Source organism: Delphinus delphis, chromosome 1 (assembly GCF_949987515.2).
Source record: "Delphinus delphis chromosome 1, mDelDel1.2, whole genome shotgun sequence".
NCBI lineage: Eukaryota > Metazoa > Chordata > Mammalia > Artiodactyla > Delphinidae > Delphinus > Delphinus delphis.
In genome coordinates this window covers 10,964,722-11,525,939 of record NC_082683.1, presented here as the reverse complement: position 1 = coordinate 11,525,939, position 561,218 = coordinate 10,964,722, and the positions used below count along the sequence as shown (strand labels likewise).

At 50.0% G+C, this 561,218-nt stretch overlaps 3 protein-coding genes across 6 annotated transcripts; 1 reads left to right on the top strand and 2 right to left on the bottom strand.

Moving 5' to 3' along the window:
• Positions 1–2,621: 2,621 nt before the first annotated feature.
• TMEM51 (transmembrane protein 51) lies at positions 2,622–47,251 on the bottom strand. Of its 3 annotated transcripts, XM_060032714.1 has the most exons (4): positions 47,051–47,251; positions 10,384–10,458; positions 5,867–6,402; positions 2,622–3,758 (listed from the first exon to the last, which is right to left on the bottom strand). In XM_060032714.1, exons 3-4 carry the CDS (start codon positions 6,202–6,204, stop codon positions 3,350–3,352), a joined length of 747 nt encoding a protein of 248 aa, XP_059888697.1. In that variant the 5' UTR covers positions 6,205–6,402; positions 10,384–10,458; positions 47,051–47,251; the 3' UTR covers positions 2,622–3,349. The 3 variants fall into 3 exon arrangements, with proteins under 3 accessions (XP_059888697.1, XP_059888764.1, XP_059888838.1); XM_060032781.1 differs by lacking the exon at positions 10,384–10,458; XM_060032855.1 differs by lacking the exons at positions 10,384–10,458; positions 47,051–47,251 and adding an exon at positions 9,607–9,684.
• Positions 47,252–88,474: 41,223 nt separating this feature from the next.
• On the bottom strand, positions 88,475–550,258 carry KAZN (kazrin, periplakin interacting protein). Of its 2 annotated transcripts, XM_060032518.1 has the most exons (15): positions 550,015–550,258; positions 212,464–212,655; positions 154,103–154,239; positions 147,657–147,827; positions 139,836–140,025; positions 137,664–137,794; positions 134,457–134,507; positions 132,857–132,980; positions 109,025–109,230; positions 108,523–108,641; positions 100,607–100,838; positions 99,204–99,305; positions 98,541–98,707; positions 90,379–90,493; positions 88,475–88,798 (listed from the first exon to the last, which is right to left on the bottom strand). In XM_060032518.1, exons 1-15 carry the CDS (start codon positions 550,241–550,243, stop codon positions 88,634–88,636), a joined length of 2,331 nt encoding a protein of 776 aa, XP_059888501.1. In that variant the 5' UTR covers positions 550,244–550,258; the 3' UTR covers positions 88,475–88,633. The 2 variants fall into 2 exon arrangements, with proteins under 2 accessions (XP_059888501.1, XP_059888589.1); XM_060032606.1 differs by lacking the exons at positions 88,475–88,798; positions 90,379–90,493; positions 98,541–98,707; ... (3 more) ...; positions 109,025–109,230; positions 550,015–550,258 and adding an exon at positions 247,268–247,675 and having other exon boundaries at positions 131,945–132,980.
• Positions 261,260–261,636, top strand: LOC132438292 (large ribosomal subunit protein eL39-like). The gene is made up of 2 exons (XM_060032387.1): positions 261,260–261,384; positions 261,588–261,636. The coding sequence occupies exons 1-2, from the start codon at positions 261,260–261,262 to the stop codon at positions 261,634–261,636; spliced, it is 174 nt and encodes a 57-aa protein (XP_059888370.1).
• Positions 550,259–561,218: the final 10,960 nt, after the last annotated feature.

Genomic DNA, 561,218 nt, shown 5'->3' with positions numbered 1-561,218 from the left:
CCAGCCGCTCCGCGGCATGTGGGATCTTCCCGGACCAGGGCACGAACCCGTGTCCCCTGCATCGGCAGGCAGACCCTCAACCACTGCGCCACCAGGGAAGCCCTATCCGTTCATCTCTTGATGACACTTAGGTTGCTTCCGTATCTTGGTAATTGTCAATAACGATGTTCCGAACATTGGGGTGCATGTATCTTTTCAAATACATGTTTTTGAAAACACACGTTTTTGTTTTTTTCGGATTTATACCCAGGAGTGGAGTTGCGAGGTCATGTGGTAGTTCTATTTTTAGTTTTTTGAGAACCCTCCATACTGTTTTCCACAGTGGCTGCGCCAGTTTACATTCCTACTAACAGTGTCCCAGGGCTCCCTTTTCTCTAAAAATTGTAAATTTTCTTCCTAGGGGTAACTGAGATGATAGTTCAATAATAACATAAGATCTGGTGAAGTCTAAAGAAATTTTAGAAAACCTGGATAAAGTAAGAAAACATCTGTTCGCTGGCATCTGAATGTTAGAGAGACACCGAGACATGTGGGCCAAGTTCTGGAGAGAAGGGAAACACAGACGCAAGCTTGACAGTTGGTACAGCTTTTCTCCTTGGGGCATTTGCTGATTCAAGTCTTACAGCCTAGGAGCTGAAAAGCCAAGGAGTTCAAAAGACTCTAACCACAGAAGCTGCTGGCATCCCTTGACTTGCAGGTGCGTCACTCTGGTCCTGCCTCTGTGGTCACTGCCTCTGCCTCTTCTTTGTATATAATGTCCTACTGTCTCTCACTTATAAGTACACTTACAGATGGCATTTAGGGCGAGGATAGTCTCAACTCAAAATCCTTCTATCCGCAAAACTTTACCTTGCAAGGTAACATTCTCAGGTCCCAGGGATTAGAGCCTGCGATCTTTGGGGCCACCAGTCAGTCCACGGCAAGCCCTAAACTTCTTTCTCTCCTGAGGAAGGTCTGGGCTGGGCAGACACCCCGACAGACATCTACCAGAGGCCAGATCGAGAGCCCTTTTAGAAGGTCATTTCTCAGCTCATTTGGAATCTTGCTATTGCCCTTTCTTTTTTCCTCCTGTTTGTCCTCATCGGGGGAAGCATTAAGAGTAAATGAGGGGCTTCCCTGGTGGCGCAGTGGTTAAGAATCCGCCTGCCAATGCGGGGGACACGGGTTCAAGCCCTGGTCCGGGAAGATCCCACATGCTGTGGAGCATCTAAGCCCGTGCGCCACAACTACTGAGCCTGTGCACCACAGCTACTGAAGCCTGCGCGCCTAGAGCCCGAGCTCCTCAGCAAGAGAAGCCACTGCAATGAGAAGCCTGTGCACTGCAACGAAGAGTAGCCCCCGCTCGCCGCAGCTAGAGAAAGTCTGCGTGCAGCAACGAAGACCCAACGCAGTCAAAAATAAATAAGTAAATAAGATAAATTTAAAAAAATTTATTAAAAAAAAAGGAGTAAATGAATAGCAAGTCCAGCCCAGAGATACATGGAGAGGCACAGGCTGGCTCAGGGGTGGGCTGGGACCAGACCAGGCCTCCGGGTATCCCAGGCCACTGAGCAGTTACCCGGTGCTCCGGTATCGCAGCTCCCTTTTTATAGATTGATTTACATAAGGAAATGAAAGGTTGGAATTTAGGCACGGTTGCCAATTCTGATATGAGAAGGTGCTTGACTTCCTAATTGCCGCTCCTTTTCTCCCACAGGAGCTTTTAGGAAACATCAGGGCCTGAGAATGTGCTCTTCTAACCACCCTCCTAGCTACACAGACCCCCAGCGGCCCGCTCCACGCTTGCCAGGACCAGGAAGGGAACTTTATTTTTTTTTTCTGGGCCGCGCCGCATGGCATGTGGAACTTCCCCGACCAGGGACTGAACCCGAGCCCCCCGGCCTTGGAAGCGCAGGGTCTTAACCACTGGGCCACCAGGGAAGTCCCAGGAAGGGAACTTTGGACTCAGATTTGTCTTCCCAGACTCCCACTCCACAGTCAAGACCCTGACCCCCGACGTCCCTGGTCCTCGCATTCAGCCCAGCCTCAGCAGTCTGCCATCCGCTGCATGTTCTCGTTTGTTGAATTTCTCTCCTGGGCTCCGCAGGTAGGCACCCTGCCCTCTCCACGAGGACACGCTCACTCTGCATGATCATACAGCCCATCTGGGCCAGTTCTCAGAAGAGCTGTCCTAGGATGTTTAGACAGGTAGAGAGCTGCTGTCTAACTACCCAGAACTTTCTGTTGGGCCTGTGGGTTGACGGGGACAGTCTCAGCTCTTGGGAAGCACAGGTCCTCATTCAAAGTCTGAAAAAGCCCTTTCCACTGAGTGGCACACTAGAGTGTTGAAGGACTCGGGCCCTGGAGGCCTAGGTTCAAATCCCAGCTCTGTCATTTCCTAGCGGTGTGACATGGGGCCCTTTAATTAACCCGATTCTTCGTGAACTAACCCACAGGAAGTAATACCTGGCTTGGGTACAGCTGAAAATGGGATAAATATGTGAGGTGCTTAGCACAGCGCCTGGCATATACTACGTGTTCAGGATATATTAGCTAGTATTATTCTCATCAGTGAGATTTCTCCCTAAGCAAGTCAGTATGGGAAGAACTGCTAAAGTAATTCAGCACCAAATGTGTGACATATAAAACATTTTATTACAAAAAGCTCAGTTGCAAGGCATTTTAGAAGGAACGGAGCATCCCAGACGGCTTTCCTTTTTCTGCCGTTACACAGGAGAGACTAGGAAAGTCTACCAATTCAAACTAGGATCTCATGCATCCTCAGGCTTTGGGCCCTCAGAAGAACTGACGGCATCAGGGGCTCTGAGAACCCCACCTGGGTCTCACCCCAGGGTAATCATCCAGCCTCTCATTCGGCTTAATTCACAAAACGGGCCCATGTCCTTTCCATAAAGCGGGTCATCTTTCCTACCCACAGTTCAGGATACCAGGGAAAAAGCGAAGGCATAACTTGTCTTCAGTTGGAAACAAAACAGTCCTAGTGGAAGCAAAACAGAACCACAATCTAAACCAGTTGCTAGGTATCCTTTCCTAATTGGAACGAGGAGTGTCATCACTGGCGATTCAGAGTCGCGGAAGGACAAGGGGGGAAGATGCCGGTGCCGTTCCTTGATAGGGTCACAGCATCACGAGATCCGAAGCAGCAGCTCTTTCCGATGCACCTACTATGTGAGGTCCTGGGGGCTGCAGAGTCGCTCCTGAATCCCAGAACCCCTCACCCCCCGGCCCCGTCCAAATTGCTAAGTACACACCTGGCCCCTCCGCTTCTCAACGGTGGCTGAGTGGCTTCATTCGGGATCTGTTGGCGTGGAGGTTGAGTGACAGGAGGGAACACGCCCGGGAGGGGTCGTCAGTCCGGGGGCCGGGAGTTGGGGGCCTTCTCTTGGACCTCATCATACTGTGGCGGGGGAGTCAGAGGCTCGATGGACGGAGGAGGCACATTTTTGTCTGGCAGGTTGATCCTAAAGTCTTTGAGGTGAAGCTTTTCGGATTTTATCCTTCGAACTTTCAGCGGCTTCAGGCGTTTGGCCAACTTGGAGTTCTGCCTGTCGGGGGGGTTCCCCGGGCTGGTCTCCACGTCAGCCCTGGTTGTGGTGGGCCTTGTCTCATCCAGCCCCGTCAAGGACTCGTAGGAGGGGAGAGAGATGCTCATCCTGGGGTTCTGGTCCGGTTCCCTTGCTTCCGAGTAGTTTGTGCTCATCACTTCCTCATAGCTGGGGACGTAGTACCTTGAGGAGGCCTCCTCCTCCTCCTCTTGGCTGCAACACACCAAGCACAGACACGGGGGTGTTAGCCTGCACTCAAGTCATTTAAAATCACAGATAGATGGACTCCAAATCCCATGTTGCCACTGGGACCACGTATGCCAGCCTTGTAAACAACAAATGTGTCCAAGAAGTAATAAGAGCTAACGCTTCAACTGTTGGCTATGAGCCAGGCACTGTCCCAAGTACATATGAACCAATGCCATCTTCCTAATGACACTATGGGTTAGGTTCTATTAGTATACCCATTTTACAGATGGGGAAATGGATACATTGAGGTTAAGTGACTTGGTCATACCTTTAAGAAGTGACAGGGCAGGAAATGAATGCCACATTCTCAACTACTACACCATATCATCTGGGAGTTAACCTCCCTTGCCTTTTAGCCTCACACTTAATAGCACGCTGGGTGGGCTATTCCGATGCCCAGCTGGGCATCCTTTGACCAAAGACAACATAAACATGCATGAAACGGCTGCAAATTTGAAGCAAAATGGTTGTCCCTGGGTAGAGAAGGAATATCTGGAATGTAAAATTTACATGTATCTCGAATTATTCTGTAATTTTGTCTTCCACGTTCACCATTAGACTCAAAAGATAGGTCAGGTCCTCAGCCTTAGTCTCATTTGACTGTTGAAAGAGAAAACCAGAAGGTCAGGGCAGTTTTTACATGTTTATAGGGAGTAATGCCAATAGCCTTTTTCCAGCACCCTACACTTGAACCTGTATAGGGGATAATGGCCAACACCGGAAACCTCACTGTTTGCCTGGGCTTTCCTCTCATCTCCTTTAGGAATGAACTTGTGAGCTCACAGCCAGGGTGGGTAATGATGGGTGACTGATTTCCTTCTTTGTTCTTTTCTCTATTTCCCAAGTTTTCTAGAATATGCCTGATTATCTTTTGCTCTCAGAAAATCGGTTTAATTTTTCCAAAATAAAAACAACTCCCGTCCCACTATAGAGATAAGACATTCTTACTGAAAATTCAAACGACACAGAAAAATCTAATGAAGAAGATAAAAACATCTGAAATTGTTCCACCCAGAGACAATCACTGTTAACATTCTGTCGTATACCTTTCCAGATCTTTCTCTAATTCCATAGCCGCAACATACGATGTGATGAAAACCTTTCCTAACGTGCTGTGTTATATGCAACCTCCTTTTCTCCATGTGGTGGATACGGACCCACATTAGCAAATATAGATCAGTGATGGCTGTGTGGCACTCCACTGAATGGGCGTGTCATACTTCAGTTCGACTGATGGATATTAGGTTGTCACCTGTCTTTGCTGTTCTCAGCAATGCTCTGATAAACATATGAGCACAAAACCCTTTGCACTTGTGTGATTGTCTCCCAAAGGTAAGCTCTTAGGAAGAGAACTGATAGGTGCACACATCTTTAATATGGCCTCTTACTGTGAACGCCCCTTCAGTAAGATTATGTCAATCAACACTCCGGTCAGCGACCTACTTCCCTACAAACCTCCAACCCCGGGGGCAGTCCGTCTGGGCCAATATGAAAGCCAAGGAATTACGATGCCTTTGTTTGGTTGTCTGCATTTCCTGACTAATGAGGTTGAACATCTACAGTGCGAATATCTATGAAATGCTTGTTTGTGTCCTTTGTCCATGTTCCTACTGATGTGTTTCTCTTTCATATTCATTTGTAAGGGCTCTTTTTATACTAGGGATATCAACCTTTATCATATGTTCCCCAATTTACCACTTACCTTTTAAATCTGTTCGTGGCATTTTGGGTCAAAGAGAACACTACTTCCCAACCTGTTCAACTTAAAAGCATAAACACACAGGACATTGGGGTAAATGGACAAGCTTCCAGTGTGCAGGCTCTGGCCACCCCGGGAGCCATGCAGAACCCCTGGAGGTGTCAAAACCTGGACACACCTGTAATGCATTCAAGCCACAGTATTTGGGAAACTTCGGGACCGAAGGACAAAGGTATCGGTAAAATGATAAACTGTTTTACAGAAGCGTTAATGGGAGAAAGCCTCCTTGACTAAAATGTTCTCGTCATTGTTCAGCCCTGCACGTGTGGGTGTGCGCGTCCATCTCCCGCCTGGGGCGGGTGGCCAGCCTCACCTGTCTTCCTCGTGGGCGTGAGGCTCGACCCCCGGGTGCTGGATGTGCGCCAGCTCCTCAGCGTGCCGCTGCTTCCTCTTGTCACGGATACTCAGGCAGATGGACAGGAGTAGCAGCATCACCCCGGCCCCGACCAGCACGTAGGCTACGGAGAAGGTCTTGCTCTTGAGAATGCCGCTCCCTATCTCCGTCTTGTTCCCCTGAGCGGTTGGCTTTTCGGTAGCGCTGAACCCGGGGACGAGGTTCCACATGGCCATGATGACCCCGAGGACCAGCATCCCCAGGCCAATGGCAGTCAGCGCGTAGTGCGAGCCGTTGGCCTTGGACTGGGCCATCATGCCAGCGGGAGTGGGGCAAGGCCCGGGTTCAAAGGAAGAAAATAAATAAATAAAAAACGGCAGCAGCAGCAACAAAAACCCCGTAAACGCCTTGCGCTAAATCCCTAGCGCCACGCTGAAGAAACAGCAACCAGACTCTCAAGGGATGGTTTCAAGCAAATGTGAGGCATCCCGTGTGGACAGCTGCGGCTGGGAGGTCTGGAAGGAAAGCAGAGAGAGGAGAGGGGAAAATCAGTGCTGGTTCCAAGTGCTCTCGTGGACACAGCGGCTGTGCTCCTGGAGGTGGGGAGAAGCGGGACTGAGTCACAGGCTCTTGCTGGGCTCGCCTCTGATACATTCCAGAGGTCTTACGTGCTCCTATTCCTTCTGTGGTCCGCCTACCCCCACCTGAAAAGGAAAAGCGCGACCTTTCCCTGCAAGAGGCCGGAAAGGTCAGAGCTGCAGGTGGTTCAAACATTTTGTGGGATTTAATGAAGCGCGATAAAATCTCACCTCTTACCGGGTATGGCGAGGAGAGTGAATGATGGCATGCCTGAGCCATGATCAATAGTTGTGACAGAATCGCCTGGCTGACCGGCGTCGGTCAATGATATGACCCGGTCCAACAGCCGACTGCGGACCCTCACCACCCTCCATGGCTCCCTATTTCCCGCAGCACAAAATCCAGGCTCCTTGGAATCATGCTCATGGCCGGCTCAACCTGGCCCTGCCTCTCCCACTCATGCCCTTCCTCGCCCTCCTTCGCAAATCCCCTCCGGCATTTCTGCCCCTCTCTGATCGCCGGGGCTCAGCTGCCCTTCCGTGTGTCCCGCAAGCCACCAGCAACTACCGTGGCAAGTCTCTCTCTTTCCGTGACCACATGTTTTTCACTCTGCTCCTGGGACGTAACAGGGCCCCCCCCCAAAATGTCTGCTAAATCAAACGAATGAAATGAACAGAGGCCTGCAAGACACGCTTCTTTTCAGCCACACGGAATTTTGCTTTTCTTAAAGGGGCAGAAGCCTGCACATCCTTCATCTTAGCTGCTGTTCCCAACTGGATGAGAAACCCTCTCCCGTGAAGCAGCTCAGAGACCTTGTGCTGAAGGCAGCGGTCAGCCGTCCTGGGAGTCCGTAACCATTTGCTGGCTGGGAGAGGGAGCCGGATCAGCCAGTGACTTGAAGAGTTGAGGGTAGAACACTTTCAGGGGGCGGGGGGACCAGCGAGCAAGGCTCCTGGCTAATTACTCCTCAGATATGTTATTCCTGCCTAAGCAACTTTTGCAGAACAGTAAAACTTTACAGCTGTTTCGATGGGCAAGGTCCTGTTTGCCGTTCTGCATTCTTTCCGCTCCTTGCGAAAGGACGGCTAACCAGGCCACGTGAGAGCCGATGCTGCCGAGATGCTTTCTCATCCAGCACAGGGCTCCATCCGAAACTGGCCACTTTGTTCAAAAATACTCGAAAAATAATTGGGATAACATCCTCTATCGGCTTGAAGTCAGTTCCTTCTCTCTTTTTTTTTTTTCCCACTCAACAAATATTTCTTGTGCGTCTGCTAAGCAGTGTTAGGTGCTGGAGAAACACTGGTGAGCAAGTTAAGAATTAGGGGGGCTTCCAGGTCAGCAGGAAAACAGTCTACAGGGAATAACAAAGTGGGAAGAAAGGAACTGTGGCACTAGGCAGCTGGGTGTCTTAAGTCAGGCTGGAGGGCATATGGAAAGTCTCTGTGAGAGAAGCCCCACTTCACGTAATAGGATCTGCATCTGCCCCTGAATGCATTGGGCACGTGGGTGCATACATGCACACCCATGCATGCGTGCTGCTGTATGACCATGCACGTGTATGCATACAGAGCACTGAACAGGGAGCCCTGACTCCATCCTTATTGATTTGCCCCCAGGGCTGGTTGGGGCCGCGGGTGGTGAGAGGGGCAGCTCTGGCCTTTGTAGGCGCCTCTGCCCTTCATCCTGGGATTTCCTTGCCCAGATTTTGTTAAGCAACTGTCCATTCCTGCTGGAGACCTTTGCAGCGAGACCAGCTGGGAACAGTCTGCGGTATACACAAGGCTGTGTGTTTCTCACATCACTCACAGCCAGCGAAGGGAAGGAGGGGTTTGGCAGCCCTAGGAATGCGTAGGTCCTGCCAAATGGATTGGAGACAAGGCCAGACTTGGAGGGCTCCGTGGTGGAGAAGTGCAGCCCGAGCCTCGTGCTGGAAGCAGGAGAGATGAAGAAACCATTTACTGAGCACCTGCTCAGGGCCGGACAGGCAGGCTTCGTTCCCAGGAGGCTGACAGCCTGTTTATTAAACCAGTGAGGGGCCATGTTATCCCCCCTGCTTCCTCTTCTCATTAATTCTCAATTCAAGCTTTGCCTTATGCTGCGACGTGAGTAAAACAGGTCCCCGATGAGAGACACGGGCAGAGATGAACATGTCAGAATTAACACATTTTTGGCCTGTTAAATTGTCAATGACTGAAAACAGGCACTAATAGTGTGCGTGAGGGCGTCGGGATGGGCAATTTCATACAATGTTGCTGGATGGCAAGTTTTGGCATTCGGGGATCAAAAGTTCCAAAAATGTTTATACCCTTAGGCTCCAATTAATTCCCACTTCTAAGAATTATGCACAGGGCAAGGATATTCATCATAGCTTTATAGTAGCGAGAAACTAGAAACTACTTAAATAGCCGATAATCTGGATTTGATTAAATAAAATATGGTACACGCACTTATTCAATTATGGTCTCAAAGCAGCTAATGATACATTTTAAAGGCAAACAAGAGTATGTTCACTGTGATTCTAATTTTAATAAAACTCCATACATGGGTCTGTATATATGAATATACAGGGGAATGGGCCGAACGATCCTACTTATGTTAAAATGAAAAAGAGACAATATATTTTCCTGTACGCAAACATGTATGTAAAGTCCCAGAAAAGGGGCACATTCCAAACTTGTGCCAAAGATTGCTTCTGGGGATGGAGGGGGCTTGGGAAGTGTAACTTTTACTCTATTTCTGTATTTTGAATTTCCTACAATCAGAATATGTTGTCACAAGGCAACATAGCTTGGTAGTTAAGTGTGAGCTTCGGAACGAGGCTGCCTGGACTCTGATCCTCACTCTGTACCTTCCCAGCTGAGTGACCTTGGACAAGTTACTTAACCTCTCTGTGCCTCAGTTTCCACAACTGTAAGATGGAGATAAAAGCTCTCTAGGACGCACCTCATAGGGGAGTTATGATACATAAAAAAGTAAACAGACCTAAAGTACCTAGAATAGTATGTGACCAGCACACGGTAAATTCTTACAGAAAGGTTTGTTATTTAATATTATTTAAAGCCTGCATTCTCAATGGGGTGAGATCACCCACAAGGGGGAAACAACTGACTCTTGGGGATGGTGCAAAATAATCTTACCTGTTACAATAGTCAGTGGTCCTCCAGATCCCCAGCATGTCGGGCATGACAATTTCATGGGGCGGGGGTTGGGAGAGCATTACAAAAAGAAGGTCTAAAAAGACTCCTCCGGGAAGGAACGATAGTCGGGGAAGAAAAGGTTGAGAGACACCAATGAATGTATTATATTAAATTTCAAAACACTCAAATTATACAAACCATGATGTTTACAGTTATTTTCTCCGTGTGCTGGGATTAGAATGATTTTTCTTTTCTTTTTCTTTCTGGGAGGATAAGAATTGGAAAACACAGAAATGTGTTGCTTTTCAAATAAGAAAATGAAATAAAGGTGTTTTTTGGGGGGGGTTCATGGCAGGGTTATGTGTCCAATGGTAGCTTAAAACTGTTCGTCGTTTCCACCCTCCCTCTGGAGACCAGATCTCGACAGTTCACTGCGGGTGTGGAGACCCAGTTCCCTGAGGTGCAGCTGGAAGCTATTTATCTTGTTTCTGGCTTGTTGACCCACGTTATATTTAGCATGGTGTTCTTTCCCTTCCAAAAATAATGGAAAGAAGCTAATTTTGTGCTTAGAGGATTTGGACCACATAGTTTCCAAGATGTCCCTAAAACAGAGGAGCCTTGGTGAACAGCCTGGGGTCCCAGCTCAGCCGGACTCACCTCTGGACCCAGGAGTTGGATCCATCATGGCTCAGGTTCAAGGCAGCCCTAAGGGATAAGTGAGTGATCCTGTATCTGGGTTTTCAAGAAAACGGTGAACCAGTTAAGAGAGGCACCTACCTGTTGTTACCTAGGGAGCCTCCAGGCAGGCCTGACAACAACTCTTCATGCTAAAATCTTGAGCTAAGGATCCACCTGTAAAAAACCAGAAATGCAGCTTTCTAAGTAGGCTGTGAGCATGTCAATTTGAGGTACTCCTGGGGGAGGCACGTGTTTGCTTTTTGGAGGGAAGGTACATGCAAAAAAAATTCAAGATTCTGTACCAAGAGTGGGGCTGCAGAGGATGATGATACAGCAGCTACACTGACAAAATCTTTCCATGGTTTTCTCCATCTTACACAAGTGCTCCTGAGAGTAAAAGGAGGAGAAACATTCCCCAGGTCATGCTATGAGGAATCTGTAATCTTGACCCCAAAAGAGACAAGGCAGGAGAGGAAAATGACAGGTCAATTTGATCTGCTGGCACAGAAACAAAAATCCTAAACAAAATATCACCTAATGGAATCCAACATTTAAAAAAAAATGTTTACCCCAAGAATGTAGAGTCGATTCAACATTAGAACATCGAATAATGTCATGTCCCAGGAGAAAGGATAAACCACGACAGCAGCTGACTATGCAGTTATAGTCCAGCGGAGTACTACGCAGCAGAGAAAATGAATAAACTGCAGCTACATGCACCAGCGTGGCCCATTCTGACCCATGTGAGGTTGAACAGGAAAGCAAATTGCAGAAGAACACACACAGCATGATCCTATAATATTTATATGAAGTTCAAAACCAGGCAATGTATTGCTTTATCTTTGTAATTATTAGGAAGAAAGGCAAAATTATAAACTAAAATTTAGGATAACAGTTATCTCCCTGGAGGAGTGAGAAATGATGTTGGGGAGGAATAGTGAAGGGTACAAGGATGTTTATTAAATTATTTCTTAAACGTCACATATATCTTATATATACTCTTTTGACTGGCTGGAATATTTTGCAATAGGAGATTCTGAAAGTCCGTCAATGTCTTTCCATAACTCTTAGCATAAAATCTGAACTCCTCCGCTGTGGCCTTCAAATCCCACCAGACTAGACTGGGCTCCTGCCTCTCTCATATCTTATCTCTTGGCTCACCAACCTCTGTGGCTTCCTGTCTGTTTCTAGTCACACTAAGCATACCCTGCCCCAGGGCCTTTGCACTTACTTTTCCTGATACCCGAAACTTTTCCACTTGTCTCTTTTGTTTGTCCACTTCTTTACTACTTCTGTCTCTCAGCTCAAATGCCACGTCCTCAGCGAGGATTTCCTTGACCACACTACAAATAATGTCCCCTCCCTCACCCAGCTACTCTCAAGCCCCATGCTTCGGTCCCTATGACATTCCGTCTCACGGATGGATGACATTAACTCAGTCTATGATCGTCTCGTTTTGCTTTCCTGTTGCTTCCTTGTCGCCCCCACTGGAGCGTAAACTCCCTGAAAGTAAGTTCTCGTCTGCCTTGTTCACCTCTGTATGCCCAGCACCCGGCAGAGTGTGCCAAGACCATACCAGCTGCTTAATAACTATTTGTAGAATGAATGAATGACTATCTAGCAAGTTAAAAAGTTTAACTGATGTCCCATATCAATTAGGGGAAATGCCTAGTCCAAGGTTGGCACCGAGGAGGAGAGGATTAGATCGAGCTAATTTTCAGGATACCCAAATCTTGTGTCTGTATGCAAATGATGTGCCAGCAACACGGGAAAGGCACCCAGGTTAAATGTGACTTCCATTCTGACCCGAGATGGTGACTCTATCAATATTCCCTGGTGGGCTTTGAGGTTTCAGCTGGTCGCTGGTCTTCCCAGCACGTAGGTAAGCACCCAGAGCTTTGTTCCTCCAACCTGGGCGCCTGTTGTCTTTCTTCCCGTACATCTTTGACCAAGTAGAGCCAGAGCCAGGGGTTTCCCTGGGGACAGGGGAGGGGCTGTGCCCTGGGGAGAGCAGTCACAGCTCTGACATCTGAGCGCTCACCAGGATGAGCTGGGGGTGGGGCGTTGGGGGTGGTCATTATCACCAGTCCACACTCGGATTAGAGTCTCTCTATATAGACACAGAGACAATATGAAGACAATGCTTTAAAGAAAATCAAATGATAGAAAACAGCAGTGCTCTGGCTGAAACAGCACGGGGTTCCAAGTGTTAATGGGCAAGCCTTCCCTTGCCCCGCGTCTCGCCGAATCCCAGCAATCCTCTGGAACACAGTTTAGAAACCTGGGCTCTGATCTAGACCCTCACGTGGCCTTTGAGCTCTGCCCTGTGGCCCCGGAAGGCACAGTTCCAGAAGCGTCCAGGCTGGCCAGCTTTAGGGGGAGGAGATTCTCGGCGGTCGGAGGTGTCTGGCAGCACAACCGGCCCCCGTGACAAAGAGGCTCCTTGACCATTCTCCCCGAGCCCCAAACTCTTCCTGCCAAGCTGCATAATTGGGAAAGGGATCCCCAGCTCCATTCGCAGGAACCAGGCTGTGCTACATTCCCATCACAAAGGAAGAATTCAGTGGGGCCCTTTGGCCAAGTTTCAGCTCACAATCACTTTTGTCACCAAGTTCCAGTCCCATGCCACAGGGAAGGGGTGGGGGTCGGAGGAAAGGCTCTGAGCCACCGCTGCCGCTGCCCCTGTCCCACCGGGGAGTTTCAGGCTACCTCCCCAAGAGCCAAGGTCAAGGGGTGTCGGGTTCCTATTCTTTTAGAACAGGTTCTTGTAGACTGTGCACTCAGGAAAAACCGAAAAGCACTGTGCAAATGAGTCCTAAAGGTAGAGGAGAGAGGAGGGCTGCCTGAGCCAGAGAGCGCTGATGGGAAAAAGAAAAAGAAAGGATATTGAGTAAACTGCGAGGCAGAGTACTGATAATAATAGGAACAGCTCAAGAAGGAATCAGGCACCCTTTCTAAAGGCATCCAATCCTCACAGATGCCCTTCAAAGATGATTAGCCCCACTATATCTGAGGCTCCGAGAGGTTAAGTAATTTGCCCTGGGTCATACAGCTGTAAGCTGCAGATTCTAGTTTCACAATCAAATCTAGCTGACTTGGAAGCCCACCTCCTTTCCCTTGCACCGCACCAGCCCCCTGTGGGCCACTCCCTGGGTGGGGCACGCAGGCCAGAAATGGGCAACACACAGTTCACCCCTGGAGACACTTCATCACCAGAGCATGAGGGGTAACATATGTACATTTCTTTTAAAATGACTTTTTAAAGAATTTGTTTCCAACAATTCCTGGGTCCCTACTGTGTGCCAGGGGCTTCGGGGGATACACAGATGTGGGAGACTGCCTTTACAGTCCAGCAGGAAGACAGGTGACTCTTTCTTATAGAAGGGAAGTGAACATCAGGTAAGAGGGAACGTGCGTTGGATGCCGACTCTGTGCCAGGCCCTCTGTTGAGCTCTTTCCATGCATAATCATTGAATAGTTATTAGTTCTACCTAGGACACTGAGGTTCGGAGAGGCAAAGTAACTGGTCCAAGGTCACACAGCTAGGCAGGGGTAAGGTATGTCTGACTTTAAAGCTCATGCTTTGCACCACTAAGCACTAAAACGGGGTACGTAAAATGAGCCTACAGTGAGAGCGACCAATTCACTTTGAAGGGGGCAGGAAGGAGGAGGATAAAGCAGCAGCTGTGTGGGACCTGGAGGCATCTGTAACCTTTCCTTGGGCGGAGTTTGGGGGCAGGAGGAGATAAGGTGTCCCGTGGGAAGGGTTCAGCCTGGGAAAGTGCACAGAGATGGGAGAGCAGACACCTCCCAGGATGCACCATTTCTTGCAGAGAAAAGAGGCAGCTTCCCCTCCGCAGTATAAGACATCAGTGAATTTTATAAGACCTGACGTCTCCAGTCTCCTTGCTAATCCATGAAGTGTTGGTGAAGTTAAGGCAGGAAATTAAGGAAGGCAAATTCAAGTCTGAAGACTCCAGGAGCCATAAACAGAAGGAGCAAGTTAACAAACCAGGTACCTTTTCTTCGGGAGCTTGACACTGTATCTTTCTCTAAGCAAGTGGCTGGCGTGTGACCCTGCTTACAGGGCTGGCGCTGGGCGCCCAGTCTCGAGGGCTCCGGCCACACTCAATATTTCTTGGAAAATGTGACATCTCTATGTGTTCCCTGCCAGGATGGAGTCTGAGAGCTCCTGTCACCATCAAAGCGAGTCTGACACCCTGATCCTTCTCCAGGCTCTAGGGATGAGCCACCAATGGCCTCGCGCTCTGGTAAGCAGGGCCGAGGACAGGCTCTGACCACGCAACCCGGCCGCCCCGACCCCAGCCCCAGCCCACCGTCAGCGACTGTGAAATATCTGCTCCTGCTTCCTGGACATGCCCGTGTGCCGGGCGCACGCTAAGCGCTCTGCACGGGTTAGCTCCTTTTTTCTGCCCAACAACCATATGAGGAGGTCCCCAACTTTGTCCATGTTATCATTTAATACACTGAGGCACAGAGAGGTTGAGAAACTTGCCCAGGTCTCACAGCTTAGAGGTGGTGGCCCTGAGCACAGTCTCCCCGTTCAGAACTTCCTCATCCTCAGAACAACAAAAAACCAGCCTTTCGCCAAGCTTGATTAACTCAGATCAAGGCAGGACAGTATCCCTGTTACTAAGGGCTCGCTCCACGGTCTCGCCACTGAGGCTACCCTCTGGGCACGAGGACGAAGTTAAGCGAGATGTCACGGCCAACCTGTGACCAGGAGCACAGACGCCTGAGGCTCAGCTCCGAGCCTGGGGAGGCGGGAGGACCGGGGACCTGGTGGGGAGAGACTGGAGTGAGGAGCACATCTCACCTCGCTGCCCCTGGTCAGGGTACTGGCTGCCGGCCAGGCTCGTGTGAACCTGGGCACCGTCTGGACACACCATTTGTCCTTGTGCAGTGGGCCGTTTTGGACACCAACTTGATTCGTTTGGTTTATCCTTCTCAAGAGGCATTTTGCAGCACAAAGTACAGGAGGGCAGAGGGGAGAACTTCTAAAATCGGGGACTACGGAGGATGACTGCAGAGGTCAACTCCACTCACCACGTGGTGGGCTCCGGACCAGAGGCTGCGTCCGTATCTCAGCTCTGCTACTTAATTGTTACCTAGAAGGGTGAATTCTTACCTCTCTCAGCCTGTCACCTCATCTGTAAGAGGGGAATGATACTGGCATCTACCTCACCGGGCTGTTATGCGTTAGGAGCTCCAAGTTTTGAGTTACAGGTACTTATTCATGCACTCAACAAACTAGTCACTGAGCACCCACCACGTGCCAGGGCCCGTTCAAGTGCTGGGGACAGAGGAATGAATAAAACAGACAGAAGCTTTGTCTCGCAGAGCCCACAGACCACCAGCCTAACAGAGAAAAGGCTATAGGATGTTGCCTGGTGATCCAAGCTAGAGGAAAGCTGTGATGCTGGGCTGGGCAGGAGGGAGAGCTGGCGGTGCCAATTTAAAATCTGGCGGGCAGGGGGACTTCGCTGGCAGTCCAGTGGTTAGGACTCTGAACTTCCACAGCAGGGGGCATGGGTTCGATCCCTGGTTGGGGAACGAAGATCCCTCATGCTGCATGGGTGGCCAAAAAATAAAAATACATAAAAAATAAAATAAAATCTGGTGGTCAGGGAACACAGTCACTGGGTAAAGGATATCTGAGCAAAGACTGGAAGGAGGTGAGGGCTCCAAGGAAGCATGTGGGAGATCTGGGAGAAGGGCACCTCCTACAGAGGGACCCACAGAACGAAGGCCCTGAGCCGGGAGCCGGCCTGACAGTTTCCAAGGACAGTAAAGATGATGTATTAATGAGTGAAGGCATTAAGGGCCTTCTCCCAGTGCCTGGCAGAGAACGACTGCTCTAATGACACGTCAGCTGTCATTTACACACCTGTGGAGGCAGGTGAGAGGCCATCCACATTTAAAGAGGCCCAGAACGCGTGGGTCGCTAATTCAAGGCCATTTAAGTTGGGGACGGAGAAGAATCCGGGGTCCACTTCAGGGCTATTTGTGACTCACCACCCTGTGTTTCTCAGAATTTGGGAAAAGGCATGTGGGAGGCTGCATAATAGCCCCCAAAGATATGCGGATCTTAATGCCCAGAATTTGTGACTGTTACTTTGTATGGCAAAAGGGACTTTCCAGATGTGATTACCTTAAGGGTCTTGAGGAGATTAGCTGGGATTATCCAGGTGGAGCCAACTTCATTACAAGGGTCCTTATAAGGGGGAGGTAAAAAGTCAAAGGAGGAAGTAGGAAATGTGATGATGGTAGGAAGAGGCTGGCGTGATGAGAGGAGAGGTCCCGAGCCCAGGAAAGCAGGCGGCCTCGAGAGCTGGGAGAGGCAAGCACTCGGATTCTCCCCTAGAGGCTCCGGAAGGAGCCAGCCCCTCCGACACTGTGACTTTAGCCCACGAAACTGACTGCAAGAGAACAGATCTGTGTTGTTTTCAGACCCCAAGTTCGGGGTAGTTCCTTATGGCAGCCACAGGAAATGAATACTGGCAGCATTCGTGTTTATACCTTTCTATGGGCACCTGCCGACACTTGGACTGTTTGGTTACCCAATAGTTGGTCTAATCAGGCACAGTTCCTTAGTCTTGATAAAACCAATCTCTTGGTGAATTTTGCACCCACTCCTTGTGGGACCAGGTTGAAGGGAAGCTGGGCAACCCAGCGTCCCTTGACCTGGTTTACAGGTTAATCCGAGATTCCACTCTCGAGCCAAGTCTGCACCTGTTCTAACTCTGCTGGGATAGCAACTGTGATAAAGGCTAGCACTCTCAGCCTTGTATTAGCAGGCTCTTCTAGTGGCTCAAAGCTACAGTTCCTAAACCCTGGGGACAAAACAAGGCGGATGTCTATTTTATGTGGTCTTTATATGAGGGGCTTTAAACCAAAACCAGGGGTGTGTAGAGGAGAGACCGACTTTGCAGAACCAAAGCCCTCCCTGTGCCCAGGCCTTTATCAGACTGGCCCTGATTCTGGAGACTAGGACACAGGCTGAGAAAGTTTATCCTGCCCATATCTGGACATTTTCTTTTTTAGCTACAGCAAACGCTGCCTCCATAGAAGTGGTTCCCAAACCTTCTGCCAAGAGCCCTTTGGGAACACAGCTGAGCTGTCCAACACTCTCTCCACCCCCTCTTCTCCACTTTCCACCTGCAATTCCTACTTGAAGCATTTTAGCCAGAGCTGCTTTCTCCAGCCCCCTGGCCTCCGCCTGCTTCTGATTTTTAGGAAGTCACTTGTCACACTCAATTCTTTTTCCAACGGTTACATTTTGGAATTGTAGCAACACCCATGAACATTTCCTAAGCACTCACCAACTGCCAGGCACTGTGCTGGGTGCTTTCCATGCGTTTTTTATTATTATTAATAATTCTGTTTATTATTTATAAAATTTAGTATATTTCACGTATAAATATTCATTAATTAGCTATTATTACTATTTATTTAATATAATTATATTTTGATTTACTCTTTACTATCCTGTTTAAATTTCCCTAAAACCCTAATGAGGAAGTTTCTATAATGATCCCTGTTTCGCAGATGAGGAAACTGAAGTTCAGAGAAGTTAAGGTACCTACTCAAAGTCACACAGCGAATGGTACAGCAAAGGTTCAAACTGGATATGTCTGATTCCAGAGCTAGCATGCCCCACCACCCATTGCCTCCCGTCCCAGTCCCCACACTGCGATGGAGAGTCCCCTCTCCACGCCCCGGCTGCTGGAAGCCCTCCCTAGGCTGACCTCAGCCTCTGTGGTCAGAAGGTAGAATTCCTTGTTTTCCTTCCCCTCATTTCCCCTCCACAAGGACCAGCTTCCCCCGTGTGAGTTACTCAGTCCCCTGTAACCCTGATACTCATCTGGACAGACTTGTAAATAATTGACAATGATGTTTAATCATAAAACCAGAATCGAGGTTAAAATGGGGCAGCCTGCAGGAGAGGAGGAGAAAAACAGCTGAGGGAGGGGAGCTTGCTTTAGGGGGCTTGGGACCTCTTTCACATTGGGAGATAAAACAAAAACTACCCCTGGCTGAGAGCTTACTACCTCCATGGCATAGCCCATGCTTTCCAACATCTTCTCCCTTGTTCCAGCAGCCTGTGAGGGAAGTGCTGCTGTAACCCTCACTTTACAGAGAGGTCAAGGCACAGTCAATGCAAGGGTTGGAGTTAAACCCCTCTCTGTCCAGAGGTGATTAGAACAGACAGAATCGACCTCACAGGGCTCAGGAGTGAATGTTTTATCCACGTTAAGTGTACAGTGCTGGGTATACAGGAAGCGCCAAGACATGGTGCAGCAAGGGAAGGATGACATTTGGATTCCCCCAGTCCACACGCACCACCACCCACTTGTTCCCCCAGGTTTTAAAGTCTCCTAGGAACTGAAAAAGACTCATTCTGCTTTCTTTGCAACCAACAGGGGATATTGCAGTGGCCTCTTCATCTACAGACGAGCCCCGACGAAACTGCTGAGGCACAAAACGATTTCTCAGGGGCCTCAGGGCGCACAGCTCGGCTGCCTTTCCTCTCTGCCATCTGACCTGTAAGTGCCAACCAGGACCCAGCTAAGTGCTGGGAAAGGGGTGACCTTTTCAGGGATGTGCCAGACACAGCCGGCTAAGGTGAGATGTCACCTGTAGGGCACAGCTCACCCCCAAGCATAGGGCACCTCCTGAGAGGAGACAACAACTCACTAGCCTGATACTCAGTAGGATGGTTTTGTTTTGCCTGCGCGTGGTTCCCAATATCCACTCTTCCCTTCCTCCATTGTTAAGAAAACTTCTGATGCTCAGTTTCCCGTGGCTTATCCAGCTTCTCGGGCAGCTGGCCGTGCCGTATGACTAACTTCTGGCCGACAGGATAGAAACAGAAGTGAGTATCAGGGGAGAGGGTCATTCAGGAAGGGTTCTTAAATGGAAGGGACATGTCTTCCGCCCCACCCCACCCCTTTCCTACTGGCTGTAATGCAGATATGATGGCTGGATCTCAGCAGCTATACTGGAACATGAGGTAGACGATGGCAAAGCAACAAGACAGAAGGGGTATGGGTTCCTGGTAATCACAGAGCTAGCCCCCCAGCCCTGGACTGCTGACCTCTGGACTCTGTTTACTTGGGAGAAAAACAAAGATTTATTTTATTGAATTTACAGTTACTTAGGGCTTTTTACCACCTGAACCAGCCCAGACCTGGTGAATAGTAACAGTGAATTTATTTGTAAGACTCCTTATGGTCTTTCCGAGACAGCCAGAGCCAGAGCTGGGGAAAGAGGGGAGCCTGGGCAAAGAAGCCAAGAAGGGCTCCCCAGGGAGAGGAAGAGGTCCCCAGAAGGTACAGGGTTCAGAACTTCCAGGAGGAGGTGTCAAACAAGGAGGGGCAGCAGTTAGTCTCAAGCACCCTAGAGAAGTTCAGAAGATGCTGTTGTTCCTGCCCACTCCTAATCCTAGCGCAACAGCACTCTAGTTTTCCTTGGCCAGGGCCTCTCCACTCTCAGCCCAGGTGTCTGACCCAAACTCTGGCTCCACGGGTGGGCATATGCCCCAGGTCTGGCCAATCAGGGCATTGTATGCCCCTGGGATGGTTGCCCTGGGGAGGAAAGATAAAATGGAATGGGGGAGGGGAGAAAAAAAGAAAACGAAATAATAACAACAATAATAAAACAAGAGAGTAGCCCAGCAAGGCCCACAGATGAGGATGTGGCACAAAGTAAGGGCTGGATTAACCCAACCTTCTGAGCTGAGGCCCAGCACCTCTGCCTACCGCCCCACAAAGAAATGCTGGTTCCCCAGTTCCACAACAACCCAGCCGTGAGAAGCCACAGAGCTGAATGCGGCCAGCGTAATCCCAAGCTGACTGTGGTAGGAATGGACCGATGGCTGCTCAGCTCCACTGGGCGGTGCGAGTGACACCAATCACACCCAGGTGGCTGTTGGGATGGCCAGTGGGAATTCGCTGTATGCAAGGGCCGCACTGTCCAATACAATGGCCACCAGCCACGGGTGGCAAAGGAGCTCTTCAAGTGTGGCTGGTCTGCAGTGAGATGTGCTGTAGAAGTGTAAGATACGCAGCAGATTTCAAAGACTTAGAAAGAATAAGAATATCTCATTAACATTTTAAATTAATTCCATGCTGAAATGATCTATTTCAGATATACTGAGTTAAATAAAATATATTATTAAAATTAACTTAGCCTGTTTCTTTGTACCTTTTAAAAACATATGGTTCCCATTTAAAAGTTAAATTTAAAATTACATATGGGGCTCACATTCTATTTCTATTGGACAGGGCTGTTCTGAAATGTTAGCTCTCGAGGGTGGGAATTTCTGTCTGCTTTGTTTGCTGCTTTCTCTCAGTCCTGGAACGGGCCTGGTCCATGCAGGAGGAGCTGAATAAATGTTCACTGAGCGAATGCAAAGCATGACGGGGAATTCCCTGGGGATCCAGTGGCTAGGACTTGGCACTTTCCCTGCCGTGGGCCTGGATTCGATCCCTGGTCGAAGAACTAAGATCCTGCAAGCCACGTGGTGAGGTCAAAAAAAAAACTTAAAAAAAAAAAGCATGACATAGTGGTATCAGGGAATTTAATAAAAGAAAGAGTAGGAGACTTCCCTGGTGGTCCAGTGGTAAAGAATCCGCTTTCCAGTCCAGGGGACGCAGGTTCGATCCCTGGTCGGGAACTAAGATCCCACATGCCGCAGGGCAACGAAGCCCACGCGCCACAACTAGGGAGCCCGCATGCTGCAAACTATAGAGCCCACGTGCTCTGGAGCTCGCACACCACAACTACAGAGCCCACACACCCTGGAGCCCTTGCACCACAACTTAGGGAGAAGCCCGCGTGCCACAACGAAGGTCCTGCGTGCCACAACAAAGACCCGACGCAGCCAAAAAATTTTTTAATAAATAAAAAAATAAATAAAATTTAAAAAAATTAAATAAAAGAATGAGTAGCTGACCTAGTGGTGTCATGAAAAATACAGAGTCCGTTGGACCTTTGTTCAATTCGGTACACCCATCCCTGGCAATGCACTTCACCTCTGCAAGCCTCAGTTTCCACATTTGTAAAAGGGAGATGCTGCTTCTGAGGACCCAGTGATGTAACCAAGGCCAGGTCTGGCCCAGAATTGGAGACTGCTCGCTGCCCCCGCCATGTGTGTGGGAAACCTGGGAAGGTGAGAGGCTGGAGGGCTCTGCCGAGGAGCCGTTGCTATTCTGGGTGAGTGAACGATAAACCCCACTGACGTGCCAGGTTGTGGCCTCCGGCAGCTGCTAAGAGGTGCCTCTACTGCTCCCGCTGCTGGAACCGCAGCCTGTTTCCCCGTCCAGACGGGCAGCAGCAGCTAGGAGACAGGCCCATAGCTGGTGTCAGCAGTGACTGAGGACCAGGGGAGGCACCCTCCGTGGGCACGTGTCATGGCCCTGATTGACGAATCCCCAGGGTGACAGTCAGCTGTTTTCAGAGGTCTTTCCAGAGAAGAAATTAGTGGTGAAACATGCACCTGCATTTCAGATGGGCTCGTGAGAACACGGAGGCCGGGGAAGGTGGGGAGAGTGGCTACGGCGACGCCCAGCAGGGGCTCCCAGGGCCAGGTGAGATGCTGGGGACCAGCGACTGCTCATCCTCTGACCGTCAACACAGATGAAAAGCTGATAAACACCCACGGACACCCCCTGCCCCTGCCAAGAGGGGCTGTTAGCTTCCTGTTGCTGCTGTAACGCTGCAATAAATTACCATAAATTTAGCGGCTTAAAGCAGCACAAATTCACTCTCTTACAGTTCTGGAGGTCAGAGGTCTAAAATCAACGTATGAGCAAGGCTGCATTGCTTCTGGAAGGTTTAGGAGAGAATCCGTTTCCTCACCTGCTTCAGCTTCTAGAGGCCGCCTGCAATCCTTGGCCCCTCCTCTCCATCTCCCAACCTCCGCTTCTGACGTCACATTTCCTTCTCTGACTCTGACCCTCCTGCCTCCCACTTAAAAGCATTCTTGTGACTACATCATGCCCATCTGGATAATGTGAATCTGCAGAGGCCCTTTAACCATATAAAGTAACATATTCACAGGTTCTGGGATTAGGATGTGAACATCTTTTGGGAGGGGAGGGTCATGATTCCTTCCTAATTTCGTTATTCAGCATACCCTAAGGGCCCCCAGGCACACTCCTGTACATCAGGGGTTCACTGGCGTTTCACTGACTGTCTGCCAGGAAAAGCATCCCCACTCAGGTATCAGGAGCACCTGGATATAGACTAGGTGTGTCATTACAAATGGGGGCGAGGATTACATATTTTACAAGAGGGCCTTTTGTTTTCAGAAACCTGCATCTTTCAGTAATGATAAGAACAGCTAACCTGCATTGAATGCTTACTCTGAGCCTGGATTATCTCATTTAATCTTTACAAACACGCTGCCACCATCCCCGTGTTACAGATGCCCAGAGAGGTTACGTGACTTGCCCAAAGTCTCACGTTAATAAGTAGCAGAATGAGGCTGTGAACCAGATAGTCTGAGTCCAGAGTCCCCCTAAAATCCTGCCTCTCACCTGCCCCCAAGCCATGCTTTAAAGAATGAGTTTTTAAACATCTACACGCTGCTTCCATGAACACGGCAATCCTTTGTCTAATATCAGAATCAGAGATTTGCTGATGACAGAGATGGAACGGATGTGTCCAGGACCACTCAGTGACAAAGATGCAAGTCAGTGTCTTAAGTAACCTGCTTAGAGCTAAGGGTCCAGGCTGAGTACTGACCCTGCACCTCTCCTGGCCTCGCTCAGCCCCTGGGACTGGGGGCTCATGGGGCTGCCCGAAGCCCCATCTCATGTGCAAGGACTCTGCCCCTCTCTGCGCTGCCGCAGCACAGTGTTAGGGGTTGTGACCCGACACCCACACTCAGAGCCCTTCCTGGGCCCGAGCACCGAGCTGGACACTCTCACACATCATCTCTGTAGCCTGACTCATCAAAGCTCTCTCTGGCTGCTGCCTCATCCCCACTGTAAGAGGAGGGAAGGGGGTCGAGGATGGGGAACAGTCAGAGACGACAGCCTCTGTCCAGATTCGAACCGGGATCATCTACCCGGAAGCCCCACAGTGGGTGTCACGGTCTCCAGTGCATCTGTGGGTGTTCCGGTCATGTCCCTTGTCCCCCTCAGGCCAGGAGCTACGCCCCATCATCTCTGCCCCACAAGGGGCCTGGACAACACAGGAGTTTATTAAATATATACAAGGTCTGGCCCTTAATCTACCTTGCAGGGTGTTTAGATCTGAAGATCAGCTGAGGAATCATAACTCCATGCGTTTTGGCATAGAACGTTATCACCGAAGCAAAGGTAGCCAGAGCAGGTGAGGGTGATCAAGGGTTGCCTCTAGGTGGTTAGCAGGAAATAGAGGGCGGGAGAACCAGGCCTGTCCTTGAAAACGTTATCGCCAAGGTTATAATGTACATCTAGCAAACGGATACGCACAGAGCAAGAAAGGAAGCAGGAAGGGAATGCACTGGAAGGGCATGTGGTGTCAGGGGACAGGCAGACATGCCCGAGGGGACTGCCGTCTGTGCCCTGTGGGCCAGGCACTGTGGCAGGCACCGAGATAGCCAGCAGCAGCAAAACGTCCTCAGCCTTGTACACCCAAGAGGGGCAAAAGAGAAGAAAAACTAGGAGACTTGACAAATTGGGGAGGGGGACAGGAAGGAAAAAAGGCACAAACAACCCAAAGAAGGAGAGAAAAGTGAACAAAAATGGAGTGGACACCATGAAAGCATGGCAGGAGGAAGAAAGGAGAGGAGAGGCAGGAGTAATGAAGGTCTAGTCCCTGATGAGGCAGGGGAGTTGCCAGGACACTGCTGGGGGGCTGTGTGGTGGTGGGCACGGTGGGGGGGGGAGGGGCAGGGGAGGGGCAGGGGAGGGGGAGGGGAGGGGAGGGGGAGGGAGGGGAGGGGAGGGGGAGGGGAGGGGAGGGGGAGGGGAGGGGGGTTCTTTGAAAGGAAAGGTGGATCTGGTGCTGGGCCTCACGCTCTCACTCCGCGGCGGCTGCCTCTCTGGTCAAACAGCCGGGCCTCTGCCGTGCTGGCTGCTGTCGCAGGGACCTGCCCAGCGCACGGTTTGTGTGTACAGACACAGTCACGGAGAGCCCTAGAGCGGGGTCGCTGGGACCCACACTGGCCACCCTGCACTCATCGCGGCAGTTGCCCGAGCACAAAGGGGACAAGCGAGCTGCGCCCTGGGGAGCGGCCATGCTCCAGAAGGGCCACCTCCTGCTTGGCCCAGGCTGACCTCACACCTCACCTGCATACTGGCCACAGAGGCTTCCTCCACGGCCTCCCTGCCTCCCGGCCTCCCGGCCTGCCGTCTCTCCACTGCTCTCAGGGGGCTCTTTCCCAAGGGCAAATGTGATCACACCACCGGCGTCAAGACCCCTCCATGGCTCCCCAGGGCCCTCAGGATAAAGCCCTGCTCACAGGCCCCTGGCACCTGCCTGTCGCCCCCCTGGGGCCTGCCGATTTCCATGCAGTTCCCACGCACACTCTCGTGGCATCCTCCCCACGACCCAATGTCCGCAGATAACGTAACTGGGGCTGGGAGAAGGCTCCGTGACCTCTGCAGTCTCCCACTGGCGGAGTCGCCGTCCTCCTCACCAGGGCTGGAAACCCTGCTCGTCCGTGACTCCTGGCTCTCCCTCGTCCAGGCCCGAGGCCCACCCACGCGTCCTGCTCTTCCTCCTTTTCTGTTTCCACTGCTGCCGCTGTGGGGTGAGCCCTCCCACCTCCCTGTGCCCACCTGGCTCCCTGCCCCAGCCTCGCCTTCCTGTCCAATTCCTCCAGCGTGCTCTTGCCGTTCTGAGCTCCAGGAAACAGCCTTTTTCGTTCTGTCTCTCGCCTGCTCAGAAGCTGTCAGGGGCGCCCCAGCGCCAAAGAGTCTAAGGCCGAACCCCTTAGCTCGGTGTTCAGGCTCTGCTCCAGCTGGGGGATCTGGGAAAACAGGTACAGAGGAGTCCCGGGGAGCCTTCCTAATGCACCCCTCCTCGCTAAGGTTCCAGGCAGGAGGCCAAATCCCTCGGGGGGCTGGGGAGAGGGCTGGCCGATGGAGACCACAGCTGGATTCCAGCTGTGGGCGCCCTCAGCGCTGCCAGAACTGACCTCCCAGACCTGCCGCTCCTCCCTTGGGGTCCTACAGAGGCGGGGCCTCATTCTTTCCACTTGGGGGGCCCCCTGAGGCCTCGTAAAGGACAGGAGCATGGTGAGGGAAGGAGGGCCGCCCCATGGCAGCACTGCATACCTGAGGCTGCATTGAAACCGGACCTCCCCAAAGCTGTGAAAATGATGCCAGATCCCGCCCTCGGTTCGGCCCGTGAAAACAGATGAAACCAGTACTCCTCACGCCTCGGAGTTCACAGACCAGTAAAATCCCTCCTGCTGTTTTGAGAAGACTGCCATCGGGTTGCTACCTTTCTCTTCCACTTAGTAAGGGCATCAAAGCCAACGAAAGCATCCTGCCCTCTGCTACTGCCGTCCTTCCAGAGCAGGAAGACCGACGTAACAGTAAAGACAGGAAGAGAGAACCTTGGAGTAGAGGACACACTCTCAAAATGAAATCAATTCTGATTTCAGGGAAATTTAATACATTGTCTTTCGCCTTCTAATTTTGTTAAACTACGTCCCCTTTGTCCGCCACTGTAACCAACCTCACATATGGACGCGTCCAAGAGAAAAAAAAAATCAGGAACATAAGCTGTGACTGTGCGTTACATTGGAGATCTGACATTAAAATCCCAGTAATTTAAGAAGAGACTATTATAAAAGGATTTTTTCCATTTACAAAAAGCCTTGGGCCTCAGTTTTCCCATCTGTGAAATAAGAGGTTGGGTGGAACTAGGTTATCCCAATGTGTCCTCTGGCACTGAAATCCTGGATTCCTTGAGTTGGTCCCAGTTAGAGAGGCTGCCTGCCTCACAATGTGCGGTTTTGGAGAAAAGAAAGACTATCACACTTTATAGAGGAATAAGGTTTTAGGCCGCTTGCCCACCCTCCCTCCCCTCCCCCTTCCCCCCTCCCGCTGGGTGTGACCTCCAGTGAGTGGGAACAGATTTGGCAAAACAAACAGATGCCCTCCTCCGTGTGCAGCTCAGCGCTCCCAGGTTCTGAGCATTTCCCTAGCATCCCTTCTGGGGTGAGACGGGATACAGGAAATCTGCGTACTGCATATGCACAGTGTACTGCCTGGACAGCTGTGCAGCAAATTGGTAACACTGGTTCCCTTTGGGTTGTAGGGCTGGGGTGAGAGGGGGGGGCTCTGCATGTCTGACTTTCTATGCCTCTACACCAGGGTTTCCCCACCTCGGCACCATTGCCGTGTTGGGCCCAATAATTCTTTGCTGGGGGGCTGTCCCGTGCATCATAGGCTATTTAGCAGCATCTCTGGTCTCCACCCACTAGACGCCAATAGCATCTTGATCCCAGCTGGGACCTTGCCAAATGTCCCTTAGAGTGGGGATGGGGCGGCAGCACTCCCTGGGCTGAGAACCACTGCTCTAGACTATTGGTTTAAAATATTTTAAAATGAAGCACATACAAGAATATTTATTAAGATTAGGAAGGATGAAAAGGATGATGAAGGATATCTATATACAACACCTCAGCAAGTGTCGTCAGTCCACTTGCCCACGGTTCTCAAACCTACTTCCTGCCTCTTCCATTGCTGCCACTGTCACCTGTGCGATTACATCGCCTCCTACCTGGCCTCCCTGCTGCCACCCTGGCCCCAGCAAGTCTTCTCCACACAGCCAAAATGAGCTTCTGGAAGCATCCTTTCGTCATGTCACTCTCCTGCCTGCCTTCCTACTGCCTTCGAGAATAAAATCCAAACTCCCCACCTGCCTTCCAGGCCCTCTGCCACCTGGACCCTGGCTCCCTCTGTCTTCCGGTACTGGCCACAGTGTGGTCCAGCAGCCTTGGTGGCCCTGGAGCTAGTTAGAAAAGCAGAACCTCAGATCCACCTGGACCTGCTGGTGCAGCACCTGCATTTCCACAGGTGAGGTGCAGGTGCATCTCAAGTCTCTGAAGAGCTGCTCCAGTCTGCCCCTCACCCCCACCCCATGCTCCCACCACTCTGCCCTCATCACTGGCCCCCTCTCATCTGTCACTTAAATGTCACTATCGCAGTTCCAAGCCCGATGTTTGCAAGCATTTCCCCATGTGATCCTACCTCTTAGCTCCCTGTTGCTTTGGGACACAGCTATGACGGCAACCTGAATTCATCTTGTTTGTTTATGTTATGTTTTGTCTGCCTCCCCCCCTCCCCCTCATATCCCACAACCCAGAGTAAGCTCCAGAGGGCAGGTACAGGGCAGACAGCACCGGGCACATAGAAGATGCTCTGCAAAGATTTTTGGAATTAATAACAGCCACAAGTATTGTGCCCTTACTATGTGGCATTAACTTTTCTTTACATGGGTTATCTTGTTTATTTTTCATGAAACCTATGAGGTAAGATAGGTACTATTTATGATAATCCCCATTTTGCAGATGAGGAAATAGAGGCACATTAGACACGCGGTCTCATAGATGGTAACAGGCGGAGCAGGGGTTCCACCTGGAGTGGAGTGGGGAGCGATCTAGCCCCTGTAACTACACCTGCTACCACTGCACAATCCCGCCCTCTTATTCATGAATCAAACAGCACTCTACATGTACGAGGGGTGCCTGACATTGAGAAGAATTTCCTAGTGAACACTTCTATAAAATAAAGAATTCTGCTGTTGGGGAATCATAATCCCTTCATGTGCTTTTTGGGTAAATTGCATCTTTGTATTCGGAATCTGTGTAAGCAAGGTCTGTCTAGCCGTATGTTCCCAACGACTGTTGCTATGAAACATTTTACTCCCAGACATGAGTCCAGAAACAAGCCCAACACGGAAGACCCAGGGGCCACTCAAGCTAGGAACAGTTGTTATTTCTGTGCCCTCTGTCGGCTGGCACACCTTCACCCCTCGCCACCACCTGGTAAGTAACCGGTGTCTGGCCTCTCCCTCACTCCAAGAAGCATCAACTACATTCCCTAGGGGCTGTACCAGGTACCCCCAGCATCGCAGCCCCGGGACGCTTTGGGGGAGGCTTATGACCTTGTTCAACCTCCCTGAGAGTCAAGGCCGTGTGCCCCCAGCATCACGTTGGCAGCACAATCACTTGAATATCCTAAGGACGGTGCCAGGCTGCCTTTAGGAGTTATCCTCCTTAATTTAATCCTCAGGACAAGCCTTTACATAGGGAACACAGGGTCTCAATTTTGCAAATGAAGAACCTGAAGCTCAGAGAGGTGAACTAATTAGCCCAAGGTCACACAGCCAGTCAGGGAGAGATCCAGAGCTTGAACAGTTCAACTCAGAGTGGGGCTGGCAAACCGATAATCCCGTTAGCTCATGCTTGTTGAATCTGTACTGTGTACCAGGCACTGGACTAAGACCTTTACTGCCTCATCTCACAACAGCCTCATGAGGTGGGTGCCACAATTGTGCCCATTTCATAGACGAGGAAACCGAGGCTCAGAGAGGCAGACTGGCACCTCTTCAGGCCAAGAAGAGCACAGGGGTTGGACTCCAGAAGAGACACGCTGTGCTGTGTGGCCCCTCTGCTTTCAGCCTAGTGCGGTCACACATTTTTCATTTATAAACCAGCCTTCACAGAGTCTCATGCAGGCAGCTGGATGGCACAGTTTAATGGCCTGCCTTTTATTTTTTTTTTATTTTTGTTTTCAACCCAAACGAAACAGAGCAGCTTGAGAAACCCACATTGTGGTTCCCAAGATGCAGGCAAAAAAACAAAAAACAACAACAAAAAAAACCAACAACAAAAACAGAAATCCAAAAAATCAACAAACAAAAGGGTTGTATGTCCACCTTGAGCTCAGTCTTGTCTAGCACCTGCTGCCACCCCACCCCCCAACCTGAGAGCCAGCGGCAAGAAGCCTGCCATCCATTTAGACATGACAGGGACTGTCAGCCCCGAATCGCTTCCAATAGAGTAAACATGATGGTTAGGAAACATGGGACAAGGCGGGGAACAAGGCTTTGAGTTTTTAAAATGAGAGAATCCACGAGAGGGTTTAATCACAGAACTTCAGGTTCCCTGCACATGGTTCAAAAGGCTCTTTTCTCTGCCTGTTGCCCCAGGCCGCCCTGCAGACTGTCCTATCACTTCCTCGAAGGCATGAAGGACAACCTCCCATCCTCTCTAACCCACCCGGCTCAGTCACGAACAGAGAGGTGTGCAAGCTTGCAGTGATGGTAAATAAAGCTGACCAGGCTTATGGGCTTACTGTGTGCCACATACACACCGACTCATTTCATCCTCACAACAGCCTTTTAAGGTCGGGATTAGCGCCCCCATTTTACAGATGAGGAAACCGAGGCGGTTAAGCAGCTTGCCCAGGGTTCCACAGTTGGCAGAGCCAGGATGTGAACCCACTTTCAGAACCAGTACACACAGTCTTCCTGAGGAAGGGCAAATCTCTTGTTCAACTAGTGATGGATTCTCATTCCAGTGCATGGGGGTCTTCTGTAATGATCCCCATCCCACAAAGCTGATGGCAGTGTGGTGCAGTGAAAAGCCTCAGGAGTTAGGCAGACCCCGGTTTTGATTCCAGCTCCACACAGTCCTGGCTGTGTGACTTTGGACCAGGGACTTGACCTCTCTGAGCCTCAGTTTTGGCTCTGTAAAATGAGGATGAGAATAGCACCTATGCCCATAGGGTTATTATAAGCATTAAATTAGGTAATAGTAATTGTAACAGCCAACATTTGCTAAATGCTTCCCTTGCTCAAGGCACTGCGAAGAAGTATTGTCATCTTCTTCGTTTCACAGATAAGGAGCACAGAGAGGTTAAGTCACTTGCACAAAGACACACAGCTAATTGTGGAGATGTGGGGCTTGAGCCTAGGCTGACTCTGAGCTGAGGTGCCTAAGAACATCCTCTTATAAAATTCAACGTATACACAAAACGGTATAACACAACAGCTCCTCAACACACAGCCAAAGTCATGATTTTCTGGAGGGCAGGGAGACAGAACCCAGAGAGGGCCTGTCTAGCTCTGCCTGATGCCCAGCGCCTGGCAGGCGTCCGCAGCCCTGTGCGGGAGTCCTGCCCTCTGTCCCCAGTACAGCAGACCCTGTGATGCCCGGCACATGGCCAGGATCAGCCCGGTAACTGAGGGTGCTTTGTGCGTGGCTTAGATTCGCTCCTGCCGGTTATCAGGAGTCAGTCCCGGGACCAGACTTTGACCCCAGTTAGGTTTATGCTTCAAAACAGACTCACAGCAAATGCTCAACATCTTCAAAGACTCAACTGTCCTGGCCAGAAGAGACTTTAGCGATTAGAGTCTGGGGTGCCCACCCCAGGCTGAAGGTCGATGCTGTCTGTGGTACTTGCTGAAAATGCAGATGGCCCTGGGCCCCACCCAAGACTGCTGACTCTGAGTTGCCAGGGCTGGGGTAGAGGCATCTGGTCATTTACTTGTTTACTTAAAGTATAATTTATATCTAGTAGATTGCATAGATCTTCGTGTACAGTTTGATAAGTTTTAACAACATATATGCATGTAACCACTGCTGAGATCAAGATACAAGCCCCTCCCAGGAAGCTCCCTGTGTGCGCGTTCCTCCAATCATCCCCCACCCCAGGCAATCACAGATCTGCTTTTTGTCACTATAGGTTAGTTTTGCCTGTACTAGGAATTTATATAAATGGACCAATACGGCGTGTGTTCTGTCCGCCTTCTTTTGTTCATCCGCGGTGTTGCCTGTGTCTGTAGTTCGTTTGCTTCCTTTCTCTTGCTCAGAAGTCCGCTGTGTGGCTACACCACAGTTTGTTAATCTGGTCACCTTCTGGTGGACACCTGGGCTTCTTTCTCGTTTGGGCCGCTGGGTATAAGCTGCTATGAATATACGCGTGAGAGTTTGGGTGGGTCGCTGTTGGCCTTTCTCTCCATAAATACCCAGCAGTGGAATTGCTGGGGCACAGGGAGAAGCATTGACTTTCACCCTCTCTCTGGGTGCTGCAGCCCAGTTGGGGTGGGATTCCCTAGTCTATCTAGGGGAGAAGCCCTCTATCTAGGGGAGAAGCCCCCAGAGGTTACTGGACCTGTTCTGGGTCACAGAGGAATCCGTCCTCCTATCCAATGATCTGAGTCATTCCACATTTTGATTCACATGTAGCTTTGAAAGCTGAACCCGTGGAGTTCTGACTGATGACGTCAGCTGTTCACACCAGGCTGAAAAGCCCATGGAGATAACACAAGGAGTGTTCTGGTTGCCGAAGCTTTGACTAAGGTTCATGCCTCCTTCCCCAGCGTCTACAGATTGCATGTGATGAAAATACATCATTCACAGCCCTTCCTCTAAACCCCACCGGGGACCCGCAGGGAGCCCCAATGCCAATTTAGCAGAGGCAGTAAAGCAACGTGGGTAGAGTCAGTGGTGATTAAAATCCAGGTCTGCCTGGGTGGCCTTAGGCAAACCGCTTCCCCTTTCTGAGCCTCGCTCTCCTCATCTGTAAAATGGGGGCACCCGCAGTACTAATCGTGGCACTGGAGTAAGGACTAAGCAACCGGAGGTGTATAAAAGGAGGTGGCCGTGGCTGGCTGAGCAGCAGGTGGGGGTCAGGGAGCGGAACTTGGGCCCCGCTATTATCTGAGGACCCCTGCATCCCCTACCTGACAGAGATGGGGAGGGGGGCTTGCTAAATATGCAGATTGGAGGGCCCCCTTGTGGACTTACAGAAGCAGAGTCTGGGGTGGGGCCCGGGACCTGCTGTTGGCAAAGCTCCCTGAGTGATTCCGATGCTTACGGAAGCCTTAGAACCCTCATCCTGCGTGTGGACCAAGGCGGAGCCTGGGAAGTCAGCTGGGCATGAGGATGCAGAGACAGGCAGGGTGGAAGGACCCAGTGCGGGAGCTGAGGCTTGCAAGAGCTACAGCTAAGAGCTGGGCCAGGGAGGACCAGGGACTGATGTATTCCTCCACCAAGACTGCCTCTCAGCTCTGCCCCAGGGATTCTGGCCACACATGCCTCACGTGGCCTGTGGGTCAACTCAGCAGAGTCCTACCACCTTCGCAAGGGTTAAAAGTTCTGGCTCTGGAGCTAAGAGGTTCTAGCTTCGACTCCCAGCTTCACAGCCTCCTGGTTATGAACTTAAGCAAGTTACTTCAGCTGAGCTGTAAAAGGGGCATAATATAAAGTGTGTCTCTCTAATGGAGCTGCCAGAGGAAGCCATGAGCTCGAGCGGGTAGGGCACGTACCACCACGCCAGGCAGCCTTCAGCCAGTTGGTACTGATGCAGCACTAGGAGCTTATTTCGCTTCCACTTTAGGTTTGGAGGATGCAGCTGGTGACTGTGGAAAATTGAGAAATACTCCCGGACGCACGGGGCCTGGGCACAGAGGACACGGCCCTCTCGTGCGCACGGTTGTTCCTTCCAGCTGTGCTCTCCCTCCTTTCGGTCTCAGCTTGAATCCACCTTGTCCGTGATGCTCCTGATACACCCGTTTGCTTGACTCTCTACAGCTAAATGGTGGGGTCTCCTGAGAGCCAGGGAGGCCCAGCTCTGCAACCTACGGAGGGAGGGGAGCAAGCGACTTCGCTGAGTCTCAGTTTCCTCATCTGTAAAGTGGGCGTCATAACAGAACGACCCTTAGTGCAATGTTGTGGGACTTAAGGAAAACAACCCAGAGAAGCCAGGTAACCCGGTGCCTGGCCCGTAGTAAGTGCTCAATAAATGTTACCACAAACACTGTGGTCTGGTGTTGAGTAGCCTGTGTCACCCTCCCTCCTGCCAGAGACTAGAAGCTCCATGAGGACAGGGCCCATGTCACACAAAACTACCCCTGCACCGGCGTCCAGGGCTGCAGGATGTCCTCCAGCCGCTCTGACCAGGGCGGCGGCCTCTCACTGTCCCTCAGGATCCCTCCCCGGGAGGCTGAGAGTCCCCCGCGGTGAAGGGTGTTGAGGGTGTGCCGTGGCTCTAGGTGGCCGATGGCAGCAGCCACGCTGGGGGAGGTAGGATTCACGACGCCCAGGCGGGGTGAGGGGAACCAGGAAGGACCCCGTGTGCATCCCATCCGAGGCCCTGGACCCAGGAGAGGAGGCCGGGGTCGTGCGGGGTGAGGGTTACTGTAAGACAAGTATTTTAGCGCCCGGTGTGGGGCACGGGGACCTGGGGAGGGGCTGGGGACACCTCCTCCCAACCCGTCAAGGCCAACATTCTCATCCACGTGGGACAGAGACCCAGGAAAGGGGGGCCCCAGAGAGACTTGGCCCAAGGTCCCTGACAGCAAGGGGCCGACCCAGGATTCAAACCCGTGTCTCTAAGGCTCTAACACCGCGTTCTTACGTTTGCCTCCTAGCAGGGTGCAAATCTTAAACGAACCCTCTGCCGAATCCAAAACGAATGAACCCCTTACAGAAGGTCCCAGGGAGACCACTTCCAGCCCCATCACCAAAGAACCACACTCACAGGCCCTCCCTCCAGTCTCTAACCAACGGCCTTTGCAATCCAGCTGTTTCCACAGAAAAGCTGCTTTTGCTGGTCCGTGTCCTTCGTCATACATCACAGACATCCTCCTTTGTCCACATCATTCCAACATCATCCTTCCCCGCCCCCGCTCCTCCAGACTTCCTAATTACAGTGTGAGAGGCCACCATTCTCCCGGTGCCCTGGGCTTGAAATCTCAGTGTGCTTGAGCATTCCTTCTCCTCCCTACTCCATCCCCAGCCCAGACACGCCCCCAGGTCTTAAACTGGCAGCCTAAGGGCTGTATCTGGCCCACGGACACAACTTATTTAGTCCGTGAACTGTTATTTATTTTATATGCTATAGAGTAGTTGCCAACACTGAGAACATGGCGATCTCATACACAAAACTTGAAAACCGGGTAGCCCTGGTCCCAGTTCTCACATGTAACAGGCAGCCGGTGCTGTGTCACAGCTGTCTCCTATGGAAGGGGCCTGCCTTCCACTCTGCCACAGTCCCCACCACTCCCTGCTGCCTCATGTCTGGCCAGACTCTCCCCTTAACACCCGCTGCTGCATCCTTTTAGACATGCGCATTTGCAGCCCCTGCTCACTTCCACACCCCCTTGGTCCCCAAACTTGTTTCTTCTTCCTTCTCAAAGCCTTTCTTTGCAGTGATTCTTCCCACCCTAACCATCTCCCTCCTATTCCTCAGGCCTGGTTGATTGCGAGAATTACTAAAACCTGCTTCTCTAAGGCTTTCTCAGCCTATAAGTGCAGCCACGCCAACCCTCCAGCCACTGTGTCTGTCAAAACGTCAAAGGAGTCCCTCAGAGCCTACAGGACAAAGTCCCATCTCCCGGGAGGGTGTGGTCTGCCCCAGCTCAACCTTACTTCCCATGTTCTTTGAGTGACCACTGTGTGCAGGGCCCTGTACCAGGCACCAACGATTCCAGCATGGATAAAAACGTGCTCTCTCCCAGGAGGAAGATGGGTGCAACATCAGGGACACGTCCGAGGGAGGGAAACGGTCCTGATGTCGCCCCTGAGGTCACGTAGGTCTGCTTCCCCGTCTCTGCACACTGTGAGTCTCTCTGCCTCGGCCTTCTCCTCTCCCCCAGCTAACCAGGAAGGCGGTGCATCCTGGTTGGTTCCACATCCAACTGATTCCCCTTCCCCCACAGCCAGCAGGAAGCAGCTCTCCTTTGAGCTGTCAATGCAGGTCCTCTGTCTTAGCCAACTGCCACCAGCAGCTCTTGGATGTCTTGAGGGACTCTTTTTCCTTCCCACTTTCTCTCTTTAACTGAATTTAAAGTTAAGCAGGCAGGGGACTGCCCTCGTGGTCCAGTGGTAAAGAATCCGCCTTACAATGCAGGGGACGCAGGTTCGATCCCTGGTCAGGGAACTAAGATCCCACATGATGCGTGGCAACTAAGCCCGCGCCGCAACTACTGAGCTCACGTGCCTCAACTAGAGAGGCTGCATGTCGCAAACTACAGAGCCCACATGCCACAACTACAGAAGAGAAAACCGGCATGCTACAACTAGAGAGAAGCCCACACACCTCAACGAAAGGTCCCACGTGCCACAACTAAGACCTGATGCAGCCAAATAATAAATAAATCTTAAAAAAAAAAAAAAAGTGAAGCAGGCAGGACTTAATACCTGTGTTCTTCTGATCGCCACCTCGGGGCATTTTTACATTTCTCTGGGACTCCTCAAACCCTGAGCACGGAACTATGCCCGTCATAAAGTCTCAACAAATCTCTGCTGATGTCATTCATTCATTCATTCAACAAACGCTCACTGACCAACTACTGGGGGTCCGGCATGATGAACACAGGCATGAACAAGACAAAGCCTGTTCTCATGAAGCTTCTCTTCTACTGAACGAGACAAACACAAGGAGGGATGGATTAACAAGAGATGTTCTGAAAAGGAAACAGAATAGGAAAGAGTAAAGGGGGAAGATGGTCTTTTGGACAGGGTGATCAAGGAAGGTCTCTCAGAGACGGGGACATTTCAGCTGAGACCCACAAGGCGGCAGCATGGCAGGATGAGGAGGTAGGGGGAGTCACCAGCAGCCCTGAATGACGGTGGGAAAAGGCAAAATATTACTCAAGGAGAGATGACAAGTGGTTTCTACTGGGTGTTCAACACAGGTCATTAACGTTCCACATTGGAGGGGAGGGTGTTATTAATATTTTATTAGGTCCCTATACAGCTGTGGTCTTGGAAGTAGGAGCTGGGAAAAACCTTACGGAAGTTCAGGGGTGCACACTCAAGTAAATGGACTCTGAGCTAGGCTAGAGGTGATAAAGATGTATAAATGCTGGAACAATGCGGGGGTGGGTAGAAGTAAAGGACATACCATGGAGGCTAGACGGTCTCCTACCATGGCCCCTGCTTTGGCTGCCCCCAGAGTCAAGGAGAGTAGTTCTGCATTTATTAGGTCAGATTATGTGAAACTGCCTTTTCTGTGGGTCACCTGTAAAGGGGGGCCAGAGCTCATTACTTCCTAGGCTGTGCTGAGGATTGCCTGAGGCTGTGTGTGTAAAACTCCTGGCTCCGTGCGGGGCACACAGTAGGTGCTCAATAAGAGTCCATTCTCTTCCCCCCTCCCCGCCTTGGATCCTCAGCATGAAACTTTCTAAGTTTGGCCACTTCATATGAAGATAAATATACACTCACCATACACACCCAGCCATCCCACTCCTAGGTATTTGCCCAAGAAAAATGAGAAACTCACGTTCATCCTGAAATCTGCATGCGAAATGTCTACAGCAGCTTTAGTCATAATCACCCCAAACCAGAAACAATCTAAATAACCTTCAACAGGTGAAGGAATACGTAAATTGTGGTACGTCCACACAACGGAACAAATGCCACGTGGAGGAGTCTCGTGTGCATTACGCTGAGTAAAAGAAGCCAGCCTCAAAAGGCTTCATGCTGTACGATTCCATTTCCATGACATCCTGGAACAAAGGCAAAGCTACAAGGACAGCAAACATGATTGGCTGCTAAGGGCCAGGGGTGGCAGAGGGGTTGACTACCAAGGGGCAGCATGAGGGAATGTGGGGGGTGGTTAATGAAATTTTTCTATAGCTTCCTCATGGTGGAGGTTACACAATCGTTTGTGTTTGCCAAAACTCACAGAACTGTACATGAAAAAGGGTACATTTTACTGTTTGTAAAGCACACACACACTTCAGGTTTTATATATACGTGTGCATCATAACACTGGGAGGTCGTATCTTAGCTCAGGCTGCTACAACAAGATGCCGTAGACTGGGGAGGGGGTGCTTAAACAACAGACATGTATTTCCTATGGTTATGGAGGCGGGAAGTCCAAGAACAAGGTGTCTGCAGATCTGGCGTCCGGTGAGGCCTCACTTCCTGGCTTGTAGATGACAGCCTTCATGTTGCCTTCTTATGGCCTTTCCTTGGTGATCTCTCTCTCTCTTCCTCTTCATGTAACGGCACTAGTCCCAAGACGATAGTCTCACTCTCATGACCTAACCATCTCCCAAAGACTCTGCTTCCTATTACCATCACATCGGGGGTTAGGGCTTCAACATATGAATTTGGGGGGGACACAAACATTCAGCCTATCACAGACAGATCAGTGAGCTGCTGTGGTTCCCGCGTTGCTCCTATCTCAGCTTCCTAAGGGTAGGAAAGGAGACCCACATGCTCAAAGTTAAAAATGAGAAAAGAATCACCTGGAATAGAGGCTAATAATTACAAAGCCCTCTACAGCTCACGAAGCACCTTACCTAGTAGGAACCCTAAGGGGATCCACAAAAACCCTATGAGATTTTTAACAGTGAAACATTTTCTCTTGTTATAAAAATACTGCCTGTTTATTAAACAAAAATTAATAAATCTAGATTAGCAGAAAGAAAATTAAAATCATCCATTACCCCACCGTCCGTAACTACTGATAATATCTATGATGGTGTTCAGACTTTGAGTGTTTTGTAAACAAACACACTTTTTTAAATTTTACAAAAATGAGATCTTACTGCAGTATGCTTTTGTGACCTTTGAAATTTTTGATACATAATGAACAATTCTGCACATCATCAGTGTTCATCTAAACTGATGTGGCTGAGGAATATTCCAGTACATGGAGGACCCATCATTTATACAACCAATCCTCTACTGCCAGACACACAGTTGGTTTCTCACTTTATTGCTATTATAAAAAAAAAAAAACTGTTGAAACTAACTCCTTATACAATCATGTTTCCTCTGGATAAATTCCTAGTATTGAAACTGCTACCTTTCTTAAAGCTTTGACATGCATTTTCAGAATGTCCTCCAATTTACAATCCCTCCCTGAGCTTGCGAAATCACCATCTCCCCATATCAGCATTCCTTTTTTAAAAAAATAAATTTATTTATTTTACTTATTTATTTTTGGCTGCGTTGGGTCTTTGTTGCTGCGCGGGGGCTTTCTCTAGCTGTGACGAGCAGGGGCTACCCTTCATTGCGGTGTGCAGACTTCTCATTCCCTTGTTGCGGAGCACAGGCTCTAGGCGTGCGGGCTGCAGTAGCTGTGGCTCGCAGGCTCTAGAGCGCAGGCTCAGTAGTTGTGGCACACAGGCTTAGTTGCTCTGCGGCATGTGGGATCTTCCTGGACCAGGGCTCGAACCCGTGTCCCCAGCATTGGCAGGTGGATTCTTAACCACTGCACCACCAGGGAAGCCCAGCATTCCTTTTTTTTTTTTTTTTTTTGCAGTACGCGGGCCTCTCACTGTTGTGGCCTCTCCCATTGCAGAGCACAGGCTCCGGATGCGCAGGCTCAGCGGCCATGGCTCACGGGCCCAGCCGCTCTGCGGCATGTGGGATCTTCCCGGACCGGGGCACGAACCCGTGTCCCCTGCATCGGCAGGCGGACTCTCAACCACTGCACCACCAGGGAAGCCCCAGCATTCCTTTTTTTAGCTTAAAATTTTTAAACTTTTCAAAACATTTAAAATTTTATATGTGAAAGATGGCATTGTTTTAATTAGCAGTTTCTTTAATATGATGAGGTTGAATGTTGTTGGGTTTTTTTCCTATCTGCTTATGGGTCAATGCCATTTGTTCTTTTAATTTCTTTACAATATTGTGTTAGCTTATACTGTACAGCAAAGTGAATCGGCTATACGTATACATATATCCCCTCTTTTTTGGATTCCCTTCTCATTTAGGTCACCACAGAGCACTCAGTAGAGTTCCCTGTGCTATACAGTAGGTTCTCATTAGTTATCTATTTTATATATAGTATCAATAGTGTATATATGTCAATCCCAATCTCCCAATTCATCCCACCTTCCCCCTTCCCTCTTGGTATCGATACGTTTGTTCTCTACGTCTGTGTCTCTATTTCTGCTTTGTAAATAAGATCGCCTATACCAATTTTTTCAGACTCCACATATATGTGTTAATATACGATATTTGTTCTTCTCTTTCTGACTTCCTTCACTCTGTATGACAGTCTCTAAGTCCATCCATGTCTCTACAAATGACCCAATTTTGTTCTTTTTTATGGCTGAGTAATATTCCATTGTATATATGTACCATATCTTCTTTATCTATTCCTTTATCCCATTTCTTAACTAGGGCATTTAGCCTTTCCTCACTGACTAGAAGAGATCCTGTATGTGTCCAGAAAACAGCCCCTTGTCTGGATGTGTTGCAAATATTGCTCCAGTTTAATATTTACTCTATGGAAATTTTTTTAACTTTAGAAGCCCAATCTGTCAGTCACTTTCAAGAATTTATTTTATAATTTGACCTTTTACTACCATGTTTTAAAAGCCTCTTACAAAAAGGGGCTTGAGTAACTTTATAGTGGAGAACTCTTACAGACATGACTTTGACCAAAGGATCAAGGTTAACACCCCCAATAAGTCATGCTGACATCGTGGAAATCTTGACATAATGTCACGAGAACACTTCACCTCTGCAGTATTCTTTCCCCAAACCTCAAACCTCAGTCTAATCATGAGAAGACACCAGACAAACCCAAAGTGAGGGACATCCTACAAAACACTGACCAGTACTCGTCAGAGCTCTCGAGGTCACGGAATTCAAGGAAAGACTGAGAAACGGTCACAGATCAGTAGAGATGAGGGGATGGAGAACTAAACGCAAGGTGGTGTCTTGGACCAGATCCCGGAGCAGAAACATGACAGTGGGAACGCTGGTGAGATCCCAGTGAAGTCTGTCGTTTAGCCAGGAGCAATGTGAATTTCTTAGTTTTGATACGTACACTAGGGTCATGCACAATGCCCTTCACCTCTCCAAGTTTTGCTTTTGGTTTTGGTTTTCTAGACAGAAAAGTCATCAAAGTTCGTGGCTATGGGTGGGGAAGGAAAGTGAGGTGGGAAGCGGTTCCTGGTTCCTTCTGACCAAAGCACCGGGGTGCGGAGAGGGATCGGGGCAGCCGGAATGGGTCTGGAAAGGTAAACTGAGTCGAAACTCTAAAGAGTCCAGTCTTCAGAGCTTTGAAAGCGAAGGGGCTTAGCCCAACCTTGACCCTGCAGGCAGTGGGGAAGCGGCAAAGATTTCAGTTCAGTGCCTGATATAGTTATTGGTTTAGTTCCCTTGTTTGTTTCCTAATGTATGGACCCCTCCCCCAACCCAGTACGGTGTAAGCTCCAGGAAAGCAGGGACTGAGTCTCCCTTATGGAACATTTCCCCCCAAAACCCTGGACACCTGGCCTGTAGAGTGAACTCAGCGAATACTGGTTGAATGAAAGAAATCAAGTAAATGGTTTTTCCCACCCCTGCCCTTCACATCTAGTATCAGCCCGTGTGAATGAAGCTCTCTTATGCTGCTGGGCCTTTGCACAGGCTGTACCTCTGCCAGGCACAGCTGCTGACCTTCTGCTCCCCCTTCGGATTTCAGCTGACACTCTGCCCTTTCTGCAAATCCTTCCTTCACTCTCCAAGTCTGGGTTAAACCAACTCCTCCAAGCTCCTGGGTTTCCTTGCCACTGGTCAGCTGTATTGTAACGGTGGCTCCCGGGACCACTGGCCCATCTAGGGGGCGCAGCTGGCCTCTCAGGTCCCCACCAGCTCGTGACCAGCACCCAATGTTAGCAGCACATTCGTTTAAAATGGCAGCTCTTGGCAGCCAAAGACAACTTCCTCCCCACTCCCCATGGTCTAATTTGCATCTGTCAGTGTTTGAAAACAATTACCCAAAGGCAACTCCAATATATAATCGCTACCCACCACACCGCAGCTAATGAAGCTGTAATATATGGAGTCTGAAAGTGTGAGTGTTTTGTTTTTTATCATATTCCCCCCATGCCCAAGTTTCAGGAAACCATGTCCACATCCTAACCAACACAAGCCCGGCCAGTCGGGGTGGGGAAAATGTGGAACAAGGGTAACGAAATTCTGTCTCTCCTTGTCTCTCCCAGACCAGCTGTGAAGAGGAACAACTGGCAAAGACAAAAAATTCACCAAGCATTAGAGCCACGTGGTTCTACGTCTTGAATAGAAAAAATAGCAGAACCTCCTGGGCATCCAGAATTATACATCATATGAGACCACGATCTCAAAAAAGGACCTCTCTCACTGGTGAATTCTCATCCTGGTTCTGCCAAGATTTGCTGGGTGACCTTGGGCCCATCGCCTGTAGGATGTTTCCATCAGGGAAGCTCTGGGGACATTAAACAGGTTTAACCAACCCTGTGATGTGTTTTAAATGCTGGCATTGAACAAATGACTGTTTTGTGCATTGTGCAATTTAAGCTGGACCACTGGCACGACAGTTACAGTCATGATGATAAACATGAATTCCTAGCGCACATACCAGTGTGCCCCAGAGGAGAAGCGGGCTGCAGGGCCAACGTGTGTCTCCAGCCAGGAGCCCTGTCTGATACTGACTTTAGTGCCTCATCTGAAGACCCTCATCAATGTCAGGCCTGAGAGCCCTCACCTGCCCCGCACAGGCCTCAGACTCTGTTTTCTGGCCTCAGTTTCTTCTAAGAATCGAGGTGGCTAGACCAGCAGCGGTTTCGTTTTCTTTTTAATGTCGCAGAATCTCTTTAAAGGGATCCTTCGCACCATGACATCTTTAATATTTGTAAGCAGAGTTTCTGCCCAGCTGGCCCTGCTTCCCACCACTCAGCCCTGCCCCCACAAACCCCTGAGTTGCTTCTAGGACCTGTCCAAGGAATCCCAAGTTTCCCAGGATCACCATATAAAAACCAGTGAGGGACTTCCCTGGCGGTCCAGTGGTTAAGACTTCGCCTTCCAATGCAGGGGGTGCAGGTTTGATCCCTGGTCAGGGAGCTAAGATCCCACATGCCTTGCAGCCAAAAAGCCAAAACATAAAACAAAAGCAATATTGTTAACAAATTCAGTAAAGACTTTAAAAATGGTCCACATCAAAAAAAAGAAAAATCTTTAAAAAAAAAAAACCCAGTGAACCGGAGCCGGGTCTTTAGTTGTGACACTCGGGATCGTCGCTGCAGCATGTGGGATCTAGTTCCCTGACCAGGGATCGAACCTGGGCCCCCTGCATTGGGAACGTGGAGACTTAACCACTGGACCACCAGGGAAGTCCCCAAGATCACGACTAGTATTGACAATTTACATGGCATTAGCAAGGCTTCAACCCTGTTAGAGGATGAGAGACGCCAGGAAATCCTGTCCCCAGGGTGGGGTGACTGACCTTATCACCTGAGTCGGTAACAAATTCTCTGCACGTCTTTGCCATCTTTGCCTCTCCAAGAGGTAGGGCTTGGAGACAAGCAACCCAAATTCTGATTTTTCGAGGGACCTGCACTTGCCACCCCAGTGCCTAGTCCTGGGGAGATTTGGGGAAAGGGGTGATAAAAACAGGGTGGAAGCACCTGGCTAGGTTAAAACCAACACAGCAAAAGATCAGAAGAGACGAAGCTCTCTCCCTCCCTCCTAGAATCTTGGGATCACACCCACCCCACCCCTGATGGCTGATGTCCTCCATTTCTAAGAAGCTCACTGAGAATCAATGTTTGCATTAGATTTGGTAAACACAGCCCTTTTCCCAACAGCCATGGTGACGGTGACCCGAGAAGTGGCCCCCTGAAGTCCCACAGTGGTAATTTGCATAGCGTTACAGAATTTGGGCTACTGGAGCGTTCTGATTTTGGCCACAAAATTCTGGCCTCCTAAGTACCTTCCAGCCATCACATGGTAGAAGCACGTGAGACTGGCAGGTTAGAACCGGTGTGAAAAAACCGTCAGGTGGGGAAAGTACACATCATGATTGATGAATTGGAAGACCAGGATATGAAATAGCAGAGCAGGCAAGCCAGCAAACAAAAAAAGTCTGAATAAGACACCACCGTGGCGACAGTGGTTGTCAGCATATCGTGATGTTTTCCTTCCGAGTTTTCCACAATCAGCATGTACTTCCTTTGTAACCTGGGGGAGAAAATAACTTCAAGAGCCTGTCTATCCAGGGGCACATGATAAAGCAGGGTTCAGGGAGCAGCAAGTAAGTTTAATCACTAGTTTAGTCCCTGGCGTGAAAGTCAGTTTGAAGAGATAGGTCCTGAAAATGTCAAGACACATATACTCCTTGCCTTCCGGGGGCCCCAGCGTTTACTCCTTCTGGACGTGTGACTGTGGGTACCCCCCAAACTCCTGGCAGTGTGGAGTACAGGGAGAAAGGGGCCCTTGCAGGAGGAGTGTGCTCTGTTTTGTTTTTTCTTCAAGAACCATCCTCAAAGTCATTCAAGACAGAATCGGGAATCTTGGGTTCTAGCCCCAGCTCTGATCTCAGGCCCGTCCTTTCCCTTCCCCCTTCCCTAGGCCTCAATCTCCCAATTTGTAAAACAAATGGAGTGGACTTTCAGATGGCTAAGGTCCCTTCTGGCTCCAATATTCTCAGAGCTAAAGGAACCAGCACTCAGGCTGAAGGGCTGCTATGTCTGAGAAATCTAGGGCAAGAGAGAATAAGGAAACTTTCAGCTGCTCAGCCCGAGTAAACGACACAGACTAGAAGGCGGGGGCCAGCCCAGCATCTTGACACAGGGCTTGGGGCAGAGGCGAGGGAGGAGCAGAGGATGAGCCTGAGGCACTTAGCAGAGATCCCCGGAGCATGACCTCAGGCCAGCGTCTCGTCTCGGGGCTGTCCGGGAAGGGTAGGGCAGTGTGGGTGGCCTGGAGCAGGCAAAGCCAAACAAGTGACCTGTTTCTCCGCGGAGCCAGAGCTCCCAGCACGGTGGCTGGTGCACCAAAGGCTCAATCCAGAAGGAAGGAGGAAAAAAAAATCACCAGCCTAAACGGGGCCACCAGTCCAAACTGGGGAGGAGCAAGACAGATGTTGAGAAAACCTCCCACCCTGGACTAACCTGGGGCCCTTAACAAGTCTCTGACTTGAACGTGGCCAGTCTCCTGGGATAATGCAGAGGAACCTAGATCCGGTTCTGCTGCTCACTTGCTGTGGGCCCTTGGGTGAGTTCCTTCCCCTCTCTGAGTTTTGTTTGTCAAATGAGAGGACATTCTAGGGTCCTCCCGTGGCAGGTGAAAGGCCGTGCATGGTCCACCTCCAAGTAAAGGAGACTTATAACCAGGAGAAGGATGCTCTTACGGCTGTCAAGTGCAAAAACCAAACCAAACCAAACAAACAAATAAAAAACTCCTCTAAACTTCAGAGCAGACACAACAAAAGGGAAAGCAAAAGCCAGCAGCCAGAAGCAGACCCTTCACCCCGTCCCCAGTCAGAAGGCATCTGAGATTAGGGAACTTTCCTGGCCCTTAGGGAGAAAACTCTCCTCAGTCCCTCGAATGAGAAGCCCAGAGCCAAAGGTCCTGGAGCTCTGGTCTCCTCCAGCCCAAGAGCTCTGAGGGCTTTACTGCCAGCCCTGCAGAGGGAGGAAAGAACATGTACCAGAACCGTGACCCAGGAAAACAGGAGCCCCCCCAAAGGGACAGGCTGCCCACTGCAAATGCCAACAGGAGATGGGCTGCTGACTCTGTCTCCGGCATTGCCACTCCTCGCATAGACGCAGACGCTCCTGGGGCTCGGCACTTCTCAAACCAGAGAGCTGGAAAGCCTCAGCTGGAGGGGCTTGGGCCCTGCTCTGGTGGAGGACAGGCTGGCAGGCTGAGCCTCACACTGAATCCACAGATCTCCTCCTTGACCAGTGGTCACATGCTAAGACCACCTCTGCCTCCTGTGCGGGGCACCACGCCAGCTTCTTCATTCCTGATGCCTCCGCCAGCCTGCGGGCCAGCCTCCTCTCCCCTAGCAGCCTTCTCCAAACTTCCATGCAGCCAGATTTATCTTCCTAACACAGCAACAGGATCAAATAACTCTCCTGCTTAAAGAGCCTGAACGGAATTTGTGTCTTTCTTGTCCAGCGATGTATACTGAGCACCTAGAACAGTGCCTGGTCCATAGAAGGCACACAGTCAACATCTGTGGACCGGTTCTAAGACGTCCACTGAATAAAGTCCCACCTGTGATGACCTCGCCCCACCTCACCAGTCCAGTTCACTCCAGATCCTCCAATCCCTTTACTTCCCTGCGTCCTCCCACAAACCCACCTGCCACTACCTGAGCGCCCCCCTCGGTCCAGCACACCTCGTGCGCCTTCATACCTCCGTGCCTTTGCCTGTGCTGTTCCACCTGCCCAGACACCCTTCCTACCTTGTCCCCTTGAGAGACTCCACCTCACCGTTTAATTTACTAACGTTCTTTTCTTAGCAGGACCTGCTGGTACGCCTCACCCTGAGTTACTTTCTTTCTTCCGTTCTTCCCTAAACCTGTACCATAGCTTCCTACAGAGTACTTGCTGTGTGCGAGGCATGAATGTCCCCCCTCACCCTAGGTTATCATTCCCACTGTACAGATGAAGAAACTGAGGCTCAGAGAGGCAAAGTGACACTGTGGGTCACACAGCCAGGGAACGGTGGGGTCTGACTATATTGCCACCTCTTTACGACACGTGCCATTTACTACTCACTAGGCTGGGAACTCTCTGAGGTCCCTTGGCCCTGCATCCCCAGGGGGCCGGCCTAGGCCTCTGTGATACTCAAGAGGCCCTAATCATTGAACCACTGGCAGCTCAGGACATTGTGAGGAACAGATACACAGCCAGTCTCCTCCCCTTTCTCCCTCTTCTGCCTTTTCTCCCAATCTGGGAGATAGCTCTGGCAAGCTGGGGAGGGACACATTTGGAGGGAAAGGGGCCCCCTCCCAATTCCATTTGGCCCTATCAACTTAGGTCAAGATCCCTGTGTGACGTCTCCAAAGTGTAAATGCCAGTCACAGGTCCCAGAGCCGACCCTTCACTAGGAAGGCCATCCTCGAAGTGACCCCCCTCAAAACGAAAGCCAGAAGCCAGCCTTAGAGGGCAATCCCTCTCCTGCCTCCCGCCAGGCTGGCTCCGGCCCCGCCCACCCCGCTCCAGCTACACCTGGGTTCCCAGCTCCTGGACCACCCGCAGAGTTAGCGAGGACCCGTCGCAGCTTCTCGGGAAACCGTAGGGACGTCCAGGTTTCCTGCACCCTCGTCCTTTGGCAAGGAAAGATTTCGTTCTGAAAGTGCCCATCCCTCTTAATCAGACTTGGCATTCTGGGCCACAGGGCTCCCTTCAGGGCGCAGACTAGATATCTGATTTGGACCTGAGTAGTATTGATACTTGCTCTGCGGCAAGCACTGATGCCCCACCTCGCCCCGGGAGGTTATCACTCCCATTTTTCTAGGTGAAGAAACCTGAGTTACACCCCATTGCTCACACTCATTTCTCACCCTTTGCCTCTAGTACCTAACACACACACACACACACACACACACACACACACACACGAATCTATATCCCTTAAAAGTCTCCCTTTCCAAAAAGGAGTAAGGGATGGGGGAAAGGGCTCTTTCGGGCAGCGCCGGGTGGTTTCCTGGGACCTACTGAGAAGTTCTGCTCTAAGCACCGAGGGAAGGTGCCTCCTTGGCCAAGGGTTCGAAATCCGCCAGGCGGATGGCACCTGTCCCCGCCAACAGGGGGCCCGGAGGCCGGCTGCCTTCCCCCAGGCGAAGCCAGCTGTCCTCAGCGCAATGCCCGGGAGCCGGGTGGTCCCTCACTGGCCCGGCGCGGCTCCAGAGGATGCGAGTACACAGTCCTCCCGCCGAAGACCCCGGGCAGGAAGCTCTCAGACGAACGGACAGACAGACCCAGATAGCCGTCGACTCCCCCCGGGGCCCTGTGGGGAACAATCCCTCCGCGGGGCACGGCGGGGCGGAAGGCGCAGACTCACCGGGGCGGCGGCGGGTCCAGCTCGGTCTCGGTCGGGCGGCCGGGGGCTGGGGGCCACACGACCCCGGCCCCCACAGGCTGCCTCCTTCGGGTGCCGCGATCCCGGGGCTGGGGGCTCCGGGGAATCTCGGTCGAGGGAGCGCGGGGGCGGAGAGCGCGCAGCCCGCTCTCGGACCGGGATGGAGACGCAGGAAGCGCGGCCGCTGGGCGCCGGCGTGCCGGAGGGAGGGACCGCGAGAGACGGAGGGCGGTGCCGGCCCAGAGCGGCCTCCGGCCCCGAGAGGCACCGCCCACCAGTCGACCCTCTCCGCCAAGCCCGGCCGTCTGCTCCACCCAGAGGCCCGGGGCGCCGAGCCCCAGCTGCGGAGGGCGGACACCCACTCCGTCCGGTCTCCTGGGGGAGTGCGGGCCGGGGGCGCTGGGCCGCATGAAGTTGGCTAAACCGGGGTCGGGGGCGGGAGGGAGGGGGCAGGGCCCTGACTCCTTCCACCCCCGCGGGGGACCGAGAATTGGATGTATGCGGGTAGGGTGGGGAGAGGCGTCTCGGCCCGGAGTCCGGGTTTTAAGGGTTAAGTAAGAGCAGAGATTCCCCACCAGGCCCGGTGGCTCAGCTCAGCGGGCCCGCCTGCCGCGCCTTTACCTGGTGAGGCGCTCACCTGGCCAGCCGGTGCACCGGCCTCCCCACTCCCCCGCCCCTTCCTGGGGAGGCTGCCGCCTCCCTCTTCACCCTCTAGCAGGTTCAGGGTGCTGAGCCCCGCCTGCACCGCCCAGGGCTGGGGCCCTGCGAGGTAACTGATGGGCGGAGGTAAGAAAGGAGGAAGCGAGTTTTTGAAAAGCGAGTCTGTTCAGGCCCTCGACTCGGCTCCCCACCCGCTCCCGGGCTCCCTGGGCGCCCTCCGGGTCTCACACCTGGGCCTTGGTCGGGGTGGAGCCCATTCCAGGTGCCTGCACCCGCGCCCGGGATGGGGCCGCCCCGGCTCGGGTGTCTCCCCAGCTGGAGGCCCGTTCCCAGCTTTGCGGAGGACTTGCCCAAGGAAGCACCGGTTGGTGTCCTAACGACCAGGTGGCAGGGAGGTGGTCCGCCTCTGCTGAGAGCCCCAGAGCTGCTGCCCAAGGCTTGGCTCTGGGGAGGGTGAACCACAGCTTGGGAGGGCGACTCTAACCTGCGACCCTGCGTGGGGCCGCTGCCTGGAGGTTTGCTGTGGAACTGCGCTGCTGGGACCCAGCCCGATTCTAAACACAGAGGGAGAAGGTTGCCCTTCTCCTCTCTCAACCTTACATTGTTCTGAATTCCAAGACTGGTCAGGCCAGGGTCCATTTCTCCAGTGTGTGTCCAGCCCTTTGAAGTTCAAGTCCTGAGAAAAGCTGATAGGCAGCTGGCCGGGTGTCAGAGAATCTAGCTGAGGACAGAAGGCGCCTCCTACTGGGAATCTGCCCTGTCCAGGATGGAAAATAGACACCCTGCTGGTAATTGCAATCAAGCTCACTTACAAACTGCTGACTTCATGGGTACACATGGTCCCCATGTGTGTATACCTACAGAGTGGTCACACGTGGGTATTTTTTCCCGTTGTTGCTTCTTAATGGCAACAGTTCAACAGGACCCTCGTGTCTGTAAAGAAGCCAGTTTGGGGCTGTCCTGTGATTTGGGGGTGGGAAAGGCATTTAGAGAAACAGAGTAATGGTCTCCATAAGTATATCAATAACTGGTATTCCTCACATCCTTACTGCGGATCAAGCACCAGGTTACCACCTGCTGCCCTTGCACCATCTCATTTAATCCTCATAACAACCCTGGAGATGGTTATCAGTTATGCCCACTTTATAGAACAGAAAGCTGAAGCTTAAAGGGTTGAGGTCATTTGCCCAAAGTCATACAGCTGAGAAGGGTCAGGAGCTTGACCCAAGTTGGTCCCCTCCAGAGTCTGTGCTCTCCCTGCTATAGAAAAATCACTTGTCATGTTCTGGGCCCTGAGACAAGCTTCCTCTGCTTTTCCTATCTGTCACTCAGGAAGAAGACACCAGTGTCGCACTCTGCATAGTGGTGTCATTTTTTGCAAGTCTGCCTCCTGCTCTCCTGAGGACTGGGACCCCTGCGCCCCCATACTGGCCCCCTGCAGGTGCTTAGTAAATATTTGCTGGATGAATGAAAGCCCCAAATAATAACATTATCTTAGCAAATGGGGAGAACCTTTGTGTAGAAGGGACCTGTGATAACAGGCTCCCATTTGAGAGCTGTGCGTATCCACTGCAAAGTTTAGACAATGAATTTGGGAAACTTCCAGGCTCTGAAGGAGTGATGGGAAACAGTCACATAGCTCTCAGATAAGACCAGGAATCTGGTTTTCATTTCACTCTGCAAGACCAACTTTGGAGAGGCCTGGACTGCGGGTGATCATTTCAGACAGCTGTTCCAGCTCCTACCCAGAGGCAAAGGGCCTCAGTACTTTTCCATGCCAGGGTCCAACTCCAGAGCCGCCCTGCTCTGTTGCACACCCAACTGGGCAGGTCTCGTCTATCTGAGAAAATCATCTTCAGAGTGTTCCTTTTAGGCAGGCTGACCCTGGCTAATCTGGGGAGAGGCTGGAGAAACTCTCAAAGCTGAGCCACAGGCAGAACCCAGAAGCTGGCAAAGGAACCATATTTCTCTTTGTCATCCTCCCCTTCAATCCTTCTCCCTCTATGTGGTTAGTTTCTCTGAATCTTCCCAGGTTCTCTATGTCCCATTGAGGAGCCTGACTTAATTTAACTGCCACCTTATCCCACTGTCAGCTGACAAGGGCCTGAGACATGCCCTTGGGAAAACCGCCAAAGAAATAAATCTGGAATGGTGGAATTTCTGTTACCTGTTACCATCATAGGCAATGGGGAAGATGACAGTTACCATTTACCGAGCCCTATGTTTCAAGTGCTCCACAAACATTGTGTTATTCAATCATCACAACAGCCTTAAAAGGAAAATTCTATTATTCCTGTTTTTCAGGTGAAGCTAAGACTCAGAGGAGTTACGTCCCTGGATCCATTAGCAGGTGGTAGAGCCAAGAATTGAACCAAGGTATATACTTGCTCGTAACAACTATGCTAGGAACCCCGTGTGGTAGGCAGAATGATGGCCACCCAAAGATATTCACATCCTGATCTCCAGAACTTGTGAATATGTTAACTTACATGGCAAAAGAGACCTTGCAGATGTGATTGAGTTAAGGATCTTGAGATGGGGAGATTATCCTGAATTATCCTGGTGGACCTGATGTGATCACAAGGGTTCTCATAAGGGAGGCAAGAGGGTGGGAGTCAGAGATGCGACACTGAAAGCAGAGGTCAGAATAATGCAGTTGCTGGAGGGGGCCATGAACCAAGGAATGTGGGCAGCCTTTAGAAGCTGGAAAAGGTCAGGAATGGATTCTCCCCTAGACCCTCCAGCAGGAGCACAGCTCTGCTGACACCTAAATTTTAGCCTAGCGAGACCGATTTTGGACTTCTGACCTCCAGAACTGTCAGATAATAAATTTGTGTTGCTCATAGTCATAGAGTTTGTGGTAATTTGTTACAGTAGCAATAGGAAACCAATACATCCTGCAAACTCAGCCACGTGGGCAGATGTTTATTTCACCCACCTTTTCAGCTAACTATTCACTGTAAAGCTCTTCTCATGTGAGGCACCATGATACAACCTGTATCATAGATTTAGAAAGAAGGCAGGATTTCATCAGATCTCTCTTTGGTTTCTGAATCCTCTGCCACTTATGAGCTGTGTGACCTTGGGCAAATGTCTCATCCTCTCTGAGCCTCAGTTTCTTCATCTGTAAAAAGAGTGATGCCAATAATACCTATTTTTCAGGACCAATATGAGGATTAGGTGAACCAGAATGTGAAAAAGTGCCTTATAAATGGTCCAGTGACATCTGAACATGAGTCGTTTGGGGCATTAACTTGTCCAGCTCTGAAAGTCTGGATTTGAGGAGGACTGGATGCTGTTCCGAGCATTTCCTGGCGTACATTTTGACTTGCTCTGCCTGAGTGAGCAAGTAACTAATTTAAAATATTCGACTGTCTCTGGTCAGTGACTGACCACAATCTGTTATAAAGTAAGGCTGAAAAATTCACTTAGAGGAAGAGATCATCTTGCAGAAGAACTCACATGTGTGCTCAAGAAGATGTGTTCAAGGATTTCCATTGCTGATTATTTATAATGGTGAAAAATCATTGTCAAGCTAAATGCCACCAAAAAGAGATAAACTAAATGCCACCAAAAAGAGATATGCTAAATTAAGTATGGTGCAGGCTCATACTGGAATACTATGCAGTCATGAAGAGAGAAGGCACTATCTCACAGGGATGAATATCCAAGATGGACCATTAACTGAGAAAAGCAAGAGACCAAGAATTTTGATGCCACACAAATGGTGTTTTTGTTTGTTTGTTTGTTTGTTTTTTGCGGTATGAGGGCCTCTCACTGCTGTGGCCTCTCCCGTTGCGGAGTATAGGCTCCGGACGTGCAGGCTCAGCGGCCATGGCTCACGGGCCCAGCCGCTCCACGCCATGTGGGATCTTCCCGGACCGGGGCACGAACTCGTGTCCCCTGCATCGGCAGGCGGACTCTCAACCACTGCGCCACCAGGGAAGCCTACAAATGGTTTTTAAAACAGATGGAGACACATGTATTTGACTACGCATAGAAAGTGTTCAGGAGGGACCAGACCAAACCAAACCGTAGTTACCTTTAGAAATTGAGAAGAGGTGTGTGTGTGTGTGTGTGTGTGAGAGAGAGAGAGAGAGAGAGGGAGGGAGGGAGGGAGAGATGGAGGAGGTAATTATTATTTTTTTCAAAAAGAATGTATTAAATTTATAATAAAACTTAGAAAAAATAGGGGGGCCAGGAACCACCTGTATGGTCCACCAAGAGCACACCCTCCTTTGTCTGCCCCTGTGTCTTCCCTTTCTTGCTGTGATCTTTCCCCATCTGCCACTCTTCCTTTGCTCAGTTCTGAGCAGATGACCCCCTCTTCCCACCTTTACTCATTTCTAAACTCTGAGGATCTGAATGATGTCTCTACCTTGTGACTCTTGCCAAAGTCAGCAGTAAAACACGTACCATACTTGTAACCTGACCTTCACCTGGAGTGGTTCACGTTAGTCACCTACCCGGAAAGGATGTGTATGGCTTGCAGGTATTACCCATGACATACTGGCCCAACCTCTCTGAAGGTTTAATCAGGTCTGCACGGTGAGAAATTGTGCTCATGTAGTGCAAAGTGAAATTGGATAATTGGACAATTTGTTTAAATAAAACAACTTCATCCCGTTGCCTGAAATTTTTTTGTTCAAGAAATACATCTCTTCCTGAGTTACCAGCTTAATGGGGCCTGTGTAGATGGATCAGATGGCCCAGAATGGAGCTGGTGAGGACATCATGGCTTTGGGGTACAGGTTTTTGGGACACCTGAGCACAGAGAACCAGCAATCCTTCCTCCTTATCACCCCATATTCCTCTGTGCCCCACCCCGTAGAACCTTCCTCTAGATCTCATAATCATCAGTCAGTTCATCCAGCTACTTCCTAACTGGGGTCCTGCTCCCAAGCTCTCGCCCTTGAATCCATTCTCCCCGTTGAATGGTCAGCGGTGTGAAACACAGATCTGAGCAACGGTTCCCCACTGCCCTCGGCATCCAGTCCAGACTCCTTGACAAGGACACACAGGGACTTCATAATCAGGTGGCCCTTCTGATGTGCTCAGCCTCCTTACTCACGCTCCCTCAGGCTCCCTCCTCTGTCGCTCTCTCTTCCTGTGGGTCCCTTTTCCATCAATGATGAAACCTTTCCCAGAAGCTCCTAGGAAAGTTCCTTGATTGCTCCCTTGCCGGAGCTGGCTCACATGACTACTCCTAACCCCATCGCAGCGAGGACCCTCCAGACTGGGGTAGACTCTTGGGATTCACCTGGAGTCACTTGGGGTTGGTGCAGACACCTGAGACAAAAGGAGGATTTGCCAACAGAATGAAGAAGCCAATGACTGTTGGTAGCCCCCGGCAGACACCTATAGCAGGCACCATCAGTATAGGAGGGCCTCCATGTTGGGCTGGCTCATGCCAAACCAGCAAAGCCCTCTGCAGAGAGAGTGGGAGAGAGATGCTTCCGGGATTCCTGCCGGCCTTCCAGTTCTTCAGGCTGAGCAGTATTCCTGTTCTGCCGAGTTTCCTTTTTGCTTAAACTAGTCTGATGAGTTTCCATTGCTTGCAACAAAAGGACCTTAAGAGAATCCCTTGGAAGCTTTTGCAAGCGGCCTGGAAGCAGGGCCAGAGACCAAGCACAGGTGCCCTGATCCTCTCCCAGTTAACTAACTGCATTGAAACCACCAGCAGCAAACACAAGGGCCCTGTGGGACTTGGATTTCAAGGAAAGACATCCACCTCTAGGATAAGTAAATAGCAGTAGCAGCCACCATTCATACAGCGCTGACGGTGTGCCAGGCAGTGTTCTACCCACCTTACAATTCCTGTCTCATTTAATCATCCTCATAACCACATGAGGAAGGTACTAGAGTTCCCCCATTTTACAGATGAGGAAACTGAGACACAGAGAGGTTAAGTGATCTAATCAAGGTCACTCAGCTGGTAAGTGGGGGGGGGGGGCGTCTTCCTATGATCCTAATGTGCCTGGAGCCTGTGCTCCCACCTACTTTTCTACCCTGGTTCTCATGTAAGTGGTGTTTATGAAACCCTGAGGGACTCCTTGATCCAGGTTCAGAAGATGGAAGATGAACAGGGGGACAGAGATTCAGCTCCCCTGGCTGAGAGGGGCCAACAGGAGGAGCATGGCCGTGTCTTCCACACCTGCTAGGGTCCTGGTGGCCCATTCCTTCCACCCAGGCTGCCACAGTGGGCTAATATTTGGTGATATTGATGAAAGTTGTTTTTCTCCCTTTTGCTTTTTTCCAGACCTTGGCGCTTCTTGCTTTGGAGGAAGACTCAATTCATCAGGAAAGCAGAGATAACCCTTTTGAATTTCAAGAACAAGGACTTTGAGTTGCAAGAACACGGCCTTTGAGTTTCAAAAGAGGAAGGCCTGGAGGCCTCTGGGCATAACGTTTATGTCATTAACAAAATGTTTGGAGACTGAGACCCAAGAGCCATTTCCCTCAAGCCAGTTAAGGTCAAAGCGGGGGGGGGGGGGGGGGGGGGGGGGGGGGGGCCAGGTAGAGGGCACAGTTATGAAGATGTGGGTCTCCAGAGAGATGAGGCGTGACCAAAGCAGCAGCCCTGTGCTGTCTGGGGGAGGGAGTGTGGATTGGGGACAAGCCTCGGAGAATGTCTCCCCTTACCCAGCGTGGCACGGGAAGGGAAGGGATGGTCACATAGAGTGATTGGCAGAGGGGCTGAGACGGCCTTGCAGGGCTTTGCCAGGCCCTGCCAACGTCTCCCGTGTGCCCAAGAGGGCAGAAGAAGCTGAGAGAAGAAAGAGAGAGAAGTTGGGCCTGGAGATGGATTCCAGGAAGCCTGGGAGGGCACACCTGCCTCCTGGAAGACAGAAACGAGGCCACCACAGCAGGTGCCAGAAAAGACCGGATCGCCCCTGCCCCCTGCCCAGGTCTGGCCCTATGGGAGCACCTCCTCTCCCCATATAAGAAACATAGACACAATCCAGAACAGGAAGTAGGGAGACTCTGATTAACTATCATTTCTTCCACCCAGAAATGAAGTAGAAATTAAGTCTCGTTTTGAAAACTGAAGTTATGTTTCTTGTGCGCTTTATGGCGTGGATTGAATGTCCAATCGTTTCCCTGCTGCTCCTCAAAGGGCTGGGCGTATTCAGCCCCGCCCTCTTGTACATTTCTACCTGAAGGAGGGGATTAACAAGGTTCTTCAGGAGAAGCAGAGGAGGCAGAGCACAGAACGGAGGAATAGGACTCCTACCCCTTCTGCATCACCAGTCTCTGTCTTCGACCATTTCTGCTGTCCCTGCACCCTCGTCTCCTGCAGAAAATCCTCCCAGCACCGATATAGAGGAGGTGATGGTTCTTTGTACTTATTTCATAAGGACCCTCCATCAGCCCCCAACCAACAATGTACCTACTCTAACCATACCTGTCAAGTACATGATTGTGTCGGCTTGGGTGGAAGTTCAACATGACACTACGTTGTCTGGGTAGCTGTTGTCTTTGTCCGTGACTCCTATGGCTACTTTTTTTTAAAAAATAGATTTATTTATTTTATTTTATTTATTTTTGGCTGTGTTGGGTCTTCGTTGCTGCGCACGGGCTTTCTCTAGTTGCGGCGAGCGGGGGCTCCTCTTCGTTGCGGTGTGTGGGCTTCTCATTGCGGTGGCTTCTCTTGTTGCAGAGCAGGGGCTCTACGTGCACGGGCTTCAGTAGTTGCAGCACGGTGGCTCAGTAGTTGTGGCTCGCGGGCTCTAGAGCGCAGGCTCAGTAGCTGTGGCGCACGGGCTTAGTTGCTCCATGGCACGTGGGAACTTCTCGGACCAGGGCTCGAACCTGTGTCCCCTGCATTGTCAGGTGGATTCCCTGAGCCACCAGGGAAGCCCCCATGGCTCTTTAGACCAGAGTTTTGCAACTTTAGCACTGTTGACATTTGGGTGGGATCGTTCGTTGCCGTGGGGGTTATCCTGGGCCTTGTAGGATGTTTAGCTGCTTCCCTGAGACTCTATCTACTAGATGCTAGTAGCAACCCCCTCTCAAGTTGTGACAACCAAAACTGACTCCAGACATGGTCAAACATCCTTGGGAGTAGATCACCCCCAGTTAAGAACCTCTGTTTACAGCATCACACACAGGATCCCCAGCCTGTGCTTTGTGCTCTGATATTGCTGTCATTGAGGGTAGACAGAGAAATATAATCAGAAAAGTACTGGCCTGGAAGTCAGAAGACCTGGGTTCAAGTCCCAGTTCTGTCACTTCTTACCTGTGTGACCATGAGCAAATCACAGTTTTCCCACATGTGTAGTGGGGATAATAAATGAGGAGAGGGGTTTTAACTGGTTTCATTCACTACCGTAACTCCAGTATCTAGTGCATGGCACATAGTAAGTGCTCAAGAAAATTGTGTTGACTGAATCTCTGCCCTGCCTCCCTCCCAGGGCTTCTGCAGGATTCCAATGAAAAAGTCTCTGCAAAATTCCATGACTGAGGGGCCACAGAAAATATCGTACCCCGTCCAAACTCAGAACACAGCTGCCCCTGGCTGACATTTTCTAACTAATTTTAAATACATAAGAATCGATAATAACCCCAAACTGGAAACAACCTGAGTGTCCTTCAGTAGGGGAATGGTTAAATTCTGGCACATCCATACCATGGAATACCACGCAGCCATCAAAAGGAACAAATGATCAATATATGCAGCAATTTACGCTGAGCTGAGGGAATCATGCTGAGTAGAAAAAGCCAATCTTAGAAGGTTACATACTCTATGATTTCATTGATGTAATATTCTTTTTTTTTTTTTTTTTTTTTTTCCCTGTACGCGGGCCTCTCACTGTTGTGGCCTCTCCCGTTGTGGAGCACAGGCTCCAGACACACAGGCTCAGTGGCCATGGCTCACGGGCCCAGCCGCTCCACGGCATGTGGGATCTTCCCAGATCGGGGCACGAACCTGTGCCCCCTGCATCAGCAGGCGGACTCTCAACCACTGCGCCACCAGGGAAGCCCTGATGTAATATTCTTGAAATAATCAAATTACAGAGCTGAAGATCACTGGCAGGGGATGGGGGTAGGGATGAGGGGATGGGGATTAGGGAAGTGTTGTGGCTACACTGGAGTAGCGTGAAGGAGCTTACGGTGATGAAACAGTTCTGGATCTTGACTGATCACATGTGATCATACTGATTTACACGAGTGATAAAACTGCAGAGAACTACACACACACACACACACACACACACACAAATACATGTCAAACATGACATCTGAATAAGCTCTGTGAATTGTACCAGTGCCAGTTTCCTGACTGTGCTATTGTACCACGGTTACGCAAGAGGTTACCATTGGGGAAGGCTGGGTGAAGGACACACAAGGTTTTCCTGTACATTCAAAATTTCCTGTGAATCTAATTATTTCAAAATAAAGATCTTAACTCAAATAATAGATAAATAAAATAAATGAATACATAGGGACATAAGGAAGAAAAGAATTCTCAAAAATCACATGCAGTATAGAAATAGTTGAATGTCCCAGATCTCCAGAGGAGGTGAGACTCAGACCACAAACACAAGCTGGCAGGAAAGGTAACTATTTTTCCATGACTCAGCCTAATTTGTCTCACAAGTCCGTCTTCTGCCAGGTGGCAGAAATGTTCCCTTCCCCCTTTTGCTGGGGTTGCATCTAACTTCTGAGGGCCTTCTGTAGTGCCACCCCACTCCCCCAACCTTAGGAGCACATCTGGAGCCAATGCCATCCACCCAGACTGGCTGCTGGCTGTGGACCCTGCAAGTCCACACTGAGCCATCCCTCACCCCAACTCCCACACCCTGCTGGGCCCAGGGGAAACCTGGCAGGATGACGAGCCCCTACCTGGCATCCTCTGATTCGTGTGTAGTCCACAGGTAGGTTTGATTTGGTCCATATAGTATTTTTGAAAATTAGTTGCCTTGTATCTATATGAGATGATGGGTGCTTTCTAAACTTTTCGTTTTCATCATTTCAAGATGTATGTAAGCCAAATCATTATACTGTACACCTTAAACTTACACAATGCTGTATCTCAATTGTATCTCAAGAAAACTGAAAGGAAAAATAAATAGCATTTATTTTTCAAAATTTTCAAAATTTTATTACAAAAACAATTAGTTACCAATATTTGAAATGGGAATTTTCACATAAGGCTCTAGCTGTCTGGAGCAGAGGGCTCTGGGCACACATTCCAGTGGAGCAGTGATCTGCTGGACCTGTGTAGTGGCTGCCGCTTCAGACCAGGCATGCCCGCTTGTGATTCACCACCGTCCCCAACACTCCCTGTTACACATCCAGCCTGGATTCACTCATTTATAAAACCTGTCTGGCCTGTGTACACACTTGAGCTGGCAGCCCTCACTCTTCCCTGCCTCTGCCACTTTCGGGTCCCCCGGGACGATTTTTCTCCTGCCCCTTGCTGGTGCAGAGAAACATCATGGCGCTGTCTCAGATCCACCAGCCCAGATATACCATTCCACCTAGGGTCCTGCTGCCCTCCCAGACTCCACACGGAAAGGGACACAATGGGACACAGCCCAGGGGCCCGTTCTCGGTTTCCCTTGCTTCCTTTCAGACTTGCCCTCCTCCTTCCGATGTGGGAAGCTTTATTTTGTCTTAAGAGGCAGGAAGTCTTGCTAGTCCAGCATCTGGGTTGTTCCCCGCCCCCCATCTATTCTGTTGTCCGTTCACATCAGTCCTTTCTGTTTCCCTGACTTCCTAGGCTTTCAAAATTCAAAAGTCAGGACTGTTTGGCTCTCTTTTTTTCGCTGTGTCATGCCTTCCAGCAGACATATGATAACAGCTGCCTGAATTTTAGGGGTGGCGAGGATCTTGAAACAAGAAGAAAAACTGGGACTGAAGAACACCATCCGTTAAAATGTCACCCTTCATCATCTTTGTACATGCCAGGTGCTATGCTAAACACTTTACATGCAGCCTCTCATTTAGGCCTTAAATTGGAGACGGAGTGTTTGTCCCAAATCAACAGCTAGTTGGGGGCAGAGCTGGCTCTTGTACCTAGAGCCTATCCTCCTAGCCACTCGGTTCCCACAAAGGTATGGTTTTATTTCACCGCCGCCTTCCCTGCTTCCTGCACCCCCAAGTCCCTGCCCGTCTGCTCAGGGCCGGGGCCAGTCACAAGCGTCACCTGGGCGAAAGTGAAAAGCCATTGGTCGAACTTTTCCTAAGGCCCGCCTATACCCTAGACGATTGGCAGAATGGCTGTGACTGACAGGAGGCCGTTATTGACACAGCGTAATACATTGACTCTCTTCACTCCCATTAAACATCAGAAAGAGAGTCCAGACAGCGGGGCCGGGTCGACTCCCTGGAGAAGAGCAGGGATAAAAATGGAAGGATGATACAAGAGGCCGAGTCTGAGAGTTGGCAAATCCAGTTACAGGGAAGAGTAAATGCTGGCTGAGGTCAGTTTGTAAATCAGCAGCTTGAAAAGCGGCACAAAGCCAGTTCTTGGAAAATCCAATTATAATGCAGAGCCTAGGGCGCCCTGGGTTTCTGCTCAGCTCCCTGCAGAGCTTCGCGCCATGTCCCTTGGCTGTCTCTGGTCAAAGGGCCCTGAGCAGTCCAAGAGCTTGCAAGTCCCTGGGGCTCCGGGGAGGGGGGCCTGTTTTCTCTAAGCGCTTGGGTGGGAAGGCATTCCTTCCTCACCTCTGGTGTGTAGGAGCACCTGATAAGCCATCTGCCCTGCCAACCCTCTGCCCACCCCGGGCTCTGCTCTGAGGCTTTCTGCAGCCAGCGGGCTGGTAACAATGCCCCAGTGCAGCCCTGGGAAAAGACAGACCCGCCCTATGCCTTTGAATTTCCCCAGCGGTTCCATTCTGCTTGGACAGCCTGTGGACCTAGTTTGGACGGCACCATCAGGCTAACTGGCCCTCTGGCCAGAAAGGAGAAAGTGGTTTTCTCTACATAATTCAACGTAATTCAACATTTAAAATTTTGTATTAATTGGGACCTTTTCCTTTGAGAAACGTAACCATTTCTTGCACCTTATATTGCCTTTTAGCTAATCCCAGGCAGCATTCACAGTGCCGGCACTTATATTTAGACTTGTGCCTGTGTGAGGTAGTCTAGCTTGCTGCTGGGCACATGGCACTGAAGCTGAGCTGCCTGAGTTCAAGTCCTGGCTCTGTGTTTACAGCTCCTTGGGTGAGTCATTTAACCTGGCAGAGCCTCAGCTTCCTCATCTGTAAAATGGGGTCAGTAATAGTCCTGACAAGTTGACATCTGTGAAAGGAAGCAGCAAGCAATGAAAAGTTGCTCTGTATAAGGAGACTCTTACTGTTATTGGAGAGAAACTCCCAACGTGAATGAAGCCAGGTCAGGAAGGGGGTGGAGTGTTGGGGTCTCTGCCCTGAGTCAGGAGTCACTGGTCTCAGCAGACCTATGATTGCAGTGCCAAAGACCTAGTCCTGGTAGTTGAGTTCGACTCCCCAGCGTCTTGGTTGGCACTGGAGAACCAACTGGACGCTCCATGGAATTCACCTAGAGAGCCACAAAGGCCCGGAGGCAGGCGCCAGGCTGGGATTTCCTCTCCATCTCATCCAGGATTATGCAACACTGTGTGTGAGGGGGAGGGTGGTTGTGGGGGGAGGAGGCCAGCAAAAGATGGAGGAATTGGAACCCCTCCAAGGCTTTGGCCCTCAAGAGGGAGGTGGGAGACAGGAAGGGGTAGGAGGGTGGTGGGTGAATCACGCAGCCTAGAGCCAGAAGCAGCTGGCCCTTTGTCCTCTTGGCTTCTGGGGACCAGGTTGCTCAGAAGGAGGAAGCAGTGGCCAGATGTGCTGAGTTCTGAGTTAGTGACTCTGTGGGCTGCCAGGGGGAGGTGGGAACTGCCACCCAATTTTGTGGAAATCCGCTACAGGTGGGTGGTCGACGACCTGCCTGTGTTGGAAACTTCCTTTGTTTCAGGCCTTTTACTTTTTTTTTTTTAATATTTATTTATTTATTTGGCATGTGGGATCTTTAGTTGTGGCAGGCAGGATCTTCTTTTTTTAGTTGCAGCATGCAGACTCTTAGTTGTGGCGTGCGGCATCTAGTTTCCTGACCAGGGATTGAACCTGGGCCCCTTGCACTGGGAGCGTGGAATCTTAACTGCTGGACCACTGGAAGCCCCCTTTTACTTATTTATTTATTTTTTAAAGCTTTTTTTAAAAAAATATTTTCAGGTGAAGTTTTATTTATTTTCTTTTAAAATTTAATTAATTAATTAATTAATTTTTGGCTGCATTGGGTGTTCGTTGCTGCGTGCGGGCTTTCTCCAGTTGCGGCGAGTTGCCATGTGCGGCTACTCTTCGTTGCGGTGCGCGGGCTTCTCATTGCGGTGGCTTCTCTTGTTGCAGAGCACGGGCTCTAGGCGTGTGGGCTTCAGTAGTTGTGGCACGTGGGCTCGGTAGTTGTGGCTCAAGGGCTCTGGAGCACAGGCTCAGTAGTTGTGGCGCACAGGCTTAGTTGCTCCGCAGCATGTGGGATCTTCCCGGACCAGGGCTCGAACCCGTGTCTCCTGCATTGGCAGGCGGATTCTTAACCACTGTGCCACCAGGGAAGTCCCCCACAAGTAATCTTAATTCTAACCTTCATCACCGTAAATAAATGTTGCCTGTTTTTGAACTTCGAATAAACAGAATTATACAGTATGTACTCTTTTGTGCCTGACTTCTTTCATTCAGTATTGTGTCTGGGAGATCCAGGCGGGCTTTTTGTATGGCTGTGCTTTGTTCTTCTTCGTTGCTGTACTGTATTCCATTGTCTGAATATACTGCAATTGATGTTTTCATTCTTCTGTTGATAGCCTTCAGGCTGTTTCTAATTTGGGGCTGTTAAGAATAAAGCAACTATGATCGTATTTGCGCCAGTTTTTAGTGCACAGAAGCTCCCTTTTCTGTCAGGCATACACCCTGGAGTGGTTCCAGGCCTTTTGGGCATTCTATTTGAAAATGCTCCAAAATAAGGGAAAAGGGCATTAGTGTGTTTTCCTCCCTCCCCCTTCCCCCCACATAGCCACCCTGGGGTTGCAGGTGTGAGGGTCTGAGAGGCAGAAAGGAGAGAGAGGGCACCGCACTGCAGCACTCTAAGAAGATGTAAAAAGAAGTTGGCTACTTGTCAACAGCATTTCCCCTTTCAAAAATGTCATCTGATCTTTCGCTGGCGATGTGCATGAGAGATTTTCTGAACCTTGGAAGAAAGGTCCCCCCTTCCCCTCCTGATGGTGCCTGTTGAAATGTTTGAATGTCTGGTAGACCTCAGAGGTGATCAAGTCCATCCTTCCCATTTTACAGATAGGGAAACTGATGCCCCGAACAGTGACTTGACGAAAGCCTCAGAGCTGGTAAATGACAGGGCTCAGAACACAATGAGTCCTGGCCTCTAGGGGCCTCATCGGTAAATCGGGAGGAAGGGATTATATTCATTTATCTTCCCCAGTGCCATCAGGCTAAACTGGAACACTTATCCCAAAAGTTTATAGTCTACTAGTAGTCATCCTTCTATGATTATTGAGCGTCAAATTCTAGATTTACTCTGTTCATCCTTTAGTAAACCTTATTGATCACCTACTATGTGCCAGGTACTGTTTTAGTCTCTGGGCATAAGCAGGGGATAAAACAGACTAGCATTCCTACCCTCATATAACTTGCATTCTGTCAGGGGAGAAGACCAATAAACATATAAAGAAGGAAAGTGAAGTAAGTTGGATAAAGATAAAAGAGTAAAACAAAGCAGGAAGGAGGATGGAAACTATTAGAGGCTTGGGGGATGGGGAGAGTTGGAGTTTTGAACAGAGTGATCAGAGAAAGTGACATTCAGAAACCTTGAAGGAGGTGAGAGGTGCCGTGGAGTGGGATGGGGGCTGTAGGATGGGGAGAGTGTTCTAGGTAGGAGGCGCAGCAAGTGCAAAGGCCCTGAGGCTTGAGTCTGCTAAGGTATCTGGGGAACATTGAGAAGGACCATTTGGCTGGAGTGAGTCAAGCAATTGGGAGGGTGGTGGGAGATGGGGTCAGAGAAGTGAGGGGCAGACGGGATCTGTAGGACCACGTGCGTTACCAGAAGGACTCAGGCTTTTACTCAGAGTGAGATGCGGAGCCTTCAGAGAAGCTTCCTGCAGAGGAGTGACAGGATCTGACAGTGTTTCTAAGAGGAGCTGGCTGCTGCATGGAGAGTAGATGGGAACAAGGACAGAAGCAGGGAGACCATTTAAGAGGCTGTGACGATAACCCAGTGACAGATGATGGGGCTTGGCCAGGAGGGGACAGTGGAGGGAGGCGTGTCCTGGTCATGATTTGAGGCGGCACAAACAGGACTTCCTGGCAGGTTAACACTGGTCCTGATAGGAGACTTCAGCACCTTAAATGCGAAGCAGATGTGCTTTGCGGAGAAGGCCACTGGGTTTCAGGTACAAGGGTCTTTCTCATTCTTCTAGACCCTTCCTTCAGGTTCCCTTCCCCAGAGTCAGCAGGGAAAGGTCTCATTATGTCTCCCTCCAGTGAGGGCCCAATCCCTCCAGCCAAGTAAATGTGAGTGTGGGTGTGTGTGTTTGGGACAGGGAAGTGACTTTGATTCTTCTTCTCCTGTCCCTTCATCTGCTCCCCCACTTTCTCTTTGCTCATTCTGATGAAGCTCTAACTGCTCACCAGGCCTACAAGCGCCTGCCCGATGGCACTCCTGTAAGGCCACTCTCCAGCCCCACTGATCTTCCTCCTTCAGCTCCTGCCAGCCTGTCCCACCTCTGGACCTTTGCACATGCGGCTCAGCCCTACTCTTTGACTAGTGGCTCTTTCTTACCTTTCAGGTCTCAGCTCAAATGTCACCTCCTCAGAGAGGCCTTCCCTGATCAGTCACCCCAGGTACAGTTGCTGCTTTCTTTGTAACACATACCACAACTTGTAATGATTTATTTATTTGTTTACTTATTGATTGTGTCTTCCCTCACACCCTAAGGCATTAGAAGGACAGGGAAAGAGCTGGTCTTGTTGACTGTCAATTCCCCAAGTACCAAGCTGAGGATCTAGAGGGGTAGATTAGCGGGGAAGTGTGGCAGAGCCTCTGAGATGGCCTGAATGACCTCCCTTCCTGGTATCCACACCCTTGGGCCATTTCCTCTACACAAAATAGGGCTGACCCTGTGTGATCAATAGTGTGAGGTGATGCTGGAGGTGACAGCGTGTGCCTTCCGTGCCACATACATGTATACGTATATACATAAAGGCTTTTAAAGGGTATTTTTCTCCCTCCCTCCCCTCATACATGTATATACATAGACACACACACACACACGCGTGTGTGTGTGTGTGTGTGTGTGTGTGTGTATTAATCTCCTACTGGGTTAGCTTCTCTGAACCTTGACTGGTACACAGGCCATCAAGTATATGAGCCCTGGAGCCAAACTACTTGGGTTCAAATCCCAGGTCTACCATTTACCTACTCTGGGACTGTGGACCATTTCTTAGTCTTTTTGCCTTGATTGCCTCATTATAAAATGGGAATTATACCTACTCCCACTGAGTTTTATGTATTAAATGAATTAATAAGTTAAAAGGCAGCTAGAACAGTGCCTGGCACATGGAAAATGCTATGTGGGTATTAGCTATAGCTTTTGGTATTTAGCACATAATAGGTGCTCAATAAATATTCTCCAAACTCACAGCTGTTTAGTGAATGAGAGGGGCCCCTGGTTCTTCGGTGCCACGCTCCTTCCCAGGGTTGCTTCAGAGTTCCAAGTCTTCATATGCAGGTGGGCTTTTAAAGGATATTTCTTCCCTCTCTTCCTCCCTCTCTTCCTCCCTCCCTCCCTGCCTCCCTCCTCTCCTTCCTTCCTCTCTTTCTCTTTCTGTCATACATATACTAAACAATTATGCATCGTTTACCTGAAATTCAAATGTAATTGGGCATTAAGCTTTCCTCTATTTTATCTGGCAACCCTAAACATGCCACATCTTCCCAGAGGCTTAATGCGGTCACCTCTGTGTGTCAACTTGGCCAGTTATTCAATCAAATGCTAATTTAGGTGTTGCTGACAGACATAGTTATAGATGTTATCAGGGTTCATAATGACTGACTTTAAGTAAAGGAGTTTATCCTAGATAGTCTGGGTGGCCCTGATCCCATCAGTTGAAGGGCTTTATGAGCAGAGCTGAGGCTTCGCTGATGGAGACAAAATCCTACCTGGGGAACCTGTGGACAGCAGGCTTCCCCCCTGCCCTCTCTGATGCCTGTCCTAAGATTTCAGACTTGCCCCACCAGCTCCCACAATTGCATAAGCCAATTCCTTGCAATAAATCACCTCATACATATCTCCTGCTGGTTCTGTTTCTCTGCTTGGGCCCTGATGGATGCACTCCACTTCTTCTCCACCAGGCAGGGGCTTGGTCACTTGTACAGCTGGTTGACTTTAGATTTCAGCTTTAACGTCATCCAGTTCGAGGGTTAGGTTGATGGAACCCAGAGGGGGAACAAGGGGTTTCAACTCAGAGGAGAGACCGGTAGAATGCTAAGTCTTGAAATGTCTGAGGGCTGGTGTCATGATGTTTGTTGTTTTCCGGCTGCCGGACATGGATTTGCCCTTTATACTCCCCTCTGACGTCTTCTGGGGGGGAATTACCTCATCTCCTCTGATTACAGTCAGGAGGAGAAGAAGGTAATCAAAAGCTCCGCCCTCTCATAGCCTCGGTGTGGGCCCAGGACACAGCCCAGGCCAATCAGATGTTCCCTCCCTGGATCTGCATTACAGCAGGTCTATTCATTCAGTGATGCCCTGAGGGCTCATTCCAGTATTCCAGGAAATTCCCTTTTGCAAAAGCCAGGCACAGCTGGTTTCTTTTTCTTTCTTTCACTTGCTCTTTCTTCTTTCTTTTCTTTTTCTTTCTTTCTTTCTTTCTTTCTTTCTTTCTTTCTTTCTTTCTTTCTTTCTTTCTTTCTTTCTTTCTTTCTTTTTCTTTCTTTCTCTCTCTCTCTCTCTCTCTTTCCTTCCCCTCTCTCCCTTTTTCTCTCTTTCTTTCTTGGCATGGCTGGTTTCTGCAATTGATTCCCTTCTTCATTGTTGTCCTTTCCACTAGAATGTAAGCTCCAGGACAGCAGGGACTGTCTGGCTCAGTGCAGTATCCCCAGTGCCTAGAACAGTGCCTAGCACATAGCAAGTGTTCAGTTAGATGTTTGTCGAATTACTATACAATAGTCAGGCCTGAAGGGAAGGCTGACTCCAGAATAATGGCTGATGGATTCAATCTCCATGAGGTAAGTTTTGGGGTTTCCTCTCCTGTAAAATGGGGATAATGGGAATACCTACCTCTTGAGGTTACTCTAAGGATTAAATGAGTCAATAGCATTCAAGTACTTAGAATAAGACCTGGTATATAGGAAGCTCCATAAAATTAGTGCTAATTGGGAAAACAATCAACCCTTGTTTTGAGCAGGGGCATCAGCTAACCATCGTTATTTAGGTTTCACAGCATACCAGGTACTGTGCTAGAATCTTTTTTTAAAATTTTTTATTGGAGTATAGATGATTTACAATGTTGTGTTAGTTTCTGCTGTACAGCAAAGTGAATCAGTTATACATATATATATATCTCCACCCTTTTTTAGATTCTTTTCCCGTATAGGTCATTACAGAGTATTGAGTAGAGTTCCCTGTGCTATACAGTAGCTCCTTATTAGTATCTATTTTACACATAGTAGTGTGTATATGTCAATCCCAATCTCCCAATTTATCCCTCCCCCCCTTACCCCCTGGAAATCATAAGCTTTTTGTTTTGTTTTGTTTGCGGTACGCGGGCCTTTCACTGCAGTGGCCTCTCCTGTTGCGGAGCACAGGCTCCGGACGCACAGGCTCAGCGGCCATGGCCCACGGGCCCAGCCGCTCTGCGGCATGTGGGATCCTCCCGGACCGGGGCACGAACCTGTGTCCCCTGCATCAGCAGGCGGACTCTCAACCACTGCACCACCAGGGAAGCCCGTAAGTTGTTTTCTACATCGTAACTTGATATAGCTTATACGTGGGATCTAAAAAAAGGGTACAAATGAATTTATCTACAAAACAGAGTTACAGATGTGCTAAGATCTTTATACGCATGATCTCGTTATTTTTTTAAAAATAAATTTATTTATTTATTTATTTATTTTTGGCTGCATTGGGTCTTCGTTGTTGGGTCTTTGTTGCTGCGTGCGGGCTTTCTCTAGTTGTGGCGAGCGGGGGCTACCCTTCATTGCGGTGCACGGGCTTCTCACTGCGGTGGCTTCTCTTGTTGCAGATCATGGGCTCTAGGTGCGTGAGCTTTAGTAGTTGTGGCACGAGAGCTCAGTAGTTGTGGCTCGTGGGCTCTAGAGTGCAGGCTCGGTAGTTGTGGCTTGCAGGCTTAGCTGCTCCGCGGCATGTGGAATCTTCCCAGACCAGGGCTTGAACCCATGTCCCCTGCATTGGCAGGTGGATTCTCAACTACTGCGCCACCAGGGAAGTCCCGATCTCGTTATTTTTAACACCTTAAATTTTCCAACCAAAAAATGGATTGCCTTGTGAGGAAATGAGGCTCCCCTCAGTGGGAAGGATGCGTTTGTGGGCTATTTGTACTGTGCTTGCTTTCTTGGAGGTGGCCGTCTCAGATGTGGGTGGGTGCAGGCTGGCAGGATGAAAGGTCTGGTAGTGTTTCTCCTCCCTCTGGGGTAGGTCAGCCCTGTGGGGGCAATCCCAGCTGTGTTGGCTGCTGTTGGAGCCAACGATTTCCAGTGGTTCTAGCAGTTTCTGGTTCTAATACAAATAAGGTGACCCTCCCTCGTTTGCCTGGGATTTTCCGTTTTAGCACTAAAAGTCCCACATCCTGGGAGCCCCCTCAGTGCCAGGCAGATTGGGACGGTTGGTCATCCTAATTCAAGATGACCCAGAGGTGTCCTGACATGTGAGCAGAGCACAGCAATGGAGAATAATTGTGGCCTAGCAGGTAGTTAGCACCTGGGAAACTTGTAATCAGGTAGCAATGCCCTAGTCACCAGTAGGAGGCTCAGGGGCAGAAGCCCTCTTCCAGGCTGTAGTCAGCATGGGTAGGGTCCAAGGTGAGCTGGGATGTTAGGTAATGTAATAGGATGTCTTTGTCAATTCAAGTCCTAGAAAACCAATCTCACATTGACTCACAGAAAAGGGAAAGTAAAATCTATGCCTACAACCAGCTTCAGGTATGGTTAGATCCAGGGCACCTATATAACGACATCATCTAGATAAGGTCTCTCTCCATCTCTTGGCTTATCTTTTTTCTGCGCTGCCTTTATCTTAGGCAGCCTCTCTTTCATCATGGTGGCCCTGGCTGCTCTAGGCTGACAATCCTCCCAGGTACAAGGGGGAAAGAGAGAGATCCTCTTGGCCAACAATGTCAATATAAACCTTTTTTGGCTCTGATTGGGTTACATGCTCATTGCTGAACCAATCACTGGGAGGAGGGCGAGCATGTAGGGAATGGAGTAGTACTCTGATTGGCTTAGCCATGTTCCACCCAAACCAGAGGGTCATGGCATCTGGGATATGGGGAACCGGTGGGCTGAACTTACAGGTATGACCAAATACCAATGATGATAGTAATAATGATAATAACAATAAGAATAATAATGGCAGCCAGCATTTACATAGTGCTTACTCTGGTCTCAGTGGCAAGAAAGAGCGAGGATGTCTGGGAATTAGGCTACATGTATACCTGTTAAGGTGTCTTGGAAACTCTTACATTGGGTGGGAGTTTGGGTTGAAAATCGGTGGAGTTCAACCCTGGCTGTGTGTTAGAATCACCTTTTAAAGAATAACTATGGGCCCCACCTCAGACCAATTGAATAAGAATCTCTGGGGGTGGGACCCTCATGTTAGGGTTAAGGAAACCTCTCCAGGTGTTTCTATGCACCTAGCCTCCAGGACTAAGAACCCCCTGGGTAGCTCAGTGTGTCTTGGGTGAGGCATCTGTAGGTCTAACAGCCAGCCAGGTGTTTCCTATGCTTATTATTGCTTGAGGGCCCCTGAATAAGGTCCTGCTTTCCATCACAGCTTGGCACCCTGGGATCAACAGATAAGGCTGCTCCTGGCCAGACGTGTAAGGCCTGGGTGCATCTGCGGGCCACCTGAGGCTGAGAGGATGAATATCTCAGGCACTCTGTCACCATTCTGCAGTGCGAACTTGATCCAAGTTCTCTTTTATGAGTCTGTGAATCTTTAAAATTGCCCTACCCCCTGTAGAAGGACCCCAGTTTCATTACCTGATAGGCTCATTTTCCTGTGAAATTAACGGTGTCTTCCTTGGAAGGTTTTAAATTAGATCTTGCCTCTGGTGTTGACTTGAGAATTAGTTCTCCTCTCCTAGGTGCGGACCTCCTTTAACAGAATGGAGTTTCTTTAACAGAATGGCTACCTGGGGGAGAAAAAGTTATTCTGTCCTTATTTACCCAATGACATTACCAGTGACAATTGTACACTGAATTTTCCTGATTGTAATATTCAAGAAAGCTTTATGGGAGCTGGTTATATTCCAAAGATTCCTTGATAGGTGTGTGATTGGGAATAAAAAATTATTTTCTTATAGCAACAGTGTTATTAAAATCAAGGTGGGGCTTCCCTGGTGGCACAGTGGTTAATGCAGGGGACATGGGTTCAAGCCCTGGTCTGGGAAGATGCCACATGCCACAGAACAACTAAGTCCGTGCGCCACAACTACTGAGCCCACGCGCCTAGATCCCGTGCTCCACAACAAGAGAAGCCACCGCAATGAGAAGCCCGTGCACCGCAAGGAAGAGCAGCCCTGGTTCGCCACAATCAGAGGAAGCCCACTCGCAGCAATGAAGACGCAACACAGCCAAAAATAAATAAATAAATAAACAAACAAACAAACAAATAAATAAATAAATAAAATTGAAAGAAAAAAGAAAAGAAAACCAGGGTGGTTTTTCAAGCTAGCCCACAAAGATCTATGCAAGTCCTATGAATAACTGTAGAAAGTGCTGGAATGGAACAATAGGAATAACTTTTCATTTATAAAAGTTATCTAACATTTTTGATAGAAAAAAGTCCTGATTCAGAGTTAATAGAATATGTCATTAGAAAACTATTTACATCTCCCTCTTAATACATATGTTTTGGGCATATAGTACAATACGTTTACGTATTGTACGTCTTTTTTGTTTTTCCATGTTCTGTCTTCCGTGTCCATTTTATTTCATGAGGCAGAATAATAGTACAGCAAATGAGTGGTGTGTGGCAAACACATTTATCAGTGGCCGCCCCGATAATGACCGTCTTTCATGATCGACACGCATAAGGGAGCCGGCCATCCACAGCCCTACTGCTCACCCTCAGCTGAGCCCGAGGTGGTGATCCCACACAGGTCGTTTCCGCCCACTCCTGGCCGTGCTGAGTAACCCAGCAGCCCTACGTGCTGTGTGGCAGAAACGTTAATTACCGGGGCTCTGCTTCTCAAGGAGAGCCACGAGGACGTTGGGGATGAGCCTGTGAAGGGTGGAGGATACCTCTGGGACAAAGGCAGAGAGCTGAGGGAGGGGCCTGGGGCTGCCCCTCACGCCCCCACCCCGCTGTCTCCCTGGGGAGCGCAGTCCAGCTGGGCCACCTAGTTCAGGGCCTGTTTGGCCAGGTGTCCTAATCATAACATCGCCATCTTTTCCAGCATCCCTGTTGTCGGGGCTGGAAGGGCTGCAATATCCGGATGCTTTCATTTCCGGATGGGAAGCTGAGGCCAGCGAAGGCTGTGGCTCTCATGCCCAGGGTCCCACAGCCAATCGGAGGCGGTGCAGGCCTTGAACTCACATATTCTGACCACTGGTGCAGGGCCCTTTCTACTCTGCTCTGACACCTCTCTCCTCTTTCCTGTATGTTTCTCAAATTCTGGTTAAAGACAGCAGCTGTTCTATCATTCCAAGCACACATATGAAGCACACTGGAGAGTCCCAGGGGGTCGGGCACCCCTCTTTCTGTCCTTTTCTGGGCCTCGGGTGCCCCTTGAGAGCTCCCATTACTCTTCAGGGAATTTATTTGCTTACATGTCTTCTTCTAGTAGAATGTAAGCTCCTTGAGGGGAGGGACTGTGTCCCATTGGTTTCCTTATTGCCCATGACAAGCTTGGGGTCCCACCCAGAGAAGGCACTTGGTAAGTGTTTGATGAATGAACGTGTGAGCGTCACAGCGTGATGTTCAGTAAGTCCCCTACATATGAACGAGTTCCTTTCTGAGAGCATGTTTGTAGGTCCAATTTGTTCATAAGTCCAACAGAGTTAGCCTAGGTACCCAACTAACACAATCGGCCATATAGGACTGTACTGTAATGGGTTTATAATCCTTTTTCACACAATAATACATAAAAAAACAAACAAACAAAAAATAAATAATTTTTTTTCTTTTTTTTTTTGGCGGTACGCGGGCATCTCACTGCTGTGGCCTCTCCCATTGCGGAGCACAGGCTCCGGACGTGCAGGCCCAGCGGCCACGGCTCACGGGCCCAGCCGCTCCACGGCACGCGGGATCTTCCCGGACTGGGGCACGAACCCGTGTCCCCTGCATCGGCAGGCGGACTCTCAACCACCGCGCCACCAGGGAAGCCCAAGAAAACATTTTTGGTCTTACAGTACAGTACCTTGAAAAGCACAGTAGTACAGGACAACAGCTGGCATCCAGGGGCTGGCATCGAGTGAACAGGCAAGAAGAGCTACTGACTGGAGGAGGGAGAGGAGGTGGGAGATGGTAGAGCTGAAGGATCGTCAGCAACAGGAGATGGTGGGCCAGCTGCACAGCCACCTGTGGAGGATGCACGCACGTGACAACGTACACCAGACACATGAACTAACATGTATTTGGACATGCGAACGCATGTTCACGTCTTCGAAAGTTCGCAACTTGAAGGTTGGTACGTAGGGGACTTACTGTATTTTTGTTCCAGATAGAATTCCAAACTATTCCTCTGCGCCACCTGCCCCCTCTCAGCTAGAACCACTCCCCAGTCTGAGCTCTAGTGCGTGGTGTATGGTGAGCTCAGCTGTGACTATTTTATCCCAGGATTTAAAGGCTTTGCTGCTCACCATGTCCTCTACTCGAGGCTCATCCAGTCCCCCAGCAGCCCAGGGAGAGAAGGATACAACTATTCCCTTGACCCTTTCCAGATGTGGTGACTGAGATTGGGTTCTCATCTAGGCCAAGGTCATGCAGGAGGTAAGTGCTGGGACCCACCTTGAAGACAGGTCCGGGTGCTAAATCCCATCCTCTTTCGGCTGCAAGGGAGCCTCCATGGATGGTAGCAAAGTAGCTGCTGGTCAGGGGGGAGCTGTGGATTGCGTGTTCCTCCGTGTGCTTATGGGGTTCCGTGAGGTTCCGTTTAGCCACCACTGCTTTGGGGATTTCTTCTTTAAGTGATGATTGTAGAGCCGTTCTCTCTGCCAGGATTAAGAAGAACGAGATCCAAGTTGTAGCTCCAGCCCTGGCTTTCTTTTCTTTTCTTTTTTTTTTAAATACCTGGCTTTGACCCTTGCAAGCTGCGTCAACTTGGGCAAGCCGCGTCTTCTCTCTGAGCCTCGACACCCTCACCTGTGATGTGAGCTCATCAGAACTCATGGCCCCGCTGTCCATGAGAAAGGCAGGGCCCCGCCAGCCAGCCCCCATGTCCCTGGGCTGGCCTGGTCAAGAAACAAAGCGCTGATCCCAGGCTCCTCTGATCCTGTGGCTGGCGAGGAGTCTTCCTGTCTTGGGCAATTCTGGAAGATTCCTGAAGAATGTGGGTTCTGTGCCTGCAGTGGTTCCTGGACAAGGCCACTTCTCAGGCTGAGGGAGTTCAGAAGTTCAGGGAGCAGCTGGAGACGAGCAGGCACACAGCTGTGCTGAGGACCTGGAAGGAGGCCCGGGGGAAGGAGCATTGGCAGGGCCGTCTCCCTGGCCCGGCTCCTCCCCGACGTCCCCGCATCCCACCTCCTCCCATCACAGCCCTTCCCGAGGAGCCCAGGCAGCAGCATCTTGCTATCGCCTTGCCCCAACTCCTCAGCCTCAGGCTGGAGATGATCCCCGCCCCCAGAGGCAGCAATTTCCCAACGGGTCACAAGGGCTCACTCGGACAACTGTGCAAGGAAGAGAAGAAGAATTACAAGAGCTGTAACCGGCAAACCCTAACAACCGCCTGGGGGAGACCCTGCCATAGGCCTACGGGTCCCTTCCCATGTTATCCTCACGACAACCTGGGAAGGGTTACTGCCACCCCATTTTACAGATGACCAGACTGAGGCTCAGAGAGGTTAGCAGTCCCACAGCCGGTAAGCGGCTGCATGGGCATCTGAACCCAGGCAAGCAGGCAGGCTCACGGGCAGGGTCTTAGTCTCCGCGATCGCGCTCTGAGGAGAGGCTCATTCCCCTGGAATTGGACCTACTACTAGACTCGAAGTGGCAATTTGGAGGATGCAGTCCAGTGGCTGCACGTACCCAGCTGGGGCAGGGGAAATGACCTCCTCTGTGCTTACATATCCTTGGGACCCAGCACTGCAAACTGGGCTCCCGGCCACCGTTGTAAGTGGTTCATGGGGTAAGAGCTGGGGGCAGAAATCAAGAAAAGAATGAAAAGCACTTTCTCCTTCTCTGAAAGGTGGAGTTCAGCTCTGCTGGGTTGTGCCTTTGTGACATTTATCACAAATGTCATCTGGATAAATTGGGAGTTTGGGATTGATATGTACACACTACTGTATATGAAATAGATAACTAATAAAGACCTACTGGATAGCACAGGGAACTCTACTCAATACTCCGTACTGCCCTATATGGGAAAAGAAACTAAAAAAGGGTTGATATATGTATATGTATAACTGATACACTTTGCTGTACACCTGAAGCTAACACAACATTGTAAACCAACTATACTCCAATAAAAAATGAAAAATAAATTTAAAAATTTGAAAACTTAGGGAAAAAAAAATCTCTGGTGCCTGTTCCCTCCATGTTGTCAGCTCCGTGAGGGCAGCAGCCAGGGCACTTTTGGTCGCTTGATGAATGGCCAGTGCCCAATCACAGTACCTGGCATGTGGGAAGCGACTGATAACTGTTGGCCAGTCCCTCAGAGTGAGGAGGGTGCCACTTCAACATGAAGCATAAAGAATACAGCATGGGGTGTGCGTGTTCTCAGGCCGGGGGCTGAGATAGTAGCCTGGAGCTCTTGGTCCTGCCCCAGGCTCCCTCGGATGTCCCCGTGTTTCAAGCCTGGGGTGTTTGTGTCCTCAGCCTTGTGCTGTGAGGGCTGGTGGCCTCTGTCGGGTGGCCTCTGTCCTGGGCAACAGCTTCCCACAGAGACACCTGCTCATTCGTGGCCAGAACCCCCAGGCTCCATGTGATGCCATTTCTCAAACTCTGCCCTGCCTGGAAAGAAGTGTGCCCGTGCCCCGGGATCGGGGGCAGAGCTGGAAATACATCTCGGCAAGCACGGACTTGCTGTACAATACTGTGGTTTACCTCAAACAAATTCGTGCAACTTTTACATTCTTCTCAATAAAACACATTTGAATGCATAAAAAATCAGATGTATGGATGGATGGGTAAAGGCATAAGAGACAGATAGATATGTGATAGAGAAAGTTTAGTAAAATGTAAATGGTACAGTCTGGGTGGTGAATATACCTATGCTTGCCGTAAAATTCTTTCACTATGTCTGTTTTAAAATGTTCACGATCATGATGATCTGAATGGCAATGCTTAACTGTATTTCTGTGGTTCAACAGCTTTTCAGGCTCTTCTTCCAAGGATAACATTGGCATAGGCTTCAGGGATATTTGGATGAAATGCATAAAACTGTGTGTGACATTTGCATTTTTTATACTAATAATTCAGTTATATTATTCGCTGACTTCTACTCAGGGTGAGTTGTAACATGGCATGCTAATGCTTCAGGTATGACCGTTCAACAGAAGGAAACAAAACAATGTATTATAGCACATGTGTGGCATTGTTAGAAATAATTATATAACTTTAAAATAATCACATTGAAAAATTTACTGATTATCACTACATATAAAAGATGATACATAATTAATAGCACCATATTAAATAAACACAAACCCCTATATGTATAAAATAAAACAATCTTCACATTTGCTTTAATACATACAGTACAACCTAACCTTTTTGTGTCTCAGTCTCTTCATCTGTAAAATAGTGATACTAAGAATACTTGCTTGTGCGGTTGCTGTGAGGACTGAATGAATTTTATTGTATTTAAAGAACTTAGAATAGTGCCTGGCACCTAGTAAGCACTATGTAAGATGAACTATTATTATTATCATTATTAATTTCTGTTACCTATGAAATAGATGTCATTTATCAGTTAGAGGTGCGTGGTCCCCATCCCAGCATTCATCACAGTTTTAAGAGTCACATACACACTTTGGAAAGGAAGTGCTGTGTTTCTGTAAATCATTGTTACTTTGGTGTATTAGTTATCTACTGCTGTGTAACAAATTTCCCCCAAACTTGATGGTCCTGGGAAAAACAACATTCATTATCTCACAGCTTCTAAGGGTCAGGATTCAGGCGTGGCTTAGCTGGGGGTCCCTGGCTCAGGGTCACTCACAAGCTTCAGTGAAGGTACCAGCAGGAGCTGCATCAGCTCAAGACTCCACAAGGCAGGAGCTGCCTCCAGCCTCATCCCCTGGCAGGATCAGGTCCTTGCAGGCTGTTGGTCTGAGAGCACCCTCAGTTCCTTGCCTCATGGGGCTCTCCGTAGCTCAGCTTACAACTTGGCAGGTGGCTTCATCGATGAGAGCAAAGAAGGGCCAGAGAACAACAGAGAGATGGAGAGTGAGTGAGTTCAGTCTTTTATAAGCTAATCTCAGGAGTGACACCCATCCTTTTTGCTGTTTCGTATTCTTAGAAACAAGTCATGCTCCAGGGGAGGGAGTTTGACTAGAGCATGAATACCAGGATGCGGAAACATTGGCGCTGTTTTAGGAGCCGCCTGCCGCCCCTGGGGCACCAATTTGAGATCAGGTGCTTTAGAAAGAACACGGGTTTGGAGTCAGGCAGAAACAGTTTGATGCCAGCTTTTCCTCTTTACCTGCGATGTGAAACTTGCGCATTTCTCAGCCTCACTGAGCCTTGTCTGTAAAATGGAAGTCGTTTCGCCTGCGCCACTGGGGCCGAGCTGAGGATCAAGTGTGATCCGCCTTGATAGGCTGCCTTGACCCGTGTATTAGTTTCCTAGGGCTGCTGTAACAAATTACCAAACGTAGTGGCTTAAACACCCAAATGCATTATTTTATAGTTCTGTAGGTCAGAAGTCTGACACGGGCCTCACTGGGCTAAAAATTAAGGTGTTGGCAGGACCACATTCTTTCTGGAGGCTCCGGAAGGACCACATTCTTTCTGGAGGCTCCGGAAGAGAATCCAATTCCTTGCCTTTTGCGGCTTCTAGAGGTGCCTGAGTTCCTTGGCTTGCGGCCCCTCCCTCCATCTTCAAAGCCAGAAATGGTGGTTGAGGCTTTTTTACACATCACCTCATTCTGACCCTCTTCCCTAGTCACACCTCCCTCCGCTCTCCTCTTCTGCTTCCCTTGTCCTCTTTTAAGGCCCCATGGGATTACAGTGGGCCCACCCAGACCATACTAAAATAGGATAATCTCCCTATTTTAAGGTCACCTGATTAGCAATCAATTCCATCAGCAACTGTGATTCCCCTTTGCCACGTAAGGAAACATAGTCACATGTTCTGGGGATTAGGAGGTAGATGTTTGCGGGGCCATAAGTCCACAGGCTGCCCCATTGTCCCTGTGGTGTCCTGGCACCCAGAGGGAGGGGCCCTCCTTGGCATGCCCAGAGGCCAGGATGAAGGTGCATTTTTTCTGCAGGAACGTGAGGAGGAGGCAGGTGCTGGACAAGGTGAAGTTTATGGCCATTCCTCAGGTGCCCCAGCTGTGTGTCTGACTCCCTCCGGGCTGCCCACGTGGTCCTGTGGGGCTGCTTTTATAGCTGCTCCCCAGCTGCCTCACCACAGGTGTCCTGCTCCCGGAGGCCACCCCCCTGGGCCCTCTCAGGGGAAGGGAAACCGCTGGCGCCTCGTGATGGAGTTGCATCAGCAGAGGAAGGCCTCCTGGTTGGTATCAGCCCATATCGCAGCTCGACTCCCGCTGGGGGGTCGCCTGGGTGGGAGGGAATCTGGCTGGGTCAACAGGTTCCAAATTTGTCCTGAGGCCGGCTTCCAAATTTTGCCTGTCCCACTGAAGACGTGTTTCTTGCCTTCCGTGGGGAAACAAGGGCCACACTTTTGGGGCTGCAGGGAGGGGACAGGGATCCCCGTGAAGCTGGTTTGTTGGGCCTGAATTGCTGTGCCGTCTGTGCTGCTTTGCTCTTCCTGGGTTGGGCTGCGCTGGGGTGGTGAGGGACGTATCACCTCACCATCTAGTGGAGAGGTGAGGGACGGCAAGCTGTAACTGCCCAAGAACCGTCTACACTGGAGTTATTACCCTAGGGCAGTGGTCCCAAGCTGTACCACAGAACCATGCAAAGAGGTTTTGAAAAATACATCTGCTTGAGCCCCACTCCACACGTCCTTCATCAGAAAACCTGCAGTTTAGCTTTAGAATGTAGATCCCCAAGACCTACCTCTAAATTCTAATTTACTAAGTTTGGGATAAGACCTGGGAATCTGAATTCTTACCATGACTTCTCCAGTGACTCTCAAGGGCAGCTTGACTTGAACACCACTGATTTTAGCAGCCCATAAGATAAATGGCCAACTGTGGGATGTGCACTTTTTTTTAAAAAAAGCTGATGCTCTATTTGGTCATACTATTAGAAACATAACATCCAGGTTAAGGAAGGATATAATATAGTGATTAAAAGTATCTGGGTTCAAGAGTCCTACTTTTGCTACTGCCGGTTTTGTGACCTTGGGCCAAGGTCTTGTCTTTCGGGGCTGTTGCGAGAACTTGAGACAATAAATAACGTATAGAGCACTTGACACAGGGGCCTGGCCCTCAGCAGATGGGCCCTGTATTAAGAGTCTACTGTTCAGATCCATCGGGAGCTCCGTGTTTAATTTCAGTGACATATTTATGAAGGGGATGTCCAGAAGAGGAGGAGATGGAAGGGAGAGGAGAGGAGACCATGAAGAAGAACCAAGGAGAAGGCTTGAGGGTCTGTAACTGGGAGTCAGAGGTGCAACGTGTGTGTGCTGCTTAAGAAACACCAGGTTGCCGTCATGCAAGGTCTTCAGACGCTGAATGAGAACACTGTCTGTGCTCTGGAACACGAGTGGCTCCCAGTGCCGCGCCTGTACCCCTCATGGAGTGTGGCCTGATCATGGGGGATACACACACAAGCATTTGCTGCAGTAGCTCTTCACACAGTTATGGGCACACTCTTCACATGTAGGTACGTATACTTTGTACATACTTGTACACGTGTGTATATGGATGTTGATGTGTTAGAAAAAATAAAGTCAGCATCACGGGTCTGTGGTTTCACAGAAGTAAGTAGCAATGTAGGGCCTGAGCCAAATTTAAAATACATGTATATGAAATGTTATGGACTGAAGGGTTATACCCCCTAAATTCATATGTTGAAACCTGATCCCCAGTGCTTTGGTATTTGGCAGTGGGGCCTTTGGGAGGTGATTAGGTCGCAAGGGTGGAGCCCTCATGAATGGGATTAGTGCCCTTATTTTAAAAAGACCCCAGAGAGCTCCCTGGTCCCCTCCACCTCTTGAGGACACAATGAGAAGACAGCTGTCTGCCACCTGGAAGAGGGCTCTGGTGAGAGCCCTCAACCCTACCGGCACCCTGATCTCACACTTCCAGCCTCCAGAACTGTGAGAAATGCATTTCTGTTGTTTAGAAGCCCCCAGTCTAGGGTACTAGGTTACAGCAGCCCGAATGGACTAAGACGTGACATCGATAATGTAGAGCTGGTTTGTGGGTGTGGCAGACACAGTCAGGGTAGTCTTGGGGAGCCCAGCCTCAGAGGAACTTTCTGCTTGGGTTTGGAGATGGGCCTCGGTGATGTTGCAGGTTGCTTTGCCATGAACATAGACTGCACCCCACGACTCCACACACCTGAGGGGCTGCCTCTGTGAAAGGGATGCCATCTTTAGCAAGCCAGCCTGATGCTACTGACGACCTCGACGCTGGAGTTGGCGGGTTAAGTGGCCGCAAAGCAACAGCCACGGGTAGTTCCTGAGAACGAAGGTGCCGGTGAGCTTCACTGCTTGGCCCCCTGCGCACCTAACAGGCCTCTCCCACAGGCTTCTCCCCTTCCTCACAGCCCCTGCTTTCAGGTTCTGTTTCTTTTTTGTCCACTATTTGAGGCCAGAGGTGTTGTTGGGTCTACAGCTCTCCCTCAGCCAGTGCTATCTGCCTGGAGTGCCAGGCTCCAGGTGTTCTCGGGCTCAGTGTTCCTCGGGTGACACTGGCTCTGCCCTCGTGGCTCTGGACTGACCTGTGTTGTGAGCTAGAGCTAAGTGGTCCCAGAGAAGACCCTTCTGGACAGAGTGGCATTGAAACTCGTCAGGAAATGGAAAGTGGGGCGACATTCCTCGGGGTATCCAGACAGCGGGTGGCAGTGAGGAGACACAGGCTGGCATCTTTCCCACAAATGCAGTTTGGCCTCTAACTTTGCAATGTCGCAAGTTCAAAGGAGGGCATCTCTAGCTGGGAAGTCCAAAAAAAAAAAAAGAATTTAAGATTATTTCATCTTTCCATGTTATTCTATGTGATGCAGATAGAGTGCTTGAAATTCAGGGGTAGGTTGTGTGCGTGCGTGCATGTGAGCATGTGTGCATATGTATGTGGGATGTAGGGGGTAGGAGAAGGGACAGGAATCGCTTTGGGGTCACGCCTAGTGGACGTTGAGTAGCTTAACTCGTCTCTTTTAGGGTCAAGAGACTGAAACCCAATTCCAGTCGACTTAAGCAGGCAGTGGGGGGCCTGTGCGGGAGTGCTGTGGACTGAAGTGTGTCCCCCAAATTCATATGTTGAAGTCTTATCCCCCAGTACCTCAGAAGGTGACTGTATTTGGAGATGGGGGTCTTTAAAGAGGTGATTAAGTTAACATGTGGTCTATAGGGTGGACCCTAATCCAGTATGACTGGTTCCCTTATAAGAACAGGAGATTAGGACACAGACACACACAGAGGGAAATCCATGGGAGGACACAGGGAGAAGACGGCCATCTACAAGCCAAAGAGAGAGGCCTCAGGGGAAACCAACCCTGCCAACGCTTTGGTCTTGGATTTCTAGACTCTAGAACTGTGAGAAATTAAATTTCTGGTTTTTAAAAAGCCACATTGTTATGCTGACCCTAGCAAACTAATACAGGGAAGGAATGGGAGAGGTGGGAGGGGTTAGGGTATCACTTACCCAACCCGCAGGAAGCTGGCTTAAGGGACAGTTGGATCCAGGGAATATGGTAATCCGCCCTGCTCCCTCCCCCCTCTTATATGGGGATCTGGTTTGGCCTCATTCTCTCAGGCTTCTCCTTGTGGGAGGGACATGGCAGCCTGTGGCTCTGGGGAACATCTCATAGCTCAAGATCTGAAAGGAAAGCAAGAGCTAACCTTCCACTCACGATTTGAAACCGTTTAGATAGAGGTTCTGACTTTCCTACTCAGATCTCAGGGCCAACTCCTGGGGCCACCGGCAGTGGCGGGATGGGGGTGCTGCAGGGTTGGGATTGTTCCAGCCAGGATCACGTGCTCTGTGACCTGAAGTCGGGGGTGGGGGCGATGCGGATGGTGGATGCCACAGGGCAACAGGGCACCGTGATCAGCAGGGCCCCAACCCCAGGAATTACCCGAGATGAGCGTGGAACAAGGCCAGCAGAAGAGGGGAAAGTGTGCTCAGCAGAGACACTGAGGCCCAGTCAGGGAAAGGAAGTGGCCCAGGCCACACAGCCTGTGTCTGTGGCTGAGCCGGGGGTGGGGGGGGGGGGTGGGGGGGGTGCGGGACAGCCGGCCCCTGCTAGATCTCCAACTCCTAGCGTGTTTGGGAGAGGAATGTGGGCTGGCACGTCAGCTGCGGCCAGGCTGCATGGCTAATTTGCTTATTTCCTATTTTGTTTGTCTTTTAATAAGATGGGGAGGATAGAGATGTGGTGTGAGATTAGCTATTATAAGTACTCACTCAACCAGACCGTTCTGACCCCTAAATGATTACCCTGTTTGAAGTCAAGAGCTCATGGGCTGCCTTTGCCCTTTAAACCCGTAATTTACAGAGCAATTGTCTGCCAGGTGGAGGGAGTGTTCCGGTATCAACGCACTTAACAATGGGAAGTCTCTTCAGCCCTGGGAACATCTGGCTTCAGGAACTTTTTACTGTAAACAGCTGGGTGTGGCCAGCCAGCCTCAGGCCAGTGGGTACCAGCCCAGACTCCGTAGAGAGCCAGTCGGCAGGGCTAAGATCCCAGCTCCCATGCCCTAGCTCCACACACAAGGACCCTGGGAGTCTATGTAACAGCTCCGTGCCTCAGTTTCCCCACCTGTCGGATGAGAAGAACCATGCCAATCCAGAGCAAAACCACGTACAGCTGTGATTCTCAACTGCAGATGGCTTTGCCTCCCCGGGGGACATTTGGCAAAGTCTGGAGAAATGTGGGGCTGTCACGACGGGAGGTGGGATGCTCTTGGCTTCTACTGAGTAGAGACGAGGGATGCTGCTAGACATCCTGCGATGCTCAGGACAGCACTCCTCCTCCCCGCAAAGCACCTCCAGGATGCTGGCCGTGCGGAGGTTGAGAAACCCTGCCGTAAAGGACAGGGGCAAGCGTCCGGTCAATGTTGGCTCCTACTAGATCTGACCACTGAATTCTCAGTCCTGTTTCTGGTGCTTCTGTAAGCTGTCAGGCACCTGAACTCAAGTTTCTTTTCCTCTCTGAATATCAGGGGGCTCATCTTCCCTGGGGTCCAGCTGCCCTGCCCCACTGCTAGGGAGAGGAAGCATCTCAGGAAAGAAGAACCACGCCCCTCTCCGCCCCCTGGGCCACATTAAAGGATTCCACGCCACATGGTCCCCTGAGCGTCACAGGGCACTCCATTCTCTCTCCAGATGTGAGACTCACTGGGCTGATGCCACCCCTGGTGGGCTTGTGACCTTACCCCACTGAGCCAGTGAGATTCCACGCTGAGACTTTGCTAGAACTCCCGGGTGAGAGCCTCTCTCTTGTGCAGGGATAGCTAAGCCGGGAGGTTGTGTGTCTCGTGGTAATTCTGCCAACTGTTGGGATCCACCTGTCTGGGAATAAACCTGACGTAGAGAGAGGCAACGTCAAGGGACAAAGAAAGATGAAGATCCTGAAAATATCATTTACCACTCTGGATCCAAAGCTAGTTGTCCTACACTATTCTTTCCAGAAGCCAATAAGTTCCCTTTTGTTTTTAAACCAGTGTTTTGAGTCGGGGTTTGTCACCTGTCACTGGCTAATACAGAAATCCCACCTGTCCTAGACATTTTTTTCCCAGTTGTATTTTTCTAGGGCCTTGCCTTTTTTTTCCCCCTTTGCCAAATCATAAGCTTCTTGAGGGCAGGGCTTGTATAGAAAACTAAATTATCTCAGGGTGCTGTGTAGCGACAGAACTTTCTGCCATGATGGGAATGCTCTGTATCTGTGTCCTCTGATGCGGCAGCCGCCAGCCACAGGCAGCTATGGAGTGCTTGAAATGTGCTGGTGCAGCTGAGAAAGGGAATTTTAAATTTTATTTAATTTTAGTTAATTATTATAGTAATTTAAATTGCCACACATGGCTTGGCTGCCAGATCAAACTGCATAGCTGTGTAGCATCTTGTACTGGCGGTGGCGCTCTGTCGATGTTTATTGATTGATTGATTGATCTGTTCATTTGCTTAACGAACAGGGAGAGAGTGTGGGCCACTGTATTGGTGGACACAGCCCCACGGGTCCCACGCGGATAACTGTAATGCAAAGTGAAGAACACAGAATGTTTCGGAGGAGGCCCAGATCAGATTCTCTGGAAGCTCAGGGAGGAAGTTCAGAGAGTAGCTGGAGGTGAGAGCAGACAAGGTTCTCAGGGGGAGTAATCAAATACGAGATCAATGAATCGGTGCAAAAAAAAGGCCTTTTTTCAGTCCCACTTACTGTGCTCCTCCCACAGGACCTTTGCACGTGCTGACCCGCTGTCTAGAATCCTCTTCCTTTTCTTCTTCACCTGCTGAACTCCCTTCTGCCCAGGCCTCACCTCCTCTTGACTACATGAAATCCCCATAAGATAAGCTCTCTGACGACCAGCTACCTCTGCTCTCAGGACAGGGCACAGTTACAATTTCACACGGCCCAGGAGTATTTGATTCACTTCTCTCTTCCCTGCTGGATGGGAAGCTCTGTGCGGGCAGAGGCTGGGCAGAATTTCATTCACGTCGTATCCTCAGCATTTAGCTCAGCGTCTGCCTGCCTGGAATGTTCTTCCCCCAGATCTTTGCAGGGGAAAGTATGTCTCAGCTCAAAAGTCCTCTAGGACAGCGCTCCCCCCGACCCCGCTTCATCACGTGTACCACTCATCACTTCTGAAATCAGTCACCCCAGTCATGGATGAGTTTCTTGTCTTCCTTTGCAAGGTTATATGAGTTCTATCCCTGTATCCCCAGCATCAAGAACAGGCCCTGGTACCCAAGAGGATTTACTAAATACAGTACGTGCAGTCAGCCTGCTGAAACTGGTCGTGCCCAGGCCTGTCTCTTAGTGTCTTCTAATTTTCCCAGATCCTCCCTGTTCAATGCACACTTCCCGAGTGTTCACCCCCTGCCAGAACTTGGCAATGAGCTAGGGAGTCAGGCTGGGCTCCTGTCCTGGGAGAAGCATACCATCCGCCTCATTGGGGTGGGGTTCCATCAGGGCCAGTCGGACACCTGGATGGAGCCTTCAGACCATCCCCTACCTCCTGTGATTTGGGCTTTGCCAGGAGGGCCCAGCTGTCAGCCATGATCTTGATACTCAGTGTGTGTGTCTCTGGACTAGCAACACAGCCTGGGGGCTTATTAGAAATGCCAAATCTCAGGCCCCACCCCAAACCTCCTGAGTCAGCATCTGCATCCCAAAAATACCTGTCCCTCCCAGGTGCATGTTTTTTTTTTTTAAATAAATTTATTTATTTTTATTTTTGGCTGCTTTGGGTCTTCATTGCTGCGCGTGGGCTTTCTCTGGTTGCGGCGAGCGGGGGCTACTCTTCATTGCGGTGCGCAGGCTTCTCATTGCAGTGGCTTCTCTTGCTGCGGAGCACAGGCTCTAGGGGCGTGGGCTTCAGTAGTTGTGGAACGCGGGCTCAGTAGTTGTGGCTCGCGAGCTCTAGAGCACAGGCTCAGTAGTTGTGGTGCACAGGCTTAGTTGCTCCGCGGCATGTGGGATCTTCCCAGGCCAGGGCTCGAACCCACGTGCCCTACACTGGCAGGCAGATTCTTAACCACTGCGCCACTGGGGAAAGCCCTCCCAGGTGCATGTTAAAGTTTGAGAAGCACCGAGCTAGGACACCTGTGGTTCTACCACTGCTACGGACTGAATGTCTGTGTCCTCCCCAAATTCTTCTAAGCCACAATGTGATGGTATTAGGAGATGGGGTCTTCGGGAGGTGATTAGGTCACGAAGATGGTGTCCTCATGATGGGATTAGTGCCCTTATAAGATATTAGACAGCTTGCTTCCTCTCTCTCTCCCTGCACTCTGGGAGGACACAATGAGAAGGCACCCATCTGTGAACCAGGAAGAGAGCTCTCACCAGGTGAATTAGCTGGCACCTGGATCTTGGACTTCCCAGCCTCTAGAACTGTGAGGAATAAACGTCTGTTGTTTAAGCCCCCATAGTCTCCGGTATTATGTTGTAGCAGCCCGAGCTGACTGAGACGACTGCTGAAGATCTATTCTGACAATCTGGAAATGTGAATACCCCAGAAGAGGGACACGGTGAAGCAAGTGATATCAAGGGAGGGGTGACTGGTCAGAAGTTCCCCTCCTGACAGCGGGGTTCTGGGACAGGAGGCAGCACTCTGATGGGGACAGTAGGCGCCTGACTTTTCCAATAGGACAGAATGCACCAGAGCTCCATTTTGAGTGCTGCCACCTGGTAATGTAAGTCCTGTGCTGGAAGGTGGGGGTGAGGGTGGGAACACCAACATGGTAGTGGGGGTGGTGCTCAGCGGGGAGGAACGAGCCTGGGATCTGGAGGAGGGTGACTGAGCTGGAGTCCTGCCCGGTCACGTCTTAGCTTAATAGAGCTGGGCAAGCCCCTCAGCCTTAACCTCAGTTTCTCCATCTATGAAATGGGTTAATAATCACCCCTCTCAAAGAGACTGTTGGGAAAACTGAATGAGAACACACAGAGAAAAAGGCCAGCTCATCAATGAAGTGTTGTGGAGTAGTATTTATTGTTACAGTGTTAAAATTCACTCTTGGGAAGACATTCCGGGCCATGATCAGTAACTAAAGGTCAGGCACATCATCTTAGCTCATGGACAACTCGTTTCCTTTGCACCCACAGACTCCCTGGGGTGTCAGGGCTCAGGAAATTCTCATCAGCCAACCACTGGGAATGATGTTAGTGTCAGAAGATGCTATTTCCCACAAGGTTTCTTTTTCTTGCCACTCCACTGCCAGGAGCCCGTTGGAACCTCGAAGGGCAGAGCAGAAGTGACGGTGCCCAGAAAATATGGGTTGTGATGGGAAGGGGGAGAGCTAGGCTTGGAGCACCAAACACGGAAGTCACATCTTGCCAAATCGTCCTGTTCTGCCGGACTCAGCCCCGTCTGGTGACCTAGAGATTGGGGGTCACTGTTCTGAGGCCCTTCCATGCTGGCTGGGCTGCGTGGAGACCCCTTCTCCTCGCCTTCATCTGGTCCAGGTTCTCCTGTGGCTTCTCCTTGCCTCCTGCAGCCTGGGCTCCAATGATTGCGATGCTGACACGGACAGATTTCTCGGAGAAAAGCCCAGCTCAGCCCAAGACAAAAGAGCCTTGTCCACAGACAAGAGGCGTCTGGGGTCAGAAAGCTGGTGCCTTCCGATGGCTCCGGTCCCCAGCTTCTGGGAGGAATATGGGGTGTCTCTGCCTACCCTGGTTCTCCCCAACCTCTGGCAGCACCCATGGGTGCAGGCGACACCAGCTCTCACAGAAGCACATTCACATGGTTCCGAGGTCCAGATGCCGTGTCACTCTTTAAGGACCAAGACCATGACTCAGGCCGTTTGGACAGGATGTGGCAGGTCACTGTGCTGTGGGTGGCCACTCTGCCAGCCTTTGTTAACCGCTTCCAGAACCTCTCTGCCAAGTCTGCACCCCCTGCTCTTCTTGCCCGCTCTTGAAGCAGAGTTGACATTTAGGATTTTCCCAGCAGACAGAGCTCACCTGATTTAACCCTGTACGGAGGTTGTTCAGTTATCAGCCAACCCATCCTCATGTTGCAAAGCATCCAAACGCTTGCCTGGGGGCCAGGGATACAGAGCATCTGGGAGGCGAGAACGCGCTCTCAGGGCACCATTTGGACCAAAAGGCGCATCCGAGTTTGCCCACGTTGCCCCAGGCCTGCCGGCCCAATGCTGTGAATGTTTTGGGCACTGCCATCCCTGCCAGTGACCCCCCCCCCCACAACTGTCCGCTTGCCCATCTTGTCCCCAAGCCGGGAAACAATGCATTGGTTTCAAATAATCAGACCTGCACCCAGGCACCTGTCGGTTTGCCATTCCTGCTCACCCTGCGGGAATAACTGCCTTCTGGGTTTGCTCCTTCCCGAGAGGCAGATCCTGGGGTGCCGGCTCAGCCAGCCTGGATGCTGGCTCGGGAGTGGCCTGTGGCATCAGGTTAGAGGGAGGATTTAACTCCTCTCTCCGGCTGCGGGCTCTGCAGCCTCCGATCCCGTGTGTGTGGCTGAACGTCATGAAGTTACTGGGTTTGGAGCCTCCGCAAAGCTTCACCCCTTGTTCCAGAGCTTCACCCCTTGGGCCCTGGAATCAGAAATGTGTCCCTAGGAGGCCAAACGTTCAGACAAAAGGGGGCATCCACGTGTCCACAACTAGGAATTTGGTTTCCGGTGGTGAGAAAAGCTGTGCTTGTGTTAAGGTTAGGAAACCAAGGTCAGGAAACCAAGGTCTTCGGCCTCGGGGAGGAGGAATTCTCAAGTTCATCAGGCCTCGGGTTGTGCTTTTCCTTGAGGGGAAGTAATTCATTGGGTTGAAGAACGTGCTTTGACGGTTCTTGGAGGCTGACCCTGCTTCTAGTCCTGGAAATTCAAACCTCTTATAGACTGTTGGTGCCAAAGGCTTCAATGGAAGTCGAGCATCGTGGTTCCAACAAATGATTTGCTTTGATAACCTAAGTGTAAGTAGAACTCCAATGCCACGTGCCCTTCCCTAATCATTCCTCAGCATCGAGGTCAATGAACTCAAGCCTGAACACATGGATCAAACTCATTTTCAAGGGTTATGTACGTGGGATTTTCCTCTTTTGGGGAAGTCAAGTCCTACTGGGGGCTCTAGAGAGTCTGAACATTAAACATTTCTTGCCCTCCTTTTGCACGTTGCTCCAATCAGAACAGTTGGAGAGGACTTCCCTGGTGGTCCAGTGGTTAAGATTCTGCCCTCCCATTGCAGGGGGTGCAGGTTCAATCCCTGGTCGGGGAAGTTCCGCATGCCGTGCGGTCCGGCCCCCAAAACAAACAAACAAAAACAACAAAAAAAAGGTGGAGAGAACCAGTACTGTATCAGTACAGTATCAGTTCTGTGTTGTAAATGGGAAAGCAGACACCCACCCTGGACCCCATAACTTCCCACCTGTCTCCTGAGAGGTTACAAAGTGTTACAGACGTTAGCAAGTGTTAATCCTCACAACATCCCTGGAAGGGAACCAGAAGTATTGTAGATGAAGACATTGAGGCACAGAGAGGTGAGGCCACTGGGAAGAAGCCACACAGCAAAACAGTAGTAGAGTCAAGAAGAGGGCTGGGGATCCTCTGCACCACCTTAGCGACCTGTGAGATTCAGCTCAATTAGGACACTGGCGAGCACACCTGTGTGTCAGGTGACAGACGTCACAACAAGGTTTGCTGGGTTAACGATGACAAGCGTTTCCCTGTTCCCAGTCCCAAACCCACTGTCACACTTGGTACAGTTGTCACGGACCTAACTCAGTCAACTCCGATCCTATCGACACGATATCCTTCATCCTGATGACCAGATATCTGCATTTCCTGGCAATGTCACTGCTCAGCCCCACCCCCGCAGGGATGTCACCTGCCTCCACCCAGGACAGCCACTCCCGGGAGGAGGGAGCACGTAGCCCTTTAACATGTCCACCCGGATGTGACACACGGCATTTGGGATGGGAATGACCTTCCCGTTTTGCCTTCTCCCAAGAGAGATTCAGTGATACAAGTCAGAAGCCGAGTTATTGGTCACGGGGGGCATGGATGCTGGAGCTGAGACCTCCGCCAGGCTGGCCAGAAGGGTCCACGTGGCGACCCGTCAGCCTCCAGCTTTGCTAGCTCCTGGCGCTGTCACTGCTGGCCCCTGCGTGTCTGGCTGGAGTCCCACCTGCTCCTCCTGGGAGGGTGTTTTGGGGAACCCTGTGCCTCTTTCCATCCTGGTGGCTCAGTTCAAGGCTCCCAGGACCACTTGAACTGCTCAGTGGCTGAGTCACTCCGAGGTGGAGCCTTGATGACAGAGGTGCTGGGCACCCTGACGGGCCCTCTGGACCAGTCTCCCTCCAGTGAGCACGGAAGTCCACGGCCCGCTCAAGTCAGGCAGGCTGGTGCCCCCTCATTCCCCGGGGTTCCCATCCGTAGTCACAGCAGTCTGCTGGGATTTCCCGGGACTAGAGGAGCACCCTCAGGCCGAGATCACTATGTACAACAGCGACAGTCCCTGGCTGTCCTTCCTCCCCGGGTCTCTCTGTGTTGGGTCTGGTGGAGCATCGGCTCCTTACACGTTGGTGACCTCCAGGCCATTGTAGCCCTCCAGACGGCACTGCTCGGGCCTGCCCTGGGAGTCATCGTCTCCGCAATCTTCGTTTTGAAGAGAGCCATAGTCATCGTGGAAATCGGGGTCTTTGCTGCTGAAGCCCCTTCCTATCTTTCCCAGGGGCAGCTGAGAAGAGAGGAATGAGAACAAAGGACAGGAAGAAGAGAAAAAGAGAATTGAATGTTCTTGGATCTGGGAAATGTGGGGTCTCCAATTTCAATTGCTGTGTGACCTTACCTAACCACTCTGTGCTCCTCCTATTAGTAATAATACTCCACTCCTCAGGGAGACTGAGAGGACTTTTGTGAGTTAACCTTAGGAGAGAGCTTTGTGTTCCCAGCTGGAAGGAACCCGTTTGTTACTGAAGGTGAGGGCAAATATAGTCTTTCTGATTATCTACCGAAGTCTCTCACCTTCCTCTTCAGCAGGAGGAGCGGGGGTGAGAATGAGTGTGGGCGTGAGGTCTGACTGCATTCCCAGGTCAAGAAGAAGAAATATTCCAGCATCGCCTGGTGTGGCAGAAAGAGTGTGGGTTTTGGAGACTCACAAACTGGGGTTTGGATCCCTGCTCTGCCATTTCCCAGTTGTGTGACCTTGGACAAGTCACCTGTCCCCTCTGAGCCTCAGTTTTCTTAGCTACAAGATGGGTCTAATAATTATTTTCTCCCAGAGTTGTTGCAAAGAGTAGAAATCCTTCTGGGAAGCACACAGCACGGTGCTGGGAGACAGTGGCTATAATTATCAGACACGGTGGCCCCTCAGTAAACAGTTCTCTCTTAGGGTAGTCACGGCAGTGCTTTGTGATGATTTATTGATTGGACCGCCTTTCTTTCTGGACCGGTGTGTTTCTCAACCTTTCTTTCAATACTGCCCCCCCTTAAAAGAAGACTTTTTAGATATTTTTTCCCTAATCACACTCCCACCATGAAATTTTCATGCCACAGGTATACTGTGCACTGTTTGTGTGCCGTGTGTTTAGCTGTGCTTTATAAATAAAACGAGTAAGGTTTTTTGTGCCCTCCCTGAGCCGAACCCATTTTGACCCCTTCGGGGTGACAGCACCCCCAGTGGGAATGCACAGTCTAGACTGAGAGCATCTTAATGGTGAGGGTGGTCATTTATTCATGTTTATCTCCCACACTCGGGACGTGCCTGGGATGCCCTTAGTACCCGAAACTGTCCGCTGAATAAATGGAAGAATTTTGGATTCTCCGCTTCTGTCGCCTGTGTCTATACACCTCCGTTTAGGAATCTGTGTCACCCCGAGTCCACACGATCAGACCCAACTACACATGTTCTTATGCACCAGAGGCTCATCCGCTGCTCTTGGTCAAAATCTAAGTCAGTGGCCCTTAGAGTTTAGGGTGTGCTGGAACCCTCTGGGCAGCCTTGCGGCATGCGGGGTTCCCCTTGCCCCCGAGGCCCTTGAGTCAGGAGGCCCCAGGTGGGTCCCAGAATCTGTATGTTAAGCATCCACCCAGGTGAGTCTGATGCAGGCAGGTGAGACCTGCACGTCGAGATACAGTGACAAAGACCCCACAAGGCTGAGTGTGTCTTAACCATCATGCAGGTCCCTTGAGGGTGGCTTCCAGGGCCTCTCTCCCAGCTGCACCTGTGACCTGGCCCATTGGCCCCCCTCCAGACGACACAAAGACCTTTCTTTCCCAGGCTGGGGGACCCCCAGGTAAACACATGGAGCGACCTACCCGGCCAGTCTTGTACTTGATCCCACCGCTGTTCTCCTCCTTCCCCGCCCGGGTGATGCTGGAGGCCCTCCCCGGGGGCGTTCCGAATCGCTCAGCCTCCCGGATGCCTGTGGAGCTGAGGAGAGACCCAGTGCAAGTCAGCAGGGCTGCGGCAGCCGGGGGTGTGTGTCAGCTACTGCCACCCAGAGACACAGACACTCACTCACTCCAGGAACAGTGACCGCAACTGCGGTGTACGGAGTATCTCCTACGCGCCACCACCGTGCTAAGCACCTTACAAACACAATCCTCACAGCACACCTAGAGGCCAGGCTGCCATCTCTCGCTGCCGATGAGGAAAGGGGGCACAGAGAGGTCAAGCGACCTGCCCAGGATCACACAGCTTGAAGCGGCACAGCCAAGATCTGAACCCCGGTCTCAGAGACCCCAAAGTCTCTCTTAAGCCCCCAGTGTCCTGCAAACACTGTCAGAAGAGGGGAGACTTGATGGGAGAAGCCCCCCATGTCAGCTCATTAGGTGTGACTGGAGAAACATCAAGAAAGTTTCCCCCACTCTGCATTGGGGATCTGGGTCCCCCACTGACTTGTTACCCCCATCGCTCCCTTCCTTGTACAAAAGCATCAAAGGCTTCTGTTAGAATTGGACTTGGCAAACTACAGCCTGTGGGCCGAATGCAGCTAGCTGACTGATTTTGTAAATAAAGTTTTATTGGAACCCAGTCCCTTGGTTTGCACGTTGTCTATGGCTGCTCTCTTACTACTTGGACACAGACCACCTGGCTCTCGAGTGCTAACATCTTCACTATCTGACCTTGTATGGAAGAAGTTGGCCAGCCCCTGTGTTAGAATCTTAGTGCTGGTGCGTATGGAGTATGGAGTTGGGGCGAGAAACTGGTTCAGAGCCAGGACTTCCGAACTTCGTCCTCCCACCTGCCTTCCTTCTCTTTTAGAACTTGGGCAAACCAGTGTGTCTCTTGGACTCCCGTCTTTCTCTGCCTGCAGGGCTGGCCCCAGCATGGGCAGAGCCTTCTGTACCTTCCCTGTCAACCTCAGCAATCCCAAGACGCTGGTGTCCAGCATCTTCCTTGGGGCTTCAGTGGCGTCGAAATCCTGGCTCGACTCTCCACTGGCTGCGTGACCTCGAGCGTGTCCCTTCATTTCTCGAAAGCTGGGTTTCTCTATCTGCCAGGTGGGGATCGTAGTAGAGCCAACTTCACGAAGTGATCGCGAGGGTTAGTTAAAAAGTGCTTTGGAGCTTAGCTGGAATCCAGTAAGTGGCTATAATGATAATGAGTCATATTAACAGTAAAAACTTATTACAGAGGAACTGGCTCTGGCTGACGGGCGGTCAGGAGCTGTGAGCCTCGGCTCAGGCCACCACGGAAGTGGACTCATGAAGAGAAATGAACCTTCTAATAGCTTTTAAGCTGCCTTCGAGAAGCTCTGCTTCTTTTGGGGCAAGTTCTGCAGAGGAAGTTCAAGGGAGGGGAGGGTGCTGGGCAGGGGACCGCACTGGCTGCTGGGCGGCAGGTGAAGGTGAGTTCTCAGGTCCCCCGATGCCAGGGCAACCTCGTCACAGGGAGGCTCTTGCTCTGCGGTGGGTCAGGAACTGACGTCTTCATTGATGACCTCCCTCTCTCCTCCATCTGGGGATGGAATGCCCTGGGTCTAGTGGGGAAGCTGTCCTAAGTGCAGAAGCCATGATGCAGCTAGCTGTGTTTGCCGTCTTGTGGGAAGTGCATGACACCCCCCTGAGTCATGGAACATCAGCTGTCTGATGAACTCGGGAGAACTCCAGAGCCCCTTCTTTTGTTTTTCACTGAAAAAGAGAAGGAAGTCCAGAGGGGATGTGTGTCTCATCCGAGGATACACAAGACACACAGTGGCAGGGATAGAACTTGAACTTGGTTCTCTAGAAGCAAGATGTAGACCATGTTTTTCCCACCTTGGGGGTCAGCGTAGGACCCAGAGGAGGAGACAGAATGTGGAGTGGGGTTAATATCAACATTTCTCTTATAAGGTCATTGGCGGATTAAATGAGGGACACATATAAAATGCTGAGTAGGGGCTGGCATAGCATGAGCAGTTGCTGTGATCGACACTGGGGCTGAGGGGCACAGACCTGGCTTGAGTCCCTGCTCAACCATCCCCTAGCTGTGCCCTCATGTGAGCTGATTCCCTTGCTGGGCCTCCGTTTCCTCATCTGTACGATAGAGCCCAGTATGCAGTTCTGGTCTTAACAAACCAACCCCTGAGCAGAAAGTGGCTGCCTTTGTGGTGTAGACAGAGGAGCACAGGGCAGCTCCTGCCACCACTGTGCCAAAACACCTTCCCTTCTAGCTTTTTCCTCCGTGGCTAAAACCGTACCGTTCCTCCTGCGGATTAAAAGTCACGAAAATGCAAATAGGCCGAGCGCAAGGTTACGGTCTTACGGAGACTTGAAATGGCTAATTGAATATTTCTACTTCCTTTGTCAGACCCTGAGGGAGTGGAATGCTGGAAGGATAAGTTTTAATGAGGGAAGTTTCTGGAAGATAGGGCATCTCTGTTGACTCATTTCCTGAGTCAATGTACAGGGTGTCCGGGCACTAAAAAGGCATCGTGTGCAGGAAGGAAGGTGGCGGGGTGGGAATCAGCTTCTGTCAGCGGGGCTGGCCTGAGGGCTGAGTCTCACCCAATTAAATGAAGGTTTACGAGGCCGTGAGGTGCAAGATGCTTTGGTGGAGCTGAGTGAAGTGGGGGAGGACAGAGTATTAATTGGCCGCCTACTGTGTTCCAGGCATGACGCCAGGTCCTTCCCCTGAGTCAGCTCCTTGAACCCTCCCGAAGCCCTGGGGAAGAGGAGTGATTGTCTGCGTTTCAAGATGAGGGAACCGAGGCTCCAGTTTCTTGCTAAAACCACAGATGATGGAAGAGGAGCCAGAATTCAGCCCCCAAAGGCCCTGCTGTGCCCCCTCCTTACACAGGACCACGACTCCATGGACTACACCGCCCAGGGCCTGGTCTCTGGGCTCACAGCTCAGTGATCCCTTGGGGGTGGGGTGAGGCAGAATATTATGAAACATCACCTTCTTGTGGGTGCCTGAAAATCTCAATGTGCCCCTTCCCCCACCTGGCTCAGGTGACCTGCCAGGGGGCCCAGGAATACTCCCCCTTGTCTGCTGCCTGGATCTCTCAGACCTGGGGAGCCTGCCAGCCGAGGAGGTAGAGCTGTGACAAGGCCTCTTATTCTGTGTGCTCGAGGGTTGAGTCTATTTGAGTTCATAATGGAATTGGTCTTCCCTGCTGAAATGCTAATGAGAACACTGGAGCAAAGTGACAGAAAGGGGAGCCCCATGGAACCAACTCAAGAGGAAACTGCTTCACTGAGATGCTCCAGCGTTCCTGTGAGGTCAGGGGACATGAACTGTCAGTTATCGTGGGCGTCTCTGGGTCAGGCTCCACGTTCACTTTGTCTCACTGTTTATACTTCGGGTTGGAGGCTCAAAGGTCCCCTGGGAGGGGCCTAGGGAGATAAGACCACTGCTCGACACAGTTCCCCTGTTGTTCTGGCCACTCTTTCTGCCCTTTAGGGAAGCAGCAAAGCACGATGCTTTGAATCCCAGCTCCTCAGCTTACAAGCTTATGGCCCCAGGCAAGATATGCAGCCTTGCTGTACCTCAGTTTTCTCATCTGTGAAATGGGGCTCACGCACCCACCTGTAGAAGGTGGCAACAACGTGCTAGGTTCTGAGCCTGGCCCGTGGCAGAACTTAGCAAATGGTTATGGTAGCTTGATAACCCCACCTTATAACTGTGTCTGGAGGGGGAAGGAGGAGGGAAAGGAGGGAGATGCCGGCTGACTCTCGCATCCTTGGAAACAAAAAGGGGCACTTTGGGGCCATGGGTCACGAGGCCACAGGATGGGGAGGAGTATTTACAAGAGAGATGCAATGTTTGCCTGATGCTTCCGAGGCCTAAAGGGGACTCTTCTCAGGCCTAACATTCAGAGAGAATCTAAATGAACTACAGGCTGAATCCGCCTTGTGCCTGACCCTCTGTTAGTGACAGGATACACCGTCCTTCAGGCAAGTGCTGGAGACGGCCACACATTTTCATTAAGGCTTTTTTTTTTTGTTTTTTGGCTCCTGTGATGCTTTGGAACGGCTTGGCCACTCCCTGCATCCTTTTGGTCCACGGATTTATTTCTCTGGATCTTTAATGCACGGTCCTATGACAGAGTTGGTGCTAGACCGGGGTTTACCGGGAGAAGCAAGAAGTCAGTGTGTGTCAAAGCAGACATCACAAGATGATGTCAGAAAGTGCCCCGCCTCAGTCCCTTTGGTCATATGGTTGTCATGGCAATGAGAGGAGGCTGGAGAACATGATGTCATATTGGAACCTATAAACTCTTGGTAAATGTGCCTTTCCTAGAGTTGGGCTGCGTACCGATGTTCCCTGACTTCCTGGTCATGGGCCATTAATACATGGGGACTATAATCTCCCAAGATGCTCTGAGCTGACTGCCCCCCTGTGACTACAGGCATCACATCTACCGGGTGACGTGGGATCACAGATGTGATCAGGGGTCACGTCTCCCGGAGAGTGGAACCAGGTGCTCATCAGCCCCCACCTCCAAGCTTCCTGGCGTGGTGGAGGGTCACAGGAGTCCCTGCTGGTAGATTCCAGCACTGCCACGAACTCCCATCTAGTCTTGAACAGGTCACAGCACCTCTCTGAAGCCTGTCACCTTATCCGTAAAAGGAGGCAACGATTCCTTCTCACTCAGCTTCCTTCACAGGGAGGAGGAGAAAATGAAACAAGGGATGTGACAGCACTTTGCTGACGATGACATATGATATCAGTGTGAAGGGCTGCTGTTATGACCATCACTCTGTTTCACCCGGCCTGGGATTCAGTCCCAGGGTTGGCTTCTCAAGTCTATTTCGATGGTTCGGGATGTTTCCTCAAACTGGAATCTCTCCACCCGATCTAAGCATTCTGGGAGGACTCACCCCAAAAGACCTGCCCTGCCCTTTCTCTTTCTGGAAAGCTGAAATCAGCAACAGAGAAGGAAAAGGAGCGAGAAGGCAGTAGACAGGATGAGATATCTAGACCACTGCAGAGCTGTCCTGGGCAAAGCCCGAAGATCTTGGTTAATATAAACCCATCAGACCTTCCCAAGCATCTCACCACCTGCCTGGGGATCACTGTCTCCCTGGCGTTTGGCTTAGCTGGGGACTCTTGTACCAACAGCAGTGGGCTGTAAAATTCCTTAGAAACTCATGGAGTTCTGTCTTCCCCCAGCTAACTGAAAGTCTGATCCCCTGGCCCATGGCAGGGTCTCAGCAACGGGACGCGAGGTTCCAAAATCCCACATCCCGCGTGGAGACCTTGATTCATAAGCTATGACCAACATGTGGAAAAAAACAGCATCAAGGGAAAAGGTCCGAACAGGGAGACGGGTCTGGGGTCTGGTACTGGCATTGCCTCTTGGTTCCCTGGCTGAGCAGCCTCAGAGGTAAAATGAGGAGGCTGGACTGAGTCCATTTCCTTCTTCCTTGTCCTGACATCAGGACTGCTTTCATCTGGTTCCTGAAGGAGTCTCTGACCTCCCAACGACCTAAGAACCCACGCTATTTGTGCCCCGTTGAAACATCCCTAGTGCTCACCCACTAATCCTAGACAGTCGTCAACATACCTCCCACCTCATGGGGGGTCAAGGGTTTAATCAGTCACACAAATGTTATTCACGCTGGCTAATGTTTAGCTAGAGCTGCCCCTCCAGGGCTCGGAAGATCTTAAGACTGTTACAGATCACATGGCTCCAGAAGGGAGGTAAAGGAAGGTGGAAAATTCTGAGAAGAAAAGCCTTTTTCCTGCACCTGTTGATTCATGGCTCATGGAATAGGGTTCTTGTCAAAACCACCTCAGCTTGCATAAAATGCATGAAAATGTAGATTCCCGGGCTCTGCCAGCAAATTCTGGTCCTGTAGGTCTGAGCTGGGGATGAGGTATCTGCATGTTACAAGAGCACCGATGATTCTGCTGCAGGGTCTATGAGAACTGCTTGGGTATCAGCCTGCCAACGGGGGAGGGCAGTCCAGGGCACCTGGACCCTGCGACAGATGCACAATTTTCTCCCACCTGCATAACATGGGGTGTGACTCAGCTGTTCCCTGAGGCCCCATATAGTTTGGGGGTTGAGCACTCAGGCCTGACGCAGAGAGCCTCAGGTTCAAATCTGGCATCTGTTAACAAAATGAGCTGACCGTTAGCTATACTGACCAAGAGTTAAAAAGGGCAATGACTCAAATTAGTAAAACTAGGAATGAAAGAGGGGATAAATCTACATAAATAAGAGGGATTACAAGGAACTGATTATATGATCAATTGTATGCTAACAAAATAGCTAACTTAGATGAAATGGACAAATTCTTAGAAAGATATAAACTATACACACTACTATACATAAAATAGATAACCAACAAGGACCTACTGTATAGCACAGGGAACTGTACTCAATATTTTATAATAATCTATAAGGGAAAAGAATCTGAAAAAGAATGAACATATATATATATAGATATAGATATACACACACATATATATGTGTATATATGTATAGAAATGAATTGCTGTGGTGTACACCTGAAACTAACTCGATATTGTAAATCAGCTATACTGCAATTCAAAAATTTTTTTAAAAAGTAAGAACCTAAAAAAAGATATAAACTACTGAAACTGACTCAAGAAGAAACAGAAAATCTAAATAGACCTACAATGAGTAAAGAGTTTGGATTAGTAATAATAATAACAATAATAATAAACTTCCCACAAAGAAAAACCCAGGACCAGATGGCTTCACTGGTGAATTCTACCAAATGTTTAAAGAATAATGAACAGCAATCCTTCACAAACTCTTCCCAAAAACAGAAGATGAGGGAAAACTTCCCAACTCATTCTATGAGACCAATTTTACTCTGATACCAAAACCAGACAAAAATATCACAAGAAAAGAAAACTACAGACCAATATCCCTTGTAAATACTGATGCAAAATTCCTCAACAAAATACTAGCAAACCTAATCCAGCAACATATAAAAAGATTATACACCACAACCAACTGGGATTTATCCCAGGAATGCAAGGTTGGTTCAACCTCTGAAAATCAATCACATAATATATCACATTAATAGAATAGAATTATACACCACGACCAACTGGGATTTATCCCAGGAATGCAAGGTTGGTTCAACCTCTGAAAATCAATCACATAATATATCACATTAATAGAATAGAATTATACACCATGACCAACTGGGATTTATCCCAGGAATGCAAGGTTGGTTCAACCTCTGAAAATCAATCACATAATATATCACATTAATAGAATAGAATTATACACCATGACCAACTGGGATTTATCCTAGGAATGCAAGGTTGGTTCAACCTCTGAAAATCAATCACATAATATATCACATTAACAGAATAAAGGACAAATCCGGGCTCTGCCATTTACTAGCTGTTTGACCTTAGGCCCGTACCTCGGCTCCTTCAAACAATTTTCTCCATCTATAAAGGAGGGACAGTGAAACTAATTTCTTAGCATCATCATGTGGCTAGAATTAGTGCCCATGGCATGTGCTCAATAAATGGTCATCTAACCCTAACCACAATCATTGTAAAAGGAGAGAGTGCATTGGGAGTTCATCTGTTCACGTGTTTATTCTCTGGCCACTTTTCAGATGAGGAGCCTGGGGTAGGTGGGCCGACATGGTCTGCTCACCTAGATGGTAAAAACCACTAAGACGCCCATCCCTGTCTCCAAACCTTTGTCCCCATAGTCAGCCCTGCCTGGAACAGCCATCTCAACCTCTCAGGCCAGTGCGAATCCTCCCCAGCTCAAACCCCACCCTCACATGGCCTTCCTCATACACGCTGGTCACTCTCCCTTCTCTAAATGCCCATTTTAACCACACACTCTATTCAGAACCTGACTGCTCCTCTATCTCTTTCTACTCTATGACGTTCAGGCCAAAGCACTGCACTTCTCTGAGCCTCAGTTTCTGGATCTACCAAAGGAGACCACTGTGTTGCAAAGGAACAGGTGGGATCCAGGAAGGAGGGGCCGGGACCATCCGTTTGCAAAAGCTGCGAGCTGCAGCCAGCAGCCCACACTCACTTGGCCGGGTGGAAGACGGCACTCATCTCCTCCGCCAGGTGCCTCCGGAGAATGTGCTTCCCGCTGGGGATGCCCAGGGCCGTGGCCATGGCCTCAGCGTTGAACGTGGGTTCCAGCACCAGCACGGCGCCGTGGACACCACTGTTGGTCAGGTTGTCTGCGTACTCCTGAAGGCAAGACACGAGACCGGTGAGCCACCCTGCTGGCCTGAGGGGTCTCCACCTCCACTGGGGATGTGGCCCCAACAGCAAGGGCTTGACCTCCGGGGACCAGTTCATTTAATACTGAGAGGGAACCCCACCCCACTCTTTTAGGGCCATGAGAGCAGCGACTGGACTATTTTGTCAGTGACATACCCAGACCAAGGCAGGCAACACACAAATGCTTGTTGAGGGAGAAGATGGGTGTGGATTCAATCCCACCCTGGCTTCAGAGAGTGAGAATGGCTCAGCATTCCCTCCCCCCCATGAGATCGGGGTGCTGCTGGGGGGATGGCAGGAGCGGAGAATAGTTCCCTCCTCTTGACTGACAGGAGGCAGGTTATTCTTGCCAGCCTGGGCGACGATGCCTCGGCCCACGCAAAAATGGAGACTGATTTGCCCACACACAGACGTGCGTGGGATTCGCCCAAGAGTCACCCCCAGCCCCGCCATCTCCCCTCACCTTCAGGTCAATATCTCGCACCCACTTGAGCACCCGCTGGTTGGTCCAGACCACGGGGTCTATGTTCTGCGTCTCGCAGCGAGCCCGGCGCTCCTGGAGGGCCTGTTGGGGTGGGGAGGGTGGGTCAGCCGGGGGGATGAGGCTCCACGGTGCTGGCAGGGACCTCAGCATGCTGATGTGAGGCTCCTGGCCAGGCCATCCACGGCTGCTCTGGCCACGTCGATCCTTTCATTCTGGAAAATGGGGAGAAGCCCACTTCCGGGGTGAAGGAGCCTGGAGGCAGAGCCGCCTGCATCTGGAGGCTGGGGCTGCCTGGGACCCACGGCGGCTGCCTGGTCGTGCATCCCAGCCCCCTGCTCACCTGACCTGGAGCAGGTGCTCGATGCGTGTTTGTGGAGGGACGTCCCCAGATGAGGCCACCCATTTCCACACTTCACCGTCATGATCGGCCCACTCGTCACCTCCTGTACCAGACTGGGGCTCCTGGGGGCGGGGCCTGTGTCCTCATCACTTCCTGTGCCCAGGGCTCTGCGTTGGGTGTTTGAGAAGGCCGTGAAGACCCCTCTTCTGTCCCTCTCCTCCCACCCCTGAATTGCTTGTGCTCTGACGGTGCTCTAAGAAAAGTAAGCCCTCTGCACTCAGTCCCACAGACCCCAGCAGCCTGGGGCCCCTCCCTCGGGGGACTATTTGGGGAGAGGTGCCGGTAGGCCTCAGAGGAGCTGAAGTAGATGCCCTGGGCTCTCTGGCTTGGCAGCACTCAGAAAAGGGGGCACTCAGAGTCCAAACTCTATATGCCCTACAGTCCCCCAGCTACCTGTCTGCACTCCCGTTCACCCTCCCACCTCAAACCCAGCATGGGAACCACACAGGACTCTCAGATCTTCTGCTGCCACAGATCTGTCCTCTGGGCCTTAGTCTAGGCTGTTTCCTCTCTGGGCTGCTTTCCCCCTCATACCTTCTATTGACTGATCCCTGAAATTCCTCCTTCTGGTCTCACTTTAGGTGTCACTACCTCTGGGAGGGCTTCTCTGATCCCTCTGGAAGCTTCTCCTTTACGTTTTCAGAAAACCCTGGGCTTCTCTCATTGGGACAACCTTCCATGACGTTGTGACCACAAGCTTCTTTGTGGTTTCCCCTGATAAGCAGTGAGTTCTTGGAGGATGAGTGTTTCCCGTTTCCCCTGAATTGAGCACAGGGTCTGGCCCATCCCCAGTAAGCAATTGTTTAAAGGAGGGAGGGAGAGAGGAAGGGATGGATGGGTGGATGGACAGATGGACAGGTAGAAGGATGGATGGACGGATAGATAGATGGGTGGGCAGATGAACAGGTGGTTGGATGGACAGACAGTGGATGTAGAGAGGAAAGCGCGGCTGTGGAAGGTGCCCCCCCACCCCGCTTCTCACCTCCCTGCTGAAGTTCACTTGGTACAGCAACTCGATTCCCAGGAGGATGCTGATCTGGTGGAACTTCTTGGACACATTCAGGTGCTTCTCCAGGTCCCGCTTCATCAGGGAGTTCAGCATCCGCCCATCGACCAGGTGGTTTTGGAAGGCCTGGGAGTACTGGGACAGGCCGATGTCATTCAGCCAGGCCTTGGCCACCCAGTGATGGTCCAGGTCAGCGGCTTTGGACAGGCTGGTGGGGAGAGACACAGCCGGAGAGAGGGATGGGTGGGGAAAGGTGGCAGAAACAGAGGGACAGGGAGAAATGGGGCAGAGATGAGCAGAGATGAAGAATGAGAAGCAAAACAATGGCGGGGAGGGGACACAGACATAGAAATGAACAGGGATGGAGTGGAGAGACAGAGAGGAAGAAAGACAGAGGGCAGAGGTGGGGAGAGGTGGATGGAGAGGAGAGAGGAGGAGACAGGGAGAGACACAGGGAGAGGGGGACAGAGACATAGGAGAGAGACACAGACACAGAGGAGACAGAGAGAAATAGACAGAGAGAGAGGCAGACAGACACAGAGAGACAGAGACAGAGGGAGAGACAGAGACAGAGGGAGAGACAGAAACAGAGAGCAAGCCCCAGAGAACAAAAAAGGGATCAGCAGACAGGCAGAAGGAACAAAAGAAGAGACCACGTTCAGACACACTGAGAGTGGAAAGGGACATTGACAGAGCCGCAGGGACGAATGCAGCAGTAGGCAGCACCTCTGGGGACCCCGGCTCCCCCTCCACCCAGAGTCACACAGCAACACGTCTTGGAATCAGAAATAAACCCTACGTTTTGGTATTCCAAGTCCTCTCTCCTCACCGCCGTATCTCAGATTTTCTGTATCCCACCCAGAACTTCACCCAGTGCCACGCGCATGCGCACGTAGTAGGCGCACAACGAATACGTCTCAAAAGGATAAAAGTGTGGTCCCCTCAGATGTCATTCCCCTTCTCGCCACAGGGTGGCAGCCTCGCAGAATGAATGAGGACGGCGCCTCCCACCTGCGGAGGAACTTTGAGAAACGACCGGACGGAGGTGATGCCGGGTAGGGAGCTGCATTGCTGAAGTGGGAGCCTCGGGGGACCGACCAAAAAGGGATCCTGATGCGAAAGAGAAAAAATGGGCTTACGGAGTGACGCCACCCTCCTCCCCAGGCCTGGGATCTGGGCCGGCAGGGGGAGCACCCCTCACCCACTCCCCAGCTGGGGTGGGATGGAGGCTGTGAGTAGAGCACCCTACCGGCCAAGCTGGAGACCTGGGTGGGGTTTTCAACCTCATCTGACTCCGCTTCCTCCTTTCTACTCTCCACCGCTCACTCTACGCACCGTCGTCTCCCCTCGGACTTCGTCTTCTAACTGGTCTCCCTGCCTCTGGGGCCCCTCCAGGCCTTTCCCTAGGATGGAGATAGCGGATCACGCCCCTCCCCTCCTGCTGGTGTCCTCGATGGCTCCTAGTTTCCTTCCTCCGCTCCAAGGATGTGTATTGAGCAGCTGCTTAGCTCCGTGCTGGGTAGATGCGACCTTACAATGGGCACATCTCCCATTCACCCTTCCCCTTACCACCCCTACACTCTCCCGTCTGGGGCTGACCTCCATTTCCAGGGCTCTGGATCACATCTGTTAACAGGGACTTGCAAGTTCACATCTCTCCTCACTTGCCTCTTCTGAGCCCCGGATTCTAACCAGCTGCCCTCTTGACCTCTCCTCCTGGCACGGGCATCTCAAATTTAACAGGCTCCAAATGAAATGCCGGTCCTCTCTCCCATCTCCCCATCCTCACTTGCCCCGCCTCTCCCCTCCCTCCCTCCCTCTGTCCATCTATCAATCACTCTGGTCAGTGTGTCCGTCCCCTTGTTTCGTTTTCTGGGGTCAAGCCATGGCCACCTCTGGCATAGATTTCTGCAGCTGCCTCCTGACTGCCCCCCCCCACCCCTTGCCCCTTCTAATCCACTTTCCCCGTGGCTGCCAGATGGCAGCTTTTAAATACATCCATCAGATCATGTCACTCTTCTACTTAAAAGCCCCTCTTAGAGGAATCTTCAGTGCATACTACTAAGTGAAGGAAGCCAATCTGAAAAGGCTACATACTGTATGATTTCAACTATATGACATTCTGGAAAAGGCAAAACTACGGAGACAGCAAAAAGACCAGTGGTTTCCAGGGTTTGGAGGAGAGGGAGGGTGAAAAGGTAGAGCACAGAGGATTTTTAGGGCGGTGAAACTATTCAGTACGGTACTGTAATGATGGACGCACTCCATTATATGTTTGTCCGAATCCATAGAACGTACAGCACCAAGAGTGAACCCTAATGTAAACTATGGACTTCGGGTAACAATGATGTGTCACTGTAGGTTCAGCTGAAACAGACATTCCATCTGGAGGGCGATGCTGATAATGGGAGGCAACGCACCTGTGAGGGCAGGCGGTTTACGGGACATCTCTGTAGCTTCCCCTCAGTTTTGCTGTGAAACTAAAACTGCTCTAAAAAATAAAGTCTTTAAAAATGAGGGAGGAAACAGAGACTTTTTTAAACAAGCAAAATTGAAAGAATTCATCATCAGAGGAAAGAACTACAAGAAATGTCAAAGGAATTTCTTCGAGAGGAAAGAAAATAATAACCACATGGAAATTTGGACTACACAAAAGAATAAAGAGAACTCCTAAAACTCAACAAAACAGACAAACAACCCGATTCAGAAATGGGCAAAGGACTTGAATAAACATTTCTCCAAAGAAGACATAAGAATGGCTAATAGGCATAGCACAGGGAGATCAGCTGGGTGCTTTGTGACTGCCTGGAGGGGTGGGATAGGGAGGGTGGGAGGGAGGGAGACGCAAGAGGGAAGAGATATGGGAACATACGTACATGTATAACTGATTCACTTTGTTATAAAGCAGAAACTAACACACCATTGTAAAGCAATTATACCCCAATAAAGATGTTAAAAAAATAAATTTAAAAAAAATAAAAAAAAAAGAATGGCTAATAGGCCCATGAAAAGATGCTCAATATCACTAATCATGAGGGAAATGCAAATCAAAACTGTGATAAAATACCACTCCATGCCCATTAGGATGGCTACTATCAAAAACCCAGAAAACAAGTGTTGGCAAGGAGGTGGAGAAATTGGAACCCTTGTGCACTGTTGGTGAGGATGTACAATGGTATATAGTTGCTGTGGAAAACAGTAGGACTGTTCCTCAGAAGATGAAAAATAGAATGATCGTATGATGCGGCAATTCCACTTCTGAATATATATCCCGAAGTATTGAAATCAGGGTCTTGAAGAGATGTTTGTACATCCAGGTTCATTGCAGCAATACGCACAAGAGCTAAAATGTAGAAACAACCCAAGTGTCCACTGATGGATGAACAGATAAGCAAAAGGGGCCACATACATAAAAGGGAATGTTTTTCAGCCTTGAAAAGGAAATTCTCTCATATGCTACAACATGGATGAATCTTGAGGACATTATGCTAAGTGAAATAAGCCAGTCACAAAAAGACAAATACTCTGTGATTCCACTTATATGAGGAACTTAGGGTAGTCAGATTCCTAGAGAAAGTAGAATGGTGGATGCAGGTATCCTGGGGGGAGGGGAGAATGGAGAGTTAGCGTTAATGGGTACAGTTTCAGTTTTACAAGATGAAAAGAGTGATTGGGAGGGGGCTTCCCTGGTGGCGCAGTGGTTGAGAGTCCGCCTGCTGATGCAGGGGCACGGGTTCATGCCCCGGTCCGGGAAGATCCCACATGCCGCAGAGCGACTAGGCCCGTGAGCCATGGCCGCTGAGCCTGCGCGTCCCGCAATGGGAGAGGCCACAACAGCGAGAGGCCCGCGTACCGCAAAGGAAAAAAAAAAAAAAAAGATAATGGCCAGTTTAAAAGAAAAATAATAACCATGTATTATGGAGGATATATATATATATGTATATATAGAGACATAGTACAAAGGAAGGAGGAAAAAGCATGTTACACTACACACAAAGTTGTATAGTATTATTTGAAGATCGTGTTAAGCTTTCTGTGTGCTGTAAACTATAGAGCAATCATTAAAAATATCACAAAAAAGTATAGCTCATAAGCCAGGAGTGGGAACACTCAATAAAAAGCCAGTAAAAGAGGGAAAAAAGAGCAGAGCAGATGTGAATAAAATAAAACAAGGAAACTCTCCTGTGGCGCCCCTTTGCAGGGATAAAATCTGAAATCGGAAGTCCTCGGGGTGACCTCACAGGTCCGGGCTCCCCCTCCCACCGGGCTTGGGCTGGAAGCACTTCCGGGATGCCCTGAGGTTTTTGCTCCTCGGGTGGTGGGGGTCCCCGCCTCGCCCGGCACCCATTTCCTTCCAGCCCTGCCCAGGTTCTCCCCTCCCCTCTCCTCCCCTCCCTGCCCAGGTGTCAGCTCCCACCTCGCAGAGGCTGCCTCTGACTGTGCTGTCTGAACTTGCCCCCTGAACGGCTGCTCTGCCTCTAACAATTCCCTTCACAGCACCCATCACACATGGAACTTAACAAATGAATTATCTGCGCCCAGGGACTGTGGTCTCTAGGCTCCGAGTCAGCCTAGTGCCGAATGCCTAGCAGACATATCATGGGAAGGACTGAGGGCAGAAAGGTGGGCTCCCAGCTTCGCTCCCCTCCTCCCGCCCCTCAGCCACCCAGAACCACTGGGTCTGCCCCCAAGGGCCAGGGCCTCCCGGCCTCCTGGGCTGTTCTCCACCCTACCCTCTTCACGGGCTTAACTCCTGCAAGACTCTGTTGAGCTACGGCTCTCCCCAAAGCCTTCCGGGACCCCTGTGCTAGGTCGAGACCCTCCTTGTGTCCAGAGCCTCTTCAGAGTCCTCGCATTTGTCACACTGGGTAATTGCTGCTCGTCTGGCCAGCTGTCCACTGGACCACCAGCTCCTGGAGGGCAGGACCGGGTGTGGCATGTCTACAAATGCCCAGGCTCCCCACCTGGCTCAGAGCTAATGCCCAACAGCTTCTGGTTTAGAGTCCAGTGCAAGGAAGACAGGGCAAGGCTGGGCGAGGGGGGCATCGCCCCCAGGCTTCCCAGAGGCTGCCCAGCACCCAGCTCCTGAGCTGGAACCTTCTGGCCCAAGACAAGCTCCCTTCTGGGATGAGAAGGTGCCTGGGTGACCCGCTCCAGCCTCGTCACTTCAGATGGACTCTTCCCAGGCCCAGCCGTCGTTGCTCTCTTCCCCGGGAAAGGGGCTGAAGCCTACGGTCTCTGAATCAGATGCTGTTGGGCCTTTGATGGAGACCAGAAGACTTCTTTCCCATCTGAAGGAAGGGTCTGCTCAGCGAATCAATGGTGCAACCAGACGTGGGGTGTGGGGTGGGAGGGGGCCCATTTATAATCAGCAGTATCCCTCGGCATGCTGACAATTAATGCACTCCTGCCCTTCCAAATGGTTCTCTTTCCATTAAAGTTGTCCCCATGGGGCCTCAGCTTGGCAACACTCTCCCAGCTGTTGGTGTGAGCCACTGTAAGCGCCGGAGGTGAACAAAACAGAATGATTTTAAAAGTAATTCAAACATTTTATAAGATTTGACACTGCCCCCTCCTCAAACTGGGACCAAATTAGATCCTGAAATCTGAGTTTGGGCACAGAATTTCAATGTCATCTGGGTCATTATTCAGCACAGAAAACATGAGGCCACTCTAGCTCCACCAGCCTTAGATGAAAGACCTCGTGCCTCTGTACCTCGGTTTCCTCTTCTGTAAAATGGGGCTACTCCTACTGGCCTCCTGGGCTAAAAGTGATAAGAGAAGGTAAAGTCCTTAGCACAGGGTCTGGGATGCATTCAGTGTTCCAGAAATAATAGTAGCAGGAGCTCCATCGTTGATGTTTTGAACACAAAGGCAACTTGGGAGAGTGGAAAGGGAATTGACTTTGAAGTCAGATCTTTTGTAGTGTGGCTTTGTGTCTATTATTTCTCTGGCCTCACTTTTTCCACCTTTAAAATGGGGGTAAGAATGTCTATCCTGCCCTGATGTTGTGATGGTCAAATAAAATCACGTCCATAAAGTGATGGACAGGTTGTCAGGGGTTGGCAGATTTTGTTGTCAGGATTTTAGAAGTAAGGGGAGCCAGGCCCAGAGAAGGCAATGTCATGCCCAGAGTCACACAGGATGTATTCTCAAAGATGACCTCACTGGGGTTCTTATCCTAGAGTTCACAGCCCCCTCAAAGTTCCGCAGGTGGGTCAGAGAGTCCCAGAATGCAAAGCTGTGAAGTTTTGTGTATTCTGGGGCAAGTTTCGGAAGCTCTTATTAGATTCTCAAAGGGGCCATGATCTCGCACAGTTAAAGAGCCACTATCCTGATTTAACCCCCTTTACTTCACAGGTGGAGAAACCAAGTCCCACAGAGGGCAAGGTCACAGGGCAAGTTAGAGACAGGCCAGGATTCCTTAGGGAATGGAGCCGTCCCTGCTCTAGGAGGCCCTGGGCGTCTAATGCCCAGGCCGTGGTTTTGGAAACAGTCCTGCTTATGGCTCTCATAAGTTTTCAAAATCCGTTCACATCTGGTTGCTGAGTTGAATCCGTCCCTTTCCAGGCGCTACGAGGTTCTGAAGGGTCTGCTGAATTTGGGGGGAACTTGGGCAGCGATCCCACATTTTTGAGAGGTGAGGCGGGCCCCACCCTGTTCAAGTAACCGTGATCATGCTGGGAATGGGAGGGGTTGGGAGGCGTTTCTAGCCTGGATGGCCCAGGATGGTGAGCTTTGGGGAACTGGGGGAAGGCACTGGGTAGGGGTGGGTGGTGAGTGTGAGGTGCTTGTGGGACCCCCAGGAGGGGAAGCTCAGCTGGGTTGCAAGCCCCTGCCCTGCTCTCCCCTGCCCCCAACTCTCCACTCCTCCACCCCTCCCCCACCCCAGCCCTGCCGTCTAGGAGACCTGCAGACAGGGCCCAGCGCCTTCTGGCTTTGTTCGTTATGAGCTGCTGCCTGAGTTTCTGATCCCATCTCATCTCTATTTCCTGTCACCTCGGAATCACTCTCCGGGACACCCAGGAATTTGCTTTGCCTGCTTCTAAACCAGCCTTCTTTCCTACCTCCAGCCCCCTCTTTTTTTTTAATCCACAAAACTGCTTCCGCAAATAATAAAGCGCACACACCACCAGGTTTGAGTAATTAACTGCACAAAAATGTTGGGGAAACCAGTGAAGGAGATAATTATGCAAAACCGATGGTGTCAGGTTTACCAGCTACTTCTCTCCCCCCTCCTGCACTCTGAGGACTTGGGGGAGGGGTTCTTCCCTTTTCCCTGGAGCTGCTTGGTGAAAGAGGGGCTCCCCAATAAGTCCTGCTCACAAAGGTCAGGAGAGAGGCAGGCAGGAGGGGGGTTGGGGGGTAATGAGCAATGGGGGCAGGGCGGCCGCGCTGGGGACACAGCTGATGGGCCATTTTCAGCCATTCCGAGGTGCGCTTGCCGATAGACGCCCCCTCCCACCAGGCCCCAAACCAGGCCCATTTCTTCTCTTCCTCCCTGCTTTTGTCTCTTACCTGGAATGGTAAGAGCTGGGCTTTGAGGTGGGAGTAGGCAGAACACACATTTGGGTCAAATTCCCCAGATCCACTGGGGCTGCCCCACCTCCCAGACAGAGGAGTTCTGGGGAGCGTGAAGCCCCCTGACTCCTGCACCGGGGAGATCATAGGGCATTTGCGGCCTCACTGAGTTTGTTCTCCATCTTTCTACGGGGAGGGCCGGCCCAGAGTGGGGCTAGGCTGTGCTCGGGCCCCTGCCCAGTGGCGTCCCGGGCCCTGGCACTCCTCCTGCCTGGTCCAGCTCACAGCGCCCGCTCCACCCCGAGAAGGTGAGGTCTCGCGTGGGCTCTCTTCCCCCCCCCCCGCCCCCGGGGGCCCAGGCGCCGGCTCACCTCCTGCCCGCCTCGGCGTCGCGGTAGTCCTCGATGGCCAGCCGGAGCTTGCGCCGGTGCAGGGAGCTGCACACGCCCAGGCCCAGCTCTAGGTCCTCGTCACTCAGGCTCAGCAGCACCTGCGCCGGGCAGGTGGGGACTGAGCGCCGGAAGGGAGGCGTGGGGGCGGGGACCCAAGGCACCCCTCCCCTCAGTGGGCGCGCGGCCCCGGGAACGTCTCTGCAGCCGCCTCGCCTCCAGCCACTGCCCCAGGAGGCCAGGCGGTGGGACCGCTGACCTGGTTGAAAGGGCCCGCTAGTCCTGCCCTGCGGCCCTCCAGCCAGGTAAGGGAAGGTTAGTCCCATTTTAAAGACAGGGAGGCTGAGGCTCAGAAGGGCTGTGTGCCTTGTCGGAGAGACACAGTGGTTTACTGGAGCCTGAACCCAGTTCAGCCTGCTCCTCTAACCCAGAGGATGGGATGGTGGAGGGGGGCGTTCCCACGGGGGTCCGGCAGGTGCCTTACCTTCCCACTCTTGACGTTCTCCGCACAGGCCTTGACGTACATGGGCATGGCCATGACCACCTCCAGCCAGGCCTGGACGGTGCCGGCCTTCCAGTGCGACATGGGCGTGGTCCTGACCAGCTCCACCTGCTGCAGCCGGTCTGTCTGCTCCTCACCCTCCGACAGGCTGAGGCTCTGTCGCGTGGGGCTGCACTGGCTGTCCGAGTCTGCAACACACAAGCACACAGGGCCGTGCTGGGGAGTGGGGTGAGGGGCAGGGCAAGGGCTGCAGGGGGCAGGGACTGGGCAGGCTGTGCCCCCTGAGTCTGCACCCCAGCGGATGCAGGGGGTGGGCAGGGATGTCTTTCCCCCCACGCATTTCTTCTTTTCAGAATCCAAACGGCTTTTGTTTTGTTTTGCTGCCCCTCCCCCAGTCCAAAGTAATCTGTGTCCTCTAAAAGAAAAGAATTTTAAAAACTTAATCCAGAAAAGAATAAAAATAAAATAGAAAGTGAAAATCACCCCAAATCCTATGCTACCCAGAGACAGCAGCTGCTAGTATTTAGTTAAATGGTCTTTGGGATACACAAATGCCTAGGCTTACAAACACACACAAATCCCCATGTTTACATGATGTGTTCCGTTTTGTAATATGCTGTTCTCATTTCCACGACGGAGGACACCCTTCCGTCTCAGCGGAGACGGCACAGGATTCATCAAAGGGATGCTCTGAGTCTATTTCACCCGCTGCCTGTTGATGGGCCTGGGCTGTCCCTCATTTTTCACTATTGTAAACAGCGCCAAGGCAGCCATCTTTGGGCAACTGGGTGATTTATATTTTTAGAATAAATGGAGCCCCCGCTCTGTTCCTTAACACACCGAAGCCTGTTTCTGGAGTGGCCCTCACAGACAAAAACGTCTCTCCACCAGCATTTTCCAACCCCATTCCTGAATCCATGGTCAGCTGCATCAACACTTGATAAATATACCAAGTTCAGGTGGTGAAGAGTCAACCGAGAAGGGAAAAGAATCTTTCTCTAAAGCAGGGTTAAATGAAAACCCAAATGGATAAACTCCATACCATGAGAGATGACAAGTATTAAAAAATAAGCCTGATTTGAAATGACCCTATATTATATTGTATATTATAAATCATTTTAATATGTAAAAAATGCATATCCATGAAATCGGCACATAGTAAAACAATGGGTATGGAGAACACAAAAATATTATCGTTACTGAGTTTGGAAGTCTGAGGTTATTTCCCTCTTGCTATAACTCTGGGTATCATCAAAGTTCCATAATAAACATGTATAAGTTTATAATGAAAAAATTGGAAAAATTAAAAAATTAAGAAGCAGTATAGATGGTTATGGATGGGAGTTTGAATGAATGATGCTCCATTCATATGTTGGAATATAAGCAATTAATTTAAAAATCTGTCACAGGAGAATAGGTATTTTTTTTTTTTTTTTTTTTTTTTTTGCTGTACGCAGGCCTCTTACTGTTGTGGCCTCTCCCGTTGCAGAGCACAGGCTCCGGACGCACAGGCTCAGCGGCCATGGCTCACAAGCCCAGCCGCTCCGCGGCATGTGGGATCTTCCCGGACCGGGGCACGAACCCGCGTCCCCTGCATCGGCAGGCGGACCCTCAACCACTGCGCCACCAGGGAAGGCCAGGAGAATAGTTTTGACATGGGAAAATGTTCACAATCTATTGTCAAGTGTTAAAGCACAGTACAAGATAGCACGTATGATGTAATCCCAACCACATTAAAACAATATATATGACTATATATAATGTATAATATAATTATGTATATTACATATATACATATATATGTAATATATTACATTATACTAGGTGGTATATTACATATACCATTACATATACATATAGTATATTACATATACTAGGTAAATGTTAAAAGTCTTTATCTCTGGAAAGGGGTGATGGGTAATTGTGCATGAATGTGTGTGTGTGTGAGTGTGCACTTGTGAGTGTGACAGTGTGTGTGCATGTTTTTCTATTTCCCAAGTTTTCTGCATTGACTATATTATTTTTGAAATTGAAAAAAAAACACAGCCTAGAAATCTTACTTTTTCAAGTCACAAAGCCCCTTCCCCCAATTCCCTTGCCTCCCTCTGTTGAAACACCTTGGATGACTCTTGGGAAATGGCTATACCAGCTTGGTGGCCACACACTTCTTCTTCATCCCAGGTCCACTGAAACCTTTCTCCCCAACGCTTGGGGGCCTCTAACTGCCCAGCCAAGAGCCCTTCGGGGCCCACAGTCACCCGGCCTGAAAGATGCCACCCCCAGTCCAGCAGGGCACTGGGCAGAGCGATCTAACTCTGGGTGGACAGAGATGGTGCCTCGTGCCTCAGTTTCCACCCCTGCAAGTTGTCATGATGCTGCTCCCGGCCTTCTGCCTCCTTCTCTGGGCTGCCCTGCAGACTCAGTGACAGTGGGGGTGATGGGGCCTATCTATACTGGATGGGTAGGGGTGAGAGGTCACTGCAGCATCATTATATTTCCCTTCTCAGGTGGACGGAAGGCGACCCCGCACCCCCCAGCCCGGAAAACAGCAGACGGCACAGACTATGTGCCCGTCGCCAATCTGAGCACACGTGTTGCCATGGTGCCCCGGAATGCGGAAACAGCGGCTGCCCCTGCAGCCCTGCCTGGGAGCTCCAAGACCTCGCCTGGTAAGAGAGCTAGCTGCCTGGCTAGGGCACAGACCTCAGCCTAGGTGTCCCCTCCTGCTGGAACCGTGCTTCCAAGGACAGGCTTGGCTGGCAGGGAAGCCTTTCTGATTGGGTCCTACAGGTGTTGACCACTGGCACCCAAACAGGGTGTCCTTCTTAGCTTGGAGAGAGCTGAGAACCTCTGCCTTATTCCTGTAGTGGAGTCCTGTCTCTGTTTCGTGATTCTGGGAAGATGAGAGACCATGTGTGGCTGAATCTGGTTACCCCAAATCTCGAGACACAGCCCATGTTGTCCATTTGGACCAGCCCTGTGGGAAGAGACCAGGCTTTGGAGTTGAATAGACTTTGGCTTTAGGCAAATTCCTTTACCTCTTGAAGCCTCAGTTTTCCCATCTATAAAATGGGAATAATATTCAATAATAATATCTACCACCTAGGTTAGCATGACTATTGTAAATTCTGAATGTGAAGCCCTAGTAGGCACTCAGTCAAGGGTGACTGTTATTGGTAATAAAGGGCTTCTCCCCTGGGGCTTGGGCAATTTTTTTGGCTACACCTAGAATTTAGCAGTCGTTGCCTCAGTCCCTCCCTGCATTCCTGGGATGAAATGTGATTTGAGTTCAGTTCAGGTGCTTAGGGAGGGAACCCAGTCCCACCTGTTGTCAAGCCCACCTGGGCAGAAGTTCACCATCCCAGTCAGACTCCGGCCTGGCTGGGAGGGGGCACCTGTGAGAGAAGGGGCGAATTTGTGGATTCGGTGCCAAGGTGGGGGCTAAGGGTGTGTTTGTGGCGCTTGGCTATATGTCCCCAGTAAGGGAGATCAAGGGGCGTAGGACGGGGAAAGACAGGAGAGAGAGAGAATGAAAGAGAGACTCAAAGAGCAAACCTTCAGGAAGAAATAGTGTTACAGGGACACAAAAACAAGAAGATAAACAGGCTGGAGAGACTGAGTAGAGAGGGAATGACAGATAAGTGGACAAAGAGAAAAAGCAGACTTCCGGTGTGTGTGTGTGTGTACACACTCGTGAGTATGTGTTTTCCTGAGCTTGGTGTGTCTTTGTGAGTGTGTGCAGGTTATTCTATAGCTAACTGGCCTCGGGCCTGTGCGGGGAGCTGGCTTTTCAGTTCACCTTGTTTATGGAGTCCAGGCTCGAGGAATGCCAGAGGCCAAGCTGGGTTCATATGAGCAAACCACACATTTTGGGTTCTGAGAAAAGACAGCTACTCATCAGCCCACCTCTTTCACCCCCTCCCCGCCCCGACCCCCAGGACTTGAACACCAAGGAGAAGATGCTGCAGAAGGACGGAGGGTGGGGGGAGTCTTTGCGGCCATAAACCGTTAATTAAAGGCAGTTTCCAAAATGTAGGCATTATGGTGCCAGATTTCATGTCTGGGATCCCATCAGTCCCGGCTTTTATTTCCCCTCTGTCTCAGCCCTGAGAGTGGGAATAACTCATGTTTACGGCCAGGAGCTCAGAGGAGGCTGGGGAGTTAGAGGGGCTGACCGAGCCCCTGGCAGACTCTGAGGCAGTGCCAGCAACAAGCAGCCACTCTGGATCCTTCCGGACACCAGGAGGGCCGTGGTGATTCTGGAAGGAGAGGCTCTCACCCTCCCAACCACCCCCGACACGCATGCACCGCAGAACCTCAGCAATGAGTCATTGAGTTCTCCCTCAGACTGGGCCTGCAGAGGCAGCTGTGCTACCCTAGCACAGGGGATGGCAAACTACAGCCCAAGGGCCAAATCCAGCCCTCTACCTGTTTCCCTAGAGAAAATTTTATTGGGACACAGCCATGCTCATTTGTTTACACATTGTCTAAGGCTGCTTTCCTGTTGCAATAGCAGAGCTGAGTAGTTGTGACAGATTGGTCCCAAAAGCCTAAAATGTTTATTATCTGGCCTGTTATAGAAAATCCTTTACAGAAACCCTGAGGTTCCAAGGTGGCAATGGACTGTGAGAGACCTTGGTGTGAAGCCCAGCTCTGCTGCTTACCAGCCAGATGATCCTGGGGAAGTGTTCTCAGTTTTCTCAGCCTCGCTTTCCCCATCTGTGAAATGGGGTGATAATAATGCTACTCTCACAGGTCTATGTGGGGATGAAAGGAGATGATGTATGATGTGGACAAAGTGCTCAGCCCGGTGTCTGGCATACAGTGTGTGCTCAGTGACTGAGCGGGACCTCTGTCCTCTGCAGGCTCATGTCCCTCACAGTCTAGACCCACTCTGTCCAGTGTAGTAGTCACAAGCCACATGTGGCCACTGAGCATTTGCAGTGTGGTTAGTCCCCGTTGAGAAGGGTCCAAAATAAACCCTGGATTTTGAAGACTTTGTACAAAAAAAGATGTAAAATATCTCATTAATAATTTTTATATTGGTCACATATTGAAATGATAATATTTTGGGTATATTGAGTTAAAAAATATACATTACTACGACTCATTTCACCTGTTTCTTTTTACTTCTTAGCGCATCTACCAGAAAATCTAAAACCACATATATGGCTTACATTATATTTTACTGGGCAGAGCTAGTCTGGATGGAAGATTTTTGTTTTTTCATTCCATTTCACCCCCTCTGTTTGTTTGGAAGTGAAGCACCCTATTTCTCTGTTTTTGGTTCAGTGGTTCTCTAAGTGTGGTCCCTGGGCCAGTAGCAGCAGCAACACCTGGGAATTTGTTGGAAGTGAAAATTCTAGATGCCCACCCCAGATCTCCTGGCCCCCAGGTGATTCTGATGTATGCTGAAGTTCTAGAACCTTCTTTAATGATTACTCTTTGAGATGTACTATGCATATTAACTTAAAACCTGGGGTTATCAGAATCTTAATGCCCTCTCCTAAATAGTAAGAGTTATTTAACACATATTACTTCTTTTTTAAAAAATAAAATAAATTTATTTATTTATTTATTATTTTTGGCTGTGTTGGGTCTTCACTGCTGCACGCGGGCTTTCTCTGGTTGTGGTGAGTGGGGGCTACTCTTCGTTGTGGTGCGTGGGCTTCTCGTTGCAGTGGCTTCTCTTGTTGCAGAGCACGGTCTCTAGGCACGTGGGCTTCAGTAGTTGTGGCTCCCGGGCTCTAGAGCACAGGCTCAGTAGTTGTGGTGCACGGGCTTAGTTGCTCTGCGGCATGTGGGATCTTCCCAGACCAGGGATCAAACCTGTGTCCCCTGCATTGGCAGGTGGATTCATAACCACTGCGCCACCAGTGAAGGCCCTAAAACATATCACTTCTGATCACTCTTCCTGACTTACACTCTATCATGTCCAGTATTTTAATTCCATCCTTTAAAAAAAAGTCCTACAATTTAGACATTGTCATCATGATTACTTTATACTGGTAATATTTGCTTAAAACAATTTACCTACATGTTTACCAGTTTCTTTGTTCATCATTTCTTCTAGTGTCTCAGACCTCACTTCTAGGATAACTTTTCTTATTCCTGAAGAACATGATTTAAAAATTCCTCCATAAAGATTATTTTGGTGGTAAGCTTTTATGACTTCTCTTTATCTGAAAAAAGTCTATATGTCATCCTTGTTCTTAAAGAGCTTTGCTGGGTACGTAGTTTTAGGCTGACAGTTTTTTTTTTTTCTCTTTGCACTGGAAAACATTGCTCCACTATCTCTCTCTCCTTTTCACTAATGAGAAGTCAGCTCCAGTCTGATTGTTTTTTTGTTAGCTACTCTTCAGAGTTTCTCTTTGTCTTTGGTGTTCAGTTTCATTATGATGTGGCCAGAGGTAGCTTTCTTTTTATTTATCCTGATTGATATAAATTGTGCTTCCTGCATCTGTGGGTTCATTTTTGGAATATTCTCAACCATTACCTCTTCTCCATTCTCTGTTTGCTCTCCTTCTGAGGTTAGATTTTCTTCCCTATCTTATAACCTAGTGCTGTCCAACAGAACTTTCTGTGATAATGGACATGTATATAGGCATACCTTTTTTTTTATTTTACTTCATTTTATTGTACTTGCAGATACTGATTTTTTTTTTACAAATTGAAGGTTTGTGGTAACCTTGCGTCAAGTAAGTCTATCAGAACCATTTTTCCAATAGCATTTGCTCCCTTCATGTCTCTGTGTCAGATTTTGGCAATTCTCGTAATATTCCAAACATTTTCATTATTACATTTGTTATGGTGACCTGTGATCAGTGATCTTTTATGTTACTATTGCAAAAACATTACGACTTGATGAAGGCTCAGATGATGGTTAGCATTTGATAGCAATAAAGTATTTTTAAATTAAGGTATGTACACTGTTTTTTAGACATAACGCTATTGCTTACTTAATAGAGTACAGTACAGTGTAAACATAACATTTATATGCACTGGGAAACCAAAAAGTTCATGTGACTTACTTTATTGTGGTATTTACTGTGGTGGTCTGAAACCCAGCCCATGACATCTTTGAGGTCTGCCTGCAATATACATTGTCCAGTGTGACAGCTGTTAGCCACATGGCTATGAGCACTTAAAATGTGCTCATAGGGGCTTCCCTGGTGGCGCAGTGGTTGAGAGTCCGCCTGCCGATGCAGGGGACACGGGTTCGTGCCTTGGTCCGGGAGGATCCCACATGCTACAGAGCGGCTGGGCCCATGAGCCATGGCTGCTGAGCCTGCGCGTCTGGAGCCTGTGCTCCGCAACGGGAGAGGCCACAACAGTGAGAGGCCCGCGTACCGCAAAAAAAAAAAAAAAAAAGTGCTCATAGGAACTGAGTTATCAATTTAATTTAATTTTAATTGATCCAAATATAAGTTACATGGCCATATGTGGCTAGTGGCTATTGTAGTGGGCCAGAAAGCTCTGATTTCTTCTTCATGGTTTTCATCAACTTATCTCTCTGCATTGCAGTCTGGGTAATTTCCTTAGACATATTTTCCATTTTAAAAATTCTCTCTTCAGCTATTTAGTCTGCTGTTTAACCCATCTTTTTTATTTTGTTTTGTTAACAACTATATATATATATTTTCATTTCTAAAATTTCTATTTGGTTCTTTTTCAAGTTCTCCTGGTCTTTCCAGATAGTCTCTTGTTGTTTGTTCAGGTCTATGATGTCTTACATTTCCTTAAACATCCTTAAATATTTAATCTTACATTTCCTTAAATATTGCATACATATTATGTTGTATTTGGTATTGATCATTACTGTATCTGAGAGGGCTTGGAGGGTCCAAATTTGTTGTTTGTTTCTGCTGATTCTCATGCATGCTGAACTCATATTTGATCTTATTATGGGACTCTCTAGGTTCTAAATAAGAGATGCTTTCCTCCTGAGAGGATGGACATTTCTTCTGCTGGGGTGGGGAGGAGATAGGGAGTGGGGATGATACCTGGGAGCAGGGACCACTCCACCCCCGTCAGAGAGGCCCTGGAAGAATGAGAGAGTCACAGTTTCTGACGCTTCGTTTTGCACACCCCAAGGTTTACTCCCCTGTCACTGGTCCTGATATCAGCATGTGTCCAGGACAAACTCCAGTTTTTGCCTTTGGTTATCACTCACTGCTCCTGTCCTGGTATTGGCTCATGGCCTTTTGGTTTTGGATGGAAGTGCCTTGGGAATTTCCCTTATTTTTGATGAGGCCAGCGATGTATTGAAAAGTATGTTTTGTTTCAGGTGTAGTGGTTTTGTAGCGGGAGGTCCTTCAGAGTCTGCCTTCCTCCACACTGCCCTGACTGGACACCCCTCTTGCTATGTGCACTGTTCATGCAGCACTCTTCACATTCTGCTGGCACTGCCGTGCATGGGTCTGTCCACCTGCCCTGCCTGAAGGGAATCCCTAAGTCAGTGTTCAAATCTATCCATCTCTTTATTACCCAGGCCTGGTTCATGGTGTTGCTTAATACCATGAGTGGTGGTAGAAGCCCAAGTTATGGGAAGGGGATGGACAATACCACTTTGCTTTGCTTTTCATTTGAATCTGCCCAGGGACCTTGTCTGCTCAACACGCTTCACTGGCTCCCTGGATAAAACCCAAGTTCCTCACATGACAAGGCTCTGTGTGGCCCCGCCCTGCCGACTTTGCCAGCTTCTCCTCGGTCTGTCACCCCTTCCCTGGGCTTCTTGGGACGACTTCCCTGGTGCTCCTGCCTCTCCCACCCACCATCTCCAATCAGCTGTGCCTGCTCCCCTCTCTGCCTGAAAGGTGGTCTGCTGCTGTCTCCTCTGCCAGAACTCCTATGAAGCCTTCAGGGCTCTGTTTAAATGTCGCCTCTTCCGGGGACCCCTTCTCTGGTCACCTGGCATAGGTCAGTCACCCCCTGAAACACACACCCCTCCACAGCCCTCAAACCACACTCACACAAGCTCTCATTCCAGGTACCCAGCCTGCACTTCTCACAGCTGAAGGTAATTAATGATCGTGTAATTGTTTGATGGGTGTCTGGCTTCCCACTAGATGTCAACTCCACGAGGACAGGAGCTGGCCCCGTTCTGCTCTCTGGGTATCCCTGGTACCTAGCAAGGGCCCAGACCAGTGGCGGGCTAGTAAATGTTTAACAACCAGCTCTCGTATTTTTAAAAAGCGCTTTGGGGGAAAAAAAAAGAAAGAAACTGTTTGGTTTATAGCATTTGTTTGCCCATCTCTGTGGTGTAAATATGCCCATTGTGGCCAATTTCAGTTGCCAACATGATGCCCCTGGGCATGGGGTTGGAAATCAGTTTGTGAGCCTGTATGAGCTCCAGCCCACTGCTGCCTGGAACAGAAGGGGCTCTGTACGTTTTGGTTAAAGGAAGGTAGGCAGGGGCTTCCCTGGTGGCACAGTGGTTGAGAGTCCGCCTGCCGATGCAGGGGACACGGGTTCGTGCCCCAGTCCGGGAGGATCCCACGTGCCGCGGAGCGGCTGGGCCTGTGAGCCATGGCCGCTGAGCCTGCACGTCCGGAGCCTGTGCTCTGCAACGGGAGAGGCCACAACAGTGAGAGGCCCGCGTACCGCAAAAAAAAAAAAAAAAAAAGAAGGTAGGTAGGACTGGAGGTGAGGAGGGAGGGAGCAGGCCTCCCTCTCCAGGCTCACCTCCTGCCGGCCCCACCTCCTTTAGGCCGCCTCAGGATGCTGGTTCCTCGAATGTACACGTGGTCTCAGGGCCTATTGGCTTTGGCATTACTGAATGACGTTCGGGACCAGACCATTCTTTGTCGTGGGGGCCGTCTGTGTTTAGCAGCATCCCCGGCCTCCACCCACTAGAGGCCAGTGAGCACGCAGTGTGGCTGCTCCCAGCGCCCCCATCTTTTCGCCCTGGGCCACTCTGTCCTCAGACCAGCCCTGCTCCGGCAGCCGACTCCCGTCTAAACTCCCTGCCCTTGGACAGTGGCAGGGGAGCCCCTGTCAGCACTTTCAAGCCAAACGCTGAATTCTCATTTTGTAAACACTGCATTATAAGGTGAAAAAATGATGTTTTATGGCCTGATAACGGCCGCTGTGCTGGAGGGAGATGCTTTGCTCCAGCGCCCGGTCACAACTCCCGTGAAATACTAGGTGCAAAGGTCAGGCCCTCTGAGCCTGGGCCACCGGGACCGGACAGCATGGTCTAAACGGCATCAAGTCACTAACTGTGCAGCTGTGGGGTCAACAGCAGGTCCCCAGGTGGGCTGCCACCAATCCCCAACACCCCGACCCCAGAGCCAAGCAGGCCTTTGGAGGCCCTGAGCTAAAAGCTGATGGCACTCCCACCCCACGTGTCCCTTCACACTAAACCATGTGGTACCCGGAAAAAGCCCACAGAGCTCTGCTCTCACCAGTGATAACTACTTAATGCTTAAAACCCGCCCGCATACTTCCCTTTCCCCTCATCTGAGCCTAAGCTGTGCTCACTGTGTCTGTCCCCAGCTCGACAGGTCCCCTGCCCCAGCCTCAGAGGATACCCTCCTCCAGCCACGCTTCCTGCCAGCCCCTCCTCCCCACACCCTGAGAATTTTCCAAGGCAGCGGGGAATTGACTTGGTGGAGTCGACCAGGCTCATTTCCCAGGTATATGCTTGGCAAGTACTTTCTAATTTTACAGACTTCGGAGGAAGATGATTAGAAGAGGTCCAGGGAAGGCAAACATACTACGATCCAATGACAACTACTGTATGCTTTAAAAAAATGTATCGAAACGTTCCTTTTTCCTCCTTGCTAACCTGTTGTAATGCTGAATAGTGCCCACATTTGGGAAAGTCCTTCTTAGACTCTAACTTGCAGCTGATGTCTCCTCCCTTTTTTTGCTTCCACCAGGAAAGTATTCCAGCCGGCTGCTGGCCTCCCCATGTATTCCCACAGCTAGTTCTCTTTTTCAACCTGCTTTCCTGGCCAACTTCTCTGTTGGTGGATGGGCCTGAAAGGTGAATTCTGTGAGAAACGAGAGGCCTCTTTAAGGCCACAGGCAGGAGGAGGGTTCCTCTCCACATGCCCATGTAGGGACAGTACAAGTTTGTGTCGGTGCAGTTCTTAGAGGCAAAGCTGGAGGCGATGGATAGCTGTGGGGTCTGAGAACCCCTAATGGATCTGCAGTCCCGCCTCTTCTTCCCTTCACCGACCCTCCCAGCTCCCCTGTGGGCCTCAGGACATCTCTGCTCAGCCTGCTTCCATGAGCCACATGGACTGTGCTCATTGTGTTGGCCGTGAGACCCAGTCCGTTTGCTCGCTGGGCCGGGGCACCGCAGCTGAGTCAGATCCGTGAAGCTCTGGCTTGGGCGTGGCCTTTGGAGGCAGTGCCTCCTTTGGGATCATCCTCATCGAATGATGACCTCCTGCCTCCTCAAAATGCCTCACAGTGCCTCCTGGAAGTTTCCTGCACCAGGGGCGAGCGACTTTATTTCTTGCCCAAAGGGCAATAGGAACAGCAAAGATGTTTAAGGGCGGTATTTGGTTAACTTCCTTCAAAATGAAGAGCACTGTGGTGAGGCTTGTGCTGGGGGCCTTCTTGCAACTCAGATGCTATAGGAAATGTCAGGGAGAAAACTGGTGCTAGCCATGGCTGTTCGTCATGCATCCTGAAACACGATCCCTGGCGGAGTCTGGAGCCAGGACTGGTGGCCACCATGCTCACTGCGGACTGACACCCCTCTCAAACCCACTGATATGTTTGCCAGAGCCTTGGCACAAGGCAAAACATCCTAGGAAGTTTCCACTCATTTGGGGAAATAAGCCTCTCCCCGCTTTTAGATGACCTCCTTTAATTGTGACACCTCTTCTCTGCCTCCCTCCAGGACTAGATTGTTCAAACGGCTCACGGTTTTATCCTCTTCATTCATATCTGCCTGGAAAGTGGTGAAGTGCAATAGTCTGCTGGACCCCAATTCTTAGCCTTGTTCCGTCGCTGACTACGTCTCCTTGGGCCATTTATGTTGCCCCTTGGGGCCTCAGTTTCCTTATCTGTAAGGGTGAGACAATAACACAACACACACTTCATATGATTTTGGTGAGGACTGTGTTAGAGTAATTTATGTCATCTCATCATTTACATCTGCACCCTCAGCCCTTAGTTCTAGGCCTGGCATATAGAAAGTGGTCAGCCAGTGTTTGTTGAATGACTTAATGAGCGTGTGTAGAGTGCCTACATACACCTGGCACAGCAGGCCCTCCGTGAAGGTCAGCAAATCATATTGTACTTCTCTCTCCCGGCTTCCATCATTGCCCCCAACCCCCCAGCAGCCAGCCTTTGTCCTCAGTCCTCAGCCTGACCCCCTCTCCATATCCCTGGGTTTCCAGCTTATGGCTTTCTTCACACTTATGACCATGCATCCTGCTGAAATTTCTGGGAGAGCAGAGCATTACCCCTTTGTCAGGTCCATCAGCACCTTCACTGGAAGTGCTCCCTCGCCCACACCCTCTCCATCTCTGAGTCCCACGGAGCCCGGCCAAGTCCACGAGAAATGATTTAGCTGGGCTCTCAGGCTGCAGGCGGTCTGACCCCGAGTCCTGCCGGCCATATGGGCCCCTGGGGGCTCCGGTGCTGATTCCAGGCTTCTGAGGGCAGCTCCCCCACTTCTGCCCTAACACCCCAAGCCCTGGGGACACTGCTCGGGGTCAGAAATGAGTGCGGTCCCCCTGTTGCCTGGCTGTCCAGGGAGGGAAGGGCAGGAGGGCCCTCTGGTGAAGGAGGACATGGGCCAATGAAATGGGCACCTATGGCCTGGGAATCACTGGTCAAGGGGAAGACGAGGACCACCAGGGCTGGACCGGCCCACAGAGAGAGTCCAGAAGGGAGGTAGCGGAGCCGGTGGTCTGGAGACATATTGGGGCCGTGGCATTTTTTTTTCCTAAAGGACACTAAACTTAAAAACAACAGTAGTTGCCAATATTAAAGAATTGGGGTGTATTATATGACATTCTTGGTTTCTCTTGAAAAACCAGGAGCTCTGGAAGCACTAGAGCCCAGCAAGGCTGCTTCCTTTAGACTCAGTGGGCGTGTGCGAGCCCAGTACAGGGCTGGCTGTGAGGGTGCTCACAGAGATGGGTCCTCGTCATCGTCACCCACAACACTCTTCAGTGGGGCCCCGTAGAGCTGATCTGAGACAGCAGAGACCGGTGGTCACTCTGCTCGCCCCCGGAGGCCTCCGCATCAGGACAGCGCTGCCTGGTGCTTCGCGACGCGTGGGTGTGAACGCACTGCGTCCTCCCCCTCGAGGTGGACACGGGTTCCCAGAGGCCTACGTTATAGATGAGGAAAGTCGAGCTCAGAAACACCATCGGTTGTGTGCACAGGGCACAGCCGGGCCCCAGAGCCTGTGTTTCGTCTCCCTGGCCCCAGCTTCCTGTCTCCTGAATCTCCTGCAGTGCTGGGGCAGGCAGCTGCCGCATGCCGGACGCTTCTACCCATTTCTGATTCCATCTTTGCAACAGCCCTGTGAGGTAGGCAGTCTTATTTTCATCTTACAGAGGGGGAAACTGAGGTGCAGAGGGGACTAAGTGACTGGCTTAGGGTCCCTGGCTGAGTGCTGGCTCAAACCCAGAGATCTGCCTCCAAAGCCTGGGTCCTTCCTCGACGCCCCTCCCTGATTGCTTAGTTGTGATCAGTTCTGCTGGGTTCAGACTCTCACTAAAATGAATGTGTGTTTCTTGCACACACAGGAAGAGACAGAGGGGACCTGGGAATGATTCACACTCCTGCGCTGCACTCTCTGACGCTCGGTTTGTGGACAGCCCTCAGGTTCCCTCCGCCTTGCAGAGAGCTCCCTCTCCTGTCACCACAGCTCTGGTCCCCGCAGTGACCGCTGACAGAGTGGGCCTTCTCCCCTCCCTGGCCCGCGTGCCCCCGACCATGAGGTCCATGCCACCCCCAGAGACATCAGCCTCCTAACAAGGAAGGAAGCTGGCACTGGGCAGGCATGGGGCCAATTTGTATGTGACTCCAACATTGCTGGCCTGTCCCAGGGAAGGCAATTAGGCAGCTCAGAGCTGGTAGGGGGAACAGGGCAGGTGGGCCAGATGTCCCGGCAGGATGGCATGCCCATTCCCCTCCACGCCCCAGGACCCTGTGGCAATAGTTTCGGCCGTCTGCCTACACCTGGGACAGCAGCAAAACAAACACCTGGGACTGGCATTTCTCAGCCAATCTGCGGGGGCCCTTCTGCCTCTGCAGATGCTGTGCACTGACCCAGCTTCTTTCTGAGCGAAGCAGATATGCAGAGAGAGATCCCCACTCCACCCGGCCTTGCGCCAGGCTCACCTCACTTCTTAAGGCCCACAGGAATCCCACGTGAGCCATGGGGACTTTCCATGGCTAAACCATGCCGCTTAGAGGTCACCAAAGAATTACTGACTCAGCATCTCCAAGCACAGAATAAAGGGGGCTGCAGGAGCCACCCATCCCTGTAGCCCCACAGAGCACTCCACGGAACCAGACTCAAAGGCATGGTTCCGTGGTCAGTTAAGTTTGGGAAACACGAGGTGGAAAGCAGTGAAATGTTGTTCTTCACTGCAGAACTTGCTAGAGCCTGGAAAAGCTAATGTTCATTTTGGAAATCTTATTCATTGTTTCTAAAACTTATTGACCCAGGGATTTTCTTTCTCCCCCAGCTGAGTCTTGTGGCCCGTGCCAGCTCCGGGCACTGGCCTGGGAGTCAGCAGCCTTGGGTTCCAGAACTGGCCACTGATGCCCTACCTGGCTGTGCTGTGAGGGTGGTGGGCGAGAGGCCACCAAGAGCCCTCTCAGCTCTAAGACTCTTGCTCTGTCCGGCCCTCTACCTGGGCTGGCCCTGGCGGCTGGGGTAAGGTTGCTGAACTAACCTGAGCCATACTTGGCATCTGTACCAAGGGGGCCTGTTCTGCCCATCTCATGGGGCCGGTGAGAGGCCGCAATGAGATCATCGTCGTCACCATCACCATTGCCATCATCATTGGGGCTGACGTTTATTGCTACCTGAGCTGAGCCTTTTATACATAGTAACTCATTTCAGCTGCTCTGACAATCTTACTGTCCCTAGTGTACAGCTGAAGAAACTGAGGCACAGCATGGTTACCAGGTGGGAAATGTCAGGACTGAGGTTTGAACCCAGAGTTTGCCCAGAATCTACCTCTTTTTTTTTTAAGATTTTTTTTTGGATGTGGACCATTTTTTTAAGTCTTTATTGAATTTGTTACAATATTGCTTCTGTTTTATGTTTTGGTTTTTTGGCCTGGAGGCATGTGGGATCTTAGCTCCCAACCAGGGATTGAACCCGCACCTCCTGCGCTGGAAGGCGAAGTCTTAACCACCGGACCGCCGGGGAAGTCCCTAGAAGCTACATCTTAACCTTGACCCTAGTCTGCCTGTGAAAGGGCTTTGTAAAGTGTAAAGGGCTGTGAACTGCGAGTGGCATTGTTCAACGCAGTCTCACTGTGGTTCATCCAGGGGCTCCGCATGGCCTCTTGGGAGGATCTCCGGCCCTCGACTTGCAGGCTTTCAGAAGTTGAGGGGGCCCGTGAGTGGCCCCCACTTCCCAGCTCTGCCAGGGTTGAGGAGGGAAGGGGCCTGTACCATCTCTCTCTGATGGGGAGGAGGGGTGAGCAGGGAAGTCCGGGGGTGCCCTCAGGGAATGACTTTTCCACAAGGCTGGGGCTGGAGGAGGCCTGAGGCAGCCTGTGCCTCCTCTTGTCCTGGAGGGCCCTGGAGGGAGCTTAGATGTGACCTAAGCTGTGGATTCCCCACTGCCTTCATGTTGCAGAACTTTTATCCAGATGAAATTGTATCTGTGAGATACATAAACTGGAGCTTTGGGCTGAAGGGCAGTGAGTGTGGTCAGGGAGGTGGCCCAGGACACCGGGACTCATAAGACTCCACAGGCCACAAGTGGGTAACTACTGCCCTGGCCTGTTTTAGAGGGGACCTGAGGCCCAGAGAGGGAGACTGACTTGCCCATGGTCACACAGCGAGTCCTTGGCCAAGCTGGAAACTGGGAGTCCAGAGCCGGGCGCAGGGCTCCTGACTGCGCTGGGCTGGGGGTGGGTGGGCCTTCCGGAGTGGAGAAGGCCAGACCTCCTCTGGAACCTGAGGGCAGGGTCTGGGCAGAGCCCTGCCAGACCCCTTGGTAGCAGCTCCACCCCAGACCGCTCCACAGAACACGGCTTGAGCTGCCTTGCTCCCAGTTTAGGGCTCATCCTCTGAGTCCAGGGGCACCACTGGCCCCAGGCCAAAGCCGGCAGGTCCACCCAATGCTTGTCCGAAGCCTCTGTCAGCCACAGGTCAGGTAACGTCTGAGACGGTGGGGGCCAGGCTTAGGACTCGGAATTCAGCCAGGTTTGCCTTCTGCCCCCAGCACTTCCTGGCTGTGTGCCTCTAGGAAGACCTGGGACCCTCTCTGTGACTCTAATAGGGGTGCTGCTGGGGGCTTCTGAGGCTTCTCGGGAGGCCAGGTACTCACACCTGCAGTCCCCTTGGCTCTCTGCTTTGGGGGCAGCCTGGGGTCTTCCCTGGGTGTGGTTCCTCCCTCACTGGGGCACCATGGAGCTGCCCCAGGAAGGTGGCCTCCACCTACCTTGTGAAGGCCCCCTGGAGAAGCTTCCTCATGGCAAGTCTGTGCTAAAACCCATGGGTAGGATGCTGCCCTCGGCCATTGCCCCATGTGACCTCCTGCAACTGAGTCCACAGTGGGGAGCTGGTCACAGATCCCAGGGCCTCACCCTGGACCTTCTAATTCAGTAGGTGTGGGTGGAGCCTGGGAATCTGTATCCTTAAAACTCAAGGCTTGACAACTACTGATCTATGTATGGTTCTCAAACCTTCTCTCATTCTCTTCCTCTCTGCTCACTTTTTTTCTATCATGGGATCCTTCCAATGGACTCTTGCATGTAGGTCCAGTGTGTAACAGATAAGAGCAGAGCTTCTGGTAGAAGGTGGGGCTGGAGGCCTGCCTGCTCATTCTTTCACCAGCTATGGCCACCTCTTGAGGGACCTCTGAGGAACCCCCATGGAACACAGTTTGCAAACCCCTGCTTATTCCAATTTCTTCCTCTGTTGGGTGGAGAAACTGAGCCCCAAAGAGCTAGTCTGTACAGGACTTGGCTAGTGAGGCTTTCTCAAGTTCTCTGAAGCTTCTTGTTGGTCAGTTGTCCCTGGGGGAGAAGTTGGGGGCCAGTGGCTGATCAGAGGCTACATAGCACAGTTACTGAGAACATGGACTCTGGAGCCAGAGTGCTGGAGTTGAATCCGGGTTCTGCCTCTTCCTAGCTGTGTGACTTTGGGCAAGAACTTCACCTCTCGGTGCCTTGGTTTGTTCATCTGTAAAATGCGGACAATAACAGTATTTATCTTGGAGGGTTGTTGGAAGGATTATATGAGTGGGTATCTGCAAAGGGCTCGATGCACTCCTCCCTGCCAGACCAGGCCGGCCTTGGGCTCTGACACACGTCTCCTTATAAACATGCCACCCTGGGGGGACCCTTGGGGCTTCTGCCTCAAGAACCCAGCCTCGGGCAGCCTAATTGCTTCCCATGGTTTAAATTTCTTTGTGCTAGCCACATCAGAGTATGTTTCTATTTGAACTCAAGAAAGAATGTTTTCAGAGCTGGTGGATTCTAGGGGTGAACATGTCAAACCCTCCCTGTTCCAAGGCAGAGAAGTCAGAATTCTCTCACAAAGCAGCAGTGGAAGGGAATCTGGACTCCGAGGGCTGTGCACACAGCTGAAGGAATGTCAGGTTCAGGCAGCCGGATGCCCTGATTTCAGCCCCAGGGATAAGTTTTGATCAAGTCACCCTCGGGCTCAAGATGTATGTCAAGCTGTTTCCACACTTTTTTCCTACCTCTGGTTGAACTTAAATCCACTCAGATCCTGGAGAACACAAGCCTTGGGGCCAGTGCTTTCCAGGCTCCAAAACACATTCAGCTGGCATTTCTGAGCCCACAAGGAGGAAAGGGTTGTTACACCCACTTCATAGATGAGAACACTGAGGCTCACAGGTTAAACGACTTGCTTGAAACAGATGCTGGGCCAGAGCTGGAATGATTACCCAGGCCTGTCCTGGTGCCACTGGTGGGTTGCAAGGGTCCTCCAGATGGAGCAAGGTATGCAATTTGAGATTCTCTTATTTGGGTGCAATTAACTGCTACTGGTAACCTAGTAAGAAAGCAATCAAAGATTTCCAAAACCTGAAACTCAGAAATGCAAACGAGCAGTCAGCCATTGTTTTCCAGGGACTTTGCTTCAGAAGCATGGCTGCTGCACCTGGCCTGACAATGTCACAAGACTTCCCTGGGGATGTGCTAGGGAATAGGATTCCTGCCATTTCCAGGAAGGAAAGGTCAAGGTTTTCAATTGCTACTATTTTTGCTTCTTAAAGATCAATCCTCTTGGGATAATTTTCTTGAGGATTCAGTTTGTTGGGGATGCAGAGTGCAGGGCTGCATATTTGCAGATTTTTCAGTAACTGGGCTTTAAGACACCATGCGGTTGTGGTTCAGGTATGCATTCTCCATACCCTAGCTGCCCTCAGGATGTATACCCTCCATCTGCTTGTACGGTGACACTTCATTATGACTTAGATATTTAAACAACTTCTAACATGCAGTCAAGGTCAAACCCCTAAGTTATTTTTAAGTTTCTAGGGCATTCTTTTATATATAAACGTATGACTCTATGCTTTTATAAGATAAAGTTAATTATATGTATTCCCGCTTGATTCTTTATTAGTACCAGGTTTTTTTTCCCATGGGAAAACGGGAGCAAGTGGGAGGTAGGGGAGTGTGGCACGTTCTGCCCCACCTGGTGGGGTTTGAGTTGAAAAAACTTAAGAGTCGTTTGTTCAGAGCAGATGGGCTGGGGTAGGATGTTTGGGAGGAAATGCAGGGTTTTGGTGAGAGGGCCAGTTGACATTATTTACTTTTAAAAGTTTTTAATTAAAATTTTTTTTTTCTTTTTTCTTTTTTTTGGCCATGCCAGGTGGCTTGCGGGATCTTAGTTCCCTGACCAGGGGTCGAACCCAGGGCCCTGGCAATGGAAGTGTGGAGTCCTCATCACTGGAACGCCAGAGAATTCCGAGATACTTTCAAACTCATATTGTCACAGGCCTGATGACCCCATCTGATGCACTACACCTGGATTCCCTGGGAGCCCAGGTTGAGTGAGGCACAGAGCAGCAGCCACATAACCTTGGGGGACAGGTGTGGGGCAGCTCCTGGGACCCCTGGGCCATCCTGAGGGGACCCCCCCCACCTCAGGAAGTGGCAGCTCTGGTACGGCGAGGGGTTCCATAGCAGGGCAGATTGGAGGCGGCCCCTGCCCAAGATGGAGAGCTTATGCTAGACCACAGCTTGTTTCTGCTCTGCCCTCCCTGCCAGCCCCTCTCTGGGAGTGGGTTTTCTGGGCTGGAGGTAAAAGGCTAACAGAGATAGACTAGGTCACAAAAGCAAGGAAGTGCTAGGCTGTGCCAGAGGCTACTGGTGGGTGAGGGTGGGGTGGGGTGAAGCTCAAAGCAGGCCCCTCGGAGGCACTGGAGGCGCCCACGTGCTGGGTCCCAGCCCCTCACTGCCCACACGGAGGAGCGGTTCAGGGCACTACAGACTCACTAGGTTGGACGCCCAGTTCTACTGTTTCCTGGCTCCTTGACCCCGGACAATTTACTTTGCCTCAGTTTTTTCATCGATAATGGAGCCGTTGGAGGATTAACTGAGTTAATACACGTCAAGCACGCAGCATGGACCCTGGCCCATAGTAAGTGCCCAACAAATGTTAGATGTTATTATTGTTATTACTACTGTTAGGTTATGCCAGTTAGAACCTGCCAGCACGGGTAGGAGAGCACGCAGGAGGGCCACTGAGGACAGCCACGCAGGCTGTGCACTGCACAGCTCAGGGCACTGTCCATACAGGGGTAATGCAGTATACAACCTGTGCAGCTGTCCACCGGCCCTGCAGCCGGGGCAGCCCTACTCCAATTTCTGACTAATAGTGACACTTGAAGTTGGACCATTTGGGGCAAGGTCTGGAGAAGATTAACAAAGGAGGTTGTGTGGCTTTTGAGTAGAGCTACTCGGATTTGAATCAGGTGTGGCCTGGCCCTTGAGAAGGCCACGGGATTGAAGGAGTGATAGCTAGGATCTTGGCCAAATCACTCCTCTCTGGGACAAAGTTTCCCCCATCTGTTAGGTGTAGTGGGTTGGGTTAGTTTAGTGAAGGCAAATAGGCTTTTTTCCTTGGATGCCAACTCTGACTGATTGGCGGTGTCTGAGGTTTTGTAAAGTGAAAAAATTAGAGGCCACTTTGGGCTGGGTAGGAAGGGTTCTTTAATTGATTAGTGATGTCTGCTTGAGGTCAGGGTGAGGGAAGCTGTGGCATGTGTGTTTGGGGCCATTTGCCCTCCTCACATTAGCCCAGTGGTTCTCAATCCTGGCTGCACCAGAGAAGGTTTAACCACACTCTGATTCAGGGGTGTAGCACCTGGCAAGTTTTTCTAGAAAGCTCGGCAGGTGATTTTAATGTGTGGCCAGGTTGAGAGCTGCTGGGGTAGATGCCCCTAAGTTCCTTGCAGTCCTGAGCTCTGTAACTTCTCGGCATGGTCTATACATTGTGGTGCTTTGAGCTCTATCCTAGCAGCAATGCAAGGGGAGTTAAAAGGCTAGTCTTCCATCAGTCTTACTGCTGGGGAGGATTTGTTGTTAAGCTGGGAGACTGAGGTTGAAGGCACTGGCTGTGATCATGGATTGGGGTATCCAGGTGGCCTCTTCTCAGGCCACACTGTGGAGTTTCACAGGGGGAGGACTGGCTTTGCATCTGGTGAATCTCGGGTCTTGGAAAAGCCTGGCCCACTCTGGCTTCATTAGGGAAGCCCTGGAGATCCTTTAATTTCTCTCTTAAACTCCTCTCAGTCCCCAGGGATGGCGGGGAAAGTCGGGACAATGCAGAGGCCCACTGAGGTCTGCAGGAAGTAATATGCCCCATACTCATGGGGCCCCCGCTCTGGGTCTTTGGAAGGAGTGCCACGGGGGAGAAGGAAGCAGATGAAAGCTGACTGGGGCCACCGGGCTGGAGAATGCAGGGTCAGGGCGCCAGACTCGGAGGTGGTGCATTAGGACCACGGGCTGCCCTGGATGCTGACGGCTCCTCCAAATTACAGCCAGGGTGGCAAAGATGAGATGTTTCTGGGAGGCCACCCCAGCCTCAGCCCCTCGATGGGCCCAGAATCCAGCCAGCTTTCCTCAGCCCCTCCCATTACCCCCTCAGGACCCAGCCCTGGAATTCCAAGGAGCAGGTCATGCCGGGCTTTGCCTCCCACCCGGAGTAAGATAGAAGCAATCAAATAACATAGAATTCGATCATATTTTAAAATAAGCTTTATTTAGATTTTTTTTTAATATTTTATATTTGCATCCATGCCTTCGAGAAACCTTTCCCACGGGAAAGGTTATTTTCATCTACTGTTACCCATAACTCATTCGCTATTTGACGTAGTTCTCTTAAATAAATCATCCTTAGTAACTCTTAGAATTATCTCCTAATTTCCAAAAACTGAAATGAAAAGGAACTACTAAATCATTACCAGGAGGGGGTTGCAATCTTATTTTCTTGTAAATAAAGGGCAAACAATAAAAATCAACCAAAAGGAAAAAATTCATGGTGGGGAGAAAAGTATTTCCTAAAATATCTCTCTGTAGAGAAAGATGCCAGCTCCGGCCGCTCTCCCCCGCCACCAGGCTGGGTGAAACGGCTTAGCCAAAGGCCAGAAAGATCCTTATTAGGTACCCTGCCTACTCCTTTCCAACCCCCCCATCAGGTCAGAAGGAAAGGGAGCAGCTGACTGGGGCTTTTCTGTTTGTTTTAGAGACTTTGGACAAAATATCCTATCCCTTCTGATAAGACATGCTCCAGCATTTAAAATTCTCCCGTTTCTTGGTAAGAGCTGAAAACGTTACTGCTAGCAGAAAGCGCAACTACTGTTGTTTAGAGGATGTGTGAATTGAGCTGTTAGTATTTAAGGTGGTGCAGAGGGGGGGATTCACAGGTTAAAAGAAAAGGGAAAGCTAGTTTTAGACTTCAGGAGGCCCTGGCTTAGAAGCTCACGTGTTCTCCATCACCCGGTGTTACAGTGCTCACGGTTCCTTTGCTGGTGGAGCCTCACCGGGGCCAACACTGCTCTCCAAATAGGCAGATGCTCCTGCCAGCCCTTCTCTCCTCGGGTGAGCAGGCTCAGGCTGCTGTGACAAGTTGGAGGAGGGCCCGAGGGATCCCGAGAGACTCTGTGCGATGTGGCTGGAGGAACCAAGCAGAATGGGGAGGGCAGAGGTGCTGGTGCTGGATGCTGTGTCCCCAACAGGCCGCCCCTTGAGACGGGCGCCTCCCCCATGACACCTGCCTGGCCAACGTGCAGAATCAACCAAGGATGAGACACAGCTGCAGCGAGGAACGCGTGCTGCTCCAGGACCCTCGGGAACCAACTCGGGCTGAGGGTCCCTGTGGTCGTACCCTGTGCTCATGCAGTCGGCTGTCTCGCCCTGTACGCGGCAGCCTTTCTCAAAAGACAGACCCAAGAGAAGGTGACCACGACAGCAGGCACTCTGTTCACTGAGGTCAGTGCTCTGTTATTTCAGATAAATAAATATATATAGAAAGGCCTGGAGAGAGCTACAGGCAGGAAGAAAGGCGGAGCGCGCTCCCATGCAGGGATGGGAGAATGGGGGAGAGAGAAGAAGAAAGAACGGAAAAAAGCAAGCTTGGCAGTCCAATGGTCCCTGGGTTCTGGCCACCCTACACTCTACCTTGCACAGCTCGGCAGCAGCATGATCATAGAACAGACAAGTCAACAGAGAACCCGCCTCCCGCCCGCCCCCCGTGGAAAAATATACATTCCAATATTTACGTAATAATTTAGATAGAATAAGTCTTCTGCATTTGTGCAAATAAATTAAACGGAACAATTTTCTTTTCTTTTCCCCGTAAAGAAAGAAACGGCAACGCAATTTAAAAACTGGCAGGCCGTTAGAAAGAGCCCGTTTGGCCTCTGACAAACCGAGACAAGACAGGGCCCCTGGGCTGGGCTCGCAAGTCTTTGTGGAGAGTGGACCTTACCCTGATGACGATGGCGTTTGGGGGTTAAAGTGACTCGGGCGCACCCCGAGAACAGGGTCTGGTCCCACACGTTCACACCGGGGGGACGGGTGGGCGGCAGGGTGTAGTGGGGGGAACATCAAACACAGACTACATCCTCGGGGAGACGGGCTCCAGAAGTAGCATTTCGGACGAGGGACATTTACAAGCACGGAGTGCACAATAGTTTTGTTATTTACAAATACACAGCAGTCCTTCAAGTTTTCAAGTTTCATAAAAAGGGAAGGGGGGAAGGGACCAAAAAAAAAAAAAAAAAAACCAAAAACCCCAACGAACCAAAATGCGGAAAAAAAAAAAAAACACTGAAAAAAACAAAAACAAACCCAGATTAACAACACAACTGTATCGCTCCGAGGACAACAGAGAGTTGACATGTTCACACACGTTTGTAGTATGTACATCAATTACAGAGGTGGTGACGCCGGGGAGGGGCCCACGCGAGCGGGCCTCAGCCGCACCACCACCCCCCGCCCACGTGCGCGAGAGCTCCCACGCACGCGCACACGCACCGCCACGCACGCCCAGCCGCGCATTCCCCGCTCGCACGCACGTCCACACGCACAGACACGCCCGCCGGGCAGCAGGCGAAGGGAGGCGGGTATCACCAGTCCGCGTCCTCCTCTATGTAATAATCAGGGGCGGTACCATCAAAGAGGCCGGGGTCGAGGGACTTCCGCTGCTTCCCTCTGGCGAAGACACGCGAGATGGAGCCGAATCCCATCTTCTCTTTCTTCTTTTTCCGTTTTTGGTCTTCAAGATCCTCTAGTGACTGAGGAGTCAGGCCAAGTGGCAGAGGTAGAGGGGAGAAGAACAAAGGCAAGCTGAGCTGGGGCAGAAGACAGGGAAGGGTAGGGGGTGGGGGATGGCTGGTGGGAGGCACCAGTGGGTAAGGATGACAGGGTCTGCCCCTCACTCGCTGAGCGGACTTGGGCCAGTTACAGAATCTCTCGGGGACGACACTAGGACCCATCCAAGGCTGTCATGAGGATGTTGCTAAAGTGAGGGTAAAAACACTTATAACAGTGCCTGGCACATAAGGAGCATTCATAACGGCTGCTGGTGGGGTTTGTACTATCATTTAAATTCAGTTGGCCTACAGCCTTCCAGTGCTCGTGGAGGGCTTGCAGAATCGCGTCCACGCATGCTGCCACGGCTGACCACAGGGCCCATCCGGAGGGGGCATCGCAAGTGTAATAAGTTCACTGCGGAAAAAGTCCCCTTGGAAAAGGGGGCATAGGAGAGCCGGGAAAACCAGGAAGGAGGAAATCTGAGCTTCATGGCAGCCAAGAGCAAGGACCCCAGACCTTAAGGCCCTGGACAAGAAGCAGGACTGGCCTCGGTAGAGTGGGGAGGCAGGGGTTTGGGTTCTAATCCCAGTTATGTCACTACCCACGGAAACGTGGAGAGCCCCCAGCCTCTCTGAGCCCAGGTTTCTCGTCTGTGACATGGGGGGATTGTTAATAATGACAAAGACAGTGATGATGATGATGATGATGATGTGGAGGAGGTCTTCCTGTCGGGGTAACTACGGGACTCGGGTGGTGTCTGCAGCAGGGCTTTGCAAACTGTCAAGTGCTTTATACAAAGATGCAGAGTGGTGTTACCGGTCAAAAAGGTGGAGGTTAGACTAGACTAATGGTTCCCCAAACCATGTCAGATTACCTGAAATCCAGCCAACCCCCCCTCCCCCAACCTGGTGGATCAGAATCTCTGGGGTGAAGGGCCCAGGAATCTGCATTAGAAAATCTTCACTGGTGGACCCTGATGCAGACGAGCAGTCCCGAAGACCAGCATGTGGGAACCCCAGGACTAGAAAGCTGATCTCAGAGACCCCATCTGACAGTCAAATTCATGTTGTTTTCCTCCCTACAGCCCCCTTCTCACTCTGAGGATAGAGTATTGAAAGGTTAAAAATGAATTTTAAAAAGTTTCCTGCAGCAAGGGGCCCAAAGAGCCCAGGGCTCACGTCATTAGCCTTTGGCTGCCAGGAGAAGACACTCTCCAGGGATGCGTGATGCACTTAGTAGGTCCACAGATCTAGAAGAGGACATGGAAGGGCAGACTCAGGTGCTGAGCCTGGCTGGGGCACTGAACCATGTGTGACCGAGGTAGTGGCTTAACTCCTGTCTGCCCTGGGTGTCCAAGTATGGACATGGTGGTGCTGAGGGCTGAGGAGGAGAAGGGTGAAGTCACGGTCAAGGTGGGGTGGAGGGAGGGCCTGAGTGGCCAGGGAAGGCACACCTACCTGTACAATGGGGTTGTGCAGGTTCTTCTGAACTGGGCCGGGACTGTCGCCCTGTAGCCAAAGGAGAAGAGGAAGATGAAACAGCAAAGACACATAACACATGAGAGCAGAGGTGGCCTGTGGAGCATGGGGTTTTCTGTGGAAGGAAGCCATCCCCTAGGGAGCGCCCTGCTTCTGTACTGGGGAATCCACCCTCCACCCCTGAAGTAGACACTTCCAAATGGCTCAATGACGACACCTGGGGTTCATGAAGATGCTGCCAGGACCAGGGGTCCTGGCCAGAGGCCCTGTGATGCTCTCCTGCCTGCTCTGGCTTCTTGACCCCTAACACCCTCTGACCAACAAATCAGTCACTCAAAGTCCTCTAAGCTCCTCTCCCAATTGGTCCACAGAGTTAGAACTGAAGTTGGTTATACTTGGTGCTTTTCATAAAGAAGTATAATTTTATAGAAAAAATAAAAATAAAGAATTTTGGGACAGGAAGACTTGGGCGACTACCCATCCGCTTATTTCCCCCACAAACAACACAATGAATCTCTTACTTTGTGGAGGGCCAAAACAGGGCCCATTAGCCTGATTTACAGGTACACAGAGAGGTTCCAGACAGTCCAACATTATAGAGCTAATTAAAACCAGAGCTACACCTCAAATTCAAGACCGTCTGGTTCTCCCTGGTCTAGTGCTCCTTCCTGTGAGTGTACCACACCATGTGCCCTCACCACATCCCAGAATCAGTCTGTCCTGCCTGGGGGTGGGTACCATAGATCACTGGGATCACAAGTCATTACTAGGGAGACTCCTGGTGGTCACTTCCAGAATTGCAGGCAAAAGGCAAGAAATAAAGCATGTGTCACCTGAGCCAATGTCCATCAATCTTCTCCAGCCTCTCTGTGCTGAGTCCCCACCTCTGCTCTAAATAAGTGACTAGAGCATGAAAGGATGGGGAAGTCCTTACTCCAGGTCAGGCTGTTCCTGCTGGTACCAGGCCAAATGCCTGGGCACAGACGGTTACCCGGAGCTATTTTCAGGCTCTTCCTGGCTTACCTGTGTGCACATCTGTTGAGATGGGGGATGAAGGTGGTTGAGGGAGGGTGGGGATGGAACAAATGGTAGTTTAGTCTTTAGTCCCATCTCAAGGTTTGCAAACAGAACCTATTTGGCAGGCAGCTAAGGTAGGTTGGCCCTGTACAAGGCCATCTTTGCCAAATTTATGGGGAAGAGAATGAGGCCAGAGCCCACTGAAATGCCTATGTGTAGAAAACTGGCTTATCAAAGCACCCATTGCCTGGCACCAGGGCTCTGTGTAAAGCGAGCTTGGGAATAAATATGCCGGATCTGCTGCCTGTAGCCTCAGGTATGTGCCAAAGCCAAGTTGGGCAAAAGGCTAGGTCTGAGCCAGATGCAATTCAAGAGGCCTTTGAAGAACTCTTTCTGCAGAATGGATTTTCCAGCAGCATTTTGGCTGTCAAAGCCCCCGTGGGCCCCCCATGGGAAGACAAAGTATGGCCCTTGGGAAGGTATTCTCAGACGCTACAGGGTATCTGGCCCACGCTAAGAACAAAGGGCACTGCTGGCTGTGTGTATAGCTCAACAGTGGTCCCTCAGAACAAGAGAGTAACAGCAGAGGCCCCTCTACTGGCCCACCTTCCTCGTCTTGGTTCTGTCAGGACAGCCTTTGTCACCAGGGTTCTCTCCTGGGAACAAGAGAAGAACAGATTGCTTCCTTAAAGCCCCAGTTAAAACAGAATCCGAGCCCCGAGTGGGATTCAGGCCTGAAGTGACCTCCTCCCCGTCCTGACGTGGCTTTGCGAGGCCCCGGCCAGCAGTGTCTGTTGTCCATGTCACCATGCTGAGGCAACTTACTTCAAATTTAGTCTTAGCTTTTTTTTTTTTTTTTTTTTTTTTTGCGGTACGCGGGCCTCTCAGTGTTGTGGCCTCTCCCGTTGGGGAGCACAGGCTCCGGACGCGCAGGCTCAGCGGCCATGGCTCACGGGCCCAGCCACTCCGCGGCATGTGGGATCTTCCCGGACCGGGGCACAAACCCGTGTTCCCTGCATCGGCAGGCGGACTCTCAACCACTGCGCCACCAGGGAAGCCCAGTCTTAGCTATTTTTATTAAGTGCTCTTCATTGTTATTCTAGATTTGGAAAAAAAAAATGCTTCCATTGGGATTACTAATATAGAATAGTTACTGATTTTTATCAATTGATATTCTACCAGTACCGTTCTGTACTTCTCACTATTAGTCTAATGGCTTTTCTGGTTATTCTCTTGAGGTTTTCCAGGTAGATAAGCATCCCACTGCAAGTAGTGGTTATCTTGTCTTTCTTTTGCACGATATCCACCTCATTTCTTGTTTCTTATCCATCTCGCTGGTTAATAAAACATTGACTGAGTTTTTGAGAAAGGCTTCCTGTGTGTCTGAGGACCCGACTCTACTGTGTCTTTAGGACGCGGCAGAGGCGCCCTCTGGATTCTCAGTCGCATGATGGAACACATGTGAAAAGTGGTCCCCACATCCTGACCCCAGTGTTTCACATTAGAGCCTTGATGTGGCGTCTTCCTGTCCTCAGATGCTTGACCCACCCACCTTCGTTCACCCCCTCACTCCTGGGGAGCCTGTCTGTCCCACCAGCCATCAAGAGTTAGGTGGCCACGGACCTGTGCCTCTTGGTAGCTGGGACCCAGTATGAAATCAAAAAACTGTAATTAAGTAAGCAAAGCAAACACAACTTAGAAAAAATTCACCGGATGCCTCTCCAGAGGCAAAATGTGCAAAAACTCCTGGAGATTCAAAAAAAATCCAGCTCATTCCTGCAGGACCAAGAGCTGGCTCTACAGGGAAACAGGGGTGGTGGTGAGGTCCTGAGCCCTGGAAGGTATGGTCTGGGAGGAGAAGCCTACGGTCCCAGACATAGCCCACCAGAGATGAGCCCAGGCTGCTCAGACCCTGAGGCCGACCCAGGCCCGCCATCCTCTGGATTTTCCTTGCCCTCCCGGACACAAGGAGCCAACAGGCCTCATTTCTTTCTCTCCCCACATCCATCTCTTCTTGCAAAAGGAAAGAACAGAACAGGAAATGCCTTCGCCAGAATGCTTCCTGGGTGGACGAGAGGAAACAGCGGGTAGGTCTTCACCCCCTCCACTCCCACCCCTGTGGTTTCCGGGCGGGGCCCAAGGCCCAGGCCCTGCTGCTGCTGGCCTTACGTTGCAGAGGGAGTGCGTCCGGTGTCGAGGGGAGTTGATGTCGCTTGGCGTGGACGACCGGTCGCCTTCAGCGGCAGATGCGTCGGAGATGACGGAGGGCTGCCGGGAGTGGCAGGGGCTCACCCTGACCGCTGGAAAGCAGGGACAGCTGGTGAGTGGGGGATGGAGAGAATGTCCTTGCCTTCACTGACTTGTAGGTCAGTCCACCCAACGCCCCCATTATACAGATGGGAACACTGAGACATAGAGAAGAGACTTGCCCAGCTCTCCACCCCTCTATTTCACAGCCCCACGGGTCACCAGAGAGCCACTGCCAGCAAGAACCTCCAGCCTCTGGATCCAATTAGGCCCCCTCCTAACCAGGGTGAAGGGGAAGGGGCAGAAGGCTCCAGGGGCCTCGGTGACTGTCCTCACAGTGCTCCAGCCACCTGGACGTTCCCTAGGCCTGGTGCAATCCTAACATATGCTCAGTACCAGCTTCCCGAGAGAGAAGCCGTTAGGCTACCACCAGCTCCTCTCTTTCTCCCACCCCCTCACCCCACACCCGATCCGCAGCAGCACCTCCAAACAAAGCCCCAAATCTGGCCACTTCTCTCCAGCCCCACTGCCACCACCCAAGCCCAGGCCACCACCGTCTCTTGCCTAGAAGACCATGGCGGCCTCCCAGAGGGCCTCTCTACTTCCTCTCCTCACTGCCATGAGAGCCAGGCATCCGGTCTCTCTTTACTGGGGGGGGTAGATATGTGCGGTCCTCCTCCAAGCCGAGGGGATACAGCCCTGCCCACCCCACCAGCCTCGGCTCACGTCACAGCAGCTTTCCGATGGTGCCCGACACGCACCATCTCCCTCCTGCCTCACCCTTCGCTGGCCCTGCTGCCCATCAGGCACATCCTCAGCCTTCAAGTCTCAGCCTGTCCTGAGAGAAACCTTCCCCTATTATCAGCTCTCCCCACTGTCTTTTCTTTCCCAACAAAGCACCTGTTTTCCGTTGATTTCTCTCCCTGCACTGAATATAATCTGTAATCATTCTTTGTCAGTTTAGTTACATGTGTTTTCTGTCTTCACACCTACAATGCCAGCTTGATGAATGCAGGCAGTCTGGGTGTCTTAGCCATGTCCAACCCCAGTGCTCACGGCGCCTGGTGTGCAGTAGGTGCTTACTCAGTAGTAGATGGATTCCTGGAAGCCCACCCAAGTCCCCCAGCAGAGTGCTCTCCTGTCTGCAGACGCTGGATGGAGGAAGCACTTTCTGCTCGACAAGACTGAGGACCTACTGTGTGCAGGCAGCATGTGAGCAGGGAGGGCTACATTACTGAGAAAGAAAATCCTTGCTGCCAATGGCCATATGGTCATACGGAGGAGCGTGGGGCTTTGGAGTCAGGGACTTGGGTTCCCAGCTAGGTGACGGCAGGACCCACAGGCTCCAGAAACCAGCTGCCTGTCTCCAACCTGCATCTGTCACACAATTGCGACCACTCGTAGGAGGGACAGAAAATGGAGCCAAGTGGGCCGCAGATGTACAGAGGAGTTTGGGGCTTCTACTGTGGCCCACGGGCACAGATGCTGACCACAGGCTGGGCCCCTCTTCCCCTCGGTGCCTGCAGCAAACACCCCTAACACTGATTTCTGCCCCTCCCACACATCCGGTGATTACCTGGAGCTGTCAATCAAGGAGCTCTCACTGTCTCCTCTGCCAAAGGACGCCCATGTGACCTAGACTGGAGAATCAGTGCATCCACTGCCAGACACAGTGATTGGTCCAGAGGTAGGCATGTGACCCTGGCTGGCCAATCAGAGTCCTTCTTTGGGATTTACTATACACACAGAGAAAGATTTCTCTTTCTCAAGACTTTTGGGCTTCAAGGGCCGTAAAAGCCTGAAACTGCTGGAGACTGTTTTCTGCTTTGTGAAAAGAGGTGGCCTAAAGATGAGGTCGAATGGAGGCAGGCAGAGCTGAGAGATGGAGAGAGTCAGACAGACCCAGGTATTGTCTGAACCTCGGTATCCAGCTATGCCTGAGGTCCATCTCTTAGACTTTTCAATCCCCTGAGCCATGGCTTCTCCCCTACACCCCCCTAAAAGCAGCTATAGTGTGAATAAAGAGGCCGCCCCTCCCAGTGGGCCAGATGGCCTCCTGAGACACCCCTGGAGCTGTGGCTGGGCTGGACTCACCTTGCCGGTCCCCAGGGTGGGGGGGGTGTGAGTGGTAGAGAGTCTGCTGGCTCTGCCGGATGGCTGCGGTCAGTGGGAGGTCCGCCTGCACCACCCACTCCTGGTTGCCATTAAGCACCGTCTCACCAGGCATGGCGAGTGAATGCCGCTTGGGGACATCCTTGGTCAGCGTGGCTAAGGACTGCTTGGCCTGGAGAGAGAGCCGGGGGACAGGAAGAAGACGACGTGATCAAGGGGACCTCTCGGCCTACTGCTTGGCCATTACCCACCATCGTGAGAAAGCCACGAATCCAACCTCTGTGCCAGGGTGTCTCTGGCTCTGCACTGCGTGCCAATCAGTACCTCACATGAGGGTTTGCTTTGGGGTTAGTTACCCCTTAGTTCCTGCCAACACAAAGTGAGAACACAAAGGGGGACCGAGGACACACTTAGCACTCATTCTTTCGGGTTCTCCAAGAACCAGCTGGGATTTGAATGAGATGGTAAGAAAATGGTATTCTGCCTTTCAGCACCTTACCTCCTCCCAAATTCAAGCTCCGACGGCCCCTTCACAAGGTGCTGTGCTGGGGATAGGGCAGCCCCCAGCCTGGCTCTCAGGATCACACGAGAATACGTGGGACACAAGGAAACCCAGGGACAAGCGTGGGGCTGAGTTCTGGCAGGTGGGATAGAGAGCTCTTCCTTTCTCGGTCCTGTGCCTGAGGTCTCTCCCAGCTTTGGATTATGTCCCCCAGGGTATGGGGGGTTGTATTAGAAGTGATCTCAGATTATTTGGGGGAGAAAAAGGGTACATATTAGAAATGTATTAATGCATATTCTTTCTTTCATAGTCAATTTCCACTTCTGCACTAGCTCCCCAGGCTCATGTCAGGGGAGAGGGGGCACACGGGGCGGGGCCCAAGGGCCTCACACTGAGGTTTCCAGTGAATCTGGGGGTCACTACAGATAGCAGAGCCACCATGAGTGCTGGCTTTGCCCCTAAAATGAACACCTCATCTCTCTCCTAGCTCCAGAACTTTCCATACTTCCCCCAAGGCCCTGGGCTCCTCCATGCAGAGCAGAGGTCCTTGAGAAAGAGATTCTAGCTGAGAAATGAAGTTCTTGACCTAAAGCCTGATATACCCTCATCACATTGACCAGCTGTGTTATTTTAGACAAGTCACTGCCTTCTCCGAGCCTTACTTTCCCCATCTGTGTACTGAAAAGCCTAGACCAATCCTTAGGGCTCCCTCTAGCTTGGATACCCCAGGAGTCTATGAAATCACTCCCCTTCCACTGCCAGACCCCAGGGAATATAAACCCCTATGGCAGAGGGAGGCCGAGTTGGAGTCAGCCCCACCCCCAAGCCAGGTAATATTCTCTGGTTATTATCTGGTAAATAATCCCTGGTTTAGAAAAATACCATGTGCTCAGTGCAACAGCCCTGGGTCTCAAGTAGGGGGTGTAGGATTAGCTGTGCTTGACAGAGGAGAAACCAGAAACTCAGAGAGGTTAAGTGACTTCTCCAAGTGTGCACAGCAGGCACAATGTCCAAGTTGGGGCCCAAGTCTGGGAGCCTGGGAGCCCCGTGTGGTTTCTATGGTGCCCACGCTCCTCTGGGGCAAGGAAATAACCAGCACAAGTGACGCAGACTGAATCCGCGAGGCAGAGAGTGGGGCGCGGCTGGTCACCACGGGCTCCCCAGCACCTGGCTTGGGCCTGGGCACATTCAGTGAAGCACTCAGTAAAGATCTGCAGAGGAAATGGAAGCAGGCTTCTGCCACGTCCAGGCGGACGGCCCAGGGAAGCAGCTCTGTTAGTTTACCCAGGAACGGTGCAGCGATCCTTCAGCAGGCTGGCTGTGTCTTGGAGCTGCCGCGTGCCTGCTGCAGGTCGTGTCACGGACTCGTGTTTCCTGGACCACCGTATCTCACTCGGGACCACATCTGCTCTCCCCTCCAGGTGTCTGTGCATCTGGCCTCCGAGCCCTCCATCCTGGCACTGCTCCATGCGGGCAGCTGCCCCACTCCCTTGCTTCCTCCTGTCCAATCCATCTTGGCTGCCAGGAAGGTGGACTTGGGTGGGAAATGAGCGCCCAGTCGGTCTGCCATCATGCTAACTAACCCTCAGCTCTGCCCTCTTGCAGACATCCCCAGCCACACACGTGGAAAGCGCAGGCAAGTCCAAGTCGCCCACTGAAATAAGCAGCCCCTTGAGGCAGCACAGGAAGGCACGAGGAAGAGGCCTGGGCAGGACTGCTCTCCTGTCCGCACCTGGCTTCCTTCTTCCAGGTGGATCTCCCCTCGGTCTGGGCCTGAGAGCGGCACCTTCTGCCTCAGCAGGCGGCTTGGCATCATCGCTGCCTGACAATGGGGAGGAGCCTACGGTTAGTCCTGCAGGATGGGGCAGGTGTGCCTGTGAATTCTGAGCACAGGAACCTCTCACAAACTGTCCACTCATGAGTTTAAACCTCTGAGACAGAGCGAAACAGAGACGTGAACTGCAGACAAGGCACGTAAGGTCTAACTTAAAATACGTGCACGTACTCTCTGTCTCTCTCTCGTTGCTGCATTGAATCATCTTCCTGTGACAGTCTGCACAGCATTTCTCTACTAATCTCTTCCATTAAATGCAACTCAATGCTGGGAGTTCCCTCTGCGCCTCCACCCCCTGCTGAGAACCCTGAGCCCGCAGTTTTGAGCTCCTGGGAACTGGAGAATTGGCTCAAACACCCTCATGTGACAAAAGTCAGACAGAACTGGGTTCAAACTCCACTTCTACTATTTGACTTGCTGTGTGACCTGCAGCAAGTTACTCCACCACTCTGAGCCTCGAGGTCCTCACAGTAAGATGGGGAACTGAGAGGGATTACTTTTATAGGTAAGTTGTGGGACGAGGTGGCCCGGCACAGCGCCTCGGAGCCTAGGCCGTGGCATCCAGCGGCCTGGATTTGATCCCAGCTCTGCCACTTCCTAGCTGGGGGATCCTAAGAGAGGCCCCTCACCTCTCTGTGCCTTCATGTCCTAGTCTGTCTGATGGGGATAACATGGGTTCCATGGAGAACGCTTAGCTGACGGTAAAAAAAAAGCTCAATGAACGTTGGTGACTGCTATTATGAAACAGTTTCCATTTCACAAGTAGGAGTCAGACGTGGAATAATTCACATGAAAGCCCAGGATACTGTCTGGTCTATTGTCCTGTTCAAAAAGTAGCAGGCTGTTAGGATGACTTATGCCTCCCTGAGATCAGACAATCTGGGAAGTGGAAAGGGAGAGCGGCACGGGGGCCCTGCCCTCCCCCACCCTCAGGTTCCTAGCTGCCTGGAGGCCACGATGTACTTCCAGTCAGAGAACAGGCCTGGCCCCGGAGGGATGCTGTGAGTGCGGCTAAAGGGAACCCTTTACCGGCTTTCCAAGGAGTTTGAGCTTGGCTAGGGAACGTCTCTCCCGCCAAAGGCGGGGAGGATCCCGGGGCAGGAACCTTCCAAGCAAACACGAGAAGGGTCGTGCTCCCGTGGACTCCAGCTGCGGAGACGCTGCATCTGCACCAAAGGAGCATGACGCCAGCTACAAGTTGACTCCACCATCCTCTTCCTGGGCTTACTGGCCGCGACCCCGTCCCAGATCTCAGGCTGCAGTAGTCGCAGGTCCAGCATGGAGGTACCAGCATGAGCTGATGAGGCAATACTGGCTCCGTACCATCTCCGACAACCGCAGGCCCGGGGGTGGAGGGAGGCTCTTGGGGGACAATGTCGGGCTCGGGTGGGCCCTGACCTCATGTGTGTGGCCGGGGGTCTGAGCTCAGACCCAGTGTTCGGAGCTGGCTGTGGGCCAGGGCTGGTCTGCTGGGCCAGGATGGCAGTGGTCCGGGGCCGGGAGGTGTGCCTGTGTGGCCAGCTGGTTTCCTCAGAGAGAGGGCAGGAGTGGTAACAACCCAGAGCATGGCCGTTAAAAAACAAACCGCGATCACCCTTGACCCCTGCCGCTCGACCCTGCCTCTTGCTGGTCCCTCACTGCGCCCTACTCTTGCCTGGGCCTGTGGCGGCCGTCACTTTTACAGACGAGGAAACTGAGGCCCGGGCAGCTCAAGGACACAAAATGACTGGCTAGTGGACGGGACGTGGGAGTCCACGACTCCTGGTCACGGCGCGGCCTGAGGACAGGCAGGTCTCCAACATCAGTAACAAGAGCTAACGTCCACTGAGTGTGGGTGGAGCCTGCCCCGATTCCCCGTCACCTCACCTCACAATCACCCCAGGAGGAAGGTCTTATACGTATGAACACAGGCTCCGAAAGGTTAAGTCACTTGTCAAAGATCACACAGCCAGGAAACGCAGGCCCCCAACTGGGGCTGTGTTAGAACTGCACGGCCAGGGCAGAGACAGACACTGAGACGAGGGAATCCCACACTTTACAGAGGAGTGGTTCGCAACCGGCGTGAATTCTCTCCCCCTCCAGGGAACACTGGGAAATGTCTGGAGACTTTACTCCCCACAGTTGGGAGGCACTACAGGCATCTCGTGGGTGGAGGCCGGGGATACTGCTGCACACCGCACAGCGCACAGGACGTCCCACAACAGACTTCTCCGGCCCCCAAGTGTCAACAGTGTTGAGGGTGAGAAGCCCTGTGTACAGTGTACATAGTAACGTAAGAACTGTCTCCTATTTTGGAGAACGTTGATAGAAAACTAGGTCACCAGGAACCAGGCTCCTGGGGGAGGGAGTGGACAGGACTAGCACTTGGGGGGAGCCCGTGATCTCGGGGCTGGCAGCCCTGTCTCCCGCCTGCTCAGTGACTGGAGAGGCCACTGGGGAAGGCCTGAGGGATGAGCGATGGCTGGTAAGAGGACGCGCCTCCTTCAGGCCAGCATCTGGGTGTCCTTTCAGAGGCCTCCCATCACGGAGCACGGGGACTGCCCACCTCCCAGCTCTGCCTCTCAACTCTCTGGGCAGCTCTGGGTGAGCCTCCTGCACACCGAGTCTGTTTCCAAATCTGTAAAATGGGCACAACGAGAATATATAGCTCACTGGAGTGACCGCTAATGGATATGGGCTTCTTATTAGAGTGATGAGATTGTCCTGGAATTAGATCGTGGTGACGGTTGCACAACTTTGTGAATGTGCTAAAAATCACTAAATTTATGTCATAAAAGGACGAATTTTATAATATGTGAATTATATCTCAATAAAACGCATATTGAAAATTTTTTACTTAAACAAACAAACCACAGGGTGGTCTCCACAGAGCCAGTGTGGCTACAGGAGTGAAACTGCTCCATGTGTGGTAATGCCTAGTTCGGCCAGAAGTTGTTATCAGGAAATGTCCCCTCCCCACGGGCTGGAGCCCATCAGGAAGTGTCCCCTCCCCACGGGCTGGAGCCCATCAGGAAATGTCCCCTCCCCACGGGCTGCAGCCCATCAGCAAAGCACCAAGAGGGGTGTTTGCTTCTTGGGAAGCCAATGTCCTTTGACTTTTACTCGAGTGAAGCGGCCCTTTTCAGCTGCATAGGGTGTGTGGAGACCCAGCGGAGGCTGGGTTGGGGAGGGGTAATGCCTGAATTGGGGCAGGGCCTGCTCACCCCTCACCAGGGAGCTGCGCCATGGCTTCCGTGTTGTGGGCGGGTCACTTAAGAAATTACCTATCACCAGAGCCACAGCCAGAACTCCTAGATCAGGAGTAAGCAAGTGACCCCCAGATGGACCACTTAAATACCCTGTACTTGATCAGACTTTTGAAAACTGAAGTGAAATTCAGAGGGCAAAGGGTTTGGGTTCATCTCCCCCAGCAGGGGCCACTGAGTGGACCATTCCAGATGGAATCCTGGCTTCCTCACTCCCTGCGGCTGCCTTGGCTTCGGTCCATTTCCAAGCCTGGCCCTCCACCTTCCCACTGCACCTGTGAGCTCCTGACTTCCTTCCAGTGCACCCTGTGTGCTCAGATAGCCCGAGCTGCTTTCTGTGGCTTGCAACCCGAGGACCTCAGGCACACACGCAGGTAAGGTACCTTCCCTCTAGTCTCGTCCTGGCCAGCAGTGCAGTGAGGGGAGCTGGACAACACTGCCCGGAGCCGGCAGCCCTGGAAGCCTCCAGGCTGTGAAATTCTGCAGATGGCGGGCAACAGAGGGGACCTCCAGGCAAGTGGACACACACCAACACCGGGGCTCTCACAGGCTGTGCCTGTGCTGACATTACAGCAAACCCACCACCCTGAGCCGCAAACATTCACCTAACTAGTCACACTTAGCAGAGAGGCCTGATGCCTGCCAGAGGGAGGGGGCAAGAACCTGAGTTTCGCTGGCCAGAACTAAAGCAGGTCGAGTCATCCGGGCATGGTGAGAGTGGAAGCAGAGGTGAGCTGGCTCCCAATCCTGAAAGACCCCAGAATTTCCCAGGATGCTTGAGGTTAGTGGTCCATGGCAAGGAAGAGCCATCTGTCCATCACAGGACGCTGGGAAGACTTGGGAGAATAAAGGCCTCACCTCACCCTGCACTCCCTTCCGAGACTGTCAACTTGAAAGGTTTCTGTCTGGGCTGCACGTGGCAGCAGGGCCGCCAGCACCACCGACCCCACTGGTGGGAAGACCCCAGAGAGGAGACCCAGCAGCTGGAGCTTCCTCCAGCCTGGGCAGCTCTCACCACTAGGGGTCAGCATTGGACAAGGAGACCCACGAGGCAGAGGGTGGGATTGGTCCCAGGAGGGGCCCACAGATCCTGACTTGCCCTGGGTGACCCCTGCTCCTGAAGCAACTGACCATAGAAAACCTCCCTCTTGTCATATCATCACTCACCATGTACAGGCCGGGCTAAGTGCTTCTCTTGCATCATTTCATTGAAATCCTCACAAGAGCCCTATGGGATATATGCATTTACCCTTACTGACACTTGATGGAACTGAGGCCCAGACAGGGGAAGGGTCCTGCCCAAGGTCACACAGCTAGACAGCGATGGGGGCTGGATTCAAACCCAGAACCCATGGTGGTAACCACACCATCAGCCAGCATCAGTGCTGCAGAGAACGCTGAGTTCTCACTAAGAAACATGCGACTCCCCCCACCTTGGGAGTTCCCTACACACTCTCCTCCCAGCCACCACCACATTGAGCCATGGTGGTTTCAAAGGCCCTTTGAGCCACGAGCTCTCTAAAGTTGATCAAACATCTCTTGGGGAAGGCAGAGTGGGATAAAGACCCTCACCCCCACCCCAGGACCAGATAAAGGTCACTGAAGCTCAGAGAAGTTCAGTGAGCAGACCAAGGTTACACAGGAGCAGGGAGCACAGAACCCCAGGGCTCTGGACCTCAGTTCTGCTGACAGGCCGGGCCTGGAAACACCACCTAGACTCTCTGTCCCCACATGCAGGCTGCCCATCTCTGAGGAAAACACAGTGCATGTATTTTGAGGGATTTTTTGGATTAGAAAAAAACATTTTTTCCTTGAGGACCCAAGTAATATAATAAGACTGATGAAAACAGGGGAAAAAAAAGGAAATAAAAGCCACTTGTGATCTTACTATCCAGAGATAACCAATATTAATTTTTTGGTATTTTTCCTCCCAAAGGCTAGTGGATGGTTTCCAGCATCCCCACACGCTCGGCCCCAGTCAGGTGGATAAAAGGTGGTGTGGTTGCCACGACCAACCAGAGGGGTCATCCCAGACCCCGCCCCGGCCCCAGCCCCGCCCCTGCCCCACCCCCGCCCCTGCCCCGCCCCCGCCTCGGCCCCGTCCCTGCGGACTCCACTCTGACTCCCAGGTGAGCCCACGTGCACTCCCTGTCTCCCAGCCATGACATCACTTCCGGCAGATGCCCCACCAGGCCTGGGTGGGTGAGGGGGTGGGGTCTCACCATGGCCAGCTCCGCCTCCAGCTCCTTCATGCGGTTATCCTTGAGGTCCAGCTGGGAGCGCAGTGCCGTGGCGTGGTCCGTGGCCTCCTTGGCTTGCCGCCGCAGCTCCCACTTCTCGCGCTCCAGCAGGTCCTTTTCCTTGGCCAGGGCTTTGACAGCGTCCTCGCTCTCCTGTGGGGAGAGGCCAGCGTTACAAGGAGTGCAGGGCGCGCTCTACCCTTGGCCCAGAGGGCCTTGACCCCCCAGACCAGAGGAAGCACAGGGAGGCCCCACAGCACCGCAGGTGGCCGGGCGCTCGGGCCCTGGAGGAAGAAAGCCCTGGGTTGGAGACTGGAACAGAGACAAACTGTTAGTAGATGCTCAGCCGTTTTTTTTCAATGGATACATGAGCAAACAAATGTCCTAGGTAAGTTCTTTGAACTTATCAAGTCTTCATTTCTCCATATTTAAAATGGAGGGGGAATCAATACTCCTCATTTCAAAGATTGTTATAAAGACTAAATGACTTCATTTGAGGGAAATAGTTAAATGGAGCCTGATAAAAGTTAGGGTCATTAGTGGGTTTGGGCCTCTGTTCTGCTGTTTGGTAACGTGTGTGTCACAGGAAAACAGGGACAGAGGAGGCACCTGCAGCCCACCTGCCTTGGCTGCCACAGGGCCCTGCCACCATCCCACAGGGTCACAGCCGATGACGGGACAGGCTGGACCCCCAGCTAGCTGTGGTGTCTGAATGCAGCACAGTCCTCTGCCCGTCACCCCGGCCCCAGCTCCCGGCTGGTCCTCCTGCATAAGCTGTTTTCTCCGTGGTGCTGAGGGGAGGGCCATGGTCTCCAGCTGTGCTGGTCCAGCAGAGCCAGCAGGCAAGGAACAGCCGGCTGGATCAGGGGCCTGACCTCTGCTGGCAAGAGCCAATTTCAGGACACCAGGCATCTTTCCCCCAGAGGAAAGGTCCCTGCAGGGGGCCCTGCCCACCCACCCAGCCACAGTCTTCCCATCCACCAAATCGAGAGCCGAACTCCAGGTCTCTGTGCAGCCTGGGACCGCGTTGAGAGGCAACCATCCTGCCTTGTCTAACAGCCCTGTCACCGAAGGCCTGAATTCCAGATGGCCAGAGACTAGGAGGCCAAGGTCTGGCCCTTTCTGCATGGCTGTCACAGAGCTGGAGCTGTGGCTTAGGTTCCTGGGAAAGAGAGTGAGTCTGGGTCGAATCCTGGCTTTGCAAGAACAAGCTGCAATAACTGTCGTGCCTCAGTTTCCTCGTCTGTAACACGGGATCACGGCAGCCGTCCTTGAGGGTGTTATTGTGAGGACTGGATGAGATAATCCAAGTTTAGAGCTCAGAACGGTGCCGGGGACACAGCAGGCGCTCACTCATGCACTCAGGACGCTGCTCAAATGTCTCCGAGAGGCCTTCCCTGACTAGCTAGCTAAGAAAGCAGCCTCAGCTGTTCCCAATCTGTTTCTCATACTGGTACCGGATACTGCTCATTCAACCAGTGTTCCTGGATGCCACCAGCAGGCACACACCAGACAAATCCCTGTGCCCGAGGAGCTGCACACTCTAGGTCATCGGCAGACACCCGGGTCGCAGAACAGCAGCCCAGCAGACAGCAGCCAAGGAACACTGCTGAGTAAAAGAAAGAGTGTTGGTAGCTGCTGTGACTGACTCCAAAGGCCGTCCCAGGACAGCTCTCCCAGCTGCGGTGAGTGGAGGACACAGGTGTCTGTGTCACCAGCCCCAGGCTTCTCAGTGTAGTCTAGAGGAGGTGGTGTGTGTGTCAGGGAGATGATTCCTTCCAGGACGTGTCTCCTAGGGGTCAGGGTGCCTGGGTGTGAAGTCTCAGCTCCATCCGCTACAAGCTGTGTGACACTGAACAAGTAATGCAGCTTCCCCAAACCTCAACCACCTCATCTATGAGAGAACGACACTATCACATCCCAGGGCGATGGTCCGAAGAGACTGGTAATGCGAGATGCAAAGCAAAAGCTGGCACTATAGCAAAAGCCCGGGCAAAGCTGTACTCTCGGGTTCTGGAAGCAAGGCTCTCCGCAGAGGGGCACTCCACCGCTAGTTATTTCTCTTCTCCTTTCTCTTTGAAGCTGTCTTCAGGTGGGGTCAGTGCAACAGCTGACAGGTATGGCCTCCTGGATCACATGGTGGACCAGCCAGCTCTTTCCCCTGGAGCTGGGGACCACGTCCCAGCATCTACCCTCAGCACCTAGCAGCAAGCCTAGATCCTGGAATGTCCCATGAAATGAAGTGTGTGGATCAGAACCACTGAGAGTTGGCTGGTGTACTAGTGGCTGCCTAACATACCCCTGAATTAGGAAGAAGGTCCACTAGGACCCTCAGGATCATTTTTGTCTCTGTGTCTCTTGGCAGTCAGTAGCTCCACTAGTTGTGAGCAGACTGAGGGTTCCAGGCTGGGGGGAAAGGCTGTAGGTGCTTTCAGCCTTGGTGAAAACTCTGACACCCCCTCCCATGATCACATCTCTGGCAGCAGGAGTGCAGGTCTCAGTAGCAACTGTCACGGAATGTTCTGTACACATCTCAAGTACGGTGCTGAGGTTTCAGATGCATTATTATATTTAAACAAGCACCTGTGAGGCAGGGTCTACGATTATCTCTATTTTACAGATGAGCAAACTGAGGCCAGAGAGGTAAAATAACTTCTGCAGCCCCGCAGATAGTGTGGTGGAGGTCTTAATCCTTGCTGGCAGTGGTGGCAGGAAAGGAACTGAAGGAGACCTGCCTGGGGCGTTGAAACCTGACGGGGATCAAGGTGGCCGGAATTTATGAAGGAAGGACTCGGCCCAACTGTTTGGGACCTTGGATGCCAACCTGAGAGCTGAGGTCCCTCTGGCGACTTGACCTAAGTCAGTTTTCGCCTCTGTAAAAGGGGGATGATGGGGACAATCATACCTCATAGGGTTGCTATTAAAAATAGCAAATGTAAAGAGATTAGGACCAAGCCAGCATACAGTAAGTGCACAATTAATGTTTGCCATTATTAATATTATCCTGTGTCAGGTGGTGACAGGTGGTCTCTAAAGATGGCCATCGTCATAGTCATTGTTAGGGTGCTTATCTAAACAGAGCCATCTTTTTTGATCCGCTTAGCCTTTTATCAGCATCACATTCCATTCATTCATTCATTCATTCATTCATTCATTCATTCATTCATGCCTTGCAGCTTGCAGGATCTTAGTTCCCTGACTAGGAATTGAACCCAGGCTACAGCAGTGAAAGTGTGAAAGCGCCAAGTCCCAGCCACTGAACCACCAGGGAATTCCCGCCTGTTTGCTTTTCTGATCTGATCTGTCCTCCTTCAAGGTGCATGTTCTCAGGGAACACTTCCCCCACCCCCGGTTCCTGGATCGTCTGCGACCCTCAGACCCCCCGAGAAGGTCCTATCTGGGTTAATTTTCCGCACGGTTCTTGCTTCTTCACTGAGACTCTACCATCCTCCCAGAGGCAGGGTCCATGACTGGGGTCTGTGTGCGGTCAGCCAGGACCCGCTCCTGCCTGGCCAGAGGCTTCCTGAGAGCAGGTGGCTGTGTACTTCTCTGGGTTTGCCAGGGGGACCAACACCAGGCAGTGGTAGATAGATGAGAGACCTACAGAAGGGCCCTGAAACCCACTGTGGAATTCCCATGATCAAATGCCTGACTCTGAATCCCCCAGAGGCAATAATAATAATAATAATAACAACGACAAGCATTTTTCCCCTGGCATGCTTTCTGTGTACCAGAAACTTTAGTGCTAGCAAGGCTGGGCTCTGAGTAGTTGCGATCATTATCCCGGTTTTAGGGATGAGGCCACATGGCTAGCAAGTGGCAGAGGTGAGGGTCTAACCCACTGTCTGGTCTTAACCACTGTACCACCCTGCCTCCCAGGCCAAGTGTGATGGTTACTTTTTTTTGACGTACGTGGGCCCCTCTCCGTTGTGGCCTCTCCCGTTGCGGAGCACAGGCTCCGGACGCGCAGACCCAGCGGCCATGGCTCACGGGCCCAGCCACTCCGCGGCATGTGGGATCTTCCCGGACTGGGGCACGAACCCATGTCCCCTGCATCAGCAGGCGGACTCTCAACCACTGCGCCACCAGGGAAGCCCGTGATGGTTACTTTTATGCGTCAACTTCACCAGACCATGGGGTGTCCAGCTTTTTGGCCAAACATCATTTCTGGGTGTGTCTGTGTGGGTTTTTGGATGAGATTAACGTTTGAACTGGTAGACTCAGCAGCTCGCCTTCCCCAGTGGCAGGGGCTGGGGGAGTGGGCATCATCCGATCCGCTGAGAGCCCGAATGGAAAGTGGAGGAAGGGAAAAGTTGCTTTCTACCTGAGAGTTAAGCTGGGACATGGGTCTTCTCCCCTTGGATGGAACTTACAAGTCGGCTCTCCGGCTCTCTGGCCTTTAACTCAAACTCGATGACACCACTGGCTCTCTAGCTTGTAGAAGGCAGATCACAGGACTTGTCAGCCTCCACAATCATGCAGGCCAATTCCTTCTAATAAATCTTAATATATATATATTACTTCTCTGAAGAGCCCTAAAACACCAAGGAAGCTGATGATCTGAGGACGAGCAGTGTCAAGGACAAGGTCAGCCTGGTGCCCCTTGCCCCTGGGGCCAGCAAGTCACCAAAAGCAGGTATGGCTGTGGGCTGGTTGTCTGGCCCCTGCCCTGTGTCCCCTCCCCTCAAACAAACATGTCTCCCTATTGATGGGCATGGGGCTACTCAAGTAAAGGTTCTCCCTGCCTCACCTGCTGAAGAAGGACCAGGCTCCTGGGACCTGCCCTCCAGCTGGAGAAGGAGAAAGGTTGGAGGTGGACCAAGAGAGAGGCAGGTGGTGCTATAGTCTGAATGTTTGCGTCCTGCCAAAATTCATATGTTGAAATCCTAACACCTAATGTGATGACATTGGAAGGTGGGGCCTCTGGGAGGTGCTTAGGTCATGAGGGTGGAGCCCTCGTGAATGGGATTGATGCCCTTATAAGAGACCCCCGAGAGCTCCCTTGTCCCTTCTGCCAAGTGAGGACATGGCAGGAAGTCTGCGACCCAGAAGAGGACCAAGAAAGCAGGGAGCCGGGGGCTCCCTTTCCTCCTCTCTGCTTCCACAGGTTGTTGACTTAGTGCCACACTCTGCCTGCAAGTGACAGGCCCGGGGGGGCCGCCTTCTAGGGACCCAGCTCATCTACTGTGGAAGGACAGGCAGGGGAAGCTGGGGCCCTGCTGCTCAGGGCTGGCACCCAGGGCACCAAGGGCTCCAGACCAGGCAGAGGCTGTGGGTGCCTGGCCCAGGAGCTCCCCCGGGGCTGTTTTCATCCTGGAGAGGAAGGGATCTGTATACTTGGGAGGTGAGAGGGCAGGTCACTTGGGAGGTGAGTGGGCCGTGGGGCTGAAGCTTTTAAATTCAAGTGCCACCTCTGACAGTCTAGCTCAGAGGGAACACGCGTGAATGCACTCATGCAACCAGGCCACCAGCCACTGGGAGAACCACTCAAACCTCCCACGGCCGAGGAAACTTAACGAGCTTCCCACCTCCGTTTTCTCCACGGAGTACATGCAAACCTTGGTCATAGCTGTTGTCATGTGGTATGATGTACTTGAAGGGCAGTTTTCAACAGTCTTTCCGCCCCGCTCACCAGAGGTTACAACTCTCTCCCGGCAGACACAGCAGCTTACTAAGGCCTGCTTCGTTGTGGGGACTGACTCTTTTTTCTTTAAGTTTTGGGACCCTCTTCAGCATGACCACAGCACATATACCAGACAGATATTTACTGAACCAAAGTCCTTGGTCATCTGACCAGAAACTCCTACTCACCCCACAGAGCCCAACCTATATGTCACCGCCTCTGTGAAGCCTTCCAGGACTCTCTCCCAGGAGGCAGAATTTCCTGCTGTCTCATTGTTCTCCCCAGCCCTTTCTTCACACTCTCATTATGGTACTATTAGTAAGACACAGAGCTGACAGTCACTGAGCACTTAGCATGCACTAGGCGCTATGCTGAATGCCCTGTATCCATCATCTCATACGGTCCTCATCACAGCTCTGCAAGGTCTGCACCATGATCGCTGTTTTGCAGATGAGGAAACTGAGGCTCTGAGAGGTTAAGGGAGATGCCCAAAGGCACACACGTGGGAACCGGGATCTGAACCCAGGCTAGCCGGAATCCAGAACGCACACTGTCACTGACTGCGCTTTCCTGTCCAGGCTGGTTTGCCCAGGAGACATGGAGCCGTAACTAGGGGCTGTGCCTGTTCATCTCAGCGCCCAGACCTGGGCCTGACAAGGGGCCTCCCCAAGTGAGCATAAGGGGACACGAGCAGTGCATCTGTGTTTTGAGATTCAAGGCCAGACCCTGTGCCGGGTGGGGGAGGGGCAGTAATGAGGGGGCTGGTGGGTGGGGGGAGGGGAAGGGGCGGGGACTGCGTGCTGACCTTGCGGTGCTGCTCGTAGTTGCGGATGAAGTCGCGCAGCTGCTCCTCGCGGCTCTCCAGCGTGGCGTACAGCTGCTGCATCTGGCTCACCAGGTCCGTCTTTTCACCCTTTAGGCGCTTTCGGTCGGCTTTCATGGCTGGGGGACAGAGAACCGAGTTAGTTAGTTCCCGAGATCCTAGCTGCCTGTCACCCCGAACGCTGAGAAGGGACACCGTCTCCTTCCCTTTTATGAACAGACGAGGAAACAGGGTTCAGAAAGGGGAAGTTTCTCTCCCAGGCTCCTATGTTACTCAGTGGCATTCCCCAGATTCAAACCTAGGCCCGCCTATCCCTAGCGTCCCAATTCTCATTTCTCAGCTTTACTGACCCAGCCAGGGGAGCAAGTCCTTGACTGAATGTCTGTCCCTGCCCTGAACTGCCTAGGTCCACAGAGGGAAAGAGCTGGAGGCCTGGTGAGCTTGTGACCCCCCTGCTCCCCCATCGCTAACCACGGCCCAGGAAGCTGATGGGATCCTTTACTTCCTGCTGAAATGAAATCCCAGGGCCCAGTCTGAGCCCAACAGAACTCAGCCCAGCCCGACAGTCCACTGTCTGCTCCATCTCCTTCACAGGGAAGAGTGTTTGATTAAAAACACACAGCAAGTTATGACACCAAAAGTATGAGTAACAGGAGAAAAAACAGATACACTGGACTTCATCAAAATTAAAGACTTTTGTGCTTCAAAGGACACCATCAAGAAAGTAAACAGTGCAAGGAATGGGAGAAGAGATTTGTAAACCATATATCCGATAAGGGGCTTATATCGGGAGTATATAAAGAACTCGTACAATTCAATAATAAAAAGACAAATAGCCCAATTAAAAAAATGGGCAGAAGATCTGAACAGACATTTCCCCAAGAAATAGCCAATAAGCACTCGAAAAGGTGGTTTACATAATTAGTCATCAGGGAAATACAAATCAACACCACAATGAACTACTACTTCATACTCACTAGAATGGCTAAAATATAAAAAGAAGACAGTGACAAGTGTTAGCGAGGATACGGAGAAACTGGAACCTTCATACACTGTTGGTGGGAATGGAAAATGGTACAGCCTCTGTGGAAAACAGCTGACAGTTCCTCAAGTGATGAATCATAAAATTCCCCTATGATACAGCAGTTCCTCTCCTAGGTGTACATCTAAGAGAACTGAAAACGTATGTCCACACAGGAACGTGTGTACATATGTTTATAACAGCTGTAATGCTGAAACAACCACATGTCCATCAACTGATGAATGAATGTTTAAAAATGTAGTACATCCATATAACGGTACATTATTTGACAATAAAAAGAAGTAATGATGCATGCTACAATGGGATGAATCTTGAAAATATCATGCTATGTGAAGAAGGCAGTCATAAACGGCCACGTGCCGTATAATTCCATTCAAATGAAGTGTCTAGAATAGGGAAACCTATGGAGACAGAAATTAGACTAGTGGTTGCCTTGGGCCGGGGGCCGGAGATATGGAGGTGTGGCCAAAGGGCATGATGAAAATATGCTAATATTGATGTACATCTTTGAATATAATAAAAACTATTGAATCACGTACTGTAAACGGGTGAGTTGTATGCTATGTGAATTGTATCTGAATAAAGCCGTCACACAGACATACAGACACAGACACACAGACATGGTGCCCCGTGTTCCACACAGCCTCCTGGCAGCAGTGTGGCTTTTGCTCCCTCCGGACTCTCCTCACGGCACTGGCTCTGTACAGAAGGGAGTGGAGACGGGCAAGCCTGGGCTTGTGCAGGGCGGGCCCCACTGCCTTCCCCAGGGTCCCCAGAACTCCATCCCCTCCCCCCTCTGTGGAGAGAACACTGAGGAAGGAACTGTGGAGGCGGTGGGAAGGGGGCAAAGCAACTCCTTGGCTCTGGAAGCTTCCAGCCTGAGAAGGCACAGAGTGGTTAAGTAATTTGCCCAGAGTCACAGAGCCACATCTGACTCCAAGGCCCAAACACTTGACCCTACATTATGCTGCCACTACAGAGAAGCCCCCAAACCCCAGAGGGTCCCAGCCCCACGGCTAGCTGAGGGCAGTGATAGGGGGCAGGCAATGGCGGTGCCACCCCATCTTGTCCCGGACAGTGAACCTGCAAACTCAGCCTCTGATATGAAAAAGTATGGCATAAGGACCGAGGACCCTGGGCTCTGGCTCAGTGCCTGACGTAAGCTGCATCACCCCCTACCTCCACCCAGCACCGCCCTGTAGAACAGGGTAGAGGCAGGTGAGCTGGGGCAGTGTCGTCACGTGCAAGGAGCCCTGGGGAGACCCCTGCAGTGGGGACCGCAGGTCTTGGGGGGCCCTTTAAATTCCAGCTTTGCGCTTCCTGGCTGCTGCAGCTGGACTTGCCCCCTTCATGGCCAGCTTGGCTGGGCAGCAGCTCAGGTCACCGTGGCCGGAATTCCAGGCCTGACTCTGGGCTGGACCCTGCCAGGCTGCGGACCGAGAAAACACGAAAGCTGAATCTCGCGAAATGATGCCAGGTGAAGATCATTTAACAACGAAGACAAGGTGCCTCTGGAACCATGGCGTGAACCAAAAAGCTTCTGGCCGTCTGCCCAGCTTTTCAGAAGCACAAATGTCCACAACCCACCCAGGAAACTCACGTGGAGGACCTGCGAGCACCTGGGGACGCCCCACAGGCCTGAGGTGGGAAAGTGGGCGTGTGTGCTCATTGAGCCTGAACATCCCCAAGTATCCCCAACAGATGGGGGGGTCCCCTGAAGGGGCGAACAGGTATTGTAACTCTTTAGGGAAACAAGGCACTTAGCCTGACAGACTCCCCAAGAAATAATTTAAACTACAGACACACAGCTATGAAAATTACACAGTGGAATGCGTCCTTCCTTTGTCATAAGCATGCTTTTATTTCTCCTTCAAAACCCTGTTTGACGATCTCCAAACATCCTTAATGCAAGATGAGGTGATGGTCCACGAGCGTGACGGTCTCTCTCTGTGACCAGCCTCCTCCTGCCTCGGCCCCAAGCTCCCCAGCGCTCTGTTCTCCTTCCCGGCCACCCAGCTCCACCCAGGTGTGTCCCACGCCAGCAGCTAGGCCACTGGAACCACTGCCACGGTGACAGGTGATGTCATGCCCAGTAGACCCTGCAGGAGACCAGCCTGGCTCCTGGGAATGTGGGGACTCTGGGGGTGAGAGGGAGGGTGTGCAAGGAGGGACTGATTTTTCTAACTCAAGGAGGCTGGATGTTTGCATGAGCTGGAGGGTGGAACCAGGGCCCCAACCATGACCCCAACACGACGGCGCTTCTCTGGGGCCATCACTCTTCCCAAGCTTCTGAGGTCTGCCTTTCCACAGCAGACGCCCTCCTCTTTCCCTGGCTTGGGATGCCATAGCCCCTAACCCAGATGCGAGGCAGGGTGGAGCAGTGTCAGCCCCGGTTTAACTTCTGCAAATGCGACTCTTGGCAGGTGGGACCAGAGAGAGAAGAAAGGTCCCTTGACTCCAGCCTTGGGCAAAGCAGACCCCCTCCTCCAGTGCCCAGGTGACGGGAGGCCACAGCTGACAGGCAAAGAGAACAGCGCAGGGTAATTCTTGGCTTTTGAGCTTCTGGGGGTCGTGGGCCTGGAGAGTAAGGGATTTTACAGGAACGCTGAGCACGAGGGGGTCTCTCCTTATGCACCGGGGCAGCGCCTGCAGTGAGAACCTTGCCAGGCAGTGAGGGACCAGGCTGTCAGCTTTCCCCTCTCCCAGTCTCGGTTTTCCCCCAGGATGGGCGTGCTGGACTCTGTGAGCTTCCTTTAACTTCTGAGGTCCTAGACGACTTCTTGACCACTGTCCCCCACAAACATGTCCATGGCCTTGGCCAACACCACACAGCAGGGCGGACCGGCACTGGTCTGGGGTCAGAGGATCTGGGTTCTGTCCCTGGCTCAGAGTCCTAACCACCGGATGAGGGAATTCCCTGGCTCTGAGACCTCGAGCGAATCACGTAACCTCCCCGCACCTCAATTCCTTAGATATTAAAACAATTCCCATGGGCCAGGCACGGCTCTCAGCCCCCGATGGGTTTTTGTCACTTAATTCTCACAACTACCTTTTGAAGTCAGTCCACATTATAGATGAGGAAGTGGGCATCCAGGGAGATTAAGGAACATGGCCAAGCAGTGAGTGGCAGTGCCCACCTGGCCCCAGCACCCTCCTGTCCCACAGCTTTGCTGGCTCTCAAACTGCCAACCCCCAACAAATCTGCACAGCCCGGTTGGCCTCATCTTCTCCTCGGGGCTTTGTGCTGGGGGTAGGGCTGCACCTGCCTTATGGAGGACGGAACTGAGGCTCAAAGGGTTAACTGACACACCAAGATCCGCGCAGACCCTGGACTTGCATCCTTGGCGTCTGACCTTGAACCACTCACGCTCCTCCATCACCCCTACTGTGAAAGCACATCGCTGTGAACACAGAACCTTCATCGATCCATAAAACCAGTGGACGATCCAAATAGTCACACCAGTTACTCGTGCCTACAAGATACTGTTTCTGCAGCTGTCTCACAGTCCCAAGTGGGGAGGTTTCCGTTAAAGGCGGTTTGACATTCTTATACGCACCCCATGACTTCTCCGTGACTGCTGGAAGGAGGGTGTGTATGCGTGCGTGTGTGCGTCAGCAGCTCTTGAGGAATCCTCCACCAGCCACCCCCTCCCGCTTACAGGATCCTCAGCCAGCCCAAGGCATGGTCTCATTCCACGAGGTCAGATTTCCCATTAGTCTGAGCTCAGAAGTCTGCTGGCCTGCTTCTGGATGGTCCACGGCCAAGAGCCCTTGTGAAAATTCCAGCCTGGTGGACCCCTGACAAACACTGGGTCAGTTTTGGGGAGGGGTGGCCAACAGGGTCAGGCAGACCTCAGCCTGTGTATGACAATCCCAGATGCCACCAGCAGGGGGCCCCCTTTCTTTTCCACTCAACATTCCTGATCAGCATCTACAGATTCTGGGAAAGGAGGGGTGGGTAGGTGGGAGCCAGAAGGGCTTGGTAAACCACTCTGAATACACACCCACCAAAATGTTCTTCCAGCTCAACTTCCCTTTGACGGGGAAACTGAGGCCCAGAGAGGGAAAGAGTATCAAATATCACATAGTGAATAAGCCCAGGCCTCCTGATCCTTAAGCCAACACAGTTGGGTTAAAAGCATCGGCTTTGGAGTCTGCCTGTCAAAATTTAATTATCTCTAGAATGGAGGATGGAAGCATAATCATTTCTGCCCTATACAGAACAGACTGCCATATCTTGAGTGAACGGTCAGGTAGGGACCTTGAGCACTGGGGAGAAGAGAACCCAGAAAGACACAGCTCCAGATTCACAGAGCCCTGGATTCCAGTCTGGCCTTTGCCCCGTCCCACCTGGAGGGTCTTATGCGCAGGTCACTCCTCTGAGCAAAAGCTTCCTGAGCTGTTAAGCTGAGGATGATATTCTCTACCTTTAAGGCTCTGTGTGACATTACCCAACAGCAGGTGCTCACTGAATGTTAGCAGGTGCCCCTTGAATGTTAGCATCGTCTCCTGTCATTCAGCTCCTATGCCTGCACTCAGGCCCCCAAAAGTCTCAGAAGATACAGGCTGACTTGGCTGACAGGCTGCATTCTGAGAAAAGGACCAAAGGGAGAAGCCAGGGCAGGGAGAAGGAGGCCGCAGCCCAGGGAAGCAAGTAAAAGATCCCAGACTTATGGCCCTGGGATGGGTATAGCCTAGTTTATCTTGCTTTTTCCTGTTTGAGGGCTGAGTAAGGTGAGTTCAGAACAGGTCAAGGTTCAACCTACTTTACAAAGGTTAAGCAGACTTGCCCCATCAGGCAGTGCTTACCTAGCAAAGGAGAGCCAACCACTCGCTTGGATAAATGGCAGCCACTGGTGGTGACTGAGAAAACTGTACCCACTGAGCCAGGTCAGATGTGGGCTTGGCTGGGCGGTCTGACCTAGGGCAGCTCTGTTCCTCACAAATGGAAACTCCCCCTTTCTTCTCATTGCCAGGTGAGGTGGGTTGACCAGCTCACATGGCCAATGAGAGGCAGATCTGGCACCTGACCCCAGTACTTCAACGTTCAGGCCCATGATCTTTCCATAATCCCCCATAGCTCCTCTCTCCAAGTGCAGGCTAAAAAGTTAGGCAGTGTGACCTTTCCAACCTCCTGCCTAGGGCAGGAAAGGAAACTATCTGGAATACAGGTTCTCATTTTCCAATCCTGTGTCCATGCAGACATGACTAATCAACCAGGCTCTATAGGAACCTGGGTTGATTGGGGATGTCTGCCATGGGACGACGGGAGAGAAACGCAGATTTGCCAGGTCTGCCTCAGACGGGGAGGCAGATGCCATCACTGACTGATCAGAGTTGGCATGTTTGAGAATGATTTGGTGAGCCTCTTCTGGGTCAATGCTGTGTCAATTACCACTGCATTCCGTGGAACCAAGGTCAACTCCGTTTAACCAAAAGAGAAAGAAGCAATTCTCTCAACTGGTAGAAAACCAGTCCATTCACATCAATGAGATGGTGGTAGACAAACTCCAATCTGCAAGCTTAAAGGTGAGAGAGCAGACTATTTCCCTCAATTGGGTTAAAGGTAGATGAAGGATTACTGGGTTTACTTACATATTTTTATGTCCACCCCAAAGAGCAATATAAGCTCCTTGGGAGCAGGGACCTGGCCTGCCTTGTTCACCACTGTATCCCCAGCATCTAGAACAGTGTCTGGCACATAGTAATTGCTCAGTAAATACCGGTGGATTGACTCTCAAACGAACGACTGAACAAAGTAGACAGCCTGGGAAGGAGTGGGGACCTGGTCCACAGCCATCACTGAGAAGCATCCAATATTTCCGGGGTCCTGGGGGCAGAGAAGGTTCTACTTCCCTTTATTCTGTCTCTCCTTGCCTTCCGGGGTGGGACATGGCAGGCTAATTTCCCTGTGGCCCCTGATAGGACCCCGAGCCTCGATGCTCTCAGGGCTGACTGCAACATGGCTGCAGTTCTTGCCAAACTACCCAGGGCTCTGTGAACCGTGTCCACGGCCACTTCACGTTGTTCCAGCCATGCCCCAGCAGGACACAAGGAGACTCAAGTGGACCAAAGCTTCCCTGCTGACCCAGGGCACCTGCAGAATTTTAAGGAGCTCACGGCTGGGGACAGACCTCAGACACTGTGCTTTGCATGGGAGCGAGGTGTCTGCTTCTCCCATGGGGCTACCCTGCCATCAGCCTGGTCACGACTGTGCCTTCCCTTTGCCTCGGAGAGGCCACCCTCCTGCTCGGCTCCCTCTGCCCAACCTGGGGGCCCCCTGAGCCGGCGAGGCTGCCATGTTTGGCTAGGCAGGAGGCTTTGAGACCAGGTCTCCCTTCAGGACAAGGGCCCACTCAGACGTGAGGGTTCTTGGACCGTGCCTTGCACTGGATTTCTCCCAACATCACATGAACATGCAATTCTCTCTCACATCTTTAATAGAAAAACTGCATGTGACCCCTCTTCCCCTCCAGCTCTCATTCCACTTCTCTTCTTCCTTTTGGAGCAAAGAAGTTTGGAAAGACTGTGGCCCCCGTGCGTCCATTCCCCTCCTGCCGTCCTCTCTGACACGTGCTCATCTCCAGGTCACTGATAACCTCCAAGCCACGAGCCCCACCGTCCTCGCCTATGCGCTCCTTGGCGTGGGGGATGCTTCTCTGCACCCTCTCAGCCCCTCTTTCCCGGCTTCTTCTCCCGTCTCTGGCTGCTGTGTCGCTGCCTCTTGGCTCCCCTCCCCTCCCTCTGACCTCCAGGCATCAGCGGGCTCGGCCCTCCTGTACCACGGTTTCCTGGCTGGGCTCATCCAGGTTCCCAGCTTTAAATCCACCCATATGCTGATGCTTCCCGGCCTGGACCTCGCCCCAAACTCCGCCCTCAGAGCCAAGAGCCTCCCACGCCAGGTGTCTAACAGCATCTCCAACCTCACACGTCCAAGAGTGAGTCCCTGAGCAGCCCACTGACAACCCGCTCCTCTCTGTCTCCCCAAACTCAGCTCATGGGGACCTCAGCCTTCCCGCTCCTCTGGACCCAAGCCCCAGAATCTTCCTTGATTCTGTTTCTCTCACGCCCCACACCCAAGTCATCAGCGAGCCACGTCAGTTCTGCCTGTAACATCTTACCAGAATCTGGCCACTTCTCACCACTCCTCCGTCCCCACCCTGGTCCGTGTCACCACCATCGCGTGTCTGCGTCGTGCAGTGGCCTCCTAACTGGTCTCCCAGCCCTTTAGTCTACGTCAACTCAGCAGGGAGTGTCCCCTTAACATGCAAGTCAGATCATGTCACTTCTCTGCTCCTCCCCTATGGCCCATCTCACTCAAGGGCGAGCACAGTCCTTAGAATGGCCCATCAGGGCCACGTGACCTGTCATCCCCCCACCCCCACCTGTATCTCTGTGATCTCCCCAGCCACCCCTGCCCCACTGCTCCTCGCTGTTCCTGCTTCATGTACGTTGCCCGTCCCTCGGCATCTCTGCGCTGGCTGTTCCCCACCTGGAGCATCCTTGTCGCTCCGCCCCCTATGCCTGTGGCCCATTCCTGCCTCCTCCAGGTCTTGACTCAAATGTCAGTTTCTCAGCAAAGCCTTCCCTGGACACCCTCCTCACTCCGTTCCCTGTTTTTTTCTGCTTTGAACTCACCACCATCTAACAGTACAGATTCTGGGTTTATTGAGGGGAAGTGACGTTTAAGCATCCCTGCCTTTCTGTTGAGGGATGCCCGCCCTCCTCCCCTTTTCAGGATTCAGTGCAGCTTCTTTCTGGGTTTTCAAAGCCCACAGCTCATGCCTCTACTTGCTGCAGGGAGCCCTGCCCGCCCCACAGGAAGGTACACCAGCAGCCTGGAAACCAGACCAACAGCTCAGGGCCTTCCCACCTCCCAGACTAGCCTAGAAGCTGCTCGAAGGCAGGTCCTGGGTCTCATCCGACAGTATTTCCAGGAGCCAGCACTAGGTACGGGTCTGTTCAGGTGAAGAAAGTGGGGGAGAGATGACTTGGGGGCTTGAGCAGGGTGGGGAAGGGGGTGTGCTCATAATTGCCAAATTCTCAAGCTGCCCCTCCCTTCCCTGATTCTCCAGCTTAGAGGCTCAAGAGAGGACCGCTGTAACCAAGGGTGGAACACGCAACTGCCACAGGCCCTGACAGCGACCATCGGTAAGAAAGGAAGAGCAGATGGGGACCTAGAATGCACACCCAGCCTGGAGCGGCAGCTGTTCCATGACTGAATGGGGCCCAGCATTGCCATACCTGCTGTCTCTTCTAGAAAATTCCATACTCTAGATTATCACAATTTTTATGTTTTAAATATCTCCTTATTTTTCAATACTGGCAATTAATCATACTACCCAACCACACCTCTCGGCCTTGCATGGGGGCTGGACTGCTAATCTGAGCAGGTGTCCATAGAAGAAGTAACACGGGAGAGATCAGGGTCCAGGCACAGCTGAGGAACCAGGCTCTGTACAGAGACCTGGGGTCGAAGCCCAGCTCCACCATTCACCAGCTACGTGACCTTGGATAAGGTCCCTAACCAATATGTGCCTTTTCCCCTCATGTTTAAAGTAGGATAACAGTTTCTACCTTGTTCTACTGTGGTAAGCACTAAAGGAAAGCAAAAGCTCTAACTGCATCTGAGGGTGACTGCTTGCCTGTGCCTTAGCGCCATTCTAGGTGACAGTCTAACAGTCAGAGCCATCTCAGAGGGGACCGGGTGGTCCTGGGAGGGAAGAGGCACCCTGTTGTGGGAGTTTGAGCAGAGGATGCAAGAGCACTGGGGGGAACGCTGTCTCGGAGTCCGGGCAGGGGGGTGATGGGAGGAGGGATGCGTGCCCACTATTAGCCACCTGGAGAGTGTCCACCTCAAGCACAGAGGCCCAGGGGCTCCCAATGGGAAAAACTTTATTTTTTCGTCATGCCACACGGCTTGCGGGATCTTAGTTCCCTGACCAGGGATCGAACCCAAGCCTCCTTGCAATGGAAGCACAGACTCCTAACCACTGGACTGCCAGGGAATTCCCCCTGGGAAAAACTTTAGATGGGAGGGTAAGGCCAACCCCCAGGAGGGGATCAGACACCTGCAGAGAGAGTATAATAAGAGGTGCTGGTGACTTCCCTGGTGGCACAGTGGATAAGACACCACGCTCCCAACGCAGGGGGCTCGGGTTCGATACCTGGTCAGGGAACTAGATCCCACATACATGCCACAACTAAGAATTCATATGCCACAACTAAGGAACCCGTCTGCCACAACTAAGGAGCCCACATGCTGCAATTAAGGAGCCCGCCTGCTGCAGCTAAGACCTGGCACAACCAAATAAATAAATAAATATTTTTTTTAAAAAAGGACTTCCCTGGTGGTGCAGTGGTTAAGAATCCGCCTGCCAATTCAGGGGACACGGGTTTGAGCCCTGGTCCGGGTAGATCCCACATGCCACGGAGCAACTAAGCCCGTGCGCCACAACTACTGAGCCTGCGCTCTAGAGCCCACGAGCCACAACTACTGCACCCACATGCTGCAACTATTGAAGCCTGCGTGCCTAGAGCCCGTGCTCCACAAGAGAAGCCACTGCAATGAGAAGCACGTGCACCGCATGAAGAGCAGCCCCCGCTCGCCACAAGTAGAGAAAGCCCGCATGCAGCAACAAAGACCCAAGACAGCAAAAAAAAAAAAAAAAAAGGTGCTATTGGGGGGCATGGGAGCCCTTTTCAGGCTGTTCATGGTCCTAGGTGGGGGCAGGGGCACACTGTTGCTGCCACCCACCCAACAGCTCTGAAGACCTCAGAGCTCATCCAGAAGCCTGCAGGGTAAGTGGCAGGTCCAGGAATCCAGGCCCCCACTTCCTGCCACGGGAACTGGGAGGCCGGGGGTGGGGAGGGGGACGTGTTTGTTTTCCAGCCTCTGAAGGCAAATCCAGGAAAGTCCTCCTTCCTCCAAATCACCACTAAAAATAGTGGCAGGGGATGGGCCCGGAACTGTGACATTCCCTAGACTCAGGGGGCAGAGATTTCTGGAAACGCAGCATCGGCCCACAGGCCCCATGCCCCACACAATGAGGACTATTTTTCAAGGCTCATGTCGGTGAGTGAGGTCATTCTCAGGCAAGACGATGGCGCTGGCTAGGCCCTGAGAGGAGGCAGGGAATGCCCAGGGGACAGGACACCAGGGTGCAAGCCAGTGTGCTGTGTGGCCTTGGGAGCTCACACACCCTCTCTGGGCTTTGGTGTCATACTCTCAAGATGGTCTAGCAGGCCCTCTAGAACCTTCAGGAAGCTGCCCTGGGCACCCAGTGGTTTGGGGGCTGGTCTCATCGTGCCTTCTCTCCAGCAGAGACCCAGCAGGGCTGTTCAAGGTTAGATGCAGGCGGTGAACTGGTAGCAACGATCAGCCTCTTCCCAGGCAAGTTCAGAAGGAGAACGACCACAGAGAGCAGGCGCCGGAGCTAGACTGTCTGGGTTCAAAGCCAGCTTGGCCACTCACTAGAGGTGTGACCTGGTGCAAGTCATAGATCCCAGATTTTCACACTGTAAAGGAGGGATAAATAGTTCCTACCGCAGCCCATGCCCAACAAACACTCATCCATGTTCACCAAGGTTCCTGCATGGAAGAGTTACACTGTCCGTAAAAGCTCGAGGCCGGAAACTGCCTGGGCAACCCTGAGCAGAAGGGCTCTACCCATCGTGGTCCCGTCACTGGAGCACGACTCCATCGAAGGAGAACGAGCGAATTACAACACACACAGCATGAATGAACCTCAGAGAAGAAATGCTGAGCCAATGAGGCCAGACACAAAAGCGTATATTCCGTATCACTCCCTTTACGGCACGTGAAAAGGGCAGGAAGGGGCTCTCCATGGAGGGGACGGCAACAGGAACGGTACCCCGGAGAGCTTTCAGGAAGCTAATGATGTTCTACGTCTTGATCCGGGGGCTGGTGAGGCAGAGATGTTCAGTCTGTTTCGATTCACCAAGCTGTGAATTCACTTGCACTCTTCTGCAGATATGTCATATTTTAATAAAAAGCTTTAAACAGCCTCCACCTCACAGGTCTGGCTTTGTACATGCAACGTGCCCAGAGCGGTGTCGAGTGTAGGGGGCAGTGCAGTAAATACCAGTTCCTATCATCCGGGGGGAGGCGGCCCTCATGCCATCGGGGGCACCCCATGAGTTGGTAGTGAGGAAGGGCAGCTCCAGGTATGGACAAGGTGTGCCCTACGTGAATCCTGCAGGACTCCCGGGGCTCGGGAAGGAACATGAACTTGGGGTTGGTCCTGGATTCGAAGTCCAGCTCTTTCTTGCACGGGCAAAGATGATACCTTCTGTGTGCGACTGTGGTGAGAGTTAAGGGGCAAGACTTCCATGAAGGGGCACAGACAGAGCTTGAGGGATGAAGGTCAGCGTGGGGTGCCCCAGCCCTGAGGAGGAGGGGGAGGGGGAGGGGGAGGGGGAGGGGAGGGGGAGGGGAGGGAGGGGAGGGGAGGGGAGGGAGGGGAGGGGAGGGAGGGGAGGGGAGGGGAGGGAGGGGAGGGGAGGGGAGGGAGGGGAGGGGAGGGGAGGGGAGGGGAGGGGAGGGGGAGGGGAGGGGAGGGGAGGGGGAGGGGAGGGGAGGGGAGGGGGAGGGGAGGGGGAGCAGGGGAGGCAGATGACCGTGTAGCAGCAGTTACCATTTACTGAGTGTTCTTTATGGGTTGGGTTAAAACATCTTGTAAGTCTCACTAAATTTTCTTTGCAACAATCCTGTGAGGTAGTTACTATCATGATCCACAGCGTACAAACCAGGAAAGTGAGGCAAGGATCGGTTAGGCTGACCCAGCTGGCAGGTAAGTGGTGGATGCAGGATCCAGCCCAGGTGCTCTGGCTCTGAGCTCCTGCTTTGTCCAGGTGGGCAGTGGCAGGTGTAGCATGGCTGGGGTGGATGCCGGCCTTGGTGGTGGGGAGGAGGGGGTGTCTGGTGGCCCCATCTCACAAGATCCCAATTCCCTCCAGGGCCCAGGCCTTGCTGGGGGACCTGCTGGGTCACCTTAGAGAACTGGGAGGGTGGGGGCAGGGAGCTGGGACAGCTCCTGGGAAAACAGGGGTCCAGGTGGGGGTCACAGCAGGACATCAAGGATTCAGGTGTTGCTCTGCCTCCCACTGGCCGTTGCCTTTGGGAAGCCACGGGACCTCTCAGAGACTCAGTGTTCTCCTCTGTGGGATGGGTACAATGAAACCTGCCAACCTCATAGACTGAGCCGTGCCTGAATGAGCTTTATAAACCATTGAGGGCTTCAGAAGTGTGAAGACGGCTGTTCCTATGAGGGAACAACTTGCCTGGGGGCTGCAGGGGCCCACCTGTGCCGTCTGGGCAGGTACGTCTGTCTACTTCTGGCACAGAGGGTTGACCATCTGCCATGGCCTCGGATCTGAGCCCCACTCCCAGGTCAGCTTTCACAGCCACAAAACTCACCTTCTGATCTTCACCGACTCCTAGGAAACTCTGAGACTGCTTCATAATTTGGCAGAGGAAGAAAGGGTTGTTTTTTATCGACCTCCTAAAGCCTCAGTGGCAATAATAATAATAATTATTATTTTATAAATTCATTTATTTTATTTATTTATTTTTGGCTGTGTTGGGTCTTCATTGCTGTGCACTGGCTTTCTCTAGTTGTGCTGAGCGGGGGCTACTCTTCGTTGCGGTGCTCGGGCTTCTCATTGCGGTGGCTTCTCTTGTTGCGGAGCATGGGCTCTAGGCGCGTGGGCTTCAGTAGTTGTGGCACGTGGGCTCAGTAGTTGTGGCTCACAGGCCCTAGAGCGCAGGCTCAGTAGTTGTGGCACATGGGCTCAGTTGCTCCGCGGCATGTGGGACCTTCCTGGACCTGGGATCGAACCTGTGTCCCCTGCATTGGCAGGCAGATTCTCAACCACTGCACCACCAGGGAAGCCCACAATAATTATTATTTTTAATTTGTTATTGTATCTTTGATTTCCCCCTTTTCTAGGAGGATGGTGACTTCAGTTAACAGAGGTATGGCAGCGAGAAATCGCAAGAACCAATTCCCTTGTCTTCTGCAACTGTCGGCCTTGCTTCTGCGGTGCAGCCAGAAAATGGAGACCCCCAGCCACTGCTGTTCCCCAGCAAAAGGCAGGTTCTTGCTGCCCCCTGGCCAGGGCCCCTGAGCTACCTGATACCACCCCTTTGATTGGCAGGGCGCATGAGTTTTATGGCAAGACTGGAAGTCGACTGTAATTAAGACCTCTATAAAATATTTAGACCACTGTGCCAGATATATTAATGATTATACATTTAAATGTTAATGAATGTAATTAGATGAAAGATTAGCTAAGCCTGTCACTAAATATACATTCAGGACTGATAAACTCTTGTACTGTAAAATTATATGTGTAAGCAGATGTACACTTAGACTTCTCAGATAGACTTTGATTCATCTTATTGAAATAAAAGCTCAAAGTGTTGTCCAGAATAGGGAGGGGGAAAGGGAGTTAGCAGGCTGGGGGAAAAGGCAGGGGGGTCCGATGGGGAGGACCCTAAAGATCCCACAGGGTCTTCGGGAATGGTGAAGATCAAATGAGTTAGTACATGTAAAAATTTGCATGCCTCCATGGATGGAGAACTCACTACTCCTAGGAGTATCTAGTTTCAACTCTAATGACCACATCCCAGAGGCAGGCATAGGCGAATGGTTTAGCAGGGTGACACTGGGGTCTCCCCTGAAACACTAGGTTTATCTGTAAAAGCTGCTTTAAAATAGAAAATCACCCTGTAGGTCAAGAAGAAGAGGAGCAGGACTTTACTGTAGCCTTATTAATAGAAAGTCCTATATGTATTAGTTCAGGAAAAACTTACTGTGGGCTGACTACGTGCTGGGCACTGAGCCGGCTGCTGGAAAGCCTGGGTCAGCAAGACACATGAGGTCTTTATTCTGATGGAGATTGTGTCAGAGCAAGGGAGATACACGACAAATCAATTATTTAGACATACACCAAGGCCAGGCTGTGAAGGAAATAAATGAGGAATCCCCGGGCAGCTGTGCTTTGGGTGGCATGGTCTGGAAAGGCCTCTCGTGAGGCCTTGAGACCCGCAGGATAGAGAAGAAGCCAAACATGCCAGGAATGGGGAAGAGCATGTCGGCAAGGGGAACAGCAAATGCAATGGCCCCGAGGCAGCAAGAGCTGGGCATTTTCCAGGAGGGAAGGCCATCGTGAAGAAAGGGCTGCGAGGTGAAGTCGGGGCGGGGCCGGCTCCTGCAGGCCTGTGCAGTTGGCTTGAGTTTTCTCTGAAGGGTAGTGGGAGCCCCTGTATTCGTTTCCTGTGGCTGCCGTAATAAACTGCACAGACTGCGCGGCCTCAAGCAACAGATGTGTATTCCCTTGTAGTTCTGGAGACCAGAAGCTTGAAATCGCGGTGTCGGCAGGGCTGTGCTCCCCCGACAATCCTTCCTTGCCGCTTCCAGCTCCTGTGTCGCCAGCAAGCCTGGGTGTTTCTCGGCTGGTAGACGCATCCCTCCCACCTCTGCCTCTGTCCTCATCCCTCTGTGTTCTTCCCTTCTCTTCTCTTACAAGGACACTTCACTAACCTGCATCTTACCTTAACTACATCTGCAAAGATCTTTTTTCCAGCTAAGGTCACATTCACAGGTTCTGGGTGGACATATCTTTGGGGGGAGGCAGAGGGCGCTGCATCCCTACGGCAGTCGAGGGTGCGTGCAAGGGTGACATGCCTTCTGACCACTCTGGCTGCCTCTTGGAGACTAGACTGGGGACAAGCGGAAGCCGGGAGGCCCAGCCAGGGTTTTGCTGCTGTCCAGGCAGGAGAGGACCGACACCTGGAGGAGGGGGGCAGCAGTGGAGACAAAGAAGTGAATGGATGTGACATACGCTGGAAAAGGCTGTGCCAACCAGAGGGAAGAGGTCACCAGAAACCCGCCCTCCAAATACTGAGGGGTCAGAGAGGCAGCCCCAGCAAGGCATGCCCCGACCTGCCCACAGCCAGTGGTTTATCTGTTGAGTAGGTGCCCCGGAGGGCAGAGGTGGAGGACCCAAGTCACGGCAGCTCAGTCACGCCAGCTCCCCGAGGGCCACCTCAGACCCCACACTCCAAGCACGAGTGAGCTCTAGGCACACAATTACCTGGCATTGTGGACTATACATCAGTCTCTCGTGAGTTTGGCTGACATGAGTCTATCATGAGAAATCTGCCTTTCGGAGCTAAAGAGCAGAGTGCAGGATTATAGCAAGGAAATGCCATTCCTTCCCCAGCAATCACAGCCCCCGCAACTCATATAAACTTTAAAAAAAAAAAAGGAATATTTATTTAATCCTTACTGTGTGTCAGCAGTATTCTAAACACTTTATATATTATTAATCCTTAAAGCAACCCTATGAGGAAGGTGCTATTACTATAATTAACTATTATTAGTCCTATTTTACAGATGAGAAAACTGATGGACAGCAGTTAACTCATGCAGACAAGGTCCCTTCAGACTAAAGCACCAGTCTTCAGAGGCTTAGGCCTCATGTCCCGAGAAAACAATTTAGCCAGAGCCAGGAAGGGTAACAGACAGGAAATCTGGCAGGGGGCTGGTCTCAGCCCCACAAATTGCCCAAGTGTCCCTTGAGAATCACCAGCTGTGGGACTTCCCTGGTGGCGCAGTGGTTAAGAATCCGCCTGCCAATGCAGGGGACATGGGTTCTAGCCCTGGTCTGGGAAGATGCCACATGCCGCGGAGCAACTAAGCCCGTGCGCCACAACTACTGAGCCCGTGCACCACCACTACCGAAGCCCGTGCGCCTAGAACCCGTGCTCTGCAACAAGAGAAGCCACCGCAATGAGAAGCCCGCACACTGCAACGAAGAATAGCCCCCACTCGCCGCAACTAGAGAAAGCCCGCACGCAGCAACAAAGACCCAACGCAGCACCCCCCCACCCCCCCAAAAAAATGACCAGCCCCTTTCAGACAATGGCCCTCACTTCCCCGTAAGCAAGGGGCATGTTTCAAGACTTTTCCCAGGAGAACAGCTTTCCTGACAGTGACAAATGCTCAGAGTTCCATGCAAGCCAGCAGGTGCCCTCCCGCTCGAGAAGCACAGAGCTGAGTTTCTGCGGCTCTTCTCCTAGGTGCTGGAAATGCCCTGCCATGAAAAGTTAATCCAGCAGGGCTGAACTGGTTAACTGGAGACTTGGTCTAGAGATGGCTTGACATTGAGACAGGTGATAGAATTATTAAGGACAAACAAACAACCCACAGCAGCAGCAATAACCCTACCTAATCTCTGCTGTGAGGTGCTGTGCTTGACAACCACCACCCTAGTCCTTCCTAGAAGCACCGTGTGAGGTGGGCGGGCGAAACCTGCAGTCCCATTTCACAGATAGGGAAACCGAGCAAGGTTAGCGTTATCTGCTCACAAATGAATCAGAGACCAGGCTGGATTCAAATCACAGACTTCTGACTCTTTAGACAAATCCTCTCCCTGCAGAATCCCCTGGATGTGGCTGACTCTACGGCCATCAGGGTGAAGGTAGCCTGAAGGATTTGGGACTAACCCGGAAGGACCAAGGGCATAATTGTAACCCTTTTCCTGGATTCAAGAGTGGATCTTAGTTCCTGCTCAGCCTATGAGTCTCGGCCGGTGGTTTCCCTGGACAGAAGGCTCCCCAGGAATGAGCTCCAGTTTCCTGAGGCTCTCAGCAATTGGTTCCCTTGAGCATCCTTCCCATGTTCCCCAAGATGTACCATTGTGTTGAGTGTGTGAGACACAGAAGCAAAGGAAACAGACCGATGGGCAAGAAAAGAATTTCTGAATAGCAAAAGAACTGTTTCTCTAATGTGCCATAGGGCCTTTGCACTTACCATTTCTGCTGCCTGAAACATGTCATCCCAAGCCCAAGCACATGGTGGCTCATTCCCCTGCTTCCTTCAGGTGTTGAGTCGCTGTCACCTTTTTGGAGAGGCCTTTACTGTTGCCTCATCTCTAAAACTGCAATGTTACCAGACCTCCTAGCACTGACTATTCTCCTTACATACTTTTTATCTAAAGCTCTTTTCTCATCTGACATCATATATGTTTTGCATCTGCTTGCTTATTGTCTAGCTTCCCCTCCAACTAGCATAGGCAGGGATTTTGCTCATTTTTTCCCTGCTATGCACACAGCGTTAGGATGAGAATTCGGCACATAGAATGTGCACAATAAATATTTGTGGAAGCATTTAGAAGGGGCCATAGTGGAGGTGAGTACAGGGTGTAGAAGGGACGGGAAGGCAGAAGAGCTACCGGAGGGAGGCTGGGGTCATTGCAGGAGAGGGGAGGGTGTTCGCAAAGCTCTGGATGTGTGTGGGGACCCAGTGTGTCTGGGGAACCGCGCTCAAGTCAGCACTGCCTGAGTTTTGCTGGGAGTTGGGAAGAGGTGCTCCCAGGTGAGAAGCTGGCTGAGAGCTCTGGCCGTAGCTTGCTCAGACACCGTGCTGAAGGCACCAGGGCAGAGCAAACTTGCCTGTTTGCTTTTTTGTGTGTGTGCAGGAGGGACCTCTGCAGGAAGGTTCAGAGGTTTTAAAGAGGGTCTGCGCCTCTGTGTGGTTTCTTATGTCCTGATGCCTGTGCTGTGCCCTGCACTGGGAACCTGAAAGAAAGTAGGGTTGTTTAGCTTAGAGAAAAAAGCTGGAGAGGTTACAACCTATGTCTCCAAGTGTGGAGGGTTCCATCACCCCAGAGTCGAGGCACCAACTGTCCTCCATCCCCCATCGCTGCCAGCAATAGAAGAGACTTGGGCATAACTGGGTCTATTTAGGACAAACTTTCTAACACTTCGGTTGGGGATCCCTGCGGGAGGGCTTTTTAAGCAGGATCCTCTTTCTCTACCAGCAGGCAGCTGGAGCAGTTGGCAAGAGGTCTCTGGTCACCTATGTCCAAGTCCCAGCCCCTCTACTTGTCAGCTGGGTGGCTTTGGGTGAGTCTCTTAATTTCCTGTTTGCTCACCTGTAAACGGGGATGGCGACAATACCTACTTCATAGGCTACTCAGAGAATCCAACGAGCTAACACACACAAAGCACCTGGAACAGCGCTCAGGGTGTTAGCTGCCGTTATTACCAGTGGTGGCTGAGAGTGGCAGGATCTGATGTGAGGCAGGAGGATGGACAGAAAGGCTCTCCAAAGCCCGGGGACTGTGGGGGAGGAGCAAACGTGCTCACGCAGAAGAAAGGAGCTGTAGGCGCTGGACTGACTGTGTCCACCACCCACCTTCCCGCTGCCCCTCCCCCTTCTGGACCTAAGGATGCTAAGTGGTCCCCTTCTCCCATCCTTGCCCCTGTGGGCCCAGTGTTGGCCTCGCAGAAGACAAAAGAGCCCCTGCCTTTGAAGGGTTTACAGCCAGGTCAGAAAGAAAGGTCTAAATACAAATGATGAGGGTCATTATGTTTTTTGCCTGTTCGTTCGTTCATTCATTCATTCATTCATTCAGGCAAACATTATTACTTACCTTAAGCCTGGCACCAAACTAGCACAGAAACAGAGATAACTAAAGTCTTGGATAATAATCCAAGGCAGTGAGGAGATAATAAAGGTGGTGGGGCTATGAGTAATAGGGAGAAGAAGGGGTAGCCAGAGAGAGATCATTATCCCTGGAAAGGCCTCTGGGGCCTCTCCCAAATTTCAGACGGTCTAACAGAAATGCAACCAACCACCTCCTGAGGCCGCATGTCCTGGTGGCTGGCACTCAGTGCCCACAGAGCTGGGCCCTTGCCAGACCTCCGGGCATTTTTTTGTTTTTAATAGATCTTTACCGGAGTATAATTGCTTCACAATACTGTGTTAGTTTCTGTTGTACAACAAAGTGAATCAGTTATATGCATACATACATCTCCATATCCCCTCCCTCTTGAGCCTCCCTCCCACCCTCCCTATCCCACGTCTCTAGGTCATCGCAAAGCAACAATCTAAGCTAATCTCCCTGTGCTCTGCTGCTGTTTCCCACTAGCTAACTATTTTACATTCGGTAATGTATATATGTCGATGCTACTCTCACTTTGTCCCGGCTTTCCCCTCCCCCCTCCCCATGTCCTCAAGTCCATTCTCTATGTCTATGTCTTTATTCCTGCCCTGCCACTAGGTTCATCAGTACCTTTTTTTTTTTTTAGACTCCATATATATGTGTTAGCATATGGTATTTTTCTCCTTCTGACTTACTTCACTCTGTATGACAGACTCTAGGTCCATCCACCTCACTACAAATAACTCAATTTCATTTCTTTTTATGACTGAGTAATATTCCATTGTATATATGTACCACATCTTCTTTATCCAGTCATCTGTCGACGGACATTTAGGTTGCCTCCGGGCATTTTATAAGCAAGGAGGGAGAGAGTTTATTCAAGTCTTGCCAGGAGGCCTGGATTCTAGAGGTAAAGTGAGCACATAACCACCTTTCTCTGTGTCTGCTTTATGCACTGCGTCTGGGCTCTGACACTAACTGGCCACATAAACAGGGCAGGCCCCAATCTCTGGGGCTGTCTTCTCATCAGCAAAGTGGGCATGAACTTCCTCTCCGTCTCTGAGCCAGGAGGTGTGCTCTGTCCACTAACATGCTAACATCTACTACATTTGTGCAATGCCCTTGACTACCTCGGTGGACACGTCACTTTCTAAATAGTTTTCTAGGTTCTGCCCTCTAACTATGGAACTCTTAATAAATGTATTACTTGAACCGTTTCCTGATGATCTAAGCTTTTAAAACACCACGATGGAAGTAAAGGTACTAAGTCATTATTCTGAAAACTGGTAAATAAAGGGAAAACAGTCAAGCCTTTCCTATACCAACTGTACCAGTGGGTAACCAAGCAGTAGATGGCGGGGAGCCTCTTTAAAAAGGATTCCAGCTAAGCTACTACACGAAGAAGGGGCGACAGACGAGAACACCGACCGCCCTTTTGCCACTTCTGCTGAATGTCGGGATTCAGGCCGGGCTGCCAACACGGCAAAAGAGGGCAATCGGACAGCACATGCCTCCTGAGGGGAGGACCCAACATCTCCTTTGAAGGAGTCTTGCAAAAAATGAGTAGAGAAAATGATCAAGTCTCTAGATGAACCACCAATTTGCAGGAAATTCAAAGGACAGAGGAGCATGTTGGACAGCACCATGGGGATGCAATTAGCGAACTCCAGACCCCGGGAGACCTACCAGACAAGCAACGGGGCGGCTCCTTCAACAAATAATTAGCAAGACTACAAAAAAAAGGAAGAGGAACATTTAGATTAAAAAACATTCCAACTAATTGCACTGTGTCCATCTTACTTGGATCCTGATTCTAACAAACAAAGTTTAAAACACGAATTTATGAGTCGACTGGAAATTTGAATCATGGCTGGATATCTAATCTTTATTTTAGGTGTGATAATAGTTTAGTGGTTATGTATTTTTTTTTAAGAGTCCTTCTCTTTTATAGTGACATACTAAAGTATTGACAGATGACATGATGTATCTGGGATTTTCTTCACAATAATACAGGGAGGGGGGAGTGGATGAGGGTGGGACAGAGTTGGCCACAGGGTGATGGGTACTGGGGTCAGGTCAGGGTCCACGGGATTCATTACACTATTCTATTGACTTCTGTATAAAACTGAGATTTTCCATAAGAAAGAGAAATGCCACCAAGGCTAGCGGAGGACAGTTTTTGCCTCTGCTGAGTGCCTTGGACTTTGGTGCTTTATAAAGTTGGCTCTGGGACTTCCCTGGCGGTCCAGTGGTTAGGACTCTGTGCTTCCACTGCAGGGGGCACGGGTTCGATCCCTGGTCGGGGAACTAAGATCCCGCATGCCTCCTCGTGCAGCCAAAAAAGAAAAATAAATAAAAACTAAAGCTGGCTCCTCTGTAGTCTTTCCTCTGCTATGTGGCTGACAGCTGTCCCAGCTGCAGGAGTGCTCCGAGCAGCCCCACCCAAATTCTCCTCTAAACTGCGATGGGCTTAACAGAGGCCTTGGCTCTCTGGAGTGTGTGAAAAGCACACATCACCCCAGCCCGAGCAAGGGCTGCCATCTGTGCAGAGGTCCCCAGGAGCCGTGGCTTTGGTTGTGTCTGTTCCCAGCCAGGCTTCATGCCCTTCCAGGTGCCCAGTATGCTCTGCAGAGCCAGTGTGACGTCACGATGCTACCGTCGCTCGTTTCCATCGGGATTCTGGCCGTGGGAGGGAAAAGCCACTGGTGCTACTGTCAGCAGGCACCGTCTCTTCCCCACATCATCCCGGGCTGCAGTCCTGGGTCTGGTTTAAAATCGTCCCCGCCTTTGCAGCCGTGCCCAGGATGCTACCTGTGCAGTCAGAGGTCGGGCTGCAGGCTGCTGCGGAAAACTGCCAACTCAGCTTGCAGCATTTATTTACTTCTGCACAGAGAAAAGCATCTGACCTCTTAAGGAAACATAAGTGAAGAATTTCCTGGCTGATTGTCTGGGGGGGAAATAACAGGAACTGAGCTGGTAACAGCCCAAACAAACAGCACGAAGTGATGAGATGAAGTAGAGGCCCGGAGGGGGCGGGCCTTGGCACTGCCTCTGCGTGTCCTCAGCCACCACTGCAACTCTGCTGTCCCTGCCCCAGGGATCCTGGGTCCACAGGGACCACTGAGGACCTGGGCTGACTCTCAGCAGTGCCTTATATAGACCTTGAACTTGGAAGGCAGATGGGGCAAGGTAGAGAGAGCCTTAGGCTTAGAGCTGGGTACGGAGGTTAGAGGCCCCATCATACCCTGGGCAGGTCACATTACCTCTGATCTTTAATTCTGCCTTCTCCATGGGGTGCTTTTAAGGCTCACATGAAGTGACCTCTGTGGAGTGTTCTGCAAACAGTGAGGTGCTCTGCAAACATGGTAGGGCATTACCCCTCCTCGTCAGACAGATCTCACTCCTGCACACAGCTCCGTGAGCAGCAGTGTTCCCATCTCATGGCCAAGTGGTCTTAACAGCTAGTGAGAGTCAAGGCCTCCTACTTGCAGGCTTGTCCGAGGCCTGCACTGTCCAGGGACCTGAGTAGTTCCAGCAGCCTCAGGCCACGCGTCAGCTTGGGAAAGCCCCTTCCTTCACGACATTGGCAGCCCAGCGTCCAGAATCACAACCGGGTCCCAGACTCAGACGGTGAGGGCTGGACGGGTGAGGTTTGGCTCGGGTGCTGGGCTTATGGTAACGAGCTTAGGGCTGAGCCCCCAGGGAAAGCAGCTCTCTGCTTCCACAGGCCACAGCTTAAGACAAACAAAGCTTCCAGATCCTCATTACGTCTCATGGGCAAAACAGTCATTTCATTAAAAAGGGTAAGAGGAAGGAGGCGACTCCTCTGCTCCAGACCCCAGCAGGAGGGACTCCCCAGCTGGCCGGTCCTGTTCTCATGGGCCACCTCTGCACAGGGATCACCTCTGCACCAAGGCTGGATGCCGGCTCCGTCCTGTGCTGCCGTGGGGGGACCCAAGCCTGGAGATGCACATGGAGATGCTATGAACTGATAACTCCATGGCGGTGGGGGGGGGACTTTTTATGCAAATTGAAGCCGAGGAGTTTACCGGGCGCAGCAATCAGATTTGTCAGCAAGCAGTAACACGTGGGGAAGCCGTAGCTCTGTTCCCAAACAATCTCCTCTGCTTTGGAATTATCCACTTTCGGGGCCGCTTAAACATCTGCTGTGAAGGCAGGCGGGCAGGTGAGGTAGCTGCCCCTCAGAGCAGAAGCCCGGGGGAACGGGGGAAGGAGGGAGGTCTCCCACCACCCACCCGGTGCCTGTGTCTCTCCAGCGCTCTGCCCCAGGACCTCCCTCCTTGTCCTTCTGAGTCCAGACGCAGGCGGCCTGCGCAGCAGCGATGCCCCAGAGAGAGCGCTGGGCTCGAAGCACAGCTAACCCACTTCCCGGCAGAAGGCTCGGTGTCTGGACGGTCTCATCCATAAACTGGGGCCACAACGTCTAGGCCTCATCGTGCTGCTGGAACAGTACATTCCGAGCTGCTTAAAAACACTGCTGGACTTGGAGCGCCAGCTCCGGGTTCAAATCCTAACCCTGCCGCTCACTAGGGAGAGTTTTCTCCACAATAAATGAGGCTAATTATACTAATAAAAGTAGTTACCATGTATGGGCTTGTACCATGGGCTGCGAGCATTTTGCACTTATTAACTCATTTAATCCTCATGGCAACCCCTGGGGGTGGATGCAACTGCCCTTCCCCCTTCACAGTTGGGGGACCCGGTTCCGCCGGCAGAGTGATGGCGGGTAGCATGCCTGGGTTCATGCCAGGACAGGGACGGGCCGGGCTCCAAGACCACGCCCTGCCCAGCCTCCTCAGGTAACTCTCAGGGTTGTTACCAAAGGCTGCATGAGTGCCTGCAAGTTCCTCGCAGGGGCTTGGCCTCTAGAAGGCACTGAGCAAAAATATAGCTATTGTTGTTATTATTAGTGATATCATTTCTTCCCTGGAAGTTTCTAGAACTGCAATCCCTGGTACTTCCTACCCTTCTTCCCTGCTTTTTCTCCTTAGCACTGAATACCAGCCAGCATACCATTTATTTTACTTATTTATCTTGTTTGTTGCCTACTCCACACCCCGAGTAGAGTGTCAGAATGTCATCGCTGTGAGGGCAGGAATCTTTGTCTCTTTTATTAACTGTGGTATCCTTGTCACCTAGAACAGTGCCCGGTACTTCGTAGGCGTTCGATTAATATTTGTGGAATGAATGAATGAATGATCATCACTGCCTCACTCTTTCGCCGACCCACCAGATTCTGCAATGACACCTGGGCAGTCAGCCCTGGGGACTGGAAGAGATATGACAGGGAAAAGGAAAGGGCAAGACCCTGCCCTACTGTGAGGGGTCACAGGCACGCAGCCTGCCCTGACCTGCCTAGATTTTTCTTGCTGACACCCAGTCCAATCCAATCAGTACTGAGGAAGCAGCTACCACGAGCGAGGCACCTGCTAGGTCACCTGCAGATCTCAGCGGGGGGCAGAGGGCTCGTTCCTTCCCTCAGCCCAGCGAAGACCCAGCTCAAACGTCCCGTGGCCCGGAAGCCTGGGCCAACCACCTCCAGTTCTATTCCCAGCTTTTGGAATCCTATTTGTTTAAACAAGATGCTGGATGCAAGTGTTTCATAGACTCTGCTGTGTTTTACTTTTTTTTTTTTTAGCATTTAAATATAATTTATTCTAATCATTTTCTATATTTGTATACATTTTTGCATATACTTGTAATCATATCCGTTTGTCTTACAATTTTTTGTTTTACATCTTTATTGGAGGATAATTGCTTTACAATGGTGTGTTAGTTTCTGCTTTATAACAAAGTGAATCAGTTTTACATATACATATGTTCCCATATCTCTTCCCTCTTGCGTCTCCCTCCCTCCCACCCTCCCTATCCCACCCCTCTAGGTGGTCACAGAGCACCGAGCTGTTCTCCCTGTGCTGTGCGGCTGCTTCCCACTAGCTATCTATTTTACGTTTGGTAGTGTATCTATGTCCATGTCACTCTCTCACTTTTGGTTTTTATCTGCGAAGAGTTCGCTGGGACCCTGGGCTGGCCAGCGGGTAGGGATGGCAGAGCCCTGCAGCACCCCAAGTCCCACGGCAGTGACATCTGTCCCTGAGCACAGCTCACGGGCCCAGGGCTCCAGGTTCAGACCTCCAATCCTCCAGCCACCCTAAGACCTACCTGCCTGAATGTCCACCAGAGCCCAGCCACGTGGTAAAGCACAGGGAAAGTAAAAAATGCAAGTACCACCAGGGGCTGCTGGGATGTCTGTCCCAGCGCAGAAGGGACAAGACAGCGGGTCACTGGCTTCCTGGCTGCCGTGGTGCAAACACCAATCCTCTTCAGGTTAAAATGTAAACCCAGAAGGAAACGGGAAGGGGTGGGCAGGACTCTGGCTAACTGGGGGCGCGGGGAAAGTGGGACGGAGTCAGGTCAGAAGGAGGGACCACAGCACCGACAGATGGCGCCTGCCCCCCTGACTGTACTGCAAACCCTGGCGGTTGCTCAGAATCAGGTGGATTGGACCCCTAGGGGCCGGGTCCACACCCAGCAACTGACAAAGGCAAAATCTGTAAAACGGATTAAAAACATGCTTTTCCCCAAATAACACCAATGATGATTTTAAATAAAGTGCACCTGTAAAACTCCTAGGGCGTTTTTGTGCCTGAGAACCTCCTACGCTCTGGGACAAGGGTCGGCCGTGGTCCTTGCATCTTCAGGCTGGCCCTGGCTTGCATGTTCTCCTCGACATATAAGAGGCTGCAAGGTCTCAAGGGAGTGATCTGGACATATCTACCTCTGTATCCCCAGTTCAGAAGAATAAACACCATTAATAACAGCAATCATGAAAACTGGACCCGTACGCCTGGTTCCTGCCCCCAGTGAGTGCGTTTTAAGCGCTAGGCTCTCTGTGTTAGTTTAGTCACCTCTCAGCGCCACTCTGGCTGGTAGGTACTATTGAGTCACATTTTACAGATGCAGAAACCAAGGCACAGGAGCTACGTGACTTGGATGCCAAAAAGGGCAATGCTGGCAGTATCTCTGACCTCAGACTTAGTTTCCCCTGAAATCGACTTCGAAGAGAAGCAGTCTCATTTTCTTGAAGATGGCGAACAAGGTTACCAGAAGCCTACTACACGCCTGGCCAGGGGATCCACGCAGGTTAGCTTATCAAATTCTCAAAACGACCGGAGCTAAACTTGATTGTTCCCATTTTACAGGTGAGGAAACTGAAGTTCTGAAAGATCAAGCCACTTATCTGAGACCATGAACAGCCAGAAAGCAGCAAAGCTGAGATGAAGACCACGTCCCGTGGGCTCTGGAGTCCGTGTTCTTTCCATTACATGTTAGTATCTGCACACTGCCCAGGCCCTTCCCATAGAGTTTGTCCTCAGATCTAGGAAGCCAGCAGGCACAAGATGCACCAATAGTCCAGGGGCCACCGAGGAAGGAAAAACACCGCCAATTAGTCTGACACATCACTTGGGGGGATGCACCCTGATTTCAGACCAGCTAAGATTCAAAAAGCGTGCACGTCAGAATCAATGAGATACGGGAACTTCTCATATGACCCGTACAACAACCTTGTGAAATCACTGTGATTGTGCAAATGAGGAAACTGAGCCTTAGCCTGGCTAAAGGATTAGCTCAGGGGAATTCCCTGGTGATCCAGTGGTTAGGACTCTGTGCTTCCACTGCTGGGGGCACAGGTTCGATCCCTGGTTGGGGAACTAAGATCCTGCATGCTGCACGGCATGGCCAAAAAAAAAAAAAAAAAAAAAAAAAAGGATTAGCTCAAGATCACACAGCTCAAAGGAGGTCGAGTCTGGACACGATCCAGGGACTGGGAAGCTTGGCCCCAGGCCTGTCTACTCGTACCTTCCACAGCACACAGAACACAAGAGTCTCAGAGGAAATGTCCTTTAAAGGGGAGAAGGAAGGAACGAAGGTGGGCTTCCTTCATTCCTCCCCCAGCAGGGCTGGGAGCCTAGGCTTGCGGCCCGTAAGCTGATGCCACCAGCCAACGTGTAAGCCAGGGACATTTAGGGACAGCTCCTGGAGCAGACCAGGTGAGGGGACACCGTGGGTGACATCTGGGTGCAGTGGGTGAACACCTACTTCCATGCGACGGAGCCAGTGCAGCAGGCAGGTGTGTTTTATGTAAAACACACCTGCAGGAACATCGTCTGACTGCTGAGGGGAGTGAGTGTGTGTGTGTGTGTGTGTGTGCATGTGCGCTGATCCTGAGCTGAGTGGCCAGGAGAGGCCAACGCTGTGACACTCAGGCAACGCCCATGACAAAGGACACCCCCCACTTCCACAGCTCCCTTTATGCTAGAACTTGAGGGTGGACGGCACTGCCCAAAAACAACCCAAAAAGGGTGCGATCATTTGGGTGGTCCTCACATGGCCAAACCCATTGGACAGAATGGATTTCGTTCTGTCGATTAACTTCTGCTGTGTGTGTGGGGTTTTTTTTAAGCATTTCTTAATTAAAAAAATTTTTATTTATTTTTGGCTGCATTGGGTCTTTGCTGCTGCGCACGGGTTTTCTCTAGTTGCAACGAGCGGGGGCTACTCTTCGTTGTGGTGCACGGGCTTCTCATTGCAGTGGCTTCTCTTGTTGCAGAGCATGGGCTCTAGGCGCCCGGGCTTCAGTAGTTGTGGCATGCGGGCTCAGTAGTTGTGGCTCACGAACTCTAGAGCCCAGGCTCAGTAGTTGTGGCTCACGGGCTTAGTTGCTCCGTGGCACGTGGGATCTTCTGGGACCAGGGCTCGAACCCTTGTCCCCTGCATTAGCAGGCGGATTCTTAACCACTGTGCCACCAGGGAAGCCCCTGCTGTGTTTTTTAAAAACAGCTTTATTGAGGTATAACTGACATAGAATGAACAATCTATACCTTATTTAAAGCACAGAATTAAATGAGTCTCGATGTATGTATAGACCCAACACCAGATCAAAACAGTAAATATACTCATGACCCTCAAAAGTTAGAATGGATATTGCCTCAGGCCCCCAAACTAAGTCACCAAGCACCTCTGCTAATCTGGATAATAGAAACGGAAGCCGCTAACAGGCACCGTGTGCTCCATTCACATTCACACAGCACTGGCGCTTCTCATTCGACACGCAGAATCCAGAAAAGCCCCGGAGGGTGCACACACCACCCCCGTTATCCCCGAGGGAGGAGGCTGCAGGCTGACCAAGCGCCAGGCGGCCTGAGTCCAAATCCCAGCTCTGCCCCTTCCTGGTGTGGCCCTGGGTACCTTCCTTTACTCCTCGGGGCCCGCCCCCGCTTACCTGAGGGAAACTAGAGCACCCACCTCACAGGTTCTATGGTGAGGATTCAAGGAGTGACACCCGCCTAAAGAGCTCAGGACAGTGCCTGGCACGTGGCAAGTGCTGCATGTGTTAGACGAAGAAGATGATGACAGTGGTGATGGTGATTTTTAGTTTTGAATGGGGAGAACAGGTTCCAGGAAGTTAAGTGACTCGCCCAAGGTCATTCAGAGAGCAACTGGCCAAGAGGCTTTAAATCAGGTGCTCCTGACCCTGTGCTGTCCTCCCTAGGACATGAGAAGCTCGCAGCCCCATGCAACCGGATGCCCTGGCCTCTATGGCTGCAGAGCTGCCGGCCCCGGCACAAACAGACCGGGCGACAGTGTCAGGAGGTCATGTGCACAGGTCTCTCTCTGCAAACTCGACTGAACCCATTCTGACTCCTTTTCAACGTGCTGGGTCCTCTCAAACACACCAGGTACGTCTTGACCGGAACAGGGGACATCTGAGACCCATCTCTGGGCCCCTCTCCTCCCACACCTTGGCAGAGAATTCCTGCCCCAGATGTGTCATCTGTGACCTCCAGAGGCCGCGGTCGGGAGAGGGAACAGCTCCCACCGCAGCAGTTGGTTAGGATTTCAGCTTTGTTGGACGAAGCGGGAAACCGCAGGAAGAAACCACTTCCCATCCTAAATTGGCCTTCAGTGGGACAGACAGGGATCCTCATGGTGCTCCCGAATGATGACTAACATCGTGGGAAAATGCTGCATCCGACAGAGGTCGACCCTGGAGGCTGGGAGCCCGCCAGCTGCTGATGGAGGTGCGAGGCTGAGCTTGGGGTGGAGAGAAATCGGGGCAGCTAACCAAACCAGAGCGGAGGCTCAATTCATCCAGCCATGCTGGGGGCCAGGCTCCGCCCTCTGCTGTCTGTGTGTTCCATCACAGTCCTGGGTCACTATTCTCCCCTCTTACAGATGAGGAAACTGAGGCCCAGAGTCACCAGCCACTCTGCCGAACGTCACTGAAAACCTTCCCTGCGTTTGGGGAAGCTGGAATTTGAATCCAAGTGTATGTACCATCAACCCAGACACACAACACAATGCTTACCCCTCACCACCACCCAGCTTCTCCGTAGAGAGGCAAACAATATGCAGGGCTAAATATTTTCACGTTTACCACATGGCAGGGGCTGGGTCAGGTCCTTATATTCTCAAAGACTCCTCCCGACAATTCCCGGGAGAACGAACCCTGTTTTCCAGATGTATCACCAGAGGCTCAGTGCCCCTGCGGCCCAGCTGGAAGTGAGGCACTCCCGGGGGGGGGGGGGGGACACTGGGCTGTGTATTATTCGGTTCCTCTTGCTGCTGTAACAAATGAACGCATACTTAGCGGCTTAAACCAACACAAATCTATTCTCCTATGGGTCTGGAGGTCAGCGTCTGAAATCGGTTTCCAGGACCAGAATCAAGGAGCTGGCTCGTGGCCCCTCCTCCATCCTCACAGCCATCAATGGAGCACCTGAAAATCTCTCTCTGATTCTGAACGTCTGTTTCCGTGATCACATCTTCTCTCCTTCCTCTGACCCTCCTGCCTCTCTCTTACAAGGACCCTTGTGGTCCCACTGGACCACTGGATAATCCGGGATAATCTTCCCATCTGTAAAGTCCCTTCTGCCGTACAAGGTGACATATTTACAGGTTCCAGAGATTAGAATGTGGACATCTTTGGGGGGCCGTTATGCAGCCTACCGCATGCTGGTATTGCTGTGCCCCCATCAGCACCCCCAGGGCCTAGACAGACAGGCAGGAAGGAGTCAGTCTGGACAGGGCAGACTGAGGGTGTCCTGCATCCAAAGGAAAGGCCCAAGGGGAGCAGGGTGTGGGGTAGGGAAAGCCAGGACAGGGTGCCCACAAGGCTCTAATCCAGGCCTGGCTCCGGCTAGGGCTACATCCACAGGCTTGGGGCTCATTCCTCGAAGAGCAGAATTACTTTTAAGTTCTAAAAATACCACCTCATTGTTAAACAAACACCGGGGCTCTTGTGAAATAAAGCAACAACATGAAAGGCCTGGCAAGGGGGCCCCCCCGAGATCCTGATCTGCAAGCAGATCAGGGCAGCTCCCTCCACTGGAGCAGCCAAAGCCATTTCCGAAGTCCTCGTCCTCTTGGATCTCAAGGCCAAGGTCAGGCTCTGGATGGCAGCCAGCGCCTGGGGCTGAAGGCACGGGATGGGAGGAAATTCTGAAGAAAGGGAGTAAACAAACAGTTGTGGAGTGCCTTGGGGGGAGGGGCCTTCACATGCTACCCTGTTCTACCCTCTGACAAGCCTGCAAAGGAGGCATTTTTATGTCCATTGTCCTAACAGTAAAATGAAAGCTCAGAGAGGCAAAGTCACTTGCCTAAAGTCACACAGCAGTAAGACCTGGAATTCCAATCAGCTCCAGCTGACTCTAGGACCAGTGCCCTTTCGACTTTACCACCCAGATTGCTGCCAGGTTCAACACACTAACTTAACAAATACGTGTTTTTGTTTTTGTTTACGTCTTTATTGGAGTATAATTGCTTTACAATGTTGTGTTAGTTTCTGCTGTATAACAAAGTCAATTAGCTATGCGTATACATATATCTCCATATCCCCTCCCTCTTGAGCCTCCCTCCCACCCTCCCTATCCCACCCCTCTAGGTGGTCACAAAGCACCCAGCTGATCTCCCTGTGCTATGCGGCTGCTTCCCACTAGCTATCTATTTTACATTTGGTAGTGTATATATGTCCACGTCACTCTCTCACTTCGTCCCAGCTTACCCTTCCCCCTCCCTGTGTCCTCAAGTCCATTCTCTACGTCTGCATCTTTATTCCTGTCCTGCCCCTAGGTTCTTCAGAACCATTTTTGTTTTTTAATTCCATATACATGTGTTAGCATACGGTATTTGTTTTTCTCTTTCTGACTTAATTCACTCTGTTCACTCTGTATGACAGACTCTAGGTCCATCCACCTCACTACAGATAACTCAATTTCGTTTCTTTTTATGGATGAGTAATATTCCATTGTATATATGTGCCACAACTTCTTTATCCATTCATCTGTCGATGGACACTTAGGTTGCTTCCATGTCCTGGCTATTGTAATTAGTGCTGCAATGAACATTGTGGCACATGCCTCTTTTTGAATTATGTTTTTCTCAGGGTAATAACTACTTGTTGACAGTTGCTCCCAGCAGGATTCAAGGTGGTTGAAAGTGCAGGTTCCTTGAGCCCAGTAGCCTGGGTCTGAATCCAGGCTCACTCAAGCTGGGGATCTTTGCCTCTCTGTGCCTCAGTTTCCTCATCTGTAAAGTGGAGCCAATGAAAGCACCTGACTCCTGGGGTGTTGTGAGGATTTACCGCATGAAATCAGGTACAGTGTTTGGGCAGGAACAGTGCCACACCCCGAGGAAGCCGAGCGTCCCACCTACTCCAGCTCTCCAGCATCTCCTCCATCCTCTGGCTGTTTTCCCACTATAAGTTAGCAACATCCTAATTATCTTGAGGCTGATACAGAGAGACAGAGCCGAGAGGGCCCAGGCCCCCAAACTGCAGCTAATCCCCAAGCCTGCGCCAGCCAATCTTTGGAGGACCTTTTAGCCACAAAACCTCAAAACCCATCAGTGGACCAGTCAACTAACGGCTGGGGAATGCCCGCCTCTGGCTCTGCCCCCTGCTGGCTGGGGGAGCCTCTGGGGCAGTTCTGGTCCTTGGGGGAGCGAGGACAGGGTAAAAGAGTCGGACGGGATCCAAGCCCCACCTCGTTCCTGAGTGCAGACCCACATTTCCACTTCCTGTCTACCTCATTCCAAACTAAACACGCTTAACATCTGGCTCACTAGTGGACAACAATTTACTGTGTGCTTAGCCTAAGGTGCCATGTCCCAAATGCCTTACACACATTACTGCATTAATAATCCCCCTGAGTTGGAAAGTACTACACCCAATTCACAGATGAGGAAGCTGGAGCCAAGAGAGGTTAAGTAACTTGCCCAAGGCCACACAGCAGTGAAGTGGCCGAGCTGGGATCTGATGAGGCCTGCCTGATGCCTTTGCTCTGCGAGGCCCCCCTGGACCCCAGGTGCCCGGGGTCCTGGTCAAGCCCTGAGGCTCTGCGTCCTGCTGCTAACCCCCAGCTCAGGCCCTGGCCACACATCCTCCGGGGGCTGAGCCCAGCAAGCATCCGTTTACTCACTATCCATTCTCCCAGCACAGCTTCACCAAGTACCCGCCGCCTTCTAACTGTGTGCTGCCGGGGACAGCACAGCACTTAGCCAGACACCACACCCCTGTCCTCCCACAGGTGACAGCAAATAGCTAAGAGCCCCAATACAGAACACTGTCAGAAACCGTGGAATATGCCACAGGAAGGGAAGCATTTGAGGCTGACACTGAGAATAATTGGAGGTTTTGGCCAGGGGGGTGGGGGGGGTCGAGGGACAGGACCAGCAGCCTTGGGAGAGGAAGCTCGGAGGACCTCTCTGAGGAGGTGACGTTTCAGCTGAGAGCATGAAGGCTGAGAAACCAAGCACTCCAGGAGACAGGAAAGAACATTCTAGGCTGAGGCAACAGCCAAGCGAAAAGGGCCCCAGGAACGAATGGGCCGAGGGCATCTGAGGAACAGATGGGGCAAAGTGACCGGGAGGTCACACAGAACAAATGCACCTCCTTCCCAGTGCCTCACACGCAAGGCCCTGGGGCACCAGGAGGCGGGGTTCCCGTGGCCCAAATCTTCCCAGGATGCCTCCTCCTCTGGGGAGATCAGCCCTTCCTCCGGGGACCCGGAGAGGCTGGCAGGAGGGAAGGCTGACTCGGGGGAAGCACACAGGCCCGGCATCTCCCTGCCTGATCTGCACGCCCCTCGGAGGGCGCTGGCTACCAAGCGCGTTGCTACAAGACTTCTCTCCACCCCAAGGTGGCAGAGTCAGGGCGGCTCTGTCTCCCTCTGAAACCCAGAGGGGAGGACGGGAGAGGACCAGGTAGCTTTCTCAACATCTCGTTAAGGCATTCTCTATTCCCGAAGCACCCGCTGTAGGCCAGGCCCCGAGCTGGGTCCCGGCGAGACGGTGATGAATCAGACACACGCACCCAGGGTGTTAGGATGCAGCCACCAGAGCAGGACCCGGGGAGCAAAAGGAAAGCTGTGAGTCACTGCACTTGCCGGTCTGGGTGGAAGGGGTGCAAGGGAGTAAGAGAGGGATGGAGGTCAGCAAGGGGACAGAGAGGATGAGGTTTCAAAGGAAAGAGGGAGGAAAGCCAGCCCAGTGCCCACAGGTCCAAGGCCCTGGACACTGGGGGGAAGCAAGGAGCAAAGCCCCAGGGTGCTGAGCCAGTTCTGCTGTCAGCAAGAGACTGGAAACTGACGTGCATCCTTGGGTCTGCTGCGCAAGGTACAAAGCAGGGGGCCCAGCCAAAGGCGCTGGGCGGGCTGTGGAGGGCTGCAGACTAACCGCCCCTCACATCCAGCTGACTGCCGGCCAGGGCAGCACGGGCCCAGGGTGGCCAGACCTGCTCGTTTTCCCAGAGAAGGTGGAAATCCACACTGTGGATAATTTCCAACTTTTAAATGGTGGCAACACATTCAGAAAATTTAAAAGCAGCACACAGGCTCAAGAGAACATAGGTGTGGGTCACCAGTTTCACAGCCTGGAATAAATGAAGGTAAATAAAAACAGGTGACTGCGCTTGAGATGCTCACAGGTGCTCGGGCTGGGCAGGAGAGGGCTTTTGGCAAGAGGGGCACACGACGCTGAAGGCAGGAAAAGAGGGGCAGGGAGCAGAACTGGTGAAGAGAGAAGAGCCTGCACTAGCCCCTTCCGCCGGGCCCCCGCTCTATTCTCTGTGCCGCTGGTGGGAGTACGTGTGCTGGGTCCAGCCTCCTTCTGACAGCCACGGCTGGGGACAGGGGCCCGGCTGAGCGAGGTTATCCCCTGGGCTCTGGGCTAATGGAGCCGGGACGAGGAGCAGTGGATGCCAGCCAGGCTCCGCAGGGAACCCCGTGGAAAAGTCACGTGAGCTGCCGGGCTGAGGTTTCCTTGCTGCCAAACAGGACAGATGGGCCCAGCCCAGCACTGGCATCTCCGAAGCTCCTGGGAGGGTCAGACCTCAGTACAGGAAGGCACCTGAAGGTGGCCGCACGGGGCTCAGGGCTCACTTTAAAGACACATGGGGGCTTCCCTGGTGGCGCAGTGGTTGAGAGTCCACCTGCCGATGCAGGAGATGCGGGTTGGTGCCCCGGTCCGGGAAGATCCCACATGCCACGGAGCAGCTGGGCCCATGAGCCATGGCCGCTGAGCCTGCGCGTCCGGAGCCTGTGCTCCGCAACGGGAGAGGCCACAACGGTGAGAGGCCCGTGTACCGGAAAAAAAAAAAAGATACATGGCCATCTCTCCCAGTTCCTCCCTTCCTGCCCAAGCAGCCGCTCTTCCTGGACCTGCGGGCCACCTTCTGTGGTCAAGGGCACAGGCCCAAGCTCCCGCCTTCCCTGATGACCTGGCCTCCTCCTGCTGCCCAAGGAGAATCCTTTGTGCTGCTAAGCGCTGCTGTGGCAGTGCTGGCCTTGGTGGCCCGTGGCCTGCTTCGTGCTGGGTCTGAAGCTTGGCAGGGCGGGCAAGAAGGTGCTGAGAGGGAGGGGTCACTTCACTCATGGGGACTGCTCGTGCCTAGGGCAGCCGGCTGAAGTGACAGTCCATCCCCACGCACCCCCGTGGGCAGGTCCTATTACCATCCCCACTTTGCAGATGAATAAACTGATTCTCAGAGGGGCTGAGGGAATGGCCCAAGGTCCTGCAGGTACTATGCAGCAGAGCCAGGATTTGAACCCAGTGCCCCTGACCCCAACTCCCACAAGGCACTGCCTCCAGTGACAGCAGACACGCGACAATCCATGGCCCGAGAGGAGGGGAAAGAGAAATGAGCAAAACCGAAAAGACTGTACAACCTTATTTTCCCAAGTACAACAATGAATACTCCCAGGGCGACCCTGAGTCATTAGGAGACGCTAACCTGCGCTCCTCCGAGCCTGGCTGGGAAGGTGGGGCGCACGAGGCTCTGGGGAAGCCTGCTGTCCCAGATGACGGTCACACGCGGGGACCGCAAGAGCCAGGGTGAGGGGAGGTGGCAGTCTTGCACACAGTAACGCCTCCGGGGCCGGGAAGCCCCGCGGACAGTGGCCTGAACCCGTCCTTCCCTCACTTCAGCAGCCTCTGGTGTGAGCTGCGCATCTGACCCCACCCAGGTCCAGGCCGGCCGTTGGGAACCACATGTCTGTGGGCTGAGTGAGAGCTTCAGGTAACTATCAGACCACGATACACTGGATGGAGTTTACAAATCCAATCAGCACCACAACCGGACTGAATGTTACCCGGGGTTATTGGATTTTCTGGCATCAGGAAAACCAGAGCCTAGGACAGCAATTCCGAGTGTAGCGTGCCATCACTCTAAGTGCAGCCGTCCCGTTTTTAATGACAATTCCCTCCAGCAGGACCGGGCAGGGCCGAGCTAGTAGGCAGAGCTCTTTCCTTTGAGGCCCAGCTCAGGGGAGTCAGCTGGGTGGGGAAGGAAACAGATGCACCCCCCTCCCCTCAAGGGGTTGGGGGGAAGCCAGGAGGAGGAGAAGATGGAGGGGATGGTGCCCTGCCGGCAGCTCCTGCTTCCTCTGAAGGGGGAACCACCCGCCCTCATTCCCCACCTCCCCCCCCACCCCCAGGCCTGGCCCACCTGCTCGGAGCTGGTTTCCCTGCTTCCACTCTGCACCCCCAGGCTGGCTTCCTCACCCCCAGTCTGGCTTCCTGAACCCCAGTCTGATTCTGTCACTCCCTGCCTAAAGCCTGCACTGGCTCCCTAGTGCCCTCGGGCTGGAGGGGAAACCACTCTGCACCAGGTGCCCAAGCCCCATTCCCGAGACTTGCCCTCTTCTTTTTCCCACATCTAATCTGCCAGCAAGTCCTGTGGATTCTCCAACCTGTCCTGCAGGAGGCCCGGGATAGCCTTTCACAACACCACCCTCACCCCACACACGCTATTCTCAATGAAGCAGCCCGAGGGACCACTTCAAAAGGCAAATCAGACTGAGTTGCTTCCTTGCTTAAAACCAGTGCATCGTGCCATGTGTATGATAAAGTCCAAGCTCCGCATCAGGACTGCAGAGCCCCGCACGTACTGCCCTTCATCTCATCTCCCCATCCCCCCCCCATGCCCTCCAGCCACACTGCTGGCCTCTGTAACCTGTGTTTTGGGTTAAAGGTCTCTGCTCCAGAGAGCCATCTCTGGCAATGCAGGCAAAGGAGCCACCTACCCCACCGTCTTCCACACCTCCCCATTTTATCCTGTACGGCAGGTGTCCCCAACCCCCAAGTCACGGACTGGTACTGGTCTGCGGCTTGTTAGGAACCGGGCCGCACAGCAGGAGGTGAGCGGCAGGTGAGCGAGTGCGAAGCTTCATCTGTATTTACAGCCCTCCGCATCGCTCGTGTTACCGCCTGAGCTCTGCCTCCTGTCAGATCAGCGGCGGCATTAGATTCTCATAGGAGCGTGAACCCTACTATGAACTGCGCAGGCGAGGGATCTAGGTTGTGCATTTCTTATGAGAATCTAACGCCTGATGATCCGAGGTGGAGCTGAGGCAGTGATGCTAGCGCTGGGGAGCGGCTGCAAATACAGATTATCATTAGCTGAGAGGTTTGACTGCACAGAGACCATAATAAATCAATTGCTTGCAGACTCATATCAAAACCCTATCAGTGGGCTTCCCTGGTGGCACAGTGGTTGAGAGTCCGTCTGCCAATGCAGGGGACACGGGTTCGAGCCCTGGTCTGGGAAGATACCACATGCCGCGGAGCAACTGGGCCCGTGAGCCACAACTACTGAGCCTGCACTCTAGAGCCCGCGAGCCACAGCTACTGAGCCTGCGTGTCTGGAGCCTGTGCTCCACAACAAGAGAGGCCGCGACAGTGAGAGGCCCGCGCACCGCGATGAAGAGTGGCCCCCACTTGCCACAACTAGAGAAAGCCCTGGCACAGAAATGAAGACCCAACACAGCCCAAAATAAATAAATAAATAAATGAGTTCCTTTAAAAAACAAACAAACAAACAAAAACCCTATCAGTGAGTGGCAAGTGAAAACAAGCTCAGGGCTCCCACCGATGGTGCATTATGGTGAGTTGTATAATTATTTCATTATATATTACGATGTAATAATAATAGAAATAAAGTGCACAATAAATGTAATGTGCTTGAATCATCCTGAAACCTTCCCCCCCGCCCCTGCCCGGTCCGTGGAAAAATGGTCTTCCAAGAAACCAAACCGGTCCCTGGTGCCAAAAAGGTTGGGGAGCGCTGCTGTATGGCATATACTACTATCTTATCGTTTTCTTGTCTGCTCACTAACTTACTACTTGATTTCTCTTTAAACTGCTGGGCTGGGAGGAGGCTGCAGAGTTTCTTCACTCTCCCTGCTACCCTCAGCACCTAGCCCTCGGCCTGGCATGTGGCCAGGGGTCAATCGATGTTTCTGGAATGAAGGACTAGCTGCATTCCTGATGTCTGGCAGAGTGCCTGTTAGTGTGAGTTTGATTAAACTGCATAGAGAAAAGGAGCAGCAGCTCCTGCTTATTGAGCACCTACTACGTACTTAGCTGGGTGAGTGCGGGCAGGGCGTGGGGGACCAGCCAGCGCCCGTCCGAGTCCCCGGCTCCTACCCCCAGCACACAGCAGCCTCTTTACTGAGATTCTGAGTTGAGCTCCTTTCCTGAAGTGACATCAAAATAAGACGACAACAGTTTATCCCCTTGAGGTCCCGCGAGCCCCATTCAGGGAGGGATGGGGGGGCACTGTGCTGGAGCCCCACCACACGAGAGGCCACTTATTCCTTTGTCAGCGCTTGTTCAGGCTGGCACCAAGCGGGCCCGCGGAACTGCTCGGAATGTGCCAACCAAGAAAAGCTGCAGGTCAGCACTTTCCGGGATTTGCTGCTTTAATATTAAAATATTCATAAAGAGAAGTAATATCACTGTACACGAGCTTCCTATCTGCGAACGAGGATTCACACCTGTTCCTGGCGCTTGGCCAGCGCCTGGGTCTTCTGACCATCTGTCTTTGGCTGCATCCTTGCTTTTTTTTTTTTTTTTTCTGGTATGCGGGCCTCTCACCGTTGTGGCCTCTCCCGTTGCGGAGCACAGGCTCCGGACGTGCAGGCTCAGTGGCCATGGCTCACGGGCCCAGCCGCTCCACGGCATGTGGGATCTTCCCGGACCAGGGCACGAACCCGTGTCCCCTGCATCAGCAGGTGGACTCTCAACCACTGCACCACCAGGGAAGCCCTGCATCCTTGCTTTTTAGAGTGACAAGATGTTCTAGTCATACTGTTACTTTTCACTGCCCCACACCTGGAATCCTCCAGATGTCTAAGGGGCCCGGGCTCCTTCTCATGGGGAACAGCATTGAGAAACAGAGCTGCAGGCGCTAGGAGTATGCACTGCTACTGGGCGGGGCGTGGGTCACTGCTTTCTTGCGCTTCCATGGTTACGACTTGTAAATCATGAACATATGTCATCACAAATGTATACTGAGGCCTTCCCTGGTGGCACAGTGGTTAAGAATCCACCTGCTGATGAAGGAGACACGGGTTCAAGCCCTGGTCCGGGAAGATCCCACATGCAGCGGAGCAACAAAGCCTGTGCGCCACAACCGCTAAGCCTGTGCTCTAGAGCCCGTGTGCCACAACTGCTGAGCCCACGTGCCACAACTACTGAAGCCCATGCGCCTAGAGCCCGTGCTCTGCAACAAGAGAAGCCACTGCAGTGAGAAGCCCGCGCACCGCAATGAAGAGAAGCCCCCGCTCACCGCAACTAGAGAAAGCCCACGTGCAGCGACGAAGACCCAATGCAGCCAAAAATAAATAATTAATTTAAAAAAAAGTATATTGATGCCCCAACTCTAATCTCACATCTTCCTCTATTCCATATTCCATTCTCCCCCAGACAGAACCCTGGTACCCAACAGTATATATTTTCTCACTTGCTCTAATCCATAACAAAATAATTCCAGGATTATCACACCAGAAGTACTGTCAATAAATCTACTAGATAAACTTCAAGATTTGCTTCCTGTTCTCCCCTTCTTTGAATGTATTCTATGGCGTGTGCAGTAAATTGTTTCATGTTTGTAATGTTTTACCCTCAGGATCAGTCCTTAGAGGTGGGATTGCTGAGTCAGAGGGTGAATGCAGATGTGATTTTGCTAGCTGTACCTGAATTTTCCTCCACGGCAGTCACACTATCCAATGTTTCCACCAACCACGTGTGAGAGTACTATTCCCTGCAGGCGTGCCAAAAGAGCGTGGTTGCGTGATTTTTGAATTTTTGCCAGTCTGTGAGGTTGCTTTAATTTGCACTTTCTTAACCTACTGCATCCTCTTTTAGCCCTGGGGTCAAGTCCAGGGCCCATCCTGGATGTGCTAAGCTGGGTATCCCAGACAGGGTGAAGGTCAGGGGAAGGGGTATACAGCCTTGCTGTGTCCACCCAGCCTGTCATGAACAATGCAGTCAAACGGTGCTCCAGATAAAAGTCTGGCACCTGTGCGGGGAAGGAGCGCTCTGGGTGTCTAGAGAAACCTCAGAAACATGCCCCGCTCATTTCTGGAGTAAAAAAAGGCTCCCTGCTGCCTTCAACAGGCAAAAGGAATGCTCTGGCCTTCTGCTCTGATGATCGTGGACAAGCTGCAAGGCTCCTGCTACGGGGCCAGGCGCTGCCTCAACAGAGCTCAGAGCAGGAGGCCAAGGGTGCCGGCTGGAGGGTGCCCTTGTGGGCTGTCGTTACTCACTGGGACTTCTTTTTCCCGAGTCAGCACCTGTGCTTCCCATGGCAGGCTCTTGGGTTACGGGAAGATGTCTTTAGGAATTGAGGTGGTGGAAAGATCCAGCATTGTGCCTCCAGCCCTCCGTGACATTACACGGTCACTATCCCTGGATGGCCCCCGTGCCAGGCACCCCTCCAGGGTCTCAGGGTGCTGAAAACAGCAGACCTGGCTCAGAGGGGACAAGCCGAGAGGCCCGGTCCCATTCCTCCCAAGCCCAAGCCTGCCCACCTCCACCCAAACCCACATTTTAAGAGCTCGGGGAAACTTCAGGTGTCAACAGACAGGTGTGGCCTTTATGGTACAATAGTCAGCGTGTAGGGTCTGAAGCCAGAGTGGGCTGGGGTGCTGACCCTGGCTGCACCATCAACCAGCTGAGTGTCCCACGCAAGTTCCTTCCACCTAGAGCCTCGCTTACCTTTTCTGTAAAGTTGGGGTAATAACAGAACCCATGTCACAGGCTGGCTGTGAGGATGAAATAGGACATGTATGCAGAGAGCCTGGCACACAGTACGGGTTCAATAAACGTTAACTCCCTCCGGGTGACGGCCCCATTCTGGACCTCAGGTGGCTGTCCAGGATAAGTCCCTTCTAACAGGTGCTTCACTTCTCCCTTTCTCCAAGTGAGAAAGGTGCCCTGGAGGGGTCACCACACCTGGGGCATCACGGTTTGAACAAGCTTGGCTTGTGGTATAAAACTCAGTAAAAAGGCATTGCCGTACCTTTCCATCCTAATATATATATATTTTTTGTAAGTTTTATTTTATTTATTTATTTCTATTTTTGGTTGCATTGGGTCCTCGTTGCTACGTGTGGGCTCTCTCTAGCTGGTGCATGGGCTTCTCACTACGGTGGCTTCTCTTTGTTGTGGAGCATGGGCTCTAGGTGCACGGGCTTCAGTAGTTGTGGCACACGGGCTCCGTAGTTGTGGCTGTAGACCACAGGCTCAGTAGTTGTGGTGCACGGGCTTAGTTGCTCTGCGGCATGTAGGATCCTCCTGGACTAGGGCTTGAACCCATGTCTCCTGCACTGGCAGGCGGACTCTTAACCACTGTGCCACCAGGGAAGTCCCTTAATATTCTTAAGATGAAATCTAGAGGGAATTGCTCTTTATGTTAACCACAACCAGCCAAGATGGCCATGACTCACACCCAGGACCGCCATGGACAGTTGCACAGCTGATGCACTGCCCAAAAGTACCTGGTAGGTAAGCTGAGTGGGAGGTAAAATCCAGCTGGTGTTCTGCTTGTCAAATTGTACAGTTTAGTGCAGGGCTGCAGCCACCTGGAGCAGAGGCACCTCTCTACCCCCTTGTCAAACCCTGCTACAGGGCTGCAACCCCCTAGGAATGTGGTCACACACAGGTGCTGCCTGCCAGGTCACCAGGCTATACAGGTCAGTAGGCCTGTGTACAATGTCGTGGATGGGGGGTACCTTTGCCTAATCTGTCTACATGCCTTTTTCTAACTGGCACAAAGCCTGCATTAGGCTAGTGGGAGTCCCATTAATTTGAAAAATATGCATTTACAATCCATAGGTTGGTGACTGGCCTATACTTCTTGAGGTAAGATCTTTATGTACAGAACTGCTCTACTGGGTTCAAGATTCTGTCAAAAAATTGAGAAATCTGTTTTAGGAACAGACAGTAAAAAGTGAACTTCAGTGAGCATTCAGGGTTGGGAGTAAGGATAGGGGTCTAGGATGAAGCTCCTAGCTTAGCTGGGGCATGTCACTTCCCCACGCCGAGCCTGGCCTACAGCTCCCGGCTACTTCCCCTCTCTCCCTGTTCCACAGGGGGAGGCTGCTCTGACCCTTCTGGGAACCTGAACCCCCAGGAACACCTTGCTCCACTGGGAGACACCGGGTCCATGTGGGTGGGTAACAACAGTTGCCTGGAAACCCCACCTTGTCAAGGCCTCACGTGCTCCTGCTGAGGTTTACACGGAAGCCACGCGGGCTAGGAGACAGGAGCCTCTTCCAGCAACCCATCTCCCTCCCCGGCCTCCCACATCCTTCCTTCTGGAACCTCCGCCCGAAAGCTTTACTCCTCTGGTGTCAACTAGGGATGCACTTCATGACTTAATAGCATCCTTCTCCACCTCTGCTCCCTCCTGCCTAACAGGGCGTCGGAATGGTTTCTGAGATGTCATACTATGCCTCTCTATCGTAAAGATCACATCTTTCTGAGGTCCATGAAGAACGGAGTGGCCTGTGGTGCCCTCGTAAATTATGATGCTGACCAGGCGGGCGGCCTTGGAACATGCAGACGAACCTGGGGAAGGGGAAGGATGCCCTGTGGGCAGTGGGGTCGGGGTGCAGGTGGAGGTATGTTACTTCTCCTGTCTGGTAGGGCAGGTGGGCCCCTTGGCCACCTCACGGTCACCTGTGTATACTGTGAGCACCCACCCTCCAACACCTTTGCTTATACCATCCTCTGACCCGGAGTACCTGCCTGACACCTGTCCACTTACTCACATCCTGTCTGTTGGGTCAAGGGCTATAGATCCCATTTGTCTGGGACAGTCCCAGTTGGCTCTTAATGTCCCAGGACAACTTTTAATAGGCCCTCTTTTTCTTGAAAAACTCTCCCAGTTTGGACAATAAATTATACAGTCACTCTGAACTTAGTAAAAGAATAATAATAGGGCTTCCCTGGTGGCGCAGTGGTTGGGAGTCCGCCTGCCGATGCAGGGGACACGGGTTTGTGCCCCGGTCCAGGAAGGTCCCACATGCCGCGGAGAGGCTGGGCCCGTGAGCCATGGCCGCTGAGCCTGCGCGTCCGGAGCCTGTGCTCCGCAACGGGAGAGGCCACAACAGTGAGAGGCCCGCGTACCGCAAAAAAAAAAAAAAAAAAAAAAAAAAAATAATAATAAGAGCAGCTGATATTTAATAAATAAATATTTACTGTTCCAACCTCTTTCTATGAATCATCTCATTTAATCCACCAACCACTGGGTAGGGGCTATTATGATACTGATGGGGATATTCTACCAATGGGAGAGGAGAGTTGAGCAACTTGTCCAAGTTCAAGTGGAGGGGACACCAAGCCTAGTCCTGGCTCTACTACCCATGTGACCTTGGGCACGTCATGCAACCTCTCCAAGCTTATGTTCCTCACATGGAGAAAAGGAGAAAAGAAAGGAACTTTGTAGGACAGTGGGGAGCATTACACAAGGTATTTACTTTTCTGGTTGATGGTGCATTGTAGGTGTTCAGTGAAGGACAGGTCCTTTCCACTATTCATTTCTTTCCTGAGAACTTGGACCCAACCTAGAACCAAAGAGGGCACCTTCCCTTCCCTGTATAAATATCTCCTAGTTGCTTGGTTTGAACAGGAAATCCTCTGCTTGCCCTGCTCTCGGCACTCCTACAGAGCATAACATGGCAGAGGTGAAGCCCCTTTTCTTGGGGGCACTGACCTCTCCCTATACATCCCACCCCCAAATTATTCACCATCTTTTCCACTTGCTACTAACAAACTAGCAACAGAGGTTGAGGTCACTGTGCCTTGGCCTCATATCCCCTATCTAGAAACAGCTCAGAAAGCCCACTTCTGCCTGGGAAAGCCCCCATACTTGCAGGGGAGCAATGCCACCTCCACACACCCAGCCCTCACAGCAAGCGGGGCCTCCAGCCCACACAAACTCCACAGAGCTCGGTGGCCGTCAATCACCAACAAGAAACTGCCCTGTAAGTCTGCTGGCAGCCTGGGGTGGAGGTGCGGGGGTAGGGGTGTCTGAATTCCAGAAGAGTAGGAAGAAGAAACCCTCCCCGATGAAGAGAAATCCAACAGAAGAAGAAGACTATTTCCAGGAGCTTCACTGACGAGTATGGAAGATGCCAAAAAGGGGAAAGGGGGAACTATCTTACCGCCTTCTCATCTGAAAAGAGGACAAAACAGTCCCACTGACGTGATCACACACCTCCAACCTCCTCCCCGTGATCACATGGATCTAGGTGCCGGGTGCTTCTGATAATTGGAACATCACCAACCAGCCACGTCTTTTGCTCTCCATCCTGACCCAGTGTCTTGAACAGGCCAGTAAGAGTGTTATTCTAAAACCCATTGACCTTGCAGTCCCCAAACTCTGGAGAAGTCGCTCACCTATGAGCTCTGGGCCATGAACATCTAGAAGCAGCATTCTGACTCCGTTCTGATTCTGGCCCTCCAGCAAAGTGCGGTGACCAAGGAAAGAAAGAGGGCTTCAGCAAGAACGTGCCACAGCTGGGAAGGGCAGGAGGCGAGAGGCCCCTGGGGAGACAGACTTTGCCTGGAACAGAAACTGACCTCAAGATGCCAACACAACTTCACAGCGCATGCGAGGCTTAACTGACGCTGGTGACACTCAGCCCTGCCCAGGTGAGCGGCCGAGAGGGCTGGCGCTGGCAGGGCAATGCGGAGCCGGCCCCCGAGTGGGCCTGGGCAGCATGTGAGCTTTCAGCCTCTGTGGCGGTTCTCCAAAGCCACGCTCCTCTGGGAATTCCAGCCAGGAAATGGCCCTGCTTTGGCGGAACCTGGCCAAAGCTCCCAGTCCATCCCTCCGCTGTGTGCCACCCAGGGCCACCCAGCCCGTTCTGCCCCTGAAGGGAGTGATTCTCCCCCAGTCTGCAGTCACCTGAACCAGGAAGAAGAAAGAAAGGCTTGCGCCCTTGTTTTTTCTCCACTCACGCCTGCGCCTGGCCTGGGGAGGGAGCAGGGAGCGCGGTCATCCTGGTCACTCCACGGTCATCCTGGCAGGAGACACAGGTCGGAGCTTGAGATGGCACCAGTGGGTCATGTAACTGGAGAAGCCAGGCTGAGGGGCGCTGCCCACGCACAGGACCCTCCGGGTCTGTCACACACTGTGGGTACATTCACATGGGCTGAGCCCTCCCCCTGCTCTTGGCCCGTTTCCTGCACACCTACTGTGTGCCAGCCCTGTGGGCCCAGCGCGCGCTTCGTCTCTGCTCTGCCTGCTTCCCCGGCCTTGTTCACTCCTCAGCAGCAGGAGTGGGACAATCATAGGGACACAGAGACAAACACACTTCAGGTCCCGACCTCAAGGCGCTCCCGGCCTTACACTGCTGAGTCAACAGCCACCTCCCCCCAAAAGGGACAGTCCCAACGGCTCCGTGCTGTTTTCCATCTTCCACCTTCATCTCAGACCTGTTTATGAGTCCCCTGCCACGTGCTGGGTCCAGGGCTGAACACTGGGTGGAAGATAGAAGGGTTAGTAGCACCGGGATGACCCACGCTTCTCTAGCTGCATCTAACCAGGCCCATCTTCAGGGCAGCCAGGAGCCAACACCGGCCGAGAGAAGCACGGCCCAGCCTCTCCCTGAGGGCTCGGCAGGGCTTAGGGGTATTGACTGGCCCTGGGCCATCCCCCTCCTTCTGCCTGAGCCCACGGGTTCTTGCTAAAGACCTTCCTTTCCTTGGGCACCACTCTGCTGGCAAGGCCTGAATCAGAAAGATTCTTCTAGATCTTCATGGTGCAGAGCTCCTGGTCGAGCAACTTCTCTGGAGTTCAGGGGCTGTGAAGGTCAGAGGCTAAGGGCTGCTGGTCAGCAGTGGGGTGTAGGTCCTGGGCTGGGGTGAGAGTGGGAGGCCTGGCGGCAGTCAGAGGCCCAGCTGGTGTGACCCAGGGACACGCTGACACCAGCACCACTTCTATGACCACTTCTGCAGTCAGTGGGCAGCGTCAGGCTGCTGTCTTGGCTTTCTCAGAGGTTGGCTTGTTCTCCCCGCAACACAGGTATTTTCCCCTGCATTCTGAGTAGTATTCTGCTCACGGTACCTGACAACAGGGGCTCAGAAGAACGCTCAGCCCAACCCTCCCACCAGATGAGGCCCGCAGAGGCTGAGGGCAACACTGTGGAAGAGCCCTGGACTCCTGACTCAGGACGGCCCGCTCCGACACGCCCCGGGGCCTCGGATTCACAGGCCCAGCCTGTCCCTGAGACACACAGCACAAAGGATTCATCATTTAAAAACCTGTTAGCCACGGAAACAAACAGCAGCGGGTTCCCCATGGGGCTGTGGAGGGCACTGGCTATACCCCACAGGTCCTAGAGCCAGGCACACCTTCCTTGGCTTAAATTCCGCCTTTCAGCAGCTCGCTTCTCGGGCTCTCAACCTTCTCATCAGAAAAATGGTGAAGCCTATCCGAGATCATTCTTTAAAGTCCATGTATTCCTGGCCCAGGGAACTATTCAATGAGTATAAAAAAATTGTATTCATTACCTATACATTAAATAGAAGTATTAATTTTTAAGATATTATGGAGCCACTGGATTTTTAAATTTTATTTATTTATTTTTGGCCATTCAGCGGGGCTTGTGGGATCTTAGTTCCCTGACCAGGGATCGAACCCGGGCCCTCAGCAGTGAGAGTGTGGAGTCCTAACCACCGGACCGCCAGGGAATTCCCAAGCCATTGGATTTTAACCTCCATCTTTTCCCTACCATAGCACCTGGCCTCCAGCTGAATCAGAAGGCTCCTTTCTAGACTGTTCTGAGTGTTTAGCTCAGTGCCCCAAAATGCCCCTCCTCCTTCTGTGTCCCCACGTCAGGCTCTGGGCATGAAGCTCACCCGGTTGTTAGCAGCTTCTGTCATAGCCACTGGCCAGCCCGTGTCGTTGGACCTATGTAAAGAGCTGGGCTGGGAGCCCAGGCCACAGCACACGCGGCAGCCTTGGACCTCCCTGGTCTCTGCCTGTTTCTGGAGCCCAGGAGCCCTGCGTGTTGGTGCCCTGATAGGACAGGGCACTTCCCACCTGGGGTTGGGTCCCCTCTGTGACCCGCTGAGGCCAGCATGAAGGCTAAGCTGCAGGCTGCCTGAGTGTGGCCCGTGGGGCACTGAATGCCCTTCACTCCAAAACGCCTCGTGCTCAGGATTCCTAAGCCACCACCCCCTCTTTTTAAAACATCTTGAATAAGCTGCACGTATGTAACGTGGACCATGTGATATAACCTGACATACGTAACCACCTGCAAAACCACCACCACAATCAAGATAGAGGCGTATCCGTCACCCCAAAAGCTTCCTCTTCCCCTTCGAAAGCCACACTCCTGCCCCTCCCCCACCCTCCAGGCAACCACTGATCTTTCTGTCCCTACAGATTAGGTTTCATTCTCTAGAGTTTCACATGAATGGAACCACACAGGATATACGTTTTTCTTTCTGGACTCTGGCACTCAGCATAATGATTTTGAGACCCGTCATGTGGCTGCACGTCTCGATAGTTTGTTGCTTTGTTGCCAAGCGGGATTCCACTGTAGGATATACTGGTCTGTTTACTCATTCCTCTGTTGATGGACTTTTGGGCTGCTTCCAGTTTTTGGCTATTACAAAGAAAGCTGCTAGGACCATTAGTGTACAAGTCTTTGTGCAGATATATATATTTCCTAGGTGAGTAAAAACCTAGGAGTGGCATGGCTGGGTCCCATTTCATCTCACTGTACAATTTCTATGTCCCCCTAGTACTGACAGTCTTCTAACACATACGACTTAGTTTTTCTTTGTTCCTTGTTTGTTGTTGGCCTTCTCCCTCCCCTATGTGGCAGATGGTATTTTCGCAAAGATGGACACAATAATACTTCCCATACGTGCTTTTTATAGGGTGGAGTCTGGCTGGCCTTGTGGCTGGCCTGTCACCAACTGAATGCAGCGGAAATGACACTAAGTAATGTCTGAGACCAAGAAGCCTTACAGCTTGCTCCTTGACTTCCTGGAACTCCTTCTGTGGGATCCCCGAGCCTGTGGAGGAGGTCTGACGACCATGCTGGAGGGCCACAAATGGGTGTTTTAGTTGTCAGTCCCAGTTGAGCCCAGACACCCCACCAAGGCACCAGACACGTGAGTGAAGCTGTCTTGGACTCTCCAGCGGAACAGCCCACCACAGCAGAACCCACAACCCTCACCCACCATGTGGAACTCAGGAATCACCCGGCTGCACCCTGCCATGTCCCTGACACACAAAATCATGGGACGTAAGAAAAATGCTGGTGAGATTTGGGGGCTGTTTGTTACACAGCAGATCCATGAGAAACGGATCTGTCTGTTTGGCTCACAGATACACCCCAAAGGCCCAGAACAATGCCTGGCCAATAGGAGGACCTCAACAAGTGTTTGCTGAATGAATAAGTGAGTGGGGTTCTAGGTAAGATTTTATCAACACTGAAGAGATTTCTACTGATCAGAATTGAATGCTGGTGCAGCAGGAAGGGATCTGTGTCAGGCATGAGACTTCAAGTCCAAACACTGAGACCAGCATGCAGTATGACCCTCCTGGAACCTCAGTTTCCCCAACTGTAAAGTCAGGCTAACTCCACCTATGTCATGGGCTGGATCTGAGGAGAATGTGAAGTTGAGGTGGGTGGAGGCCTCAGCACAGGGCCAGCCCAGGAGATCCCCGAGAAGGCTTGCTACGTCTGAGTGAAACTGCTGCCCCCGCCTGCCACCCACACCTCATATTGCGCTCAAGGCCCACAGAGATCTGCTCCCCCCTCTCCTGTTCAGCCATCATCAGGGGCAGCTCTTCCAGGAAGGAAGCTCACCCCCAGATCCCTGTCTGAGGCCAGGACAGCATCCCCTGGGGAGTCAACCAGGGCTGAGGAGAATCACAGTGGAGGTCCCTCTCAGACCTGACCCTGTGTCCATGGCCACCTTGGGCCAGTACCCACCATGGCTGCCCCAGAAGGAGGGCCAGCTCTGAAGACCACCGCCCCCTCCCGCCCCGGCCTGGCTCACACCAAAGCTCTTCTCCCAGGACAGAGGCCAGTGTGGCTCTCACTTCCTGCCACGGGTTCAGGGCCATGTCCTGACCCCATCATGGCAAGATGGGCCTGCACAGTGATAGAGGCCACAGCTCCAAACAGGGTTGAACAGGGTCTTGGGCAATGTCTTATGAAAGGCATATCAAGACCTGGCTTTTCTCACACTGCGCTCTGTTCTCCTCCTCTCAGCTGATCAATCTCTGACACTTCCTGGGCGGGGAGTGGGGATTAACTAAAAGCAGCAGCTCCAGGTCTGCAGCCCTTGCTCACTTCTCAAATATGGCAGCCGAGGCCACTGGCATTTCCTGGGACTGAAGTGTGTTCACTGAGCAGTGGAAGGAGAGGAGGTCGGGAAGAGAAGCTCCTGGCTTGTGTGTCCCCGAGACCAGCCTTGACGCCTTTAGTCCCTGGGACAAGCTCCAGAGCAAAGACTAAGAACGAATCCACAAATCCCGGTGCCTCAAGGGGTCCGAGTGACAGCTAAGAACGCTGGGCTTCCAAACCCAGATCTGTCCATCTTTCTCCTCTCTTCCCGATTTCACTGCCTTCCTCTCTACTGCTACGACCACCCCTAAGACGCCTAGAATAAAAAGAGTATCTGCTAAGAACAGAGGTTTGGAAACTAGAGTCACTGGACATCAAGTGTGGGCTCTCAAGTCTACTAGCCGGGAGATTAGAAAAATCCTTAGTCTCTCTCATCCCCATTTTGTAGATGGGGAGACTGAGGCTAATAAACACCACTCACCTAATGAGGGTTGTTGGGAGGATCAATGGGCTCGTGCAGGCAGAGCAATTAGAGTGCCTGGCATAGTCCAAGTGCTAAATAAACGTTAGCTGTGGTGATTACTGCTCAAAAGCAGTTTACTATGTGCTCACACTTCAGTCATCCCAACTACAGAATGGGTGTACAAGGTTTTTTCTGAATAGGGAAGAGGTTGGGCTCTGGTACCTGCTTCCTAAACAAGCATCGGATATGTGGAGGGTGAGTCCTGGAGGGTGTCTTGAGTATTTTCAAACTAACCAGTCCTTCCTCTTTTCTCAGGATAATCAGAACATTAATACACAGCGGAGTCTACTGAGAATTGGACCCAAAGCATTGAAGGAGACCCCAGAAAGGGTCATTGTTTGGGGGTCCATGGAACAGATTCTGACCTGGGCAGGCGGGAAGGGTAGCAAAGGGGGCCTGGGGGGACGGGACTGGACTGGCTGCCTTTCCAACTCATAGAGTCAAGGGCCCAGGACGAAAACCCCAGACAGGGAAAAGAGAGAGGACATCAGTCACTCGGGTACAAAAACCTATAAAAAGCAAAGGAGTCAAAAGGGACAAGGTCGATGCCATGTGTTGTCAGTCACCAGACACCAGGACTCTAAGCAGATTCTGGATATGATTCTATTTAAAATGCTCTCTGTGGCGGATCCTCAGTCACGGCTGCCAACGAACCCCACCTCCCCGCAACCACAGCCTCCAGAGTCTCCGCCCACATGATGCTGGGCTTGGTCATGTGACTTGCTCTGGCCAATGAGACAATAGCAAACATAAAGCAGGAAGCGGCTTGAAAAGCGTCCCTGTACTGCCCTGCACTATCTAAGATGCTGAGGATGGGGGAACCGGTCACAGAGGGACTCTGCAACTTTTCTGGAAACCTCAAACTACTCCAAAGAAACACCTGTTGGAAAACATGTGCATTAGGGCATGTGCTCGTTTTTGGGAATCCAGCTGCCAGGTGAAGCAGCTAACCTGCTAGAGACACACAGCCCAGCCAGAGCTGCAACAGAACAGCAGAGACTCTGGACACTTCTTCCACCTGACCATAGATTATTTTCAGCTGGATCAAATCTGGAGTCTGAGAAGCTTTCAAGGGGGATCTGTCAACTGTGAAAAACAGTCGGTAGTATATTAGGAAGATGCTCTGTCTGTAAAGTTAAAACTCTCTGGAAGCTTCCACCAAATTCTAAGATGTACCAGCTAAGCGTCTTCAACATCAGTGCTGTGGGACAGAGGGGCAGCAGCCCCTAGGGCATCAGGCTAGATGGCCTAAGAAACAGTGGAAGCTTCTAGGTATGATTTACTTATTGAAGAGGAGAACATAAATTCAACCCAGGGCGATGGACGGCCCAGAAGATGAACAAGTCTTTGATGCAAGGAATGAGACAAAGAGTGGAGTGCGGATGTGGGAAGGGAAACAGGAAACATTAAGTTGCTTTTCAAACCCACACAGCTCTGGAGACAAGGATGTGTGTGTAAAAAAGCAGGTGGGCAGAGCCATCCCAGCATCAGTAACACATCATTCTATTCAACAGCCACTCAGGCCACCTACCACCCCACTGCCTGCAGGACTGGTTACAATGGCAGCCAAAGCATGGCCACACCTGCTAGGAACCTAAAGGACACTGGTGTCCCCTGCTGCTCAAGGCCTAAGACAGTCTCTGCACCCCAGAACTCTTCAAGCAGAATATCTGTGGCGTAGATTCTTATCTTCAAGCCTCGTTGGTCATGAAAAAATATATTATTCAACCAACTTGCATTGAGTATGTTGTGGGTTTCTGGGCAGGGCCTGGGTCCCACTTGCCTCTGAATTATCTGAGCCACAGGCACAGGTTCTATTGTGGGGAAGTTTTCATGAAACATTTGTTGAATGAGCAAATTAAATAATGAGGCTCAGTTCCTGCCAGGAGCTCAGTCTAGGACAGGTGACTCATTGTGAGGCAGGGAAAAGGCCCCAACAGGGCTTATTCCTTGTGCTAAAGAGAGGAAACTTGGGCATCATTTCTTCTCCGCCGTGCTCACCAATCATCGACTTTGTTCAGATGGTGAGGCTGAATCTGTGCTGGGTACTGTGCCTGTAGGAGGGTGGCAAGTGGCAAACCGGGTAGGAAACAGACGCCCCTCCATGTGTGCTGAGTCCTGAGGGAGCTCAGCATCTAGGGCTGTGAAGTCTAGGGAGGAGGGGCCCTTATTAGTTTCCTCCTGCTGCTGTATCAAATAACTACAAATTTAGTAGCTTAAAAAGATACAAATTTAGTATCTTATAGTTCTGGAGGTCAGAAGTCTGAAATGGGTCTCAGAGGGCTAAAATCAAGGTGTGGGCAGGGCTACATTCCTTCTGGAGGCTTTAGGAGAGAGTCTGTCTTTCCCGGCTTCTAGAGGCCACGCACATTCCTTGGCTTGTGGACTCTTCCTCCACCTTGAACACCAGCAATGGTGGATTGGGTCCTCACGTTGAATGTCCAGCCTCTGTTCTCTGACTTTCTCTCTCTCTGACTCTTCTGCCTCCTCTTTCACTCTGAAGGAACCTTGGGATTACGCTGGGCCTACAGGATAATCCCTCCATTTTAAGGATGTCTGATTAACAACCTTAATTCTCCTTTGCCACGTAAACTACCATATTCACGTGCTCTAGAAATTAGGATGCAGACGTCTTGGGGGTGAAGGGGTGTGATCCTGCCAACCACAGGCCCTGGACCCATCGAGTGGAGATGGTTCAGAAAGATTCCTGGAGGAAGCAGAGCCTGAATCAGGACTTGGAGGAAGAGTGACCATCAGGAGGCTGGGGGAGAAGAAGAGCAAACACAAAGACTCAGAGGAGAAAGAAGGGAGAGGATCCACAGGCACATCTAGGAAGCACGTGTACATAACATGTGCATCCACGTGCTAGAAGGAGACGAGGCTGCAAAGGCAAGGAGAGGGTGGGAAAGGGACACAGGAACACCTTCAACACCTCACTCCTCATACTGCTTTCTCCTGCTCAAAACCTCCATGTCCCTGAACTTCAGGGTACAGCCCTGAATGCAAAGCCTCCGCCTTCCCACCCCCATCCACAGGCTGGCCTTCTTGCCTTTGCTCAAGCTATTTCCCCTGCAGTAATGCCCTCTCTGCCCCTGCCAGTGTCACCTAAGGGCTCCAGAGCCACCCTGCTGAGCTCTGAACCTGGCCCTAACCAGGTACTGCTGTGTAATCTTGGCACATTGACAGCCCACCTCATACTCTTATTGTGAGAATTAAAGGAGCTAAAGTATGTGGCATATAAAAAGTGCTCAAAAATGCTAGCTGTCACCACCACTACCACCAACAATAACATTGCAGGGGTCCAAGAGGAAAGCTATTTTCATAATAACACTCTGACATTATTTGCCTGTTTTACTGTGTTAGTATTTGCAATGCTGGTGCAAAAGCAATGCTGGGTAAAATGCTGACATCTTAGCAGAAATCATAACAGTGGCATCAAACTGTATTAGTAGTCACTGAGTTCTTTACACAATGTACTCATAGTTGAAAGAAAGGGGGGGAGGAGAGTTTTACTTAAGAATAACCTTGATGAAGCTGTAAAAATAATTAATTCTATTAAAACTTGATTCCCAAGTACATATTTTTTAATAAAATGGGAAAAACACTTAAAGTTCTTTCGCTGCATACCAAAGCACAATGGCTGTCTCAAGGAAAATTATGTGTGCAACTGTTTGAGTTTCTAGCTAAACTAGCCACTTTTTCGTAGCTCACCATTTGTACTTGAAAGAAGGACCAACGTACAAACTATAGTATCTGGCAAACTACTGAACGAAGTGAACACATGAAGTAAGTGAGCCTGTTACTTCTAGGAAAACAAATGACAGTATTTGTTGACAAAACTTGAACTTTTGAGCAAAAATCCAAATTTGGGCAAACTTGATCTGCCACTATGATTTCAGCAGCTCCTCAAGACTTAAAGACTTTTCTAATGAGATTGGTGGTGATGTTAACAGATATGACTTATTGATGTTGGATACTGAAATATGCCAAGATTTGGAGGATGTGCATTGCTCAGTAAACCAATATTTTCCAAGTGATCAATGTTAGATTAAAAACAAATCATGTGTGGGTACAATAGCCATTCAAAGTACCAATTAGACCCATGGTTTTGTCCATCCTAACAGAGCACAAAACCTTCACTGGATAATTCCACACTCAGCAAATCTCTAAGAAACTACCATTTGGTGAGTTAGTATGAAGTCAAAGAAAAATATGCATAATTATCTAATAAGGCAACTAATACACTCTTCCCTCTTCCAGCTACACATCTGTGTGATGCTAGATTTTCAACCAAAACAACAAATCATAGTAGCCTGACTGAAAGAGTAGTTAACGAGAACTCAGCAGTCTTCTATGGAGTCAGACATTAAAAAATTTTTGCAAAATTGTGAAACGATGCTGCTGTTTTCCCTCAAATCTTTTTGTTTAGGAAAATACAGTCATTTTCATTTAAAAATAATGTTAGCATGTAATGGGTTTAGTACTGTCCTTTTAAAATAAATTGAAGATTTAGACACGTTTTCTCGGAGAAATCAATGCAACTGAGGGGGCCTGGGGAAATCAAGACACCCCACAGGGGTCCCACGGGCAACCAGCTCACCACAGGTGTAGGGCTGCAGTCACGCAGGGACTCTGGGGTGAGTTTACTCACGCGATGACACCATTCCTTATTAAACAATCATTCAGGACTTCTGCCTTTAAACTCAGGATGAGACCAAAATCCCAAACCAAACATTCCCAGACTCGTCCCCACAGAAACAAAGGAAACTTCTAAACCCCCATTCTCGCCAGACTTGATTCTTTTCGTTGCTTTGATGTTGGAACCATCAATGTTTGCATGTTTGCTTGAGTTCCTAATCCTCTCACGTGCCGAAGAATTCCAGTGTCAACCACCCCCAAACCAAAGACGGAGGGTGGGCCGGTGGGAACTGGCCAGAGTGGAAGTCTTTGGGGGCTTTGCGTTTTCCCACCGCAGGGACGCTGGTTATTAACAAGCGTCGCCCAACATCTGCCGAGTACTTGGCTTGTGCATTTATTCTCATCCTTCTCATTATGGGCATATAAATCCCTTTTCATGCCCCAGCCTCCTTCTGCCCACATCTGTCTGCAATTTACTCACCATGTGCTGTGGCTGGGGAGGAAGCATCTTATTTATGACTTTGTAGAATGCCAGGCAGGATGCCTGAGTTGCTTGCTACCTTGAACTTAGATGGGCTCAGGGGGTCTAAGGTCTGGGCTACCCCAAGTGGGAATCAGGCGACCAACATCTCCAAACAGATCTGAGGAAGCCTGCCAAGCCCTGTCTCATCAGATAATCACTAAGTATTTGCACTAATGGTACTTGGCACTGGGCCAAGCACTTTATACCTCATTTAATCCTCATGACAACCTGTGAAGTAGCTACTATTATTGGCCTCAATGATAAGAAAAGTAGGTATTGTTACTGTTGCCTTCTGCAAAGGAACTGTGGTTCAGAGAGGTTAAGGAATTTGCCCCAGGTCACACAGCTAGTAAGTGACAGAGATGGGATTCATGCCCAGATCTGACTCCAGAGTCTGCTGTCCCCGTGACTGAGCTAGGATGGCCTCCTGTCTCTCTTGTCCAGGCCAACTTCACCCCTCGTGACCTCATCCAGAGGGGAGATGAGGTGTTTAGTGCAGTGGAAAAAGTTTCGGACTCTGCTGCTAATTAGCTCTGTCACCTTGGCCAAGTTACTTAACCTCCCTGAGCCTCATTCAGCTGTCTCCATCTGTGAAAGGGGTTAAAACCTTCCAGCAGGAGTGGTGGGGTGAATGGTAGACCAAGTGCATAGAACAGTGCTGGAACACAGTAGGTGCTCAATAAGGCTTTCCTTGAATGAATACTGACGAGTCCTTGTTGATGACATTATTGTTCCTACAAAGCAGTCGCCTTTGGGGGATCTCTGGGTCCCTGAGCAAGGCCCTGAAGACCTTTGCGGATGGATAAGAAATCGTACAGCACAGAGTTGGGAAGAAATGCCTGCATAGCTCTGTGCCCTGTGGGCTAAACGGATGAGGGTGCACGTCATGGTTCCCGCCTTCACAAACACGACCCCATTTAATTCACTGTTACTGTCCCATCACTCAGATCAGAACACTGAGGTCTGGAGAGCCGTCTGCTCCAGGAGCTGGGCAGTCGGTGGGTAAATGAGCCTCTGCTCACTCCCTGCCCACACCCCTGGGCACAGGAACAGCAGAGACAGGTATTCCTCCTCCTCCCAGGTACAGAAGGGGGAATACAGGTAAGAATTCTTTCCGTGGCCCAGGACACAGAAGGCAGGTGACTCTGTCCTGGAATGAACACCGGCAAAGGAGGCTGAGACAGCGTCTGGCTGCTTCCTGAGGCAGCCTCGACTCTGCAGGATCGTGAAACCTGGCGAGACCAAAGGACGTCAGCTCACACGGCCTGGACCCAGCAACACGTGCCCATGGGAGACTCTTGAGACTTGGATCTCCTTCCTGAGAAGGGTGGGGATGTTCCGAGGCCCCCGGGAAGCTGGGAGTGGAGGGAGCTTGTATAGATCTGCCTGGACCGCAGGAGGGTTGCATAGAGAAAGCACGCGTGCCTGGCACAGTGACTTCTGCTCACACGGCGTCAGCTGCACCGTGACGCAGACCACCTGCCTGCTACGGCCTGAAGAGACCACCCAGAACACTGTCCAGGTGGCCCCACCAGAAACAACACCCCAACAGGAAAGTGTCTACCCAGCTTTAAGAGTAACATGTACTGCTGGGGAGAACGCAGAGAGGGGCTGGCGCAGCCGGCTGAGGGCGCACCGGCATCCCAGGCTTCCTGGGGGACAGGTGGTGGCGTGTTGGCCAGACAGCTGGCTTAGCCAGTGTTCTGCTGCTCACTTCACACCTGTGGTCAGGGAAACCCACAAGGACAGAGCCGACTAACCATCCCGCACAATCCCCTCTCCCTCCCCGCCCAGTTAGCCCTGTAGCTGGGACGCGGACACCCAGCCAAAGGGAATGGGCCACGCTCTTGCCAAAGGGAATCTCTGCGGCCACGCTCTTGCCAAAGGGAATCTCTGACCCTGGATTTTGGCCCTTTCCCTGGATCCTTCACAGGCCGAGGGGAGCAGAGATGCCCACCAGCCTGAAATGCCCCCTGGGATGGTCACAGAAGAGAGAGACAAACAGATTCTTTAAGCCACCCTGTTCTGGGGTCTTTGCTACAGCAGCCCGAAATCAACCGGAGGAATAAACCTGCTTTGGCCTCAGCAATGAAGTCTTTATCGAGAGAGTATTTATCGTTCTAGGAAGTGGTAAGTGGAAAGGAGGGTGCCAAGTTTTATTGCCCTTCCCCCCCCCAGGAGAATCAAAGACACTAAGCGGGGCTCAAGAGGTCAAGGCAGACCCCACCCAAGATATTTTCTCCCCCAACGTTTCACGTTGCAGGACTGGGAGGGGATGACTCCCAACCTTTCTCAAATAACCTTGTGAGACGCAGTGTGGGCAGGTGGCTCCCAGGAGAGATGGGTATGCCGGCTGCCAGTACCCCGGGCCGGCTCTGAGGAAAGCAGCTGACACGTGCGCCCAGTGGTCTCCTAAAGCAGTTTCTCTCCTAACTCCTCCCCCAACCCAGGGCTGGATGCTGCGCTCCTTAGAGGGGAGCTCCTGCAGAGCTAGCAACGAGAGAAGAGGCCTGAGCCCTCCCCCGGAGAGCCCACCGCCGTGAGCACGAGTGAAGTGGGGGAGGGATGTGTCCTCCAGCACAAAGCCCAGCACCCCGCACTGTCCTGTGAGGGGAGGCGCCGCAGGACCCTGAGAGCTCTTCTGGGTCAGCATCCTCGTTCAGCAAAGATAACTACCTGCCATTCACACACCTCAGAAGGAGGAGCCCCAGGACCGGCAGTGATGGAGAACACGAGGCGGTCACACCGCAGGAGGGAATGACATCTGTACCCGACCCAGCAAGACGCAGGATTCCACCCAAAAAGGAAGGGGCAGCCTGGGCTGGGGGCTGGGCGCCGGGAGGCTCCTGGGGCCACGTCACTGCCCCTGCAGAGGCAGGACCCTGGCTCCTGGTGTCCTTGTGGCCCCAGCTGAGGCCCAGGCGAGGGAGGGGAGGGAGCTGTCGCCCACTTGTCACTCACCCTGCAACGCTTCTCTGGCTCTGGCTAGCTCCTGCCCCTTCTGGGCCAGCTGGACCCTGAGCTCGGTGGCCGCGAGGACCTCGGAGGACTTGCCGCCCTGCGACTCCTCCAGGTCCTTCATCAGCATCTCCTTCATCTGCCGGAGAAGGTGGACTTCCTCCTGGAGCCGGGACACTTCCTCCCGCAGCAGTGCTAGGGGAGAAGGGCACACGGTTAGAGCGGGGGACAGTGACTCCCGCTCGCTCACTTTTCTGGGGACAGTTTGAAGGTGCTTTGGCTTTCCCTGTTTGCTCTGCATTCAGGGCCTGTCCTACTATGTGTAGGAAAACCCCCGAACGACCTTATGGCAAGGAGGCCCCGCCCCAGTCCTGGGCCCCGCCCACAGTCTGCAGAGCGCGCCTGGCGGGACTCCCTGCCTCCCACCACACTCTCTAGGGCTCTCAGGGGCCAGCACTGCAGTCCCAAGCCAGCAGCACTCCCAGTTACGCTTTACGCGCTTTACCTTGTTCACCAAAACCTCCGGGGGCAGGATGCTTCACCCCCATCTCACAGACTAGGAAGTCAAGGCTCGGAGAGATTAAGAAACTCCACGAGGGCATAAAGTGAGTAGGTAGCAGAGGTGGGATGTGAACCCAGACCTGGTCGACTCCAGGCACAGTCAACGCGACAGTATTACTCAGGACAGTGCACACCCAGGCCGAGATGCTCACCTCACTCAGAGACCGATTAAAAGAGCTTCTGACGTAGAGAATGGACTTGAGGACACGGGAACGGGGAAGGGTAAGCTGGGACAAAGTGAGAGTGGCGTGGACATATATACACTACCAAATGTAAAAGAGACAGCTAGTGGGAAGCAGCCGCATAGCTCAGAGCTTTGTGACCACCTAGAGGGGTGGGATAGGGAGGGTGGGAGGGAGATGCAAGAGGGAGGAGATACGGGGATGTATGTGTATGTATAGCTGATTCGCCTTGTTATACAGCAGAAACTAACACACCATTGTAAAGCAATTATACTCCAATAAAGATTTAAAGAAAAAAAAACAAAGAGGTTCTGAGATGCTCAGGGAAGCCGGCCCTGGAGCGGCTGGTCTTAGCTTGCATCATAAGCTCACACATCGCTCTCTCCCTTTTCCCCACCCTCCTGCACGCTGGTCCCTCTCTGTGCGACAGGCCAAGCTCTTTCCAGCCTCAGGGCCTTTGCCCCTGCAGGGCCCTCCACCTGCGACACCCTTTTCCCTGCTCTTCCAGTGACACAGCCGCCCCCCGACACCACCCTGTCCCATGCTCCCACGGTAGCAGGGGATGCAGTCCTCGCCTGTGAGGGTCAGAGGCCACGGCTGCGGCAGGGCTTTCGAGGTCCCAGGTCTCCGGTCTGGCTCCCTCGCTGACCAGGAGAGTGATCACGAGCAAGTCCCTTCCCCTCTAAGCCTCGCACGCCCCTTCTATAAAATGGGTCTAACCCTCAGGGTTGAGACGCAGGAGGAAGCCTGGTCCAGGGCATGTGCTCAGCGTATACGGCGAGCGCTCAGTGCCGGTGAGACGGGGGCTGCGTCTCCCCAGGCGCCTGACCCTCTTAGCAGCGCCCGGCGTTCTCTAAGGCGCTACAACCTGCACTCCTTGGGGAGCCTGGACACGAAGGCAGAGCCAGGTCTAGGGTGGGGGGCAGGCCACGGGGAGCAGAGCTGAGGCCTCGGGGACCCGGGGTCCCTCCGCCCCCAGAAGCCTGGGGAAGGGCGGCACTGGCTCCAGCCCCTGTTCTCTCGTCTACTTCAACTGCCTCCTCTGAGGCCACCTGGGTCCAGCTGCCACCCGCACAAGGGGAGGCCGCCCTGCCCTCCCAGCCCCTTGACCCCCCACCCAACCTCCCCACAAAAGCCTGAAGTGCAGGGCGTCCCACCTCACTCCTGCACTGAAAACCCTCCCTGGCTTCCCGCCCCATCAGCCCATCTGAGGCCTCCCTCGGGCCACCTGCGGGGGGGCTTGCAGTTCTGGAAGGCGCTAGACTTGTCCTGCCTCAGGGCCGCTGGAAGAGCTTCCTTCCTTCTTCACAGGTTCCTCCCTGTCGGGCAGTCTCAGCCCTACTGTCACCTCAAGAGCCCTAAAGAGGCCCTCACCCGTGGTCCACTTCTGACAGCAGTTTGGACAACGCACCCCAAACCCCTCGTTAATGTGGGAGGCCCACCCACGCATTACCGTGTGCGTGCCCAGTGGGCACGGCTCCCCGAGAGCAGGCCTGGTGGCTCTGCTCTAGCTCATTCGCTGGGGGGTCTCAAGTGCCCGGAATACTATATGATGACACACGACAATCGAATGATCTCCTCCAGCCATCCGTCCACCCAGCAAGAGTTCATGGGCACCTGCCCCAAGCCAGTTGCCGCTGAAGGCACTGGAGACCCCTGGGTGAAGGTCCCAGACAGGTCCCCCCCTCGGGCCGGTGCTCCCAAACCCCACAGTGAACACGGCCTACAGAAACCTAAACCTGCACCCCGGGGAGGCAGGCTGTCTGCAAGGGACCTCCTGGTTGCTCTGACATGGACAGACTCAAGTGCAGGCTGGGAACTGCCCAGGTCTCTTAGCAAAACTGCAAAGTAGGAGGTTTGCATTGGGGGGCCCTCCCCTGCCCTCATTCCAGACAAACATTTGCAGGTCGCCTATAAGACAGGCCTGGCGCAGGGTGTTCAAAAAGAAGGGAACACCCTTGGCCCCGAGAAATCTCCAGCAAGTAGAAGCAGCACACACAGGTAAGCATAATGCAAAGCAGGTGTGGCACGTGCTTGGCGCCCAGGAACATTTGAAACGGGCCTCGGAACATGGCAGGGCAGTGAGCAGCGGGGACAGTACGAGCAAAGGCGAGAAGGCTGGAAAGGCCCCTGGGCAACCCGTGACCAGTAACAGCTGAGGAAGAGCACGGAAGCCAGGGGAAGTGCGACAGGGTCAGATCATAAAAGGTCTTAACCTCAACCACCACTCTGTGCCCCCAGCCCTGGCTCGCCGTCTCTAGCAGTCCTTAAGACTCTGGAATTTTCATTCTTGCTTCCTGCCACAGACTGAATGTCTGTGTCCCCATAAAATTCCTATGTTGAAACCTAGTGCCCCATGTGATGATGGTACCTGGAGGTGAGGCCTTTGGGAGGTCCTGAGGGTGGAGCAAAAGACACAGCGAAAAGACGGCTGTCTATTAACCAGGAAGAGCGTCCTCACCAGACACGGAATCTGCCAATGCCTGGCTCTCAGACTTCCAGTCTTCAGAATTTTAAGAAACAAATTTCTGTTGTTTATAAGCCACTGGCTACTTTTGTTCTAGCAACCCCAAACGGACCAAGACACCCTCCTTCATCAATTCTCCCCAGTCACCCATCCTGCCGGGGCCCGTCCCCACTCAACTGCCACCAAACGGTTATTTCACGATAAGGTGTGAGTGACTGTTAGGCATCCCCGTTTATATTTACATTGCCAGGCAAGTGGAAGCCAGGGCTGTTTGATTTTATTTTACGGGCATGACTTCTCGGCTTCCTTAAACTGCCCAGAGGAAGCCACTGAGGTTGTTTGCTGTCTATGCAAATGGCAGAGGATTCCAAGAGACCTGGCTTCAAATCCAGTCCTGGCCAGGGACTTGTCGCGACCCTGAGCAAGCCCCATGATGTTTCCGGCTCTCAGTTGCCACGTACACTGCTTGGGGACAATGTCACCCATTTAGGGTTGCCAGATTTAGCAAAATAAAACAAAGCGAAGCAAAACAAACCCAAAAAGCCCAGGTGCACAGTTAAATTTGAATCTCAGATAGACGACAAATAATTTTTAGTATAAGCATGTCTTAAATATTGCATGGAACATACTTATGCTAAAACTTGATTTGTTGTTTATATGAAATTCAAGTGTAACTGGGCATGCTGTGTTTTATCCAGCAACCCTACTTCCATTGCAATGAAACGAGGCCATCATGAGAAAGGGCTGTGTTACTAAATTATCTCACAGGAGGAAGGAGGTTAAGGCACAGAGCAGCCTGGCACAGCCTCCTCTGCCCCTTGCTCTTGGACGAGAGCAAGACGGGGCTGGGTGCCCCTATCCTGAGCTAACAGTGGCAAAGGCAAATTTTTCCTGCGCTCACGTTGCTAATAGGTGTACCTGACACCCAGGCCCCGCCCCTTGAGTCAGGCTCTGAAGAAGCAGGAGGGCGGGATACCAAGTACATGTCCTGCAGGAACCAAGTCTTAGGAGACCAGGCTGGAAAAACAACTCCACAAAAAGAGAGAGCCTTGTCCAAGCTTACTAACTGCACCTGCCCTGGCTGGACTAGACCTTGCACAGCCTGGACCCTTCCAGGGGCAGAGAGCGGTGACAGCCCTGGGACCGCAATCACAGAGAGCCTCACAAGACTGAAGCCCATGTACAGGCTTCAGGACCATTCACAGGCACTTCCCCTCCCTGGGCCTCACCTGTGAAATGGGAGTGATGGGAATGAGACTCACAGGTAATACACTTAAACGTGCTAAGCACGAAGAATGCTGTGTGTGCCCTCGTGCCCCCAACTCCTCCTCCCCTCACTGAGGGGAGCGACCACATTCCTCGGAAGCAATGAAGAAGTGAAAGTTGGAGGACTTGGGTTGCTGTCTCAGAGGGATTGCTACCTCGCTGTGTGACCTTGGGCAAGTCACTATCCCTCTCTGGGCCTTCATAATATCAGTGCCCTTAGAGGGATGCACTCTTCAGGAATCTAGATGAATGCTACCGATAGTGCATTTCTCCCCTTGGCGGGACAGGGGTCCCTGCTCTGGTCCACAGCTGCACTGCTCAGTGAGGCAGCCACCAGCACACGTGGCTACTTAAGCGTAAATTAGTCACAACAAACAACTCAGTTCCTCAGGCACACCCGTCACATGTCAAAAGCACAGAGACCACCCTGTCGGGGCACAGAGCTCCTGGTCAGTGCTCGTTCAGGGGCACGAGGTGGGGAAGGGAAGAAGCGGGGTTTGTGAAGCACCTGGTGCAGCGTGGGCCGCAGACACACGGACAGGAGGGAGCCTTGTGCGAAAGGCGGGAGAGCTGCTGGGGAAGGAGCCATGTTCCTGGAGGAACCGCACTGGCCCTGGCCCAGGGACACAAAAGGGAAAGATCAATTGCATACCTTTCTGCCGACGCTGGGCAACCACGGACCTTAGGGCAGGGGGCCGGTGGTGGTAAAAGGGCCTGGTGCCAAAGAAGTCACAAGCCCGGCAGAGCTCCAGGCCATGGAAGCCGGAAGTAAGCATTGCCTGGGAGAGAGCGGCTCTCCCACCCCCAGGGAAGCCAGCAGTTACCAACGATGCTGCCCTGGGGGGAGCAGGCAGGCCACACAGTGGAAGCCCCCAGAGGCCTCTTCCCAAGGGCAAGGGGGTGTGGCTTACCTACAGGTGACAGAGGGAGCTGGGGAGACCCTAACCCTGCCCCTCTGTAGCACATCTCCTTTTGTTTGTAAGAGCAGCGAGTGCTCGCCATTTTTAAAACGCCATTTCCTGGCCTCTCTTGCAGCTAGAGTTGCCTGTGTGACCCAGTTCTGGCTGATGAGATGTAGGCGGAAGTCCCTGAGGAAGACTGCCCTTTAAGAAAAAAGGGCTTTGCCTCCTCCGTGCCTTCTTGTCTGGAAAGTGGACTTGTGGTTAGAGCTGTGGCAGCAACGTTGTAACAAGGAGGCAACACGCACAGGGAGCAAAAATGATGCCACGGGGAGAGAACAGAGCCTGGGGCCTGGCAGCACAGCTCAGCCCTGCACCTGTGTCTCGAGACCTGGAGCGGCACCAGCTGGGCAGGGCCATCTGGCACAGGAGAGCCTTTGATTTCCCTGCTGATCTACCAGTTCTCCAGAACCAAGCACGGCAGCGCGTGCTACTGGCTGAGATCGAGTTCAGGTGGCTGCTGAGGGCCAGCACCTCTGGGGTCTGCCCTGCGGCCGCCTCAGCTGTGAATTCTGGGCAGTGGGAGGAGGAGGTGGGGACTGTGGAGGAATCCACACAGCAGAGGAGGGAGGTGACCGCTCCCGGCCCTGGGCAAGAGCCCCCAGTTTTGCGACAAGTCCTTTCCTGGCTTAATTTTTGTGAGCTCACAGGGCTGGGGCGGGAGAGCAAGAAGACAAAGAAAAACACTCTCTGTGACTGTGGGGCACCGTCCAAGAACGGGATGCGTGAACAGGCAGCGAGAGGCTCGGAGCTCTCTCAGTGAGTCGCCGGTTTACGAGTCTGGCCTTCCCAAGCCAAAGGTCCGAACAGCAATAATACTGTAACCACCGTGTATCACAATGATTCCTTTGCTAACACTTCGGGAGCACATGATACGTGCTCCAGGCTCTGTGGTAAGTCTGTTACACTCCTTAACGATAACTAGTGAATCCTCACAATAACCTCATGAAGTAGGTCCTGTTATCATCACCCCCTTCAACAGATGGGGAAGTTGAGGCACAGGATTTAGGTGACTTGACCAGCGTCATGCAGAGTCAGAGCGGTCTAGCTCCAGCACCCACCCCAGTCCAAACTCTTGCACTGTACTGTCTTTTTTTTTTTTAATATTTATTTATTTGTCTGCGTCAGATCTTAGTTGCGGCACGTGGGATCTTTAGTTGCAGCATGTGAACTCTTAGTTGCTGCATGTGGGATCTAGTTCCCTGACCTGGGGCCCCTGCATTGGGAGTGTGGACCCTGAGCCACCGGACCCCCAGGGAAGTCCCTCACTGTACTGTCTTGCAGGGGGACAGGGCCACAAACTCCACGGGCCGCCGCAGGCTTGCCCTGACGGATGGCAGGGGAGGGAGGCGTGCCCCCCAGCAGGTATGGGCTTGCTTTTGTTTCCCACATGGAGGTGGGTCACAGGGAGCCGGCCACTCCGTGCATGGCCCTTCTCCGGGGCACCGTTCCCACGCAGCTCCTGGAGAAGGATGTGGCCATGGAGCCAGCAGGGGCTCTGCTCTGCTCACACCTGACGCCCAGCGCCAGCCCAGTGCTGGGCTCCTGGCAGGCACCACACAAGGACGGCGCTGAGTGCGGGGGTGGGGCGGAGGTGGGCCAGGCTGGTCTGGGTCCGCCACCGGGGCTCAGTCCCGGCTCCCCCGCTTCCCAGCTATTTGACCTTAGGACAAGTGACCTCTGAGTTTATCTGAAATTGGAGCCAAGACCAGTCTCCCAAGCCTGTAGTAAACATTTAACAAAGTAATCATCTAAGTGGAAACATTCCAAAAGCTTCTAAATGGGGGTCATATGGAGCTCGTCAAGATCATTATTATAGAAAAGGGCAAACCTCCCCGATGTTCCGAGGAGAGGCCTTGGCCCCAAGAACCTGGGAGCCCAGACTTGTGGGCCTCCCAACCCGGAAGGGGTGGATTAAATGACAGAGAAGGCTCAGTCACCCAGTCTGCAGGGCAAAGGCAGGACCAAGGGCACAGGGGGCTCCGAAGGGAGGGCAGGCTGGAGTGACAGTCCCTGGCTGCCTGTCGTGGGTAATAAACAGCGAAACACACATCTGTCAAAACTCTCTGAACTCAGATGGTACCCTTAAAACCTGTGCACTTTGCTGTAGGAAATCATACCTAAAAACATACACATATATACATATATAGCAGTAACATAGTTCAGGCTTCCCATTCACTCACTTTTATAGATATTCCCCCCAAATCCAGGTACCGAGCTCACCGGCCCCCTGCCCTCCAGCAGGCCTCAGGAAAAGGGGAGCCTGAGTCCAACCCCGGGCTCTGTGGACAACCTCCGTTCACTTGAGCTATACCTGCCCTGCAGCAGACAAATTGGACCATGCCCCGCTGGCCCTGGCCGGATGGAGGTCACTTCCAGGTGACACGACGCTCTGCTTAACGATGCCATGGTTCGCTTCTGGTCCAAACACCCTTTCTGGCAGAGACGATGGCTGACGGCACTGCCATGTTCTGAGCCCCGACTTTGTGCGGGATGCCACCCACTGGACTACAGGCTTCATCTCACCGGCTCCTCATGACACCCACACAGGGCTGTAGTGACCCCGCTTGAGCTCGGAGGTGCTGCGGGTGTGTGGGACGGAGCCCAGGTCAGCCTGTGGTCGTGCAGCCCCCCCGCCATGGGCTGGTCCAGCAGCGGCCGGCAGGCCGTGAGCGCTCAAAAGCCACCACTGCTGCCGGGACTGCCGTTACTGTCCTCGCTGCCAAATCTGGTCCAGGTGGTAGTCTCAGAACGTTAGGATGATGCTTGTTCTAAAAATTAGGAATCAGATGGTTCTTGGAGGGTTAAAATGTTAAGACTGAGGTACAATGATTCATATCAAGTCCCCATAAGAGATGGGCTCCCAGGCCCCAAAACTAAAAAGGACCAGATGTATTCGTGTCCAAGGAAGCCAGTACCTGATGGCGGAAGGGAGTCCTGAAAAGGCAGAGTCAGAGACGGGGTCGCTGGCAGAGCCCACGTCCCAGGCTGAGGGGGTGAGGGTCTTCACCAGCGGCCTAAGGGCACCTCCTCTGTTCTGCCTTTCTGCGGGGGGAGCACATGGAGAGAAAGAGGCAGCCGCATTCCTATGTTGCATTCCCTCTGTTCTTGAATTCATTCTTCATCATCATCACGGTGATAACAGTAACACTTTCTGAGTCACTTGTGCATGCCAGAACAGTTCTAAATCCTCACACCCTTAATTCTCAATCCTCCCAATAACCCAAGGTGATGCACCCACTTTACAGAAGAAACTGAGGCATGGAGAAAACATGTGGTTAAACCCGGGTGGTCTGGCTGCAGAGTCTTTTCTGGTCACTACTGAGTTCTATTCGACCTCTTCTCCTGCGGTACAGCTGCCCCACAAGGCAGGCAAAGCCTATGTGTCCTCTCAGGGCCCGCAGTTACAAGGGGGCCCTCAAACCCTCCTGGGACAGATACCACTGTTTGCATCCTTCCCCCAGCCTGGAAGGCCTGAGATCGCAGAACCTCTTGGCTAAGTTGACCCAACAGCCAAGGAGGGACAGGAGCGCTGGATTCAAACAGCCCAGGGCAGCGGCAGCAGAGGCAGCCATGCAGCCCTCGGTTCTAGACTCAGCCCCGAAGGTTCCTCAAGGCTCTGTAAATGAATGGAATTCCACAGGGACATCCAGCCAGGTGGGACTTGATTGAATGTAACGGTTTGTCTGTGGAGAGAGAAATCTGGGAACCGTAGCCTGGGAAGAGCAGCCTCAGGGCCGGGCCTCTGAGATGGGGGAGGGAAGACTTGACATCACTTCCTTCTGCTTGTCTGGTCCCCTCACACCCAGCCCAGGCTCCCCTCCAGCCTGGTCTGTGCGTGGGGAGCTGAAAATAGCCCTCTTGGTCTACCTCTGCTCTCCCAGGGATGTAGACTCTCCCATCCCTCCCTCCATCCCCCCTGTATGTGGAGACACACCCACCAGGCCAGGAACAGGGCCAGGGGCAGGCAGACAAGAGCTGGGTCTATGGTTTGCTAGAGATTTCCGTGTTCTCTGGGCCTTTGTCATGTGGTCCTGACACTGAAAGCTTTGGGGGTGACGGGACACAATACAGCACTCACCAAATACAAGTAGATTCTCAAACAACGCCCAGGCACTCCTCAGCAGTATTAATTCCAAGGCTGCTCCAGGGCCTGGGAGAGCCGCCCGGTAATTCTTACTACAGGTGGGTAGGGGAGGGCCTGGCAGGTACCAGGTGATGCAGGCTTTGTCTTTTTCTCGTATTTCACAGTAATTGTTTTCTCTTTTAGGTGCTGTTTAACCCGTCTTTCCTGCAGAGCTGTCCCATAAACATACCTTTCAGCCAGACTCGTCTTGGGCCCGATTGCCAAGCTAATCCTCTTCCACAATCTTGGGGGGGCCTGCCTTTCCCACGGGAAGCTCTGCCCACCCAGCTCCACATCCCGGGAATCCAATCCTCTCAGGGAAGGGGTCTGCGTCCTTTGACCATCCCTCGCCAAGCACTGACTCAGGAATAATTGTGTGCCAGGCACCAGCCCTGGAAGGGTGCCAGTCTCAGGTTCAAAAGCAGAGATGCCTGGGGAAGTGAAGGCATCGCCAACCTCCAGCACGCAGCTCCCTAGTTCTCAGGCAGAGCCAAACCTGAGGATCTGCGCTACGGAACGTGGTCCCTGCAGGCGGCCTGGCCTGATTCCTAGAATGTGCCCTTTGGTCACTGGAGGTCCTCGCTTCCTGTGTCCACTGCTCCCCAAGCCCGGAAAGGACAGCCTCTGGCAGGCTTTCTGGGCGTGTGGCTTGATGTCACCATGCACTGACAGCCAGTAGGAGCCCCACGGTCCTCGGGGGTCTGCAACAGTCACTCAGCGGGTGATTCTAGCTCCAGAAGGAATGTGCACCCCCAAATACAGCATCTGTCTGGGGGTGGAAAGGGCGGCTGAGTCCCGGACAGGCTGTGACTGCTTGGTCCCAAAGCCAGGTGCCCAGGCCTTGAGGAGCTGGATTCAAACAGCCCAGGGCAGCGGCAGCAGAGGCAGCCATGCAGCCCTCGGTTCTAGACTCAGCCCCGAAGGTTCCTCAAGGCTCTGTAAATGAATGGGGGCCTTGAGGAGCCCACTCCTATCTGCTTGCTGGGCAGGAGTGATGGGAGAGGAAAGGGCTGGCCTCTCCTTAGGGCCGGGCCAGCTGCCTCCCCTGGCCCTCATTGAACACAGTTTCCCTTGGGACTTAGAAGCAGCGAGCTGGGGCCCATTCGAATCGGGTGGGCTGACAGCAGATGTCCTGGGATACCCTCTTGGTGCAAAGAGGAATCTTAACACTCTTATCAAGTTGAGCCTTAAAGCCACTGCTTCCCCTGGGATGCTGGCTCATCCCACATTTTCAAAGTTCTTCATTATCCCCCCCCCCGACTTTTTGGTTCAGCCGACATCTATGCCTCCAGTCTTCCAGACAGAGCACCTCCATTTCCCTCTGGGGAGCCACCCACTCCCAGAGCCCATGGTTCAAAGGTGGAGCTAAGACCCAGGCTGGCCCATCAGAGAGCTGAGTTGTCCTGGCCACTGTGATTGGTTTAGGAGGGGAAGCACATGACACAAATCAGTCCAATCAGGGTCAGAGTCTGGACCAGGAGCCGCCCTCTTTAATGATGGATGAGAGGATGGAGCCAGGAGGCGGTAGCGGCCATCCTGCCACCAAGAAGGGAGCGCCAACAAGACAAAGACTGGATTCAGATAATATCCTTGTTGTCCTGGATCATACCACACCTGAAGCCAGGATCTACTCCTGAATTTTTCAGTTATGTGAACCAACACATTCTTAAGCCAGTTTGAGTTGCATTTTCTATCCCTTGCAACTGTAAAAGAATCCTGATAAACGGTTTCTGTCAGGGACCGTTTTCTGGGTGCCCAGCACCCCCAGAAACTTAAAGGCCACCTGCTATGTGCTAAGCACCCTAAGCTGTATCACTGTCCTGCAGAAACCACACAAGCAAAACGGACAATGGAATTCACCTCCGCAGAACCAGCGAGCACCTACTCCCACGTGAGCTTTAATTCCAGCTCTTCTTTGACTGCAGTGACCAGTCCCCCTGGGTTGAAACCCTGGAAGGCACAAATTTTCAAGCTCTGCCTCAAGGCCATTTCCAGACTTTTCCTACCCGAATCAGCCTTTCTCCTCTTCTCCCACCCGAAGAGGTCTGCGAGCACTGACCCCGCAGCCTTCCTCGGCCTGAAGGCTCTGGGTCCCGTTTGGGTGCTGACTTATGTGTCTGGCCCTAAGCCTCGGGCCACTGAATTCTCTCGCTGGGAGCAGTGCTAGCATTCTCTCCATTTTGCACATGCAAACGGAGGTGGAGAGACGGAGACCAGGACAGGTGGACAGGCTTGTTCAAGGTTACAGCGCAGGTCCCGGTGGCACAGCGGATCCCAACTCAGAAGTCTGTCTGATTGCAAAGCTCACGTTCCGAACTGGACTAGGCGCCCAGCCCTAAATGCCATGCTGTGCATATTTGTCAAACTAAACTCCAGGACAAAGAGTGGGCCAGGGCTGGAACTGGGCCTTTTTTCGAACTTTGGTGAAAACAACCGGGTCCCCCAGCCTTGGCTCTCACCACGAGCTTCTCCCGTCCCCAAGGCTTGGCTCCTGAAGGAACAAATCCAGGAGAGGGACAGTGACCACTGGCAGCACTGCCTGTTTCCCTCTCCGCCCTCACCACGCAGGACTCTCTCCTCCCACCCCTCCTCCCTCTTCTCCACCCTCCGGGGGAAAAAAATTACCAAAACACAAAGAGGAAAAAGAAAGAAGGCCCAGCACTGGTTACACCCACCAACTTGTGACACGGCAGCCCACCCATGCGGCGAGCACAAAGCTCACTGCAAACCAGGAGGAAGCAACTTGACCGAGGCCTTGCGACTGCAGGGGGACAGCCCAGACCTTGCTTTCTTTCCCACCCGAGTCTGAGTCAGCAGCAAAAAACCTGCATCTCAATTTCCTTCTCCACCCATTACCAGAATGCACAGCGCAGACTGAAGCTGCCCGTCCCTCTTGTCAGAGATCGGGTTCTCCAAGGCCTGGCTCCCGGCAGGAGAGCTACCTTCCTAAGAAGCCTGGGGGAAGAAAGACATTTATATCCCCATTTTATAGACGGCCAAACTGAGGCCCAAAGGAAGGTGTCTGGAATCTACAGCCCTGACTGCTAGGCCACTGGCCACTATAACCTGGAAGCAAACTGGAAACACGCTTTGGCTGGAACATTCTGCTCAGCCTTTCTTAGGCATCAGTCAACTCAGGGGTTAAATGCTTCGAAACATGTTCAACATGCCGAAGGCCCCCGCAGATGTAAACAATTACACAGAGAAGGGAAGTGGGCGACCAGGGCCCAGCCGGGGCTCTCCTAGCATCGCCAGCACACGAGGGCGGCGAGCCTAAAATTCCCGCATCTTCAGATCTGTATCTCGAACAGATCCGGGCTTTCAGAAGAATTTAAACCAAGTCCAGGTGGCAACCTGGACAAACAGCAAACCTGGAGGACTCACTGTCTCAAAAGTGGCTTCAGAAGGCGAACTAAGAATGGGCGTCTCCTGCTACGTCTCGACCTCCACATCCCTCAACTTCCTCACCTACAAAACCACAACAGTGATGGCTAAGAGCAGTGACTCCGGCACCAAATCCTGCCTCTGTCCTTTATAGTAGCTGTCGGGCCCCAGCAGATCACTTCCGTGTCCTCATGTGAAGCATGAAGGTAACGATAGTGTCCATCTCTCAGGGCTGCTGTGACAAGAAGGGGCCTGGCACAGAGCGAGCCCTCAGCTGATGCTGGCAGCCAGTTCCGATGCCATCGAGAGGATGCCTGACCCCACGGAGGGGGCGGAGAGGGAAGAGGACGTCTTGGGCTCCTGCAGTGGGAGGCGCCCAAGGCTGCGGAGCCTGCAAGCTGCAGGGCGGCCCACGGACCCATGTAACTCGCTCCTGACTATTCTCCAGCCCCACCGAGCAGCTGCTCCAGCAAAGAATAAAATATGCTTTGCATACTTCAAATGCTTCACTTATGAAAACTGGCAGGGCCGCCTTTCTGAATTGTTTAGCGATAAAGTCAGCAATGAAACCGTTGGAGGCTCTCACCGCCGGAACCTGGGTCGGGGAGCCTGCAGGGGGCAGGGGAGGAGGACAGGCCAGCCGCTAGCGCGGAGCCCACAGGGGCTTCCAGAAGGCGCCATGTGGGATTTTTCAGAGGGGCACTGGGATCACGTCCTGGTGTCCTGATGTGAAATTGGATCCTCCCTCTGGAGCCAAGCCCCAAGCCAGCAGGGGCAGAGGGGAGGCCCCTTCCGGCCTGGAACGTTTTCCCACACTCCAAGGGCGCCCCGGTTTCCAGCCAATGGAGTTAATTGAAAAATTACCTTGGGCTGAGAAACAGCAGTGCCGGTCCACGTGGGCTGGGTCACAGGAAACCCTACTGGGTCTCCGGCGTGCCTGTACTTCAACAACCTAGAGCTGGAAGGCCAGGAGCCGTGCTCGGCATCCCAGGAACCGGGGAAGCTCTACGTGCTGGGCACGCATCCCAGCAACCTCGGAGGGTGGCACGATGCCCGTGTTAGAGATGAGACTGAGGTGCAGAGACTCAGGGCCTGCCCAAGGGCCACGGTCACCAGGGCTGCCTGGCTCCCCCTGCGACACCTCTTCTCAGGATGCTCTTCCTTCCTGTGCCCCAGGGCCCCCCCACCCCAAATCCTAACAGACAGAGCTCAAGTGGAAGCACACGAGGCACGCCAGTGAGCGAGGCCGGCGGGAGGCCTTCTGCCCGGCGTGGAACTAGTCGGCCTCTTCACACGCAGAAGGCTGCCTGCATTCCGGCTGATATTGTTAAGCTGAATACAGTGCTTGTAACTTTTTCTTCAAAGTGCTCTCACCTCTTCCTCTTATGTTTATCACCCAAACCCCTGGCAAGATTACGATGGTGGGTTTTATTGTCCTCATTAAGGGGCAGTCAACTAAGGCCCAAGGCATGGCTCCTCCCCTCAGCCAGCTCACCCAGGGATTCTAAGGTGTGCGAGGCCTGGGCCCACTTCTCCTACCTTGGCCCCCCCCGAGCCCCTCCCACCCCACCTGTGCGGACTCCTGGGTACACCCCTGCCTCTCTGGACTGTTTGGTCCATTCCTGTCCTCCTAGGTCCTCAGTCTGTTCAAAGGGCCTGGGGCACCCCTGCTTCTGCAGTGGTCCATCTAGTCTCCAGAGGCCTTTGCAGTCATCGGTTCTGAGACTTCAAAGTAGGACCAATGGGGGCCCCACGACTGTGTCCCTCCTCCCATCAGAGTACAACTTTCAGGATTTAAAATGAACAAAATCGATTAGAAAAATGACCTTATTTCCCCTGGGGAGTTTCAGCAGTGTTGTCTGTGAACCAAATATATAATCAAGACACAGAAAATGGGGTTTTTTTGGGGGGGGGAAGGGAGAGCAGTGGGATGAAGAGGGCAAACTCAAGTCCCTGAGTTACTACATCTGTGGACAGAACTTCTCCCCGCGCGGGAAGACGCAACCTGAACGCATAAGCTGCGTATCTGACTTCCGGTTTTGACAGATGCTCGCTGAACACCTGGGCTGAGAGGCAGCGTGGTCTAAGTGGCCGGAAACACCTTGGGGGCGAGTTGGTCTGGGTTTGAGTCCCAGTCCCTTACTAACCTCTCTCTGCCACAGTTCCCTTACCTGTAACATGGGGCAATAACAGTACCCATCTTACAGGGTTGTCGTGAGGATGAAATGAGTGACTACACGCATAGAGTCCACATAGACACACGCACGGACCGAACCCATAAAAGAACCGTGCTTGGCACAGGCCAAGTGCTATGTGCCAGCTGGTTCTTCCCCCTCCCCCTCCCAGGAGCCACTGCCTTCTGGTTCTGAGACCAGCCCCTGCCCAGCAGCCTTGTCCCTGGATCCCCAGGGGCTTCTCCTGGAAACCTGACCTGAACTTCCAGGTAGAACATTCCTTGCTGAGAGGTCTCCCGAGTGGGGCTCCCAGCAGCTGGGGGCTTGTTGCTGAGGAAGTGGCCCACGAGATCCTAGTCTGGAAGCACGAAGCCCCCTCTCTTTTGCCGCCCGCCCCCCTCACTTTCGCCTGTTTATGGGCTGAGAAAGGCAGAGATGCAGCTTGAATTCCTGCTTTGAGCTGCCGCCAGCTCGCCACCAAACGTTTCCCCCGTCTGTCTGGCCCTCTCCACCATTTCACAAAGGTCAAACGCTTACTGCACTCCGCGTACGGCCTCTTGGGAGTGCAGAGGAGAAAACTATTCGAAAAATGTAAGTTGGAAAAACCCCATGGCTCGCCACCACCACACTGCCCCCCCCCCCCGACACTGGCACACGCGTTCACGGCTCACCCCCAGTTCGACAGAACACACAGCCGTGTCCCAGCCCCTTGGTCTTAAAAACAAGTAGGAGGACAGAGAGGCGAGGCAGAATTTCCACTGATGGTGACCAGAGCCTAGGCTGTCATCCTCGGAGGAATACAAATGACCCTGTCAGCCCAGACAAGGAAATCTCTTGTACAGAACGGCATCCTTCTAGGTCATTCTGGAGCAGCTCCTGGCAGGAGCCGCGTATCATGTGCCATGGCACCTAGAAGAGCCCTGACCCACGAGCTAAGCCCAAGAAGCGCCCACAGAGCTGAGGTGAGCCCAGGGCATGAGCTTGGGGCAGGGGAACCCTTAGAGCAGGCTGAGGCTCTCCTAGGACCGCGCTCCCCTGCCCAGAGGTGCTTTCAAGACCAAACATGCTTTTCTTGGACGCCGTCTTCTTCCACGCCCCTCCCCCGCACCCCAAGAGAAAATGACTCCAACTAAAGAATAGCAGGTTCTAGGCTCGGCCACGGCGGAATCAAAGCGTCCAGCTTGAATAAAGGAACGAACAGAATGAGAGCGGTGACCCTGGATGTGAATGGTCTGGGGCAGGTCAGAGACTTTTTCTTGTTCTATAGACAGCTGACCCGTGAACAACTCAGGGGACAGGGGCGCCCACTGTCCACACAGTCGAAAACTGGGGTGTAATTCACAGTCTGCCCTCCGTATCCTGGTGGATCCGACTACCCGCAGATGGTGCAGTCATGTAATATTTACTATTGAAATAATCCACGTCTAAGTGGACCCGAGCAGTTCAAACCCATGTCGGTCAAGGGTCGACTGTCTTTTATTCTCATAAGCCAGCCTCCTCCTGCCCTACTCTGGTGGGCGGAACTGCTAGATCTTTCTTCTTTCTTCTCCCCAGTCCACAAACTTCAAACCTGGAATATCTGGGCCTTTCACACACATCTTTCCTGACACACCTGAAACAGTGTGGATCACTGAGGCTGTCTGAGGGGAAGGAGAACAGATACGCGTGGCGGGGTGTACAGGGCTGGCCCAGTGCGGGTGTACACAAAACATACACACCCCCCGCACTTTGTGGATGCTTCAGAACTGCTTCCACGGTTGGGCCAAGCAGCAGAAAATAAGCCGATTGAAGAAGCAGGTGTCCTAACCAGCAGCAGGTGTCCTAACCAGCAGCAGGTGTCCTAACCAGGAGCAGGTGGCAGCACTGGGACTCGACTTGTAACAAGAAAAAGTCCCGTGTGCTGTGGACTTGCTGTCCCGTCCCTCTGGAACTGAGGTGGCTCGCCAGCCAGGCCCGTGACGTCACTCCTTCCCCGGTGGCAGACGGCACAGCTGTCAGGCTAGCTACTGATAGCTGCCGACATTCCAGGAATCCCCATGCAAGCTCCGGTTACTCTTCAGCCAGGAGACCCCAGGCAGTGAAGCCCAAACCCAGGAGGCAGGGGACGAGGGGACAGTGGCCCTCTGGCCCTCATGCAGGTGAGCAGGCAGCACGGATTTCAGCAGAGACCACGGGCAGGCAGGGCCCAAGAGTCTTCAGCTAAGATCCTTTCCATAATCATGAAAATTAACCCAGGATAACCCCGCTGCCCAGGAAATCGTTCCTGCTCCTGTCTCTGGAGAAACCTATAAATCTCCTTCCAAATGAGCATTTGCTCTGCACGCACACCTGCAAAGAGCTAATTTGGGGGAAGTGGCGGGGCGGAAACCAGACCTCCAACCCAGGCTGGCCTGGTCTGGAAGGGAGGCGGCTGACTCAAGTTAAACATTTCCAGGCAGAGAAATTCAATCTCCTTTTTCAAGGGCTTGGCATTTAACGCGCTGCTTTTCGGTCCACCCTCCTCTTTTGGTAACCCCTTGGCCGCAGGCAGATGTCGACAGGACCCTCTCGCCAAGAGGCGAGTGCTGTTCGTTTGGCCGTGTATGCTGTTTACGGATCCCAAAAGGAGTACGTGAACTTGTCACTGGATGTCTCTGGGGCTCCTTCTGACCTAAGAGCTGTCAGCGCAGGGGTGGGTGCAGAATTGCAGCCCAATTCCACAGCCCTGGCCTGGCCTAGGCTACTGTGTCGGCCCCACCTGCCCTAAGACCATTCCATGGAGTTCCTAGCTCCCTTTCTCCTTGCCTGCTGCCCGGAGGGCCCGCCTGACGTCTTCAGGCTCCCGCAGAGTCCTCTTAAAGAAACATCAGGAGAGCCAGGAACACACGGCTCAGTCTGGGGAACATTCTTCCCTTGGATGTGCAAGGGAAGTTTCGGCCTCCAGAAGTTCTCTCTGCCCTCACAAAGGGCTCCGGGTGGGAGATGAGAATCAAAGGCTAGTCAAGCTGGGCGCACCACGGCAAGACATCCTGTCCTCCAACTTCCCCAGCGCAATCTGCTCTGCCCTGGCTGGGGAAAAAGATGCTTAGAGAAAGGAAGCTGGTGCAGGAAGGTGTACTGGTTCATGTGCCACGGTGGCTGTCTTCTCACGTCAGAGGGGTTGGCGTGTCAAGGAAATAGATTCAGCGTGTAAGATCCTCGAATGGTAGGACACGGGCCAAGGGTGGATGCTACAAAGAGATCAACTTGGGGCTCAATGTACCAGTGAGTGAATGCTTCAAACAAATTAAAGACCGTAAGGGCTGCCAGAGAGGAAGTACGTTTCCAGTCCCTGCAGGGGTGCCAGCTCAGGAGGAACACCTGCCGGGGACTCGATGGGTCAGTCTGTTTCCCTGAGTTAACCACCTTCCATACTGCATACAGGGAGCCCGCCCGCCCTGACACACGCAGATGATTGATTAGTCACCTGACCCAGGGTCTTGCAGACTACTGATGAGGCAGGGACCAATCCGATTCTCTGTCTCCCAGGCATTTCAGAGATTGAAAGGTCCTGCAAGAGCAGACGCCCCGGCAGAGCAGTAAAGCAAGGCAGGCAGTTAGGGAGAATCCTCGGAAATTCCTAGGGGGCGGGACGGAGTGAGAGGGCACTGCTCCAGGCTCCCAGCATTGGCGCCAGACCCCACGTGGCTGGCCTTGGGCTTCTCGAGGTTGCCTTTGTGCCTTCACAAGCAGCCCTCCTTTGACTTGAGCGCCCGCGGTGTGAGCTCTGAAACACTGGCGCACCCCTGCCAGGGAACCCTGCAGCGGAAGGCAGGGCCCTCTCTGGGGCTGGCCAGGCTGGGTGAAGGCTCAGCCACTGCCACTGAACCTGGCAGTCCTGATGCTGTGAGGGGTGAAGCCCTAGGCCTTCCCCAAGGCCCCTGCTCCCCACTCCGTAACCACGTGCCTCCCTTCACTGCTAGGCACGGTGCCCGGATCTGCACCGCGTGCCATGGAGAACAAAGTAAAAGCTCAGTCATGGCCAGGACTCAATATCCCAACAGGCAGAAGAGTGCCCGGTGGGCACACGCCCTCCCACAGCCCCCCCCTCCATGGAAAGGCACCTCCAGCACTGCCCACACCAACCAGACCCCACGCTTCCCAAACATCATTTTATTATTTGCAACCCATTTGAGATGACGCATTAAGAAAGCCATCATTCCACTTATTAAGCACCCACTGTACACCAGGCTCTGCCGGCTGGCTTCCCTCATTCCCATGCCAAGATGAGGAACCCGAGGCTTGGGAAGATGAAGCAGTGTCCCTGAAGACCCCGGTGTGGGCTTCTCACAAGTTGTGAGTCTCTGACAGCTGCCTCTGAGTTGGGGAGCAAAGCGCTAGCAGATGCCATCTCCAAAAATGTCTCCTCGACAAGACTCACCTTTGCACCAAAGACTTTATCTCCTGCGGGTCACTGACCCTGGACTTGTGCAAACTGGCATCTCTCCGGTGAGCCTTGTATTGCTCCAGTGCCCATTCGGCATTAGGCTAAGAGAAATGATGTTTCCTGAGCACCTACTACGCGCCAAGCACCATGCAAAGCCCTGTGCATGGGCCATCGCATTTAATCCCCACAAAACCCTACTAGATAGGATTAGCGCCCCCAATTTACAGATGGATAAACTGAGGCTCACAGGGGTTAAGGAGCTGGGAACGATTTGCACCCAGGCAGTCTGGCTCCATGGCCCCGAGCACTTGGTACACAGTCTGCAATATCCCTACATTTAGGGCTCCAGGTCCGGGGACTTGCCTTAGTGTGAAGCCTCGCTCTCCTCCTGGGGCTGATATGGAATGAAACACGGAGCCCGCACCTACGCCCTAAACAACACCAGGTGCAGAGGCAGGCCAACCATGCCCTTTTGCTAAATTCTTAGCTTCCCAGGCTGCCCACTCCCTACCCTGCTGTGAGAAGGTAGCATCTTCCTGCTGGGTATGCCATAAATTCAGGTCATCTCCAGAGGGAAGCAGTCAGCGCTCTCCAGGGAGATGGCCAAGCGATGCAGCCCAGAAAATCTGACTCCTATGGGAAGGCTGAGAGAAGCCAGATGCCGTCTGGAGGGCCCAAAGCCCTCGCTGCTGCCGCTGACCTCGGCGCACTCAGCAATACCAGGGACATGGCAGGAGGCTGACGAGGGGGCCGTCACCGCACGCGTTTATGCTGGCCCTCAGGGAAGCAGGCACGCTGTGTGTGGGGTGCTCAAATCAAGCCCACGCAGGCCCCACACTCAGGAAGCCAACGGTCCAGGGGTCCTCCTGCAAGCCCGCCTGGGACAGGTGTGATTTGAAAAAAAAAAGCTTAAACAGAGGGATGGGAGGGAGAGAAAGGAGGGGTCGTGATGACTTATGCCCAGGAGACTATGAAGGAACATGAGAGACAGCAAGAGTCCAGCTGCTTCTTGAAGATAGAGAAGGAAGGAAAAGGGGAGACAGAAGGAACAACGGACAAAAGAGAAAGCCTAGCTCCTCCACAGGGGTCTAGAACAGGGCCTGGCCCATGGTAGGTTCTCAAGAAAACCTGCAAAATAATTAACCGGTAGCATCTACACCTAAGGCTTTCCTTTGCATCTCACAACACCCAGTGAGCGAGGGGCACACGCAAACACACTGGCTGAAGGAGCCAGCTCACATTCTGCAGAGAACAGCTTGTACAACTGCCTCCCAGCTTCCATTCCTCAGGACGAATACTCTCCCTGACCTTCCTTTGTCTGATACCCCACCATCAGCCAGTGCGTTTCCCTGGAAGCTCACAACCCCTACCCCAACCTATTCTAAGGAAGGGCACATGATCTGGGCCTGCCAATCAGTGCATTCCTGCCTACTGGACTAAGTGATTGGCTCAGAGCTGTTGCATAATTAAAGCTAGGCCAATGAGAGTCAGTCCTGGGATTTTTGCTAGAAACACTGGGAATAAAGGACTCTCTACACTGGAATCCAAGAAAGATAAACGTTGCTTAGACTTGTGAGGGGTCATTTTTGCCACTAGAAAGGATAAAGGCCAAACAGATGAAAGGAAAGCTGGGAGATGACCTCATCTGAGCCCCTGGATGCAGCTACGCTTGAAGCTTGACCTACCGCTGATCAATTCAGTTAGGGGGAGCTACTGATTTCCCTTTCTATGAGTCAGTTCCAGCAGTGTTTCTATCATTTGCAACTCAAATACTCCTGTAACTACATGACTCTCTGGGAAGGTAGTAGGAAACTAAGAAGTACAAACAATACAAAGCTAGTTTTTTTTCTTTAACAAATAGCTATCGAGCTCTAAGCATGAAACTCTCTGAGCCTCGGATGCCACCCTGAGAGCTGGTGATCAGGCCTCCGTAGCTCACAGGGTGAACAGAGAGAGTAGCCAAACCCTCCTATGACCTCTGTTATCTTTAACACGTTAAGGCCAAGAGAAGCAGGAAACCCACAGCGCTGGGAAAGACAGGCTGTGTCAGCGACACCACACCTGGAGCACACCACACCTGAGCCTCTGGCTGGACTTCGCAGAGCTGCCCCATGACCCTCACACTTTACAAGGACCCTGCCCAGCCCAGGGAGGCAGCCACAAGGAGCTCCCCACCAGGGCTGGGCCTGGCACCTTCAGGGACAGAGTCCCTTTGTTATTCCTCACTTCAGACTCTGCCACAGTTCAGGACGGACACAAGTGATGCTGCGGCAGGGACAGGAGGGTGGTGACTACTGTGGGCTCCAGCTGGGCTCCAGCTGGACTCGAGTCGAATCTTACCTCTTCTGCTTCCTGGCTTGACGGCCTGGGGCAAGTTTCTTAACCTCCCTGTGCCTCAGTTACTCCATCTGGAAAATGAGGTGATTAATGTACCTAATTTATCTTGGTCGTTCAATGCAGGCCACCCTGCAAAGCAGGAGTGCTTAGATCAGGCTCCCCTGCGTGATTTTCATGAGTGCGCGTAAGTGACGAGAACCTTACTGTGTTTCAGTGACATGGGAGTGGGGGAGGAGCTAGGGTGCCTCTAAGTGCACGACTACTCAGAACACTGGTTTGTCCACCTGGCAAACAGTAAGTCTCTGAAAAGAACCCAGAGAACAGAACCAGCAAGTCAGCCCAGTAAGCAGGAGGGAGGAACTGGCTTGGTGACAGCAAGAGGGTGGGGCTCTGGCCCACGGTCATCAGGGCTGGCCGCAGACAGAAGTCCAGTCACCTTGGGGAGATGGTCACACAGGGACACACGGCCTTTGGGGGAAGTCACTGATGCCGACACCAACAGGCCAGCAGGAAGAGAAGGGAGAGGAGCTGCTGGTCATTTCAAACACTCCTGCAGCTGCCCAAACACACAATCAAACCTCCTCTAGCAAGGTCCCAGCTAGCTGCAAGGCCCAGTTAACTAGGATTCTGGCTTAGGTTGGAGGACAAATAAGCAAACAATGAAGAGACTCCCTGACGCAATGGCTTCTTATTTTCTTACATGTGAGCAGTGGGAGTTGTAGGGTCAAGTACAACCACCTGTCCTAAGATGCTCAGCTTCTGAGTTAGGACCCGAAAGGTCTGCAGAAGCCTAACTTCCAAAAAGGGAGTTGTCCAGGCTCCCTGAATGCAAAAGGGCATTTCAGGAAGTTTTCAATGACAATGGAAACACAGAAAGAGTTTCTGGTGTCTAATTTTCTGAAAATGTCCTTGACTTTAAGATTGACGAGGGGAGGACCATGTTTTGGGCAGGACTGTTTTATCTACGACTATATCCCTGATACTTAAGAAGGATTCTCGTCCAGACAAGTGCACCATAATTATTTGCAGAATAAATGAACAAAAGAACTTCGGGGGCTCTACCACGCTCAAAGATTCTGGAAACTGAGAGGTAAACTGTCCACTTGCTTATGGAGATACAATGACCAGGTGACACAAAGGACGAGGGCCAGGAGTAAAACCCAATGGACTCATTATCTTAGGTCATTGGATCCGGGCCTGTAGCTGCCGGGCCTGTGAACGGGGTCCCGTGCAGGGGAGCGGGGCCAGCAGCACCCAAGCCACGTGCTCTATCTGTCCCACTTCTGTCTCTATCTTTTGGCAGGTCCCAAATTCCAGAAGGAAAGAGGGATATATTTACTGACCCCTCCAAACCCCAACAATTACTGGTGGGGCTGCAGGTGTTCTCCAGGTGCTGCCCTACCTGCCAGGTGAGGCCCCTCCAAAGGTGCGCCAATACATCTGCCAGATTCGATGTCTCCTAAGGTTCTTCCAGCTGAGAAATTCACATCTGCGTGTTTCCTCCCGTTTGGAGCGTTTCCTGAAAGCCTACTGTGTGCTCCAGGCATAGGGAGGGAGGCAGATGCGTAGGCGCCCTGTGGCCCCCCTCCGCGAGTCCAGTTCAGGAGGAAGGCCCCACCTAACGCTCAAGAAATGTTCCTGCAGGACCTGGTCTCCAGATGACACGCCCACGGCAAGGCAGGACTGTGCACAGAGGGGCTGGAATGAGCAGGAAAGGCTGTGCAGAAGGGGGCATGGGGCCAGGACAGGATGGAATTTGGACTTTGAGAAGAAGAGTTGAGGGGTGGGAACGAGCTGGCCGGTTCATGGGACAGTCAGGAGACCCTGAGCCCCTTAACGGGAGCCAGGAAAGCGGCCGACATTGTTCGCGGCTCCCAGCACCACACCCAGGCCGAGCAGGTACTCAACACCTGCCAGGTGGACGAACGAGGAGCTTTGTTGCATCCAGGCAGAGGTTGAGGAAGGGCATCCTTCTGGTTCCAGTTAGGCGTTCTAGGCAGAAAACCCCTCCAGAATGTAAGCGCCGCGAGGGCAGAGCTGGCGTGGCTCAGCCTGTCAGCCCAGGCACCCAGTCGGGGTCTGATGAGTATTTATCCAGTGAGCGAATAAGTAAACGAATGGCAGATGTGGTTTAATAAAGACATGCTCAGCTGGAATCTGGGTGGTGGGTCATCCAGGCCATCGGTCGATGCCCAGAGACGTAAGTGAGCTGGAAGTGAGGGCAGGGCCATAAGGTCCATGCGATCAGCAAAGGTAGAGGGGGTCAGGAGTCAGGGAGGTGATGCCTTAACTTCTGGGAGGGCAGGGTCGGGGAGGGGATCACTTTCCATATGGCACTGGGGTACAGCTAGGGTGACCAACTATCCTGGTTTGCCTGGGACTGTGGGGTTTCCCAGGATGTGGGACTTTCAGTGCTGAAACCAGGAAAGTTCCAAGCTAACCAGGAGAGTCGGTTCCCCGAGGTACAGGTCCGCCCTCACCAGCACTGAGGTGGTACCAACCACCTTTGTAAAGTGCCTCCGAGTGTGCAAAGCACATCTACATCCAAGGGCTCGGGTAAAAAGCAACCACAAATCTGGGAGCTAAGCCGGGCTGGCACTACAGATCTCATTTCATGGAATAGGAAACTGGGGTTTAGAGGGGAACGACCTGCACGAGGAAGGTCCCACAGCGGATAAGTAGCACGGTCACGTCTGATCCGGCCTCCAGCTCCCCTGCTTTCTGTAAACACTGGGAAGACAGGAAATAGACAAGCGCTGTCTGTCGAGCACAGCTGTGAGCCATGCCAACTTCCTCCGGGCTGATGGATGCCAGGGGAAGCAGCAGGGGCCCTGCCCCAAGAGGGGGCCCCAGGGAAATGGGCCCATCTGGCCCTCTGCTCTTCTGGCACAGGGTGGGCAGGAGGCCACCACCTGGGATGCTGGGAGAGAGGACGGGGGTGAGGGTGCTGCTGGCCACCGCTCTGCTTGCCTCCCCGTAACATCCCCGTGATGGCCACCCCTTGGGTAAGGCCCGGATCCCCGTTGGCCCTTATGAAAGGCAGAGGGATCATCTCGCCACGCTCCCAGCAGACCCTGGGTGTGGAAGGGTCTCGGCAGCTCCTGGTAGCTGGGGAGAGGACAGGCCAGGGTACAGAGGGAAGGGGGAAGAGGGAAGGGGAGGGGGAGAGGAGGAGAGGACAGAAGAGACTTGGGGGGAAAATTTAAGTAGAAGGGGCCTCCCAGAGCAGTCTTGCGCAGCGATTGGCTCCAAGCTGAAGCGGCATCAGCATCGCCTTGAGGGGTCTGTTAAGACCCTGATGGCGGGGATCACCCCCAGTTTCTGATTCTGCAGGTGTGGGGCAGGCTGAGAATTTGCGTTCCTCACAAGTTCTCAGGTGAGGCTGATTTGCTGGTCTTGGCACCCTAACTTGAGAGCCCTTGGCCTGGTGCATGAAGTGGGGTGGTAGGGGCTGGGGTGGGGGACAAAAGCAAAAGGGTACCGAGGCGCTACTGGAGGCTGGGGAGACCGCCAGGAGTAGAGATGGAACGTGCTAGAGCCCGTGGTTCTCAAACTTCAGAGAAGATCAGAATCACCTGGGGGTGGAGGTGACGAGTTTAAAGTGCAGATTCCTGGGACCACTGCAGATATTTGACTGTCCAGGTCCGGTAGAGGGTCCAGGAACTTAAAAACCACACAAGCTCTGAGTGATTTTGACGCAGGCAGTCCAGAGACCACATGGAGAAGCACGGCAGCCTTAGACGAGCACAGTGGAAAAACACACCACAGGCTTCATGAGCTGTGATGGGCCACAGACACATCTGTGGTATCAAGCCCTGACTCAGGGCTGGCTGCACCATCTGATACAGTAGCCACTGGCCACACGTGGCCTTTCAAATAAAATCTGAGATTCAGTTTTGTGGTCATACTAGCTACATTTTAAATCCAATGGCTACCATATAGGACAGCACAGGCAGAGACTTCTATCAGACAGCTCTGGCCCAAAGAGATCACACTGTGCCTCCATTTCCCCTGCTGTAAAAAGGGGTTCCCCCCGGTCTCTCCCAGGGTACAAAAGAGAGGAAAGACTCCACCCAGGGCGGCCGTTCCTATCCACACTGAAGAAAGCAGTCCAACTTGGATGGGGGGGTGGTGCGGGCATCCACGTCCACTCCAGAGCCCACAGGGAATGCCAGGGATGGAAGTCTCCTTTCTGGTCAGCCACCCAGGCCCCTGGGCTCCCCACCAAGGGGAGCTGAGAAAGTCCACAGGGTACATAAAGTGACGGAAACAGTCCCCGTGGCTCCCGGCTGTACTGTGGACACGGCGAGAGATGCCAAGAGGAAGCAGAGACTGGCCACTCAGCTGACCACGTCTCCCATGGGCACAGCATTCAAACCACCAACCAAAGGGGTCCAAGTGGGGTAGGGAGGGGGCGGCCTGGGCTGGTGGGTTTGGTACCAAGTCTGAAGAATCAGGACGGTCAAGGGTGTGGTCTCCTGTGACTCCTCAGCACGCCAGCCCAGGACCTGGCCCCTCCGAGGAGCTCAAGAAGGAATACTGATTGAGTGAAAGGGTGAGTGGATGCTAGCGGCGGCCTGGGGCGCAGAGCAGGACATCCGAGCAAAGACAAAGCCTGACACGGGCTAGATTCTGAGAATATGAGTGGGGTGGGGGGGTGAGCAGGGCAGGGAGAGATGGGGGCGGAGAATTGGATTAGAAAAGGAAGAAGTGGGATTTAACTAGGATGTCCATGCACCTCATCTCCACTTTGGGTCACCTGTGGGAGGGAAAAGGACGCTGCTAAGGATTATGTCAGGGCGCAGGGGGTAAAAGCCAGAGTATGTGGCCTCCCTTGTTCCTTACTCTAAAATCAACCAGCCCCAGAAAGATGAATAGCAGAGGTTCTGAAAGTCTGACCTGTGGAAACCCTGCATCAAAATCACCCAGGGCGGGCTTCCCTGGTGGCGCAGCGGTTGAGAGTCCGCCTGCCGATGCAGGGGACGCGGGTTCATGCCCCGGTCCGGGAGGATCCCACATGCCGCGGAGTGGCCGGACCCGTGAGCCATGGCCACTGAGCCTGCGCGTCCGGAGCCTGTGCTCCGCAACGGGAGAGGCCGCAACAGTGAGAGGCCCGCGTACCACAAAAAAAAAAAAAAAAATCACCCAGGGCACTTGATAAAAATACAGACTCCCGGGCCCTTCCCCAGACCTACAGAGTCAAAACCTCAAGGTGGAGCCTGAGAATTTGCACACTAGCAATCACCCCAGACCGCTGTGATCCCCAAAGCCTGAGCCCCACCCCCCTTCAAAAGGCAGGAGGGAGCTAGGGAAGAGGTCGAAGAGAGAACGTCCAGCTTTGCCAAGACATCCAAGTGCCTTTGTAAGTTTCCACATTTGACCCTGGAAACTACTCCACATGACACCTTGCAGTACGGTCCCTTCCTCACTCTGGGCCTCAGTTCCCTCACTTTGGAGAGGGACTGAATTGACCCCATCCCTGACGAGGTTTCCCTCTCAGGGCTCTGCATTCCAGGTTCCCAAATGGCCAGGGTCGAATCTTCCATCATGGGCCAGCCAGTCTCTTTGGATTCCGGCTGGGCCAGAGGCATGCGGTAAGTCTGCTGGAGCCAAGGGAGCAGCTCTGGGCCCCAGGGGCCCTCCCTCCCGACTGTCCCTGGCTTACTGGATGACAGCGTGCCAAAGATGAGAAAATCCCATGAGTCTGAGCATCACAGCCTCTGCCTGGTGCCCCACTGGCTGTCGGGGAATCGTCAGCTGATGAATGAAACCACAAGGACGAAGCAGTGGGGCAGGCAGCCAGCACAGCAGCTTGGAAAAGTCGCTTACTATAACCTGTGTAGCCTCTTTAAGCCTCAACTGTCTGTCCAGTAAGATGGGGAGAACGCCAGCTGCCTTACAGGGGCCGGGAGAGATGAACAGGAATGCAGGTAACAAAGTGCTCGGCTCCTGGGCGGCCCTCAGTAAGTGACTTCATCATTAATAGGACCTTACCCAAAAGAAATACGGATTCTTCCCTGCGCCGGGGAACATAGGACTTCAGAGTTAGGAGTGCACCGGCAAGGCTGAGCCGTAAGGTGAGGGAATACAGCATACAGGAACTAGCAGCTGTTGTTTTTACTTCTCTCCAGGCCCCCGGGGAGAGCTTTCTGAAGCTTCTGTACAATTAAAAGGTACTGAACACAATGCCTGTGATAAAGTTACAGCCCAAACTAGTTGGGAGACCAAGCCAGCCTCCAAACCCGGGCGGCGACAAAAGACGAAGCTGTCAGCACCTGCAGATTGGCCACCGGGTGGTGGGTGTTCCCGAAGAGGTCCCCAACACCCAGCACGACGCAATCAGAGGTTCACCACCACTGAATCCACCGACTCCCTTTCTCCTCAGCCCAGGCTCAGCGTCACCCAGTTCAGGGCCAGGACACCAGGCGGGACTCACACACCTGTCATACCTTTCTGGCTGTTAATTTCTTCCAAATCTGGGGCTGCGACAGCACCTGCTGGGCTAATGCCACTTGGTGAGGGCTCTGAGGAACTGCCACAATCAGAGTCTTCTAACCGGCTTCTCTTGAAGGCATCCCAACAGCAGACAAGAGAAAGCCTGAAGTCCTCACCTTCAGGGTGGCTATCCCAAGGGGAACGGAAGGGGTGGTCTGTGCGAACAGGAGGCAATCCTGACTCTTCCCCTCCTGGACAGGCACTCATCTGATGTGCTCAACACGAAACGCGTTTACGGAGAGTAAATTCACACAACATAGCTGCACACACCTGCACGCACACACCTTGGAACCACGGCTCGCCATCCTCTCTGGAGTGTTTAGAGCCCTTAGTGACTCACAACAAACACAGGATCCCCATGGGGACCGCCCTGGACGGCTTTAATGACACGCTTGGTATGCCTATCTGCTGGGGCTAAAATCCGTACGCACGCCAATGTGCCTGATTTTCCACTTGTGCCAACTGGCTGTGTCGCAGGTGAGAAAGGCTAGAGCTGGGGCGTGTTTGCTACTTTCCTTGGGCTATGCGTGCCCTGTGGCTCTTGAGATGATCGAGAAGGGAGTAAACTCTTCTTTCCCCAGAATGGCTGGAGGGTTCTAGCAAATCATCCAGTTGACTAAGTTGGAATATTACACAAAACATAAAGACCATTCTGGAAATTTCCTGATGACTCAGAAGGCCTTTCTGATGACTTGGAAGGCTAGCACTCCTTCAAAACCACCTGTCTCATCAAATCTCAATATTTCAAACTTCAAATATTTAAAGAATTTTATACACACACACACTCAAGTCCTTTGGACTCTGGATAAATGGGAATTTCCCCTCCCCTTTACGGCATAGGTAGGCAGCAGGCCCCATGGGTATGAAGGACGCTAACCATACAGATGCCTGTCCAACAACTCTGAGCTGGGTAATATGATCCCATTTTAGAGATGGGTAAACTGAGGCTCGGGACATTAACTAACTTGCTTGGGGACACATAGCTAGTAAGCAGTAGAGCTGGTGAATTCAAACCAGGTTGTGTTTGATTCCAAACCTGGTGCCCTGCACTCACTGCCCTGGCAGAAGGAACATTCAGTCCCCCTTTGTGAGCAGTCACACAGGGTGGAGGGGGCTGGGCCACAGGAAACCTCCCCAGGGAAACCAATCGGAAATATATTCAAGTGTAGTGACTTTCCTTCCTGATTGTCCAGAACAGCCAACACCCCAATTATCTCTGTCCCACCCCGTTACTGACGAGGCTCACACTAGACCCTCGTGGTCCTAGTGGGTGACTTTCCAAGAGCATCCCCGATTCCAGCGGGGAGATTCAACCTCACACCAACCCAGCAGAAATCCTTTACAGAAGGGATAACTCAAAGCTGACCTAATGAGGAAATTGCTGAAGGCACAAAGATAAGCAAATGCTTGAGTTGCTTAAACCAAGGAATATCAAGGAGAGGACAAACTTCTTTTTTAAGAGATAAAAATTTAAAGGAAAAATGGACCTGACACTTAATGTGAGTCTACTTTCTTTTTTGTTTGTTTGTTTTTGTTTGTTTGTTTTTTGCGATACGCCGGGCCTCTCACGGTTGTGGCCTCTCCCGTTGTGGATCACAGGCTCCGGACGTGCAGGCTCAGCGGCCATGGCTCACGGGCCCAGCCTCTCCGCGGCATGTGGTACCTTCCCGACCGGGGCACGAACCCGTGTCCCCTGCATCAGCAGGACTCTCAACCACTGCGCCACCAGGGAAGCCCAAGCCTACTTTCTTAAGACCAAGACAAGGTCTTTTCACACTGCTTTGAGGTCTACAATCTGGGACCAAGTCCTGGCTGTGACACCTACTAGCTATGTGATCTCAGTCAAGTTACTAATTTTCTGAGCGCCAGTTTCCCCATCTGTGGATGAAATGAGCAATCGCACCTCCCCCTGGGTTGCGGAAGGACTGACTGATGAAGACAAAGCTTGGCGTTTGGTCACCACCAAGCCTGGCCCCCGGGAGGCCACAGAATGAAAGCCAGGACACAGAAACACAGGTCTGGTCCCCTCCTCCAGGGGACTTTATGTAAGGGGAAGGGGCAAGAGGAGATAAGAACTCAAATGGCTAATAAGGAAGGTAGTCTGGGTAGGCTTCAGATATGCCCAGTCTACGAAGATACTAATTTACCAACAACTTTTAAAAAATGACTTGGGGGCTTCCCTGGTGGCGCAGTGGTTGAGGGTCCGCCTGCCGATACAGGGGATGTGGGTTTGTGCCCTGGTCCGGGAAGATCCCACATGCCGCGGAGCCTATGGGCCCGTGGGCCATGGCCGCTGAGCCTGCGCGTCCGGAGCCTGTGCTCCGCAACGGGAGAGGCCACAGCAGTGAGAGGCCCGTGTACAGCCAAAAAAAAAAAAAAAAAAAATGACTTGGTCGGGAATTCCCTGGCGGGCCACGCGGTTTGAACTCCGCGCTCTCACTGCTGGGAGCCTGGGTTCGATTCGATCCCTGGTCGGGGAACTAAGATCCCACAAGTCACACTGCTAAAAAAAAATGACTTGGTTCCTTTAGCCGACCGGCAATATCCTCTTGCCTTAGGGACTCAGCACCCACATACCTCACCTCATTCTCCTCTGACCACCTACCTATATACTAAAAAGCACCCGCTCCTATCACGCTAACCCCTCATCTGGCTTTTTTTTTTGTACATAGCATTTACCATCCCCTGACACATCCTGTGTGTATCCTGTGTGTACTGGAAATCTCCTCCCACAGAATATAAGCTCCATGGAAACAAGGTCTGCAGTTGTCTCGTTGCTGCTACATCCCTGGCAGCTACAACAGTGCCTGGCAGGAGTAGATGCTCAAGAAATGTAACTGAATGAAGGGACAGTCAAAGAGGGAATCATTCACGTTCTCAGTCTCAGAAGGCTCAGCGATCACCTGAACACTCTGCAGGGGCTCTGGAAGAATCTCTCCTTCAGTGGAGTCATTCCCACCACACCAACAGGGAAACTGAGTTAACGGAGTTTCTCAGGGTCAAACAGATTTGGGGCAGAACCAGGTGCAGACTGACACTGTGTCTAATTTTTGCATCTCCTGCTCTGTTCCCTAGTCCGGGCGCAAATGGTAACCTCCCCTGGAAGGGGCCCCACCCTGGAGGCCGGAGCTGTCACCGGCACAGGGTCTGTCACTCTGCCGATATCAGGACATCCCCCACGAGCAATGTCAGGGTGCCAAGCCTCCAACCCGCCAAGCAAGCATCTCTCTTTCCCCTTCCCCAAACCCCTGAAAGTGCCGATTTCCAGACGCTATCACCCAAAAGAGCACTCTTGCAGCTCCTTAAACCAAGCATCGCATTAGGCTGGGGACTAACGTGCTAAGATCCTGGCGTGAGTCACCTCACAGCCTGGCTAAAATGTTTATTTCAGCAATAATTTCAGCTTGCGGTTCCAAGCGCGAAGAGGACCTCCCAGAGGAAAACCCCTCACGACAGCCAATGGTTTTGAGCACCTGTGTCCACGACACGCTGTCCTCAATGCCAGCCGCCACAGACCTTCTCAGAAACTACGTTTGGTCTTTAAGAACCAGACGCCAAAAGAGTGTGAAGGGTGGTAGGGTAGAGAGAACTCAGAACTTTCTTGTTCTGCTGCTGGCTTGATCCTGTTTCACACCAGTGATGCCATCTGTAGATCAGGAAAGGAGATTTCCACTGCTCTCTGCCCCAAAGGAACACCAAGAGAGCCACTGGAGTAAGAACCACCCCCAGACCTCAGAGACAGGCATTTCTCAGCTACACCATGTCATTAGGATTTTGTTATTATGAATACACAAGTGGGGTCTATATAGACACAAAGTAAACCTATTTATCTCCACCCAGTCCTCTTCTACCTGTGTACATAATAACAGCTTCCATTGGCCCAACAGTCAGCCTTGGATCACTGAAGTATTTTAAAGACAAGACAAATGTCATCTCAACACAGTTCAGGAGGGTGGAGATGGAGCAGACAGCATCACATCCTAATGGGAACCTGAGTCAATGGGGGCACTAACAGGTGCCCCACAAGTAAAGCTGACGACTTACATTCATTAGTATCAACTATGACCCAGGCAAGGTGCTTTGCAGACATGAGCTTTTTTTTTTTTAACATCTTTATTGGAGTATAATTGCTTTACATTGCTGTGTTAGTTTCTGCTTTATAACAAAGTGAATCAGCTATACATATACATATCTCCCCGTTATCTCCTCCCTCTTGCATCTCCCTCCCACCCTCCCTATCCCACCCCTCTAGGTGGTCACAAAGCACCGAACTGATCTCCCTGTGTTATGCGGCTGCTTCCCACTAGCTATCTATTTTACATTCGGTAGTGTATATAAGTCCAAGTCACTCTCTCACTTCGTCCCAGCTTACCCTTCCCCCTCCCCGTGTCCTCAAGTCCACTCTCTACGTCTGCGTCTTTATTCCTGTCCTGCCCTTAGGTTCTTTATAACCTTTTTTTTTTTTTTTAGATTCCATATATATGTGTTAGCATACGGTATTTGTTTTTCTCTTTCTGACTTACTTCATTCTGTATGACAGTCTCTAGGTCCATCCACCTCACTACAAATAATTCAATTTCGTTTCTTTTTATGGCTGAGCAATATTCCATTGTATATACGCGCCACATCTTCTTTATCCATTCACAGACATGAGCTTTTGGTTTTGGTTTTGGTTTTGGTTTTTTTTGCGATACGCGGGCCTCTCACTGTTGTGGCCTCTCTCGTTGCGAAGCACAGGCTCCAGACGCACAGGCTCAGCGGCCATGGCTCATGGGCCCAGCTGCTCCGCGGCATGTGGGGTCTTCCCGGACCGGGGCACGAACCGGCGTCCCCTGCATCGGCAGGCGGACTCTCAACCACTGCGCCACCAGGGAAGCCCCAGACATGAGCTTTTGAATGATCAAAATGTTAATCGAGATTATTAATATCTCCACTTTACAGATGGGTAAAATGGGTCTCAAAAAGATCAAGCAACTTGCCCAAGCCCTCCCATTTGCTTCTTCTTTGCATCTTTGCTCTGTTTCACACCAAGCTGTCTTGGTCTCTAACTGCTCTGTGCAACAGGGGAGGAGGTGGGACTGTCTCCAGCAGACCCAGCCCCTAAGCCAACCACCCAGGGACTCCAGCTCCTTCCAGGCCTCAGGGTCCCTCTTCCCAACCCTTGGTGACCCAAGACCTCAGTTGTTCCAGGACACCAGTGGCAGCTCAGCTAATCAGAGCCAGCTGGTTGGTGGTCCCAGCCCCTGTGGCTAGAACTCTTGACGCTCAGGATTCCATCTCCTGGGGAAACCAATACAGGCAGTCTGGAATTAAGGAGCCTGGCAGTTGACTTTTTTCTCATAGGAAAGAAATAATTATTAGGTAAATAAGCCTGGTGTTTCCCAGTTGGTAAGCTTCCTGCCTGGGAGAGGCATGCTGGTGTCAATCCACAGACAAAATGTGAAATTCCAGTACCATGGCTTCAGGGCTTTGGGGCTTGGGCAAGTCCCTTAAACTCCGGCCTTTTCTGACCTCATCTTCCTGGAGATAACACAGCCTCACTGCCAGGTGGTGATAAGATTTTAAGACACCGCATATAAATTACTGGAACACACTGGGTGTTCAAGAAATAATAATCATGTGGTCCCCCCCACCTCCGTTTTTCCTGGAAAAAGTATTCAAACTTGAAACTGATGATGACAGACCCTTCTCGGAAGTCCTTCCACCTTCCTACTGTGGAATCTGGAGGATCCAGGGGTTCCTGTGCCCCACCCTCCATGACCTAACTTCAGCGGGAAGGGACCAGCTGAGACCGGAACGGAATGGAACGGGTGCATCCACTCGGAACATTTTAACACTCAAACGGGGGCTTGGTCTCCGCTTGAGGCGGATTAGCCAACGATGCACAATTAGACCACCGCATTTATCTCCTCCGCGGCGATTTCTCTTTCTGCCTTAGTCGTTCAAGTGTACGAGAAACCTCTTCGCTCCTAGCAAATGCGAGCCCTCACTTTCCTCTACGCGGGGTGGCGGGAAGGCTCCCCTCGGCACTTTATGGGGCTGCCAGGTGGGTTACAGGTGCGGTCACAGGGGGCCTCCCCAACTTCGCGCGAGGCTGGCCCCTTTCCCACGCTTCCCAGATCAGGCGCGGGAAATGGCCCAAACCTGGGTCTCCAAGCGCCGCGGGATCGCACAGCTCCTGCAGGCTTGGCCTTGACCTCCCTCTGCAACTCTATAGGGGGCTCTTGCCGGAAGGCCGCGGAGCCCCACAACCCCTGCCCTCATGCTTAAGACTAACTCCGCGTCCCGCGCCTCTCCCCCTGCACCCCGTCCGGTGCTCTGGGTCAAGGGCGCGGCGAGAACTTTGCCACGAGCGGCGGCCCGATCCCGGCCGGGAGCGCCCCCGCGCGCCCGGCCCCGGCCCTCCCCCGGCCTGCGGCCGCGCCACCCTCCCCTCCCGGCGCGCACCTACCCGGCTGGCTGCAGTCGCCATCCGCTCGAACGGAGGGCGCCCCGGCGCGGGGCCGATCACCGGGCCCCGCCGCGTCCGCACCCGGCTCGCAGGCTGGCGGTCCCGGGGGGCGCGCAGGCCCAGCCCCCGCCCCGCAGGAAGGCGCCGGCTCGCCCTGAGCCGCGAGCTGGCGGACGCGCTCCCAGGTGCCAGAGTCGGCCGCCCGCATGCCGCGTGCCCGAGGGGCGCTGCCCACGGCGGCGCGGGGGGCTCCGACGGCGGGCGCCGGGCTCAGAGCCCCCGGGGTCGCCGCCGCATCGGGGCGCAGCCGAGCGCCGGCCCCGCCGCCCGCCCGCGCGCGCGCGCCGGACCTGGTCTCTCCGTCTCGCCGGACACCGGGAGGTCCGCGGCCGCCGCACACTGAGAATTCGGCCGCCGACCCTCTCACGTGGGAACGACTCTCACTCGCGCGGCTCCTCCTCCCGCTCCTTCCGGGCTGGCGAGGGACGCCGCTCGCCCCGCCCCCGGCCCCGCCCCCGGCCCCTCCGCGGCGCCCAGACTCGCCCCAGGGCCCGGGGGAGGGCCGCGTCGCCCCTTTGTAGGCCCGGCCCTGGCCGCTCGGTGCATCCCCCAGCACGGTCATTCCTGGAGAGACTCAGGGTTAGAAACATGGCCAGTGTCAGAGGGGTCGGGAGTGACAGGCCTGAATCCAGGTCTTTGAAAACCGCAAGTGTGTGCATCAAGGGGACAGCTGCCTGGTACCCCAGTTTGCATGTGTCTCTCCACTCTTCTGATACCCTTGGGACAGCCTTGCTAAAGAGCTGAAGCCCCAGCAAGTGGCCGGGAGAGGGCGGAAAGAGCGGGCAGGAAAAGGGGTGGGAGCTCTGGGACATCTCCTTCACTCACCTGTACTGTGTGACCAGTCCTTCAAGTGCATACAGTACTGAGCGCAATGGCTGGGCCAGTGGGGAGGAAAACTGATACATGGTCCACACCTATGAGGAAGTTGTAAACTGGTGCGGGGCACTTCCTCCGTCTCAGCTTCCCCATCTATAAAATGGGGCCTCAGGAATTCCCACCCTGTCCATCCTCAGTGCTACTTCTGAGCACCGCTCTGGGCAGCCATGTGGCAGGTGAGGTGGTTCCCAGGGGAGGTCACGAGCTGGGCGCCCCGAGTGGGTGGGTGGGGCAGTCATTAGGCCAGTCAAGCCCTGTAGGAATTGGCTCTTTGGAGGGTCTGCAAATCAGAGCCCACCCACTGCAGCAGGTGTTCCTGTGGCTGACAGAGCTCGCTGTATGGTGAGTTTGCGGCTCTGAACCCCCTTTGATTTGGGGATTACGATGTGCTTTAGAAGGACTAATTATCTCCCCGCAGCCCTGGGTGGCAGGTCCGGTTTCCCCCTGTGGCAGACATGGGAAGGCGAGGCTACGTGGCTAGATAAGGAATCACACACTTTCCGTGGTGTCCTCAGTTTCCCCTTCCAGGCAGCATGCACCCCACCCCTTCTAGGCCTGGCTCAGTCACCTATGGCTCCCACTGGCCCAGGCCTGAGCTCTGGGAACTTATAGGTACTGGCATATGGCTCTCCAACCATTGGTGGGAACCAAATTACTTCCCCCCCCCATCCCCCGCCCCGCCAATCTCTAAAACCTTCTGCAGGTCACTTTCCTGACTGTGGGCGGGGAGCCCTGCATCTGAGCAACCACTATGGCCTGGCCAACATCCACCATGGCCTTCCCAGGTTCCACCCCACCCCCTACTTTCCTTGCCCTCCCAATGACTGGGACACTAGCCCAGCTGTGGAAGGCCACAGGGCTGCCTCAGACGCCCTCCCCCTGTCGAACTGGACCCGTCAACTGCCCAGTGGAGGGCTGACAGGTACGCCAAACGCTGGTGGTACTCGCGGCTCGGGAAGAAACCCACCCATGGGGTTAAACACCCATACAGCTCTGGGAGAAGGAAACTGACCCCACACCAAGTGACAGAAGATGCTAGGAATCCCCCAAGTCCTCTGCCTTTGCTGGGAAAACCATCAGAACAGAACAAAAGAAAGATCGCTCTGAGCCCTCATGGGAGAAGAAGCTGGGAGTGCCCCTGCATTCTGGAGACATCTGGTCCAGGACACTCTGTTTTGGATGCAACAGGGACACGACTGAGTGAGGTGGGCAGTGCAGGGACTGCTATGGTCTGTTTCGCAGGGCATTTAGGTTGTATTCTTTTTACTTAGAAATTCTTTGCGTATTAAACTTGTAGGGAAGCTCTTCACTTCCACAAAGAAACATGCTCTTTCCCATATTTCTTGAAGTACATGGAACTCTTGGTCAACCTCTTAGTTTCCCACTTTTGATAGAAACATTCACTTTCCTGTTAACTCCATAACGAGAAAACAGCAGCGCAAGCACAAATATGTAGCACCTGCCACTTGGATTCAACGTCAGGGAGACCTTAGGAGTGATGGGGACTGCGGCAAACAAGAGGCCACCAGCCCCTGTAGCGGAGGCAGTAGATTGCTGTCATACAGGAACTTGGCTCTAGTGTTACTAGAGGTTCTGGATTTTTTTTGGGAGCTACTAGGAATATGAATTTTTAAAAAAAATTTATTTATTTTTGGCTGTGTTTTCATTTCTGCATGCAGGCTTTCTCCAGTTGTGGCTAGCGGGGGTTACTCTTCATTGTGGTGCACAGGCTTCTCCTTGCGGTGGCTTCTCTTGTTGTGGAGCATAGGCTCTAGGTGCACAGGCTTCAGGAGTTGTGGCTCGCGGGCTCTAGAGCGCAGGCTCAGTAGTTGTGGCGCACAGGCTTAGTTGCTCCGTGGCATGTGGGATCTTCCCGGACCAGGGCTCGAACCCATGTCCCCTGCATTGGCAGGCGGATTCTCAACCACTGTGCCATCAGGGAAGCCAGGAATATGAATTTTTATGTGAAGTCTAAATTTGAAATGTTGGCAACTTTTTAAAACCTAAGAAGAAAGAGGAGAGGGAGGAGAAAGAACAACAAAGGAAATATGTCTAGAAGTTTCTATTTGGCCTGTCGGTCCCCTCTGCAACCTCTCAGGAGTCTGCACGTGTTTTCTACTGACGTTTCAATGATCCAAGCTGTTTCTCAAGCCCCCAGCCCTGGGGAAATTCTGCTGCTCTCCTTTCTCAGCCAAGTTTGGCCTGGCTCTGTGTGTGTGTGTGTGTGTGTGTGTGTGTGTGTTTTCCCCACACTCAGGGCCAGGAATTCACATGGCAGTTGGGTACACCTGCCCTTGCTTTCTGGAGTTTTCAGACTGCCCAGGCCTCCCCATTTGGCTTCCGCCTCTCTGTCTCCCTCCCTCTCTCTCTGTCCACAGCTCTGCGAGCAGGCCAACCTCTGACAGCAGCAGCCTGCAGCCTTCCAGAAAACCATCTGCCTTGGGTGGGAGGTCTTTCCTCCTGGAGGTATGTTTCTGATTCTGAGGACACCCTGGGCCTACGAGATGTTTCTGCTCAGGAGACGCAACAGCCGGGAAGCGACAGCCCATTTTCTGCTCTGAGCAGTTTGGGCAGGCCCTCTAGGAACGGCAGCTCCGGGGTGGTTTTTATCGGAGACTCCAAGCCCAGCTTGGCTTCTGAACGTGTAGCCTTGCAGAAGGGCCCTATGCTGGGGTTAATGTCGTTGCCTTGAAATTCTTAATTATTTTTGAACTAATGGCCTCACGTGTTCACTTTGCGTTGGGATCTGCAGATTATGTAGCTGGTTCTATTCCCAGAAGATCTACCCGGCCTCCCTGGGTGATGCTGAGAATTGATGTTGGAGACAGCTGGGCCTGGGATGTGGCCACTCTGTCCTTCTCCAGCGTACATCGTATCCAGCCTCTGCAAGGCAGCGGGAAGGGAGGATTTGGGTGTGGGGAAAGGATGCAGGAACTGGCCCCATCCAGTCCTCCTGACAACTCATAAGGAGCAAAGGCATAGTGAGAATTCGAGGTGGGGGCGGGCAGGGGTGGGGATGGGCGACCCAGCCCGAGGGTTGGGAGGCTGCTCTAGTTCTAAGCTCCGAGGCCAGACGATGTCCCCATGACCCCGACCTCAGGCCAATACAGCGCCACCAAAGGAAACAAAAAGGAGGCTGGGGCACAGGGACACAAGGGATCAGTGCAGTTCCCATTCACAGTGTACCTTCATTGCCAGGGGAACTTCCTTTAGATCACAGGAGCAAGTGACATGACAAGATATATTTGGCTTAAGGAACAAAACCAGAAACGTTGTACTAAAGAACTCCACTATATTCGATATCTACTTGAAATTGAATATTTGAGCCCACTGGAAATTTTCAGGTTTTTTTTTTTTTTTTCTTGGCTGTGTTTTTAGTATTTGTAGAGGAGGCTTTACTGAGATCTTCCAGCCAACAGTGCTCTTTTCAAACACCTGGCACTAAGACAAGGTGGCAACTGTGAATTCTTAGGAATCTGCACTGTTTTGTCTATAACACCCTCATGAGTTCCTGGAGGCTGGAGACCTTGGTAGCGATCCCCTAGCTTGTGTGTGACTGTGGCAAAGGGTCATTCTGTCTCTGCAACTAAGCGCCCTCACTGGCAAAAGCAAAATGAAGGGCTGGGTTAGCAGATGTGAGGAGGGCCTTCCCAGCTCTGCCCGCGATGGCCGAGTGAGTCTTTTTAATCCTTCTCATGATGGTTGTGGGGGTATGTTTGGTGTGTGTTGCTAGTAGTGAGAGCAAGTGTATTAGTTATCTACTGCTGCGTGACAAATCTCCCCAAAACGCAGAGGCTTGAAACAAGAAGCATTTATTATCTCTCAGTTTCTGTGGGTCAGGAATCCAGGGTGGCCTGGCTGGGTGCCTCTGGCTCAGGAATTCTGCGCAGGCTGCCGGCAAGGTGTCAGCCGGGGAGCAAAGGCACAGTCAACTCAAGGCTCTCCTTGGGGAGTATCTACTCCCCAGCTCACTCATGTGGCTCTGGAAGGATTCTGTTTCTTGTGTTGGACTGAGAACCTCAGCTCCTCCTCGGCTGTGGGTCTGAGGCCACCCTCATTCTTTGCCACAGAGCTATAGATCTACTCGAAAAATCGCAGTTTGCTTCCCTCAAGGGCTTCAAGGGCTTCAAGCAAGAAAGGACGTGCACAAGATGGAAACCTCTGTCTCTGTAACCTAATCTTGGAAATGGCATCCATCACCTTCTCCCTGTTTTGTTCATTAGAAGTAAATCACAGGACTTCACTAGTTGTGCAGTGGTTAAGAATTCGCCTGCCATTGCAGGGGACATGGGTTCGAGCCTTACTCTGGGAAGATCCCACATGCCGCAGAGCAACTAAGCCCGCACGCCACAGCTACTGAGCCTGCACTCTAGAGCCCGCGAGCCACAACTACTGAACCCGCGTGCTACAACTACTGAAGCCCGCGCGCCTAGAGCCCGTGCCCAACAACAAGAGAAGCCACTGCAATGAGAAGCCCGTGCACCACAACAAAAAGCAGCCCCTGCTCGCCGCAACTAGAGAAAGCCTGCACGCAGCAACGAAGACCCAACACAGCCATAAACACATAAATAAATAAAAATTTAAAAAAAAAAGTGAATCACTAGGTCCTGTCCACCCTGGATGGGAGGGTTTGACTACAGGAAGCAGGGGTCACTGAGGGCCATCTTGGAGGCTGCCCATCCCAGGAGGCTGGGGACACATTTTTGGGAGGCAGAGAGAGCAGGACTCAAATCCTGGCTCTGAAACACACTAGTGTATGATCTAGAAGAAATGATTTCACCCCTGGAAGCTTCCGTTTCCTCCTCTGTAAGATGGAGATGACTGTGGCCACTACCTCATAGGGTTGTGGAAGGAGGTTTCAATGAGAAGAGGCGCACGCAGGGCTCCTGAACGGTGATTAGCACGAGGTAAACCCTCGACAAAGCGGGCTTGAGGACATTGCCGGAGGAGGCCGGAGCGACGTGCCCGTTGTTTCCAAGCAGGATAAGCATTACCAGCTATTCCACGGAGATCTGCAGCCTTTGATCTATTTCTCAGAAGTCCTTCTGGCAGGCCCTGGGATGCCTTTGTGGCTGACGCCACCAGTGGGTACGTACTGATCTCCTCTTCTTCCCTTGGCCATCCCAGTAGGACTCGGGGGCACAGGTGCAGTGGGAAGGATTAGACTGGGATTTTCCCCTATACCTACTTAGACCTCAGCCCTTGGGGGATGGAGGATTTTACCCCTGTTCCATCCTGCCATCTGTCCTGGCGAGGACTTCTTGGCTGGAGACCTTTGTGCGCCTGTCATGGGCTCATTGGTATTCTTTGGTGATCTTTCCTGGGTCCCAGATGACCTGGTGAAGATCCTGATCACCTCTGCCAGCAGAAGCTTAGCCCGAAGCCAGGCACTGAAGTGTTTTCACTGAGTGCGGCTGTCTTCCGTGCCCTGTCTCTCAGACCATCTTGCGTCCCAAATTAGACTCTCAGCTGCACCAAAAGGAAAAAGTCCTTCCTTATCCAGGGGCCATATCTCTCCCGTCTCCTCTAAGCCTCTTTTTGGGGAGTTCATGTCAAGCAGGGAGGTTTCTGCAGAAAGCTGAAATGTTGCAGCTTATTCAGAATAAATAACAATAACATCAAAAATACTACGACTTGGGGACTTCCCTGGTGGTGCAGTGGTTAAGAATCTGCCTGCCAATGTAGGGGACACGGGTTCGATCCCTGGTCCGGGAAGATCCCACATGCTGCGGAGCAACTAAGCCCGTGTGCCACAACTACTGAGACTGTGCTCTAGAGCCCGTGAGCCACAACTACTGAGCCCACGTGCTGCAACTACTGAAGCCCGCGCGCCTAGAGCCCGTGCTCTGCAACAAGAGAAGCCACCGCAATAAGAAGCCCGTGCACCGCAATGAAGAGTAGTCCCCTCTCGCCGCAACTAGAGAAAGCCCGCGCGCAGCAACGAAGACCCAACGCAGCCAAAATACTATGACTTCTAATAATAATAGGCAAACATTTACACAGCACTTACTATATGTGCCGGGCACTGTTCTAAAAACTTTAGACATTCATTTAATTCTCCCAACAACTCTGAGAGTTACATGTACTATTATTATCATCCCCATTTTACAAATGAGGAGACAGACACAGAGAAGTTAAGTCACTTACCCAAAGGCACACAGCCAATGAGTGTTGTAGGCAGGACTCAAGCTTAATGTAGTCTGGCTGCAGAGTTTGGGCTAATAACCATCATGCTACCTTGGAAAAAGTTGTCACTGAGCACACACTTCACCCCAGGGACTGTCCTTTCTAGCTCATTCAACCCTCCAAACCACTGTATCCCCATGTCCCAGCTGAGAAAACTGAGGTTTAGGGAAGACAAAGGGACTTATCCAAGATGATGTGGCTGTTCAATGCAGGGTTGGGAGTCTAACCCTCAGAAGTGAGGGGTGTTCTCTGGGGGAATGCCTTGCATGTCAGTGTTATGGAGAATGCCTGCCTGTGGGCACAGTGGAATAGTCAACCCTTCCTTGATTACCTCCTGGACATGGGACTCAGGGAACCCTCAGCAGGGCATCTGGGGATGGGACCTCTGCTGCCCCCGGTGGCCACTGGAGGTACTTTACCTTCCTCAACTGTGGGTTGGTGGCTCCTGGGAATGGGACCACTAAGTCCACCACCACAATTTTCAGGCCCCATGTCTCCACTTCCTAGGTGTGATTTAAGAGACACAGAGAGCTATGGGCCAGTGAGTACCCAAGATAAGAATAATGGTTACTGTTTACTGAGCACTTCCATCTCTGTGCCAGGCACTCTGCTGGGTACTTGTTACTTAAATGTTATAATTTAATTTACCAATGCACAGAGATAGAATCATCATTGTTAAGGGTTATTTATAATATTGGATAGAGCACTTTACACATATTAGCTCATTTTTATCCTCACGACACTACATAAGTACTACCACAATCCTCACTTTATCAATGAGGAAGCCAAGGAACAGAGAGGTTTAGTAGCTTGCTTGAGGTCACTCAGTAGAGTAGGATGGAGCTAGGACTTAGAGGCAGGCAGTTCTGGCTCCAGAGCCAGTTTTCTTAATTATTATGCCACTATTTGGTATTATTATAAAAATTATTAGTATTCTGATTTTACAGTTGAAGAAACCAAGGCTTAGAGAGTGGAAGGATTTGTCTAAGGTCACACAGCTGGTAAGTTTAGACCCAGTATTTCAACCACGTCTGTCTTCATTTATTCATTCGTTGGCTCAACAAATACCGATTGTGTACCAACCATGTGGCAGGCACAGTACTGGGCTCCGGAGGTGAAGCACCATGTGGTCTAGCCTGCCATGGGTACCTGGGATGTACCAGCATGTGACACCAAGCGGGCCTAAGGCAGGCCCCTGGGAAAGACTGGCAATTTCTGCAAAGTTGAAACTATTCCTCCCTCTCCGGAACCAGGAAGGGTCTGGATTCCTAGATCACTGCTCTCCCAGTTTCATCTCCATGGCAAATACCTGCAGAATGGCTCTTACAGGGACATGGAAAAGAAAACCGATTAGACTCGGGAGAGGCTGTGGTGAGGGTCTGCGGCATGGAGTTCTAGACTTTTCTTTCTGCAACTGCCCTTTACTTACTAGTAAAGTTGGGCAAGTCGGGCCACCTTCCGGGGGCCTCAGTTTCCCCACCTGTGAAATGGGGATAAGAATACTTGCCTATCTCCCCATGACTGTCCTGCGAGGAACAAAGGAGAACAGAAGTGCGAAAGCCCACGTAACTGCAGAGGGCCAAACACCCAGGCTGAGGGGCTGGTTAAGGAACCATTTGGTTATTTGCTTGTTCATTTCTTGGGGTCCGCCTGCACTCAGCATCTGCCATGAGTCCACTCCTGCCCTAGATACTGTGGGGAAGGGCGACAGGCCCCCGAGTGTAGAAAGGTCACGGTCCACTTGGACATTCAGATGAGAAAGGAGAACGGCTGGCAGATATGACTTTGATTATGACCCTCTGTGCCACAGAGGCCTTACCACTGGGACAGTGACGAGCCCTTGCCACCTCCCTCCCCAAGGAAACAAAACAATCTCAAAGACCAGGCTAGCAAATGGCTTCAATATTCTTGCAGGCAGGGTGAGCGCTGAGACCCAGAGATGCTGGCCTGGCCTGTCCCTTTAAGACTTAAAGTGACAATCTCTCCTAAAGCAACAGCTCTCACAGTGGTCAGAAGCAAGTTGGAACCATGGAGTAAGAACCTTGTGCAAAGGCCTGGGCCTTTCATGTGAAGGTCTCTGAGCTACCTGCAAGTAGTAATTAGGCATCTCAGCACCGAGGTGGGGTATATCTGTTCAAAGACAAAGCTGGCTTCTCCTTCTGAGAGAAACAGAAGTCCAGAGAGGCTCAGATACCTGTCCAGAGACACACAGCAAATCAGGGCCCAAGCAGACTGACTTCAGGAAGCCCTAGAGCAGTGGTTCTCGAAGTGTGGCCCCTAGACTAGCTGTATCAGCACCATCCCTGTGCATGTATGAGAAACGCAAATTCTCTGCCCCATCCCTACCTCCTGAGTCAGAAATTCCTGGGGTGGGGCCTGACAGTCTGTTTTAACAGCCCTCTCCATGTAACCCTGATGCTGATAAAGGTGAGGGCCACTGCCAGTGCCTGGAGGAAGGACTGCTAGGTCTTCACGTCCTTCTGAGTTGCGGGGTAGGAACGAGGCAGTGGAGCAGAGCAAGGTCATTTTGTCAGTGGCTGTGGCGTCACAGCTACATAACCACCCCTCCCCCACCCTGATGGCTTTTTGCACCCAGAGTCCAAACCCTAGGGGCCTCCTTGTCAGGAGGCCACCTGCCTGGGCTCTGGGAGGCCTGTCCACACACGCCCCCGGCCGCTTTCCTGTAATTACAGGCTCTACCTGCTTGTCCGCCCACCAGAACTCAGGCATGTCAGCCAGAGCGACTCCGGCTTCTCCCACCCTGAAGGCAGAGCACGCACGGCCTCCATCAGCACTGCAGGCTCTGTGTCCACAAGGCCTCCAGCAAAGCCAGGAATGGGCCTGACATTGCCCCCAGCGGCCGCTGTGTGGGCTGAGCTCAGGAAGAAGACCGTTCTGCACCCTGGACATCAGGAAGTAACCTTAGGCCCTGGTCTCCGGGTTCTCAGGGCAGAAATCGGCAATGGCCCCTAGTCCCACAGGGACTAATTAGAATTTGTTCTAAATTCTTTTTCCCCCAGAATTGTCCTTTAAATATCTTTGGAACTGGTTTCAGGAGGCAGATTTGTCGAACAGCTACGTGGAAGGACTGTCATCTTCCCCCTGAAGTTTCTCATTAAAACAAACAAGCAGAAATGTGTTGTCTAATGTGAAAGGAGCTGCATTCTTTTTGTTTTTAGAGATCTGACCTTTGAAAGTAGGATGTTTCTCCCAGATTAGGGGCCTGGTGGAGGGATGCTCTTGGATTCCTGGAGTTGAAGGACAACCCCACGAGCTGCTGGGTGAGCCCAGTGCCACCTCCCTTGTAAATTCAAGGCGGGGACAGGGTTTTAAACGGATACATGCCCAGGGCACCAGGCATACAGCAAGCACACACTCGGATTTGTGGATTGTTGGAAAGATCCTGAGTTCTGGCTCAGGGCCTCCCAGTTGCCTTGTGCTAAGCTTAACAAGTCCCTTCCCATTTCTTCTAAGAAAAGGATCCCATGTCTTAATAAATAACAACAGCTACCTTCCACTGTGGGCCCAGTGGTATGATAGGCCCTCTAGTGGTTTTATCTCATGTAATCCCTCAACTGCCCTATGAGAGGGGGTACTGTCGTGATACCCACTTTATTTATTTATTTTTTATTTATACTTTTTTAGGCTGCGCCGTGAGGCATGTGGCACCTTAGTTCCCCGACCAGGGGTTGAACCCGTGCCTCCATGCATTGCGAGCTTGGAGTCTTAACCGCTGGACCACCCGGGAAGTCCCATGATACCCACTTTAAAGCAGGGTAAACTGAGGGTAAGAGAAGGGAGCAGAGGTTGCAAACTGGTGGCCCTAGAGCCGGTGACGGCCTGTGAATGTGTTTTCTTTTCCTAGTATTCTACTAAAAAGCATTTTAAAAATTAGTTGCCAACATTTAAAAATTTGGATAAATTACACCCAAACATTCAGATATTTAGCTTTATTTTGAAAACATCAGGAGGTCTGGTGATAGAACCCCCATTCCATCCCACAGGGTAACAGTGTGTCTTCCATCCCTCAACCCCTGCTCCCTCGTTCCTGTAAGTCACCACATGGGGGCTCCAGGCACGGAGTCCACAACTGCTGGTCTTAGGCCACAGGTGGTGATGGGCAAAGTCAGTGCTTGTCTGGGTCTGTCTGTCTGTCTGTCTATCTGTCACTCTTTGTGTATCTCACCAGTGCCCACTTCCAGGAGAACCTGATGTTAGATGAGAAGGAACACAGGACAAGAGAGTAAGGAGATGTGGGTGTTTGTTCTGTTGACTGGGTGACCTTGGGTCAACGCTTTTCCCTCCCCGGGCCTCAGTTTTCCCCTCTATACAATTCTGAGGTTGGATAAAAAGATCTCCCAGAGCCCCTCTGCTCCTATCAGCCTAAGGAAGGCTCCTCTCAGCTGCAGAGCCCGTTGGGAAACTGTCTGAGGGCTTGCAGACAGGACAGGTGCGGGCTTGCCCACCTGAGCCATCCTGTGGCCATGAGCACCTCTGGGCAGGGAGACGGTCTCACAAAACCGGACCTCTGCCATCAGCACCAGTAGGGGCCAACAGCCTCACTCTTCCCAGTGATGGAAAGGCGGGTTCCACCCGTGAAGCAGCCTCCAGCATTGCTAACCTAATTACACAGAGAAAAGAGTCCATGAGGATGACCCAGACTCCCCGCTCTGAAATGCAGGATTCCTGGGCTGGGAGGTGGAACCAGCTTGTCCCTGCCCAGGTCAGTCTGAGGACAAGAATGCCCGCTGGGCACTGGGTAAGCCAGGTGGGGTTCTGTGCTGCCAAGAGGAAATACTCATTCGAGTCCTAGGAACAGAAAGCATGCATTCTTCCGCCCTTCTCTTTCTTCATCCTACAAACACGTGACAGAGGAGGAAACTGAAGCCCAGAGAGGGGGAGTGATTGCCCAAGGTCACACAGCAAATCAGTGCCAGAGTCAGATGACAGCTCAGGCTTCTTGACCCCCTTCCTGGGGTACTTTCCATATTCTCTATCGCTTGGGAGTTTAGAACCCTCCACCTCTTTGGAATTGGGCTTCAGAAGGGGTTGGAGTGGCCTGTGTGGGCAGAGACTGTCTGTGTAGTCCAGAGCCCTAACATGGGGCTTGTGCACAGTGCCTAAGACACAAACCACTGCTGAGAGAATGGGGGACCCGTGGGCCCAGCAGGTGTGAGCCACCCAGAGCTTCTAGGTTGGAAGCTTGGTCTGTAGGAAAGGTTGCAAAGCCCACATGTGGCTCACAGACATATTCTGGTCTTCCCACAATGTTTAAAACAAATTCATGTTAGTTGCCAACGCTTAAGAATCAGGGAATTTTTCTTCTTCTTTTTTTGTTGGTTATCTGTATAGTAGTGTGTACAAGCCAATTCCAAACTCCCAGTCTATCCCTCCCCCCACCCCTCCCCCCTGGTATAAGCTCATTCTCTAAGTCTGTGAGTCTGTTTCTGTTTTGTAAATAAGAATCAGGGAATTTCACATAAAAGACAGGATTTCTGGCTTCTTTTGAAGAGTCTCAAAATCTGGCAGAAGCTGGACCACATTTCCACCTGGCCGTGGCTGGCAGGACGTGGGTGCGCTCCCTCTCGTTCACCATCTCCACCATCCTTCCCAGTCTCTGTGACCTCCCTGCATGTACGTTTGGGGATTTCAACCGCCCCCACGCCCCCCACAGCCTCCCATGCTAAAGTCACCCCCTCTCTCATCCTGGTCACCCCAGGGGAAATTCTGGTTCTCATTGGTTCTCATTGGAGGGCAGCTTTGCCCCACAGGGGACATTGGGCCATGTCTGGAGACATTTTGGGTTATCACAATCAGGGAGGGGACTTACTACTGGCATCTAAAGGGTAGAGGCCAGGGATGCTGCTAAACATCCTATGATGCACAGGACAGAACCCCAAACAAGGAATTATCTGGCCCCAAACATCGGTAGTGCTGAGGTTGAGAAACTCTGAGCTGAATCAACAGAGCCCCGGGCCAGGAACAGGATCTGGAGAGGGAGGGTCACCCATGCTGGGGACTGACTGCACACTGAGCATCATGTTAGGCAAGGGGGGAGAAAGCCAGGATGTGTACAATGTGGCCCTGGCTCTCTGGGTGCACGGCGGGGCACCCGGAAATGTAGAGGAGGGGGCTCCCTCCACCAGGTACATCAGCAGGGTATCAAGGGCAGAGGTGCAGTCAGGATGGGCAGAGATGGGGAGGTGAGCATTCTGGGCAGAGGAAACAGCCCAAGCCAAGGTGTGGTGGCAGTAGCAGACGCAGAGGCACACATCTGAGAAGAGATGTCTTCTGTTACGTGGGAGGGACGCTGGGTGGGAAGCAAGGGCATGATGTTGGAGGAGGAGATTGTGGGCAGGATGTAAGGGGTCTCCAAGTCAAGCTAAGTGGGAGAGAGAGGGCAGCCCATGGCCAATCCTTGCAAAGGTAGTGGAGTATTAACTTTGTGACCTTGGAGAAATCACTTTAATTCTCAGAGCCTCAGTTTCCTCATCTGTTCAATGGGATAATAAGAGTGATTAAAAACTATCACATGTAGAACTCACCATTTGCCAAGGCACTGAACTATATCTGATGTATTTAATCCTCAGAGAAGCCCTACAAAGTATATAGCACTATTATTTCCAATTGTCTAGCAGAGGAAACTTCAAGATACGGATAGGTGAACCAACTTTAACTTTCCCAAGGATACTACTAGTAAGGAACAAAGGTGAGATTTGAACCTAGGCAGTCTGGCTCCAGCACATGCTCTTAGTTGTTCTGCTATTCTGTCTCTCTAGAACCTTCTAGGTGAGTTGTCCTTAAGAATAAATGAAATGCTCCTCTTTTCTCTTGTCCGCCATCATACGTGCGGTTGAATTTGCTCTCGCCATGTCGTCCCACAAGACTTTCAGGATCAAGCGATTCCTGGCCAAGAAACAAAAGCAGAATCGTCCCGTTCCCCAATGGATTCAAATGAAAACTGGTAATAAAATCAGGGCTTCCCTGGTGGCGCAGTGGTTGAGAGTCCGCCTGCCGATGCAGGGGACACGGGTTCGTGCCCCGGTCCGGGAAGATCCCACATGCCGCGGAGCGGCTGCGCCCGTGAGCCATGGCCGCTGAGCCTGCGTGTCCGGAGCCTGTGCTCCGCAACGGGAGAGGCCACAACAGTGAGAGGCCCACGTACCGCAAAAAAAAAAAAAAAAAAAAAAAAAATCAGGTACGACTCCAAGAGAAGACATCGGAGAAGAACCAAGCTGGGTCTATAAGGAAGCTCACATATGAAGTGGTGCACATTTATGCTGTGTCAAGGTCAAGTGCGTCTTACCATATCAGAACATCACTACTGTCTGAACAGCTGCCTGCGTGATGAGAGAAATGGAATAGCTCACTCCTCTTGATCTTCCCTCACCACTGCTCACTGTCTAACTCAGTAATAAATATGTGAAACCTTTAAAAAAAAATAAATGAAATAAAGCAGGTAACATGCCCAGCACAATCCTGGCACGGAGTTAGTGCAGAAGCAGGTGACACATTGCATAGAGTCCCAGCCCAGGTTGATGGAGCAAAGCCCAGTTCACAACATCAACGGAAAGAGGCGCCAGAGACGTTCTGGCGTGGGCACACCTGCTCCGTGGAGAGAGGGGGGTAGAGGAAGGGCGCCCCTCCACTCAGGTGAGAAACGGCTAAGCCAGGTTTCTGGAAATGCATCTCCATTTGCAGTGCCCCCCCGCCCCCCTCCACCTCTCTGTCTCTTTAACACCTCCAGGACTTTGCTCACTCCATGCTCCCTGCCTGGAATGTTCTCCTCTCCGCCTCCACTAAACCCCTTCCGTCTAGTCTATCCCTTCCAACAGAGCTCAGAGGATACTTCTTTCTGGAAGCAGTTCAGGACATGCCCGGGCAGAGTAATCACGCCTTGTCTTTGTACCCAGAGCATTTTTTCAAACTCAATTTGCCTCCTGGGGCATCATCTCAGAGCGGCTCAGCCTTCACCAGAATGTCTGTCTCCTGGGGACCTTGTTAAAATGCAGATTCAGGAGTGGGGTCTGAGGTTCTGCTCTTCTAACAACAAAGCTCCCAGGAGATGCTTATGTTGTTGGTCCAGGGAACACACTCTTGAGTCCCAAAGTCTCAGGGCGCTTCCTGGGAGTCATTCATCCTCCATGGACAGGATACTCCTCTGGGGCAGGGGCTTCATTTTAGTTTTTATACAGCAGGTTCTTATTAGTTATCCATTTTATACATATTAGTGTATACATGTCAATCCCAGTTCATCCCACAACCACCCCCACCACCACTTTCCCCCCTTGGTGTCCATACGTTTGTTCTCTACATATGTGTCTCTATTTCTGCAGGGGCTTCATTTTAAAGGCCAGCACGGGGGGTGGGGGGAGGAACGGAGGGAGAGCGTTGACCCATCAGTGGAGGGATGGCCAGATTGAATACTTCAATTTGACTCACAGCTTCTCTGTTTCAGCGACACCCTCCTTCCAGATCTTCAGAAGAAGGAGGCATATCAAGTGCTCCATGACTGAGGATAGCCTGGGATTATTTCATTGCCACCTACCCTCAGGCATGAGCACCTAGGGTCGCTAGCTTGTCCCCTAGAAAAGGATGAAACCACTAGTGAGACGGTGAACACGATGATTTTTAATTTTAAAGGTGTCTTGCATGCTTCAACTAATCATGTGCACTTTCAGTTCTTACATTTTGTTTTACATTCTGTGACGCTGAAAAGATATAAACATGCCCTTTTTGACATTTTTATTTTATGGGGCAGAAAGCAAAGTGGCTGAACTATACAGTGAACTCTGGACTCCTGTTCAACATCGGGCTACTTCCCCAGGTCACCGGCCATACAACAGCGTGCTTCTTTCTTTCCTCTCTGCCCCCCACCCTCCGTTTCATGGAGACATAATTGACATGTAGCACTGTGTAAGTTTAAGGTGTACAGTGTGATGACTGGATATATGTATATATTGCAAAATGTTTACCATAACAAGGTTAGTTAACACATCCTTCACCTCACACAAATACCCTTTTGTTGTTGTTGCTGTTATGGGTGAGAACATTTAAGATCTACTCTTAGCAACTTTCACGTATATAATATAATACTGCTAACTATAGTCACCACGCTGTGCCTTAGATCCCCAGAACTTATTCCTCTGATAACTGGAAGTTTGTCTCCTTTGACCAAAATCTCCTCATTCTTTCTGCCCTCCCCACCTCACCACCCACCAGCCCCTGGTGACCACCATTCTCTTTGTTATTGTGAGTTTGACTTATGTTTTTAGATTCCATGTCTGAGACCATATGGTATTTGTCTTCGTTTGTCTGGCTTATTTTACTTAGCATACTGTCCTCCAGGTTCATCCGTGTTGTTGCAAATGGTAGGATTTCCTTCTTTTTTTAATGGCTGAATAGAATTCATATATATACACACACACATATATATATACACACACATATACATATATACACACATATGTGTGTAGGTATATACACACACACACACACACACACATATATATATATATATATATATCACAACTTTTTTTTTTTTTTTGGCCATACTGCTTGGCTTGCGGGATCTTAGTTTACTGACCAGGGATTGAACCCGGGCCCTTGGCAGTGAAAGTGCGGAGTCCTAACCACTGGACCGCCAGGGAATTCCCCACAACTTCTTTATTCATCCGTTGATGGACATTTAGGTTGTTTCCATGTCTTGATTATTGTAAATAATGCTGCAATGAACATGAGGGTGCGTATATTTTTTCGAGTTACTGTTTTTATCTCCTTCGGATAAATACCCAATGCAGGGGACTCGGGTTATACATATTAGTGTATACATGTCATATGGAACTGCTGGATCATACGGTAGCTCTATTTTTAATTTTTGAGGAACCTCCATACTGTTCTCCATAGTAGCCCTACCTATTTGCATTCCCACAGTGCATGAGAGTTCCCTTTTCTCCACATCCTTGCCAACATTTGTTATTTCTTGTATTTTTGAAAATAGCAGAATATTCTGAGAGGTGTGAGATGATATCTCATTGGGGTTTTGATTTGCATTTCTCTGATGATTAGTGATGTTGAGCACCTCTTCATATAACTATTGGCCATCTGAATGTCCTCTTTGGAAAAATGTCTATTCAGGTCCTTTGCTCATTTTAATATTGGATTTTTTTTTTTTTTTTGCTATTGAGTTGTGTGAGTTCCTTATCTATTTTGGATATTAACCCCTTATCAGATATGTGGTTCACAGGTATTTTCTCCCTTTCTGTAGGTTGGTTGCCTTTTCCTTTTGTTCATTGTTTCCTTTGCTGTACAGAAGCTTTTTAGTTTGACGTAGTCCCACTTGTTGATTTCTGCTTCTGTTGCTTGTGTTTTGGTGTCATACGCAAAAAAAATCATTGCCAAGACCAATGTCAAGGAGCTTTTTCCCTATGCTTTCTTCTAGGAGTTTTATAGTTTTATGTTTACATCCTTAATCCATTTTGAGTTAACTTTTGTGAGTGGTGTAAGAGAGGGTTCCACTTCCACTCCTTTGCACGTGAATATCCAGTTTTCCCAACACCATTTACTGAAGAGACTGTCCCTTCCCTATGGAGTATTCTTGGCTCGCTTGTGAAATGTCAGTGGACCGGATATGCATGGATTTATTTCTGAGCTCTCACTTCTGTTCCATTGGTCTATGTAGCTGTGTTTCTGCATGGCTCACTTCTGAGCCTTGCTACCAGGCATGTTCCTGGTGACCTGCTCCAGTCCCAACTCTGTCAACCATGTCAAGGAATGAAAACAAGTTTTAACATCCATTTAAGCAAAGCAATTAGGAAGGTCACCCTGCTCGGGGAAGAGAGAGTGAGAAAGAGAGAAAATAACAGTATACTTTGAAGGCAGTCACATCAACTGTTAAGTTGTCCACTGTTCACAACCACTGGGCAGTTAATGGTAAGCCGAATTCATGTGGTGTGTTCTTTTCTTTTTTTTTTTTTTTTCGGTACGCGGGCCCCTCACTGCTGTGGCCTCTCCCGCTGCAGAGCACAGGCTCCGGACGCGCAGGCTCAGCGGCCATGGCTCACGGGCCCAGCCGCTCCGCGGCATGTGGAATCCTCCCAGACCGGGTCACGAACCCGAGTCCCCTGCATTGGCAGGCGGACTCTCAACCACTGCGCCACCAGGGAAGCCCCTGTTATTTTCCTATTAAACATTTGCATGAGGTATTTGCTTCATCCTTATCATTAATATCTGGTTAGCAGACCCTGGGAGGATGTTCTGGACGTGGGCCTGGGGACCTCTCTTTCTCCAGTGCAGACCCTTGGGACTGGGTTCTGTTTTGCAGGTGGCAGCAAGACAAGCCAGCAGGACTGTTCCTACTCAAAGTGCACTTCTTGCCCCCCCAGGGAACAGCTGGCTTTGGGGCTAGTGGCACCTGCAGAAGATGCACTAATCTGGGATGGACGGAAAACAACTCCATTTGCACATGGAGAGACGCGAGCAGTGGCTTCTCCAGCAGGGAGTCCGACATGCAGCACACAAGCCTGTCTGTGCTGTGACCTGGAGCGTGTGCAGACAGGTCGAATCCTGCAAGCTGATGTGCAGGTGTCACAAGCTGCACTGACAGCAGGAAGGCAGCCTCGCAGTGCCCGTTACAGAGCAGCTGCCGTGCAGCAGGTTTTTATATACATTTCTCTCCTCTGATCCACAACCCAAAGTAGGGCAATTCCTGTGCCCATTTTATGAATGAGGAAAATTGAGGCACATGGGGGGAAGTAACTCCCACAAGGCCACACAGCCAGGACGTGGCTGCACTGAGGTTGGAACCTGGGTCTGCCGACTCAAGACTGGGCCCCTATCAACTTTGCAGCCTAAGCAGTCCAGGTAGCTTATCACCCAGCTAACCAATCAATCAACCAGCCAACTTCCTCCTAGCATAACGAGTCACTGGGTGGCTACAGGGTGCCAGGCACTGGGGACAGGGGGAGCTTGAGACGGAATCCTGCCCCAGCTGTATGACATTAAGCAGATTGCTTAACCTCCCAGGGCTTCAGTTTCCTCCTCGTAAAAAGGAGCAATAACGCTGCCTCCCTCATTGGGTTAAGTGCCTTAAGTATGTGTGGAGGACTCAGAACGCATCTGCCACAGAGTAAGCACTTGATAAATGTTACCTATTCCTGTGAGATTAACAGGATTGTGATTTTGTAAATTACATTTTGTTTCTGGTACAATGTTTTAAAATTGATTTTCAAACAAAGCAACTTCTTACAAAGCCTGTACCCGGGGGTAGTGGAGGGCACGGTGCACCTGTCTTTCACAGGTCAGCAAGTAGGTTCACACGTCACCTTCTAGCAGCCCGATCTTTAGTCGCCAAGAGACAGCCAAGCAGGTCTCAGCCTTCCGTTTTCATCCTCTCTCTGCGCATCCGGCAAACGCACTGACCTCTAGTCCCACGAGTGCCCACGGCAAAGCCCGCCTGTCCCTGCAGCCAAAGCAGGAGCGCCCCCGGGCAGGGAGAAGGGGTGCCCGCCCAGCTGCCAAGGCCCGCGGGTGCCCATCGGCAGGGCTGGGGCAAAAGGGGAATCTGTACTGGTAGCTGGTGCTCAATGGGCTGCAGGGCCACTGAACAAAACTGCCACTTCACAGCCGCCTTCCTGGAAAAGTGTAGTTTGGATGCTGCGTTTGAGTTAACAAGGGTGCAGATGCTGTCAGCAGTTGTTCGTGGTTTCTTCTTTTTTTCTTTTTCTTGCATCTCCTAAGCCTGCCATCCTAAGGGTTATTTATAATTTATGTGTCTACAAGGACAGCTGTCTCAATGTTCTAAACCCCAAATGATGACAGAATAACAAAACCAGGACATTTTCTGCTCCAAGCGGGTCTACCTGTCCATGCCCTTCATTCCCCGTGGGTGGGCCTCCCCCTTCTCTCGCTGAGTTTCGACAAGGACTCTTGCCGCATTCACCTGGGCTCGATGATGCCATTTTGCCAAATGGCTGTAAAGCTGGTAAAAGGGCCTGTATTTTTCTAACTCCAGCTGCATATTAGGCTTCCTTTGGAAATAACATGGAAGATTAAAAAAAAATTGCAGTGTTCAGAACTTCAGATTTTCTAGCCTATAAAGACTGTGTCCATCAAAGCATGTCCTTGGTCCCTGTTTGCCCCCAGCATCCTTGGATAGGCAATGAGTATAAGTGCAGACACGTGACTGTTAGCACAGGCTTTCCAGGTGCTGTGAGCCTGGCTGGTCCCTGTGTCCCTATCGGGCCCAGAGAATCGGTCGCTTCTGCACGTGCATATCATATGCAGCTGAGCAAATTGCCTTTATCAGTTTTATTAGCGGAAGGTGCCTGCTACCGCTGGAGACCCTCACCGTACTCTGAAGAGAGGGGATCCAAGGGTTGCCATCCCCATAACTCCCTGTGTCACTCTACTCTCCTCAAATATGCTGGCCCTGTCTGTTGGGAGACAGACAGGCTGAACCCGTGCCACCCTAAAGAGAGGCAGCTACCGGAAAACAGATTTCATAATCCTTTGAACCTTGACCTTGGACACTGGGCTGTGAGGGACCTTCTCCCGCTGTGGCTGTTCTCGGGGTGTGACTTGGATGGACCCACCCACTAGCAGGCCCCGTCGGCTTCCTCTCCAAATGTATCTTGAATCCAATGGCTTCCACCCCAACTGCTGCCGCCCTGGGCTGAGCCGCTGTCATCTCTCTCCGAGGACATTGCAATAGCTTCCTAGTGGCCCCCCTGCCTCCATCTTACTCCCAGTCTATCTGGTCTCCACCCAAAAGCCGGACTTATAACCAGTCAGACCTTGTGACCCCCCCCGCCTAGAACTTTCCGCTATCTTCTCTTTGCTCTTTGGATAAGCTCTGAAGGCCCAACAATGGCATGGAGGGCATGCTCTAACCCTGCGCCCTACCTCCACCCTCAGCTCCATCCTTCCCCACTCTGGACTTCAGTCCCTGATCTCCGCTGGCCTTGTCTGGTGACTGAGCCAAGCTGCTTCCTACCTCTGGGCCTTGACATGTGTTGCACCTTCTGCCTGATGCTCTGTCCCTGTCCTTGCCGTGCCCACGTTCCTCTCTCCGTCCAGGTCTCAGTGAGATGTCAGCCCCGCCCCCCACCACCTTACCTGGAGCAGCCCCTCCCCCCGTCGTCACCAACTGATTACTGTGTTTTCTTTTTGTCAGAGCACTTTTCCATCTCTGAGATCACTTGCTAATGATTGTCATTTGCCCATTGGTTGTCTTTCTCCACCAGACAGTGAGCAACTTGAGGACAGGGGCCACCTTTGTCTTGTCGTCACTGTATCTTGGCCCTTGGGACAGTGACCAGTAATGGAGTAGATACTCAACTATTTGTTGAATGAACACATTTATGGACAGTTTGTGCAACATACCCAAGTGGACACTGTATCCAACCTTGGAATCACGGCAGTCTGGGTAGGAAGACCTTCTTCTCTGAACCAACCATGCCAGCATCCCTCCCTTCCGGTGTCATCCCATTTCCAGAAAACAGAAGAAGCCAGATAGACTTCAGTGGGTGGTAGCTGCACCCACTTGCTAGGGCCTTCCTGTGAGCCAGACCCTGTGCCTAGGCTCTTTACAGGCGTGCAGACCTCCTGATGACCCTATTGAGTAGTAACTACTGTTGTGCCCATTTTGCAGATGGTGACATGGAGTCACTGACTGGCCTCAACTCATGCAAAGCGGCAGGACTGACTGCAGAGCCAGAGCTCTTAGCTCCTCCCCAAATGCATCTGAAAAGATATCTCGCAGGGGAGCTCCAAGCCGGCCATAGGGCAGGAGTGACGACGGCTCCTTAAGAAGCAGCTCCGATCTGGAGAAGAATACTGTCTCTGGAGTCTCTGAGGTTGCCCCCTCTTCTTGGCAGCCCCCACAGCACCACAAAACTCGAAGGTGCAGCCACCGGGGTGAGCAAACCAGAGTGAGCCCCAGGGGCACACAGGTCACCAGCCTCTGCCTCGCTGACCGTCTTGGGCCTTCCTGATGAACTTGGCCTAAGTCCCACTGGCCTGATTCGAAAGCAGCCACAGGGCTGGAGCAAGGGAGGAAGAATGTGGGAAGAAAGACGTTACTTTGGAGGATGGAGCGGGGCGGGCAGGAAAGCAGGATTACCGGCTGGCTTTTGTTGGCAGAGGGGAGAGGGCGGTCAGAACCTGCCACTCTGAATGCCCAGGGCGGAAATCCAGGGTCACAAAGGGAGAGTGAAATGAGAACCGCGCTTCTTAAGGGGCTGCTCTCATCCCCTGAGGGAGCAGCAGGGGCTGTGGTGTCTTGGGGACAGACATTACAGGGGCCCAGGGGAGAGACAGAGAGGGGAAGGGAGGGGATAGGGAAGGAGAAAGGAGGTTCAAATCCTGGTTTCATGGTCTTGGCTAAAAAACTGCATTTCTCTCTCAATTTTCTTGGGACACTGATACCTACCATGTGGACAGGAAGTCACGTATGTAGTTAAAGCACCTGACCGTGGCTTGGCATATCACAGGTGCTCGGTAATCATTCGGTCCCTTCGTATTTGCCTCCCAATCCCACATTTGGAAAAAGGACATTGAGCCTGGGACCAAAAATGGCTTCTTTCCTTCAAATCATTCCTCACAGCCCAGGTTCAAGTTCACAGGCCTCAGCGACCCTAATACCCAGGCAGAAGGCCTTGACCTTTCAGGTCAGAGGTTGGCAATGCCTGTAGGCTCACCAGGGTAAAGGGGCTCTATAAAAGGGTCACTAGGGCTGAGAGGGGACACATCGCCAGGCATGGCCACAGCCCAAAGGTCCCAGGTGCCTTGACCCTTGGCTGGCAACTTGCCTTCCTGATCCCACCTGGGAACCTGACCTAGTGGAACATTCCGTGTTCCTTGTTGCTCGGTCCCCAAGCCCCTCATTTAGCATCCACTCTTAGATGCCCCCTCTGATGGTTTTAGCCACCCACAGATGGGAGACCTGAGTCACCACGAGGGAAGGTGACAAGCCCTAAATGACACAGTGACCTAGTATAGAGCTAGGGCTGGAACCAGTGACTCCTGATCCCCAGAGCAGAGTTCCTTCCACTGTCTGTGGGGGGAGCAGGTTCTGAACCCCAAGTCCAAATGCATTGTTAGCTAAAAGCTTTGATGCCACTCTTGGGAGCAAGGGGCAGTCTGGGAGATGCAATCAGATGCTGAAGCATTGGAAATTCTGGGACATGTTGGTTTTTAGGGCCAAGGATACAGGGTCTCCCATCCAACCAATAGTTCTGGAGTAGCCGCTATGTGCCATGTACTAGATGCTGGGGATGCAAGTTCCTACCCTCTTGGTGTCTTTTTTTTTTTTTTTTTTTTGCGGTACACGAGGCTCTCACTGTTGTGGCCTCTCCCGTTGTGGAGCACAGGCTCCGGACATGCAGGCCCAGCGGCCATGGCTCATGGGTCCAGCCACTCCGCGGCATGTGGGATCTTCCCGGACCGGGGCACGAACTCGTGTCCCCTGCATCGGCAGGCGGACTCTCAACCACTGCGCCACCAGGGAAGCCCCCTCTTGGTGTCTTTTGAAATTGGGATCGTTCTGAAAGCTGCGCCATGTGGCCAGCCTATCACACCATTGCTGTCTCCTCTGAAAAGGACATTAAATCGGTATTTAATGCCCCGCACCTGTGTGTGTGTGTGTGTTCGCGCACACCCGCGGGCCGCAGCTGTTCCCTGCAAGCCAGAGGTTCTGCCTTTGGCCTGAAATCTCTTGCTCCTCCTCCCAAGTCACCAAGGCCCCCTCTGCCCTCTCTTGTCCTGCTTTGACTTCCTGATGCCGTCCAGTTCTCAGCTTCCGACCCCAACCTGCTGACCGGGTGCTGAACTCGGATGCTTTGCTTTGGCCTCTGGACCCTGGACCGTATCTTGCACTAACCGCACAGCCACTCCTGAGAAAGGGCCCCCATTCTGCCTTTGTGAGGGGCCATCAGCAAACCTGAGGCTCACCCTGATCCCCAGTTAGAGTCACCTCTGGCTTCTGCGTCTCGTTCTGATCAGGGAAACTCAGGTGCTTGACTGGACAGCTTGGTTTGATCTTCCCCTCTGTTGAGCAACGCCCCCATTTTCCTTTCCGTGGCAATTACTGTGGTACATCTGCTTACAGAGATGTAGCGAGATTGGCATAATGGGATGTGTGTGGGCGGAGGGACCCTGGGGAAAGGAAGGGAGACGTCAGTTCATCTGGGTAATGGATTATCGCTTATACCTGTGTTCACCTGAGGTCTTTCCTCTCTCCCAGACACCATTTATTGAACCCTGTGTTAAGCGATTTACATACATAATCTCCCTTCGTTCTTTCTCAGCAACCCTATGAAATAAGGGCGATTATCATCTCCATGAATCTTGCTTAGCTTAAGCAAGCGGTCGTCAAGGTGTGTTCTGAGGACAGCTGGCTTTCCTGAGACCCATCTAGGAGGTCTGTGAGGACCTCCCCTTCCCAAGCACATATCTGCATGAGGTTGAATCTTCTTCATAAAGTACAACCAGAATAACATATTGCAACAGCCTGAGTGCAGAAACAGGTATGAGAATCCTGCTGTCTTCTGTGGAGCCAGATTTTAAAGAGATTTGCAGAAGTAGAAAATAACGCTGCTCTTTTCACTAACTTCTTCTGGCTTTGGAAAGTATAGTTCTTACTCATAAAATATGTTATTTATATTAACATGTATAATAGGTTTATTGTTATTTTAAAAACAAATAAATATTTAATCTTTTTCAGTTTTAATTTCTAAAATGGTAAACATCAATAAATATAGTCCACACGAACAGAAGCTTATTGGAGTCCTCTCTGACTTTTGAAAATGTAACCACCAAGGTTCTGGACAAAAATCTGAGAACTGATGTTTTAAGCCAATGGTAATCATCTCATAACACTTGCCAGTGATTGGTTCAGGTGTTCAGGCCTAAGCCTATCAGCATGTGGCATTCCCTTGGTGACAGCTATTGGTTGGAGAATGGGCATGTGACCTACTTTGGACCAATGAGATGGGTGGAATGTTTGCTATAAACTGCTGGGCAAGCTCTTCCTGACTGGCTTACAGGAACACCTTTCTTTCTCTGATGTTATCGTGACCAGATGTGATGTCAGAACTTCAGCAGCTGTCTCACCTCCAGCCTGAGGGGGGAGCTGATGCCCAGGGGAGGGCAGAGCCGAGAGGATCACCAGGAAAGGAGACAGAGCCACAGATCAAGTCAAACTACATCTTCCGTCAACGACGCTAATGAACATCTTTATTTTTTATGCCAGCTGGAGTTGGGTGTTGAGTACTTATAGGTGACAGCACTTCAACTGCTATACCCTGTTCCACATACGAAGAAATGGAGGCTCAGGAGGTTAAGTGAGTGCTAGTGGATGGCAAAGCCAGAATCCAAGCCCAGGTCTCTTTGTATCCCAAGCCTCTCTTTCTCCCCTACATGATGTAGCTTTCAAGAAAGTTAGGTTCTTGCCTTTCTCTGCCTAGAATCCAGTTCACAAGGAAATGCCATGGAGTGGGGCTGCAGGTAGCTGGGTAGTCTCAGATACTCAGGAGTGTCTGCCCAAGTCCCCCTCTTAGCCCCAGAAGTGACAGGTCCCTGTCCCTCCTCTGGGAGTTTTCAGGCTGTCCCTGGATCTGCTTGGTACATCCCAAGTTCCCCCCCGCCCCGCCCCTGCCAGAGTTCCCTTCTCTAATGACCTGAGGAGGCCTAACGACAGTGTACTAATTAGAGCTGTTGGTTGCAAGCAACAGAAATCAATTCTAGGTAATTTAAGTAGAAAAGGCATGTCTGTCTGGCCAGGTTGCACAGCTCCTGGAGGATGGGAGAGTCCAGCTTGGAGGGTTGAAATCAAAATTAATGCCCCAAATCAAACCACTGAACTAGTCCTATGACCAGTCCACATTGTTGGGCACAGAAACTCTATCTTGCCTGCTGCCACCACTGACGATGGGCCGACAGGTGCTACCACCACAATCTCTGGAAGCTGAATCCGAATTTGCACGACTTGCCTCTTCTTTGGGTCACTGACTTCCAGTTTTAGGGTGAGATGTTTACATCTAATTGGAAACTGGGTCACGTATCCATTCCTTAGCTGCAAGAGATGCTGGGAAAACAAGTAGCTGGCATTTTCAACTTGATTGAGGGAAGCAGGCTCTGCCTTAAATCAATTGGAGCTTCTCCAAGCATAGGAAAGAGGTTTGCATGCTGTGTGGCCCAAAGGGGTGACAGATGTTTACTGTAGAGAGATACTCAGCAATCTGGAGAGGTACTCAGAGGCTCCCAACCAGTGGGTCCCGTGGATCAAATCTCCTTAGTGCCCAGAAACAGGTTTTTCCCAGGGACAAATACACGGCTTTTGGCAGGGACTTGGACTGTCAGTCATGTAGCACAGCAGGCCCCTTGACTCCCTAACCAAGTGCAAAGGCACACTCTCACTCAGGAATAATTAGGAGCATGTATGGGCCCAATGCCTGGCTCCAACATTTACAAGGAGTGTGCCTCAGTTAACCGATGTAACCTCTCTGTGCCTCAGTCTGCTGACTGTACAATGGGGATAACTACCGTACCCCACTGCAGGGTTGTTGCGACAGTCAGAAGTTCAGGTGTTATTTGGTGCCTGTCTCCCTCACGGGGACTTGTCATAAAACAGCTGGGGGTTCCATCATGCACGAGCACTGCTGCACCTGTCTGAATCTCACCTGGCACCCTCCATGGTCTCCCTCTTCTCTCTCCCTGCACAAAATCTGATCTATGACAGGGGAGCAGAAGGAAGCCTCGTGTCTTCCGGAAAGCTTCTTTGACTACCCTGGCTCCCAGCGGTCTCTCACTGCTTTCAATTCTGACAGCATTCACTCATTCTTTTGTTCACCCGACTAGTCCCTCCTTCTTATCTTATCACCCAGCCCTCCTCACGCCCCTCCTCAGCTCCTTGCACACTGGCCTCCCTCCTCTTCTTTAAAGAAGCCACCTTCTTTCCTGTTTGCACTCACTGTCCCTTGTCCCGGAACTCCTCTCCACCTGATAGTTGCCTGGCCAACTTCTTCTTGTCATTCAAGTCTCAGCTAAAATGTCACCTCCTCCCAGAAGCCCTTCTGATTACCTAAACCAAAGCAGCTGCCCCTCACTTCTCCCTTCACTGGCTCTTATTCTCCAGCCTCAGGTGCTCTCAGCTGACCTAACTACACTCCCAGGGCTGACCAGTGAGGGGGGCTGTGGCAGTGGTCCAGACCATGGAGCAGGGTGGCTTGGAGAAAGGGGTGGAGCTTTCTAATACTGAACGTCATGGCCTGCATCAGCATCTTTGGCAGCACCTCAGCACAGGGTCACTGCATGATGGAAGGGCGGAGGGACCCGAGGCCTGCATTGAACTTTCAGAGCCCACCGCCCATGACCCCCGGCCAGCCCCAGCCCTGCCCTCCAGGAAGCTGAGCCCCCGGCTAGGTTATGCATCAGCAGATGACAGGACACTGCATGGTCCTTCTTGGCTGTCACTCCCTCCCTGACCCACTGAGCCCTGGCGATCCTGGGGGAACGTTGCTGAGGGATAGACTGTGAGGGCTTCAGCAGCTGAGACACAGATCGGATCAGTGTTAATGAGAGGCCCTGCTGATCTGGCGGCTTTGCTAATTAGGCTGCAGCAGCTCTAGACCCAGCCAAGGAAAGCCCGTTGCTTATACTAATCAAGGGTGGTCTGCACTTCCTGTCTGGCAGAGTTGCCAGAGCCTGGAGCATGTACCCCGCGTGTAAGGCATGGCGGCGGAAAGTCGGGGATGGTGGGGGAGACCAAGGCTGGAAAAATCCAAAGACAGCCCTGTGGCTGCATCCTGGCATAGGGAGCAAGAGGCATGGAGGAGGGGGGAGAGGCCACCAGTGGGGTAGGGTGAGCACAAAGGAAAAATGGTAAAAGGCAGGAGGCCCCAGTTACAGACTCCCTACCCTGGAAGGTGGGGAGCTGGAACGAGACTCACTTTCCAAAACTCAGCCTCGAGTGAGTGACGGTGGGCAGGCTGCCTCACGGCCATTCGTGGGGCCTAGACTCCGCCTACCGTTCCTAATGGATAGAGCACCCTGGGGCAGAGGGCAGTCTCTGGGGCAGCTGAGTCGGAAGCTAGCCAGATAAACCTACTTCGCCCCCAGCAGGGCCAGAGGGCTGCATTCTTCAGCCCAAGTAAAAGATGTGGAATATTCTGAGTTGATTTCCCCATCATCTATGTGTCATCAAAGGATCTCAGAACCTGAAGAAATGCATGTGGAGATTCAGTCACTCAATTATTCATTCATTCATTCGGCACCTACTGTGTACCCAACTCCAGCCACGGGGAATACAGAGCTGGAAGATGCCATCCCAGTCTTGAAGAAGCTTAATCTACCAAGGCCCACAAAGCAGCAGTGGAGTGACAGTGCAATCACGTAAGCACAGGCTGCAGTGGGACACCGACCTCAGACTGGGCGGACAAGAAGGCTCCAGGAGGAGATGATGCTTGAGGTGAGTTAGGAAGGATGCATAAATTCAATGGCTAACGTCTACAGAGCAAGTATGAAGGTGCCATGCAAAGGTCTACGTCCTTGACATCACTAGCATGTCCAGTCTTCCTAGTGACCCTACACAGAGGCGACTATTACCACTTCCCCATTTTCCGGATGAGCAAACTGAGGCACAAAGAGATTAAGAAAGTATCCTGGAGTTGCACAGTTGGTAAGAGGCAAGTCAGGGAGCAGGAGCGGGCCAGGTGCTCAAGGAGAAAGGATTCCTAAGAAGAGGGGCCAGCGGCAAGAGCAACGGAGGGATGATGCAGCGGGAGAGGGCGGGTGACGAGAGGAAGTGAGTTTACAATTGGATTCATGCCCTGCTGATGCTTTGAGCGGCAGCACCCTGGGCTCTGGTGGGTTAGAGACGTGTACATGCGGAAGAGTTAGCTTGAAACCTGCAGCGACAGGGCCCTAACACCTGATTAATTATACTCTTCATCAACTATTTAGCACCTCCCTTTGTAGCTGGGTCTTGAGCCGGGCTCTGGCTGCCCCACCAATATTTCAGCTGGCCTTCTTTTCAGCTAAAAATGACCTTGTCATTGGCACAACTTTTGAGACACCTCAGTAAGCAAGGCTGTCTGTTCCTAAGCTGGGTGAGGCTCTTACATTCAGAGGAGGCCTCCCTCGTGAGAGGGACTTTGCAAACAACTCTTGTAACTTCCACACAGACTTAAACAGGACAGATCAATCCTGCCCCCTTTGAGCTCTTACCCTCTCTGGTTTCCAGGTATTGGGGTCTTAGGCCGAGCATCATAAAAAGCTCCAGACACAACACAGCCAGAAAGAGTTTTTCGATTCTGTACTTTCCCAGCCACTGCTGTCTCTGCGGGGAAAGAGGAGGTGGGTGGCTCTGACCACCGGATGGAAAGGAGCGGGGCAACCAGTTAAAGTTGGGGTTAAAGTGAGGGGAAGGGCGGGTGAGGGTCTTCCTCAGTGATTTCCCCTTCCATCCTTCAGCGCTCAACGAGGGCTTTGTTTCCAAAGGGAAGCCCCCAATGTATCCCTCTACCAGCTCCAAGGGCCTCTACTTCTCCTGTGTAGCTCTTGTCATCAGGGCCATTTTTCCCTGTATTTTAAATGATTGCTTATTGCGGTGTCCTCCTGTAGACTGCCAGCCTTATGAGGTGGGGTGCAGGTCTAATTCTGTTCATCATTATATCCGGGCACCTAGAATTGTGTCTGGCACACAGTACATGCTCATATGTATTTGTGGAAAGGATGCACAATCCTTCCTTCCTTCTATCTCCCTCCCTCCCTTTCTTCCTTCCAGAAACGTTCTGTTTGGCTGCTGGGCATACAAGACGAGTCAAATGATTCGGCCTGGGCCTGGCCATCAGGTGGCTGGGCCTGCAGGAGGCCCTCACTGCCCAATGGCAGGAGCTCCCTGGGCTTATCTGCCCACATCTGAGGACGATGAACAAATCTAACCCTCAGCGTGGACAGGGATGGTGGGCGCTGATGCAGAGACAGAAGGTAATTCCAAAGCCTACTTCGGAGACACAATCTGGGGTTTCCCTGCCACCTTCCAGTGCCTTCCCTTTCACTCTGGCTCTTGCAGCCCCTGTAGGGAATGTCTGCAGGGTAGGCTCCTGTGGGCTGTCAGGGGAGGGTAGGATGCTGAGGATGTCTTGGGGAAACTAGGCTTCAAACAATCCAGGGATTGTAGGATACAAAGAGCGAAAGAGAGAGAGGCAGCTGCCTGTAAAAGACAGATGCCCCCCTTCCCATAATGAGGGTGAAGAGAGGACATCCGGATACCGAGGCACCAGAGATGGCCCAGAGGCAAGCTGCGGGCAAGTGAACTCTATTTGCCAGGAGTGTTTTCTCCCTGGAGCTCTGGGAGAATTTAGCACTTGTGGCAGGTGCTGGGCTGGGCTTCCTGGAGACCTTGAGACTCCATTTAGGCTGGAATGATGGCATAAAGGACAGCAGGGCCACCACCCTCCGGCTGGGCTCTGTTTGCTGCTTTGAGGGGGCATTTACTGCTGGATGTCTGCACGGCTCACAGACCCTTTAGAAGGAACCCAGAGGCCAAAGGCAGGAGGTGGGGAAGCGGGGAGTGTCAAACTCAAGCACTAGGAAGCAGATCAGTGGATCTGCTGTGGGATCTGGAAGTCTATCTACTGGAAAAGCCCCCAAGATAAGTCTGATTCACAGAATCCTGACCTCCAGGATGCCTTTAAAAATACCCTTCCCTGTATCTTTAGAAGGCAGACACAGTGAACAAAAATTTCAATTTGATTAACAGGAATTTAAAAAATTTCAGCTTTTACAGGTGCTGAGGATTTAGGTGTTTGGCTGCTGTTTGTGCTTTACTTTGTGTGTGTCTTTATAGTTTTACCTGATACTTAACGAAGTCTAACTCTTTTTAATGTTTTGATGTGGTTCATTTATGCCATCTCTCTCTTTTTTGGCCGTGCCGTGTGGCACGCGGGATCTTTGTTCCCCGACCAGGGATCGAACCTGTGACCCCTGCAGTGGAAGCGCAAATTCTTAACCACTGGACCTCCAGGGAAGTCCTGACAAAGTCTAACGTTTGGATCATTGATGGTGTGGGATCTGGGTTATAGCCAAGGGGGTGACTCAGGGCAAGTGAGGAAGAGAGGATGTTTTCCATGGAAGGGATCGTGTTTGGATCATGAATGGGAGAAAAAAAAAAAAGAAAAAAAATGTTCACCTTTTAGACGTCATGGGTTTGGCAGATTCAGTTTCATTATCTTCACTTTCCGAGGCACAATGATCCATCGGTGGGGAAATGCCACCCTTGGGCAACGGAGAGCTTCAACGTTTGGAAGACAGACTTCTCCATCAGGAAAATGGGCTTTGCACACAACTGAAAGATCTTTTCCTTGGGGGTGATGCAGAAAGGACTTTTTGCTCAATCTTCCATTAAAGAGAAATTTCAGTAGCCCAGATCAGCCTGTTTCCACAGCGGAGCATTCCAGCTGACCAAGATTGGCCCAAACCCAAACTTGCCGAAATGGAAAAGGAAAGGTGATTGGCAAGTTCTGAGAAGCCCCCGAGTGGTTCTCATGGCAAGATTCCTGAGCCTTTTCACACTGGATTCTGCCTCTAGGGTTTGGTTTTCATTTGTAGGTACTTTTCACTGATGTTACTACCGGCTATAGTCTGATAGTCGCTGCATCTTGTCATGTTAAGACAGAGATTGACAAACTCTTTAATAAAGGACCAGATAGTAAATATTTGGGGCTTTGCAGGTCATACAGTCTATGTCCCAACCAGAGATGGGTAATCTCTGCCACTGCAGGGCCAAAGCAGACTTAGACAGTACATAAATGGACGGGTGTGGTTATGTCCCAATAAACTTTATTTACGGACACTGAAGTTTGAATTCCATATGTTTCGCTTATGGAATATTATCCTTCTTTTGATTTTTTTCCCCAACTGTTTAAAAATCTAAAAACCATTCTTGGTTGGGGGGCTGAACATTCAGGAGAGAAGGGATTGGATTTGGCCCATGGGCTGGAGTGCTGGGGGGCGGTGAGTGTGCAGACTCTTCCAGAATTAGAGCTACACGCCCCTCCCTCCCTGGGAATTCTGTCCTGGGGGACAGTGAGTGTTAAGTCACTCTGGACCAGCACCAGGCCCAGAAGCCTTCTCAGCTTGGGTTCCCCCCACAAAGCAGACCCGGAGACAAGGACGCGGGTGCAGGGAGTTTATTAGGGATTTGGTCCCAGGAAGCAAGTGAAGGAGCGGGGAAGGGAGACAGGGAGGGCAGGCTGATGATTGGGTTAATGCAGGGACAGCGGGGGTCAATCCTCTGTGAGCCTCTGAGACACTGTGTGGAACACACCCAGGACTGTCTCCATGGACGGGTGAAGAAGCTGGGGTCTTTTTTTTTTTTACATCTTTATTAGAGTATAATTGCTTTACAATGGTGTGTTAGTTTCTGCTTTATAACAAAGTGAATCAGTTATACATATACGTATGTTCCCATATCTCTTCCCTCTTGCATCTCCCTACCTCCCACCCTCCCTATCCCACCCCTCTAGGTGGTCACAGAGCACCGAGCTGATATCCCTGTGCTACGCGGCTGCTTCCCACTAGCTATCTACCTTACGTTTGGTAGTGTATATATGTCCATGCCTCTCTCTCGCCCTGTCACAGCTACCCTTCCCCCTCCCCATATCCTCAAGTCCATTCTCTAGTAGGTCTGTGCCTTTATTCCTGTCTTACCCCTAGGTTCTTCATGACATTTTTTTTCTTAAATTCCATATATATGTGTTAGCATACGGTATTTGTCTTTCTCTTTCTGACTTACTTCACTCTGTATGACAGACTCTAGGTCTATCCACCTCATTACAAATAGCTCACTTTCGTTTCTTTTTATGGCTGAGTAATATTCCATTGTATATATGTGCCACATCTTCTTTATCCATTCATCCGATGATGGACACTTAGGTTGTTTCCATCTCTGGGCTATTGTAAATAGAGCTGCAATGAACATTGTGGTACATGACTCTCTTTGAATTTTGGTTTTCTCAGGGTATATGCCCGGTAGTGGGATTGCTGGGTCATATGGTAGTTCTATTTGTAGTTTTTTAAGGAACCTCCATACTGTTCTCCATCGTGGCTGTACCAATTCACATTCCCACCGAAGCTGGGGTCTTTATTCTCCAACTCCTGGAACCGTGGCCTGACATGGCTCCTGTGGCTTTAACTCCCTGGAACTTCTGGGCCTGCTGCAGGTGCATGTCCGGTCCTGTTCCAGGTGCGTTTCCTGTCTGTTCCTGCTGCACTTCCAGGCCTGCTCCTGGTGGGCAGGTCAAGCATGCTCTGGGGCCATAGGCTGTGCTCAGGCAGAGAGGAAGCCACCGCGTGGGTGGGAACTATCTGCGTGTGACCTCTGGGGAGGGCGGTGATGATCGGGCCGGCCAGGGACACAATCTACTCTTTGGGGATTCTCCTGCCAGAGGGTCATTCACTAAAAGATCTGGCATGGTTCTATTATCCTAACAGATTGGTGACCACACTGGCTCCTTTAAACTGTCCCTAGCAACACTTTTGTATCCTTTTCTGCCTTGGTCCTGACCTGGTTTCCCTAACCCAGCCCACTCCTTGTTCCCCAGTCTGCCCCCTCTGCTCGCTTTGGACACCAGGATTCTTCTTACATATCACTCTGGTCCCACTTTCCCACGGAGGCACAACTTCCCTCCACCAGGAGCTGGAGACCCTCTGAGGCTACCCTGCTAGTGTCTGTTCTACCCCCAGGGCTCTGTGCCTGCAGGCAGTACCTCTACTGTACTCTTCCACTCCCAGGGGACACAGCCGACCCAGCCTTTGCTCATTTAAGTGCTGTGAAAGGGCTTGGCCTCAGGTCAATTCTATATTCAACCTTTAATTAACTACCGCTTAATATAATATCTTCTCCCTTTTTTAAAGCATTGACTGTATGTCTAGTGTTATGCTGAATGTTCTCTATATGTCATCTGTAATCCTTGTAGCCACCCTGGGAGTGAGCCTTTATCACTCCCATTTAGTAGATGGGATTAGGCGGACCCCAAGGTCCTGAGGTTAGAAAATACTAGAGCTGGGATTTGAGCCCAACTCCGTCTGTTTCCAAAGCCCATGTTCTTTCTTTCAAAATAAATTCTTATGTTGATATGTAGACAATAATATATTTAGGTGGTGGCCAGGGGCAGGGGAAGGGGGAAATGGGGAGTTAGTGCTTAAAGGGTAGAGTTTCCATTTTGCAAGATGAAAAGAGTTCTGGAGATGGATGGTTGCATACAAATATGAATGTACTTTATACCACTGAACTGTATACTTAAAAATGGTTAATTTTATGTTATGTGTATTTGACCACAAGAAAAAAATGGAAAAAACTATATGTAATACACATGTAAGTTACGAACTGCAATAATGAAATAAACAGCTGTGAACCCATATAATCAGACGTTACGTATTTGCCTCTCCCTTGTTTTAAACACTTGCCTCCTCCATCAGAGGGTGCTGCTATCAGAGGTTTTGGGTTTTATCAATCCCTTCTTTTAAAAATATCTTTAGGGACTTCCATGGTGGCACAGTGGTTAGGACTGCATGCTCCCAATGCAGGGGCCCCGGGTCAGGGAACTAGATCCCACATGCTGCAACTAAGAGTTCGTATGCCGCAACTACAGAGATCCTGCACACTGCAACTGAAAAAGATCCCGTGTGCTGCAACTACAGATCCCACGTGCTGCAACTAAAGGTCCCACGTGCTGCAACTAAGACCCGGTGCAGCCAAATAAATATTAAAAAAAATCTTATTTAATCAATATGTACTCTTAACAGCATATTGTTCAGTTCCACTTTTTTTGAGTTTAAAAAAAAATACCACAATATACGGTCTTTTGTGACTTGCTTTTTCTTCACTCAACATTACATTCCCATGTGGTTGTCTGTAGCCATTTCACTGCTTTCTATTATTTTATTAAGTAAATATATCATTTCTAAATTTTTTGGTTTGCTTGTTTGCTTTTGTAATTATAAACTGCAAGCCCATCATGGTAGACTGACATATTTATTGCTCCTCCTGGGGGCGGATTATACTTTCCTCCTAATGATGGCAGATTTGGCTTTGCAACTTTCTCTGGTTAATGAAATGTGAACAGAATTGATGTGCGTCACCTCCAAGCAGAAGCTTTTAGAGTCAGCACATGATTTGCCTTGTTCTCTTTTCCTCGCCAATGTCTTAGACGGAGGCGGTTCCATCGGCCTGGGTCCTGGAGTGAAGACGACACAGAACAGGGCCACCACTGAGCTGCACTGGACACGAGCCTGAGAAATAAACCCTTGTTGATAGCTAGTGAGATTGTTGATAGCTAGTGAGATTTTGGGATCATTTGTTACCGCAGCATGACTGAGCTATCCTGATACATCGTGCTCTTTCCGCCACAACACAGTGATTCCCAGTGGAGTGGGCAGGGGGAATGGCCATTTTCCTACAAGACTGAATTAACCAGTAATGCATAAAGCCATAGTTAACAGGTTAAATAGGGTTAATATCACCCCCGTGCAGTGTGTGTATTGAGAGTAATTCATTCATTAATAACTAGAAAGTGCTTCGAAGATAATTAGCATTGGGGGAATGATTGGCACCTCCTACCTGACGTCTGGGGCTCCTTCCTCCCTCTCCCCTTCCTGGTCTTTGAAGTGACTTGTGCACAGAGGGTGCACAAGTGAGGAGGGAGTGAGGGCTGTGCAGAGACTCTCCAGCCTTGGAGTCCAGGTACTGGAAAGGCCAGCTGACACGTCGGAAGAAAAGGTCTGAGCAGGGGAGGGGAGGATGTGCTCAAGCAAACAGACGCAGCCAGCAGAGAGGGGAGAAGCCAATCTGGGCTGAGGCCTCTGCGCCTGGAGCCTGTACAGTGCAGCTCAGGCGAGGTGAGCTCACCCAGGACCTCACAATGGTGCTCTCAGTGCTGGAAGATGACAGGAATGTCCCCAATGGGTTCATTTCCCTTTCTCATTAAAGCAACGGCAATGAGGAAGGACAAATGGGGCTGTGTTGTACTTCCCCATCCTCGATTATCATCCAGAGACGCCGTCAGGAAAGAGGCTCATTTGGTTCCATTTTTAGTCCTTGCCACTTTTCTTCACGTTTCTTTCTCTTGTTTCTTTATTCCCAGTGCTGTGGAGGTCCCCTTAACTATTCCCATCCACAGGGCGAGCAGACTCACGCACGCACATACACATACCACGATGAAACCATAATGGGAGAGAGAGAGAGAGCCGGGCACAGGAAACGAATCCATCCTAATGATAAAGATCATTATGGAGACAAAGAAGGAAGGGAAATAACACATTTCATTCTAATTAGGCCTGAAAGCTCATTACTGGGAACAGGAAAAGAAAGTGATCAAGTAGATGCATCCTGAAAAATGACTCCTCTGGGCTCCACAGCCTGAGAAACAGCACGGTGCGGCTGGTGGTTCCCAAACTGGGGTTCCTCATGGTAGCCTGGGGGGAGGGGAACTGCAGGGAAGGGCTGTGAGTTTTTTCAAAAATGTAAAAAATTGCTACTGGAAATTATTATTCTGTTCCTGATAACCCAGAAATTATTATTTTGTTCCTGATAACCCTGATAACAAAATTATTATTTTGTTCCTGATGATGGACAAACCCAAAATGTCAAGTTTCTCTGTTTAGGGCTGGACTTTCATCTGCTCAGTGGTAACTAGCTTGCTGATACCAATCAGAGGTCTAATTGGTTGTTGATAACGTAAGCATTTCTGGGATTGCAGTGGTGGCCCATTTACAGCTCGGATCATGGCATTCCTACTGAAAGGAACCTCAGGTTCTTCACGGGGAGGCTGTTGCATGGTTAACCGTGTCTGTGCCTCATGACATGGGGGAAAAATAAATTATTATTTCATCCGTTTAGGAGAAACGTCTTTCAAATCATGGGGTTCATGAGGAGTAAAATAATAAAAAGAGGTCCTTGGCAAGTAGCGGAAGGGGTGAGAAAGTGGGGAAAGAGAGGAGGAAAGGAGAAATAGAGTTTATTGATCATTTACGTCAAGGGCTAATTGCACTACATAAATAATCTCATCTAATCCTCACCATCACACGGGGAGTGGTGGGAGTGGTGGTTCATTTATTCATTCATTTAACAAGTATTTCCGGGCATCTCCTAGGATCCAGGTATTGTTCTAAGTGTTGGAAACATAGCAGTGAACGAAACAAAGACCCTGCCCTCATGGAGCTTATAATAAACAAGTAAACACAGACACATATGTTTAAGTAGACATATATATGGCTAAATATACATACATATATGTACATTTAAACCTATATATATTTCTGTGTATATATATGCGTGCGTACATACATATATATACACTTAAACATATTATGCTTGTGTGTGTGTGTGTGTGTGTGTGTGTGTGTGTGTGTAGTTGTCCGTCAGGATTTCAGAGGGATTGGTTCCAGTACCCCCGAGGATACCAAAATGCACAGATATTCAAGTCCCTCATAAGAAATGGAATAGTATTTACATATGACCAACTCATCTTTAACTCATCTCTAGGTTACTTATAATACCTAATACAAGGTAAATGCTATGGAAGTAGTCGTCAGCACACGGCAAATTCAAGTTTTGCTTTTTGGAACTTCCTGGAAATTTTTTTCCTGAGTATTTTCGATCCTCTGTTGCTTGGATCTGTGGACGCTGAAGCTACAGACACGGAGGGCTGACCTTATTATCAGTGCTTCTCACCTGAGGGTGATTTTGCCCCCCTAGAGGGCATTTGGAAAGTGGAGACTTCATTGTCATGACTGGGGGACGTGCTCCAGCCATCTAGTAGGTAGAAGCCAGGTTACCATTTTGATGAATGCTCTGAAGGAAAATAAAGGAAAAGAGTCTTTGGGGGACCTGACAGATTGGGGGACTCAGAATACTTCTCTAGGGAAGTGGGGACATTTAAGGGGGACCCCAGGTGATGGTAGGAGTCGACCAGATGGAGAGAAGGGGGAAGAACGTTCTCGGCAATGAGCTCAGCAGGTGCAAGGGTCTGAAGGCAGAAGATGCTGGGAGCTTCGGAGACCCTGGAAGGAAGCCAGCGTGGCTGGGAGAGGTGGGCAATGGGAGAACAGGAGGGGGCGCCCCTCTGCCGTCCCCCAGGCTGGACTTTCGGGCTAACACAAGCTGGAAAGCAGTGATTATCTTCTCATTTCCAGGTTAATGAAGGAGAACTTGGAGGTAATGTTATTTTTGTTGATTCTTGATGTCTTATTACAATGTTTTTCGGAGAAGACTCGATACTGAGAGATAATAGCTCCCTCCCGGGCACTTTCACGCAGACAGTAATGCTCTCCCCTCCCTGGCGGACTCCCTGGGTGAGCGCAGCTTCATGCTGCATGTTAAATGCAGCTGGGTCTCCGGGTCCACTCTGCCCCAACCCCGTCGGCGGACCTTTTCCACCACCAATGCTCCCTTTGGGAAACACACTTCTCCTTTGGAAGCTCTTGGATAACAACACTTCCTGCTCAGTTGTGAAACACTGTTTAGGGAAAGGCCAGAGGAGGGTCTAGCCTCTCGCTACGCACAGTGTGATCTCTGGAAAAGCAGCCTCGGCCTTACTTGCAACTTGCTAGAAATGTAGACTCCCCGGCCCCACTCCAGAGCTAGTGAATCGAGAATTTTGTATTTTCTCAAGAGCCTCACATGATGGTCATGCACAGCAAGCTGAGAAGCCCTGCTCTGAATGACCTTCAAAAATGCACTCAGCTCTAGGCTTCTATGACTCCAGCAACAATCGTCCCCGATTTGGAGAACTTGACAGTATATATATATATATATATATATATATATATATATATACAGATATATAGATATATATATATATATGTATATATATATGTATATATATATGTATATATATGTATATATATATTTTTTTTCCAAAGCAAAGCCAAACAGACCATACTTCTGTCACACACACAGTATTAAATGCTAATTTTATTCTTTAATTCAGTGACACATTACGAAGGAATGTTGTGGTGTTAGATGCTCTTCGGGCTTTGTTATTCACAGGCTGCGAAGTCCTGGGAGAGTGATATTATCTCTTTCAGGCTCAGTTTCTTCATCTGGGAAATGGGAAAAATAACACCTCCCTAATCAGGTTTGTGTGGGCACGAAAGCAAGCACCTACAGATGTAAAAAGCCTGCACCCAACCTGCCGGCTGCCCTTTTCCGCAAAGCAGGTTGGGCTGGGGGACCCACGTGATAAGAAAGGGCCTCCTAATCAGAAACAGTAACTTCTGGGGGAATGTTTACTAATGACTTAAAGAAAGCAAATGATTTTCAAGTAGGTCGTATGCAAATAAGTGGTATGCTAATTTCAGAATTATAGCTCAGAGTGAAATAGGACCCCTAACTGTCTCTATTAGCAAAGAGTTTTCTGACTCTTAACTGGAACTCTTGTCTGTGTGCACATGATTGGGAGGAGGTGACTCCCTTGAAATTGTATCCACCTCTGTGCATGTATATTCTTTTAAGTCATGCCAGATTCTACCCTGGGGGCAAAAGATGATGGGGGGGGGGTGTAAACGTGCCCACTGCTTTTGGCTGTGTCTCAGAGTCTCACTTTTGGAAAGAACACAGCTTTGGGGAAGATGCTCCAGGCACATCCGTGCCCTGTGCTGGGGAAGGGGCCGTCACTTCCATCAGAGTCCTAAGGAGACCTGGGCCCCTCAACAGAAGAGCTTATGAACCACTGCTGGAGTTACCAACAATGCATCAGGAGTAACTTTGGAAAAGAATGTCTGGGTTTGAATTCCAGCTCCCCACGTAGTCCCTGAACGACCTCTGACAAATCTCTTCACCATTCTGTGCCTCAGTTTCCTCATCTGTAGATGGGGGTGATAGCAGGACCTACCTTGCAGGGTTGTTATGAGACTTAAATGAAAGAATCCATGTAAAATTCTTAAAGAAGATTCTGGAAGTTAGTAGGTGCTCGATCAATGCCAATTAATTTTTTTAATGTTCTAAAATTGCTTTTATATTTGCAATCCTTCCAACCTGCCCTCCTGAGTGCAGGGGGATGAAAGGAGGTTTTTGGGAAGAGCAAGGTTTTGATGGATGGCGCTCTAAGAAGTGAACCTCCGAACAGTGCTTTGTTATTATCCTGGCGCCCCTCAGAGCTGGGGTCTCCCTTTGCACAAACTCCCCTACTCTGACGTCCAAAACTCTGGACCGCTGGAAGTATTAGGTCTAGAACAGCAACCTGCATTTATCAAAACCAGCTGTGCGCCCAACCTCAAGTCTGCTTTCCATGCATCATTTCCCATCCCGACAGCCTCCCAAACAGGCCAGTCCCCTTACTACCAACAGGGAAACCAAGGCTTAGAGAGATTCAACAACTTACCCAGGTGAGAGGCTAAAACACGGGAGAAAGGCTTTAATTCAAATTCAGCAATGTCTCACCAAGCCACCCTGCAGAGGTTTCAAATGGGCTTTTTTTTTTTTTTTCTTTTCTGGAAAGATTCGAAGTTTTGCTTAATATGCTCTAGCCATGACTATTCAAAATGACCTTCGGAGTCACAGCAAAATTTAAGGTTTGGCCCTAATGACTCAGGAGGTATTTATAGCGTGCCAGTGCCAAGGGCAGCTCAAAGAGGACCCTGAGAGACAACACAGGAGGAGCAGAAGACAGTCCCTGCCCTGGAGGAGCTTATAATGAGTCTCGAAGAAGAGGAAGCTGCCGCCAGCACCACAGCCACTAGCAGCTACATCTGCAAACCTAAGTCTCATTTAAACAACCATACCCAGAAGATCCTGTTACCCAGTGTACCCCCAGTACACTGATGAAGAAACTAACTCAGAGGCAGCAAGAAAGAAGTTAAAGGACTCCTGGTCTTCTGGGTAGTACATGGTCGAGGAGGAACTCAAACCCAGGCGATCTGACTCCAGACCCTGAGCTCACCATGCAGTGCCCTGAATCTTACAAACCACAAGACTGTTAGCTCCTAAGGACAGGGACAGCTCTGCTTCGCTCACCACCATATCCCCAGGGCTTAGGACAATGCCTAAACACCTGTGGGATGAAAGAATAAATGAACAACGGAAAACCAAGGCGAGGTGGCAAACTGTCAGGGTCTTGGTGGCAAAAGCCTGGTTTACTGTCCTCTACCCCATCTAGTGCCACAAGGGCCTCACATAATTTCCATGGTCTTGAAAAAGGGTTGTTTTTTTTTTTAACATCTTTATTGGAGTATAATTGCTTTACATTGCTGCGTTAGTTTCTGCTGTATAACAAAGTGAATCAGCTATGCATATACATACATCCCCACATCTCCTCCCTCTTGCGTCTCCCTCCCACCCTCCCTATCTCATCCCTCTAGGTGGTCACAAAGCACCAGCTGATCTCCCTGTGCTATGCAGCTGCTTCCCACTAGCTCTCTATTTTACATTTGGTAGTGTATATATGTCCATGCCACTCTCTCACTTCGTCCCAGCTTACCCTTCCCCCTCCTCATGTCTCAAGTCCATTCTCTACATCTGCATCTTTATTCCTGTCCTGCCTCTAGGTTCATCAGAACCTTTTTTTTTTTTAGATTCCATATATATGTGTTAGCACTCATCATTTATTTTTCTCTTTCTGACTTACTTCACTTGGTATGACAGTCTCTAGGTCCATCCACTTCACTACAAATAACTCAGTTTCATTTCTTTTTATGGCTGAGTAATATTCCATTGTATATATGTGCCACATCTTCTTTATCCATTCATCTGTCGATGGACACTTAGGTTGCTTCCATGTCCTGGCGACTGTAAGTAGCGCTGCAATGAACACTGTGGTACATGCCTCTTTGTGAATTACGGTTTGAAAAAGGGGCTCTGCCTCGCTGGCTCAGAGTTTCATATGCCAGTGGTATTTTCTGCCTCCTGTTTCTGCGCTGACCAGTTGTGACAAAGGTTGGGAAGTGGCTTGCTGGGAAGCTATGGGGCCAGTTGCTCTGCTGGCTTTTCCCGTACAACTGGAAACACCCTGCTTATCACGGGAGAATTTACTCTTGGGAATGTGCAGTTTGACCTGGTCATGAGTAACTCCAGGAATATAGCATTGCTGGCTCATGGGACAGAGCAATTAGGCAGTGAATGAAGCCACACACTCCAAGAATGAGCTCCATGCCCACTTCCCAGAGGCCTCAGGAGCACAAGACATGCTGCGCTGGAATTCTTTTTCCACTGTGGTTTTCCCCGCGCTGTACTGGGAGCTCCTCAAGGGCAGGCATTTGGCTTGCAGTTCTCCCAATCCCCGGCATTTGCCCCGAGCCCAGGATAAGTTAGGTCCCGTCCCCTTGAATCTGGGCCAGCTTGTGACTGCTCTGACCGGAAAAGCACAGGAGAAGCGATGTCAGTGACTTCTAAGGCCTGCAGCTTCCTATTGGTTCTCTTGGAAAGCTCCCTCTTGGAATCCAGCTGCCGTCTCCAAGAAGCCCAGGTGACGTGGAGAGACCCCATGCAGGTGCTCTGATCAGTAGTCACAGCAGAGCCCAGCCTTTGAGTCAGACGCGCCCACTTCTTTAGATGAGTGAAGATGCCATCTCAGAAGTGGACCCTCTGACCCAGCAGGTCCAGTTCTCAGCTCTTTGGGTCACCCCCAGCTGAGGCCCTAGACTCCATGGAGCAGAAACAAGCTACCCTAGCCCTGTTCAATTTCCTGACGCACAAAATTCACAAGCATAATAAAATTTTTAGCTACAGTTATTAACTTAGAATACATCGCTGAGTTTTGTCATGCAGCTATGGGAACTAGAACAGCTCTAGAACCAAACCACCTGGGTTCCAATCCTAGCTCCACCAGTTATTACAAACAATAATTTTTGTAAGTCATGAGCCCCCGCAGACCTCGGCTTTCTCATCTACAGAATGGGCATCCACAGAGACTCTGTCTCAGGAGGTTGCTGCAAACACTAAGTGGGAAAATGTACTTAAAGCATTAGCACGTGTCTGGCACAGCTGCTACTGCACTTATCACTAGCATCAGCTCAGGACCTATGGGCGCCTCGCTTTTGTCATAGCACCTCTCCCTTCCCCCACTTCTGACTCCCCTGGAGCATATGACACCACCTCATTCTAAAGCCGGTGCAGACACGTCTGCTGTGCGGTTGCCTGCAGGAGTCATACCGAGAAGCCGGAGTGGAAGCCCAGCACCACGGTTACTTGTCTTCGAGTTCTGTCATGTGATTTGACCTTTCTGAGCCTCTCGCTCATTTATAACCAGGGCTTAGTAAGTTGTAAGGATTCATGAGACAGTGCGCACAATGTCCACAGATGAATGTGGTGGCTCGCACGTGGGGCCCATTCGATGGTGGTCATGATGACGTGATTGAGTCTGATTGCGTCCTGAGCATGTCTACTGCACGTGGGAGTGTTTACATTCATGTGTGGTCACACACATCAAACTGAATTCCAGTCATCCTTTCTGGAGCTCGACGGATCTTCAGGGCGGTGGTTCTTAGGCACAGTGCTGTGGTATGGACTTTTCAGAGCTAGCCTGTGAGTCAATTTGAGCCAATGCGTCCACTTTCTGAATGACTGTGCCAGTTAGAGATCTAGGCCGTTCCCGACCCTGAAGCCACGGTAAGTCCTGTCTCATGCTGACGGACTGTGATACTGATGGTTCATACCTGGCTGTGTTCCCTCTGGAAAGCTGGCAAGGTGATATTTCTAACATTGATGACATTTTAGTATTATTTGCACTTGTAGGTAGCACTGAACAATTTACCAACAAATGGCTATAAATAATCTCGTTTGACTTCTTAATCACAATATACATAATTATTGGTAAATCATTATGTATTGAGTCTTTTCTATGTTAGGAACTATGCTAAGTGCTTTACATATATTAATTTATTTAATTCTAACAACAACCCCACAAAAAATGGGGTATTTACTCCATTATTTGTTAAATAGATGAGAAAATTGAGGCTCTGAGGACCGGTGACCTGCCCGAGGTCACCAGCCAGGTATTGACCCAGCTGGGATTTGAACCAAGACCTGACTCAGCGATCAAGTGTCAAATGCAACGTCATGCCTCCGACAGGTCCTTCTGCTTTGGGCAGAAATGTGCGGGGATTTCAAAGGAGAGGAAAAGGCTCTTCATTTTCTTAGCAAAGTTAAGCTGCAAGATTACCTTCCAAGAAAACTGGGAAAGAGTCCTTCAGAAAGATGGAGCCAGGGCTCGGAGGCCACTTTGGGGAGATGAGGCCATTTTAGGCACCAGACACCAGATCAACATCAACCACGAATTCACCAATAAGTTCATTAATATTCAAGTGACTCCCCTATTTTCAGGGGGATGTGGGAGCTAAAGGTGTCCCTCCTTCCCCCAGCACCTGGGCACACATGGTGGCCAACAGGAACCTTGGCCGTGAAGGCCCGGAGCAAGAGAAGGGGGTGCAGAAGGGGGGGTCTACATGAGCATCTGGAGGACTGCATCTCTGTCCAGCTGAACTGCCAATGGCCTTTCTCTTCCTTGTCCAAGCTTGCCAGTGGAACTTGGCGGGATTTCACCATAAAATCTGGAGTTGGGGAAAACTCTGCCCTGGGGAGGCCTATGGTTATCCATCTTCTGGGCCAAGCCATCCATTTGACAGATGGGGAAACTGAGGCCTGGGGAGGGACATCCCGGACCAAACAGTTAATCAGAGGAATTCTTCTAGAGCAGCGGTTCTTAAGTGGGGATAGAGGGGGGTGGGTGGGTTTTGCTCCCAGGGAACACTTGGCAATGTCTGGAGACATTTTTGGTTGTCGTGACTGGGGATAGCTGGCGGGTAGAGTCAGGGGATGCTGCTAAACATCTTACAATGCACAGGACGGCTCCCACAACAGAGAATTATCCAGCTCCAAAATAGCGATAGTGCCAAGGCTGAGAAACCCCAGCCTGGGTCCCCTGAGCCCAGGTCTGTGGGGTGATAAAGGTCTTGAGATGTTGGGCAGTTGGGATCAGAATCCACCAGAAGTTCTCAGTCCATTTTCAAGAGAAGAAGGTTGAGACAGAGCAAATGATTTGTCCACAGTCACCCAGCCAATCTGTGTCAGAGCTGGAGTTAGAAACCATGTCTGTAAGTTGTTCTGACTTTAAATGCAGTCTTCTTGTCCTTCCACTTTGCCACTTTGCACAAAAAATCCTTCCTTCTCCCCAGTATTGTATAATCATTTGTTTAATGTCTATCTCTCCCCACGGGCAGTAGGGTCCATCAAGACATCTGGGGCTTGGCATATAACGGACACTAAGATATTTGTTGAATTAATGAAAATATTTATAGGATGGTCATGTTAACTGCACATGTCAGATAAGAGCAACAGCCTTTCTTGATTGTTTATTTCTGAAGTACCACGTGCTATTTTAGCAGCTCACGTTTGTTAACTTGTTTGTCCCCAGCAGCCTCAGGAAGTAGTTGCTATTATTATCCACATGTTACAGATGAGGAAACTGAAGCACAGAGAGGAGAAATAGCTTTGTCCTAGGTGACCCAGCTGGGAGATGGAAGAGCCAGGATCTGGACCCAAGCTCTCGGAGGCTTTCAGAGCCTTTCCCCTAACCATGGAGTTGTGGTGAACCTGTGTTGCGTGTCTGTCGCCTGCTCTACCTTTGGAGAACCATCCTTTCCCCATCTCGTGGGCTGGGCTAGGCAGAGCTGACCCCATCTGCTTATCTGTCAATCCAGGGATTGGTCCATGACTCAGGTCTATCGAGACTGATGGTGGGGAGGAGAGTGTAAGAGAGTGCAGGTGACACTGCTAAAACTCCTGGATCCAGCCATGCCTGAAGGATCCACCCTGGTATTTTCAAATACCTGAGCCATAGCTATTGCACTTTTTTTGTTTTTTTTGTTTTTTTTGCTTAAGATAATTTGGGTTGAGATTTTCTCACCTGAAACTCAAGGATGTCTGACTAATATAAGTTGGTTTCAATTTGCTCAAAGACCTTATTTTCCTTAGTTCTGATTTCAGTGTGAATCGCTTTGCAGTATCCTAAGTGGTAAACAGGGCTTTTCCAAATCCAGACATGCGTATCTGTAAAAAGGCGTGGAAGAGAATGACACCAGCTAACATGTATTAAGCCCTATGCAGCAGGCACTGTTTTAAATGTTTGACATAGATGGCTCATTAATCCTCACAAACACATGATTCTTTTTGGTACTATCATTATTATCATCTCATTTTATGGATGGGTAGACTAAGGTATACAGAGAGGGTAAGAAATGTGCTCGAGATCACAGAGCTAGTAAGTCACAGAACAAGACTTGAACCCAAAGAAATCTACCTCCAAATGTCCCATAATTAACTACTACATAACCCCATGTCTGTTTTCCCTGCACAGACATGCATGGAAGTGATGGTCATAAGCCCCGGCTACTACCTGCATACCTAAGGTGTGTCCTCCCAACTGTCTGTTCTTTGCTCTGTTGCCAAGAGCATGTTTAATCGTCCACCTAGGGCCCCCTCCCCAGCCTGCATCATAATGAGCCCACAGCAGCCACTATCACTGATGCCATCCTGGTTGTTGGCTGCATTTGTGCATGTAATAAACACAACTACCACCAGATCAGAAACTGGACAGGCGACAACAGAGGCAGGGACTGTGCAGATCAGACTGGGGACAGAGAACTGGTAACACTGACAATCCCATAAAGCCATCTTCTCATCTGTTGTCCTCCTGACTTTGCAGTTAGCCTTGGAAGTGCCCTAATGAGGTGACCTAACATCTGTAAAGATCACAATCCCACTGGGTTTCCTTCTTCCTCCTCTTTTCAGCCAAACAACTGCTTTTAATCTTCCCACTCCCAGGAATTATGCCACCCCCTCCCCATTACACCAGCACCTCGCAGAGACTGAAGCAGGGGATGTCAACTGTGAAAGTTTAGAGGCGACACGTCTTCCTGTGCACCTCTGTTTATGTGGCAGTCACACCTGAACTGAAATCTCTTCCCTCCCAAGAAAGCGGAAATCCCTGAGCCTGCACTTCAGATAGATCCCAGAGGATCTCTGTCCTAGTGCTGAGGGCCACAGGCAGCTGTGGGCTGGTGAATGCTTAACCACCAGGTCTGGAGGTGGGGAGGAATGCTGATTTGTAGTGATTGCCAATTGCCTTGGTGTAAATGCTCTCATTGTCAGTTTCAAGCTACCCATGGGAAGCTCAGGACATTCCTGAAAAGTTAACCCTTGATTCTCATGAGCCTGGAACAGCTGACTCCAGCACACCTTGGTCTAGAAAGACTGTTCTGAGCCTCATGCCTCCAAGTCATCTGATTTTCATTATTAGAAGGGAGAGACTGCTTCATGGAAAAGAGGCCTTTTTATTAAAAACAGAACAAAAAACCTAATGAAAATGCAAAACAGGCTGATTGACTGAACTCCTACCTCCATGTTTGTCCAATGAATGATAACAATCAAATAAACTTATAAAAAGATAACACTTCACATAAAATCTCTAATTCTCCAACTACAACTACAATTTAAAAGGCTATCTCCTACCTTTTCTCACTTGCCCATAAGGCGAAGGAGAATCACCAGGGACTCCTCCTTGCAAAGGTACAGACTCTGCAAATCTGCTCCCCCCGAAAGGCAAGGATATTCGGCAAAGCAACAGTTTGGCAAGTGCGGGTAAAAACACCAAGTAAATCCAGAATCCCAGACCTAGTCTTTTCTCTCAGTTTCTTCTGTTTCTTTCCTTTCTCAAGCTTCAAAAGAGGAAAACTTCAACTGAGAGCATCATGGGTATTCAAAAGAAGAATAATCAGACCGGAACATGTCGCGATTCTAATCTTACAGTGAGCAGGGGTCACACCAACATTTCTGGGCTGGATCCCAAAAGATGGGAGGATGGAGAAGCGGATCAGTCCTGACAGTTTTGGTTCTGGCATCCGGGGTGTCAGGCAACATCTGCTTAATTGCCGTTACAGGTGAAGAGATGCTGCACTCAGCCGCATTCGTTAACCTTTCATCCAGCCAGCCAGCCAGCAATTCATGCCAACATTCCTCTGAACAGTCCAAGGTCACCCATGACCTTCACGCCGTTAAACCCAATGGCCACTTTTCCAGCCTCCCCCTCCCCCCTTACGTGACCTCTCTGCAGCACCTAGCAGTTTGATCACTCTCTCTTCCCCGACCCCCATGACTTCGGGACTTTGCTCTTTACTGGTTTGCTTCCTACCTCCCCTGCTGCTCTGTTTCAGCAGAGCTCCATCTGTCGGCTCATCTTCCTCCTCTGACCTCCAGATGATGGGGTCCCCAGAGCTCCATCTCTAGGCCTTTTCCCTATCTCTATTCACTTGCTTGGTACCACGGCTTTAAGTATCATCTCTAAGCTGAGGATTCCTAAATTTATATGACCAGCCCTGACCCCTCCCTTGAATTCCAAACTCTTGGGTGATGAACAGACATCTCAAAATTAACGTGCCCCAAACTGAACTCCTGACTTCCTCCCGCCCCCCCAACCCTGGAAACTCATTCTGGCCCTAATCTTCTCCAGCTCAACCAATGGTAACACTTTCCCTCCAGTTACTCACGCTTACACCCCCGGAGTCATCCTTGACCTCCTCTTGCTTCACCTACCCCACATCCAAGCTACCAATAAGTTCTGTTGGCTCTACATTTAAACCAGACCCTGAATCCCACCACCCTATCCTACTTTGCACGGCCCCCTCTCTGCTCCCTGCCACCATCACCTCTTGCCTGGATTACTGCAATAGCCTCCTTATTTGTCACCTGCTTTTCCTCCCTAGAGGCTATTTTCAACACAACATAAACATACGTCAGATCCCATCTCTCCTCTTCTCCGAATTCACAGTTGGCTCCCTGCTTAGCCTCCCCCAGATCAGGAGTTACAGTAATCATGAGCGTGGTCCTGGCTTCTTCACGCAGCATCTGGCCCATCCGTGGATTTTTTCATTTAGGCATGCAGTGACTATTTCTTTACTGCACTTTTTTTTTTTTTTTTTTTTTGCGGTACGCGGGCCTCTCACTGTTGTGGCTTCTCCCGTTGCGGAGCACAGGCTCCGGACGCGCAGGCTCAGTGGCCATGGCTCACGGGCCCAGCGGCGCTCCGCGGCATGTGGAATCTTCCCGGACCGGGGCATGAACCCGTGTCCCCTGCATCTCAACCACTGTGCCACCAGGGAAGCCCCTTTACTGCACTTTACAAAGAAATTTCACATGCATGACCCCACTGAATACTCATAACTGTACTCTACAATATGGCCACTGCTAGCCCTATGTGACCGTTTAAACTTAAATTCATTAAAATTAAATAAAGTTAAAAAAAATCAGTTCCTTAGTCATACCCGCCATATTTCAAATGCTCGATACCCACATGGGGCCAGCAGCTGCCACACTGGGCAGTGCAGATGTAGAACACTTTTACTATCATAGAAAGTTCTTTTGGACAGTGCTGCTACATAACTCCCCTATGAAGTAACTTTTTTTTTTTTTAACTTATTTGGTTGAGCCGGGTCTTGGTTGTGGCAGACGGGCTCCTTAGTTGTGGCACGCAAACTCTTAGTTGCGGCATGCATGTGGGATCTAGTTCCCTGACCAGGGATTGAACCTGGACCCAATGCATTGGGAGCGCGGAGTCTTAACCACCGTGCCACCTATTAAGTAACTTTTATTTCCCATTTTGTAGACAAGGAAACAAACCCAGAGAGGTCCTGTAACTAGCATGAGACAGTGGCTGGCCTTGACGTCTGTCCTTTGGGTTCCAAGTTCCTCCCAAAACAGGGCAGTTTAAGGGCTTGGTCCCCAAAGACTTGAACCCGAATTCGACTTCTGACACAGGAAGTGAGGTGTTTATCGGCCGGTGATGGCCCCTTGCCATGCTGTCTTTGCAGTATCCATTCCCCCCTCTTCTGGCAATAGCACCCCCATTTTCCCTCGACCCCTTCTTCCTCCTGTTCTCAGTCCGTGAGCCTCAGTGGGGTTGATCCCACTCTGATTCCAGGGTCAGCAGGCGAGTCAAGTCTGGTCAACCAGAGGACTGCGTCTCCTGCACTCAGCAAATGAATGAAGTCAAGAAATAGTAATGCTATACAACGTCAGGACACACGCACACACACACACACACACACTGTGTGTGAGAGCCACCAGGTAGACGGCTCAGGGTCACCACAGGTGATACCTTTGGTTCAGCATGGGGTGGGTGGGTGAGGGGAAGATGCCCAGAAAACTCTTCCTTACTCCCCTGTTGCCGACCCGCGGATAATAAGGGGTGGCGGCCCTACTGAAATAATTTGTGATTGATTTCAGTGTTGTTAATGGCAGACTAGAGCTGTTGGTACAGTTCTCTGCAGCACCCCTTCCCTGCTTCCAGAGAAAGGGAGTCCTTCAGACCCCTTGTCTCAGGGAGGTCTGTGTGTAAAAGGAAAGCAGAACTTACCTGAAGACACACCTCCCCCCTGACTCTTGTTCCTCAGACAGGAAGCTCATGGAGGGAATTAGGCCAGGGGAGTGGAAGAGGTAGTGCTTCTGGGGGTGGTGATGTGGAACATTATAGAAGAGAGCAGACTGGACAATTCCCCAAGCCTTGGAAGGAGAGTCTGCAGGGCTGTCGATGGTGGGGACTTGTGTCTGGTCTCTGCTAACACGGCGAGGAGGTGGCGGGACTGAACGGGGAATAGCCACATGTAGGCATCCCATAGGGGTAGTGGGTCTGGATGTCACTCCTAATGTCACCAAAGGCACACCCAGGCTCAGACAAGAGTGCTGTCCACCTCTAGGGGACCAGGTGGGTCTGGATAAGGAGCAGGTCAGCTGAGACCACGGTGGCTGGAAGACTCCAGGTCCATTCCTCGTTTTCCAGACATCAGATATACTCCCTGGATTAACGCGTGACCCCAGGCAGTGGTGTAGGAACCCTTCCGTATGGTGACTCCTCATTTCTCACCACTCTGGTAGGGTTGGGCCTGGGCAGATTCTTGCCACTTGGTTGTGGAGTAAGATTCATGTCAGTAATAATGAAAACACCAGAATCACAGCCAGCCGCCACTGTAACCCCCATAGCAACTGCCCTGGGTCAAGAGCTGACTATTGACAATCACTGTGCCAAACTCAGACGTGTTTCTATACTTTATGTCATTAGACATCTTGGCAACTCATGAGGGAGTCACTACAACTAGTAGTGACTAGTTGTAGTCACATTTTACAGGTGAGGAAACTGAGGACCAGAGAAGTTAAGCCATTTGATCAAAGTCACACAGCAAGTAAGGAGCAGAGCTGGAACTCGACCTTCAGTCTGTCTTAACTCCAAAGCTTGTGATCTTCTCTTTTGAGCAGAAGGGGCTTAATTTTCCCAGAGTTGAGTCCATGAACCCACCCTCAATGAATCTGCCCAGCAGACCCCTGGGGGTCAAAGCCAAGGGGTCCATGGCCAGGACCAATCCTGGATGGATTCTGGGATCTTCCAAGAGATGAGACCCTGAGCCCTCAACTCAGTGGGAAACAACCTGAACTTGGGATTTTTCTGACCCTCTCTCACGCTTCCCTGGACACCCTGGGACAGTAATGGGGGGTGGGCGCTGGGTGGCTGCAGGCAGGAAATGGCCGAGGGCCGGGAACGGGCACAGCCTGGCAGACGGTGCATGGAGCAAGGCTCTTAATAACGCTGGATTTTTCCAGCAGGTTTGTTTGCTAATTAAACCTGCTTCTCACCGTCTCTGCAAAATGCAGGTACCTCACTTGGAAGCCTGTAATTTGCCAACAAGAAGGAGAACAGAAGTGAGTATTCAAACATTACCGCCAACCACGGCTCTGGGATATTGATTAGCAAGACACCGAGATGCAGGCCCACTTTCAACGAGAAGACTATTTTAATACGGAGCCTGGAAACAGTCTGGGGGCTGAGACATGCGCCGTCCCCGAAGCCGTGTTCTGCTTCACTGAAAACGCCATCCTCGGTGAAGGTATAAAAAATTACAGAACTCGTCAAAAGATATTATAATGCCCTAGCCACATGTCCTTAATGACTCACAAAATGACTGGTCTCCAGCAGCAGCCTGTAATTAGAGCCGCACTGTGCTGAATATATATACACGCGGGCCCTGCGCTGAGGTCCCGTAACGAGTCCAGAGTCGGCCCCCTGAATTGTGTTCACACGGCGAAGGTCATGAAAGGTCGCCGGCTCACCCTGAGAGGTGAGAAGACACATCAGAGGTTGGAAAAGCTTCGACTGTCCAAAACGCAAGTGGAGGATTAAAGAAACACATGGCAAGGGTCAAAACGGGCAGGAATTGGGTAGATGTGGGAGGGGATGACGGAAGCCGGAAAACTAAAATGATGCTTCGATCCCCAGATGGCACAGGAGGCAGCTGCCGTGCGTCATCAAGATGGGCGTTCCCATTTCCCAGAACATTCCGAGATGCGAGCAGGGACTGGCGAAGGGGAGCCTGGCTTCCTGTGCGGAATTTCATTGACACCAACTATACCACTGGGTCAAGATGGAGTGTGGTAATGCAAGATCAAGGGAGAAAAACTAAGCAGACCAGAGGCTCCCCAATCCAGATTTCACTCCTTGGCCCCCTACGTCTGGAAGGACGGGCAGAGGTGAGACTGGCAGCAGAGGAGCCCACTGCAGCCCCCAAGCTCAGGGCCTGTCTGGGTGATTTGGGTCTACGTGACCCCACGCTGCCCAGCTGAGAAGCGGCAGTGGTTAGGGATTTGCTTCGAGCAGTGCCCACTGGCAAGCGGTGAAGATTTTCAGCCTCTGGGGTCGGTAATCCTGGGCTCGAATCCCAGGTCTGCTCTGTGTGGCCTCGGGAGAGTGGTTTCAACTCTCTGAGCCTCGGGTTCCTCATCTATAAAATGGCTGCACTCCAGGGAAGGTGTTAGAATAGTGTCTGGGACTCAGTACGTGCCCAAGAGATGTAGCAACAATTACAGATCTTTCTCAGTTTACGATGGACTTTTGTCCCTAAAACCTTTCATAATTTGAAAATATCCTAAGTTGAAAATGCATCTAAACCAACAGCACATCAAAGCTTAGCCTTTGGGCTTCCCTGGTGGCGCAGTGGTTGGGAGTCCGCCTGCCGATGCAGGGGGCGCAGGTTCGTGCCCCAGTCCGGGAGGATCCCACGTGCCGCGGAGCGGCTGGGCCCGTGGGCCATGGCCGCTGGGCCTGAGTGTCCGGAGCCTGTGCTCCGCGACAGGAGAGGCTGCGACGGTGAGAGGCCCGCGTACCGCAAAAAAAAAAAAAAAAAAAAAGCTTAGCCTTGCCTACCTTAAAATGTGTTCAGAAAACTTACATTTGCCTACAGGGGAGTGAAATCATCTAATACAAAGACTATTTTATAATAAAGTGTTGAACATCTCATGTAATTTATAGAATACTGTGCTGAAAGTGAAAAACACAATAGTTGTTTGGGTACAGAATGGTTGTAAGTATATCACTGTTTACCCTCATGACTGCACGGCTGGCTGGGAGCTGCAGCTCGCTGCCCTGCCCAGCATCACGAGAGGTTGTACAGCATATCGCCAGCCCCGGAACAGATCCAAATTCAAATTTGATCTATGGTTTCTGCTGAATGCATATCACTTTTGCAACACTGTAAAGTCGAAAAATCATAGTGGAAGCATCGTAAGTCAGGGACTGTCTGTAGTAGTGGCAGGGAAGCCAAATACTTCTAGGGGGTGTCAGAACAGTTCTCCTCCAACGGCTCTGCAGCAGCCCTGGCTGTGCTTATGTGAAGTCGCCCCCATTTGCTCCTGTCCTTCCTGTGATGAAATTGAGTCTCCACCTCCCCTCTGCCTGCCTGAGCCCAGTCCGGAGCTTTCTGTACATCACAGGCTCAGCACAGAAAAGCTGAGGGCACAGAGCCAGGCACAAGCCCTCCCTGGACCAGGGGCCGTGCCGGCTGATCTGCCTGCTGCCCACCCCAGGCCTCTGTGCTCTCGGGGTCTCCAAAGATGCGGAGTGAAGCTGACACAGAAGACAGAGTCCTAGCAAGGGCATGCGGCAGGGTGACTCCTGTTATCACTGACAACACAAACAACAGCACCGGATCTCAGTGGAGTGAGGACCACGTGCTACATCATTCCACCCTCTCAGCATCCCTGTGAGACGGATGCTGCAGCTTCCCCACCTCACAAAGCAGGAACCACGCACAGAGAAGAAAAAGAGCCTGCCGTACCTGTGGTCCAGGAGGTGGAGAGATGCCTCTGAACCCGACGGGCACTCGCCATCAGCGCGGTGGCTGGAGTCTGTCCCGGGAAATCAAATGCCCCAGAATTTCTATTTTGGCCTCCTGGTCTAAGTCAAGTGCACCTTTTGTCTTCTGTTTCCCTCTCAGCCCACCTAGCCTAAGTGCAGAATAAATCTCCCCACTCTCGCAGATCTCACAAAACAACAAATCATCAAGGGAGCGGAGGGGAGGGAAGCCAAGAGTTGATTCAGAGGCAGGTTTCTGTGGTCCATGGATCAGGGCCCTGGAACATGGTGGGCTCCCCTGCTTGCGGCAGGCCCTGGCTGCCAAGGCCAAGCACGGTAGCCAAGGAGGCCTAGGAGAAACGAGCCTGGACTTGGGATTCAGGAGCAGGGTGCTGCGAGGTCAGACGTCCACCACTGTGGGGACGGGGGAGTGGCCATCCACACTCAGCTCCCAGCTTCCATTCTGTCTTTTCAAATTCGAGTTTATACCATGGCAACACTAGAGTTCTCCAGGGCATCAGTCCCAAGAATTCTCCATAGACTAGGGTCTCCCATGGAGAACTTCATGCTGGGAGCCTCAGGACAGGAGCCCGGTGCTCACAGAGCCAGGCCTGAGGCCTTACAAAGGCAGAAAGGACCTACTGACCCCTCTGGGTTTAGCAAAGCTAGGATCCAGCACTTTTTATTGTTTGCCAGGCTCCAGCCTCCCCTAGGAACGCATGGGACTGAGGCAAGGGCTCTAGCTGAATCCCAAGGACATCAGAAGCTTGCTTTCTGTGTAGGCTGCCTTGCTTTCAAAAAAGTAATTCATTAAATAATCATCTGTGAGCGAAGGACTCACAGAAGAGAAGTGCAGGGGGAGCTCCAGAGAGCTTACTACACAGGGGCCTCACCCCACGCTAGGGTTTTCAACTGACCGGTGAGCTAGGTCGCAGAGCCTTTAGTGAACGGGACCACACATGCCTTTGGTGGCAAAATCGGAGCTGATGGCTGCTGTCTTTTCTCCCATGGCGGAGGTGGTGGCGGAGGCCGAGAGGAGCCCACAGCACAGCTAGCAGTGGCCAGGAATATAGCTCAATTCAACTATGACCGCACAAAATCCTCCCAAGGTCCTACCGAAGGCCAGGGATAGTGCCAGGGCCTGGGGGACAAGCCAATGGACAAGACCCACAATGGCAGTGTCCCCATCAAATCTAAGGTCTAGGGGTGAGGACAGACATGGACACACAGTTATGATAAAGTGTGGTGAGTGCAGGGCTCTGGGGGCATCCGACAGAGGTCGCCCCTCCAGCATTGGTGGGCTCCCTAGTCCAGAGAATCCAAGAGAGCATCGCATCTGACCTGAGATCTTAAGCAGGGGCTGGACGGGTGACATGGGGATGGGAGAGCAGAAGAACTGATGGGGGACAGGAAGCTGGAAGAGAGTCCCAGGCAGAGGGAACAGCACGTGCAGGGCATAGAGTTGGGCAAGTTTGAGAAACTGGAAGAAAAGCACTGTGTTCGTCTCCTGGGGCTGCCGTAACGAAGTACCACACCCTGGGTGGTTTAACACACAGAAATGTATTCTCTCACAGCTCTGGGGGCTGGAAGTGTCGGTGAGCCGTGCTTCCTCCGAAGGCTGTAGGGAAGAATCCTTCCTTGCCTCTCCCAGCGTTTGGAAGTTGCTGGCAATCCTTGGTGTCCCTAGGTTTATATGGTTTATAGATGCATCGCTTGAACCTCTGCCTCTGTGGTCATGTGGTCTTTTCCCTGTGCATCCTCACATGGCTTTCTTATAGGGACACCAGATTTTGGGTTAGGTCCCATCCTTATCTAGTATGACCTGCCCTTAACTTGACTAGCTACACCTGCAAAAATTTTATTTCCAAATAAGGTCAGATTTTGAAGTTTTGGGTGGACACAAACTTTTAGGGGGCACTATTCAACCTAGGAGAGTCTGGAGGGCAAGGAGGAGGGGGGCCTGCATGGGGCTGGTACATTCAAGGTTGGGGGACCAGCTGTCTCTCTGACTTGGGAGGGGGCTCCCTGGCAAAAAGAATGGTGTTTGCTGGTTGCAACTTCAAGGCTCCTCCAGTGAGGGAAAGGCTACCTCGGAAGCAGATGGCAGAGGAGGGGGCGGTGGGAGACCAAGAGAAGACAGTGTGCAAAGATCTTCCTTTAAAATACACCAAATCAGGAAGATCTGTCATCCCGCTAAGCAGTTACCTTGTAGATTCTATTAAAAGCACAAATGAACTTTAGAAGACATGTCCTAATAAGCAATTCTAATTATCATCTTCATTAGCTACTCCAGTCCCAGGGCGATCTATTTTCATACTGGGAAGGCACCACATCCACGTTTGTCTGGGAAAGTCTGTTCCTCTGGAGTCTCCAGACATGGTGTGCGGTGTGGAGAAAGGTGTCTCTGACCTTGGGCAGGGGGAAGAGGTAGAAGTTTCCCCCATGACCCAGAATCTTCGCACTTGATGTTGACTAGTTTCCCATTGCATGTGTCGATACATTTTGGAGGGGAAAAGATCCCGCTGAAGACATGGCACCTGGGGTTTGCCATTTACTCTGATCAGCAATAAGATTTGGTGTTCCTCGCACAGTGCAGGGTGACGCCGATAGCCATTGACAACGAACAGTCACGTGGCAGGGTCCTGGGAGGAGCCTTTTCCATGTCGTGACTCACGTGCATCCCAGAGCGTCACGACCGCGCTGCAGGAGGGTGTGTTAGAACCATCCCATTTCACACATGGGGAGACAGTGGTCCGGAGGGGGGAAGGGGGCAACCAGAGAGTGGTGCAGCCGATGCATGGCCCTGGCGATCTGAATCACAGCCCATCCTCAACATGCAACACCATGTCAGATGCTGTGCGGGTGAAAAATCAAGCTGTCCTTCTGCCTGGCTTCTGCAACCCATTCCGCCTCAAGCTTTAGGGCTGTGTCCCGCCCACCTTGGATTTAGTTAAGTCCTGTTTGGGAACCATTGTTGAAACAGACCCTTGACATTGTACTTGCAGCTTTCCTCCCTTCTCAGTAGGAACCCATTCCTGAGGTTTAACAGCTGTCCTGTAAAGCAGGATTTCAGCTCATCTGACACTTCCTTTATCCTCGAGCTTGTTGGTGGGGGTGGCATCCACCCCCCTCCTCTGCTGAGCATCTTGATTTGGGAAGGTTCTGCTCTCACTGAGTCCTTTCCTGTCCTTTGCTTGACTCATACCAGAGACGCAGTAATTGCCGCCTAGCCGGATGAAAGAAGGAATTCGCTGAGTGAAAGAATGAATGAGTGAGTGAACCAGCGACCTTTCTGCTCTACCCCATTCCCACCCCACGTTCTAGCTCTGCAAGGCTACTTACTGTCCTCACACACACCACGCCCACTGAATCTCTGTGCCTCTGCCTATTTGGTTCCCTCTGCCTGGAATGCTATGCCCTCACTTCTACTCATGAACTCCTATTCATCACTCAAGGGCCAGTTCAAATTGACCCCTTATCCTCCTTAAACTTCCTCTGAAGTGAACTCCTCAGCTGAGCTAATCATTCCTTTCTTGGGGTCTCAGAGCACTCTACATGTACACACAAAAGGTACTCGTGGGACTTGGACTGTCTTATGGTTATTTACACATCTGCCTCTCTCTTTGACAGGTGAGATCCTCGAGGTTAGGAACTGAACCCAACTCATCTCTGAGCCCCCAACCCTAGTGTTCAATAAGTCTTTGAAAGTTAAACAGAAAATTTGAGCTTTGCATCTCTGGGTGACTGAAAGATAGGGAAGGACTGAGTCCACTGGGCCCTGTTGTGTGCTTCTGCTTAAAGCTGTCTTTCAAACACAGAGCCATCTCTGTTCTGGAACATTCCAGATGAGGGCAGAGGTTTCATCAATCATATCTCCCCCTGTACCACCACCCCAAACACAGCAGAGCCCTAACATCTCATTGAAGGGTAGGCTGTCTGCGTGAGATACAATCTGCTTGCCACACTGAGGGATGAATCTCTCCCTGCCATTTCTGGACCACTCAGCAGTGCCTAAGACCCCTTTCTGTACATTCACTGGGTGATGCCTTTGGCTGGTCATCAGATCCTGCCCTGGATGGCAAACACGTGGGAACAACAGTGCAGACAACACTCCAGGTGTTTCAAAGCACTGTTCCAGGACAGACCTAGTTCTCAGTGCTGGCACTCATCACATGATAGTTGCAAAAAAAGGCTTCAGAGACTCAGCTACAGAAAATGTCTCATCCTGGCATACATGGAACTACAGGAGAGACAGGTCCTACTTAATATCAGATTCCAGCTTTGTCCCTTCCCAGCTGGGCAGATAAACACTCTTCCATCATCTACAAAATGGGTGCAACATAGTACCTGACTCGGTGTTGTCATGAGGATGAAATGAGACACTGTATGCAGGGGCTATAATACAAACAGTTGATAACAGTTGATAACAGTTAACAGTTGATAAAGCCCAGGCAACGTGCCAGTGATCATTAACTGGTGAAACTGGCCCTGCGTTCTGATTTGCAAAGCTGAGTGCACCCTGGACCAGATGTAAAGGGCTCAGACAGCATCCCCATACTTTGAAGCATACAACATTAGCTCCTATGATTACCGTTGCTGTGTTATTACTGACCCAAAGTGCTCCAATCACTATTTGTCAAAAGTCTGCTTGCATCTTAGGTACCCTCAGGGATGCTGGTTTTAAAAAATTGTTTAAATCATTTTCACCCCTGGCTGATTTTCTCTGTTGTCAGTAGGGAAACTCCCTGACATGACTAATCTCTCTTTGTCCCTGGGCTGGGATTTGGAAGGCACCACTGGCAAAAATCAATCCAAAGCAATTAAACCCGTACCGGGTCTGACTGGAACAGGAGCTGGATTGCACTGGTATGGGAAACCCTCAGGGGTCTCGGCCCCGCGGCACCCCAGAGAACCAGGTGCTTCGGCCCAGCTTCCATACCCCAATGCAGGGGACCCTAACCTCCTCCTTAACTGAAGGCTTAGTTACTTCCTCTTCTGGGCCCTCAGCACTTAATTCTACAGTTGTTACAGCAATTGTCAGGGTCTGTTTTAATGATGATTTCAGATCTGTGTTATTTTCATTCTATTGTTAGATCCTTGAGAAGAGGGACCATTTCTTGTTCAATTTTTTTCTAATTGAAGTATAGTTGATTTACAATGTTTTGTTAGTTTCAGGTGTACAGCAAAGGGATTTCGTTATACCTATATATATTCATATAGATATCTATCGATACATATCTATTCTTTTTTAGATTTTTTTCTCTTATAGGTTATTACAAAATATTGAGTATAGTTCCCCGTGCTATACAGTAGATCTTTGTGGGTTATCTATTTTATATATAGTAGTGTGTGTATGTTAATCAAAAACTCCTAATTTATCCCTCATCCCTTTCCCCTTTGGTAAACGTAAGTTTGTTCTCTATGTGTGTGGGTCTATTTCTGTTTTGTACATCAGTTCATTTGTATCATTTTTTTAAGATTCCACATATAAGTGATATCATATATTTGTCTTTCTCTGTCTGACTTACTTCACTTAGTACGATAATCTCTAGGTCCATCCACGTTGCTGCAAAATGGCATTATTTCATTCTTTTTATGGCTGAGTAGTATTCCATTGTATATATGTACCATATCTTTATCCATTCATCTGTCAATGGACATTTATTTAGGTTGCTTCCATGTCTTGTCTATTGTAAATAGTGTTGCAGTGAACACTGGGGGTGTACGTATCTTTTCGAATTACAGTTTTCTCTGGATATATGCCCAGTAGTGGGATCACTGGATCATATGATAACTCTATTTTTAGTTTTTAAAGGACCCTCCATACTGTTTTCCATAGTGGCTGCACCAATTTACATTCCCACGAACAGTGTAGGAGGGTTTTCTTTTCACATCCTCTCCAACATTTATTATTCGTAGACTTTTTAATGATCGCCATTCTGAACAGTGTGAAGTGATACCTCATTGTATCAATAGTTTTTTTTTTTGTGTGTCAATAGTTTTGATTTGCACTTCTCTAATAATTAGTGATGTTGAGCATCTTTTCATGTGCTTGTTGGCCATCTGTACGTCTTCTTTGGAGAAATGTCTATTTAGATCTTCTGCCCATTTTTTAATTGGTCTTGTTCAAATTTACACCCTCTTCTTTCACGTGTGCGGCATACTCTTTAGGCACTGGTGTCAGTCAAGGTTTTCAATTACAAATGACAGACAACTCAAACCAAACTGGTTTAAATAAAAAGAAAATTATTGGCTCACAGAACTGCAAAGTCCAAGGGTAGTACTACCTTCAGATATGGCTTGGCCGACGAGCTTAAGTGATACAACCATCCCTGCTTCTCTCTCAGCATTACTTGGCTCCCCTCGCTGTGTTGGTTCACTCCTCAGACAAGCTCTCTCCTCCTGGTGGCAAGATGGCTGCCAACAGCTCCAGCCTCATCTTCTCCCTTGTTCAAGTTCATTGGGTAAGCGTGTACCTCTTGTCCAAAGGTCTCAGTAAAAGCCTCAGTGTGTCTCTCTAGCTCTGACTGGGTCAGATGCCCATCCTTGAACCAATCAATGTGGCCTGGGAACAGTATAATGCTCAGGACTGGAGTGAACCCCACCTGAGCTAAATGGATTGAGGTGGTGATGGAGAGGGGTGATTTTCTGGAAGGAAACCAGAGTAATGGGTGGTGAGTGAACAGAACGCAGCAAAGGTCTACTTTAGCACTCAATGAAGTAACAAACATCAGGGAGGAAACCAGATCCTTTATTAGAATTCCTTATGGCTCAATGATAATAATACCCCATTGTTACTTCTTTCCTGCAAGAATTCTGTCTTGGGTTTCTCTCCTTCCACGCCTTCTCATAGGAAGGGCTTTTCAAATCACATGCACTAAGAACAAGAGGACTGAGTGAAGGCAAAACAACCCTCGTGGCAACTTGACTCTGATGAGAGGTAATTGTTTTCATGAACAACCCGAGCGCCAAAACGCAGACAGATGCTTCATTAACTAGATCCAGTTTCTTCCAATAATTTATTTTAGGTCTGTTGAGAAAAGACATTACATTTTCAGCTGATAAACTTTGTTTTGCTAAGATGTATTCTGAAGACACAGTTAACAAACTCAATATAGCATATGCGTGTGTTGAGTACGGAGTATGTGTAATGTGTACGTGTACAGTGTATATGTGTGGGTACCAAACCGAAGACACCTACTCTCTTTCACATGCCCATGGAATATTAAAAAAATTTGACGACATACTGGACCATAAGGAAAATCTCAATAAATCCCAAAAGGAAGTCTACAGGCCTCTCTCCCTGACCACGATTCCAGAAAGAGGATGAAACATTTAAAAAGGCATGTCTGGCTACATTCACATTGTATCTGGAGAAAGGATACAGGGTCTCTAGCCCAGGGAGCAGAGGTCCTGCTCCCATGTGAGATGGCTGCTGAGAATGTCACGATGTTCTCTCCACCCACCCTCGCCCAGCAGCCCTGGCTGTCCAGGATTCAGGATTCTGTGCCAGGGGAGTGATGACTGGGGTAGGGAGCAACCAGGCGAGGTTTCAAGGCAGAACGGGCCTACCGCCACATCCTAACTGTTTTTGTGCTTCTCTATATTTTCTTTTTCTTTTTTTTTTTTTTTTTTTGCGGTACGCTGTTGTGGCTCTCACTGTTGTGGCCTCTCCCGTCGTGGTGCACAGGCTCCGGATGCGCAGGCTCAGCGGCCATGGCTCACAGGCCTAGCCGCTTCATGGCACGTGGGATCTTCCCGGACCGGGGCACGAACCCGTGTCCCCTCATCGGCAGGCGGACTCTCAACCACTGCGCCACCAGGGAAGCCCCTGTTTTTAAATCATCCTTACTGATATTTAATGGTTGCTACAACGGTCCAAGGAAGTATAATAGGAACAGAAGGAGAAATAGTAGGAATGCTTTAGACACTCAGAAAAGCCTAGAAGGACAAAATAATCCTGCCCTCTTTATTAGCTCAAGTGACTGATTATAGCTGTGTTAGAGAAGAGATATTGACATATAAGGGCTTTTGATATCAGGCTATCTTGATAGTCTTAACATACCAGAAGGACATTGTAATTAGATTCAGAGTGGGTGAGTGATAAGCAGATCTGGGATCAGATCAGGGTTAAATTAAGAATGAAAGAAGTTAAAGATTAAGGAGATCTATACCTCTCCTCCACTTCTCAGAAAGGATTTAAAGTGGATTTTCAAAAATGCATACAGTCATGCAGAGAGTGGGTCAGAGTCTAGACTTTAGAATAAAAAAAGTAGATTTAAATCCCAGCGTGCCCCCTCCTGTCACGTGACCTTGGGCAAGTCATCCACCTCTGATTTCTCATCTGTAACATGGGAGTCACATCATTCCTGCACCTTGAAAGCTGATCAGCAGGAAATATGGGCTAACGCACGAAGAGTGCTTAGTACGGACCTTGCATTGGTTCCAGAACCTACTTGCACTGGCCTGGAAATTTGCCTCTGGTTGTGCTAGTGACCACAGAAACGACGGAAGCAGGACCAGCTGTAAGGTTCAGCATCCGTAAGCCGAAAATAAAACAATTACTCAGGATTATAGTTATTATTACACAGACTTGAGAAAATTTTAACGCGTGGGTCTTCAAAGGATGCACAAGATGAGACGGGGGCAACCTTTGAGATGACATCTTTCCAGTAAAGTCACTGGTGAGTTCCAGAGGCCAATGGAATAAGAATGCAACAAAAGGTACTTGGGTAGCTTTCAATGTTTCTCTAAATTTTAAAGTACGTTGTCTTCAATTCTAGTTAATACCGTCAATACTTAGTTATTTCCATGGAGATCTGTTTTTAAGGGAGAGGCAGGCTGAATTGAAAACTTGTACAGGAATGTTCACGGCAGCATTATTCACAGTGACCAAAAGGTGGAAATGACCCAAATGTCCATCAACTAATGAATGGATAAACAAAATGTACTATATCCATATAACGCAGTATTATTCTGTCATAAAAAAGGAATGAAGTACTGATACATGCTACGACATGGATCAACCTTGAAAACATTATGCTAAGTGAAAGAAGCCAGTCATAGAAGATCAATATTGTACGATTCTGTTTATCTGTATTATATGAAATTTCCAGAATAGGCAAGTCTATAGAGATAGAGAGTAGTGGTTGCCTAGGGCTATACACTTAAAGAGGGCGGATTGTATAGTATGCGAATTATATTTCAATTAAACTATTACAACAAGAAAAAAAGTGGGCCACCCTTGCCATCAGCCGTGCTTAAGGGACTTTGAACTGAAACAGTTGGGATGGTTTTTCCCAGATGATGAGCAAAATCGCCTAAGGGGAAAACAAGTGACAAAACGTTGCAAAAGATTTCCCTGGGACAAAGTCCCCGAATTGCTAGTGAATCTGTGGGCATCCTCAAGATTGCAAAAAGGACTGGCCCCCAGAGTATCTAAGGGGCCCCCTTCCAGATCACCGTTAGCCCTAGGTTTTAGAGTCTCACAGTCTCAGTGTTGGGTGGCTGCAGCTTGGTCCACAGACTTGTGAATGTCAGAAGCAACTTCCCTGGGTCTGTTTCCTTTCTGGAGCTGTGCACGCATTCCCAGAGTGCTCACCCATTTGACATTCAGTCATGGTAACACTAACAGCAGTGACTTATAGGTCAGACACGGCGCTGAGTGCTTGACATACATTATTTCATTCTATCCTCCTAATACTCTTTGAGGGGGGTATTGTCACCCCCATCTTACAGTGGAGATAAATGTGTCTCAGAGAAGCAACGTGACTTGTGCAAGGTCTTGACCCCGAGTCTGTGGGACCCCAGAACCTGTGCTCTTAATCTTACACATTCCTGGCTCTCTTTTCTCCCCAACTTCTAACCTAAATTTCTCCTGGATGTTTAAGCCCGTTTTCTCCTGTTCTGAGTATGAATCGGTTTCCACTGCAGAAATCCCCATGTGTGGCTGAAGACAGATTCCAAAGCATCTCTTAGCTTTCTCTTCTTAATTAAGCAACTCCAATTCACCCACTTCCCAAAGAGAAGCATTGAGTGACGAGAGAGGAAAAAAGTCTGAGTTCCTGTTAGATTGTAAAGTCCCTGACTGAGCCTGCAACAGCCTGACGACAGGTACGCGCTCGTATTTACCCTGGAAGAATGGACACGATGGCTGTTGTCGTTATGAGAAATAAGCTAAGATTTCAGAAACACATGGAAAGTACAGGTTCCTCAGAGACTGGGATCGATCTAACCGCGAAATATGTATTTTTCCCGTTTGTTTGCTAAATGCATGTGGGAGTGTCATTCTTGGCCACCTCTTCCCTTCTTTGCACCCTGTCCCCAATTTCCGTAGCCGTTATCCTTACAAGAACCGTAGGATCTCTGAACACCTCAGGGGTGTTCGTCTCCATCCGATTTTATAGTGCGGGCCCCTGCAGTAACTACTACACAACTTAAACCCAAGCCCCCAAGGATGTAAATCATATTATTACCCACCTGCCACATCCCGATGGCGCATTCCAATTATTAATGGGCTCCTTGTTAGTAACATAAGCAGTAAAGGCACCATCATTTTGGTGGCTTATTGAAAAATCAATCCCTCAACCGAACTGCTTTGACAACAGCAGTGGAAGCAGCCTCTCCCTCTTTTTAAAGGGGGAAGCAGGCTTCCTCTTCTCTTTCCCCTGGAAACTTCCGTTCTGATTGCAGAGCAAGCCGGTGACTCAGTGCAGTCGCAAGACCTCAGAGGTAGTTTCAAATTCCAACCCTATCATTCACCCTGTGCGCTTGAGTGAGCTCTGCCTGGACTTTAGTATTTCCGTGTGGAAAGCGGGACGGATCATTCCTTCTTTGCTGGGTTGTGCAAAGTGCCCAGAACACAGGAGCTGCTCAGTGTGAGCTAGTCCCCTTCCAAGCTGCACGACGGCCACTGGTTCTGTGTTCTAGGCTGATGCCAAGGCCAAGGCACACCTAGGACATCTAGCTGGGGCTTGGGCCCTGGCCTGGTTGACCAGAAGGCCACACGCTCACGCAAGTGATCTGTATCAGCGCAAGACTACACCTGGTCACCTGCCCAACTGGTGGCAAATGAATCCGAAGATGAGGGGCATAGACTTCTAAGGGTGAAGGCGTGTGTGTTTTGGGGGAGGTGCTTGGCAGAGCTGGGGTCGGGGTGTTGGCAAAAATCAAAAAAGGCAGCCATTTGGCCTTCGGGTGAGGTGCAAATTTATTAAGAAACTCTCCTGATCAGCGAGGCTGGGGAAGGATAATTCCGCTCAGAACAAGAGGCAACAGATAAAAATACCTGTGGCGTAGCAGGGGGACAGATATCAAGGGAAGGAACTACAGAGGGGAATCTTCTATTCTTAAAGTCACAATCAATTTAGTAGGTTGGAAACAGGCTGCTAACAGCCCTTGTAAATTCTTGAGTCACAGGACACCTGGGAACAGGGCTAAATTAAAACCAGTCACCTGCCTACCGCCCACCTCCTCTAAGCCTCGGGTCCGCAGTGCCCTAGAATAATTGCACCTGTGCGTCTTTCCAGCGGCTTCCAGAACGAGGTGAGTTTCAGCCCACAAAACCATCTAGTGTTACTGTTTCTGCAAGTCTACTTCCTGAGAACATCGGCTGGACCCCAACAAGCTTGGAAACACCCGAATGACTGGGAAATAGGCCTCTCCCGCCCTGAACTGGGCCTCATGGTTTATGGACGGGATCATCCCCTTCCCTTTAGGAACTGGGAGAGGGGATTCAAATATGGCAAGGGAAACCCCGAAATACAAGGGTCTTCTACAGAACGTGCAGGACACTGTCTACGTGCTCTGGTAGCCCAGAGGACTAGTCCACGTGCAGGCTCCATAAAAATGTCTAAGGGTGAAGACATTACAAAGACGTAAAAATGTCTAAGGGTCAACATGCAAGTGCCTCTTGCTCTCTGGGCCTCAGTTTCTGCATCTGCACAATGGGGAGGGCTCACTCATAAAGGGCCACAGGGTCTCCTTGGGGGCAACTGGAGGATTCTCATGGTACTGAGACCGCCGGCCTGAGTCCTCGGGTGTCCCTCCCAGCAGGCAGGTAAGGGGCACACACACGCAATCCACCAGAGGCCAGGTTAGTTGCCCTCGCCTGAGATTCTGCAGCTTCTCTGAGACTCCAATCCAGGCCAGCCCAACCCAGAAACACGTCTCTGCTCCCCAGAGTGGGCTGGCTTCATCCTTCCTCTGATCTTTACTCCTCTGCTAAGGGCCGTGGGCCACTGCTGCTTACCAGCTGCAGTGTCTCAGCCCCAGTGGGAGCTCTTGAAGCGGGTGGAGAGCTGTGGTGGAACCCATATGAGCCATGTGGCCCCAGGCCAGGCTCCCCAGCTTCCTCAAGCAGCTAATTCTGGGTCAGCGGCAGGATTGGATGGGGGAGGGGCCAGGAGATGTGGCTGGAGCCCAGGGTAGCCACCAAGTCGGAACCGGTCACTCGCCAGGTAAGGAAATTCCATCCTTTTCCTCATGCTGCTCCATCTGCCTGGAACCTTCTTCCCCTGCCCATTGGCAGGACTGTGTGGGGAGGACAGCCAGACGGCCTGGGTTCAAATCCCTCCTCCACCACCTGCTTTAGTTCTGAGACTGTGCAGATGACCTGTGGCTCAGATGTTCACCTCAGTAATGGGGCTGCAGGCGGTCCCTACCTCACCCAGGGCAGCGAAGACTCTGAGTCGGTGCGTGCACAGTGTTTGGAACAATTCTGGCACCCAGGACACGTGCTGTCTGGCAGGTCCCGCTTGTCCTTTGGATCTCACCTGTCCCCTCCTGTTGGATGTTTTTCTGGGTCTCAGCGGCCCCTGTACCTTCTCATCATAGCAACTGCCACACTGTGTAATGATCACTCCACGGACACTCCCACCCGCTAAACCGCAGGTCCCCGAGGAAGGGTCCTCCAGACCCTCCAGAAGAGCTTGTTAAGTGCAGGAAGAATGTGCTTGGACTTTGAAGCAAAGCCAGATGAATTCACAGCTCAGCTCTGCCCCGGCCCTAGCTGTGATTTTAGGCAACTCATTTCTCCTTTCTGGCCCTCAGGTCCTCACCTGGAGAACGAACATAAAACCTGGCTCAGTGTTTCTCAAACTTCAGTGAGCAGAGGAATCCCCTGGGGATCTGGTTAAAATGCAGATTCTGATTCAGCAGGTCTGGGAGGGGCCTGGGATGCTGCGTTTCTGACAAGCTCCTACGGATGTGCATGTTGCTGGTCCCTGGGCCACACTGACTAGCATGAAGCTAAGCTCACTTATATAAAGATGCCTGGAGGCTGGCACACAGGGACACTCAATAAAGGGTAGCTCACAATCTTATTACAGGGCCAGAAAAAAAAGTTTCTGATCACAGAATTTGCAGTCCATACCCTAGAGCTCCGGGGCCCCACTTCAAAGCCACTTCTCTGAAGCCCACATTTGTCATCTTCTGCCAGTGGCACGAACTCTGGGCACATGTACCAGTGAGACCATCTGGTCCTTTGGAAATATGCCCAGCACTGCCGATACTGGCATGGGCAGAGGCTGGAAATGCTGACCAAGCCGAGACACGGTGGCACCTTGTGTGAGGGCCAGGAGGGAGGAGGCGGGGCTCGCAGGTGGGGAGAGGGCTGGGACCTTCTGATGACGGGGGAACATCACAGAGCTGCTGCCCTGCAGGGAGGCCCCGGGCTCTGACTCCTGCCCCGTTCGCAGGCCCTCAGGCATCATCTCACCACCATGTGACTCAGGCAGGTCGACTCCCGCTTCGAGATAAGCTAGGCTGCAGTGTGGAAAGGTGCTGTGTCCACATCCACTCGGCCCCAGCTCAGCTCCCAGGGTTGACTGGATCCACTTCCTCCCTCAGGCCCCAGGAAAGCCAAACCTCCAACGTGGACACCTGGAGCTCTCCAGGTGCCGGCCCAGGTGGACTGCCCCATGGCGGAGGGAGATGGGAGGGATGGGAGCTAGGGATGCAGAGAAAGGGAGCTCTCCAGATGCCGGCCCAGGGGGACTGCCCCATGGCGGAGGGAGATGGGAGGGATGGGAGCTAGGGATGCAGAGAAAAGGAGCTCTCCAGGTGCCGGCCCAGGGGGACCGCCCCATGGCGGAGGGAGATGGGAGGGATGGGAGCTAGGGATGCAGAGAAAGGGAAGGAGAGATAGGGAGACCCCCAAGATAGAGCCCCACAGGAAGATACGCCCACAAGATACAGTCCCACGGGAAGAGTTCCCATTTCTTGAGCATGTGGTGTATGTCGGGTTCTCTTCTCCTTGCTTTATGTGTATTGCCTCATTGAGGTCGGCCTTTGCCATCCCACTTTCCAGCTGAGAACACTGAGGCCTGGAGAGGCTAAGTCAATGCCCAGGTGGTGGGGAAAGAGGCAGGATGCAAGCCCAGCAAGATGACCCCAAAGGCCCCCTGACTGGGAACCCCAAATGAGCCCCTGGACCGGGTGCCTTTGTTCCCACTGTCCCCCTGACTCATCAGCTCCACCTGCCCCCCGCACAGCTGCACAGCGTCCCTCCTTCAGGCCTCAGGGTTGGGTGAAGTTTGGCCCCTGGGAGCTGGGACAGGGTCAGAGGAGTTGGGAGATTCTGCTCCAGGGGCAGAAGATTCTGTGCCAGGAGCAGGGGCCGAGGATGGCTGGCAGCAGGGGAGCGACGGAGGCCACCACCCGCCACCGGAAAGCCCCCTAGCTGTGGGGCAGGCAGGATCGGCCTGGCACACACCGGCTTGAAGGCTGTTATCCCGTCGGCTGGCACCCTGGGCAGCGGTCCCCTGGGCAGGCCCAGCCCAATGTGACAAGAAGGTGGCAGCAGGATCCGCCCGGAGGCAGCTCCATCGTGGTGTGCTTAGGAGTGAGCACCTCTCTAACGCGCCTGCAGACACATCTCCCGGGAGGGAGGGATAAGATGGGGCCTGGAAAGGGATGCACATCAAAGACTGACCCATGCGACAGCGGAAGGGCCAACTCGACGAAGGCCCTGTTAGTCCAGAGAGGTGAACATGTGCGAGGGCTGCTCTGAGCCCGGCACCGTGCAGGGCCCTGGGGACGCAGAGTGGAGAATGGCTGAGACGCTGCCCGAAAGTGCTGGAAGGCGGGCCCTTGGCACCACAGCCCAAACTGGGAAACAGGTTTCCTTCTGAAATTTGAGCCAAGAAATCATACAGGCACACCCGTTTCATTGCACGTCGCTTTATTGCGCTTCACAGATATTGCGTTTTTTACAGATTGAAGGTTTGTGGCAACCCTGCATTGAACAAGTCTATCGGCACCGTTTTTCCAACAGAATTTGCTCACTTTGTGTCTCTGCGTCACATTTCGGTAATTCTCACAATATTTCAAACTTTTTCATTATCATTATATTTGTTATGGTGATCTGTGATCAGTGATCTTACTGAGTGAAGTAAGACAGACAGAGAAAGACAAATATCATATGATATCACTTCTATGTGGAATCTAAAAAAAACGGTACAAATGAACTTATTTACAAAACAGAAATAGAGTCACAGATGCAGAAAACAAACTTACGGTTACCAGGGGGGTAAAAGGGGGGGGAGGGATAAATTGGGAGATTGGGATTGACATATACACACTACTATATATAAAATATATAACTAATAAGGACCTACTGTATAGTACAGAGAACTCTTCTCAGCACTCTGTAATGACCTATATGGGAAGAGAATCTAAAAAAGAGTGGATAGATGTATATGTATAACTGATTCATTTTGCTGTATAGCAGAAACTAACACAAAATTGTAAATCAACTCTACTCCAATAAAAATTAAAAAAAAATTACTATTGTGACTGTTTTTTTTTTTGTTTTGTATTTTTAAATCAAGGTATTTACATTGTTTTTTAAGACATAATGCTATTACATACTTAATAGACTATGGTAGACTGTAAGCATAACTTTCATATGTGCTGGGAAACTAAAAAAATTTTGTGACTCGTTTTATTGCGATATTCGCTTCACTGCCGTGGTCTGGAACTGAAGCCGCAGTATCGCCGAGGTCTGCCCGTATATAACTCCCAAGGTCTGGGACACGGGGAACTCAGGGAGGTATGCATTGCTAGGGGATCGGTCTGATGGCTGGGGATGCAGGGCCACCTTCCTGGGCAGGTGACAGCTCTCTCCCCATCGCTGTGGGACTTTCCAGTGGAAACCTCTCCAGTGTGACAGCCTTCTAAGAAAACATTTTCTGGTTGCCTGGTCTGTGCCATGCAGCATGCTAGGTGCTGGGGCTGCAGAGAGGACCAAGACGTAGCCCCTGTCAAGGACTTTAAAATGCCTAATACTTTTTTTTTTAGATTCAGCATATAAGCGACATCATATGATATTTGTCTTTCTCTGTCTGACTTACTTCACTCAGTATGACAATCTCTAGGTCCATCCATATTGCTGCAAATGGCATTATTTCATTCTTTTCAGTGACTGAGTAATATTCCATTGTATATATGTACCACATCTTCTTTAACCATTCCTCTGTCGATGGGCATTTAGGTTGTTTCCATGTCTTGGCTACTGTAAACAGTGCTGCAGTGAACACTGGGGTGCATGTATCATTTCGGACCATCTTCTTCTCCAGATATAAGACTGGGAGTGGGATTGCGGGATCATACGTGTGACTGGCGTGGCAGTGAGGTGGAGGGTGGTTGGTGGCAGTGAGGTAGAGTCTTGTCTTACTTCTTAGCTGTGTAACTTAAGCAAGCGACGTAACCTCTCCTAAGCCTTGGTTTTCCCATCTGTAAAATGGAGATGATTTTAGCAGCACCTGCCTCCTTGGGTCCGGATGAGGATTTAAGGAGATATGGTCTGCTCGCCATAACTACTTCCTATGCGGTTGGTCAAGAAGGGAGTAGGATCTGAGAATGCAGATGTCTTGTTGATTTATGTTTTGAAGTGATCAAGGGCAAGCTTTCTTAAAATTAAAGAGAAAGACTTAGCAGCATATGAAGATCTTAACCAAAAAAGTTGAAAATCTACCCAAGTGTTTTTCGTTACTGCAAACAGTGACTGCCTTAGTGGCTTCCAGAACTGTGCCTGCCTGGCTCTGTGAAGCTATGGGGGAGCTGTGAGTGAGATGAAAAAGCTTGAAGATGCTTCTCTCTCTATGAAAACAATGGATGAATGATAAAGGCGACAGCCTGGATCTGATTTTTAATTTTGATGAAAATGGTCTCTATCAGAAGCGAATGCCCTCCGGGATCAACATCTCAAAGGAGAAAGCAGAAGCCTTTAAATGTGTCCTCTGAGATGCAGAGGAACGACCCCCAGGGAAGCTGGGTACAGATTCGCTGGGCTAGTCCTCTCCTATGAATCTACCGTTTTGGAGCGCTCCAGTTACAAAGTTCCCGAGGTTTTGAAGTGGCCTCGCCAACCCTACTCCCATAAACCGTGCAATTTTCAATGCATGATTTTACAGAAGGTGGGGTTTCTAGGAACTCACATATGACATTACAGCAGAAATACCTGTGTTGACACGTGACACAAGCTTAGCACAGTGCCTGGTACACGGGAAACACTCAGCAGACGTTAGCTGCTATTATTTTTGCTGTTATCGTGCTGACGATGACAGTGGTTAGGATTAATGTATGACAGTGGTAACACACATTCAGATGAGGGGCAGGAGACCTTGGCTCTCATTCCAGGGTGGCCAGTGACCCCGAGGCTCCGGTTACCATTTCATGCAAGTCAGCAAGCACAGCCCGCTTCAACTTGAACTGAGTGAGACTTGGCCCTGGGGCAGGGATGGGGGGCTCGGCTGCCCCAGCTTCACTTTGCTGGTCTGTAAAATGAGGGCAGGGACTAGAGGACCCCCAGGCCCCGCTGCTTCGATTCCCAGCGACCTCTCTTGACCCAGGCCCTGCTTCCTCAGGCTTCAGCACCTTCTCAGCTGGCCCTTCTCCACGCACGTGGCCATCTCGCTGCCTTTCACACTCTCACTGGCTTTTGTTTCCAAGATGCTCCCGGGACACGAGGCACAGATGTCTCCCGCCAACGCTGCCTCCACGTAGCCCTTGGAAGATGCTGAGGACGCCCAGCGTTCACACAGCCCTTGATGAAATGCCAGGCCGGCGAGATGATGTATAGCGCGCAGGATGGATGGCGACGTTTTCATCACTCATGCGGACAGCGGGCAGCTGCCTAATGGAACTGCCGGTCTCGATGACAGCCGACATCTGTAGCTTCAGACTCTCGGAGGGGATGATCGTGCTCCCCCCTCGGGGTGCCTCCCGTGGAACTCCAAAATCAGGGCTCCTGGCACCCCAACATGCACCCAGAGAAAGCCACTGCTTTCCTCGAAAGGAGGAGTCTGGTAGGCTTGAATACTTCCCCTAACATTCCTGGCTCCCTCTGCGCTCTCCAGCCCGCCCACCCCCTGCCCTCGGGACACCTCTGCAGGACGCACAGCGGTGCACACACCCTCCCCATTTTACAGATGAGAAAACTGAGGCTCAGGCAGAAAGGACTCAGGCTCAAAGCACATCAGAGGCAGAACTGGATCTGGGTCTCCTCGTCCCACACCCTTATCCTGAAGGTCTAAGCTTGGTGACGTCCTCTTGCGGAGAAGAAGAAGATGGTCAGAGAAAGGTAGCAAAAAGGACAGAACAGACAAGAGAGGGGAAGGCGGGGGAGGCAGAGAGAGGCACGGGAGGGCTTGAGGGTGGAAAAGGAGAAGCAGCAAGAGAGAAGGGACCACACGCTGTGTGCGGCGGGCCCCCTTGCCCACTCCTCTGACTCGTATCTGATCTCCACGTGTACGTGACTCTCGTTTAGTCATCCAACAAACATTCATTGAGCACCTGTTATGTACCAGACACTGTTCTAGGCCGGGGATACTGCACTGAATGGAACAGATAAATCCCCAGCCTCATGGAGCTGACTGCTCGGGTGTGGGAGGCTGATGGGCAAACACACACAGGGCACATCTGTTGCTGGAACAATACTCCCTTCTCACTCCCGCGCTGCACAGAAGCAGACGTACCAACTTCACTGTGAACCCGAGGCTCAGATTGGAATGTAGAGGTGGAGTCAAGAGAGCAGACTCTTCCCGGGCCTGGGACCCCTCTTCTTTGGCCTCAGAAGCCACAAATCAGCTCCAACAAGAAAACCAAGATGGCTGTCGGCAGAACGAAGGCCCTGGTCAACATCCGTGTCTATGTCCACGGGCTTCAGCTGGAGCCAGCGGAGGGGGCCACAGCCACCTCCTGAGCTCGTGGCCGCCTGCCATGGATTGATAATGGCAACTTCAGAAGCCCTTGGCGGGCTGGGGCGGCTGGCACCATGATGTCTGTGAGATCAGTGTGTGGCATAAGTCCGACAGCTCAAATTCTGGAATTGCATAAGCTTTTAAACAGATTGCCAGTGTACCTTTTCTTTTTATTGTGCTAGAAACCCAAACAAAAACAGCAATGATTTGTCTTTCAATAAACAAAGGCAGTAAAAGAAAGGGGGAAAAAATCACTGCCCACTTTACATTTCCTGAGCCTACTTCTTGCTATGATACAGAGCAGGTTATAAAAAGCCCACTTAGAGGGCGCTGTACGTTCCTGCTGCTGTACTGGTCAAGGAAGGGGCCAGAGAGGCCAGAGGGGCCACGCAGCTTATTTGCTGACAGGGGCTGTGGAGTCAGACACACGTGGGTTTCGATGAGGGTCTGCTGCTTGCTGGCTGTGTGACTTTGAGTTAGTCACTTAACCTCTCTGAAGTGCAGTCACCTTCCTGTGCAGGAAGAATCAAGTTGATAAAGGTGGAATTGCTTAAGTTAGCACCTGGCACTTAGCTGGTGCTCAGTGAATCCAACAGTTACTATCATCGTGGTCGGAGTCACTGCTAGCAACAAAATGAGGGCGATAGCTCCCCAGCCCAGGCTTACTTGCAGGGTTGGGGTGATACTCACAGGAGATGGTAAATGGGCAAGAGTCTTATAAACTCTAGTGCGCTATGCACATAGAAGGCATGACTGTTACTAAGTCCAATGAAACGACTTTTGTTTTCTGTGTCAGCCTTGACCGCTAACACCTAGCTTCTGTGCGTGTGTGTGTATTTTATTTTTGGCATCTCATCGTCTGATGAAAACAACCAGTGACATTCTATTTCTCCCTTGACTTGTGTTTTGTGTTCATTCTGCCTCTGTCTGTGTGCCCCTATTTCTCTCTTTCTCATATTTTCCCCCCTCTCTTTTTTTTTCTTCTCTTTCTCGGCCTGGGAACTCCTGGGCTACACTTAAGACCATTGGATCTCAAATTGATTCCTTGAAACCATTCAATAATAAAAGGCTCCAAAGTCAAATAAACTTGGGAAATGCTGAATTCAACAGACTTCTTTATTGCAAAGTTCTTGGCCACTTTCCTATGCCAGTACATCCTGAGTCCACAAGACGGTAGAATACAGCAATCCCAAAGCTTATATGTCTATAGAACTTTCCTCCCCCATATTGGTTGTGGGACTGTTCCTTGCCTTCTTCCAAACACAGGGAGCGCCATTGACCTAGGGCCCTGCTGCTGCCTTTGCACGGAGGCCACGCTTCCCCGGGGCTGCCCAGCCAGTGATGGAGCACAACAGGGATTCCAAAAGTCAGGCCCACTCCTGGGAGACAGGGGACTCCTTTGATGGCCAGCTTTGGCTTAAGGATTCCTGGACAGCTTTGCAAAACCTTTCTTAGGTGGCAGGGCAACCTAGGATGCATCCGTCCAATGCTTCTCTCTCCATCACATGGGGATGACAGCTCACCACCCTTCTCCAGATCCCTCCATTTTCCCCCACACAGGCATTTCCCCTAATAGAATCCTCGCATGTTTAATCCCATCTTGGTGTTTGCTTCCTGGAGGACCTGGGCTAACACACACCTCGTGAACACTAGCACATTATCAACGCCACGAGGAGTACAGGTTCACCACAGAGGACAAATCCAGAAACTATCAGCCCCCCCGTCAAGGACATTCAAGACTAAAGAAAGGAGTTGCTCCCTCCTTCTTTCCCTCTACCCACCCACCCATCTATCCAGCCATTCATCCAGCCATCCATCCATCTATCCACCCAGCCACCCATCCACCTATCCATCCACCCAACCATTTATCCAAGCACACGCACATCCATCTGCTTATCCGCTCTCCCAGCCAAGCACTATGGTGGGATGTTGAACAAGTCACTGACTTCCCAAGTATGAAGCTGCCAGCTCCTCAGGCTGCCCTGAGTGGAAGCCAAGAAGCCAAGAAGAGACCGTGGAAGAGGCTCCATTTTCCCTGTTGGAAAGGGACTCTGTCATCTGAGTTGATTCCCATTCGATGGAACAAAACTCTATCCTACAGCTGCTCACATTTTCTCCATTGAGAACAACTGCATTTAAATCTTGGCTCTGTGCCCACGGGGACGCCTATAAGACACACGTCTTATAGCACATGTTCAGCCAGGCTGACGGCCGAGGAAGGATGCTGTTCTGTAAAGTGGAGTTGATGAAAGGTGAAGCCTCTTTTAGGAGTCACTGTCACCAATGGGAAAGGGGAGGAAGGGGACGAAAGTAACAGTTGCCAGGCACCTGCTCCATCCCAGGCCTTTCACTGGTAGCACATGATTTTACCCACCACAGTAACCTTTAGAGGAGGTCAGTTTAGTTATTACCCCCATTTTACAGATGAGAAGACTGAGTCTCAGAGAAGCAAAGCAACCTGCCTAAAAGGTGAGTCTGGAAAATACAGTGAGGGTGTGGGTGGGGCAGGGCTCCTATACACGCCTAAAGCAGGCTCTGAGGCTGGGCCAGGGATGCTACAGATAGAGACAGGCTCAATCCAGATGAGATGTCAGAGGCTTGCTAGTGAGAGCTCAGAGCATACACTTCAGAAAAGGAAACTGGATCCAACTGTATGGGGAGTACCGGGGAGGGAAGGGTGGGTGAAGGAGTCCCAAGAGTGTTACATTTTCACCCACCATCACAGGACATCAAGAGATACCATCTACTGTGGATAAGCCAAGAAATAGCAACATACAAATTATCTCAAAATATGGAGATGAGGAGCGAAGGAAACAGCTACAGTGTAGGAAGGAGGTCGCTCTGGGAGCTGGAACAGGGAGGGAGAGGTAGGCGCGGGATTGGCATTTTTCATTATAAGCCTTTTAGTAGCTTTGATTTTTTAATTATGTGCATGTGTTACTTTAATAAAAGTAAAAATTTTAAAAATGTAAGAAAAGCGCAAAGGAAAAAAAAGAAACCCATTGCGAATTGTACTGCTCCTCTGATTCTTCCGTGTAACACGCCCTAGAATGATAGTACGGCATTGAGGCAAACAGATTTCACATGGAAATGAGGAACAGAGGGAAAATGTAAACAGATGTCAATTCCATTCAGCACAATAATGTCTTTTAGATATTAAAATTCTGGGGGGAATAGTTCACTAAATGATGCAGGACAATGAGGCATTCCTAGGGCTGCTACCTCACGTGACAGGACAGAGTTGTCCTGGCCCAGACCTTCACTGCAGGGTGGGCTGCAGGCCAGACCCTCACTCCTCCCATTGTACTGCCTCGATTTCCTCACTGAAGTCTGCTCAGCCCTGCAGGTCTACCTTGTTCTAGAAATAAGAGACGATACCAGACCGATGGATACACTAGAAGAAAAAGAGAAAACACAGACTGGGCCATTCATTCATGCATTCGACAGAAGATGAAGAAGCATTAACTGTGTGCCTGCAGGGTTTAAAGTGCTGGGTATAAAACAGTGAGCAAACAGACGAAAATTCCCCTTTCCTCTTGGCACTTACATTCTAGCCGGGGGTGAGGCAGAGGATAAAAAAGATAGTAAAAGATAAATGAGAGAGATGATGTTGAGCGCTACACAGAGAGAGAGGGCAGGGAGGGAGACAGGAAGCGCAGGGAGCTGGGGGACCATTAGGGAAGGACTCACTGGGAAGGGACATCTCAGCACAGCCTGAGGGAGGTCAGAGAGCCAGGCCCGCAGAAAGCTGGGGAAAGAGGAACGGCAAGGACAGAAAGAAGCCTGGAGGCCAGAGCACATCTGGCCTGTTACAGGATTGGCCAGGACCCTGGAGTGGCTGGAACAGGACAAATAGGGGAGAGTGGAGGACAAGAGGTGATGCAGGTAACTGGCAGGTCCAATCCGCCACCAGGGAGGCCCCGTAGTCAGAGGGGAGCTGGCAAATGTTTAAAAGCTGACGTTACGATCCTCTCCCCCTATTTGTGGCATCTGCTCATTTCTATAGTGATGTCACTGAAGGCAGAGTTGGGAAGCGATGGGAACGCCCAGCTCCAGCACCCCATTGCCTGTGCCTGGCCTTTGACCCTTTAATGCTGCAGTGATTTTAAAAAGGCTGCCCCCACCCCCAGAACTCTCCACTTAAATGCTTTGAACAAGGTACGTCCCTTCCAGATTTCGAGCCTTGTGCATTGGCACACAGCCCACGTGTGGCTCCATTTCTAAGTGAACTACCTGTGACGGTCTGCACAGCTCCACACCTGCCCCGCTGAGGGCACCTCAGGCCTTCACACTTGTTCTTGGCGTTTGGGATGTTCTTCCCTTGATCTTTGCATGATTGGTTCATTCTCAACATTCAGATCTCAGCTCAAATGTCCCTTTCTGAGAGTCCTTCTGGGCTCCCCTGCCCCCATTACCCTCTTCACGTTACCCTTTAAATTTTTCTTCACAGCCCTTATAACCATCTACATTAAGTTATCTACCTACCTCTCTGTGTATCTACCTACCTATCTTCTACAATATGAAGTGGACCATGACCTTTGATATCTGGCATCCTGGCACAGCTATATGCATTCCGAGTGCCTAGATAGTGTCTGGTGCATAGAAGGAATGCATTTAATAAATATGTATCCGTGACCTTTCTGTCTGATGCCTACAATACGGGTACTTAAGTAAACTGAGCCCCCTGCATGGGTTTCAGCGTTTGCCTCCATCAGGGACTAGTGAGGGACCTGGTGGACAAGAGGTAAGTTAGCAAGAGGCAGCCTCCAGGCTAAACGACCAGGAGGATGTGGCTGCTTCTGCCTGGATGAGAGTTGGATTTTCCAGCTCCAGGGCAGCCTACGAACGAATGGCAACTCGCCTTTAACACAGTTCAGAAAATCATACCCAGAGCCCCTCTGTCACCCGCCAGGAATGGCGAGTCATTTCAGCAGGCTGTTTGCAGCACAATTTCTTCTCAGCATCAGGAAAGCCTTCACCCCCGAGTTCGCGTTTAAGACAAATTGAACGTGCTTGCTAAATGTCTCTCCTCCCTTGCACCTGTATTCCTACAGACGTGGATTCTGGAGAGTGGACAATGTGGCCAAAAGTCCAAAAAGGCAGGAGCAGCTGTGATGAGGGAGAAGAGGCCAAAAGGAGATGATTTGCCAGCGATTCGGTGATTAGATCCCCCATCCCAGACTTTCTATGGCCCAGCCGCCTAGTCATTTCAGTGGCTATTATTTTAAAAAAGGAAAAAATTGACCTCTACAGAGGAGCGTGCTCAAACTGGTCCTCACTGTGCAAGTCCTCTCCCAGACTCGATTAAGAATCGAAAGGGATTCTTCATCTGAAGCAGCCAGTGAGAACAACACAGTTTGAGGGGAAGTCAGTTTTGTGTGATGCTGGGTGGTAAGGAGGGTCAGGAAAAGTAAAGGGCTGCAGGCGGGTCTGGAGGCCCAGCTTGGCATCTGCCTAGAGCTCCTGGACTGAGGGCAGGAGGCAGGACAGAGACCATTTGACTCTTCCTCCCTTGGAATTACTGCAACGATGAGGAAATGAATGAATACAGGCAGGCTGGCTCCCTTTCTTGCCTGCTCTGCAAACACGTTGGGGGAGAAGGGACCCTGACGTGCCTCTAAGACCCAGTATTCTCTCAACTTTGCTCCTTCATATCACAAACTGAGCACCTACTCTGTGCTGGCCATCAGGGACACAGGGATGAGTAAGAGAAAAACAGGCCCTGTCCCGGAAGATATCATAAAAACAACAGCAACAAAAACCACCAACAGAGAAATAAAAACACAACCGGATAGATGGGATTGTGAGCTCTGCACGAAATGCTGTCAGAAGAGAGAGGCGGGGAAGAATATCTCAGTTGGGTGTTGAAGGATGAATAGGAGTTTTTCTAGTAATGATAACAATCATATCTATAGCTCATATTTAATAAGGACTTGCTTTGCTCAAGAGAGTTTGCTGGGTACATTTCAGCTATTATTTTACATAAAGATGATGCCTAGCATTTATTGAACGTCAGACGCTGTTCTAAGCATATATTAGCATCATTTAATCTTCATTAAATTAAATGATTAAACGATGATGACTCTATGGCCCTCCTCATACCTGGCATGTGGAAACTGAGGTCAGGGAAGGTGGGGGAACCTATCCAGAGTCTCCCAGTCAGTGAAGAGATGAGGTTAGAATTTAAACCCAGACAGACCATTCCAGAGACCCTGGTCCTCACCACTACCCCATACAGCCTTCTCATGAACTTTTCTTTTATGCATCTGAGGAGTAATACAGAGGAAAAGCTAAGCATTAGCACCCTGAAGTCGTCTTCCTCAGAAAATCACTTAAAATAGAAGAATGACCCAAACCAGCACTTTAAAACCCATCCAATCCAGACTCAGTATTATAACAATGGCCACCATTAGATCATCATTATATAATAATACTAATGATAATAATTCCACTAGGCTATAAGTTCCATCAGGGTAGGCATTTCTGGCTACTTTTTCCCCCACACTCTTATGTTCCCAGTGCCTGGCATAACGTACTCAATAAATTTTGTTGAATAAATGATAATAAACTTTAAATGATGATTTCCATTACATTTTCATGGATTTCAAGGCATCTTCATGTATATTATCACATTCTCATAAATAATATATGTCATGGTAAAGGAGCTGGAGGAGGGCATAAGATGCTGCTTGGAGGGACGGAAGGGGTCCTCGTGAGCGCAAACAACGGAGCCGTGGCTGACGGTATCCTCGTTTCCCAGACCCCGGACTTCTGGTAAACCTGAACTCCAGGCTAGGAACTGAATGGACCGTCACCAACTGCTTGCTAAGTGCACAGCTCACCAAAGCCTTCAGGTGGGTAACACAGTTGCTCTGGTGTCTCCTAGCAAGGGTTCTGGGGAGGCTGGACAAGAGAGCTGTCATTTTCAGCCTCTCGGTAGCCCCTTACTCTTTCTCCCAGATGTCCGTGCATTGAGAAGAAATTAATTAACCACCATTGGATGAATGATGGAAAAGGAAACTGCCTCGTTGTCACCCAGAAAAGACAGAACCCATATGCCCGACAACCAGGGGCTGGCAGGGGTTGGAGGATGGACCCCCCTGCTCCCTTGCCCCTCGTCTGGGATACTTGAGATGCGTACCCTGTACCGTCTCCCAGAGATACCAGCACGATGAACGCAGCTGCCCACAGTGGTAACCACTCAAGAAAGTACCCCGTGTTGGCCTCTTTCTCTCCCCTCCCCTCCCCTGTCTCACTCCCCACCACCCCTACCCGTGCTCCTGGCCGCCCCCCCACTCCATCACATAAAAGACAAGTGCTCACATACTTGTCTCAGTGTCTGCTTCTGGGAGATCCGGGTCTGAGACTGGGGTGGGGGGCAGAGTGGGCATCGACTGTTCTGGCTACCCCACGCTCATGCCCCTTCCTCTGGCAGCCTTTGTCGCTCTCATCCTGTGGTCTGCTGGGTTGACTCCACCCCCAGGCTCCAAGGGTGAGTACTTGACTCAAGCATCCCATGGGCTACACACAGTGTCTAGACCAGGGGTTGGCAAACGTTTTCTACAAAGGGCCAGAGAACACGTATTTTCAGCTGCGTGAGCCACGTAGTCCGCCTCAGCTACTCAGCCCTGCCACTGTAGCGCCACAGCGGCCTTAGACGATACACAGACAAAGGAGCATGGTGGGGTTCCAATACATTTGGATTTCACATAATTTTGAATTTCACGTAATTTTCACGTCACTACTGTTCTTCTTTTTTTTTTCAACCGTTTTAAAGGGCAGAACGCATTCTCAGTTTGTGGGCCGCGCATACACAGGTGGGGGGACTGGTGCAGACGCTAGATCCATGACAGAAGCTGACCCAATCAAAGAGAGTCAGCCACAGGATGTCTCCTGGGAAATGTGGGAAAGAGGCAGCCTTTCCCTGGAAGAGGCAGCCTTTTCCTGTTGAAGCTGCTAAGCTGTAAAGATGTATCTTGGAAATTCCATGGGATAGTACGGAGACATTCAGCTTAAGGAAAACACACAGGACAACAGATCCCAGAGGTGGGCGGGTTGGGCTGAGGGAGCAGAAGAGGCGGGGGGAGAGACAGAGAATCAAGTAGTGATGACATCTTTTAAGCCCCAGGATCCAGCCATGCCTGAAGCCAGACACTCTTGGATTTTCACTTTCAAGAGCTAATAACTTCACTTATTTTTGCTTCTGTCTGTTTCAGTTGGGTTTCTGCCGCTCGCAACCCAAAGAGCCCTGAGTGACACAGGATTTCAGAGGAGGCTTTCCCAGAGAAGGGAAAATTGGAGGTAGCCTTAAAGGACAGGTGGGGGGCAGCCTGCATGTCTGCAAAGTTGCTTGTTACTTCCCTGTCTCAGTTCCCATTCAGTGGGCAAAACACTCTGCTAACTCAGACTCCAGACGGGTTTCTATTCATAATTTTGTAGAACCTCAGAGGTAGGCTCAACACCTCTTGTCAGATTGAGAGCTCTAATAAGCAGTGCTGTGTGTTAGGTAGAGTAAATCAGTGCCTTCATGGCGGTACGTGGGCCAGGCTGCTGAGAAACTCTGCTGAACAGAAGGCAACACGCAGGGCCCACGTCCCCACGCTATGAGATACAAGGAGACTGCGGCGTTTTCCTTTATTAAAGACGGGATCGACCAGTGATGTTGGCCAGACTCCGCCAGTTGGTGGAGGCGGGGAAGGCAGGAAGGGAGGGGTCCCATTTCCCTCAGGAGGCCACAGCAGCAGAGGGACCTGAAGCTGGGGATTATCCAGAGCGTGAGAAGCACTTCTGGCCTGGGGGGAGGAGGACCGAGGGTCAACGTGGGGTAGCTCACGTGAGTCATCAGGTTGAGGGATGGGCAGCAGGAAGGGGCACGGGAGGGCAGGAGCCTGGTGAACCTAGGCGTGGTCCAGACAATGACAGGTGAGGTAAGAACAAGGCAGGAGGGGCCACCTGGTGTTCAGTCTGCCCAGCATGTTAGCACCTCAGTCTCTTCCGTCTCTCTCGGCCCACTTTCCAGGCTCCTGGGGAGGCACATGACTCCAGCCTGACAATTAGAGCACAGCATCCCAGGGCCTCAGTGATCAGTTCGGGGATGGCCACGTCTCCCAAGATGGGCCAAGGAGAGCTCTCGCTAGAGCTGGAACTGCTACTATTTCCTTTCTGGTCCAAGACGCATAGAACATAAGTCCAGAGCTTCTAATGGCCACTCGCTATGATTCAGGGAGGGCCTGTCTGAGACGGAAGTCAACACAGAGGAAGAAAGAGTCTAGAAGGAGAGAGATTCATGATGACATCATTTAAGCCTCTGGATTCAGCTGTTCCGGAAGCCAACTATCCTTGGACTTTCTAATAATAGGTACCAATAACTACTCTCCCCCATTTTTTTAATATTAAACTTGTTTCCCCTGCCTAACCAAAAGCATCTTGAACAACACAGCCATGATGAAAGCTCACGTGCTGGGGGCTAGTCGTTATGCCACTTTTACCTGCCCCCAGTAGCAAGGACTGGGGCAGACAGGACCTTTAGGATAAAGTCTAAACTCAGGTTGGCTCCTAAGAGCCGCTGGTATCTGATGTCTGTCCGTCTTTCCAGGCTCACTTTCTATGCTCTGGCTATACCTCCTCTCATTCCTGGAAACGGATTGGCATCTTCCTCTGTTGAGACCCTTACACACGTCATTCTCTCTGTCTGCAACACTCACCTCTCCTTCTGTGGGCGCCTCATGCATCCTCCTGTCCATCACCAGCACACACACACACATGAGATAAGCTGGCAAACTTTTACTCATTTTTTATTCTTGGCTTCAATGTCATTCTTCCTAGAAAGATTTCTGTGATGCCCTCCATCCCTACTGTTTATTCCTAAATAATTCTGTTCTTCTCCCCCTATCCTGGCATCCACTAGGCACTGATTAAATACGTCTTAAATGAATGAATGAACAAGGAACAACAAAGTCATCTATAGCTCTACTACTGATGCCTGTCATATCTCAAAGGGACTTGGAGCATGGTCTCCTGGAGTATCTGACACAGACACTGTTAGTGGTTTACCCAATTTCCAGGCTCTCCTTCTTTCTCGATAATAGAATCCCTGTTGTTCAGAATGACAGTAGACTCAGCTCCAGCTCATGATTGACCTGAACCAACCAGGATATCCTGTCCCCCACTTTTCCAGTCTCCCTTGCAGCAAGAGTGACCATGTAACCCTGTCCCGGCCAATGAGACACAAGTAGAAGTCTCCTAACAAGAAAAAGGATAAACATTGCTGTCACTGTCTCTTTTGTTTTCTTCCTGCCTTATATGTGAATGTGGTGCCCGGAGCATCAGCAGCCATCTTGTGACCATGAAGTGACAAACCACCAACCTCTGGGTGGCAACTTGGAAAGATGGAAAGAGGCTGGCTCTGGGTGTTGCTGTTGAGCTGTACCAGTCCAGGTCTACTGACCTCTCAGTTTCCTATTTGGTGGAGAACCAAAAAAAAAATCCCACAGTTTAAGCTGCTTTTAGTCAGGGTTTCTGTAGCCTTCTGCTGAAAACATTAGTAACAGATGTGGTATCTTCGTCTTTGTGGGTACGAGGGACTGGTGTCCCAACTTACAGTTGCCAACTTGCTGCCCTGGAGTTCAGGACTCTCTCCTCCTGGTTCTGAGACTCTGCAGAGCAGAGGAATCAATCCCAGAGCTCATGCATTCCCCTCTCAGGCCAGGAAGAATCTAATTACCCAGCGATTATAGTAATTATTCCATCCAATTGATCGGTAATCGCTGTAATTCCTAAACATGGTTTTCCATTAATAATTTGCAATGTATTTATTGTTTATACTCAAGTAAAATAGGCTGATAATAAGACTATTGAGATGGAATTCCCAGGGTCCTGAATATTTACAGTGCAGTGATACATGTTTTAATTGTAATATGTATATTGTTTTCCCCCTTTTTAAAGGGACAGTGTTTGCTAATAGAAAATGCAATGATTACAATTCTGGCCTGCAAGTTCCCTGAACTGTGACTAGTAGTTCATTCCAGGGATGGCATAGAGAGTGTGATGATCGACTGTGAATGTCTGCCGTGAGCAGGGGAGGGCTAAGTTATGGCACGCGTGCTGGCATCTGTCATCTCTGGCTTAAGCACTGGTCTTCTGTTTCTAGCTTTATCGATTAACCTTAATCCTCAGACAAGAAGGGGGCACAGCCAACTTCTATGCAAACAGAGGAGGAACAAAAGGAACCCCAACCTATTTCTAATGACACTTCAACTCAAGATGGGGGCTTCTGTCCCATCTCAGGAAGGCCATCCTTAAAAGGGCTGGAGGCTTATAGATCCCATAAACATTTCCATTCATCACTGGTTCTCAACCTTCCCATAGTCAAGAGGCTTGCTTTATCAAGAAAGCTCGCCGCAGAAAGACCCTTGTGAACGTTCTGTGAAGGATCTGGATGGGAGGCTCCTCTGGGGTTTGTTCTAAAGGACCCCTCTCTGGAGCCCACTGTTTCCCAACACCCTCCTCTTGAATCCAATAGCCACTGCCTGAGCACCTTTGTCATCTGAATCATCTGAGGGTGAAGCAAACAAAATCCTACGCCCAGAACGCTCAGAGCTCATGCTCGAGTCTCCTCAAGTCGGTCACTAGCTCGGTAGGACCCCGAGGCTGCATCAGGGAGGGTTACTTGTGACAACAGGTGCCTCAGGACTGGGCCCGTAAATCCCTATCGTTTTCCCAGGTGAGGAGAAAGGCCAAGGTACGCAGAGATTTCCACATGTGATTTTATTCATCCCTGACAACAACTCCTGTGGGTGGGTTGAGGTGGATTCCCACAGTACAAATAAAGACACTGAGACTTGGGGGGCTTGGCGGACCCCAAATCACATGGCATCTGAGCTAGGATTTGAACCCCGTTTGGTCTGACCCCAAGCCTTTATTCTTTTTCCTGCACCGACTTGTCCTCCGTGAAACTATATGTGGGTGATCAGAGTGAAATCCACCTGAGCTCTTTTTAACCCTGGTTCCCAGCCAGGCACACCGGGGATAAAGCCAACAAAATTGGCATTCATCCTTCAACAGGTGCATGTTGGCGATGTGGGCATCCCAGGTTCTACAGAAACCGAGATTATAAAGATAAACCCATCACTGCCTCAGAAGAACTTAGTGTCACTAGGGAAATAGATGTGAAAACTGGCAAACCACTGATGTGGGAGAGGAGGGCCAAAGTGGGTACCAAGGCTCAGGAAGCAAAGAGGAGGGGGATGCTTCTGGGGAATAAGGCCTCCCACTCCCAGGGAGCAGCGAGGGCATTCTGTAGAATTTTCTGAAGGCAGAGTAGGCTGGGAGGCAACTGCAGAAGCAGACGATGACTCACCCTGTGTTTAACAGCAACTCTAGTTCACAATACAAAATTCACAAAAATAAGTCCATATGGCCAGTCTCCGAGCGCCTGACAGCGCATCTGAGTTCCTGCCCGTTGCGAGCATCGACCGGTCATTCGTACGTGCCCATCATCAGTTGCTGGGACATTTCCCGTTCTTTTCACCTATTCTTTCTTTCGCAACCTGGGAGGAACAATCAGAGGAGGCAGCCTGGGATGTGGAAGCATGGGGCTGCCGCAAAACGTTTCCACATGCTCCCAAAAGGCAGGGGGACTCGGAGACCGGCGTGCCTGCTTTCCGAAAATTTGGGAATGAGCCCAGGGTCAGTCCCTGCCTTGCTGTGTGGCCTCGGGTGAGCTATTCAACCTTTGGGAGTGTCATGACTCTCCATCCAGCTGTCCACTAATTCGGAACATGCTCACTGTACACCGACCATGTGCTGGCCCTTGGGCTAAGTGCTGGGACAGCCGGGGGTGTCCTTCTGGAGGGCGTGGGCTGGAGAGGCAGAGCTAAACGGACAATGGCAAATGAGAGAGGAGGGCTGTGGTCACAGGGACCTGCGAGTGGAGAGGTGGGGCAGGAAAGCCAGTGCTGAAGGGCGAAGGACATGTAGGATGAGGTCCACAGGAGGGATGAGTGGGGCCTGGGGAGTAAGCAGAGGACCTGGCCTTCAGTCCCAGCTTTGTCGTGTACAAACTGGGTGTCCTTGGGCAATTGACTTTGCTTTTCTGTGCCTCAGTTTGCCCCTCTGAAAAATGGGGTGATGATAAAGTGGCTCATTGAGGTTTGGTAAGAATGACACGAGCTCTACCTGCAAAGCACTGGGTACAGAGACTATTCTATTACATGCAACACTGTTGCAGAAACCACAAGAAAGGAGCAGAGGTGTCATTTTCTAGAAAAGTCGAGGAGGAATGCAGCTAGAAGAGACCTGCCAGGTGGAGGTGGCCGCAGCTGGGTGGATGTAGCGAGTAATGTCCCCGCATCCTGTAGGGTCTCCGAGCATCCCAAGCTTCCTCAGAGCTGGGCTGTGCTCTCTGACCCAGCGCCTTGACAGCTTGTTACGGATGACGCAGGCCTTCGAGTTAGCGTGAATCCAAAGGCAGTTCCTGCTTTTGCCAAAGGCTCGAACGTTCCCTGTTTAGGCCTGGTGCAGCGGCGAGGGCTGGGGGAAAGCCGTGGGAGAGAAGCGTGTACTCTGAGCGCACCTCCGAGGGGACAAAGCAAAAGGATCAGCGTGCTCCCAGCCAAACTGCCACAGCCTGCCTCAATACCCGGACAGAACAGTCGGCACCTCGATAGCCACTAAGAACTCGAAAAAGAATCTTAAAAAAACCCCTCATGTTCCTGGAGCCAGACCCATGAATTCAGTGCCGCAGAAGGTCACGACGCTGACGTACAGAACCAGATATAAAAAGGCTGCAAGGACGAAAATGCCAGAGAGGCTTTGCCCCGATGTAAGAGGAGGCAGCCCTGAGGCCTGGTGAGCCGGTAAGGGCACAAGGATGACGATGATGTTGATGCCAGTTGATGCCAGTTATACGACAGCCTCGGCCGCCACTCCCGGGAAGCGCCCACGTTCTGGGGACCGGGGCAGGTGCCTTCTTTTCTTAACCCTCAGAACATCCTTAGGAGCAGGCAGGTGAAGGTCAGGATGCAAGCCTAGCTCCCTTGACTCTGAATCTTGTGTGATTTCCTTCCGCCGGCTCAGAGCTGCTCACACGACAGCTGTGCCGTCTACCTTGGGCTGTGTGCGCCCGACCCACCGAATTGTCCATTCCTTCAACTCAGGCTAAAGCTCTGCAAACGGCTCTCACTGCTTTTCTTAAACACAACTGTCAGGACCAGAGTCCATCTATTTTTATTGAGAGTGTCTGCAGAGAAAGCTCATGGAAGTAATAACCCAAGTTTCCCTCTCTCCTCCCCTCCCCCCCTCCCCCCTCCCTTCAACCTCCTTCTCATCTTCCCTGAGTCACTAACAGGATCTAATCAACCCTCCCCTTGCCCTGCACCCCTTCCGGAATCGGCATCTAAAATGCTGCTTCTGACTCACAGACATGGAAAATAAAGCTATGGTTACCAAAGGGGAAAGGGGGTGGGGGAGGGATAAATTAGGAGTTTGGGATCAGCAGGTACAAACTACCCTATATAAAATAGATAAACAACAAGGCCCTACTATATAGCACGGGAATTATATTTAATGTCGTGTAATATAGTGTTCCCCAACCTTTTTGGCATTAGGGACCGGTTTCGTGGAAGACAATTTTTCCACGGATGGGGTGGGGGGATGGGGGGTTGGGGGGGATGGTTCAGGCAATAACGCGAGCGATGGGGAGAAATGGGGAGCGGTGGGGAGTGGTGGGGAGCGACGGGGAGCAGTGGGGAGTGACGGGGAGCGGTGGGGAGCGGTGAGGAGAGACGGGGAGCGGTGGGGAGCGACGGAGAGTGGTGGGGAGTGACGGGGAGCGATGGGAAGCGATAGGGAGCAATGGGGAGTGGTGGGGAGCAGTGGGGAGTGACGGGGAGTGGTGGGGAGCGACAGGGAGCAGTGGGGAGTGACGGGGAGCGATGGGGAGCGGTGGGGAGTGACAGAGAGTGGTGGGGAGTGACGAGGAGCCGTGGGGAGCGACGGGGAGCGGTGGGGAGCGGTGGGGAGTCGTGGGGAGCGGTGGAGTGTGACGGGGAGCGGTGGGGAGCGGTGGGGAGTGGTGGGGAGCGGTGGGGAGCGATGGGGAGCGGTGGGAAGCGGTGGGGAGCGATGGGGAGTGGTGGGGAGCGGTGGGGAGTGACGGGGAGTGACAGAGAGTGGTGAGGAGCGATGGGGAGCAGTGGGGAGCGACGGGGAGTGGTGGGGAGCAACAGGGAGCAGTGGGGAGCGGTGGGGAGTGACAGAGTGGTGGGGAGCGGTGGGGAGCGGTGGGGAGCGATGGGGAGTGGTGGGGAGCGACAGGGAGCGGTGGGGAGTGATGGGGAGCGGTGGGGAGCAGCGGGGAGCAACGGAGAGCGGTGGGGAGTGACGGAGAGTGGTGGGGAGTGACGGAGAGTGGTGGGGAGCCGCGGGGAGCGACGGAGAGTGGTGGGGAGTGGTGGGGAGCAGCAGACGAAGCTTCGCTCACTCGCCTGCCGCTCACCTCCTGCTCTGTGGCCCGATTCCTAACAGGTTGCCAACCCCCGGGTTGGGAACCCCTGCTATAATAAACCATAATGGAAAAGAATATGAAAAAGAATATCTATCTATCTGTCTATCTATCATCTATCTATCCCTCTATCTTTCCATAACCGAACCACCTTGCTGTACCCCAGAAGCTAACAGAGCCTTACATACCAACTACACTCCAATAATAAATGTTGCTTCTACTTTCCCCCACCCGCTGGCCTCATTTTGTCCCCTCTCAGGTCTTATCTTCCTGGGCTTCTTGGAGCTCTAAGAATTATTCCCATCCTCCAGCCCCCAACCCACGTGACCTTCCCATACATGATATTATCTGTCCCCTGCCGCCAAACTTCATGAACTATTCCTTCTCTGTTGCTTAGTTTCTCCACATGGCACAACTGGCATGTTGGAGGGACCATTCTTCGCTGTGTGGGACTGTCCCCTGCATTTCAGGACCCTGGTCACTACCTTCTCAAAGCCCTTAGCTGCCCTAGGCTGGTGACAACCAAAGCCCCCTCCCTCCTTATTTCTAAATCCTTCCTATTGGCGGAGGGGCTGTGGAGACCCACCCTGGTCGACAAGCTCTGCATCTACCCTCTTTAATCTCCATCTTGTCCAAGGCTGCGCAGGAGGTACCACTGGGGTATCTTCAGAACCACCAGATAACTTCCTCCTTCTGAAAACGGCCCCCTTCTCTCCCAGAGGTGGCCCCGCAGCCGTGTTTGTGGGACCTCCCCGTGGTTCGCTAGGGCTGTCACCTGATTTGAGCCGGCTGCACCAGGCTCTTCCAGGAATTCGGGATTGGGAGTCAGAACCTGCCCGCGTGCGTCTGAGATGATGTGGGCTTGAGAGGTGTGGGGCCGTGTGCAGAGGAACGGCTCTGCCGAGGCGGGAGAGTGAAGCCGCTGCGAGAGCAGCAAAGCGTCCCATCCTGCTTTCCAGCAGAATCCCCATTTCGTTTGGGAAGCTTGCTGTGTCCATAGGCTGATCCCATTCATGCCACCGGCCACTGACTCAGAGATGAGCGTGCGGTCCACTTAAGGCCAGTGAGGCCTGGGGGAGGGCTGGGGGCCAGCTCCTGGGAGGCTAATACAAAGGAGATGCCCGGGAAAGAACGGTCCCCTTCTCGGCTTAGAGTCGCCCTGTCCTCACGAGGCAGCCACCTTGAGACCAGGAGAGATGGAGGTAAGGAGCTAGTGATGAAGCCAGCTACTGGGGTTGGCCGAGTGGAGAGATGGGAAAAGCCAGAGGCCTGACAGCACTGCACAGCCTCGGAAACCCCCCAGGGCCTCCCTCCTCCTAGACTTCTCGTTAGGTGGGGAAACGCATTTTTCTTACTGCATGGGCTGGTTCCGTCAGAGTTCTCTGTTCCGTGCAAAGACATCAGAACCAATGCACGGGGACAAGAGGACCCGGGGCCCTGGAGGGAGAGACTGCTCCCCACCCTGCCTGGGGCCTGAATGCCCACTTTCTCTTTGGATTCTGTGACATTCCAGTGTCTTCCTAACAAACCGTCCTCTTTGTTTAAGAATCCAGAGGCCGTTTCTCTTGCTGGACCTCAAAGAGTCTTGACGAAGACACACTGTCTCCTCTTCCTCTGAGAACTCTTGCCTCTCTGATTTCACATCCTTACAATGTTTCAAACACACATCTCCAGGCTGACAGCTCCTAAATGACAGCTCTGTTCTAATCTCCTTCCTGACTATAGTCCGGTTCTTCTGTGTGTCTCGCGGAATTTTCTGTCTGAACATTCCACAGCACCTCCGCCTCCAAGGGTCACAGGTGAAGCTCCTCGTCACATCACCTGAGTGGAATGAAAGCTCCGTTTTCCTGGGCTGGGCCGTCAGGACCGGGAGTGGAAGGGCTCGAGAAGGGCAGAGCAAGCGTCTGTGGCTGTTCTGTGCAGAACCCGAGAGCTCTGCCAGAAAATCATTACTTAAGAAACCAAACAGAGGCCAGTTTGCTTTAGTGGCTGCAAACTGTTTGAACAAACTAAACTGTAGGCAGGGAGATGGTCAATCTTTCATGACGGAAGAGGCAGCACGGTCCAGGGAAAAACAATCATTTGCCTGAAGTCAAGAGCCCCATACGGAGGAGGACTGGACTCTGCCACTTGGAGTGACACCGTTCCCTCCCCGGGCCTCAATATGCCCAGCTGAGAAAGGGGGAGATTTCAACTGTGTGACCGTATTCGTTTTCTAGGGCTGTCATAACAAAGTGCCGGACTGGGTGGCTTAAACAACAAAAATCTATTTTCTCATAACTCTGGAGGCTGGAAGTCCAAGATCAAGGTGTCAGAAGCGTTTGTTTCCTCTGAGGCCTCTCTCCTTGGCTTGTAGACAGCCGTCTTCTCCCTGTGTCTACACATGGTCTTCCCTCTGTGCGTGTCTGTGTCCTAACTACCTCTTCTTCCTCTTTTTTTTTTCTTACATCTTTATTGGACTATAATTGCTTTACAATGGTGTGTTAGTTTCTGCTGTATAACAAAGTGAATCAGTTATACATATACATACATCCCCATATCTCCTCCCTCTTGCATCTCCCTCCCACCCTCCCTATCCCACCTCTCTAGGTGGTCACAAAGCACCGAGCTGATCTCCCTGTGCTACGTGGCTGCTTCCACTAGCTATCTGTTTTACATTTGGTAGTGTATATATGTCCATGCCACTCTCTCACTTCATCCCAGCTTACCCTTCCCCCTCCCCGTGTCCTCAAGTCCATTCTCTACATCTGTGCTCACTGCCTCTTCTTAAAAGGACACCAGCCGTACTGGATCAGGGCCCACCTTAATGACCTCATTTTACCTTAATTATCCCTTTAAAGGCCCTATCTCCAAAGATAGCACATTCAGAGGTACTGGAGGCTAGAATCTGAATATATGAATTTTGGGGGTTAACACAACTAAGTCCATAACAGTAACTTCTAAGGATCCTTTCAAGCTCGTGAGCCTATCACGATCGCTCCCATCTGTTTTGCTTCCACTCTCTACTAATTTGGTCAATGGGGCTTCCATCCTGTAGGCATCTAGACTCAGAATCAGAATCATGTTGCATTGTTTTCATCCCTCACCTGCTCCCCTTTCTCCCAAATCTCCATCATGGAATAGACCATGGTCCTACCACATATAGAACTCTCCATCCCCAATATCATGATGCCACTGAAGCCCGTATTCATCTTGTGCCCATCTTGCCTTTAGCGTTTTCCCTCTGTCCATCTCGGTGGAGCATGTCCCTGCCCTGCGTCAGACCTTCAGGGTCCCTCATGTCCCTCATGGCCCTTCCCAGCCTGAACTCCACGGCTCCTCCATGGGAACCTTCTATTCTATTCAAACCAAACTATCATCATTCCCCAGACCCAACCTGGACCTTCTCACCTCCATCCTCTGCTCAAGCTCTGAGTGCCTCCCTTACTGGGACCCCAATCTTCTTTTTGAAATTCTATCCACCAAGGTTCAATTCAAAGACCACAGAGTCCAGTCGGCCAGGCGTTGCCAACTTACTGCGGGTAAGAGTGGGAAACCCAATTTGATCATCTGTGTGGTTCATTCTATATGCTCCAGCTTAATTCAGACAGCTGTGCCGCCCAGGTTTGCAGCTGGGAGAAAAACCCAATTGTGCTAATGGGGACCAGTGAAACACATCCCATTCACCATGGATGCCTCTGGGCTCTCGGGATACCCAGACGATGCGGCACTTGGCATTGGCAGATGGCTCCAAGAGCTAAGTAACCCTCAAAAGCGCTGAACCCCAAGAGGAGACAGGTGTAGAGGGCTGAGTAGATTATGCAGTGTTATTCCAACTGTGGTTCTTGGTCCAGCAGAACCAGCATCCTGTATGAACTTGTCAGAAGGCAAATTCATGGGCCCCACCCCCTCCTCCTGGATCTGAGTCCCTGGGGATGGAGCTCAGGAGACTGTGTTTTCACAAGTTCTTCAGGTGATTCCTGCACACCTTAAAGCTGGAAAATCCTTGAAATAGGAAATGAGGTTAGAAGAGGCAGGGAGGAGGAGGGTGGACCATGTGAGGTTTCAGAAGCCATGGAAAGGGGTTTGGGATCAACGTACATGTAACGGGAAGTTGTTGGGGTGTGTGTCAGCTGGGGCTCTGTAGAGTAACAGAGAGATTTATTCATTTCTTTTAAGGAATTGGTTCACGCAAATCAAAGTTGTAGGGCAGGCTGGAAACTCAGGCAAGATTTCTATGTTACAGTCTTGAGGCGGAATTCCTTCCTTCTTTGGGAAACCTCAGGTTTTGTTCTTAAGGTCTTCAACTGGTTGGATAAGGCCCACCTGCATTCTAGAGGGTAATCTCTTTTACTTATAGCCAACCGATCACAGATGTTAATTCGTCGACACAACACCTTCACAGCAACAGCTAGACTGGCATTTGACCAAAGAGCTGGGAACCAGAGCATAGCCAAACTGACACATAAAATTTAACCACTAGAGACTGTTAGCTCTAGCTCTTCCTGAGGCCTGAGGAGTTGGCTTTTTCTGGGCCCCTTATAGTGAACTCCCAATGACTTGAGGGAAATGGAAGGAGTCCATTATCCTGCAACCACAGGAGCCCATCACTAGGTGCTTGTAAGAGTTTTGTCTGTAGATAGAGGTCCACTCTCTGGGGGCAGAGGACACAAGTCTACTCTTAATGGGTCTCCTTTGTGCTGGATCGTCTTCAGTTTGTCTCTCACCCTTTCTCAAAGCTCTGGGAGGCTGCCCTGTATGGAATGCATCAGTGAGCCTCTGATCTCTGGCCTCCAGTTGGGTTTGGCCAATGGGGGACACCAGGAGGAGCCGGGAGGGTGGGAGAAGAGGGGAGGGGTCCCTCACTGCTGCTGGGGGTTGGCAGCATGTCTTGAACTCAAGGCTGCAGCAACTACTGGCCTGCCCCCTACCCGTACAGGTACTCTTTCCACATTCTATTAATAGCTCCCTACCCTTTGCCCCTGGAGCTGGTATCAACTCCCTGCTGTGGCACCCTTGGGGCACTGCACTGTCCCTGTGGGTTTCTCTAAATTCAAGCTGAACCCTCCCTTGTAAACTGCTCTTTAATTAAGTTTGTTATGGACTAAACGTGTTTCCCCCAAATTCATATGTTGAAGCCCTAGTTCCCACTGTGACGGTATTTGGAGGTGGGGCCTTTGGGAGGTGATTAGGTCATGAGGGTGAAGCCCTCATGATGGGATTAGCATCCTTATAAGAAGTGACACAAGAGAGATGGCCTCTCTCTCTACCTGTGAGGACACAGCAAGATCTGCAAACCAAGAAGAAGGTTCTCAACAGACGCTGAAACAGCTAGCACCTACATCATGGGACTTCCCAGCCTGCAAAACTGTAAGAAATAAACGGTTGCTGTTTGAGCCACCCAGTCTAGGAATTTTGTTATGGCTGCTTGAACTAAGACAGAACTCTTCTCAAATCACCCAGTTTGAATACACCATCTGTTTTTGGCCATCTGACCGATAGACCTTGGCAGCCCACATAGGACTGGCCACCTGGTGATTGAATGATACCTACTGACCGAATCAAAAGAGGGAGAAAGACACAGAATCTTTCAGCAGGCTTAGGAGAAACAAACCCTCCAGCATTTTCAGCTAAGGGGCCAAGTTTTAACTCCGCAAACATGCTGCTCAAAAGCTTGGCCAAGCAGTAATTAAGGTCGGGGTCTGGGAGGGAGGAGAGATGGATGACATTGGGTATGGAAGGAGTTAAGCTTCCAACACAGGGATGGCCAGCACAGCCCACTTTGCAATTTTCTGCCAAAGTATTTTAAATGAAACAGCTGTGTATGAGCAAAACTGCTGAGAATTGTTCCAGCTCCAAGCATGAATCTGAATCACTCATGTTCGGTATTTGACGGGCTGTGTAATTGCTCTAAACCCTATTATCTTCCCTAGCAGTTGTTGAAGTGTCATTAGGACACTTCAAATGAAAGGCTAAATTCTCCTATATACACAATTTTAATAATTACAGTCTTTGTTTTTTCTTTTTTTTTTTCTATTTTGAAATGCAAAGCTCTGTTCAAAAAGGGAGGTGTCAGGATTGTAGGATTGCATCAGAGACTTCTGAAGCCAGCCTAGAATGTTATTATGTATTTTTTTTAACTTTCTCTGGATTTTCCTGAGCAGTTAATCTTTCATGATTTTTATCTTCTGCTCTATGCAGGAGAGAAGAGACCAAGGCATGCTGGGTAATGGAACTGGAAGAGTCGACAAACATTACCGGGCACCTACTATATGCCAGTCACTGTTCTAGGCCCTGGGGACATAAGGATACGCAAACCTGAGGAGGCCATTGTAATCTTTTTACCACACCAGACTATCTCGTAGTTTATTTATTTCATGTCTCTGCCCTGCTAGAGGGTGAGGGGTTTGTGAAGGCAGGGTTGTGTCTTGGTCATCTTTGTATCCAAAGTAGGCAACCCAGCTCCACGAGTGTTGGTTGAATGACTGAATGACTGTTTACAGAATGCACACAATGGCCCAGGAGCCTCTCTGGGTACAGGGATGTGGCCACTAACAATATGGGTGCAGTCTTTGCCTTTGGGGGCACATAGTAGTGGTGCAGAGACAAGATACACACTGAACAAGTACATTATCATCACGATGGATGCCACCACAGAGAAAGAACTCTGGCCCCATTAGTCAAAATCAGCACAGAGGTAACCACTACCACTCAGCCAGGGCAGTTAGGGAAGTGTGGTCACGATGGTGAAGCAGGAGCATCCACTGAGAGGTGGGCCAGTACAGCCTGAAATGCCAGTTTGGCCACTGGATGGCTGTTGGATCTTGGGCAAGTTCTCTCTCTAAACCTCAGTTCCCCATCTAGAAATGAGAAGGATACAGCTCTCAAGGTGATGGTGATAGGCACAATTCTAAGACGGTCCCCTTGACCTCCACCCACTGGTGTCACATCCGGTATAATCTCCTTCCCTTGAGTGTGGGCAGGACCTGTGACTTGTTTCCAATGAACAGAACATGGTAAAGGTGATAGGATGTCACTCTTATGGTTAGGTTATCTATCATCTATCTATCTATCTATCTATCCATCCATCTATATTTATCTGTCTTAATGAATATATATATATGTAGGCATCTAATCTTATCCATCTGTATCTATCTATCATCTATCCATCTATCTCTACCTATCTGTATTTATTCATCTATATCTATATATGTATATATCGTATCTTTTTTTGAGTTTTCTTTTTTAACTTAATTTTTATTGGAGTATAGCTGCTTTACAATGTCGTGTTAGCTTCTACTGCACAGCAAAATGAATCAGCCATACATATACACATAGCCCCTCCATTTAGGACACCACAGTGCAGTAAGTAGAGTTCCCTGTGCTATACAGTATGTTCCCGTCAGTTGTCTATTTTATACATAAGTGTCAATCGTGTATATGTGTCAATCCCAATCTTCCAATTCCTCCCACCCCACCCCTTTCCCCCTTGGTACCCTTACATTTGTTCCCTATATCTGTGTCTCTATTTCTGCTTGGAAATTTCTTATCTATCATTGATCTATGTCTATGCATCTACTTGTATCTGTATCTATCTGTACACAAACACACATACACACACGCACACACACACACACACACACACACCTATCCATCTATTTATGCCTCTATCTTGCTTGTCCACACTAGTGAGATCCCTGCTGGCTCCGTGGAGTCAGCAGCTGTTCTGAGGAAGCCCACATGGCAGGGAACTGCTGGCAGCCTCTAGCACCTGAAGGTGCCCCCACCCGCCAGCCAGCCAGATACCAGGGCCTCACTCACACAGCCACCAGGAAATGAGTCCTGAAAACAGCCTGACGAAGCTTGGAAGCAGATTCTTCCGCAGTCGGGCCTCCCGGTGAGAATGCAGTCTGGCTGCCACCCTGGCTGCACCTCGTGAGACCCCGGGCAGAGAACCCAACTAAGCTGTGCCTGGACTCCTGACCCCCAGGAAACATGAGATAATAAACATGTGTTGTTTTAGGTCACTGAGCTTGCGGTAATTTGCTATGCAGCTGTAGATAACTAATAGATGCTTGGTGCATAGCAGGTCCTGAAAGTTGGAGGTGAAGGACAGCAGAGGACAGGTCAGTTCAGCCTCCCTGACCGCCTCTTGCACAGCACATGCCCCCCCCCCTCAATCCCTGAAACCCTATCTGAGGCGGGCATCCTGAGAGGCTCTGGGCCTATAGCAAGGTCAGCCTGGCTAAGGTGCCTGGGTTTGGAATGAGAAGCGTCACCTAAGGGCACCTCCTAGAAGAGCAGATGCTCCACGTAGCGTGCACTCTGGGTTCACCAGCCCGAAGGCTGGCAGCTGCTACCCTGGAGCTGAGAAGAGGCACTGGAGAAATGATGGGATTCCCAATATCTGCTCAGATCACGGGGACAAGGAGGCCAACAATGACAGACCGCGTGCTTCCTCGTCACGGCCCGAGGTGGACTGCGCAAAGCTCCGGCCTCACCACCTGCTTGGAAGACGCCCGTAGTTGCCCAGGTTTGTGGGCACAGAAAGGCAGATGGATGCCTGGTTTGTTTCCAGACTCACCTGAGCTAATGTCAGCACCATTTCTGAAATGGCTCTGATTTCTCTGCTATTCAGAAAATGATTCACTCTGTTCCTCCCATGCCACGAAACCCTGCCCAAGTCTGGAATGATCAACACTGAATTTTCTGAACAAGACTCACTTCAGAAGGTTGTTGGAAGATTCTCATAATGTTATTACCCAGAACTACTCTTAGGTTATTGTACCAGAGGCTGGCCCAGGCTTAAAGATAGCCTCTTATTTAACTCCCTGGACACCCTTGGAAATGGGGGCTCTGGACAACCCATGCTGCAGGGGGGTAAGCCAAGGCTTGGAGAGGCCAAATGACTGCAGTGTCACCACTTGAGATAACACCCAGCACCCAGAGGGGCAAATTCCTGGTTTCGCCTCCACTGACCCCCCTACGCACTCTTGTAGCATTTACCTTTATCATGTGACCGCCTTCCCAATGACCTACAGAGACCCCTATTTTGTGAACTGGTTGCTACCCGGGAAGGGCCCAAGCAGGTAGCAGCCCCGTCAGCCCCCACCCCATCAGTAGACACTGATGGGGTGAGAGTGGGAGAAGGACACTGAAAGCCCAGGTCCTAATCAGAACAGGCCCCCAGGTATGTGATGCCCACTCAGCCATTCCCACCTCACCCCTCATGTCTTCCATCACTCCTGCTGGGCTGCAGCCCTCCTGGGGTGTGTTGCAGATGTAACAAGCTCCAGGAGCACCAGGAAGCCTTGGTGTGCCCCCTGGGCCTGGGGCCAGGGGTGCTGACAGTTGGACACATGGTCCCTGCTGGAACAGGGTCAGGTGAGCGACCTGGTGGGGTCGACAAGGAAGTCTCTGCATGACTGGGAGGCCAGCCTCCTGCTTGCCTATGGTCAGAGCACCCGGCAGAGACCTGGCAGCCGGGACCAACAGAAGATACAGCCTTCGATGTCATCATACCCATCACCTTTGGTGACCATGCGAAGTCATCAACTTTAAATCCAAGGAAACTTTCCTTATCGGGCATCAGGGCGGATGGACTAATGATGATTTCTGCCCAGTAGCAAATGTGCTCCTTGACAGCTGGTGATGCTGGCCTTAACCATTTAGAGATCGATGTGGGGTCCAATCGACCCTGAGTCAGGGTGACGCCCTGCCCCCCAGCTCCTCATCCAATCACGCTGGTCCCAGCAGGAGAGAACAGCTAGTAACAAAGTGGACCCCACACTAGTTAGGGGACGGAAAGAGAACTCGGCTTCCCTGAGGATCTCCTATGTGCTGGACAGCACACTCACTGCTTTACACATGGGATTTCCTTTAGTTCCCAACACAAGCCCCGAGTGAGCTACTACTCATACCCACAGTGCTGCACCTGTCCATTGCTATATGACAAACCACCCCAGAACTGACTGATTTAAAATAACAACACTCATTTGTTTTGCTCACAGGTCTGCAATCTGAGCGTGGAGACAACCTGTCTCTGAGCCACATGGCATCAACGGAGGCAGCTCCACCGGGGCTGCAGGATCCACCTCGAAAATGGCTCAGTCACAGGGCTGGCAAGTTGATGCTAGCTGTCAACTGGGAGCTCAGTTGAGGCTGTCAGCTTTGGGTCTTGGTTTGTCTCCTTGAAGACCTCTCCACGGGGCTGCCTGGGTTGCCTCACGACATGGCAGCTGAGTTCCAGGAAGTCCAGGTGGAAAACACAAGGCTTCGCAGGTGACCTAGCCACATAGGTGATGTCTCAGACCATCACTTCTGCCACACTCTATTGGCCGATCAAGTCATTAAGGCTAATCCAGATTTGAGGGGAGGGACATTAGATTCCACCTGTCAATGGGGCGAGTAGCAAAGCACGTGCACTTATCTTTAATCCACCAAACCCATTTTACAGATGGGGAGGCTGAAGTTTCAGAAACATTTAACACTTTCCCACAGTGAGCAGCTGGAAAGTAGTGGAGACTCAAATCTGAACTCAGCTCTGAATAAGCTCTGAACATAAGCTCTTTCTGCTCTACCAAGTAGTTCTTCAGCCCAGCAAGCTAATACTAATTGTTGGTTGGTTTAGCTAATCGGCTGTATCTTCAGAAATAGGCCCAGAAAGACCATAAAAATGAGACCATGTTTGAATTTCTTAAATCTGTACGAGTTTTCCCAAGCATTAAGTTTCTTTTCTGAGAGCCAAGCTTGGTCAAAGTGTTCACAGGCTAAGACTTCATCAGAACACAAAAACCAGGCTTAAACAATGAATGTGATCTGGACTAGACAAATAATTCCTGAATTTGTCCACACCTTCCTTCTCTCTGCCAAGTATTCTTGTCCCACCATCTCACCACTGAAGACTAGTTGGAGACATGCGGGTGTACAGAAATTCTGCGTACAGTTGCTCAGGATGTGCACTGTACAAGGAGATCAGTTGAGCAGTAAATGGGTTAAAACTCAGCCTGTGTTCCTCTCTCTAAGCCTTGTGTCTGGTGTGGGACTGAGTCCAGCTGGAGTCAGGGTGCTGTTTCCTAATTTGCTCAAGTTAGCCATGGAGGGATAATCTGCAAAGCTAACTTCAAAGCAATGCTACCTAAATCATCCTGAGGAGAGGTTGAACATTTCAAGGGAAAGGTGGAGAAGGAGAATGTGACAACTCACGGTCTCCCTTCTAACATCTCAAACCGTTCTGCTCTGGCTCCAAACTTGTATATTTTGTTCAGATAAACAAAAGTTCCCCAGTTATTGGGACCACCTTTGGCAGAGGTGATCATGCAACCTTGGGCGATTTATATGCCCTTTAAAGGACTTGCCCTTCTTGGATTCAAGTTCTGATTCTTCCATTTACTCACTGCATGACCTTGGGCCAAATCTGTAACATCTCAGGACCTGTCACCTCCCCAGTGAAACAGGAATCATAATAATACGAATTTCATTAACTCTAAGGCACTATCATTTATAACATGCACCATGATTTTATGGATCACTAAGGAAATAAAGCTGCCAATTCAACTGACACGGCTTTGATTCTAAGATGTATCCTGATTTCAGAGAAAAAAATGGAAACAAAATGTGTCTTGGAATTGATGGAATTTAGTAAAACAGCTTGCCTCCCTATATAAAAAGAGTGCTGTGAAGGATTAAATTAAATAACGTGCAAAAAAAAAAAAAGACTTTGTGAACTATAAAGCACTAAAAATATTGTCTTCTTAGACGTAGGAACTTTCAAATGACTTCATCCGAAAGACTAATGTACTATTAGGTCCTCCCAAGCTTTATATAATTGTCTTAATGTGCTCACTAAGCAGTTCAAAAACCTGCATTTACAGCACTATGAGTCTGAATTGCTTTTCTCCGTTTATACCGTTCCCACCCTTTTATGATTTGTTTGTGTAGAATCAACTAGTGAGTTTTCCCTTGAATGGGATTCAAGATTCGGGCTTGATTTACAGTTAGAATTGACTAACATTTGGAAACAATAAACTGTGTTGTCTAAACACATAAAGACCACAAAAGAAAGCTGAAGTGCTAATTACTGTGAGGGGAAGGGATGGGGAAGCAAACACGCCACAAAACCCTGTTCAGTGTCAGGGTTTTCTCATTAATTGCGGGTGGGTCAGGGGAGGGGCAGACTCCCCAGGCATATTTCCCATGCTGCTTTGGGGGAGGAAACAGTTGAGAGGTTTGGATTGTGGTTTCCCTCCGGAAAGAAAAAGAAATAGTTTGGAGGTCACCAAAGAGCAGTTGATCCATAATTCTTTCAATTTGAAAAAACCAAATTGGGGCCTTGGGCGTCCTATGTCCTCGGTAGGACAAGGTGGTCTTGGCACTCTATCAGGTGTCAGGAAACAAGCTCTGGTTTCTCGGCCCTTTTAGCCTGGCCGGTCAGGGGTGGAACGGACCGGTCCAACCCCAGAAGGCCATGATCTCCTGCTCGGGATGCACCAATCACAGTGCAGGAAACAGCCCATGCAAGCCAGCCTAGTGTCTTTGGGGAGGTGGCTTGGTGTTCCCAAACCAGCAATGCCTTGGAATCAGACAGACCCAAGTTTACATCCCGCCCTCATCATTTATCAGTGGTTTGTCACTGGACTCTTCTGTGCCTCCGTGTCCTTATTTGAAGGCATGATGAGTTCATGCAGGGGAAGTGTCCATCCAAGTGTCTGGAACAGAGTGGACACTTATTAAATGATTCCTATGAGGACACCCCTCATGGAACTCTCTGAACTGATTTCAACCAATGTTTGCTGAACCCTCACCATGTGTAGACACTGTCAGGTGTTGGAGATGATGTGATGAAGAGGACAGATCTGGTTTCTGCTCCCACAGGATAAGTCCAGGGCTGGGAGCAGATAAACAAACGAACAAATAAACAAAATAAGATACACTCAGGTGATAAGGGGTATGGAGAAAATAAAGCAAGTTATGAAGCTGCAGAGAGATGGGACATGGCTGGGGAGGGGCACAGTGGTACCTTAGGAAGGGTGGTCAGGGAAGGCCAGGTTCGCTAAGGCACCTCAGCCCCCAGCCCATGATTCTCCAGCCTGGTGGTTCTCAACTAGGGGCTATTCTACGCTCCAGGCAACATTTGGTGATGTCTAGTGATATTGCTATTATGGAGTGGGGGTGGCCACGGGCATCCAGTGGGTGGAGGCCAGGATGCTACTCAGCATCCTACAGTGCACAGGGCAGCACCCTCCAACCCCTGCCCCCCCAAACCCTTCAAGATTTATCTGGCCCCAAATGTCAGCACTGCTGAGGTTGAGAAATCCTGACCTAGTGCATTACCCTGTGCTATGTTTTTCATGACACTTCACAGAGCTGATGATTCTGGAAATCCCTTAGTGGAAGGGACCTGGCTTAACTAATAGACCCACCATCATCACGGTCTGTAATGGGTGACATTAGAGAGCCGTTTCCCAGCCCCTGCATCTCCCATGATGGCGGGCATGCAGCAATGCCTACCTATGCAGAGTGCCCTGTGGAGGCTGGCTTCATGTCCCACCCCTCCTGGCCTAGGCTATCCCGATAAAGCTCATTCTGCTAACTAGATATTAAAAACAAAAAACCAAAAATCAAACAAAATAGGAATCTGGGGCTGGCTATAGCCAGTGTTGGAGGAAATGGACTCGGGAATACTTCTAGACCAGTGCCCCTGGAGTCCAACAACAGCCACAGTTCTAGTCCAGTAAATGCACTTCCTCGCCCCCCAAGTTCTAGACTCACATACAGTTAAAGGGAAAAAATCAGAAACAGGGAGCAATGCTGCCTCTAACAGGCACAGAGGCAGGAGCAGGAAGTGACAGCTGTTAGCCTGACAGTGAAGGAGGAAGGGCAATGTCACATGGAAGGAGAAAGAAGAATTCCGAAAGCACGACAGTTGGGAGTTGTTTGGACTTTCCAGGCACCTCTGCATTACACAGCATGGAACTGAGACACTAAGGCCAGTTGCACTGTTACTGCCTTCCCACCAATACCCTCGCCCCTTATTCCATGCCACCAGAACTGATTTCATTTAGGAGGCAACGTGCTCAGCCCCAAGACGGGCTGAAATCAGTGATGGCCATCCCATGCCCCCCACCGCCTTTTTTTTAAAGATTTTTTTCTTGATGTGGACCATTTTTAAAGTCTTTATTGAATTTGTTACAATATTGCTTCTGTTTTATGTTTTGGTTTTTTGGCTGCGAGGCATGTGGGATCTTAGCTCCCCGACCAGGGATCAAACCCACACCCCCTGCATTTGAAGGCAAAGTCTTAACCACTGGACCACCAGGGAAGTCCCCATCCCATCCCTTTTTGCCAGTGATTGGTTAAGAGAGGACATGTGACCCTGTTCTAGTCAATAAGGTGTAAGGGCGTGTCTGCTTGAGAGCTTCTGGGAAAGATTTGCCTCTCTGATAAAGCAGAGAGCCACATGACTAGAAAGTCCTTTTTTTTTAAACCATCACTCCTTTTGTGTTTGGGAAATGGGTTTGTGACAAGGGATGTGATGCTTGGAACTGTGGCAGCCATTTTGTGATCATGAGGAAAGGCTTTCCCCAACATGCTTGAGGATGGAGGGAAGGAAACACAGAAGGAATCTGAGACCTCAATGACACCGTTGAATTTCGTTATGTAAGAATGAAATTGCATTTATTGTTTAAGCCTCCATTACCATAGCTCAAAGCATCCTAAATAATATGGTTTCTTTTTGTAATAATAGTTCTCAGGAAGATGTTCCTACCTAGAGGTTGATATTTTAAAAGGTGTCATCTGTAAAATGGACAAAGCATCAGTTATTCAGAAACTTCTTTCATCTGGAATGTTATCCCCTACCCTTGAGGGTGCCAAAAAGTACAAAATTTCTCGATTTAAATGCACCCAGAGTCATACGATCTATGACATACACCATCTCTGCTTTCACAGAGTAGTTTAATGCTCATGATCTCCATTCACAGACTCACAGAATCTCAATGTTGAAAAACAGCACTTTGATCCAATTCCCTACATAATCTCCTCATTCACTGACCATCATCTCTGTCCGCAACAGAGGTAGGTCTGGTTTATTTGCCTGGTGAGTACAGGATAAAGAACTGGGCACACATAGCCAGTCCCTCCTTCGTCCTTCCTCTTGCGAGTGAGCTGCCCAGAAGGTTTACATTCTGCTCTGCTCTCGCACAAAGTTACAGGGGCAGCCTCTGCCCTGGGGCTTGCTCCAGGCCGGTGCTTCCTGTGTCTCGGTGGGGAAATGCATCTAATTAGGGGCCCTATTCACCTGCTGATATAGGTCACATTCTCCAATGGTAGCTTTATCAGTAATGAAGATGATATTTTCGTTTAGCACTGTGTGATCAGTCATTTAGTTCAGAGAACAGATTCTATTCTGGCAACTTTAAGCTACTTTAATACTTTAAGGTATTTATTATAGGATATTAAATGGGTGATGGTATTGTAGGAAGAGCCGAAGAAACAGACCTTTCAGGAATGAAAAGCCACACTGCCGAACCGAACCATCAACGGATCTGCTGCGTCTTCCATGAATCAGGTGCTGGCAGCCACAGAACTTTACTTCCTTGGCCACAGTCAGGAAGCTGCCCCTCCTGCTGCTTCTCCTGAATCCACACTGGGCCTCCCCAGACCAGCGACAGCCAAGTGGATGTGCAGTAACAGGCAGGCCTCCCACTGCACAGGGACCACTGCTGAAGTGACCATAGAACAAGTGAGTGCCTCAGGAAGATGCTTGCCCTGGAAGTGTAGAAACACCAGGAATGTGCCTCTGACTCAGCCTCCCTTCCAGATGTCATGTGACTTCATCTGCATGGCCAAACCTGAAGCGCACGCAGAACTCTAGCTGCAAGGGAGTGCTGACACCTAGTTCCCAGCTTTCCTGCTTCTGCAGGACACATAGGCCCACAAGAACAAGGGTGGAATTATTGGTGAGTTTATATTCTCCACATCTGTCTGCATGGTGGCTATGGTACAAATGCAAGCCAGACTGCCCAGGTTCAAACACGGCTCTGCCACATACCAACCCAATGGCCTTCAGCGCCCCACATAACTCAGTGTGCGCCAGGTTCTTCAGCCATAAAGTGGGGATAATGATAGGAGCTACCTTATATAGTTATGAGGATTAAACATTCCCTCTGTTCAAACCCTTGCTGCCTGTTATCAGAAACTCAGAGACAGAATCAATGCAGATAGAGAGGGAAGCCTGGACACGTAAAACACACAGAACTGCAGCTGGCACGCGGCAAGTGCCATGCGAGTGTCTGCTACTATGGCTGCAGAACTTGGCCCCTCTCAAGCTCCTCCCTGATGATAGCTTACGGTTAGACCTGCATGGTAGTGCTTAGGATGGGGGTGTGTGTTCAGCTCTGTACAGATCAACACATAATTAAATATGTTCACATTCCTTAATAATAGCACCATCAAGAGGCCTGGTGTGTTTTGGGGGTGTCGATGACAGTGAAGAAAATGGAAGGGGGTGCCTGGCTGCACACTCTGACTCCCAGGGTCTTTCCTGCCAATCAGACTCGTGTCTGTTTTCTCCGAGGCCCATAGCCGAGAAGGCCCAAGGAAGAAGGTGTCTGCAGGGGATGACTGGCTTCAACCATAATTCGGTGTCCTGTCAGGAAGCTGGCCTGGCAGCTGATGAGAACGAAATATAATTAAATGTCAACAAAAATGAACATGGCAGGGCATCGGCTGACGTGCCATGCTGGTCCCCAAGACCCCCTCCCAAGGGATGCCAATCACACCCAGCTGCTTCTCTGGGGTGATGGGGCCAAAAGGAACTGACATCAGATGCTGAGACGAAGGGAGCAGAGGTGTCTGGAGCACCTGGGAGAAGTGGGGTCCCCCCCTTGCAGGGCTGTGGGCTTCCCCTGCAGGCCAGAGGGCCCATGGGGAGTTCTTCCCACAGTCTGGGGCCTGTGAGAGGAGTGGCCTTGAAGAAAGAAATCAGGGGCCATGTCCCACATCTGGGTTCTGGTCTGGCTTCCAGAAATGGAATACTGAGATGAGAGATTGTTGCCTGTTCCTCCTGAGAATTAGTCTTCCAAAAATGACAGCTACCATTCATTGAGTCTTTACTATGCACTAAGGCTGTGCTGATTGTTTTTTTTTTTAATATATAAATTTATTTATTTATTTTTTGGCTGAGTTGGGTCTTTGTTGCTGCGCGTGGGCTTTCTCTAGTTGCGGCAAGCGGGGGCTACTCTTCATTGCTGTGCGTGGGCTTCTCATTGCACTGGCTTCTCTTGTTGCGAAACATGGGCTCTAGGCATGCAGACTTCAGCGGTTGTGGCTCACTGGCTCTAGAGTGCAGGCTCGGTAGTTGTGGCTCACGGGCTTAGTTGCTCCGTGGCATGTGGGATCTTCCCGGACCAGGGCTCAAACCCATGTCCCCGGCATTGGCAGGCGGATTCTTAACCACTGTGCCACCAGGGAAGCCCCTGATTGTTTTTTAATTGCATTATCTTCATGTGCAGTTACGGAATGTTCCCTCCAGCCCCTGCCCCTGTCCCCCAACTCCCATAATCTAGTTGGGAACATGGGAGTCCAGAGACTCCATGTTTTCAGCTTCCTTTGCAACTTAGTTTGGCCACGTGGCGTGTTCTCGTCAATGGAAGGTGACAGGTAGAGGTTCGTGACCTTGCACATCACAGCTGTTTGAAGGATACGGCTCCACTTCCCCTTTCCCTGTCCTGAGGGCTGCAAAGAGGATGGAGAGTCAGCTTCACCCAAGGGGCAAGGCCTCAGTGTCTGGCAGAGCAACAAGGTAGAAGGAACCTGGGTTCCTCGTTCACGGGGTGGAGCTACCCTGGACCACCCTCCTCCAGACGTTCATGAAAGAGAAAATGCACTTGTAGCTTGTTTGCTGCCTTTCAGGACTTTTATTACAGTACCTTAGCCTGTTCCCCTAACATGCTAATACATCTTCAGTGTTCACAGCAGTCTTGCAAGATAGGTATGATTTTCTCCCCATTTTATCAAGGAGAACTCCAAGGTTCTGAGAAGCTGAATGACTTGCCCAAAGTCACAGTAGTATGAAATGGCAGATGTGGGACCTGGTTCCAAATCTGGCTATGACCAAAGTGTGTGCCTGGATCCAGCGCTCAGAGCTCACGCCTCCCCCTGCAGTCTCTGTGACGACAGCTCTTTACCTACACCTGTGCGTTTTAAAAAATTTACCTACATCTGTGCATATCAGGTTTAAAGAACCTGGTATGTTCCCCCCAAAGAGAAGAGAAAGGAGGAGGCCTCCTTTTCTTTCATAAAGCTGAGTGTTGCGGACTTGGGGATACAGGGCATGATAAATAAGGGCAATGAGTTGACCTCTGTTATTTTTGCCTCCATCCCCCCGTTCTGGTCATAGCACACAGATGTTGCTGAGGCGACCTCTCCTGTACTCTCAATGCACGTGGCCCAGCCTCACTTGACTTCCCCACTTGAGCCTGAGTCAGGCCGACAGACCCTCTGTCCCTGGTACTGGAGTTTCGGTGGAGACACACAAAGTCTTCACAGGCCCAGAGTCCATTCATCCCAACAGCAGACCCCAACAAGACCATTCACTGGTCCCTGCTACCTGGAATTCCGAGCTGTTCATCAGCCCTTCCTTTGATCTGGAGAGCTCTGTCATGTCCTTCTAAGCAATGTCCCCTCTGCTTACATTTCCTCTGAGGCTAGTCTACCTTCCTTGCCAAGGCCCTGCCTGATAGTTAGAGCTGCTCTGAGCCCAGGGCAGAGGGGGATGGCACAGACCACGTCCAAACATGACATCAAGGCTTCCAACCAAACCATCTGGGAGCCCCGGAGCTGGACTCAGAGACCCACAGCACGAGGCCAGGAGCTAGCAGGCCCAGAATGGGACTGGAGACAGGCGAGAGGCTGGAGAGGGAGGATAAGGGACCGGGACTGCGTTGGGGGTGGGGGAGGATGTTTATCTTGCTGGTTTCTGGAGGTGCGTTCAGCTAAAATGCTCCACGTTAATTAGGAAACAGGATCTGCCTCGGGGCTCTGTATGTCCTGGCATGTGGATGAGACCCTGGAAGGCTCTTGCCTGCTGGCTGTGCCCAGTGGCCCTGAGGCAACACGGTGAAGCGTTGGCCCATCCTGGAGCAGAGGGCCACAGAGTGAGGAGCCCCAGTGAGACAGCACTTGGAAAGTACAGTCGTAAAGCACTTGAGTGACTCCCCAGATGGAGCTGGACTTCTGGGGCCCCGTTATGGCTCTGCCTCACTTTGGATGCAGAGACCCAGTGGGGCATTATTCATGGAGGACAGCCCGAGCCACGGGCCCCTGGGGCAGAGGTCATGTTCGAGGAGGGAGAGCGCAGTGTGTGACAGCTTCAGCAACTCACTCCCTGGTCCTGCTGGAGGGACCTCCAATGCATGGACTTTCTGATCCTGAATATCAGGGCCATCAAGCACACTGGGGGCTGGGGTGACAGCCACCAGACATGACTGTGGCCAGAAGGTGGGATCGTTCATCAGTCATGGAGGCAGCAGGGGACAGCAGTGAAGAGTCAGTGGGTCTGAATCCTCCCTCTGCTAATTCCCAGCTAGGTGACCTAGGACAACGTCACTTCTCTGAGCCTCAGTTTCCTCATCTGTAAAATGGGGATGACAAAACTTTCCTCTTCCAGACATTGTGTGGACGAAGGGAGGCCTTTAGCACAGCACTTGCTGTATCATTAGCCCTCAGTAAGTAGTAGCCAGGACAGAGTATTAGGCATAATAACGAAAAGATCTCACTTTTCTTGTATACCACTTTTGCATTCATAATCGAGTTCTGTCTTCATGACCACCCTGGGGAGAGGACGGGTTAGATGGCAATGTTTCCAGGTTAGTGATGAGGGAACCAGGCCCCGAGAGGTCAAGGGGCCCTCCTGAGTCCCCATGTGGGCTGGGGACAGAGCCAGGACTTAAGTCAATGGCTTTCACTCCTGGGTCACATCTCATTCTGAATCTTGAAGAGACCCTGCCTTCCAGAGAGAATGGTGATGAGAATAGCAGGCGCCCTTACTGGAGCTTACTGGGTGCCAGGCCCCTTGTCCTATCAGGCCCCTTGTCCTATTAGTGATCTTCTTTAACCCTGAAAAGAAGCCAGCTGCCCAAACAGCATCAATGTCCATAACGAAGTCTTCAATGGAAACCATTGGTCAACAACGATGCGGGGAGATGGAGGGAGGCTGCTCGGCCTTGGCACCGCTGACATTAGGGGCCAGACACTTCTGTGTGGGGCGTCCTGTGCACTGTGGGTGGTTACCGGAAGCCCTGATCTCTACTCACTGCACACACCCCAGTTAACCAAGAATGTCTGCAGGCTCTGCCCCGTGTTCCCCAAATGCCCCCGGTTGAGAACCACTGCAGGGAGAGAACCGAGGAAAGCTTCCTGGAAGAGATCATTTTAAAAAGCAGGGTATGGCAGAGGGAGGTTCTGGAAGGGTCAAGAGGAGAGCCCTCTTGAGTGCAGAGAAGGGGGAATTTCGGGGAGACCTTGCAGCAAATGTGTGGGCAGGCTGTCACAACCTACCCGGTGAAGCCCAGGACCCGTTGAGTGGCTACATCCCGAGAGGCCTGTTCTCCTCCACCTGGGAAATGAAGGGTGGCCAGTCCTAAATCACATCCCTTCTCTTCCAGTCCCAGGAGCGCCCAGAGGCCCTCAGGCTAAGGGCTTAGCTGCCTCGTGAGCTGTGGATGGGGTGGACGCCACCTGCAACTTCACCTGCATCTGCACGGCTTCTTGCAACACGGACACGTAAGCTTTGTCCCAACCATGTGAACTTGCTCCTGGCCTTGACTCCCTGGACCCAGGAAAGCAGAAAATTCCCCAAGGAGTCTGTTGAGGTGCTACGGAGAGAGAATCACAGGGATGTTGATGCAGCCTGCGATGCTCTGTGTGGCTTTGGTGGACTGGTTGCCAAGACATTCTGGAATCATCCGGGGCTCTGTGGCTGCATGACAGAATGGTTCATCCCACCACCGCAGTCCTTTTTTTTTTTTTGAGACATAATTCATATAGCATAAAATTCACCTTCTACAAGTATACAATTTAGTGGGTTTTAGTATATTCACAAAGTTGTAACACCATCACCACTATCTAATTCCATAATATTTTCATCACCAGAAAGGAAATCCCTACCCCTCAGCAGTCACTCCCCGTTTCCCCTCCCCCCAGTCCCAGCAACCACTAACCTGCTTTCTGTCTCAATGGACTTGCCTATTCCGTACATCTCCTATGAACGAAATCATACCCACTGGTCTTTTGTGACTGCCTTCTCTCACTTAGCACCATGTTTTCAAGGTTCATCCATGGTATAGCACGTGTCAGTACTTCATTCCTTTTTATGGCTAAAAAGATATTCCATTGTATTGACATACCACAGTCTGTTTCCTCACTCACCAGTGGATAGACATTTGGGTTTCCAACTTTTGGCTATTGTGAGTGATGCTGCTGTGAACATTCATGTTTATATGGACATAGGTTTTCATTTATTTCCCTTGGATACGCACCTAGTAGTGGAATTGCTGGGTCATATGTAGCTCTTGGTTTCAAGATGATAAAAACCTTGAGATCACAGATTGGGGTATACTTCCGGGTTGGAATTCTAGGCCCCCCTAAGTCCCTGCTCTCTCCCCGTGTGGCTCATCATACAACTGTCATTCCACCTTCAACACAGCCAAGTCTTTTAGAAGCTATTTACACCCCAGCTTGAGTTTCTTCCCATGACACTGGTTCTCCAGGTACACAGATATTCTGACAATGTCTCCATAATTCAGTAGAAGAAACACGTCAGGTACTTACAACTTCTATATGGCTTTGGGGACATCTATTATCTAATGCTGTTTTATTAGTTGAATGAAGATATGAAAATAAAGTAAGGGAAAGGAACTCTGATTAGGGTCTCTGAGGCTTCCCGTAAGGTATCGTGTAAGATTCCAGAAATGAAACTAAATTTTACATAATTTTTTTTTATTTAGTTAAAGCCTACTTTCCAAAAAAAAAAAAAAAAAAATTCCTAAGGGGCTTCTGGACAAAAGTCAAATTCACTTGTTAATTATAGCTTGAGCCCAACCCATGACATGAGAAGTTTTGTTTTCTTGACATTGACTTGATCTGATTAAGTTAATGGTCTGGGAGGTAATCAAATCCCCTCTTTGCAGAGCTAGCTCTGGCCGGGCCCATTTCTGATCATTTTAGCAACTCGACTGGGTCCTCTAAAAATTAAATGGAAGTTAGCCTCAGACCTGGAGGTGCTTTTCCATTCCTTTACTGCTGGACCACGTCAATATTCTAAAGAGGTTTCGGGTGTTACCCCTTTTTGAATAATTTATCATAGCTAATGAAAGCTTCAAAAATCGGCTAACATCAAGGCACAGCAAAACAGTCATTCCCACAGGTGTCTCAAAGGGAGCCTTTCTGGGCAGAAGAGGTGAAAATACCTACTTCTGCTTCTGAAGCCCTCAAGTAAACGGGGTGGATGGAGTTCATCTCCATCTAAGAGTAATCATGGCACACCTACTGTGAAAGAATTAGATACAAAGTAGTATTAAGAAAGTGCAGTGGACAGGATAGGATAGGTTATATTGCAGTAACAAACAACCTCACCAATGTCAGGGGTTTAAAAGAAGGAGCATTTCTTTCTGCATCTCTGTTCATCTAACCCTGAAAAAGAAAGCAAAGCTCACCTACAGGGACTGTTGATTTCTGTTTGAAGAGGAGGATGTTTGCTGATGGACTTTGCAAAGTTGCCTGATGCTACACTACATAATTATTTTCTATGTTATAAGCGAAGGACTTCTTGAGACAGTGAGCTCTTTAATAAGAGTGCAAGCCAGGTAAAGATAGGACTGTGTTTTCTACTCCTTTTCCATCAGCTTTGGTGTCTTACCAAAGGGCCAAGCATGCTGCAGGTGACCCACAACTGTGTGAAAGGGCTTCCCTGGTGATGCAGTGGTTAAGAATCTGCCTGCCAATACAGGGAACACGGGTTCAAGCCCTGGTCTGGGAAGATCCCACATGCCGCGGAGCAACCAAGCCCGTGCGCCACAACTACTGAGCCCACGTGCCACAACTACTGAAGCCCGTGCTCTGCAACAAGAGAAGCCACTGCAATGAGAAGCCCGAGCACAGCAACAAAGAGTAGCCCCCGCTCGCCACAACTAGAGAAAGCCCGTGTGCAGCAATGAAGACCCAACACAGCCAAAAAAATAAATAAATAAATAAAAAAGCAACTGTGTGAAAGGCAGCAGAACAGAGCACAGGGACAGAGGTTACACTCGTGGGTTTGAATCCTGCTTCCAGCGCTCCTGAGCTGTGTGACTCAGTTTTCTCAACCTCTCTGTGCTTGCCCTCATCTGTGAATTAGGGGAAATAATAGTCCCTCCTTCCTGGTGGACAGTGAAAAGTAACTGAATTAATTAATGCCCGTCAAGCACCTAGAAAGGTCCCTGGTACATTGTGGGCACCATATTAGTATTTGATAAATAAATCATAAGAGTTAGCATCTTCTGAGGGTTGATTTAGGAACTGAACTAGGGATTATTTTATTGAATCCTCATATCAATTCAATGAAGTAGGCATGTTATGATGACCATTTTTCAGATGAGGAAACTGAGGCTTGGAGAGGTAAACTTCCTGGGGTCCGATAACTTAGTAGAAGGTGGAGACAGAATTTCCAACCAGGTCTTCCTGACTCCAGGGCTGACAGCCCTTGCCTCGAAGCTATAGAACTTCTATTTGCAGAACGAAATAAAAAAGGCTTAGGTGAGCAATGCAGTGCCCGTTTTCCTTGATCTGATGCATTGTAAACTCTGTACTTCGTCTTCATTTAGTCCCTTAACATTCTTGGTTCCAACATACTTTCTAATCCTCTCCCATCGATCCATTTTTGTAGACTTTTGTCTCCTGGAATGGATTCTAGAATTCCACTGCACTGTCCTCCCGTTAGCACTTCTTGGACAAAACATAAATTAAAAACAGGGGGCTTCCCTGGTGGCGCAGTGGTTGAGAATCTGCCTGCTAAGGCAGGGGACACGGGTTTGAGCCCTGGTCTGGGAAGATCCCACATGCTGCAGAGCAACCGGGTCCGTGAACCACAACTACCGAGCCTGCGCGTCTGGAGCCTGTGCTCCGCAGCAAGAGAAGCCACGATAGTGAGAGGCCCGCGCACCGCGATGAAGAGTGGCCCCCGCTTGCCACAACTAGAGAAAGCCCTCGCACAGAAACGAAGACCCAACACAGCAAAAATAAATAAATTAATTAATAAACTCCTACCCCCAACATATTCTTCTTTTTTTTTTTTTCTCGGTACGTGGGCCTCTCACTGTTGTGGCCTCTCCCGCTGCAGAGCACAGGCTCCAGACGGGCAGGCTTAACGGCCACGGCTCACGGGCCCAGCCGCTCCGCGGCATGTGGGATCTTCCCGGACCGGGGTACGAACCCATGTCCCCTGCATCGGCAGGCGGACTCTCAACCACTGTGCCACCAGGGAAGCACCCCCAACATCTTCTTTAAAAAAACAACAACAACAAAAAAAAACCCATAAAAAACCCCAGCACCACCCTCCCCCTTTCTATCTTCATGTGTGTTACTCAACTGGCCACCAAATGATACATCCACACAGTTTAATTCACAGCTTTGGAAACCCCTAAGGCCATGGTCACCATTTTCCACACACAGTGGATCTGGGAGCTGCTTCCTCCCGCTGAGCTGCCTGAAGTCTTGCTTCTCTGCTGCAGATGCAGAAAGGGGCAGGTCACACCATCTGTTCAAGCCTCTCTTTTCCTTCTGTCAAGTTTGTGTCTTTCTTAAGTTCCCCCTTTCCTTTCTCACTCCTTCAGGTGACAGAGGGTGAGGGTTGTTAATATTATGCAAAAGGCAGTTCTCTGAAGAAACATCTAATGAACAGACCTTCATGGTGTCACACTTGCTAACGGTGGGACAGCTATCTTCCTAAATATGGCAACCGACAGAGCTGAGCTGAACTCAGCTCTTTTGTGCTCTTTTGCAACAGAAACGCACCCAGAACTCTCCAGCAGATTCAGGGCTGTTGGAAGAACTGTCAGCTCCCCCAGTCTGTCTCACACACCCACAATGTGCCCCCTCTGATCTAGGGACTGGGGATCAGAGCTGGACAGGATGAGGTCCCTGCACCCACGGGGCTCACATCCAGGTGGGCAGGCAGACATGTGGTTGGCATGGCTGATGTGAATGCAGGAGAGAGGCATGTGGCCTCACTGAGATGTGGGCCTTGAGGGGCCTGAGCTCTGGCTGGGGAAAGCCCAGGTTCAGGTGGGGAGGGGGGTGCCGGACAGGCCCACGCACAGGTCAGGGCCGTCCCGGATGGGGGCATATGATGCTTGTGTGCAGGAACGATACCCCGAGGCTGTGTCCGTGGGATTACAGAGCCCTGAGGGAGAGAAGGGGCCAGAATCAGAAACCGGAGGCTGGAAAGTAGCGGATTTGGCATTTCTGATTGGAGAAAGACAAAGTGTTGATGGGAACAGAGAAGAGGCGGGGACTCCAGACAAAGGAATAGATTTCCTTCCATAAGGAGCTCCCCCCTAGTGGAGGCGGTGGGGAAGGACAGGCAATAAACAAACAAGTAAACCTATAATATATAAGGTAGAAAGAAACACAAGGCAGGCTGTGGGGATGAAGAACGAAGTGCGAGAGAGGGGCTCCTATTTCAGACAAGGCTTTGTTAAAGGTGACATCTGAGCAGAGACCAGAGTGAGGGGGGGATAAGAAGAGGAGCAGACAGCATGTGCAAAGGCCCTGTGGGAGGAGAATGCTGGACCCACCACAGGAATGGCACGGAGACCAGAGGCTGGTGCAGAATCAGCAGGGATGCGTGGCAGGAGAAGAGGGCAGAGAAGTAGATGGGAACCAGATCCCTTGGGCAGTGGGCGGGGGACGAGTTGGGCAGATGTAGGTTTCATTTCAGAGGTTCTGGTGGATGGGAGAGAGCCTGCACTTCGAGGGTTGCCATGAAGCCTGAGTTTGCAAATAAACTGCGGGGAGAAAAGCAAATCTGTGAATCAAAAATATAAAGGGCTTTCGAATCAATCTCCACGAGCCAGACAAGCACCTGCTACGTACCTCGCACGTAGCAGAAAAGTTTGCAGCTGGGCTTATGCACATTCCCACCGGCTGTTAAGACCTGGGTTCCTGCTCTCCCGGTGGTCCGTTTGCACATTGCTCTCAGTGTAGCGTGTGCTTGCTTGCGCTGTCTCTCGCGTCATCCTGCGCGTGAGGCGGTGCTGTGTCACCAGGGGTGTGCTGGAGCCAGCTGCCCAGCCTCCTCAGGGCTGTGTGCATCCCTTCCCAGCTCTGCCACCCGGGATGTCAAGTTAGTAACCTAAGTATTTACCTGTGGAAGTGGATAAACGCCACAAGCAGCCGTTCCCTCGGCCACCCTGGAGAGAGCTTACCAGCACACCACTGCCTATACCCATTTGGTAGAGGAGGCAACCAAGGCCCAGGAGGGCAAAGGCCCACAGCACTGGGTCGCTCCACGTCCAGAGATCTGCTGCCTTTTGACAAAGCTTGTGGATGGTTCTGGTAGCAGACACTCCAGCGACAGTACATCATTTTGGATGCCATGGGGATGTTTAGGGATTTCCACATCCCTTTGGTTCCTAACTGTGTCTGGTTTAGATGAAGGCCAGAAATCCCTGCTGAGCTTTCCATGAAGTGGGTGACCCCTGTGCCAACCCCTGATGGCTACAATCACAAGCGGGCACGCAGAAAACCCTGCTGGAGGGTAGCTGGGGGCAGCCACCTCCAAACCAGGATGTATCCTCAGGAGCCAGGAGACGAAAGCAGAGAAGCAGAGGCTCAAGGTGAGACTTTAGCAGATGTCACTTCTATAACTGCTTGTGAACAAAAGGTCAGGCTCTGTGGTATTACTTTCGATTACGCCGGAAAAAACCAATCCAGTTTTTAATTTCCGCAGCTGGAGGCTATAGGCTATGTGGGTTCACAGGGCGCTGAGAGAGGAGGGGGCAGCCTGAGACGGGGGGGCTTGTTTTCCCGAGAGACCACCTAGAGGACACTCTTTGGGGCGGCTCAGGGGTCCTGTCTACCCCAAGTTCTCACTGGCTTCAAATACAAACTGGGCCCTGTTCTGACCTGTCTTACGCCACAGAGGTAAGGAAGGCTCCACTACAGGAAGAATAAGAGCGAGCATTTATTGAGCACTTACTGTGTGCCCTGTACTTTAATTACATATTTACACACCGACACACGCCTGTTACTCATGTCACCCTCACACGCCCTGTGACTAGAAACTCCCTCTGTCCTCATCCCCACGTTACAGCAGTGCGATCAGATGCAGAGAGAGGTTAAGTAATTTGTCTGAGGTCACACAGCTAATAGGTAGGAGAGCTGGGTTTGAACCTAGCTAGTCTGGCTCCAGATTCCCAGTCCCTAAATCACTAAACTGCATGGCATAGGGGGATGCAGAGATTAGCCACGACGCCTTAGGAAATGCTCTGAATGTGTACAACATCTCCTCAAAGGAAACTGGGAAGATGCTGTGGGCGCCCGGGGCTCCTCCAAGCCCCTCGCTCCTCTGTGCAACAAAGTCAGGCTGCCCCCAGAGACGCCAGCGAGGAGGCCTGATTTGCTGCCCTCAGGGTTTCTTGACGGGGCCACTGCCGTAGTCTCCTGGGGGTCCCTGCCTCCTGCCTTGCCTCATCCACGTCACTGCAGAGGGGTGTCCATCTCATCATCCCCCTGTAGAGAACTCTCAACAGCTGCCCTGCCTGAACACGGCACACGGCTTCGCCGGCCTGACTGTCATCTCCCTCTGCTGCTTCCCCAGCACTGTCCCACCAACCATGTCCAAATGCCCACTGCTCTCCCTGCCTCCTTGCCTTTGCACGTGCTGTGCCCTGTGTTTGGAGCACCCCTCCCATTTTCTGCACCCACTAGTTCCTCATGATGATACTCAAGGTTCCGCTCCTTCCTGGAGCCACCCTGACTTCTAGGTTGAAATAAGGGACCCTCGGGGCTCCCACTGCACCCTGGAGATAGGCACAGAACTCCTCCACCCCTGTGTGGTCACAGATATTCTTGTCTGCCTGCCTGCTGGGCTGTGAGAGTCTCTGGGGGCAGGGATCGTGTCTCGTGCATGTTTGTTTCCTTAACGCCCAGCACGGTATCTGACACTCAGTAGGTGCTTAAGAAACACCGAATAAATGACTGAATGGATGATGAGTGAGTGGCTGGCCACCTTTGGATGATCTGCCTTTTCAAGCAGGTAGCAGTTCTGATTCATGTCCTATATCTGACAGCCAAAGGCAGCCCTGTACTTTGACGGTGAGCGAGGGTGAGAAAGGGTGTTTGAAGAGGAGCACGAATAAAATGAAAGGCGCCAGAGCAGGCGTTTTGAAAGTACAGTCACAGTCATGACAGTCGAAGTCCCCGCAGACAGAGGTCACGGGGGCGAATGCAGCTGCTCCTCTGGAAAGGTGCACCCCACTCCCACGCCAGGAGATCACACAGCAACCACAGGAATCCCCCCAGCCGCTGCCCCGGGATCAAGTGCAGGGCCTGCGGGGCTGTGCGTGCAGAGATTAAAGGCTGGCGGCGCTCCTTCCGCCCGGGAGGCCCAGGAGCTGCTCTCCCACGGGCCACAGGATGGGTTAAGGCCTCGGATGTTCCAGAAGCTTGCCCAGCTCCGTAACACCGCCTCCTTTTGCATTCTCCCGGGGCCGAGTCCTCACTCACGTCCTCATGGAGCCCTGGGCGTCTTCAGGGCTGGGTTATTGGGAACTTTTTGGTCAATTGGAAGGAGGTGACAGGGAGATGGAAGGCACGTGCAGCAAACCGGGTGACATTCCTCCACCAGCTCTCAAGACTCGGGGTCTGGAAATCACGAGGATGCTCACAGGTAGAGCACGCTGGTCCCTTAGCCTGAGACAGCTGCCGGGGAGTATTCTGAATAGTGTCACCAACCAGCTAATACGTTTGGAAAGCGTTGTCCGAGGATGAGGCCCATAGTGACATTTCGGGATGGAAAAAGGAGCAACCTGAGTGGTTTCCGACACGGACGTGCCCCTGTGAGGTTTTCCCAGAAAAGCCCCTACCAATGCCGCTCACCGGGCCTCCGGGTGTCTGGAGGATTTCCCCACCCTTCGGTCCTTCATGATGCTTGACAGCGCTCAGGACACGAGCGCTGGTCCCTGGGTAATGTAATCTTAATAAACCGCGCCAGGAGCACGGCTGTCCAAACACATTAACAGCGATGGGACAGAGTTCAAAGAGGGATGGCTTGTGACGACTGAGAGCATCTCAAGGCCGTTCAGTGAGGCACACCGTGAGCGAGAAAGGAGATGGAGGTGGAACAGGATGAGACTCAGAAGCTGAAGAAGCAGGACCGGTAAGATGCCAGCCTGCCTCCCCCAGGAGCCATCTGTCCTTCCAGCTCTGGGAAAGCTGGTCGGCGGGACTTCGACAATGACACCAATGATTTCTAAACAAAAGAACCGTCACACACTTTAAGTTAACAGAAGCCCTTCACTTTTCAAGGTGCTGTAAACATCCTGGAATCAGATAGCGGTGACGGTTACACAACCTTGTGAATAGACTAAAAACCACTGAATCGTACACTTTAAAATGGCGAGTTTTACGGTATGTGAATTACATCACAATAGTAAAAAAGTGGGAAAAGCCCCCTTGTTCCATATCCCACCATGGGTCAGGAAGTGCAAGGTACAGCAAGATATGGTGACTTGGCTATAGGAAACCATACTGCAGCAAGAATGGAAACAAATAAAAGAACCCTTTCAAAAATTGTGAAAAATTGGGTACCTGCAGCCCTTTCAGCCAGGGGACACCCTTCAATTACAACAGCATATTTACTGTGCGCCGGATACCTTCTAGACTTGGGGATTAAAGGAAGATGAAGAGACCAGGGACCTAGGCCTCAGAGAAAGAATTGGGGAAAGAGACAGGAAAACAACTCACTAGGCAGGAGGCGGAACACGTCATGGGCAGTGAGAAGCTCTGGGGGTTTAGTCCTAAGGACACGCATTGGAAGGTGAAGTCCCAACAGGTCACAGGGACCAGGGAACGAGATGCAGAGAACCACAGGGTTTGGGATGGACCTGGAAGGACAGGGGGCATCCTAGAGGTGGAAATGCCTCAAGAGGGTGGTCCAGATGGAAGGAACAGCAGCGGCAAAGGCTCAGCAGCTGGAAAATACAAGACGTTTTAATTTGCCTGCAGGGTGTGTGTAGGGCAGCAGAGGAAGGTAGGTCTGGAAAGGAGTAGGGCTGTGTGTACAAGCTGTCGGGAATGGGGTGGATTCGGTCTGTTTCAGGTGTGTCCTTCCCTGCCTCTGGGGTGCTTCTGGGTTTAAATAATCAGGTGGACAAGGTTTGCTTTGAGGTGCCCTCCTGGCATCCTCCAGCCATCCAGGTCCTCAGCTTTGGCCAGCATTCCCCCCGGAAGAGGTTCAGTGAATATTAGATGAGAGAAAGAATGAGTGAAGCGGTGAACAAATGAAGGAGTGTTGCTGACATGTAAGACTCTCACGCCCTTATCCACACTAACCTGTCTATGTCCCATCCCTTCAGGACTCTGCTAGAGAAGAGCCGGATAATCTAGTCGAGCGTTCCCGGGAAGGCATTGCAGGAAGTTAACGGTAACGCTCTTGGTAAGATGACGGCATTTGTAAACCCAGGGGATTCTGATGGCAGCACCTTAGGCGCAGGGTGTGCTGGGCAGAGGTGTCTGTCTACACGCCTCAGATCACACTGCCTCTCTTCTTAGGCCTGACCTGCTTAAGCATCTTAAAGATGATGCAGTTGTGGAAGAAAAGCCATCTCTGGCTTGCGGGTGAGAGCTGGCAGCAGCAGACTCATGGTGGCCTGGCCTCTGCGTTGCATATGCTTTAACGGGGCCCTTCGGTGCCTGGCGCTCTCAGCACTTACTGGGTCTCCGTGCATGTTTTATTCATGCAGACAGGTGACTGCAGCTCACGCCTCATCACGCTAACAGCCTGATGTAGGAAAAAGAAAACCTTACGAGCATTTGTGCTGCATCGATCTTCTTGGCCAGAGACTGTTCCTGAAGGAACAGGAACAGCTGCCACCTCAAGAATTCCATGTACCCACCGTGGCTTCCCTGAAGCACCCCTTAGTATCTGTGGTTAATCACAGTTCATTTGGGCTAAACATTTCTCTTCCGTGCCCCACTCCTGTTGGAGTCCGAACCACCTTTTTCTACCTGCCACATACTTGTCTTTCGGCTGTGCTCCTCCTGGAGAGAGAAATCTGGGGCTAACCAAGCAGGTGAGCTGATGAGGTTGGAAGTCTGGGAGCCACTGCTGGCCCATCTCTAGTTCCTGGGGTTGGGGGTGGGAGTGAGGACGGCGACACAGAGGCAGGGCTGGCTCCCTGAGCATGTGACCTGTGCAGCTGCTCAGGACCCCACGTTTAGAAGCACTTCGTGCTTGGTTTAATGCTCTGCAGTTGCTGTCTTGAAATTCTTAATACTTTCTGAACACAGGGTCCCGTGTTTTCGTCTTTCATGGACCAGCAAACTACATAGCGGGTGTCCTGCATGGAGGCCAGGCTTTCACCTCTGATTGGCTTGGTTTTCTTCTGGGGCCGCTGACATGGTCCTTACTCTGGCTGATCCTTCAAAAATGTTGAATCATGGATACTGATGCTTCTACTGAATTAGTTCCCTTCATGCTTCCCATGTCCACTGCCCTGGTCAGGTCTCACCATCTCCTTCCCGGGCTGCTGTGGATTCCTGACTGTGTTTCCTTCCTCCAGCCTCTACCCACTCTGAGCCATCCAGAATGATGCCGGTCAACAGGGCTGTGATGAGGCATAGCTATAGGGGTGCTAGCATCTAGGACCCCCAGTGAAAGGTTCCCCAGAGCACCCCTGGAGTTCAAGGCAGAGGCCCCACGTAGCAGCTGTTAATTGCAGAACAGCCAACATTAATTGTGCCTACATTCCAGGTACTGCACTAAGTACTTCACCTGCTTGGACTCAAAACATTTAATCATTACAACAATCCCAGAAGCAGGTATTCGTACGCCTGTCATTTTATGGGTGGGAAAGACGACGCTCAAAGAGATTACGCCAAACACACCAGGTAGGAACAGGGATTCCAGAGACAAGATCTCTGGTTCAAATGCCAGCTTGGTTATGACTACATCTTGACTCTGGGCAAGTTATTCAGCTATGCCTTGGTTTTCTACTTATAATATGGGGATTATAAGAAAAACACCTACTTCATAGAGTTGTAAACCTCAGGATTAAAAGAGTCAATATAGGTAAAGTACATGAAACATTCCTTAGTACTGGCCAAGTATAATATATGTGTTAATACACATCTCGAAAATAACAACCCAAGGTCCCACGGGTAGAAAGCGGCAACAGTAGCAAAGAACCCAGAGGATCGGAGCTCCGAGTCTGTGGGTTTAATCACTGGGCAATACTGCCTTCCGGGAAGGGAACCAAGCATGCCATGGTGAAGGGCGTCCGCAAAGCATGCCTGAGTCAGTCTAAATCTAGAGATGCTGGAGTCAAGGGCCGGAAATTAAAAAGCGGAAGAATGTGATTCCAAATGTTGACTCTTATCCCTAAATATACGCTGTGCCGTTAGCTCAGAAATGGCGCCTCTAATGGCACGTCACTGTTTGCTAGGAAATTCACCATATGGCGCATTTCCGTAGACTAACAACATCGTTACAATATGAGGTGTCAGCGCAACATCCTTCTATTCAATGTCTTGCAGGAGAGCAGGGGAGAGTGCCAGGGTTGTGTGAGAATCACAGGGTGTGCAAATTGTTCAGGCACTGCCCTATACAAAGGTAGTTTTTTCTTTCTCCTGATTTAGTGAGTCAGGAAAGAGGGCGAGTGAGCGCATTTTAAAGACAGGCAGCAGGTTATTCAGATGCAGGGCAGTGGCCTTTTTCCATTAAACGCAGATGAAAACGAAATGTGCTTACAGTGGCTCCTTATTTGAGCTAAATTTTCTTGCCATCTATTCAAGGTGCCAAATTGCCATGACTGGTTTGGCCCAGCGTGGGGTTTCAGCTCTGTGCTCCCAGAGGATGTGCAATTGAGAAAGTGCGTGCCCCAAATGAACTCCAATCCTGGTGAAGAACGGATCGCTTCAGTGCCATATGCAAAAATCACACTGCCGTTCCCCAAACTATAGATGTCCTCGAAGCTAGTGACAGCACCGCCCAGCTCAGAAAATATTCACTGTAGAGTCATCAATGGGAGAAGGCATGTGAGCCAGAATTGTTAATAATTATCAGCCAGTACTGCAGGTGGCCAAGATCTGAATGACATCAGATTTAGAAAGGACATCAGATTTAGACTGTTGTAAGAGGAAGTTGGAGAGTCATGCTACATAGGAACTTGACTAAGTAAGTGGTTTCATAATGAGAATTATAATTATAATAATGATAAGAATTCCTGGACTTCCCTGATGGCGCAGTGGTTAAGAATCCGCCTGCCAATGCAGGGGACACAGGTTCAAGCCCTGGTCCAGGAAGATCCCACATGCCGCAGAGCAACTAAGCCCATGAGCCACAACTACTGAGCCTGTGTGCCACAACTACTGAAGCCCTGTGAGCCTACAGCCTGTGCTCCGCAACAAGAGAAGCCACTGCAATGAAAGGCCCACACACCGCAATGAAGAGTAGGCCCCGCTCGCCACAACTAGAGAAAGCCCGCACACAGCAATGAAGACCCAATGCAGCCAAAAATAAATAATGAAACAAATTCCCTTTTATTGAGCACCTACTATATACTAGGCATTTTGCTAAGTGCACTATGCATAGGGATGTCATTTAATCCTTACAAGGATCCTGCAAGAAGGTTATTACTAGTCTCATTTTGCAAATGAAGAAACAAGTTCAGAGATGTTGAGTAACTTGCTGCATAGACACTAAGTGGCAGGGTGAGGTAGCAATCCAGATATAGCTGGCTGTAAAGTCCATGTCTTCTGTCTCTTCACAGTGCTCTATGCTATTATTATTTTTTCCTAAGCTCAGCTAGGCAGCAAGAAACATTGCCACTACTATACTAATAACAATTAAAGAACAACAATGAAAGCAATAACAACCACTTTAAGAGCTAAGAGCTCAATGTATATTATTTAATCTTCACAACATTTGTATATGATAGGTATTACTTTCATCTCCATTTTAGAGATGGGGAGACTGAGGCTTACAGAGAGTAAATAATTTGTCCTGGGCTATACAGACAGAGAGTTGACCATAAGGTCTGCAGTGGGGCAGATGGAGAAAAGATGAGAAGGTGTTGGTCAAAGTCAATGCAGGACGGTCACTGGGAATAGGGAACACCATGAAGCTTCCACTGAGCTTCCATAACGCCAGAAGAATGGACTTCTCCTGAGGGGTCCATGTGTCCAACAGGGTAAGACCTGGCAGCCATATTTGTTCTCTCTGACACCACCCTCAGGCCATAGCTGATTGGATCCTGGGTGAACATCTGACCCAAGCCATCCAGTGAGGTTCTTTCTCTCAAGAATTTGAACTGAGAGGCACTGAGCCTGGTGCCTGTTGAGTGCTGAGTCTGGTCAATGGCAGGAGTGTCCAAGGGATGGTCAAAAAAGTCCAGTTATGGAGGTCCATGGGGCTGCCCTGCTTCCCAATGTTCTTGAGGCGTGGCTGTCAACTTTTTTTGGACTCCATGAGACACACTAATATTCCTCCCATGAATCCCTCTTCTACTTAATTTAGCTTGCACTGGTCCCTGTTACCTGTAGCCAAATGAATCTTAGTTAAAGACCACCACCTCTTCTTAAGCACTGTCTAGAAGCTTGACTAATATTTGCATCTTACTCACCTAATATACCTCTAAGGTATTATCTCATTTCATAGATGTTTTAAAAATATAGCAACATGGATGGACCTAGAGAGTATCACACTAAGTAAAGCAAGTCAGAGAAAGACAAACATCATATGATCTCACTTATATGTGGAATCTAAAAAAATGATACAAATGAACTTGTTTACAAAACAGAAATTGACTCAAAGACATAGAAAACAAACTTACGGTTACCCAAGGGGATGGGGTGGGGGGGAGGGATAAATTAGGAGTTGGGGATTAACAGATACACACTACTTCATATAAAATAGATAAACAACAAGATCCTACTGTGTAGCGCAGGGAACTATATTCAATATCTTGTAATAATCTATAATGGAAAAGAATCTGTAAAAGAATATATATATATACACATATATTATACATGCATAACTGAGTCACTTTGCTGTACACCTGAAACTAACACAACATTGTAAATCAACTATACTTCAATTTGAAAAAAAAAGGTAAGTAGTCAAGCTGAGCTTGAAATCAAGATGTATTAGATTTCTAGAACTATGTATTTTTAGTTGTCTGAAGAGGCTGTCCTTGGGCTTGGTGATATCACTCCAGCACCGCAGCTACATTTATTCCCGCCGGTCCCAGAATTGCCCTTGTTTAATTTCCAGGTTTCTCTGATGCAGGAGCAGTCACTTGAGTTGCTGTGCCTCACCTTTGATCCAGGGAGAGAGGAGGAGGTGCTGCAGAAAGCGGTGGCTCCCCAGAGCCCCTCTGTGATGGTCAGTGTCATACGCCCACTTGGCTAGTCTCCAGTCTCCAGTTATACAATCAAACGCTCACCTAGGTGTTGCTGTGAAATTATTTTATAGGTGTGATTACAGTCCATAATCAGTTGACTTTAAGTAAAAGAGATGATCCTAGATAATCTGGGTTGGCCTGATTTGATCAGTTGAAAGGCTTTAAGAGCAGAGCCAAGGCTTCCCTGATGAAATTCTGCTGTGGTAACAGCTTCACCCTGTACTCAAGAATCCCAGCCTGCCCTTCAGATTTCAGACTTGCCTTGCAATAAATGGGTTGCCTTCTGATAAATCTCTTAATATATATCTCCTCCTGGTTCTGTTTCTCGAACTGAACCCTGACTGGTACACCCTCCTTAGGAGCCCCCTGCTGTCCACAGGTGAGGACCCACCTTTGGACATGTCCTCTACCTACCTCTCTAGTTTGGTCCTTAAGATCCTGATGTATCACACTCTCCCTGGCTCACTCAGACTCATGCCCCTTCACCCCTATAACCCTCCCCACCAGGCCAGGTCTCTCATGCTTCTAAGCATTTCTTTCTGCCAGGAATCCCACACCATGCTTACTTGCCAGAAAATGCCTACCCTTCAGCCAGGACTCATCTCAGGCACACCTCCTCCATGAAGCCTTCCCTGAATTCTTTAGGCAAGCCATGGTGCTTTTCCCAGTATACTCAGACTGACAGCAGTGGGATCATGTCTTAGCATTTTTCTTTTTCCTTGGCTTGGCAATTCTCTCTTCCAGGACAAGAGTGTGCCTTTCGTGTCTTATCTGTATCTTATCTGGTTCAGGACCTGGCACACAGATACATTTTTGTTCAATAAATGCATGAAGGCAGGCATCTGTGCCTAGGGTCTGGTTTTTGCAGAAGGTATGTTCTGGGGCAGAAAGAGATCCAACCACACGTGGCTTCTCAGGGTCACCTTCAAAAGGCCAGTGGTCTTTATCAGTTCTCTGCACATGGGCTCTTCCTCTTTGCAGGGGCTCAATCTGACAGAGGAGCTTCTGTTGGTGAGATTTCCCTGGCCTCTCCGCCTGGCTTGGGGCTCCATTATTAGGGTGAATTCCTGCATGACCTTTAAGATTAAAACTAAATGTTCTGATCTTTCCCCAGACAGGTATTAGGTGCTGGAAATGGCATTTTGCAGGGACTATGTTCAGTAGCAAATTCCAAATATCAGCCTCATCACATTCTGACATGTTACAGCCCATCTGAGCTGGGGTTACTCTGTGCATTTCAAGGCTGGGCACTGTAAGGGCAGCAATTTTCTCTTTTACACGCTGGCTCCAGTGGGCCCCGCTCCTGAGTCCTTGGAGAAGCTGCCGTCAAGGGAAATGAGACCCTTTGGTGTTGCCTCTCTCTGCTGGGACTGCCAGAGGGAAGAGGTCAACAGCAAACAAGCTTACCAGGGCTGTCGGGAAAAATTAGCCCTTCTGAAGACGCTACCAGGCCTTCTGCCATTTTCTGTGATGAAAACATTTGTGATGAGGTTGAGGGGAATGCCTCCACTCTGGGGTTCCTCCAGCAACTCAGGGAAACCACACATGCCCTTAATCAGGAAACACATGAAGAGTTCCTAAATTTGGACTCCTTTGATTAAAGGAAAGACCTAATTAGATAACTGTCTCCATGGAAACCTAGGTATATTTATTATCGCTTTTATAAGCCTCTTCAGTTACTCTGAGGAGGGAACACACTTTCACTGTTGTCCAAGTTCGCAAGAGAGCCGCGTCTCAATGAGCTGCTAAGAACCATGAATAAGCAGCCGCTCACTTTAGGTAAATATATTTGCCTAAAGAGGGCGGAAGTCTCATTCTCAGAATTGCAAACAACTCCTGGCTCCAACCAATAATAATTGATGCTAATAATAGCAAATGTGTATAGAGCATTCTTTATATGTGCCAGGCAGCCGCAACCCTTTACAACAGGTCTGTGTAGCTGGCTCCGTTCTTACACCCACTTTACAGGTGAGGACGCTGAGGCTCAGGGAGGTGAAGAGACTCGCTCAGACATAGAACTACAAATGGTAGAACCACGGCTGGAAGGCACACAGCACAGCCCTAGGAGCTCAGCCCACATGTGAACTAACAACTATTGATGATTTTTATTACTGAGGACTGACTTCGTATTACTGTATTAAAAAAATTCAAGATCGCCACTTGCTCGGTTTTAAGGGGACAAATGATTACTGGGCGAAATGAATAGCCTCATCATTACCATTCAACCTTGAATTTGTTTGAAGACTGAGAAGCCCACCTCCTGGTTGCACACCAGCCCCCCCACCCCAGTTTTCAATATCTTCATACGCTGCTATAAATTAGGCCAGTTTATAGCTGTTCAATTTGCATTCAGATCCTGCATTTGTAAAGGCCGCCTAGGCACAGATGTTCATAGTTGTAAATATTCTCTTCTGATGTTAACCCTGTGCTTAGAAAATGCAATGATTCATTTTAAAATTTGGGAGTCAAAAAGTCTTTAAAATGGCGGTATGATTTCTTAGCACTTGAAACTGAGGTTTATGACTTTTAATGCGCGTTTTTCACTCCCGGGCTCCTTCAGCTCCCCCTCTCCCTCCACTTGGCATCCTCTGGGTTCTTCTAACTCTGCTGCAGGCCTGCAGGAGATGTTTTGCTTTTCCAAGAGCACCGGATCCTCTGAGCTTTTCTCCTCTTCTCTGTTTCTAAGTCAAGATAAAGATTACTTCTTAACTTTAGAGTTTTATCTAGTTCTCCCCCAGTCAACAGTAGAGATCAGGATTCCATCTACTCCTGGCTGGTGATCACATCATTCTCCCTAAAAGTGTCAGAAGGAAAGTCTGCCCATGCACAACAATCACTTTTCAGTGTTCACAGTGTGCCAGGCGCTTTGCTAAATATATTGAAAATTTTCATTTTGCTCATGTATCCTTAGTATCTAGTATAGTACTTTGCTTTAATTGCTAAATGCCTATGTCCCACGAAAGACCTAAGATGTTTATTTATAGTATCTTGCTTAATTCTCACACCAGGATCGGTTCAAGATGGCAGAGTAGGAGGATGTGTGCTCGCTCCCTCTTGTGAGAGCACCAGAATCACAGCTAACTGCTAAACAATCATCGACAGGAAGACATTGGAACTCACCAAAAAAGATAGCCCACATCCAGAGACAAAGGAGAAGCTGCAATGAGATGGTAGGAAGGGCGCAATCACAATAAAATCAAATCCCATAACTGCTGCGTGGGTGACTCACAAACTGGAGAACACTTACACCACGGAAGTCCGCCCACTTGAGTGAAGGTTCTGAGCCCCATGTCAGGCTTCCCAACCTGGGGGTCCGGCAATGGGAGGAGGAATTCCTAGAGAATCAGACTTTGAAGGCTAGCGGGATTTGATTGCAGGACTTCGGCAGGACTGGGGGAAACAGAGATTCTACTCTGGGAGGGCACACACAAAGTGTGCACATCGGGACCCAGGGGAAGGAGCAGTGACCCCACAGGAGACTGAACCAGACCTACCTGCTAGTGTTGGAGGGTCTCCTGCAGAGACAGGGGGTGGCTGGGTCTCACTGTGAGGACAAGGACACTGGCAGCAGAAGTTCTGGGAAGTACTCCTTGGTGTGAGCCCTCCCGGAGTCCACCATTAGCCCCACCAAAGAGCCCCATAGGCTCCAGTGTTGGGTTGCCTCAGACCAAACAACCAACAGGGAGGGAACCCAGCCCCACCCATCAGCAGACAAGCTGATTAAAGTTTTACTGAGCTCTGCCCACCCGAGCAACAGCCAACTCTACCCACCACAGTCCCTCCCATCAGGACACCTGCACAAGCCTCTTAGATAGCCTCATCCACCAGAGGGCAGACAGCAGAAGCAAGAAGAACTATAATCCTGCAGCCTGTGGAACAAAAGCCACATTCACAGAAAGATAGACAAGATGAAAAGGCAGAGGGCTATGTACCAGATGAAGGAAAAAGATAAAACCCCAGAAAAACAACTATATGAAGTGGAGGTAGGCAACCTTCCAGAAAAAGAATTCAGAATAATGATAGTGAAGATGATACAGGACCTCGGAGAAAGAATGGAGGCAAAGATCAAGAAGATGCAAGAAATGTTTAACAAAGACCTAGAAGAATTAAAGAACAAACAAACAGAGATGAACAATACAATAACTGAAATGAAAACTACACTAGAAGGAATCAATAGCAGAATAACTGAGGCAGAAGAACAGGTAAGTGACCTGGAAGAAAGAATGGTGGAATTCACTGCTGCAGAACAGAATAAAGAAAAAAGAATGAAAAGAAATGAAGGCAGCCTAAGAGACCTCTGGGACAACATTAAACACAACAAAATTTACATTATAGGGGTCCCAGAAGGAGAAGAAAGAGAGATAGGACTTGAGAAAAAATTTGAAGAGATTATAGTCGAAAACTTCCCTAACATGGGAAAGGAAATAGCCACCCAAGTCCAGGAAGCGCAGAGAGAACCATACAGGATATACCCAAGGAGAAACTCACTGAGACACATAGTAATCAAATAGGCAAAAATTAAAGACAAAGAAAAATTATTGAGAGCAGCAAGGGAAAAATGACAAATAACATACACGGGAACTTATGTTAACAGCTGATTTCTCAGCAGAAACTCTACAAGCTAGAAGGGAGTGGCATGACATATTTAAAGTGATGAAAGGGAAGAACCTACAACCAAGATTACTCTACCCGGCAAGGATCTCATTCAGATTCAATGGAGAAATCAAAAGCCTTACAGACATACAAAAGCTAAGAGAATTCAGCACCACCAAACCAGCTCTACAACAAATGCTAAAGGAACTTCTCTAAGTGGGAAACACAAGAGAAGAAAAGGACCTACAAAAACAAACCCAAAACAATTAAGAAAATGGTCATAGGAACATACATATTGATAATTACCTTAAACGTGAATGGATTAAATGCTCCAACCAAAAGACACAGGCTCACTGAATGGATACAAAAACAAGACCCATATATATGCTGTCTACAAGAGACCCACTTCAGACCTAGGGACACATACAGACTGAAAGTGAGGGGATGGAAAAAGATATTCCATGAAAATGGAAATCAAAAGAAAGCTGGAGTAGCAATACTCATATCAGATAAAATAGACTTTAAAATAAAGAATGTTACAAGAGACAAGGAAGGACACTACATAATGATCAAGGGATCAATCCAAGAAGAAGACATAACAATTATAAATATATATATACCCACCATAGGAGCACCTCAATACATAAGGCAACTGCTAACAGCTATAAAAGAGGAAACTGACAATAACACAATAATAGTAGGGGACTTTAACACCTCACTTACACCAATGGACAGATCATCCAAACAGAAAATTAATAAGGGAACACAAGCTTTAAATGACACAGTACACCAGATAGATTTAATTGATATTTATAGGACATTGCATCCAAAAACGGCAGATTACACTTTCTTCTCAAGTGCACATGGAACATCTCCAGGATAGGTCACATCTTGGGCCACAAATCAAGCCTCAGTAAATTTAAGAAAATTGAAATCATATCAAGGACCTTTTCTGACCACAACGCTATGAGATTAGAAATCAATTACAGGGAAAAAACCATAAAAAACACAAACAAATGGAGGCTAAATAATACGTTACTAAATAACCAAGAGATCACTGAAGAATTCAAAGAGGAAATCAAAAAATACCTACAGACAAATGACAATGAAAACACGACGAACCAAAACCTATGGGATGCAGCAAAAGCAGTTCTAAGAGGGAGGTTTATAGCTATACATGCCTACCTCAAGAAACAAGAAAAATCTCAAATAAACAATCTAACCTTACACCTAAAGGAACGAGAGAAAGAAGAACAAACAAAACCCAAAGTTAGCAGAAGGAAAGAAATCCTAAAGATCAGAGCATAAATAAATGAAATAGAAACAAAGAAAACAATAGCAAGGATCAATAAAACTAAAAGCTGGTTCTTTGAGAAGATAAACAAATTGACAAACCATTAGCCAGACTCACCAAGAAAAAGAGGGAGAGGACTCAAATCAATAAAATTAGAAATGAAAAAGGAGAAGTTACAACAGACACTGCAGAAGTACAAAGCATCCTAAGAGACTACTACAAGCAACACTATGCCAATAAAATGGACAACCTGGAAGAAATGGACAAATTCTTAGAAAGGTATAACCTTCCCAGACTGAACCAGGAAGAAAGAGAAAATATGAACAGACCAATCACAAGTAACGAAATTGAAACTGTGATTAAAAATCTGCCAACAAACAAAAGTCCAGGACCATATGGCTTCACAGGTGAATTCTATCAAACATTTAGAGAAGAGTTAACACCCATCCTTCAAAAACTCTTCCAACAAATTGCAGAGGAAGGAACACTCCTAAACTCATTCTATGAGACCACCATCACCCTGATACCAAAACCAGACAAAGATACTACAAAAAAAGAAAATTACAGACCAATATCACTGATGAATATAGATGCAAAAATCCTCAACAAAATACTAGCAAACAGAATCCAACAACACATTAAAAGGATCATACACCATGATCAAGTGGGATTTATCCCAGGAATGCAAGGATTCTTCAATATATAGAAATCAATCAATGTGATACACCATATTAACAAATTGAAGAATAAAAACCATATGATCATCTCAATAGATGCAGAAAAAGCTTTTGACAAAATTCAACACCCATTTATGATAAAAACTCTCCACAAAGTGGGCATAGAGGGAACCTATCTCAACATAATAAAGGCATATACGACAAACCCACAGCAAATATCATTCTCAATGGTGAAAAACTGAAAGCATTTCCTCTAAGATCAGGAACAAGATGAGGATATCCACTCTCACCACTATTATTCAACATAGTTTTGGAAGTCCTAGCCACGGCAATCAGAGAAGAAAAAGAACTAAAAGGAATACAAGTTGGAAAAGAAGAAGTAAAACTGTCACTGTTTGCAGATGACATGGTACTATATATAGAGAACCCTAAAGATGCCACCAGAAAACTACTAGAGCTAATCAATGAACTTGGTAAAGTTGCAGGATACAAGATTAATGCACAGAAATCTCTTGTATTCCTATATACTAATGATGAAAAATCTGAAAGAGAAATTAAGGAAACACTCCCATTTACCATTGCAACAAAAAGAATAAAATGCCTAGGAATAAACCTACGTAAGGAGACAAAAGACCTGTATGCAGAAAACTATAAGACAGGGATGAAAGAAATTAAAGATGACATAAACAGATGGAGAGATATACCATGTTCTTAGATTGGAAAGATCAATATTGTGAAAATGACTATACTACCCAAAGCAATCTACAGATTCAAAGCAATCCCTATCAAATTACCAATGGCATTTTTCTCAGAACTAGAACAGAAAATCTTAGAATTTGTATGGAGACACAAAAGATCCTGAATAGCCAAAGCAGTCTTGAGGGAAAAAAATGGAGCTGGAGGAAGCAGACTCCCTGACTTTAGACTATACTACAAAGCTACAGTAATCAAGACAATATGGTACTGGCAGAAAAACAGAAATATAGATCAATGGAACAGGATAGAAAGCCCAAGATAAACCCATGCACCTATGATCAACTAATCTATGACAAAGGAGGCAAGGATATACCATGGAGAAAAGACAGTCTCTTCAGTAAGTGGTGCTGGGAAAACTGGACAGCTACATGTTAAAGAATGAAATTAGAACACTCACTAACACCATACACAAAATAAATTCAAAATGGATTAGAGACCTAAATGTAAGACCAGACAATATAAAACTCTTAGAGGAAAACATAGAAAGAACACTCTTTGACAGAAATCACAGCAAGATCTTTTCTGATCCATCTCCTAGAGTAATGGAAATAAATACAAAAATAAACAAGTGGGACCTAATGAAACTTCAAAGCTTTTTCACAGCAAAGGAAACCATAAACAAGACGAGAAGACAACCCTCAGAATGGGAGAAAATATTTGCATACGAATCAATGGACAAAGGATTAATCTCCAAAATATAGAAACAGCTCATGCAGCTCAATATTAAAATAAACAAACAACCTAATCCAAAAATGGGCAGAAGACCTAAATAGACATTTCTCCAAAGAAGACATACAGATGGCCAAGAAGCACATGAAAGGCTGCTCAACATCACTAATTATTAGAGAAATGCAAATCAAAACTACAATGAGGTATCACCTCACACCAGTTAGAATGGGCATCATGAGAAAATCTACAAACAACAAATGCTGGAGAGGGTGTGGAGAAAAGGGAACCCTCTTGCACTGTTGGTGGGAATGTAGATTGATATAGACTCTATGGAGAACAGTATGGAGGTTTCTTACGAAAGTAAAAATAGAATTACCATATGACCCAGCAATCCCACTACTGGGCATATACCCAGAGAAAACCATAATTCAAAAAGACACCCCATGCACCCCAATGTTCATTGCAGCACTATTTACAATAGGCACGTCATGGATGCAACCTAAATGCCCATCGACAGATGAATGGATGAAGAAGATGTGGTACATATATACAATGGAATATTACTCAGCCATAAAAAGGAATGAAATTGGGTCATTTGTAGAGACGTGGATGAACCTAGAGACTGTCATACAGAGTGAAGTAAGTCAGAAAGAGAAAAACAAATATCATATATTAATGCATATATGTGGAACCTAGAAAAATGGTACAGAAGAACCTGTTTGCAGGGCAGAAATTGAGACACAGAAGTAGAGAACAAACGTATAGACACCAAGAGGGGAAAGTGGTGGGGTGGTGGTGGTGGTGGTGGGATAAATTGGGAGATAGGGATTGACATGTATACACTGATGTGTATAAAACTGGTAACTAATAAGAACCTGCTGTATAAAAAAAAATCAAATAAAATTCAAAAATTCAAAAAAAAAAATTCTCACACCAACTGTAGCAGGTAGGTTGCTAATTACTATCCCCATTTGACATATGGGACTCCTGAGGCTCCAGCATGTTCAGTAACTTGCCAAGGTCATGCAGGTAGTGAGTGAGTGAGTGGGAGAACGTGGGTTCATCCATTCAGTCAACAAATAGTTTGTGAGCTAACGAAGAAATGAACCCACAAACTAGCTTCTCGTGTATTCCAGAACCGAGGAGAGACACTGTAAACCTCCAAACAGAAGAACCATCTACTGGTTTGAGAGATGTGCTAAGAATAAAATGAAACAGGGCGATGTGAGGGAAGGGAGGCTGGGGAAGCAGAAGCCTCTCTGAAGACGTGACATCTGAGCAGAGACCCAAAGGATGAGATGGAGGGACCGTGCAAAGAGCTGCAATCAGGCTAGGGCTTTGAGGCAGAGGCAACATCAAGTGCAAAAGCCCTAAAGACGGAACATGCTTGGCTTAAAAAAAAAAAAAAATTTGGCTCTGATGCCCCAGAGCCTTTGCATATTCTATCTAAAGCTCTCCTTTTGGACATCTACAACACTTGGAATAGCATCAGGGACTACCTCATGGGTTTGTTTGGAGGAATTAATCAGATTAACCTTGTCAAACACTGAGCAGTGGGCCTGACACAAACTAAATGTTACCTGTTATTGCAAAATTATCATTAACCCCAGGTACACTGCAATTAGCATCAGCAGAGGAGGAGATGATTTCTATCCCATCACTAGCATTCTTGCAACGTTTCTTAAGGATGAGTAAGTAAACTTCCTGAATGATGTTTGCCTGTCACTTCACTTTGGGAGAGGTCACTGGTAAATCGGCTGCTCTCTGTTGAATGATCGGGTTGTTTAGAATACATAGTGCCTTAATCCCAGGAAAGAATAACAAAACCAAGCCCTTCCCAGGAACTGTTCCCAGAAGAGGGCCTGTCAAAAGGAAATTAACAAAGTGCGCAGCAGATAATCAATAGTCATCAGCCCAGGAAATCAAAAAGAAAGCAATTGCCCTGAAGACCTACATCTTGTTTGTTCAATATTTCTGCAAGGTCAGGAGCCAATGCCAATCCACTATGGTTCTTAAATTCAGAGGTAGATATACGCGTGAGCTTCCCGCAGCAAGTGAGGAGATCTGTTTGTCATCCAAGAGAGCGGCGTGTGCAAAGACCCAGGAACCCCTGGGAGTGCTCCTTCCAATGCCAGGGGCTAGGAGTCTGAAGGCACCAGGAAGAGCCCCAAAGGGAAGCCGGAGGAGCCCACACTGTCTCTTAGCAGCGCGACACACAAAATGAGCGACCAATTCTGTGGTCTGAGAGGTTAACCTAGAAATTGGACATGGAGGATTGTGTTTCCAAAGGTGACTGCAGTATTTCCCATCCCACGTGTTTCTTTGTGACGTGATCCTCTCAAGAGGTGGAGACTATTTCCCGAGACTTTGGATCTGGGTGGCCCCCGTCCCTTGTTTCGGCCCGTATAACTCAAGGGAAGTGACACTGGATAACTCCCCAGTCTGGGTCTTAAGAGAGTTGCAGCTTCCACTTTTGTCACCGGAACACTCGCTCTTGGGATTCGCCACCCGGATGAAGGAGCCTAAGCTAGTCACGTGATGAGAGGCACACGGAGAAAGAGGTCTTAGGCTCCCAGGTGCCCCCACCCAGGTGCCAGACACATGAGTGAAGCCACCTTGGGCATTTCAGTCCAGCTGCCATCTGAACACAAGCTCATGAGAGACCCTGCCAACTCCACGTGGAGCAGGGCCGCGGAGTTCAGCCTCGCTGCCTCCCTTACCACAGAACTGTGAGCAAATAAAATGGTTATTTTAAGCCACTAAGTTTTAGGGTTGTTTGTTATGCAGCAGAAGAGAACTGAAACATGGGGTAATCAGCACCGGGGGTGCGTGCGTGCCTTGGGGGTCTTCCGACTCTGATAAGTTACCACCCTAGACTCGATCCCCAACCAAAAGGGATTCATTTGAGAAAAACGCAGAGAAGGAAAATAGTCGAAGACCCAGAGAAAGGCTGACATAGGCCATCAGGACTGCATCATGGTCTCGTGTCCTCTACCAGATTAAATCTTTCTGTCATCTTAGAAAGAGCAACGATTCCTTCCCTCCCTTCCTCCTTAGCATCTCAGAGATGCTGTCTGCTTTCATGGCATCTTTGTTTTCAAGACCAGAATGATTTTTTTTTTTTTTTTTATTTATTTATTTATTTTTTTGCGGTACGCGGGCCTCTCACCGCTGTGGCCCCTCCCGTTGCGGAGCACAGGCTCCGGACGCGCAGGCTCAGCGGCCATGGCTCACGGGCCCAGCCGCTCCGCGGCATATGAGATCCTCCCGGACCGGGGCACGAACCCGTGCTCCCTGCATCGGCAGGCGGACTCCCAACCACTGCGCCACCAGGGAAGCTCCAGAATGATTTTATATCTTTGGCCTCATCTGTCCTCAGAGCTTTCTTTTAAGGAGTTCAGGGCAGTATTTCTGTCCCTTTATTAGGCCTTTAAAAAAGTCTGTCTTCCTTCTCCGCAAGAACATATTGTGTTCACATGGCGATGATCACAGCGGGTCATACTTGGCAGGATGTGGGCTCACCCTGCACCCTCTTCCCACAGTGAAGACAGTAGGAAAGGCAAGGTCACGTGGGTGAGAGCCCAGGATTTGGCGATCTCCAGTCATTTATGGGCTTATTTGGACACTGAGCTGGTATGAGTCTTAAGATGTCTAACTGGACTTCTTACTCGACCTTTCCCAGTTCTTCAGAATGCTCTAGTCTCAAAGGCAATTCCTGCTTCTATTTGGGGGAGGGGAGGAGGACTGTTTCCCATTAGTAATTTCTGAAAGGTTGAAAATGCATGTTTCTTTCTCAGAAACATCGAGGGCCTGGTTCTTCTTAAGGCCTAACTACTTTGAAAATTCCATTTCCTAACTTTGACCACTTTTGGTCAGATGATAAGGGAAAATTACAACTGGGGCTTTGGAGATGTTTTGCTAGTTTCTTCGTTAAACTCCAAAGGAAATCAATCCTTTCCTCCTAACCCTCCTAACCCACAGGACTGCTGTGCTGTACAGCTCCAGGGAAGACATTGACACTGTAGTCTAAGTGATGGCAGCTCAGAAAATGATGCACCCATAGCGCCCACCAGTGTTCCCAATCTCACCAACGGTACCACCTCCTTAGACGTTCTTAAGGCAGTCCCCCTCATCCCCCACAGCCAATCAACAACCAAGTCATGTTGGTTCTACCTGTTAAATAGTTCACATGTCCCGGGCATTCTCCTTGACTCTCACTACATCCTAGTCTAAGTTAGTATCCTACCTCTTGCCTGGACACACACATTAACTCCCATCGTAGTTCCTACATTCATTCTTGACCTTGTCTAATCAGTTCTCCACACTTTAGGGAGAAAGATCTTTTAGGATGCAAATCGTCATGTCCCTTCCTGTTTAAGCCCTTTCTGCTGCTTTCTCTTACTCTTAGGCTGAAGTCCAAACTCTCACCATGGCTTCCTGCATGATCTGGCCCAGTCCAGATCTGCCACCCTCTACTTTTCTCTGTGCTGCTGGCTCCCTCTGCATCAGGACATTTGCACATCCTGCCCGCTCTGGCTCCCCCCACCACAGTTCCCTTGAGTGTATCCCTGTTCAACCTCCATCCTTCAGTTACACATCACCTCCTCAGAGGGACCTCTTCTGACCACCGAGCTGAATTATGCCCACTGCAACACTTGCCATCCTATAGCCATGTCCCAAACCCGGCACGCTCCCAGTTACTTTTTCAGCATCTACCTATCCCACCAGACCGTTAGTCTTGAGCAAGTCTATCATTTACCACTGGAATCCCATTGCCAGCACACAGTGATGGTCAAAACATATCCGGTGAATGAATGAACAAATGAAGAATCAGTTTTGATTTCACTCATTCACTGAAACACTAAGACCCTCCCATTGGTCAGACATTCTGCTGGGGGCCTGGAAGGGTAAACATCTGACCAAGATACAGTTTCCACACTCAGTGGACTTTCCAAACCTCCTGACGTCAACAGCCTGGTTCTAGAATTCAGATGGAGGCGATACTGATGATCCCAGCCCAAGCAAAACCCAGTTGCCACTAGCAAGTCACACTTAGGATCAAGGATTGCTGACAACAGGGCCCGACTTGGGCTGCTTTTCTTCCTGCTGCTGGTGGCGATGTGCTGGGCTCATTCTACCACTAACCGGCAACAGAAGCAGGTCCAAAGGGCTGGACCTTGAAATGAACTCTTTGCCTAGTCCTTCATTCATTCATTAACGCAAAAGCTTTTGTTGAAAGTCAGCCGCGAAGAACGCTGCAAGGCTCTGGGTAAGAGGTGGCTGCACGTGGGCCACATTTAACCCTACCTGGTAGCACGTGGCTAACATTTTGAATGAGCTGCCAGTGATCGAAAAATTGGGAAATTTCGCAGATCTCGACTCCCCAGCTTCTCTTGAAAAAGCAAACCATTTGGCCGCACTGGGCCTGCAGTCACACAAGCTTACAGCCAGCTGGAGCTGAGTGGAAACGTCTTCCTTTGGTTGCAGCCAGCTCTCTCTGTTGAATCATTGCTCCCAACCAACTTTACTGGGCTCCGTCACCTGCCAGGCTTCCATGGGCATTGGAGCTGGTGTTCCACGCTGCTCTAGGATTACTGACAGGTCAACAAGCAACGGTGGTTATCCTTGAGGATCTCAGAGGGAACCTTCAAACCGTGCCCCTCAGTCCAGGTGGGACACATGAAAAATAGGGAGAGCAGGAGACCTTGGAGAGTGACCACTTGAAATCCTGTGTTTGTTTGAATCTCCCGTGTTTTGCATTTTATGGCAGGGACCCAGTCTTAGGCAACTCTTCCATAGACTGGCAGCACCGATGCAAGCACAAGGTCTTGCTGCCGAAGTTCTCTGAGCCTCTGTTTCCAGGTACATAAAGTGGGGGTGATCTTACCTCCATACAGAGTGTCACAAAGTTATTGCAAAAATTCTTTTAATTCCCTGGGGACTTCCCTGGTAGCACAGTGGTTAAGAATCCGTCTGCCAATGCAGGGGACATGGGTTCAAGCCCTGGTCTGGGAAGATCCCACACCTGTGCACCGCAACTACTGAGCCCATGAGCCGCATCTACTGAAGCCCAGGTGCTCTAGAGCCCATGTTCCGCAACAAGAGAAGCCACCGCAATGAGAAGGCCATGCACCGCGCCAAAGAGTAGCCCCCGCTCGCCGCAACTAGAGAAAGCCGGCGCACAGCAACGAAGACCCAACACAGCCAAAAAGAAAAAAAAGAAAATTCCCTCAATCCTGCCCGTAAAGCGCCAGGTTCATAAGAAGTGCTGCATACATGCTAGTCTTATTAACATCTTCACAAATTCATTAAGAACAAATAATTATGTCTCAAAATAGCAGAATACATTGAAGCCTCATATCCAGATCTTTTTTCATCTTTATTTATTTATCTTTTATTATGACAGGAGTCCATGCTCCTTATAAAAATGCTCAGAGAAATTCATACCACAGAGAGAGTGGATTCTTGGACTTTCTAATTGCTCTCGTTCTCCGTTCATTCATGAACATTTACATCTCCACCGTGACACAGATATACGTGCATTAGGACCAAATCAAGGCTATGGCATATAGCTGGTCCCCCTCTGCTCTAACGTAGCCCTTAGGTTGAATAAAAGGCTTGGCAAGGAAAATTGGACTTTGCAGCCACCTTGGTAATATTCTCTGGAATGAAAGTGACATTTATTTCCCTCTGGGTTATCACTCCAGCACTGCCTTCCACATCCTGGCAGTTCAATTAAAATCCTGGAGTCCTGGCCAGGAGGTCCTGTTTTCAGGTGGTCACCCTCCGGCATCAACTGCTGAGGTTTTTTCAATGTCAGCTGAGCAGTGCCTGCTCCTGCCCCCTGGTGTGCACTGACCCACCCACGGACCACACGGACCAAGTTAGGAGAGGCCCACGGGTGGGACTCCCACTCAGAACAGGGCCATCCAAAAGGCATTTTCCCTGCAGTCCGTGTCTGGCTGCTCTGAGACACTCTTCCAGGCTGGTTTTCCCAGGAAGGACATGCTACCGGGTCCAGATTTTTGACCCTTGACAGTTATTTCGGCCCTGCAGTGAGTCAAAATACGACGTAAAAACTGGAGATCTTGAAACAGGGGTAGCACCAAGTCCCCAGGCTCTGTCTATCAGCAAAACGAAATCTCCAGGAAAATAAAGGCTCAGGGCTTTCTGGCCCTGTAGGATTCCGAGTTCTCTCTTCTCTGCGTTTCGGCTTTACAGAGAGAGCGGTCCTCTGCTGTGGGTTTTCCGTAGTTTTTCCTCCCACTGAGAGTCATCAGTTCAGATGGAAAACAGAACAGACCCCAAAATGTGGTGGGAAATTGCCAACAATGGGGAGATAAGAATTTGGCTATTATTAGCAAATCACTCTAATCTTTCCCCTCAACCTTCCCCATACTAAGGATGCTTACAAGGTGTTTAACTATTAAAGGACATGCAAGATGGAAATGAAGAAAAGTGCACCCATTTCTGGCTTCTCAGGATCCATGATTCCTTCTCATCTTTAGCACGGAGGCAAATCTTCAGTGAAGCCTTTGCTGATTACCCCTCATCCCACACACCAACTGATTGAGCCCCTCCAGCCTTTATTTTCCTCTAGACCTTGTGTATTTCTCCCTTAGAGCAGGGACACCTAGAACAATAGCTAGTTTACTGAGGGCTAATTGTATGTGAACACAGGGGCATAAACACTTACAGATATCATCTCATCTGATCCTCTCAATGATTCTATGTACAACCATAGGTATCTGCAGTCTACAGATGAGGAGACCAAGGTGCAGAGTGGTTAAGGCAGCAACGCATCACCCACTGTGCTGTGTGGCCTCCCATCGTAAGGTACTTACTGATGCCCTTGGACTCTGAGCTCTAGCGGGGGGGGGGGGGGGGGGGGGTAGGGGGGGTGGGGGTGGGGGTGGGGGGGGGTGTCATCCTTAGCATGTTTGTCTTCCCAGATAACTGCCTGGTGCACACTGGGCGCTCAGTAAACGTACTGAAATGGACCAGTTCTAAAAAGTGCAGCTTTTTAGAATTACTTCCTCTAGCTTGGCAAAGCCTCTCTCTGTGATCCCAGGGCACTAGGCAATACGCTTTTATTATAGCTTCTATAATATACTGAGATGATGGTATCTTTCTTTTCTTCCCCTCCTCCCTCCCTTCCTTTTCTTCTCTTTTCTTTTCCTTTCCTTTTTCTTTTTTGTCTCTATTTCCCTGAGACTGTGAGCCTCTCAAAGCCCTTCCCTTGTCCTTTCATCTTCTGTCTCGAGTGCCTCGCACTGGGGGCGGGAGAGGACAGCTAAACATCTCATCTCACAGGTAGTGGCCTCCTGGAGCCTCTTTGGGAAGATTTGTGAGACCCGAGACGGCTCATGAGGAAGGTAGGCCCCTATCAAATACCAGCATCTGTCGTGGGCGCTGGCAGGGCCCCGTGTCGCACAACTCTGGCCATCAGGGTACAGGGCTGGGAGAGCTCACTCGGCCAGGACAGGGTCTAGAGAACAGCCATTCTCGGTCACAGGGGTGCAAAAATGGGAGATGGAAGGGGCAGCACCCCAGCCCAAGAAGACCCTCGTTCGTGCAGGTGGCCAGCAGACCAAAATGGCTTGGTCTGAAGACCCAGGAGGAGGATGGGCAAGGATGGACATATGTGAAGGCAGAGGGAGGCTTCATCAATTGATTTATTCAATAAATATTTGCCAAGAGTCTACCAAGGGCCAGGCGCTGTCTCGTGTGTGGGGGGTATAGCTACGAGCCAGACAAATGAGGTCCAGGCTGTCAAGCGGCTTGCAGGCTGGCAGATGGGTTAGGAAGCGTGAACCTAAATATGCAGCCACAGACCAGGAAGGTGCTTTTTACAAACAACTTCTACCTGCTTTAGTTGGCTCCACCTTGGTTTACAGATGCAACCGATGATTACTGAGTGCTCACTCTGTGACTCGAGTAGAACGGGGCTCTGTTCACCAGCAATAGTCAGTGATATGGGAGGAAAGGAGCCTGAAAGTGAACGTGGGGAGGGATCAGAGGATCTTCCTCTGGGAAGCCTTTGACTATCATTTCTGGGGTGGGTAGGGATGCCTCTGGGAGGGTAAAGGCTCATCCCAGATGCCCCCACTCCAAGGAGAGAGAAGAAGAATCTGTTAAATGTTGGTATCTATGGAAACACAACGTCTCTGGATCAGAGAACAGACCAATCGTTACTCACAGATCATCTTAGCAGGTCTGGTTCTCCCTGCCTCTATTCCTCCTGGGTGACGATGCACGGGCCGAGGTCACCTGCACGTGCAGTGGTTGCACCACAGGAGAGGGACCCCGACATTAGGACACTCAGAGCTTATACAGGGTGGCCTGGGTATCTGCCCCTTCTCCTCTCTGGAGAGAGATGGAGAGAGAAGCCTGACCCTCTAATGTAAACACATCCTGGCTGGGGAGAGGAAGGGAAGGTCCGTTGGTTTTTATTGCCCTTAGAAAGTAAACAAGTGTCTCCAGGGAAAAGAAATCTTTAAATTCCTCCAGAGCAATACACAATCTCTGGCTTCCAAGGCGTGTTTACCACTTAGCCGTCTTTTGATTCAGCTCGCCAGTAGAAAGCCTGAACCTCGCAGAAGTATGAAAATATTCATGGCCCAACAAAATCATCATTGCGGTGCTTCCTAAACGCCTAGGGCTGTTCTAAGCTGCACACACACACACACACACACACACACACACACACACACACACACGTATAGACCCATTTCAGCTTCTCAACAACCCCATGAAGTAGGCATTACCGCTATCCCCCTTTTACAGATGAGATAATAAGGCCTAGAGGAATTTATAAACCTCATTGAAAGCCACACAACGATGGACTTTGAACCCAGGATGTGAGAGCCCTCGCTTGTCACCACTGCACTGGCTTCCTTTGTCACAGCAGACAAAGTCTGGGGGGTCTGGATGGGAAGGGAAGTTAGTTCCCACCTCAGAGCAGACTCGCACAACTTCCATACAGATTGCGCCAGTGAATGTCACTCAGGACCCTCCGGAAAATGCCATTGCTTTTCCCATCTCTGCGCCAAAGGAGCAAGAGCTGCTATCTCTGTGGCTTTTAAATTATTTTTCTGAAGAGAATTATGCCATAAAACACGCCTCCGGCTTTCCCGAAAGCCATTCTATAGCATCGTCCGTGACAAATGGATGAAAGGCAAACCGGGCAGTGCCCGACCTTTTCAACCCCAGCATCCTCTTGTCATTTTTCTCTGATGGGTTCCTGGTTCTGAAAACTTTTGTTGACGAAACATGTTCAATTTTAATTTGTCAAGACAACTCCATCCCTGGCAACAGTATGGGGTGAGCGGGAGATAAGGAACTTTGGAGTTAGGCCTGGATCTGAAGAGCTCTTGATCTAATTATTTTTCCTCACCTGAGACACCTTCTTGTTCAGTCTCCTCATCTGCAGAGTGGGCATGAGAACAGCACCCTCCACATAAAGTTATTGGGAGCGTCCACCGAGCTGCTCTCCGTACGGCGCTAAGCACAGTCCCGGAGACGGGGACTTGCCAGCCAAGAGCAGGTCGTCTTAGTGTTCCTGAGGTCAGCCCACCCACAAAAGGTCCCCATGGGCCTCTTCCTCCACTGCCCTTGGAGATAAACTAGTAGAATCTGCATCTGATGAACGGGATTACTTGTCTGGAAGTGAACCAGCCACAGAACTGTTTGTAAATATGTGACTTGAGGTAATGGGGGACCCTGAAAATTCCCGTCTAGGCGACTTGGGTGTAATCCCCAGAAGACCGTATCAGAACAGCGTGTGACTTTGTAAAGACAAATATTGCAATTGGACTGCGCCCACCTGGGGAAGGTCTAGGTGCTCGAAAGAAGGGTGGTGGGTGAGGAGAAGAGCAAGAGGAGAAGCAGAGGGGGGACCTGCGGGTGCCTCCCCACATTCAACACGATGTCTGAGGTCTGGACACTCCCGGGACTGCCAGATGGGCCTGGCTGCCGCAGCTCAGCGACCCCAGCTGGCGGAAGGGTCCAGTGGTCCACCTCCTCCCATTCTTCACTCACTGATTGGGGGGGGGGGTTCCTTCTGAGCACGGCCTGGCTTCCCATGTAGGTGCTCCCTCAGCTCGGACAGGCTCTCTGCCTGGTTCCATTCCTCAATGTAAATAAAGGCAAGGGGCATGACTTAGCCACTCTGAGCCTCAGTTCTTCATCTGTAAAGTGGGGATATGAACAGTATGTACCTCACAGTGTTGTCTGCAGGATTAAAGTACAGTAGCTAATCTAGTAACTGACAGCACAGCTCACCTGCAGGTGTCCCGGCCCTCATCTCTCCCCGGGCTTCGAGGCGCTGGGGCTGCTTTTTGCAATTACTGGCTGCTCTGCCTGAGGCTTTTTTCCTGGTCTCTGGAGCCGGCTTGGTCAGGGCCCAGGGTAAGCGGGAGGCCAAACCCAGCTGCCAGCATCTGTGTCCGTCTGCCTGAGGGTCCCTTTGTCTGTTCAGGCAGCCCTGGAGCATGACTGAGGGAGTTGGTGGGGAAGACCCCAGCTCCCCCGCCCCTCAACTGGGAAAACTCTGAGGCACGTGTCCTGCAGTTTCCAGAACTCTCCAGCAGGACTGTGTTCCAGGTGCCCTCAGGGGCAACTTGCTTGATTACGTGCCCTTCCTGGCTTCCCTTCTTCCCTGGCTCACTCTCCTGTTCCCCTGTTAGGGTTTCATGGGAGTCACATCCAATTTATGTGCTTTGAATTCTTGTCTCAGGGTCCACTTCCGCGGGCACCTGAGCCAAGACGACATATACATCATGCACATTGGCTTCTGGTGCAACTTTGGTTAGGGTGTCGCTCAGATCACCAGCCGGGGCAGCATGACTAACCAGCAACTCCAGCTGCTGCCCCTCTGCAGCCACTACTGCCCCGCAGCCACTGCTGCCCCACAGCCACTGCTGCCCCCCTGCAGCCACTACTGCCCCTCTGCAGCCACTGCTGCCCCTCTGCAGCCACTGCTGCCTTTCTGCAGCCACTACTGCCCTTCTGCAGCCACTGCTGCCCTTCTGCAGCCACTGCTGCCCCTCTGCAGCCACTACTGCCCCTCTGCAGCCACTGCTGCCCCTCTGCAGCCACTGCTGCCTTTCTGCAGCCACTACTGCCCTTCTGCAGCCACTGCTGCCCCTCTGCAGCCACTGCTGCCCCACAGCCACTGCTGCCCTTCTGCAGCCACTGCTGCCCCTCTGCAGCCACTACTGCCCCTCTGCAGCCACTGCTGCCCCTCTGCAGCCACTGCTGCATTCACACCTGGGCCGAGGCTCTCCTGAGCTGTTCTCACGATGACCTAGCACGACAGGGGGCCTGGTGCAGCCCATTCCTGCAGGACACAGGCCTCTGCTCATGCACAGCCCTGGATGAGTCCTTCTCAGAGCTATGTGGGGTCTGAGGCTCTTCTAACCCAACCCTCTTTCTATTAGGGGCTCTGGGCATTTGGGATACATTGGTCAATGAAAGAGGCAACAGTCTCTGCCCTCATGGAGCTTACATTCTATCTGGGAGCAGATAACAAAGAATATGATTAATAATAAATAAATCATATATTTTAAGGTTGGTGGAAGGAAGAATAGGGAAGGGATACCGGGAAAGTGTGAGTGTGTGTGTGTGAGGAAGGGACCTTTGAGCCCAGACCTGAAGGAGGACAGATTCAGCTGCAGGGCATCTGGAGGAAGGACGCTCCAGCCCAGACAAAGGCCGGAGGCCTCAGACACGCTGCCAGCAGTCCCGTGGATTCCTGCCCTCCTGCAGGGCTATCTGAGGAGGTCCACCTGCCCAGAGCCCACAGAAATCACCACTTGGTCCTTCTTGAGGTGTATCCCACCACAGCCCAATAAACCAGAGCCTTAATTTTAAACAGGTATCACTATGCACCCCCTGCCTTAGGCACCGGCATAATTGGGGCTAATAAACCATGTTATACCAGCTCACACTGTTTCAAAGGAACAGACCATTGGTCCATTTGTACCCACTTGTTCGGCAGATTCCTGCCTCGAGTAATTACAGACAATTACAGCAGCCGCCCAGCGCTCACTACAATTGAAATCAAGCCCCTGAAGAGTAACACTGTTGCATTTAACTCCCAGGGGATGAGGGAGCTAGGATTCAACACCCAATCATGCTCTCAGATGGTTTCGCAAAGTGCTCATGCTAGCCAGGGGCTAGCTTCATTTCAGGGGCCCTGGCCAGTCAAGAACGTGGGTGAGTGGGGTCCTGTAGGCCATTTGAACCAATCAGACAAAGCGTGATGCTTGCAACCCAAGTCAGGAGCACAAGCGAAGAGGTGCTCCTTACTAGGGCCTGGTCTCAGAACTTGCCTCAGGTGGAAACTGCCTCTTAACCAAGACGCTATAAGGCATGTTTGGGTCATTCATAGGAGAACTGTCTTCGGTACCAAGAATGCCAACTCCCTCGCCCCCATTCCTAATGGCATGTCTCACATGCTGTTGATGTATTGGAAACATTAACTGTCACTTTTTTTTTTTTTTTTAAAGAAGATGTTGGGTAGGAGTTTATTAATTTATTAATTTACTTTTGCTGTGTTGGGTCTTTGTTTCTGTGCAAGGGCTTTCTCTAGTTGTGGCAAGCGGGGGCCGCTCGTCATCGTGGTGCGCGGGTCTCTCACTATCGCGGCCTCTCTTGTTGCGGAGCACAGGCTCCAGACGCACCGGCTCAGTAGTTGTGGCTCACGGGCCTCGTCGCTCCGCAGCATGTGGGATCCCCCCAGACCAGGGCTCAAACCCGTGTCCCCTGCATCGGCAGGCGGACTCTCAACCACTGCGCCACCAGGGAAGCCCTAACTGTCACTTTTATTAGTAGAGCTACCAAGAGGCCTCCTATGATCAAGACTCAGTGTCACATGAGGCTGGGGAGAGAGGCCATCGAAAACTCACGCACTGCCAAGTTCTGAATGGCTCTGTCTAAACGAAGCATCGCAGAAACGGCGCCTGATTAGTTCGCAAAAGACCCGGTACAGATAAGTTCAATCAAGGCACTGTCTTCATCTTCTCAATAATCCAGAGAGGCAGGTCTCATTCTCATCACCATCAGTGCAATAAAATGCCTCCATCTGGCCCACGGTGACCTCTCTGACCTGTCCTCGGGGGTGGAGAACCCCTGTCTCAATGTACTTTCTCCTCTCCTTTCCTGCTGCCGCCACGCCAGCCAGGCCCCGTGGCATCCACCTGGAGCCCCAGAGCAACCTCCTACCCAGGCTCCTTGCCACCAGTGCCCCTCCCTCAAGCTGAACACGGGCCAGCCCCTCCTAGCAGACCTCCCATCCTCCCCGGCCGGGACAAAGCTCATGATCTGCGGCGTGGCATTCAACGGCCTCCACCATCTCATGCCCACCGCATCTCCGATCACCTCTCGAAGGCCCCTCGGCCCTCACAATGCTTGCTGTTCCAGAACCACTGCTCTGAAGTATTAGGTAATAAAAGGAGCCACCGCCATAGGGACTCCCCTGGTGGTCCAGTGGCTGAGACTCTGAGCTCCCAATGCAGGGCGCCGGGGCTCTATCCCTGGTCAGGGAACTAGATCCCACATGCTGTAACGAAGAGTTCACGTGCCGCAACTAAAGATCCCACATGCTGTAACGAAGAGTTCACGTGCCGCAACTAAAGATCCCACATGCTGTAACGAAGAGTTCACGTGCCGCAACTAAAGATCCCATGTGCTGCAACTAAAGATCTCGTGTGCCACAACTTAAAAGACCCTGCACGCTGCACCCAAGACCCGGTGCAGCCAGATAAATAAAAATAAATAATAAAAAGGAAGCCACCACCAGTTCTGGGGTCACAATCATCGTGACGCAACACAACCTGCTTCTCTGAGCGGGTGTCACGAGTTTCACCATTCAAGGTGTCAGATGCCTTGGCACCAGGAAATCCGGAAACTAGAGGCTTGTCCTGTGGCAGAAGGAAGTTGCACGAGGATGCATCAGACGGAGACATCAGACATGTGTATCAGGTGCATCACAATTTCTGCTTCCTAAAACAACAAAACCTGCCACCCAGATGTTAAGTAACTCCTAAATCCCTCTTTAATTAACTGGGTAAACTCAATGCCACATTGAGAGAATGCCTTCCTCTTGGCGTTTTTAGCCTTGAGAACGGAGGTCTGTAGTCCTAGGCTTGGGATTGAGAAAAGAAAAGCAAGGATTTGCTCAGGCAAATCCTCCTATGAGATGTTCTGTTTAACGGGATAATTGGCATGGAGACAGGAGGCGAGGAAGATTATCTGGGATTTTGTAGGTTGGCCTTACAACCAAGATAATCACCTGACATTCCAGTGTTCGTCATGCTTCACGACCTTCCTAAAATGGGGAGGGCGGGCATGTCCCAGAGACCAGGTAACCACTAAATTTTTATTGAGTACCTCCAGGTGCCAGGCCCTGTGAAGGGGGCTGAAGTTGCTGCAGGAAACAGAGCAGGTTGAAGCTTGCCTTCTGCAGGGAGAGACAGATACCAAACTAGGAACCAGGGGAGTCAATTAATCACTGGGGTGATGCAGAACCGTGGGGGCAGAGGGGGAGGCCCACTGAGATCTGCAGGCACATGAACATCTTTCTGACCTGACACTTGCATGACCAGCAGGAGCCAGACGTGCGCAGGGCTCCAGGAAGAGGGTCCCGGACCCAGAGAGCAGACCAGTTAGCACAAACGCCTGATGCAGGAAAGTGCTAGCGTTCTCCAGACCAGTGTGGTAGGGGCCAGTGAAGGGGAGGAGAGTGGGTCAGGGTGAGGCCAATGGCTGGTGGGGGAGGCAGGGTCTCCACCATTCAGCTGCCTTGTAGAGCCGGGACCAGCAAATCACAGCCTGTGGGCCAAATCTGGCCTACTTCCTGCTTTTACGAATAAAGTTTTATTGGAAGCAGCCAGGCCCATTTGCTGACAGTGTCTGTGGTTGCTTTGGCGCTGCCACCACAGCTTTCTGTCCCAAGTTGAGTAGCTTCAAGAGAGACCATATGGGCCACAAAGTCTAAAATATTTACTACCCGGCCTTTGGTAGAAAAAGTTTGCCAATCCCCTTTTAGGTCATGTAGGACGTTAGGATTTTACTACATGACCCTGTGTAATTAAGTAGCCACTAGAGGATCTTAACACGTTTGACTGAGTGGCCAAGTTCCTGCTATGTGTTAGTCATTGTGCAAAATGCTTCCAGAGACCTTGTTTCTTTATTACGATGTTAAAAGAAATAATGCATTTAGAGTGCTTAATTCCATGCCTGGCGCACCAAAGTGTTGAATAAAAGTTAATAAAATAATTTGGAAAAAATTGGCAAGGAGCATCAGTCTGCTGTCAAAGGTGGGGCTCTTCAGAAGCAGATCCTGAGAAGAGGACTGGACACAAGTGATGTATGAAATGTCTTCCAGTAGGAGCGCGAGGAAGGGGGTGGGGAAGGAAAGGCAGGCAAGTGAGGGTTCATCTCAGGCAAACGTGTGCCTGGGGGAGCCTCAGCCTGAACCTGCTGGGGCGGGGGGCCCTGAGTGTAAGTTACGCCTCAGAGCGTGTCCTGCTGTGATCGAGGGGGCTGGGCTTCCATACTCCCACACCGGTCAGTCACTGGCTGAGGGCTGCCTTGAACGGACATCAACTCCCAGGCATTTCCAGCTCTGTGGGCATGTGGGCAAAGCAACTCCAGAGGTCAAGGGCCATTTTCGGAAGAGGTCTCAGGTACAGGACATGGGAAGAAAAAGCATGCAGAAGCAGGCGGGGGGAGGGGGGCACAAGAATAGGCTTAAGGGGATGTAAGGGGATGTCGGTGGAGTGTTGTCAGCTTCATGTACCCATTGCTCAGATGCAGAGACCAAGGCTCGTGGACCAAGGCTTCTTGACTTGCTCTCCAGTGGGAGTCAGGGTTGCAATCTCTGTCTGACTCCAAATCCCACCCGCTGCCCTCTTTCCTAGCAGACCCCTCCTTCCTCCCTCCAGTGCTCATGAAAAATTAAAGCCCTCTGATGCTTCCTACTTCATGAAACAATCCTGCAGGTATGCTGGCTGCACTCTCCCGCAGATTGTCTTTCAGTGCCTGTAATTACTTAATCAGAAACAAATGATGGTCGTAAAAACTGGGAGTGTTCAATGTCTTCTGAATAGCCAAGGAAGGTTATCAAAATACCAAAGTTCGGACAAATATAACTTCTTTTATAGAGTCTCTCTAACAGCAAACTGTAAAACAGTCCTCTGCAAGAGGGGCTGGGAGATAAAGAATTGCTTCTTCCAGCAGTAATAAATCAAGCAACACTCCACGGACAGTGGAAATTGATTTTTCTCCCTCTTCACACAGCCACGGCGCTACCAAAGCACAGCACGATGCTCCCACAGTGACAGGCTTCAAGTTGGCCACATCAATTATCAAAATAAGAAATGTCAGGCCTTGGCACAGCAACGGTCCTACATATGCCCCCTCCCCGAGGCCTTTTATTTAAAGTTTAACAAGACTCAACCAGGCCAAAGCCTGGAGTTAATCTCCAAGAGAATCCTGCTTCCCTTCTGAAAATTCCCTTCAGTTGCTCAGGGGATCCCAAGTTAGCACAGGACTAATTCCAGGTCCAGGTGATCTGGTCAAATTAAAGTCTGTGTCAGGGGCTTCCCTGGTGGCGCAGTAGTTGAGAGTCCGCCTGCCGATGCAGGGGACGCAGGTTCGTGCCCCGGTCCGGGAAGATCCCACATGCCGCGGAGTGGCTGGGCCCGTGAGCCATGGCCGCTGAGCCTGAGCGAATGGAGCCTGTGCTCTGCAATGGGAGAGGCCACAACAGTGAGAGGGGCCCGCGTACCACATAAAAAAAAAAAAATTAAAGTCTGTGTGGATCTCTCTCCCTCTCTCTGTTTCACTTGCTCTCATGATCCCATTCTTACAGTCTTTTTCATTCATTTCTGCGTTCACATGACCCAGCTTAAGAAAGGTTGCTTTCCAGAATAATATGAACAGCCAGTACAAGGCTACACCCTTTCATCAATTGAAAAACAAAACAGATCCTCAAAGTCCCAACCTCCCCAGAGGTTCTGATTTCTCCCACTGTTTCCCACCGCATCCCCAAAATGGAGGCATGAGGACCGTGGGAGGAGAGACCGTACAGCTGGCCCTCCACATCTGAGGGCTCCGCATCCGCACATACGGAGGGCTGGCTGGACTGTACCATTTTATATACTTGAGCATCCACGGATTTTGGTACCCGAGGGGGTCCTGGAGCAAATCTCCCCCAGATACCAGAGGATGACTGTAAACAAAGCAGATTCAACAGCCCAAGCTCATTGCCAGCTTCTGCCTGTCTCACACTGACTAACGTCTCATTGGCCAGAGCAAGTCACATGGTCAGGTCTAAAGTCAGGGGCAGGAAGTCTACTCGGCCCACCACGTGGCCATGGCAACAGTGTGGGTAAGAAACATCACTCCGGGAAGCAAACACTTGGGACCAGAAATTCGGCCTGGTCGTCGTCGTCTAAGCGCTTTCCTCCTTTCCTTCTAAAACAGAAGGCAAATCATGGTGACAAGGGATTATATTGTTCACATAAACAATTAGACCAGACATGCTAAAACATGAATTCTTAATCCATACTCAAGATGTAGAGGGTACTCCTAAGAGATGACATCAGAAGAGATCCCTGAGCCTGTAGGAGAAATTCGGATTCCCCCAATATGACATCAGAGTGATACGGAACTATTACAAACTTTCATCTTAGTCAAAAAGCAATGATTTGCTTTCTAGACTGTCCTCCGTGTAATAAAACTACTAACAGTAAATCAACTGTACTGCAATAAAATAAAAATTTAAGAAGATAAAACTACTAATAGCATGTAATATTTGTTTAACAATTTACTATGCACTTTCCACAAACTTTATCTGTTTTTCCCCATAAAACGCTATGGATTTGTTGTTGCCATTTTACTGAGGAGGAAACAGGCTCAGAGAGGTTGGTTAATTTGCCGAAGGTCATTATTGGAATGACCTAGCTATTATGTGGAAGAGCTAGGACTCAAACCCAGACTTTAGATTATAATTCCTTTGTTCATTCCCGTATATTTCAATCCTTCCTTCCAGCTTCAGTAGCCAGCTTTATCTTTTTTCTGTCATCACTCAGAAATGGGACACTGCAGAGAAAGCAGGAGCAGACAGGTGTTGAAGTTAGCTATGGGCTGTGGTAACACATAATTCTGTGTCCCGTGTAGAGCATGGTTTGTGAACACTGAAAAGAAAACCAAACATGCATTGTAACGATTCATTTCCCATGGGCACTTGGGAGCAGAAGAACAAAGGCCAGGTGATGTTTAAGGTGTAACTCATCTAGAGCAGTGTCCTCAGCCTTGAAATCCTTTCCCTGTAGATTCCCGGGCTTCTGCAAGGGGGATTCAAAAGTCAGTTTCACAACCCTTTGGCAGACAGGCAAGGTGCAACAAATTTTCCCTCTTGCAACAGAATACCCGAAACCTCAAATGCACAGATTAAAAGGTAAAAGGACACTTAACCAAAAATGTCTGCAAAATGACAAGCTTATCCCTTACCCCTCCGCTGGCAGAAATACAAAGGGTTTTGTTCTGTTTTTTTCTTTTCAGTATTGAAATGTGGCCAAGCCAGTTATGATAAAGAGATTAATTGTTCTTTCAGCGAACTCCTTAGTAAGAAGACATTCAAAACGCATGATTTCCCCTCATATTCTCAAGGCACAGATCTGGCGAGGTAGAAGAGAGGAAATGGGGCTGATCTGGCTTCATTTCAGACCCTGGTGGTGCACGAGGCTGCCTTGCAAAGGAAGAGGTTTGCTCCCGCTGTCAGCTCATGGCTGACTTTGACTGCAGTGTATTTTAATGAGAAATTAGTGAGTAACGAAGGCACTACTGGGGTGAGAGCCTAGTCCGATCCCAGAAGGGTCATTTCTAAAATGACCCTTTCTAAAACCTCACCTCCAAATATGCTGTATTCATAATCACATTGACCGGAACCCCCTGGGGCCAGGCAGAGGCTTTTCTGAAGCTGGGCCAACAGAAGACGGAGCTGGCTTTCCTAACTCTTGTGCAAACCTGCTTCCCTTGGAACGAGGACTAAATCAGGCAGAAGCCAGCCTGAGGTGGAGGGCGAATAAAGATGCCTAACTGGCGAGAAGAGCTTCCAGTGGGCTCTTCTGAGGGCAGGATGTCCACTCAGGGGCTGAAGACCACGGGCTCTAGAGTCAGGAAGACCTGGGTTCAAGTTCGGACGCTGATCTGGGACAGGCTGGCTTCCGTCACTGAGCTTCCTTGCCACATGTGCGTCACAAGGGCTCGCTCTGTGGACAAGGAGTCGTGTCTTAGTCCGCTTAGGCTGTGATAACGTATCACCGTAGACTGGTCGTTTTAAATCACAGACATTTACTTCTCACGGTTCTGGAGTCTGGAAGTCTGAGATCAGGGGGTCCACGTGATCAGGTTCTGGTGAGGACCCTCGTCCTAGTGTCCTCACATGGTGGAGAGAGGGGGAGGGAGAGAGAGGGAGGGAGGGAAGGAGACTCAGGTCTCCTCAGCTCCTCATAAGGACGCCAATCCCATCATGGGGGTCCCACCCTCGCAACCTCATCCAAACTCAATCATCTCCCAAAGGCCCACCTCCAAACACCATCACATTGTAGATTACAGCTTCAACGTGTGCTTCCTGGCGGGACACGAACGTTCAGACTACATGCAGCACGAGGTACTAGCAGAAACCAGGAGGCACCGAGCCGGGCAGAGACGTAGCGGACGTGGCCTCCCAAGTTCAGGTGGAGAGTCCTCGGTGTACTTCTAGAGACAGGTTGGCCGTGTAGCCAACTTCCCCTCCAGCCAGTGGGGTGTGTGGAAGCCTTCGAGGCCTTTTCTCCAGCCAAGAGGTAGCTTTGTGTGCCCACTAACTCCCTGGGTTTCTCCTAAGCGGGGGCAGAGTCCCCGGAACGTGCACCCCACTTGGCCACTGCTTTCCTCCTTGCTCTTGATTGGAAGCTAAACGCCACCTGAGTGATCATTGAAGCACCATTGCCAGGGGCACCTCACAGAGCATGGGCACAGAGGGCCTCCGGGCCAGCAAGGGGCTGCCCCCCACCCCGCGCCCCTGCAAAGTGGCGAAGGAGCAGCAAACCTCAGTGCAAAGCTGGAGGCTGCGGCTCATTTGCTCCTTTGGAACGTGTGGGAATCTGCTGAGACCTCCCGCTTAATGAATGTTAGTTACTTCTGGAGATCACAACTTCCCAGGAGTGCTTTCTTCGCTCCTTCTTTAAACAACGACAACAACAAAAAACAACACCTACAATGATGTAATGTACAAGTTGACTTTCAAATTTTGTATTTTATATATACATGTATTTTTTTTTCCAGAAAAGTTTTCAAAAGTTTTTCTCACCTGGGATTAGAATTGTACCTGATATCAAAATCCCCTGGATGGAGGGGTGGGGGATGAGAGGGAGGTGAAAGGGAATTTAGGGACAAGCACAACAATGGCTTGTTGCAAGTCTTGATTAACTTATTTTTTTCAGCTGAGGAAATCCATGTCATTGTTCCCATTTTATAAGTGGAGGCAGGAGCAGAAGTTCAGAGAGGTTATGTAATCTGTATTAGGGCACACAGCTGGCAGGCAGCGGAGATGGGATTTGAAAGAGCATCTGCCTGGCTTCAAAGCCCCTTCCTTTCTCCTAAGCACACCTCTCCCTCGCCCTGCACGAGGACATTTCACCGTCATGAAGTGTGAACTTCAGCCACGGACTTCATCCACCCCAGCACGAACTGATAGAAAAATCTGGATCATGGATTTGAATGTTGTGGACCTGCTTAATTTACGCGGTTTGAAAGGCTGCGTTTTATATCTGACGATGTTCGGCACCATCCTTCCTCTGGCCTCCTCACTGTCCCACATAAATCATCGTCCTTCCTTGTCTGCGTCCAAGCCCAGGGAGCTGTCCCCACATCCTGTCCACCCAAACCCACTTTGACTTTCAGGCCCAGGTCAGGGGCCCTGCACCAAGAACTCTTCCCAGTGGCTGAAGTTGACATCTGTCTCCCTCTCTGAATCCCCAAGGCCTGTGCCAACTTGTCACAGGCTGGTTAGAGGGGAGCCCCCAAGTTCTGGCCAAGTGTCCCCGTAGAGGGAGCCCCAGTCACCCATACTTGGGGCCCCCGCTCTGCCCTTCACCCACTCCTTCTGGCTGGCCAGTTTGGGAGAAGGAAAAGGGTCTGCCCAGAGCCTGTCTTCCCAAGGGACATATGCATCCTGGTCTGTTCTCTGCCAAAGTTACTAAGAAAGACTATGGCTGGAGAGCTGGGGGCCTGTGGTCCTTCAGCCCAGCCTGCCACTGCGGTGGAGAATTGGCCAAAACCCAAGTCTGATTTCCCAGTCAATCAGCTCCGTTGGTAATGATTGTGATCTCCATTTGTCTTCCTCCCATGTCTTTAATTCTCAGTTGAAATCAAACTGGGGATGGAAAGAAGAGTGTCCTCTTCCAACACAACCCCACCAATACTGTCTGGTATTATCTGTGATTGTTTCATGTGTGTAAGCCCAGTTTCTGAACATAAGCAGGAGGTGCTCAATACATGCTTGCTGTGTGAGTGAAGAGACCACTTGAAGGCATGCTTCCTGGATCTCCCTCAGTGCCCTCCAATTGCAGACACTCTCAGTAAACTCTCGGCAATTGACAATAACCAAGGTTTGCTGCTCTCTGAGCTGTGGTTATTGTATAAATTAAAAGTGTTGATATCACTAATGCACTCTACTTGGCAACATCTTCTATAAAGCGAATTGTGACCCATCCTCTCTAGTTAACTCGGAATTGTCCAAATGCACAGTTAGACTGCAACAAAACTCTGTTGAGGATGTGTCCCCAAAGGTAGCCATAGTTTATTTTGTTAGATTTGGGGAAACCATGGCATCTAACAATGATCCTCAGGAAGAAAGGTGCTGTGATCTATTAGTGATGTCTGCATGGAAACCAGAATTAGGAATGGTGTTCTGTGTGTCAAGCATTTGCCATCCCAGGACCAGAGGAGTTCAATGATGCCTGGATTCAGGATTGAGCAGCAGTGTAGCCCAGCAGTTAACAGCATAGAGTCTAGCAGCAGCAGACTGCTGGATTCAGGTCCCTGCCCTGGATGTGTGACCTTGGGCAAGTCTCATACCTTCTCTTTGTTGCAGTGATCTCTGCTAAAAATGGAGACAGTAATAGTATCAATTTTATAGGGATGTTATGAGGATTAAATGAAATGATCTGAGAAGTTCTGGTAATAGTGCCTAGCACTGAGTAAGTGCTACATTGTGTCAGCTATAAGTAAGATGGTGATGAAATAAAAAGGTTAGAATTCAGTGATAATAAAGAAAAGAACAGCCACGTCTCTAACAACGCAAATTAAAAAGGTAGGTTTCGGGCTTCCCTGGTGGCGCAATGGTTGAGAGTCCGCCTGCCGATGCAGGGGATGCGGTTCGTGCCCCGGTCCGGGAGGATCCCACATGCCGCGGAGCGGCTGGGCCCGTGAGCCATGGCCGCTGAGCCTGCAAAGGTAGGTTTCAGAACGGCATGCAGGTATACGTTAAACCCATATGTATACATTATATCCACATGTATATACAATATCCAAATGTGTCTAAAGGCCTGGAAAGACACAGGGATTAATTAATTATAGCAGGGTGGGAATTTGGAGTTAACTTACAATGAGCATGTATCATTTCCCTGAGGCAATAAAGCTATTAAAAATCCAAACCAACAAGCAAACACACAAAGCATCACATCTCTTCTTTGAAGGAAAGAGGCCAGAGTCTGGATCACATTATAAATGAAGTCTCCACCTGACATTTAAGCCCTAAGCGTGATCATGCCTGGAAACAAAAATGGTACTTCCGGGGTTAAGGTGCGCCTGGCCATTAACCCAACAGACTCTGTTGCTTGTTTCCAGTTATAGTCTCATGATGAGAGAACCTACTGACAAAATCTCTAAAATCGTGTGTTTTCTAAAGTGCAGACACCCTGCTGGCCACCTGACCCAGCAGCCCGGGCTTAGCTGTAAGCCACCTTCAGGAGATAAGAGTAGGTTTAGAGGTTTCCTGAATGCAAGAGTAATTAACAAGTCTTTGAATTAATCAATCCTTCCCAGGCCTTGGGCTCCTCAAGGCTATGCAGAAGGAATGGAAGATAAATGGGTTTTGAAGGTATTTTTTTTTTTTTTAAAGAAAAAAAAACCTTGTCATGTACAGAAATCGAAGAAGCAATTGTTTTTTCAAATAGAAAACACCTGGGGCTTCCCTGGTGGCTCAGTGGTTAAGAATCCACCTGCCAATGCAGGGAACACGGGTTCAAGCCCTGGTCTGGGAAGATCCCACGCGCCGCGGGGCAACTAAGCCCGTGAGCCACAACTATTGAGCCTGTGCTTTAGAGCCCGCGAGCCACAACTACTGAAGCCCGCGTGCCTAGAGCCTGTGCTCCGCAACAAGAGAAGCCACCGCAACGAGAAGCCCACGCACCACAATGAAGAGCCACGACTAGGAAAAAGCCTGTGTGCAGCAACGAAGACCCAACGCAGCCAAAAATAAATAAAAAATTTAAAAACTAAAATAAAATAGAAAGCTACTGAGCATCGCATATTATGAGTTTGAAAAGAAAAAAATACCCAGTGAAGAGCTTTTCCAGGTACACGGCGTTGCTTTGGCGGAGGCCTCAGTGTTCACATCTGGAATATGGAGCACCTAGAACTTCGTTCCTCCTGCGAATGCAGGTAAACAACTGGCCTAAAAGATGGGCTGAGATATTCAGCCTCTGGTGCTGGCAATGCAGAGGTTGTGACTGCTCTTCTTTAACAATACCCTGAACTGGGAACCAGGCAGAGAAGATGCGGTCTGTGGCTACAGCCCATGGGTACTGTCTAGAGATCGTTCCATGCATTTTCTAGGATCTCATTTCTAAAAACCTTTTATTATGAAATTGTGACCTACTCACACAAAGTTGCAAAAGTAGTACAGAGAGGTCTCCTGTGTTCATAGTAAGGCTTCTGCCATCTTCACAGCCATAATATCAAAACCAGGAAATTGATATTGGTGCAATGTTGCAGATTTTGCAAGTTTTTATACACACTCTTTCTTTTCTTTTTTTGGTGGTGGGTATGTTGGTGTTCTGTGACATTTTATCCTATTTATGGTCCCTGAGGACTGGCCAAAGCTCTCAGGGTGGAAGATGGAGAAGCCAGAGCTGTCTGTTAGCCTTCAACATGAAGAGGGGCTGGTGGCCTCTGTGGGAAGGCACAGGCCTTGAGCACCAAAGCAGAAGGGCCTTTCCCAGAAAATCCAACTTCAGGGGAAATACTCCCCTTTCCCCACCAGGAACTGTAGGGACCCCTCCCCTGCAGCCTGTTCCCCTCCATTAACTGTGGCAGAGCCTGAAGATCCAGGCTGCACCAGGAGTAGCTGCCTCTTCTGATCAGCCTGTTACTTCCCCTTATGACTAATTCCTTGATTCAAGTCAGCCTCCTTGTGCCAAGCCAAAGCCCTCTCCTGGAGGAGGAGTGAGAGTGGCTTAAGAGTACTTTCTCCATCGAGGGTGTTCTCAGGCAACGGCCTAATGGAAACATTCAGTGGCTATATCTGATGAGACGTTTTTAAAAGAAATCTTAGCATGTCTGCCCATGTTTAGGGTGGTGCCGGATAAGAACTTATGAAAGGAATTGGCATTTCCACTTAGAACATCAAATAGGTTTCAGCTCATTAACTAATTGCAGTTGATTGTTAGTGGCTGCCTGTAGCACTGTGTTGAGAAGGATTCTGAGGCTCAGAGTAGTCTCAGTGGATAGGAATGCTGGGATCAGTTAGTAATGTCTGCCATGGGGAGTGATGGCTCGTGGGCCATGTTTATTTATCATCTTTGATAGAGTCCTTTAATAGCAGGAAACTGAGGCTTAGAGTGACTTGCCTGTGGCCAAACAGAAAATTGGAGACAGAGCAGAGAACATGTATCTTTTGACTAATTAGTGTTCTTTTTCCTACACAGTTCAGGAGACCATTCTGATGCAAAGCTTTCTCTTCAGCAGCTTTGGCTCACTCAGCTGAGGTTGGATATCATCCTCTGAGCTAAGGATAAGCATCTGCCTGTCCCAGGGCCCTGGAGGCAGCCTCAGCAATCCTGGGCGTGACAACACGCCTTAACCTTAGTGAGCAGTTATTTGCAGCAGGTCCGTGACAAGAGCACTGGCTCCGTTAGTCTACCCGAAGACCTTTGAAACATAAACTCATATTAGCCCCATTTTACAGAAGAAGAGGTTGAGGCTGAGAGACACCAACCTCAACAAAATTAACATAAGTTAACAGATAGGGAGCGTTCATTCTATGCCAGCCACTTACAGGTGACTTACAGGCAACTCCCCATTGAATCCTCCCAACAACCATACGAGGTGGACCAATTATTATCCCCATTTTACAGATGAGGTAACTGAGGCCCAAAGAGATTAAAGAAAAAAGAAGTTAACAACTCCCCTCACCAACCTCCCCCCACCACCAAAAAAAAAAAAGAGATCAACTTGCCCAAAGTCACAAAGCCTAGTAAGTTGTCGGACCCAGGTCTGTGGACTCCCAACCATGTGACATGACAATATTTTCTGGTTTTTCCAGAGGGTGGGCTCATTCCTGAGCTGAGTTCTTCCCACATTCCTGTAAGCTGAAAACTGTCAGAAGGATGAGAAAAGTGTTTTTTTGTTGTTGTTATTGCCCGTGTATCCTTGAGGGCTCATTTAGATTCATTTCTTAAAAGATGATTTTCTGGGAGAAAACCCAGTGGATTCTGAAGAAATCTGCCTTTCTTGGTTAAAAAGAACTGGGTGGAACCTGATACACTGTGTCCAAGTCACAGGCAAGAGGGACTAGAGGATGGGCTGGTCTCCAAGGCAGCACTGGATGACCGGAAGCTGACCTTCTCAAGGCACCTCCCTGGTCATCTCACCACCATTTTGCTCAAGGGAGGAAAGAATAAAAGTTGAAATTTTTGAAAATCAGGAACACGATCAAGCTGAAAACCTCGAGAACAGCGCTCAGACCAAAGGAGTTGTTACTGGGGCAAATATCAACCTAATACCACCTCATGTCCATTAGGAAGGCTGTTACCTGAAAGATGGAAAAGAGCAAGGACTGGGGAGACTGGGGAGAAGCTAGAAGAACCCTTGGGCACTGCTGGTGGGAGTGTGAAATGGTGCAGCTGCCATGGACAACAGTCCGGCAGTTCCTTGAAAAGTTAAACCTAAAATGATCATATGACTCAGCAATGCCACTGCTCGGTATATCCCATTATCACATTGTTCACTTGAAATATACACAATGATATTTGTCAGTCAGTCCTCAATAAAGTAAATTTTGAAAAAGAAGGGAACTATATTCAATATCCTGTGATAAACCATAATGGAAAACAATATGAAAAAGAATGTGTAAATATATATATGTGTGTATAACTGAATCACTTTGCTGTACAGCAGTAACACAACATTGCAAATCAACTATACTGCAATTTAAAAAGAAAAGAGAAAATCACCTATTTTTTTTTTCTTTCGGTACGCGGGCCTCTCACTGTCGTGGCCTCTCCGGTTGCGGAGCACAGGCTCCAGACGCACAGGCCCAGCGGCAATGGCTCACGGTCCCAGCCGCTCCACGGCACGTGGGATCCTCCCGGACCGGGGCACGAACCCGCGTCCCCTGCATCGGCAGGCGGACTCTCAACCACTGCGCCACCAGGGAAGCCCGAAAATCACCTGTTTTTATTGACCTTAAAAATGGCGATTGTAATAGAGACACAGATGTAGAGAACAAATGTGTGGATACCAAGGGGGACACGGGAGGGGTGGGAGGAACTGGGAGACGGGGATTGACACATATACACTATTGATACTATGTATAAAATACACAACTGATGGGAACATACTGTATAGCACAGAGAACTCGACCTAATGCATTGTGGTAACCTAAATGGGAGCGAAGTCCAGAAGGGAGGGGATCTCTGTATGTGGATGGCTGACTCATTTTGTTGCGCAGTGGAGACCAGCACAACCTTGTAAAACAGCCACACTCCGATAAAAATTAATAAAATAAATTAATTTAATAAAATGGTGATTGTGTCATGAATTAGTCACAAAATACCTGGACTCACACCTGCACACAGGCCCACCAGGGACTCCGGGGGTGATTCTGAAGTTCGACAGTCTAGTTTCGGGTGTGTGCAAACGGCATTTCAAAACCAAGCCAGTTCCTGACAAATCATACTGCACAACTAAGACAAGATTCTTCCTTCAGAGCCAAGCCCGGTTATATTTCATTTCTCCTGGATTATAGCTCCATGAGGGCAGAGACCGCTGATGTCCCCAGGGGTGCACAGAGCAGGCTCTTAAAGATGGACTGGTGACAAATGAAAACGGTCCACCTCCCATGCAGAGGCCAGCTGTGCCAGGAGAACGGCGGCGACAGAAGCCCAGAAAACAGTGTCTGAGGCAGCGTGTGTCTTAACGAAGCTCCAGCGGATGAGCTGTTGGTCTCATTGTCAGTGGTGGACGACTCTGGGGATGACCAGGACCCCTCCTCCACTCCTTCACTGCATTTAACCACTGTTTTCCCCCATCCAACCTAAGGACATTACAGAAATGAACGCTTGCCGAATTCCTGACCCCGAGAAGCAGCGGAGCCCTGTGCGGAGTGCCGTGCCCCAAGCACTCACTCAATGGTGAGCTGAAAGAAGCCTCCTTTCGGTTTTATTATGACATTAGCGACTGTTAATTAGGGTGCTGTTGCAGCGGCAGTCAGTCGCCCCCATTCTCACAGCGCTGATTTCTCTCGGCTTTGCTACCACAGAGAAGGAAAAACAAGCCCCCTATTGTTCTGGGGGATTCTCTATTTACCTTATTGTACTATCATTCCTATCTATTTTGAGCTGCTTATCATCTCAAAACAGTTGTGGAGAAGCACTTTTGTTAAAGGAAGAATGTGGTTTTCATCTTTCATGATAGAAGCCCATTTGACTGCTGGGCTAGTCCTGGCGCTAGGCGCTCGGGTCCAGAGGGCACCGGTTGGTTCTGTCTGGTCTTTTGGCCAAAGCTTTTGGTTAGGATATGAGGCAACTCGATTGTCTCATCAAGACCTCCTTTCATCTGCATCATCTCCTGAGGCTTGAACCATGTGATTAGTCTGTGATAATGTAACACTGCCCACGGGTGGCCAGGAACCCAGCTCTGGGCCAGACCGCCCGGACAGCTGCTGCTCCACTGGTGCTAGAAGTCAGGACTGTGGCTACCCTGGGGACAGGTAAGTGACTGGGAGGGGCTGCTCGACTTACGAGGGTCTGGCCACTGTGAAAATCCTTCTAGCTGTTTATTTATGAACTAACCACTCTGGGCCTTGGTCTCCTTATCTGTAAAATGGGGCCAACAGTTCCTACCTTGTAGGGTTGTGATTAAGACTACCTAAGATGGGACTCCCCTGGTGGTGCAGTGGTTAAGACTCCACCTGCTAATGCAGGAGACACAGGTTTGATCCCTGGTCTGGGAAGATCCCACATGCCGTGGAGCAACTAAGCCCGCGTGCCACAACTACTGAGCCTGTGCTCTAGAGCCCACGGGCCACAACTACTGAGCCCACACGCTGCAACTACAAGAGCCCGTGCTCCACAACTACTGAAGCCCACGCGCCTAGGGTCCGTGCTCCACAACAAGAGAAGCCACTGCAATGAGAAGCCCGCGCACTGCAATGAAGAGTAGCCCCCGCTCACCGAAACTAGAGAAAGCCCGCGCGCAGCAACCAAGACCCAACGCAGCCATAAATAAATAAATAAATAAATTTGCCCCATAAACTACATGAGAGCCTCTCCATTAAGCAGGTCCCCGGGATTCGCTCCAATAAGACAACATTGCTCATGGGTTGGGGCCCAGGCCCTGGGGGAGGTGCTCAGGGCATCTCATTTGCTTCTCGCCAGAGCTCTGCACAGTGACCGGGAGAGGTATTTGGGTGTCCAGCTTCATTTTCCACTCCTTCTGGTACTAGCACCTTGACTTGCCTTCAGGGAACTACCCTGACCCCATGCTTAGTCCCTGTATTGGGGTTAAAATTGGTCCCGCCCTTCGTCCCCGGGGCCGGCACTTGACCCAGGCTGGCAATCAGTGTATTCCAACATCTTAGCCATAAGGGACCTGGGATCAGCCCAGGACTCTTGGAGCTACTGGGAAAGTAGCTCCCTCTTCCCACCACTGATGCTAAAATGGTTTAAGAAAGCCAGGAGCAGCAAAGGGTAGACAGAAGCCCAGAGGCCATGAAACCAAAGCAGCATGAAGGACAGCAGGATGGAGCGCTGAGGAGAGAGACAGCTGATACCAGTGACAGCTTACGACTCCTCCGGTCTGGGAACTAAGTACGTTTTTGTTCTGTTTTGTTTTGGTTAAGCAAGCTCAGAAAGTATTTGGGCTGCGATCAAAGTCCTCACTCTCCCCACCTCAATGACCTGTTACTACCTGCAAGCACACCTCTTGGTGGAGATTATTTAGGTCCGTCTGAGCCTGACCCCGGCTCCTTCCTCTAGCCGCAGTCTCCTGTGAGTCCCCGCCTGAGAAGCACAGCTCTGGCCCGGCCACAGGGCAGCTCAGCTTGCCCTTCCTCCTCCCACATTTCAAAACCACCAAAGCGAAGACCTCAAAGGCTGCACACCTCACGTGTGCATTCACTGCGTGAGTGCAGGGGCATCTGTTTGACCAGACTCAGCGCTGGGTGCTCTGAGCAATTACAAAGAGGGGAACCTCTGTCTCGGAGCCACGGGTGCTTCTACGATCCGGGCAGGCAGGCAGGACACACGCTGAACACCAGTGACTCCCAGGGTAGACGCTGGCTCTTTGCCGTCTCTGCATCCCTGGTTCCTGCCCCCATGGCTGCCGCAGGAGGGGCTCAGCAAATGGTTTTTGAACTGTGCTCAATGGCTGAGATAAAAAGGGACAGGGCAATTCAAAAGCAAGAGAGTTCACTTCTCACCGGATGGGGTGATTCAAAGAGGTGTCATTTTTTTTTTTTTTTTGTGGTACATGGCCTCTCACTGTTGTGGCCTCTCCCTTTGCGGAGCACAGGCTCCGGACGCGCAGGCTCAGCGGCCATGGCTCACGGGCCCAGCCGCTCCGCGGCAGGTGGGATCTTCCCGGACCGGGGCACGAACCCGTGTCCCCTGCATCGGCAGGCGGACTCTCAACCACTGTGCCACCGGAAGCCCCAAAGAGGTGTCATTTGAGCTGACACTTCATGGGGGCTTTGGTAGGCAGAGATGGGGAAGGTTCATTAGGGAGAGCAAAGCAAGGGAGAAAAGGTACAGGGAGAGAAATCGCAAGGCTTACACTTCCAGAATTTGAACAAAGGGAAATGAAATTGGTTACTGGCTGGTGGACGCATCGGCTCATTGTTTTTTTTCATTCATTTGTTCCTTCATTCATTCAACCATGCATGCTTGAATGAACTAGTTAATTCAACAAATGCTCATCCAGGGCCCTGAGTAATCCCTGGGACATGATAGCTGCTCAGTAAATGAATGAGCTTCTATTCTGTAACTGCTATGGCGCTCAGCAGTGGGAACACACAAATGCATAAAATGGGCAAGAGCCTGGTCCTTGCCGTCCCAGAGCCTGTAATCTTGCAGCTCGTTCACAAATATCTATTCAGCATCTTCAGTGTGGCAGGCACTGCTCCAGACGCTGGGGACGAGCAGTGAACAGGACAGACAAGGTCCCTGCCTTCATGGAACTGACACGTCAGCGGCGGGAAGGAACCCTGCTAATGGGTTTGTCCTTTTGTTTATCCTGCTCTGAAAGTTGGGGAGAATTGCTGCCTGAATTGGGTTCTTTCCAAGTGTGAGGAATCTGCTCGGGGCTGAGTCTGTTTTCTACATAGTTACCTCACAGCATCAAGAAGGTAGCATGTCTTCCTACAAGGAACATCCTGAAAGTAGCCCACAAAACCCCAAAACACACACACAGTAGAGGCAACACTGAGTTAGTTAACAGAAAGGCACTGTTTGGGTTCTGGCTCAAAGAGTAAGATTTAAATATATTTCAGGGCTCCTCATCAGTTTCTCATAAAACATGCCACCAAACTGAAGTTTATCCAGGTTTACTTTTGTTTCATTTGCTAAAGAGTTTTTGTCTCAAAGGGCCATTCTGGAAAGCTGACTCTGAGTGAGGAACCGGAAGCTATTGGCCAGGAAGCAAGCAGTGCCCCTCTGCTTTCTCTTCATGGAAGCACAGCAAGTAGTTCAGCATCTTTTAAGAGAAAACAAAACCCCACAGGTTCAGAAATAGCAAAACCCTAAAAAAACTACCTTGTCCCTTTTACCACGTAGATTGTTATTGTCTCAATTCTCTAAAACCGTGGGAGCTTCTACTGGACATTCTCCTCCACCAGACCCAAGAGAAGGTTCCAGAATCATTAGAATCCTACAAGGCAACAACCCAAGAAAACGTTGTAGGTCTCTGGGTCCCCAAATGCCCATGGGATTTGCCTGGCCTGAGGTAACCGTGATGACCTGTGCTGCCAGCCAACCCCCCCCCCCGCAGCATCCTCCCCTCTGACATTTATTGAGCAGTTATGTGCTTCAGCCACTGTCCTGAGTACTAGGGAGGTGAAGATGATCAAGATAGGATCTCCATCCTGAAGTAGCTCACAGAGTGGGAAAGGCCATCCATCCGTCCATCCATCCATCCTTCATCGACCCACACATCCATCCAACCATTCATTGATTCAGAAATCAAGTACCAATTAAATATGGGCTGTGGACACAGTAGGGGCAGATAAACCACCAGTTCCAGCAACTTGGGACCAGTGCTCAGCCGGCACACAGGAGCCCATAGGAACATGAAGAAGGAAGTGAGGGGCATGATTCTGCTCCAGCTGCTTGGGAGTGTGCATCCTCAGAGAAGACTTCCCTAACACTAAAATCATCCACAGAGCCCTCCCTCCCTCACCTCCGGGTCTGTGAACAGAGGGCAGGACCACCAGGAAATGATAAAACTGAGCTCCCAAAGGCTCCACTAGCTCTAGATTTAGTAATTGGAACCCCCAGAGTCCAGTACAGGTGGACTCTTTCAGTCTTCTGGGGGCTGGAAGGACGGTGAGCTAAGGGAATTCCAGGCAAAGGAAGGAGAAAGGGCAAAGAACAGCCTGGTGTGTGGCTCCGAATGACAGCACATAAAACCTAAGGTGGGGGCGCTGGCAGCCACGGCGGGAAGGTCTTCAGAGCCCAGACCAAGCCATCGAGGGCTTTAAAGATGCAGAGTGATGTGGTCGCGTTCGTATTTTTTTCAGGTAAAGGGTAGGATGGAATCGGGTTGGGGGAGACTCTTGGCGAGGAGACAGTCGGTGGTACTAATCTAGAGTGGAGAAGCGCGCCTCTGCAATTGTGGAGAGAAGGCAAGGAGGAAAGCAAGGAACTGGATGAAAGTCAGCGAAGGAGTCGGATGACAGGGGGCCCCGTCAACCTCCCTCCCTCTCCCAGCAATTCTCTGTGCGTCAGCTTGGAGGCCTCTGGCCTAGCAATACGGTCTGTGTGCCTAGGGTTGCAGCTCTCTGCACAGCTCAGCATCTTTGGTGCTATTACCCACCATCCCACTGGTTAGTTCCCGGAGCTTCAAAGATTTCTGAAGCCACAGCTCCCTGGGGAGGGACCAATTTGGGGGCCGCTGGGTATTCACCACAGCTCCGGTGTGCCCAGCTTGGTTCTGACCAACAAAAACCCAGCCTTGCAGGGCAGATGGTCTCCTGCTTAACTGCAGATGTGTTTCGGTGCCTCCTCCAGGAAAAGGCTGGTTTCCTTCCCCATTCCCACTGCCCAGCAAACTGCCCAATAAAACAGCATCCTCCCTCCCCCTCCCTCGACCAAAAGGGCTCAGGGTCACACTGCATCCAGCAGGACTCTGCAGGCTCACTTGGAACCAGAAGCCCCCTGTCTGCTTGGAAAAGCCCCGCAGCAGATGTAAGCCTTCCAAAGCGTGCACAGGAATCCCTCCAGGGCTCTGTACATGTCCCGAGGCTAAGCCAGGGACACTGTCATTTTTCTGCTCCTCTGAACGCCCTATGCCTTTTGCTCAGCTGGTTTGCTCCTTAATCCTTTAACTTCTTGATTTGAACTTCCAACAATAGCGACAAAAGAGGGAACTGAGAGGTGAAGATGGTCCAACATCTGGAAGATCTTTGGAGCCTCCCCAAACGAGAAAACGACATCTTCTACTTTGTGAGTCATGTCTGCGGGTTTCCCCACCCATCCAAAGGGGAGGGAACACTGTGGCTTATGGAAGAGTTTTGGGAACTTTGAAGAGGTGGTCAGTTATCATAGGAACATGAGAATGTTCTTCCAGAGAAGGAAAATTCACCAGAGAACGCTCCCTCTCTCTCACATTCACTTCTGACACCAGCACCCAGAAAGGTTATGCTATAGGAGTTGGCAGTGGAGGACGGCCATTCAAATATGTTCTCATTTTGCACAATCCTGGATTTGAAAGTTGGCTCAACAGTTGAAACTATTTCTTATTTAGATCTACATTTCTGGCACAGCATAGAGTGAAAAGCACATTGCTCTTAAAGCTAGAGAAGCCTAGTTTTGAACCCAGATTCTGCCCTCCACTTGCTGTGTGACCTTTGGCAACTGGCTCAACCTCTCTGGGGCTTGATTTCCTTCTCTGCAAAATGTGGATCATAATCTCTACTTCACAAGGATGTTTTCGTAAATGAAATTTGGTCCATAAACCTCTTTGGGGGGAAGAATAAGATCTCATATAGAAAGCGCACAGTTCCTCGGGCTTCAGTAAATGCTCTAGAAGTTATCTGCCCCACATTCGTTCTCTTCCTCTAAAGCTCATTAGATGTACATCAAAGTCTAACTAGACTCAATCCACTCCAGTGGTCACAAAGCCAGGGAGAAGCCTCTTTGCCTCTCTGAGTGAACAGCCACAGGTTTATGATTTATTTGTTGATTAATTGGATGCTTGGAGACAATTCCACTTCAATTACCTTACTGGCATGACAAGATAGACAAGGGCTGCCAACGTCAATATATTAAGACTGAGTGTGCTGGGGCGGGCAGCCAGGGTTCACGGCAGCGCTGTGTCATCTGTGCGATGGCCCACAGGTGCCTTTTGTGTGATTGCTTCCTTCCCTCTGTTCTTGGGGAGAGAAGGTTCCTGCACCCCACAGGCAAGTGAGGCTGAAATTGAGGCGGTGCCTTTGGGATACCCATCCCATCCCAGTCTCAGCCAAGGTTCTCTAACAGAGGCCCACGGGGGCCAGCTGAAGTGAAAGCGGTCATTAATCACACTGAGCTGGGTACATTTTGTGGGGCCCAAGGGAGAGAAGGCTAGCTCCTGCAACTTGAGCAACAGGAACCAGAAATCACGCTGGAACCAAGGATGGTGGGCAGAATTGGAAGATGGCCCCGAGAGTCCCCTCCCCGCTGTGCACACCCTGTACAATCCACTGCCCTTGAACCTGTGCACGTGATGGGACTTCACTCCCATGATTAGGGTACAGTCAGTTGACTTTGAGTTCATTGAAAGGGAGAGCATCCAGGCGGGCCTCACCTGATCAAGTGAGCCTTAAAAGGGCCTGGGTCCTTCCTAAGTGCTGGAAGCCTGAGAGGGCCCAGAGAGGGGGCCACATGGCAAGGAACTGCAGGCAGCGTCTAGGAGCTGCGAGCAGCCCCCAGCAAACAGCCATCAAAAGAACAGGGGCTCCGGCTTCCCTGGTGGCGCAGTGGCTGAGAGTCCGCCTGCCGATGCAGGGGACACGGGTTCGTGCCCCGGTCCGGGAAGATCCCACATGCCGTGGAGCGGCTGGGCCCGTGAGCCATGGCCGCTGAGCCTGCGCGTCCAAAGCCTGTGCTCCGCAACGGGAGAGGCCACAACAGTGAGAGGCCCGCGTACAAAAAAAAAAAAAAAAGAAAAAAGAACAGGGGCTCAATCCTACAACTGCAAAGAACAGAATTCTACCAGTAACTACATGAGCCTGAAAGAGGACCTGGAGTTCCAGAAAGGCACACACCCCAGTGAATCCCTGGTTTCAGTCTTAGGAGACCTGGAGCAGAGAACCCAGTTCAGCCGTGCCCATACTTCTGACCCTCAGAAGCTATGAGATTATAAATGTCTGTCTTTTAAGCCACGAAGTTGGTGGCAATTTCTTACGCAGCAGCAGATAATAAACCCCCAAGGCTTTCCCAATGCAGCTGCTCTCCCAACCCTTCTCCCTTCAGAGCGTGCTGGCGTCTGTGTCTGCTTGCCCTGCACATCTGCTTCTTTGTTCTGTTCCTATAGACCAGATCTCTTTAGTTCTTTCTGAGCTCTGCAGATGAGGCACACCCCACATGCCCCAGAAGGATTCACCCATTTGAAAGATATCTGCTGAGTGGCAACTCTGTATCAAGGCTTATTCTCCGTTCTGGCCACAAGCCCTCTTTGAAACCCAGTTCCACAATCCGAGAGAGAGTGGGCCTGGCCCAGCTTGAGTCACTCAATGGCCAGGGTAGCAGGGTCATACCGAGCCAGGTGTGGCTGCTGTGGCCTTACCTGTGGATGGTGCAGCAGCTCTGAAAGGATGGGGTCGTCGTCGGGGAGGTCATCGCGGGGTAGGTGTGGTGGTTAATGGCCCACAAAGGGCAAGGATCAGCAAACATTTTCTGTAAAGGGCTAGATAGTAAATATTTTTGGCTTTGAGGACCACATGGTGTTTGTCTACTCAACTCTGCTGTTATAGAGTGAAGGCTGCCTTAGACAATATGTAAACAAATGAGCATGGCTGTGTGTCGATAAAACTTTATTTACAAAAACAGGCAGTGGGCCATAGTTTATTGACCTCTATCCAAGAGTTACAGTAAAAGCGAAGTCCTTCTTTCCAAAGCCCCTGGTTTCTACGGACAGGAGGCAGAAAGTTAGAGGTAGAGGTGGCTACTTCGTAAAGCCCTGGGCCACTTAGTTCCTACTCCTGCTGTAGCAAATCACCATAAACTTAGTGGCTTAAAATGACACCACCTTATCGTTCTTTTTTTTTTTTTTAAATAAATTTAGTTTATTTTTTATTTATTTTTGGCTGTGTTGGGTCTTCGTTGCTGTGCGCAGGCTTTCTCTAGTTGCGGCGAGCGGGGGCTACTCTTCGTTGTGGTGTGCAGGCTTCTCACTGTGGTGGCTTCTCTTGTTTCGGAGCACGGGCTCTAGGTGTGTGGGTTTCAGTAGTTGTGGCACGTGGGCTCAGTAGTTGTGGCACACGGGCTTAGTTGTTCCGCGGCATGTGGGATCTTCCCGGACCAGAGATCAAACCCATGTCCCCTGCATTGGCAGGCGGATTCTTATCCACTGCGCCACCAGGGAAGTCCCCATCTTATTGTTCTGTAGGTCAGATGTCCGGATGGTATTTTTTATGAGCTAAACTCAAGGTGTCAGCAAAGCAGTGATCCTTCTGGAGGTTCTAGAAAAAGAATCTGTTTCCTTGCTTTTTCCAACTTCCAGAGGCTGCCTGCATTCCTTGGCTTGTGCCCCCTTACTCGATCTTCAAAGCGTATGACTCCAACCTCTGCTTCTCGTCTCTGACACTGACTCTCCTGCCTCCCCCTTGAAAGGCCTCTTGTGACTACATCAGGCCCACCTGTATAATCCAGGATAATCTTCCCATCTCAAGATCCTAATCACCTCTGCAAAGTCTATTTTACCACGTAAGGTAACATATTCAAAGGTTCCAGGAATTAGGACATGGACATCTTTGGGGGGGCCATTATTCTGTCCACCACACCAGTGGGCCACCTGGAGCGTTACAGCTACCTGCTAAGTGTTCTCCTTTTTTCTACCTTTGCTTCCCTACAGTCTGTTCTCAGTTTAGCAGCCAGACAGAGCCTTTTATAATCTAATGAAATCACATCACCCCCTCTGCTCAACCCTCTAAGGATTTCTTACCTCCCTCAGAGTCCAAGTCCTTACAGTGGCCCCTAAACAGGTAATGACGTTTATTGTTCAGACTGGGAACTTTTGAGAGTAAAGTGGGGACCCATTAGTCTGGTATTTTGAGCTTAAGCTGGGACTGTCTTGGGCAAACTGGACATGCCATCACCTTGCCGTGCTCCCCACTCTTTCCGTGACCACATGCCCTACCATGTTCGCCCCTCACTCCTCCGCCACTCACCTCCTTCCATCTTGAGGTGCCCTCAGGTCTCAGGGCCTCCGTGCTTGACCCTAGACATCCGCACAGCCGCCCCCCACCTCCTTCAAGTCTCTGCTTAAATGTAACCTCGGCTATGAGGCTGTCCCAGAACCTCCCAATTTAAAGTTGCAACGTTTGCTCCCATCACCCTCCCTGCCTGCAAGTTTCCCTCTCCATAGCGCTTGCCACCTTCTCGCCTACTGTCAGATGTGCTCAATGCACTCATGTCCTTACCTATCTTCTGGGTTTTTGAGCTCTTCCGTAGGAACATCAGCAATTGGAAGTCAAACGTTTTGTTCTGCCTTGTTCACTACATCCTCAGCACTTAGAACAGCTGCTGGCACACAGCTGGTGCTGGAGAGACATTTGTGGAGTGAATGAATGAATGACATGGAGCGACAGCCATGTCTCCTCCAATTCTGCAGCCTAAACCTGTTCTGGAAAATGTATTTCAGACCAAGGGAGTGAATACATCACTCCTCTTCCTTGACCATCCTGAGCTGATCACCAGAGTCAGCACCAAAACCACGTGCGGAGCTTGTTAAAAATACACGCCCCTGAGCCCCACTCCAGCCCCAATAGGACGGGGGCCCGGGAACACACACACACACACACACACACACACACACACACACACACATACACACACACACACATTTTTTCTTTGGCTGTGCCGCATGGCTTACAGGATCTTAGTTCCCTGACCAGGGATCAAACCCATGCCCCCCTGCACTGGAAACACAGAGTCTTCACCACTGGACCACCAGGGAAGTCCCAAGGAATCTATATCTTTAATTTTTAACAAGTACCTCCCCTGTCCCAGTTTTAGGCACATGGACGTTTGAGAATACTGACTTAACAGGAAGCACATACCCTCCACCCTATTCCTTCTCTCCTGAGCCTGTGGGCAAGCTCCCAGCGTAGCCTGGCCTCATCTATCTTTCGGAAGTAAGGCAGCCAACAACGGCTGCTTGTAAGTGAGCAGGTGGGCATGGGATTTCAGCTGGCCCATCCCATCTCCAGATGGCATTCCCGCCTGATAGTCCACAGCTTTTATTCTCTGGAAGAGACTCGTTTACCTGCAGTGGCCCCACATTCCCCCCACCCCCCAGGGCTTTTCTTCTTCTAAGTTCGCAGGTGATTGTCGCCAACCTCAGGCTCAAGTTCAAGGCTTACAAATCACAAAGTGCTTGGGTCAGTAAGTGGTTATTTCACAGCGAACCCCTTTTACAACGTATAAAACCAGAAGCGAGAGAAGAAGCTTGCCCTTAAAATCGTTGGTGTTTCTCCTTTTTGGTGCAGGAGTGGCTATTACCCCGTGTGTTGCTTTGGAAATCCGGAACAGGTGGTGGGGATAATGGAAAACGTCTGATAAGTAGCTTGCGCGTCTCCCGCTGCTTCTCCCTGCAGCCGCCGGCTGATGTGTGGGTATTTGGATCTCAATCTGGGGGACAGCCATGCGAAAATGGGTCATGAGGTGTGCTGGGGTTTGGCGTGTTATCTCGGAGCCCGGCTGTTTGGAAAGCTGTAATACCTGGGCCTTGTGGACAGTGGGTGGTCTTGGGGTTCAGCCCAAGCACCCAAGGTGGGTGAAAAGCAGGGTGAGGCTGAGTGGAAGAAGGAAATCCTACTCCTCTCCTGTGGTCCCTTCAACAATAAGCGCCTCTCTGCAAACAACAGCATGACCTGTGCCGCATCGTAAAAGCTGAGATGTGCGTCTTCACACCTACGACTTCTTTGATGTTTCAGCCTCAGGAACTCTATGACCTACGTGGAGATCGGGGAGCCCAGCCGAACTGCAGGGAGTCGTGGCTAGAAAAGGGAGAAGGAGTTACTGGTGCATCTAACCTCACACAGGGAGATGCTCTGGACACACAGCCAGGTCAAGGTGCCCAGAAGGAGGGCAGGTGTGCCCTAGAAGCCTCATATCACACACAACAAGAGCTACCACTGGCGGGTATGCATCAGGCCCGTCCTCAGCACCTGCCATGCCCCATCGCACGTACTGCAATGAGGTAAGCCTTTGCTATTCAAAGTGTGGTCCCTGGACCAGCCGTCTCAGCATCACCTGGGAGTCCATTAGAAATGCAGCATCTCAGGCTCCTCCCCAGACCGGCTGAGCCCTAATCTGCGGCTTAACGAGATCCCTGGGTGGCTCTGGTGCACCTAACAGAAGCACTGGGTTAGCTGCTATGTTATCCTCATTCTAGAGGCGAGGACGCTGAGGGAGGCGCAAGGGATTAGTCAGGGGTGAGGTTTTGACTTGAGCTCACATATTCTGACCATGATTCTAAAGTGCTCCCCCTAGAGGAGGGAATGCTTGATGGAGGCTCCAAAGGGCGGGCGTTCAGAGGAAGTGCATTCTGGGCAGGGGGAATGGCTGAGCCAAAGCAGGAGCTGCAGGCGACCCTCCACGTGCAGGGGACAGAAAGCATTCTGGACCAGCAGGGCTTGGGCTGCAAAGTGAGCAAGGACAAGGTTCCATCTGGAGAGGCCTGCAGGGGCCAGACCCCCAGAAAGGTCGTTGAACCCAGCTCCGATGTCTCAGGCTACTATTTCCCCTGAGACCCCCACCCCCACCCCGCCTTGAACATCAAATAGGCCCTGGGAGAACATGGGACCCCCTCCCCAACCCCTGGAGAAGTATTGCTTGTGCTGAACCTTCCAGAATGCCTGTGCACTCCTGCAGAAAGGGCCATTTGGACATCTCACAAGGAGTACCTAGCTGACTTGGAAGGCTGCTAGGTTCCACCCTCTGGCATGTGGCTGCTTTTCTGTGGTCGTTAAAGCGACGGTGGATAGGGTGCTGCAGAGGCGGCTGGAATATTTGCAAATCAACCTGGCATAGGGGTAGAGTGGGAAAGACCTCTGTCTCCATTTCACCGAGTTCAAACTCAGGGCTGTGTATTTGAAACAAACACCATCTTCTCTGCATCAGCTAAGTTTCTCTGGGACATGTCTTGTCTTGCTTTCATCTTAACTCCGAAGCCGGGCTGCCAGGAACATGCATCAGCCATTCCGCAGTCACTCCAACTGCTTAGTTACCCACACCCAGTGCAGCGGGGTGGAAAGTCCCTTGGACGGAAAGTCTGGGGCTGAAATCAGAGCTAATGGCTTTGTGGCAACGGATCTCGGATCTCGAGAAACACGCTTAAGGGCAAGTGGTAAACACTCAGCCACTCACTCGACTGTGTGAGAAAGTGGTTTTTCAAGTCTGAACCCCCCGTAGGGCTGTTTGGAGCCACATGTCGGAAGAGAGGGCTGCGGCTCTTTCCCCAAATCTCGTGCACTCTTCCACGCACTCACTGAACATGGGGTAAGGAAAGAAGGTATGCTTCCATTTCTCTGCTCATTCAGAAAATATTTACAAAGAGAAAATTAATTTGCAAAGGACACTGGGAAGCCCCTGGATGTGCCTTAGGGCAGAGTTGCTGAATTTTCTGTTCCTGCCACTCTTAGAGTCTTGGTAATGTTTTCATGGCACCCGTAGGCCAAAAGAGATCCCTAAAAGATTTGTTTATTTGGTAGTTAGAACCAGAAACTTAGTATTTATGAAGTTCTAACAACTTAATGGTCAGATGAAAAAAATAATACATATACCTTGAAGACAAAAACAATAGTTTTATATTGTTTTTAAATAATCACAAGTACTCACCGAGGGAACATGTGTGCCTGTTGGGCAGTGCACAACTTCTCCAACCTTGAACTCAAGACTGGACTCCACCAGTCAGTTCCCGTTCCACACTGATTTTGTTGGTATTTGCTTTTGATCAAAGTAACTGCCCAAACCCCTGCTTCACTAAGAGATGATGTCATCAAAGGAACGTAGCAGAATCTGTCAACAGTGACTACCTTGAGCTAGCAGCTCACTCAGTGTCCGACAGATGTCGCTACGTTTTCTTTGAAAATTGGAAATATCTCACAGCACCTCAGAGACTTCACTTTGGCACCCCCAGGTTGCCTCGGTGCGCTATTTGGGAACCATGACCTGCCAAAGTCTGCCACTTAATAAGTACTTACCACGTGTTTTGTATAGACAATTTCATTGAATGCTCATAACCACCCATGAGGTAAGTACTATTGCCATCCCCTTTTACAGATGAGGAAACGGATATTCAGCAAGATTAAAGCACTTGCCCAAGATCACCAGGCAGAGCTGGGACTCACCTTCAGGCCCAAGAGGAGCCAGAGCCCCACCCCCAGCCCAGCCCAAGGATGTGGCTTCAAGTCCAGGCTCTGCTATTCACCAGCTGTGTGTCTCTTTGCAAGTTTCTCAACCTCTCTGGTCTTTGGGTCCATAACTGCTGTTTGTACATCTCAGGCAGCTATTTTGCAAATGGATGGTCTTTATGACAGGGGATAAAGGATATATGGAGAAAGCCCAGCACTAACCCAGAAGCACAACCTCCTAGGAAGAGAAAGGGAAAGGAGGAGAAGAAGAGAGAGGAGGGGAGAGGAAAGACATGCCAAGGGCTGACTCTGGGGCAAGACTTTCGGGCTCACGAAGAAGTCACATGACTCGGGACTGGGCACCTTCAGCCTGTTGCTTAGCCAAGCTGCCTTGGGCATCCTGACCATCAGCCTGCAGCTGACAATGCCAAGGAATAATGTGTTTTTTTAAATAATCAAGTTGAAAATGGATAGGAAAATGAGTGCTGCTTGATTGGGACTTTTAGTCATAATTGCTCAAAAATACCAATAAAACCCCACGGGCCTATTTAACTACCAGGCAGCTTCTTTTCTTTCCATCAGGCATTTCCATTTGCTCTGGACGTTGTAAAGTGTTTATCAGTGCTAATGACGCAGCCCTCCAGAACCCCATTTTGCCAACAGGGCTGTAAGTGAGGTTGTTTAGAAATGCATTTCCTGTGCAACGATACATCACAAAGGAAAGCGAACAGAACAACAGCCAGGGCCTTCTCCCCAGCTAATGGGATGTCACTTGCTGGGGTCTTCGGATCCGCTAGGCCTGAGCATACGGGTTCCCTGCTGTGCCCACACTGGCATCAGAGCGCCCACACACGTGTGGAAGAGGCCGCCATCTTGGAGGGAATGAAGATGAAATCGGAGACACCCGAGTCCCAGGCCCAGCTCTGCCCCTTATTATCAAATCAGGAGGGAATGTTCTTCCCCAGGTCTGAGAAAGCATCAGTCCCTCTGGGCCCTAATTCTCAGGAAGAGCTGTGGGCAATTGCATGGGAACATCTAAGGACCTCACCTCCTGGATGCTTTCTTCTATGAGGATAAAATTTTGCAGGAGCTGGTCACGAGAGGTAGTGTGATGTAGCAGTCAAGAGCGTGTACTTTGCTTCCGACTGCCCGGGTTTGGGTCCTCGTTCTGCCCTTTTCTAGCCAGTAATCTAAGGCAGATCACAGGAAACTCTCTCTGCCTCTGTTTCCCCACTGGGAAAATGGGTTTTATGAGAGCACATGTCTGGACCTCTACTTAATACTCTGTAATGACCCATATGGGACTAGAATCTAAAAAAGAGTGGATATATGTATACGTATAACTGATTCACTTTACTATACAGCTGAAACTAACACAACATCATAAATCAACTCTACTTCAATAAAAATTAGTTAAAAAAATAAGTACATGTCCCAGGGTTGTTATAAGGATTAAACGAATTAAAACATGGGGAAAAATATGTAGTCAGAACCCGATACGTCAGTGAATAAATGCAAGCTGTCATGATAAAATGATAATGTATGAGGGGGGTCAGCAAACTTTTTCTATAAACCAGAGGGTAAATATTTTGGGCTTTGCAGCCACACACAGTCTCTGTCACAAGTGCTGTACAGAAACAAACGAGGGCGACTGCGTTCCAGTGCTGCTTTACTTATGGACACTGAAGTTTGATTTTCACGTGTCATGAAATATTCAAATGTTCTTCTTTTGGTTTTTCTCAACCACTTCAAAATGTAACCACCATTCGTGGCTCACAGACCATCCAAAAAACAGGCAGCAGGTAGTTTCCCAACCTTGCTTTAGGATCTTAATATTATTTACTTGCAGTCAGTTAAATCTCTTGTCTGAAACAAGTTCCTTTTTCTCTTGTTCTTCACTTAGAGACAGTGACACGTGCAAAGGAAAATATTTGGGGACATAAATGGAGCAGGCCCTGATTCTAAGGGTGAGATCTTCAACAGAGTTCAGGTCCCGAGCCAACATAAAGGTCTGAATTCACGCATCTTCCAATTCTGGAATTCCCGGTTCTTCCTCCAAAGCTCTTGATAGTGTTGGAGAGGGTTATTCTATAGGCCACATGCTTAATACAACATCTCGCAAAACCCACTAGGATCTCCGATAAAAGCATTTAGTGCAACCAATTAGCATGGGAGAGAAAAAGGCAGCTTGCTGTGCTGGGTCCGGGAACAGCCAGGGGCTTTGCAGGGCTGTTTGCTCCGTGGTGTAGGGTCTTGGTTACATCCCCAATTTCCTTATGCACACTCAGTTGGTCAGTTATACTGGAAGAAATGTGGCCAGATAGAGGGAGCCACTAAGTCTCCCTGGGTCACTGTGGGGACGAAGAAAGCCTGGTCTCTCCCCCATCTCCTTGCTGCCCTGTGTGGCCTTCAAAGGCCCTAGACATGTCCACGGGCCCCAGAACCTGCAGTGATAGTGTCCCTCCCCGACCCTGACCCTGCACATAAGGCAGAGGATGGGCAGGAAAACTTGTGGGCAGTGTTGGGGTTCATGTGGGGAGCCACTCTTCATCTGTCACATAGAAGGAACATCAGAAACGGTCTTCCCAGTCATTGTCTAAGGATATCTGAATAAGTGACCTTTGGAAGTTTCTAAAATTGCCTATTGGTAATCCAAAAGAAGATTTTACTGAGTGCTTAAATGTGGGCCAAATGCACATGTTTGTTCATTTAATTGTCACTAAGGACCTTACAACACAAGGACTATCACCATGCCCATTTTACAGATGAGGACACTGAGGTTTAGAGAGGTTAAGGAATTTGTTCAGGGTCATAAAATTTGTAAGTCCCGGAAGCAGGATTTGAACCTGTGAGTCTCTGAGCCCCAACGCTGTGTCCTAAAGCATCAGGCTAGGTTTGCCACACTCACGTGTGGGTTCAAGACCTCTGCAAATGCAATGCTACTGCAAGGAAAAAGGCTTTGAACGCAAAAGCTAAGCATCTTGAAATCTGGTAGTTACAGGAACTGGGTGCATTAGAATCATCTGGGGAACAATTTGCTAAAATGCAGTTTCCTGGGCCCCATCCTTGATGCACTGAGTCAGCATCTCCGGAATCTGAATTTTAGCAACCAACTGGATGATTCTGAGAATCGCTGAGCTAAGCCAGTCAGCTTTTACCAACTTAGTTCCTAAATATTCGTCCAAATAATTCATCAAGAGGGTCCTGGAGCACTGGAGAGCACACTGACTCCGGAAGCCCTGGGTTCATGTCTAAGGCTTATATTTTGTTCTCCTCTACATTTGCATCCCTCTGCCCCGTGCTGGATTATCCCACTGGCAGGTTGAGCGTGAAAAAGAGAAAAGAACATTTTGGGGAAAACACAATGGCAACAAGTGTTTTTTCTTTTTCTTTTGCGGTACGCGGGCCTCTCACTGTTGTGGCCTCTCCCGTTGCGGAGCACAGGCTCCAGACGCGCAGGCTCAGCGGCCATGGCTCACGGGCCCAGCCGCTCTGTGGCATATGGGATCTTCCCGGACCGGGGCCCGAACCTGTGTCCCCTGCATCGGCAGGCGGACTCTCAGCCACTGCGCCACCAGGGAAGTCCTGTTTTTTCTTTTTTCTGAAGACCATCTTAGTTTATTTAGTTGATCCCTCGTCTCAGTTCTTAAGAGTCTCAAACACTTGTTGCCATGTTATATATATAAAATACCTTAAATTTTAAAAGACATCACAGGAAAAAAAACCCTACATCATTTTGTTTGATGTCCTCACACGTTTTGTGGTTTACACCCGACGCCGGTTTTGTGGGATTAACACTTGTTGATGTGCAAACCGTGGCTCAGAGCACAGCCTCTGGAGGCGGGGGCCCAAGTGTGGATATTGGTGCCACCACTTACCAGTGGGGTGACCTTGGACAGGTACCTCCGGCTGTTTGTACTTAACAGGGTTGCTTTCAGGGTTGAAGGAGTTAAACTAGGTCTGAGGTTCTCCAACCTGAGTGTGCATCAAAATCACCTGGAGGGCCGATGTGCCAGGTCTGGGACAGGGCCTGGACATCTGCATTTCCCAGAGTTCCCTGGTGATGCTGCTGCTGCTGATCTGGGGACCAAATTTTGAGAACTACAGACAGAGGTAAATAGTTAACGTGCTGTCTGATCCACAGGCACCACAGTAATTGTTTCATAAGTGTTTATTGTTTTTGCTTCGTTCTAGGTAGGGGTGTACCATAACTTTGCAGGGCTCACAGATGCTTTGCTTTTCTTCTTTTTTTCATACTTTTCCCAGGAGTATTTATTATTAGTTAAGTCATGATTCAGGATCCCAGGGCTGGGATCACCGTGTGCCCAGGTCAGCACCCTGGGAGAAGGACGGGGGACAGGAGACGTGGGGCGAGGCTAGCTCAGATCTTCCCAGAAACGTGTCTTCTGTCTGGCGGTGGTCCAGGCTGCCACCCAGGTAGTTCCGCCAGCAGTTCTGGGCTTCATTCTGGATGTGTAAGTAAACTGCCAAGGTGAAAATCCGGTAGGTCTTGATGTCTTCATCCACGGTGCTGACTCCTCTAGATGCCCCTGAAGTAGATCCAGCTCAACGTCGTGGGGCTCACAGCTTCTCAAGGTCCTGGTGCCGCCCGGCCCGGCCCGGCCCAGCCTCTGTCCACCAGACAGACACTCATGCAAAGGCGACTGTGGACAGCACTCTTCCTCTGATGGCTCAGGAAGAAAGATCAAGACTGAGGAAGGTGCCGGAGGATCCCAGGGGCAGCGCACACATCCGCTGAGATGCTGGGAACACATCTCCCGGGGACACAACTCCCAGGGGGCACCTCCTCCTGGCAGGAAGAGGGGACCCCTGGTTATGGGAGTCTCCACCAGCCTGCTTGGACCCCACATGTGCTCTGGCTCTCCTGGTCGTTTTGCAGGGTGGCAGTCCATCTGCTACTGCCAAGCACCCACTGTCTGTGCTCCGCTGGGAGCTGCCTCCTCAGCAAGAGCTCAGGTACCTCCACAGCAAGGGCTCGTCACAGGACTTTCTGGTCCCCGTGGATGGCCTCACCGGGAAACCAAACCATCGGAAGCCTCGTTCACCAAGCCGGTGGTGGGTGAAGTGAATACGCTGGCCTTCAGAACCTCCCCCGCCCAGCCCCCACCTGTTTGATGTTTAGACGGTCACCACACGAGGATGCTCACAGTGCTGGTGCAGCCTGGATGCTCCTACGAATCTGTTCATCGGCTTTGAATCTGTCCAATTCCCTCCCTTACTGAGCAGAGAATACCTAGGGCCTCAATACTCAAGAGTGGTCCAGGGACCAGCAGCATTAGCATAATGAGGCGTGTGTTAGAAATGCAGATTCTCGGCCACCCCAGACCTGCTGAATCAGAATCTGCATTTTATCAAGATCCCCAGGTGGTGTGCATGGCCATTCCAGTCTGAGAAGTGCTGAGCTAAGCCATACATTGGGGAAGGCAGCCATGAAAAACTGGGACTTGAATCTTGGCTCCCCCACTTGGCAACTGGGTAATTAATGTGAGTAATCACCTTAGTTCTCTGAGCCTCAGTCTCCTCATCTGTAAAATGGGAACAATAATGACACAGCTCTTCTGATGCTTAATTCATTCCTGTACCAAATATTTGCTTGCCCACTATGTGCTAGGAACTATGAGAGGTACTGGAGATATAATAGGAAGGAAAAAACGACAGCCTCCTCCCTCATGGAACTCAAGGTTAATTAGGGGAAACAGTGAGGCAATACACAAGCAAATGACAACTTACATTTTTGGCAACTGTCACACAGGAGAGGTACAGAGTGCCATGGAGAGCCTGGGGAAGGGAGTCCTGATGGACTGATGTCTGCACTGACACATAATGATGAGTAGGTGAAGGTGAGGAGGCAGAAGAATGTTCCAGACTGGTAAATCAAAGCACCTGGCACAACATCGTTCTCAATGGTGAAAAACTGAAACCATTTCCACTAAGATCAGGAACAAGACAAGGTTGTCTACTCTCACCACTATTATGCAACACAGTTTTGGAAGTCCTAGCCACGGCAATCAGAGAAGAAAAAGAAATAAAAGGAATACAAATTGGAAAAGAAGAAGTAAAACTGTCACTGTTTGCAGATGACATGGTACTATACATAGGGAATCCTAAAGACTCTACCAGAAAACTACTAGAGCTAATCAATGAATTTGGTAAAGTAGCAGGATACAAAATTAATGCTCAGAAATCTCTTGCATTCCTATACACTAATGATGAAAAATCTGAAAGAGAAATTAAGGAAACACTCCCATTTACCATTGCAACAAAAAAATAAAATACCTAGGAATAAACCTACATAAGGAGACAAAAGACCTGTATGCAGAAAACTATAAGACAGGGATGAAAGAAATTAAAGATGATACAAACATATGGAGAGATATATCATGTTCTTGGATTGGAAGAATCAATACTGTGAAAATGACTATACTACCCAAAGCAATCTACAGATTTAATGCAATTCCTATCAAATTACCAATGGCATTTTTCACAGAACTAGATCAAAAAATCTTAAAATTTGTATGGAGACACAAAAGACCCCAAATAGCCAAAGCAATCTTGAGGGAAAAAAACAGAGAAGGAAGAGTCAGGTTCCCTGAGTTCAGACTATACTACAAAGCTACAGTAATCAAGACAATATGTACTGGCAGAAAAACAGAAATATAGATCAATGGAACAGGATAGAAAGCCCAGAGATAAACCCATGCACCTATGGTCAACTAATCTATGACAAAGGAAGCAAGGATATACCATGGAGAAAAGACAGTCTCTTCAATAAGTGGTGCTGGGAGAACTGGACAGCTACATGTTAAAGAATGAAATTAGAACACTCTCTAACACCATACACAAAAATAAACTCAAAATGGACTAAAGACCTAAATGTAAGGCCAGACACTATAAAACTCTCAGAGGAAAACATAGGCAGAACACTCTATGACATAAATCACAGCAGGATCCTTTTTGATCCACCTCCTAAAGAAATGGAAATAAACCCAAAAATAAACAAATGGGACCTAATGAAACTTAAAAGCTTTTGCATAGCAAAGGAAGCCATAAACAAGACAAAAAGACAACCCTCAGAATGGGAGAAAATAGTTGCAAAGGAAGCAACTGACGAAGGATTAATCTCCAAAATATACAAGCAGCTCATGCAGCTCAATATCAAGAAAGCGAACAACCCAATCCAGAAATGGGCAGAAGACCTAAATAGACATTTCTCCAAAGAAGATATACAGATTGCCAACAAACACATGAAAGAATGCTCAACATCATTAATCATTAGAGAAATGCAAATCAAAACTACAATGAGATATCATCTCACACTGGTCAGAATGGCCATCATCAAAAAATCTAGAAACAATAAATGCTGGAGAGGGTGTGGAGAAAAGGGAACACTCTTGCACTGCTGGTGGGAATGTGAATTGGTTCAGCCACTATGGAGAACAGTATGGAGGTTCCTTAAAAAACTACAGATAGAACTACCATACGACCCAGCAATCCCACTACTGGGCATATACCCTGAGAAAACCATAATTCAAAAAGAGTCATGTACCACAATGTTCACTGCAGCATTATTTACAATAGCAAGGTCATGGAAGCAACCTAAGTGTCCACTGACAGGTGAATAGGTAAAGAAGATGTGGCACATATATACAATGGAATATTACTCAGCCATAAAAAGGAACGAAATTGGGTCATTTGCAGTGAGGTGGATGGACCTAGAGTCTGTCATACAGAGTGAAGTAAGTCAGAAAGAGAAAAACAAATACCGTACGCTAACACATATACATGGAATCTGAAAAAAAAAAAAGGTTCTGAAGAACCTGGGGCAGGACAGGAATAAAGACACAGACGTAGAGGATGGACTTGAGGACACAGGGAGGGGGAAGGGTAAGTTGGGACAAAGTGAGAGAGTGGCATGGACATATATACACTACCGAATGTAAAACAGATAGCTAGTGGGAAGCAGCCGCACAGCACACGGAGATCAGCTGGGTGCTTTGTGACCACCTAGAGGGGTGCCATAGGGAGGGTGGGAGGGAGGCCCAAAAGGGAGGGGATATGGGGATATATGTATACGTATAGCTGATTCACTTTGTTATACAGCAGAAACTAACACAGCAATGTAAAGCAATTATACTCCAATAAAGATGTTAAAAACAAAAAGAAAAGCACCTGGCAATAGTAAGTACCCAGCAAGGATGGGAGAACGTGTGTATCAGTGTCTATAGCTCTGTAAGAAATCCCAGCCCCTTCCAACTGCTCTGTATGTAGAGTTAAAAATGGGTGCGCCGTTATCTTCTATCCTTTGGTAAATTATAAGCTCAGTGAAGGAAGAAGCCTTGTTTGGACTTTTTTTTTTGCAACCATCTCCTATGTACCTTGTACTAATAGGGCCTCAATAAGTACTTTTGAATTAGTTTCTTTCTTTTTTTTTTTGGTGTCCCCTGTTTTCTCAGTCATTTTCTCATTCGTAATGAAGACCTAGGATGCTGGAGAGCTGGGGCAATAGCACTGGCTTCTTCCCAACTTGACAGGGGAGGTGAAAATTGATGAAGCAAAATGAGGAAGGACAGAGGGAGTTTTCAAAGTAATTGGAAAAACCAGACAGACCATGGAAGAATTATAAGCAGAAAGCCCAGTCAACGTTAAAAGGCCAGCACATGGAAGGGATGACAAGAGAAACCCAAAAGACCTGGGTTGGAAACAAATTAGTGTTAACGGGACATTTCAGTTCTGGGGAAAAATAGGAAGAGCAAGTAGAAATAACAGCTCAGGTGATAAATATGTGGCAGTATCATCTGGGCACAAACCGGGGCAGAAGGAACCAGAAAAGCAATTGGTTTAATTTTTTAGATTAATTGTGAGCAGTCAATAATGCGACTCATCTGGGGACCCGGAGGCGTCTAACCTATGCTGAGTAATCTACTTAGGTTGGTAATTATTGTTTACATTCATGGAATTAAGTCCACAAAACGGTGGTTTGGAGAAAGCCCCCCAGAGCTGGGGGACCGTAATCTCAGCTTCCCACAGTACATCTGCGCCCTGGAGTGAGGCATCGATATTGTGGTTACTGTGCAGCTACGAGGAGAAAAAAAATCTTTCTTTCATCTCTTGCTTTGTGGTTGATTCACTGCCAATTCCCAAGAGTTCACCTTTGCCCCTATCTCATTTTATTAAAATTCAAAAATTGGTTGGGAGACTTAAAAAGTATGAAAACTAACAAATAAGAAACGAATAGTGCATCTTCTCACCATCCAGAATGAATCTGTTCATTTCTTGCCCTGTGTGCTTTCTTTGTTTGCAGTTTTTAAGGAAAATTACATTTTTCTTTGGTAAACATGAAACACGCTCCTTTTAAAGAAATCAACAAGTGCAGAAAATTGCAGACACGGAAGTGCAAAGATTACGCCCCATTCTACCATATTCGGTGGACGTCATTGCAAACATCTTTCTACGGTCACATGTGTGTAGAAATCTCCCGAGAGCAGGGGTTTGGTCTGTTTCCATCACTTCCGGCTTCCCAGTGCCTAGAACAGTGTCTGGCAAATAGGAGGTGCCCAATAAGGTATATGTTGAAAGACTGGCTGAGTGAACACACTGTCGGATCAGTCACGGCAATAGTACAGGAAAACCTCCATTCAGGAATATGCACCACGCTCGGCCTGCGGTTCAGATTCACCATCTACCTCCCCAGCCCCACCCTGCTGACGTTCACCCCTGGGGGCACATGGGTCTCAGTGGGAAAGCAGGAATGGGTGCAGAGGAGTGAGGGTGAGATTGACAAAGACAGGCTAGGGGCTGTTTATGAGGCCTTTTGGTAGCAGGCAGTAGAGTCTGAATGTTCCATCTTTCCCCGACATGGTGTATAGACATGGTAATATTTGTACAGCTCACTGGCATCAAACTGATGAGGCTCTACGAGGCCACAGGCCATGTCAGGCAGCTCGGGCCCCCTCTGCCTGCTGCCCACTGAGGCCAATGAGAGCTTGGTGTACCTGCAACCCCTTCACGGTCCTCTGTCATAGCCGGGCAGCTCTGATGGATGCATTTTAAGGCAGGGCTCAGATTACGGTGTAAGAAGGTCACTCCAGGGACAGTGTGGAGGCAAACAGCAGGGAGGGGGCCTTCAGGTCCGGATTAGGGTCTCGTTGCAATAGCTCAGCATCAGAGGAGGCAACCCTCATCGAGGGCAGGGCAGCAAGGTCGGCAGGAGGAAATCAAGATGTCTGAATGATGCCTGGGATTTGCTTCTGCCTCACACAGGGCTGGGAGCTGGGGAAGGGGAACCAGGTTTGGGTGGAGCAGGCCTGGCCATGGGTTAACGGTTGGGTGATGGGCACGTGAATGTTCCACTAGGTTGTGTACTTCTCTGCATGTTCAAAATTCTCTTCAGGGCTTCCCTGGTGGCGCAGTGGTTGAGAGTCCGCCTGCCGATGCAGGGGACACGGGTTCGTGCCCCGGTACGGGAAGATCCCACATGCTGCGGAGCGGCCGGGCCCGTGAGCCATGGCCGCTGAGCCTGCACATCCGGAGCCTGTGCTCCACAACAGGAGAGGCCATAACAGTGAGAGGCCCACGTACCGCAAAAAAAAAAAAAAAATTCTTTTCAATCAAAAGTTAAAGAGGCAGAGAGACACAAAGTGAAAGATAGAGTAAAATCGTTTTCCCCGTATATATTTTTTATTATAGAAAAAAGATATGCTTATTGGGAAAAGAGCTCCAGCAACCTACACTTGCAGGTTGTAAAAAGTATCAGTTACAATGTACAAATATCTGGATGTGTAATTTTTTGAAGGTAACATGTTTATTGCAAACGAAACGAAACAAAGTTGAGATGAATGAGTATGTCTTCTCATCCAACCAAACCTGGGCCATGAATGATGTTCTTCTGAGTTTTAAACTTGCCTTTATGTTAATTAGATAGAATATCATAACCACGTAATGCCCTGAGAATGCTACAATGTTTAAGATTTGCGAAGCACCTAATTTCTTTTCTTTTTTTTCGTACCTAATTTTTAAAAACAACATCCCACTTGCTCTGAAGTGGCTATGTGATTTTATTTCACAAAAATGGATCAACGACCACACACTACTCCCTAGTATATGTACTATACTATATTTAACCGTTGCAAAACCTGCTGATGGATTGATAGACAATTAGGATTTCAGTTTACTCTTACAATAAACACTGCTGCCGTAGGCAGTCTGGTACCCAAATCTCTGCAAAACCTGCTTAGCATTTTTGAAATCCTAGAAACGTGTTGAAAATCTGAAGAGACATCCCCAAGATGCCTTTCAAAAAACACCATACTGGTGTGTACTCCTGCTGTCAGACTAGTAATGTCATCTTTGAGGTAAATATCCAACCACAACCGGATCTCAGAGATGGGCGAGGCTGCATTCAGCATTCTTGTCTGGCCAATTCGCAGCAGCACCGAGTTTTGTGCATCTCCATTAGAGGTACCATCAAAACTACCTCCCAGTCCTGGTTTCCTAGGAAAGCTAAACAGTGCTCTGTGCAATACGACGTGCCTGCCTCTGTGTAGATAATGAAAATAAAGGCAGAGGCTGGCCCAGCACTGTGAAGGTCACCCGACGGTAAACAGGTCGGGGGTCTCCAAGGTCATCCACCAAGAAGGCAGCGGAAAAACACCTTCAAAAGTGAAGATGAAGCAACGAGAGAAAACAGGAAAGATTCCCAAAGGGAGTGAAGGGCAGTCCATAAAAGGGATAAGAAAAGCAAAACCAGGAAATGGAAAAGGAGATTGCAGAGGGAAATGTTTCTGGAATGGGAGGTAGGAAAGGTCGGCGAAGGAAGATGGTAATGTTAGAGCAAATAAGCAGAAGTAATTTCCTGACTGTGCACGTAGGTGACCTAAATTAAATGTATTCCTGGCTTCCGTGATGATGAGGCTGGTTCCAGAAGGAGACGAGAGCACTTGGGGGCAAGAAAGAAAAACGTGGGGAGGAATCAGAGTCACTGTGGCATTGGACAACTGCGAAAGATACGTTAGGGAAGCTGGAGGCCTTGGGGATCTAGCTGGGAGCTCGGAGGACAGCTCAGGCTGAACCAAGGGGGCCACCAAGACTTGTTCCACAGCCAAAGAGGCTCCCAGGAGCCAGGAAGGGAAATTCAATCATTCTTCTCTCCAAGTTGCAGCTGCAGCAGGCCGGCACGGAGGGTCCCAAGTCACAAAAGGGCCATCTTCTGGGGCACCCTCTAGTCATGTTGAGATGTGGCACAGGATCCCACCCAGAATCCAACCCTGGGTTCCAGCCTGCCACTAGCTGGTGGCTCAAGGCACGTACCTTAAGTTCCCTGAGTTTTCGCTGCCTCATCGACCATGGCGGGGAGGGTGGCCCTTTAACTCACCGAACTCTTCTCCCCTGCTCTCCCTCCTGATCGCTCCAGGGCCTCTGACTTCCTTGTTGCTTTTCAAACACACCACAGGACCTTTGCACCGGGCTCTCTCTCCTCCTTCTCATCTTTCCTTATATATCACCATCTCAGAGAGGCCTTCCCTGAACACCCACTCCCCTTAAAACTGCACCCCCCTCCTTCCTTTCATGTTTTTTCTCCATAGTGCTTATCACTTTCTCTTTTTCTTCTCACATCTTTATTGGAGTAGAAATGCTTTACAATGTTCTGTTAGTTTCTGCTGTACAACAAAGTGAATCAGCTATGTATATACGTATATCCCCATATCCCCTCCCTCACTCCCACCCTCCCTATCCCACCCCTCTAGGTCGTCAGAAAGCATCGAGTTGATCTCCTTGCAGCTCACGCAGCTCAATATCACAAAAACAAACAACTTAATCCAAAAATGGGCAAAAGACCTAAATAGACATTTCTCCAAAGAAGACATACAGATGGACAATACATGAAAAGATGCTCAACATCACAAATCGTTAGAGAAATGCAAATCAGAACCCTAGTGAGGTATCACCTCACACCAGTCAGAATGGCCATCATCAAAAAATCTACAAACAATAAATGCTGGAGAGGGTGTGGGGAAAAGGGAACCCTCCTGCACTGTTGGTGGAAATGTAAATTGATAGAGTCACTATGGAGAACAGTATGGAGGTTCCTTAAAAAACTAAAAATAGAACTGCTTATCACTTTCTAACAGACCACTGAAGACCATGTACTTATTTATTTTATTGCATGAATTCTCCCTCCAGAATCTCAGCTCCATGAGGGCAGGGGATTTGTCTGCTGTGTTCTGCCCTGTGTCCCCAGCATCCAGCACAGGGGCCTGGCCCATAGCATGCACTCCACATATATTTGTTGACTAAGGCAATGGAGCTACAAATTCATAATAATAGGAATTATTTCATTAATTCAACCAATATTTCTTCATCACCTACTATGTTTTATGCTGGACATAAAACCCCGAGACCAACAAGCAGACAGACGTAATAGCACTTGTGCAAAGTTGAGCATGATTTAGTCACATGACGATTGTGTAGACTGTGGCCACAGTCCCAGGTTCCCACATTCCTGGAAACCATGGCTTCATTCTTAGAGACACAGACAATCCTAGGTCTAAACCCAAAGTCGGTCAGTAAAGTTGAAAAATGTTGACCTCGGACTTCCCTGGTGGCGCAGTGGTTCAGAGTCCGCCTGCCGATGCAGGGGACGCGGGTTCGTGCCCCGGTCCGGGAAGATCCCACATGCCGCGGAGCGGCTGGGCCCGTGAGCCATGGCCGCTGAGCCTGTGCGTCCGGAGCCTGTGCTCCGCAACGGGAGAGGCCACAACAGTGAGAGGCCCGCGTATCGCAAGAAAAAAAAAAAAAAGAAAAATGTTGACCTCAAACTCCCTGCCTTCTCTTTCTATACCCTGCCGACCAAGCCCTCCTGGCAGGTGCACCTGGGGAATCCCCTTGCCTCCATCACACCCTCCAAGGACCCCGGGCTCCTCTCCATCCTAAGATTTAGGCAGAAAGGAAAGGGTAGAGGCTCGGCAAGTGAGGAGTTAAATTAACCTCCTAATCTGGGGCCTCCTCCACTGCTTCTGGAAGCTGCGGATCAGGAAGGCCGACGGCATTTGCCTCGGGTAAGTTGTCCTGCACTTCCGGCTTAGCCTAAACTCCCACAGCTTGAGAACCAAGTGGCAGAAGAGATCAAATATTTAACAGCTTAGAGGCAGCACCACAAGCGAATGAAACGTTAGTGCTACATCAAAAGGGAGAATCACGTATAATTCAGAGCAAATTATTCTTGCCCGAGCCCCAATTTGTGAAAATTGTCAGCAATTCTCCTCGTTGTATTACAAAGAGGAGATTGTGATATAGTGAAACTCTGAAACAGAAAAGTCCCCGCAAGGATACCAGCACGCCGGGTTGGGGGAAATCCAGGAGGTACTAGTTGAAAAGCAGATGACGAAGGGGCCACTCAGGCACCAGCTGGAGTTGGGAGGGAGCTCTGCTCACCACCGTCTGAAAGCAGGACAAGTGGCGGCACAAGCCGCGAGGGATGGCACCCAGGGGAAATGAGCGCCATTTTCTTTACAGAGAAACAGAATCACCCATTAGTAGCAGTGCTGTCAGCATCTGGGAGATAAGAGCATAAACACATCGAAAACGAGACTGGACAGAAACCAGACTCCCTGGGGTATCTGCCTCTGTGCTCAGCCCACGGGTGGTGGCCAGCAGCTAATGCTGTCGGTCTTTGGCGTGGTTCTCTGAGTTGCCACAGTGATGGGGCCCAGGCCAAGCAGAGGGACTCCTCGTCTCAATGGCTGCAGGCCTGGCCTCTGACCGATGGGCTGGGAGGCCCAGTTTGCTCTTGTATTCTGATCCCAGGAGCAGGCTGAGAGCAGAAGGCAAGGCGACGGCGGCCAGACTGGCTTTCTAGCGGAGGTGGGCTGTGTGCGCGCAGCGGAAGGGCATCCACGCTGGAGTTGAAAGGCTTGGCTGGAGCCCTTGATGTGCCCAGTTCCGCTGGGAGTCCTGGGCCTCTCTGGGCCTCCGTTTCCATGTCAACCCACAAGGATGCTCGGCGGGGCACTGGAGTGGGTTGAGTAGCGCCCACTCTCCTCGGCCAACCCAAATTCACATCCAACCAGAACCTTGAAATCTCATCTGGAATAAGGATCTTTGCAGATATTCTTAAGGTAAGGATAGAGGTGAGATCCTGCTGTATTGGGCTGTCCTAAATCCAATGACAGAAAAGAAGACGTTGAGAGACAGGGAAGAAGGCCACGTGAGGTCGGAGTGATTCTGCCACAAGCCAAGGAACGCCGGGAGCTGGAAGAGGCCAGGAAGGCTCCTCCCCCAGAGCCCCAGAGGGAGCCTGGCCCTGCTGCGGCCTTGACTTTGTACTTCTGGCCTCCAGAACCGGGAGAGAATAAAGGTCTGTTGTTTTGGGCCACTCAGTTTGTAGCAGTTTGTTATGGTAGCCACAGGGAATTATCACGGCCACAGGTAAAAGATGCCTGTGACCTCGTATAGCATATGGGGCCTGACATATAGCAGGTGCCCTTTTTACTTCTCCCATTTAAACTGTCACTGCAAACAGCACTTCCGTTCGCAATAAGATTTGCCCACACTTACCCACTGCTAAGTCTGAGGAGTCGTACGCCAAGCCTCCGAGGTTCTGCCCTAGCTCTCAGTCACCTGGCAACAGGTACGAACCCCACTGTGCGCCAGGCCCGGGGCCTTCCTGATGCTTTAGGACAAGCCCAGGGGCCCTGCCTCCGCCTGCCTCCCCTTCCCCTCCCCCGTCACCGGGTTGCTGCCACGCTGACCTTGCAGGTCCTGGGGCCTTCAGAGGACTTCCCACTTCAAGGTCTCCTGCACTCGGATCCAGACGCTTTCCCCATCTCCCCAACCCACGTCCCTCCCCTGGCTCGTGCGCACTCCTCTTCTCTGTCTCAGCCGCAGTGACATGTCCTCTGGAGAGCTCCACGGCCCCTGACCAGTATCCTCTACTTTGTAAGAAGGACTCTCCCACTTCTTAGGAAGTTTTGTCTCTGTATTTCTTTTTAAAACTCTCTCCGGCTAGAATGTCCACGAGGATAGACACGTGTCTTTCTGATTTGTCGTCACAACCCCAGCGCGTTGTATAGGAAAGTTCTTGTGCTGCAGGTAAATGTTTATTGAATGAATGAATGAATGAGAGATGGATTAAAGAGATGATGAGACACGCTTGGGCTCAGAGTCCGTATCCAGGGAGTGGAGGAAGAACGGAGGCTAGGACACAGCAATGCTGTGAGGCGGTGTGTGTGTGCCCCAGGGGGACCAAGATACATCACAGATGCTGGGGAGAGAGGGCTGGCGCCCGGTGGGTCATCAAGCAAGGTGCCTCTCCCTCCACGGGCAAGGGGCCTCCCAGCTGGATCTTGATGGACGGGGCTGGGGCGGAAGGCATTCCAGGGGAAGGGAGTGGTGTGCGTCAAGGCATAGAGAACAGACAACGCAAATGCCTGAAGGGAGCTGAGGTGAGGACATTCCCCTCCGCCCTCTGTGGCAGAAGCTATTCTTTGAAAAAAGCTGGCAGGGAAGCTTCAACTTGTACAGCAGATTTACAAGCTGAGACGGGCTGCAGCCGACGGAGCCGTGTTTGGGGCTGGAGGGACTCTCCCTTCAGTCCCCCAGCCTCCTCGTCCCCCCCCCCACCCCAGGTCCGGCCTCCAGCCCAGGGGACCCGACGAGAGGGTCTGGTTTAACCAGGGGCAGCAGAGAAGGCAGAAAGGAAGGCTGCAGGCCATCCACTGAAAGGCCAGCCTGCAGGGTTCTGACCGAGGCCGCAGGCTTTGATGACAGGAAAGACCTGCTCACAGGCAGAGAATTAATCCAGCGCTAAACCCAGGGTGGATGCGAGGAGAGACTGCAGCAGGGGCGTCCCGCAAAGGTCCAGAGGGAGGGTTAGCAGGTCCTGACTGCTGGGCAGCAAGATTGGAAAGTGGGAAAAATCTGCTCAACTGACTGCGTGTCCTTGAGAGGAAGCAGGAGGAAATGACTCGAAGGGTTCATGTTTAGGCAACAGGGGCTTCAAGAGAACGCAGCGCTGCCCAGCGAGAAATGTCTGGATAAACCTGGTCTCGTTAACTTAAACGTGTCACAACCACGACCCACACGTTGTGCTTTGTGAACAGAGAACACTGGGTGGGAAGTGAAGAAGCCCCTCTGGCACACCACACACACACATAGACACACACAGACACAGCACACACACACATACACCACATTCACACACACAACACACACACAGGCACACATGTACCACATGCATACACATACCACACACATACAGATACACACACACCCCACACACACACACTTACTCTCTGGGCTTATGGAAAAGTAGTAGATCTTGGCAAAATCCTGGCAAAATCTGCTCTTTTTAAAGCTCTCCTGATGAAGAAAACTGAACCTTTCAGTGATTCAAGGGAAACGTCCCTCCCTTTTATTTGCTGACCACAGCGCAGTTAAAGACCTTCAGGGGAGCGCTTTCATCCCAGGCCTCAGAACACGCTCCAGCGTCCAGAGAAGGGAGCAGTGGGCTTACATGTTTGGGAACAAGAATCCAGGACCTTGTCACCCACCATGGCCTGGGCCTCCGTGATGGAGATTCAGAGACTTTTAAATGAGAAAAATCTTCATTCCTCAGAAAGGCCTTTTAAATACGGCTTACCCCAAGGGGAAAGGAAAGTGAAGCTGCGATCCTCTTAGTTCAATCAGAAATATGGTTCTGACTACACATTGCTGCAGAGCCTTTCTGAGTAAAGGAAGAATGTCAACCTGAATTAGGCCCTACGAGGGGATTTGGTCTTCGAAGAAAAGCGTGCTCTCGAGATGGGAACCATCCATTACTGATTTATCCGCCAACTCTGAACACGGAGCAGCGCATACAGCCTCGGTTCCCTGCGTGCCGTGGCTTCAAACGAGGCCCTTCCAAGGATAACGCCTGCAGCGCTTGCTTCTGACAGCTCTGCCCTGAGCGCAGGGCAGCATCTTCACCTGTGTCATTCTCTGCACCAACTGTCGCCTCATCTGGTAAACATGGCCAACCTCCCTTTGGAGGTAAAGCACTGGAGGCAAAGACTACATCTCTCCATCAGCCTGAGAGCTCTCGGGGGGCTGGGATAGGTTCGCCCGGACATGGGCCTCAGGGACTGAGACCCTCGTGGGGCCTCAGTTTCCTCATCTGTAAAATGGGGGGAAAAGTTCTTCAGAGGGGAAACTGTGAGGATTAAATGAGATAATGCAATAAAGTAACTACCATCATGCTTGGCACATTACAGGCACTTCATAAACATCCGTGATGACTGTCACTAGTGTTCAGATTTTATTTATCTCTGAATCCCTGGTTGCCAGCGGTCACCAGCGTTTGCAAGGGGCTCAAGAAGCGTAGTGAAAAAAAATCCCCATGATTTAATGAAGATCTTAATACATTTAAACTAAGAGGTGGCTGGAAGGACGAGTAATTATTTTCTCAAATTTAATCCCAAACCCCTTCCCGGTTTTCAGTGCCTCGCATCTGGGCAGCATGTTCACTGTTCACCAGTCTGCTGGCTCGGAACTTGAAATCTGTGTCTTTAAGGCCAAAGCACACAGAACTTGCTTCCAGAAAGCACGCGAAGCAGTAATTTGGTAAACATACCTAACACACATGCCCTTAAAACCATGTTTGGGGATAAAATACCCCTCAAAGAACCTATTTTTGTTCCCTCCTCACTCACGAAGGAAAGAACGATCATCTCTCTGGCGAATGTCGTCCTGTGCGTCACCATGCAGGCGTGAGCCAGGCAGGTCTTGGTACGTAAGTGCGTGATCCGCACGCAGAAATGAAGCCGCTGGCTCCGAGGGGCCCTCTCCTCTTTGCTTAATTAAGGACGGGTGTGGGCAGTGTGCGGAGCTCCCTGGGGTGTGGGCTGAGCTTCTTGATTTGCTGACAAGCTGAGAGCCTGTGGGAGTTCACTCACACTCTGTGAGCCTCAGTTTCCACGTCTGTACAATGGGGATTTCAACCTCTTAAGCTTAAGCTCCACCTGCTCCTCTCCTCGGTATTTCCCTCCCTCACCTCACTGCAGCTGCAGCGTTCTGAGACATCATCTCAGTCCTCAGCACTGCATCACATACCTGTCATACCGGGGTACCCCTCCCACCACCTCAACTTAGTAACGCCTACCTCGCCTCCTCTGGGAAGCCTTCCCTCACCACCCTCAAGCGGGGTGCGGCCTCCTCTCTGCTCCTCTTACCCTCTGCTCTTACATGCCTCTTCTTGTGTGGTAGGCAGAATTCTAGAATGGCCAGTAAGATTCCCACCCCCGCTAGTGTACACAACTGTATAATCTCTGTCTTTGAGTGTCAGTAGGACTTACAATTGGCATTTCACTCCTGTGATGAGATTACGTTATCTGGCAAAGATAAAGGGATTTTGCAGATGTAATTAACGTCCCTAATCAGTTGACTTTGAGTTAATCAAGAGGAGGTTATAGTAGGTGGGCCTGGACTCATCAGGTGAGCCCTTTAAGCAAGAGTCTAGAGGGGAGAGACAAGAAGTCACAATATACGATCTCCTTAAATGGGAGCAAAGCCACTGGCCTTAAAGGAGCAAAGTGACATGCCACGGAGAGGGCCACGTGGCAGGGAATGACAGTGGCCTCTAGGAGCAGAGGGAGGGCCTCGGTTCTACAACCACAAGGAACTGAATTCTTCCAACAACTACATGAACTTTGAAGAGGAACTCAGGCTCCATAAGAGAACACAGGCTGGCCGGCATCTTGATTCTAGCCTTGTGAGAATGTGAGCACACAACGCAGTTCAGACCTGCCCGGACTCCTGACCTACAGACCCTGTGAGATAATAAACAGGCATTGCGGCAAGTTTGTGGGAATTTGTTAGGCAGCAACAGAAAACTAATATGCCCTCCAAGCTCCAAATCATACTCACTGAGGGTAGAAACCATGTCTTATTTGACCTGTCTTAGCAATGGGCATACAGTTCTACGAATGAATAAACGAATGAATGAGCAATATTTTAGAAAGGCAATAGAGTGAAGTGGTTAGGTGCATGATTCTACATGACCTGACTGTCACTAGCTGTGTGACCTTGGGCAAGCTGCTTGACTTCTCTGGGCCTTGGTTTCCCAATCTGCAAAATGGGGATACTATTGGTACATACATACCTTATAGGGTCGCTATGACGATTAAAGAGCTAATGTATATAAAAGCACTTAAATTGTGCCTATTGTGAGCCAGGAGTTCTAAGAGTGAAGTGTAATTGCTCTTTTATGATGAGGAGGAAGGAAGGCTGGTGGGAGTGGGCAGAGGGTATAGCAGCAGTGTGCCAAAGGAAGACAGACAGGACTGGGTGATGGGTGGCCAGGTTCAATGCTCAGCCGTGTCACCTGATCATGGGCAAGCCATGCACCTCTCAAAGTCTCAGTTCTCTCATCTCCAAAACAGGAGTGATGATCCTGCCTACCTGTCTGGTTGGGAGGTTGTCATGGGAGAAGGTCACTGAAGGCACTTTGCAAATTATGAAACTCTGCTTATCAGCGATTGGGAAGGGTGAGAAGATGCTAAGAACACGGAGGGTGGGGGGTGTCTGTAGGCAAAGCAGAAGAGGTGACAGTGGGCTGAGGTTGGAGGAGAAGGTTTGGGGTAGAGACCCCCGGATCACAGCCTGAGGACCTGCTGGAAGGTGTGAGGATCTGCTCTGAGATGGTGAGAGAATTAAGGTGAGGACAGTCCTTTGCACATTGTGGGCATTTAATAAATGCTCTAGGAACTAAAAATTGAAAAGAACCAAGAGAAACAAATTGTTAACTGACATGGCCAAGCAAGTAAAAACAATCATGGATGCTGAAACCTCTGTTTTCCTTGAAACCTCCTTTAAGTGCAGAATCTCGATTTGAGAAGCAGGTGGATCTTTGGCTGGATGTCTTGGTTATTGCGGTAAAAAGGTTCTGAGAGGAAATGCATATCTGAGCCTGTCCTCAACTCACAGCGTCATCGAATATTAAAGCTGGGAGGGACAATGGGAACCTCTCTCTAACCCATTCTTACAGGCGGGACACTGAAGGCCAGAGTCTCGGCACTGTGTTATCAACTGCCCCAGGTGACACCTAATAGCCATTCCATGGATAACCTTCTGCACAAAGGGGAAAATGGAGCAGAAGCAACCCAGTATTGGGCCTGGGCGGCAGTAGGTCCTCGGTACCCCACCGCATTCCCTCCCCATGCTGGGTTCCACGGTGTGCCTTTTCAGAGGTGCAAGAGGCCTCCATTCATCAGGAAAACACTCAATGAGCAACTGCTCCGCACCAAACACTTGGGGGCCAGGGATGTACAAGACAAGGCTGCTCGGGCTGCAGAGGTGCAGCACCGCGTCCTGGTGAAACTAGGTTTTGGAGCCAGGCTGCACGGCTCTGACTCCCGGCTTCCCTAGCTGTGCAACTTGAACAGTAGCTTCCTGTGCCTCAGTTTCTGCACCCATGAAGTGGGGATCATAACAGAACCCAGGTCGAAGGACTGTTTTCAGGAATAAAGGATGAGATGCATGCAAAGTGCTAATTCTGGATTGGCCGGGCCCAGGTGCTGGCGACCCATTGTTATTCCTCAAGGGGCCTCCAGGGGGCAGGGCATAGCATTCTCATGCAAGATGAATCAAACTTCAGAATTGTGAGTAAATTCTCTTCTCCATCCATGGGGCAGCCAGTGGACAGCTTCAGTACTGTCTTTCTACCCACAGAACAAGAAAACCAAGACAGACCCACACCTCTCTCTTCCTCACGGGAAGAGCACAGGGCAGGCACGGCACCCAAGCCTGGGATGGGCAGCTGTTCTTACACACAGTGCCCCCTCCTCAAAGACCTTCAAGACCTCCATGTGAGAGGATGGAAATGCCATGAAACGAGAGGAAAGAGCACGCAGAGTGGACTGCAGCGGTGCCTGCAGTCACCACAAACATCCCCAACCCCGGGCCGCTCGCTGCTGTGCACCTTAATTATGCTACACACCTGACAAGAGGTTCTGGGAGCAGACGAACACGCTGCTGCTTAGAAATGTTTTCCCTTTCCTCTGAATTCCTTTACCAGCGCTTCTCCAACACCAGCAGTGAGCAATTCAGCGCGGAGCCAATTACCCGGCTAACTGAGAACAAGGACGCTTTCACACTCTTCACCTGCTCTGAAGACGGTATCGCCAGACGCCTCTGGAGAAGGGATTTGTCCGTCAAGTGTCCAAGCGGAGGGCAGTGCCAGTACCTACTCGGGAGTAGGCACTAAATGGCAGGAACAAAGTAGAACTGGTAGAGGGTGACCAGATCTGGTCATAGATCTGGACCCCAGTCATGGGCAGCCTGCATCAGTCAGTCCCAGAGGTCAAGTCTGGGAAGCAAAGGTAAGAAAGGAAGAAAGATGTAACAACGGATCCAGTAAAGCCTACGCCGTAGGATGAGTGTGAGAATGCATCAGGTTAATGCAGGAGTCCTCACCTACGGCACTTATCAGCATTTGGGGCCGGATAATCCTTTGCTGTGGGGACTGTAAGGTGCACTTACAGGATGTTTAGCAGCACCCCTGGCCTCTACCCACTAGACTCCAGAGCACCCTCCCCCTCAGGGGTGACAAGCAAAAATGTCCCCAGATATTGCCAGATGTCCACTGGGGGATGAAATAAGCCCTAGTTGAGAGCCACTGAGTTAATACAAAATAACCATAACGCCAGCTCCGTAAAAGACAGTGATGAGCACTGACACCATGATAATCAGGTCCACTTGTCTATTAGGGAAGATTGCAAAATGCCCCCGATTCTCAACCCTTGGCTTGGCCATATGACCTGCTTTGGCCAATGGAATGCCAACAAACATGGAACACAGGCTTGAAAAACACCTGTACAATTAACCTTGTCCCCTCTGCACCTCCCCTATGACCATGAGAACAAGCCCGAGCTAGCCCAGGGAAGGATGAGTGGAGCAGAGCTTAGCAACCCCAGTCAACCCAGCAGACAGCCCAATGACCCCCAGTATTGAGCATGCTCAGTCAAGATCAGAATGATCTAGCTGACGATCCCAGACAGGTGAGCAGTATATGCTTATTGCTATTTATATTTTGCGGGTGTTTGTTACACAGCATTAGTATATAAAAGCTAACAGGTACACGAGCATCTGTGAGGGAGATGTCATCTCGTATCACATTTAGACACTAAAGCCCCAGTACCACCAGGGCTGGGAATACCTGCTCTTTATCATGGTATATGAGGGAGCATGGGAAGAGGGCAGGGGTAGGGAGGAAGTATTCATTCTGCTGCTGCTGCAGGGTGAGTTTTAGCTGTGGATTGCACTAGGGGAATGTTCCAGCCTGCCAACATCTGGGCTATTTCTGCCCCAGACTTCTGACTTTCATCGTTTCTTTCCTCACTAAGGTGCAGTGTTGATTCCCTGGGTAATAACAGATGATTGAGCACCTGCCAGGCACTGGGTCCAGTGAGAACCTGCGGTGACCTGTCATGAAATAAAGAGCAGCTCCCAGTGCACATTGCTCTCAGGCAGGTCCTGGGGCTCCTTCCGAGCCCAAATGATTGCAAAATGCTCCATTTCCCAGTGCCCGTTTTCACCCTTGTCCAACAGGGTGAGAACTCCACTCCAACCTGCTTTCTGGAAAGCATCAGAAACTTCTGCGATGAGAATGGTTTAATTCCAGCATTGCTGGCATCAACCTGAACCAAGGAAGCATCTCAGTGGCCTGCAGTTTAGGCCAAACACAGAGACGAGGACCGTTGAAACCTGCAGGTCAGCCTTGTAATGTCTCCTTCTCCTTGACCACCGCCCTAGGCCCAGCCTATGAATTCCAAATGGTGTTAGAACCCACTTTCTCCATACTCGCTGCCAGCACCCAGGGACAAGCCATCAACATCTCGGACACAGAGGACTCTTAGAGCCTCTGAATGGGTCTTCCCACACCCACTCCTGCTCCTCCAATCTCTTCTCTATGCTTCGGCCAAGGAAATCTTTTCAATGGAAACTGGATAATATCTTTCCCGGGATCCAACCCTTCAATGGCTTACATTAACCTTTAGGTTAAAACTCAAACCTGGAGCCTGACCCCTGTGCCCTTTCTCACCTCATCCTGTATTCTTCTTCCCCGCATTCATGGAGCTCTAGCCCTCTGGCTTCTTTTCACCTTGAATTCCCTGCATCACGCTCCTTCTAGACTCAGGATGCTGCTCCCGTGCCCTGTACCTCCCCTGTATTAGTTATCTAAGATCTGCTGCGTAACAAGTCGCTTCAAACTTAGTGGCACAGTTTCTGAGCCTCATGAATCTGGCCACAGTTTCCTACATCCTCTGCATCTCTGTTTCAACGTCTCCCATAGGTTGCAAGGTCTCAGCTGCGGCTGCAGGCATCTCAAGGCTCAACTGGGGAGGGATTTGCGTGCAAGCTCACTCACATGGTGGTTGTGGTTGTTGGTGGATTCAGTTCCTTGTGGGCTGGTGGGCTGAGGGTCCCAGTTTCTCACTGGCTGTCAATCAGAGGCCACCCCCAGTTCCTTGCCATGCTGTCCTCTCCATCGCTCACAACTCAGCAGGCTGCTTTATCAAAGGGAGCAAGTGAGAGAGGGCCAGCAAGACAGCAGTCATGGTCCTCTGTAACCTCATCCTGGAGGTGACCTCCCATCACCTTTGCCACATTCTATGGGATAGAAGCAAGTCTCAGGGCCCAACCACACTCAAGGGAAGGGGATTGCACAAGGGCGTGAACACCAGGAGGTGGGTATGATGGGAAACCATATTAGAAGCTGCCTGCAACACCTCCCCACCCCCAATTATCTCTGTCCTTCAAACCGAAATGTGGCCCTTAGTTGCGTTTATCGCCTCAGTAATTATTTATTAAAGATTTACTGGGCTCCCCTGGTGGTGCAGTGGTTGAGAGTCTGCCTGCCGATGCAGGGGATGAGGGTTCATGCCCCAGTCTGGGAAGATCCCACATGCTGCGGAGTGGCTGGACCCGTGAGCCATGGCCGCTGAGCCTGCGCGTCCGGAGCCTGTGCTCCGCAACGGGAGAGGCTGCAACAGTGAGAGGCCCGCGTACCGCAAAAAAAAAAAAAAAAGATTTACTGTGTGCCAGGCACTGTTCTCAGTCCTGAGCATATAGCAGGATAGACAGCACATCGAAGGCTTGGCCTTATGGGACTCATCCCACTGGGGAAGACAAACAATAATAAATAAACAAAGAGAAAAGCGTCTGGCACAGCGTTTCTATGCTGGGAATGCTAATCCAGCGTGTTAGGTGCAAGACTTCTGCATGCGGCCTCTACAGACAAGTGAAGCTAGACTAAGCACAAAAGAACGTAGACCTTATCACCTAGATTCCATCATATTTTTCCCAGGGACCCCGGTGGGCTTTGCCAGTGACACCATGGATGCTATGGATTTTCCTCTTTATCACTGCCCTTGACTCAGCAGAGGGGAACTGGAACACCATAATGACATCTACTGTCACACCATCTTCCTCTGGACTATGACACACAAGAGAAAGCTGTGTGGCTGACACAGTATTGGTGCTCTGGCCGGGTGTAAGGCCTGAGCCTCTGAGGTGGGAGAGCCGAGTTCAGGACATTGGTCAACGAGAGACTTCCCAGCTCCATGTAATATCAAACAGCAAAAGCTCCCCCAGAGATCTCCATCTCAACGCTAAGACCCAACTCCACTCAACTAGCAAGCTACAGTGCTGGACACCCTATGCCAAACAACTAGCAAGACAGGAACACAACCCCATCCATTAGCAGAGAGGCTGCCTAAAATCATAAGGTCACAGACACCCAAAAACACACCACTGGACGTGGTCCTGCCCACCAGAAAGACAAGATCCAGCCTCATCCACCAGAACACAGTTGCTAGACCCCTCCACCAGGAAGCCTGCACAACCCACTGAACCAACATTAGCCCCTGGGGGCAGACACCAAAAACAAAGGGAACTACAAACCTGCAGGCTGCGAAGAGGAGACCCCAAACACAGTAAGTTAAGCAAAATGAGAAGATAGAGAAACACACAGCAGATGAAGGAGCAAGGTAAAAACCCACCAGACCAAACAAATGAAGAGGAAATAGGCAGTCTACCTGAAAAAGAATTCAGAATAATGATAGTAAAGATGATCCAAAATCTTGGAAATAGAATGCAGAAAATACAAGAAACGTTTAACAAGGACCTAGAAGAACTAAAGAGCATAAAACAATGATGAACAACACAATAAATGAAATTAAGAGTTCTCTAGAAGGGATCAATAGCAGAATAACTGAGGTAGAAGAACGGATAAGTGACCTGCAAGATAAAATAGTGGAAATAACTACTGCAGAGCAGAATAAAGAAGAAAGAATGAAAAGAATTGAGGACAGTTTTAGAGAACTCTGGGACAACATTAAACACACCAACATTTGAATTATAGGGGTCTCAGAAGAAGAAGGGAAAAAGAAAGGGACTGAGAATATATTTGAAGAGATTTTAGTTGAAAACTTCTCTAATATGGGAAAGGAAATAGTTAATCAAGTCCAGGAATTGCAGAGAGTCCCATACAGGATAAATCCAAGGAGAAACATGCCAAGACACATATTAATCAAGCTATCAAAAATTAAATACAAAGAAAAAATATTAAAAGCAGCAAGGGAGAAACAACAAATAACATACAAGGGAATACCAATAAGGTTAACAGCTGATCTTTCAGCAGAAACTCTGAAAGCCAGAAGGGAATGACAAGACATATTGAAAGTGATGAAAGGGAAAAACCTGCAACCAAGATTACTCTACGCAGCAAGGATCTCATTCAGATTCGATGGAGAAATTAAAACCTTTACAGACAAGCAGAAGCTAAGAGAATTCACACCACCAAACCAGCTTTACAACAAATGCTAAAGGAACTTCTCTAGGCAGGAAACACAAGAGAAGGAAAAGACTTACAATAACAAACCCAAAACAATTAAGAAAATGGTCATAGGAACATACATATCGATAATTACCTTAAATGTAAATGGAGTAAATGCTCCCACCAAAAGACACAGATTGGCTGAATGGATACAAAAACAAGACCCCTATATATGCTGTCTACAAGAGACCCACTTCAGACCTAGGGACACATACAGATTGAAAGTGAGGGGATGGAAAAAGATATTCCATGCAAATGGAAATCAAAAGAAAGCTGGAGTAGCAATTCTCATATCAGACAAAATAGACTTTAAAATAAAGACTATTACAAGAGAGAAAGAACACTACATAATGATCAAGGGATCAATCTAAGAAGAAAACGACATAACAATTGTAAATATTTATGCACTCAACATAGGAGCACCTCAATACATAAGGCAAATGCTAACAGCCATAAAAGGGCAAATCGACAGTAACACATTCATAGTAGGGGACTTTAACACCCCACTTTCACCAATGGACAGATCATCCAAAATGAAAATAAATAAGGAAACACAAGCTTTAAATGATACATTAAACAAGATGGACTTAATTGACATTTATAGGACATTCCATCTGAAAACAACAGAACACACATTCTTCTCAAGTGCTCATGGAACATTGTCCAGGATAGATCATATCTTGGGTCACAAACCAAGCCTTGGTAAATTTAAGAAAAGTGAAATTGTATCAAGTATCTTCTGACCACAATGCTATGAGACTAGATATCAATTACAGGAAAAAATCTGTAAAAAATACAAACACATGGAGGCTAAACAATACACTACTAAATAACCAAGACATCACTGAAGAAATCAAAGAGGAAATCAAAAAATACCTAGAGACAAATGACAATGAAAACACAACAACCCAAAACCTATGGGATGCAGCAAAAGCAGCTCTAAGAGGGAAGTTTATATCAATACAATCCTACCTCAAGAAACAAGAAACATCTCAAATAAACAACCTAACCTTACACCTAAAGCAATTAGTGAAAGAACAAAAAACCCCCAAAGTTAGCAGAAGGAAAGAAATCATAAAGATCAAATCAGAAATAAATGAAAAAGAAATGAAGGAAATGATAGCAAAGATCAATAAAACTAAAAGCTGGTTCTTTGAAAAGATAAACAAAATTGATTCATCAAGAAAAAAAGGGAGAAGACTCAAATCAATAGAATTAGAAATGAAAAAGGAGAAGTAACAACCGACACTGCAGAAAAACAAAGGATCATGAGAGATTACTACAAGCAACTATATGCCAATAAAATGGACAACCTGGAAGAAATGGACAAATTCTTAGAAAAGCACAACCTTCCAAGTCTGAACCAGGAAGAAATAGAAAATATAAACAGACCAATCCCAAGCACTGAAATTGAAACTGTAATTAAAAATCTTCCAAGAAACAAAACCCCAGGACCAGATGGCTTCACAGGCGAATTCCATCAAACATTTAGAGAAGAGCTAACACTTATCCTTCTCAAACCCTTCCAAAATATAGCAGAGGGAGGAGCACTCCCAAACTCATTCTATGAGGCCACCATCACCCTAATACCAAAACCAAAGATGTCACAAAGAAAGAAAACTACAGGCCAATATCACTGATGAACATAGATGCAAAAATCCTCAACAAAATACTAGCAAACAGAATCCAACCATATTAAAAGGATCATACACCACGATCAAGTGGGATTTATCCCAAGAATGCAAGGATTCTTCAATATACACAAATCAATCGATGTGATACACCATATTAACAAATTAAAGGATAAAAACCATATGATAATCTCAATAGATGCAGAAAAAGCTTTTGACAAAATTCAACACCCATTTATGATAAAAACCCTCCAGAAGGTAGGCAGAGAGGGAACTTACCTCAACATAATAACGGCCATATATGACAAACCCACAGCTAACATCGTTCTCCGCGGTGAAAAACTGAAACCATTTCCACTAAGATCATGAACAATCAAAGTTGTCTACTCTCACCACTATTATTGAACATAGTTGTGGAAGTTTTAGCCACAGCAATCAGAGAAGAAAAAGAAATAAAAGGAATCCAAATCAGAAAAGAAAAAGTAAAGCTGTCACTGTTTGCAGATGACATGATATTATACATAGAGAACCCTAAAGATGCCACCAGAAAACTACTAGAGCTAATCAATGAATTTGGCAAAGGAGCAGGATACAAAATTAATGCACAGAAATCTCTTGCATTCCTATACACTAATGATGAAAAATCTGAAAGAGAAATTAAGGAAACACTCCCATTTACCATTGCAACAAAAAGAGAAAAATACCTAGGAATTAACCTACCTAAGGAGACAAAAGAACTGTATGCAGAAAACTATAAGACACTGATGAAAGAAATTAAAGATGATACAAACAGATGGAGAGGTATACCATGTTCTTGGATTGGAAGAATCTACATTGTGAAAATGACTACACTATCCAGAGCAATCTACAGATTCAATGCAATCCCTACCCAGCTACCAATGGCATCTTTCACAGAACTGGAACAAAAAAATTCACAATTTGTATGGAAACACAAAAGACTCCGAATAGCCAAAGCAATCTTGAGAAAGAAAAATGGAGCTGGAGGAATCAGGCTCCCAGACTTCAGACTATACTACAAAGCTATAGTAATCAAGACAGTATGGTACTGGCACAAAAACAGAAATATAGATCAATGGAACAGGATAGAAAGCCCAGAGATAAACCCATGCACATATGGTCACCTTACTTTTGACAAAGGAGGCAAGAATATATAATGGAGAAAAGACAGCCTCTTCAATAAGTGGTGCTGGGAGAACTGGACAGCTACATGTATAAGAATGAAATTAGAACACTACCTAACACCATACACAAAAATCAACTCAAAATGGATTAAAGTCCTAAATGTAAGGCCAGACACTATAAAAGAGGAAAACATAGGCAGAACACTCTATGACATAAATCACAGCAAGATCCTTTTTGACCCACCTAAAAGGAATGGAAATAAAACCAAAAATAAACAAATGGGACCTAATGAAACTTAAAAGCTTTTGCATAGCAAAGGAAGCCATAAACAAGACGAAAAGACAACCCTCAGAATGGGAGAAAATAGTTGCAAATGAAGCAAGTGAGAAAGGATTAATCTCCAAAATTCACAAGCAGCTCATGCAGCTCAATATCAAAAAAACAAACAACCCAATCCAAAAATGGGCAGAAGACCTAAATAGACATTTCTCCAAAGTAGATATACAGATTGCCAACAAACGCATGAAAGAATGCTCAACATCACTAATCATTAGAGAAATGCAAATCAAAACTACAATGAGGTATCACCTCACGCCAGTCAGAATGGCCATCATCAAAAAAATCTACAAACAATAAATACTGGAGAGGGTGTGGAGAAAAGGGAACACTCTTGCACTGCTGGTGGGAATGTAAATTGATAACAGCCACTATGGAGAACAGTATGGAGCTTCCTTAAAAAACTAAAAATAGAACTACCATATGACCCAGCAACCCCACTACTGGGCATATACCCTAAGCAAACCATAATTCAAAAAGAGTCATGTACCACAATGTTCACTGCAGCTCTATTTACAATAGCCAGGACATGGAAGCAACCTAAGTGTCCATCGACGGATGAATGGATAAAGAAGATGTGGCACATATATACAATGGAATATTACTCAGCCATAAAAAGAAATGAAATTGAGTTATCTGTAGTGAGGTGGACGGACCTAGAGACTGTCCTACAGAGTGAAGTCAGAAAGAGAAAAACAAATACCGTATGCTAACACTTATATATGGAATCTAAAAGAAAAAAAAGAAAAGGTTCTGAAGAAACAGGAATAAAGATGCAGACGCAGAGAATGGACTTGAGGACACGGGGAGGGGCAAGGGTAAGCTGGGACGAAGTGAGAGAGTCGCATGGACATATATACACTACCAAATGTGAAATAGCTAGTGGGAAGCAGCTGCATAGCACAGAGATCAGCTCGGTGCTTTGTGACCACCTAGAGGGGTGGGATAGGGAGGGTGGGAGGGAGACGCAAGAGGGAGGAGATATGGTGATGTATGTGTATGTATAGCTGATTCACCTTGTTATAAAGCAGAAACTAACACACCATTGTAAAGCAATTTTACTCCTATAAAGATGTTAAAAAAAAAAAAACAAAGAATTCTTAGTGGTGATAACTACTATGGGAAAAAAGCAGCAGGGTACAGGTGACAGGGAGAGCAGGGGCAATCATAAGAGGACTCTCTGCTTCAGAGCCCTGAAGAAAGTGGGGACCAATCCATGCTGATACCAAGGGAAAGGGGTTCCTGGCAGATTGAACAGCCAGTGCAAAGGCCCTGAGGTCGAACCAGCTTAGGGTATGCAGGAACTAGCCAACAGGAGGTAGTGTGGTTAAGCTCTAGCACAGCGGGTAAGAAGGAGAAAGACAAGGAAGAGGAGTGAGGTTGGCCCTGTGGGTCATGGAAGGACTTTGACCTCTTCTCTGAGCGAGCTGGCAGCCTCTGGAAGTTTTGAGCAGAGCAGTGATTGATGACATTTAACAGTTTAAGAGATCCCTTGGATTGGCCAGAGTAGAAGCAGAGAGACCTGTTCAGAGACAGCTGTAGAATCCAGGAGAGAGATACGATGGCTGTGACCAGGGTACCAGTGACAGAGATGAGGAGAAGTGGGTCGATTCTGCACGTAGTCCCAGACACCCGGCCTTCTCTTTGGTGGCACTTACCGCAGTTGTAAATAAGTAGCTGACTGTGCAGTGTGTCATTATTTATTACCGCAGTTGTAAATAAGTAGTTGACCGTGCAATGTGTCATTATTTATTGTCTGTTTCTCTTTTCAGTATTAATTAATTCCATTAATTAATTAATTAACTCCATTAATTAATTAATTAATTCCATGGCAGAGGCCATGTCTGGCATGTTCTCTGTCTTTAGAGACTGGGACATGGTATGAACTGATGGACGGGATGATTGTACAGTGCACAACACGTGATACGTGATCTCTGACACAGTAGGTCTGCACGTGCCATGCAGGTAGAGTGGAGGGTGACGCAACGTCCAGACACTTCTCCTGGATTGAATCCTCATTCCACCTCTTACTCCCAGTTCTGCTTTGGGCAAGTGTCTTCATCTCTCTGAGCCCTATTTTCCTCATGTATAAATTGCAGTGCAGAAAACCTATCTCAGTTAATAAGAAACACTGATAAGAAATTGAAGGGACCTCCCTGGTGGCGCAGTGGGTAAGACTCTGCGCTCCCAATACAGGGGGCCAGGGTTCGATCCCTGGTCAGGGAACCAGATCCCACATGCATGCCACAATTAAGAGTTCACATGTCACAACTAAGGAGCCCGCCTGCCGCAACTAAGACCCAGTGCAACCCAATAAATAAATAAATATTAAAAAAAAAAAAGAAAGAAATTGCATGTGACAGTGACTAGCACCTGGATGACACTAATACACATGAGCTCATTTTCAGGCTGACCTTCCGTCTAACTTGACCCTGTTAGATGGGAAGGACTGGAACAGCATTCCTCAACTCTGTCCCCTCTTCATGACTGTGTCCTAGAAGCAGTGGCCTCTCGGATACTGGCCGGCGCGAAGGTGATCACCTCCCTGTAGGACGGTCCAGCCCCTAATTCTTCTCTTTGCTGAGCCAACTGAATGCCTCAGTGGGTTGTCTGCTACAGCTTCTGCTTTCTTAAGAAGCACTGGGTCCTTCTCGGGGGGCACTTCGGCCCTTGCAGGACTTGGTCACTGGCAGGCCAAGAATCACCTCTTCAGAGCTGTCTCACTGGACTTTTTAGTCTAAGCTTTCATGGCTCTGAGTCAGGAGTTCAACGCCTATGGTGGCTCATAAAGGTCGGTTTCTTTACATCCTCCCTCACAAATGCCCTTGGACGTGGAAGACACAGAACTGGAAGGACAAAGGTTTTGCATGTCAGGAACCTGGTCTTTCATTCTAGAATTCAAGGCTAGAATTTGGGCTCTGGAGCGAGATCCACATGGGTTTGAATCTCAGCTCTCCATACACTGGCGTGTGCCCTGGGGAAGGTCATGTAGCCTCTGTGCATCTGATTCCTCATCTGTGCGATAAGGTGGCGATGGACCCTCACCTCCTCGGGGGGTTGTGAGGATTCAGTGAAAAGAGGTAGGTGGGTCACCTGCCACAGTGCCTGGCGCAATGCTAAACCCTCACAAAAACTGGTACCTGTCTTCTTCATTGTCACCATCACCATCATCACAGCTGCCACCCAGCATGTCCCACTGCCCACTATGAGCCAAGTCAGGGTGTCTGGACACAGAGGGAATAAAACACAGTCCTGGCAAATGAGACACTCATAGCCTTGCTTATTTCAACATTCCCAAAGTAGCTCTAAACTTAAGGACCCGGTGAGGTCAAGTGAAATGAAAAAACAAGCAAACAAACACAAAATCTGGTGACAGTCTATAAATGGGTAACTGAGCAGGACACAACCCCCCCCCAAAAAAAAACCTCCTTGAAATGATTCAGCCACGAGCTGAATGTTTCTCGGGCAAAGGGAGATAGCGTGGGGTGAGAGCCGGCTGCTTTTGACCAGACGGTGCTCCTCATGAATGTGCCATTGGAGCCATGCATGCTGCTGTGGGTGAGCAGAGCTGCGGGCAGCCTCTACTCCACTGACCAGGGTCTTTAAAAAGACCTTTATGTGGCTTGGAGCGGAGACGGTGTGAAAACCCTCTGATGTCAACCTTATGCAATTCTTAACCGGACACTTGGCACATTTAGGAAGAAAAGCCAAGTCCGTGGGAATTATTTAGGAAAACAAGATCTTAATATCCCCCATGTGATAATTAAAGGAAGAAAGGTTTTGTGTTTTGATGAAATTAACAGGGACCCAGGAGGGTAGGATCTAACTCAGCTCCTTGGTCAGGATCAGACCCTGAGGCTGTGAATCGGCAAAGCAGGATGTCACTTGTTCCCGCTGACTTCCCTTGGAGTTCTCCTCCCTGGAACTTCAGAATCCGAAGTCCTAAATCTGACCGCACCATGGGCACCCATGCAAACGTGGGCACTTAGCTTTTCACATCGACGGAAAGGCACAGCCAGGTCTTTGGTGGGGGTGGGGGGCGTGAAAAGCCTTCAAACAGAGTGAATCAAGCCTTTCTGGATGCATTGCTAAGGTGCCCCCAACTGGGAGGGAGAAAATCCAAAAGCCTGAGCTGGTGAAGAGGAAGCAAATGCCACGGTGGCTGGATCTGGAAATGGCTCACACACACAGAGCTGGAGCTTCAAAATGAACGCTTAGCCTCCTGATTCAAGTTCATCAACTCCTGGCAGGGTGATCGATGCTGCAAGCTCCGTGAAAGAAGGGTCTGTGTTTTCATCTTTCCTGCACCTCCAGGGTCTAGTGCGGTGCTCGGCACACAGCGCCCGGAAGTGTTGGATGAACTGTATTTAACTAAAGAGGAACACAGACCAGAGACATAAAACCTTTTCGGACTGCAAACAACTACTCAAAACACTGATGACTTTGGTGTCAGTGAATCAGAAACATACGGTCTAGGTTTCCTGATAATTCACAGGACAAACAAACAAATATAAAAGAACAGGGGGCCTGGGAACAAAATCTCAGAGTTTGCAAAGCAAACAATATGGCAGTTGACGACTCCAGAACGCTAAAAAATAATGCTCGGGCTCGTCGATAGCATTATAGGGTGAACTGGGGAGTTAGGTTTGGGAATGAAAAGAAAGAGACTTTGAAGGAAGAGCCATACCACCATCAAATGGGCTTGGAGAATTCTGGGAAAGAGACCTGCAAACACCAGGCAGCCAAGGGAATGGCCTGGCCTAGACCTCAGGATGGACAGCGCTTGTCAACACGTTAGAAGGCAGTACTTTGCCTCCACGATTTTTGCAACGTGCACTTTCTGGCCCATCCTCAGGTGCTGTGGTTGAAGCAGAACTGTAAGGACCTCCTGTCCTCGTTACCTCCAAACGCAAAGTTTTCACCTGGTCCCATGAAGCCAGGTTCTCCCCTTTCACCCACGGGGAGCTGTGTCTTGTGCTCCCCATTCTACTCAACAGACCTCACCATCACAGGCTGCATCTTCAACTGTCATAAGAATACATGTTACACACCCATCACAGCTCGGTGACACCCAGGCAAAGGGTCTCTAATGTCAGTGCACACTGGCTGAGAACCATTTGTGGTGAGCAGGGGTGGGGGGGCATGAAGTCACAACACACCACACAATCTGTGGCTTTGGAAATAGCCGAGACAGAAGAGCATGGTCCCAGGGAGAGGCCAAGGGCGGGGGCTTGGTCTGAGCAGGGATTTGCTGGCTCCATGCACAACTCGGCCCCAGTTTATACACCATCCTTCCAATTGCTGGCGTGTACAGGGGAGACAAGTGGTGATTTGGTACAAATCTCTACAAGAAACAGTCCAAAGTGCATTCCTTTATCAATCAGGAAATGGGTGGCACATTCACACTAGGACAATCGGCTTAATAAAGGGTGTTGGCGGCTGTGATGGGCTGAATTGTGTCCCCCCAAATTCCTACGTTAAAGTCCCAACCCCCAGTACCTGTGAATGTGACCACATTTGGAGATAGGGTCGTTAAAGAGGTGATCAAGTTAAAATAAGGCCACTGGGTGGGGTCCCGATCCAATACGATTGGTGTCCTTATAAGGAAGGGGACAGGCACCAGGGCCGTGTACACACAGAGGGATGGCCAGCTGCAGGCCAAGGAGAGAGGCCTCAGAGGAAACCAACCTGCTGGACTTCCAGGCTCCAGGACTGTGAGACAATAGAGTGTTATGGTTTAAGCCCCCAGTCTGAGGTACTTTGTTAAGGCAGCCCAAGCAAACCAATACAGGAACCACACGGGACAGAGCAGTAACTGGGGCTACACACAGTGGAGCTGTATCCGCCTGTGGGCCCAGACCAGTGACAAGTGGAGAGGGCTCCCATGCAGTGACCTTTGGTGGAGGGATACGGCCCATAGCCCCAGGGCGACAGCCCAGGGAGGGAGCCAGGCCAGTGAATACCCTGACCTCACTCTTCTCCTCCCTCTGAGCTCCTGCTGGGACTCCCTGTAGGTGGAACTCACTGATGCCATCTGTACAGGTCCCCTCTGTGGCAGAGAGCAGGCGACAAGGGTAGAGAGGGCCCTGGAGGGATACATGGGAAATATTTACAATCTCTACAGAGACTTCCTACCCCAAGAAAGGCACACGAAGCCATGACCATAGGGCCTGTCCCGAAGAGCACGAAGTCTTAGGTCTCACCTTGCTTCCTGCCAAGGGTGGTCAATCACTCTCTTTGGCCCCATGGACATACCTCTCAGCTTTGCAGAGGACTAACTGGAGTTTTCAAAGGCACATGGTGGGTCTGCGATGATGCCAGGACTTGGTGACACCAATGGCATGCCAAGTTGGCCTGGCTCACTTTGTCCATCCAAAGATGTGGTGCTTTTGCCTTCATGGTACAATGGAAACTCTAGAACTTGGTCCACAGGGACCCTGTGCCGTGGAACTGTGGGTATTACAGGGTGCTTATGGTAGTTGGGATGGGGGACACTTCTTCCCTACTCTAGATATTTCCTTCCATGGGAAGGGTCAGCAGATGATACAATCCTCTAGGCCTCTCTCCCACTTTTTCACACTCCCCCAGGGGAGGTGAAGTGACTCATCTGATGGATAAGTTTGGAAGGAGACGCACATGCAGAGCCCAGCTCCTCCTTTCTTTTTGGAGGTTGAACTGCCCTCGTGCTCCGCCAAGACCTGACGCTGGGTGGAGGAGTCTGCCTCATCCTGGGATTGAGTACGAAGAGGCCAGCTTGGTTCTCCTATATAAGGAGGTTGAGTAAGGAGCCTGTAGTTCTCAGCTATAACCTCCAAGGCCTCAATGTATACCAAAGTTCGAATACTTGCCCTTCTATTTACACACTAGATGGCCTTGGGAAAATATCTTCACCTCTCAAAGCCTCAGTTTCCTCATCTGTAAAATGGGAATCGTAATAGTCCTTACCTGATAGGATTATCTTTAAATAGGATTATTTGCTTAGCACAGTCAGCGTCCAGAACATAGTAAGCGAAAAACTGTCAAACAAAATTTCAAGTGTGTGTGTGGGAGGGATACATGGGTGAAGGATTTTAGGTGTAAATTCCTGTTTTTCTCATTCTTGGGTGAAGAAAGATGAAACAGTAAGAAATGAAAGTGATGCCAGGAGGAGGGTACAGACCAAAAGCACAGGTTTAAACACCTCAGCGGAGCCCATCAAGAAAGGCCATTTTACATTTTAATTAAAAAGGTTTGTTGCCAGGGGACCCTCAGAAAGCAAAGAGTACCAGACAGAAGACTGGGAGGTAAGAGGTGGGGCCTCACCCACCATACGCATCTTCCCAACTCCAGCCCTGAGAGAAACACACTGGGGGTTGGGGATGGGATTTCATGGGGAGTGTATGAAGCCCCTGAAATTGTGTGTACATTTTTGTGTGTTTTCATCTTGTTTGGTCAGCTGGGGGGCATCCACACTTTTCGATTTTTTATTCTTAACATTTTGGGCGTCATAAAACCGTAAAACCCCTTGAGAATGTGATAAAAACTGCCAAACTCTTTGATGAAAAAATCAACACTCAAAATTTTGCCAACAATTTCAGAGCATTCTGGAAACCTGTCAGCCCCCTGCAAATTTTCTAAGTTCAGACCCGCTAGAAGTAGGTTTCCTCCCCCATCTCCTGAGCTGCCCAGGCCTCAGAGTCTTTTAAAAACACCAAATTGAGGACCCAAAGAGAAATGCCAAGTAAACAAAGGACACAGCCCCTCCCCCCCCCATGCTTCTCCTCCTCTTCGGTCTTGTACTGTGAGCGCCGGTGATGAATAACCAGACAGCGGACCCATCTGTTCATACGGGAATATCGACCAGAGGCCAGGATGTGTGCTGCAGCATGAAAACGAACGAGAGGGGTGGGGGGCCCGCAGTCCAGCGAGGACAGTGGGGAGACACACCCGGGGAACAGACATCGGGAGACAGGGATGCTGAGAGGCGGGGGGGGAGGGGCGGGATGTGCACAGATGCTTGTGTGGAGGTGGACGGACAGCGAGGAAGGAACCAGAACGGTCCTGAGATGAATGGGCAAGGGGAAGGCAAGGAAGCCGCCTTCTTCCTACAGCCTCTCTCGTCTGAGTGTGGATCCTGGCAGAGAGCGCCTGGAGGATACTTCCCTGCTTTTTAAAAATTATACTAATGATACACGTTTTAAATTATATACCCAGGCCCAGAGGGCACGGGGTGGGGGGGGCACGTCTTTTGAAAAGTCCGATAAATAAATCAGCAGCCTTAATTGAAACCTCCTCTGGCTTCTCCACTGGAACAGACTTCCCTTTGAAGCCCGCTTGTGTTGCCCGGCCCCTCTGAGCGGGTGAAGGTTTCCCGTGGAGAGCAGGGACCGGAGACAGAACTGTCGAGAAGGCGCCCCCAACACAGATCTGGATCCACTTCTTAGAGGCGCTGATGCCTTGCTAAGAGCCAATTACCGCTCATTCCCTTCTCGCTAGTCCCTTCCTGGCCCCTTGACCGGGACTCTTAAAATAGGGGATAGATGCAAGGAAGCCGCCTTGTCACAGTCTGTCCTGTGTTCTCGCTGTCCCTGCTGAGTTGCTTTTTCAGATACGAGGCAGACGCACATGCTCAACTTCTGTTCCAGTGACATTTGCAAGCGGAGGGTGGTTGTGTGGACACATTAGTCACGACAATATTTTTTTTCAGCTGAAACAGTCGATCCTCTGAAGTAGTATACAAACGCCTCCATCAGACACTGGGAGGCGAGCAAGTCAACTGGGGCCATAAGCACAGTCTCTATTTTATCAAGAATGACCCGGGCAAGTCTTTCCAGTTCTCTTCATGATGTCTTACTGCTGTTGCCACTGTCAGTGATACTGCTGGCAGCACCGCCCCAGGAACCGGCATTGCCATGTATGGTTTTCAAAGACTTTTCACAACCATAATTCCTTCCTGGGGCCCACAAGACCCTGTGTGATCTGGTCTCTTTCCAGCATAACCCTGCCTACCCCCTGCTCCCTATGACCAGGCCACGCTGACCTTTCTGTTCCGTGAACACACTGTTCTTATTCCTGCCTCAGGGCCTTTGCACTTGCTGTCTCCTCTGCCTGGACTGCTCATTCTCCAGATCTTTGCCTGGCTCACACCAGCTCACAAGAGCAGACTGTGCACATCTCTTCATGACATCAGCCATGGTGGCAGTAATTACACCACGGAAATTGGCAAATTACAAATCAGTGCTTTCTGTTTTAAAGACAGGATTGTTAAGCATTTACCGGCACACTGCTGATGGGCTTCCCCTTTGGTACTTCTTCAGAGAAGCCTTTTTCTACTACCCAACGTACACAAGCTTTCCCGTCCATCACCCCTCTCCCTCACGTGGCCTGTCTTTATCACTGTCGTAGCTTTTACCGCCTACGGCTGGGTTGTTTATTTGCTGCTAAGTTTCGGAAGGCACAGCCCTTCCCCACTAGGCTCTAGAGAGCAGCCTCCGGCCTGGTTCTTCCTCCCTTGTATTCCCCTGGCCTAGCATAGGGCCAGGCACAGTGCTCAATGCGTATTTGTTGAAGTGGACACAGGCCTGACAATAAGCCCTTTCAAGCCTCCAATTAATTGGGGAGGGCTTGGGAGGGGCGAGTGTTCGCCCCCCAGAACAGTGAGCCTTCAAGGCGTGGGATCCGAGTGATCCAGGGTCCAAACTGAGATCTGCAAGGAGGTCCCTGCCTTTTAAGTTCACCACCAAGGACAGCTCTCCCAGGGGTCAGCTAAACTGTCGTCTCCTTTGGTCTATCAAGGATTTCATGACCTAGATTTTCGGTCAGGGACTTCCATGGGGTTGGAGTTCCACCTCTGTCCTACTGGGGGGACATCCAAGAGCCACCTGCTGGGGCTTTCTCTCCAGGTATGTGCTGCGGCCAGAGGACGGCAGAGCAGAGATGAACGGCGCTGATCTCCTGCAGCTCTGGCCATCTTGGCTGTCAAGTCCTCACATCCTCGTCACCCGTTTTCATTTTCTCAAGGATTCACGGGGAGACAAACGGACTTGTTTCCTATCTCCTGTCAGGATTGGGGTTTGCCAGCTCCAGGTGTGTGAACATTCTTTGCATTTTAATTTAGCCAACTCTGCCCGCCTGCTCTTTCACCAGGCCTCACGCTGTGTTCTGGGAACAGGCTGCTGCTGGCCCCAGGAGGTGACGTTTCAGCGGCAGAGGCAGACACGTTGAACAGATTCTGACAGGGGACAGCTCGTGCTAGGTGCTATCGCTAATAGAAGTCCTCCCAAGTACTAAAGAATAATGCCCAAGGGGGAGCCCCGGGCCACTGTGTGGAGGGGCTGTGGGCAGGGCTCTGGGAGATGAACTTGCTGCCGCCCCAGCGGGACTACCTCCAAACGCAGTGGGAGAGCCTCGGCGCGGCAAGCTGCCCGCCCCAAGCCACCGTGCCCGGCCGAAGGCCAGCTGGGATGACGAAGGGCTCGGCAGGTGTCTGGGAGCACAGGTGGCATCAGCAGCAGACGCCCCCGCCACCAACCCCACCCCGGCTCCCACCTCTGGGTACTTGAAATGCCTCCCACCCCCACCTGGATGGACGGATGGCACATTTCCACCGCTTTGGCTAAATGGGGCTTGAAGCTGAAATTGGAGCTGAATGTGCTGCAGGAAAATCCTTCAAATGTGTCCAAGAAACAGACCTGATTTTGCTGACTGAGATTCACAGCTGTTCCATAGGTATCAGGTATCAGGCATGGGAGACTCTCAACAGTCTTGGGGGAGGATCTTGGAGAAGCAAAGACACAGGCAAAAACCTCACCTCCTACTCCAGGGACGGCGGGCTGGGATTCTCTGGCAGCTCTACCTTGCTGACCCCCATTTTTCTACTTTTTCCGATGGCTCTGGGCTCTGGGAGGCAGCCTCTCTGCTGGGTGGGTCTTTTGGTGAGAACCACAATAGAAGAGACAGGGGTGACCCAGCCCAGAGGGCACCATCTGGGGGCAGTGTTACCAGGTCTCCAAGACCACGGTCTCAACATAAGAGAACTTGACGTTTCGGAGTCTGGAGCAGGGCTTCCCTTTATCAAGTGGGAGCTTTGCCTCTGGGCTCCTGCACACCAACACCTTCCAATGAGCAGAAATGTTTGATGAATCGTTAACTTTGGTGGTGGGAGGAAGGACTAGGCAGGGGGATTCGGGCGGTGACTACTGGGTTAGGATGATGCATCCTAAGGTGGCCAGAAAGCCGTGAGAGGCTATAAATCAGTGAGAAAACAGGCTTCAAGGTGTGCTGCTTACTTTCCAAGAGAACAGAGATGATCAGAAAGAAAGTGGTTATGTTTCCAGATGCATCAAAGTTACATACAGTTATGAAAAGGAGGTGATTCTCTCCTGAACATAACTGTCTCCAACACGAGCTCGATGAATCCCGGGAATTATCACCTGGGCCCGAGAGTGTGCGCCCAAGGATAGACACCCCATCCGTGGGTAGCTGCATCTACCTGGCTCCTGACCTCTTCCTTCTCCCCTGCTGGTTTCAGGACACACCGCTTCCCCTGGTTGACCTCGTGAAGCTGTGGTTCTCAAAGTATGGCCCCTGGGCCAGCAGGATCAATCTCACTTGGGAGCTTGTTAGAGACAGATTCTCAGTCCCACCCCACACCTGCGGAATCAGAAACTCTGGGCGTGGGACCCAGCCATCTGGGTTTTATCAAACCCTCCAGATGCTTCTGTAGCACCATCAAATTTGAGAACCGCTAGCAAAGCAAACGGCAAAACCACCCCCCAGAGGATGCCATGGGAGGAAGCACTGCTTTGTCGCTCAGACTCCTCCCCTGCCCAGCTCCGTTCATGGCATCTTCCTGCCCATCTCCCTAGCATTATGTGTAAGATCCTCCACGACCTGGCTCGGCCATGCCAGCCCTGCTTACCCCTTTAAACTCAGCAGCATGAACGCAGTTACAGCATACGGTTTCCCACCTTCTCACCAGGCTCAGGCTGTCTCCTCTCTCTAGAATGCCTATATCCTTTTCCCGACGTCCCAAGGCTGGTGATCCCACTGACTCCCTACACAAATCCTTCAGCACACTGTACAGTAATTCCCTATTCATGACTGTGAACTCCCCGGAGATAAATGCTGCTTTATTCTCGTTCTTCCTGCTTTCACGAGCACAGGATTTGGCACACAGGGGAGTGCTCATCAATACTTCTGGAAGGAATAAAGGGCTCAGACACTAATACTAGGAGGAAGGAGGTGAGGGAATGGTCCTCAGCCGCTTCTGAGGTCTCAGGTTCCCATGGTAGGAGCTACCCCAGCAATGGGTGGCAATTAAAAATGCTGTGCATGCAAAATTAATTTAATAGCTAAAGGAAAACTGAATTATGTATAACATGTTGTGTATTAACATGTCTTTTGGAAGGTTTTTTTTTTTTTTTTTTTTTTTTTTGTGGTACGCGGGCCTCTCACTGTTGTGGCCTCTCCCGTTGCGGAGCACAGGCTCCGGATGCGCAGGCTCAGCGGCCATGGCTCACGGGCCCAGCCGCTCCACGGCATGTGGGATCTTCCCGGACCGGGGCACGAACCCGTATCCCCTGCATCAGCAGGCGGACTCTCAACCACTGTGCCACCAGGGAAGCCCTGGAAAGTTTTTTTAAACTGTATTCACCAAAACAAGCAAGATTTATAAACAAAATTTCAGGCTCACACCTCTCGTATAAGTCAAGGTACATGCATGCTAGCTGTGGTGGGGAGTTACAGCACCCCTAAAAGCTCTGGCCTGTGGAGTGAATGGTGCATGGAAGCGGGCAGAGGCCAGGGAATGAGGTGGCATTCCACAGATGCCCGGGCTCCTTGCTCCTGCATCCCTCTCCTGTAATTCCTTAACCTCCTGGGCAGAGGGCAGCCTGTGGGGACTGGCCTTCCTGCTGACAGTTCAAAAGGATGTTCTGTCCATTGGTGCCTCACTGGGCAATGATAAAGCGGTGTCATGAGGGGACCCTTGCACATCTGCGAGGCGAGCTGGAGCTGCCCCCGAGGCCACAGTGTAACAGACTCAAATCTTCACATCTTCTTCCAGCATCTGTATGTGGGTACAAAGCAGTCACTCACTTATCTGGCTGTTCAATGAAGGGCAAACAACACGATATGCTCATTGCAGTAGAAAGTGCTAGAAAGATGTACAAGGCACACTCCCTGCCCACAGGGACCTTCTGTTCTAAGCAGAGAGAAGACAGGGATCCAATAAAGCCCAGACTTGGCTGACTGTGAACACTCATGTGAGTGGTAAACTCTCAGAGACAGAGAACAGGTGGGGTTACTTCCAACTCTCTGCTTACATGCCCTATCACCTCTGACCTCCTAGATCAGGCAAATTTCGCTGTAATATGTTCCCCTCGCACCTCACATTTGCCTCTTTATAATACAATTTACGATAGAATCGCTGTTGCGAAACAACAATTTCTGCTTCCAAAGTGTGTTATTTGCAGTGTCTTATTTAGACCTTTCAACGATCCTATGATAGGTACCACTCTCAGCCCCATTTTACAGATGCTCAAGGAGGTGAAGAGACTTCCCCCTGATTTGTACAGCCTACAAGGGGCAGAGTCAGGCTACAGGGCCCAGACAATCGACCTCCAAATCTTGCGCTCTCAACACTTCCCAAATTCCTTCTGGCCAATGTCCATCCCACTTGTAGGTCGTCGGTCAACCAGATGAGGCATGGGCCTCATCTGCTGTGTTCATCCTTGTATCTTGTGGCACCCAGCACGGTGCACTTGGGAGGTGCTCAAGAGATGTTTGATGAAAGACTAAACAAATGAATGAACATTCCAGCTGACTAAACAAATGAATCAGAACAGGAAGGGCGAAGGAATGGAGATCGTCACAATTGGAATGCTGGATTCTTCAGCACGCCTGACCACCTCCCCTTCCCTCTCTTTCTACTTTCCAGGTGCGCTTTTTCTTCCTTCTTTTCTCAACATTCCAACTAAAGGGCACCGGGCCCACTGACCCCTTGCTTGGTCAGTGACAGATGGACGAGAGGAGGCAGCTGGGCGCCGCCCGAGTTTATTTCCGAGCTGTCGAGGTAGAGGGGGTCACCTAGCAGGCTGAAGCCAAATGACCTCTTAAGGGCACGGAGCTGGGCAGTGATTTGCAGCTTCAGCACAACAGAGGTCCTGCTTTTGGAGGGAGACCGATAAACAACAGCCCCACAGCTTAACAGGATTGAAATATGATGCTATTCAAAGGGGATGTCAAAAGGATGAATAGCCCATCTCCTCCTAGCTTGGTGCTCGGAGTTAAAATCACTGGCACCTGCCTCGAGTTAAAACCACGCTTAGCCTGCACGCTACATTTTAAATCTCCATTAAGTACAGACCATCACCATCACAGCATGGGACAGGCTCTCCGGGCCCCTCTGCACATTAGTCCAATTCTCCAGTTGGGTCTTTTTTAGTGGGGACCAAGCTGAGTGCCTCGAGAGCAAACACAACTCAGTACATTGAATCTAGAAATAAATATCTGGTCCCTTTCTTGGAACACGCGTCTGGACTTGTCTCTAAACACTCAAGAAAAACAAGGTGCCTCCGAAAATAAAGCGACAGTTACTGACTCCATTGAACGCAAGTGACAAGTGTGGCAGAACTGAATCCTGCCACACATCCTCCACACAAACAGATTTATGGGGGAAGATGGAAAGTCAAGGTAAGGGTGATGGAGCAGGTTGTTTAAACAAAGACAGTCTAAGCTTCTATGCCAGCAGTGGTTGGGCTCCATGTTCAGGCAGGCACACCCGGTGAGTCTGCTTTGCTGTCCAAGTTCAGATTAAAATAATACAAGACAACAAGTCTAGCACCTATAGATTTAAGAGTTTCATTCTCTAACTAGGATACTGCTTCTCTGAGTGGTGGTTCTCAACAGGCAGATGGGACCCAGAGCTGATGATTCTCCATGTGGTCTGCTCAGCGAATAGCAGCTTGCAATCCTGACTTTTAGACTGAGAACAACGTGGCTTCCTTGCTTCCTGGTGGGAAGGAATGATTAATTCTGTCCTTCCCATTGCCAGGAGAAACAACTACCTCCCTCCCTTAGAAGGTGGGCTTTGCCCCTGCTTTATTGAGGTATGGTTGACAAATAAAAATTGTAGATATTTAAATTGTGATGTTTTCATATGCATCATTTAGAAATGATTACCGCAAACAAGCTAACTAACAAATCCTTCACCGCATACAGTTACTTTTTTTTTTTAATGGTGAAGACACTTGAGGTCTACTCTCTTAGCACTTTCAAGTACACAGCGCAGTATTATTAACTCTAGTCGCCATGCTGTACGTTAGCACTTATTCATCTTACAGCTGAAAGTTTGGACCCTTTGAGCAACGTCTTCCCATTCCCTCCTGCCCTCAGTCCCTGGGCACCACCGTTCTACTCTCCGTTACTGTAAATTCCACTTTTCCCCCCATATATTTCCCCCCATATATATTCCCCCCAAATGCCACATGATACCATATGGCATTTGTCTTCCTCTGTGTCGTCTGGCTTACTTCACTTAGCATAATGTCCTCCAGGTTCATCCATGTTGTCAGAAATGGCAGGATTTCCTTCCTTTTCTTAAAAAATATGAGCTATAATTGACGTATTGTATCAGTTTTAGGTATGCAACATAATGATTTGATATATGTATATATTATGAAGTGCTCACCACAATAAGTTTAGTTAACATCCATCACCACATAGAGTTACAATTTTTTTTCTTGTAATGAAAACTTTTGAGATTTACTCTCTTAGCAAATTTCAAATATACAAATATGTTATTTTTAGCTATAGTCACTTCCTTCCTTTTTAAGGTTGAAAAATATTCCATTGTATATATATATGCCACGTTTTCTTTATCCATCTGTTGACAGACATTTAGGTTGTTTTCATATCTTGGCTACTGTGAAGGATGCTGGGATGAACCTGAGGGTGCAAATATCTTTTCCAGATAGTGATTTTATTTCCTTTGGGTGTATACCCAGAAGTGGGATTGCTGGATCATACGGTAGTTCTGTTTTTAATTTTTTGAGGAACCTCTATATTGGTTTCCATAGTGGCTGTACCAATTTACATTTCCAACAGCAGTATACAAGTGTTCCATTTTCTTCACATCCTTGACGACACTTATCTTTTGACTTTTTGATAGTAGTCGTCCTAATAGGTGTAAGGTGATATCTCACTGTGGTTTCGATTTGCAGTTCCTTGATTAGTGGTATCGAGCATCTTTTCATGTACCTGTTGGCCATTTTTATGTCTTCCTTGGGAAAATGTCTATTCAAGCACTTTGCCCAATTTTTAACAGGGTTATTTCAGTTTTTATTATTGAGTTGCATAAGTTTCTTATATATTTTGAATATTAACCCCTTATCATATATACAGTCTGCAATTATTTTCTCCCATTCTGTAAGCTGCCTTTTCATTCTGTTCATTGTTTCCTTTGCTGTGCAGAAACTTTTTAGTTTGATGTAGTCCCATTTGTGTATTTGTTCCTTTGTCACCTGTGCTTTGGGTGTCAATTCTAGACAATCCCTACCATGACTGACATCGAGCTTGCCTCCTATGTTTTCCTCCTGGAGTTGTTTTATTAGGAGTGGCAAATAGGAAGGAGGTGATAGGGAGGTAGATAGTTCTCTTGTCCTGTCCGAGTGCCAAAACAACTTGAGGATCATTGCCCTTTGGGGAGGGGAGACGTGATCATCCCCACTTAACCTCCCTAATCAACACAGAGCTTTCCGACACCAAAGTCAAAGTCAAGGGTTGTTACTTAGTGACCTAAGCACATCCATCTCTCCATTCCGTTTTAAGATCCAAACTGGTCAAATTGATGTCAATACCTGAATAAGGAACTGACAGACAAAGATAAACTGTGATGGGCTCTACTACCTAATCAGGTGGTCTGGATAAGTGCTTTCTCCCCACCTGGTTCATCTCATGATGAGCTCTCCATAAAGAGAAAAAATAATTATGCATAAACAGGAAGTCAGCAAAACCCCATAAACCCAGAGTTAACGTCTGTTAATATTTTGTTACTTATTCCTCTACACATGCATTGAAAGATGTCTGGAAGAATGAATACACACACACACACACACACACACACAATGTACATAAATGTACTATATATATAAAATACAATACCCATAAACTATACAAATATATATATTATGTGTATGTCTACATGTATTTGTATAGTTTGTGTCTTTGTATATTCACATATATATATGTGATAATATATACTTATATATATATACTTACATATACTTATAAGTATACTTATATGCACTTATAAGTATACTTATATATATAGGTATATACATAATATAATATACAGTATACCTTATATGCTTACATAGTATATATATCTTATATACTTACATCTTGCTTGGTGCACTTATCGATACACTGTGAGTGTATTTAATGAACTGGCCACATATTTCTGGGACACCTAGATATAAAGTGTAAAATCAGGGGAGTTTCTTTTCCTGAAATTTGGAAGTACCCAGCCATCCATCGATAGTCAAAAATCTCCAAAGCTCTAAAAATTTTAACGTTCCATTAAATTTCAAAGTCAGCACTTGTTCTGTCAGCAAAGTAATCCCTAGTCATAACTAAAAATTATATATCGGCCTTTCATTGCCACATCATCATCCCTATAGACCTGAGATATAAATGTAAATTCAATATGAGCTATTAAAATATGCATTTGTTTTCTAAATGGCCTTATCCAGCAAATGACTATGCAAAATCAGGAATAATAATAATGGATCAGGAGTGAGGAATAGCAAGCAAGTATCCCAACACCTCTGTAAATCACTGTGCACACCCTGTGGGGCGTGAGTGTAATTACACATGAATAAGATGAACCGCAGGGCAGCCTCGGGAGTCCGCCATCTTGAATGAATTACGGATACTCAAGTCCTATCTAAGATAGGTTATTAAGGAGGTTTTATGGCTGGCCTACAACAGGGGTCTGAATGAAAGCCAACTGTCCTGCTAAGAAAGGGCTTTGGGTTTGCTTGGGAAGCAGCATTCCTTTTTGGTGAATGGCTTTGGCTTAACCCAGAGGCAACTTTCCTCTCTTTGATGAACTGGAAAAGGAGAAAGAGCGTGAAGGAAAACTCTCTGACATTTGCAGGGGCTGCTGTCGCCCCAAGTCAGCCACTGGAGCCGTGAAGGGCTTTGGTGACACGGAGGCGCCTGTCGTGATGCTCCCTTGCAGACTGACCTTGGGGAATTCCCCCTCGGTCTCCAACATGAATACATAAATGGGGGGCATCCCCTCTCTCCCTGATGTCTACTTCTGCTTTGTGGCCTCCTTAAATCCTGGGTTTCCAAGTAAAAACGTCAGATGGCCAGCCGTCTCAGGTTCATTGCCATGCAGGATTGCACCCAGTATATGTTTTTAATACTACAAGCACTTGAGAAAGGGAGGGCGAGGAAAAAACCCAGCAGGCCCAAGATGCATAATTCATGATGAAGGCTGAAAGTGCCGAGTGTGCAGGCCGTCTTCATTGCTCACAGACGGCAGCCAGTTACCTGCGGCAGGAAGTGACAGTGTCAAGGCAGCGGGTTGCTTTGGCCAGAAAGGGAGGTTCCTGTCACCCCACGGAGCAGTGTTTCCGGAATCCCAGAATCCTGTCTGGCTTTGAAAATGGACTTTGTCAACAGCTCTGACGGAGAAGTCTCCACCATCCAGGGAGGCTGTTTCCCAGAGAGAAGTCGAAAGCCCTGTAGGCACTTTGATGCTGCTTCACTCAGTTTAATGAGAATAACCCCGTGAAAGAGTGTTCTTTTGCTCAGTGACACACGTGCCTGGCTTCGCACAGAGCATTTGTTTAGCACTAGCTGGTCTGGGAGGGTCCCCTGCCGCCTAAGGGTCTCGCCATACCCTCCGCCCCTGGACAAGCTGAACATTGTGAACCGAAGCTTTAGCGCATCCCTGCCGGGGTCTACGCAGCCCCGAGGGAGAGGGCTCTTCCGGATCCCCTGCTCCTTGCCATCTGATGAGGCAGACTCGAACGATGCTCTGGGCTCTGGGCTACTGGGAGGGCACTGCACAGGTTTCTTTTTCCTCTTGGCCATTTTAGGTTTTCACTGGGAAAATAACTCCTGATTCTTCCAGCAGGGTCGACAGAGTCCTGCCACGGAGTAATCCAGGCAGAGCTCCCTTTCACATTTCATCCGTCTGCTAGCTACAGTCCCCAGGAACTTCAAATGCAAGCACTTCAATGGCAAATGTTTGCTGGGCCAGAAAGTGTATCCATGCTCTCAACATCCTCCAGGAGCTTCGCCCAAACCTTGTGCGAGTGGTGAGCTCATGGACGAGGTTCATTGTACAATCAAGAGCGGGTGCGGAAAGGGGTTCTCACTCCCCTAGGATGTCAATCATGGGCCAGACCAGATCCTGAGCAGCTCTCCAGTTGTAAGTTTCACAAAATCTGATACGCAAGACTTAGCACAGTTTTACCTACAAACTCTTATTGGTGCTTTAAAAAAATTGAGATATAACTGACACAGACTTGGCATTTTTTTGTAAACAAAAGTTATCTTGTCCAAATTTGTCATCTCAGTTGTGAAAGGGAATATGTGCATTACCTGTGCTACTTCCTGTATCTAGAATAACAAGTAACTGTATCCACGGATTGGGTGACGATGGACACATCAACATTGGAGACATCCCCACTGTGAGCAGTCCTGTTGGGTTTCCTTCATTTGCCAAGATTCCTCCACTGAGATGAAAAGGAGCCAGAGAATTCCACGGAGCAGCCCTCCTCTGCTGCCACAGGACTTTTGACCTCTTGTGTTTTATAACTGCTTGGACCATATTCTAATTATTCACTCCCACAATGATTGCTACCACTAGACGCTGGAGGACAGGGGTCTCGTTTGTTTCCTCCTTGGTGTTCGCCCAGGGGCAGATGCTGCCTGGTACATGGTGTGTTCTTCATTCATTCTATAGTTCATACCAAGCACCTACTCTGTGCCTGGCACTGACGAGCACAGCGGTAAACAGGACATGCAGCCTCTGAAAGAACTTGAGAGTCTGTCTAATTCAACACTCTTTTTTTTTTGCAGTACGCGGGCCTCTTACTGTTGTGGCCTCTCCCGTTAAGGAGCACAGGCTCCGGACGCGCAGGCTCAGCGGCCATGGCTCACGGCCCCAGCCGCTCCGCGGCACGTGGGTTCTTCCCGGACCGGGGCACGAACCCGTGTTCCCTGCATCGGCAGGCGGACTCTCAACCACTGCACCACCAGGGAAGCCCTCAACACTCTCTTTTAATACATGATGAAACAGGCCCAGGGAGGGAAAGTGCCCAGGATGCCACAGCCAGAACCAGATCCAGTCTAGCACCCTCCCCCGGCCGGACCAACTAGAACAGTGCTTGACAATTAGGCAGCATGTCTATGAGTTTGTCTATTTGGTGCCAGAGGCTGGATATGAAGACCAGTAAAAGCAGGAGGGAGGGAGGGACATAGTAACAGCAAAGGATGTGGGGAGAAGAGACATGAATGGGGGTAGAACCAGGTCAGGTTGATATACTCCAACATTAGTGTCAGGACGTCAAGTCCCTGCCCCCCAGGCAGCAGGGGCGCTGAAGAACTCCAGCACTAGTTGTTGGTACAGGGCCAGGGCGCAGACTCTGGTCTCCACATTGAAAATGAAGAGAATAATGCTTGCCTCTTGGGTTTGCATAATAAAAGCTGAAGAACAGAATTTGCCTATCAACTTAAGCTCTGTGAAAATGCGTAGAAAACTTCTAAAATATGACCCATTATTACACAGATAAATCACACAGGTCCCTTGCCTCCTACTTGCAGCTTAGTTTTATGCCATAAAAAAAGCAGATACAGCTAGTGACTACTTCCAGGGTCAAAACCCAGCTCCTTGGCAAGACCCAAAGGCCCCACTGGCTGGAATTTGTCTGCATCTCCAGACTGACCTTCCCCCACTTCAGTCCTACATCCCGGCCGCAGCAAACTCCCTGAAGTTCTTCTCATGCACCATTTTGTTCTTGCCTCTCTGCTTTTGCCCAGGCTGCCTAGAGCATCCTTCTGTCTTCTCCGTGGTCCATGCCCGCCCCAGTCCAGCCTCGTAAAAGGCTGCCATTTTGACACTGAAGGAATTACCATAGCCAACTGAGATTTCCTTTAAAAGCCAGCAAATCAAACCACAGTGAAAATACGCTAGGCTACTTTGGACGCTGATAACCACAGTGTAAGTTGATCGATTTTCCATTTGGAAGAGAGCAAAGACTGCCTTATTAGACCAGCATGACACACACTCCACGTTCGTCTACTGATAGGTCTCCGGGTACCTCTTATTGAACTAGTTCTCTTGGGGGGAATTCTGTTCCTGAGCCACCTCTGCCAGGAGTTCCACATAAAGTGGAAGAAGAAACCCAGCCAGCCACGGCTGTTGATAGCCTGGTTAATAAGCTCTGCTTCAGTGAAGGCTTTTTCCTCTTTCCCCACAAGCAGAATCCCAGATGGAGCCCAGGCTCAGGCACTCATGACCAAGATGGCAGTCCTGGGCCCTGCAGACCCTGGGACTGAGGGTCTGCGTGGAGGTTCATTGCTGTTGCCGTCAGAGTCGCAGACCTAGAGGTCTCTATAAAAGCCAAGGCCAGAGCCAGGGCCTTTCCTGCGGGCCTCCTGCTGCACCCTGATATCAGGCAAAGCAGAGAAAGGGACCACCCAGAATTGCTGCTAGGTCATTTTTGATGGAAAGAAGGTGAGGGTGAGGCTGACTTTGCTATGATTTTGGGGGTGTTCTCACAGTCTATTAAGAAGCAGTGGAAGTTCATTAATATCAAAAGAAGTTAAGAAAATGTGGACTAAAGAGATCATTCCTCTTTGCCCGTGAAGGAGGCTCCCAGGTTGGCGTGGGGGAGGATTGGGGAGAGAAGGACGGGAAGGGAGAGAAAGGGTCACATACGTCTGCCTAGAGTCCCTCCCAGAGATGTGGGATGGTGTCGGCTCCAGGAAACTGGTCAGACTGAGGTGGGTGTGCTTGGAAATTCTGGCGTGGCCTCCAAGAGTGGCAGACTGAGTCGATGGGAGGGAGTGCAGGGCAAAGAGGGGGAGACACTCATATTGAAGTTCTGTCACTTACTAACTGCAGGCCTTGGGGCATCTGGGCCTCAGTTTCTCCATCCGTAATCAATAAAATGGGAATAATACCTACCTCATGGAGTTACGAGAACAGGATACACACAGGTGCGCGCGCGCGCGCGCACACACACACACACACACACACACACACACACACACAGCACACCTATAACTCATCATCTATGATTTCCAGCCTGAACTTCTTTAAAGGGAGAAACAACGACCTCTTCTGGAATTCTGTGGTTCGTCCTCTCCTGCCATCATCTTCTATTGTTGTCTTGATCACATCTAATTGAACAACATTTATTTATTTATTTATTTGGTTGTGCAGCATGTAGGATCTTAGTTCTCCGACCAGGGATTGATCCCGTGCCCCCTGCAGCGGAAGTGCAGCGTCTTAACCACTGGACCGCCGGGGAAGTCCCTGAACAGCATTTTTAAAACGCAATTTAATCCTAGCAAGTCTTTACCTTAGTTTCATTAAATAAGTGTACAACTGGCATAAACAGGATTGGGAATAGCCACAAGTAACCTTTGGCAAGTAAATGACTTGGTTGCTGGGAGCAGAGGTGCCCTGGCAGGTTGGTGAGGGGACTGCAAGCTAAGAGCGTGCAGAGGCCCCAGGTCGCTCTGCCCATATGCCCTTGCCCTTAGCACACGGGTGTACACTGGCTTGACTTCCAGCTGCCCCTGCCTGCAGTTCTCTGCCTGAGGGCCTCCTCTCCCTGCTGGAGCTCACTTTGCCCCCTGCATAGCAGGTGCCACAGAACAACAGAAACTCTCACACCAGGCATGGATGGGAGCTGGTGTATAAATACCCCAGCCCCCTCACCTGTAGGGCTGGATAACCCTGCAGCACGTTCTACACGGGTCCCCCGAGTTTCTCCAGCGGGATTAAGCTCCAGTCTCCCACAGTGGTACCTGGCTGGGAAGCTCACCCTTGCACGGCTGCCTTCCCTGCCATGTCTCATTTTCCTGAAGCCCTTCTGGTGTTCCCACACCTCTCAGATAAATATTTTCTCTTGAATCCTTGACTCGGTTTGCTTTTGCGGAAACCCACACTATAACAGTCCCAGATGTAAGCTCTGCTCTGGGAACAGAGAGCACAGGGCAATGTGGCACTTTAGTTACATGAAGGTCACTGTATATACAACTCCATCTGTGGGGGGCTGAATAGCCCCCAAAGATGTCCGGATCCTAACCCCCAGAACCCGTGGATATGTTCACTTGCGTGGTCAAAGGGACTCTGCAGATGTGACTAAACTAAGGATCTGGAGATGGGGAGATGATTCTGGATGAGCCAGCTGGGCCTGATCCAATCATGAGGGTCCCTATAAGAGGGAGGCAGGGGGAAGTGAGAGTGGAAAGCAGGTTATGTGACAACAGAAGCCGTGGGAAGCACAGTCAGAAAGAGAAGGTGCTGGCTTTGAGGAGAGAGAGGCACTATGGGCCAGGGAACAGAGGCAGCCTCTAGAAGCCAGAAAAAGCAAGGAAACAGGTTCTCGCCTGGAGCCCCTAGAAGGAATCAGCTGTTGATACCATGAGTTTAGCCTCATCAGACTCATTCCAGACTTCCAACCTCCAGAACTGTAATAGAATAGATTCGTGCTGTTGTTTTCTTAAGCCCCTGGGTTTATGGTAATTTGTTACAGCAGGAACGGGAAACTAGTGTGCCATCCAACCCTTGCATTACTTTATAGTGGATACAATTTATCCCCATTTTGCAGATGGGAAAACTGGTGCTTGCTCATGGGCGAAACAGCTTGGCCTCAAGGTCGAAGAGCTGATAAGAGGCAGAGCTGGGATTAAGATCAGTCTGTCCAACCTTGACCTTCAAGTACCCCCCACACCCACGATTCCAAAACTGATTCCAAGAGGCCAACCTGCAAAGCCAGCCCCCTGAGGTTGGGCTTCCTGGGTCTACGATGTCCATTAAAAGGCTCGACAGAAAAGAAACATGACAAACCTTGCAAAGGTGACAGGAGAAGCTCGCAGTAGCTTGATATGGGGCCAAAGCCTACCTAGACACCCAAGTAATAAACTGCTAAGAGAGTACACCTCTTACCATATTTCAGAAGAAATACAAATACTCCATTAGGTAAGAAAAATGGAATTGCTGCTCAATTATTATTCAATAATTAATATGCATTTTTTGAGCTCCTACTATGTACTAGGCATGTGCTAGATGCTGGGGAAACCCAACAAATAATAAATAATAAGAAACAATACCTGCCTTAGCGATGTGGGGGATGCAGGGGCAGGAGATAGCGCACACATACATGCCAATAACCAGGATACAACAGGAGGTGCAATGTGTTTCTAAGTCAGCCTGGGGAACCATTCCTGAGGACCTACTATGTGCCAGACGATGAGCTGGAGCTGGGAGGAGATAAGGCAACCCCTGCTATGAAGGAGCTAACAGCCTGGTGATGTTTGCAAACAGTATCATTCATTCTTCATACGCTTATTTGACTAATATTTGCTGAGTGCTTCCGACATGCCAACACCGTGTCACGGATGCTAAAGTGTTGAAAACATACAGGAAACAGCAGAGGCTGAAAGGAGAGAATGGTCAGTGCTCCTTGGAGGGTTCCAGGAAGCCTAGTGGTAACATGGGTTGAGGTCCAACAGCTGAGAAGTGTCCCCCAGGCGGAGAATGGGTGAGAAATCTTAGCTTCACATCTCTGCTTTAATATCCCATTAATCTAATTTGTGCCTTCCACCTAGGCATCTTCTTTGAGACAGGCCACAACTGTCAAATATGGGTGGCAGAGTTTAAATTGTGGCCTTCATCGTTTCTTTGCACTTGTAGAGCAACTCAGTGCCCAGGGAATTGAACTCAGCCTGTTGTTTCTCAGGTTCATTCCCAGCACTGAGACACTGGCAGTTTCCAGTTCCTGGGAAGGTTCCGGGGGTCACTGTCTACATGGCTTTCAGTTCCCATTTTCCATCCCATCATGCATTCAGCAGGCTCCTCCTCTCATATCTGATAGGAAACTTGCAGTATGTCAGATGTGACAAATAGGGTTTTAAAACAGCCAAGGGAAATATAAACAAAGAGATCTGCTTTTCAGACTCTGGTATGAACAGTTCTGGAAAAAGAAAGGGAGAGAGGATTTTAATGGACTTACTGGGAAACCAGTTCAAATGAGAGAGACCAGGTGGTGGTGGTGGAGCGGCTGACACTCTGTATGCATCTTACCTTTTATAATAAAAACAAGTGTGACCTCCACCTTGTGTTGAGTTGTCTGCGTTTTGAGATCTCCTGGGTCTGGAATATCATAAGCATAGACATAGCCAAACACATCCGGGGTGAGTCAGGAAAGAATTTATTGAGTTTCAGGGTTGGGTCACTGGACGTTCTTTTTAAAACTCTTCTTTTAAATGAAATTTTTCTCCATTAAAAATATATAACAACAAAATGTGGTGTATATACACACAATGAAATACCATTCAGCCTTAAAAAGGAAGGGAATTCGGACACGTGCTACAACACGGATGAACCTTCAAGACACTATGCTGAGTGAGATAAGCCAGTCACAAAAGGACAAGTATTGTTTGAGTCCCTTTATATGGAGTACCTAGAGCAGTCAAAATTCACAGAGATAGAAACAGAACAGTGATTACTGGGGGCTAAGGAGAGGGAGGGACGGGGACTGTTTAATGCAGACAGAATTTCAGTTTGAGAAGAAAAAATTCTGGAGACGGATGGTGGTGATGGTCGCACAACAGTGTGGATGCCACTGAACCGTACACTTAAGAAAGGTTCAAATGGTAAATGTTATGTGATGAATATTTTACCACAGGAAAGAAAAATGTAACAACTGCAAATGCCACTTTCAAGTTGAAACAGTAGGATTTGGCAGCTGAAAGGGACTGTAGCCATGAGCTGGTGAGTCTGGAGTTTCTTCAATGTTGGTGCTGGGCTGGCTGCAGTGAATGAGCCAGGGGTAACCCAGCCGTTCCAGCCTAGATATTTACCCACGAGAAATGAAAATATAATTCCACAAAAGACCTGTATACAAATGTCCACATCAACTTTATGCAGAACAGCCCCAAACTGGAAACAATCGTCCATCAACAGGAGAACAGATAAACCATTGTGGTGTATCCGTACAATTTACTACTCTCCAGGTATAAAATGAATGAACTATTAAAACACACAACGACTTGGATGAATCTCAGAAATATTTTGCTGAGTGAAAGCAGCCAGATGTAGAAGTGTACATACTGTAGGATCCATTTATATGAAGTTCTAGATTAGGCAAAACTAATCTACACTGATAGAACTCAGAACAGGGGTTGCATGGGGGTAGGGCAGTGTGGGGAAGGGGCTCAAAAAGATTTTCTAGGATGATGGAAATATTTGGTATCTCGATAGGGGTATGAATTCCCTGAATGTACTTCATTTGACAAAGTCATCAAACTGTATACCTAAGACCTATGCATTTTGCTGTATGTGAGTTACATCACAATTTTGAAAGTATATAATTATAAAAACTATCACCACCAGAGATTGTGGTTCAGTAGGCCTGGAGTGAGAGCCAGGCATCTGTAGGTTTAAAATATTCACAGAAGAGGCGCACAGTCAGCTGGGTTCCAGCCAGCCCACTCCCTCCTGCCCTGTTGGTCTAAGGTGGGAACCGCCTTCCCACAGCCCCTTCTCCCTGCATCCTTCACCCTTGAAGGAGGCAGGTGGTACCTCCTTGAACCTTGGCTCACAAATCACAAGTTACTTCTTAGATGTGCTCAACAAGACTGGACCATGTCCTTTCTCACGTGGAGTCCAAGGACGAGGTCCTCAGGAGTGCAGACTGTGGGGTCTGACTGCCTGGGTTCAAATCCTAACTCCTTTCTGACTAGCTGAGGAGCCTTGGGCAAGTCCCTTGCCTCCGTTTCTTTCTCTGTACAATTAGGAGGTTGATGTTATTAGCACCAACCTCAGAGGGCAGCTGTGAGGATTTAAGAAGTCAGTACAGGGCTTCCCTGGCGGCGCAGTGGTTGAGAGTCCGCCTGCCGATGCAGGGGACGCGGGTTCGTGCCCCGGTCCGGGAAGATCCCACATGCCGCGGAGCGGCTGGGCCCGTGAGCCATGGCCGCTGAGCCTGTGCGTCCGGAGCCTGTGCTCTGCAGCGGGAGAGGCCACAACAGTGAGAGGCCCGTGTACCGCAAAAAAAAAAGAAGTCAGTACAAAAATATAATCGTGTTTTTTATTTCCTACATTTTATAACGCTTTGACATCTTGGGGGCCTTTGGACCCCGGGAGGGACTGCAGCTCCCAGGGTTGGCTAATTTCTAGAGATGGCAAACAACTTGCCTCTGACCATGACCCTGATATGCATACATGCCAATCCAGAGCCCATAGCCCCAACCAGCTCCTTTATCAAACTCTCACATACCAAGTCAATATCCCCCTGTCCTGGGTCACCCTGGGCCGGGAACTGGAAAACTAGGGGCCATCTGTATAGCCCGGAGCCTGCTGAAGTTTTCAGACACTCCAATCCTGTGCTTATTCTACATACTTAACCCTGCCTCACCTACTGTTTCTGAGAAAACCCTAATAAAGGCTGTGGCCCATGCTTCCTCCTTGCTTACCAACCCTGGTACTTCCCCATGTGGCCCTGCCCCCTTCTCTTGGGAACCATTAGTAACAAACTATCTTTTCAACAGCAATTGTCTCCTGATCTGTTGGCTTTGCCATACATGAATAAAGCCAAAATTCTGGGTACACTTTACTATAAGCATGAGAAGAGTGCCTGGCACATGGTAGGCCTGCAAAAGGTGGAGTCTTTGAGTAACAGAACCCTCTGCTACTTTTTCACAGCACTTACCGTGATGGGTCATTATATATTTTGGGGGGTTGTTTGATTAATATCTGTCTCCCTCTCTAACTTCTAAGCTCTGAGAAGAAAGGCCCATGTCCATTTTTTAGTCATTTGATAAACCCAGCACCTAGTCAGGGCCAGGCAAAGAGGAGAGCTTAGCAAAGACTTGATGAACGAAAGAGGACCCACTGGTTGTGTAGTTAAGCCACCCTTTCTTTCCTTTTTTTTTTTTTTTTTGATGTGGACCATTTTCAGAGTCTTTATCGAATTCACTACAATATTGCTTCTGTTTTATGTTTTGGTTTTTTGGCCACGAGGCATGTGGGATCTTAGCTCCCCCACCAGGGATTGAACCCACAGCCCCTGCATTGGAAGGCGAAGTCTTAACCACTGGACTGCCAGGGAAGTCCCAAGCCCTCCTTTCAGAGATAGTGAAATCTAAGCCAGGGAAGGGAGGTGATTCACCAAATCACACAGGGCATCTGGTTGGAGCTAAGGTGTCAGGCCCCTTGACTCTCAAGAACCTTCTCCCAGGCCAGGCGGTCACCCCCAAATCTGGGGTCTGACTTTGTAAGCTGTGGGGAGTAGCCCAGGCCCCCAAACAGTTCAATGCTGCACGTGCAAAACTGCGTGGATGCCCAGAAAGTTCTGCGTTGCCTCCTTGCTGGCCTGCTGGCCTTTGCTCACCCAACTGACATTGTTCTCAGTCCTCACAGAGTTTCCCGTCACCACTCAGCAGCTTTTTGATACATTGGTGCAGACCTTGAAATCATGTCGGACTTGGCAGCCCACCTCTTTGGTCTCTCTTCACAGAGAGGAGCTGGCTCGTGGGATCCCCATCAGTTATTCCCGAGACCTGGAAGCGGCCTCCTCTGTGTATGACGTAATTGCCAAGCTTATTCGCAACTCTTCCCGGAGGGAATTCTGGAGGAGTTTCCCTTGGCTTTGGGGTGGTGGGTGTCTGTCATCACCAAGACCTAGGAATGGGTCCCTGGGGTGCCTTAGAGGCTGTCATCAACTCTTGGAATTCTTGGATTCGACTCCTAAACCCCCAAGCCAAAGAGACGGGTTGCTATTCTCATGGGTGAGCTACTCATGGACCAGTCGACTACTACAGCTTGGAAGGTTCACTTATGTTGACCGTGGAGATATTTCTGTCTCCAGTGGGAGAGTCTTGGGCATCACTATTTAGGTCCTAAGAACCATTTTAAGTTAAATAATGGCCAGGTCTCCAAAAATTAATATATCTGATTACATTCAGAAGTCCCTGAACCCAAGAGATAGCAGCACGAGGTAAAGGAAAGGGTCTAGGTTTTGGGGTCAGACACACCTGGGCTTAGGTCCCAGGCTGGCCTCTCGGCAGCCCTCATGACTTAGGTCATGAGACTTAATTTCTCTGATTCTCAGTCTTCTCTACAAAATGAAAATGATAAGATCTGTTATGCAAAGCACGCAAAGCTCTTGCCACAGTGCCAGGCACACAGTAGGCACTAAATAAATGCTGAAATATGAAGAGGATGCTTTTGATGATAACACTCCAACTGTATGCCTCCTTACAGCTTACTCAGCCCTTTTTCCTATACATTGTATGTATATATGTTTACTTATTTTGTTGTTGAGATATAATTCTCATGCCATAAAATTCACCCTTTCAAACTATGTAAGCCCGTGATTTTCAGAATATTCACAAAATTGTGCAAACATCACCACTATATTATTCCAGAACCCTTTCATCAGCCCCCAAAGAAACCTTATACCTATTAGCAGTCACTCCCCACCCTCCCCTTCCTCCAGCCCCTGGCAACCGCTAATCTGCTTTCTGTCTCTAGGGATTTGCCTGCTCTAGGTATTTCCTATGAATGAATTCACAATACGTGGCCTTCTGTGTCTGGCTTTTTTCCCTTAGCATAGTGTTTTCAAGGTTCGCCTGACATAGCATGTATCACAACTTCATTCTTTTTTTTTTTTTTTTTTTTGCGGTACGCGGGCCTCTCACTGTTGTGGCTTCTCCCGCTGCGGAGCACAGGCTCCGGGCGCAGGCTCAGCGGCCATGGCTCACGGGCTCAGCCGCTCCGCGGCATGTGGGATCTTCCCGGACCGGGGCACGAACCCGTGTCCCCCCGCATTGGCAGGCGGACTCTCAACCACTGCGCCACCAGGGAAGCCCGGGCATGTACTTTTATTCGACATTCTTTCACCAAAATATTTACTCTGCTCCTACTGTGTGTCAAGCCTGGAAGCATCAGAAGGCAACTCAGAAGAAGAAATATGGGTCCAACTCCGACATTCAAATTCTCTTGATGGAGACAGATCAGAGGGATGCAAACAAAGGAGAAAAAAAGGAAACAATAAAGGAAGGAAATGAGAGTGGGGAGGGGTGGAGTCAGGCTGCCCCACCTGACCAGGTGCGTCACTGGTCCAGGCATCGAGGGTATAGGTGTGAAAGACCCAGGAGTGTCTTCCAAGTGGAAGGGCCAACACTGCAGGAACATACAGCCGAAGTAGGAGGGGAAGATTTCCAGGGAACGCCCCCTAAAGGCCCTACGGTCCCATCCTCTCTCCAGTCGTCTCCTACCACCACGTGTCTGGGGTTCACCCTTCAGGCCCCCACCCACTGCTGAACATCTGTGACTCCTCTGAGGATGTGACTTCTGGGGCGCTTTCCCAGCTGCCCCACCAGTGTCAGGTCAGGGTGTGACCGAACTTGCAGAGTGAACGCAGCACAGACTGTGACAGCCTGCGGCCTTTGCTCCTGCATCAGTGACATCCCTGGAGGAGAAACAAACCAGTTGTCCCAATGGGTTACACAAAACAGTGTAGTCAAGTCACTCTGTCCAAATAATTGACAGCAAGGGACGGACCCCACTGCCAGCTCAGAGCACGTCGGAATGAGGGCAAGGGACGGACCCCACTGCCAGCTCAGAGCACGTCGGAATGAGGGCAAGGGACTGACCCCACTGCCAGCTCAGAGCACGTCGGAATGAGGGATCGAGGATGCTTGGTGATAAAATTGCACTCAGCACATCTGCAGATAATTGACTTCGTTTTTAAATCAAACCTCTATCTATCTCCAGCTAAGGGCCCACTCATGCTGCCATAGAAACATCGACAGTCAGCTGAGAACCAGTGGCCGAGACATTCGGCCTCAGTCCTCTGCTAGCGCTTAGAACTGTCCAACTCATCCTGGTGAGCGGCAAGGCCTGGGGCTACAAGAATAAAATCCATATTGGCCATTACAGAGAATTGGGTAGAGTTCCCTGTGCTATATAGTATACCCCAATAAAGTTTTTTAAAAAAGAATAAAGTCTACCCAGGAAGGTAGTATCCACCCCCGGGGGGCAGACAGTATCAAAGGAGAGGAGGGGTGTATGCAAGCCACCAAGCACCAACCTGGCAAGTACAAAGGGCCCCTCCATCCCAGAGTCCAGGGTGAACCCTGATTTCAGCAGTGAATCCATTAAACTTAACAAATCCACACCCAGCTGGCTGACGGCCATTTTGGTGACCACAGCTGCATGTAAGAGAGAATGCATTTTACAACTTTGCAGGCAAGATCTCCTTAGCATAAAACGGGGTTCACTTCTAGTTCTACTGTTCACCTTCAATACCTCCTCATGTAGATACTAAAAGATCTGCTGAAAGGTCAGGGTCAGTGACATAAGGCCTGGAGCTATGAATCGGAAAATTCTAGGCTCAGCTCTGCTGGTGACCACCTGTCCATCTTTGAGCAAACCCTCTGCCCCTCTCTGGGCCTCCGTTTCCCCACCCATAAGGTAAGGAATACAGATTAGATCTAGAACTTCAACGTGCATGAGAGTGACCTGAGAAGACTGTGGAAACTCACATCCCCAGGCATCACCCAAGAAAGCTGGATGCAGTAGGTCTGGGGGCGGGGCCCAGAAATATGCATTCGAATCAAGGTCCAGTGGTGAATCAGATATGGGAGAACGAAGGACCACAGTAGGGAAACCCTGGGCTCAATGACCCATTAGGGCCTTTTGAAAAGATTCTGAATACTAAAGGCATTACTATTCCTCAGCCTGGGAAGAGGGGACTCAAGGAGGAGCTGGGGAGGAGCGTACGGGCACCAAGAATCCAGGAAAGGTTTTGTATGAAGAAGACGTGGACCTGCACCTGTTGCTGCTGAGTTTTCATTAACAGACACTCCGGCATCTCCTTGCCTCCATTTCTTCAGCCCGCATCCTTGAGGCGGCACGATACGCGATGGATGAAACAGCATCTCTTCACCTGCCTTTCTTCTCCAGTTCCTTCCCCTACCGGCCCTGATGATCTGGAAAGGCCCTTGCTCTCTAACATTCAAGATTTCAGGTACTCTTTAATCAAACTGCTTTCCCATCGTGAGTGCCTTTATTCAATCCACTATCAGTTCCTAATCCAAAATCCTGAAATCATCACAAGCTTGCGATTGCTGCTTCTGGGAAGGAAAGAAGAGGGTCAGAGCACCTGGACACCCTGAAACCGTCACCTGGGGTGTCCAAGGAGCTCTTCTGGGGGTGGTATCATGGATCTGGGGTCCAGCACTGGCCAACCCCTTGCAGAATCCACCTTTCGCCACGACTGGTAGTGGGGCTGGGAGGTTTCAGGGCATCTTAGCTTTACTACTGCCTTTGACAGGAAGTAAGGGACAGTGAAAATCCTTTGACGGGTCTCCCTCTCTTGTACCCTGAAACCTCTAGCTCACAGTGATGAAAAAAAAAAAAAAAATCAAGGAAAGGCATCACCCGGGCTGTTGAGCATCCGTCATTCCTTTGGGTCACCTTGAACTTTGTACACCTTTTCCATGGTTTGAGAGTTCCCTGCCTTACGAGCCCACATCTTTTCAAATTACAAACAAGAAACTTTCTTTCTCAGCCTCCTTCACATGTGACCTGGGCTCCAACAATCAGACTATATGCCCAAGCTGGACTCGAGGTAGAAGCTTGTGGCCAGGAGAGATGGGTACCGGGCAGATCTCAGGCAAGGACGCGGCCACCCCATCCGCTTCCTGGAGACGCGGCCGTGACAGCAGCTTAGAGGTGCTGCTTGGCGTCCGGCATCAGAGCTGCACTTGTGCCCAGGGGTGGCAGCACCACTTTTTTTTTTTTTTTACAGTACGATAGCATTTATAGTTTTAAGATATGCCAAACAAACAACACTGACTAAGCAATCATACAAACATGATGATACAAAGACAGACAGACAATTGCTTTGTGTCTTCACAAAGCAATTCTGTGACAAGTTCTGGGCAGAGCACCTCCTATGCTCCTGCTTTGTGGCTGTCCTGAGCCCGGTTGTCTGACCTCCTGGAGATTCTGTGAGCTCCGGACTGCCTTTGTCTGCTTAAATTTGCCAGAGGGCAACTCCGTCATCTACACCAAAGCACCTGGATACAGGTGATATACTAGATGCAGCCAGAGTGGGTGGAGAAGTGATTCTTTGGGCGGGATCTAAGACGACTGAGCTTTTAAAGGTCCTCAGCTGAAACTCTTCAGAAAGAGAAACACAGCTATGGAACCAACCTGTTGAAAGGGAGGGCTGGGCCCAGCCGTGTTCAAAAGCTCTTCCTTCTCTCCATGCGACAAAGACCAGTCCACATTAACAGCCTGGCTGGGAATACTGGACAGAGGACACTGGAGAGAAAAACTGACCTTTTTTTCATAATCTACTTGTCAATTTGGAGGAAAGGAACAGAAACAAGGAAACCACGCAGTGAAGGCTCTGGCAGGGGGCTGGGCTTTTGTGCCCGAGCTGGCGAGGGAATGCAAATGAACTCAGAGCTGTTCTTCTCATTGTGGTCTTGACCTCTCTGATGTCACACACGTCAAATTAGACAAATTCTGCCAGTTCCAGCTTCATAAATAACCCCGTGGGGATGACATGTCTCTCCAGAGACAAAAAGGACAAAATGCTCAGGCAAGGATGTTCATTTCTAGGCTGCAGAAGCTCCAAAGGCCAACAATAATTAGAAAATGTTTTTGTAATACTCGCCTCTCTGAAGAGAGTAACATAAAGGTGCTCAAACACTCAGGCTAATGGGAAAATAGAAGGTTCTGCAAAGAGCTCCTTTGAATCCATGCCCTTCAGCTCACTCCCTGGCAAAGGCAGACACACAAATGAAGGGTCTGGTTTTCCAATTTTCAGAAAATACAGGGCAAGAACTTTCTGGATGGAAATGAGTTTGAAAAGGAAAAAGTAAAGAAAGGAGTGAGTTAAAAAGGAGTTTTTCATTTTTTACTTTTAGATTCCTTCCCAAGCATCATGAATTAGGATATTTTGAACAGTCCTTTAAAAAAAAAAAAGGGATGGGGCTTCCCTGGTGGCACAGTGGTTGAGAATCTGCCTGCTAATGCAGGGGACACGGGTTCGAGCCCTGGTCTGGGAGCATCCCACATGCCGCAGAGCAACTAGGCCCGTGAGCCACAACTACTGAGCCTGCGCGTCTGGAGCCTGTGCTCCGCAACAAGAGAGGCCACGATAGTGAGAGGCCCGCGCACTGCGATGAAGAGCGGCCCCCGCTTGCCACAACTAGAGAAAGCCCTCGCACAGAAACGAAGACGCAACACAGCAAAAATAAATTATTTAATTAATAAACTCCTACCTCCAACATCTTAAAAAAAAAAAGGGATGGGTTGTTTGTCCATTAGGGAAAACCCTACTGCCCTTCTCTGAATGTCTGAAAGGTAAGAAAAGTAGAGAGTGGGTATATTTCATAGCCTGACATGAGCAAATCAAGAGTGTGTGTCCAGGGAGCTGGCGCAAAGCAAGTCTTTAATACATGTGTGAGTGAAAGAATGATGACATAAATGTCTGCCATTCCCCAGGCCTACAGCCCAACACCCACTTCCTTTCTGTATCCACTCATTCATTGAATAGCTACTTATTGAGCACCTACTATGTGCCAGGCTCTGTTCTAGGAGCTGTGGATAAGGAAATGAACCAAACAGAAGTGACTGTCCTTCTGAAGTTTATTTACATTCTAGTAGAGGAAGCAGATTATAAGTAAGATACATGTAAGGAAAAAATATATATTAGCAGCATGTGCTATGGAGAAAGAATAAAATAGGAAAGAGGGACAGGAAGGGGGTTGAAATCTCATGATTCCACATCAGCCCTATTGTCCCTGAAAGAAACCTAAAATTGGACAGGAGGCCTCATTTAAGTATTCCCTCCCCCAGGAAGCCTTTGCTGACCACGTGGCCCATTTATCAGTGTTTCACTAACCTCTCAATGCCTCTGTCTACCCAGGGTTTACCGAGTTCAGCGCTATTGATATTTGGGGCTGGATCATTCCTTGTTTGGGGCCGTTCCGTGCACCGTGGCATGTTTAGCAGCCTCCTTGGCCTCTGCCCACCAGATGCCAGTAGTACCCTAACCCCAGCTGTGACAACCAAAAATGTCTCCAGACATGGCCAAATGTCTGCTGATGGGTAAAGTCTCTTCTGGTTGAGAACCACTGGTCTACCCCTTGATATTCAAAGTATGTCCCTGGGCCAGCAGCATGGACATCGCCTGGGAATTGATGAGAAATGCAGAATCGCAGGTGCTACGCCCAGGTCTACTTAAATCAGCATCGGCGTTGTAACAAGAGCCTTGGGTGATTCGCACACACATTAAGTATTTGAGAAGCGGTGGTCTACGCCACTCATTTGACCCTCAGAGGAATGATTCTCAAACCCCTGGTGTGCATCAGAATCACCTGCAGGGCTTGCTGAACGTGAGGATGCCCCAGCCCCTCCCTGGATCTATGGAATCAGAATCTGGGGGCATAGGGTCATGGCATCTGGGGGGTTAGCCAGCTGGCCAGGTGACTCTGATGTTCACTAACACTTGAGAATCCTTCCTTCAGAACAGTGGTTCTTGAAGTGTGTCTTAGAAATGCAAGGGGGTCAGTAATCTGTTTCAACAGGCTTCCAGGTGATTCTGAGGTTTGAGAACCACTGTCTTAGACTAGGAGCTCACAAACACAATTGCCTTCAGGGGCTGGACATGCACACATACGGCTGGTAAAGTTGAACTATCCTGGGAGGACTTGTAGCATACTAGAAAGATTAAAGCGTTTGAATTTTTTTTTTTTTTTGTGGTACGCGGGCCTCTCACTGTTGTGGCCTCTCCCGTTGCGGAGCACAGGCTCCGGACGCGCAGGCTCAGCGGCCATGGCTCACGGGCCCAGCCGCTCCGCAGCACGTGGGATCCTCCCGGGCCGGAGCACGAACCCACGTCCCCTGCATCAGCAGGCGGACTCTCAACCACTGCGCCACCAGGGAAGCCCAAAGCATTTGAATTTTTAAAAAAAAAGAAAGAAAAAAGAAAACTCGCTGGCCAAATAAAACACCTCTGTAGACCAGAAGAGCTAGGGGGTCACCACTTTGCTCTCCTGCAAGAGATGGCATCTTACATAGCTATTTTCTTTCTAAGAATACCTGGATGACTCCTCAAGTCTGCAGTAATCTCCTTGAGGACAGATCTCTACTCCACGGTCACCTGTAGGTGGTACCCAAGGAAAGTTGGTCGGCCATGGACTAATTCTCATTGCACCAAACTGCTTCAAAACAAAGGCACCAAAGATGGTTTCAGCTAGAAGAGGTTTGAGTGTGGAAGGCCAGGTTCTTGGAGCCTCCATTCTATTATTTGAAAATCAAAAGGGTTGGATTAGAGCAGGGTTTCTCAGCCTTAGCACTGTGGACATTTGGGACCAGAGAGGTCTTTGTTATGGAGGGACTGTCTTGTTCAGGTGCCTGGCAGCACCCCTGACCTCTACTCACTAGATGCTAACAGCAGTTCGCCCAGTTATCACAACCAGATATGTTTGAAGACACTGCCAAATGTCCTCCAGGGGGGAGATTTCCCCTGGCTGAGAACCACTGGATCATAGGCAGGAAGGGGCAAAAAGAGGAGAGAACTCAGCCTCAGGGTTTAAGCCAAGGTCCTGTCTTCTCAGGGCGGCCCCGGCCAAGGCTAGAGCAAGGAGCGAGAGTCCAAGGGCCGGTGCCGCCGCCCAGAAGACAATTCCTCTAACAGGCGCTCTGCTCTGGACCTCCCTTTGGGCTCCTGAGCTTTGTCAGGGCTCCACAGAAGTCCTCACCACCACCACTGCTCTCCCTCCCCTCGCCTTTCACACATGCTGCTCCCCCAGAACCTTCCACACTCCTAACTCCATGCCCACGTCTGCTTCCAACATGCAAACGTCAGTAACATCCTGGGCTTGAGTTCTGGGCCTGGTCTGCTCCTCCTCCGTGGCCACTCAAATACCTGCAGAACCAAGAACCCTTGAGAGATTCCAAACAGACTGAGATGCAAACCAAGTCTGTCCTTCCAGAGACGGGAGTAAGGGCTTCCCAAGTTCGGGGAAGGGAGGGGGTGGATACACCCCAGACTGGGTTCCTTGCCTTCAGTGAGGGTCCCCCCGCCTTATTATAAATATCTTAACAATGTCCCTTCATTCCTAAGCAATGGGAGAGGCTCCTTGACCACAATGGGTTAAAATATATTGATGAATAACATAAATCTTTGAAAATCCCCCTCTGTTCAAGTCCATGATAAATGTTCTCTGTCTGAGGGGGTCTCCAGGGTCTCCGCACGCCTTCGATTCTGCGTGCTGCTCCAGGAGAAGAGAATTCCAAACCCCAACTCCTTTTAAATACCTAAGCGATTACAGTTACGAATTGACATCAGGCAGCCTGAGCCGCAGCCAGCTCCACGCCATTAGCACGCACCTATTGTATTTTTTATTTTTTTCAAAAGTAAGAGCTCTTAGACGCCCGTCGCAGAGGGGAGAGCACAGTCGCAGCCTGAATTCCTGAGGGAGACTCTCCCCCTACCTGGACGTGGGGAAGCGGCTGCTGACAGATTTCATTCATTTATTTTTTTTTTTAATTTTTAATTTTTTTTTCAAGGTAACAGTAGTGTGTTTTTTTTTTAAACTGCACACATGTCTATAAACTTAATAAATAGGTTTTTTCTTTTTTTTATATACAGCAGGTTCTTATTAGTCATCCATTTTATACACATCAGTGTATACATGTCAATCCCGATCGCACAATTCATCACACCACCACCCCTCCCCCTGGCCGCTTTCCCCCCTTGGTGTCCATGCATTTGTTCTCTACATCTGTGTCTCTATTTCTGCCCTGCAAACCGGTTTGTCTGTACTATTTTTCTAGGTTCCACATATATGCGTTAATATAAGATATTTGTTTTTCTCTTTCTGACTTACTTCACTCTGTATGACAGTCTCTAGATCCCTCCATGCCTCAACAAATGACCCAATTTCATTCCTTTTCATGGCTGAGTAGTATTCCATTGTGTATATGTACCACATCTTCTTTATCCATTCGTCTGTCGATGGGCATTTAGGTTGCTTCCGTGACCTGGCTATTGTAAACAGTGCTGCGATGAACACTGGGGTGCCAACAGATTTTTTAAAGCAGCATCAACATCCTGCGAGGAAGGAAGGAGGCAACACCTCCTGCTTCACAAAGAGACGAGCGGGGAAGGGAGGGGAAACAGGAAGGCAGGCGGGGACCACGCTCCTCACTCAGGCGTGCTCTGGGGAGGGAACACGACACGGGCCACGCTCTCGAGTCCACTGGCTCGTGCAAAGAGCTCTGCACTGAGGCCTAGGAGACCTCTGCAGGTCACAGTGAGGTTTCACCTCTGCCTCCTCATATGAGATACGGGGCCAAAAATCCTCCCCCTGCCTCTTCTCATGAGTCCTCGAGGAGTCACGTGAGAACATCACTTTGAGTGCATGTGACCAAAGAGCCTTGTGAGACAAAAGGAAAAGAGGGACTGAGTGGTCCCCTAGATTCCCGGGGGACCTTCTTGGTTCAGTTGACGGTGGTCTCTGAGTCTAAGCTACAGACAGACGTCTTGTATGGCCTGAGGTGGCAGCACCACAGCAGAGCCCCTGCCGCCTCCCTGCCCACAGCCATCAGCTTGGTGCCCTCCTGTACCCCCTCCTGCTGATTCAAGACAGGGAGGCAAAACAGGGCCTGGGGGCTGGGGGCAGGGCTGGCCGGGCGGACAAGGGGGGTCTCCTCTAAAGGCATGCCTAGGATTTCCAGAGCTCTGGATGTCACAAGAGCAGTGAAAGGATGACAAACTGCCTTTCTTTTTATTTTTTTGTCTTGTCTTTCTATTTTTATTTATTTTTAAAGTTTATTTTATGGAAGTATAGTTGATTAACCATATTGTGTTAATTTCTGCTGTACAGCAAAGAGATTCAGTTATACATATATATACGTTCTTTTACACGGGGAACTATATTGCAATATCCTGTGATAAACCATAATGGAAAAGAATATGGAAAAAAAGGATATATGTCTAACCGACTTTCTTTTAAAAATGCTGAGTTAGGAGCCAGAGGGCTGCGAACATCAAAGAGGTTGTATCATGTGAGGCTGGAAGAGGGGCCCATCACTTGGCAGACAGCTGGGACAGAGGACGGCCACCGGGCCGCTGAGGGACCCACCCAGAGACATTTGCGCAGCTTCTGAAGCAGGATGTCGGGCTCCCATGGACCAGAGCTAATGAGACGTACTCAAGAGTTTTTATTCAAGATCCCTCTACTTGCAAGAAAGAAAATTACAATCAAAGTTCTGAGTTTCTTGGAGACTTTGATTCCCTCCCCCCACCCCCGCCCCCCACCCCATTTCCTTCTTGTTGTCTAAAGAAATTTCTGTAGAGGTGCAGAAATGTCTCTCTGGAGTCATAAAATCACAGCATTTTAGAGCGACATCAGAATCTGCGGAGTTTTATTTTTCCTAGTTATCTTCCTATCCGAGCGTCCGTCAGGTCAGAGTTCATTCCTGCACTGGGGCTTAAAGGATTTTGATTTTCAAAAGGAAGATGAAGAAGATAGTCTTGGAGGTGTTAAGTGTGGGGCATCAGGGTTTTTTTCTGGTTTGGCTCCAAGGAACAATTTGATCACCAAGAGTTGTATAGATGGTTTCTAATGGTATCTAATCTGAAAATGAAATCGATTTTCATTCCTTTTCCTTTTCTTTCTTTCTTTTCTTTTCTTTTTTAATTTTGAGGACTCATCTACAGGGAACAGGGAAGCAGGACTTCAGATAGCAATTATGTGGATCAACGTAAGGACACTGTTTTGAAGATTTTCAGTGGGACTCCTTCCATACAGGCGCCATCGTGGTTCCCACAGAGAGGCCCCTTCCTATTTTCTCTGTTTGTTCCAGAATCGTTACAACCTGAAGAGAAATCTGCCTGGGGTGAAAGTCAGATGTTTGGTTCAGATAAAACACAGCCAGCCTGACTGGAAAAGCACAATTTATTCAGCGTCCCTGAATAAATTGTGCTGTGGATTAATTCAGACCCTCAAACGCATAATCAGAGGTACAAGGTTAAGAGAATAGCACAGTCCACTAATGTTGTTTCTAAAACAACAATTTCCTCAGCTTCTGTGCGCTGAGCGAGTTGGGGGCCAACTGACCATGGGCTAAATAGGTCCCCAACGTAGACTCACCTTCAAGTCTCCTCATTAGGGCAATTCAAACCCTTCTCCAAGAGAAGCCGCAGAACAAGTGCTCTGAGGAGGCCGAATGTTTCAGCTCCGGAGAAAGCAAGCGTTCCTCTTACTGCGATATTCCTCATCTGTCGTGTGGATATCAGGGCTGGCAAGGCAGTTAATATCTGTAGTAGGTTGAAAGGTGTCTCACCCATCAAATTCAAGTCTACCTAGAAGCTCAGAATGGGAACCTCATTTGGAACCTTATTTGTAGATGTAATTAGTTAAGAATCTAGAGATGAAATCTTGGATTTACTCTGCCTTAACTCCAATGACTGGCGTCCCAGTAAGAAGAGGAGAGGCAGAGAGACACAGGGAGAAGGGCACGTGAGGATGAACAAACAGACGTTTGCTGGAAACAGACACTGGAGCGATGCTCCCATAAGCCAAGGAACGCCGGGAGCCACCAGCAGCTGGCAGGAGCCCGGAAGGATCCTCCCCTAGAGCTTTCGGGGGAGCGTGGCCCTGCTGAAACCTCAATTTTGTACTTTTGGCTTCCAGAACGATGAGAGAATAAATGTTTGGGGTTTTAAGCCACCCAGTTTGTGGTAATTTGTTATGGCAGCCCTAGAAAACTAATATAGTATCTTAGTTATGTGCCACTCTCCAAGTTCTGATGCTCTAGGTTTCTCCCTCTGTAAAGCTCTTCTCCTTCGTGCAGCTTCCAAACTGCCGAAGGAAGATGAAATCTTTGGATCCCACTGGTGGGAAGTGAGGAGTTGGTTTTTACCCAAACGGAGTGTCTGTGTGCTGACAAAACAACAAGGACACAAACAGCTGTGATGGTGATGTTCGACGAGGATTCAGCTCTTGACAACGGGCCAGTACCGGGCCACATGCTCTATGGGCCTCTTCTGGTTAAATCCTTGGGAGGTAAGGGCGATCTTCACCTCTGCTATATCTCATACAAGGGAAACCATGACCCAGAGCAAGTTTCTTGAGTGAGCAGAACCGGCTTTGATTCCAGGCCCGCAGTGCCTGTGTCCTAAACCACCATTCCGTCTCCCCGTCTCATTCTCAACCCTAACAAGTGCCCAAAGGTTGACTCTTGTGACATCAGGCTTCTCGACAGGATATATAAGTGTATAGCACTTCAATAATTGATTCTGATGGGAAATGAAACCATCGCATAACCTATCCATTAATCACTTAGCAGCAGAGCCGTTAAATGCCATTCTACTGATGCCAAACTATTCCATGGGATGAAGAGGCTGCATAGCAGACAGTGGTAATACATTTCCAATGCAATCTTTTTTTTTTTTTTTTAAAAAGGCAACCACTGGATATATTTGGAGATTGCTAGAATATAACAGAGAGAGGTCTGCTTAGTCTGCTCAGGTGCTCGTTTGAACACCCTGTTGTCCTTTTCACAGGAGATGCTGTTGGTGTGATAAAGGATGAGGCTAGTCATAGCCTCTGTTTATAGTGTCTGTACGGAGAGAACCACCTTTGCAGGGGCAGGGGTGGAAACAGGGACACACAGGCAGCTCCAAACGCCTCACTGAGGATACAGAGCCAGCCTTGCTTCTGGGAGGAGGAATTGTTTGTGTTGTTGGTTCTCAAACACTGGGAATCAGAATTACCAAAGAGCTTAATAGAAATACAGATTCCTGGGCCTCACTGCCAAAGGAAATCTGGGTGGGGGTGAGAATCTGCCTTGTATTAGTCATAGTGATCGATTCATAACAAGATTACCAGAGGATGCCGACGCATAAATAGGGGGAGGAATCACTGAGGTTTTCTTTCACTAAAGCAAATACTGGTCAAATTGATGTCAAAATAGTTGCTCCTAGCAACTACCATTCTACTTTCTGTCTGCATGAAGTTGACTACTCTAAGTGCTTCATATAAGTAGAATCATACAGGATTTGTCTTTTTGCAACTGGCTCTTTCACTGAGCATAAAGTTCTCACGGTTCATCCATGTTGTAGCATGTGTGAGAAGTTCTTCCTTTTGAGGGCTGCATAATATTCCATTGTAGGTACATACCATTCATTCATCAGTGGGTAACTGATTTGCTTCTACTTTTTGGTTATTGTGAATAATTCTGCTATGAACATGGGTGTACAAATATCTCTTTGGGACCATGCTTTCAATTATTTGGGGTATATTCCGAGCAGAGGAATTGCTGGATCATATGATAGTTCTATTTTTAGTTTAAGGAACTGCCGTTCTGTTTTCCATAGAGACTGCGCCATTTTACAATCCCACCTACAGTGCCTAAGGGTCCCATTTCTCCACATCTTCATCAACAGTTGTTATCTTCTTTTTTTTAAAAATAATAGCCATCCTGATGCATGCAACTAATTTTCTTTCTTTTTATTTATTTTTTGGCTGCGTTGGGTCTTTGTAGCTGTGCGCGGGCTTTCTCCAGTTGCAGAGAGTGGGGTCTACTCTTCATTGTGGTGCACAGGCTTCTCACTGTGGTGCCTTTTCTTGTTGTGTTGCATGGGCTCTAGGTGCACGGGCTTCAGTAGTTGTGGCTCGCGGGCTCTAGAGCGCAGGCTCAGTAGTTTTGGCGCACGGGCTCAGTTGCTCCACGACATGCAGGATCTTCCCAGTCCAGGGCTCGAACCCATGTCCCCTGCATTGGCAGGCAGATTCTTAACTGCTGTGCCACCAGGGAAGTCCCATAGCTAATTTCCGTTTAAGAAGAAGGATATAAAATATGTTGGTATCCTTTTTTTTGAGAGGGAATATCAAACTCTATTTGAAAATATATATTGGCAAAACAATCCTGAACACTGGCTTTGCAGGGGACTGGTTAAAGGGGGAGGTGACAGATTGGCGATCAAGAAAGAAAGAAGGTGCTTCTGTGCTAAGTAGGCCTGAGCTTGGCCTTAACTTTCCCATGTCTTGTCGGGATGCCTTGGACAGTCAAGTTCCCTTCCTCTCTCAGACTTGGTTTCATCATTTGCAAATAGGAATAAGAAGGCCTAACATGTACTTTTTACAAAATATATAAGTATTGGCAATAATGAGTGAAAAGCACCTGGCACGTAGTAGGTGATAAATAAATAGTACCATCTTTAGGAAAATAATGGAAAGTTAAAGAGAAAGGGAAGAGAGTAAACTACTTCCTCTACTTCCCAAACACATCCGCACTTATACTCACACATGCACACATGCACACACATGCACAAACATGCACACACTCATACACACACACACACACACACAACCCAGTAAAAGTATCTGACCGAAAACGATTGGTCAGTATTGGTAAGATAATCACATTAAGAAAAGCAGAAACTGACATACACAGACATTTTAAGACCTAAAATACGTTTTTGAGGGAAGAGCTGCTACAAATGGTACCTGGGACCTGGTGTGCTAACACCTAACATCTGGGCCTGAAGACGACACCCGTGCGGACCCGGACACGCTCAGACAGTCATAAACTTCAGAAGCTTCACTCCCTAAGGCTGACCAACAAGCAAACCGCCTGGCCTGTGCTGTCAGCAGCCCATTGATCTGATGCTGCAGATGGCCCCAGAAGTCTCTTTTGGACTTGGGCCCACACAGATACCTGTAACAGGGCAATCGCTCCCAAGGAAGTGGCTGCTGTCCAGTCCGTCTGGTATAACCTCTGCTAAAGCCTGTCCCCTGTGGGGACGGGATAATGAAGTAGACGCAGCTGACCTCTCCCCGGAAGCCTTCTCTTCTCTCCTTCCTGACCCAGGGCACACAAAGACACCCCACAGAACTCTATGGGGTGGGTAAGATCACAGAACCCTTTTATGAATGAAGAAACTAGGGCCCACGGAGGTAAAGAACATTCCTCAGGATCGCACAGCCGGTAGATGGTGAAGCTGTGATTCCACCCCAGGCCTTTCGAGTTCAGAAGCCAGGCCCTTTATGGAGTCAGCAAACCCCGGCTCACCACCTGCTTTTGTAAATAAAGTTTTATTGGAACACAGCCAAACCCATTCATTTACAGATCATCTACGGCTGCTTTCCTGTTACAATGACAGAGTTGCAGAGTTGCAATAGACATCACACAGCCCACAAAACCTAAAATATTTACTATCCGGACCTTTACAGAAAAAGTTTGCCAGCCCCTGTTCTTAACCATAGCAATGTTCAATTGGTCAAAGGTCCAGAGGCCTCAGCAGACAATGCATGGAGGGTTAGAGAGACCTTCCGGATGGACTCATCAGACACAAGACCCATCCTCGCATCCTTTACTCACTGCCTCTGACCTTTTGAGTTTAGAATCATCCCTTCCCATTGGCTCAAGAATCACTCAGCTTCTCAGTGCCTCGGTTTCCCCATCCACAACTGGGGAGAACGGCATCATTTCCCTCGTAGAATTTCCACGACATTTAAATGAGCTCTGTGAGATAAAAGGCTCGCGACAGGGCTTAGCACAGAGTCAGCACTCTACGAACACTTATTTCCCTCTTTCCTCGGGCCTCTAACCCACGATGTTATTCTGTGACTTCAGGTGGCCCTGGTACCTGGAGGATGCACCTGCCGCCAGCCTGCCATTCAGTGGGCCATTAGGCCAAGGTACGGAGAGGACTCTGTTTTCCGGATTGATACAGAAGCAAAAGGCAAAGTACAGCATACACAAGGCGCATCCTACCTGCACGGCCACAGACCGTGCCTCACGGGCAAGCATTTAAGCAGAGATCACAGCTGCCTGGCTCTTAGGTCGCGGGGTCGGGGTGGGGACTGCTATTACGTACAAGCCTTCCAACAGATCCGAGTCAACTGCATGGCACTGCCTAACCACCCCAGCTGTAGCTGTAAAGAGCAGGGCCCTGCTGTTGGCCGACCTGGGTTGGAACCCTAGCTCTGCCGCTCGTCGGCTGTTGTTACTTCAGGGAACTAAGTGCCCCTCGGTCTTCCCATCTGAAAATGGGGTGCAGTGTGTGGCTTTAATAGTGTCTGCCTACAGGGCAGAAATGAGGAATCTCATGTGAAGCGTTCGGCACACTGCCCGGCACATAGCGGGCCGCTATTATTCATCTTACCTTTAAGGCCCCTAACCTCTCCCGATGGCGGGGTCCGCTGCACAATCGTAGGGAGAAGGCCGTATCTGTGTTCAGAACACGGGCAGTTGCTGGTGGCTCGGTAAAGCTCCAGTTTCCGCGTCTGTCTTTCTCTTTCCCTCCCAGCCCCTTTCAAGCAGGGGCTAATCGCATTATCGAGATTATCTCCCAGTAGTCACAGAGCTGCTGCCCTGGGACTCGGGTTTAATTCCGTTTTAATAACAGCTTCCTAAGCACATTTGAAAACAAAATTATGATGCCCTTTCATCCCTTCAGCTGGGAAAAAAACCTTCCTAATGTACAGTAATGTATTGGGTTTTGTGTTGTCTATTGTTTCATTGTTTGGATTTTTTATTTTAAAGAATGTGTATTGTTTTGGAGATGGTTGGGGGCTGGGATTCAGGGTTTTTCCCATTTTGAAATGATTTCCCTGGCAACGAAGGAAACAGCTAGTCTTCCCAGATGCCAGGACCTGCCTTATTTGAAAATTGCCTTGTTGTAGGGCCACAGAGATCACGGTTTCTAAAAGCAACAAACTCGCTTTAAGATGATATATCCAATTCAGGGACAGGCTTGAAATGCTTTGTTCATCTCGTATTTACGGAAAACATAACACTTTACTTTCCCAGACAGGACTAAGGAGGTGGATGACTTTCTAGAAGTTTCCATTGATTATAAAGGATATAACATATAGTGTTGCCTGTGGGAGATATGAATGGAAAAGGAACTAATTGGGCTTACTGGTAAGCGGAGAGGCTAGGTAACTGATGACCTTTATTCCCTTATCTACTAATACTTATCCCCCCTCCCCCACCCCACCCCCACCAAAAAAAAAGTGTCCTAGATTTCATCAAGGCTAAATGGCATCTCTTCTCCTTGGTGACCTATAGAACTACCTGTAATTCCACCATTAGCAATACATTCCTTTGGCTAGATCTGCCTTTACCTGGCAGCCTCCTTTAAAACATAAATATCATCAAAGCAAAAGTAAAAACTCTTGCAATCTCTAAACATTCCTGTGTGGATTAGAACAACTCCAGGATTACCTGGAATGCCCTGAAACAGCCTGGAGTGGACATACCTGGTAGAGATGGTACTGGGGGTTTGCTGTAGGGGAATACGGGGTGGAGAGAAGGAATACGGGGATACTGAGAACTCACCAGTGGACAGTGGCCTAAGTGTCTCGTTTTGTGAGTGGCCTTCTACTGCAGAGAATCGAAACCTGGTTCAAGTGATGGTTTAGGGGGTCAAAGCCTCTGACCCTGTGTGCAAAATGTCATTACATATGTATTTTTTCCCCACATCTACAGTTCTTATCAGATTCTCAAAGGCAAACCAGGTTGAGTTGGTCACAAGCAGCTACCTCCCAGCCTGAAGACCCCACTGTGCTTGCTCCCTGCCCCAGATTCTCACAAGCACTCAGGCACATGAAGCTAAATTATTTAGAACCGAACAGAAATATGAGGCTTTCCTTTCTGACAGACAGTTCTGCATCAGAGCCGCCAAAATGTCACAGTTTCCTCATCAGCAGAGAAGCAAATTGTTCTAATCTATAATGTGTCTCAGCAGCTAAGCCTGCTTATAATGAAGTATTCCCCAAGCACTCTCTGGAGAAGGCATTTCAGACATCCAGTGATTTAAACCCCCTCTGTTAAGCTCAAACAAACAAAAACCTATAAAGAGGGATTTCACTAATTCACTCTAATGAGTGGGAGACCCATCCAAATATGCTACATTATCAAGGGGATGAGAAAAATAATTAAAAAACGAAGGAGCTGGTAGGTATATGAATTCACTTTATTGAACCAGGGAAATACTGCACGGCAAGTTACAATTTAACTCAATGCCATGATACTTGGCTATAGTCTGCTGGTGGATCAGTCAGCCCAGGTAGAGAACCCAGAGAGAGCCGGACAGGCATCCCTAAATCCTCCCAGCCTCCCAGGCTTTGCTTTCTCCACTGCAGGGAGGAGCCAGGTGGAGACAGGGAGCTGGGATCTTGACTGGAGCCCAGATGAGTGGTCCTAAAAATGTGGCCCCCAGGCTGGCAGCAGCAACAGCACCTGGGAACCTGTAAGAAATGCACATTCTCGGACCCCGCCCCCCCCCCCCCCCCCGCCCCAGACCTGCTGAGTCAGAAACTCTGGGCCCACCAGCCCTCTTTTTTTTTTTTTTTTTTAACATATGCAGAATGTGATATTGTAGTGACATACTGAGGTTGATGGTTACAGACATATTTAAACTCTTTGAGTATTAAATGGTTACATCCTAATTATTTATACAGAACATTGGCCCATGAATAAAAATAGAGAATAGCGGCTGGAAATTTATCTCATTCAATGTTCAGAGATGAAAGGGTTAACCAAATCCTTTCCATTATTTTCTGCCGATAAGTCCTTTTTTTTCATATTGAAATCTGATGGCAGTTGAATTCTGGCATTCTTTTCCCCAAGCTACTGTATGAAGAGGATGCTGAAAGCCCGTGCAATGCAGCATACTGCAACATAAGGACTCTTCCATTCACCTGCTGGTCTTGAGTGTCTCCCGGAGAGGCAGGAGGCAACTGCAGCTCACCACGGGGACACAGACACTGGTGGCAGCCATTCCTGGGAGCTCCCTCCACCACGCAGACATTGGTGCTGACGGGGACCACTGTGGAAGCCCCAGCAGTCCTTTTTGTTTTAAAAAATTTTTTTGGCTGCGTTGGGTCTTCGTTGCTGTGCGCGGGCTTTCTCTCATTGTGCTGAGCGGGGGCTACTCTTCGTTGCGGTGCACGGGCTTCTCATTGCTGTGGCTTCTCTTGTTGCGGAGCACGGGCTCTAGGCACACGGGCTTCAGTAGTTGTGGTGTGTGGGCTCAGGAGTCGTGGCTCGCGGGCTCTAGAGTGCAGGCTCAGTAGCTGTGGCGCATGGGCTTAGTTGCTCCGTGGTATGTGGAATCTTCCTGGACCAGGGCTCGAACCCGTGTCCCCTGCACTGGTAGGTGGATTCTTAACCACTGTGCCACCAGGGAGGTCCCATCCCAGCAGTCTTTGTTAATGGGCCCTCCGGGTGGTTCTTAGGCTCAAGTTTGGGAAGCACCTGCCTGAGTTAGTTAAGGGCTGGTTGTTCATCAACAAAGCTAATAGCTTCTGCTTTCATTACTGATACCACCAAAGACCTGAGTGAGAGGTACTGGAGTCCCTGGAGCAGAGGGGCTATTCTGCCAGCCCTTCTCCAACAGGTGGGCGGGCCAGGTGCACACAGGTATGAGCAGCTGTGGAACAGAGCTGCAGGTATACTCAGTCTCTCAAAGTGCTTCTGTAAACATTAACCAAAGAGGTGACTTAGGCCTTGGAAGGCCAAACTTCTCTTCGGAAGCAGCAGAGAGCCATAAAATGTCCTCCGTCCAGGAAAGAGGGACCCAGGTGTGTGTCCTGGGGAGACCAGGAGGATTTAGGGATGCCTTTCAGGCTCTTTCTGGGTTCACTGCCTGGGGTTGACTGATCTACTAGCAGACCATAGCCAAGTACTCATGGCACTGGGTTAAATTGTAACTTGCTGGGCAAGCACACCGCTGGCAATGTCTGGAAACACTTTGGTCGGCACACCTGGGGGGGGAGCGCGTGCTACTGGCATCTATGGGTGGAGGCCAGGGACGCTGATAAACACCCTGCAGTGCACAGGACAGCCCCACAACAGAGAATAATCCAGCTCCAATGTCAATCGTGCTAAGGCTGAAATCGCCTGATTTAGGTAAAGTATTCACTCTTGACCGATATTTATTGAGCGCCTACTGTCTTCCGGGTACCATATTGGGTAACGTGTGCCTTCAATCATTTACTCCTGAGAAAAGATGTCAAATCTCTATAGGATACACCCCACAGGTGTGAGCAGTGCTTGATGTTTTTTGGTTTTTTAAATGTATATTGAATTAGTTGTTAACATTTAAAACTCAGGAGATTTCATATGAAGTCTGGGCTTGTAACTTTTCTTAGAAAATCACAAGGATCTGGCCACACTGGGCCTGATTCTCTGATGGAGACAGTTGACTGGAGCTACTGCCTATTTCAGCTGCTCTAAAGTTTGCCACGGTCCCCACCTTCCCCAGGGAGCTGTATCAGCTGCTGCTCGTCACTGCTCTCCTCACCTCAGGTGGCACCCGCAGGTGTATGAACCTGTTACCTCTGCCTCAGAGTCTTCATCCACACTCAAGGTTCCAACCTTCATCCCAGCAGTGATATGTCCCAAACCTGCATCTGCAAAGCTTTTGTTCACCCAACCTCTTTCCCCCGAATTCCAATTCCTGCTGGACTGTCCCGAAAAGAATCTTCTCATAGATCCATGACATGGCTGAACCACCCTCCAAAGCAGAAATGATGGAGAACACCTATGATCTCACCAGTAGCATCAGCACAATTCCTGTTTATCTGTCGTTTCTCCTGCAATACTATAAATTCCATATGGCCAGGTACCCAGTTATTTACCTCTGAGTCAGCAGAATTTCTCAACCTCAGCATTATTATATTTGGGTCAGATAATTCCCTGTTGTTGGGGGATGTCCTGTGCATTGTGGGTATTTGTCAGCATCTTTGGGTTCTCCTCCCTGGAGGCCAGTAGCACCCCCATCACTCTCAGTTGTGACAACCAAAAATGTCCCCAGACATAGCCCTGGGAGGGCAAAGTTGTCCCCACTTGAAAAGTCACAAAGCTGGTGTATGTCCTGGCACACAGCAATGAAATGTTTTCTGGATGGATGGATGGATGGGTGGATGGGTGGGTGGACAGATGGATGGACGGGTGGATAGATGGATGGATGGGTGAACCAACAAATAAATATATGACACCAAGTCTAAAGAGCAGGGGGAGGAAGAAGGTAGAAAACTCCAAGGCACAGCCAATTGAAAAATAATGAAGGTGAAGTTAATACAGTGACTCTGAAATGGCAATTTGAAACGAGAGCAAAATGGGTTACAATCCCACACAAATTTTCAGGGTTGCTGCTAGTTATTTAAAGTAAAGAACACTTTAGTTTGTCATAGACTTACAACAGGATTAAGATTACACGGCTGGGGTAGGACCTCACACACTTAAAGATACAGCTTCCTAAACGGAATCTGTCTTCTGCAACTTAGCTTTTTTATTTTTGTTCCTGAAGCTGGCCCTCATTTGTGGTCTGGTGATCTATTCTGTGCAGACCTCATTTTAGGACCCAAATGTTCTTTCTGTAACAATTAATTTAAAGCAAGCAAAGGCAAAGTTTGAGAAACTACAGAGTGCTGAATGATTTTCCCCTTGCGGAGACTATTTCCGGCTTGAAAGCGTCTCATGGGATCACCAGTGTCATTCAAAGTACCCCTCTTTTACTTAAGAGAGTTGAAAATGTGAGTAGGGGGCTCTGAGTTCAGGCACACTGGCCCTTGAATCAAGGCTAAGATGCACTTCCCAACCATCAAACCTCATGAGCTACACTATGACTTGTCTTTTCTTCTAATGCTGGAGTTCAAATGGTTCCTTTAGACCCTGCAATTATTCTTTTGGGGAAAAAAAGCCCCAATCAAAATTTTGGAAAAATAAACCAATCAAGTATTGTTGCTCTTTTCAATGACGCTTCCACAGGATAACATTAATCAAGACTGAGTTAATAGTTTTGTACCAGGTGATTCCTGTCTGTTTTCAGAAGCATTTTTCATTTCAGAGGTGGGAGGGGGTATAAACCCTGCCCTTCAGGATTTATACATATAACCCCATCTGTTTGGTAGAAAAGATTAGGAGGAGACAGGCAGATTTCTTACTTATTATATTCTGGTCCCTGGTCGTTAACAGATATGGAAGTTAAAGAAAACCTGTCCAGTCATCACCAGCAAACTGACCGGAAGCTCACATGTACAGAGACCTCCCGCCCAGAAAAAAGGAAGGCTAGGACTTCCTGCCACCAAAGCAAGTCTAAATATTTCTTCTAAACACTGCAGCTAGTGAAAACAACATTCCATTTTCAACAATAGCTTCTTTCTCAAGGTTCATAAAACCAAACAGGCAAGTGGAAAATGAGCTGAGGAATTACCAGGAAGTGCTTTAGCTCTAATTGTGATCATGCCTAATTTGGTCACTTAAAGAACAAACGGTTTTATCTTAATGATGTTCTTGGATTTAAAATGTGTATAATGAGCTTTAGTGACTTTCTCTGAATTTGAAATTCATACGGTTTTAGGAGAACCGCCTGACCTTCAGCGTGGCAGTTTCCCTCTCACTGTAGCACACTTTCCCGCTCCATATGCACTGGAGCATTGGGGGACAATGTTTGATCTGTCCTGTTTTTGATTCCCTAAACCACAGGCTCTCAATCTGGGGAGCCACAGACCCCAACAGAGGAGAAGGGCCCTTGGTGCCACTTAATGGTCCCCAAACCCACAGGTGCACCAAGCACTACTTTTGGACGGGCTGACCAAGATACCCGTCACATAAACGTGCGTGGTTTTCAGTTGTATGAAAAGGCTGTTGATTAATAAAGTACAAATTTAACTAAAACACTACTGAATTCATAGCCTCTGTGTTAGTTATTTTTATCAGTCAAAAGATGTTAAAAGTTGAGCTACATCATATGGGATGGGAAGTGTTTTGATAAAAAAAAAGTTCTCACAGACAATACTAGAAAGCGCCACTGTTAATTTTTGGAAACATTATAATTCTGTAATGAATTATAATGTTTGGTTTAATGTTTCTTTGTAATTAATTTTTAATATGTATTTGGCATAATGGTATATGACACTGGATGCCCACAAAACCTATTGTCTTACCCTGCCACAAATGTGCATGCATGCATACACACGCACAAATAGTCATTTCTGTCACTTATTCTGTTACTTGCTGTGTGACTCTGGGAAAGTTACTAAACCTCTCTGGGCTTCAGTTTCCTTATCAGTAAAATGGGGGTGCCAATAACAGCACCTATCCTCGTGGGATAGTTGAGAGGATTAAATGGCATAGGATTTAGGGGCCAAGCACTGTGCCTGGCACATACTAGGTTTTTCAACAAATGGTATCTCCCTAAACTTTATCCTCTTTCCTTTAACATCATTCCACCAATTCACACTACATTAAAATGTACAAACAAAAAGCAAGTAGGCACGAAACACTTTTGGATTTTATGGAATCATGATGACTATTAGAATGAAATCATGTTGGAGTGGGATTTCTGGCTTTCTCTCCGCCTCAGCTCATCATAGTTCATGCCTTATATTTTTTCCTAACCCTGAGCTAAAAACCACCCGTTAGCTTCATTGGTTGCCTTTAGGATTGGTCTGTTTTAAAGGATACTTTAATATTAATGTTTCTGTAATGCGCCAGCAGACAAACCCTAAGACCGTCCTTGGGTTGCACATGTGTATAAACAGCCTCAGGCACTGTAAAAGGCAAAATGTGAATCTGGCTTATGGCAGTGGATCAGTCAGGCTCCGGGTGTGATGTAAGCCAATAACAACCTTCCCAATATTAAGAACTATAGAGAAAACTGCCTGGGTTAAAATCCCAGTTCTACCAGTGATGTGCTGTGTGACCTTGGGCATGTCACTTAACCTCTCTGTGCTTCAGTTCCCCATCTATAAAGTGCAAAAAACAATAATGCCTTCCTCATCTCTTAAATGTAAAGAATTTATGACTGGGTCTGGCATAAAGTGCCCTGTCAGTGGTCTCAAGATTATACCTTCGAGAAGGGTATGAATCAGAGACTGTGAGGTGCCGTATTCATCAAGTCTTGGGAACAAGGCTTTACTGGGCTGAAGAACTCAGGACCTGGTTACCATCAGAGCAATACTATGACGCCTGCTCCAGAGTAATGGATGTGTGCTTCGCTATGCTCAGATCCAATGGCAAACAATTCAGGGCGTACTCCATTATTCTAAGTGGTTTGGAAAACCATTCTGGAAAATCCGAATGTGTGGACAAAACTGATGAATGAATTCAAATTCCTTTGCTGCCAACTTAAAAGAACTGGGTGCACCAAACTGCCTGTTTTTAATTTAAGGCTATGAATGGAGTTGTCTCAGGGCAGAATGGCCTCATGCCCAAAAGATTCAAGTAACCTTAACCATTTGCAATTCACCCACTGGGACATGACCCAACACCTATACTTCACATTAGCAAGCTCTATTATTTTTCCACTTTTCCCACTGTGACTTCCATTCTCTCACTCCTGTAAATATTCATGGAAAGAAAACCCTCTGAGTCAAGGGCTCTGTCCTTGTGTTAAATGATGGACTGGAAATTACTCCTCTCTGAAGTGTCCCAGTTCCAACCCCTCCTTCTCAGAATTCCAGGGCAGAAACATCCAGCCCAGCCTCTCTGCAACTCTAGTCCCCTCCCAACAGTCTGGTCCAAGATGTATGCTGCGGGGGGCAAGCCTGGTTTGTCTTAGATCAGCTGAGATCAGCTGCCCTACCATTGGGCAAGTTCAATAAACCTGTGGATACCCATCAATGAATCTATGCTCCCTGAATGTCACTATTGAACTTTCTCTCTTTTTTATGTTTCTCAGTCTTCAAATAAGATTTCCTTTAAAAAATGTTTTCCATTATAAATTAGTAACAGCACATTCCCAGCATGAAAAACTTGATAAATACAAGAAAGTTGATGGGGGAAAAAATGACCTCTATTCCCATACCCAGAGCTAACCACTGTCAATATTTTGCCATGTTTCTTTCTAGTTTTTTTTCTATGCGTAATTTTTTTTCCAGTTTTACTGAGATTATAATGGACATTTAATATATTAGTTTAAGGTGTACAATATAATGATTTGATATATGTGCATATTGCAAAATAATTATCACAATAAGTTTAGTTAAAATTCATCACCTCATATAGTTACAATTTTTTTTCTTGTCATGAGAACATTTAAGATTTATTATCTTAGCAACTATTGAACATCAATACAGTATTGTTAACTATAGTCCCCATGCTGTACATTACATCCCCAGAACTTATGTATCTTATAGCTGGAAATTTGTACCATTTTTATCCCCTTCTACCCATTTTGTCCACATCCCCACAGCCTGTGGCAAGTACCAATCTGTTCTCTGTATCTGAGTTAGTATTTTAAGATTTCACATATAAGTGAGATCATAGAGTATTCATCTTTCTCTATCTGACTTATCTCACTAAGCATAATGCCCTCCAGATCCAGCCATGTAGTTGCAAATGGTAGGATTTCCTTCTTTTCCATAGCTGACAAATATTCCATTGCATATATATATCACATTTTCTTTATGCATTCGTCTATAGATGGACACTTAGGTTGTTTCCATATCTTAGTAATTGTAAATAATGCTGCAGTGAACATGGGGGTGCAGATACCTCTTTCAGACAGTGCTTTCATTTCCTTTAGATACATGCCCAGAAGTGGAATTGCTAGATCATATGGTAGATCTATTTTTAATTTTTTGAGAAGACATTCCATAGTGGCTGCACCAATTTACATTCCCAATTTCCTGGTTGTGATCTTGACATACAGGGGATCGTTCCATCCATACAACTTTATACCCTGCTTTCTTCACTTGGGCTTCTTGTCTTGTGCATGTTTTCTGTGTGGCTGTGATTAGGGTCAAATTGAAAAGTCCCTATGGAAAAGTTCCAACTTAGTTTAGTTGAATGATGGGGAGAAGGGACTCATTCTCATCTTGGTTAGGATGATTAGGGTGGGAGAAGAAACTGAAAGGCCAGCTGGGAAGGAAGGACCCACAAGGACTGGGAGGATGGGGGTGAATGAAGCTGACGGTGGGGGGAGTGATAACATGGAAATTCCTGCTAAGCTTTCCTCTTGGGGTTCCTGCAGAGCTGACCTTCAGGGGATTGGGGTGGGGGAGAAATCACAAACTCATGGGCCCCAGGACACAGCTAGACAGACTTCAGAACTGTTCTTTTCCATCTGAATTTATTGCAGTATTTGCTAATCAGAAGGGGCCAAAAAAAGATGCAGGTTTACAGCTTCTATCAAAAACACATAAGATTTCACCACACCAGGCCGGATTCCCACATGGCAACAATGACACAGACGTGAGAAGCCACTTCAGTCTTCAGCCCGGGCATGGCCCTTCTAACTGGTTCAGTGCAATTTCCACTCCACCCACTTTATCATTTACTTACCAGCCTAGAGTCTGCAAGCACTGCAGTTTGCAACCCACATCCTAAAGTAACTTCTGGTCTTTTGATCTTCCCCCAATTTTAAGACAATCCAGTAAATTCCACTGCTGGTCGCTAAGTTAAGGATAGAAATGGACAGGTCCTTCTCTAGTTCACCCTCCTAAGCCACCTGTGGAATAAGAGAAGCCCTTCTGAAATAAAGACTTGAACAACGACTCTATGATCCTTATCCTGGGCTGGGAGTGTGCGAAATAGGAAATGCAGTACCGCAGCGAAGGTGGTCCAGCATGACAGAAGGCATGTGGGTTCAGATTTCTTTCCATTACTTTTACATAATTTTGCAATCGGCTGTGGGCTACTTCAACCATTATTTTTTCAGCAACAGGAAAAACTATGCCCCGGGGCATGATTATTAAAATACGTTACTCTTCTATATTTAAATATTGGAATGGCTTTTTTTTTTTTTTTTTTTGCGGTACGCGGGCCTCTCACTGCTGTGGCCTCTCCCGCTGCGGAGCACAGGCTCCGGACGCGCAGGCTCAGCGGCTATGGCTCACGGGCCCAGCCGCTCCGCGGCATGCAGGATCCTCCCGGACCGGGGCATGAACCTTTGTCCCCCGCATCGGCAGGCGGACCCTCAACCACTGCGCCACCAGGGAAGCCCTGGAATGGCTTTTTAAAATGAGCGCAGAGAAATACCTGCGGCTTAAGATGTAACTACAACGTAGGCTTAACATTTCACCACTCGGAACCAGTAACTGCCCAGGACTCAGCCTTCCTTTGCCATGTGATGGCTATGGGGACAAAACGGGGTGACAAGGGTGTGGAGAGAGGATATAGAGACAGCGGGGACTTGTGGGACGCTCAGCAAACAGCCTCACATGCCCCAGGGGTCCTGTCCTCAGGTGTATCCAACTTATACCTTGCAAGTTCTTGGGCAACTGTCACAAAAGAGGCAATGGAGACGGACTGAAAACAACAGAGTCTCTGAGAAATGAAACAACCAACTGGAGGTTATTCAGTTGTAAGTAACTGAAACACACTCAGTTCTCAACCAGAGGTGACTGTGTTCCCCATGGGCATTTAACAAGGTCTGGAGACATCTTTGGTTATCAGAACTGGGGATGGGGGATGTTTCTGGCATCTAGTGGGTAGGGCGTAGGGATGCTGCAGACATCCTACAATGTACAGGTCAGCCCCTGAACAGAGAAGTATCTGGCCCCAAATCTCAATAGCTCTGGCGTTTGAGAAGCCCTGCCTGAGCCCAACAAAGAGAATGTGCTGGAAAGTGAGGCATAGGTGGTCAGATTGCTACTGCCCCCCCCCAATATCCATGCCTCCTCTTTACCATAGTAATGACACGTTTTTACAATAAAATCAACTTTCTTGAGGTGTATAATTATGAACTTTAAAACATGTATAGATCCACGGAACCAGCACCGCAAGCAGGACACAGTTCTATCACCCCCCCAAACTCCCTGGTACTGTCCCTTACAGTCACACCCTACCCCCACCCGTAACCCTTGGCAACCAGGAATCCACCCTCCATGTCTTCTGGAGAATGTCATATAAATGAAATCATACAGCGTACAGTCGTTTGGGGCTGTTTCTTTCACTCACCATAACGCCTTTGAGATTCATCCAGATTGTCTCATGAATCAGTAAGTCATTCCTTTTTATTACTGAGCCGTTCTGCATCGTATGGATGTACCACAATCTGTTTATCCATTCATCCGTTGAAGGACATTTGGGTCGATTCCAGTTTCGGGCCATTACGAATAGAGCTGCCATAAACATTCATGTACAGGTTTTTGTGTGAACATACGTCTTTATTCCTCTGGGCTAAATATCCAGGAGTAAGACTGTTGAGTTATATGGTAGATACATGTTTAACTTCATAAGAAACTACCAAACCGCTTTCTAGAACGGCTGCACCATTTCACATTCTCATAAAAGATCCAGGCGCTCTGCATCTTCGTTACATTTGGTGCTGTCCATCTTTTTATTTTTTAAAATTTTGGTTGACATATAGTTGATTTACAATGTTGTGCTAGTTTCAGGTGTACAGCAAAGTGATTCAGTTATACATACATATATACATATATATTTTAGATTCTTTTCCATTATTGTCCATGTTTTTAATTGTAGCCACTCTAATAGATGTGTAGTGGTACTTCACTGTGGTACTCATTTGCATTTCCCTAATAGGCAATGATGTTGGACATCTTTTCCTGGGCTTATTTGTCATCCATATATCCTTTCTGGTGAGGTGCCTGTTTTCATCTTTTGCCCATTTTAAAACTTGGGTCGTTTGTTTTCTCACTGTTGAGAATTCATCATGTATTCTGGATACAAGTGTCCTGTCAGATATGCGACATGCAAATATTTTCTCCCAGTCGGTAGCTTGTTGCTTCATTCTCTTACCAGTGTCTCTCATAGAGAAACAGATTTTGATTTGGATCAAGTCTAATTTATCAATTTTGTCTCTTATGGATTGTGCTTTTGGTGTCACATCCAAGTGTAACAGAACTTTTAAGTGGCTCATGGCCACACCTAGCTTTTCTTGTGTCGAAGGGTGGCCATGTCACCAAGTTCTGGGCGATAGAATGTGTTCCTGAAACCCTCCTTCAATGTCAGCTGGTGTGTGTCCTCTGTTCCTTCTTCTAGCCGCTTCTGTCTTTCTTCTTGGTGATGCTGTGATGCTGGATGCTGGTGCTGTGACAGCTGGAGTACTGCCCTGGCCCTGTAGGTTGTGAGCCACATCCTGGGATGGCACATGGAAAGCTGAAGACAAGGCACTTTTGAGGGCTTTGTGGAGCTGAGCCCTCAAGCCAGTCTTGGATTGACCACTTCTGGCTTTTATGTGAAAAAAATAGTGAACTTCTTTTTTACTTAGACTACTGTTATTTTGGATCTTCTAATTATCCTCGGCCAAATCTAGACTGATCTGATGCAGGAGGATACAGGGGTAGTTCATGTAACTCACCTTGGTGTCCTGTGGGCCACTGGGAGCTAAACTGGCCATCTGACGTTTTTGACTGTCCAGTATACCTCCTTATTTTGGTATTAATAATCTAAGTGTTCCTCCTGATTCTGGTATTACCTCCTCAGTGTATCATTTGGATAAAATCATATGGTTTGAAAGGGACTGATTCTACTTCTTAACTTGATGACCCAGGCCTAACCAGTCAGATTCACAGTGGAATTGCTTCACTGAGGGACAAATGACCCAGGACTTCTGCTGGAACCATTGGGAATGAGGCCCTGTGGTTCATCTGGGGAATATGAGTTCACCGTTACCCACGGCCATTTTGCCACTAAAAAGAGAGCCTACCTGAGAATACAGCCAGCTCAAAAAAAAAACCAAACAAACAAACAAACAAAAAAAACAAAGCAGAGCTGAGAGACGGATGGAAATGTGCTGAGACTCAGAACAGGGACCTGGGAGCTCAGTTAGCCTTTCCAAACAAAGTGGCATTCAATCTCAGACCTGAAACAGGAAGAGGAGTTAATGTGTAAAGGGGATGGAGGTGAGGATATAGAGGGTGAGGGTAAAGAGCTATCTAGGTGGGGCAAACAGCATGTGCAAAGGCCCAGGGGCAGCCTGACTGCCAGGTCAGAGCACACGTTGCAAACTTTGTTTGGGCTGAGCTTGGCAGTGAAAGGGTGGATCTGTACCAAACTGTAGCTCTCAGAGTTCTTGCCAAGGAACCTGCAATGCACTGGATGGACACTTCTGGAAAGTATGAAGACAAGAAGTTATTAATTACCTAGGGAGGTGATACTGCTAACCCAGCAGAGAAACCAAGCATAGGAAATCTCTCCAAGGTCTGCCCCTGCTGCTGGCTACAATTGGAGACTGCCCTGGTACCACGGAGTGCTCTGGACCCTTTTGCATTTCAGAAGCTTCAGTGGAATGATGGAAATCCCAAATTGTGGCCTGCGGCACGTCAACGGAACACAGGCTTATTCCACCCGCCCTGAATCAGCCATATCAGAGCGAATCCCAGCAGGTTCCAGATGGGTGAAACCTGGCAAACACAAATTAGACCCTAATTTTATTAAGCGGCGTTTAATGTAGTGAATAATTTTGAGCTTTATTATCTAAAATATAAAGGGGTGTTTTTAAACTTAGCTGAGCAGCAGACTGAGTTTTCAAAAATATTGCTGTTTCAGGCCCAACAAACCGAGAGGCATTTCTCCAACAACCTTTGTGGCTTTCCAGATTCCAAGCTGCGCCAGTGGGCCCTGCCTCTCCTCCACAACCCAGGGTGCTTGGCAACCACGCGTTACAGACAGACGTCCCCGGCCACCGTCCCTCCACACCACCTTCTCTCTGCCCTCCTAGGGATGGGGAAGTGGGAGCAGGGAATTACAAATTCTGGAAGCCAGTAAGATTCATGGCTGATCGATGGAGATGGGTAGCCCTGTAGGCAGCCACCGGGAATGTGAGCCTCACCTCCATGCCCTGGATGGCAAGAAAAATCAAAGGAGATGGGTCGGGTCTGAGTGTCCAGCGGCCACACGGATTGGCCGACTCCAGTTCTTCAACAGGCCTACTCTCCGCGTTGCATACCGAGTTAGAGGAGAAACGATCCAGCCAGGGTTATAAAAAGTCCCTGAAATTTATAAACAGCTGGAGAGAGCAGAGATCCGGGGCTGAGGAAGAGAGAAAACTCAGCCTCTCGCCTGAGCCATTTAAGCCCACCTCACCCACAAATGGCCTCTCGTCTGCAGGGCACTTATACCCTCCCAAACCGGCCTATAGCCACGGGCCCCAGTGGCCCCTATGGGGCCAATTTCCAGGCACTGAGCACCACGGGGGGCATTTGACCACTAAAAGTGTTGATGTTCAACGTTAATTTTTAATGTTGCAGAAAACCATTAAGCGGGTTCCTATTATGCATCGTATTTTCACAACTGGCCATTTCATTTCCAGCTTGGAAAGTGGCTGGAGGAATCTCACGGGGGATATTTACCAGTTTCTTTGCCCTAGTCAAGGCTTAAAGGAGAGGCCCAAATAGGAGGCCTGCTCTCACTCCATTCTGCCTATGGACCCCCTGGGGGACCAGAGCCCTGACTGAGTGCATCAGCTTTTGGTGTTCACTGGGCTTGGGGTGGTGTCTGTCCAGCCTTCGAGGCAGAGGGACCATACAAAGGATGGCCTGAAGAAAGAGCATATGGGAAGTGTTGCAGGGACTGAAGCAACTTCAGGATGGGCAGTCGCACTAGGGGATGCTGGAGAGGGAGCCTGAGGAAGCTCCCGGGAGGACAAGAGGATCCACTGAAGGGTCTTAAGTGGAGAAGTAGCAGGTGTAGATTTGTCATTTAGAAGATTGGCTGAAGATGAACTGGTGGAATGGGGGGAAGCGGGGGCTTGCAGAGCATGGAAGATACAAGGGCTTTTTTAATGCAAGTGACAGATGGTGGTGGCCGGTTGCATGAGTGTCCTTGGGGATAGAGAAATAGGACACAAGACCCATTCAAGAGGTACAGTAAACCTCCTCCTTGGAGAAGGGCCCTCACCTGCCTGCTGCCTTCCCCTCCACAAACACACACAGTGGTTTTCTACTGTGGCAGGCTCTTGCCCTGACAGGTCTCAACAGGACAGCCATGTCTTAAAGAAACCCCGATGGTTTATAACACACGCGTAGTGGGCTGAACGATGTTCCTTCCAAAATTGATGTCTACCGGGAACCTCAGAATGCAACTTTATTTGGAAATAGTAACTTTGCAGATGTCATTAGTTTAGAGGAGGTCATACAGGATTCGGGTGGACCCTAAATCTAATGATGGAGGTCCTCATTACATGAGGAATAGACACAGAGACACAGACACACGGGGGCTGCCACGTGAAGATGGAGGCAGAGATTTGAGTGATGAGTCTACAAGCCAAGGAGCACCAAGGATTGTGGGAAACCACCAGAAGCCAGGAGAGGGCCATGGAACATATCCTCCCTCAGATCTTCCAGAAGGAACCGACTTTGCTGACACCTTGATTTTGGACTTCTAGCTTTCAGGACAGTGAGAGAATACATTTCTGTTCTTTTAAGCCACCCGGTTTACAGTACTTGTTATAGCAGCCCCTAGAAACTAACACAACACACACATGTATACGCATAGACATACGCGCACACACACACACACATGTTTATACGTGACGGTGGTTCTTTTTTTTTTTAATCTTTATTGGAGTGTAATTGTTTTACAATGGTGTGTTAGTTTCTGCTTTATAACAAAGTGAATCAGCTATACATATACATATATCCCCATATCTCCTCCCTCTTGCATCTCCCTCCCACCCTCCCTATCCCACCCCTCTAGGTGGTCACAAAGCACCGAGCTGATCTCCCTGTGCTATGCGGCTGCTTCCCACTAGCCATCTCTTTTACGTTTGGTGGTGTATATATGTCCATGCCTCTCTCTCACTTCAGCAAGCTTACCCTTCCCCCTCCCCATGTCCTCAAGTCCATTCTCTAGTAGGTCTGCGTATTTATTCCTGTCCTGCCCCGAGGTTCTTCAGAACCATTTCTTGTTTGTTTGTTTGTTTTTTAGATTCCATATATATGTGTTAGCATACGGTATTTGTTTTTCTCTTTCTGACTTACTTCACTCTGTATGACAGACTCTAGGTCCATCCACCTCACTACAAATAACTCAATTTCGTTTCTTTTTATGGCTAGTAATATTCCATTGTATGACAGTGGTTCTTAACTCTGGTTCCCCATACAATCACCTGAGGAATTTAAAAAAAAAAAAAGAGAGAGAGACATATCCAGGCCCCACCCAGGACTTATTAAACCAGAATCATTGGAAGGTGGAACTAGGTATAATCATTTATAAAAGCTCCTGGGTGACTCTGCAGAGAGCCAGCCTCGAGAACCAATGTTGTATAGAGACATCTGAGCAGAGTGGTGTTGTGGGGTCAAGTTACCCACGTCTCCACCATTTTCACCCTCCGACCTTGGCAGGGCCTGTGACATTCCTGAGCCTCAGTTTTCCTCATCTGTGGAATAGGGATGATATTCTCACCTGCCCATTGGGATTGTTGTGGCACTGAAATGAGTTAACGCAAGCAAAGAACTCAGCCCAGGACCTGGCGTGGAGTAGGTGCGCAGTAAATGTGAAAGCTCCTATGACTGCATTCCTCTGAATATAATTAGGTCAAAAGTGACTCCGCCCATGCCCATTTATATCACCTCTTACACTTTCTGATGAGCTCTACACAGGTTACCATTTTCACTGCACACTTCCCATTACACACCCAAGGGACAAGGGAAATCCCAACACACAGATACACGGAGAGAATATACAACTGGCTCACGAAGGAATGGGGAAGTCAGAAGGGTCCCTGGGCTCTCCAGGCAGCCGGGCATGAAGTGTCAGCTCACATTCCTTGAAAACGACATCCAGCCACTCCAGGAGTCTCCTTTGAAATTATACCTCTCAAGGTTTTGTCTTCCTGTGAAATGTCTGAACTTCAGGTGGGATTTCCCCTCAAACGTATTGGCTTGCATTTGGGGCAGGTGGGTGACATAACTTCTGTCATTTCCTCTGTATATTTCCTCTGGTCTTCTCTCTCCCCTCCCAAGGAGGCTGGCATCTCACAAATTAGCTTCATCTGAACATTAAATGTTTAGGTTCTCCTTGTTCAAGCTGAGCGGTGAAGTGTGGGCTCAGGCTTGCTGGGACGGAGTCTGCTCCTCGAAAGTGGTAGAAGCCTCTCTCTCTTCCTCGTAGTCAAGTCGGCAACTTGCCCAGCTCTCCCACTGGTGAGCAAGGAGTGGTGGAAAATGCCTTCTCTCGCCTCTGTTTCCCTGGCTGTGAGGTGGGGGAAACGGTGGCCCCTGCCTCCCAGGATCGATGAGTGGATCAAATCTTTCACACAGGAAACTGTTCGAACAGTGCTGGCGCCCAGTGTGTGCTCAGTGCCAGCGGCTGTTGTTACTGTCATGATTGTAAGGGTTTTTAGGGACAGAGGAGAGCAGAATCACCTAGCAAACACAAGGAGACTCCAATCCAAATGACTCAAGGCGTGGCCTAGACACTACCTCAGCGCATTTCGCCTTCTTTGAGCTGGGTGTCAGACAACATTGTCACCATCCAAGTTATTCCCCACCAGGACCTTCTTAGAAGGGCTGACCTCTGGGTTTGATTTTTTCATTATAATGAGGAATTTTAGAACAGAATGGTAACTTACGTCTCATCCCACCCCCTCACTTGACAGATGAGAAACCCGAAGGCCAGAGAGATGAGGTGGCTCGCTTAAGTCATCTTATCTCGGAAGCACTGGAGAGGGGAACAGAATCCCGGTGTTCTGGTCGCCTGTCAGGATCCCACTAACACTGTCTCTTCCACTCTCTTCCCAATCCTTCCTCGTTCAGCAAGAATAGTTGTGGTGGGGGAGGAGAGTATATTTTTACTCCTTACCTCACTTGACAACCATGATTTTCCACATGCCAACAGACATGTTGGAATGTAAACAGGCACCGTTGAGAGAATAAAACAAATCAACGTGTTGAGAACCAGTACATCACCAGTGACAGCATCTAGTTCAGGATCGCTCAGCCTTGGCACTGTTGACATTTTGGGTTTGGGGCTGTCCTGGGCATTGTAGGGTTTGTAGCAGCATCTCTGGCCCCCGCCCACTGGATACCAGTAGCATCCCTCCCTAGCTGTGACATCCAAAAATGTCTCCAAACACTGCCAAGTTGCCCTGGTTGAGAACCATTGGTCCAGTTACAGGCAGACCTCGGAGATATTGCCGGTTCAGTTCCAGACCACCGCAGTAAAGTGAATATCACACTAAAGCGAGTCACACGAATTTTTCGGTTTCCCAGTGCATATAAAAGTTACATCTACACTCTACTGTTGTCTATTAAGTGTGCAATAGCATTATGTCTAAAAAAAACAATGTACGTACCTTAATTAAAAAATACTTTACTGCTGGGTCTTCCCTGGTGGCACGGTGGTTGGGAGTCTGCCTGCCAATGCAGGGGACACGGGTTCGAGCCCTGGTCCAGGAAGATCCCACATGCCGCGGAGCAACTAAGCCCGTGCGCCACAACTACTGAAGCCGGCGAGCCACAGCTACTGAAGCCCGCAAGCCTAGAGCCCGTGCTCTGCAGCAGGAGAAGGCACCGCAGTGAGAGACCCGCGCACCACGGCGAGGAGTGGCCCCTGCTCGCCATAACTGGAGGGGGCCCGCGTGCAGCAATGAAGACCCAACTCAGCCAGAAATAAATAAATAAATAAATTTTAAAAATTAACAACTTAAAAAAAGACTCTATTGCTAAAAATGCTATCATCTGAGGCTTTAGCAAGTTGTAATCTGTTTGCTGGTGTAAGGTTTGAGATATTGTGAGAATGACCAAAACGTGACACAGAGACACAAAGTGAGCAAATGCTGTTAGAAAAATCGTGCTGACAGACTTGTTTGATGCAGGGTTGCCACAAACCTTCTATTTGTAAAAAACTCAATATTTGCAAACCACAATAAAGGGAAGCACGATAAAACGCGGTGTGCCTGTATTTCACATCAGCTACAACCTATACACAGCTGTACCTGAAACGTGTAGACCCATAAGTACAGGAAGGACTGCATCTCCTACAATCTCCTTAGAGAACATGGCAAGGGGACGGGATTGTTCAGAGGGGCCTAAGAGACATCACCATTACGAATAACGGGACAAGTAGCAGCGGAGAGGGTAGTAGCAGCAGCCGAAGGAACCCCGACTTAGTGCTGGGTGGGTGCCCAGCCCTGACCCAGGCACTTGCCAGGGATCTCACATCAACCCCCATGGCTGTGCGGGGCACCCCAGACAGAGAAGTTAGGGACTGGCCCAAAGCCCCAGAGCTAGGCCACTGCACAGAAGATTTCTGCATTTCAGAACAGCGTGGTCAAGTGATCCATTACATCACCTCACCCAGTTAACACCACCAACAAACAAACTGATACTTCTGAACACTCAGCATTCACCAATACATGTGACTTGATTGGACATTCATTACATCCCTTCTCCATGCCCTTCCCCATCATACCCCATCATGGCACCCTATGGAGGAGGTACCATTCTCATCCTCCCATTTCACAGATGGGAAAACTGACATTTGCAGGTTGGGGGTCCTGTCCAAGTTTACTCAGCTATTACAAGACGAAGTCAAGTTCTACCTGAAGCAGCTGGACTCCACAACCTGACTTCTGAGCCACTTACCTCCTAAACATGTTTTAACGTGCATACACAAGCGAGGGTGAACTTTCAAACCTACCCATCCCTTGAGTGGATGCGTGCTGAGGAAGAGGTGTCAGCCGGCTGCAGGGGGAGAAAAGTGGCCTGGAAGCATTCTGCACATTCCAGCCCTGGGAACCGTCTTTCCTTGTCAGCACTCTGTGACCCTTAGGACCCCCCTCTAAAACCTGCAGTTAGCTCACCAGAGAGACCCGACTGCCCCCGCCTGCCATCCCTTATAAAAGGCAGCTTCACTAACAAAGCCAGCCTGTCCTGGGCTACATAAACAGGATGTAACTGAATGGGTGGGGGAAGGAAGCTGAGCTGTCCAGATCCACAGCCCCAAACACAGGCAGGCAGGCAAGAGCTCCCCACCCCACAGATGACAAGGGCTGGTTCCTCGCCTTCAAATCAGTATGCTATTGAGTGACCAGGGATTAGAAGTGATAAGATGCTTTGTTTAGGGTGCTGCAGGCTTAACAGAACCTAAATATCCAACCTCCTGCTAACGTATAATCCATTTTTTGAAGACAGATTCTCTGTGTATGGTTATGAAATGGAAATTTTTAAGACAAAAGAGGAAAAATCCTTAGTGCTCTTTCATCTTCTATCGGCCAGGCTTGATAAAAAATGGAGCTGGGAGGCATTTGAATACATACCACCCAGGAGAAGGTTCACTCGGAAGGAGGAGTTCAGCTGTGAGCGTTGTGTAAGCGCAGTATTTGGTGCACCAGTTGCATTACAATAAATGGCATCGGTTGCCTTCTAGATACACACACATAACTCCTTGTGACATTAATAGGAAGCAGGCATGCAAAGAGAGGGAAAAGAATGGGTCCCTCTCTGCAAACTCCATATTTAACAGTAACCCCAGTCCCACAGTGCTGGACATTCCAATGGGGAGCCCCCAAAAGCAAGAAAGGTAAGCAGGATGACGCGGAAATCAGAACAGAACAGTGCGCAACCCACAAGTCAGGTTCTGGCTTATGCAATTGAGGGATTTTTCTTTCCACTCCCAATTATCATTTTTTGGTTGGCTTCTTAAAAACAGAATAGTAAAAGCAGGCTGGTTTCACATCTGTCAATTCAAGCTCTCTCTTAAGCAGCATTAATATCATGGGAACTTATTTTCAAAATCATGTCCCCAAGGCACGGTAGGAACCCAAAGTAACTTCTGAATCGTCAGAGGAAGAATGAATTATGTTCTGTGAGTATGAGAGTTGAGGACTGTGTCTTATGCTAATGCTTTATACAGTGAATATCTGTATTAGTTTCCTACTGCTGTTATAACAAAGTACCACAGACTTAGTGGTTTAAAAGAACACAGATTTATGACCTGACAGTTCTGGAGGTCAGAAGTCTGAAAATGGGTCTTCTAGGGCTAAAATCAAGGTGTCTACAGAGTTATGTTCCTTCTGGAGGCTCTAGGGGAGAATCTACTTCCTTGAATTTTCTAGCTTTTCGAGGCCACCTACACTCCTTGGCCCGTGGCCCCCTTCCAGCAACGACATCTCTCTGACCTCTGTTTCCTTCCTCATGTCTCCTTCTGACACTGACCCTCTTGCCTCCCTCGTAAGAATTCCTGTGATGATGTTGGGCTCATTCAGACATGCCAAGACCCCCTCCCCACTTCACATCTGCGAACGCCCTTCTGCCACATGAGGCTTTGGGAATTAAGACGCGGACATCTTTGAGGGAGCCGGTATTCTGCCTACTGCAGTGCCTCACAACCAGAAGAGCTGATCATTTGAAGTGCACCTTTTTCTCCCTCCCAAAGAGGCGCCCATCTTTATACAGAGGGAGTATCTTGAGTTACCCTCTCAGCCAGGTACGGAGATACATTTGCTCAGCTCTGGCCTCACACCACACCTGGCTCAGCTCACCTACCAACGAAGGTAGTCGAGGTCGAGAACGCAGATGATGCCTGTGGGATGAAAGCAAACAAGGGGGCCTCTGCAGGGTTGGTACACGGAGCCTTGGCTTCCTTTGCTGAGTCCTAGCTGAGAGCAACGCAAGTTCACTTGGATGGGGAGAGATTATTATCTGTGGCTTCAGAGGTGGGGCAGGAAAACGGGCAGAATTGAAAGGAGCAAACTAAAAAAAATTAAAAAATAAAAGACAGCCCCAAAGGAAGGATTCTCCTGCTGTTTGACTTTCTAACATTTTGGAACTCCCACCTAAATCTTCAGTCCACTTACTCCTTTTAACACAGACAATTCCTCATCATTTGTATGTCGCTAACCCAGCTTTTACCATAGAAGCATTTTTCCCATGCAGGTACCAGGGTAAGTCTTTCCCTGATAAAAGGATTCTTCTATTTATGGAAAGATTTACATCTAATTCCCTTAAAAAGCAACTGCTAGAGATGTTATGCTTCATAAAACTTTGATGTAACATGACAAGTATCCCCCGCCCCCAATGCATTCAAAAGAGGTTTTAACTGATCACACTATTGTAAACATTCTCCTGGGTCGGGGAAGATGCCACCCCTACCCTGCCCCGGACAGCATCAGCTACATTAAGTGAGGGACACCTATAAACGACAACGGGGAGAAATGAGATTTAGAGCAAAGCCCCCAAGAAACCTGAACTCGAGATGGGGACGCTTCACAAAGCTGCTCCCTTTCCTGCCTTTTCTTAACTTAACAGTTTGGCAATCATGCTTTGGTTTGACAGGGAACTGTGAAAATGTGTCACTCTGTCATCTCCAAATTTCTGAATCCAATCAAAATAACATTTATTAAAAACCTGGGCATGCTTGCCAGAATTTGTGCTGTGATATTAAGAGAGCTGACCCCCGCCCCACCCCGGGTCTCTCTCACCACTTTTCTTTCTTCCTTTATAAAAACAGCAGACAGCTTCAGATACACAACCCACAAAGGTGCATTTTAGCCACAAGCTTCCTCGGCAACACATGGGAGCCACTGCCTGGGGATCTTCTGGGGAAAATCCAACCAGCCCGAGGACGCAGGCTCGTGAGCCTGAGCTCTCTCTCAAGCACACAGTGTGACGTGAGAGGTTGTGGTGCGCACAGTCTGGGGTCACACGTCCCCACCGCGCACGCCAGAGCCGCCTGCTGGAAGCTGGAGAGCGATACTGCAGCGGTGGCGGCAGAGCCCTGGGGTGGGAGGAAACCGGACCTGGAGCCGGAGGGCCTGACCCCCCATCTCCACTCCACCGCTCACCAGTAGTGCCACCTCTTCCCGTCTGCGCAACCTTTCCCAGGCTCAGTTTCTCCAGGTGTGATGCATCAAACAGGACTTTTTTGGTTGCAGTTGATGAAGATTTGCAGCCCCAGCTAGCTTAAAAATAAATAGACTATATGGGTGCATGCAAATGAAATATACAAGGATGAGAGACTTGATCCAGGCTCCGACTGTGCTCGTATACTAGTTCCTACCATCTCCTGGCTCATATACCACTCAGCTCTTACCTCATGGTAGCAAGGTAGAGGCAGCAGCTCCACCCTTTTAATCTTCCAGGTCCCAATGCAGAGAGGGTCACTTCCTAGTAGCTTCCACAGAAGCTCTCGCATTCATTCTGCTTGGACCTCTAAACTAATATTGGTGGTCAGGCGATGTAACTATACTACTTGGTTTAAACAGCAGGATGTGGAATCGGGGGTTGGGGGGGGGGGGATAGAGGATGTTCCACGAACCTCATAGCCTCAGAGTCAGGAAAAGATGGATCTCCAGACCCAAAGTGGGGGCTTTTGCCAGAAGAGCAATGGATTTGGGGTAGGGGGTAATTAATGTGTACTACTAGTGAAATTATGTCATAAAATAATGACTTTTATATTTATCGTGCCCTTATATGCTTTATCTTACTCATTTTCTGCAGCAATCCTTCCAGATAAGGTATGTTATTATCCCACTTTTTTATTGATGAGCTAACAAAATTTCAGAGAGGTTAAGTGTCTTCCCCATAGTCACACAGCACATAAACTGCAGTGCTGGAATATGAACCCAGACCTGCCTGACTTCAGAGTTCATGGTTTGGCTGCTGGACTACACTGGTGTTGAACTGTGGTCCACGTAGGGTGGAGAATACATTAGAGGGGAATCATGGACACACCTTATATTTATACAATTGACCCTTGGACAACACAGGTCTGAACTGCTCGGATTCACTCATATGTGGATTTTTTTTCATAAATATGGTAGCTGTATTTTGCTTTCGTGGTCTTTAAATTAAGTATGAGCAAAGTCTCTGTGCGATTAGTGATCACGATATGTGGAATCAAAAGAACTAGGGTTTAAGTCTTGAGCCTATCCAGATGTTTCATCTTCCTGCCCTTGGGTGAGTCATTTATCAGTTCCTTTGTTTTTGAAGCAGAGATAGCAGTACTTGGATTCTCAACTGTGAGAGGGTTGGCACCCCTAACCCCCGAGTTTTTCGAGGATCAACTGTATTAACGCAGCACTTTACTGTTTTCAAATCATGGCCACAGTTGGCATGTTGCTGAATCCTCACGATGGCCCTTTGGGGGAGAGGTCATTCCTATAATCTTTTATGGTTGAGGGTACTGAGAAAGGCAGAAGGACTTGCCTGAGGGCCCTGGCTTGACCCTGGACTTTTAGTCTGAGTTCTTTTCTCTCCACTATGCACACTGTTGCAGAGAGACAGGAAACACCCACTAGCAGTTGACACAAAGCTGGACTGTAAAGGACCAGTTTGAATGCAGCATCAGGAGAGAGCTTGGGGTATCCTAGGGACGGTTCGTTTTAGTGTCCCCACGTCCGTGTCTTTTCCCTTGCTCTCCTTTTTTTTTTTTTTTGCAGTACGCGGGCCTCTCACAGCTGTGGCCTCTCCCGTTGCAGAGCACAGGCTCCGGACGCGCAGGCTCAGCGGCCATGGCTCACGGGCCCAGCCGCTCCGCGGCATGTGGGATCTTCCCGGACCGGGACACAAACCCGCGTCCCCTGCATCGGCAGGCAGACTCTCAACCACTGCGCCACCAGGGAAGCCCCTCCCTTGCTCTGCTTCTTGTTTGAGGATTCATCCTACACTCTTCGTGGTCCACAAATGTTAGGGGAGGTGTCACAGTGCTGTACTGGCCCGAGAGCCAACTGTGTGCTTCCGTTCCCACACTGCACGTTGAGTGGCGTTGCACTGCTTGCTTAGAATCATCTATGGCAGGAAAACTTACTCTAGAGGAATCAGCAAAGGCTGCACTTTTCTTTTTGTTGTTGTGTCGTTGTTACTTTTTGTTTGTTTCTTGGAGAGCCAAGTGCTACACGTTTACCAGCCTGCCACTGGGTTTATGCCAACTTTGGGTCCACAGCGTGTGGCTTGGGTCTAAGTAAACAGCATATCCCGGCATATGACTCTCCCTCACCCCCCGCCCCACGTCCGCTTCAGGGACTGCATCAGAGTTAGGCATATGATCCAACTGATCCCATCAGACCTAAGTCTGGGACTTTGTCTCGAAGACTGGACAGAGTTAGCTCTTACCCACTGGGTGTGAGCAAGGAGGCAAGGTACCTCGGAGCCAGTGGCGGCCATCTGGGGACAGGAAGGGAAAAGACAGCTATGGACGACAGAGTCAGCACTGCGGAGGCAAAGACGCGTGGGGCCGGGCCACCTCAGCCAGGCTGCGGCGTCGGGCCATGCTGGAAGTGCACACAGCCCCTGAGGTTTCAATCAGGGGAGACCCTCACCATTTCCGCCAGCTTTCCCTGGGATTTCTGTTCTTTGCAGCTTAACCACATTGTTAAGTGATACAGTCGCACATCAAAGGGACAAGCCTACAGAGGAAGGGGCTGTCACGGAGAGCAGCTGCGAATAAGGCAAACCAATGCACAGAAAAGGCTCTCAGGGAAAGAAGAAATGCTTCTGACAGTGTCGGACCCTGACAAATAGACAGAAGCCAACCTCAGCACCGTCCACTGGTTTTCCACGAGATCTCTCCAGATGGTCCAATGATCGGTGCATTCAAGATGAACGTCTAAGATGCGACAGTACTTCCAGCTTTGTTACGGATCAAAGATGGAAGCACGACAGGTCGGTGGCAAGAACGCAGCTGACGGGAAAGGCTCTTCTCATCTCTGAAACAGGGTTGGTGGTACCCACCCCTTGCAGGGTTACTGCGGAGATGAAATGAAATCAGGCAGGTTTGTGGAAACAGATTCCGAAACAGGCCCGGCATTCTCCAAATGAATTCCATTTACGTGTGCATCTGAACTATTAAACCACATAAAATGCCTTCGTTTCACTTGGGACAATCAATGAAAACTCTTTTGACATTTGGAGCATTTCATGTCCCTGTGCTCCCAGAGAACAGTTCCATTTAACTTGAAAGGGGTTTTCAGTGTAATTCACATTTAATGTTATGAAAGCATTTCTCCCTCACACTGGGCTTTATCTAAATTTTTAAACGAGGCCTAATTTACAGGCCCCAAACGACTTGGCAAATTCCCTGCAATCTCATTGAAGAAGTCCTGGCTGCCTATATGCTGCGGGTGAGTTCAAAGACCTCTTTGTCTCGGGTACCAACTAAAACTGAAATTACTCCGCCAACAAAGGGTCGTCCTTTCAAACAAACCCGCAGAACCCATACGCGCACATGGCACCCAGAGCTGCCCCCGAATCCAACCCCCCGGCAGCACAAGCAGGAGGCCAGGTGCTCTTTATCACGTTCTATAATAGTGGAGGTGGGGTGCCCCATCCCAAGCGGAGAAGATAACTTCAGTGAAGACCCCAAATTTGTTCACAAGCGGACGAGGGGGCCACAGAGTCAGCTCGAGAGAGACAGGAAGAGAGAAAGTTACATATCTATCCTGCCCACCCTGTCATCACCTGTCGGACACAGCATCTGTATTTACATGTAACCCAAATGCCAAGGAGGGGCCTGATGAGCATAGAACACACCGGTGCACCCTGAGCACGGGCTGCTCCCAAGGCACCTGGATGTACCCACACAGCACATGCCAGGCCTGGGGGCGGAGCTTCCTTCTGCGTGGTTGTTTTTTGCAGGGACACGAACTACCCTCTGCTTTGTCAATGGCTGTGGAGTCTCAGGGGAAGCAAGATGGGGTGGGAACCATTTCACACATATTTATTAGGTACCCTCTAGGAGGCAGGAATGTGCTCAACCCTAGGGATGCAACGGGATCAAATCAGACCCAGCCCCTGCCTTCACAGAGCTTACGGGGCAGTAGGAAAGAGAGCAGATTCCACCAACAGCAACACAAGGGGAGGGAGGGAGGGTGGAGTGCCTGAATTCCCGAGTCAGATCGCACCAGGCCTGCCTGTGCAGAAATGCCTCCTCAGGCTTCCCAGATCGCTAGCTCTACGGTCTCGCCCACTCTGCATGCTCTGGCCCAGCTTCCCCTCTGACCCCATCTCTTACTGACCCCCTCCTACTTGCTGAGCTCCAGCTACATCGGCCTCCTTGCACACCTCAAGCACACCAAGAGGCTGCAGCCTCACAGGCCTTTGCATCTGCTCTTCCTCCTGTTCAATGCTTAGATGCTCACCCCCAGGGCTCACTCTTCACCTTCCCTCCCTGCTCTCTGCCCTCCCTAACCCAGACCTAAAGGAGCCCCTTCCCCCCTCACTCCCCGTCTCCCTTATCCTGCTGATTTCCCTTAGCATCACCCAACATATTATAGACACATATGTTTACTATCTCTTTCCCCTGCTCGTCTGTCTGTTCACTGCTTTCTCCCCAGGGCCTCCAACAGCACCCGGAACATAGAGCAGATGCTCAACTTATATTTCCTGACAGTCACGATAAGAGACTAGAAGTGTTATGGGAGCACACAGTAGGAGCACAGTCTCCGGCAGAGGTTGGAAAGCCTCCCGGAAATGGCCCTCCAGGGTCAGTTGGGCTTTTTTTTAGTCAAGAACAGAAACGAGGACTGCAAACAACATGAACAGCTTTGAGAAGTCTGGGAGAGGCTTGGAGAAGGTTGGCGTGGCTGGAAGGCAGGCCATCGGTGACAAAGGTGAGAAATGAGAACAGGGGAGGGGGCAGGGCGGGCCCTACAGTACCTGAGGGGCCACGGAGAGCCATATAGAGGGTTTCCAGAAGCAGAATCACAAGAAGGCCTTACATTTCAGAAGGCTCTCTTGGACAGCAGTTTGGAGAGAGCAGACAAGACGACAGGCTGGAGGTACAGCTGCAGGGGGGCCAGTGGGGAGAGATGCTGAGACCCCGGCCAGGTGGCAGCCCTGGAGAGAGCAAGCCTGGCTCTGGCTCAGGAACCCTGGCGTCCTTGGAAAATGTGCTTGACCCACTGGACCTCCACTGTCTTATCTGCCAAATGGGCACACCGAACAGCACAACCCGCAGTTGTAGGAATCTGTGTCAGTAATGTCGCTTCTGCTGGAGTGCAAAGTTAATTGTTCTACAAAAGCAAGCTGTTATGATGATGACTAGCTTCACGGGCTAATGGCTGAAGCTTTACGTTTTCATCCTCGCATAGCACTTAGCGAAAGTGTCGGAATCGATACTCTGATGAATTTGAATAATGGTGCCATTTGATTGACAGTGCAGAGTCATTAATTCAGGAGAACGCGCACAGACAGCGCGAGAGGAACAGAGCAGAGTGAAAGGCCTCTAATGGCGCTTGCACGCTCCCAGCAGGGCTGAGCCCGATTGGCCGGCACCTTCATTCTTCAGCTCCACCAGGTATGGTCAGCAAGAAAAGAATCTTTAAGCGCTGTGCCAGCTCTTCTGGCTCAAGTCAATCCTCAGAGAATAGCCTCTGGAGCTAAATCTATGACACATCAAATATCCCTCTGAATCTCTTAGGTCCCCTGAAAGACAAAAACCAGTAGGTGTCCAGGTATGACTGTGGGTGCAGCCAGGGAGGGAACGTCTCGATTCCTCAGCCAGCTCAGATGACCGTCCCCACCTCACACCCTCTCATTTCCAAGTTAGCTGGAAACAGTACACAAGAGCGAGTGTGTCTGTCCCTGGCAAGAAACCACACTGCACCGCGTCAGCCTCCCGCCCTCTTTCATATCGACTAATTGTCTGCTGAATTGAGAGACTTTTGAAAAGGAGGCTGATAATTGAAATTTCACATAATTACATTTTAAAATAATGCTTTTAGCTTCCCCCAACTTCAGTCAAAACTCCATCTTGTCAAAATAATCTTAAAGTTTTGGTTTTTTTTTTGTTAAACAAAGATTGATGAACTATCACTGGGAATCTCTTAGCTGCTAATTGCAAGTCAAGCCTCTTAGGGGCTTTTTGGGGGATATCTCTTTGACTTCTCTAAGTGATTAGTTTGGTCCTCTGCTTTTAAACTGTTCATTTTCCACTTCTTGGAGAAGAGTGAAATTTCTTCCCTGGTTTTAATTACAGACAGAGCGTTTTCCTCGGATAATATGGCGAGAGGCTGCGTGATAGGAGGCGGACCACTCTATTAATCAGGGATGGATCTAGTGTATGCTGAAGGCTTGTACCCTGTCATTACATTACCTTGTTGGTCTAATTAGTGGTATTACCCTCTGAACTGTGCGCAGAAGCTTAAAGAAATTCAACACATGCAGAAAACACGCTCGAGGGGAAAGCAAAGAAGGCCTGATAAAGCATTGCTCATCGCACCACGGGTGCTGCGGCTAATTTCTTCCATGGTTACTACCTGAGGGTGGTAATCCTCCAGGGTGGGAGGGTGGAGGCACCCTCCAGGTAACACAGGCTGGGCTCATGCAGGCTTCTTAGAAATGGTAGTGTTGCTTGTGTTTTGGTTTCTGGCAGGGACCAGCGATTTACCTGTGGTATTTCATGTAAAACACCAGACATCACCTCATCAAAAACTAAATGTTGTTCCTGTTTGTTCAGGTGAAGTTTTGGGTAATGTCTGGTGGGAGCAGGGTGGGGGGTTGGGGGGGGTAGGTGGGAGGCTTGAGCTGAAGGGAAGGAGAAGGTCTTTCCCTCTAGAGTCACTAACGTACCTCAAAAATGAAAGGCTGAACTTGACAGTACTAATTACCACAAAGACACAAGCTCCACCATTAGAGTGTAAACTCTTTGCAGACAGGGACCAGGTCATGTTCAGCACACGGTAAGGACTTAATAAAGGTTTGCTGAACGAATGAATGAACTCTCTTTACCGAGTCCTTAGCTGTCAAACGCATGCTGTTCGGCCATGCACGGTCTATGGGGCTTTTGTTGAATCCTCAAAACTCTTTTTTTGTTTGGCAATTTAAAAATATATATTAAAAAACTGACATCCAAAGAAGTTAAGCAAATTTTCTAAGGTCGTATGGCTATTTAAGGGACAAAGTCAGGATTAGAACCAGGTTTGTTGGATTCCAAACGCCTCCATTACAAGGTGAATCAGAATGACTAGATCAATGCATGATCTGAATTTCATTTCAGGTAAGGCTTAAATGGGGAAGTGGGGATTTTGACAGGTATTATTAATATTTTACAGAAGCATAAGAAATCTCAAGGTTACCTTATTTTGCTAAGTATGATACTGTTTATCACCGTTGTGGTGTTTTTTTAATGGCCCCTGGAGGCCTAATATTAAACAAACCCATACTTTCCAATCAAAATATATCAATACAGTCTCCCCCCTCCCAAGACGGAGTTTCAGCAGGCTCCCTTTTGGGGACTTTTGATTAGTCAACATTTATTAAATGTCCACTGGATTTCAAAAGAAGTCAGAAGCATTTCTGACCTCAAGAAGCTCACAAGGCAAAGGAGATTCTTCTTTTAAAATTGCCCCTTTGACTGACGCCAGGGAGGGGAGATGCTGACTTGGTAGCTGACCATCTACAATGGACGAGGCTGGAAGATTCTGGTCCCCATGCTCCCACACTTCATGCCCTGCCTAAGCAGGCTTTGTAGGGTTCCTTGGGATTGGCAGACTTGCACAGCCCAGTCTGCAAAGAGGCCTTTGGGAACCACTGTGGTCCCAAGAGGTAGTTAGGGGAGGAGGCGCCCCAGTGGTTTCTGATACTCCATTGTTTGGCAAACCAGGGAAGGCTAAAGGCACAGCAGAAGTTAGGAGAGTCAGAGCTTTACTTAATGAACATATGGATTAAACACAGGTACCTTCTGCATTTAGAAGCAACAGAAATCTATCTGTGAAATGCAGCATATATTTTTCAAAAAAAAATACGTTTGCAGCACAGTCACCCCGAAGACCCCGGCGAGGGTCTGGGTGTTACAGGCAGTAGCCCCCCTCTTTCCACCCTCCAGCCCACTGATTAGCCCCATTAGCTGATGACAAGTGACTTGGCTGACCTCGGTCCAGTCCCCAGTAGACCAGCGCACAAAGGATTCAGCCTCCATCTCTAGTAATTGTCTTTTCCGTCGGCAGCTCCCCTGGGAGGTCAAAGCTCCAGCAGAGCACCCTCCCTGGAACTGCCCATCTGCTCTGTGGTCCTCCTCCAGGCCAACAAGGAAGTTCCTATACAGAGAGGCTGCCAGGATGGCTCCAGCTTTCAGGACAGGCAGAGGTGATGGAGATCCACCTATGCCACTGAACTAGCACATTGATGACGATGACGAAGACCCTTTCACTGAAGTTTAGTACGTGCCAGGGGCTCCCTGAGAGATTTCCATGTGTATCATCCCCTAGGATCCTCACAACAACCCCAAAACGTAGGTATTGTTATTATTTCCATTTTAGAGATGATGAAACTGAGGCTTAGTGAGATTATGTACTTTGCTCAAGGTCATACACAGTAAGTGGCAAGGCTGGGACTTGAACTCACAATGGTTTGATTCCAGAGCCTCTTACCCACTGAGGTAACCAGCTAGCTCCTACTACCCTACATCCCTCTTGGGCCATTTCTTTTGAATTTGTGGTGCTGTTCACTCACAGAATACAAATTTACTTTCAAGTTAAATCCTCGCAGCATGGGAATCCCTCAGTGATTATCTACACCAAAGCATCTTCCTGATGGCAGGGATTACCCACATGGAATTGAGGTTCGCTTCCAAGTGACCTGTTGGTAGGGACTCGGGGGGCAGAGTTCAATTCCTTTCCTCACCACTTATATACTGAGTGACCTTGGGCAGGGCCTTAGCTCACCTAAAAACCAAGGATAATCCCACACTAGTACCTCATAGGACTGTTGAGAAGGTTTAAACATGTAATCCACCTCAACAAAGGACACCAGTGTGTAGGTACATAGTCAAGTATAATAAAAATTAAAGGTGCTTAGCACAATTCCTGGAATATAATAAGCTCTAAGAAACCAGAGCTACTATTATTTCTTTACAAAGTCCCCAATCAAATTTTCACAGTCCATTTTAGCCAGAGATATTCTCTCTCCTTTGAACTTCTAAAGGATGTTCAAACTTCTCTTAGAAATTCCCTTTCCAACTTGTATTATGTAATTTATGCACATAATGTTTTCTCCTCTTTTAAAAAAATATTAGGTGAGAGCCTATTAGGTACCAGGCACTTCCAAGTGACTCTGCATTCACCATTGCATTCCAACCTCAAAGTGAGCTAGACTCTACTGTATTGTGCTGTTTCACAGACGGGGAAACTGAGGCCCAGGGAGGTTAAATAACTTGCCCAGGGCACATAGTAAGCAGGCAGTGAGGCAAGGACTCAATTCCAGGCCATCCACTCAGCAGCCTGGACTTGTCACTGTTTGTTGCTATGAACGCTAGACTGTAAACATCCCAGATAAGGATCTAGGTCCGAACTACTGCCCACCTTCACCATCCGGCACAGTGATGTCCCATACTAGGGACTCGGTAAGTATTGTACAAAGAAAGGGAAAGTTTCTGCAGTTACACAGTCACGAGTTTCCTCTGACAACACGTGCCCAAAGTCTACATAGCAGGGCTCCCTCATGGACTGGCCAAGACCCAGGAAACCTATCCCAGCTTCCCGCTGGGAACACGGGGGCGGGCAAAGTGGACATTTTGCCAATAATAACAATGATGATAATTACAGTAATGATCGCAATCAACACTCACTGGTCGCTGCTGCTATGCCGCGCACCGCTATCTGTGCCTTCCATGAATGCACACGTTTAATAACCTCAGCAACTCTCAGAAGTGGGTGCTCTTATCAGCCCCATTTTATGCCTGAGGAAACTTTCAATTTAAATAGAATTTTTGGAGCTTCAAACAATTTCAAAGTTATCTAATTTTTCCGTTACGCTTATAATTTAGGGAGAAGCAGATGGCACACTTTCGGAGACAGCATACACACACATACAGATGCGTGCATATATACATAGACCTTACCATTACACAAATGGGCAAACTGACACTTAGGTGAGGGTTACAGTAAATTGATCTGAGGAGCTGATCAGATCAGAATAAGCAAATCCATAGAGTCAGAAAGCAGTTAAGCGTCTGCCATGAGTATGGGGGGAGGGGAGGAGAGTGACTGCTTAATGGTACAACCTTTTCGAGGTTGATTAGAAAGTTCTGGAACTAGATAGTGGTGATGGTTGCAAACATTGTGAATGTACTTAATACCACTAAATTGTATACTTTTAAATGGTTGAAATATTAAATTCTGTGTGATGAGCATTTTACCACAATAAAAAAAATACCTTTTTCATCGTACGTGGGGTAAAATCCAGATTCTTTATCTTGGTTTACAAGAACCTTCCAGATCTGTCCTCTCCACCTGCACACTCACTCTCATTCTCTCTCAACTCCCACTATTTACTTCTCCCATACCACCCAGACCTGGAGTGTGGCTACCCCCCCCTGAGTCATGCATCACCCCGCCGCACCTTTACTCCTGCAGGAAGCCCCACCCAGAGCCCCTCGTACACTTCCTGTGCCAAGAGAAGACCCGCTTGTCCTTCAGGACTCAACTCAAGCACAGCTTCCTGTGACGTCTGCAACTGAGACCTCACTTCCCCCTGGGCAAAGTGTCCCTTACTGACACTTTTACATACCTTGCAGGTACGACTATCATGGTACTCATCACAGTGTACTGTAATATATGCTTTCATACTAGAGAGGAGCACTTAATGCTGGTTAAAAATATAGGCTTTGGGGTCACCGGGCCACCGTCCAAATCTTAACTCTACCTGCCGTGTGAGCATGGACAAATTCCTTAACCAGTCGCCTTGTTTGTAAAAGGAGGGCTAATAGTAATACTTGATGTGAGGGTCAAACACAGAAATACGTAGACAGCTTTGAGAACGGTGCCTTGCCCTTCCGAAGCACCCAGTAAACGTTGGTGTCATTCTTATCCCCTTCGTCACCATCATCCTCCCTCGGCCCCAGTAGCTTACGAGCTCCATGAGCCCAGCACAGGACCTGCCATAGAGCACACACGGGGCAATATTCCAGCGTGTTTCCATGGACATGGGCTATACACCTTACAAGCCAGATCATGCAGCCCGAGTAAAACTGACCAAGTACAGGGAAGCCAGTGCTGGACTCAGCAGCCACCTCTCGGCACTTAAGGACTTTCTTTGCTTCACAACGAGAGCTTGAAGTATCAGTAGGCAAGCTATAAGTTAATGGAGAAAAAAAATAATGCAGAGTTTAACTGAGGGTTTGTGAGTGCGTCCGTGGGGCGCTCTCTCCCGGGGAGGATGATGCACGAGCTGTCGGAGATAAGACTCTGGTCGGGCATATGTAAGGGGAGCGCAGATAGCAGTGGGCGCTCAGGGAGCCCCTTCTGCCACCGCCAAACGGGAAACCTCATAGATCAAACCACAGAATAAATGAGCACATTAAGGCTTCAGACACTCTGGGATTTGTATTTGAAATGCCAAGATTCCTACTTAAACGAGCCCCTCCTTGAATGATTTTTTGCTGTTGCTTTCAAAAGAAGTCACTCTTTGGCACCACAGGTCTTCAGTGGGAGGCTCTGGGCCGTAGTTTTCAATACTCACAGCTGATATTTATGGAACCCTTAGCACATGTGTGCCGAACACTTAACACAGGGCTTCACGTATATTAACCCGCTTAATCTTTTTTTTTTTTTTTTTTTTTTTTTTTGCGGTACGCGGGCCTCTCACTGTTGTGGCCCCTCCCGTTGCGGAGCACAGGCTCCGGACGCGCAGGCTCAGCGGCCATGGCTCACGGGCCCAGCCGCTCTGCGGCATGTGGGATCCTCCCGGACCGGGGCACGAACCCGTGTCCCCTGCATCGGCAGGCGGACTCTCAACCACTGCGCCACCAGATTAAGCCCCCCACTTAATCTTTATATAAAAACCCTGTAAGGTATGAACTCTTATCAGCCCTGTTACATAGATGTTACGTGAACCAACAAGCTGACATGCTAGGAGGTGGTGGCATTGGTAGTTAAACTCAGGAATCTGAGTCCAGCTGACGGAATGCAGTCATACAAACAAGGCTGTTGTCTTGCAGGGTCCTTGAGAGACTAAAGAGAAACAAAACGGGAAGTTCTAACATCCACGGTGGCTCATGACACCAACAGAATGACCAAAGGTATGAGCCATCTTATGCCCTGCACTTGTAAGAGGCAGCTCAAACAGTCCTCTGAGGAGCTGGCTCAAGAGTCAATAGCTATTTGATGGACACCCACCACTATATTACAAATGGTTGGAAGCAAACTAAATGCAAATGAAGCCACGGGGGCAGAAAACCAGCCTTCCCAAGTGTATCCTGCCTGCATTGAAGTGCCCTGGTCCTACCCCCGAGCTTAATATTTCATGCGAAAGGCAACACTGAGGTCGCCACTCCAAGAAACCCAGGGGAGAACGATCAGGATGGCAGATGGAAGCCTCCCCCTTGTATCTCAGAAATGCCAAGAGGTGTGGGTGATGGGCTGAAATGCCCAAACAAACCAGAGTGAGCCTGGGGCTGAGGCTGACTCATGGGCAGAGGGGCCCAGCCCTCACCTTTATTTACATTGCTTGGAGCACATAAAGTCCAAGAAAATGTAGTGTTTTAATTTGGGCATCTGGCTTGTGCTTCTCTTCTCTTCTCTTCTCTTTTCTTCTCTTCTCTTCTCTTCCCCCCCTCCCTCCCTCCTCCCCCCTCCCTCCCTCCTCCCCCCTCCCTCCCTCCTCCCCCCTCCCTCCCTCCTCCCCCCTCCCTCCCTCCCTTCCATTAATGGGCAGAGTCACAGGCTTATATTATCTCTGCTTAAGCCAGGAAAGACGATATTCCCCAGACTAAACAATCTAAGATATTCTTTAAGGAGGACCTGATTGACTTGGCGACACTGCTAAAGGTCACCAAGTGTAGAAGTTCAGAAATGGGACGGCCTTTAGCCAGGTCTCATCCAGCGGGCTCATTCTGACCGAGCCAGTGTCCCAGCCCCTGAGCGGCCGTCTGGGACACCTCTCCCAAGTTGTGGAGGTGGAGGTGGGAGCGCAGGACTCGGGTCTTTGGTCAGTTGGCATCGCCGGTCGGGACAGAGGCTGGAGCTTCCCTTTTTGTCACTCTTTAGTCTCAGGTACAGTCAGGGCTAGCATCCAGTCCTCTTGGTCCCCCGCTGGGTCCTTCCCCCTCTGCTCTTTCCTCCTTTGGCTTCCGGCAGAAGGTGAGCACCTTACATATCCTAGCATCCTAGCGCCAAGGACCAGGCCTCATCGATCAGAAAATGCGCCTGGTGGAGGCTAACCGAGCGAGTAAACAAACAACAGCCTGGACCCACCCCGGGGCCTGCTGGGAGGCCGCACATGTACGCACGTTGACGGCACCAGTTTACGACCTTTACGACATTTCTGGAGGACGTGGCAAGTGCCAGGCGGTGTGCTCGGCTCTCCAACGCACCCTCTCCTGTGATCTCCCAGCATGGGATGTCGGGATTAGTGTTATCCCTGGGGGCAGAGTGGGGCCCAGACTGTAGAGCAGCGTGCCCACCACACACAGCTAACACGTGTCAAGAGAACAGGATATGCATCCACGCGAGGGACGCGAGATCTCTGCCCTACGCTATAAACGCTGAACTTACCTGTGTCGGCATCTTAATTTGTTCAAACAAGGCATTACAGTGAAAGCCAGTGAGACGCTTTCCTAGTCATTACTGTCTTCTCAACTTTCTCTGCGTTGTGCCCAAATGACAGCATACTGTTACTGCTAAACTTTTGTCTTCGATGGCCCGTCTGAATGCAAAACACAAGAAAGGGAAGCTCACACTTCGTGTTCTTCCTATTTTTTTCCTCCCGAACTTCTAAACCCAGTGTGGGAGTAGCTTTCCCAACACGCCTGGCAGATGGTCATCTAGGCCCTGGTGACGACCGCATCCCTCTGGACAGCTCTCCTGTGAGCCAAAACTGGCCTCTCTCTGATGTTCCCGCCTAAGTCCCTGGTGGCCCACCAGCTATATATATATATATTTTTTTTGCGGTACGCGGGCCTCTCACTGTTGTGGCCTCTCCCGTTGCGGAGCACAGGCTCTGGACGCGCAGGCTCAGCGGCCGCGGCTCACGGGCTCAGTCGCTCCGCGGCATGTGGGATCTTCCCAGACCGGGGCACAAACACGCGTCCCCTGCATCGGCAGGCGGATTCTCAACCACTGCGCCACCAGGGAAGCCCCCACCAGCTAAATATTAACCAAACACAAAAGAAAAGAAATGAAAACCATTCACTGGGTCTTCCAGTTGATTTTAATTGCAGGTAATAAACCGTTGCTAAAAGGAAGGTTTAGAGTAAGAAGGTGCCTATTAGCTTAGGGTGTTTGCAGTGGAACAGTGAAATGATTTTGTAAATGCCATCTTCTCTAATAAATCTGTATGCTACTGGAGAGATTAGGCCATTATCCAGCGCTGGCATAAATAGAAAATGAGATGAGGGATCACATGCTTGAGGGGTTTTAGGAGTCAGCCGGAGATGGGGCAGGGTGATGCTGGTTAGCGAATGCAGTTGGCCAATCAAATCATATTGGCCGAAATCTAGTTTAGGGCCAGTTTTGTTATTCTGACTATAACCGGTGCTTTCCAATGTTCATACCAGGAAGCCACCATAGAAATTTCTGCCTAAATAAAGAAGGGTTTTCTTAAAGCCAAGGGTCCAAATCATAGATTTATCTGATTGTGTCACAGCGAGGCAGAGTTGAGTTTGAGGAACAGAAGAACCCCTTAAAATCAGAAGACTCAAGGCCTGGGGCCGTAGCCATATGTTTCCAAGGCACTTACTGAGCACCTAACTGCACATGGCATCGCTGAGAACCGCACTGCACAGGGCTGAACACATACGTCCAGGCAGGTGCATTCTGTAGCCGCAGCCCCAAGCTGTGGGCCACAGAGACTCTGGGTGGCCAGAGAGAGTGACTTAGAGGAAGCCCAAAATCCACATGTCTCCAATGTGCTGCCTGTGGACAGAATGAAGCATTTTTATTGCATGCATGTGCCATTATCTTTCAAATATATGTAAATGCAGAAGCAGCAGCCGCTTAAGAATGTTACTGAATTCAATGCATTCTTTTGCATTTATGTATTTCCCCAGAGAAGTAGGTAAAAAATACAACTGCTAATATGTAAGGGACAGAATTCACTGAAAATCTCTCTCTCTCTTTATCTCTCTCTCTGTCTCTCTCTCTCCATCATTAAAAAGAATATATGTAAAAATATGGATGGCAGAACATTAAATCCACATGTAAACCAATGCTGGAATAGCCATCTTGGCTACAGTTTAAACCATTGAAAACTGGCTCCTGGCTAATGTTAGAAGCGTGTGCATGCTCACGAGGGAAGGGATCGTTTTGTTGGTACTAGTTTGGGTACCTTATTATCTGTTTCATCTGAATACCACCTACTACCTCAGCCTGCCAGCCTTTGTGAGTTAAGCTTTTCAGTCCTTACCCTCCCTGTCCATTCTTGTTGCAGACATCTGTATGATTTCTCATATGACCATTTATGGATTCTGACCGTGACCTCAAATACAAGTCTAGGTACATGTGTGTTTAAAGGGCTGGAAAGCATACTCAGCAGGACATAAGAAGAAGTCTGGCTCCTCCCAGGAGAAAGGCCTCTAAGCAACACAAAGATATCAGGAGAAAGACCTGGGATCTGGGGCAGATCCAATCTTGCCTGTCCAATCTTGCCTATGGGGGACAGAAATCAGCTGGAGAAATAAAGAGAATTTCACTCCAAGGTGGGAGAATTCAGAGTTCAATAATATACTATGCTATTAATAATGAAGAGTTCTATCTATTGAATCCCAAAGTCCACCAAGCTTTGTGCCAGGCACACTATGTGTTATTCCATTAACCCAGGCAGTAATTTTCCCCCCAGGAAAAAACACTGGGCAATGTCTAAAGACTTTTTTGCTTGTCACGTTATAGGGGTGCTACGAGCATCTAGTGGTGTAGACCAGGGACGCTGCTAAACATTTTACAACGCACAAGTCAGCCCCCACGCAAAGAATTTTCTGGCCCAGAACGTCAACAGTGCTGAGGTTGAGAAACCCTGCACTAAACCATCCTAATCACTCTAGAAAGGAGGAATTATCGGCCTCGTTATAGAGGAGGAAACAGAGCTGTAAGGTCCCACAACCCAAGTCATATCGCCAGGATCTGGATCGGATCTGTCTCACTCCCTTTAACCCAGGTATCTGCTATATTATCTTGAAGATGGAAATGACCTCCTCATTTCCTAAATAAGGAAATTGAGGCTCAGATGCCAAGTGTCCTGCTCTGTATCTCACTGCTACTGGCGATTCTTTGTCCCTTCACAGCTCGAGGTCTGTAATGATGACTAATCACAAACGACTTCACCTCAGACCACGAAGCTGCCAACAAATGTCTCTTTCTCTTGTCCATTAACCATTACACCCCTAGTAATTAACTTCTTGTTTCTGCTCCTTTAACACTGTAATCTGGTGGTTTGATTGCTCAAATCTAATTCACTAGCTTAATCAATCATTATTAAGCTCCTTCTGTATGCTAAGCACTGTAAAGGTGCGGGATATAAATGGGTCAGAAGGCAAATGGAAGAGAACTGCAGGTTCAGGGCTTGGCAAACTATACTCCAAGGAATGCCTGTTTTTGTAAATAAAGTTTTATTGGAACACAACCACGCCCATTTATTTACCTATTGTCTACGGCTGCTTTCACATTACAGCAGCAGAGCTGAGGAATTATGACAGATATCCTATGGTCCCCAAAGCCTATAATATTTACTATCTGGCCCTTGGCAGAAAAAGTTTGCCAACTCCTACACTAGCTCCATCATTCAAGCCACAAGAGCAAGCACTGAAGTGAACTCCCAACTGAATCAAGAAGCACTTTCTTTCATCTCCACGTGCAGCTACAATATCTATTGTCAGTGGCGGGAATCCGAAGTGTTTAATGCTAATACAAATCTAAAACTCAAAAACACTGGGCAATGTCTAAAGACTTTTCTGGTTGTCACACTGTAGAGGTACTACAAGCAAACATTTTGATCCTAAAAATACTTTCTGCTCTTCTAGAGCCTATTATAAAATAGATCTTCAAATGCATTTCAAATGTGTATTATTTCTATTTTGCTATCAGAGGTTTGGGAAGCCTTTAGCGACTGTCCCTCGTCACACTGAAATGAAACAGAGATCAGAGTCCCAGCCGATAGATTAGCTGCTTAGGTGTCAGTTCACTACAGCGGGTTGTCTGCTGCGCTGCAGAGGCCTCCGGGCTGATACTTCCTTTCCACTCTCCTTGGGTGCACAGCAAAAGACCCCATTCTGATTTTCCCTGAGTTTTCTGCCACACTGTTGGACTTCAGTCTGTGGATGAGATTCCACTGATCTGAGTTCAAGGTTTAGATGTGAGCTTGGAGCAGCAGGAGGTCCACCAACTATCTAGGCAGTTACAGCCACAGCAGCACTGAGAACACGTGCCTGCACAGCCAACAGTTTAGGTGGACAATTGAAACCAACATGTTTTGGACGGATGTTAACTCAAAGACTCTGATAAAAGAGATCCTAAAGGTTCCAAAGTGTCTCCCTGAAGGGACAGTGAAGAGAGAGAAATTAGGCAGATTTACTGATGGCTACATCCTGCCCCCGACACTCAGAGAGTACACACACATCCACGTGCTGAGACCATAGGTCCCCTCACGGACGTGCTTCCCATATTCAAAAATCCTAAACGACGATGGTGTCAGTGGAAAAACTTGTCCTTCATACGAAAGTCATTCCCAGATCCAATAAGACAATCAGGAAGTTCCCCGGGTGCAAACCTGCTCTGGTTGACAGGTCTCTAACTGCTTTTAGGGGAGGCCAGAAGAGGAGAAACGCTACGTTCAGGCATGAATAAGATGGGTCATTGAAAGAGAAGTCAAATGACTGAAAACCCCACGGAGAGGATGAAAGAATTTAGTGTGAAAAATAAGATTAAATCTGTAAAACTGGATGGTCCCTTTACCATGGGTAGACATTGGATATGGGAGCTCAGAGTATGAGAGCACAGTCTTGGGGTGACGGTGTCACCATCCAGGTCTTACAAGACAGGGCGGCCCATGCTCAAGAGGGCTTGGCCAAGGCAAGGTCAGATCTCACCCAATCATAAGTTCCAGGGCAGCCCTCTGCCACCATTGTGCAGTCACGGTGGGATCTTGCAGTGGGAGAAAGAGAGGACAATTTGGTTCAATGACAAGCTCAACAATCTTGAACAAATCAGTTTAAATCACTGTCCCTCAGTTTCCTAATTTGAGAAATAGATTGCTGTGTCTACTTCAATTCCATCCTATGGGCCAGTTGGTAGGATCCACAGAGACAATGCCTGTGCAAGTCTCCGTATACCACAAAGATCTGCAAAGATCTACAAAGATCTGGGTAGTGATATGCTCTAGTGTTTCCCTAGTGCCTCCTGGGTGCAAAGGAAAGAAAAGCGGATAAAAGCAGCAGAACCCTGGAAAAAGGATTCTGAGCATTGGCTTTTGCTAGATGGATGCTAGACCATCCATCCATCCATCCATCCATCCATCCATCCTCATGGTCTAGCATGAGGATGCTAGACCAAGCTTTTGCTTTAGAGGCAAGGTGATAACACTGAAAGTGTTGAAGGGTGTGTTTTGAGTTATCCCACGGTGGAACCAACCCATGAATTGACCAGCTGAGTTTTAACAAGGTTCTATTCTATTGGTCCATGATATTGACCCACACCGTAGAAAATCTGGCCAGAAATAATGATCCTTCTCCAGAGGACTTCCATTAAGACTTGAACATGCCTCCTTGCAGGGCTGCCTGGTACCACGTCGAACTGTGAACAGAGCAATCCGAGCACGTCTGCTAGCTAACGGGCTAACGGTCTCTACAGAATGGCGGCCAGGCCTTGCCTTTCTGTTAACTCCCAAATCTAAAGCTGTGTCGAGAAATAGTCCCGGTTTTTTCTTGCTTCACGTGGTAAACCTTGTAGGAACCGGAAAAGCGATCTACTTGATGAATGCATTAATTAAGATAATCAGGATGCATATAATCACAGGTCAGTTCTCCCCAGCCATCATTCATCAGGCTCTGTGGTGCCACAACTGCACTCTCCAGGGTCAGTATCAAATTTCTAAATTTCGTACCTTGCCATCGTCAGGAAATGGCGAGCACAGAATTCCAAATGGCAAGAATGAGGCGGAAAGGGTGACATAAATCCCACTGTGTTCCAAGTTGCACTTACTGAATTAAAGACACCATCCTCAATGGTGTCAAAAAAATTCAAGTTAATCAAGGAAAATGAACTAATTCATTTGTTGCAGCTGACAAGAGGCGCCAGCCTTGGCCAGGAAGATAATATATATAAGGGGTGAGTTTATTTTGAAAGATGCAGAGCTATACCTGCATTGAAATTCATATCTTTTCTTGTTCTCTTTGGAGAAGAAAACCCAACTATTATTCAAGATCTAAACCCTATATCATGCACATCTTCTTTCTCCTTAAGAAATGCTCTTTGAGGGAGAAGGTCCAAGCCAGCAGCTATTCTCTGCAGTATCCAATCCCAGCCTACCCCCAAAGTTGCACTCTAATGATCTCTCATGGGCAGTTTAACCTTAGTAGAGAAATTAATGTATTTTCCCAGCATGCTTTTCTTACATATTGCCACTGTCATGTACATCTGTGAAGGCTTCTGTATTTGTCACTTCATCATCTATTTTCCCATTACACCTGTCTAGACCTTTATTATAAAATGTAATTATACTTCCATGTCAGTCACACCTACTAGCCTAAGAGCTCCAAGATAACTTGCTCCATATCTTATTGAATCTGTGGTCCCTGAACCTATGTGCCCAATCTCTCAAGCTAGATGGAGACAGAGAGAAGAAAGGAGGAAAGGAAGAAAAGAAAATGAAGGGGAATGGGAGGGTTGGTCTGGAAGCAAAAAGACAAAGCCATCCTCCTGGCATGTCTTTGTGCTGCCTGGCACAATATCTCAATATTCTTTTTTTTTTTTTAATTTATATTTGGCTGTGTTGGGTCTTCGTTGCTGCATGCGGGCTTTCTCTAGTTGTGGCGAGCAGGGGCTACTCTTCATTGCAGTGTGCGGGCTTCTCGTTGCGGTGGCTTCTCTTGTTGTGGAGCATGGGCTCTAGGCACACGAGCTTCAGTAGTTGCAGCACGCGGGCCCTAGAGTGCACGGGCTTCAGTAGTTGTGGCACATGGGCTCAGTAGTTGCGGTGCGCAGGCTTAGTTGCTCTGCGGCATCTGGCATCTTCCTGGACCAGGGATTGAACCCGTGTCCCCTGCATTGGCAGGCAGATTCTTAACTACTGTGCCACTAGGGTAGTCCTCAATATTCTTGCTGTAGTGAAGCAGGCGGGCTCCAGGGTCAGGTGAACCTGTGTTCCAATCCAGCAGAAGACCACTGTCTAGATCTCGGAAAAGCAACTAAACCTTTCTAAGCCTCAGTTTCTTCATTTGTAGAATGGAGGCGAGAACATTATCTAACTCGCTGTGATAGGAAGTCAGATGAGAAAATGTCATCAATCACACCCCACAGGGTCTGGGAAAGTCCAGAAAAAAAAAAAAAGCCTCAACAGATGCTGACTATTGCTATCACTATCCTCTTGGATCATCTTCAAAGTCTCTGCAGCTCCCCAGTTCTGATCCTGGAACATCTCTTTTCCTAAAACTGAGTCAACCCCCTGCTAAGAAGCTCTGGGGGCCACTGTCCCCTTTCCTTGAAACTTTCAGTCCTCTATGTGACTCCCTCCAGCTGAAGCCCAGCAGCGAGGCAGAGAGAAGGGAGATTCTCACATTTAAACAGGGTTCAGCCACTGAACTGCCCTCTTACCTCTGGCCACACACCAATCCTTCCTGGCTACAGACTCTCCGGCAGTGACAAAGCATCTTTCGTACAGTGGAGCTCTGAGGATTTATGATGAATGACTTAGTGTCTGACATGCAAATCCTAACTATAATTGCCACAACGCCAGCTTTAGAACAAAAATGATTTCTTGGGCAGGAATGGGAAAAACTATGCAAAGCTGTACAGCATCCTGGCTGGGACAACAGGCAGTCTCTGGAGGCACATTTACTTGGGTTTATATCCTGGCTCTGCCACTTGCTAGCTTGGTGACCCTGGGCAAGTCACATAACCTTTCTGGGCCTCAATTTTCTCATCTGTAAGGTGGCAAACCCAGTACTCACCTGAGAAGGTAGTTAAAAGGCTTAATTGAGATAATACAGGGAAGGGGTTGAAAACAGTGTTGACATATGGCAAATAAACACAATTAAAACCATCTACCATTAAACCAATGATCTTCATGTAAAACATGACAAGTCGACCGAATTCCGCACACTGTAATTTAAAAATCATGGATTTGTTCATTCATTCAGTCAGTCAACAACTATTTACTGGGCTCTTGCTATGTGCCAGGCACTGTTCTAGGTGCTGTGAATGGAGCAGAAAACAAACAGATGAAACTCTCTGCTCTCACAGAGCCGCCATCCTAAGACTCACAACTGGTGTCTCCTCTAATGCCCGGCATACAAAGTGGTTCTCAGCCAGGGATGACGTGGCCTCCCAACGGACATTTGGAAACATCTGGAGACATTTTTGGTTGTTACAACTGGGGTGTGGAAGGTTCTACTGGCATCTAGTGGGCAGAGGACAGGGACGCTGCTAAACATCCTACAATGCACACGATGTCCCCGCCCCCCCCCCAACAAAGAAGTATCCTGCAAATGACAACAGTGCCAAGACTGGGAAATCCTAGTGTAAAGGAATCTGTGAGTAGTTATACGTCTTTTGTTGGGCGTGGTCTTGGGCCACTGGGGGCCACCGAGGCCACTGGGAGAGAACTCGGAAAGGGGGAAGATATGGGTAGGAGGGAGAATAATAGGACCACAGGATACCAGCTTTGCTTGGAATCATCCTTCCCAAGAGAGAATGCATTCAAAGTCTGAGAAGTAGGAGGCCCCAACGCCGGGATCAATATGGTTCTTTTCATCGGGGACAAGTGACCCTTGGGTTGCTAACCTTGTAAGCAGGACCCAATTCCCTCTTTGTCGGTTAACCTCACACTTAAGGGAGAGGGATTCCTGCTTCCCTATGGTTTCATGTAAGGACCCAGAAATTACCATCAGTTTAGGAAAACATTAATTAAGAATGGAGACAAGCCTATAGCTCCGTCAACCTTCCTAATGAACAAACCGAAAGATACTTCTGATTTAGGAGACAATACAGGTTTAAAGAGCAGAGAGCCTCGGTGGGTTTGAATTCCTGGATCAGTCACTACCAGCCAAGTGACCCTGGGCATCAAAGTGAGATGAGTAAGGGCACGGACTCCGGAGCCAGAGCTTGGTCGCTTAATGGCCCTCTGGCAAGTAACAGATCATTTTCGTGCCTCGGTTTTCTCATACGTAAAATGGGTACAATGGTACCTGCCTTATAAGTCATTACAAAAATTAAATGCATTAATTCAGAGAAGCACTTAGAACAGTACCTAGCTCCAAGCAAGACTATGTCAAAGCTTGCTGTCATCATCACCGTCGTTGTCATTACTATGTCATGGTAGACAGGTGACCTAACCTCTCTGGGTCCCAGTCAGTTTCCTCTTTTCAAAAATGGGCACAACAGTTGTCACTTCATTGGGCTCCAGATACATTTATGCATGTTAAGCACTCGGGAAGATACGTGACATGTTGGAAGTCCTTATTGCTATTATTTATTGAAAAGTTTGACAAAGCACTGACACTAGTTCTAATTTAGTCCTACATTACACTATTCACCTTCACTGAAAAGAAAATTACATGGTATCAGGATGGTTCCAGAACCCCCAAGAGGTGAGCTCCGAGAACCATAATGAAGTACCCAAGGTGAGTGTAAACTATCGGCTCCGGACCCACCTTCCTGTAGGGGGCACTTTGCTCTTAATGATTCACATTACTTCAAACGATCTGCAGAGCTGAGACAATATTGGGAATGGAAGGCCTTTCCATCCCCTTCAATCCGGCGCTTGCTCTGGTGGAAGAGAAGAGAAGGGGTAGAAGCTGGGCGGGTAGCCCCTCCTCCCATTTCTCTCCATCCTCCCAGCCTGACTGCCCATCACAGCAGGGGCAGAGGCCTCAGGGGGCGCTTTGCTGGTAGACCTGCCTGTTACAAGCTCCATACGAGCTTTCATGCTAGGGTCTCAATATATTGGAGGGTGAAGGGGACAAGGGCTTTTCCGAAGTCTGACCCAAAGGTCCAGCAAGTCAACAAAGACACTAAAACAAGTTGAGAACCAATGATATCCCATCACACAGAAGCCACCTGCTCAAACAGTTGTCCTTGCCAAACTCACTGCAACTACATTCAGCTTCTTTCATGTTTCTAGCAGCTCAGGACTTCAAGGGGGAAGCAAGAATGCCCACAGAGCACAGCCTGGAGCCTGCCACCGAGATCTGAGGTTGCAGCAAACAAGCAAGAATGTTCTGGTCTCATCCAACCACATGGGAAAGAAGAAGAGATTCCTTCGCCTGGTCTCCCTCCAGCTTCTCCACAGTCAAGATGGGCCTGGCAGGGGACCTTGAGGATGGTGACATGAGCCAGTGGGACGCTTACCTGCCCCGAATTGTCAGGAACAATCCGCGGCAATGGACGGTCACCCTCTTGGCTTCAGGGAAGCTGTCTTTTCCTAAAGGATTCTGCCTGAACCCTCTTTGCCTGCATTTCTGATGACTAGGACATTGCAATGACTGCTGTTGGTGGCTTCCCTTGTCATCCCATGTGTTACCCTTGTCATCCCATGTGTTACTCACCCTAATATCCAACCCAAACAGTATGGACTAATTTTCATTTACAAGCTCACTTAAAAACCCATTCCCTGGCCTCAGCAGGCAGAACGAGTTCCATTCTTGCCTGACGGACGGCAGGGGGTGAGAAGCCAAGCACTAACGCTCACACAAACCAATACTGGAAAAGGTCTGAAAAGAACTGAGAAATTCATGCTGATTTCACTTTCCTTAGCTATGTAACTCAGGAATAAATATAAATGAAATATGCAATGAATATGGCCGGGACCCAGGCTTGACCTTCTGGGCCCCATATGACTTGCATGGTGAGCAGGCAGTGTTTCAACGAGCACCCCCCACCCGCCAAGGCCATCTGCTAGAAGCTCACTGGCAGCCAGGAAGTCACAAATTATAAGCTACAGGATTCCTCAAAAGTGCCAGCAGTCTTGGGGAGTAGAGGGGGTAAAGGCATGGGGAGAACATGCCTTGTCTTATGCTGGGAGGATGTGTGACTAGGCTCCTATTATAAAAATCAGATTGGCTCAAACTTAGTATCAAAGAAGTTTTGAAAAACCTCAGTAAATCCTGAAATGCTGGAAGTGTGAAATTAACCAGAACCATAAACTTGACTTAAGGGCATTTTCCAAAGACAATGGAAAGACAGTAAATCACAGTCAATCAATAACTAATTTCAACCGGGCTGTGCTGATCTGTACCTGTTCTCTTTGGGACCATGCATGGTGATTTTCAGGAAGAATTTTGAAGTCCCATCTCATGACAGCCTACCAGATCAGGAAAAGACAGACAAGTCTCTTTCAGCCCATTGATATGGCTGGAAAACCAAGCCATGGGTACTGGATGAGCTCTGTAACTTACAGGTGAGCTAACAAAAGGGCCCCCGAGATTCCACCACATTTTGTTCCATCCTCTCTGCCACGTGAAAATCCTCTTCTCAAAAAAGATAAACGTCTGCTTGGGAAAACAAGAGTATGTAGAGGCAGAACAAATTGGGAAGGGGATGCCAAAGGCGATCCCCAAAGGGGATGCTTTGATTTTGAAAAGCAACAGTGTCTAGCATCTCTGCAGACTACTCACACATTCGATTCAGTCCCAAGGTAATTTATACTTCACCAAAGAGTTTCCAGTGTTACAGTAATGCTAGATAAGAGCCATCAGCCCTGAAGTAACAGCCTACTTTAATGCCTGGGGAGAAAAAAAATAAAACTTGCATCTATTTATGGAAATCTACAAAGGTGTAAGAAAATGACACTTTTCCCCATCCCCATCTAACAGATGCAGTAAACAGTAAGTCCTCAACACCCAAGAAAGATGCTATGAGCATTTCCACTTACGTAGGCATATAAATACAATTATTTCCTTAAAAAAACAAACCACAAAAATATTGGCAGTAGGTATACATCCTACTGGGCGTAGGTATTTTATGTTATCTACAGTTAAACACCTATTTGAATTGGGTACGATGGAACTTAATTGTTTTAGTCTACGCATAGCAAAGCAACCAACTGAATCTAATATTAGCCCTTCATCAGATAAAACATTTTCAGAGAAACAAACTGCTATATTTTCCCCTCAAAGAATAGCAAGCATTTTAAACACATTTCCCAGAGATGTTACGCCGAGGAAAACAGCTTAGAAATGTGACTTTAAACAAACCCGTTCTCTGGCTACCAACAACAAGACAAATTGGAACAACTGCCTGGCTCTGTTCTCTCCAACGCTCCTTCTGTCCACCTGTCAAAGGCAGTTGTGACCCCACCAACCTAAGAGGCAGCTCTGGAGCCTTGAGATGCGCCACCCTGCGCGGATGCCCTGTGCTCCGCATGCCAGCATCCTCATTAGGGATTATCCGACTCACTTGAAGCAGGGAGAGAGGAGATGGGCTGGCTGCCAAGCGTTTCTTTCAACACAGATTCTGAAAGAAGATCCTGCAAAGTGCCGAAAGCCCAGATTTTCAGCAGTTCACTTTCTAGACTCTGTTACGTAGCAACCATGCCAGCTCACGGAGGGTACCAACCAAGTTAATATTTTGTTTAAATGACACACTCCATTAACTCTCTAGGAAAACCCAAGTTTTCTTCATCAACTTACCTACTGTCAGATAGCCTCACTGGAACAAGACATCCACTGGTGGATTGGTGAGCTTCTTTAATTTATTAACAAAAAAATTTTTAACAAAAAAATCTGAAAATGGATCTAACAGTTTCTCAGCAGGGAGAGCAAAAGGTGACCCTTCCCTGTAACCATTTGGGCTAATATTATTAAAAGGAAATTAGCAGGCACTTAATATGTACATAATGTCCTTTAGTTAAAAGATGACTTATACAGTTGCATTTTGAAAGATACTCATTTCATTCAAAACCTTGATTTGAAAAGTGATAACTCAATAACACTAAATGCTCATAGGGTTTGAGCCCATTGACTTGCACCAACACAGACAAAATAAAAACAGAAGACTCATTCGGAAGAATTAGGAACCCCCAGGAACCGAGCTTCTGTGAGCCTTCCTGGAGGCATATGACAAAGAAGCGTGAGAAGCCAATGAACCACACTTTGAAATTAACTTGAGAGCCCGGTGCTTTCCTTTAGTAATACGAAAGCACTAGCAAAAGAAACTACCAGACCACCTCTGCAGAAGGTTTCCCTTCCAGCAGAATGCTGCCACATGTCATGAGAACACACAACAAAACAAAACAAAAACAAAACCCAAAACACTCACAGAGGCTAAATAATGTAAAAAGTACTGTATTGAGGAACTGTTGCCATAGATAAGTAAATGATGCCGCACTGGATTTACATGGGGGTCTTGTTTTCTTTTCAACCATCACATCAGTTTAAATTGACATCAATTTAGAGGGATACGTGGCCAACCATTAAGCTGAGTTAAAATCTTCAACATTTTATTTTCTGATTATAAAATCATTAAACTCCCCCTAGTAAAGGTTTTGAAAAATACCAATGGTACACAGAGGAAAAATCAAAACCATCCTTCATCCAACCACCCACAGACAGCCCCTGGCCTGGGCAGGCATGTTTCTAAGAATATGAGGAAGCTGCTGGTTCTGTGTGTTTTTAGGGATATCAAGAAATCCAAAAGCCATTTTTCCATTTCCACAGCCTTGTGCATTTTTGTAGGAAAAAACAAAAAGGAAACAGTCCCCTCTTGCTCCACTACAACAATTTAACCGTCAGCCAAGTATCACAATTTCCAAGTTGAATGTGCAGATCGTTGCGGCACCGACCCCTCCTTAGCACGCTCAGACTGCAGCTAGACCCAGGACTCAGATAAAAGCCACTTAACTTTTCCTCCGCTGAGAAAGAAGCGGATGGTGGGAAATGAACTAGCATTGTTCAGTCCCCCATACCATGACTTTTGATTCTCAGCAAAATGCCAGTTTTGCGCTATTTCTTTAAGGTTGAAAAAGTCCCTGCCTATGAAAAGTAAAGCATGACCATGCAGTCTAACTTCCCTTTTTTGCCCGGGTGCCAGCAGAGAGCATCTTCCACACACAATGACATAACAAGGGATAAATGATAGAATAACCAGATACCCACATTGAAAACTGTGCAGCAAGCTCATACCAGGCTCACAACACCTTCCCACCATAACGTCATGCTACTTTGGTACCAAATTACTGCCCCAAGACTCTTGACGGACTCCTGAAGTACCAAGTTAAGATCTGACTTGGAACTGAACATACACTGCTAATGTTCAGGCTTAACATCTCACAGCAAAAAAAAACAAGCACACCTACCCCAGCAAGGTAAAGAGGAAACAGAAGCTGATGGAGAGAAGGCATTAATATGAAAACAGACTCTCTCTCTCTCAACACTTAGGAGAAGCCTTTGAAATAATAACAGAACTAGAAAATATTTCTAAGCCACTGAGCCTTTGGTACCTCATACTTCATCAAGTGACATATTTACACAAGTGGCCCTCCTGGACTGGATATTTCTTCTGTCATATTCTGGATTTCAGCTGTTTAGCTTACAATCAAATGACATTAATAACCGGTGACAACGTTTCTTAAAGGGCAATTAGGCAAAAAAAGAAAAGACATCCTGAAAATCCAGCCTACCCTTTTACTTTTTAATTCACAGAAACCAAACAGTATTTTTTTTCTTTTTTTTCAGGGGATGCTTCCTCCACCTTTAACCCATGCATGAGGGTTTCAGAGCTTCATCACTGCCAATGTCAACATAGACTGTCCTTATTTTCCCCTCCTCCTAACTGCAAAGAGTCCCTTCAGGCGGCGGCTACCTGGAAATCCACCATCTAAGCCTTCATTTCGCCAGGAGCCCATCACTCAGCCTTTGAGGTCTAAGATTTCCCCCCCTGGAAAGTGCTCACAGTGTTTATATTTGCTGGAAATTTAAACTCCCTGCTGAGCACAGCATCTACTGTTGCATCGATATATTCCACTGCCTGCGCGATCTCAAATGGGGAGAAAATAAAGTCCAGATGCAATCGAGACAAGGGATTTGGCATCCGTGGAGAAAAGTGCAAACCAGTCCAATCCTCTACCCCAAGCGCGGCAGCAGAGTCTGGAGCTCCCTCTCCGGGAGTCATTCCAAAGGAAGGAGCCTCCGGAACTGGGGGGAGCTGTGGCATTCACCCCTGCCGCGGGTGAGGGCAAAGGCCCGGGCATGAAAAGTTTGCCCAAGGAGCTGGGGGCTGTGTGCCATCTGAAGGGCACTTTCTGCTACCGGTAGGGACGCGCCGGCTGAGCCTCGCTCGCGCTGGCCAGGACAGGCGTGACCGTGTGAACCCGGGCGCAGCGTGCACCCGGGTTTTCGTTAATGACAGCAGCCTGCAACTCCCAGCAGGGGAGCAGCGCCGGCCACCGCCGGGCGGAAAGGGTTACAAGCCACAATGCAAGGCGGTTTCGCCGCGGCCGTGGGGCACCGAGTCCCCGGCCCCCTCCGGGTCCGGGTCCTGCTCTCTCGCCTCTCCTCCGCCCCGGCCGCCGTACGATCCCTACCTTGCGCGCTGTGCTGGTGGTTCTCCATGTTCGCCGCCGCCGAGTCCGCCGCCGCCGAGGCGCTGGCCGCTGCTCCCGGGCCCGGGCCGGGGCCGCCGCCGCCGCCGCTCAGTTCCGCCAGTCTCCGGTTGGTGGCCGTGAGTTCGGCTCGCAGGTTGGTCATCTCCTGGCTGGCCGACTGGACCGCCCCATCGATGCGGAGCGCGAGCTGCTTATTGTCTTCCATCATGCTCAGGATTTTGGCCTGGGGGCGACAGAGGTGACAAAGAGCTGCATGATGCGCCGGGGGCGCGCGGCCGGGCACCCCCGGCTCTACCTGTTGGGTCCCCCGCGGCCCGGCTCCCCCGAGCCCCGACCCCTAGGCACCGGCAGCGCCGGCTCCTCCGGCGCAGGAATGACAGCGGCGCCTCCAGCCGGATCCGCGGCGGTAGCGAGGCGGCGGGGGGGGGGGGGGGGGGGGAGGAGAAAGAGGAGGAGCAGCGACCGCCTAGACCCCGGCGCCGAGCGCGGCTCGGAGACGGACACCGCGCGCCGCCCGCACTCTTTCCGTGGAGCCTACCATTCGCCGCGCGCTCGGGAGGGGGCCCGGGCCGGGGGCGGGGCCGCTGCCTCGGCCTCCCGCGCCCCCGACTTCGGGGACACACCCCCCGGGGGGCGAGGGCGGCGGCCGGTGGCCCGGCGTGGGCCGAGGTGGCGCCCCTGGCTAGGGGTGGGGGGCGCCAGCTTCAAGGCCAGACCTCGGTCCCCTCCTTGGAGCCGTGGGGCGGCCCCCGCCCTGGCGAACTCGCTCCTAGCGCGGCGCAGGGGCTGGGGAGGCGGTGGGTGCTTGGGAGAGAGGGGTGCTCGGAAGAGGGGCCCGGGAGGGGAGCGGGGATGGAGCTCCGGGGGAGGGAGCCGCACGCCCGAGCTACGAAGTGGAGTTCCTGCTTTGCTGGTTCCTTAAAAGGTGGGTGGGAATTGTTCAGCGGGAAGCTGGGCTATCTCACTGTCCACCTCCACCCCCACCTCCGCCGCCCCAACCTGCGCTGTCCCCCCTTCTCCGAAGGAGCACCCTGCCCTTCCCCGGGGTGGATCAGTGGCGCTCTGGCCTCCCCATCGCCCTGAACCACTGTGTGCCTCTAAGGTGGTCCTGAGCTTCTTAGCTGGGCTAAATACTGAGGGGCAAACCAGGAGGGAAGACTGGAAGGCGTCAGTGGGGCTTCCCTCTTCCTCCTCTTACTGGGAGCAGGAGTGTTGAGGCCCTGCTGCCTCAGTTTACCTGCTCCTTCTTCCTGGGAGAACAGAGGTAACCTTAAAGTTGATACACCCAGCAAGGGCCTCTTTCTCCCGGAGCACAGGCTTTGCATTTTTCACTGGGGCCCTGGATTCCAGCCACCAGACCTTGTTACCATAGCAAGCTTCATTCCATGCAAATAGGACCATTTAAAACAGTCAGTGTAACCCGGCACAACTGAACAAGCGTGCACCACCATTCCAGCTGTGTCAACCTCAGGAGGGCAGCTCAGAGCCAACTGCAGAAGCTGATGATGGTCTCTGGCAGGCACAGAGGTTGCTCACCCTCCAGATTCAACAGCATTTGTTGGAAGCCTACTGTGTGCAAAGTGCTTAGGATGCATTATCATCTCTTTGGAGTAAGGGTTATTATTCCCCATTTAGAGGTGAGGAAACAGCCTCCGGGCAGGGTTAAGCAGTTTACCCAAGGGGCCTGCAGAAATCAGGTGAAACCAGGACTGGAAGTAGCAGTCATCTGATTCCAAGTTAGTCCCACTGTGCCTTGGATGCTAGATTTTTGTTTTCCTTTTATATGTAACCATAAAAACACTCTTGCTCTGTCCCCCTGTGAGCGCTAACAAGCTTTTGTAAGAGAGGACAGTGTTAGATAGTGGAGCCTGTGGCAGCAGACTTAATTGTTCACTTGTCCACTCTACTCAGCTAACTGGCCAGCTGGGTCTTGAACCCCTGACCTTAGTCCCATAAGCAAAAGTTCTGAGCCACTGGGCCAACCAAGGCACTTAGACAGGTTGGTAGTTTCGTAAACCAGGATTTAGTTCTTTGAAGTCTTTCAGTTTTGTTATGGAGGAACCATCAAAAATAGAACTTTGTGGGTCTTCAAGGGAGGGGTGTGATGTTCAGCCACTGTGGAAAGCAGTTTGCTGGTTCCTCAAACAGTTAAAGATAGAATTACCCATATGATCCAGCAATTCCACTCCTGGGTATATACCCCAAAGAGGTGAAAACAGATATTCAAACAAAAATTTGTACACACATGTTCACAGAAGCATTATTCATAACAGCCAGAGGTGAAACAACCCAAATGTTCGTCAACAAATGAATGATTAAACAAATTGTGGTATATCCATACAGGGAACGTTACTGAGCCATGAAAAAGGATAAGGTATTGACACGCGCTACAATGTGGATAAACCTCTAAAACATTACACTAAGTGAAGGAAGCCAGACACAGAAGGTCACATATTATATGATTCCATTTATATGAAATACCCAGAATAGTAAATCTATGGAGACAAAGCAGATTTGTGGTTACCAGGAGTTGGGGGGAGGGGAGAATGGGGAAGAACTACTTAACAGGGACTGAGTTTTACTTTGGGGTGATGAAAATGGTTTGGAAATAAAGAGAGGTTGTGGTTGCACAACATTGTGAATGGACTAAATGCCATCTAATTATTCCCTTTGAAAAGGTTACTTGTATGTTACATAAATTTCACCTCAATAAAAAAAAGTATGTTAGCAAGTACCAGAAAAAGAGGAAAAGGGCTGTCCTGGAAACAAACCTTCTGAGAAAACAGTTAAGAGCAGCTCTATTTGAAGAGCTGTGTGCGTGCTCGTGTGTGTGTGTGTGTGTGTGTGTGTGCGCGCGTGCACGCGTGCACGCACTCACACCTCTGTAGGGCACTCATCGGTAGGCACAGTAATTGATCTGTTTACGTGTCTCTTTCCCACTTCACTGAGAGCTCTGCGTGGGAGGAGGGTGGTCATTTTTTAGTGTTATTTCTCTTTGCATCCTTGCCACCTAACCCCCATAGGACGCACTCTGCAAATGTGTGAGTAGTTTGTACGGTAAACAAAATGACCAAGTGTTACCCATTTTCCTCTTCAGTGAGATTATTCCCACACACCAGCATCTTCAAATCAAGTCAAAACAAAACAAGCCAAACCCGAAAATCTAACCAGGAGGAAAGAAAGCAAAGACACCCATTCCTTGGGCCCCTTTTCATCTCTCTCTGCCCTTCTCTTCCCCAACTGTGCTTCTGAGCTTTCAAGAAAGTCTCCTTAGAAACTCCTGGGGTGCCTCCTAGGATTTTAAAGAATTTTATTTTTTGAGATTTTTTTTTTTCTAAAATGAAAAAAGGGGCTTTTCCCAGCTGTGTCTCCTTACGTTCACTCACATGCAAAAGGATCAGATCTCAGACATAAAGCCTGAGATTAATTACCCTCTAGAATCCACTTGATTTAAACTGCAAAGTTTACTTAATCTACCTTTCCTTCCCCCGCCCCCAACTTCCACCAGCGCTTCTACCTAGGTGATGTCAGGTAAGAAAATAGTCACAGAATCTGTGTCCTTTCCCACTTGCCTATCTGTAGGGCTAATATGCATTTACAGTTCATTTCTTGGGGGACACATATAAACTGTCGGCTGACGGGCTCCCAGAGCTGTCATCCATAGCTCTCTCTGGGGTTTGCGACTATGAGAATTCAACAGTACTGTGCGTTCTGGTTCAAGATTCTCCCTTCTGCGTGTTTCCTAAAGGAGCCCGCACCTCCCATCGCAGCAAACTGATGTTAAGAACCAAGCCAGAAAATGTGCTCACTTCATAGGGACCTGCTGCTGTTCTCCCAGCGTCACCGGTTGCCGTCTCTCGCCATCAGCAAAACCCCATCCGAGGCTCAGGCAGTGCACTGGCCCTTATGCGGTCACCAGCCTCCGTCAGTACGTGCTGAATGTCTGATCTTTCTGAGCAGAATGAGTAAACTATGCCATGCACATTGGGTGCCTGTCAAAGCTCGCCAGGGCGTTTTGGAAAGTCTGTAAAGCCATCCCAGCTCAGAGAAAGAAAATTCCTGATAAGGACCAAGGCAGAGAGCCTAACTCATGGCTGACAGAAGTGTCATACCCACCTCCCCTCTTCCATGAATAGAGTGACTTTATAATGTGATGTCTAAACTGGGACACTTTAGAGAGTGAAAGAGGGTGCTATGAGTAATGAAGCTGGGACAAGTGGCGTAAACTGGAAGGGTCCCGGGAAACCCAGTACATATATGGTTGCCCCACCCTACAACCAAATGATGCTATTTGGTCCTAGAAGGCAAGTTTGGGATCCTTTACTCCAGCAACCTCATTGTTTACTGAAGGAGAAACAGAGACTTGAGTTCTCCAAAGAGCTGGTGGTTGACTGCACAACTTCATCTCCCCATGCCCCATAACTTCATATCCACGAAGATTCTTGCTTCTGTCATTAAAACGCTTCTCATCCTAGGTCTCCCCAGGAATTCTCGCCACATATTACTTAACAAAGTACTTTCACATCTCTCTCCTTATCTTCTCTTTGCAACAAATCCATCAGGTAGAGGCGGTACCTGGAATCTGCCTTTGGCAGATGAATACACTGATTTTTAAAGGGTTTGTCCTAATATCACGAAACTGGACTAAAAGTTTCGTGATATTAGGGGCTTGAGACAAGCCCCATGTCGGCATGTCCTTCCTCCTCTTAGCCCCTAGGACTCAATACAAATTTGTCAAGTGGATGAGCTGGGACCAGGCCTAGGGTATCCCCACATGTGGCCTCCTTTTCTCTCTGCGTCAATCAGGCAGCTGGTTTCTGTCCGGCTCGGGGACTGGAGGCAGCGTTCAAATGCTTCTCCTTGCAAAGTTAAGTTCCTACATGGGACCTGGTGGCACAGGGGAGGTCTGAAGGAGAAGCCCGGGAGTCAGCGTCCTGAGAAACCTTGGTGCTTCTTTGGGTCGGCATGTGGCTGCCCATAGGAGCCAGGAAGAAATGTGGTCCTGCCTCTTTCACTTCCTGCAATCAGTATCCCTTACCGGGTCTATGAGGCACACCTCTGGACAGCAGGCTGGTGTCAGTGTTTCTTAAAGTGAGGCTGAATGTCCCTTGATGTGGAGTCCCCAGAAGATGCTCATTAAAATGTAGACCCTGAGCCCTAATCCTGACCAACCAGAATCTCTGGGGGAGGCTCTGGGGATCTGCATTTGCCGCAAGGTTCTCAGGAGCATGTGGGGCGCAGTGAAGTTTGAGACTCACTGCTCTAGGCACCCAGGGCAGGTGCTCATAAATCTCGTGCACACGTGTCAAATACATAAATTCCAGGAACTCTGAGCCCCAGGAATGGCTGCAAGGGCTCCCTGCTCTTTCTCTTCTCCATGCTGTCTGTCCCGTGTCTTCCCAGCCCCCTCCACCCAAGAGTCCCCAGGGAATCCCCCTCTCTCTCTGCAGATGGATGCTCTGTTTATTCAAATTGTCACATGCGAATCCCGGCCAATCTAGGAGATGTATCTTTTGTACATTTACATGGTTTACTTTGGCTGAGTGGGTTTTAACATGTGCTCTGGGGAAAAGGGCAAAGCATCTCTCAGACAGAGGCAATCAGGTCTCGGGCTCCGGGTGAGAAGACCAGGAGAAGGGCAGAGTCAAGGACATAGAGGAGACTGTGCAGGTGGTGAACCCTACCAGCTAAGCCATATTCCCTTCCCAGCAGTGCCCACCCACCTACCTCCGTGAGTCACCCTCAGAACCACGCTTATGAAATGAAGGGATACAGAGAAAAAGAAACCAGGAGGGAAAACAGGGCAGAGGGTTGTGGGGCTCAGGGAAACAGCCCGCAGGTTTAAGATGGGGATGTATGTGTACAGGTGTCGATTATAGAGGGGTGTGTGTGTATACATATAGGTATATATGTACACTATACACACACACACACGCACACACACACTTCAGTGTGCACACCGAGCACAGTTACTGGTGTGAAGCCTGCCATTCTCCTCTTGACTTCCCAAGCAATTTCTCATCTAAAAGTTGGGAAGTTGGTCAGGTGCATCCCTTTTCTGCATGTATTTAACCAACCAGGTCACTTCTGCATATTTTCCATTTGCAAACAGTTCTTGAATAATCACTTATAATTCAGAAGCTCCTACGTATGAAATAGATAAATATTAACTATACACAGTAACCATAGACAAACACGTAAGCATAGATATTTATACCATCTACTTTTTGATAGACGTGCACTTCCCCCCACCCCCACCCTTGAAGGTTCCTCGGTTTTCTGTTGTGTTTCTTATTTGGCGTGGTGCGGGGCTTACAAGAGAATGTGCCTGATGGTCCGGTCTCCTGGCTCTTGGCTCTGTCATAGTGGACAAATAGTAACAGCCAAGCAAAATACAAAACCCTGAGACAAACATGTCCACCTGTAGAGAATCACCACTACACCCTAAAGAACTGGTCCAACCCCTAGGTATCTTGCAGGACCTCCTGCCCTCTCATGTCTTGGCTACCTCCATGCGTTGGGGATTTTATTTCCCAGTAGCCCAGAGTGGTCTCTGGAAGGTGCCCTCAAAGGGCTAAAGAGGATAGACTCAAGTCCTCCGGCCATTCAGTCTTCAGCTCTAATTCCTTGTCTCAGCGAATCACCCTCGCTACAGCCCAATGGCCAGGCTATGCTAGCTGACGTCAACAGTGATCTTACCCTTCCCTGAGGGCCACAGTAGCTTCAACTCCATCGGCTCTGGAGTTAGTCAGATAAGGGTTCAAGAACGAGCCTTGCCACTCACTAGCTCTGTGACACTGGATGAGTTACTTAACTTCGAGCCTCAATTTCCTCATCAGTAGAATGGGATACTACTGGGATAAGATAGGATAAGTCTATCTACTTCATAGACTTGTTGAGGAATTAAAGGAAGCAATGCATGGGAAGCAATGGGCGGTGCCTGGTGTCCGGAAAGAACTCCACAGGCGTTGTCAATGATGCAGACACAGATGGTGGAGATGATGATGGTGATGGTGACCGGGATAGTTGTAAGGGCAGATCCCATCCTTTGGACACCCACGACGGCCATCCACTGATTCCCACTAACTCAGGCTGAATCATCCCAACCCTGAGAATAGGCATTAGGATCCCCTATCAGCAGATCAGAAAAAAACCCTCAGGCTTGGAAGGCTTGCTCACGTTCACCCAGCTACAAAGTAGTGGAACCAGATTAAAACCCACGTGTGTCTGATTCTAAAGTCTCTGTCTTTTCTTTCTTTCCTATTTTCCCCTACGATCCATGAATGCAGCCTCATCCCCGTGTATGCTGATGCACGGAGGGACCTTCTGTGTCCCAACCCTACGCCCTTCATTCTCTGCAAAGGCACCGATCTGATGGAGAAGCAGGTGAGGGAGCTGACCCTCAATGGTCAGTGCATTAGCTCTTCCAGGCCCTGGGGACACATTTGGTAAATTAGTTCTTTTGGTTCATGAAATGATACCCCAGTGGCTTGAAATACTTTACAGACCTACCCTAAATGTAATTTATTCTTTTCTTACTGATGGTATTATTCTTGTGATCTCCATCCTATAAAAGTTGTTTTCTGTGGGGGGAAGGGGGCAGTGATGAAGGTATATATTTTTTTTAAAAGAAGTGCATTAGACTTAGTAAGGAGCAGAGTGGATTTTTCCACAAATGGAATTTTCAGGACTCCTTTCTCACCATATCGTGCTCTCTCTCTCATTTATTTAACTAAATGCTATCTTCAGCAGGAGAGTTTTTCCACTCATTTCTTCTCCCACCCCTACCCCTTGCCCAGACTCTTGTGAGCTTCTGGGTCCTTCTTAGTTCATGTTTTTCTACCCCTAGGATAACTGACGCACTTAGCAAGTCCCTCCTAAGGATCAGTGCTCCCTCTTCCAGACAATAAAGAAGAATGTGACCCTCAGTCAAGGCCACATAGGAGTCACTATACTAGACATTAACCAACCAACCAAAGGAATTAAGACCCTAAAGCCCCTCGACAACTCATTACAGAGGCGTCTCAGATACAGCGATGTGTACGGTCTTTTTTAGGAATTAGAAGTAGCTGGAGTAGGAAAGGGCCTTGGAATCTTGTCCCTTGAGTCAATACTAAACCTTCCCAGCAGTAAAGTGCCCTGGGAAAAATAGTTATTAGCCAAATAGTCTAGACTGTTCAATCCAGTGTGTCATGAAGTCCTGCGAACGTCTGTCCTGATATTAGGATTATCTAGCCGGTTGTATACGTAATTAGAAGACAGCTGTCTTATCCAACGTTGGGCTCATTGGGATAATGTGTCCTAGCCAGTAAATTGTGAAGTTGCCGTATTTATCTTAATTGACTGCCCCTTTGTTTACCTGCCTTATTTTATGCTGGGGAGATGTAAAACGATTTATAAACCAATATTTGGAACCACAAGGCCACGTTACTGGGCGTGTGTGCAGTTCAAGAGGGAACTGTATTTGCTCAGAGCAATGTCAGTTACAATGCTTTCCATCCGCATCCTCAGCCATCTCGGTAGTGAAACGGTACTCTGACACCTTTGCCCAGGAACAGCTAGCTACCAATATACTTCCTTTTGAAAAACAAAAAAATCGGTTTGATTTTAAAGGGGGTGAGGGGGAATGTAAAAACAAGTGCTGAGGGGAGAGGCTCACTCTTACTCTTTGCCAAGTGCTCCTTGGCAACCTGCACCCATGTCCACAGCCCTGGACCCTCCGTCCAGCACACTGGTTTCACACCTAGCCCCTCAAACTATGCGGATCCTAAGAGCAACCATCCGTCTGTCCAGGCTCTGAAACAGCTGTTCTGTATCAAAGAGATGAGACTGTCTGGAAAATAGAAACAGAGCTGCGTTCTTCCCCCAGCCAGTTAGGAGCCCCCAGGGAGTCCTGCAGAAAAGTCACTTAACACTGGGATCCTGATAGCTTTGGGGAAGAGTAGTAAGCCTGAGTCCTGCAGGCAGCTTTCGGGAAGAAAAGAAAGACAGACCTAGCTTCTCATCCTGTCTTTCATTAGGAGGCGTCAAATCATAGTGTGAACTTCAATGTCTGCTAAGAGGTGGACCAGTCCAGGGCCCTGGCTACCCCACAGAGCTCCTAAGCACAAATTAGAAAAGATGTGTCCCCTTCTTGTAGGCACACGTAGCCCTGACTGAGGGTGCAGACCCAGAGAACAGAGCCCTGGCAATCTTGTGTTAGTTCCCTTTGGAAACTTAGCAGAAAATGATCACCCGTTGAATTTTCACCTTAAATCAGAGGGGTTCTGTGATGGAACTAGCAGTTTTTTTCTTGAAGATTTATTATTATTATTGTCTTAGTTCAAAGAAACACATACTTTTACAAATCTATGTACACTTTTATATGAACACTGAATGAAGTTATTTTACATTTTTCATTAAATTCCAGTGATAGTATAAACCCTTTCTTTTTGGAAGCATTCTAGACTTTTTTCAGAAGAGGCTAAATGAGCTGCCAGATTCAGAATCCGGTTTTGCCTGAAAGTGTGCCTGGAAGGGGTGCTAGGATCATGACAGTCATGATTCTAGTGGGTTCTTACATTGGCGCCAAGTACTTAACTTACGTCCTTTACAAAAACCCTCTGGAGGAAGACACTACTATTATTATTCCCATTTTACAGATAAGAAAACTGAAGCTCAGGGAGGTTAAGTTACCAAAAATCAGACAACTAACAAGTGGCAGGGCTAGGACTCATGTCAATGGGATGCCAGTGGACTCCACGTTACTACTATTTTGTATCACCTCCTTATACCCCAACTTGCCATTTGCACTGTTGAAGCGAAAAGCGTAGTAAAGATGGGACTTATCTACACCCCCAAACTGAGGATGGCAATGGATCAATAAACCCTTTTCTGGAGAGAACGGTGGAAGGGGAACAATGACTGTGAGTGCAGTCATCTGTCATCTGATCTAGGAATTCTTAGCTCTACCATTGTGAGGAAACTCAAACATCCCTGCTCGGTCCTGTGATGCTCGTGGCTTCAGCAGCTGATTTCCTTCCTGCATACCTCTGTCACTTTAATTATCAGCAAGTGAGAAAAGAACATTACCCAGTCGATGGACAGATTTTAGACCTGGAGGGGACCTCAAAGTTCATAGGTCAACACACTTTCTTTACAGATGGAGATACTGAGAGTCACGGAGATAATGTGACGTGCCCAGATGATCCAGCCATGGAGTAGCAATCCTATTATTCCAATTTGTTTATGTTTTTATAAGTGAGCACATGGTCATGGGAGATGTTCAGTAAACATCTTTTGAATTGAAATAAATTGTGACATTTGATTTATCCATCTGAGTGGTACATCAAAAAAACAAACTAGCTCTATTTCTGTTCGTGCTGTTGTGAAAAGCTTCCAAACTCAAAACGGGGTGAAATCCGCTGCTAAGAAGGATCCCTTTGATCTTTTCACTACTTTTACTTGAAAATGATAGCAAACTTGGCAACCAATTCTTCCAGAAATTAATAATCAAACCTTAAAAATCTTCTTTGGTTTTTCCAACAACTTAAAACAAAAAGAAACTAAACATTTCCTATCGTGTTTCTCCCTCTCCCTTCCCATGCCCCGCTAGGGAACAGCTGTGTCTATTTAAGATTGATTTTGCTCTCTCAGAAAGGATCTGGTTTCTCTACACACGGAGCTGCTGCCTGGAGATGGTGTGTGTAGTTCTGAGAAGGTGTTGGGGTTCAGCTGACTCTGCTGTAATTCTAACAGACGATCAGCAGAAGCCGGTCTTCTCCTGGGGGTTGGGTGACACGATACCTTGGATGACACAGGTGTGGTGGGCTGGGATGTCCTGCTGCCTCTGGAATCATTTGGTACCCCCTCCTCATTACTCTGGCCTCTTTGTGGTAGGTTGTTATTGTTCCTAATTCCTCACTCCCTTTCCATAATAGTATTTCCCATCCTGCCCTCTCCCTGGCGGCTTTTAAGCACCTCTCATCAGCATAGGCGGAGAACCTTTCTCTGCCCCACTGGTATTAGGCTTGGCCACATGACTGGCTTTGGCCCCCTGGAATGTTAGCAGACTTGCAGCAAGCAGCGACCTGAAGTGTATGCACGGTTTGGCCTGGCTTCCTGTGCTCCTGCGATCCTCTGTGAGAAGAGATGCCCCTGGCAACTGTCTCTTTAGTCTCAGCCCAGATAAAGACACAGGGAAC

What these genes read in the sequence shown, in the direction of transcription:
- TMEM51 (XM_060032714.1), bottom strand. Translation starts at nt 6,204, where the DNA reads ATGATGGCCCAGTCCAAGGCCAACGGCTCGCACTACGCGCTGACTGCC. An exon ending in CACGCCCACGAGGAAGACAG is followed by an intron (nt 3,759 to 5,866) that starts GTGAGGCTGGCC and finishes GGTGTGTTGCAG; the next exon opens with CCAAGAGGAGGAGGAGGAGG.
- LOC132438292 (XM_060032387.1), top strand. Translation starts at nt 261,260, where the DNA reads ATGTCGTCCCACAAGACTTTCAGGATCAAGCGATTCCTGGCCAAGAAA. An exon ending in AGGGCTTCCCTGGTGGCGCA is followed by an intron (nt 261,385 to 261,587) that starts GTGGTTGAGAGT and finishes AAAAAAAATCAG; the next exon opens with GTACGACTCCAAGAGAAGAC.
- KAZN (XM_060032518.1), bottom strand. Translation starts at nt 550,243, where the DNA reads ATGATGGAAGACAATAAGCAGCTCGCGCTCCGCATCGATGGGGCGGTC. An exon ending in AGAACGTCAAGAGTGGGAAG is followed by an intron (nt 108,642 to 109,024) that starts GTAAGGCACCTG and finishes TGCCCGGCGCAG; the next exon opens with GTGCTGCTGAGCCTGAGTGA. An exon ending in TCAAGTACAAGACTGGCCGG is followed by an intron (nt 88,799 to 90,378) that starts GTAGGTCGCTCC and finishes CTCTCTTCTCAG; the next exon opens with CTGCCCCTGGGAAAGATAGG.